General features: G+C 37.6%; 4 long non-coding RNA genes and 1 other non-coding gene across 7 annotated transcripts, besides 7 other annotated features; 4 read left to right on the forward strand and 1 right to left on the reverse strand.

Annotated features, from left to right (window-relative positions):
• Positions 1–22,922: 22,922 nt before the first annotated feature.
• On the forward strand, positions 22,923–268,816 carry LOC107986178 (uncharacterized). 3 transcript variants are annotated; one of them, NR_188483.1, is made up of 5 exons: positions 22,923–23,113; positions 30,829–30,904; positions 249,259–249,425; positions 249,562–249,638; positions 250,655–252,825. It is a non-coding gene; the product is annotated as an uncharacterized LOC107986178 (long non-coding RNA). The 3 variants fall into 3 exon arrangements; NR_188484.1 differs by lacking the exons at positions 22,923–23,113; positions 30,829–30,904; positions 249,562–249,638; positions 250,655–252,825 and adding exons at positions 201,410–201,565; positions 247,678–247,760; positions 257,136–257,485; positions 268,708–268,816; NR_188485.1 differs by lacking the exons at positions 22,923–23,113; positions 30,829–30,904; positions 249,562–249,638; positions 250,655–252,825 and adding exons at positions 201,410–201,565; positions 257,136–257,485; positions 268,708–268,816.
• Positions 111,013–112,212: an enhancer, noted in NCBI's record as "CDK7 strongly-dependent group 2 enhancer chr4:11633687-11634886 (GRCh37/hg19 assembly coordinates)". NCBI's record gives its function as "activates an origin of replication core promoter dependent on BRD2, BRD4, P300/CBP, MED14 and CDK7 cofactors, with strong dependence on CDK7, by STARR-seq in HCT116 cells {active_cell/tissue: HCT116}" and the evidence as "EXISTENCE:reporter gene assay evidence [ECO:0000049][PMID:35650434]".
• Positions 129,133–130,332: an enhancer, noted in NCBI's record as "P300/CBP strongly-dependent group 1 enhancer chr4:11651807-11653006 (GRCh37/hg19 assembly coordinates)". NCBI's record gives its function as "activates an origin of replication core promoter dependent on BRD2, BRD4, P300/CBP, MED14 and CDK7 cofactors, with strong dependence on P300/CBP, by STARR-seq in HCT116 cells {active_cell/tissue: HCT116}" and the evidence as "EXISTENCE:reporter gene assay evidence [ECO:0000049][PMID:35650434]".
• Positions 177,367–178,566: an enhancer, noted in NCBI's record as "CDK7 strongly-dependent group 2 enhancer chr4:11700041-11701240 (GRCh37/hg19 assembly coordinates)". NCBI's record gives its function as "activates an origin of replication core promoter dependent on BRD2, BRD4, P300/CBP, MED14 and CDK7 cofactors, with strong dependence on CDK7, by STARR-seq in HCT116 cells {active_cell/tissue: HCT116}" and the evidence as "EXISTENCE:reporter gene assay evidence [ECO:0000049][PMID:35650434]".
• On the reverse strand, positions 219,901–248,418 carry LINC02360 (long intergenic non-protein coding RNA 2360). Its single transcript, NR_146995.1, has 4 exons — positions 248,253–248,418; positions 225,936–226,002; positions 222,061–222,196; positions 219,901–220,185 (listed from the first exon to the last, which is right to left on the reverse strand). It is a non-coding gene; the product is annotated as a long intergenic non-protein coding RNA 2360 (long non-coding RNA).
• MIR12113 (microRNA 12113) lies at positions 262,128–262,198 on the forward strand. The gene has a single exon (NR_162127.1). It is a non-coding gene; the product is annotated as a microRNA 12113 (primary transcript).
• Positions 285,026–285,655: an enhancer, noted in NCBI's record as "OCT4-NANOG hESC enhancer chr4:11807700-11808329 (GRCh37/hg19 assembly coordinates)". NCBI's record gives its function as "activates a minimal SCP1, AML or CMV promoter by ChIP-STARR-seq in primed H9 embryonic stem cells {active_cell/tissue: H9 hESC(primed)}" and the evidence as "EXISTENCE:reporter gene assay evidence [ECO:0000049][PMID:30033119]".
• Positions 300,687–302,921, forward strand: LOC105374489 (uncharacterized). The gene is made up of 3 exons (XR_925403.2): positions 300,687–301,424; positions 301,989–302,158; positions 302,570–302,921. It is a non-coding gene; the product is annotated as an uncharacterized LOC105374489 (long non-coding RNA).
• Positions 300,855–301,462: an enhancer, noted in NCBI's record as "OCT4-NANOG hESC enhancer chr4:11823529-11824136 (GRCh37/hg19 assembly coordinates)". NCBI's record gives its function as "activates a minimal SCP1, AML or CMV promoter by ChIP-STARR-seq in primed H9 embryonic stem cells {active_cell/tissue: H9 hESC(primed)}" and the evidence as "EXISTENCE:reporter gene assay evidence [ECO:0000049][PMID:30033119]".
• Positions 302,922–393,604: 90,683 nt separating the features above from the next.
• Positions 393,605–420,710, forward strand: LOC107986179 (uncharacterized). Its single transcript, XR_001741367.1, has 3 exons — positions 393,605–393,704; positions 401,183–402,031; positions 420,539–420,710. It is a non-coding gene; the product is annotated as an uncharacterized LOC107986179 (long non-coding RNA).
• Positions 458,339–459,046: an enhancer, noted in NCBI's record as "OCT4-NANOG hESC enhancer chr4:11981013-11981720 (GRCh37/hg19 assembly coordinates)". NCBI's record gives its function as "activates a minimal SCP1, AML or CMV promoter by ChIP-STARR-seq in primed H9 embryonic stem cells {active_cell/tissue: H9 hESC(primed)}" and the evidence as "EXISTENCE:reporter gene assay evidence [ECO:0000049][PMID:30033119]".
• Positions 506,341–506,840: an enhancer, noted in NCBI's record as "H3K4me1 hESC enhancer chr4:12029015-12029514 (GRCh37/hg19 assembly coordinates)". NCBI's record gives its function as "activates a minimal SCP1, AML or CMV promoter by ChIP-STARR-seq in primed H9 embryonic stem cells {active_cell/tissue: H9 hESC(primed)}" and the evidence as "EXISTENCE:reporter gene assay evidence [ECO:0000049][PMID:30033119]".

Raw genomic sequence — 576,716 nt, forward strand, 5'->3', positions numbered from 1 at the left:
TCAGTCACACAGTTAAATCAGTCTCTGCTCATGTCATTCCCTTAAAAAGCCCATCTCTGATCACTCATTCCAAAATAGCAATCTTTGTTATTCTCCCCCAACCCTTTGCTTCATTTTGTTTCCACATCATTAGCATTAAGTACATTGTACATTGGCATGGTCACTTCTCATGGCTCACTGTATCCATGAACTCCTGGGCTCAAGCCATCCTCTGGCCTCAGCCTCCCAAGTAGCTGGGACTATAGAAATAAAACAATGTCTATTTATTTTTAAAAATGTATTCTCTATCTCCCCTTCACCCCACCACCACTGCAGATGCTATGCATTGCTGCATCCTTCATTCCTGGTACAGAGCCTGACCTACAGTATTCAGAAACAGATGCTAGATAAACGGCCGCTAGTTGAAAAGTTTCTCATCACTAATGGAGCCATGCTATTCAACCAGAAACAGAGGTCTAGGGATAGGTGGAACTTGAGGGTGGAGGAGAGAAACAAACCCTTTTGGGGGGTTCATCTTGGATTCTGAGTATCTTATATATGTCCATCTTCCTCCACAAGAATTTGTGTTTTTGATCTAAAAGTTCATTTCTTTGCCTGGACTCTAACGATGAGGCATAGGGTTGGGCGTCAGTCAAGTTATGCTAGTTTACACTATGATACCAACCCCCAAGATTTCAGTGGTTTAAAATAACAAAGGTTTTCTTATTTACACCAGGTCCAATTTGTGACCAAGTGCTCCCAGGCATCTGTTCTTCATGCGGTGGCTGAGCTTTGCTGCTTCAGAGCAACATGAGCTCCCACAATTGTGGAGCCTGCTGAGGGTGGTTGGAGATGGGAATGCTGGTCATTAATTCCCTCTGCCCACAGCCACATACATCACTTCTGCTTCATTTGATTGGCCAGATGGGTAGGAGAGTGCCATCCTACTCTGACAGTTCAAGGAGAGGAACTAGAAGCATTAGGTAACTGCAGTACCATCTACCACAGGCTTGCTGGAGGATTAAATGTGTTACTGCCTTACGGATAGGGGCAGGAGGACTTTTAGCACATTCTTTCCCTGCCACACCTGCCCTTAATTTCTGGTCTCATACACACACACACACACACACACACACACACACGAGGGGGCACTAATACAATAAAACAAATAGCCGTAGACCTGGACATTAGCTAGTGTATGGTCACAGGTGAGTGAGGGTCCCCGTACCCTGTCTTTCTTGCCCTCTTTGCATACTACTAGGTGCATAGATTTGGGAGGGTCCTCTGCAGATCCAGCTTGCCCCTCTACAGGCTCTCTGACACCCGGCTCTTCATCTGTAAGTATGCAGAATCAGGACTGTCCTTGGCTGACTGCCCGTGCTCTTTCTAACTCCCTCCACAAACACTGAGAATGGTAGTATTTTTTTAATGATTTTTGAAAGCAAGTAATGTTGTTTCATAGGCTTCAGGTGTAAGCAGTGGATTCCAGTTTTACATGAACTCTGCTCTAAAGTGAACTTGTTATTTATGCAGCTACTGCAACCATGACATTTGCCCCCCATGTAACCCTTCCTTGGGAAATAGCTCCTACTGCAGCCTTGGAAAGAGCATAGGGGTGATTGTTGGTATTCTTGGGTCCCCATTTATAGGACCATTAAAATATCATCAAAACTTTAGCTCAGATCTTACAATTACTTCATAAATATTAACTTTGTTTACAAGGGTATGGGTCACCTAGTAGCTATTTTGAATGAATTGTGTTACTTATTTTAATACACAGGAAAATAAAATTACTCACACCCGGAGAATAAAGAAACTGAGGCTGAGGGAAGTGAAGCAATGTGCCCAAGATATATTGTCATTGTTTGACAGAGCAGCATGTTGAATCAATGTCCTTTTGCCTTCAAAACCCCTTTTCTGTCTCTCCAAAATAAACAGTTAATATCTAACACACTGAATAATTTTTTAAAATATGGATACATGAAAAATCCAGGTGGCTAAAATATTAAGTTTTACATATCGGCAGTATTCCTCTGAAATATGCTCTGAAAAGGTAAGAGGTAAAAGTCTCATCAAATTGCAGAAAAAATAGGATCAGCTGTAAGGTACTCTACAGGTACTTGCTCTAAGCTAAGGACAGGTGAGTGGATGAAAGAGGGAATGAGATGTTTTGGCCATAATAACAGGGGCTGAACCTGTGCTTCAGTGTTTAGCTACCATTAGAATAGTTTTAGAACTTTTCCAGTGGAACAATTGTTGAAAAAATCTTGGGTGTTCCATAGCCTTGGGTGTTCTATCAGTCTACTGTGGCCAGAAATAGTGACAGTAATGATAGTAATAATAATAATAATAATATAGTATTGTAATAGTAGTAATTATGTCTAGTGTATAGTATATATTTTGAGCTAGACATTGATACATATTTAAATAAAAGTTTTACATCCTTTAATTTACACAACAACTCTATAGCAATATGTTAAAGATAAGAAAGCTGAGAAACTAGAAGCTACATAATTTGCCAAAGACACTTGTCTAGTGAGTTATAGAGGCAGGACTTGCACCCAGATCTCTTCATTTTATAGCATGCACTCTTAAATTCTTTCCCATACAATTTCCTCTAATGCAGCTGTTTTCTGTTATTCTCATAAGCAAGACAAACATTCAGTGCACAAAAACAAGTGAATCTTTTTTTTTGGAGTAGGAGTCTGCTTTTAACAGTGTTATAATAGATATAGTGCTTTATACTTCTCCAGGATTTTCAAGAGCACTATCACATTTATATTCATATCCATTAATAGCGTGATTTATTCCCACAAATATTTAAGGCTTGGTGCTTTAGCAACTATTTTATTTTTTAATCAAAATGAACCCACACGAATATATGCACATTTATTGTCATTTTCATGGTTATTTTAGTCTTTTTCCCTCAATTAAAAAAACATTTATTGAAGTATAAGATATACACAACAAAATGAACCCATTTATGACACATGGTTTTGATGAGCATTCATGTGCCCATCACCACGATCAGGATGATTTCTATCATTCAAGAAGCTCCTGCCTTTGACTCCCTTTGCAGTCAATCCCACCACACACTCGGGCCCACCCAACCCCCGATCTGCTCCTACAGGCTGATATTTAATAACTAGATAATATTCTGTCACACTGTATCCCCTAATTTGGTATTAGTTTCCAGATTTTTGAACATAAAGTGATTTCTAATTTTTCCATGTAATAAATTACAATCTAGCCTAATTGTATTGGTAATACCTCTTTAGTAATATTCTGATACCTTCCTTGGAATAAATGCCAAAACATGGAATTTTTGGGTCAAAGAATATAAACATTTTTTAAATAAACTATTTTTTGGAATAATTCTTGGTTTACATAAAAGTTGCATAGATAATACATAAGGATACATTATATCCTTTACGGTTTCTCCTATTGTGAATATCCTGCATTATTACTATTGCTACATCACTTTGGTACATTTATCAAAACTAAGAAACCAATGTTGGTAGTACTGGTAAATTTATACTATTGATAAATACAGACTAAATTCTTATTTCACTTTTTTTTTTCTGTTGCAGAATCCAATCTCTGGGATATCACATTGCATTTTGTTGTCACTGCTTCTTAATCTCATCTGGTCTGTGACAGTTCCTCAGTCTTTCCTTCTCTTTCATGACCTTTACCCTTTTGAAGAGTACTGGTTAGACATTTTGCAGAATGCCATTTAAGTTGGGTTTGTCTTATGTTTTTCTCATGATTAGACTGGAGTTATGGGTTTTAGGAAATAATCCTTTACAGAGATGACATGCCCTTCTTACCACATCCTATCAAGGGCACATGCCATCATCATGACATTGTTTGTGATGTTAACCTTGCTTGCAATGCTAAAGTTGTGTCTGCTAAGTTTCTTTTCTATAAAATCACTGCTTTCCTACTCCATGTTCCTGCTGCTATTTCATCTGATGATCTCTTTCCTCCCTTCTTTTCTCCTTCTCTTTTCTCACTTTTATTTCATTTCTTCTGGTATCCTTTCTTTATTCCTAACAGATTTCACAGACAAGGGATTATAATTTAGGTAAGGGCCATTGGGAAAACTCATTTACAGGAAGCTTTACACTTTCAAAAATTTCCATTGTATGCAATATCTCAACAGATTCTAACAAGTTCTTACAGGGGTGTTCATATTATTATCTCCATTTGCAGAAGAAAAAACAAAGGTTCCCTGACTCACCTAAGGTCAAACACTCTTTATGTGAATCATATTCCAGATCTCCAGCCTTGTCCTCTTTGCCCTGGACCAGCACATCCCCTAGGTTTCCACTCCACCGTGATGTAGTTTTCTTTTGAAACTTCTCATACACTATCTCTGAGAACATCTATAGCAGTTCTTTCTTTTTCCTGAAAGATTAATAGGAAAAATGTGCCTTCTTGAAGTTATTATTGATGCAATTTCCATAACCAGGATCACAGGTTGGTGCTGTGCTATTTTTTACTGAAGATGTGCAGTTGTCTTTTCTTCTTCTGCAAAATTAAATGGAGCAAAAGAAAAGCCGATGTTCTGGGACTCAAAAGAACTCACTCTCTAAACCCTGGGAGTCCATTGTCCGACCTGTAGGACAAGTGAGAACTGCTTAAACCAGTCAAGGGCTCCCCCTGAGCTTTGTAGTACATTAAACATTTTTTTCCTAATTAGCCAGCAAATGAACTCAGAGGCCAGCAGGACTTAACTGCCGGCCCACTGTTATCAAGTCTCACTGACACCTCAGACAAGAGGCTGTGGATTCATAGGTTATAGCCATTGAAGCTGAATGTTTCATTTGGAATTGCTCAAATTTACTCTCATTACAATGAAAGGTCTTAAAACGGAGGCTGTAAGAAGGATACTGACAAGAGAAAGGCAAGTGGTGAAGAGTAGGAGCCCGGGTTGTGGGTCAGAAGTGGATAGTCCATGGCACGTGGCCCTGCTCACAGCACCTCTGCCCTGAGGACTTGGCTGTGGATCTTTTTGCCTGCTGTTCCCAAGCCTTGCAGCCTGTAATCCCACCACTCTGGTTATAACCAATTATAGCATAGAACAAATTTCTGGCCTCAGGTGGCCATGAATTTGTTTCATATTATCAAGACTTGTCCCTTGTGAGGTAGCATTGCAACAGACCTCCCATAGCAATATTTTGTTTTGGATGGGGACAAAATAATTCACTCACATATTGTCCTTTGGAGAGTAAGAATAAGAAGGGCATTGAAGGAAACAGCTGATACCCATTCATACCACTTCCTCTCTCCTCATACATCTGGCATCTCTACCCTCTCCTTCCCATTCAGCTGACCTTCATATTGTCTATTTTTCTGATAAAATAGAGGCATTCAGAAAACTTGAACAAACTCCTTCAACTTTTATATCCAGCAACCACTGCCCATACTCGTAAACTCTATTTTTACTTCTGTTGTTTTCTATACATAAATTGCCCATGCTCTTCCGTATGACTAACCTTTCCCCTGGTGCACTAGATTTTTCTTCATGCCCCTTTCAGGACATCCCTGCATCATCTTTCTTCTGCATCCTTCCCCGCCTCCACCATCTCTAACCAAAAACACTAACATCAACATAAAAACACTATTATTTCTCTCATCTTAAGACATAAATTCCACTTGACCCCACTTCTTTCTTCCAGTTATCATGCTTTCTCTTCCTCTTGATAGAACAACTTCTCAAAAGTGATGCATACACTTAATATTTCCAACTCCCTGCTTTTCATTATTTCTTTAGTATACTCTAATTGGGTGGTCATCTCTACACTCCATCAAAACTCCTCTTGGAAAGGTCAAAACATGCCTTCCAAAACGGTAAATCCAACAGTCCACTCTCATTTGACTTACAGCAACATTTGGTATAATTGACTACTCTCTCCTCCTTGAAATACTTTCATCAGTTAAATTCTAAGATATCACTCTTTCCTGCTTTTCCTCCTGTCTGTACAAGCATCTCCTTCTCAGTGTTGGTTGCTGGGTTCTTTGTCTGTTCTCAATATTGGCACAACTCAGGATTGTGCTAACTTTGAGTAAGAAAGAGAATTAATGAGATACATATACCTTAGAGAAGTAATATAATAAACATAATCTTATATTTGTTAAATACCTGAAGGGTAAACCAAAATCTAACAAAACATGATCATCTATAGAGGAGGAAAGTAAACATTTTCTACATATATCTTAGAATATAGTTTTGGCTTTCGAGCCATAAAATGTTTTACAGATCGAAAAAAATAAAACTAATTAAAAAAGAAAGAAACCAATTTCTGGAAACTCAAAATAAACTAAGAGAAATGAAACTGTTTTCCAGTTAGTGCCATAACTACATACAGAAAAATAATTATTTCAATCTATTTTAGGAAACTATATTTTAACCATCCATATCTCCTAAGGACAAATAAAACCATATCTTCTAAGGACAAATAAAGTGAAAACATACTCTTAAAATGTATACATAGATCTAATTGTTAGCAGTAATACTCTTCTTGTTAGTATAAAACAATTTAATGAATTTTAGGAAAGTGCATAAGTAATTAATTTTGTTGATTATAAAGATTTTCCACATAAGAGAAAATAAGAGCAGATCTAAAACAAAGTTAAATTAAAAAACCTCAAATATTACACTTAAACTGGAATACAAGAATAAATACATGATTTTTTTGTTGTTAAAATAAAGTTTTTTACAATAAAAAAAAAGACATTCTGGAAGCAAGCAATGACCTCCCATTTCAATGAGCTCCTCTACTGTCCAAATTGTGGTCTCATTCCCTATTCTTCTCCTATCAGCTTTCTTGATTAAAAGCAACCATTGCTGTTTGGAGACATGGTTAATATACAAAAGGCAAGCCTGGGATATTGTGTTGTTTCAGAAAGCAAAGAAGCTGTCAGGACCAAGAATCTAACCTAAATGAGTTCCCACTGATTAAAGATGAAACTTTAAACATTAAACAGAGAATCAACTGAGACATGCTGAGTGTTTAAAACCTGTGAATTCATTATGATACATTTTCCAATTCAGAAAAGATAAATAAAATAAAGAAATCTTGCTCCCATACTATCACCTCCTGCAAAAATACTTCAAATAAAACAAAGCAATGGTGTACAGAGAGAGAGAAACAGAAAAAAAGGAGGGAGTGAATAGCTAAATGTAATGAATGGACATTGCTTTCTGCTTTTATGGACATGTTTTCACCAAATAACCATAAAAGGGTATTATAGAGATAAGTAGATAAATTTGATTATGCCCTGATATTGGATGATATCAAGAAATGAGTGATACTTTTATTAGGCATATTCATGGCATTATAGTTATGTGAGATTGTGCCCATCATTTTTAGAGATACATACAAAAGAATGTAGGAATAAAAGTGAGTTGGATTTGCTTTTTTATATTACAGGAAAAAATTTAAAAAAAGGACAAATTAATTAATTATAAAAAACAAATTTTTGTAATTGTTGAATCTGGGTAGTAGCTATGTGGGTTTAATGGACAATTCACTCTACTTCTTTATGTTTAAATATAGTCCAATAAATTTTAAAGTCATGAGTTATGTGAAATCTCTCAAGTTATTCCCAGGTTTGAAAGGCCGATGAGCCATTATTGTCTTCTGCCATGAACTCAGGGGTATACTGGACTCTAAGAAGTAATGGGAACTGAAGTAATTATATCCTGGCATTTAAAAAAATATCTCATGCATCCTTTTCATTGACTTTCAACAGAAGAATCCTAGGATTATAACTCCCTTTTGCCCAGTAAGAGTTTAAATACAATATCTGAATTTGAATTCCAATTCTGTGTGAACTTGTATGAACACTTGCAAGTTTTTTTTCTTTAAGCTTAGGATTCCTATAATGTGAAGTGATAAAATAAGTATGGCATAGGGTTGCCGGGAGAAACAGAAGTAATGTGCCTGAAATACTTGCGTAGGGCTTGGCAAGTGGCAGGCGATCATTACTTACTTCACTTCCAGCACAGTCACCCCCAATTCAGAGATTCTTCCAAGTCACACTAGTTATTGAAGAAAGTAACCACACAATAAGTGAATGCCTATTGATTTCTGATCACATGATGTTTATTGGAAATGTATGTTATCTACTCCTGCTTTTGGCAATATATCCTTAAGTCCAGGAAAGGTCATTTTGGGAACAAATCTGGTTACCATCAAATGAAAAGAAATTGCAACCTCTAGAAAATCAATGCTATTTTTGAAGTGGATTTGCAGAGAAACACATAGAAGTCTCCAATATTGCTGTATTGCAGAGTAACATTATAAATAGCATACACAATATCCCATGGACTTTTTCTAGTGATATAAATATCACTCTTAATCAAACTGAAATGAAAAAATAAAAATAACCCAGAACAATTCTATATTTTATTTCAATTTATGTTTAAAATAGACCCTTTGAGGGATGTCAACTATTTTTCTCCTAATTAATCAAAGGTTTTTGTTGTGCTTTGCCTAATGGTCTTTCTCTTTTTTTAACTGGGCACCAACAGATATTTCTTATTAACTTGGCATTGCCAAGATAGATATTATTCTCAGACCTGGCTCTCAGAGAATCTATTTCTGACATACTGCATTGTCTCTACTGCTGTTGCTGTTACTAGGCCTCACGGTACCCAGTTCCTAAGAAACTTCCCAGTAATAGCAATTTCGGTGAGTCACATATTTACATGGAATATGTTTGCCCACGCCTCTCCATGTGCCATTACTACGTCTAGGGGTTATTTGCTTTGTTTTTACAGAGAAACATCTGGCTCTAACTTATTCAGGAATGACCATGGTTGTTAATTCTTCATCCTATTTGGTGTTAAGTGATTATGCCCAAATACCATGCCTTTAAAATAAACTTCAAGCTCAAGATAAGCACACATGATTTTGATAATCTTTCTCCTAGTGCCTCCCTGGCCTCATGTTCAGCAACTCTTTTTTTTTTTTTTCTTTGTTTTGAGACTGAGTCTCTCTCTGTTGCTCAGGCTGGAGCGCAATGGTGCAATCTTGACTCACTGCGACCTTCGTCTCCCAGGTTCAAGTGATTTTCCTGCCTCAGCCTCCTGAGTAGCTGGGTTTAGAGGCACGTGCCACTACGTCTGGCTAATTTTTCTATTTTTAGTTGAGATGGGGTTTCACCATGTTGGTCAGGCTGGTCTCGAACTCCTGACCTCGTGATCTGCCTGCCTCGGCCTCCCAAAGTGCTGAGATTACAGGAGTGAGCCACTGAGCCTGGCCTCAACAACTCTTTTATAGATAATCTTCGCTCCAGCTTTACAAAGTTACAAACTTAGAGGCTTCTCAGAAATTTCCTTTTATATACCCAAGTCCTCCTCTCCTATTTGCCCCACTACATTTTACACATCCAATGGTATATATATCAAAAACCCCTTCTTCCAGGGAAGTCTTCTGCATTAATTTTCTGTGACTCATGTAACAAATACCACAAACTTGATTGCTTAAAACAACACAATTCTTTTCTCTTATAATTCTGGAGTCCAGAAGAAATACAAAATCATTGAGCCCAAGTCAAGATGTTAGCAGGCTGCACTCCCTCCGGAGGCTCTAGGGAAGAATCTGTTCATTGTCTCTTCCAGCTTCTGGTGGCTGCCAGCCCAGCATTCCTTGGCTAGTGGCCTCATCATTTCAGTCTCAACAATCACATGTCCTTCTCTGCCAGGTCCTCACGTGGCCTTCTTTGTGTAACTGAGTGTCAATCACTCTCTGCCTCTTTCTTATAAGGATACTTAGGATTTTATTTAGAACACAGGTAGATATCACAGGATATTCTGTCCGTCTAAGTTGAGATCTTAAATTGATCACATTTGTAAAGACTTTTTCTGAATGGAGTAACATTTACAGATTACAGAGATGAGGAGCTCTTATCTTTGCGGGGCATTTTTTAGTCTGCTGCACCTTCCTTGATCTTTTTCTTCCAGTTCTAGCTGGGCTTCCAAGGCTGGACTATGGACTTTTTTTTTTTTTTTTTTTTTTTTTGAGACAGAGTCTCACTCTGTCGCCCAGGCTGGAGTGCGGTGGTACTATCTCGGCTCACTGCACCCTCTGCCTCCCAGGTTCAAGTGACTCTCCTGCCTCAGCTGCCCGAGTAGCTGGGATTACAGGCACCCACCACTGCACCTGGCTAATTTTTGTATCTTTAGTAGAGACAGGGTTGCATCATGTTGGCCAGGCTGGTCTTGAACTCCTGACCTCAGGTGATCCGCCCGCCTTGGCCTCCCAAAGTGCTGGGATTACAGGCATGAGCCACTGCGCCTGGCCCTGGACTTCTTATCTGAATGTTGATTTAAAACTTTTTAGTTGGCCAGGCACGGTGGCTCATCCCTGTAATCCCAGCACTTTGGGAGGCCGAGGCTGGCGGATCACAAGGTCAGGAGATCGAGATCATCCTAGCTAACACGGTGAAACCTGTCTCTACTAAAAATACAAAAATTAGCTGGGTGTGGTGGCGGACGCCTGTAGTCCCAGTTACTCGGGAGGGTGAGGCAGGAGAATTGCTTGAACCTGGGAGTCAGAGGTTGCAGTGAGCCGAGATTGTACCACTGCACTCTAGCCTGGGTGACAAAGCAAGACTCCATCTCAAAAAACAAAACAAAACAAAAAACAACAAAAAAAACTTTTTAGTTAACTTTAGCATGGTACACGTAATGACAATGATGATGACATTTATGTTGATGATAGCTAAGACATATTGATTACTTTACAGTATGCTGGGCTCTACTGTAAGAGCTTTTTAGGTATTGTAGCAATTAATTTATTCAGCAATTTTAAGATATAGGTCCAGTCTTCATTCCCATTTTTCAGGAGATGAAACTCAGTTACCCTATAGAATAAGTGGAGGATCAGAGATTTAAACCCAGGCAGTTTGTTCCAGAGCCTCTGTAGTGTTGTTATATGGATGTTAATTCATCTGCTGTATCTACACTTAACTGTAAGGTATTGGAAGTGAGCCAATGTCCCCCACTTCTAGCATACGTCTGGTGTTCAATGGTGTTTGTAAGTAAATTTATAGACTTTGATTCTCAACTGGCTCTTTCTATAACTTGTTATGGGCCCTCAGGCATGTTTGTAAACTTTCCTGGACCTCGACTATTTAATGAAAGTATTGAATTTTAGATGGTTGTTAAGACCCCTAATGTCTTTTGAACAGATCATCTCGGAAGTCCATCTGAGGTCTAAACTCTGGCTCTGGAATCAAAGTGACTGAGACACATGGCCCATATTGTTGAGAACACTGAGCACATAACTCAGGGCACTGTTAATGATTTATCACACTGGGGGAGTTACCTTTTGTAGTAGAAGTCATTACATAATGTCTGTGTCTCAAAAGCTTCAGAACAAGGTAAAAAGTATTGATAACATCTGTTTGCCCAAGATGGGTAAGCTGCTTTTATTGCTGGTTTTATATATATATATATATTTTGTTGTTGTTGTTGTTGTTGTTGTTTGTTTGTTTTGTTTTGTTTTGTTTTTTGAGACGGAGTCCCACTCTGTCACCCAGACTGGAGTGCTGTGGCGTGATCTCAGCTCCCTGCAATCTCCGTCTCCCAGGTTCAAGCGATTCCCCTGCCTCAGTCTCCTGAGTACTGGGATTACAGGCCTGTACCACCACGCCCGGCTATTTTTCGTATTTTTATTAAAAATGGTGTTTCACCATGTTGGCCAGGCTGGTCTCAAACTCCTGACCTCAGGTGATTCACCCACCTCAGCCTCCCAAAGTGCTGGGATTACAGGCCTGAGCCACTGTGCCCAGCCGACTTTAGCTTTTATAAATGATCTCAGAAGACTGCACTTTATTCATTTATTACCTGTCATCCCCACAGCCTAACAGCAGAGAACCATTTCACCTGAGTGACCTACCCACATAATAAATGAATACTAATATCTCAATGCTTGGGTTTGAGGACTCAGGTCACATACGTGTATGACATTCTGCCAATGGGTTAATTAAATGTGAATCCAATAAATTCCGAAATTAACCTCAGATGTAAGAGTTGCATGCATGCACACACATTCAGTGCCTTCTACACAAGTCACTTCATAAAGCAGTTCTCAAATGCTGGGATGTGAACTTTCTAGATACTTATAAATATTAATTGATAATAAAGGGGAAAGACTGAAAAAGTTATCAAGAGCATTATATAGTGCTTTCTTGGTCTCTGAGAGTCCTCACAAACCCTCTCCAATTAGAATAATAATCATGGAAGTACAGACAAAATAAAACACTTTAGACTAAACTCAGAATGGAGTTGCATGTGATTAACTTTCAGTATCATTAATATGTGCTATGGCCATAACCGCAATGATGTGTGAATGGAAGCAGTGCTTTTTTAGTGGCAAACTTTTGTGGTTGTTTTTGCTTTGATTTCAGCTCCCGCTTTGTTATTGTTGTTATTATTGTTCCTTTTGTTATTGTTGTTGTTGCTTTGATTTCAGTTCACCTCCTGGTGAGAGGTGATGTTTGCGCAGTGCTCAGAAGCTGCTTATTATAATGGAAGCAGTACAGGCGTTGGAGCCAGACGGGTCTAGACTAAAATTCCAGATACCACTGGTTAGTTGTGTGGTCATGGGAACAATGCCTAACCTCTATTCTTGTAAAATATGGGAAACAAGGTAGGGGTTTCATGGAGACAGAAACGGAGAGATGAGAGGATGGCCAGGAGGAAGAGTCCATATGACCACTATTCCCGTACTGGGTTTCTCTACTAGGCTCTTGAGGGAGAAATGCTTTGTGATAACCCTCTTCCCAAACACCACACACACAGAAAGTCACTGTCTTCCAGCTTTGGTTCCAACTCTGTATCTAAATTTTTTAATCTAATTTTTTGTTACATCTCTTTTGAAATATAAATACGTACCATAAAGTCCACCTTTTTAAAGGGTATGATTTAGTGATTTTTTTTTTTTTTTTTTTTGAGATGGAGTTTTGCTCTTCTTGCCCAGGCTGGAGTGCAATGGCGCGATCTTGGCTCACTGCAACCTCTGCCTCCTGGATTCAAGCGATTCTCTGGCCTCAGCCTCCTGAGTAGCTGGGATTACAGGCGCCTGCCACCATGCCCGGTTAATTTTTTTTGTATTTTTATTAGAGACAGGGTTTCACAATGTTGACCAGGCTTGTCTCAAACTCCTGACCTCAGGTGATCCGCCCACCTCGGCCTCCCAAAGTGCTAGGATTACATGTGTGAGCCACTGCACCTGGACGATTTAGTGAGGTTTATAGTCACAGAATTGTGCATTGATCACCACTAATTCTAGAATATGTTTATCACTCCTCCCTTTACCCCCAACGTACACAAAGCTCCACACCCATAAGCAGTTACTTCTGATTCTTCCCTCAGTCCCTGGAAACCAATAATCTACTTTCTTTCCCTATAAGTTTGCCTACTCTGTAGGAATCATATAAATGGAGTTATACAATTAGTTTACTTTTGTGCCTGGCTTATTTTGTTACCATAATGTTTTCAAGGATTATTCATGTTGTAGCATGTATCAAAGCTTCATTTCTTTTTATGAACAAATAATATTTCACTTTTTAGATATAATACATTTTATTTATCCACTCAATAGTTCATGAACATATGGGTAATTATATTGGGCTATTATAAATAATGCTTCTTAGAGCATTCTTATACACATTTTTTTTAATGGGCGTATGTTTTCAGTTATCTTGGCTATATCTAGGAGTGAAAATGCTGGGTCAAATGGTGCAGTGAGAAGAATAATAGCCCTGTAAAGATGTCCATATTCTAATTCCTGAAGCCCATGAGTCATTTATATAACATGACAAAGGGGAACTAAGTTTGCAGATGAAGTCAAGGTTGCCAACTGGCTGACCTTAGAATCGGGAGATTATCCTGGATTATTGGAGCACACTCAGTAGTGGGGTCCTTAAAAATGAAAGGAGGCAGTGTCAGAGTGTCAGAGAGAGATGTGATTGTGGAAGAATTTTCAAAGAGATGCAACTTTATTGCATTTGGAGATGGAGGAGGGGATTCTGAGGCAAGCACTGCAGGCAGCCTCTGGCAGCAAGAAAAGGCAGACAAATGCCTTCTCCCACACAGCCTACAGAAGGAATGAAGCTTTCTAACTAACACCTTCATTTTAGCCCAGTGAGATTGGTGTCAAACTTTTGACCTCCAGAATCATAAGATATTAAATGTGTGAGGTTTTAAGCTACTCAATTTTAAGTTTTTTGATCAGACTCTTCTTAGTAACAACTGGTAATGCTGCTGTGGCAACTGTGATGTTAAATGATCGTGGCTGATTATTTTTGCCAAATACCTTGTGGGTAGTGCACAGCAAGCTTTAAGTTATGTCAAATAAAGACTAACTCTGAAAATGGAGTTTTTCAGCAAGCTCTAGACCCATCAAATGGAGCTGATCCTTTGGGGAAGGACTTTTCATAGGTCCAAATCCGTTTTGCCCCCTCCAGTGGCATGCAGGCATGTCGCTGCCTTCACAGCTACTGCTGTGGGAAGTCTCTGGCTTTAGTGACTACTTTGGAGCTGGGGAGACTGATGAGATTAGGGTACATGAAAAGGCTACAAGGCTCTGTGCTTACTGAGATTCAGCCGTGTTTCTTGAATAAATATTGCTTTGATTGTTATAATCTTACGTTCTGAAAAGGCAGCTTTTGGCAGTTTTTGCTAGTGTTCTCTTCACTTTTTAAAGACGTGAATTTTCAGAGGTCCTTTGTCTACCATTCTGAAATCTGAGCCCTTCTTTTACTGGATTTCCATTCTGGAGAGTTGGGCAGTTCAAGAATGGGACTGAAGCCATGCCTCCTCATGCTTATCTTTTCTCAAGGTGGACTCAAGTAGCCTACTTCCTATGTCCTAAATCCAAGAGTCTCACCCAGGTCATATTTATCCCTCTGGATTTTACCATTTATTGTCGCTTCCTGTACCTGAGTCTATTGTACAAATAATTAGGTTGGTGCAAAAGTAATTGCCGTTTTGCCATTGAATATAATGGCAAAACGACAATTACTTTTTCACCAACCTAATACTTAGCTTTCCACCATGAAACCCTTTCCCTGGCAATATCTGAGTCTAACTGGTCATCTGAATGTGACAAAGCCTTGGGAAAACAAACACATCAGCTTATTTCGAAGGAGACTTTACAAATCTCTGGTCTGTAGCTTTACTTAGGATCTAAGAGTTTCCAGGAATGCCTTCTCTATCAGCTCCCTCTCGCTTTCTGCTAAGCAGCTATACACAACCTCTCCTCTCCTTTCCTCTGCACTATGCTCTTGAAGTCAGAAAAACTGCCTCCAGACCTGAATCTGATGTCTTGTAGCTTTGTGGTATTAGACATGCTATGGTACTTCCCAGGAACTGATAGGCAAAAGCAATAAAGATAGCTGTATCACAGACTATTTTGGATATGACATATGTTAATTACTAGAAAGTGCCCTCTGCAGTCTCCAACTCATTTAACCAACTTATTTTAGGTTATAGGAATCAACATACCTCAATATTCCTTTTGCTAGAGCTGTTTTTATTTGATTTTTGTTTTAGAGTTCTCTCTAAAGATTTTTTAAAAAATATTTTTGCCTTAAGTCAAGTAACTCAGAAACAGAAAGTCAAATACCACGTGTTCTCACTTATTAATTGGGAGCTAAATCGTGTATACCTGTGGACATAGAGTAGAGTAATAGACATTGGAGACTTAGAAGGGTAGGAAGAGGGTGAGGAAAGAGAAGTTACTTAATGGAGAAAAATACACTTGCGTAGGTGATGGCTGCATTAAAAACCCAGGCTTCACCACTGTGCAATATAGGCACATAACAAAACAGCACTTGCACCACCTCCATCTATAAAAATAGAAAATTAAAAAAAAATTAGTGATACGTTTGAAAAACATCTTTAAAAATTAACTTTAGTCTATTCTAGATGATTTAGAGGACTTCATAGCCTCATATATAGTACTTTGGAACTATATATTGGCAAGTAATTTCCTTCCCCATGTTTGTGTGCTTTTCATTGTGTTGCCATCAGCTAACATGATTTTAATTGTGGGAAAAGAACCAAAGTCAAATTTAATAGGAAAATAATACATTTGCTTCAAATAAAAACCAAATGACATTATAACTCACACACTCGTAAGTCTAACGGAAGAAACTGTTGAAAGATTTGAATTATTAATTCACACCAAAGTGATAAAGACAACACACACACACACACACACACACACACACATACACATACACAAAGACACATCGCCAAAGCCATCAATACTATAGTCATACTGCAAACAGACCTTTTAGTTTTAGCAAAATCATATCCATAGGCATGTGAATCTGATGTTGATCTTTTGAACTGTAATTCTCTTATAATTTTGTTTGTGATTACTTTCGTAAATATTTTTAGGTTTGTACCAGTATAAGACTCATAAGCCTATGATGATTATAATGAGTTTGTGTTTATGCATATTTGTTAAATTATAATAAAATTATCCAGCCAACGCTTGGTAGGGGAGTGGCATCCATAAGAAGGAATTTTTTTGCAGAAGGCATCTGTATATTACTCACATTTGAGAACATTGCTGTGTCTTATAGAAACCAGAAACCAGGCAAAGCTCTGGGGGAGCCTTGAAAGGAGTTTATATGCAGGCTGAAGACATGTCTTTATGCCACAATGACAAAATAAAGAGATGAGAGAGACTTCCTCAACATGAAGGCTAGGAAGCTGTGCATTACCAAAAGGCACATAAAACTCTTGGGCAGAAACCAACTAAAAATAATGAGGAGAGGAGGGTTTACTGGGAAGGGAATAAGTAAAATAAGAAAACATTTTGGAGGCCCATTTTTAAGAGGGTAGGCTGGGATAAAGAAGACCTGACTTAGAATTCTCTTTTCACCCCTCATTGAATGAGTCCCATTGGCTGCATAGCTTAATGTTCCTGAGTCTCAGTTTCTGCAACGTTAAAATGCCACCTTCACAGATTTGTTATGTGGGTCAAATAAAATTAGAGAAGTGAAAGTACTTCGTGAGCCACAGCGCACGGTGTATATGTTAGTGGTGCCACTATATTTTGTGATTTAGATGTTCATGGGGGATCCCTAGAAATTTTTTCAATTCTTTATAATTAAACATTTCAGCAAAAAGATAAAAAGCCCTAGAAAGCTCAAGGTCAATGAAATAAGCAATTCTTGCATCTAGTCTAGGCTCAGATCTTGGCAAACACAGAGTTGATGTATTTTATTAAAACAAAACCTTGGGGAGACTGGTTTAGGCCAAATGCCTAACTGATGGGGAATTTTTATTTTGTCAATAGATTTTGTTAATCACAAGGTTTCTTTTATACATTAAAACACACACACATTCCCATAGTTTGGCACAAATATGTTCATGCATATATTCATGCACAGAAATATCCAGGCTTGTCCATTTATTGATACTTCCAGAGACCCACAGAGTTTCATGCTTTTATATGCACAAACCACCTGCATACACTTGCCCCACTCACCCTTGAATGAGCCCAGTTCTTGTCAACCATAGTGACCAGAGTCTCTCAAGGATTCATTTCAAGCCTGATTCATAAGTAAGAGGCAAAAATGTCAAACTATCCCATCTCACAGCATTCATCTCAGCCAGTGATGCCATGCTATCCTAGTCTTTAGATCATTCTTAGAAAGCATTTTGGAACCCGTGAAGATAGATTTCAAAGGCAGTCATGCCTAGGTTCATATCACGACCTTAGGCAAGTGGCTTGATATTTCTGAGCCACAATTTCCTTGTTTCTAAAATACTGGACAGTGAAAACTACCTCACCAACGTGCAAACATGAGGTGCAATGATGTAATATATATTTCCTCTATGCTCTTCTGGGCTATTTTAAGGTGAATTTTTTGGTTGGGGGACCATACACACAAACACACACACACAAACACACACACACACACACACACACACACACAGAGTAATCTTAAGGTCCCAAAATGGCCCAGGACCCAGGACCCCCAGCTGGAGGAACTCATGGACCTCTTAATGCTCACCTGCTACTGGCTTGATGACTTCTCTTTCTACACACCTTCTCCATTCTCCTCTCTCTAGCATCAAACTTTCTTTGTTTGCATGGATTTAACTACTGTCTTCTGACTTCCCATAACCTTACTGAATGGGGCTCTAACGTAAGGCATCCTCTTAGCTTCTGACCCAATTATAATGACTATGATCTCTCCATGTTGATCAATTCTACATTTGTGAGAGAGGAATTTGATAAGACTTATCTTTTACACAACAGGCCATAAGAATTTAACTTTGGAGTCCCACAGACTTCAGATAAAAATATAGTTCCAGCACTTCTTAAATCTCTGACCTTAGGCAAGTTGCTAAACTCTCAGAATCTTAGTTTTCTCATAGCTGTATAGGGAGAATTATAGTTTTTACTCCCATTGGATTGTTGTGAGGAATAAACCAGATAATGCATGGGAAGTGCTCAGCCTAGTACATGGTACTTGTTGAGCCATAAAAAAATGCTAACTACAGTAAGTGTCAGTTCTGGCCCTGGGCCAGAGGTCAACCTAAAAGCGGGTTGTCTTTTTGTTAGCTGACAACTCCTGAGCCTGTCAGCCATAGCCACTGGGCAACAGAGGCTGGGGTTGTTTCCTTAGATAGAAGTATAAGCGGGCTGGGTGCGGTGGCTCACGCCGGTAATCCCAGCACTTTGGGAGGCTAAGGTGGGCAGATCACTTGCGGTGAGAAGTTTGAGACCAGCCTGGCCAACATAGTGAAATTCTGCCTCTACTAAAAATACAAAAAAAAAAAAAAAACAGTCAGCCGGGTGTGGTGGCACGCACCCCTAGTCCCAGTTATTCAGGAGGCTGAGGAAGGAGAATTGCTTGAATCTGGGAGGCGGAGTTTGCAGAGAGCCGAGATTGTGCCACTGCCCTCCAGCCTGGGAGACAGAGCGAATCTACATCTCCAAAAACAAAAACAAAAACAAACAAACAAAAAAAAAGCGTTAGCAGTCCAGACTTTCTGTAGTTAAATCTACTCAGCATATGAGATGTGGGTTTTCTTTACCTCTGCATAAAGTTGAAAGATAATGCAATACAATCAACATATACATGGTAAAATGTCAGCATTGGGAAAATACATTGCTACTCAAAAAATAAAAAGTTTTCTCTTACATATTCACTACCGAAAGAAAACAAAAGCCACCTGATGAATATTTAAAGAGATGTGCCCAGGGTGTTATGGGGGCTGTAACCAAACCTGGGACGCTGGTAGAGTAAGTGGAGTTTCCTGGAACTGATAACGTAAGCTTTGAAGAATGAGCAAAAGTTAGCTAGCTTAACAAATTTAACAATGGAGACAACTGGATAATTTAATTGGACAAAAAAAGTTAGCCAGGTTAACAAATTTAACAATGGAGACAATTTAACAATGGAGACTCTTCAAGGAGAAGATAGGAGGCTCACGTGTATCCATATTATTGGTAGATGTACACCTTACCTGTTCAGAGTGAGAATCTTCATCCCACAAAACATTTTTCTTCAGAAAAGTAATGATGACCTTAGGACTTGAGTTTCTCAACATGTGTATCAGGAGTGTCCAATTTTTTGGCTTCCCTAGGCCACACTGGAAGAAGAAGAATTATCTTGGGCCACACATAAGATATGCTAATACTAACAATAACTGATGAACTAAAAAAAAAAAGGGCAAAAAACTCATAATGTTTTAAGAAGGTTTATGAATCTGTGTTGGGCTGCATTCAAAGCTGTACTGGGCTGCATGCAGCCTGTGGGCTGCAGGTTGGACAAGCTTGATGTATATTCTCGTTGATAAGATGGTTTGAGTTCAGAATAAGGGAAATCTAGGTACTGTTAACAATTGCTGCTTAGAAGAATTTACTGAGGGCTTACCAAGTGTCCAACACATATGTTGGAACAATCTTTTTTTTTTTTTTTTTTTGAGACGGAGTCTCGCTCTGTCGCCCAGGCCGGACTGCGGACTGCAGTGGCGCAATCTCGGCTCACTGCAAGCTCCGCTTCCCGGGTTCACGCCATTCTCCTGCCTCAGCCTCCCGAGTAGCTGGGACTACAGGCGCCCGCCACCGCGCCCGGCTAATTTTTTGTATTTTTAGTAGAGACGGGGTTTCACCTTGTTAGCCAGGATGGTCTTGATCTCCTGACCTCATGATCCACCCGCCTCGGCCTCCCAAAGTGCTGGGATTACAGGCGTGAGCCACCGCGCCCGGCCGGAACAATCTTTATCTATTATTCTATAGATCACTATAGGAAGTTTCCAGAAAGTGTCCGAATCTACAGTGCAGTCAAAAGAGGAACCCAGGCTATGTTAAGAGTGCCTAGAAATATTTCTGGGCATCTAAACGGAAGGTCAGACACAGGCTCAGACTTCCACTTCCACAGTGTGCATCTCATTATGCCAGTCACTCAGGGTCCCTCCTAGGGACTGCTCTGGGCCTTAGGGTGGCCAAAGCAGTGTAGTCTGCGACAGATGGAGGAACACCTCTCAGACCTTAAGTTTGTGTTCCCACAAACTGCTCAGGAATCCCAGAGCAGGTGTGCTTGGCTCTCAAGGTGAATTTATTAAATAGATATGTTTTGATTTATTTTTAAAAGCAAATACTGAACAATACAGAAGAAAAAGAGAATAATTTAACAACCATCTGTGTGCTTGCCATTGATAATTAACAGGTATTAGCATCTTGTAATATTTCTTTCCCACATTGTTATTAATAAAATAATATTATTGTACAGTTGATGCTTGCTGCCCAGTCCATCTCAGATCACACCCTTCTTTCCAGAAGACAATTATTAGGATGACCTTGATTTGTAACTTACCAGTCAAATGGTAAAGTTTTAATCCATTAACAATATATTGATGTTTTCAATATTTTATACAAATATTATCATATGATTTTTGTCTTTCTGTAATTAACTTTGATTTCACTCATGTGATGTTTTTTAAAGGTCTGTCTTGATGAATATAGGTCTAATGAATTCATCTTAATTGCTGAATTGAATTTCAATGATGGATGCTTAAGTTGGGTTTTCAAATTTTGCCTGAGTCATTCAAGGACTTGGCATAACATACTTGATAGAAATTTGTACAGATCAGGTGTAGAGGACAGTCACTGTGTGATACTGAGATACCCATGGTTCTCTTGCGATTAAGGCTGGTTTTTGTTATTGTTGTGGTTCGCCCTTCTAAATCTAGTTTACTGTTCTATATACTTTTTTTCTTAGGATGAAACTTCACTTTACTGTAGTGTTGTAAATTAACTTTGATTAGGCCATGCAACAACTTCCTTGATACTTCAATGTATGTTTTAAACATACCTATATATTTACATAGATCTATCTCTATATATCTCACCAGCAAACATGTTAGAAATGGATTTTCACATCCCATTCCTTCCATTTATCACACATTTTCACACATGCCAAAAATCAGCAGCAGAGGGGAACAGCATGCTCAAATATACTAATCACAGCTCAACCTACCACTCTTCATCATACATTGTTCTCTGTCTCCTGCAGGAGTTCTCAAGTATAAAATTGCTTTTAGACAAAACTTAATATCTATACTTCTTTTGTTTTTGTGAATGAGTAGCACACCACAGGCCATATAATATATTTGCTATGGCTGTTAGAAAGCTCAAAACCAAATTTGTGACTAGATCATTGAATCAGAATTGCACCCCTTTCCCTTGATGCTAACGGTCTACTTCTGCCTCATTTAGAGCTTTTACAATGTGTCACTTTTATTTGCAAACCAACTGGATTTATTTCTTTAAAAAAAGTCATAATGTATGTGACCATATAATTATTGTGCAAACTGGACACTTTTAAAAATAAAAGGGACTAATAAAGTAAGTTAATATTATGTACTTTTTGAAACATCATACTGTATTGAATGATATGTAAATAAAATCTTATAGCTCTGTAAGACAAATATTTACCTTCAGACATGGTCTTATTTAAATGACTTCCAACTGTTGAGAAAGACACCGATATTTTTGTGAGTTTGGGTCTTTAGTCAGTCCTGTGGATATTGACACTGCTTTGACCATGCCCCCTCCCCGTTGGTGCTTTGTAAAAATTAAATACCTGAAATATAGAATCATTCTTGACTCATAGTAAACACTATGTGTGATTTTGCCAACATTTTTTTTTACCTTCTATAGGATATAGTTTTCTTCCACTAGTGGACTGAAGGAAACAAAGAAACCAGTCATCATCATCATCATCATCAACAATAAAACAACAATGCAAAGTATCTTTGGTGATATTTTCACAGCCCATCTTATAATATGAAGGCTTCTTATCATGTATTCAATGCTTAACATGTCAAATGCAATGCAATGTGCTCTACCTATATAACTTACATATTTTAATCTTTGCTACAGCACTCGATTCCGATATTTATTTCCTTGTTTTACTGAGATGAAAACATGGGCTCAGAAAGAAAGAGCTACTTTTCTAAGATCACACAGAATGTGAAAAAGGATTTATATCCTGGTCATTTCACTCTAGGGTCAGTGCTTGTAATCACTAAGCTTCTCTATTTTCATAAAGTAGGCAGAATTAAAAAGACATAAAGCAATGATGTTTCTTATCAGCATAGCCATTGATTCCATCATTGAGTTGGAGAGGGCATTGTAATTACTAACATGAACAATAACTTAAAGAGAGGCTTGTTCAGGCTAAAGATATGATTAATAAAAATGAACAGCCCTTATCTAGCAATGATTATGAGTCATTCTTGCTCATGACGAACTAAGTTCCTGTCCTTTGTAGGGTCAAAAGGGGAAGACTGTTTGGCTGCACATGGCTGATCAAGTCCCTCTTCGTCTACTTCCTTCCCCTGGTTGTTTTCCCTGCCTTACTTTCTTCCAATCCCTGTCTTCAGGATCACTCCAAGCTGTGTTGCTTCAGAGAGAAGTTGCTAAGAAGGCTTCTGTTGCAAATGGCACAAGCTGAATGTTTCCCAGTGCCAGGCAATCCCTCACCCAAGACAACTTGTACAGGCCCTTCACATCCTCTTGGTGCTTTTTCAACACAGCAGCTGTACAGGCTGACTTCTGTCAATCTGTGTTTTCCAAAGGTATGCCAGTGCTCAACAACCTCTGTTTTATGCTCTCCTGCTTCTTCCTGTTCCATTTACCTTTTTTTCTGATTATCTCCTAGAATATATTTGTCATCTAAATAACCCCAGTCCCACATCTCTCTAGCCTTACAAAGTTTTGTACTCAAATGTTGTTCTTATCCATTACATTTGCTTCTGTCTCCCTCCATCCTGATTTTGGCTTAGCTTTTCTGGATGAGTTATACTTGAATAAGATCTACTGGTAACACTCTCTCCATTGGACAAGCCCCAAAGCTGACTTCTCTTAGAATTCTGTTCTTGGAGGAATCTCTTGCTCAAATATTCCCTAGCTTGTTCCCAGATAATCTCTTCTTAATAGTCATAGAAGGAAATTGTTGTCATGGTTAAAGTAGAACCTCCATAGTTCAATTTAATATGAACAAGGATGTAAAGCATTTAGGCATCATGCATAGAGTTGAACATATAACAAATATATAGCCAACAGGTTATCTAAATGACAAAGAATGTCTAGAATAACTCTTGACTTGAATCCACACAGATACAGAAAATGATTGAGCCAAAGGCAGGCTTAGCAGCAACTAATAATTTATTTCCCTCCCCAAAACATGCTTGTTCTAACATGGCATTTATTCAGAGTTATGTTTAATTTGGCTGTCTTAAATGCAAAAAACATATACGGACACAAACACATATTTTAAGACATAGTTGTTGTTTTTTTCTCCAGAGAAATGGCTCCTTTGATATACTGAGAGAGTGGAAATAAATGTTGCTTTGAATTAGTCTCTTTGGTCATCTGCTAACTGTGCTACTTATAGCACACACACAAAATTCTGGAGGGACCATATCATAATGTATGAGAGGCCGGGTGCTGGAATCAGCCCGCCTGAATTCTGGCTCTACAGTTTCCAGCTGCATGATGTTTGTTAAATTACTTTAGCAACCTAATCTTCATTGTCACCACTTTTTTTTTTTTTAAATAACATAAATCACCTTGGATGGTTTTGTGAGGACGAGATGCAATAACTTGAGGTGAAGAACTTTGAAGAGTGCTGAAATACAGTCAGAAGTCAATCAATTTTAGTTGAGAATTTTTACAAAGTGTAAGAGAAAGTGCATAGGCTCTGGAGTCACAGATACCTGGCTTCTCTTTCTTCTCTGCCATTTACTAGATATGTGATTTCCATAGAGTTGCTGCTTGGAATCTCAGTCCCTTAATCTATAAAAAGGGGACAATCATACATATTTCCCAAAGGCTCTTAAATGAGGTAATACGTAAATCTTCAGATAACAATAGATGTTCACTAAATGTTAATACATTTTCACCTTCTCTACCACTGGAAAACCAGTAGAATAAATAAAAGAGGGAGGAAATAGGGACATTAATAAGGAAATTGTTTCATAGGAAGCTGTGAACATTAGGAATTAGTTGAAGGGTGACTTATAGCCAAATCACAAGGTACGAGTTTCTACTTTGCCCGTGCTCTTTCTTCCCCTGCCACACCTCTGGGTCTCTATTCTGAGCCCTGTCTTGGGACTGAAATGGGGTATTAGAACCAGTGAGTCTTCTTTCCTAGTATGCAGAACCCTGTGATCTGCTGAGACAGCCTTCAAAGATTCCATGCTTGCAGGATGTCTGCATGTGAGTCTGTGTGTTTATCTGTTTGCATACCTTGATGTCCATGCATAGTTTCCAGCATCAAGGTGAAAATGTCGGTGCCTGTCATCAGATATATCTGGAATGATTGATATTCCTACTTGAGCACTTGATATGTGTGTCCATGAGCAAGTCATTTAACTACTCTATGAGGACTAAGTGAGACAAAAGACTGAATTCATAATGGCCGGCCGGCACTAAGTGGGAGATCAGAGCTGACTACAATGATCAGCATAATAATTATCAATCTCCCTATAGATAAGCACATATAGATCTGTGGCTGTGGCTGTATAAGAGACATCCATGTAGGTCTCTACTTCTCTTTTTCTAAGAGAACAGGCAGAGGATCTCCAGGCCTCTCCTTACATACTTTGTGTGAAAGCATCAGCGGGCCCTACTGACTCTAATTAACTCATTGTATCAGTTCAGAGCAATGCATTCCAAATGCCGCTGATCGCTCTGTGCTGGCTGTCTCCAGGCAAAGCTTTTTGTAGGCATTGGCCATGAGCTCACTCTAACTTACTAGACAGTGGAACGTCGTCGAAAAAAGTAAGAAAATTGGCTCCAGAAAGATCTGATCCCATTCACAGCTCTATTCCTTACTCCCTGTTCAATACTGGGCCAGTTTTTCTGCCTCTGGGAATTCTTGTTTTCTTATTGGAAGAATAGAATGATAATAAACTTCACAGATGAATCAGATTCTAAATGTATAGATAGGGAACCAAGCACAGAGACCAGCATTCATCTCAATCATTCAGCAAGTAAATACGATGCTTCTCCTGTGAGTCAGGCACTGTGTTAGGCTCTGTAGATGACATAAGGGTGAGGTTTTTACTCTATTGGAACTTGGAATTACTGGGATGTAATAAATGTGTCCAGAAAATGTATATTTTTTCTCCTTTCATCTCTTTGTATGGAAATTCTTTCTAATTTTTGGAGTGTCTGGCCTCTTATTGCCTGTACTCTGCCCCACTGGTGAATTTCTAGTTCAGTGTGTCTCATGGAAATCTATTATTTTAAAGGCAGGATGTGGATCAAGGTAGTTTCAAGCTTGAGGAAGTCTTGAGGTGGGATAAAGCACATGGAGCATTGCAAAGGTTTTTTGTTTTGTTTTGTTTGTGTGTGTGTGTGTGTGTGTGTGAGAGTGTGTGTGTGTGAGTGGCTGGCTGGAAAGCTGCCAAATTTCTAATAATAAATGAATTTGCCTTTATTTAAAGAAGGAAGTGGTACTTTCCCTCACAATAGAGGGAGGAGAAAGGCTGTCTCCTCAGGATTTTGTTACCAGCACCACATCTCCCCTGACTGGAAGGTGGCTTGAGTTAGGAACAAAAATGACAAATGCAAGCCCAGCCTTAGAGAGCCTCCCAGATAGGTGAAAATGAAAGGCGGAAAAGTACAAGTTACTGAAAGGAATGATCTAGAATGCAAGTGGGATGTGGCAGCATAGCACTGGTCATGCAGTATGGGTGGTAAGTTGGGAGAAGGGGCTGGACCAGCACTGATTATTCTCATGTCCTGGATATGACAGAGATGGCTGGAGCTCAGCACCTGTCTCTGTCCCTCTGCACTTCCCAGGGTACCCCGCAGTTAGATTACGGTCCCTGCAACAGGGTTCTAGCCAATGGGATGTGGCTGAAGTGGCTCATTCAATTTCTTGAGAGCCTTCTTAGTGCCAGATCTGTCCTCAGCCTTGGAAATTCAGCTGGAAACACAACCAATACAAATACCTGTCCTCAGAGAGCTTACATATTCTGGCGAGTGAGATAGACAATGAATTTACACTCATTGAATAAGCAAAATATAGTGAATCTGATAAAATATATGAACAAGTAAAATACATAAAATATATGCTTTTATATGTAATTTGTTTATAAGTAAAAATGTAAATGTTTCTATATAGTTTTATAAATTTATGTAAAATTATATAAGTATACAAATATGTATGTGTGTATATATAGTATGTATATAATATATAGTACAAAATATAAAGATGGTGATAAATGCCAAGCTGATAAATAAATTAGGTAAGGAGAATCAGAAGTACTGGGGGAATAATTTTGAAGAGGTGGCTATGGAACCCTAATAGAGAAAGTAAAATTTGAATAAAGAGACATAGAACTAGTCATGCAGACATCTGAGAAAAGAACATTGCATAGTTATCAGGAACTCCACTCAGCAGAGTGGAAGGCGGGGAATAGAACAGGGAAAAGTCTGGAGAGAGGATGTATGTCTGGATCATCTCTGGCCTTGAGGCCGCTGCAAGGTTGTTGGCTTGCAGTCTGGGGTAAATGGAGAAGCTAGCACATGAGGAGTGAGATGGGACATATTTCATGAGAATTACTCAGATGGGTGTTTTGAGAATACACTGAAAGGGATGTGGGAGCAGACCAGAAGCAGAAAGACAGTGTGGAGCCTCTTGCAGTGTTAAGAGAAGAGGCTGGCATGGACCAGGAGTTGGGAGTGGAGGTGGGAGATTCAGATACATTTTGAAGGAGCCAATAGAATTTGCTTGTGAGCAAGATGTCAGGAGTGAGAGCAAGAGAGGAGTCATAGGAGACTGCAGAGTTTTGTGCCTCTAAGGCAGCTGGAAGTTGCTTAGGCTGGAATGGAGTTGCCAGTCTGAGTTTGGAAAGGCTACAGTAGGAGGACTATGCGTGTGGAGTGGGTAATGGTGTCAAAACCTCAAATTTGAGATGCCCATGGGATATCAAAATTAAGATTAAACGTAGACACTGGATGTGTGCCTTGGATGCTGGGGGGAGAGGTTGAGATAAAAATGCACAGTTTGAAGCCATTGGTGTACACATAGTACTTGAACCCTTAAGTGGTGACAAGAAGGTGGGGTCACCCTTCTTATCTTTCTGCATCCAAGGTGGTTGAGTAACAGCTGCAATGGCAGAAAGGAAATGAGTCCACTTGAAGAACAGGAATTTCTGAACATGACAGGAAGGAGAATGGCCTCAGAGGCAGCCTGCTTCCTGAAAAAGTTTTCTGGACTTCCAAGCAGAACCCAGAGATATTAATAAACAGAAAGGGAAAACAAAATTATGGTAATTTTACTAATGTGAGAAAAATAACATAAATTATTTACTAAATAATTTGGTAACCACAGACTTTCTAAGCAGTGACTCAGAAGGTTCTTGCTGGAAGGTGCACCTTGAAACACCGATACTGGAGTGAATGACAGGCACAGAGGTTCTGATGACTCATCCACTTGTTTCACTTACATGTCCTCTGGAAGCTCTGGGGCCATTCTAATGGCAGTCTTAGTTCTAAGGCAATTTCAAGAGAACAAAAATAAAATTATTTTTTCATTGAAAGCTATATAATGTGTTACAGGTTAACACAGAAATCACATAATATCAAATGTGTGCATAGACCAGGAAGCAAATGTAAATGTTATAAGTAAATGAAAATGCATGAATGTATAGACAAGAATGGTGGAGTTCGTGGCAAATTAGGATACAGTAATTATTCAGTTGACTGCTCTCATGTGGGACCAGAAGTCAAATTTTCTTCAAATTTTCAAGAGCCTAGAAATGTGGGTTTTTATGTGGAAATGCCCAATATTTAAATGTTGGCAACCAGTTTACTTTAGTCAACATCTGTGTACATGAAACAAAGTATGTTTTCTGTCTAATGGTAGCTGATTGGACACAAATTTTCAACCACTGATGGAGGACTTTATTTACCTGTTCTTTTCACAAGCATTTGCTGAGAAGCTGCTGTTATTGGTGGATACAAGTGAAACAAAACTACATATGGCATGATTGATTCCCACCTAGTAGGGAATGTGAACAGCTCTACATATGGTGTCATGCTTTGTGTTTGTAAAGGATAGTTCTGAGGCAAAATGGGAAGAAACAAATACCTCTGCAATGACAAGACTCTAAATACCCCATGAGGAGAGTGACATTTGTAGTAAATCCAGCTTGGGGATGAAAGAGTGTGCAAGATGTTAGAAGTCTGCTGAACTTGTATTTGGTTTATTATAAAGTATACAAATGACTAAACTGTCCTAATCTACTGTTGTTGTGAGAGTGGACTGCTTATCTGCCATTTTTCATTATGATCTATGATCCATGGTAGTCACTAACTACAACTTCTTATTAACAGTTTTACTGAAATATAATTTGCATAGGATACAATTAACTTATTTAAAGTGTATTATTCAACATATTTTAGAATATGTACAGGGCTACACAACAATTACCACAATACAGACAGTCCTCAACTTAGGATTGTTCCACTGATCATTTTTCAACTTTATGATGGGTTTGTCAGGGTATTAAATGTGCTTTTGACTTATGATGGATTTATTGCAATGTAACTCGATCATAAGTCGAGGAACATCTGTATAAATTATAAGACACTTTTCCCCTGTAAAATAAATCTCATATCCATTAACAATCATCTCCCACTTTCTCCTCCCACTCATCCTTAGGTAACCACTAATCTATTTTCTGTCTCTATTGATTTGCCAATTCTGGAATAATAGATGCCACAGAATTTGCCATTCTGTGGAATTCAATTCCACAGAAATGGAATAATATAATATTCGAGTCTTTTGTGACTGCTTTTACTTAGCATAATCTTTCCAAGGTTCATTCATTTCCCAACATGTTTTACCAAATAATTTCTTCTTATGGCCAAATAATATCCCACTAAATAGATACGCCACATTTTATAAGTTCATTCATCAACTGATGAACATTTGCATTGTTCACACTCTTTGATTATTATGAATAATTCTCCTATGAACAGTGTGTACAAGTTTTTGTGGATATCTGTTTTCCATTCTCTTGAATATATACATAGGAGAAAATTGCTGGGTCATATGATAACTCTATGTTAAATAGTTTGAGGCACTGCCAAAATATTCTTCAAAGTGGCTGCATCATTTTACATTTCCACCAAAAATATATGAGGGTTACAGTTCCTCCACAACCTTACAAAACACTTGTAATCATGTGTTTCTTTTTTATTAGAAGCAGTCAATCGGTATAAAGTGATATCTCTGTTGTTTTTACTTGAATCTTTAGCAGCGTATGATGTTAAGAAGGTTTTCATTTGCTCGTTGGCTATTTGTATGCATTCTTTGAAGAAATTAAATTTTTCTCTCCTATAATTGAATTGTCTTTTTTTGATTGAGTTGTATATATTTTTTTTACGTTTTTCTACTTAAAAGTCCTAATGAGATTTATGGTTTGTTAATATTTTCTCCCATTCTGCTAGTTGCTTATCATTTCTTAATAGTATTGTTCGCAGAGAAGAGTCATGAAGATTTATGCCTGTTTTATCCTAATAATTTTATAGTTTTTATTTTTTGTTTTTCCATTTAGGTCTGTGATAAAAAAAATTTTTTTTCTTTTCTTTTTTTTTTTATTTGAGATGGAGTCTCACTCTGTCACCCAGGCTGGAGTGCAGTGGCATGATCTTGGCTCACTACAAGCTCTGCCTCCCGGGTTCACACCATTCTCCTGCCTCAGCCTCCTGAGCAGCTGGGACTACCGGCGCCCGCCACCACGCCTCGCTAATTTTTTTGTATTTTTAGTAGAGACGAGGTTTCACCGTGTTAGCCAGGATGGTCTTGATTTACTGACCTCGTTGTCTGCCCGCCTCGGCCTCCCAAATTGCCGGGATTACAGGCATGAGCCGCTGAGCCCGGCCGGTCTGTGATAAATTTTATGTTAGGCTGGACACAGTGGCTTATGCCTGTAATCCCAGCAATTTGGAAGGTCGAAGTGGACAGATCACTTGAGCCCAGGAATGTGAGACCAGCTTGAGCAACATGGCAAAACCCTGTCTCTACGAAAAATACAAAAATTAGCTGGTTTTGGTGGCATGTGCCTCTGGTTCCAGCTACTAGGGAGGCTGAAGTGGGAGGATCACTTGAGCCTGGGAGGTTGAGGCTGCAGCCAGCTGTGATCACACTGCTGCACTCCAGCCTGGGTGACAAAGCGAGACCCTGTCTCTAAATAAATACATCAATTTTAAGTTAATTTTTGTGAATGGTGTGAGGTCGGGGTCTGACTTCATTCTTTTGTGTTTGTCCTAGCACCATCTATTGAAAAGTCTCTTATTTCTCCATTAAATTTTTTGGCACCTTCATTGAAAATCAGTCGAGCATAAATGTAAGTAACTATTTCTGTATTCTCAATTCCATTCCATTGATCTGTGTGTTTATACTAATGCCAGCACTACACTGTCTAGATTACTGTACTTTTGTATTGTTTATCAATCAGAAAGTTGGAAGCGAGTTTTCCAACTTTTTTCTTTAACTTTGTTCTTTGTTTTGGCTATTTGTGGTACTTTGGAATTTCTTAAAAATTTTAGGAAAAATTTGTCAATTTGTAAAGAATAAAGGCAGCAAGAATTGTGTTGCATGTGTAGACCAATTTGGGAGTGTTGCCATCTTAACAATATTAAGTCTTTTATTCCATGACAATGTGATGTGATTCTATTTATGTAGGTCTTTATTTTCTCCCAATGATATTTTGTTGTTTTTATACAAAAATTTTACATCTATTGGTAATTTTGCCAGGTGTAGTGGCTCATGCCTGTAATCCCAGAACTTGGAGAGGCTGAGGTAGGAGGATCACTTGAGCAGGGTCAGTTTGAGACCAGCCTAGGCAACATAGTGAGACTCTGTCTCTCCAAAAAAAAAAAAAAAAAAAAGAAAAGAAAAAGAAAAAATTAATTAATTAGCTGAACATGGTGGCACGTACTGGTAGTCTGACATACTCAGGGCATGGAGGTGGGAGAATCACTTGAGCCCAGGCAGTCACAACTGCAGTAAGCCATGATTGTGCCACCACACTCCAGCCTGGGTGATAGAGCGACACCCTGTTTAAAAAAAAAAAAAAAAACTATTATTATTAATTAAATTTGTGCCTGAATATTTTATTTTGTAATGCCACTGTAAATTGAATTATTTTATTAGTTTTATATCAAAATGCTCATTTTTCATGTGTAAAATTCAATTAATATTTGCATTTTGATCTTATATCCTGAAACTTTGCTGAATGAGTTTATTGGTTCTATTTTTTTTCCAGTGGATTTCTGAGAACTTTCTATATACAAAATTATGCCATTTTTAAAAAAGATAATTTTACTTCTTTCTCTTCAATGTGGGTAACTTACATTTCATTTTATTGACTAATGGCCCTGGTTATAAACCCCAGTATTATGATGACTCAAAGTGATAGAAGCAGACATATTTGCTTGGTCTTGGACCTAATCTTAAGGGGAAAGCATTCATTCTTTCACCATTAAGTATGATATTATCAGAATTTTTTGTAGATACCTTTTAGAAGGTTAAGGGAATTCCCTTCTATTTCTAGTTTGTTGAGTGTTTTTATCATGAAAGGGCATCACATTTTTCAATTTTTTTCTATACCTGTTGAAATGACCCTTTTTTTGTACTTTATTCTATTAATATTGTAAATTATATTCATTAATTTGCAGATGTTAAATCAAACTTGCATTCCTAGAATAAGTTCTACTTGGTCATGACTTAACCTCTTTATTTATTTATTTACTTTTGATGGTATTGAATTCGGTTGCTGAGTATTTTTTTGAGGATATTTGTACCTATGCCCGTAAGGAATGTTGGCAGGCGGTTTTCTTGTGATACTATTTTCTGTTGTGTTTTTTAGGATAATATTGGCCTCATAGAATGAGTTGAGAAGTACTTCTTCCTCTTCTATTTCATGGAAGAGTTTCTGAAGAATTAGTTTTACATCTTTTTTTGGTGGAAGTGAAGTGACACACTCTGGGCCTAGGGTTTCCTTGTAATGGAAAGTTTATAGAATTACTAATTCAATTTGTCCACTCATATGGTGTATTATAATCTTGTATTTATTCTTGAATAAGTTTAGCAATTTGTGTCTTTCTAGGAATTGTCCATTTCATCTAAGTTCCCTAATTTGTTGATTCAATTTTTATATAGGACTCTAATAATTATTTTTATTTTTAAAAAAACTATAGATTCGAGGGTACATATGCAGGTTTGTTACATGGATATATTGCATAATGGTGTGGTTTGGGCTTCTATTGTACTCATCACCCTAACAATGAATATTGTACCCTATAGCTAATTTTTCAACCCACACTCCCTTCCTGCTGTCCCCCTTTTGGAGCCCCCAGTGTCTATTATTTCCGTTTTTGTGTCCATGTGTACCAATTGCTTAGCTCCCACTTATAAGTTAGAAAACGTGGTATTTGATTTTCTGAGTTATTTCACTTAGGATAATCACCTCCAGATCTATCTATGTTGCTGCAAAGGGCATGATTTCATTCTATTTTTATGGCTGCGAAGTGTTCCGTGGTATATGTATACCATATTTTCTTTATCCAGTCATCCACTGATGGATATTTAGGTCGATTTCATGACTTGGCTATTGTGAGTAGTGCTGCAATAAACATATGAGTACAGGTGTCTTCTTTACACAGTGATTTCTTTCCCTTTGGGTAGATACCTAGTTGTGGGATTGCTTAAACAAATGGTAGTTCCATTTTTAGTTACTTGAGAAATCTCTATACTAGCTCAGTAATAATGGCCCCCTTTCACTGCTGATTTTATTCATTTTCCCAATGCCATAAACTCCTGGTTTTCTTACCATGATTTATTAGATTGTCTTGATTGAATATTTTGCCATTTGCTATGCGCCCTTTGGACAAGGTCAGAGATTTTAAGTGATATTTTAAAATATTTTTTACTATTTAAGTTTTTGCTTTGCTGGGGAGAGCATCTGCCAAATTTCTTAATTTACCATTTCTGAAAGTCTCTCAATCGCTACAAGTGTTCTGAAAAATTTCTGAGAATCTGAGGAAACGTCTGAATATTTTCCCCAGAGAAAGTATAATCACAAAAAGAAATTTTATCCAAACTCAGGTGAAATCTTTAGTCTTTCTGAATTCTAGGAACACAAGGTTAAGAATCCTTTTAGACCTCTAAAATTCTATTTTAATAAAAAGTTTACAGAAAGGGAAGAGTGTGGGTTTGCAGATTGTTGTAGATTGCAAATTTGTGTGTAACAGATTTGTACCAGATTTCAGCTAATCATTTATGAGGCTAAATGGGGATTTGGAGAGTCTATATCTGGCTTGTCATCAGTAAGGAAGAGTTGGGGAGTGATCTCTGAGTCTTGCCTAAGTTGTTTGGAGAAGTGTAGTTCTTTGCAGTAAATCCTTTCCTAAGACACAAGAGGGTGGGGAGGTATCTTAAGCTTTGCTGTTTTCCAGGAGCACGGGTCTCAGGAAAATTAAACATAGCCACCACAGAACAGCTAAGATGTTCAGTGGCATCATCTCTGTCCCTATCTGAGTCTCTTGACTGCATCGCACATCTACACTTAGTTTTTTTAAAGAAAGAGTTCAGTGGGAGGCAGGAAAGCCACCCACCCAAACCCTCTGAGCTCTGCATCCCAGAAATAATAACTCCTAACCTAATTTTCTTCCAGATGTGACTGAGCCCCTTTTACCAGTGGGCAGGGTTGCTGTACCTTAACAATTCCTGATTGCTCTCTCTTTTCAATGGGTATGTTCTGATCCCTTTGGCTTTTGGTCAATAAAGCCTAAAATATTTACTACCAGTATTATTAAGTCAAAATTATCTACCGTTTCTCTAGAACAGTGGTTCTCAAACAAAAGCATGTGTCAGAATGACCCAAAAACGTTAAAACTGAGAATGCCGAGCTGCACTTCCAGAGATTCTGGTTGAGTAGGCTTTACTTGTGACTAAATATTTGCATTTCCATCAAATTCCCAGGAAATGCTGATACTGTTAGTCCATGGACCACACTTCAAGAAGCATTAGTCTGGATCTTCAATGTTCCTCACTTACTACCTTCCACCACCTTGGAGTATCTGTTCTCTTTAAATAAAAGTTTTTAAAATTATTTTTTGAAAAAGAAAAAGAAAATGTGTTGCCCAGTTGGTAAGAACATTCTACCATTCTGAGATGTGAAAGGGTAGAATGCTGTCTGGAAGTAGGGAGGTAAAACTCAGACAGACAATTTAGAGAATAGCCTAAAAGATACCTAATTGTTCACCACTCATTATTAACAAGTGTTAACATTTTATCATGGTCTTTTCATAGTTTTAAAATGTTAGCTGTAATAATACTGTTGATCTCTTTAACAAATGCTGCTTCCATCTCATATATTTTCCTAGTCTCATTGCTCTTCCTATCACTTTTATTTACCATGATAGGCAGCAGTATCATTGATCTGTTATGTGTCCACCCTGTCCATGGTTTTTGTTATTACAACATAGTATGTGTACACACACAATATATAACCTTAATATTTATAATATGGCATCACATTTTATTCAACGTTTTGTTTTTTCACTCAGTATTGTATATTTTATATCTTTCCATCCTGATACAAGTTTAATTATTTTGTTTACTGTAAATATATATATTATTCTCTCATATGAATATCCCTCATTTATTTAATCATACCCCTATTGATGGACATTTAGATTTTGTTTATAATTCATTGCTTTTATAAAAATGCTGCAATGAAACTTTTTGTAAGTCATGTTATGCATGTGAGCATGAGTTTCTTTCTTGAGTATGTATGTGGAAGTGGAAAAGTGAAATTGATAAATGTATTAATCAAGGTTATCTACAGAAACAGAACCAATAGGACATATATCGATGCTTAGAAAAAGATTTATTATGGGGCATTGGCTCACTCAATTTTGAAGGCTGAGAAATTCCATGTTCTGTCCTCTGTAAACTAGAGACCCACTAAAGCTGGTGGTATAGTTCCAGTCCGAACCTGAAGACTTGAGAACCAAGGGAGCCAATGGTGTAGTCCCAATCCAAGTTTGAAGGTCCCCAAACTAGGTACCACTGATGTGAGTCCTGGCTCGAGTTCAAGGCCAAGGATCAGGAGCACTGATGTCCAAGGGCAGGAGAGGATGGATGACCCAGCTCAAAAAGAGGGAGAAATTTGCCCTTTCTCTGAGCTTTTGTTCTTTCTCTGAGTTTTTAGTCTGACCTCAATAGATACAATGAGGTCCATCCACATGGGTGAGGGCAGAGTTTCGTGGCTGTGTCCACTGGTTCATTTGCTAATCTCTTCCAGAACACCCTTACAGACACACCCAGAAATAATGTTGAACTAGCTGTATGGGCATCCCAAAGCCTAATCAAGTTCATACATAAAATTAACCATCAGAGTAAAGATTGTACATTTTCAAGTTTACTTACTAAATATCACCAGATCATTCTCAAAAGTGGTTGTATCAATTTGCACTCTGAATGAGAATGTCCCTTTCCACACACCTTTACCTGCACCTGGAATTTCAGGACTCACTTCTTAAAACATAATGCTTTTAATTTTTTGTGTTTTTAGTAGAGACGGGGTTTCACCTTGTTAGCCAGGATGGTCTGGATCTCCTGACCTCGTGATCTGCCCGCCTAGGCCTCCCAAAGTGCTGGGATAACAGGCGTGAGCCACCGTGCCCGGCCCCTCATAAGGCTTGCTTTCATAAATATCTGATGCCATCAAAACCAGTTTTCTTCGTTGACATCTTAAGATCAAAATTCTCAGGACAAGATAATCTTCAAATGAAAAAAATAACTTTTTGAATAAGAATTTTTAAAAAAATCAGAGGAGCCAAGATGGCCGAATAAGAACAGCTCTGGTCTACAGCTCCTAGTGTGAGTGATGCAGAAGACGGGTGACTTCTGCATTTCCATCTGAGGTACCGGGTTCATCTCACTAGGGAGTGCCAGACAGTGGGCGCAGGACAATGGGTGCAGTGCACTGTGTGTGAGCTGAAGCAGGGCAAGGCATTGCCTCACTTGGGAAGCACAAGGGGTCAGGGAGTTCCCTTTCCTAGTCAAAGAAAGGGGTGACAGACGGCACCTGGAAAATTGGGTCACTCCCACCCGAATACTGCACTTTTCCGACGGGCTTAAAAAATGGTGCACCAGGAGATTATATCCCGCACCTGGTTCAGAGGGTCCTCCGCCCATGGAATCTCACTGATTGCTAGCACAGCAGTCTGAGATCAAACTGCAAGGCAGCAGAAAGGCTGGGGGAGGGGCGCCCGCCATTGCCGAGGCTTGCTTAGGTAAACAAAGCAGCTGGGAAGCTCGAACTGGGTGGAGCCCACCACAGCTCAAGGAGGCCTGCCTGCCTCTCTAGGCTCCACCTCTGGGGACAGGGCACAGACAAACAAAAAGACAGCAGTAACCTCTGCAGACTTAAATGTCCCTGTCTGACAGCTTTGAAGAGAGCAGTGGTTCTCCCAGCACACAGCTGGAGATCTGAGAACTGGCAGACTGCCTCCTCAAGTGGGTCTCTGACCCCTGACCCCCGAGCAGCCTAACTGGGAGGCACCCCTAAGTAGGGGCAGACTGACACCTCACACAGCCGGGTACACCTCTGAGACAAAACTTCCAGAGGAACGATCAGACAGCAGCATTCGTGGTTCATGAAAATCCGCTGTTCTGCAGACACTGCTGCTGATACCCAGGCAAACAGGGTCGAGAGTGGACCTCTGGTAAACTCCAACAGACATGCAGCTGAGGGTCCTGTCTGTTAGAAGGAAAACTAACAAACAGAAAGGACAACCACACCAAAAACCCATCTGTACATCACCATCATCAAAGACCAAAAGTAGATAAAACCACAAAGATGGGGAAAAAACAGAGCAGAAAAACTGGAAACTCGAAAAAGCAGAGCGCCTCTCCTCCTCCAAGGGAAGGCAGTTCCTCACCAGCAACAGAACAAAGCTGGACGGAGAATGACTTTGATGAGTTGAGAGAAGAAGGCTTCAGACGATCAAACTACTCTGAGCTACAGGAGGAAATTCAAACCAAAGGCAAAGGAATTGAAAACTTTGAAAAAAATTTAGATGAATGTATAACTAGAATAACCAATACAGAGCAGTGCTTAAAGGAGCTGATGGAGCTGAAATCCAAGGCTCAAGAACTACGTGAAGAATGTAGAAGCCTCAGGAGCCGATGCCATCAACTGGAAGAAAGGGTATCAGCGATGGAAGATGAAATGAATGAAATGAAGCAAGAAGGGAAGTTTAGAGAAAAAAGAATAAAAAGAAATGAACAAAGCCTCCAGGAAATATGGGATTATGTGAAAAGACCAAATCAATGTCTAATTGGTATACCTGAAAGTGACGGGGAGAATGGAACCAAGTTGGAAAACACTCTGCAGGATATTATCCAGGAGAACTTCCCCAATCTAGCAAGACAGGCAAACATTCAGATTCAGGAAACACAGAGAACACCACAAAGATACTCCTCGAGAAGAGCAACTCCAAGACACATAATTGTCAGATTCACCAAAGTTGAATTGAAGGAAAAAATGTTAAGGGCAGCCAGAGAGAAAGGTCGGGTTACCCACAAAGGGAAGCCCATCAGATTAACAGCGGATCTCTCGGCAGAAACTCTACAAGCCAGAAGAGAGTGGGGGCCAATATTCAACATTCTTAAAGAAAAGAATTTTCAACCCAGAATTTCATATCCAGCCACACTAAGCTTCATAAGTGAAGGAGAAATAAAATACTTTACAGAGAAGCAAATGCTGAGAGATTTTGTCACCACCAGGCCTGCCCTAAAAGAGCTCCTGAAGGAAGCGCTAAACATGGAAAGGAACAACCGGTACCAGCCGCTGCAAAAACATGCCAAAATGTAAAGACCATCGAAACTAGGAAGAAACTGCATCAACTGACAAGCAAAATCACCAGCTAACATCATAATGACAGGATCAAATTCACACATAACAATATTAACTGTAAATGTAAATGGACTAAATGCTCCAATTAAATGACACAGACTGGCAAATTGGATAAAGAGTCAAGACCCATCAATGTGCTGTATTCAGGAAACCATCTCACGTGCAGAGACACATGTAGGCTCAAAATGAAAGGATGGAGGAAGATCTACCAAGCAAATGGAAAACAAAAAAAGGCAGGGGTTGCAATCCTAGTCTCTGATAAAACAGACTTTAAACCAACAAAGATCAAAAGAGACAAAGAAGGCCATTACATAATGGTAAAGGGATCAATTCAACAAGAAAAGCTAACTATCATAAATATATATGCACCCAATACAGGAGCACCCAGATTCATAAAGCAAGTCCTGAGTGACCTACAAAGAGACTTAGACTCCCACACATTAATAATGGGAGACTTTAACACCTCACTGTCAACATTAGACAGATCAATAAGACAGAAAGTTAACAAGGATATCCAGTAATTGAACTCAGCTCTGCACCAAGCGGACCTAATAGATATCTACAGAACTCTCCACCCCAAATCAACACAATATACATTTTTTTCAGCACCACACCACACCTATTCCAAAATTGACCACATACTTGGAAGGTAAGCTCTCCTCAGCAAATGTAAAAGAACGGAAATTATAACAAACTGTCTCTCAGACCACAATGCAATCAAACTAGAACTCAGCGTTAAGAAACTCATTCAAAACCTCTCAACTACATGGAAACTGAACAACCTGCTCCTAAATGACTACTGGGTACATAACAAAATGAAGGCAGAAATAAAGATGTTCTTTGAAACCAACGAGAATAAAAACACAACATACCAGAATCTCTGGGACACATTCAAAGCAGTGTGTAGAGGGAAATTTATAGCACTAAATGCCCACAAGAGAAAGCAGGAAAGATCCAAAATTGACACCCTAACATCACAATTAAAAGAACTAGAAAAGCAAGAGCAAACACATTCAAAAGCTAGCAGAAGGCAAGAAATAACTAAAATCAGAGCAGAACTGAAGGAAATAGAGACACAAAAAACCCTTCAAAAAATTAATGAATCCAGGAGCTGGTTTTTTGAAAGGATCAACAAAACTGATAGACCGCTAGCAAGACTAATAAAGAAAAAAAGAGAGAAGAATCAAATAGATGCAATAAAAAATGATAAAGGGGATATCACCACCAATCCCACAGAAATACAAACTACCATCAGAGAATACTACAAACACCTCTATGCAAATAAACTAGAAAATCTAGAAGAAATGGATAAATTCCTTGACACATACACCCTCCCAAGACTAAACCAGGAAGAAGTTGAATCTCTGAATAGACCAATAACAGGCTCTGAAATTGTGGCAATAATCAATAGCTTACCAACCAAAAAGGGTCCAGGACCAGATGGATTCACAGCCGAATTCTACCAGAGGTACAAGGAGGAACTGGTACCATTCCTTCTGAAACTATTCCAATCAATAGAAAAAGAGGGAATCCTCCCTAACTCATTTTATGAGGCCAGCATCATTCTGATACCAAAGCCGGACAGAGACACAACAATAAAAGAGAATTTTAGACCAATATCCTTGATGACCATTGATGCAAAAATCCTCAATAAAATACTTGCAAACCGAATCCAGCAGCACATCAAAAAGCTTATCCACCATGATCAAGTGGGCTTCATCCCTGGGATGCAAGATGGGTTCAATATACAGAAATCAATAAATGTAATCCAGCATATAAACAGAACCAAAGACAAAAACCACATGATTATCTCAATAGATGAAGAAAAGGCCTTTGACAAAATTCAACAACCCTTCTTAAACTCTCAATAAATTAGATATTGATGGGACGTATCTCAAAATAATAAGAGCTATCTATGACAAACCCACAGCCAATATCATACTGAATGGGCAAAAACTGGAAGCATTCCCTTTGAAAACTGGCATAAGACAGGGATGCCCTCTCTCACCACTCCTATTCAACATAATGTTGGAAGTGCTGGCCAGGGCAATTAGGCAGGAGAAGAAAATAAAGGGTATTCAATTAGGAAAAGAGGAAGTCAAATTGTCCCTGTTTGCAGATGACGTGATTAGAAAACCCCATTGTCTCAGCCCAAAATCTCCTTAAGCTGATAAGCACCTTCAGCAAAGTCTCAGGATACAAAATGAATGTGCAAAAATCACAAGCATTTTTATACACTAATAACAGACAGAGAGCCAAATCATGAGTGAACTCCCATTCACAATTGCTTCAAAGAGAATAAAATACCTAGGAATCCAACTTACAAGGGACATGAAGGACCTCTTCAAGGAGAACTACAAACCATTGCTCAATGAAATAAAAGAGGATAAAAAGAAGTGGAAGAACATTCTATGCTCATGGGTGGGAAGAATCAATATCATGAAAATGGCCATACTGCCCAAGGTAATTTATAGATTCAATCCCATCCCCATCAAGCTACCAATGACTTTCTTCACAGAATTGGAAAAAACTACTTTAAAGTTCATATGAAACCAAAAAAGAGCCTGCATCACCAAGTCGATCCTAAGCCAAAAGAACAAAGCTGGAAGCATCACGCTACCTGACTTCAAACTGTACTAGAAGGCTACAGTAACCAAAACAGCATGGTAGTGGTACCAAAACAGACATATAGATCAATGGAACAGAACAGAGCCTTCAGAAATAACGCCGCATATCTACAACTATCTGATCTTTGACAAACCTGAGAAAAACAAGCAATGGGGAAAGGGTTCCCTATTTAATAAGTGGTGCTGGGAAAACAGGCTAGCCATATGTAGAAAGCTGAAACTGGATCCCTTCCTTATACCTTATACAAAAATTAATTCAAGATGGATTAAAGACTTAAACGTTAGACCTAAAACCATAAAAACCCTAGAAGAAAATCTAGGCATTACCATTCAGGACATAGGCATGGGCAAGGACTTCATGTCTAAAACACCAAAAGCAATGGCAACATAAGCCAAAATTGACAAATGGGATCTAATTAAACTAAAGAGCATCTGCACAGCAAAAGAAACTACCATCAGAGTGAACAGGCAACCTACAAAATGGGAGAAAATTTTCGCAACCTACTCATCTGACAAAGGGCTAATATCCAGAATCTACAATGAACTCAAACAAATTTACAAGAAAAAAACAAACAACCCCATCAAAAAGTGGGCAAAGGACATGAACAGACACTTCTCAAAAGAAGACATTTATGCAGCCAAAAAACACATGAAAAAATGGTCCCCTCACTGGCCGTCAGAGAAATGCAAATCAAAACCACAGTGAGATACCGTCTCACACCAGTTAGAATGGTGATCATTAAAAAGTCAGGAAACAACAGGTGCTGGAGAGGATGTGGAGAAATAGGAACATTTTTCCACTGTTGGTGGGACTGTAAACTAGTTCAACCATTGTGGAAGTCAGTGTGGTGATTCCTCAGGGATCTAGAACTAGAAATACCATTTGACCCAGCCATCCCATTACTGGGTATATACCCAAAGGACTATAAATCATGCTGCTATAAAGACACATGCACATGTATGTTTATAGCGGCACTATTCACAATAGCAAAGACTTGGAACCAATCCAAATGTCCAACAACGATAGACTGGATTAAGAATATGTGGCACATATACACCATGGAATACTATGCAGCCATAAAAAATGATGAGTTCATGTCCTTTGTAGGGACATGGATGAAATTGGAAATCATCATTCTCAGTAAACTATCGCAAGGACAAAAAACCAAACACCGCATGTTCTCACTCATAGGTGGGAATTGAACAATGGGAACACATGGACACAGGAAGGGGAACATCACACTCTGGGGACTGTTGTGGGGTGGGGGGAGGGGGGAGGGATGGCATTAGGAGATATACCTAATGCTAAATGATGAGTTGATGGGTGCAGCACACCAGCATGGCACATGTATACATATGTAACTAACCTGCACAATGTGCACATGTACCCTAAAACTTAAAGTATAATAATAATAAAAAAAAGGAAAAAAACAAGTCATTTTTCGAAAAAAAACAAAAAAACAAAAAACATAATGCTTTGTGAGATACTCACAATCCAGGGAGACACTATCTGTTAAACATCTTGAGTATATTTAAATGTTCAAAAAATAATTAGTATGTGATGTGATGGATAGGATAGTTCAGTTTGATTAAATCATTCCACTATGTAAAAAGATATCGAAATGTCACATTGCACACCATAAATATATACGATTATTATTTGTGAAATAAAAAGAAAAAAAAGAAATTTTTGCAGTGATGGAAGTTTTTCTAATCTGTCCTGTCTCTAAAATAATAGGGGTTAGTCACATGTGGTGATAGAGCAGTAGAAATGTGGCCAACGTGATTCCAAAACTGAATTTTAAATTTATTTAATTTTAATTAGTTTAATTTTAAATTTATATGGCCACATGTGGCTAGGGGTTGCCAGTTTGGACAGAAAAGGTCTCTGTGGATAGAAAAGACCTTCCAGCACTGGTGACGTATGACAAGCTTCAAGTGGAGGAAATGCATTAAATGTGGCTGATGTTCAAAGGCAGGAAAGATCACTGTCGGGGAGCTGAGGATCATTTGGAAAGGGAAAGTTTGAATTAGAAGTAAAGCTTATGTTGGGAGAGAAGCCTGAGCAAACAAGTTTGCAGTGAGGAGATGATTTATTAGCCACTAAAAATGACAGTTATGACAACCATATACAATATGGATAACTGCTTGCAATGCTTTATTAGGTGAAAAAATAAAAATAAAAAGTGGTGTAGACACTCCACAGCTTCTAAGAAGACATTTCATGCACATGAAAACTAAAGAAAATATACACAAAATAAGTGTGTTAGAGTTGAGACTTTAAACATTATTATTATTATTTAATAATACTATTTTCAAAATATCTTTTATTCTTTATCATGCTTTCTTTTTTAAAGATTAACTAGCAGATCTTGTGGCTTTATAAGCATAAGTAATTTAATGAACAATTAAGAGCAAAATTTATTTATGGTAGCAGGTGATATTCATGAGTTGAAAACAGCTAAGCATAATCTTGACTTGAACAGCAGAACTTCTAAGCAGAGAAAAACACAAATAAATAGATTGCTGAAAGTTTCTGACTCTGTGTGATCCTTCTGAAAATCGGTATTATGACATATTTTGAATAGATTATTCTAAACTACCTGCTGTGATCTTAGTCAATCAAAGTGTGAATTATTTAGGAAACAGGTTTTTTTCTTTCTTATTGGAGTGTAAGGCAGGTACTAGTTTCTCTCCAAATAAAAAATAAATAATAAATAAATCTGATAGAACACATGTTTACTAAGGTTGTGATTTAATTTTCCTCTTTTCCTTGGTCTTTGTATATTCCAAAGGAAGTAGAGATTTGGCACACATTTCCAGCTAGATTTGGTTGGTAAGGCCTGGGGTATACAGGTATTACTTTGCTTATTCTAAAAAAAAAAAAAAAAAGAATGAATTTTTTTATTACAAAATCTCAAACTTGCTGAAAAGTTGCAAATGTAGAACAAAGAACTTTGAGGGTTTTTAATTTGATGCCACATCTCCCCTTAACAATGTAGTATTTATTGATTCTAACCAAGAATGTTCTTCTGCATAGACATAATAATATCAAAATCAGGAAGGGAACCTTTGATACGTTACTATCATGTAATCTTCAAACTCCAGCAAAGTTTTATAAATGTCCCAATAATGTCCTCTCTGGTGAAAGGATCTAATTCAGAATCCTATGTTGCTGTGAGTTACCTCATGTTTTTAAACTATTTCAGGCTGGAACAGCTCATCAGTCTTTCCTTGAAGTTCATACTCTTGACATGTATCAAGATTACAGGTCAGTTAATTGTACAATGTTTCTCAGTTTTGATTTGTCAGGTATTTCCCCATGATTAGTTTCACATTATACATTTTAAGCAGAAATATCTGAAAAGGGATGCTGTGTTCTTCTCATTGCATCTGAGGAAACTCTTGTATTTCCCCCAGATGACTCTGTAAAGATCTTTCACTCCCCATGCTGTTCTTACAACATGTTATTGACTCTCCTCTCATTGAAAGGTGGGATCCATGTTCTGTTCCTTGACCTGGGTGGGTCTCTGATTATGGAGGGATATATATATATATACACACACTATATATAGTATATACTATATATATAGTATATATATAGTATATACTATATATAGTATATATAGTATATATACTATATATATACTATATATATACTATATATATACTATATATATATACTATATATATATACTATATACATATATATATATATACTATATATAGTATATATATATATAGTAAATAGGGAAGGGCAGGAAAGGGCTAGCTTTTAGAGCTGGTAAATGATATTCATATTCTGGTGTTGCCACTTACAGCTTTGTCTTTGGTTTTTGGCTAACTAGGGACTTTCAGTTTCCTCACCTGTAAAGTGTAGTGGGTGATGATAAAGGTGTTTCTCACATGAGTCTATTGTGAGGGCTGCCTGCTCATATTTTCCCTTTGCTCAGCCTACACTCTCACCAATGCTAAAACAGATAGACCTGCTCCTAGAAGGCAGGGGCTTTCTACTTATCTGTGTATACCTAATGCTTAGCACATAGTAAGCATTCCATGAATATACAAAGTAAATTCGTTTACATTAGGAATGAGTCAATTATATCACATTTTAAACTTTACGATTTTATATTTTTAATTTTTGTTGGTATTGTAAGTGCCACGTGAGTGATGGTTGTGACTTCTGAATAACGATTTCTACCTATCTGAAATATTCAAATATATATGTGTTTTGTACATACTGTTATATATATAGCCATTTTAAAACTTAATACTTGACTTTTAGCCCAAGTTTCTGGACTACAATAGGTGTTCAGTAAATATGAATAACCATCTAAATGGATATGTAGACGTATGAATAAGTAAATGATTAGTAGATATGTATAAAAGAGGACATTCTGAACTGATTTAATTTTTTAGACCTTGCACAGATGGAAACCACCAAGAGTTTCACTGAATTAAATAGGGGAAGTACTTGGCCAGCCACACAGTACAGACTAGAGAGGAGATTTGCCCATTCTTCAGTTGAATGGAATGTTTAGATGTCATAAATGGAAAGTGTAGATTCAGGACTGTTATATGGCATAAGAAACTGAATGTGATTATTATACTGGTAATTTGAGCCCCTGTTTTGCAATATACTACAGGATAAAGTCCAAATTTCTAAGCACGGTATACAAAGTGCTTCCCCATCTGGCTGCAACCTATGTCTCCAGCCTTATCTGGCATTTCCCTTTCTGTCTTTCATTTTAGATACAGCCATGGACTTAACATTTCTCCTTTCTCAGCATATTTTTTTCCATTGCAAAATGGAAATAATAGCAACCCTGATTCTCTCACTGAATTGCTGAGACTCAAATGATATAAAGCATGATAATTAGCAAATGGTATTTAAAGCATTAAATATTTTCTAATTATGTAATGCATGCCACAGATGGCAGAAACACTAGGAATCAGTAAGCCACAGTTCTCATCCTCCTAGGGAAATGAGGAACACAGACATTAGAATGGACATGCCCAGTAAAATGCTATAAGTGCTATCAATCAGTATAGTGGTTATTATTGGCACATGTTGAGTTATTATGTATTATTTAAAAATTTTATTTATTGAGCGCACAGTATAAGCAGTCTAGTTGGTATTTTTAACATTGTCCAAAAGATATAGTCTCTATTCTCTATAGTTTGTTTATTTTAGGACAGTAAGGTGGCAATAAACAAACAAATGGATAAATAATATAATTATACTTGGAAATAAATATTATGAAGGAAAATAAAGGAGAGTAAAGGATAGAGACTAATGGAATTGGAGACTAGTTCGCTTATCATAGGGAAAGAAGGTCTCTCCTAAGTGGAAATATATAAAAATGCCTCACAGGACTGAGAATGAAAACCTTGTAAATAATGAAAAGGGAGGCAGATGGAACTGGGACTAAAAAGACCCCAGGGCAGGAATGTATTTGTGAATTACAGGAATAGCAATAAGTCCCGTAATCAACATAGACTGATGGAGCTATGTGGTGTGAAATGAAGTTAGAGGTATCAGCAGAGTCCAGACCATGTAGGACTCTGTCCATAGCAATAGAGTTTAAATTTTGTTTATAATATATATTAGTTTGTTCTCAAACCACTATAAAGACATACCTAACACTGGGCAATTTATAAAGAAAAGGGGTTTAATTGGCTCACAGTTCCACAGGCTGTACAGGAAGCATAGCTGGGGAGGCCTCAGGAAACTCACGATCATGGCAGAAGGTGAAAGGGAAGCAAGTATATCTTATATGGCCTGAGCAGGAGGAAGAGAGAGGGAGGAGGTGCAGAACACTTTTAAACAGCCAGATCTAGTGAGAACACACTCACTCTCATGAGAACAGCACCAAAGGGGAAATCTGCCCCGATTATCCAGTCACCTCCCACCATGTCCCCACTCCGACATTGGGGATTACATTTCAACATGAGATTTGGGCAGGGACACAGACCCAGACCATATTATAATGCATTCTACTCTTTTTATTAGAGTTTTGAGTAGGTGAGTGTATTAGTCCATTCTCACTCTGCTGTAAAAACTGCTTGAGACTGGGTAATTTATAAAGGAAAGAGGTTTAATTGGCTCACAGTCGGCATGGCTGGGGAGGCCTCAGGAAACTTACAATCATGGCAGAAGGTGAAGAGGAAGCAAGGTTGTCTTCACAAAGTGGCAGGAAGGGGAAGAATGAGGAGTGAAGGGAGAAGAGTCCCTTTTATAACCATCAGATCTCATGAGAACTCATTGACTATCAGGAGAACAGCATGGGGGAAACCACCCCCATGATCCAATTACCTCCACCTGATATGGGGATTATGAGGATTAGAGGGATTGTAATTCAAGATGAGATTTGGGTGGGGACAAAAAACCTAACCATATCTTAAAGTAACATGATCTGATTTATATATTAAAGTGAAAATAAACAGTAAGGGAGCAAGAATGGAGGCTACTGAAGAATTTGATGAAAGAATATAGTGGCTTGACCTGGTAGGTTAGTGGTAAAATTGTTGAGAAATAGTTCAAATCACAATATTTGTTGGAAGTAACCACAGAGGACTTTTTAATCCAAAGGATGTGGGAGGTAAGGAAAAGCAGTCAAGGGAATGAATAACTGAGAATATGTAGAGCTCAGGGAAGGGAGAGGGTGCTAACAATTTTTTATTTTGTCTTTTATTTAGCTGGGCCTTTAAGCCTTAAATCCTAGGTATTATCCCTATTTTATTTTGAGAGATTTTGGCCTCAGAGGCTAGGGTGTCAGCTCAAGGTCACATACCTCGTTAGCAACCTATCTGTTATCAGGAGGCCAGCCTTTGTGTAAGGCTCAGTGCATGAACTGGCATTACAACCAAGTGTTGTTGTCTCATGCTATTCAGAAAAGAACAAATATATATGCAGGTGACCACTTCACAATGCAAAATGTGTATATGAAGAAGGCTGATTTCAGTATTGCCTGGGAAAGTGAACAAAATTACACTAGCCTGGAGGGATCCATTGAGTTTTTATTGGTGAAGGAAGAAGAAGTTACTCAAGGTTAAGGCACAAAACTGGGAATAAACACAGGCATATAATGACACCTAAGAAGAAGTGATGAACAGTTTACAAAGGAGTAAACATTTATTATTTATTCATTAGTGTGACAAACCTAGTGCCACACTGTGACATATCATGACAAGTACTGGTGATCCAGTCCCCATGCTGCTTGTCTCTACATACGGGTGATGAGACAGATATTCTCAGGGGTTACCTACAAACCCCAGTGTGCAAAAGGAAGTGAAAGAAGGGGAATTAGAGCCCAGGACATCTGCTTTTATATTCATTAAAGACAAGGAAGACGTCTTAGAGACCATAGACTCCGCCCAGGTAACCACCTGATTGGAATTGCATGTGAATGAAGATCACAATAATTGAAAAATAAAAAATGGACATATTGAAGACTTAAAACATGGTGCTTTTATTACGTATGTATTGTGAACTTTTATCACTCTCAAGATAACTCATCCATCAGCTCAATATTACCATTTTTCTACCTGTAGTTAGAACATTAAAGATCTATTCTCTCAGTAAATGTCAAGTATACAATATAGGATTAATAACTGTAGTCACCATGCTTATGTAGTCACCAGAATTTATTCAACTGCTTAACTAAAACTGTGCATTCTTTGACTAACATCAACCCATTTTTGGCCTCTTCCCAGTCCCTCACAATCACCATTCTACTCTCAGCTTCCTTGATTTCAACTTTTTTTGATTACATACGTAAGTGAGATCATGTAGTATTTGTGTTTCTGCACCCGTTTTATTTCATTTAACATAATGTCCTACAGGTTCATCCATGCTGTTGCAAATGACAGGGTCTCTCCTTCTTTCTTAAGGTGGAATTATATAGAGATATAGATAGAACATATAAATAATGTATATATACACATATATGTATGCATATATATGCACATACATCACATTTTCTTTATCCATCAATGGCTAGTTTATCTGAACTATTGTGAATAATGCTACAACAAGAATAATTTCTTCTTTGCTGTAGAACAATTGATATTTATAAAAACAATCTGTGATTACGTTAATAAACTCAGACCATCACTGTTGAATAAACATGGCCCTGAGTAAAAAGACTTGGTTTCTGGAGGTGGCAATGACACTGATTAGATTAGAAGGACACCTTTTATAGTCATTCTCCTTCTCTGGTCAGTTTGCTCCTCCAATAAATGTAATTTGACAAAATGTGGCAGTGTGACACAATGGTTGAGAGTTTGGATCTAGAGTCAGAGAGAAGTGTGTTTTCTTTCACCCTAGCTCCATCACTACACAGCTACTTGGCTCTCAAATTGCCTGTTTCCTTTGTGTGGAATAAGTGCGTATACCCTCCAAGGTCAGTGTGAAGATTAGATGACAAAATGAATATAAAATATTTAGTATACTACCTGGGATATACTAAGTAGTTAATGTTACATTATTATAATAGTGGCATGTGTTAATATTATTACATTATATATTATGCTATTATGTTATTATTCCTATCATATTAATAGAATAAATATTATATTATCATATGCTACTATCATATTGTTATTGTTACCTCAGGTGTATTCCCATTCTTTATGTTGTATGAATTTATTAAACTTTTATGTTGAGTGGTACACAACGAATAGCTATTCTATTTCTTGAAATTTTCTTTATAGTGACAGTGTTAGTAATGTGATTACACAGATGAGATGTTTAAACTCTCAGAGAGGAGCTAAATACCTCCATGGGTATTATATTTCTAAAAACAAGCATTCTAAATATCCTCAGATCTTTTCTGTATTCAAAAATAATTAATACTATGAGAAATAATTAAACTTATTTATAGTCAAATGGCATTTTCTAAAAAAGCATTGATAGTTTCTATGGGATTTCAGAAAACTGTCTTAGTATATTTAAATATGACACATCAAAATAAGTAAACAATTGAATAAAGAAGCACTGTAATTCTTTACTGGAAACAACTTCATGTATCTTCTAACTACCGCTATGCTGAGGTTAGCTGAGGCAAAAGGAAGTTGATAAAGCATTTTTTATTTATGGGAGAATATTTCAGTCTCTCATGCCCAAAATACATCATTTTTATGTACATTTTAACACATGTAGTAGCATTTTCTACAGAGTGTAAGTTTGTGTGTGTGTGTGTATGTGCGTGTGTATTAGAGTAAGGAGTCAAACACCATGGCAATAGGTTAAGAGTATACAAGTGCCTGATAATGATGGAAAAGACAGAAAATAAAAACTCTTAGCAACAGAGATAACCAAAAACCCTAGTAATACAGAACCATTCAGGATAAGAACAAATAATTGATTTACTTCAGATCTGCCCTTTGTAACGTTCATAACTACTACTTTTATCCAAAACTAATATTGTTTAATTTATGCGACTTAAGAAGAGGTCAATAAATTTAGAATGAATTCCACTGAGGATTGTTATTATCAATGTCCATGATTAAAATAAAATTTAAACACATATACTTCTTTTTTTTAATGATAAGCTCCTCATAGGAGATTTTTTGGACTTTTAACTAAAGCCTTGTAGTCTGTACCTGCACTGTTCAATATGGCAGACACGAGTCACTGCAGCTATTGAGCACAAGAGGTGTATTTAGTTGGGATAGAGATGTGGGTGAGCATAAAATATGCATTGGATTTTGAAGACAATAGAAAACAATATAAAAGATTTCATTTATAATTTTGTATTGATTGCATGTTGAAATGGCCATATTTAGGATGTATTTTATTTTTAAATTCACCTGTTACTTTTTACTTTTTATATGTGCTACTAGAAAATTTAAAACTGGCTGGGCGTGGTGGCTCACGCCTGTAATCCCAGCACTTTGGGAGGCTGAGGTGGGTGGATCATGAGGTCAAGAGATCGAGACCATCCTAGCTAACACAGTGAAACCCCGTCTCTACTAAAAATACAACAACAGCAACAACAACAAAAATTAGACAGGTGTGGTGGCATGTGCCTGTAGTCCCAGCTACTCAGGAGGCTGAGGTATGAGAATCACTTGAACCCGGGAGGTGGAGGTTACAGTGAGCTGGGATTGTGCCACTGCACTGCAGCCTGGGTGACAGAGATAGACTCCAGTCTCAAAAACAGAAAAGAAAAGAAAAGAAAATTTAAAACTGTGTATGTGTCTTGCACTGTATTTCTATTGAGCAAAGGTGCTACAGAATGATTTCTGATTTAAGGAGTGTATGTTCTTGTTGGTGTAACATTATTTAATGGATCAAAAAGGTAATGAGTATGCCTGTACATAACCACATGCTAAGCTACATCATTCATACCTGCAGTATTGTTTGAGATTAGGCAACAGATTTTTATTTTATTAACTAAAAGATCCTCAGCCTAATGAAGGTCACAATAACAGGGCATTAGAGAATGTTTGTTGCTATTGTGTTTTTCTTCTCTTTGTTTTTATTTTATTTTATTTAAGTTCTGGGGCACATGTGCAGGATGTGTAGTTTTGTTACATAGGTAAATGTGTGCCATGTTGGTTTGCTGCACCTATCAACCCATCACCTAGGGATTAAGCCCAGCATGCAGTAGCTATTTTTCCTCATGCTCTTTCTCCCATCCCATGCCCCACCCCACTGACAGGCCCCAGTGTGTGTTATTCCCCTCTCTGGGTCCATATATTCTCATTGTTCCGCTCCCACTTATAAGTGAGAATAAGCAATGTTTGGTTTTCTGTTCTTGTGTTAGTTTGCTGAGGATAGTGGCTTCCAGCTCCATCCATGTCCCAGCAAAAGACATGATCTCATTCTTTTAATGGCTGCATAGTATTCTGTGATGTATATGTATGACATTTTTTTATCCAGTCTATTATTGATAGTAATTTGGGTTGATTCCATGTCTTTGCTATTGTGAATAGTGTTGCAATGAACATACACGTTCATGTATCTTTATAATAGAATGATTTGTATTCATTTGGGTATATACCCAGTAATGGGATTGCTGGGTCAAATGGTATTTCTGATTCTAGGTCTTTGAGAAATCACCACATTGTCTTCCACAATGGTTGAACTAATTTACATTCCCATCAGCTGTTGGTTTGTTTTTTTTTTTTTTTACTGTTTTGGCCAAGACTTTTAGGATTCCCCTTTCTTTCCAAGTGAAAATCCAGTATTATTTGCCTTTGTTCTTAATGCATTCTTAGGATAATAATGAAAATATGCAATGATATAAAATACCTTTAAAAATGCCTACTATCTACCAATTACTGGAAGAGGCAGGTTGCATTTGTTTTCTTACTGTAAATGAAAATTTTAAACTCATCTATTGGAAGTCATAACTCCTTGAGATTTTGACTATATCTTACACATAGAATGCCTTATGAATAATTATTGCTTAGTAAATATTTGTTGGATGGACAGATGAATGGATACTGCATATAAACAGTGTTTCTCAAGCCTGAGACTATAAGACAGAATGAGTTCTGGGGAGTTACTCAGAGACCTGCCTTGGATGTGCAGGACCAAGGGCAAAGCATACCACATCCTCCCAGAAAGCATCCATTTTCTTAATGGTAGGTAATTTAAGTCCTATTTTTTATCAAAGCAAAAATGAAAGTATTGTTTGAGAGACTGTCAAAAATCTCGTGAATTTTTAAGATAGAGTAAATAAGAGACTTCAAAGGAATGCCATCATGTTGCAGACTTTTTAAGGCTAAGTTCTCCGTCTCTGACACCTTCATTTTTCACCCACCAGCTAGTCCACACCTAGACTTTGGTGGAAAAGTTTGCATTGCTCTTAAAGGGAGCTTCCACCATCCTTAATATTAATAAAATAGAACCCACTGGAGGCAATTACCCCATGGGGGGTCCTGGGTTATTTTATAGGCCACCTCATACTGCATGTGGCTTTAAAATAGCAGAATTTTTTTTTCTGGGAGTATAGTGGTATGAGAATTTATTTCTACCTTTCTGCCGTTAAGTTACTAACCTTTCCACCATGACATTACAACCTAAAACTCTGAATTTCCAGGACTCGCAATGAAGTGCTCAATATCCTCACATTCTCCTTGCTAGCCTTGACATCTCCCCTGGCACAGCCAAGCTGCCTTCTAGAGTTAACATCAACTTTAGCTTAAGCATTATCTTACATGTGCCTGTCTCCTAAAAAAGGCCCAGGGTCAGCAGGTTGGAAGCAGGGAGAGGATGCATGTTAATTTCCCTGGGATGCTGGTAGCCTTAGTGGGGAACTTCAGCTCAAGTACCACTCCAGGTTTTTCTTCCTTCCCTCACTCATTCTTTCCCATGGGAGGAGGGCTGCCTTTCTGACTAGTGAGTTTCAGAGATGGAGTCAGGCATCCTTGGGGCAGCCCACTCCCTCTGCACTGGACACATGCATTCTGGTCTGGCTCCCTGCTGTGCCCTCGCAGGCGAAGCCTGGAGTGGTCCATCCACGCCAGGACCTGTACAGGTGAGTCTGCTAACTCAAGGGAAAGTGTTTGCAGACTCACATGGCTGCGGATGTGTGTCCATGTTCTCTCACACTGGTTTAGTTAGCTAGAAAGCTGATTCTTTGGATCTTCATTCCTCTGATTCTCGTGCCATTTTTATGCTTATTTTCAAACTCATGAGGGAAAGAAGGATATTACCCATGGACTCCTAATCTTCACTGCATCTTGTCATAGCACCAGAAAATGTGAAAGAGGAACACTTAGAGGACTAATACATCAGATAAGTGGGTTTATAACGAACACTTACTTATCTTCTGCTTGCGGTCTTAAGCTATCGCCTTGCTGGCCTTGTGTTTGGCAAGGCTGTTCCTAACTCCCGCTGGCTAGAAAATACTTCAGAGTCCATGGACTTCCCATCTCTTAAGTTAGACCTGCTGGAGACTGCCCTTTGAAGGCCAGTTATTTTCTCTTGGACTTGTCTTTGCCTGCATCACCCACAAAAGGGATGAACATCTATGGAGAAATCATATTAATGTGACAGGAGGGTTGGGAGACACCCATAAGAAATTTCTGCAAGATGAAGAAAGCTTGGACTAAGATGAAGGTGTAGAGAGAGGGAGAAGTGACATATAAAGGCCTTTCTAGCTCTTAAAATCACATTAGGATACCTTGAAATCTTGCTCTTGTGCTCATCTGTCTTCTCCCACCAAAACAAATAGCTGAACAAACAGTGTTGCTAAAAGGTTTAAAGTAAAATTTTCTGAAGTTAGTGCCAGGTGAGGAGGAAGAGCAGAGGGCAAAGCAGTGCACCTTAAAATAGAGTGGCTGAAATGAGACCCTACCATCTACTTACTGTAAATCTCAAGGGCCATAAGTAATAGCTTCTTTAACCCACGGATTAACAGCCCTCATGGGTTGGAAACAACTTCAAAGACCCTTGTCCATGATGAAGAGGAGAGTGCATGTGGTTAAGCAGGTTCACTGTGCACTGGTTAGCAATTTGTCTGAGTACAGTGAGACAAAACACCCACACACACAAGCTACATGAAGCAGATTTATTACTTTCAGATAGGCAGCTAGGGATAACAGAAGGCTAGAATTCATTTCGAGTCAGGCCTCAAGGCTCAGGAAAGATGCCAGGGCAGATGGATTCTCATCAGCCCATTCCTCACTTGCACCATATCTAAGGGATTTCAGAAAGAAGCCCACTCTGGGTTTTATACCCTGTGGGAAACATGACACTCTGGGTTAAAGCAGTGAAGGGCATCGTGTTTGGGGGGGAACTGTAACAGAACTGAGGCAGGTCCAGTCAGTCCCTGTCTATCTCAGGATGTTGCATTTCCAGCACATTCTACAGCAATTCTTGCAAACCATAAGCAAGAAAGAGGGAAAAGCAGGGTTGGCCCAAGGAATCTGTACACTTGAGAACAGGTATACAGAACCAGTGATAACAGGAGAAGACCATTTTACAGCATGTGAATTCAGCTTTCAGAAGCTTATCATAACTCACTGCTGTTCATTCAGTTATTTGCAGAAACCTCACCTTAAATCTTCCCAAGAGGCTGGTCAAAGCCAATGAACAGATTAGATCTTCTGGGTCTAAAATCAAGGCAGCTATAACTTCCAGTCTCTGTGCACCAAACTTATAAAATAAAATGTAGCGATTAAGTTTTGCATTAAGGTAACTTTAAAATTTCTACTGAGTTTCCATATTTTAATATGATGCTGAAATTCCTTATGCAATTCTTGATGACTATGCATTTGAATGACTGAATATTTAGCCGAACATTTTAATCTAAGTGTGAATGTGGAAAATGTTTAGAAAATGAATATTAAAAATGTAACTAAATTCTCACTTGAAAATAATCAAGGTAGAAAAGATTGATCTTTTTACTGAGAAAGTTTGTTTCATTTAGAGAAATCTTGTATAAAGTGAAATCATAATTTTTTATTTGGTTGTAAATGATGATACTAAACACTGAAGTCCTTAAATCTAAGGATTCAGAGGAAAACTGAAATGTTTAGTGCTCTAAATTATGGCACTAAACTTTCAGAAAACTCTGCACTTTAATCCTTCTGCACAAAATCCTTTCATACCCCATTTTTTTTGTTTTTCATTCTACTTATCCTATTTTCCCCTTTTTCCTTCTTATTAAATTATCATGCAGTAAAATTGACTTCTTTTCTGTGCAGTTGTAGTTTAACACACATACAGAGTTATTTAACCACCACCTAAATCAGAATTCAGAAAAATTCTATCACCTGAAAAACCTCCTTGTGTTACTCCTTGATAACCACACTCTTTTCCTCCAGTAATATCGAACAACCATTGATCTGTCTTCTTATTTTCTAGATTTCAAAAATTACTTATAAAATTTCTGTTAAAAATCTGGAAAGGAAGGGAATAGGTTGGCAACTTTAATCTCAACAAACTTTTAAAAGAATTAGATCACCTTTTCAAATCTTCTACCAGCTTTTCTTAACTGGGTGTCTTCATCTGAATCATGGTACTCAGAAAATGATTTCAGTGACTCTTTTCCAACGTCTCGCAAGGATACCCCAAAACTAGTAGTACCATTGTAGGTATGTAGGAGAGAAATTAATTCACTACATACAGTGGATGCTTTAGGGTGTCAGAACACATTCCTCTTGCAGAACAAGTTGCAAGAATCAACGAGACTAGTTAATAAACAGAAACTTATCCTAATATGCAGGTAAATATTTATATACAAGGTGATTCAGCAAAGAAGTAAAAAGTAGGAAGAACCCAAAGAGTATGAAATTAATAAAATGATGTATATAGATGATAAAATACTTTGTAGTTATTAAAATAGCTGAAGTCCTAAAAAATCTGTTAGATAAGAATATGCTCATTATAGACTGTCAAGTGAAGGGTATGCAGTGTAAGAGGGCAAAAACTGAGGCATTGTTGTGCAGGTAAAATGCATTGCCAGTGGTATAATCTTTTCATGGAGGACTTGTAAATGAGTATTATTTTGTTTTTTATACATTTTTCCTACAAATATTATATAATAAATTATAATTAAGTATAATCAAATAAAATATAGTTATTTTTTAATAACATAAGATAAAGAATAATTTGACAATTTTTGACCACTTATTTTGCGTATGATGGTCTAATATGTTCACTTGTCTAGACTTCAATCCCCACTTTTATTTTATTTTATTATTATTATACTTTAAGTTTTAGGGTACATGTGAACAATGTGCAGGTTTGTTACATATGTATACATGTGCCATGTTGGTCTTGTGCTGCACCCATTAACTCATCATTTACACTAGGTATATCTCCAAATGCTATCCTTCCCCCCTCCCCCCACCCCACAACAGTCCCCGGAGTGTGATGTTCCCCTTCCTGTGTCGATGTGTTCTCATTGTTCAATTCCCACCTATGAGTGAGAACATGTGGCGTTTGGTTTTTTGTCCTTGTGATAGTTTGCTGAGAATGATGGTTTCCAGTTTCATCCATGTCCCTACAAAAGACATGAACTCATCATTTTTTATGGCTGCATAGTATTCCATGGTGTATATGTGCCACACTTTCTTAATCCAGTCTATCGTTGTTGGACATTTGGGTTGGTTCCAAGTCTTTGCTATTGTGAATAGTGCCACAGTAAACATATGTGTGCATGTGTCTTTCTAGCAGCATGATTTATAATCCTTTGGGTATATACCCAGTAGTGGGATGGCTGGGTCAAATGTGCAGAAGCTCTTTAGTTTAATTAGATCCCATTTGTCAACTTTGGCTTTTGTTGCCATTGCTTTTGGTGTTCTCGACATGAAATCCTTGCACATGCCTATGTCCTGAATGGTAATGCCTTGGTTTTCTTCTAGGGTTTTTATGGTTTTAGGTCTAACATGTAAGTCTTTAATCCATCTTGAATTTATTTTTGTATGAGGTGTAAGGAAGGGATCCAGATTCAGCTTTCTATATATGGCTAGCCAGTTTTCCCAGCACCATTTATTAAATAGGGAATCCTTTCCCCATTCCTTGTTTTTCTCAGGTTTTCAAAGAACAGATGGTTGTAGATATGCAGCATAATTTCTGAGGGCTCTGTTCTGTTCCATTGATCTATATCTCTGTTTTGGTACCACTACCATGCTGTTTTGGTTACTGTAGCCTTGTAGTATAGTTTGAAGTCAGGTAGCGTGATACCTCCAGCTTTGTTCTTTTGGCTTAGGATTGACTTGGCGATGCAGGCTCTTTTTTGATTTCATATGAACTTTAAAGTAGTTTTTTCCAATTCTGTGAAGAAAGTCATTGGTAGCTTGATGGGGATGGCATTGAATCTATAAATTACCTTGAGCAGTATGGTCATTTTCACGATACTGATTCTTCCTACCCATGAGCATGGAATGTACTTCCATTTCTTTGTATCCTCTTTTATTTCATTGAGCAGTGGTTTGTAGTTCTCCTTGAAGAGGTCCTTCACATCCCTTGTAAGTTGGATTCCTAGGTATTTTATTCTCTTTGAAGCAATTGTGAATGGGAGTTCACTCATGATTTGGCTCTCTGTTTGTCTGCTATTGGTGTATAAGAATGCTTGTGATTTTTGCACATTGATTTTGTAACCTGAGACTTTGCTGAAGTTGCTTATCAGCTCAAGGAGATTTTGGGCTGAGACAATTGGGGTTTTCTAGATATACAATCATGTCATCTGCAAACAGGGACAATTTGACTTCCTCTTTTCCTAATTGAATACCCTTTATTTCCTTCTCCTGCCTAATTGCCCTGGCCAGCACTTCCAACACTATGTTGAATAGGAGTGGTGAGATAGGGCATCACTGTCTTGTGCCAGTTTTCAAGGGGAATGCTTCCAGTTTTTGCCCATTCAGTATGATATTGGCTGTGGGTTTGTCATAGATAGCTCTTATTATTTTGAGATATGTCCCATCAATACCTAATTTATTGAGAGTTTTTAGCATGAAGGGTTGTTGAATTTTGTCAAAGGCCTTTTCTGCATCTACTGAGATAATCATGTGGTTTTTGTCTTTGGTTCTGTTTATATGCTGGATTACATTTATTGATTTGCCTATGTTGAACCAGCCTTCCATCCCAGGGATGAAGCCCACTTGATCATGGTGGATAAGCTTTTTGATGTGCTGCTGGATTTGGTTTGCCAGTATTTTATTGAGGATTTTTGCATCAATGTTCATCAAGGATATTGGTCTAAAATTCTCTTTTTTGGTTGTGTCTCTGCCCGGCTTTGGTATCAAGATGATGCTGGCCTCATAAAATGAGTTAGGGAGGATTTCTTCTTTTTCTATTGATTGGAATAGTTTCAGAAGGAATGATACCAGCTCCTCCTTGCACCTCTGTTAGAATTCAGCTGTGAATCCATCTGGTCCTGGACTTTTTTTTGGTTGGTGAGCTATTGATGATTGCCACAATTTCAGATCCTGTTATTGGTCTATTCAGAAATTCAACTTCTTCCTGGTTTAGTCTTGGGAGGGTGTACGTTTCAAGGAATTTATCCATTTCTTCTAGATTTTCTAGTTTATTCGCCTAGAGGTGTTTGTAGTATTCTCTGATGGTAGTTTGTATTTCTGTGGGATCGGTGGTGATATCCCCTTTATCATTTTTTATTGTGTCTATTTGATTCTTCTCTCTTTTCTTCTTCATTAGTCTTGCTAGCGGTCTATCGATTTTGTTGATCTTTTCAAAAAACCAGCTCCTGGATTCACTAATTTTTTGAAGGGTTTTTTGTGTCTCTACTTCCTTCAGTTCTCCTCTGATTTTAGTTATTTCTTGCCTTCTGCTAGGTTTTGAATGTGTTTGCTCTTGCTTTTCTAGTTCTTTTAATTGTGATGTTAGGGTGTCAATTTTGGATCTTTCCTGCTTTCTCTTGTGGGCATTTAGTGCTATAAATTTCCCTCTACACACTGCTTTGAATGTGTCCCAGAGATTCTGGTATGTTGTGTCTTTGTTCTCGTTGGTTTCAAAGAACATCTTTATTTCTGCCTTCATTTTGTTATGTACCCAGTAGTCATTCAGGAGCAGGTTGTTCAGTTTCCATGTAGTTAAGTGGTTTTGAGTGAGTTTCTTAGTCCTGAGTTCTAGTTTGATTGCACTGTGGTCTGAGAGACAGTTTGTTATAATTTCTGTTCTTTTACATTTGCTGAGGAGTGCTTTACTTCCAACTATGTGGTCAATTTTGGAATAGGTGTGGTGTGGTGCTGAAAAAAATGTATATTCTGTTGATTTGGGGTGGAGAGTTCTGTAGATGTCTATTAGGTCTGCTTGGTGCAGAGGTGAGTTCAATTCCTGAGTATCCTTGTTAACTTTCTGTCTCATTGATCTGTCTAATGTTGACAGTGGGTTGTTAAAGTCTCCCATTATTAATGTGTGGGAGTCTAAGTCTCTTTGTAGGTCACTCAGGACTTGCTTTATGAATCTGGGTGCTCCTGTATTGGATACATATATATTTAGGATAGTTAGCTCTTCTTGTTGAATTGATCCTTTTACCATTATGTAATGGCCTTCTTTGTCTCTTTTGATCTTTGTTGGTTTAAAGTCTGTTTTATCAGAGACTAGGATTACAACCCCTGCCTTTTTTTGTTTTCCCTTTGCTTGGTAGATCTTCCTCATCCCTTTATTTTGAGCCTATGTGTGTCTCTGCATGTGAGATGGGTTTCCTGAATACAGCACACTTATGGGTCTTGACTCGTTATCTGATTTGCCAGTCTGTGTCTTTTAATTGGACAATTTAGTCCATTTACATTTAAAGTTAATATTGTTCTGTGTGTACTTGGTCCTGTCATTACGATGTTAGCTGGTTATTTTGCTTGTCAGTTGATGCAGTTTCTTCCTAGCCTTGACGGTCTTTACATTTTGGCATCTTTTTTCAGTGGCTGGTACCGGTTGTTCCTTTCCATATTTAGTGCTTCCTTCAGGAGCTCTTTTAGGGCAAGCCTGGTGGTAACAAAATCTCTCAGCATTTGTTTGTCTGTAAAGAATTTTATTTCTCCACTTATGAAGCTTAGTTTGGCTGGATATGAAATTCTGGTTTGAAAACTCTTTTCTTTAGGAATGTTGAATATTGGTCCCCACTCTCTTCTGGCTTGTAGAGTTTCTGCTGAGAGATCTGCTGTTAGTCTGATGGGCTTCCCTTTGTGGGTAACCCGAGCTTTCTCTCTGGCTGCCCTTAACATTTTTTCCTTGATTTCAACTTTGGTGAATCTGACAATTATGTGTCTTGGAGTTGCTCTTCTCGAGGAGTATCTTTGTGGCATTCTCTGTATTTCCTGAGTCTGAATGTTTTCCTGTCTTGCTAGATTGGGGAAGTTCTCCTGGATAATATCCTGCAGAGTGTTTTCCAGCTTGGTTCCATTTTCCCCGTCACTTTCAGGTACACCAATGGGACGTAGATTTGGTCTTTTCACACAGTCCCATATTTCTTGGAGGCTTTGTTCATTTCTTTTTATTCTTTTTTCTCTAAACTTCCCTTCTCACTTCATTTCATTCATTTTGTCTTCCATCATTGATACCCTTTCTTCCAGTTGATCGCATTGGCTCCTGAGGCTTCTGCATTCTTCACGTAGTTCTTGAGCCTTGGCTTTCAGGTCCATCAGCTCCTTTAAGGACTTCTCTGCATTAGTTATTCTAGGTATCCATTCGTCTAATTTTTTTTTCAAAGTTTTTAACTTCTTTGCCACTGGTTTGAATTTCCTCCTGTAGCTCGGAGTAGTTTGATCGTCTGAAGCCTTCTCTCAACTCGTCAAAGTCATTCTCCGTCCATCTTTGTTCCATTGCTGGTGATTAGCTGTGTTCCTTTGGAGGAGGAGAGGCGCTCTGCTTTTTAGAGTTTCCAGTTTTTCTGTTCTTTTTAGAGTTTCCAGTGATTTTATCTACTTTTGGTCTTTGATGATGCTGATGTACAGATGGGTTTTTGGTGTGGATGTCCTTTCTGTTTGTTAGTTTTCCTTCTAACAGACAGGACCCTCAGCTGCAAGTCTATTGGAGTTTGCTAGAGGTCCACTCCAGACACTGTTTGCCTGGGTATCAGCAGCGGTGGCTACAGAACAGCGGTGGCTGTAAAACAGCAGATATTGGTGAACCATAAATGCTGCTGCCTGATCGTTACTCTGGAAGTTTTGTCTCAGAGGAGTACCCGGGCATGTGAGGTGTCAGTCTGCCCCTACTGGGGGGTTCCTCCCAGTTAGGCTGCTCGGGGCTCAGGGACACACTTGAGGAGGCAGTCTGCCCTTTCTCAGATCTCCAGCTGTGTGCTGGGAGAACCACTACTCTCTTCAAGGCTGTCAGACAGGGACATTTAAGTCTGCAGAGGTTACTGCTGTCTTTTTGTTTGTTTGTGTCCTGCCCCCAGAGGTGGAGCCTACAGAGGAAGGAAGGCCTCCTTGAGCTGTGGTGGGCTCCACCCAGTTTGAGCTTCCCAGCTGCTTTGTTTACCCAATGAAGCCTGGACAATGGCAGGCGCCCCTCCCCCAGCCTCGCTGCTGCCTTGCAGTTTGATCTCAGACTGCTGTGCTAGGAATCCTTGAGACTCCGTGGGTGTAAGACCCTCCGAGCCAGGTGCGCGATATAATCTCCTGGTGTGCCGTGTTTTAAGCCCGTTGGAAAAGCACAGTATTAGGGTGGGAGTGATCCGATTTTCCAGGTGCCGTCTGTCACCCCTTTCTTTGACTAGGAAAGGGAGCTCCCTGACCCCTTGCGCTTCCTGAGTGAGCCAATGCCTCGCCCTGCTTCAGCTTGCGCATGGTGCGCTGTACCCATTGTCCTGCACCCACTGTCTGGCACTCCCTAGTGAGATGAACCGGGTACCTCAGATGGAAATGCAGAAATCACCCATCTTCTCTGTCGTTCACACTGGGAGCTGTAGACGGGTGCTGTTCCTATTTGGCCATCTTGGCTCCACCCAATCCCCACTTTTCAATCAAATACTTAGCAATACTTGTTATAAAAGTATTTTGTAGATCTGATTAAAGTCCATAATTCATTGACTCTAAGTAAGGGAGGATTTCCTTAGATAATCTTGATGGGTCAGATTCAAACAGTTGCAAGTTCTTAAAAGCAGAGTTGAGGCTTCCTTTGGAGGCAGAAATTCTGCCTGTGAACTGCAGCACCAGCTCTTGCCCAAGAGTTCCAACCAACCTTCACAGAAACCTGCCATGGAAATTTCAGACCTGCATAGCTAGCCCCACAATCACGTAAGCTGATTCCTTGCAATAAATTGCTTCAGATATATCTCCAACTGCTTCTGATTTCTGATTGAATCCAAATAGATAAAATGGGCCAAGAAATGTGCCAAGCTTATGCCATGAAATCACTCAGATGTACATAATATTATCCTCTGCTGTGTTCTGCGTCCCTTCAGAAACTGAAGGATCCCAGCATTTTCAGGTAGGTGGGTGAGGAAGTAAGACAAGGAAAGAAAAGCAGCAAATAAATGATGTACTCTCAAGCAAATTATCCCTGTGTGTAACAAGATAATGCTGTTGGAGAAATCTGAGATACAATGTAAATTGCTTCAGAGAAATTTCAAAGAAGAGAAGGGGTGGGAGTGAATGGATGTTTATCAACCAACTCTCCAGTCATCTTGGGTAAGGGGCTTCCAGGGGCTCTAACATCTGCTACACTCAGGACTTTCTCTGTCCTTGATCTCAGAACCCCTTGCCCAGGAAAAGACCCAGGAAGGGGTTGCAATGACAATTTGTATAAGTCTTTATTAAAGGTGAAATCTAAAGGCAGTTGGAGTGCTGGTGCATTGATGGCAGCTGCTGCATTTTTCTTATTTTTATAGATGAGAAAACTGAGACTAGGCAGTTAATTTACCCAAAGTCAAATAGCTAGTAAGACTAAAACTGATTTGTCTCCAAAATCCTTTTAAAACTTTTTCTATGGGGCCGGGCTTGGTGGCTCACACCTGTAATTCCAGCAGTTTGGGAGGCCGAGGTGGGTGAATCACGAGGTCAGGAGTTCGAGACCAGCCTGGCCAACATGGTGAAAACCCATCTCTACTAAAAAAATAAAGAATTAGCCAGGCATGGTGGCAGGCACCTGTAATCTCAGCTACTCAGGAGGCTGAGGCAGGAGAATCGTTTGAACCCTGGAGGCGGAGGTTGTGGTAAAATGAGATCGCTCCATTGCACTCCAGCCTGGGCAACAGAGTAAGACTCTGTCCAAAAAAAAAAAAAAAAAAAGGAAAAAAAAATTCTATGAAACACATAACTAATAATAATAATTTTTTAAACAAAAGAATCAGTGCAGACGGTAACACTCATGCCAACAGAGAATCAGATTGACTGCTATCACTTTCTTTGGTCACACTAATTTTTAGGAGTGTCAGCAATGCTTATTTATCCACATTGAATTAACTCAAATTTTTATATTTTTGAGACTCAAGATTCTCTCATTTCTTAGTAGTAAACACTTCAGGGTGTGCCTTGAACATATTAGCACAGGTAGGGGAAGTCTGCAGTTGGGAGCGTGGGTGTCCCAATGATGCTCCACAATGAGGGTCTGGAAAGATGTCTGCAGTATTTTATATCTCCTTCTGTCTTTTCCCTTATCAGGAAGTTTGTTTTGCTATTATGTTCTCTTAACACTCAGCCCATATGCATAATTCCAATAATGTCTGAAGCAAATCTTTTCATTATTCATGAGACATCTGCAGCACCTTTCTGAATACTATGCAAGACACTGTACAGAAGACAAATGTTGAGGAGAAAGTTAAGTACTTTGCCACATTTATTAGAGGAGTATTATTATTTCAATTCTATAGGAGAGAAAATGAAGGATCTGAGAGATTGAATATAATGATGGGGGACATGCCTGGTTTGGATTCAAAATCATGGCGTTTATCTTTACAGCAAATGTTCTTTTTATCATGCCATAAATAGTGCCTGTGCAAAAAGGACTGGATGACAGATTACCAACTAAGTTACATAAGAGGTACAAAATGTTGGGCAAGATGCCAGGAGGCTGAATTTGGTTATTGCCAAAAGAATAACTCAGGCAAGATGTATCAAGAGTTTCCTCTTAGAGAGTCTCAGGAACGTCTGTGTAGAGAAGGTGGATGTGATCAGGATATGCAGAGAAAGGGAAGCACACACAGAGTGGGAGTGCACCTGCCTGGTGAGAGCAGTGCTGAAGATTTTTATTGGTTCTGGGTGTTGAATGTGTGCACAGCCTTTCTGACTCACAGAATTGTAATTCTATCACATTGCTGTTCAAATGATGGCTCTTCTCTGAAGCCTTCACTGAACACCTAACAGAGTTAGCCTTGTTTTCTTAATGCTCTCAGAACATTCTCTTCTACGTTGCAGTGCAGTAGTCTGTCTTGAGGGTCCTGAATCTGAGATACATTTCTTAAGCTAAAATCCAGGATCTACCTCTTCCTAGCTGTGACCTTCACATTTGTTTAAAGCTAGACTCTTCATTAATGAATGAATTAATGAATCAAATCATATATCTTAAAGCAAAATAAACCTAACCAAATTGTACACGAACAAGCCTCTGTGTGAAATAATTTTCCATTTACTCAGCGCAAGTGGTAATGACCGGGACATGTTGTGTGGGGAGTTATTTTAAATACTAGGAGGGTAAAGCAGCTACTGTACATTTCTATCAGTAAATCTTCCAACTAAATATATTTTCATTTTCTTACCTGACTTAAGATAGCATAGGAGGCCATTTGAAGTTGATTCTAGCAACCAGGCCACACACACCCACTTTCAGGAGGTAGAGTTTAAATGTTTATAACCACACTCAGGTCCAGTGGGAAAGGTGTTTACAAGTGAAAAAACAAATACAATAAAACTTCTGAAATCTGCAACTTCTATACCCTTTTATGAAGGACAGCCTAGAGTAAAGCTTCAAAGTGGGTCTCTAGTCATGGGCTGGCTGGGCATGACTGAAAATGCTGGCTCTTACATTCATAAGGTGTATGACCTTAAAAATTACTTGACCTGTCTAAGCATAATATTTCTCGCCTGTAAAATGAAAATAATAATAACCATAATATTGTTTGTGAGGTTTGAGTGTGTCAATTTCTACGAATTTCATAGGATAGTAACTCACGAATAGTAACAGCTGTGTAAGTGTTGGCTGTTCCAAGATTGCTGCAGTGTCAAGGAAGGCTTCAGGTGGGAAGTCACCACTCTTCTGAGACCTGAAAGTAAAAAAGTTAGCTTGACATAGGCAAGAGTGATGGGCATGTCAGGTAAGGGGAGTGCAGCACGTGCAGAGATCTGGGGGTGAGCAAATATAACCCATGGTGGGATGAGGGTTCAAGGATACAGAGAAGGAAGCAGGCCAAGAAGTGAGCAAGCAATGGGTCTCAAATATCAGGGGAAGCATTAGAATTGTATCCCAGGCCAGGCATAGTGGCTCACGCCTGTAATTCCAGCACTTTGGGAGGCAGAGGTGGGTGGATCACAAGGTCAGGAGTTCGAGACTGGCCTGACCAACATGGTGAAACCCTGTATCTACTAAAATTACAAAAATTAGCCAGGTGTGGTGGTGTGCACCTATAATTCCAGCTACTCAGGAGAATTGCTTGAGCCCGGGAGGCAGAAGTTGCCGTGAGCCGAGATGGTGCCACTGCACTCCAGCCTGGGCAGCAGAGAGAGACTCCGTCTCAGAAAAAAAAAAAAAAAGAAAAAAATTGTATCCCAGATATGTAGATTGGAATGAAGGGTTGCAACGGGGGATTAAGAGGGTCAACATTTTCCTGACTTTTTCTCACCTGCTGGTAATGCTGGTGGATCTCCAACTCCATATTTTTACATGCAAGTTGACAGAAGCTGTGGTTCCTCTGATCTTGTTTGCAGCTTCTCTCCACTGACAAGACTCGAATTTGCAGCTCTAGTCACTTCTACCAGCAGCTACAGAAATGTGACTTTCCTGTGCTGTCTTTAGGCTGCTCTCATGGGACCAGAACATGTGGCTTTGGGGCAGGGGAAAATTAAGATCCTGCGACTTAATCTGCACTAAAAACATAATGGCGATTCTCTTCTTATGTGCAATTCAAACTAAAATGTTATTATTTTGAATTTCCAAAATTGAAACAGCTTTTTGAACTAAATTTCCTAGCTGTGTAATTCTAAAGAAAGCTTATTGACCTTGAATTTCTCTCTTGTCTCATGACTATTTTGCTTGTGTTTAAGGACATGATTAGTTTTATGTCGAAAGAAAAAAACCCAGCCAGATTTTAGGGTTTTTCCTAACCGCCCCAGATGGTAACTGGACAGCTCAAGTTTGAACAAAGTAGCTTGTGGGTTGCACCTAGAAGAATCAGCGGGAGAACAATAGGCAGAGAGTGTGAAACATAGTAAAGTATGACGGGCTGATTGGGTAAATAATGTCACCCAGTGCCACCTCACTATCTACACACCTGGTGGCCTTCACATCAGATACCCTGACTTCCTGGGTGTTAACCATAGTAACAGCCAGTCCTTCTGCAGCACACAATGTCCCATCACATTGCTTCAGCGTGTCTCCTTTCTCTGCTGATAAAGATTTCCTCTATCCTCATCATTTCAGCATTCAAACATGCTGCTATTTATTTTATCTTTAAAACACAGAAAAAAAAAATTCCTCCTGGCCACATTCTCCCAAACAGGTACCACCCCTCTTCCCTTTGCAGCAAAATCTTTGGCTCCATCTCCCGACTCCTCCTGAAGCCCTCAGTTCTCAGTCTGATTCAGTCATCAGTTGTCAGTGTGCATCTACTTTGCTTCTCAGCGACGTCTGACACCATCACTCCCTCTTCTTCCTTGAAATACCATTCTCACCTGGCTTCAAGCATGGTTCTCTCCTCACCTGGCTTCCAGCAGGGTCCTCTCTTCACCTGGCTTCCAGCACGGTCCTCTCCTGGTTTCACTTCTACCTCCAGTGGCTGCTATTTGGCTCTTTCATGATGTACTTTTCTCATGTCTCCTTCCAGTCTGCAAGGCCTCAGGAATCCAGGCTGCTACTTTGTTCTTTTCTTTCCATCCTCACTTCTCTGTGTTGCTCTCATCCAGTCTAATGGCTTCATTATTTTCTGTATTTTTTATTGTCTATATTTAAGGTGGACAACATAATGTTTTGATATACATATATACAAAATATACCTGTAATACACATGACATACATATATATGATTACTACAGTCCATCAAATTAACATGTCCATCACCTCACATACTAATCTTTTGTATGTGTGATAAGAACACCTAAAATGTACTCATAGCAAATTTCCAATAAACAATGCAATATCATTAACTACCATCCTCATGCTATACATTAGATCTCTAGACTTACTCATCCTACATTACTGCAACTTTGTATCTTTTGATATAGATCTCCCCATCCCCCCAGTCCCTGACCCTGGTAACCACTATTCTACTTTCTTTCTATGTATTTAACATTTTTTAGGTTCCTCATAAATGAAATCACGTCGTATTTTTCTTTGTGTCTGATTTCTTTCACTTACTATGATGTCCTCCAGGTTTGTCCACGTTTCTGCAAATGGCAGAATCTCCTTTTGTAATGCTGAATTATATTCCTCTGTGTGTGTGTATGTGTGCATGTATGTGCACACATGCCAGAATTTATCCATTCATCTGCCAATGGACTCTAGATTGCTTTCATATCTTGGCTTTGTAAAGAATGCTGCAATGAAGACAGGAGTGCCAATATCTCTACAAGGTGCTGATTTTATTTCTTTTGGGGATATAACAAGAAGGGGGATATTCTGGGCCCTATTATAGTTTTATTGTTTTTTGTTTGTTTGTTTTTAAATTCTACCTGGATGCTTTTGGTAATAAAATATTTAAGCCCAGCCCAGAATTGTAGACTTGTATATCCAACTGTCTACCTGAAATGTATTTATGGGTTTCCAATAGTCCATTTAAACTTAGCATTTTCTTTCCAGATCATTGACTTATCTTCCATGACTTAGTTTTCTCCATTTCCGTTGATGGCAATTCCACCCTTCTGGTGTGCAGGTCAGTAATCTTGGAATCATTCAGATTTATTCTCTCATATCCCACATTCAAACCTTCAGAATTGAGGTCCTCTTAATTCTCCCTTCAAAACGTATATCCAGAATCTCATCTTCCCCTCCTCTACTGATCTATTTATTCTGAGCCACCATTTCCATTTCCTCTTTCCTAGACTACAACATTTGCCTCCTAACTGATCTTCCTCATTGTTTTCTTGCCCCTGTACAGACTCCAACACTGCACTGCCAGGGTGATGCTTTTAAACAAACTACATGACTCACTGCTTAAAACCTTCCAGCAGCTTCTCACCTAACACAACATAAAGGCCAAAGCCCTTATAATGTCTAAGATTCTCTGTGAACTTACTTTCCTGTTACCTTTCTAAATTATCTTCCTACTCTTTTCTCACTGACTCTGTTCCAGCCTCACTGGCCTTGATATTCCTCAAAGGCATCAGACAGGCTTCCATTTCAGGGCTTTTGCTTTAGATCTTCCCACTGCTAGAATTGCTCCTGCCTCAGGTATCCTCATGGCCACATTCTTCCTCCTCTCCACATCTTTGCTCAAATGTCACCATCTCAATGACCCACCTGATCCTCCTACTGAACACTGCATTTCTAGTCTATGACCCCAACCAACCCTTTCTGCTCTTGGGACTCCTGTGGTTGGCTGAAAAATAAGTCCCCTGGGAGATACTATTATTCAGGAGCTCACGGAAAGTGACTTCTTACACAATCATCCTGTAAGAAAGTGTTTATAGTTTTCAAACCCACTTTGGGCCATAGTATAACAAATTCCATAGCATTTAGCTCATACAAAATTGATGTGATGATTGGGGAGCGCTTTGTGCCTATGAATAACTGTCTGAATGCCTCCTAATAATGATGTTCAGATCTGAGTATTCTCTTAAGAGCATTTGCACTTCTCTTCTCGCTCTCTTCAATACCTTTTACTCTTATGGAAAAAAAAAATAACTGCCCTCCAAAGAACAGGGTGCAGCCTCTGGTTGACCTAACAGATGGATTGCTTTTAGGAAGTGAGTGGGAGCTGCCCTATAATAAGAGAGGCATGCCTCTAAGTTTCACATCTTTTCTACCAGAATCTATCCTGCTAAAGTTTTTGACAAATTTGGACAACAAAGCTACATCTAAGTGACATATTAAACGTAAGGCCATGCAAACTTATTGCTTATATTTCTTTTTCTCTTTCTTATGTATAAATCAAATCCTATGTCATTTGAGATTTCACAGCTAAAATATGGTATGGGTATGCATGCATCTATGATGTGTGAATGTGTATACTCACATTGAATAGCTTTTCAAAGAATTATCATACTTCTATTCATATGGAGACATCATCTTTGGGAGCTAGAGGGGCCTTTTGAAGCCTTTTGTTTCACGCCCTTATTACAAAAATAAGAAAATTGGAAACTCAAAGCAATTAAATGGCATACCTAAGGTCATATTATGAGTTAATGGCAGCATTGATGAGTAATCATCAACAGTTGAAAACCTTCTAGAGTCTCTTCTCATAAAGTCTTTTGAAAAATGGCTGTCAGCTGATCAATTTGATAGTTTATTTGAAACAATGACAGTATTAACATGTTAGGTTGATGGCAGAAACTGGCTTGTGTTTGGATGTGGCAAGATGATGCAGAAGGGAGTATAGACTTCCGTGCTCAGTAACTGTGAATTATTGGCATTCTCTTAGGTGGGCACTTGCTGCTGTGGTTCACTATGGTTCTTTCCAACTCTCTCATTATAAAAAGTGAGCTGTTGTTCTGAGATTGCATATTTGCATACGTTGGCTCTGTAGGATCTTGTTCCTGATTAAAGGGCCCATTTCTGCCAATTCTCAGGGAAGGCGGCTGCTGCTGAAGGCTTGATAATCATTTTTTATGCATCAAGGAAGGCACAAGAAGCTTCAAACCATAATCATTTCTATAAACATAGACAAGCCGTAAATTGTGACTGATACAAATTAAACTATGTTCCTCGGTAATTATATTTTAGAGATTGTGCACCACATACCCAAACATAATTTTAAACTCAGAAAACTATAATTGCACGTTTAGTGCCTAGCACTCTTTGTACTCCTTGTATGTTTTGCTTTGCTTGAGTTATTCCAAGGAAATTGATTTTCTGGGCACATCATGTTCAGGTTCATTAGGCCATTGGCACGACTCTCACTACATTATTATTATTCTCATCATGTCAATCATGTCTTTCTGGAGGGGGACCCAGAACCCATTATGATAAGAAGTAACTAAGTCCTCCCAAATGTGTCTGCAATCTGTTTCCTCCTCTCCATCATCACTGTCACTACTATTGTTAAGGCCTTGGATATCTTTTCTCTGGGCAATTGTCACTGTCTCCAATTGGTCTCCATGTAAGCAATCATCCTCTATAGCTACCCTCTATGGCAGATGTATGATAAACTCTATCGACCATGACATTGGTAACAAAATTACTTTGCGTCATAGCTCTACAAACATGCACACACACACACACACACACACACACCCTACTGAAAGGTCAGTTTTACAATGCAGCACTAATGTCTGGTCTCACCTCCCTTAAAAACTGTGAAGGTTGTCCTGAAAGTTGGTAAAGTGACAGGAACTTAATTCTAGGAGGCCTATGTTTGGTCATGTGACAGTACCGAAGGCTGTATTTCTCAAAACCAGACCCCTAGACCAGGATTTGGGTCCCAGTAATTCATTTGGAAAGTGGTTCCTGGAATCAAAAGTGAGAAAATGGAAAAAGTCAGAGAAGGGATGGAGGAAAGCCATATAAATCAGGTCACTGCCCTGGACAAATGGGGCTCATCTTGCTGGCAGCATGCTGAGAACCTGGAACCAGGCACCTGGAGTTTCAGGAGATTGGCACACATCCACTGACTCTCATGTTCCATCGGTTAAGTGAAGATGTCTGCTCCTGGAAATAATGACAGACTAGTTTTTCTAGATAGGCTGGAAACATATACAAAGCCCTGAATACTGGGCAAAGGCGTTTGGACCGTGATCTGTAGACGAGGATGAATTATCAGGTAAAATGGCTCCACATCTTCAGGACATGGTCCAAGCTCGTTAGCAGGCTGTCATGGGGCCTCCATTAACTGGCACCCACTTTCCTCTCCAGCTTCACTTTCTTCCACTGTTCCTGCGGCACTTCATCATCAACACCGCTTTCCTGCTTGCTAACACTCAGACATGCACACACCCACAGGCTTTGTGAAGGAGTTTGTGACCCAAATGAGGTAGCTTGAACTGCTGTCATGCTCTTGTTTTCCTTGGCACACATTGCCTCTTCTGTTAAGACAAATCTTCCTTTCCCACTCTTCTTCCCTTGCACTCTGGTATCTCCCTGAGAACAACCACGCCTCCGGGATTCAGGCCTTGGGTATCCTTCATCAGACCTTCCTATACCCCTAACATTGCAGTGCAATTCCCTTCTCAGGACACATATCACACTGAGATTTACAACAAACAAACAAACAAACAAACAAACAAACAAAAAACCTGACCTGCGTAAAGACAAGGCTGGCTGTTTTTTCTGCCTCTACTCAGGGCTTCCCATCCCAGAGTCCGTGTGCACCAGACACTCTAGCTTCCCTGCTGGAGTTGCTGGTGCACAGAAGCTGCTCAGGAGAGACTCATGAATGAAAGAACAAGTGAGGACATAAATAAATAAAAGGACTTTGAGCAGAGGAGTGAGACATGCAAGCAGAGATCCAGGAAATTGATCTGATTAGAATACGCATGATGAACCGCAGGTGGGAGAGACCTGTGGGAGTGAGACTCGTTTTGAGGCTTAGGGGGATATGGGCTAATATGTGTCCATGCTAGAATGGTGTTAATGGACAAAAAGGACAAATATATTCTAAAGACATATGGAAAATATTAAGAAATTGGCAAAACACAAAAGAGACCTCTATTTCATCTTTTTGGGATATCTCTGCTTCTGTGTTATAGGTTTTGGAGCTTTGTAGTACACCTATCTCATTGCATCTAAGCTTTTGCTCCATGTAATACTCCCATCTGTCAATTGGGAGAAACATGAGGGACTTGGGGACCCCAGCTCAGCCCTCAGAGGACAGCCCAGGCTGCAAGGCTGTTAGCCGAGCTGGCATGCTTTGTGGAACAGATGAGCTTTTAAAAGATTCAAGTTTGGTTCAAAATTCACAACTCGTGAGTTCCAAATGGTTCTAAATTTGGCTGAATGCATTTTTCCCTAGCCGTGTGCCACTGAGCAAGACGTAGTGACTTCATCGAGTTAGAAAAACAAAGGGCTGATATTGCCTCTTTGCAGAAATAAACTTGATGAGGACAAAGGAAGTGCATTGCAAATACTACAGCAGCAGGCCCTTAATTTTGTGTATTTTCCACTCAAACAGCTTTCTCTGGCATCAACAACAAAACCATTCACTGGAAGAACACCGCCAGTTACCGGCTTACTTATAAGCAAAGTGGCACTAAGTGAGTTATCTTTCAGCTTTGTTGAACAAGCAAATTATATAGTAAATTAAATCACATTTTACTGTTGAGTTGGTGTGGTACAAATTAGGGAGTGCACTTTGATTCACCCTTACATCTCCTGCTTGTTTCATAGCCCTGATGTTCCAGTGTCAATATGGGAGAATTCAGCAGAGAACTTATGTGAATTCTGTTTTCTTTGTTGTGTTTACAAGTTCATTGCAACCAGCTCATTTGGGATAGCGTTGGCCTGAAAACAAAATGGCATGTTTTAGCTTCTCATCAATTATTTAACTGAATGATTTATTTATTTATCTATTTATCTATTATTTATTTATTTATTTATTTATTTATTTATTTTTAGTGCCCTCCAAGAAACCTAATGAAAGTATCCACAGAGGGAGAAACATAGCGACTAAGTCTAAAGGAAGATAAAGAGAGTGAATTCCTGGAGATAACTAGCTGATCTCCAGAGAAGGATGCTAGCCAGATTCCTTCTGGCAACATTATAGAATGGGAAGTGACTAGTCCCTAATTCCTGAGATTCATAGACTTGGGTTGAAGTCTTTTTTTTTTTAATTGAAAAAATTGTATATCTATCACGTACAATATAATACTTTCTTTTTCTTTTTATTTTTAAATTATTATTATTTTCTGAGATGGAGTTTCGCTCTTGTTGCCCAGGCTAGAGTGCAATGGAGCAATCTTGGCTCACTGCAACCTCTGTCTCTTGGGTTCAAGCAATTATCCTGCCTCAGCCTCCTGAGTAACTGGGATTACAGGCAGTGGCAACCACACCTGGCTAATTTTTGTATTTTAGTAGAGACGGGGTTTTGCCATGTTGGCCATGTTGGCTAGGCTGGTCTCGAACTCCTGACCTCAGGTGATCCACCCACCTTGGCCTCCCAAAGTGTTGGGATTACAGGCGTGAGCCACTGCGCCCGGCAACATAATGCTTTGAAGTACATACACATTGTGAAATGGTTAGATCTTGCTGCTTAACAAATGCATTACCTCACATGGTTATCATTTTCGTGGTGAGAACACTTAACATCCACTGTCTTTGCGTTTTTCCATAATACAGTATATCTTAATTAACAAGTTTGGAGGAGTCTTGACTGTAACATTTTAGCTGTGTGAGACTGGGCAGGTTGCTTTCAAGTTCAATGGCTTAAGGGAGGTTACAGGTGTTGCATGAAACTAATTCTATTCCAAATTTAGCGCAAAACAGGTATGCCATAGAGTTTTGTTTCTCCTCTTTTGTCAGGATCTTGTCTGAATGACTGTTTGAAGAATCTGAAACAACAGCTCTGCATGTCCTCCCTGTTCTCCAGAACAAAGTCTGTGTTTCAGAATGGCAGGTGTGGTTCAGTTGATATGATTATGATAAAGAAGAAAAGGAAAAATAAATGATAACCATTACTCCAGGTTTGTCAGAGTGAGGCCCAATGACACTCATTATTTATATTTTTCAGCAAAAAGGTCATGTGGGTCAGCCCACATTTTGGCATGTCTGACAAATGGGTCAGTGGAGATGAGAGTGTTAATTTATTTGAATGGATGTGTGGGAATGGTACTCTAAGGAAAAGGTACTATGCAGTGATACTCTGTCACAAAATTAACAACAGATTGACAAGGCCTCAGAGCATCCACCAGGTGTATCCTTATCCACCCAAATTCTGTAGTCATTCTGATTCTTCTAGGTGTCCGTTTCTCGTGATTGGGAAGGGCATCTAACTCTATCCTTGCAATCCTAAGTCTTCCAGACCACCTTCCTCAAGGTCGGAGTATTCTACTTGAATCACTTTACACAAATATTCTCCCTTATTTCAGGATTTACTTTTAGCTACAGCTCAAAGGACTCTATGACATTTTATTTTATATTTTATTATGTTACATTATATTATTCTATTTTATTTAGTTTTAAGGTCTCTTAACCTTTCTCAAGCAATTTTCTGGCCCATCAAAGAAAGGTGTTGAACCAAGCTTTCTGATGACCCATTGTTACTCCAGAAGCCTGAACCTACAAATGCCTATAGCAAGAGAAATCCTGGTATACATGTTAAATAGAAAAAGGATGTGTGTGCCCCTAAGTCCACATTTTATGTTTCACTGACTGGGTTGAATCACCATGGATATCAAGTAAGGAATGCCTGTCAAAGAGAGGGAACCCTATGAAATTGCCAATATCCAGCCATTTATTTGACCTACAAATATAATAATGTCATGCGATTTGACCTGTGATACTTCTTTTGCATGGGGGAGGGAGGTGGCTATTAGCAGGGCCTTCAACCTTGCACAGTTTTGTAAGGTATGCATTTGTTACATTTCACTCAAATAACATGTCTTTTTAGGTATCCCAATTTCATTCACTTTTCTACATTTGTACCACTCTTTCATTAGTCCAACCAACCATGAGCATAGTCTTTTAACCAGTCTACTGTCATCTACTTTGGCCTTTTGCTAATCGGTTCAATACAGCCTGAGTAAAAGTCTAAACTGTAAATCTAATTGTCTAACACCCTCTTTTTAAAAGAGGGTGTCTGTTGTCTTCTGAACTTTGTAGGAAAGTGCCAAAGCTCCTTGAAATGGTCAATAATGTTCTTCTTACTCTGACGTCTACCCGCTCACCAGTCTCATTTTGTACCTTATTTCTGGCTCTAGCCACACTGGCCTTCTGTCAGCTCTCTGCATTCTCCATACTCTTCACCACTCCTAAGTTCTTTCTATTAAAAGCAATGGCAAAAACTGCAAATACTTTTGCACCAATGTAATAAATGCTATTCCTATGTCCTGGAAAGCTCCTCCATCCCCTCCTCCTTGACCTCATTCCTGGTCATATTTGTCCAGGTTTGTCTTTGTCTAGACATCTTTTCTGAATTCTAGGAGTGGGCCAGAACCCACTTGTAGAAGCTTTTGAGGAGCAGTGTGCTTTTCTATATAGCATGTGCCCCCCTCCCTTCCTCTTTCAGACTTGTCTGAATGCCTAGTGGATGAAGATCTGCTTCCCCACACAAATTCTCTGAAGGTAAAACTCCTGCTTGATTTTACTGTCAACTTTATCTCCAGCGTCCAGCCCTGTCTATGACTGATGATCTATAAATATCTTAGAGTAAATGGCTAATGCATGAGAAAGTGGCAGACAAAAAGAAAAGGAGTCAGTGCTTGTTGGAGAACTTGATTATAGGAAGCGTTACCCAGGCTTTCTTTTACACCTATTTTCATGGCAATAGATTTCTGGTTTTGCTTTTTATCCATGAGAAGGTTTAACTCACAATATAGTAGGAACAAGGACTAATCTCAATAGTTAGGAGAAGCCGAGTTTCCCAGGAATTTCACTCATCAACGGCTTTCATCTCACAATCAGATAGCCCAGTCGTTTACTTCTAACTTGTGCTTTGGCAATTATTTCTATAGTGTGCCTGTGTTAACACAGGTGGGCTCTTGAGAGTAAATTCAGGGAACTTAGAGTCCTATTAATTCAATAATATCCTCTGTGACTATTTAGGTAAATGAAAAATGATCTGTCCATAGCAACAGGAAGTTTGTTCAACAACAAGGAAGTATTGGTTCATTTTGTTTTTTCCCAGCAGGTATTAAAAAGACTAAATCGGCTTAGTTAGCCTAGCTGTGGTTTAAGGTTTCCTTTGGTTTATCTTGCTACGTGACTATTAGAAGCCGTGGGTTCTGACTGGCCCACGCTACATTCTCAATGAGCACAAGCTTAGCCATACTGGCAGGCATTAACAACACAAGGAAAGAACTTCTGTAGCTGGGAAATTTAATGTCTGAAAAATGTATTTGACTATTAACAATAGTAACAAATAACAAAGTGAGACCAAGTGGCCCAGTTTTGAAAATAAGGAATTTATACCAGAGAGAGTAATTAAACTCCTGAAAGCACACTCTAAGTACAAGCAGGATAGGGATGAGATCTCAGGACTTCTCACTTTTCAAAGTATTCATGTTTTGTACTAGTTCAAGCTTTCATATTTTTACTCAGTTACTTTTTCATTAACTTATACTTTTGTCCCATTGAATACATACTCCGTGCATGAAGCTCCATGTTCTGATTGGGAGTTATCAAATCATGCTTTGCATTGTAGCTAAGCGAGCACAGCTCCAGCCCTATAACCAGAGTATTCCTTATTTTCCCCCAGGTTCATCTCTCCCAAGACTAAGCACAGCAGCTTGTATATTTTGGGTAATCAAGATATTTTTCATTCATTTTAATGTTAATAACAACACTAACAATAGCATTCATTTAGCAAACATCTACTGTGCTCTAAGCATTTTGCATAAAGTATTACTCTAATTACACAGACAGTTATTGGGTACCTATGTGAGATTGCTATAATTAACACAGCACAGCCTATGCATGCAAGTGATTTACAAGCCTACTAGGAGCTCATAGTCTCATCTTATTCCTATGACATGTCCATGAAGTGGCTCTTATTATTCTTCTCCCCTCCACGCTTTTGCTTATGATGGAACTGAGGCTTAGTAAACATAAAGTCAGTTGTATAGTCCAACATGACTGATGTGAGATTTTAGTCCACATCTTTTTGATTCCAAAACTCTTCTATGACATACTCCTTTTATTCAGTCATCGATTTGTCTATTTATTAACGCTTTGTACCAACCATGTGTCAAAAACAAATAGAGGTTACACTGAATTCTTTGAGGCATCTCACAGTCAAATAGAGGGAAGTTGAGAAGCCAAAAACAGTGACTAACAGTCTTTGTTTGCCTGGGTCTGACACTTTTCCTGGGACAGGGAACTTTTAGTGCTAAAACCAGGGAAGTCCAGGGTCAACGAAGATGACAGACAATTGGTAGAATGAGGAGAAATGAGGGAAGTCAGAACATCTAAGTTGTCTAGATCGGAAGGGACATAGTATGCTACAGTAAAGAGTTTAAATTATATCATGAAAGGCAGAAAAAGAATTTTGCAATGTATCGCTACGGAGCCACTAGTATATCCATAACTGAGCGTTCATTATACTCACAGAAAAAGGAAAGAGGTTTCTCCTCATGGGAAAATTCTAATTTTTTTGCCATGAATATTATTAACACTAACATAGAGAGAGAGAATTCCCCATCATTATTCCAATGCTGAGTCTACCTGGCAACTTTGAGGCATGAATGCTAGAAATAAATGGAGCATGTCATTGTTGTCTGAGTCATTGTGAGTGACAGACAGAAGGAAGACTCACAATTTAAAAAAAAATGAGAGGAGAGCTGGTTAATAATATTTCAAGATTTCAGAAAAGAATGGCAACTATTCTTTATTCATTCCACCAACATTGCTTGCTTCAATACTTTGAGCTTGGTGCTATAAATACAGCATTAGGATACATGCTCTGGCTTCACAAGCAGACAGAGGGACACCAGAATTTAATGAATAATTACCAAGTGGAGTGGTAGGCGCTAAAACAGAATCAGGGCGTATAAAGTACAAACCATAAGGACGGCTCGGGATATTACATAACACAACGCTTAACACTGATCCTTAAGGGCCTTAAAGTTAGAGGAAAGAAAACTATTTTAAATTTTTTGTATAGAACAGAGAACAGCACAGATAGTGAATGTACAATCATAAATGGTGATTAAATGAAGTGCCAGCACACTTATGTCTCTGTAACAGATATATGAAATATATATGTATATATATGTAAACATACATACTACACCATATGTCTGTGTATGTGTGTGTATATATATATACATATATATATACACACGTATATATATATGTATATATATATATATACACACACACACACACGAGAGAGTGTGTGTGTGTTTCCCATACTTATGAAAGTATCAGAAAAATGTCACTCAGACTGGCTTGTTCAGTAAAAAAGGATATCATTTTATGGAAAAAACCTAAAGGTTGAGATTTCATCCTCGGAAGGTCAAGACTCCATCATAACTCTCAGCCATCTTGTTCTTGCGTCTGCTTCATCCTCAGGTTTGCTCTTCTCATGGTTACAACATAGCTGCTATTTCTGTTCTCCTACTTTAGGAAAAGAAGAAATATTCCTTTATTTGTTTCTTAAATCTGCTACAACGAAGTACCACAAACTGGGTAGCTTAACACACATGCAAAAACAACAAACAAACAAACAAACAAACAAGAATTTGGAAATGTGTGTCTCCCAGTTCTGGAGGCTGGAGTTCTGAAACCAAGGTGTTGAGAGGGTCATGCTACCTCTGAACGCAATAGAGGAATGCTTCTTGCATCTTTCTTTCATCCAGTGTTTTGTCAGAAGTCTTTGATGCTCTTGGCTTGCAGCAGCAGACCTCCAGTCTCTACCTTTGTTGTCACATGCTGTTTTCCTTTTGGTTCTCTGTTTTTTCTCGTGGTCATGTGCTTCTAAAGAGACACTAGTCATATTGGATTAGGTGCCAACCCTACTCCAGTATGACTTCATCTTTACTAATTGTGTTTTTTAAGGACTCTATTTCCAAATAGGGTCACATTCTGAGATATGTGATGTTAGAACTTCAAATCTCTTTTTTTTTTTTTTTTTTTTTTGAGGTGGGGGAAGATTCAACTCATGACACTTTGTGCAACTATAGAATCTACATTTTTTCTTTCAGTTTGATAGGGTTATCTAAGGTCATATGTTCACTTTTGAACCAGTAACATTTACCCAGAAATATGATGAACATATTGGTTTAGACTAATAGGGATTCATCTCTGGAACTGAGGATGGCTTGACTCTCTGAATAAAACAGGGTTCTGTTAGAGTTCTATTAGACTGGAGAAGGAATGCTGAATAGATAACCAGAGTTTACGATAATATATGACTATGTATATACGTATGAAAGTATAATTCATCTTATAATGACAAAATTAGAAGCCAAGTGCCAAAACATTTAAGTCACTACAAATAAAGGATATTAGCAATTGCTGAGTATGTATTAGGCTTTATGCTGCACATCTGCATGTATATTATGATTTTCTTTAACCAAAGCTTTATGGGGTAGATGCAACATTTATCTACTTTATGGAGGACTAACTTAGGCCCTTAAGCAGTGTAAGATTTATCCCAAGTCCCCTGACTAGTGAGTCTCCAAATCAGGATTAGAACTCATGGCTCATGGTTTTGTATTCTCAGTCCTATGATGCTCTTTGCACTGTTCCATGGTGCCTCAGGGTGCAGTGAAAGGGAGGTTTTAATTTTCAATTGTCAAATTGTCTTATGTGTTTTATTTGGAGCCAGTTTTATATTGTCTTTGGACACTAGGAAATCAAAGTGTGAACAGTTTTTACTCTTTTCTATATTTGGAATAATGGGTGGGGGGATGTTAAGACAAGCATTATGGAGAGTCTTAGGTTTTGCCCTACTTGCAAACTAACAAGTTAGCCTGCCACAGTTTCATGGAAACTGGCAGGAGACACAAGAGTCCTGGGTCAGAGATAAAAGACAGTGTAATACTCACAGCTATATCAGTGGCTAGAATATTATTTTTGCACTGGTTCCCTAAGCCTCCATTTCCAAAGATCAAGAAAATTAGGAGAAAATACTGTCTTATACAGTAGAGTATGTTCCAGAAAAGAAATCCCAGAGATTAGAAAGCCTCAGTTTTATATAAGGAGACTGTAGAAAATCTGCCTAATCTTTGCCATAGAAAAAGACATTATTTTTATTACCCAGGAAAGTAAACAAACCTGCTCTAGAAGGAGAAAATCTCTTTCTCTCCCAAGGCAGTTTTTTTTTTTTTTTTTTTTTTTTTAAATATGAAAGTACTAGTAATGAGAGTCTGGAAAAAAAAAGTTTATTCCTTTGCTCAGAAGAGTGTGCAGAAATATAAGAGGTTCATGGACACTTGTCACCCAACAGGTTAAATCTTCTCCACCATGACTTTTTATCATTATAAATGTTCAATTTTAGAATTCTAATAATCCAGAGACAAGTTCAAAACCAGTATATAGCAACCAATAGGTGGTAGTAACTTGATTTTGCTTAGTGATCAGAAAAAAAGTTTTGCTAGGGCCCTTGAGATGCAGTTATTTTAGTTAAAAATCAATATGATTATTTTTCTTTTTAATATTTCTATAGAAATGTGTTTACCAAAACACTGAAGCATGAATTTAAAGGACACTACACTTAATGCATTGCATTCAGTGAGCCAAAGGGTATCTACAATGAACTGAGTTGTACTGGCACATAATTCATGTTTACTGAACAAATGAATTAATCAAATTATGACATCACCATTAAATCTAATTTTAGGGTTTTGCTCCACTTTCAACTTTATCTAGTTACCCTGAATTTTTGTACATCATTTGTATGGTAATTTAAAATGCTGTGGTATAAATAATGTTAGGTATATACATATATACGTGTGTGTTTGTATACATATATATATACACGAACACATATGTTTACAAATTAACTTTAATCTACAATTTGGTGGCAGTTAAATTGCATAGGAAGTGCTGAATCAGAAACCAACAGCCCATAGTGGTTGTCTATAAGTGCTTCAGATATCATTATCAAAGGCTATCCAAAAGAAACCATTAATTTGGATTAATTGGCAAATATGACATATTAGAAATAATTGTTCATTGGTGAAATTAGTAATGTTCAAAATAGGAGGATGACTAATAAGGTATTTATGATGCCTTTAGTAAGGTAAGACCCTTAGTAAGGTATTGATGATGTAAATACCTAGTGAGATGTTTACAATGCCCTTGCATGAATGTGGGATAAAAATCCAGCAGCTTCATGGTGAATCATCTTCAGAAAGTTTATGTTTAGAGCTAACTTCAATTGTCCCATATATTGAAGGACTCTGTTGCTTGCCAGAAAGGTGGCTTCATCCTCTGTCATATTAATGCACCAACTTTAAAACCTCAAAGTAATTGTTTTCTTTTTAGTGCTTATCTGAGTACCTGAATGTAGCAAGTGAGGACTACTTCATAAGAATAGTTGCAACTTTTTTGCCATGCTAATAAATTTTGAAACATTTAGAGGAATTTGGACTAAAGCTTGCTTCTATTGTAACACGCTGACTCATTGCCAAATTGTTAGGGAGAGGATGTATATCCTCTTCTATCTCTAACCGTAGGAGGTTACGAATATTTATTTAAAAATCATGACAATGGCTGAATCGACAGTTTGTGACGTCTATTCGAAATTTCTGTCAGGCATTTATATGACACTAGTCAAAGTCTTCCCACATGACACTCGTTTTGGGTTTATAGGCTTCAGAAATAGTGGGTCCTAATAGTCCTTATGGACATGTTTCTAGAATATTCTAGTATAAACATCCTATTACCAGGTGACTGAATGAAGCTCTCCATTTGTTTCTCCCAGTTCCTCTCCCTGGGTTAGTACTGTTTCTGTGTCTGTAGTGGCACATTCATTCATTTATTATTTCTCCAAATATTTTAATATCTCATATATGTCACAAAATAGATTAAGTGCTGATTCTACAGTAATTAACAAGATATATATGAGACACGCATGCACACGCAGAAAGAAAAACATATATACACACACACACACACATACACACACACAGAGAGAGAAAGAGAGAGAGAAAGCAATAATTACCCCCAAATTTAATATTTTTTGTCTGTAAGCGATAGTTTTTATCATTTTTTTAAATCAGAAAACAGTAATTTTCCCCTCTCTGGAGAATGATCCTCCCCCAACATCTGGTGTTGTCTTGAAATTTTGCATAACATGCAAAAGATGACTCATTAGGTGCCAAGTACCATCCTATAACTTTAACATGCTTGCTTATTTTAAAGGTTTCAAATCATACTTAAGCTCAGCGTACTATTGCTTTTGAGAGATAGTTCGAATATAACAAGGTTTTAAAGCAGAAACAGAACCCAGTTTGCCCACACCCCTGCAGGGCTGGAATGTCTGTCAGCAGAGCTGAGCTTCACCACCTACAGGTCCCTGAAGCCTCATGACCCAGTTTGAAATTGCAGCCCTACTCTTGGTGTCTCTAGAGCCCTCCTCTTTCCCTTGGAGTTATAATTTCCCTCTCGGGTTTGTCTTGACTGGTGGGTGTTCAATGTAGAGACACACAGGAAGGAAGCAAATGTGCCATGGCTGGTGGCTGCTGGTGAGGGCGTTTTCGTAGGAAAGTATGCAGGAGCCAGTTTTATTTCAAGAGCCTCCTGAAATATAACAGGTCAAATGGGTGATTGGTATTTTCTGGAACAGACTCCAAATCTACACGTTTCACTCAGCTTCTGCATTTGTGAAATGATGGGGATTTGTGCATTCATTCATTCAACCTAACTGTATTGAGTACTCAAATGCCAGACTTCACATGTTTTAAGCTCAAGAAACATGTTCCTTTTTTCAGATACAGACTTGAAAAACCTGATCAAGCTGTATCTGGTTTCAGATGGCAGTCTGAAGGAATATTTACTTTTTGACCTCTTCAAATTTTACTATCAACAGCAACAAAAAAAAAAAAAAAGGAAAAGAAAACTTCAATAAAAGGAAATAACCACCGCACCAAAATTAAAATTATGAAGAATATGTGTCAAATATGGAAACACTTGGCAGCGCTACTTGACACTAGCCTCCTCAGACCTTGGAGAGAGGGTACTGTTTTCTTTCAAAATAAGGGTCATAGCCCTGAAAGGCACACCCAGTAGCCTTTTGATCAGATGAATGAGATATGGAAATGTTGGGAGACCGAAGGAAAGATGGGAAATATTCTAATCAAAGCCAAGTCTCATTGCGTAGGTCTGTAAGAGAGGTATTTTGAAAGGAGAAGAAGGATTTAAAAATAGAGATTACATATATATATAAAGGACCAGATAGTAAATATTTTAGGAATTCTTGAAGCTTCTGTCACAACTACTTTACTCTGCCTTTGCAGTGTGAAAGTAGCCATAAACAATATGAAATGAATGGGCATGGCTGTGTTCCAGTACAACTTTCAATAAAACTTTATTTACAGAAAGAGACAGTAAAATGTGTTTGTTCTGGGATCGCAGTTTGTCAAGTGCTGGTTTAAAGAAAAGGGGTGTCACGCTTAGAGTTTGTTTTAAATTGATCATTCTGGTAGCTTTTGAAGAGGATAAATTTCAGGAAAGCCTGGAGGTTCCAAAAGTAGAAACCGGTAGGACCATATTTATGTCCTTGTTGATGTTCCAAGCTTACCACATTACCATTTGGAACGAGTTTGTCTCCCCTACCCCACTCAGGTATTTCAGGTCAGGGACGGTATCACATTCATTATTGTGTTCCTAGTGTGCTCTCATTTGGGGCCTTGTGCTTGAAAGATGCTCATGAATATTTATATATTTAATGGATGAATAAATGAATAAGTAAATTGGTTACTGATTGGATAAGTGCAGAGAAGAAGCCAGGCATTTTCTCTCTCACTGTTTTCTAAATTCAGTTTTTCTCACATCACCTTCACTATTTTAACCATACCAAAAGACTCCCTGTATCTATACAATATTTTGTTTAAATTATTCTTTTAAAACAATTCTAGACTATCTATTTTTAAGGAAATTTTAAGACACTGACAGACCTGGAAAACCAGTATCACTCATCACACATGGAAAATAAAAATTTATATGTGAATATAAAAATAAAAATAACTCACATCCACTTAAATCAATCTTTGGTATTGCCATTTAAAAAATCATTGATCTAATACAAAATGCTTGCTTTATAGACTGAAAATGTTGACTCATAGAAGTCACATGGCTTACTCAAAGCACAAAGCCAAGGAGCAAAACAGCTGAGCCTAGAAAGCCAGCTTCTCTGACTTCCTGATCAGTGCATTTCTGAATCAATCTGTCTTCATTGCAGGAAATAGAAAAAAATCTGTGCAAAAGGGGCTTAATGAGCAGTACTACGTGGTCATAGAATTATTGGATTCCAGATTGAATCCCCAGGAATGACTCCTTCTATAATATAGATATGGCTGTATTTATTTTCTATGGCTGCTCCGAGAGAAATAGGGAAAAACAAAGTGTTATTTCCTACTCCCATGCCAATACAACACAGAACACTTCACTTCTGCTCTCCAAAATGCATATAGGGATGTCTCTCCACCAGCGACCAGTTCTGCAGCAGACATCAGCTGGGTGTCTTTTAATTTAACTCAACCCTGATGCTATCAACCTGGAGATAGTGTCAGATCCCACAGGTTGAAGGTTCAGTCCCACAAGACTGCTCACCACTTCAGATGCCAATTGCAAGCACAGGTTGTGACTTGTGCTTCTGACCAACTGGCTATAAACAAGGGTTCCCACACCCTTTCCTTGGGTTTGATTAATTTGCTAGAGAGGCTCACTGAACTCAGAATATCTATAAAATATTGATTTTCATTATTTCATTTCTGATAATTGGTAGTTGTGGATTTTGTTACTTGTTTTTTTTCTTGTTAAGTATTGCTATGGGTTCATCAATATTATTGATCTTTTAAAATAAGCAACTTTTGTTTCTGCTGATTTTCTCAATTCTTTTCTGCTTTCAGTTTCATTTATTTCTTCTTATATCTTAGTCCTTTCCTTTGTTCTACATAGTTTAGGTTTACTTTACTCTTCTCTTTTAACTTTGGCATATGGAAAGTAAGAGAATTGATTTTAACTCTTTTCTGCCTAATATGTTCATTTAAATATATAGCTTATCTTCTAGACACTATGTTAGCTGCCTCTTAAACAATTTGTTATGTTTTATATTCACCATGACTCAGTACAATTTATTTATTAAACAATTAACTAACTAACTTTTTAAAAACATCCAACAATGCCCAAGCACTGTTTTAAATACTTCAAATGCATCAGTGAACAAAGCTGAGAAAACATTTTTCTTCACAGAAATTATGGCTAGCATGTTAATTTACAGAATTGACTTCCAACAAAGTAAAATTATAGTAACTTTGAAGGTGTCATGGAAAAAAAATAGAGCAGTATAGGGGGAATTTGGAGTATCAAGGGTTAGAGCGCTATAGAATGCCTTTTTAAAAACAGATATCCTGATGGGCTTAATTGATAAGATACCTTTTGAGGAACACTTGAAGGAGGTGAGGGAGTTAGGCTTGCAGATTTTTCTGTAAGAGCTTTCCAAGCAGAGAGAAAAATGAGTCCAAAATTTCCGGAGGCAGGAGCATTTCTCTTGTGTGTAAGGAACAGGGAACAGGCAAGAATGGCTGAATGGAATGAACGCCTTGTCATTCTTCCAATCTTCCAAATTCAGCTCAAGCAAACAACACTTCCCTAAACTCTCCTCCTGACTCCACATTTTCTGGTTATACATTACAGTAGTATTTTCTTGTGTCCTCCCATTATGGTTCTTATCCCAATATGTAATTATATATTTGTGTAATTATTCAGCTAAAAGATTCCACTAGAAGTATTCACAGATTTCACAGAAAGTGTTCACATTTTCTACTAGAATGTGTGCACCCTGAGAACAAAGATTTTGCTGTTATACTGTATATCCCAGCATATAAAATAGGACTTGGACTTTGTACGGATTCAGTAAATATCTGTTTTCTGATGGATTTAATGTAAGAATAGTTGGAGGGGTTGAAGTATACATGCTTTAATAGATAAATCCCACCTGCTGGCAAATGGAGTTTTCCATTTATGAGCTCTAGATCTACAAAGGATTTTCTAGGCTCTACCTCCTCCTATCTTGGAACAAAAAAGGAATTAGGGATTTCGAAGACTAGCAATTCAAACCTGTCATGGAAGAGGTATCAATAGGTTTTAGGGGCAAAAAAATAGTCACCAGTAGTAGTATTTTTTCTCAGAGATGTAAACAATTCAATACAAATGTACAAATGTACAAAAATTTATCAAATATATTAAGAGAATCACTTCTATTATATGTGACAATCTGTCTTAAACAAAAGTTGGACCATTCCAAAAATATTCAAAAGGTAACAAAGCATATTCTGATGCATGAGCACATAGTATCAACGTTGAACCTGTCACCAGCTACAGCATGTGAAATCTTCCAAAAGTCTCTGGTCTAAATTATGCACCTTGTTTTATAACTTCACTTAACATTTGTAATGTTATTCAATGCTGATTGCATATTAAACTTTAATACTAAGCTAATGTGTTCCTTTGTAAGTATTGTTAAAAGATACTTTAAATCAAAAGTATGCATTGCTTTGCATGAAATGCTCTTTGTGTTCTGTGGATAAGGTATAGTTTTACAAGTTTTCTTATATTTAATATCATTGGAAAATGGCAGCCATATTTATGTTTTAAATAAGCAAACTGAGGCCTAAAGAGCTCAGCTGATTCGTTCATCTAATAGAACTTGTTTCTCTGTAATTCCACAATATCTTCTTCCTAGCATGTTGAATTGTAAATGTTTATTTAAAAGCTTTATCTTTCTCACCTTATTAGTCACATGAGGGTACAAAGTGGGCAAAAGAGCATCTTTGTTTTTATAGATCCTAGAATTAACTGAGTTTTTAAGGATTTTGAAGTGTAATTATGACTGAAATAGGATTAAAACCAAGGCACTTGTTTTGAATAAAGCATATAGCCTTCCATCCCTGCTGTCTCTATTATTTGAGTTTTATCTTTTGGAAAGCATCTTTTTAATATTCTTCTCATAGACCAGTAAAAGTATATCCCAACTGTCCTTGCATATGTCTATATATGGTATAATTTTAGTATTTTTATCATATACACTTATATGTATATATACACACATGCACAAATATATAGGTACACACATACACACACATATATACACACACAGTCAACAGTTTTATTTTTCCATATTATTCAGCCATGTTTATGTTCTTAAGATAAATTTCTAGAAATGGAAATGTTAAGTCAAAAAAGAAAAACAAAAACAAAATAGGTCATTGATAGATATTTCCACACAATATTGAGATGTCTCTTATCTTGTACCTTTGTGAGTGCTGAATTGTATCATTCTCTTTTAAAATTATTATAGTTTTCAACTTTTAAAAAAATTTACTTTTGTTTTGTATTATTACAATTTACAAGGAAATAAAACTCCCTCTAGTATCATTGCATTTCTTTCTTTGTGCTTATGTTTTTCCCAGTTGTCTAAGGGAGGTGCTTATCTATTTGATTTTGATAACTCTTTATGTTACAAGTACCTCAATCACTTCCTGTCACATAGCTTTCACATTTGCTTCTCATGCTAGGCATGCAGCATTAGAAAAGGAAATATTCTACTGCATGGCAATTAACACCACATAAATTCTGCAAATAACAGTATGTATCAATATTACATTTTCTCAAGTTAGTGCAAAAACATCCAAAGTCTCCAAGAATCTGCTTATGGTTGCATGATATTATTTATGATATTCTTGATACCATTTATAATATTCTTGATATCATGATATTCTTGTTAGCATATATCGCATAGTGGAAAGGCACTACATTGCATTTAAAAACATGTATGTCATCTTGGAGAAATCTGTTACCTCCCCTGAGACTCCCCTTCTGTCTTTCTTTTTTCTTTTTTATTCTTCTTTTTTTTTTTTTTTTTAAGATGGAAATGGAGTCTCATTTTGCTGCCAAGGCTGGAGTGCAGCGGTGTGATCTCAGCTCACTGCAACTTCTGCCTCCCAGGTTCAAGCAATTATCCTACCTCAGCAACCCGAGTAGCTGGGATTACAGGTGTGTACCACCACACCTGGCTAATTTTTGTACTTTTAGTAGAGATGGGTTTTTACCATGTTGGCCAGATTGGTCTTGAACTCCTGACCTCAAGTGGTCTGCCAACCTTGGCCTCCCAAGGTGCTGGGATTATCTTTCTTTTTCCTTTAGTTCTTTTTTTCCCCTTTTTTTCTTTTTGTTTGCTTTTTTTTTTTTCATTTTGAGACAGTCTTGCTCTGTTACCCAGGCAGGAGTGTGGTGGCGCAATCTCAGCTCACTGCAGCTCACCTCAGCCTGGAGGTTGAAAAACTGGAGAAGAAAACCTGAGTTCAGACTTTCTATATTTAAAAAAATGGAAGTCTAGGTGTGGTGGTTCATGCCTGTAATCTCAGCAGTTTGGGAGGCTGAGGTGGGCAGACCACTTGAGGCCAGGAGTTCGAGCCCAGCCTGCCCAACATGACAAAACTCCATCTCTAAAAATAAAATAAAATAAAATAAATACACAGGCATTGTATCGTGTACCTGTAATAGCTCTGAGAAACTCGCTTGAACCTGGGATGCAGATGCTAAAGTAAGCCGACATCAAGCCACTGCACTCCATCCTGGGTAACTGAGCAAGACTCTGTCTCAGAAAGAAAAGAAAGAGTTTGAACTCAGTTTTTCTTAATACCCTTTCTGGCTTTGACTTTCTGTTAGTCCATTGTTGTTTAGATCCCCAAAGAATGATCTCACTCATTCAATCAATATCTGTTGAATCCATGCATTCAACAGATACTAATTGAAGCCTGTGCCAGGCACCATTCTAGGTGCTAGAGATAGAGTGGTAAACAGGAGGGAAAACATTCCCGCCACACTGTACTTATGGAGCACAGAAGGACAATGGAAATCTGGTGTCAGTGCACTGAAAGCAGGCTAGGGATCCGAGTGACAGGGATGCTCCTTGGAGAAGGAGCACAATGAAGTTTTCTCTGATTAGTGGGTAATTTACTCTCACCTCTGGATATCTTGAAAACCTAACAGAAGATTCTGTTTGCAACTGGGCAAGAGGTATTTTAGATTCATTTCAGATGTATTTTACTAAAGTCACCTGTGGACTATACTATGAAAATTTCCTGTATTGAATACATCCCTTTAGGTCTGCCTCATTCCTGCTTACTCCTCTTGGTTGCAAATTAATTATCTACCCCCACCTTTCACGTTCTCAGTCTCCTTCACATATAGGTCTCCCTGATTGTGTGGGATACACTGCACCATGTATGAAAGACATTTCTTCACATGCCTGTGCCCATAGCTGTGCTTCTTCTTACCCTGGGGCAGCCTGCTCACTGAACACTCAGTGTGCTCTTCCTCCGGTCACAGAGCTTGGCCAAATCTTTCTGCATTCTTTGCATTACAGTATGGCTACAGAACAAACCTCACTGTGATGGAGTGTGGGAGAAGTGATGTGAGCTTCCTCCAGGCTTGGTCCAGGAAAATCTTCCATTCGTTCCCCTACATTTTATTTTTCCACTCAGGCAAGCATCCTGTTGGAGGTGGCAAATCTGCCATCATCTTTTGTCCCTGAACCACTGAGCAAACTTAAACTCCAACTCCCCCACCCTGAAACCTATCCTTCACCTAGAAACTGCCCTTACCTAATCTGAGTCTGCAGAGTCATTACCTTTTGAATGTATGTGTTCCAATGTTTAGTCGGCTGCCTTCACTAACATCCCACTGCAAAGGCTATCAAATACTATGCCCTGCCTGAAGTGAACACTCAATGAGAATTTCATTTGATGACTTAAAATTGGGAAGAGCATGTGGAGTAACAGAATTAGAATTCCATGTATCACCTTCATTGTTTTTGTTTTGTTTTGTTTTTGTTTTTTTGAGACGGAGTCTCGCTCTGTTGCCCAGGCTGGAGTGTAATGATACAATCTCGGGTCACTGCCAGCTCCGCCTCCCAGGTTCACACCATTCTCCTGCCTCAGCCTCCTGAGTAGCTGGGACTACAGGCACCCACCACCACGCCCGGCTAATTTTTTGTATTTTTAGTAGAGACGGGGTTTCACCATGTTGGTCAGGATGGTCTCGATCTCCTGACCTCGTGATCCGCCCACCTCGGCCTCCCAAAGTGCTGGGATTATAGGCGTGAGCCACCGTGCCCAGCCCACCTTCATTCTTTAGTATCAAAGGTTTCTGTTGAAAAAGGCCCTACCAAAGGATGAGATAATTAAGTACTAGAGGGAAAGAGTTTCTGAAAAAAGACCACTTCCTGGTAGTGCAAATGGGATAATGATTTACTTGCTTCCTCATGATTTTTAATACCAAATTTTATTTACTTATTCTCTTCTTTAATGCCCTTCAGCATATTTACACAGATTGCTTCACCCATTTCCCATATGTACTCTCTTAGCTAAAGTGTTAGCTTTCATCCAGTTATGCTCCTGTCTCCTGTCTGTCTTCACCTATTTTATTCCTTAACATCCTCATATCTTATTCTGAGCAACTATCAACACCATCTCTCTCAACCTCCAGAGATCAACTAAATAGTCCACTTCCTGTCAGAAATCATATTTGCTGATGTGGACTGGAGTTGAGATTCTTACAAAGCACAATATAACCAGGAAAACTTTCTCCACCCAATAAATATTACTTGTAAAAATAGAGTTATGTACAAAAGTTATATAATAATGAATGTCAGGAGCTGAAAGTGGTGGTTGAGGTCATGAAATCCAATTCCTTTTTTCTACTTGTTTTATTTCCTTCTTCTTATACAGAAGTAGAATCTGAGGCCCAGAAGACCTTGGTGAATTGTCTAAGCCCTTGTAATAGTGATTGAGTAGGAAATCAGGCCAATGCTTTTTGCAGAATGTATCTTAGACAATTTAGAAAATAATTTGGCAATATTATTGAAATGAGTTTTCTTATTAAGGATGGAGTGTATAAATAAGAGCTACCTGTCATTTAGCTAGGTGCTTTAAATATATTACACATGTATCTAATCTTTACAGCATTTCCACCAGGGAGGTATTATTATCCTCATTCGAAAAATGAAACAAACAAACAAAAAAACAAAAAAACTGAAGCTGGGTGAGTGGCCTAATTCCTAATTAATTGATGTTAAGAAACTTATACAAACATTTAGTAAGTGGTTTAGTTAGGATTTAATTTGAAGCCTGTCTGGACTCCAAATATTCCGTTTCTTTTTCTCTGACGTGGAGCCAGAATGAGTTCCATAACGATTCATGGCACATTGTCCTAGATATTAGAAAGGAATGAGATCTTAATCAATCTTTATTGCTTCAAAATATTGAAGTTTTTTTTTCCTCATTCTGAGTTAATCATCTAATGTATTCAACATATTGATTTTGGGGCACAGACATTAATAAAACAATCCTTAACCTCAGGGTGAAGTAACTCATGATGTAAATGAGAAACAATAGAGAAATAATATGAACTACAGTATTAAATGTTCAGCTCACAATAATTTTGGATTCTAATGCTATCAGCTCATTAAAATTTTGTCAGGTTTAAATGAGATATGTGATATTCTTTTAATTGGGGAGGGTATTCATATGCTAGTTTTAAAATTTATTTTTGTTTACTAATTAATTTGCTGATTTACTTATTTCTTCTTAATAAGGAACACTATGGATAGAGCATGGGTTTTGCTCTTCTAAATCCTGATTGATAGCATGCTTATTTTTATCAGTTAGGAGATGTATGGCCTTGAGCAAATAATTTATACATTTTGGGCCTCAGTTTCTTAAGTCATTTAGAAATGTTGGGCCTCCATTTCTGCCTAAGTAAATTGTGCTCCACATACTGGATTCCAAAGGTACTGAGTAAACAAGTTGAAATAGTGGATTTTAATGTAACCTGAAAACTCTGAAGTCCTAAAAAAAGTTTGTGTTTTAATAAGTGCATCATACAATTATTTTAAAAGAGCACAGATAGATTCCAGGGTGAACTACCGACCATGATAATGAGCACTCGTAGAAAATTGTAAATACAGGAATACACCTTTTCTTCAAAAAAGGAATTTAGAAAATGTTAGCTAATGCAGAGTCTATTAAGATTTTGCTGTTGTTGTAAGTTGGGATGGTGGAAATATTAGACACAAGATAGAAAGTATGTGGTCAAACTGTGTGTATTTTGGAGGCATATCTACATAGGAATGTTTGGGAAGGGTGAAAAGGAAAGTGAAAATTGATGGCAGAGATTAGAGGGCACTTAGAATCCTAATGAATAAGCCTACTTCTGGAGGTTCATTTCATTGTCAAAAAGCATAATATTATAATTAACGAAGTTTCTGCTGTGGTATCACAAAGAAATATCAAAGCTTCCTTTTACAATGGTGGAGGAATAAAAAGGAGTCAGTTTCTCTTCATTTTCCTGAAAGTGCTAAATGATTGTCATTTATCTTGGACATCAAGAATACTTGCTTGGAGTCCTGCTTCACAATTATTTGGCTATCTCAGCTTTTCCCAGGGATTTTGCTCTGGGAAGCTAAAGACCTAAAATTTGGTTCAGAGAGGCCATGGTGGAAAAAAAACCACAAGATGCTCTGATGCCCCTCTAGATAGAAGTTAAACTTCAAGAAAAAACTGCTCTGCTCAGTTCAGGAAAGCTTCATAGGGACCAAGGGAGTGTGGCATCCTTTAGATCTCATACTTTATAATTCATTCTAGGAAATAGGAGTCATTTTTCTCATGCATTATCCACAACCTCTTTCCTTCTTCTTTTTTGTTTACTGCTATCATTATTCATCGGATAAACACATCCATGTCTCTGAGGTCTAGACTCATGAACTCTGGAGGTCAAGCACCTGCTCTGTTCATCCTTTTGGATGAGAAACATTTACATGCAACGGGGCATTGCTTGGCTGGAGAAACAACTCTTCCGACTCAGCTAACCTGTATTTCTGGAAAAATCAGTGAGTCTACTAGATTCCGTAAAATGCCATTCCTGCTGACTCACTCCCTGCACTGGGCCAGTCTGTTCACCTCCGGTGAGTCTGAACATAGTTTTCTCATCTGTGACATTACAAAATGCAGATGGCTGCCTCTCAAAGTCCCCTGGCTTCTAAACTTCTCTGGATACAATGCCCATAAAGGAGGTTTCTACCATTACTTTTTTACTTCTCTACTTCTCTATTATTTTCCAAGACTTCTAGGACTTGAATAGATGCTTTGAACTCTACCTTGTGTGTTTCCTGAGCAATCTTCCTGTCCCTTTGCTGCAGCAACCATCTCCAAATGCCTTTCACCTAACCTGCTCTGAGCAGTTCCTCTCCATAGACTAATTAATCAGTCTTAACTTGTAACCTCAGGGTCCATTAAGAGAGTCTTTTATCACCCCCTCTTTTTATAAATATAGACACTGAGACCTAAAGATAGGTTGTCTTTTTCTTCAAAACACTTATATGAGGTAATTGAATCATTTATGTTTCTTTAATATGCATCTTTCTCCTGGAAAGATAAATATTACTGTCCGCGAGGACAGTGCCATACTTGTTTTTTTCCACTATCATCTCCACGTCCAGGCTTTACAAGGTTCTCCCCATAATAGATATTTTTTAAATCAATCATTGACTTGGGTACTTGAGTGAAGACTGTTAGGCCTGAGTTTTACAGTAAACGATGTCCTCAAATTTAGACTCTTGTTAATGTCTCCAAATGAAATTATATATGCACTAATACATAAAGTTACAGAATTGAGGGTGGGGGAAACTTTCTCATAGAAGTTTGTAGTTATGACCCATTTTCTGACAACTCCTGCTGTAGTGACCTAGCAAATTGTTTTATAAACCTCATCTTGAAATAATTATTATAGTATTATCTTCCTTGGTAAAATGAGTCATTATTAAATGAAAATATTTTTGAGCATCTGTCTATTTTTCATACATCAAAATTATCCAAAAATTAAGGAGGGTTGGATGTCTTTCAACCTCAGAGAGACTCTATTTATAAGTGAATAAATGAATGAAGTAACTGGATCTAACTCAGAGCTAAGCCTCATCCCTGGCTCTCCTGCCCCCTAATCCAGATCCTCGGTGTCTCGTGGGCATGCCACACACTCATTTCTGAGCCTGGGTGCCTGTTTCCATCTGCACGACTGCCTCCTCCACCCTTCTTAACTTGGCTAACTTCCCAGTCGTTCTGCAGGCCTCAACTGAGCAGTAACGTTTTCCAGAAACCCCTCCCTGATGCGTTTTTCCTTTATGCTGATTTACGTGTTTTTTACTTGTCTGTTTGCTCACCCCTTTATCCCTAAACCTAGTCCAATGTCTCCTAGATGATGAATATGTGTAATAAAAGTTCTCAGGTTGTTGAATTATTTAATTTTGTGCAACCTACACAACCAAGCATTAAGATAGCAAAGGTAAATACTTGTTGAAAGTGGCCCATTTCTCTACGTGAGAGTCTCTTGTGTTTCTTTTAGGCTGCTGTCAGCATATGAGGCAATAAGAGAGGTAAGCAATCACAAAAATCTTCCCTCCTTCCAGATTGTTACTCTGGACCCAGTGACAAAGGTAAGGACAGGTTCTCTGATTTAAATGGACTAACGGGCCTTGAATTCCATGATTTTCCAGCTGGATTTTCACTCTCATCTAGAATTTCTCTTCGCCTGTGTTCACTTGCCAGTTATCTTACGTGGATGGCTGGGATCACTCAAACCAAAGTTTATAGCAATATGGAGTTGCACTGTTATCTTGTCACTGTATAACAGCTTTTCACTTAGATGTATTTTGGTTCCTTCCCCAACTCTCCAAAATGCACTCATATTTTTCATCAATATTTATTTATTTATTGAGCACCTACTCTATGTTAAGCACTATTTTAACCCTGGTGCTACTGCAGTGAACCAGAAAGATAAGAATTCCTGCCTTCACAGAGTTTACATTTTAGTGCTTAATTTGTAATATTTAATAAAAATGTCTATGATTTATTTCAGCTGATATAGCAGATACTATTAATGTCCTTCTCTGTCCCCTTCTTCATTTCTAACAGATACCCAATTTTCATCAGGTAGGGGGTAGTCTTCTATTTCAGGGAAAAGTGGATCCTTTCTCAACCTCCGGGAGTGAGTCGTGATTGGACTTAGCCAGTCATATTGATCTTATTATTCTGGCAAGGGATTGTTTTGAAAATGGTCATGTGGGCTGGGCGTGGTGGCTCACACCTGTAATGCCAGCACTTTGGGAGACCAAGGCGGGCAAATCACATGAGGTCAGGAGTTTGAGACCAGCCTGACCAACATGACGGAACCCCATCTCTGCTAAAAATAAAAAAATTAGCTGGGCGTGGTGGCACACACCTGTACTCCCAGCTACTCATGGAGGCTGAGGCCTAATAATCTCTTGAACCAGTGAAGCAGAGGTTGCAGTGAGCTGAGATTGCACCACTGTACTCCAGCCTGGGCGACAGGCCAAGACTGTCAAAAAAAAAAAAAAAAGGCATGTGACACAATTTTGGTCAAAGAAACAACAAAGAGTGATCTCTACCTGGAGGGTCTGGGATGGTGTGTTTCATTCTTAAAATGAGACACAAGGTATGGTTGCTTGTTTTCTTCACCTCTGGACATTGGCATTTCCTGTGACACCTGGCATTGGGACAGCTATCCTGAGAAAATGGAGACTGAAGATGTAAGAATGGAAGAGAGTAATCTATGCTACTGGTGATGGCAGTTGACTTTTATATTTACCGTGAGACTCTTCTACTGCCAACTTCTTGTCTTTTGAGACATATATAATCTCCCCCACTTTTTAGTTGGGCTGTTGGTTGCTTACGGCCATAACTGACCTAACTGATGTGGTTGGTTGTGCAGCTCTGTTTATATTGTACCCAGCATAGTATAACATAAGAGCCAGGAGACTTCTTCTGTAAAAGGCCACATAGTCAGTACTTTTGGCTTTGTGGGTATCATAACCTCTCTCACATCTACTCAAGTTTGCTGTTGCAGTTGGAAAGCAACCATAGATAACCTCCAAACAGATGGGCAGGACTGTGTTCCAATAAGTTTTATGCATAGAAACAAGACCTAGGATGGATATGGCCTACAGACAATAGTTTGCCAACCCCTAGTATAGTGGAAAGCCTATGGATTTTGGCATCACACACAACCTGTCTGAAGTCCATCTCCATGTTCTTGCTATGTTTTCTAGTATATATTCAAATATATATATGAATTGTATATATTTAGTTATTTATATAATTTATCTTTCCCATTCGCACATAAGATCCATCTGCAAAAGGCCTTAAATACTTTTATTTAAAGTACTGGGTGTTTGAGTGCAGCAGTAGATACTACCACATGCTGCTGTACTCAGACACTCAGAAGAGGGCTGAATGACTTAATGACTGTATATTTGATTGAGATTCTGAATTACATTATTCCTATAAGGGGGGAGGGACTTCATCTCATATATGTTACCATAGCGCCTAAATAGGGAGTTTCCCACAAAAAAAAAACCTGCATGGAAATGCATTGATTACAGAAATAATACAGATTCTTCTAGTCTATTGCCACAGATCGCTCTCAAAATCTCAACCTTCTGCCATCTAAGTAAATGCTATGGATGATGGTACTGGCTGCATGATTGTAAACTAACATGCAGTAATTCTCTACTTGTCACCCTATCACCTGGAATATAATGAACTCCTGGAGAACAGGGGAAATTTTGTGATTAATGTATCACACATAATATCTTGAAACTACCTGAAATTCATTAAGTGCCTGCGAAAATTTAGTTTATTAGGCCTGTTGGTAATGGGTCAATACACTTAATTAACTTAAACATGGAAAGATACATTTAAAGGAAATAGACCCTAATTGATCACCTGCCAAGACTTCTACTTATAGATGTTTTTAATCCCCAAAATCCTCCTCTTGAGGGGCGCTTGTTAGTAGCATTTTACCCATGGAAAGAAGGAATCTTAAATGAGTTAAATAGTTGACACGCAGATCATGGGGTGGAGTTGCTATTCATAACCTGGCCTTTCTCTCTTAAGCCAGGGGCTCTTTTCAGAAGAAAATATTATACTTAGTAATTGTGAAGCTAACTTCCCAAGAACTGGGTTTCAAGGAAGAGCACTCATTAAAACCTGTTTCTCATGTTCTTCTCCTTGTTCCTCTTTTCATTCAGGGGATTTTCTATACTTAGTTCCAGGCAGTCATTTTGCTTTGCTTCTCATCTGACCTTTGATAGCACAGTCCAGTTCTTAACTAGGAGGCAGGCACTGATTAACTTCCACTACATTTTTTCAGTGAGTCCAAAGCATACCAGGAAGTCTACTAGCTAAAATAAAGTATACCAGGCAAGGAAAAGAGAACTGATGGAAAAACTTTGTAGAGCAAAGCAAGGTCAATGACTTCCTAAGTACTCATTCTTGGGTTTCATGAAAGTTTGAGGTTGTAGTGAGCTGAGATAGCTGCCACTGCACTGCAGCCTGGGGAACACAGTGAGACTCTATCTCAAAAAAAAAGAAAGTTTCGAATTCTAGTTATTTGTTGGGAGTTCTGTGGACAGAGTTAGGAAATTCAGGACGTTCTACTTAAACTTGGATAATGAGATGAAAAGGACATATACAGGGGTCCACATAGATTCAGATACTAGAGTAAGATTCGGCTCACATGAAGTCATCTACATTTTCCTACTATAAAATGCTCCTGATCTTATCAAGGCCAAACCTGTCACTTGTATACTGGGTTCCATTTGCTTTTGCTATTTAAGGCTTTTTTTTCTTTCATAATTATTTTTTACCTGAAATCGTCTCCTGCCTTATTTCATCTGATTTATTCTTTTTTTTCTTTTTGCTAAATGTAACCTATTCTAATATCTCCCACCTTAAGAAGCAAAATACTCCCAAACTCTCTTTGACACAACTTCCTCTCAACACTGTTCTATTTCTTTGCTTTGTGTTATAGCAAAGGTCTTCAACACATTTATCTGCTGAATTCATTTTCTCACTTTTTGGTCTCTCTTTATCTGACCAACACTGCTGTCTTTTGTAAAGGTCATTAACAATCTTCAAAATGCAAGGGCCAATTCTTCAGCTCCTTTAGAGTCAGTGTCTCTGTAGCCTCTCAGCAGCATATAGCATGATCAGTCTTTCTTCAAAATATTCTTCACTTGGCTGCATGAATCCTATGCTCTCTTGCTTCTCCTCCTTCAGCAGCTATGTCTCAGTCTTTTTTGATTGGTTCTATTCCTCTTTTCTTCCTTGAAACACTAATATCTATGGGGCTCTGTGGCCAGCCCTTTTCCTATCTAGACCAGGGATGTCCAATTGTTTGACTTCCCTGGTCCACAGTGGAAGAAGAAAAATTGTCTTGTATCACACATAAAATACACTAACACTAAAGATAGCTGATGAGCTAAAAAAAAATCACAAATAAATGTCATAATGTTTTAAGAAAGTTTACAAATTTGTTTCGGACTGCATTCAAAGGCATCCTGGGCTGCATGTGACCCATGGACTGTGGGTTGGACACGCTTGATCTAGACTGTCTACCTTAGAGATCCTATCCAAGCCCATGGCTTCACAGACCAATTACGTGTCAGTGACTAGGACTCTGACCTTTTAGTAGTGCTCCATGTTCAATAACTTTCTTGACCTCTAATAGGCATGTCAACATTACGATGTCCAAAATTCTTGACCCTTGTGTTTCCAACTTTCTCCTCCTCTAATCTTCCACATTTTGATAAATACCAACAAGACTCACTCACTTTTTTTCTTGGCATTATAATATCAACCTACTTTCAAGTTGTGTCAGTTGAAACTTCAGATATACCCCTAATCTGATCACTTTTCACCAACTCTTTAGTAACCACTGGAGTCCAAGCTTTTACTATCTCTCACCTAGACTGTTGAAATAGCCTCTCAGCTGACCTTGTTTTTGCTCCTCGCCACTGTCTCCCTCAGACAGTTATCCTCCCCAGAGTGGCCAGAGAAATTGTTATGGGCTGAATTGTGACCCTAAAAATTCATATGCTGAAGTTGTAATTCCTAGTACCTCACAATGCAACTGTATTTGGAGATACAACTATTGAACAGACAATAAGTTCAAATAAGTCTTTAATATGAGCCCTCATACAACATAGTTGCTGTCCTTATAAGAAGAGAAAATTTGGATGCAGACATGTGCTGCGTGGACAGAGGAAAGACGACATGAAGACACAGGGAGAAGGGAACCATCTGCAAGCCAAGGAGAGGCCTTAGAAGAAGCCAACCCTAGTGACACCGTGATCTCAGGCTTCCAGCCTCCCTAACTGTGAGAAAGCAAACTTCTGTTGCTTAAGCCACTCTGTTTGTGACATTTTATTATGGCAGCCCAAGCAAACCAAATAATGATCTTTAGCAAATGTAAATCATATCATATCACTCCTTTGTGTAAACTGTCTAATGGTTTTTCGTTTCCTTTAGAAAAAACATTCAAAGACTTTACTGCTTTCAGCAGACCCATGTGCTCAGGCCCTTGCTTGCTTCCAATCTCACTTGTTGGACTTTTATTTTCTCTCTATGTTCCTCAGCCATGCTGGCCTCCTGTTGTCCCTCTAATACTTCAAGGTTATTCCAATATCAGAATCTTTGCACTCTCTCTTGGTTCTGTGAATTCTCATGATCCCAACCTCTATAGAGTTCACTCCCTGGCCTCATTCTGAGATTCCACACCTTTAGAGACCTACTTTGACAGCCACTCCTAAAACACATTTCCCCAACATGACCTCCTAATACTCCATCATTTTACTCTGGTTTATATTTCTTCATAGCACTTCCTTCCATCTGAAATTATATGGTATATTTATTTACTGATTTTCTCTTGTCTTTTTTTCCCCAGCAGGACATAAAATCTGTAAGTATGAGAATGCTGTCTTGGGGGCTTATATGTAATTTCCCTTTACATGAAACCTTATATAATTGTGTCTACAACTGTTTCACCAGTGCCTAGAACTGGGCCTGGCATGCACAGGCTCTTAGTAAACATTAGTTGAATTAATTTCTTTCTTTGCACTCAGTATTTACTTTCACATACTGCTTTTAGACTTTTTAAGTTGTTTCACATAATGGTCATATAATAGGAACAGTTAACCTTCATTACTTGCTTGTGGTATGACAGGCATTGTGCTAAATAAGAGCTTTAACCAGCATTACATGATATGGGTGGTAGGCTGTTTAACTGCAGGAAGCAGTGATGCTCGCCCAGGGTAAAGACAATGGGAATAGTATGGCATGGTACTTCCTCTGCCAGGTACATCTGTTAAGGATGGGTAAGTTGAGGGGTAGCTGCTTTGGGACAGTTAGGTGCTGACACGGGAAAGCCCTTTGGAGCCCTCCATGACCAGCTTCACATAAAGGGTATCTGTGTACATCAAGAAGCTGAGGATTGATTCACCAGCTCTGCTGAGGCTGGCCATTGGTTCTCTAGCCCAGGCTGCCTGTTACCTGGCCTGAGCCAGGTGAGGAGCTCAGATGTTTTATTTCTGCGCTGGCAGGACACTGAAGGCTCCTTCCAGGGTCTCTCCCGGTTAGCCATCTGGGAGAGCTGGAGGCCCAGTTTCTGGGGCAGGCGTACCCTATTTCCAAAAATATTGTGGCAGTCATTGCAGTTGGAAGCATAGCAGGGTCTTCAGGCTCTTCTGCAGACCCACGCCCCAGGTGGATGGATGTTCTTACCTGCATTGCTTTACTCATCTTATTGAAACTTCACATCATCCCTATTAATTAGATACGAGTATTTCTAATTCACAGACGAAAGAAATTGTGACATGCTCAAGGCCATGAAGTGATAGGGACAGAAGTCAGTACCTCGTGTATTGTTCCTGGCCTTCCTCATTCCTCCAGCTCCATCATGCATACACATACACATGCACACATGTGCACATACTGCTTGCAAACTTTGTTCTAGCCATACTGACAAATTTTCAAGTCCTTAAACGCACCATGTCCTGCCTCATTTCTGGGTCTTCCTGTTCTCTGACTTCCTGTCTGGAAAAACTGGACTTCTCCTTAAAGGTTACTCTTGTTGACATCTTTCTGACCCCCAGAATCTCTCTATGTTCTCACAGAAACTTGCATTTCCACCAGTATAGCATGGTCAGTTAAGACTCTTTTTTTTTTCTTTTTTTGTGGCAAAAGACAAAACACCCAATGATAACTACTTTAGGAGGCAGGTCCTAGGGTTCTCCTGGCTTCAGGTATTGCTGGATCTGGCTCAAATGATAATGTAAGCTTTCCTTTTTTTTCTGAGGCAGAGTCTCGCTCTGTTGCCAGGCTGGAGTGCAGTGGTGCGATCTCGGTTCACTGCAACCTCCACCTCCTGGGTTCAAGAGATTCTCATGCCTCAGCCTCCCGAGTAGCTGGGATTATAGACACTTGTCACCACACCCAGCTAATTTTTGAATTTTTAGTAGAGATGGAGTTTCACCATGTTGGCCAAGATGGTCTCAATCTCTTGACCTCGTGACCCGCTCGCCTTGGCCTCCCAAAGTGCTGGGATTAACATGCGTGAGCCACTGTGCCCAGCCATAATGTAAGCTTTCTTTATCTTTCTGCTTCCCTTTGTGTATTGAGATCCATTATTGTCCGGGCTCCTGATTGAACAAGGAAAGAGAGAAACTGGAAGTCCTAGGTGTTTCTTGTCTCCCTAGCTCATCATCACAAAGGAATTTCAATTGATTCAGGAGAAAACAATATACACCTATGTAAACCTAACATATTCTGGTTCCTGCTGTACATCTGAAATGCTGGAGATAGGAGGGAGATCATACACATTCAAAATTCATGGAATGGTAGGGTTGCAAGAAAATATCCCTGGACAATAATATACACCCACAATAAACTTTTATCTTACCTTTTTGTAGTTTTTTTGTATTTTGTAATTCTATGCTAGTTGTGTTAGGGAAAGGATGGTTTCAGTCTTGCCTACCCCTATACTCCAAATGCTTAGCATGCTGCCTGACACACACTGGAAAAAATAAATATCGTAAAGTATATTATTAAACGAATTCTGACAACGTACCAAGTGGCCTTTTAAAACATTATACAACCTGTGTTTGCTGAAGTAATATAAACTAGGTTGCCAAGTCTATCTTGATCCAGTTGCCAAACCAACTCCAAATCTCCTGCTTGCTGAGAGTTACCTGAAGAGTAACATTAGACCTACTGTTTGGAACTTGCTTCCTAATGCTATTTGCAAGTAGCTCCCCCTGCCTGCCCAAGTGGACTTTCACAGAGAGTGTGTTTCTGAAAGCTGCAGCCACTACCATCTTTGACGCAGTGTGTCTGTCCTGTGGGAATTAGGACAGAAAGACTGGGGAAAAAGAAAATGAGACAAAATAAAACAACAAAAAGAAAAAAGAAACAACTAATATTCTATGTTCTTTATAATTTACAAAGCACTTTTCTACAACCAGTCTCATTTAATACTTGCCATGAATATTATAATTTCATTACCATTCTACAGATGAGAAAACTGAGGCTAGCCTGACATATTACCAACACAGGCTACACCTTGGCAGGATATTCTGCCTCTTTTTACAATCAGCCCGTGAAATTTCTATAGCAGAAAGATTTGGAAGAAACGTTAATGATTATATCACATACTTCATAAGCACCATCTGCAGAGGTAAATACTATTTATTCAAAATAATAAAATTGAGGGACACAGAGAAGATAATCTCTTGGCTAAAGGATAGACCACACCTCACCTTTGACTTTAAATTATAATTGGCCAAGCTGACCTCCTTGAGCTTCTGTGTCCTAAGATCTTTATCCTCTGAGTCCAGACCCCTAGGCAGCCTCCCACTTCCTATTCACTACAAGTCAGTGTATTGCATAGCCTTCTCCTTTCAGGGATGTGTCCTGGTGACACGCAGGCTACATCAGATGGAGAGGAAGATTGACTAACTCATGTTCCTGTTCTCTCGAGGTGACTTTGCCAGGGGCTCATGAAAGTGAAGCATGCTTCTTAGGTGTGTCAGGAGGCCTGTGCCTGTGCCAACAAACCTCAGCTTGCACCATAGGTGTCCTTCTATCTCTGATAACTGTAGGCATTTGGTCAGCTGAAGGCTCTCTCTGGCACAGTACTGAGAAGAACCCTGGAACTCCCTCACAGTGAGTGATAGAAATGCTTTTCTTAGAATCACACAGCTTCTGGGTACAGAGTAAAGACCAGGCAATGCCTCCACTAGAGTGCCTCCTGATTATAGAAACTCGAGAATGTTTACAATACATTTTCAAGGCTTGCATCTATTCAGTGATAGAGCTGGTATTTGAACACAGTTCTTTCCAACACCAAAATCTCTGCTCTTGCCCATATATAAAACATATCGGTCTGAGAACGTGGGGACATGGAAGGCACATATAGAATCCAGGGTGTTTCACTTGTTAAATGTTCCTTACACCAACTGAAACACTCGAGCTTGTTGCTCGTAGCAAGTGAAGCCCTATCTGTTTGGTGGGGTGGGAGTCAGGGGGAAGCAGTAATTTGTGCTGCTATTGTTCCTTCAAACAACATTAGGCTATTTGTAGATATTATTCCCCATGGTCAGAACAATGTCAGCTATTTTTTCTGTGAAGGTCCAAGTTGACCCCGTAGGCAGTAATTTCCTGCCTCTCAAACCCAGTGGGCCTGGGCCATTCAGGCAAGCCCCAGGTGGCCCCGGCATAGAAGGACAGATGCCGACCTTCTTGGACTCATGTCCTTCCAAGCAGGAATTGTGAAAGTGCAGGCGCCAAGAATTAAGGAAAAGGAGGAAAAAGCCTTTCTTCCGAGCTTAGTGTGTTTCCCATAATGCATGGGTCATTCAGTCCATGGGAATGTGCTGCCAAATGACCGCTGTGCACTGAACCTCATCGGAGAGTGGAACTGGGCTTGGTGGAGGGTGGTAACAGAAAAGGTTTGAAAAAATGAGATCAGCCCCTGGCTTAGTTTCAGGAGGGGTGGGGTACTTTATGGAAAGCATATTGGTCCTGAAGACAGAAAGACACAGAGTTGTGTGTGTCTGCCTTTGCTGTGACAATTTTCTCTGAGTTTCAAATTCCAGATGAAAATCATATGAAGACACAGCATCATGTCAGGCAATAGAGACAAAAGCATCAACCTTTCGGGATCATTTGATGGATTAAACAGGAAAACCAAGTAGGTGATCCTTGTTTCCTCGACCAGTGAATAGAAAAGTGTGGGCACATGGGGAAGGCAAGATCAACCACCCTGAAATCAGAGAGAATAACTTAAGATGAGTTTAACTTGAATTCAGCTATGTGGCATAAACTCCTGATCCTACAGGAAGATAGGGGAGAGGGGTGGGGTTCAACAGAGCTAAAGAAACCAAGAAAGGCTTCTAGGCAATGGAAGAACTTAAGGAAGAAGAAAAGGAATCCAATGATTATATTTTTAGCAATTCGTGTAAAGTAAATTTCTACAGTGTGTACACCTAAGTGAAATAATCCTCATAATACCTGTGCAGTGAGTTTCCTTGTAGTTGAAATTGTTGCCACATGTTCCAAGATATTTTAGGTTTCTTAAAGTGTGAGTCACTGATAGTTCATCAAAATCACCTGGATGCTGGTTAACGGAAGCTCTTGAATCCCCCTTCCTCCCGTCCTACTGAATCAGAATCTCTTAAGATAAAACCAGGAACTACATCTTCATAAGCTCCCTGGGTAATTCCTATAAACAACATAGTTACAGAACCATTGTGTGAGTTATTACCTGCACATTGGGAATTACCTGAGAAACTTGAAACGTTCTCATTCTTCTGTCCTACCCTCAGAGATAATGATTTACTTAATTAAATCACCAGCTAGGAATTGGGATTTATAAGAGCTCTACAGGACATTCCAATATCCAGCCCAGTCTGGGACTCACCGGCCTAAGGGTCCATTTATATTTATGACACACATGATTTTCATCCAGGTAGCACTGGCAGGTGAAATACAAGACATTCGGTTAAATTTGAATTTCAGATAAATAATGCATGCTCTTTCTGTTGTTGTTTAACTATATGTATGTTGCAGTTATTGCATGGAATATATTCATACTTTTAAAATATTATTCAGTTAATCTGGGAACTCTAAGCCCACGTATCTTTAACTCTAAATCACATCGCCTTTTCACTATTTCCTGGTGTATCAATTTCTTAGTTTTGAAGGATAGGTGAAATTTGAACAGGGCAAACTCATTACCAAAACATTGCTCACAGACACCTCCCAATAAAAGCAAATTAATATAGATATACAAATGCAAGTGAAAACATTATTTAAAGTGAAGTACTTTCATGAGCCAATTTTTATCTCGTGTATTAGTTTTCTCTTTGCTGCTATCATAAATTACCACAAACTTAGTGGCTTAAGGCAACATGCATTTATGATCTTACAGGTATGGGTCAGTTATGGATCAAGATCAGGTTTCATTGACCTAAACTTAAGCTATCTGGAGGGCCCAGGGAAGAATTTGTTGACTTGACTTTTTCGGCTTCTAGACTCCACCAGCATTCATTGGCTCATGGCCCCTTTCTGTGTCCTCAAAGCTGGCGATGTTGCATCTCTCCCACTGTTGTTCTACAGTCAGCCTCCCTCTGGCCATAGCTGGGAAAGGTTGTTCTCTTTTAAGGGTTAGATTTGGCCTACCTGGATAATCCAGGATCATCTTCTCATCTGGAGATCCTAACATTCACATCTTCAAAGCCCCTGTGTATCAGTCTGTTATCACGCTGCTATAAGGACATACCCAAGACTGGGTAATTTATAAAGGAAAGAGGTTTAATGGACTCACAGTTCCACGTGGCTGGGGAGGCCTCACAATCATGGCAGAAGGCAAAGGAGGAGCAAAGGCATGTCTTACATGATGGCAGGCAAGAAAGCGTGTGCAGGGGAACTGCCCTTTATAAAACCATCATATCTCGTGAGACTTATTGACTATCATGATAACAGTATGGGAAAGACCTGCCTCAGTGGTTCAATTACATCCCACCGGGTCTCTCCCATCACACGTGGGAATTATGGAAGCTAAAATTCAAGATGGGATTTTGGTGGGGACAGAGCCAAACCATATCACCCTGTTTCTGTATGAACAAACAACAAACATATACACAGGTCCCAAGCATTAGGGAATGAACATCTTTTGTGGATTGTGGGAAAGCATTATTCTGCCTACTATTTCTCCTAATTTATTTATTTTACCAGTTAGATTTAAAAATCAATTTTGTGAAAGCAATGCAACCTTATATATCACATAAATATCCTTGTATAACAGACTATACTTTTCTCAAAAGCTACTAGTAACCTCTTAATTTTTTTATAGCAGGATCAGTGAGAAAATGTTGTAAAGTGAAAGTTGAAAATATAGTAATTTATTTTAGTCAACACTTATAGGGTGCTTACTCTGTGCCAGCCACTATTCTAAGCATTTCAAATGTTCACTCATTTAATCCTCATGTAACAGCACAGTATAGTAAGTGCTAGTGTTACTATTCCCATTCTGCAGATGAGAGATCAAGCCCAGAAAAGCTTATAATTTGGCCAGATTCACCAGTTGGAAAGTGGTGGGGCTGAGTCTCAAAACATTTCAAACATTCTCCTCTCCTGGAGCCCTTTTCACTTTTGATCTAGTGACTAATGCAATAGGACTTGCTGCTTACTTAACTATAGAATGATGTTTAGATATTTCTACAACCTTTAGCTTGAAATCTATAAACTTGAGTAAATGATTATTAGATTGTTTAGTAAGGGAAATGTGACACTGCAGGAATGTTGAGTCTTAGTTTAATCTACACATTTAATTTAGGTTTAGGACTTGGTTTATGTTTGATATCAAACTATCATCAAATGGAACACAGCATATCTGAGCTGAAAGTAAGACAGGGTCATGAGAGGCTCAGCTATGACCCAAAGCCACAGACAGCCTCAGGCAGTTGCAGACCAGGGCCCCAGGGCTTTTATGTCCCAGGCAATTGTGAGCACAATAAAAATGCTCAGGAGTTGTGAAATTCTTGTTCAGGGGGCTGATGTTTGGAAAGAGGGTAAAGCCAAAATCCAAGATTAACACAATCTTTGCTCATTAGAATAGTCCAGCAAAACATTAGCAAAGAATTTTGCCCTTCCCAGCATTTCTGTATTCAAGTACAATGTGCTTCTTCAATGCAATTTATGTTTCTACTTATTGCATTGTGTGCATTTAAGCAAGCCATCCAAAATCCCTTTTGGGACAGATATTCTAAGTCAAATGCATACTCTCCAATGTCATTCTTGTTAGAGAAAGTAACTTACGGTAGGTAAATAAAAGCAGAACAAAACATACTTCTGGTTCAATGTCTCCTCCCCAAGTTCCCTTCATTCATCACAGAGGTACCGCAAATTCATTCAGTTGAAGAAAATCCAGTGAGTTCTATAATTAAAATGAAGGCATTGTATCTCTTTCTAATTGGCTGCTTATTTTCTGACTTTTCAAGGTACATTCTGTCTGCCTCTCCAGGTTCACTCTCTACCTTTGTTCACTCTGAAAGGTATCCTGAGAGACTGCCTCAAATGGGCTCTTACGCTCTGGCTTCCTATTGGAATTGGTCAATGGGATATAGCAGCAAGAAATGGGAGATCAAAGGAAGAAGAGCTGGGAGCTACTGGTTCTTAGGGTTCCCTGTCTGCCTCATGGGAGTTTGGCCACAGCCAAGGTGCTCCTCTTGGATTGCAGCAGCTCCTGTGGGCAGCACTTTCCTACAGTTTCAACTCTCGCTGGGTTCCCATAACTGCTTTCTCCTCTTGCCTCGGTGTGGCTTGAGACAACAATTCAATTCACGGCTTATTCTAGGTGCTAAAGATGGAGTAGAGAACAAAAGAAGAAGAAAACATTCCTTCTTTATAGGGTTGAGTAGCCAGGAGGAAAGAGACAGAAAATAAACAAAAATAAAATGTGCTTAATGATGACCAAGTCTATGAATAAAAACAAAGCAGGGAAGGATGCTAGTAAGTGCTGGGACAGGGAAAGGTGTGCCTCTGAAAAAGGTGCTCAGGGAAGGCATGGGTGATATTTGAGTAAAGACTTGAAGGAGGTGAAGGAGCAGCCATGGAGATATGAGACAGAACAACAGTTCTAGAGAAAGGAAGAGCATGTGTAAAACCAAAAGGCAACCGCATGCTTAATGAGTGCATAAAACAGCAAGGGGCCAGTGTGGCTGGAGAAGAGTGAGGGAGAACACAGAGAAGGGCGGAGAGGTCATAGGGACAGTTCATGTAGGGACTTGCAGATCATTTTAAAGAATTTGGTTTTTATTCTGAATGAGCTGGGACACCCTTGGACTGAGGAATGGTGTGATCTGATTTATCTTTTATTTATTTATTTTTACGTTTATTTGTTTTTTTGTTTTTGTTTTAGACTGAATCTCTCTCTCTTTTGCCCAGGCTGGAGTGTAGTGGCATGATCTCGGCTCACTGCAACGTATGCCTCCTAGTTTCAAGCGATTCTCCTGCCTCAGCCTCCTGAGTAGCTGGGATTACAGGCACAAGCCACCATGCCTGGCTAATTTTTTTTGTATTTTTAGTTGAGACGAGGTTTTGCCACGTCGGTCAGGCTGGTCTCAAACTCCTGACCTCAGGTGATCCACCTGCCTCGGCCTCCCAAAGTGTTGGGCTTACAGGTATGAGCCACCGTGCCTGGCCCAATTTGTCGTTTTAAAGAATTACTCTTGCTTCTGACTACAAAGCATTCTTGGCTCATGTGTAAAATGAAGGAGGATCACTTAGAAGTTATTGCAATACTCTGGAGAGATATTATGATGGCTTGAGTCAAGGAATAGATGTGCTAAAAATGGTCAGGTCTGGATATATGAAGAAGGGAGAACCAATAGGATTTCCTGATGAATTGCATCTGAAGGGTAAGGGAAAAGAGTTAAAAAATGCATTGAAGTTTTTTACCTGGCTAACTAAGAAAATAAAGTTGTCATTAGTTGAGATGCAGAGGTGGGGCAGGGCATGGGAAATAACAGGAAGTGAATTTTAGATATGCCTGGCTAGAAATGTCTCTTCCCCCTCCAAGGGAGATGTCAAGTAGACAGCTGAACCTACAAGTCAGGGTTCAAGAGAGACATCCTTGCTAGAAATGCACATCTGAGAGTTTCCAGAACAGGAATAGCATGTAAAGCTGGGCATCTAAATGTTCCCTAGAAAGCAGGTCAAAGTAAGGAAATCCAAGAACTGAGGCTCATTTAAAGGTCTTAAGGGTAAAAAGGAACAACATAGTCACTAAAAAAAAGCCCACCCTGAAGGAAACTTGGAGAATGGGTTGACCGAAAGTCAAGTAAAGAAAGTGTGGCCAGAAAGAGGGACAGATCTAGCATATAAAGTGCTAATAGATCAAGCCAGATGGACTGAGAATTAGGCCTTAAATAAGCAATATGGAAGGCCTTGGTGAATAAAACAGAAGTAACATTTGTGGATTAGTAGGCAAATATATGTATATGATTGTATATAAATACATTTGTATACATATATATGTATATGAGATACATAGAGAGAGCTCAAGAGAGAACAGGAGGAAAGGATTTGGAGAGAGTAAATGTAGACCATTATTTGAATACTTTAACTGTAAATAGGGGCAAAAACTGGGGTAATAACTGGAGGTTACGATATAAAATCAAGTCAGGGTTTTCTTTAATGGAAAAAGTAATATATAATTTTAATCAGACTTATCCCAAAGAAAGGGGAAATTGATGATGTAGAAAAAGAAAAAGGGACAACTGTTGGTTTCCTTCTTGAGTAGACAAAATAAGACATTAATATTGGATGGTAGAGCACCTGGCTGATTGAACCTGGTCCCAGGAAAATCAAAGTTGAATTATTTAGAGCGCTCACAGGAGATTAATGTAGGTCAATGATAAAAGATGATTCATATATACTTTTGATGTATGCACAGCTATTCATGAATATTTTTTGCTGAGTAAAACTATATATATGCCTTCATTTGCCTAAGAGGATACAAGTAAAATATGCAGATGTATGACTCAATAGCATAAGAGAAACTCTTGGGCTAGGAGGATTTGTTTACGGTTGAAGGAGGTCATCAAATTAGGAAACTTCTTTTATATTTTGAGCTGGAATCTCTTCTTCTTTATCTGTTATCTACTAAGCCCAGTTCTTCTCTATCTGTTACCTACTAAGCCTGGCACATCATAGTGGCACCCTCTGTGTCCTATGACAACTTTCCTGTGCTCTCAACTTTTGCCTACTTCAGGTAAACCATCTCAGTTTTTTCTAACATTATTTATTTTTATTTCTATCCTCTCCTCAATGTCAACCATTGTCCTCTGACTGTGTGTCTGCTTGCCAAAATCACTTTTGATGTGTAATTCTTGGAAGAGACCCCAGGATTCAGGTTTGATCTTACCAGCTTACTTTAACTGTTAACTCTCGTTGTCTTTTTCCTGGTCACCACATTTCTGTTAATGTTGCCTGGCATTTCATTAGTTCTCTTGGTAACGTTTTAGGCTGAAAGCTCATATTACTCATCTTGGAGTAACCGTAATATGTTGGGCCAACATTACCCTAAGGTAACTACATGCATGAGATCACCTAAGACTCTTGAACATCCTGTGGAGTATGTGTAGTTAGTATTACGTTACAAAGTAAAAAACAGACTCAGCAAGCTTATGGATGTGCCCAAACCCTACAGCTCACAGTCAACTGCAACCTGTTAACACAGCATGTCTGTCCTGAAACCTAGCTTTTGCATTGCCCCAGGATGCTTTGAAATCAAATGATTGCAATACAGATATGGATGAGGCAAGAAGAGATACAAAATGTTATGAAACATATGGGGACAAAGCTAATTCCACTTTCCACGATTGCAGTTATTTCAGTAACCCTCAAGGCCAGGAGCCCATCACCTCCCATTGGTGGATGGATGCACCATTTTCTGCAGGATAGTAAGAGCTGGGCTGAACCAGGAAGTAGCCTCCTTGGAGGGCAGTGCTGGATAGTTAGTCACTGCTCTCCCCGAAAGCCGAAAGACAACGCCCTGGTGCCAATGAGGCACCTTCCTGTCCAAGGGTGTGTGTGAGAACCGGAAATCAAGAGCTGCAAGTCACTGCTCATGGGACTAGTTTCGGCCTAAGAGACCTGGTGAAAGCCAGACTTTAAAATGTCACTTTCAGGATGCAGGTTTTTAAATTGGTAGGTGTACTTGATAATATTGTAAGCTGAGTATGTGGGAAAAAATACAGTGTGGTCCACAGAAATGATCACAAGATACCTAAATAGAAGCAATAGGGTCTGCATAGGATTTTAATAGAGCTATCATAATGGAGAAACCTTGTGATTTTGCCTAAAAACAAGCATGAAGCATTTAAAATTTTAAAGTAATAATTACTGTGCCCAACAGACACATGGTAACCATTGCATCCCCAGCCCATCTTCGATCCCCAACCCTTCACTAGCAGCTCTCCTCACTTCCCTCATCTTTTATTCCCCATGTACGTGTAGCTAGGAGTGGAGTGAGGTTTAGGGCAACATTATAAATATCATACCAGGCCAGGCATGGTGGCTCACGCCTGTTTTCCCAGCACTTTGGACTTTGGGAGGCCAAGGCGGGCAGATCATGAGATCAGGAGTTCGAAACCAGCCTGGCCAGCATGGTGAAACCCCATCTCCACTAAAAATACAAAAAAAAAAAAAAAAAAATTAGCCAGGCATCTTGGTATAGTCCCAGCTACTTGGGAGGCTGAGGCAGGAGAATCGCTTGAACCACGGAGGCAGAGGTTGCAGTGAGCCGAGATCCTGCCATTGCCCTCCAGCCCGGGTAACAGAGCAAGATTCTGTCTCAGAAAAATAAATAAATAAATATAAATAAATAAATAAATAAATATCATACTAAATCATTCCTTTTATCAAAATGGCCTAATCAAAATGACGGTAGGACAGTGTTCAGCTCTGAGGTGGACACATGTCAATATAGACCTGTGAGTCAGAGCATTTGGGCGTGGATGGATACCTCAAAAGAATTTCAGGTGCTCAGAGGACAAGCCCAAGAACAAGTCACAGGGCACAGGTCCCCAGAAAAAAAAATTGGGGTGCAAAAGCTACAAGCAAAGTTGCTTAGCAGGGACAGGGTTACCTAGGTCTAAATCCTGTCTGGCTTGATCATAGGACAAGTGATAAAGATAAGTGCTCAGGCAGAGGAGGTGGTGAGGACAGATTAATATTTACTGAGTCCCAACATTTTGCTGGGTAATGCCCTAGGCACTTCAAAGCTTCTGTTCTATTTGATCTTCACACTAAACAGACCTGAAATGAATTTGTCCCATTAATATATGGGTAAACTCAGGCTTGGAAAGTCAAGTAACTTACTCAAAGTCACTGATGTTATAAATGATGTTTCCTACTTGGGCTGCTCGATTCCAAAGCCTGAACTTTTTGCAGTGTATCACTGGCTAGAGAAAGACTCACAGCCTCAGGATGTAAGTCCACTTCTTGAAATTTGAAGCTTATCAACAGCTAGATGGGTCACAGGTTTTATGAATCCAGAATCTACCAATTTTTAGCCAGATCACCCCTACCCCACTGTCTAAGCCATCCCCACCGGATCCTGAACATTCCCTGGAAAATTATTGCATCTGCCATGTTTTGGCTTACAGAAATGCCCTACTCCTTTCTATATCAATCAAAGTGAACTTTCACTTTAAGGACCAGCACCCAAGCCATATTTATCTCAAGTCCTTCCAAGGTCCTACAAAGCTGAACCAAGCCTGGCCCCACCTGTCCCACAAACACACTCTGTATCCTCCTGCCTCACCCTCAACTGCACTGCAATCACTGGTACACAGCTCCACCCCTTAGTTTCAGGGAAGCCTGGACTAATGACAACAACCAGGTTTCTGAATGGATCAAAGGTATTATCAGACATACGTCACTTCCTACACTAACTACGTAAGTCATTTTCTCTTGCTCTGCCTCAGTTTCTGTGTCTTTAAAATCAAGGATTGATAAAAACATGTGCCTAGTGCTTAGGATTGCAACTGGCACAAAGAAAGGAGATGAGACTTGCACAAAATGTGATCCTTTGTGTCTCATCTTGACCCTGTGTCCTTCAGACACTTTTGTTCAGCCCCAGGCCAGGAGGCTTTACTGAAATTTTATGTATTCCTTTGAAGCTGCCCCAGCACTTGCCAGAGAGGGTTTCATGTGTTTTAGTTGAGCTAACTGTAACATGTTCCTAACATTTTATACCTGAAACACATGACTCTTTCATTGGTGCAATTTTATATGAATATGGGTAACACATATGCTAGGGCTGTCATAACACAGTGCCACAGGTGGGGTGGCTTCAATAGCAGGAATTTATTGTCTCACAATTCTACAGGCTAGATGTCCAAGATTAAGGTGTCAGCAGGGTTGGCTTCTCCCTGTGACTTCACATGGTCACCCCTCTTTGTTCCAATCTCCTCTTCTTTAAGGGACATCAGCCATTATCAGTGCCCATCCTAATAGTTTTTTAACCTCAATTTCCTCTAAAAATCTTAACTGAAGTTAAGGCTTTAAAATATGAATTTGGGGGAGGAACAGGATTCACTGGTTGTTGTGCAAACACTCCAAGCTGAAGCCTTTTACTGGAGCAGAGAGGACAAGACAGCATCGGCCTAGGCTTAAAGTTATTCCAGCTTTGCCTGCCTTGCATGGGGGGGCTATGCATGAGACATGGCTGGGAAACTTGCTAGCTGAAGAAACCATAGGAAGAATGAAATTCAGGAAACAGGGACACATGAACCCTGCACACACAGTGAGCTCACAGGTGGCCGCTTTGTCATGAGAAGTATTTCACCCTGGCCTCCTGGGAGCACTGAGTGTGGTAGGGACAGCAAGCTCTGAACTTAGAGAAAAATGAGTTTCTACCCTAGCTTTGCAACCAACAAGAAACAGAACCAGTTACCTAAGCTTTGTGAGTCATTGCTTTGCCATCTGTAAAATGAGCTAATGCTAATACTTGCTTAACCAACCTGTTGTGAAGATTGAATTACATAATGCCTAGGGAAACATTTTCCGTAATGCTGGATACATTCTAAATGCTCAGCAAGTGAGAGTTATGGTTGGGATTGTTAATAATAACAGCATTGTCCTTGTTACTGTAATACATAAAGTTATTATTATTTTACAGAGTTGGAATAGGGCGCTTTCTTTTCATCCCATCATACTGACCCTCCACTAGGGTTTATGCTCTTCATGAAGGGTTTGTAAGGGAGCAGATGCCTTCTGCGGTGCAGGCACAAACCATCTCATAGGATTCTGGATGGTAAACTTAGATATCACAGTTACAACCCAATTATTTTTCAGATGAAGGACCGAGGTCCCAGGAAGGGAAGTGACATTGTAAGGTCCCTTGATGGCTCATTAGCAGAACTGGGATTAAAATCCTGATATCTTAATGCCTAGTTTCAAGCACTCTCTTTTGTATTCCCACTTTCTCCAATACTGTAATCCCTCCACCAGATCACTGCCCTTTCAGACACTGTGTGAGGTTAAAAGTAGTTCAGTATACTAATTTGGAATTCTGGGCCTGTCATGTATTAACTGTGCGACCTTGGATGAGTAATTTAACCTCTTCCTACCTTAGTTTCTCCTCTGTAAAATGAAAGTTATAATAGGGCTCATTTTGTAAGATTGTTGGTGAGGGTTAAATGAGGCCATACATACAGCTTGCTTGCTTAGCATGATATCTGCTGCTTGTCACGTGTTCTTTGGCAATTCCCTGGAAATAGTTAAACGTGTCAGCTGCATTTTGCAGCTACGAAGCGAGAAAAGGAAGAGAAGGCAGAGGAGTAGAGTGTATTCATGGAATCTAAGCTGGGGAAGATGGGTGTGAGGGTATGCAGGGCAGTGGAAAGTGAGGAAACAGTGAACTGTAAATAACGAAGAAATAGTCAAGAACTCAGTATTATAACTGTCTGCTTCTGTGCCGGTCTTCCACCACTAACTGGTGGAACTGGCTCCTGGTCACCTTTCTGAACCTTTCTACCTCCTGCTCTTGACATTGTACCTGGTATAGAGTTTGGCACCATAATTTCAGTGGAATGAGTGAGTCCATGAATATGCAAATGCAGGAATGTAGCCAGGCTCATCCCATGGTGTCAAAGTTGATCACATTCTTTTCTGAGTAACGGAGGAGAGTTGTGAGCCCGCTGCCACTTTAAGTACAGGGGATGCAGGGAGTGATGTGCTGGAGTCAGCATCAAGGACATCTCTGCCCAACTATGTGACTAGGTGGGCCAGGGGCTTATAGGTAGACATGGAGGAAATCTTCACACCAGAGGAATTAGCAGGTGCTACTGTTCAGGGCTTCCCTCCCACCCCTTCTTAAACATTTATCAGTGTAATGGCTCTTTCTTGCACTGCTATAAAGAACTACCTGAAGACTGGGTAATTTATAAAGAAAAGATATTTAATTGGCTCACTGTTCTGAGGTCTATGCAGGGCTTCTTCTTCTGGGGAGGCCTCAGGAAACTTACAATCATGGTGAAAAATGAAGAGGAAGGAGGCACATCTTACATGGCTAGAACAGGAGGAAGTGAGTGAAGGGCAACGTGCTACCCACTTTCAAACAACCAGGTCTCACAAGAACTCACTCACAAGACAGCACTAGGGGGATGGCGCTAAACCATTAAAAACCACCCCCATGATCCAAGCACCTTCCACCAGCACCTTCCCCACCTTCAACACTGAGATTACAATTTGACATGAGATTTGGGTGGGGACACAGAACCAAACCAAATCAATCAGCACTTCAGTGAGGCAGAAAATGCACCCAAGAAATCTCAACTCATTCATTCTGGATGCTGTGGGGGCTCTTCTGAGCTCCCCAGCAAGCATGATCTTCTCTTCTGAAAATTCCTCCAGGCTTCACCATTTTCTCTGACCCTCTTTCAGTTCTCAGTTCTATGAACTGGGGCTTGGGAATTGTGAGTCATACACACAGACCCCTTGGAACTTAGTGAGAATTTTGTGGGGAAATACATTTTAAAATATTTTAGTTTAAAATTGTCTTGGAAAAGTATGTAGCAGTATCAAATAGACATCATCATTTTAAAAAACTACGTACTTTTAATATCCCTATAGAATAAATACGAAAAAATGTCACAGCTTTCTCTTGATTGAGATAATAAATTGCTCACCAAACTTATTGTAAATATAACTGGATACAGAATGTAATAATATAATTTTCTCTGAAACAGATTTGAACAGATGTATGTTTAAACTTACATCCATCACTAGTATCTGTGTATCTTAGGCAAATGTACAAATCTCACTAGAACATACTTTCCTCATTTTGAAAATGGGGAAATAATCTGCAAGTGAAGTGTTGTCTTAATAATAATGTTTGCAAGGCTTCTACATCAGTGTTTGACACAAAGAAGGAACTTGGAAAATATATATGTTTTTAAAAGATAATTTTATAAATAGGAGAATTAGCAATGCCAGAGCCCGAGGTGGTCCATCTTCAGTTTTTCTTCCTAGAATTGAAGATGTAAACAGCTTAATGATGGACTAAAATTCACAAATGGGTCCCTAGCTGCTGCATTTCCCCCAATTCTGATAGCTGGAACTTTGAGAAGTGCTGAGGCTATAATGTAGGTTCATGAAGGAAAGGTTATAGGAAATGAGTGTGCATAGCATTTTCTGGAAACCAAGTGCTTAAAAGAAGAAAAATGTTGGTCTTTTTAATATAGGTCAAGAACAGAATTTCAAGGATAATTAGAGTTATGCAATATTATAAAAGTCACAGCATTGCAAAACTGAAAACTCTTCTAAACACAAATGTATTGAGCACCTATTATTTCAATTAGCCTTTTACAAAATGCTAAAGTTGGAATATCCTATAGGCATCCTTGAAACAATGCAAAGGTGACCTCAATGGTGACAATTCCGACTATTTCAATAGGACAGTTCTTCAGTATGCAGGAATGTTTTCCTCATTGTGAGTATCTTAGCATCCCAGCCTCACTTACTGTGTGAGTATGACAATAAACATGCTTCCCCACACTTCTTCTATGTGCCCTCAGAGAACAGTTGTAGACCCACATTAGGGCCATGCGGCTACCTGCCACTTATTTCTCAGATGAGGATAGAAGATTCAGAAAAGAATAGTGTCACATTCAATTTCAAACAGGTGCTCCCTCTCAGTCCTGATTCTTGCACCAGGAGGCTTTTCGGATTCCACTGCTACATGAAGTATTTTTTAAATTAAGTCCCTGATGAAACCCTTTTTTTTTTCTTGAGAATCAGAAGTTAGAATTGAAAGGAAAATTGGAATCTGTTTTGTCCAACCTCCTCATATGGCCAAAAAGAAAATGAGGAACAGAGAAAAGGATAACTTAGCAGATTTAATTCAGTCTCTGGGGGAATAGTGATAATTCAAGCCATTGCTGACAAACAGATGTAACCACTTAATGGATTTACTTTGCCCAATGCCCAGATAGAGCCAATTTATCAAGACAGGGAATTGCAATAGAGAAAGAGTTTAATATGTATAGAGCCAGCTACACAGGAGACTGGAGTTTTATTATTACTCAAATCAGCCTTCCCCAAAATTCAGAGGCTAGAGTTTTTCAAGGATAGTTTGGTGGGTAGGTGGGTAGGGAATGGGTGCTGCTGACTGGTTGGAGTGCAATCATAGAGGTGTAGAAAATGGTCCTCCTGCCCTGAATCAGCTTCTGGGTGGGGGCCATAGAGGAGTTGCTGCCTTGGGTGGGGCTATCTGGTCATCAGAAATGCAAATGCTTGAAAAGACATTTCAAAAGGCCAATCTTAGGTTCTACAATAGTGATGCTATTTACAGGAGTATGTGGGGAATTTGTAAGTTTTGTGATCTCTGGAACAATGGTTGATTATTGTTTAACTAAGCCTAGATTGTAGCAGAATTCAGGCCCCTCTCATCCTACTAATCTGGTGGCTTTTCTTCAGTTTTACAAAGGCAATTTAGTTTTAGGAAGGGCTATTATCATTTAACCTATAAACTAAATTTCTCTGAAAGTTAGCTTGACCCATGCCCAGGAATAACCAAGGGCAGTTTGGGGGTTAAAGACAAGATGAAGTTGGTTAAGTAAGGTCCCTTTCACTGTCATAGTTTTCTCACTGTTATAATTTTTGCAAAGGTGGTTTCACAGATACCCCAGTGAAGCTGGTTTATCGTAGAATAAACGTTAACATTTGAATAGACTTCTTGAGGCTGGGGAAATAAAAGGCCCTGGGTGACCAGATGATTCTGTTCTGTAAAACAGGCTTGACAATAGTAGCATGGTTGGGCCTGGAGTTAGGGGATATTTTGTATGGAAAGGAATTTAGTTGATGTCTGGACTGATATCTAAAGGCCTGAATGACAAAGTCTGAGGGAGGGTCTCTAGTATTAAAACATCTATTTATCAACTTCAAGTTAGCAATAGTAATCATAATAGCTGTCATTTCTTGATACCTGCTCACGTCCCATGCAGGTTACCTTTACAAGTGGAGGTAGGACTCGCTGTATCCCTACTGTAGGTCCATTTTTCAGATGAGTATATTGAGGTTCAGAGAAGTTAAGTAATTGTCCAAAGTCACACAGATAGTATCAGCAGAATTAGGATTCCATAAATATGTATGGAATTCTTTCTCTATCTCACTTTCTGTAGCAGTGGTTGGGGATATGCAGATACACAAGAATGGACCCTTGCTTTTGAGGTCTCCAGCCCAGTGGGGAAGGCTGCTGAAATGGGGACATTTCAACTGTAGAGTCTTTGGGCTCCTACTGACCTATAAGGGCTGAGAAAGCAGAGGTGGTCTAGGCTGGTTGATGATGGAAGTAAATTTCAGGAGTTTTCTTAGAGGACTCCAGCATTAGTGTAGTCTTGGAAAATGAGTAGGACTTGGCCAGATGAAGGAATAATGAGACTATTGAGGAGTAGGGACAAGGATGGAGTGAGAACTTCTTAGGATATGCAAAAATCCAGAAATCAGAAACAAGGCTTTTTTGTGGAGCTACAGTATTAATGACTAAAACATGAGCCACATGTTTCAGAAGAGGGCATAAAGATATTTCCCCCTGCCTAGGTGACCACAGGATAAACAGCCTGCTCAAATAAAGGACATATAAGCAGCACAGTCGAATAGGAGGTACCAGGTTTTAGGGTCAGTGAATCATCATAAAGGTTCTCCTGTCTTTTCGTCTCTAAATACCAGGGAGCTGGAGCACAGCTCAGAGGGTCAGAGGTGGGAGGCAAAGTGCTGCACTCTTGTTCAATAGTTTTCTTGGCCCTCCTTGTCTAGATATTTTCTGCCTTCTAAAATTTTTCTTGCTTCTCTGTTCTCTCCCCTTTTCATCCATTTTCTGGCTACCTTGTTCCCATTCTTGACCCTCTCTAGCTGTTTATGTTTGTCCATTTGCTCTCTCATCAGAATAGAAGTTACAGCTCTGCCACATCCTCAGTGTGCAATTCGGAGACATCACCTAACTTATCTGGGCCTCATTTTCCTCATGTGCACAATGGGTATTCTCTCTTATGGAAGTGAGGAAGACCAAATTTAAGACAGCTGCAAACTTTAATGGACCAAGCAAATCTCTTTTGTTATTGATATTGTAATCCAGAAGTCATAGTTAAGAATAAGGTTGCATCATAGAGTTCCTAAATTTTGTGGCTTCCTATGTGTAAATGGAAGAACAAAAAATACACCTATTTGCATTTAAATACAAGTCTAAATCCCTCCCAAAAGTGGTAATAACCACCCCAAATGAATTATACATTTTCTAATTTTAAAAGGCCGTTTTATGGAAATGAGGCTATTTGTGCTGCATAGTATGCTCTTGTTGTATCAATGCAAATGCCAAAGGGTGTGATTTATCCAGACTAAAACACCAATGGGAAAAAGAAAAAAAATAGGATCTCCTTTGCATTACATTTTAAACACTCGGTAAGTACTTCACCTGTAAACCCCTCCCCTCCAGGGAAAATAAGTAGCCATGTGGGCATTTCATATTTTTCAGCTGTGCTGGGTGACAACGATTTGCTGAAGTTATCCAGCATGGAGTGTGTGGTAAATCCTGAAGAAATGCAATTTCATTTTCAAAGATTCAATGAGAGCTGATTTGTATGTATAATCCTCTATAATTTTGTGAATGCAAGTCTTACGTTGTGTTTCTAGTCACTGTTCCCAAAACCTGAGTGTGTAAATCCAATTTACATGTTCAATTACATCCATTTGAACAGTGGTCTTTAATATAAGTTCCCATGTTAATTTTTGGAATCTATGACAGCGACCATCTTTTGCAGCCACTCCCTGCAGGAAGGGCTATCATTACTAGAAAGCATGTGACTTTCAGACTAGAAATCAAATGCCCTCAATGTCTGTAGTTGTTCCTTGGCCTCTAATCACAGACTCTATGCATATGCGGGTTGGGAAAAGAAAATAGGGGTAAGGGGAGAGCTGCAGAGAAAAGGTTTTCTGAAATATTTCTCTTTATTCATTGAGGAATAATGCCCTTTCAGATGTAAAATAATTCCCAGGGAAGAAGAAAAGCCTACCAAAAAATACAAAATGCTAATGATGCTTTTCCCATGAAGTATAAATAAGCAAATACTTTTTTTTTTTTTTCCAAAACAAACTACAGAAAAACAAGAAGAAACAAAAACAACTTTCTCTGGGAACAAAATTAAAATATATTGTGTGTGACATCTTGGAAGTCCTTTCATCTCTTACAGTTTTACTTTTTAAGTACTAAAAGTAGGAGGTTGTGCTAGTGACATTTAAGCACAGTAGTAGAACTTCCTTCTTTTTAATGAGAAGCAAGTGGAAACCCAATAAATAAAACGAGAACTTGTATTTTACTAGTAATATCTATTTCACATAAATAATGTTTATTTATTTACCAATTATGTGTGTTTTTTAAATTATACTTTAAGTTTTGGGATCCATGTGCAGAACGTGCAGGTTTGTTACATAGGTATACATATGCCATGGTGGTTTACTGCACCCATCAACCTGTCATCTACATTAGGTATTGAAACTATTGCTATCCCTCCCTTGCCCCCCACCCTCTGACAGGCCCCAGTGTGTGATATTCCCCTCCATGTGCCCATATGTTCTAATTGCTCAAATCCTACTTATAAGTGAGAACATGTGGTGTTTGGTTTGCTATTCATGTGTTAGTTTGCTGAGAATGATGGTTTCCAGTTTCATCCATGTCCCTGCAAAGGACATGAACTCATTCTTTTTTATGGCTGCATAGTATTCTATAGTATATATGTGCCACATTTTCTTTATCCAGTCTATCATTGATGGGCATTTGAATTGGTTCTGTGTCTTTGCTATTGTGAATAGTGCTGCAATAAGCACACATGTGCATGTGTCTTTATAGTAGAATAATTTATAATCCTTTGGGTATATACCCAGTAATGGGATTGCTGGGTCAAATGGTATTCCTGGTTCTAGATCCCTGAGGAATCACCACACTGTCTTCCACAATGGTTGAACTAATTTATACTTCCACCAACAGTGTAAAAATGTTCCTATTTCTCCACATCCTCTCCAGCATCTGTCGTTCCTGACTTTTTAATGATTGCCATTCTAACTGGCGTGAGATGGTATTTCATTGTGGTTTTGATTTGCATTTCTCTAATGATGAGTCATGATGAGCTTTTTTTTTTTCATGTTTGTTGGCTGCATAAATGTTTTCTTTTGAAAAGTGTCTGTTTGTATCCTTTGCCTACTTTTTGATGGGGTTATTTGTTTTTTCTTGTAAATTTGTTTAAGTTCCTTGTAGATTCTGGATATTAGCCCCTTGTCAGATGGCTAGATGGCAGAAATTTTCTCCCATTCTGTAGGTTGCCTGTTCACTCTGATGGTAGTTTCTTTTGCTGTGCAGAAGCTCTTTAGTTTAATTAGATCCTATTTGTCCATTTTGGCTTTTGTTGCAATTGCTTTTGGTGTTTTAGTCATGAAGTCTTTGCCCATGCCTATGTCCTGAATGGTATTGCCTAGGTTTTCTTCTAGGATTTTTATGGTTTTAGGTCTTACGTTTAAATCTTTAATCTATCTTGAGTTAATTTTTGTATAAGGTGTAAGGAAGGTGTCCAGTTTCAGTTTTCTGCATATGGCTAGCCAGTTTTCCCAAGACCATGTATTAAATAGGGATTTCTTTCTCCATTGTTTGTTTTTGTCAGGTTTGTCAAAGATCAGATGGTTGTAGACGTGTAAGTTTTTTTCTGAGGCCTCTGTTCTGTTCCATTGGTCTATATATCTGTTTTGGTACCAGTACCATGCTGTACGGGTTACTGTAGCTTTGTAGTGTAGTTTGAAGTCAGGTAGCGTGATGCCTTCAGCTTTGTTCTTTTTGCTTAGGATTGTCTTGGCTATATGAGCTCTTTTTTGGTTCCATATGAACTTAAAGTAATTTTTTTTCTAATTCTGTGATGAAAGTCAATGATAGCTTGATGGGAATAGCACTGAATCTAAAAATTACTTTTGGCAGTATAGCCATTTTCATGATATTGATTCTCCCCATTCATGAGCATGGAATGTTTTTTCATTCGTTTGTGTCCTCTCTGATTTATTTCTGTAAGTTTCTATCTCTCAGCCATCCTTCAGCAAACTGCATACCTCAACTCTGTGTGTAATTCAACTCTTTGTGTGGTCCTCTTATTGAAGCTTCTCCTTCTCTGCTTTTTCTTCCTCCTTTCTTATCCCCTCTCCTTTTTCTCCTTCTTTCTTCTTCTTTTTCATCCTCCTCTTCCTCTTTCTTGTTTTCTTCTTTTCCACCTCCTTCTTTCTCTCTTTCTTTATCTTCCCCTTTCCCTCTTTTTTGTTCTTTCTTTGGAATCCACCTCCATTTCAGAGCACCAAATGCCTTTAAAAAAGAAAAATGGGTAATAAAAAATGCCTCCTGGGAGAACCTAGTCATACTTTTAGCCTCATACCTAACTTTGTCATTTGCTCAGCATATTGCTTTATTGGATATATTCATTCATTGCCTTGGTTCCCCTTGGAGATGTCACCATTCATCCATCAACTTGTAGTTCTTTCCACATTGTTACAGTAGACAAATAAAAAGCAGCTCTCTAGGGCATTGTGGGTTAATTTGCCACCAACTATCCTCATCAATTCACTTTTTTTCCGCCTAGAAATTTTAGGCTTACAACTGCCTCCTTGAACTCTCATTAGGAATTCTGATTCATGACCTCCTTCTAATAATTTTGGCTTCTGATCTCAGCTCGCTTGTTTGCATTGAAACCAGTGGTATAGATTGAATTGTATTTCCTCAAAATTCATATGCTGAATCCCTAATACCCAGTAACTCAGAATGTGGCTACATTTGGAAATAGAGCCTTTACAGAGGTTATTAAGTTAAAATAGGACCATTGGAGACACTAGGAAACCCTAATTCAACAGGACTAATGTTCTTAATGGAAGAAGAAATTTAGATACACAGAGAGATACTAGAGGTGTATGCATACAGAGGAAAGACTAAGTGATCACACAGTGAGAAGTAGCCATCAGCAAGCAGGAGAGAGAGGCCTCAGAAGAAACTCAACTTCCCAACACTTTGATCTTAGACTTCTAGCCTCCATAACTGCGATAAAATGAATTCTATTTTTTAAGCCACATAGTCTGTGGTACTTTGCTAGGGTAATCCTAACAGCCTAAAAATTAGATTGCCCTTTACGTCTGATACTTGGTACTGCTTTTCAAGAAGCACCAAGTATCTCTGACTTTCTTCTTGACTGCAATTCATTGTTCACCACTTATTTGTGCTTATTTATACTTCTATATAATACTAACTCTCTCTGCCCAGCCAGCCCAGTCTGTTTACTACACATTAACTGCGTTCTCCTTGTAAACCAACCCTAAACCCAGATGTATTCCTCTTTGATTCAACCCCATCCAACCTGGCCTTTAAGAGGAACTTTGATAATGCTTTCTCCAAACATAGTTAAGTCAAATGAGCTTCAAGACATTGCTTAAATAACATCTTCTCAATGAGGCCTACCCAGAATTCCCTATTTAAAATTGCAAAGATCTCTTCACCCCAGCATTCCTTATCCCCTTTTTCTTCATCTATTTTTTCTTCCAAATATTTTATTGTGTACTTTTATGTATTTATAATATTAATGTCTTATTATGTCTTACCTTCCTGGAATATAATGCTATAAGACCAAGGTTCACTCTTGTATTCCAGGATTATAGAATAATGCCTGACACACACAGGCAAACAATAAATATGTGTTTAGTGAATGAATGACATATGTAGAGTTCTGGGGCCATGTCTTTCTCACTGAGCTCGATGGTGGCTTCTGTATCTTCCTTGACGTTTTGAGTCTCCTCATAGAAATTGATGCTTGAGAAGATAACTAAAATGCATGTGATAAAATTTTCTGTCAAACTTCTTGGCTATATTGAGGAAAATAATGAATGCCTGCAATTATCAAAGCCTATTGGAAAGAATTTTAATTAAGTAGTGGATGATAACTCAGGCATGATTTGGGTAGATTTGCCTATAAACAAGCAAAAAGATTCTATTCTATACAAATGGTGTATTTTTCACTCACAGACTTGACCAGCAGTAGAATAATTTCTTTAGTTTGGAAAATTTCAGGTTTACATTAATATAATTTCATCATAAACTATCACATTTTTCTCTCTGCTTTCAAGTACATAATTCATTTTATAAAGAGCTAAAGATGTTTTTAAAACAATTTAGGAGAAAGTAAGCAAAATAAAGGTCTAAAAATGTTAGCAAGAAAGCTAACAAGTTTCTTATAAGAAACCAGGAGAACTTAACTGTTTACAGTCTCCACTTTCCTGCAATGACATTGTAGGAAGAACACTGCATTTGTTTCAGCTCTTGCGAATTGAGCAAGGTGAATACGCTATATGCGATGCAGGCTCGTCCTCTGCAAAATGGGAGCAACAATAGTCTATCAAGTTACTGAGTAGCATCACTGAGAAAGCACAAAGGAAACTCTTGGTACACCATCTTGTATACCAAAAATAGTTTAAAATGCTCCTGAATACTGCCTTTGATTTGAGTGTCAAATTCCTGTCATTCAGTTAGACTCACATCAGGTCTCTCATGAACCTGAAATGTGTGCTTCCTTTACCCATGATGTCTCCCTCAATGTTCTACAAGTCATATTCATGTTCATTATCCTCACTTCCATCCTTGCCATTCTTTCACTTGTATCTTTCTGCCCATGAAAATCTTTGCCTGGAGAATTGTGTTAAAGAAGAAGAGGAAGAAGAAGGAGAAGGTTAGAAGAAGAAGAAGAGGAGGAAGAGGAAGAGGAGAAAGGAAGGAAGGAAGGAAGAAGAAAGAAGGAAGAAGGAAGAAAGAAGAAGGAAGAAGGAAAGGAGACTTCTGTCAATACCCATCCAAGCTTAGCAGGATAGGATGTTGTGCTGTGACTCTTTCATAATGCCTGTCACTGGCCTGGTATGGGTACTGGTGGAACGTTTGCAAGACACTGGCTGTTCTAGAGTAAGGTGAGGTAGATGCAAAAGGAAGGGGTGAGAGGTCACATGGACAGCTGTCAAGGAAGGGGAAATTAAAAACAACCTTGAAAAGCCAAGAAAGCCTTTTGTGTTTGACGTGTTGTGTTTGACGTGATGAGAAATATATAACCAATTTGATTATAGGTGTGGCTCTTTGCAGGGGAGACATTGATTAGACATTGGAAGAAGTAAGGAAAAGGTAGATTTATGGGGCCTGTGAATATCAGATGAAAAGGATGGTATGAGCTGAAAATAGAAAAGCCTGCTTTTAAATCACTCTGTGAGTAGAATAAGAACATAGAGAACAGCTCATCTTTTACTTAAGACAGTCTATAAAAGCTAAGAGGGGAAGACTTGCTACTGACAGAATTAATGAGTTCTCTCTCTCCACCAGTCCCTAAGCTCTTCCACTCAGACAAGGAACCTCAGGGGTCCCAGGGAACAGGGGCCTCAGGAATAAGGAGAGAGTCTTTGACCTTGTCAAAATGCATTTCTGCCTGAATCAGGACATGGCTATTTATCTTGTGAGACAGTCCCTGGTCAGGGTGTGAATAGTTCTTTCTTTGTGAATTTTGGTGACTACATCCTTTCAGAGACAACTCCCCAAAGATGTCATTCTCCTCACTGAGAGTTATTTTCACACACACAACTGCAAATTCTGAGACTGTCTAGAGGAATTCAAATACAATCCCTTGCCAGAGCCTCAAAATCTTCTGTCAATTAATATGATGACTTGACCTCTGAAATCCACAAGCCTGTAAACAAAAAGTGGGTTTATTTTAATCTAACAAAAAACTAGCTATAACTTCCAAGTATAAAAATCAAGTCGCCTAGATTCTAGAATGCAATAATAGTAACTCTTCATTCTTGCTTCACATCTAGTTTTTTTTTTTTTTTAATTTTTATCAGCATACCCCAGACATATATTTAGAAGTTAGATACACGCTTGGACATCTATTGCTTCTGTGTTGTTTTGTAAAAAAAGGGTGAAAGACAACCCTACGGTATTGGAGTTAGTATTTTAATTTTACAAACCGAGGCTAGATTTCAAAGTTGTTTTATTTTTGTCTCCAGAAATAAATATAAAATCAGTGTTATTTGATTCTAATCTTAATTTCCTGTTTTGGGGTTTGAAAAAAAATGTCTATAACAGGGTTGAGGGTCGCTTTTCTTCTTCTCTTTGGCAAAACGCTTTTCTTGTCAGCTTGGATGCTCTTCAGTACTCCTTCTAAATTTTACTCCTACTCCAAGGGTAACTTGGCTTGCCAACTTGTTCATCAAAGCTGCCCTGCACTTCTCAGGGGAATACTAGCTCTCTCCTTCTCAGGACTCTTCAAGACTCACTGGGAAAGTGTCCTTACTGCCCTTTATGGGTCATGATTTGCCTTGATGCCCCATTGTTGGCTCAAGTAGATCATAAGCAATTCCTAGACAGGGGCCAGGCAACACCTATTATGTTATGAATTGTGTTATAAATTATGGTATGAATTGTATTACCCCCAAAATTCTTATTTGGAGTCCTAGCCCTCAGCACCTTATATGATCTTATTTTGTTTGGAAATAAGTTTGTTGCAGATGTAATGAGTTAAGATGAGGTTGTGCTGCAGTAGGGCGAGCCCAATCCAACATGACTGGAGTTCTTATATAAAAAAGGAAAACGTGGACACAGACACTGTATTAGTCTGTTCTCATGCTGCTAATAAAGACATGCCTGAGGCGGGATAATTTATAAAGGAAAGCAGTTTAATTGACTCACAGTTCCACATGGCTGGGGAGGCCTCATAATCATGGCAGAAGAGGAAAGAAGAGCAAAGGGACATCTTACTTGAGAGCCAAGCGAAAGGGGAAACCACTTATAAAATTGTAAGATCTTGTGAGACTTACTACCATGGGAAGAGTGTGGGGGAACCACCCCCATGATTCAATTATCTCCCACTGGGTCCTTCCCACAACATGTGGGAATTATGGAAGCTAGAATTCGAGATGAGATTTGGGTGAGGACACAGCCAAACCATATCTGACACCCACGGGTGCCATGTGAACATGAAGGCAGAGATTGGGGCGATGCGTCTGCAAGCCAAAAAACAAAGATTGCCAGGAAACCACCAGCAAGCAGCCGCTAAGAGAGAGGGATGGAACAATTTCTCCTTCACAGCCTCAGAAGAAGCCAACCCTACCAACATCTCCATCTTGGATGTCTAGCCTTCAGAATTGTGAGACAATACATTTTATCAAAGCCACCAGGTGTGCGGTACTTTGTGACAGCCCCAGCAAATGAATACACCTTCCCTCAATGTCTCATAAATCATGCTTTGGTATAATATTGGGAGTAAGAAAAATGTATATTCTAATACAATCTGTGTCACATGTCAGCTATATGTTACTTAATTTCTCCAAATCTTAAAATTATCACATTAAAATCAAATCACTGACAATGCTTACTTAGTTTCCTTTCCTTTTGGTGAAAATTGAGTAAGATCACCCATAAAAAGACACTTAAAGTGTAAAGCACCTGACAAATGTTAGGTATGAACATTTTCATAGATAGCCACTGAATTTCTGTTGATGGGTTGAATAAAGTGGAATTAATGTGCCTTCTGTGAAAATGAATTTAGACACGGTCATTAGTGATGACCAAAAAAAAAAAAAAAAAAAAAAGCATACTGATACTCAGCAGAACTCGCCACTTTTGTTATTTAGTGCAAATACTCTCAAGCACTGTATCTACAAGGGCTTAGAGTCTTATTTGTTGAGATTACATGCTCCAAACTTTCTTGCTCCAATCTGGTCGCCACATCAGCAATATCTAGTGTTACTAGGGCACTTGCTAGAAATGCAGAATTCCAGGCCCCACCCCAGACTTCGTGAATCAGAGTCTGCATTTAATAAGATTCCTCATGTTAAAGTTTGAGAAAACTGCTGTAAAACATGTCTCCTATGTAACTCATGTTTTTAGAACATAAAAAATCATGATTAATACTTTTTTTGCAACCAAATGCATGCAACATAGAAAAAAGTCCAAGCTTTAGCATTTGACAGCTCCGGTTTTTAATGCTACAGCTGCCATGAAGTCCCTTAATATGTTGTGACTGAAACAAGATGATTTACCTTGTTAAGCTTCAGCCTTATAGCCTATAAAAGGGGGACAACAGAATATATATATTTTTAATTTTATTATTATTATACTTTAAGTTTTAGGGTACATGTGCACAATGTGCAGGTTTGTTACATATAACAATTACATTTAACTTGCCTGGGTCTAGAATAGCATTGAGAGATACTGCATGCAAACCAAGAGACATACGTCAGGTATTAAAAAAAAAAAGTCTAGGGGTCTGCATTTGTCCAACAAGTGCCCCTTCTGGTGCTTAATTTCTGATTGGTTAACCACCGTAGGGAAAGAAAACAAATTTGTCATGGGGGTCAGTGATTTCAAAGGAGGCCAAGTAATTTTATATCGTTTGTAAATTTTCTCATTAGAAAAGGTACCTATGACTTGGATAGCAGAAAAATGTGACGCTCACTGAGACTGTGCTAAGATCCCGGAGAGGAAGCCTCTGAGTTTTTCCGCAGCTCCAATCTTCCTTTGGAAGATATAACCATCCCTGAGATCTGGCATATGTTTCGCCAACTTCTTATCTGTCTCCGATGCCGTGGCACTCACAGCAAAAGGCGACATTCACTTAGAACTCTCCGTGGGAAACACCTCTTTGAGCCGCCCCCGGTTCAGGCATCACTGAACAGAAGTGTTTCATGTCTGCCGAGGCTGCTTTCACATGATTTTATTGTTTTGATCTTTTGAGCATCTTTTCAGTGCCAACACCGTCAATACATTCTTCCGAGAGAGGTCATCAGAGCATTGGTAATGAGCTGAGCAGGAGGCCATGTCATCTGAGTAAGCTCTGGGGAAATAGAGGCACTTTGTTCCTGAAACTCACATGGTGTGACCTGCTTGCTGTGCGAAATGTTAATATTTTGCTTCGTGCTTCCTTCCCGGTGCCACTGCCAACACTCAGAAAGCTTCTGGGGAGTTTGCTGCACATTTTGTGAAGACTGCATGGAGCCAAGCCAGATGTCAATGTGTGAATCAGAGCACTTCTCTCGAATTCGTGACTGTTCACTTGATTCTTTAGCACCTCCACGGAGGCTAAAATATGCCTGTTTGGAGGTGATATTTACTTTCTTTTCCTTAGTCAGATGATAAGATTATGTGGTGTGTGGATGACGGTGGCAATGATTACCTTTTCTCAGTAACTACAGTAAGAGCTCACGTCACAACATTGCCTCCTTAAGATCCACTGGCTTCCTCACCCCTCTGATGGAAGTAGCTTCAATTTTCTCAATGAACCTAGAGGCATTGGTCTATTCTAGTCAGATGTCTTTAAGATTTGGCGAGTCTCTCTTTTTTCTTTTTTTGAAACGTTTCACTGAAATAAAACTAACCTCTGGATTCACTGATGAAATACAATTATATTTATATATGAATGAAAGGTAAATAGATGTATTTATCTATATATCATAGTTATACATGTATCTTCATACATATGAAATATAGATATATATTCATACATATTGAAATATAGACATATGTACACATTCTATATTAATGTTTTATGATACAAATAAAATCTATAAATACATATGATACAAATACAATATATACATTATATTATACAATATATAAATTTATATATAGTATAATATATAAGTACAATACAATGGTATTATTGTATACTATTGTACTTATACAATAAGTACAATATTATGTATATATTGTATATTGTACTTATACAATAAGTACAATATTATGTATATATTGTATATTGTACTTATACAATAAGTACAATATTATGTATATATTGTATATTGTACTTATACAATAAGTACAATATTATGTATATATTGTATATTGTACTTATACAATAGTATAACATTGTATAATACTATTGTACTTATACAATAAGTAAAATACTATGTATATATTGTATATTGTACTTATACAATAGTATAATACTATGGTACAATACTAAATACTATTGTATTTATACAATAAGTATAATACTATGAATATATTGTATATACTCACACAATTATAAAAAATTATATATAAATTTATTTTTATATAAATAAATTGTTCTATATAGTACAATACTATTTATATATTGTATAAGTAATAAGTACTATATAAAGTACTTTATATATTGTATATTTGTATACAATATATAAATAGTATTATACTATATATACACATATATACTGTATATACATGTATATGGTGTACTTATACAATATATAAATGTATATAGTTACATATGTATTACAACACATAAACAAACAATCAATAAGTATTGTTTGTCACTGGCCTGGCATAGGTACGTGTAATTCTCCATATAGAATTACACTGTCACTGGTCTGGAGCAGGTATTGGTGGAACATGTATAAGACACTGGTTGTCCTAGAGGAGGGTGAAGTAGTTGCAAAGGGAAGAGGTGAGAGGTCATGTGGACACTTGTCAATTGAGGAGAAACTAAAAACCACTTTAAAAAGGCAAGAAAGCATATTGTGTTTGAAGCGATGAAAAATCTATAACCAATTTGATTATAGGTGAAATATATTGCACATGTTTGATTATATATAAGAATATAGAAATGTATTATTTACCTGCATATTGTAGAATGAAATGTAAAGCAACTGACACTATACATGGCAAATGCTTAGTTCTTTTTCCTTCCTACTCTGCCCTTTGTAGGAATGTTCTAGTAAATTCCCTACATGGAGCACACATTATCATTGCTATATTTTGGAAAATGATCAGATACACAAAAAGTAACTGGAGTAAGGATGAACTAGACTGAATTAGGTGGTGCTGAGACCACAGAGCAGATATGTCTTCCAAAGAGAAATAGCACCTGGGCAAATAAAAAAAGTGAGCCATATGAACTTCAGCTTTTATCTTTCCTCAACTCTTAGGAAGTGTAGCCCAGCAATACAGCAGAGTAGACAAATACTATCACAACCAGAAACAGGCAGTTATGACAGGGGACTGCTCAATGTTACAGAGGAAGTTATTATAAGAAGAAGTATAGTTTTAATAATGATGATCCTTGCAGTTTTAAAGTTCATTTTGAATTTAAAACCAACTTCAGATATGTAGGGGAAAGTGTGCCAATGTCTGCAAGTTACTAGAAAGTACATTAAAAAAATGTGGATTGATGAATGGAGTGATGAACAGATGGACAGACATGTCATAAAGCAAGTATAGTAACATGCAAATGATAGATTTTTCCATTTATGGATATATGGATGTTTTTGGTACAGTTCTTTCAGCTTTGCTTTATGTTTGAAAACTTAGTAACAGAATGATGAACAAAGATGATTTAATGGACCTGACCCCATACAATTTTTCATGCACGTCCCTGTGAAGAGACCACCAAACAGGCTTTGTGTGAGCAACAAGGCTATTAATTTCACCTGGGTGCAGGCGGGCTGAGTCTGAAAAGAGTCAGCTAAGGGAGACAGGGGTGGGGCCGTTTTATAGGATTTGGGTAGGTAAAGGAAAAAGCGGGGTTGTTCTCTGGCAGGCAGGAGTGGGGGTCATAAGGTGCTCAGTAGGGGAGCTTTTGAGCCAGGATGAGCCAGGAGAAGGAATTTCACAAGATAATGTCATCAGTTAAGGCAGGAACGGCCATTTTCATTTCTTTTGCGGTGGAATGTCATCAGTTAAGGCAGGAACAGGCCATCAGGATGTGTACATGCAGGTCACAGGGGATATGATGGCTTAACTCGGCCTCAGAGGCCTGACATTCCTGTCTTCTTATATTAATAAGAAAAATAAAATGAAATAGTGGTAAAGTGTTGGGACAGAGAAAATTTTGGGGGATGGTATGGAGAGATAATGGGCGATGTTTCTCAGGGCTGCTTCCAGCGGGATTAGGGGCGGCATGGGAACCTAGAGTGGGAGAGATTAAGCTGAAGGAAGATTTTGTGGTAAGGGGTGATATTGTGGGGTTGTTAGAAGAAACATTTGTTGTGTAGAATTATTGGTGATGGCCTGGATATGGTTTTGTATGAATTGAAAAACTAAACGGAATAAGAGAAGGAGAAAAACAGGAATTAAATGTCTAAGAATTGGGAGGACCCAGGACATCTTATTAGAGAGTGCCTAAGGAGGTTCAGCGTAGTCCTGCCAGCAAAGATTATTTATTTACTTCAAGAGTTAAGAGCGGCAGTTTGGGGATAGCACCAGGAGATATCAGCTGTGATGGCTTGGAGAAACTGTAAACTGGCAGTGTAAACAAGAGCAGGGCATGTATGAGTAGTTGAGAACGGTGAATAGGAGTATCACTAGACAGAAGATAGTAGGGATGACAAGTTTTTTGGGACACAGTCCAAGTTGGTCTGGTGTCTGGAATAAGACTGGGGCCTAATAAAAAGGAGTGTCTATACAGGAGCTCATATGGGCTGTACCCTGTAGCATTCTGAGGACAGGCCTGAATTCTGAGAAGCGAAAGTGGTAAAAGTATTGTCCAGTCCTTTTTAAGTTGGTGGCTGAGCTTGGTGAGGTGTGTTTTTAAAAGACCATTAATCTGTTCTACCTTTCCTGCAGACTGAGGACCGTAAGGGATATAAAGGTTTCACTGAATACTAAGAGACTGAAAAACTGCTTGGCTGATTAGACTAATAAAGGCTGGTCTGTTATCAGACGGTATAGATGTGGAAAGGCTAAACTGAGGAATTATGTCTGACAGAAGGGAAGAAATGACTGCGGTAGCCTCCTCAGACCCTGTAGGAAAGGCCTCTACCTATCCAGTGAAAGTGTCTACTTAGACTAAGAGGTATTTTAGTTATCTGACTCGGGGCATGTTGAGTAAAGCTAATTTGCCAGTCCTGGGTGGGGGCAAATCCTCGAGTTTGATGTGTAGGGAAGGGAGGGGGACCGAATAATCCCTGAGAAGCAGTAGAATAGCAGATGGAACACTGAGAAGTTATTTCCTTGAGGATAGATTTCCATGATGGAAAGGAAATGAGAGGTTTTAAGAGGCAGGCTAGTGGCTTGTACTATAGCATAGCCTGCCTTTGATGGTGTGTGGTGATTAGGCCTGATGGAACTTCCATCAATAAACTAAGTGTGATCAGGGTGAGGAACAGGAAAAAAGGAAATATGGGGACATGGGGTGAATGTCAGTTTGATCAGAGAGATGCAGTCATGAGGGTCAGGTGTGGTACCTGGAATAATGTGGGAGGCCGGATTGAAGTCCAGGCCAGGAACAATGGTAATTGTGGGAGACTCAACAAATAGTAAGTACAGCTGAAGGAGCAGGGAGCAGAAAGTATATGCGTCAGGTGTGAGGAAGAAAATAGATTTTGGAAATTATGAGAGCTGTAGAGAGTGAGTTGAGCATAGTTTGTGATTTTAAGGGCCTCTAAAAGTATTAGGGCAGCAGCAGCCACTGCACGGAGGCATGATGGCCAGCCTAAAACAGTAAGGTCAAGTTGTTTGGACAAAAAGGCTACAGGACATGATCCTGGTCCTTGTGTGAGAATTCCGACTGCACAGCCCTGCACTTCAGCTGTGTGTAATGAAAAGGGTTGGGATGAGTCAGGGAGAGCTGGGGTGGGGGCAGTCTCTAAAGCTGTCTTCAAGGAATGGAAAGAGGAGTGGGGAAAGGATTTAGGATCTATGGGGTCAGCTAGGTTTCCTTTTGTGAGTTTATATAATGGTTTTGTTAGGATGGCAAAACCAGGTATCCAAAGGCGAAAGTATCCAAGCATGCCTAGGAAGGAAAGGAGTTGTTGTTTTGTAGAAGGGGTTGGGGTTTGAGAGATCAGTCGGACACTATCGGCAGGGAGAGCACATGTGTTTTTATGAAGAATTATGCTGAGATAGGTAACAGATGAGGAAGAAATTTGGGCTTGACTGAAGTAATGGGGGCTGTCTGTGAAGACTTGGTGCAGTACAGCCCAGGTTATTTGCTGAGCCTGATGGGTGTCAGGGTCAGTCCAAGTGAAAGCAGAGAGGCTGGGATGAAGGGTGCAAAGGAATAGTAAAGAAAGCACGTTTGAGATCCAGAACAGAATAATGGGTTATGGAGGGAGGTATTGAGGATAGGAGAGTATATGGATTTGGCACCACAGGGTGGATAGGCAAAACAATTTGGTTGATAGGGCGCAGATCCTGAACTAACCTGTAAGGCTTGTCTGGTTCTAGGACAAGTAAAAAGGGGGAATTGTAAGGAGAGTTTATAGGCCTTAAAAGGCCATGCTGTAGCAGGCGAGTGATAACAGGCTTTAATCCTTTTAAAGCGTGCTGTGGGATGGGATATTGGCATTGAGAGGGGTAAGGGTGATTAGGTTTTAATGAGATGGTAAGGGGTGCATGATCGGTCGCTAAGGAGGGAGTAGAGGTGTCTTAGGTGGGGAGATACAAGGGGAGGATGTGAAGGAGGCTTTGAACTGGGGGAAAAGGCAGCAATAAGGTGTGGCTGTAGCCCAGGAATAGTCAGGGAAGCAGATGATTTAGTTAAAGTGTCTCAGCCTAATAAGGGAACTGGGCAGGTGGGGATAATTAAAAAGGAGTGCTTAAAAGAGTATTGACTAAGTTGGCACCAGAGTTGGGGAGTTTTAAGAGGTTTAGAAGCCTGGCCGTCAATACCTACAACAGTTATGGAGGCAAGGGAAACAGGCCCTTGAAAAGAAGGTAATGTGGAGTGGGTAGCCTCCGTATTGATTAAGGAGTGGATGGACTTACCCTCCACTATGAGAGTTACCCGAAGCTCGGCGTCCATGATGGTCTAGGGGGCTTCTGAGGCAATCAGGCAGCGTCAGTCTTCAGCCACTAAGCTGAGAAGATCTGGGAAGGAGTCAGTCAGAGAGCCTCGGGCCAGAGTTCCAGGGGCTCTGAGAGTGGCTGCCAGGTGAGTTGAACAGTCCGATTTTCAGTGGGGTCCCGCACCGACGGGACGTGGCTTAGGAGGAATCCCAGGCTGTGGGCATTCCTTGGACCAGTGGCCAGATTTCCGGCACATGTAGCAAGCTCCTGGGGGAGGAGGTTCTGGAGGAACCCCTGGCAGCTGCGGTTCGGGCATTTGGAGTTCTTGTGTGCTGGAGATGTGGCTGGGGTTTGTCTCACAGTGGAGGCAAGGAATTGCAACTCAGAAATACATTGCTACTTGGCTGCCTGTACTCTATTATTGTACACCTTGAAGGTGAGGTTAATTAAGTCCTGTTGTGGGGTTTGAGGGCTGGAATTTAATTTTTGGAGTTTTATTTAATGTCAGGAGTGGATTGGGTAATAAAATGTATATTGAGAATAGACGGCCTTTTGACCTTTTAGGGTCTAGGGCTGTAAAGCATCTCAGGGTTGCTGCCAAACAAGCCATGAACTGGGCTGGGTTTTTATATTTGATGAAAAAGAGCCTAAACGCTATCTGATCTGGGATGAAGAAAAAGGAGCATTAACTTTGACTATGCCTTTAGCTCCAGCCACCTTTTTAAGAGTAAATCGCTGGGCAGGTGGGGGAGGGCTAGTCGAGGAATGAAACTGTAAGCCGGACTGGGTGTGAGGAGGGGAGGTGATAAAAGGATTATAGGGTGGAGGAGCGGAGGCTGAGGAATAATTGGGACCTAGCTCAGCCTAGCGAGGAGGGGAGAGGTCAGATGGGTCTGTAGAAAAGGAAGATTAGAAAGACTCAGTGACGGTTGGGGTTGGAACTGAGTGGACAGGCAGGAGGGAAAGAAGGAAGATTTCGGAAAAGTTGCATTCGGAACAGAGACTAGGGAAGGACTGATGTGTAAAAGAATGCCTGGATGTCAGGCACCTCAGACCATTTGCCTATTTTATGACAAGAATTATTTAGATCTTGTAGGATGGAAAAATTGAAAGTGCCATTTTCTGGCTATTTAGAACTACTGTCGAGTTCGTATTGGGGTCAAGCAGCATTGCAGAAGAAAATAAGACGCATAGATTTTAGGTCAGGTGAGAGTTGAGGTTTTAAGTTCTTAAGAACACAGGCTAAGGGAGAAGAAGGAGGAACGGAAGGTGGAAGGTTGCCTATAGTGAAGGAGGCAAGCCCAGAGAAAAGAGAGTAGAGACACGGAGAAGGGGTGGGGGGTTCTTGCCCTCCAGAAAAGCAGAGAAGGGCATGGAAATAAGGGGTTGGGGCACAGAGATAAGAGGTTGGAGCATGGAAATAAGGGATCCGGGTGCAGAGATAAGAGGTCGCGGTCCCTGCCCCTCCCCCAGAAAAGCGGGACTTGCCGCTAAGGGTGAAGGACCAAGGCAGGCATCCCTGCGTGGTCTGAAACCTGGGTGAATAATCAGAGAGGTGTCCCTGCAAGGATTAAACACCAAGGGAAGGCTGCCTTCCCTAGTCCATGACCGGCACCGGAGTTTTGGGTCCACTGATAAAACGTGTCTCCTTTGTCTCTACCAGAAAATGAAAGGAATTGAAATTAAGAGAAGGGAGAGATTGAAGTGTGGCACCAAGATTGAAAGGAGAAGGAGGTTGAGGGATAGTGAGGGAGGTTGGAGAAGAGAGTAAAAAGAGGCTGCTTACCTGAATTAAAATTGGTGTGATGTTCCTTGGGCTGGTGGGTCTGAGGACCTGAGGTTGTAGGTGGATCTTTCTCAGGGAGCAAAGACGGGGGATTGATCTCCCAAGGGAGGTCCCCCAATCCGAGTCACGGCACCAAATTTCATGTGCGTCCGTGTGAAGAGACCACCAAACAGGCTTTGTGTGAGCAACAAGGCTGTTTATTTTACCTGGGTGCAGGCGGGCTGAGCCTGAAAAGAGAGTCAGCTAAGGGAGATAGGTGTGGGGCCGTTTTATAGGATTTGTGTAGGTAAAGGAAAAAGGGGGGTTCTCTGGCAGGCAGGAGTGGGGGTCACAAGGTGCTCAGGGGAGCTTTTGAGCCAGGATGAGCCAGGAGAAAGAATTTCACAAGATAATGTCATCAGTTAAGGCAGGAACAGGCCATTTTCATTTCTTTTGTGGTGGAATGTCATCAGTTAAGGCAGGAACAGGCCATCTGGATGTGTACATGCAGGTCACAGGGGATATGATGGCTTAGCTTGGGCTCAGAGGCCTGACACAATTACCTCTGCAATCATGGAAGCCAGTTATTATCTGCCTTATTTCTTTCCTGAGAAAATTAAATCTCAAATAAGTGGTGAGTGTGGTAGTTAAACGTGGCAAGTCTATTGCTACATATTGGTTGGGCGAAGGGTTGAAATTCTAACTGCAGTTTCCAGCATGAGGTCCAAACTTACTGGATGACTAAAGTGGAGCTAGTTCAGGCTTTGGAACTGACCTACACTGGAATTCCATCTTCCCATATTCCACATGATCTTGAACAGGTATCATTTTAGAGCTTCATCTCTCATCTATAAAAAGAGCTTCAGTTTTCTCATCTATAAAAAGGATCTAATAGTACCTATCTTATAAGATTGCTTGGGACATTACACATAATCTACATAAATATGTAGACTACATATTCCTTTCAAACCCACATGTGTTTCTGCTCTTTCCATTTTCAGAGTCAAAGTAGCTCAAGGTAAGAAAAAATGACAATTTAGAAGTGGACTAAATCGATAATATTCTTTTTTATCCCCCAAGGGAATGATTGACTTTTCTTTATTTTTGCTGTTATTCATTCTACAGAAACAGGACCCTTTTATTCTTTGTTATTTGGTGGAATGAATAATCATGACTTTTTTTTTGACATTTTAAGTTTTTTAGTTAAATTTGCATTGTTTTTGTTCTACTTATCTGTGTATTTAGCACTTTAAGATTAAGTATCAACAGCAGGTTTCTCTTTCTCTGTTTTCCTGTCTATTTAATCTTTTTTTCGTGATTTTTAATAAAAATGTTAATTAAGATCCAAATGCAAGCTTACCTCCTGTTGCTTTATTACTCAGAACTCTGAGCGTCCTTCTTCCCTTCCGCTCCAGGCACCACTGCCTCTGTCTAAAAGTGATGGGATTTCTAGTTTTTATCGAAGATTTTGTTTAACTCTACAGTTAAGCCTTGGTTCCAATATCTTGAATTTAATTCATGGTATGTGGAAAAACAAATCTGTCTTCAATTTGCAATACTGGCCAACTTGCTCACATAAACGATCTAAAACCTCACCTCCTCAATTCCCTTCATCTGCAAATCACACAGCCTTTTCCTAATTTCCTGTCTTGAGAATGGGTCTCCCCATTCATTCCTCAGTCTTCATTACCTTTACCTCCCTAACTCATCCTCTCTTTTCCTCCTTCATCTATAGCTCCTCACACTCAGGGATTTCCATAGCACAGCAGAACCAATCTGGAGTCTGGATGAGCAGATTTAAAGCAAGGTTCTCCACCTCGGCTGCATGTGAGAATCCTTTGGGGAGATATATAAACTGAAACCACACAACTCCCAGATATTCTGCTTGAATTTATCTGGGTGGAGGCCATGCCTCAGACATTTGAAAATCCTTCCAGGTGGTTCTGAGGAGAAGGCAAGGCAGATAACCACAGATCTGGTAAATAAAATTTCTTAGAAGTGGGGCTAGTTCATGAAACAGCGCTTTTAGCAACACCTGGCCCCATCACCAAGTTTTTTTTTTTTTTTTTTTTTTTTGAGACAGAGTCTCGCTCTGTCACCCAGACTGGAGTGCAGTGGCACTATCTTGGCTCACTGCAAGCCCACCTCCTGGGTTCACGCTATTCTCCCACCTCAGCCTCCTGAGTAGCTGGGACTACAGGGGCCCACCACCATGCCTGGCTAATTTTTTTTTTTTTAAATTTTTAGTAGAGACGGGGTTTCAACATGTTAGTCAGGATGGTCTCGATCTCCTGACATCGTGATCTGCCTGCTTCGTCCACCCAAAGTGCTGGAATTACAGGCATGAGCCACTGCACCCCGCCATCACCGAGTATTTCTTATGTCTCAAAAAACTGAGATCCACTGATATTGATTATTATTTTGAATATAGAGAAAATAAGAGCCTCTACATAATAGGGCTATTGTGAGAATTAATTGGTTTAAAAATACGTGGTAATAACTTCAAACACTTTTACAGTAGCTCTTGAATAATTTAAGGTGCTATCATTGTAATTGTTATTATTGCTCTATCCCTTATAATTTAAAAACTTTTTGTTCTGGGAAAAAAAATTATTCTCAGAGAGGCTAACTGACCCAAATTTACATAACTAGTCTGGCATAACAAGCACATACATCCAGAACTCCTGTCATCTATCTGCTTTTTAAGCTTCTTATTTCCAGCATGCTATGTCATTTATTTGCTTTAAACAGTTAAGTTGCTATATAAAGAAGGTTACTGACATTGGCAATTATCAGAAACTCCAAGTTAAAAAATCAGGACACTCAGTACAAAGTGCTTCATTTTTTTGTGTCCCTACACCTTAGCTCTTGCTTTGAGTTCTGTGGCTTTCAGCATTCAGTAAAAATTTCCTTGCAGGTTCCTTTCAAATGCTATCTCCTATATAGTCGCTCTACTGGTGTCCCAGGTAATCTCTCTCTTTTCTGTGATCCCAGCACGCTCTAAATATCTCAGTTATATTACTTACAAACATGTGTTGTTCTATCTTCCTTAGTTTTGTTTGCTGGAAAAGACCATAGTTTATTAAATGTATACTTCAATAACTCTAAACCTTTATTGGCCCTGTGGTCAAAACATAATAGGTGGATAATGAACATATTCTTGTTGAATGAATTAAGAAAGAGTGGCCGGGCGCGGTGGCTCATGCCTGTAATCCCAGCACTTTGGGAGGCCGAGGCGGGCGGATCACGAGGTCAGGAGATCGAGACCATCCCGGCTAAAACGGTGAAACCCCGTCTCTACTGAAAATACAAAAAATTAGCTGGGCGTAGTGGCGGGCGCCTGTAGTCCCAGCTACTTGGGAGGCTGAGGCAGGAGAATGGCGTGAACCCGGGAGGCGGAGCTTGCAGTGAGCCGAGATCCCGCCACTGCACTCCAGCCTGGGCGACAGAGCGAGACTCCGTCTCAAAAAAAAAAAAAAAAAAAAAGTGAGTGAGTGGCTGCTTGAATGAACTGATGAGTGAATAAGGGAATGCGTTTTCGCTCCTGGGCTTGTTATAATCTTAAATTAGACAAACTCAGATACCCAAAGTCATAAGGTAGAGATTTTCAGGGACCCAATGTGCTCTTAAAATTTGCATTTTTCTATAGCTTACCCAATCCCTAATTCTCATTATTCAAATGACCATCTACTCTTAATTTAAGGGATGAAATATTAGTGCCCCTTAGAATTTTTGTAAGGAGCAGAATTGAGATTTTAGGAAATTTGCAAGGTTTCTTTGGGTCTTATCTCTAAAATGATGTTGCTGGAAAGATTAGTATTTTTTAAATTGTAATAATGTAGAAATTTGATACTTTATTGGTGAAATACATTTTTTTAGTGAAAAAAATGATAAACTTTCCATTAGAAAAAATGGAATAACGATAAACTTCAATTAGAAAAATGGAATAATGAGCCAGGCACGGTGGCTCATGCCTGTAATCCCAGCACTTTGGGGCGCTGAGGCAGGCAGATCATGAGGTCAAGAGATCGAGACCATCTTGGCCAACATGGTGAAACCCCATCTCTACTAAAAATACAAAAAATAACTGGACATAGTGGCGGATGCCTGTAATCCCAGCAACTTGGGAGACTGAGGCAGGAGAATTGCTTGAACCTGGGAGACAGAGGTTGTAGTGAGCCGAGATTGTGCAACTGCACTCCAGCCTGGCAACCGAGTGAGACTCCGTCTAAAAAAAACATAAAGGCGGGGGGTGGGGGTGGTGGGGGAATAATGATGAAGTTTTCAATTAGAACAGAAATGTTAATGTACATGATTTTAAATTTTGATTTTTTTAAAATTTCCTATAAATAGGAGAAAAAAAGGACTTAGAAAAAGAAGTAGATCAGGATCCAGGGTCTTTAATTTTCTCCCCCTACCCTCCATGGATAAGGAACCTAAGCAGATGATAAAGACTTTAAAAATCCAAATAGGTATGGGAAAGCCTGGCAACAAATGTGGCGGTGCCATGCTTTCTCTGACATAAATATGGAGGACTGCAAGTTTCTAGGAGAACCCTGCTTGTAGCCATCACAGTCTCATGCTGGCTGATGCAAGGTGATGACACAAGTCCTTGTTGGCTGCATCTGTGGGAAGCAGCTGAACAGTGAACAAATCGCAGCATCCCTGTCTTCCCAGGGCCTGGATGTATCATTCAGGAGACCCAGATGACCCCATGAAGTTTTTGAAAGCAAGGAGTGAAGAATAAGGAGTCCCTATAGACGAAGTCTTCTGGACTCAGTGTCGGAACCATGGACTCTTGGAGGTGCTCACACAGTACTTTCCAAAAGGTGTTCAGAGGCAGTGCACCACTAATCCACTGTCTATACCAGTTTCGTCAATGAATTAGTGAATAAAATAATCATTTTATAATGATCCACTAATCTATTGAATCAACTGGTGTAGCCATTGCAGGCATGGACCACCAAGGGTCCAGAGGATGCACTGTGTGCACCCGAGGACCTCCCCCAACCCACAGCTTCTGTGAGGACACAGTGAGCTCCTTCCAATACCCCTATGGCTTCTTGGATAAGAACTTTTAGAACAACCATTACCTATAAGGTTCCTGGTATGACTGCCTCAGTGAAAGGTTGCTAGATTATCCTTAATTTAGTCACCTTCCTCCTAGATCAGAGGAGGGGGAAGGCTCTAGTGAAAAACCAATCATTTGTAGGTAAAATAAAGGAGCTGCATTTTCTCTGGGGCAGGGGATTGGAAACACACACACACACTAATGATGTCTTAAGCAATTGGCATATGCTACTATATGTCTACATGTAAGTGGCACTTTGTTATTTTAATGTTCATGTTTGATAGTGTTCTGAAAAAAAAATCTTATGTCTCAGATGTTTGGGTACCTGAAAAACAATTTAAAGACTTGCTGAAATGGAAAATTTGTGAAGGCTCCTCCAGCATTAATTGTGATTTGGTTAATTTAATTTAGCCTAAAATAAAGTTCTAATTTTTATTAGGCATTTCTATTTTTATCATTTGAAAATTGTGTTATGTAGTCTCTAATTTCATCAGGGAGACAGAAACCCATAATATTAATTTCTCTGTCAAAAATTTAAACAAGATGAGAACACATGGACACATGGGGGAAAACAACACATGTTGGGGCCTGTCGGGGGCTGGGAGGAGGGAGAGCATCAGGAAGAACAGCTAATGGATGTTGGGCTTAATACCTAGGTGATGGGTTGATCGGTGCAGCAAAACACCATGGTACACATTTACCTATGTAACAAACCTGCACACCCTGCTCATGTACCCTGGAACTTAAAAGTTGATGAAAAACAATTAAACAAATAAATTTAACTTAGGCTACCAATCCAACAAAGGTAAAAGGCTCAACACACTTAGGCCTCGACTTAGAGCATGTGTACTAAATGCACCATGATTTTCTTCCAGGGTGGGAGAGTGAACCAAATGTAGCTATACACATGTATGGCTTATATAAAAAATCTTGAGTGATAAATTTCAGTTTTTGCCATTTCCATGGTTGTTTGATTTTGGACAATAGACTTTGACTTGCTTATTTCATCTGTAGCTCATCTATTACTCTACCTACTGGGGATCTACAAGTGAAAAAAATCATGTCGAGTGCATAGAGCATTGCAAATGTGCTTATATTTTTCATAGGTCCTCATATCTAGAATAGGACAGATTCTCACATAATAATGATTATGAGAGGTGGACACTCAGGGAAATGCCAAAGAGATGACTTATTTGCCTTTTTCCTGCTACTTTAATGTGTTTAATTCTTTTACTTGTTTTAGCTGATTTATGAGACCCCATTCCCTCATTCTCATGTGTTTTTTACATTTTCTTTTAGCACCTGCTATGTATCAGGCATGTTGCTAGATATTGTGAATGCACTGATTTTTTTTTTTTTAAGTTTGTCTCTGGCCTTTGGCAGAGTATAAAATGGTGGAGGCGAGACAGAACTCTGCACGAGCATTCTAATGTACTTGGTAAGCGAATACGAAAGATATGCCTTAGGTAGTACAATCATGGAGAAAGGCCACATAACACAATTTAGAGAGGTTGCCAAGGCTTTTGGGGGAAGTTGCTGATGGAGTGTATCTCCAAAGATGCGTATGCAAGATTAGGCGATGCAGAGGCATTTTCCTGAAGGAAAAAACAGATGTTCCAAGCCAAGTGATCAACTTTGTTGGTGATGCTGGAACATAGAGGGGAAGGTGGTTGGTGATACAGAAGAGGTATCCTGAGATTAATTACAAAGGGGCTTATATTCCCAAGTGTTTTTCCAGAGCCTACTATGTGTAAGCACTCTTCAAGAAACCAAGGGTCAAGCAATGAACACGTCAGATGACCTGTCTCTTGGAGCATATGCTGTAATAGGAAGAGATAGACAATGAAGTGTAAGCCTAAATTTAGGAGATAACTTGAGATTGTGATTAGTACTATGAAGGAAATAAATAGGGCATTGCCAAGAAAGTTACAGATGCTGGAGAAAGAGTACTTCAGAAAGAGTACCTGGAGACGGCCCCTCGGAAGAAGTGATCTGAAATCTGAAGGTGACAAGAAGCCATCCAGGAGAGAACAGAGAGAAGAACATGAATAGAAGAGAACAGAGTGTGCTGTGCAATGCCACAGGGTGGGTTGAAAAAGAGCTTGGTGTACTTGAGAAACAGAAAGAAGACCAGCAAGGTTGAAAGATGGAGGTGAAGAGGAGAATGGTAAGAGGCGGGGTCAGAAAGGCAGGTGGTGGTGAGGCTTTGCGGAGCCTTGTGAACTCAACAAAGATTTTGGGTTTCATGCTAGGTGTCTGAGGGGAAGTCTTTGGGGGTATTTTAAGCAGGAGAATGGCATGATCTCATGCATTTTTAAAAGGTTACTGTGGCGACTCGATGGAGGAAGCACTTTGGGAGCAACTGTGGGCAAAGGGAGGCCAGGTATGAGGCTTTTGCCCTTGTCCAGGTGAGAGGTGATGATAGCTTGGATGCATTATTTCACTGGTGTTGCTCTGTGAACAGTGAAGGTGTGGCTGTGAGGTGACACACTTGAGGCTGCATGAAGTGTAATAATGAGATGAAAAGAAGCGCATTGTTGGAAAGAGGCAAGGAACTAATTTCTCGTTTCTTGATTTGTTTCTGTCCATGGACAGTTTGCAGTGATCATGCTCTGTTAGACAAGACAGAGAGTCAGTTGGGCAGGTAATAGCACATTTGCAGTAGATAAACTGGAATACTGAGAACTTAGGTAGCTTCTGTCAAGGTTGCTCATTTAACTTGTAGATAAAGTCAAACTCGAACACAGTTTGGTTGGACTCCACATTTAATGTTCTTTCCACTAAATCACAACCATCATGTGTAATACAACAGTTCACAGAGTGCTGTTTGGGAGGCTGAAGGTTTAGCAGTCCATATGTGGTTGACAGAATAGTTCTCTAAAACTCTACACATTACTTTTACTCAAGGATCCTCCCAAAGGCCAATTGTGAGTAGTTCCAAGGGTTTGTCACCAGAGTGGATGAATTCAGGTGCACTACATGTAGCCTTATCCACTGTATCTCTTCTTATAACCAAGGCAATATGTAAATTAATTAAATAATAATAAGAGAAGGTTGGGCGCGGTGGCTCCCACTGGTAATCCCAGCACTTTCGGAGGCCGAGGTGGGTGGATAACGAGGTCAGGAGTTTGAACCAGCCTGGCCAACACAGTGAAACCCCATCTCTACTAAAATACAAAAGTTAGCTGGGTGTGGTGGTGGGCACCTGTAATCCCAGCTACTTGGGAGGCTGAGGCAGGGGAATTGCTTAAGCCCAGGAGGCGGAGGTCACAGTGAGCCAAGATCACGCACTGCACTCCAGCCTGGGCAACAGAGCTAGACTCTGTCTCAAGGAAAAAAAAAAAAAAAGAAGATCAGCAGGTCATAGTGGTGTTCAGTTTGGAAGCAGGAAAATAGTAAATACAATTTCTAAGTTCTGATTTACAGTTTCTACAAATGCTAAGACTGAGTGAAGAAAAATCTGCCCCATTTTGGTGAGAGCTTATCAACTCGGTAGGCAATAGGATTTTTGTGATATGATTACATCTTTGTTCACAAATGTTCTGAAAAGTGAAAAATGAAAGGAAAACAAAAAGCACATGGGAAGCGGGTACAGTACTGCTACTTCCTGCAGGGAGCATGGTAAAAAGGCACATTGATTCCAAGCAGCTATTTATTGAGATTTAAAATGTTTGCTTGAACAATTTTCAAAAATTTGAATTTGGTTAGGGCCATATTTTATATTGCATATGCTAAGGCACAGTCTTTTATATAGAAGGATTAGTAAGTTCATGTGCCATTGTGGCTATTCTTAATCCACTTTGGCGGTCCCCTTCCAAGTTTTCCTTTTTTTTTTTCTTTGAGACAGAGTTTCACTTGGTTGCCAGGCTGGAGTGCAGTGGCGTGAACTTGGCTCACTGCAGCCTCCTCCTCCCAGGCTTAGCCCACTTTGTGACTAACCAGAACAGATACTGACAACAGTCAATGAGACCCTCTTGGTGCGAATGCACTTAGCATCAGCCTGAATACAAGCACTTTGTCTAGGAAACTTATAAACTATGGAATTACTCATGTAAGTATAAAAATCATGCAGTATTCTAAGAATTGGTATTATTGATTTTCCTTTCTTTCAATCCTTATTGTTAGTCTTGTTATAATTTATACAAATCAATTTTTTGTGTGTAGCTTTTGGACTTAGAGTATGTTCCTTGGTTGATTTGATCATATATCATCTTGGGATTAGAGATTTTTAAAAATCACAGAAATCAATTATTCTAATAAAATGCAAGGCCAGGCACGGTGGCTCACACCTGTAATCCCAGTACTTTGGGAGGCCTAGGCAGGCGGATCATCAGGAGATCAAGACCATCCTGGTTAACATGGTGAAACCCCGTCTCTACTAAAAATACAAAAAATTAGCCGTGCGTGGTGGCGGGTGCCTGTAGTCCCAGCTACTTGGGAGGCTGAGGCAGGAGAATGGCATGAACCCAGGAGGTGGAGCTTGCAGTGAGCCAAGATCATGCCACTGCACTCCAGCCTGCGCAACAGTGCGAGACTGTTTAAAAAAAAAAAAAAAAAAACCCTTTTCTTGGTCTTACTTTGACATTAATTTTGTGGATTCATTGATCTCTCTGTTGTCAGCACCAAAACATCCTTATTTTTATAATGAGGGGATGGGACAGAGAAACTAAAGGCTTAAGTTCCAAATTCACCTACTAAATAGTGGATGACCAGTACAAGAAGCCAGCTCTGCCAACTTGCCCCTTTTGCCGTTGGCTTAACAGAAAGATCACACTGTTTTATTACTTTATTCCTGGCCTCCTAAGACTAAAATGAAATTGAAAACTTCTATCACCTGGCGACATCCTGATCATCTTGATGCTATGTAGGACTTAGCTAATGTGTGTGTTTGTGTCTTAGTTTTAATAAAAAAAGTTTAAAAAGTAAAAACAATTAAATTAAATTAGAAAGCATATAGAATAAGGATATAAAGAAAAATATTTTTGTACAGCTATATAAGGTGTTTGGGTTTTAAGCTAAGTTTTATTACAAAATAATCAAAAAGGTAAAAAGTTAAAAGTGTATGAAATTAAAAATATATATAGTAAGCAAAGATTAATTTATTATTGGAGAAATTTTTTTAAAATAAAACTAATGTAGCCTAAGTGTCCAGTGTTGATAAGGTCAACAGTAGTGTGCAGTCATGTCCTAGGCCTTCACATTCGCTCACCACTCATTCACTGACCCACCCAGAGAAACTTCCTGCCATGCAAGCTCCATTCACAGGAAGACCCTTATACAGGTGTACTCTTTTTCTCATTTATGCCATATTTTTACTGTTTTGTTTTTAATGGAAACATAATTGCACATATTTATGGAGCACAGGATGATATTTTGATACATATACACAATGTGTGATGAACAAATCAAGGTAATTAGTATACCCATCATCTCAAACAATTGCCATTTCTTTGTGGTTAGGACATTCAAATTCCTCTTTTCAAGCTATTTTGAAGCTGACAATACATTGTTGTTGACTACAGTTGCCCTACTCTGCGTCAGGATGTCAGAACTTATTTTTCCTCTCTATCTGGAACTTTTTACTGGTTGACTAATATCTCCTCATCCTCCATTTCCTCATTCTTTCCAGCTCTGGTAACCACTATTCTACTCTCTGCTTCTATGAGGTCAACATTTTCAGATTCCTTGTGTAAGTGTGATCATGCAGTATTTGTCCTCCTGTGCTTGGCTTATTTGACTTCACATAATTTGCTCTAGGTTTATCCGTGCATGTCACCAATGACAGGATACCCCTTTTTTTTTTCTTGAGATGGAGTCTCACCCTGTCACCCAGACTAGAGTGCAGTGGCATGATCTCGGCTCACTACAACCTTCACCTCCCAGGTTCAAACGATTCTCCTGCCTCGGCCCCCTGAGTAGTTGGGAATACAAGCGCAAGCCACCATACCTGGCTATTTTTTTTTGTATTTTTAGTAGAGACGGGGTTTCACTGTATTGGCCAGGCTGCTGTCAATAGGATTTTGCATGTACGGTCATCAGGGGTATTGGCTTGTAGTTTTCTTTTCTTTTATCTTTTTCTTTTTTTTTTCTTTTTTTTTTTTTTTTGGTTTCTTTGTCTAATTTTGACATCAAGGTAATGTTGGCCTCTAAGAATGAGCTTGGAAGAATTTCCTCCACTTAAATATTTTGTAATAGCTTAAGAAGAATTGGTATTGTGTGTGTGTGTGTGTGTGTGTGTGTGTGTGTGTGTGTTTTCTTTTGAGGTGAAGAAGTCCCACTTTGTCGCCCAGGCCAGAGTGCAGTGGCCCAATCTCAGCTCACTGCTCCCTCTGCCTCCTAGCTTCAGGTGATTTTCCTGCCTCAGCCTCCAGAGTAGCTGGGACTACAGGTGCATGCCACCATGCCTAGCTAATTTTTAAATTCTTAGTAAAGATGGGGTTTCACCATGGTGGCCAAGCTGGTCTCGAACTCCTGACCTCAAGTAATCTGCCTGCTGCAGCCTCACAAAGTACTGGGATTACAGGCATGAGCCATTGTGCCTGGCCCAGTACTGTGTTTACAGAAAAAAAAAAAAAGGTAGAATTCTGCAGTAAATTATTCAGGCCAAAAGCTTGTTTTGGTACCTTTTCTATGTTTAGATAAGTTTAGATAAACAAACATTTACCATTGTGCTGCAATTGCCTGCAGTATTCAGTATAGTAACATGCTATACAGGCTTGTAGCATAGAAGCCATAAGCTATACCATATAACTTGGGTGTGATGTGTAGCAGGTGCTACCATCTAAGTCTGTGTAAGTACTTTTTATGATGTTCAAACAATGATGAAATCACTTAATGATGTGTTTCTCTGAAAATATTAATATACTCATTGTTAAACAATGTATACCTGCCATTGTAAACCAAGTTTAATTGTTAATAGCATATTTGAATATTTGAAAGTGGTGCCCTGAAAAATCTCAAATATGATTCACATAGGTACAAGTAAAAAGATGTGGAAAGGTAAGGAATTCACAGACTCAAAGGGAAAAGATGGACCTCTGGTACTTATAAAATTTTAGAGAAAGGTGAGACATGCTCACAAATTTATCTTCTCTACTCCTTTCATATTCACAAAATCTTAGTCAATATTGATCAAAGAATAAATGTTCAGGTAAAAAGAGAAAAAAGTAAGGTTAATATTCTCATTTATTCATTTTTTATTTAGGTAAAATGTATTGGGTTTTAAGAATGTATGCCTAGGATAAAGAAGTCAAAAAGAGAGTTCCTGTACCTTGGGGCTCGTTGCTCGTTAGGAAATTAAGCCCCAAGTACAGCTGTAATACAATGAGCCCACAGCATGAAACAGAGCTTCACAAATTTTACTAACCGAAATTTCATCTTGGAGAATCATTTGGACATTTTTACCAATCAATCTTTTTATTATTTATTAATCATAAAACATTTGTAACGAATATACATTATCATTCATTAGATACATTGTAATATTTCAACTGCATTAAAACAAATACACCAAATTAGTGAAATAAAGGTGTCCATTCATGTGACACCAAAAACCCCATTACCTACTACCAGTGATAGGTATCCAAAACTCACTGGAAGATTAATATCGAAGGCATTCATATAAAGTTCCACAGGAACACAAAGAGAAAGGAAGGAGAATCATCATGAGCATATTTGCACTTTGAAAAAATCATTCTGGCACAATCAGGGACAGACATGTTGTGGGAGGGAATCTGAGGCTACAATTCCTCCTGAGAAGCTACTGGAAGTGCCTCTTTAAGTAAAGATCAGCAACTCTCCTAGGACAGTCTTACCGGGGATAGACCAGCAGAAACAGGTATGAGAGATGTTTAAATGGTAGAATTATCAAAATGTGGTGCCTACTTAGAGTGAAATAAACATATAATAAGAGCTCCGATAGGGCCTTAGTTAACTAGACTAATAATGTGTACCATTAACCAGGAGAGAAAATCAGGAGAAATAATACAGATGGGCCAGGAAGGATAAATAATTATTTCTGGGATCAATGGTACAACCAAGAGGAAAGCCCCACAGGCAGTAGTAAATGCCATTCTGGATTCCTGAAAACACTGTTTACAAATAAGAATCTCAAAGGCAATAAGCACATTATTAAAAAGGTTTAACCTAACTATTATTTTTAAAATTAAACAGCAGCACTATTAAAATGAGAAAGTATTAAAACTATAATTCTCAAATTTAAAAAAAAAGCCAAAGAAAATGGGCACTCGTAAGTGTCTGGTAAAATTTTAAATAGTTTAACCTTTCAGTAAAGCATTTTGCCAGTAAATAGCCAAGGCTATGAAGGTGAACATGCTTTTTGTCCCAGCATATATGCATCTAGGAATTTATTCTAAGGACATTGAAATATATACTTGTAAAAACATTAATAAGAATGTATTTATAAATTATAATTATGAGAAATTAAGAACAATTTCAAATTGATAAAAAGTAAATGATTAAGCCCACTGTGATATATTTATGTAATAAAATAACATATTAAAGTAATAATAAGTGATGTGAGAAAGTGTGAACTTTTTTGCTAAATTAAAAAATACATGCTCTAGAAGAGCAATTATGATCTATATATTTTTGAAGGTAAGTAAGGATATTCACCAAACTCTTAACAGAGCTTTTTTATGGAAAATAAACAATAGTAATGTCTACCTTTTATAGTCACACAAAAATGAAAACAAAGAATATATACATCACATATCTAAGGTAACAAAGAGCTTCTGGGACTGGGATGAAACCTGCCTCAATCTGAGCTTCCACTGGTTGAGTCCAATCCCCACTCTTGAGTAGGTCCTTTTTATATTGCATGTGATACTAAAATAGGAGAACAAGAATGCTCCTCCAGCCCTTCCTCACCACTGTCCTGAATCACAAGCCTACCTGTAGGATCGACTTCTGATACTGATCAAGTACTAAAACTGGAGTCTCATATAGTCCTTATTTCCTCTCTGCTCTCATCCCTTAGCCTAGCTATTGCCCTTATTTAAGATAACCTGAAAAACATTAAGATGGCTATTGATAATAATGATTCTGTAACCATTATATTATTAGAGTAACTAATAGTTGCTTTCTATGATTATCCATTTAATTTTAAACCACTGTATAGTTTATAAAGCACTATTATGTGAATCATGTCATGTAGTCCTTATAGAAATAGTGCAGTGCATAGAATGTTTATTAGGGCATTTTTTAATGGACAAACTAAGAAGTGAATAACTTGCCCAAAGACATTTGTTAATGATTGGCACAGCGACTTCTGACTTCAAAGTGTCCGTGATATTTGGACATGGATTTTGGAACTGCTCTTCTTATCAGCTTTGCAATCCTTCACCTTTTTGCCTTAGTTTTTCATTTTTAAAATGGATGTAATACTTTTATTTCTTAGGGCTGTTGCGAGGAAATGGAAATAGACCAGCATCATAGGGAAAAGACATACTTTTAGTGTCCTTGGTTGACATATTAGAATTCTGCAAGTGATTGAGAATAAAAGAGTAGATCTTGACAAACTTTCAAAGTGGTCCTGTAAAACTAATGTTCCAATTCTAAACCTGACCATCCTGGCACCAGGGAACACATGGGCACCCAGGTTAAGGTGACTCTACTCTTGGGCCCTCTGGTGCTCCCCTATCATAGAACTCAGCATACACCGTGTCCTGGTTTGCTTGCCATCTGCGTTAGTCCGTTTTCACACTCCTGGTACCAATTTTCCATATCAGTCCATTTTCACACTGCTCCAAAGAACTACCTGAGACTGAGTAATTTATAAAGAAAAGAGGTTTAATTGACACAGTTCTGCATGTCTGGGGAGGCCTCAAGAAACTTACAATAAAGGTGAAAAGTGAAGGGGAAGCAGGCACCTTCTTCATGAGGCAGAAGGAGAGAGAGAGCGTGAAACGGAACTGCTAAACACTTTTAAGCCATCAGATCTCTTGAGAGCTCACTCACTATCATGAGAATAGCATGGGGGAACCACCCTCAGGATCCAATCACCTCCCACTAGGTCCCTCCGTGGACATGTGGGGATTACAATTCCAGATGAGATTTGGGTGGGGACACACAGCCAAACTATATACCATCATTTCTTCAGTAGAATGTGAGCGTCTTACATTCTTATGCTTCTGGCCTATGCTCTCGCCTCTGTTCCCCTGCTTTTAGAGGTATCCTGACATGTTGCAGCCCCAGATGAACAGTTTTCAAATAAGACACGATTCTGTTGAGGAGATGCAAATCTGCTCTAGGCAGCTCTGGAGCTAGGAAAGTGATCACATGGGAGGGATCCAGCCAGTTTAGGTGTTTCTCTTCCAAATAGCTAAAGAACTTAGAAAATAATATAGATATGCAGATATTTATATTTAGATAACAGTTATACATTTGGAAATTTGATAATTCAAGAAAAGTAGAAAGCAAAAAAATATTTTCCAACCATCCATGTTTAGACATCATTATTTTCTTCTTCATCTTCATTATTAACATTTATTGAGTATATATATAATATGCATATATACACACACAAGCCCTATAGTAAATATTTTATGCATATTAAAGTATTTAATCCCTACCATTCTGTATTATAGGTTAAATCATTATCTCCATTTTACAGACGAAGAAACCTGAAACAGAGATAAGTTAAATTTGAGTTGCTCAAGGTCCCACATCATTTTGTTGTGTGCGTGTGTGTGTGCAGCAAGCAATATCAGCATGCATTTTCTTTAAAATATATTTATTTGTCATTTATTCAACAATTGTTTTTTGAGTAGCCACCATGTACCATACCCTGTTCTAAGCGGTGACAATGGAGAGAGAAAAAAATAAAAAAAACACAAGACAAGAGGATTTGTGTGCACAGAGGAAGCGGTAGAGTATAGGGGTGTATTGTCTGGTTTCTGGAGCCTGCCTTCTGAGTTCAAGTCTTGGCTGTGGTGCTTGGTAGCTGTAAATTAATCTTTCCATACTTCAGTTTCTTCATTTGTGTAATGGGGATAATAATATCACCTACCTTGAAGGATTGTGCTGAGTACCAACTGTGTAAATACACGTCGTTTTCAGAAAAGAGCCAGGCACATAATCAGGGTTAGGTATGTGTGTGATTTTACTTTTTGGAGAGAGAGAAGAATGAATATTTAAACAAATCTATGTAACAGTCATGAGAACTATGGAGAAAATTAAGGTGAGGCAATTCCAGATAATTTTTAGGTGACAACCTTATATGGGTGCTCAGGGCAGGCCTATTGAGAGGTGGCCCTCAAACTCCAACATGAATGACAGCAAGGGACAGCATGAACCCCAGATAGGAAGAAAACCTAACACTGACATATTAAGGGCAAAGTATGCTTGCTTAATTGTCAATAGCAGGAGGAAGGCCAGTGGGGCTAGAATGTAGTGAGTGAGGAAGAATGGTATGAGAAGGAGCAGGAGGTATGGTCAGAAGCCAGACATAGAGCTTGGCAAACCAGCATTTGGGTATTATTCTAAGTGCATAGGATTCCATTGTGGGATTTTCATCAAGAAGTGACATGATATGATCTATCTTTAAAATATTTCCTCAGAATATTCTGGAAGAATGGCCTATAGGAGGGCAATTTTGGAGGCAGATAGAATAGTTAGGAGACTCTTGCAGTGGTCCAGGCAAAAGATGATGGTAACTTTGTTTACAGTGGTAAGAGTAGAGACCAGGAGAAATGAATGAATTTGTGGGTTTTGGAACTAGAATTTAACAATATTACTCATGGATTGAGTGAGGTAAGAGCACAGTGAGAGAAACAGACCATAAAACATGTAACTCCTCATTATTGGCACAGCAGTTGACCAGTTGGTGACGTCCGTCATGAAACAGGGAGACTGATTACCCAGCCCTTTGCAGAGAAACATTGCCGCATGTTCTCTGGACATGTTAAAATTGAGATACCTATTACAAATCCAAGAGGATATGGTAAATAAGCAGCTAGACATCTGTGGCTAGAATTCCAGGGAGATACCAGGCAGGAAATGTAGATTTTTAATTTACTGTAATATAAATTGTATTTAAAGGACCGAAGTAGATGAAGTCACCTAAGAAGTATGTTTAGATGAGGAGAGACTGAGATAAGGACCAAACTTTTATATTTAAATGACACAGAGTTACTTTTCCTTTCCTGCTACCTGCAAATCTCGTTCTTTTTCCCCTCCCTGGAGGTAATGACAGTATGATTTTGGTATAATTGGTGTGTGCCTTTCAAGTCATTTTATAAAAGATTGATGATACAATATTTCATTAGCAGGAAATCTTTATGAAGGACAATGTCATAAACATATGAGTGTCATCACCACTCAAGAGATCAAATATCACCAATAGAATTGAAGGTCCTAAGCTCTCCATCCTCATCTCACTACCACGCTTTCCATGAAGGCATAAACTCTAAGTTCAATGTGATCCCTCATTCTCTATCCATGGTTATGACATGTCAGTTAGGTTTATGTGGTCATGAACTTCGTTTAACTATCATTCTAAATTTATTCTGTAGTTTACTTTGTTTCACTCAATATTTTGATTAGCTCATGCTAATACATGCAGATCTAATTAATCACTTTTATTGTTAAATGGTATTCCCTTTTGTGTCTATTTCCAGACTTTGGCTCCATTTTCATACTAAATAATCTTCAGGTTTATTATTACCAATGATATGAACAAGAACATTCTTGTACCTATTTCTTGTGACACAGAAAGCAAAGTTTATCCAGGAATAAACTTGCTAATCATCATATATTTGCTTAAACATCTATAGGTAATGTTGAATCACTTTCCAAAGTAATTGTACCAATTATACTGATACCACTAGTGTTTAGGGGCTCCCATTTTCCCACATCTTTGCTAAACTTTGGAATTGTCAGACTTTTAATTTTATTGCCAATTTATAAGGTATAAAATGTTATTTCTTTTTTTGTTTGTTTTTGAGACAAGATGACTCTCTGTCACCTAGGCTGGAATGCAACGGTGCAAACTTGCTTACTGCAGCCTCAACCTCCTGGCTCAAGCAATCCTCCCACTTCATCTTCCCAAGTAGCTGGGAATACTTGGCATGCCACCATACCTGATTATTTTTTAAAATTTTACTTTAAGTTTCGGGATACATGTGCAGAAAGTGCAGGTTTGTTACATAGGTATACATGTGCCATGGTGGTTTGCTGTAACTATCAACTTGTCATCTAGGTTTTAAGCCCCACATGCATTAGGTATTTGTCCTAATGTGCTCCCTTCCCTTTCTCCCAACCCCCACAACAGGCCCTGGTATGTGTTGTTCCTCTCCCTGTGTCCATGTGTTCTCATTGTTCAACTCCCACTTATGAGTGAGAATATGCAGTGTTTGGTTTCTTGTTCCTGTATTAGTTTTCTGAGGATGATGGCTTCCAGCTTCATCCATTTCCCTGCATGGGACATGATCTCATTCCTTTTTATGGCTACATAGTATCTGATGGTGCATAGGTACCACGTTTTCTTCATCCAGTCTCATTGATGGGCATTTAGGTTGGTTCCATGTCTTTGCTATTGTAAATAGTGCTGCAGTAAACATACATGTGCATGTGTCTTACAGAAGAATGATTCATATACCTATGGGTATATATACAGTAATGGGATTGCTGGGTCTAATGGTATTAGACCCCTTCCTTACACCTTATACAAAAATTAACTCCATAAAATTCAAAATCATAAAAACCCTAGAAGAAAATCTAGGCAGTACCATTCAGGACATAGGCATGGGCAAAGACTTCGTGACTAAAACACCAAAAGCAATTGTAACAAAAGCCAAAATGGACAAATGGGATCTAATTAAACTAAAGGGCTTCTGCACAGCAAAAGAAACTAGCATCAGCGTGAATAGGCAACCTACAGAATGAGAGAAAATTTTTGCAATCTATCCATCTGACAAGGTCTAATATCCAGAATCTACAAAAAACTTAAACAAATTTACAAGAAAAAAACAACTACATTGAAAGTTGGGCAGAGAATCTGAACAGACACTTCTCAAAAGAAGACATTTATGTGGCCAAAAAACATTAAAAAAAGCTCATCATCACTGATCATTAGAGAAGTGCAAATCAAAACCACAATGAGATATCATCTCACACCAGTAAGAATGGTGATTATTAACCAGTGAAGAAACAATAGACGCTGTGGAGGCTGTGGAGAAACAGGAATGCTTTTGCACTCTTGGTGGAAATGTAGATTGGTTCAACCATTGTGGAGGACAATGTGGCAATTTCTCAGGGATTTTTTTAAATTTTTTGTTAGGACAAGGTCTCCCTATGTTGCCTAGGCTGGTTTCAAACACCTGGGATCAAGGGATCCTCCTTTCTCAGCCTCCCAAAGTATTGAGATTACAGGCATTAGCCACCATGCCCAGCCTAAAATATTATTTTACTGTGGTTTGTAACTTGTTTTTCCAAGATTACTATTGAAATGGATCATATTAGCTATTTATTTATTCATTTATTGGCTAGCATATTTTCATTTTTTAGCAAAATATGTTTTGTTGAAACATATGTTCATGTTATTTGGCCATTTTTCTATTAGGTAATTTGTTTTTTTTTTACTGATTTCAAAAATCATTTATAGAGGTTGTAAGTGTGGTAACTGTTCCAAGCTTTCTTTTTCTTTCTCCACTATTTTTAATAGCTAATTTTGATGAAGTAAATTTTAATATTCCATGTAATTGAATTTATCCGTCTTTTACTTACCGTTTTATGCTTGTTAGTGCTTATTTAAGAGGTTGTATTGGCATAATTTTTTTCCAAGAGTTTGAAATTTTTTCTTTATGAGGACTGTAGAAAAATTATTCTGCTTTCTCTTCCATTTATTCCCAAAGATAACTCATATTGGCATCAAGGTTAGATTTTTTGTTGTCTGGATGTTCACTGAGAATGGAGCTCCATAATATCCTGGGTTTACGGGGTCCTATTCTGAGCCTGTCTGTGCCAACTGCTCCCCTTCCACAAGCCTATAGGGTCTTGCCTTATGTCCCTTTGATGTGCTGTATTGTAAAGAAGGCTCAAGGTGAGCAGGGATTATACAACACTTCTGGGGCATCTACAAGCTTCACTGACAATTTATTACTCACCAGTGAGAATTCTACTTCATTTTGAGCCCTGAGGATTTCTAGTATTTTCGTACAATCTTGTTTATTCACATAAATATATTTTTAAAGAATTTTTTCACACAATTTTCATGTTTCCTAGAACACTGTTTCTTTAATTTTCTTTTCTTTTTTTATTTTTAAACTATATCTAGATTATTATTTGGTTAGAAGCAAAAGTCTCTTGACTATTTTTAACCATTAAGTATGTGTCTGAGAGAAAATAGAGCTTATTTATTTTCTTGCTTATTCAAGTATATAAAAGTGCTGTTAAAATAAGTTTCTAGGATCTATCCATCTATAGCTCATTTCTTTAACAGGTAAATATTACTTCATTATATTAAATTAATCTCCAAATGTACAACTTTAAGGGAAAATTTCTATGGACAATAAGAAAGTCCTTTGAAAATAAGTAAACATATTAGACTAATCAAATTTCAGTGGCTTTGTTCCTAACTCTCTGCACCTACATAGTGGAACTTCCAAGTTACAAGGAATCAAATAAACATTGCTTCAATGTGTGACTGGTGTTCACATCAATCCCCACCCCATTAGATCATCAGCCTCAAATCCTTGTTTTGTTGCTTCCAATTCCTAGTCTTCTGCCCTATGATGGCTCTTTTCAAACTCTTTAATCTCTCAGAACACATAAATCTTGATGGTGTAGGGTATGTCCAATCATAATCCAGAGCCCACATAGCTCCTGAAAGGAAGTTCTGGTTTTGAGAGTAGAATTCTTACCTCAGAAAGTGTTATTATAATCACCAAAGCTAAAATACTATAATTTTGTCAAGCCTTCCTGGGATCCCAGATGGTGTACTAAGGAATTGACATTTTAAGGGGGTGGGGATGGGGGAAAGGCTTTCTATTCCCTTATATAGATGAAGAAACTGAAGTTGAGAGGTCAGAGAGGCTGTTCATCCTAAGGAGCAGAGTTTGAGCATGAGGAACTTATTCAGTTCTCTCTCTCTAACAAGTTGTAGAACATTGCCCAACACAAGCAAGAGGCTTTCTGGATCCAGTTGCTGCCCAGTGTCCTAGTTAAACATGACATTTTCTCAATCATTCTGCCTGAAATTTCTCTGATATCTTTTTATAAAGACCTTGCTGGCTCAGTCTTCATGCAGCCTCAGTACTTTGCATTATAATCCATTAGCTTATGATGATTACAACTAACGCAAAACTTAGAGATGTAAAGCAACAGCCATTTTCTGCATCTCACAATACTGGAGGCTGCATGGATGTTTCTTCTGATCTGGTCTCCCATGCATCTATGGTAAGCTGTGAGACAAGCTGATGGCTGCACCTGAGATGGTCTCTCTCATACATCTGGTAGCTGTCTGGCTGTCAGCTGGGATGCCTTGGTTCTCCTCAGTCTGGCTTCCTGGCTCCAATAGGCTAGCTTGAGCTCTTTCATAGGGCAAACTTAGGGTTCCAAGAACAGCAAGAGGATAGCCTCAATGCAACAGTGCTCTCTAAGCCTCTGCTTCAGGCATTTTGCTGAAGCCCTGCTGACCAAAGCAAGTCACATGGCCAACTCAGTTTTATGGGATACCTTGATGGAGGTGATTTGCACTGCCACATAGCACAACAGAGTGTGCTGCAGACATGAAAAGATTTTTATGGCCAATTTTGCAATGTCTCACAATTAAATTTGCTATTTTTGTTTTATTTGCTAGTTCACACATTCTGGAAATAATGAAGGTATGGCACTCCTTCTATGTGAACAAGTCTTCTGCAGAAATTCTGAGATTGCTTTCTTCAAAATGTCCTCTGTGGGAGTGTTACCAACGCCTCTGGCTTTGGTTAGAAAAAGATGACTTTCAGGACTTAGCATTGATGGAGAAAGTCTCTCCCTTATTATTCATAAACTGTTTGTTCCCTGCATCTGCTCAAATGTCTCCACTCCCCCATCCTATCCCCTTCTGAGTATTATAACTGGGGTCAAGAATGACTTCCTGACTATCTTGCTGTGATTCTACAGTTCTACTGATTTATACTCACTTAAGTGGGCATTACGTTAGAGTTGGGGTTAATACCTTCTCTAATTCTCTGATAATGAAGTTAGTCATAGCCTCTAAACAAACTTTATTTTTTAGTTAACAGACTTTGTTGATTATTTTGAAATTCTAGTATATATAACTCCTCATTAGCCATAGCCACATACTGCATTACTACCAGCAAAATAATAATAATAATACCATCTACTACATATTTTCTAAATGCCAGGAAACTTATATATAATAATTTTATCTCTTTTATGACTACTTACTCATGATGAAACAGCATCTGAGAAATTATATTGATTTAAAATCAAAGGCATGGTTTCAAATTCAACTCTTCCAATTACTGGCTGAGCAAACCTATCAGACCTACACATATTTAATCTGTAGAAATGGCTGTTAAGTTAATACACAACTGAAAATGTTACTGTAAAAATGAAATTAGGTAGCGTACGTGAGGAAGCATTTTAGGGTGATGAAGAAGAACATCCATAATCCTGAGAGTCAGTGTGGTTCAGCAGGAAACTAGAGGCTTGAGTTTATAATTAGCTTAGCTGCTTTCTAGTTGGAAAGAAAGAGAAAGAGGAAAATGAAGAAAGATTTAGAAAGGTAAAGTCACTATGCTTTGACTCTGATTTCAACTGTACAAAGATCTTTTGAGCACATACAACCTGACAGACACCAGGACACCCAGAAATGTACACACTATAGAAGCTGAATCTGGGATTAATGGGACTTTTACCAAAATAAACAAACAAAAATAAAATAATGATTTTTCAAATAAAATGAAACATCTAAGTTTCAGTCCTTGGACTAGAATGCTTTCCCCCATGTATCCACACAGTAAATTCCTAAAGTTGTTTTTCTTTAAAGCAGGATTTCCAGTCCTGAGATACGATAAAGGGCCAAAGACTGAGTAGGACAATATGCAAGTGCCCCTTTTTAATCATGTGCTTTCTTTCTTACCACACAAACGTAAGGGCATGAATGGGAGGTGGCAACCTCACATGTAGCTACACTACTTTCATTCCAGTCATCTCTGATTAATTACTGGCTTCAAAACTGTGAGTGAATGCATGAGCCCCTCCATCTCATCTCTCAGATTTACCCTGCACAAATATGTTCTTGTTCATTAAGCATTCATGAACATTTTTTCAAAAGCACATTGAATTATTCACACACAAATAGATGTTCAGGAATTATGTAACTGTGAATGTTCAGCATGGTCTGACAGTGGAATATGCTCTGGCAGTTCAAGAATTCAAGTTCAAATATATTTCCTACCTGAGGAAAAAAGAAAAGATTTGTGCAAGAAGAAAGAGTTTAGCTTTCTGGTAAACAATGTCAGTGAAGATGATGTCTTTGCCTCAGTTTGAAGAACATAAAATGTAAAATTTCTATCATAGCCTATATATATAATATATGTGTGTATATGTATAAACAAATATATGGCAAGACGTGTACATGTAAACATAAACAAATATGTCTGAATGTAGTTTTATGAATTTTAATAGCAATTTAGTATCTTTGGACAGTTAATATCCTCTGTGAACCCCTCCTTGAAACGAACAACATCTACCCCTATTTTCAAAGTGTCATGTCTATACTTTTTTATAAAGAGGCTGAGAGTGAACATGGTAAATCTGATCACTTAAAGAGAGAGAGAAATCTGCTAATATATACTACTCAAAGATTACTGCTCAATCTCTCCTTTTTTTTTTTTTTTTTTTTTTTTTGCCAAAAGCAGTAATCTAATAACTTCAATTAAACTTTCAATGAACTTCAATTGAGAGCCTTCCTGGAGGCCTTTTCCTAAACAAACCATGCATAGTACCACAGAACAGCTTTTTGTTTTGTTTTTATTTATTTATTTTTTGTTACTTTTTCTCTCTTCTATTTTTGGTCTCTTTCCAAAGAAAGAGCAAATCAAGTGATTGACATTCAGTGAAAGAGGGACCTCCTTACCTGCAAAGAGCTACTTCATTTCTCAATACAATTATTTTTGTAATTACTCTTTTGAGAGGGGGAACCTCTATTATAAGAACACAATTGCATTAGAAAACTAATTAGAGATCCTTATTCTTTCAGTACATTCAGGCAGAGAGTTGTATTTGTAAAATCATTTTCTGCCAAAAAAAGTGCTTCTAGCTTCATGCTTCATTTTCATAGAAATCAATATAGAAAGATTGACTTCTCCTTCCCCCACAGAATGCAATGAATGTAGATGCTCTCAGGAGTTGGACCGGATACATTCTTACTGAAATTAGGAAACATAATGAGGAGATTCACCAGCTACTGTGTGTTGACACAAGACTCAAAAGAAGCAGGGAGAGAAAAATGAATGTTGTTGATGCCATCACTTGAGGAATGTAACACAATGGGCTGGGCTGAGTCTGCAGAGAGATGAGATGCATCCTCCCAGAACGAAGGTGTTCTCTGGGTACGTCTTGCACTTTGCAAGTGTCTCTATTGATTTTATCTGTAAATTTCAGGTTTATTCTTTTTGGAACCTCCTTTCCATGAGATCTGTGGTACAACAGACAAACTGGGGTCTCTGTTCCTTTCCACGACTGAAAGGTACTTTATCAAATTATTCCATTTTTTTTTTTTTGAATGAGACATATTTCCCTGAACTGAGCCTTCTGCCTCTATGACAGAATAATCTTGTCTACAATGATAAGCACTGTTGGGAGCAAAGCATTTTGTCTGACATAGTTAACTGTATGCATTAAGAAATTCTGAGCAAAACAATGACTGCTTTCTCATTTCAGTTTTTTTTAAGCATCTTCAAAGGATATTCTGTATATCAGCCAAAAAATTGAATCTTTTAATCAACTCATTTAAGAAGGGTTTTATTCAATTCCACAAGAATGGTTATTGTGTGTAATAATAAAGGAACTGCTATTTATTGTCTACAATGTTCCATGAATTAGATAAACAGTATCTCATTTTAATTCCTATAATAGTTGTGTCGCATACTAAGATTTCCACTTGACAGCCTGGAAAATTCAGGTGCAGAGAGGTTAAGAAATGTCTTCCGGTTGTATAGTGCTTGAATTAGCATCCCTTCCTCAGAAAATTTGGCACCCCTGCTCAGTGGCTTTCTCCTCACTGCCTTCCAGAATAGGAGAGTAGGGTCATCAGAGACTGTTCACACCAGGTTCCTCTGTTTTACCCAACTCATCTTAACTCACTCCCCTGCTGCTTCTTGACAGATTCTCTCCATCCCACAACTGACTGAATTAATTACAACCCCAATGGAATGTACTTATGCTACTCCTATCCCTCTCTCATGAGAGCAAGTCCTAATATTAGCAGCCTCCTCTATTAGGATGACTAGGTTTAAAATTTGTTGTCAAGAGGCTGCCCTTTTACTTGCCAGGTACTAAGTCCCTACCCTTAATCCCAGCCCTGACACAGTCACTTGTTCTTTTTGTACACATTCCTCAGACTCACTGCCAACCCGTATTTCCATGCATCACTGTTTCTGCAGGTTAAGATGGTAGCTAATTAGCATGACTGATGGGCCCTCTCCTACCCGCCAAAAAATATTGGTATGAAAAGGCTCACAATAGAATGACTGTTGAAAGTGTATAGCTATGGACAATGAAGTCCACAGGACAAACTTCCAGGAAGTGGTAGTTTGTGATACTGTATTCTATGTAAAGATACATTGAGAAACACATTCTTGCATCTCTACCAGATGTGCCTGACCTTGAACCAGAGCATGGTGGGAGCATGTTGGTGCATCCAGGCTCTCCATGGTTACTGTCCGCTAAGTGTTCCCATGGTAGACCCATTCTTTCAGCAAAGTGTAACTCAGGAACACAGTCAGGAATCTCTCAGGGAACGTTTTAGCCTTTCAGTCTTTAAATCCCAACCTAGCGCTGCCTCAAACACTTTTTGATTGTATTTCCTTTGATACAAAAGAGGAATGCTTTCATGTTATCAAAAGTATGCTAATCATAAGGAAAAGTAGTGAAAAATAAAAGCATGAGACAGAATGAGAAGCTCATCTATAGGCCGGGATACCTTTAATTTTAAAGATCTTTTACCATCAGTCAAATTTTTCTCCTGCTTTCATTATGTCTAAGGTAAAAAGTGTATTTCTATTTGGGTTTATACAGAATTGGCTCCTGAGACTAGGATTTGAGTCAAAGAGTGTGTCTAGGAATTTGGGAGATGATCTCAAGAGGCACTAGTAAGGGAAGGGGGAAGGTAGATCAGTCAGGGTAAGAAGCAAATAAAAGGTGTGTTTTGAAGGAGATTAGCACTTGAGTTGATGTGTGGACAACTTGAGTTCAACTATGCCAGGGAACTCTGTAGAGCATATCACAGTTATCCTACCTGGGGATTGAGGAAGTTGGGCTTCTTGTCCTTGAATTTTCATCTGTCAGTAGTAGAGGGGTACTCCCAGAGCTGCAGGCTCAGTAATTCCAGCTTATAATGAAGGCTGAGAAAAATCCCTCAGGTAGAGAGCCCTACCTGCCTTCAGTGAGAGACTGTTGGCAGGTGCTAAGATGATTAGTGACAAGGGAGGTGAGCAGAGCAGCAACAGAACCTGCTACAGTGTGTTATTTTACAAACTGAAATAGAAGCTCTGTTCTGGATGTCTTGCCACCTTTAAGAGGCAGTGTGTAGCAACAGAAAGGCTAAAAGCTTGAAACTATAGAGAACGGACCTCCGTTTGAATCCCAGCTCTGCCAACAAAGAACGACATAACCCTGGGGAAATTACTGGTGTTCTTGAGCCTTAGTGATGGACAGCAACAGCTGTATCTCCACGCTATTTTGATAATTCAGTTAAGGAAAAACTGCAGTTAAAATGCCTGGTCCACCGTAGTGTCTTGCCTTGACAATGTTCCCAGCCTCCCCTCTTTGTGTGATGTCCTGGGTGTGAAGCACTTGCTCCAGGCCCTGCATAGGCTTCTCTAGAATTTCCCTAATTCCAGTTCACAAAGCACCCTGGATTAGTTTGTTTTCAAACTGCTGATAAAGAGATACCCAAAACTGGGCAAATTAAAATAGAAAGAGGTTTAATTGGACTCACAGTTCCACATGGCTGGGGAGGCCTCACAATCATGGCAGAAGGCAAGGAGTAGCAAGTCACATCTTACGTGGATGGCAGCAGGCAAAGAGAGTTTGTGCAGGGAAACTCCCGTTTTTAAACCATCGGATCTCATGAGACTTATTCACTATCACAAGAACAGCACAGGAAAGACCTGTCCCCATGATTCAATTACCTCCCACCAGGTTCCTGCCATGACACATGGGAACTGTGGGAGTTACAATTCAAGATGAGATTTGGGTAGGGATACAGCCAAACCATATCACAGACCTTTCCCCCAGAGGATCAATTCACAGAATGACTGTACCTTTCTCATGACACCTCATCCAATTTTCTCCTGGAAATGAAATAGTTTTAGTCTTTAAAACCAGCAGAAAAGCCAAAGGTAAATACATTAGTTGCATTTGTACAATATGTCACATACTGATCCAAATTTCCCACCCCAGCAGCAAGACAGAAACCTGTATGTTTAGGGTTTCATGATGCTGAGGATAGAAAACAATGTTTCAGATGTTCTCGAATCAAAGGAGGAAACTGAATTAAGATACCAGTGGTTAAGAAGTCCATAGGGATGGCAGGTGGTTTAAAGGAATGTTTGTGTCAGTAAATAGGAGAAGGAAATCTGAATTGCTTATTGAAGCAATGGTAGGACAAAAGCATTTAAAGAGGTTTATAGTGTGGAGCAGTATATGGTGCTTTGGAAGAAGAACTTCTACTATCTTTTTCACACATATATCCCCCAGCGTCTAGAATAGTAAACAGAGTGTAATGTGGCCCACAGAAAGTTATTGGATGAATGAATACATGGGTGAGTTCTCTGAGGCAGTCCCTCTTGAGGGGTTTTTGAAAGGGCAACAGTGAAAAAAAGGTCAGGAAGAGTGCTACTGTCTACAAAAGCAGTGGGATATTCTCTCATGCTTTTTACCTTACAAACCATTGCTCTCATATGCAACAGCAAATTCATTTTCTTGTCATTCCCTAGACCAATGTGATGCTTCGTTAACTGCCCATGTACTTTGTGTTTTCATTGTTGGAGACTTTCCTTCCTTTGAATTATACAAAGTAGTATAGCAGTCCCATGAACCCTTGGTACTCCCAGCTCTCCAGAATACATTTGAACACCCTTCCACACCATCAACACACACACACACCTGGTCTGGGATGGTTTCCAACATAGCAAGATGCCATCTCTGCAAAAACAAACAAACAAATAGCTGGGTGTGGGGGCACATGCCTGTAGTTCCTAGTTGCTTGGGAGGCTGAGATGAGAGGATCACTTGAGCCCAGGAGTTCAAAGCTACTGTGGGCTATGATTGTGCCATTGCAATCCAGCCTGGGTGACAGAGCAAGGCCTTGTCTCAAAATAATAATAATAATAAAAATAAAGTGGTGCTGGAACAACTGGGCATCCACATATAGGAAAAAAGAAGAATCTAGATACAGATCTTCTGCCTTTCATAAAAATTAACTGAAAATCAATCATAGGCCTAAATATAAAATGCAAAACTGTAAATTCCAGAAGATAACAATAGAGAAAAACTAGATCACCTTGAATGTGGTCCTGACTTTTTAGATACAACATTAGAAGCATAATCCATGAAAGAAAAAAAATCATTATAAGTTGGACTTCAGTAAATCGTTTAAAACTTATATTCTGCAAGATAATTGTTAAGAGAATAGAAAGATGAACTAAAAACTGGAAAATATTTGAAAATGCCTATTACATAAAAAGGACTAGTAATCAAATTATACCAAGAACTCTTTGAAACTCAACAATACAAAATTAAACAACCCACTTAAAAATGGGGAACAGGCAGCTCACTGATATGCAGATGACAAAAAAAAACAACACTTTAAAAGATGCCCAACATCATATATCATCAGGGAATTGCAAATTAAAATAAGATACCATGATATCCCTACTAGAATGGCTTATATTCAAAACGCTGACACTACCAATTTTAGCTAAGGATGTGGAACAATAGGAATTCTCATTCATTGTTGGTGCAAATGCAGAATTGGTACAACCACTTCAGAAGAAAGTTTGTCAGTTTCTTATGAAACTAAAGAAACTCTTACCATGCAATCTAGCAATTTAGCTCCTTGAGTTTCACTCAAATGAGTTGAAAACTTATGTCCACACAAAAACTTGCACACATATGTTTATGGAAATTTTACTTTTATTTTCCAAACTTGGAAGTAACCAAGATGTTCTTCAATACATGAATTAATGTATGTGGTACATCCATACGATGGAATATTATTCAGAGATAAAGGGTAATGAGCTATGAAGCCACAAAAAGACATCGAAAAACATTAAATGCATATTGCCAAGTTAAAGAAAACATTCTGAAAAGGATATTGTATGATTCTAACTATATGACATTCTGGAAAAAGCAAAATTACGAATACAGTAAAAGTAGTGATTGCCAGGGGTCAGGGGAGAGAGGGAGGTATGAAGAGAAGGTGGAGTGCAGGATATGTTTAGGGCAATGAAACTATTCTGATGATACTATAATGGTGGATACATGTCATCTTACATTTTTCAAAAACCATGGAATGTATAACACCAATAGTGAACTCTATCTAACATGAAGTATGAACTTAATATATCAATATCAGTCCATCAATTACAGCAGATATACCTTATTAATGCAATATATTAATAACAGGGGATACTGAGGGGACGGGTGTGAAAGTATATAAGAGAACACCTTGGATTTTTACTCAATTTTTCCATAAATCTAAAATTTCTCTAAACATTAATGTCTGTTGAAAGCACTACAAACTAATTCACCAAAATAGTCAGGCAACCATACCTTTGTAGTCTGAAGCTGATTATATCTGTATCTAAGAAAACTGCTCCTTGGAGAATTTATACTGTGCATTTTATAACATTGTAAAAGTCACACATATTCAGAAAAGCAAAAAGGAAATAAAAATAAAATTCTCATGGAATACTACCACCCAGATACAAGGAACATTATGTTGGGTGAATGCTTAGAAATTAATATTATGTATTTCTTTGGGCACTATGTATTTCTGACATTTAATTTGATAAGATCTTGCCTTAACAGTGTGTAGGCATCCTGACACCAAAGACTGCATTTTTCATAAAGTTTATTTCACAGCACCATGCATAAAGTATCTGGTAAATACATTTTTCCTAATTGATTAATCCATGGGGTACCTCTTTGCAGACATGCTTCAGCGATAACAGTTCCTCCTGCCTTCAGTCTCATATTTGAGTTTAGGGTCAACTGAGTGAAAAGAAAGTGGTTGGATAAGCAGAGAGCTCCACGATTGTCTCAGAAGTGGGATAATGGAATGGAAAGACCTAATCAAGCAGGTTCTCATTCAAGACTCCCCCTTTTCTGGGCACAGTCCTAAAAAATAATTCCTCTAAGCCTCAGTCTCCTCTTTATAAAACGGGCAATTATTAAAAATGCACCTTCCTGTTCGCAGTAAATCCAGTAATCCTTAATTTTTCATCTCCATACCTTTCTTTAGCTAACATAGGCGATCTAAATCTCTTTGGTAGACTCTTGCAAAAGTAGTTAAATAGTTTTATTTTTACTCTTCATTCCAGTTTAAACTGCTCTTTCTGACCGAATACGCTGCAGAGTTGAAGGCCTGCTATTTATAAACAGCGTGACTCTCCTATTTTCAAAGGGACTCTATTTTTAACTTTCGCAAAATCACCAAGATTTTGTGTCTGTTAAAAGAAAAATCATGCAGCAGAGATTTTTAAAGTAAAGAGTGGGATGCAAAACTATTTCCTAGAGAATAAAAGCACACACTTTTAATTTTTAAAAGTACTTTATAGGAAGCTAGGTAACTAGATTATCTACCAGAATGTTAGATCTGAGAGGGAAACAACAAATTATCTGGTTCACACCTTCTATTTATGGATGTAGAAATTGAGTGCTAGAGAGAAACCTTGTTCAAGGTCGCTCAGCTACCTACTACGAGAACTAGAATTAACACCAAAGGGTCTTAGTCTGTTTCAGCAAAGACAAATAAATAAAATGAACACTGAATGAAGATAACTACTCATGAGATAATGTTATTAATAAGTCATGGTTAAATACACAATTTCACTATCCTCTTTCCTGATACCAGTGAGGGAAGATTTCCTAATACTGGGACCTCTGAATGGGACTTATTTTCCTAAGGGATAGCTTTAAAGTATATATGTAAGTTGGGAAATATTTATGTACAGTTTTTCTCTGAACCTTTCTTTCCATGTGCCAAAGAAGTAATAGTACAGTGTTCCAGCCATATTAGGCATCTCTTTCTTTGTACACTTTCTTTATTCTTCTACGTAAATGCTGGATTCAGATTTATGCTTGTATAGGGGAAGGCATAGGCCAGTCTAGAGTTAACATGGGCACAAGTACACTCTCCCATGATTTCTACTTCTCTGTATTCACCTTTGTTTCCATCACTGCTCTGTGAAATACTTTGGATGGTGAGTTTCAAGTTTAAGCTTAGAGAGAATGAAGCTACCCTGGTCTTAATCCTCAATAAACTCTGTCTCCACACAGTGCATCAGACCTCACTATGATCTCTTGCTTGGGACAAAGATCCAGCTACTGGTAAAGTGTTGTTCTGCCTTTTATTTGCCTTATTATTTAGAGCAATGGTTTGCAGAAAGAAGCAGGTAACAAAGACAGGGTATTAGTGTTCCTAGATTACCTGGACTAACTCCTTCTACCATATTAAATAATCTTAAATAACCTCAAACTTACATTAGATCCAGTTGGGTCTCTTACATGGAGCACCTATAATGAATTCATTAGACACTGTCTGAGCTGTGTTACATGCATTCTTTCTAATCCTCAATAGCGCCGGAGGAAATAAAACTCTGAGATTAAGGAGTAAAATTCTAGACTATTAGGTTGCAAAGTGTTCTTACTTCCCAACACTAATGGATAGAAACAAAGGCTGATACTTAACAAAAGGATAGATTGTATTTAATATTTAATTTACAATTAATTTATTCAAATTCATTTTTAATTCAACCAACACCACCAGCAACCCTAACAGCATTTGTTAAGGATAATATTATCCATTTTACAGTTGTGGAAATTGAGGCATATGAAAATTATATGAGTTGCTCAAAGTCCAACAGTTTCGTTGAGACATAACAGAGGCTGAAGCCCAGGGATGGCAATTTCATAAATAACTCTTCCATAACAGCAGCACTCTAGATTTGGCTTGAGCAATGATTGATGCTCCCTTTGAGAAAGTGCTTTATAAAGACACACACATTTGTGCATGGTGTGCCTGAAGTTCTGGGAATGCACTACAAATAGGGTAATCAGGCAAAGTCACAGAGAGCCAGCTCAGGAAGAACTAGGAAGTTATTAAGATTTCTCTATCCTGGCCATGTCATGGTCGGGAATAAATAGCAGCTTTCAATAGGGATGTCTGAAAAACAAAATCGGAAGGAGGTGTTGTGACTAAGGTCTTATAAATCCCAAGGCTTTCCTGACCAAATGGAAGTTCATGTGCTGGGTAAACAGAAAAAGTCTAGTGACAACCAAAGTATGTGATTGAAAGAACTACCAGCTACAGTCAATAAAGGTGATTTATTTAAAGTCAATTACTTGAAAGTCAGCGGAATCAGTGTTGTTTGTTTTACCTTGAGTACTATGCCCTGTCTTTTCTGCACTGGGAAAAATGAAAAGGACCCAGGTAAAATGTCACTTCTGTGAAAGCTTTGCTCATCCCATAGTTAGTTACTCCGTTACATATCTTGCATATTACTCTGTATTATAAATATAATAATTTACTAATCATTCTCTGCCTGAGTTAGTTTGGTTTCTACCAGGGAAGTAGCCCTACTATAAGTAATATGAAATAGAGGATTGATTTTGGGGGTAAGCCACACATAATTGTGGGAGGTGAATAAGTCTGAGGAAAGTTGTTCCTTCAGCATCTGGCAGTAGACCTAAAGTCATTGAAGGTCAGCAAAGCCATCAGTCGGGGAAAAAATATAAAAGTGAAATTGGGGACGGAAAGGAACAACTGGAATCTGTAAAGAAAAAAAAACCTATGAGGGAAACTGGAACCCACATCTGCACTGCCTCCAACATCAGCAATGCAGTTGGCCATGAAAAGAAGATGATGTCCTTTGCCACAAGGCTAAATGCTAATCTGGTTCAAGACTTAGAGAAGATGAAAGAGGAAATCCAGTAAAAGTGGTGGAGCTACTCCAAGCCCAGCTACTGTCCCATGATAGCAATTAAATCTAAACCTCAGCAATAACATGGAAACATGCAATGTTTTTGTCACCAGAAACCAACATTTGCTGGGTAATAATGGCTCTTTCACTTCCACATTCTACATCATGATTAACTTTCCTTGTGTCAAACCTAACCTGGATTTGTATAAGGAAAGGGATTCTGGAAAGGTACAGCTTAATTAAGTTGACATGGTAAAAAACAAAACAAAACAAAAAACAAAACTATTTTAGACTATAATCTCAAAGAGATGCTGCATGCCTTATTTTTTGTAACATCTAAAAGTGCATAAATTTGTTTCTGAAAGATGGTTGCAACTTGTGAAAGTTTAAAAAAATCAGCCTCCAAATTATGTGACATGCAGTGTCGTCTATGTATCCTCCACTTGAATCTGTGATCAGCTATTTCTTGACCAATAGAATATGGCAGAAGTAACGCTGTGCCCATTTTGGGGGTCAAGGCCTAAGGAAAGGCACTTTTCACTTCCTGCTTCTTGGAATATTTGCTCTTAGAACTCAGCCATGCTGGAAGAAAGCCCAAGCTACATGGTGAGTCCGTGTATAAATGATCCACCTATTAGCTCCAGCTGGAGTCCCAGTGGATCACCTGCTGGACATGAAAGTGCAGAGGCCTTTGCAATGTCTTGTACTTAGCAACTGTCTGGCTAAAATTGAAACATTAACTTCGGGATAATTTGTTATAAAAACATATTTGGAATAGATTACAATACTAAATATGGTATACTACCATATTTTTAAAAATTGACATTGGCTTTGAGATTGAGCAATGGGGAGGAGATAGAAAGACCTTGAGGAGGCTGCTAGTAAAAGCCTAAAATATTTCAAGAGGGCTGTCATAGAGGGCTTAGAGGAAAGTAAGAATGGGATAATGTTTCTGGAAGCTGGAGGAAAGAGGATACTTGTGTGGTGGCAGAAAGTCTACCAACACTGTCACTTGTGTTAATGTCATAATTAGGAAATTCAACTAAAGATCTCAAGGATCTAGTTAAGATTTCCAGCCAGTGTGTTGGTAAAATGCTAAATAAAAAGCGTTTGGGACTTGCTGTATTTTAAATTAAAGCTATTTTCAATTCCCAGTCTCTCCAGACAGCAAATGATTCTAAAATTACACATGGCTTAGGTCAAAGATCAAATACAGGGTAGGATGTTCTGTCACCTGATAATAATTTAAGCAGTGGCTCATGAAAACTTTCGAACACTTAAAAGAGCCTTTGAGGATTTTAAGTTGACAGCTCACAGGTCCTTTCCATTAAACAATAGGGCTTCCGAAAATTCATTTTCTAACAGCAGCTTCACAAGAAACTCAAGGTGGAGAAGAGCTTTCCTAAAAGAGCTTTGTGATTTGGCTAAGTCTAATGGAGTGAACCCACATAAGAGTAAAAAAAAATTCACAAAGATTTTAAAATAAATTTCTGGTGGAAGCACCACCTACTTGGAAAAAAAGAAATAGAGGCTGTATAAAATGAAAACGGTGTTGGGAAGCAGGCTGAGAAGTCTCATTCGTTGCAGAGTCAATTTTCTTATGCAAAATGATGAATGACTTATGGGAAGGAACCATGAACTTTGAGCACAGAGCCAAAGTTTGGGAGAATCACTGTTATGAAGGAGGAAAGGGCCCTACAGAACATGTGTCTGGCTGGATTTCAGAATTGCTATGGACCAGTAACTGTCTGTGCTTTCTGTTTTCTCTCTTTTTCTAAGACAGAGTCAGTAGCAGTTATTCTGTATCTGTTCCACAGTTGGATTTTGAGTGTGGTGTGGAGAAGGGATTGGGGGGAGAGGTCAGATAACTTGTCTCTAGTTTATACATTTTTAGATTGAGAGAAACCAGAAGCCAAGGATCTGCACTTTAGGAAACTAATTTAAATAAAAACATTTGAACCTTGAGGATGAGTCTGACACCAATATGCTATTAAATTCTTAAGAGATCTTGGGGATGAGTATATTTTGCGTTTTGGAGAAACGTTCATAATTTGAAGTTGGTGGCCAGACTCTAGTGGTTTTAAAAACTTACTGTGATATTCTTTGATATTTCTCCTATTGAGCAATGGGGTCTATGTTCCCTTGAAACTGGGCTCTGTAACTGTGCTTCTAATAGATTACAGCAAAAGGGACCCTCTGACACCTTTCAGGCCCAGGCTACAAGAACTTAGCCACTTTGACTTCCTGCTCTTGGGATAGTGGCTATTGGAACCTAGGTACCTTGTTTTAAGGATGCACCAGTTACATGGTAAGTCTGTAGGTAGGTGTTCCATTCCCAGTTTTGATCCCTGCCTGTAGTCAATATCAACAAGCAGGCATGTGTTATAGAGGCTTTTGGCATAACTCCAGTACTACTCACTGTCTAGCTAAAAATGCACAAAAGTAAGAAGCACCAAACTGAACATAATCAAACCCCAGAATTTTGAGAGATACTAATAAATAATTGTGATTATTTTAAGCCTTAAGTTACGAAGAAATTTATTATACAGCAATAGATAGCTAGAGTAGCATTTAATTATGTCTCACGAATGAATGAAATAACTAATGATAAACTCAGGAAGTTTTTTTTTTTTTTTTTACTAGTAATCATATTTTATGGAATGCTTAATGTCCTGGTGAAGAAATTGAATACTCAAAGGTCAACTAATTTTTTTCTAAGACATGAAATTAAGTTATTTTCTTTAATTTTCCATTCTCATCCATTTCCTACTGTAGCATTGAGAAACCGTATTTATCACAAATGACACATTGATTAAGAATTTTTTTTTATTATACTTTAAGTTTTAGGGTACATGTGCACATTGTGCAGGTTAGTTACATATGCATACATGTGCCATGCTGGTGCGCTGCACCCACTAACTCGTCATCTAGCATTAGGTATATCTCCCAATGCTATCCCTCCACCCTCCCCCCACCCCACAACAGTCCCCAGAGTGTGATATTCCCCTTCCTGTGTCCATGTGATCTCATTGTTCAGTTCCCACCTATGAGTGAGAATATGCAGTGTTTGGTTTTTTGTTCTTGTGATAGTTTACTGAGAATGATGATTTCCAATTTCATCCATGTCCCTACAAAGGACATGAACTCATCATTTTTTATGGCTGCGTAGTATTCCATGGTGTATATGTGCCACATTTTCTTAATCCAGTCTATCATTGTTGGACATTTGGGTTGGTTCCAAGTCTTTGCTATTGTGAATAATGCCGCAATAAACATACGTGTGCATGTGTCTTTATAGCAGCATGATTTATTGACCCAGTAATGGGATGGCTGGGTCAAATAGTATTTCCAGTTCTAGATCCCTGAGGAATCGCCACACTGACTTCCACAATGGTTGAACTAGTTTACAGTCCCACCAACAGTGTAAAAGTGTTCCTATTTCTCCACATCCTCTCCAGCACCTGTTGTTTCCTGACTTTTTAATGATTGCCATTCTAACTGGTGTGAGATGGTATCTCATAGTGGTTTTGATTTGTATTTCTCTGATGGCCAGTGATGATGAGCATTTTTTCATGTGTTTTTTGGCTGCATAAATGTCTTCTGTACTGGTACCAAAACAGAGATATAGATCAATGGAACAGAACAGAGCCCTCAGAAATAACGCCACATATCTACAACTATCTGATCTTTGACAAACCTGATTAAGAATTTTGTCTGTGATTTTCATCATGCTAATATGGACTGGTCTTTCTGTTTGAGTGTTGAAAATGTAATCTGGATGCACTAGGAAATAAGTAGAATATAAAAGATTAGCTAGATTTGCTAAAAAAAATTTTAATATATACATAAATTTGTGACTCAGTTGTCTTTGTTTTATTGTGAATCAAGTGATGACAATAAATGTTTATTATATACATTTTTTTTCCAGGATGCAACATTTAAAATATACTCTTTTCCTCCAGGACTCAATCTTCCAATTAGGGATCAAGATTAAAAAAAAAAACACAAAATAGGTTCATACACAGTGTCATGTACAGAAAGGTAAATTATACTCAAAATCAGAAAACTTTTGACCTTGATCAAGGATTGGCAAAAAAAAAGAGTCAGATAGTAAATAGTTTAGGCATGGCAAGACCTACCATCTCTGTTGCAGCTCCTCATCTCTGCTGTTCTAATGTGAAAGCAGCCATAGACAGGAGGCAAATGAATGAGTGAAGCTGTGTTCCCTTTAAACTTTATGTTCAAAAGCAGGTGGCCAACTGGATTGAGCCTGCTGGTAGTAGTTTTCTGCCTCTTGTTTTAGACTTTGCATTGCCATTGGTTAGTTGTGTAACCCAAGGATACATCAAGCTCAGAGCTTCATTTCTCTTATCAGTAAAGTAAGAATAATAGTAGCAACTTCCTTGACATTCCCAGTACGAGGAGAAATAAGAAAATACTTGTGAGCTTTTTTGGAACTGTCTACTGTGTGGTAGACATGTTAAGTTACTTGCCATTATTATATTTATTTCAGGTCTCCTGGCTCTATTCTTTTAGCTATTTTTCTATACCTTTTTGTGAAATGGGAAATCATGGTTACTCCTTTTCATTTTGGGTTGGCAAGAAATTTTGGGGGTATGGGCATCTCTGGCCCTCTTGGACTTGATATTCTAAGCAGCATCTTCATTCCATGGCTTTTGATATGCTATTTTATCAATTGTCCTTCCCTGCCCCTGTTATCTAAATTAGCTGTCACCACTTTCTTTGTTATACCCTACTTCATTTTCTTTATAGTACTTATCACAGAAATTATCTTGTTCTTTTAAATCTTAGCCTCATAATTATCTGTCAGCTCCATTATGATATCAATTTGATTATTTTCTGATTCACTTAGTAATATATCCTCAGCACTGATGAATGTACTTTGCCATATATTACAAATTTGACACACATTTTTTGAATGAATTAAATGAATGAAATGTGCAATATTATCTCATCCTATAGGCAAAAGTAGAAGTTCTTCTGTGTATCTGGCCTGGCCACTCTAGTTTCTGGAGTCTGGATCAGATATTTTACTTTCATATCACTTAGCAGATTACATATATCTACTATAATATTTAAGATTTTATAAGAACATTGATGGAAAGTCATTGGAAATGCTTTCAGTATTAAACAAAAATTATGCACTGTGCATTTCACTTGAGCATAATAATCTATCTGGTGCTTAATGATATTATTTACAGACAGTGTCTCATTTCTGCTTATTTGGTTGTTATAGTTCAGCAACAGTGTGCTTTGTCAGCTGCATATCTGCAGACGGTCTGCCAATATGGTCTTTTCCAAATGCCTTATATACTGTAGTTGCCAATCTTCTGTGTATGTCTCTCTCTCTCTCTCTCTCTCTCTCTCTCTCTCTCTCTCTCTGTGACTTGATTCTCTTTAGGAAGGTAGTGAGGCTCAGGGACCACTTTTTTTTTTTAATCGAACATGCACTAGCCAAATTGAGTTTAAGCTGAAGACTGCCTTTTGCAGAGAGACATAGATACTGTTGCACCATGTAACACCGTCACTCACTGATACTGGATAAAGCAGGTCAGAATTTCACTCAGAATCCATTTCAGCACCAGTAATAGGTTGGCACAAAAGCCTCAGCATTCATTACATGCTTACTGAACCTAACACAGATTTTCTGAGGGACGCTGAAAAATAGAAACAAGGGCAGGTTGCTCAGTCACCTTTAAATCAGATTTTTTAAAAAGTTGGATTCCTAAAAGCTAAGGAGGTGTAGGTCTTCACGAAAGGTGTAGAAAATCTGCTTTGTGTCTTTTCCATCTTTAAATGTTTATGATCCAGTGAAAAGTCAGATGTTTAGGGTTTTCTTCTTTAACAGAACTGTGGTGAAGAGGCAATGGCTTTAACATAGATTATATGTGAGTTCCATGTAGTTAGAGAAAGCAAAGAAAATTGTTTTTTATATGTTCTTGCCTTTTTTTTTTTTTTTTTTGGCCTCCTCTCTGTTTCTAATTTAATCTGGCAGCACTCTCTGAAGGTGTGGTAAGAGATAAAGCGTGACGGTTGTTTGGGCTGGCTTGCCAAGTGATTTGAAAGGCTTCTTAAGGATTTTGAATGCTGTCTTGAAGGTAACTGGTAGACACTGACAGGTTTTAGGCAGTAAATTACTTTGTCAAATTTACAATTTAAAAGCTACCTCTGGCTACAGTGTGGGAGATAAATTGGAGTATGCTGAGAATAAAAGCAAGGAGAAGATTTGGGAGCCTGCTGCCACTGTCTATAAGAACCATAGTATCTCTGAAATAGCAAACAGGAATCCTGTGAAGAGAGTGGGGAAGGAAGAGCCCAGTGTTGAGAAAAGTGGTTTTGGGGAAAACTCTTCTCAGTGGTGGCTTTTGAGCAGAGCCTGGCGTCTACCTTGGTTTACTAGTATGTCCCGAGCTCTAACTGCTACCCACTGAAATACTACCACCCTAAGGTAGGGAAGAGTCTGCAAAAGTTAACCTGATCAGTATCTATTCTGAAATAACTAAAAGGAAAATTGCTTTGAGTCTTAGCTTGGTCCGAAGAAGCTCAGTTCAGATGTTTGCTAGTTCTTTATATTCAGATTGTGAATACGACTCAGTGTATTTAAGGGAAACACACACACACACACACACACACCCAACCTGCAAGTCCCATGCATTGTGTGTTAAATATGGAACTGGCTGGCACAACCACCAAGATGGGAGTCATCCACCCCTGTAGATTACTACCTTGGACGCTGCTCTTTTCAGATCCTATACTTTATCTTCCCTAACAGTCATTGGAATGTCACTAGAACTTGATGAGGGCAGGGCAGGAAGCTGAGTCAAAAATCTCAGGAAAGCTAAACCACAGTAGAATTTATAAACCTTAGGATTCATATCTTAGGTGGGGTTGGGCTGTGTGATCTAAAATGGGAAGCGCTGACTCACTGCATTTTGAATAATGACTGGAGGCTCATCTCACAGTATGCCACTTCAATTACAACTGAGGGCTTCTGAATCTGATTTCTAAACACCATGGTCTTGCATCATACACAAATTTGATTTATACGATTAAACTATGCATGCTGGCATATAATGACAGGATAATAATCATGCTGTTGATAATAATGATAATGAAGAGGGAGAGAGATGGAATATGACAATGAATAGAGCACAGGTGATTCTACCCCTCGTTTATCTGTTCCTCTGAATATGTCCTTGATTGTGACAAGTGAGAGAGGAATGTGCTGTTGCTTCAGTTGTCTGATTCTTATAGTAAATATTCATATTTTTTCCTGTTTCACATGTTCCTTGGAAGAAAATTAACAACGTCTTCTATGCTGAAGGAAACAGAGACCAATTTGTATGTACACAGGAGGGAAAGCTGATTGTGTTAGGCAGATAAAAAATAATAGTGTTTAATTTTGTACCTTCTCAAAAGACTTTGGGGAGTCATTTCAACTTATACAATTTTAATTGTATTTGTTGATTTCAGAACCTAATGTTATTAAGACAAGGTTAATAGGCTTTTACATATCTGCTACAGACTTTTGGGGTGCTCTTCATTTTCCGTATCACAATTGATTGTCATGAACTCTGAATTAGAGCAGATAATATTTCCATTTTGCAGATAAGAACCCTGAGACTCAGAGAGATAAGAAAATTATCAACCAAGTAACAATTCAGAGCTAGGACCATCATTAGGATTTCATGGAAGTATCTTTTACTCTCCACCTGATGTTCTGATCTAGAATCTTGCTTTACAGCCCTGAAGGTTTCATCCTCCGCTTGAATGAGTTATGTTTAGGTTCCTATCTTCGAAGGGCATATTGTTCCCAGGAAACCAGTCCTTAGAACCCACACATGATGACTTTTACTAAGACATCTATTGAATGGTCTCAGTTAGAAGCCTAACTAAGTCCTTATTTTAGAAATCAGCCATATGAAATCAAAGTCAGCAAGTTTTAGTAAGAAGAAAAGTCAAAAATGAGGCCATCTTAGAAGACTGTGTTCTTGACTTGGCTCTGTCTCTGTTTAACTTATGTAATTCTGGGGAAGTCATATGCCTCAGTTTCCTCACTGGTACATGGAGAAGTAATGTCCTTCTGGCCTATCTAGTAGAATGATGTGGTATTTAAGTGAGATAGCATTTGCAAGACTGTTTCATAAAGGTAGGGTACTGTAACGTAAAAGATCTAACCACCTGTAAGGGATACGTTACCCAGAATCCACTTTGGCTCTTCTGACCAGTGTCTTTCCCACCCCTGGAAGGCATCTTTTTTTCAAATTTCCCTTCCTTAGAGTGCCATGCAGCAGCAGCAGCAGGAAGAAACAGCCACAGATATTTGGAAAAGAATAGAAAAATAGAACTCTCTCTTAAAACTTACTTGGAAGCTTGCTATTCATTCATTCATTTGTTCATTCATTTATCTCTTCATCATATATTTAATGAGAACCTATTATGTAAAAAGCTAATATATGGAAATGAAAAAAGTCTCTGCCTCAAAAGACATTGTCTAGCAGAGAGAGTATGCATGTACGTAAGCTACTTAAACACAGGTTAATATGAGTGTCCATGGGTGGGCGCGAGTGTGGGTGCATGCACTTCTTAGGAATAAGCTATTGTGAAATGATAGGTCACAGCTGACCAGACTGGCAAGGCTTTCTTGAGAAGGCCACCCTTCTATGGAATCTGCAGGATAAACATAGTAGTCCAGAGAAAGCAGAAGAGAAATGAATCCCAGGAGAACATAATCCCTGCTTCCTTCTTATGAGTAATGATGATGCCAGAGTAGCAAGTTTGAGATGTCTGTGCATTATGACATTGAATCCTCATAAGCCTCCTGGAAAGTAAGTATTGTACTGTTTATAAGAACAAGAACACATTCAGGAAAAGTAACATACCTGGGCTACTCAGCGGGTGAATGGCTGGAATTTGCAACCAGATCTTTGTGAAGCCCAAGGCCATAATGTTAACCACTATGATTCAAAATTTCCAAGCAGACACTCCAAAGTATCTTGTTTAGAATGGCACAATCAGAAAGTGGTCAAGCTGGAAATCACAGCCACTTCTGTCTGGCTCCAAACCTTGTTCCCTAAACTCTCTGCTGATCTGGAAACACATGTGCAAATGCTAGAATTTGAGAATATCCCTTTTTGGAGGCCAAAACAATTCTGTTAATTTGCTAGGGCTGCCATCACAAAGGACTACAGATTGGGTTGCTTAAATAACAGAATTGTATTTTTTCACAGTTCCAGAGGCCAGAAGTTCCAGATCAAGGTGTCAGTAAGGTTGGCTCCTTATGAAGATTTTGAGGGAAAATCAGTTATGTGCCTCTTCCCTGGCTTCTGATGGTTTTCTGGCAATCTTCTGTATTTCTTAACTTGTTAGGAGCATCACCGCAATCCTTGCCCCCTTCATTTTCACATAGTATTCTCTTCGTGTGGGTGTCTCTGTGTCTAAATTTCCCCTCCTTATAAAGACACTGTAGTCTTGGATTAGAGGCCTGCTCTACTCCAGTACAACCCCATCATAACTAAATATATCTGTAATGACACTATTTCCAAATATGGTCCTATTCTGCGGTATTTGGTGGTAAGACTTCAACATATGAATTTCGGGGGACACAATTCAACCTTTAACAGTCACCCTCCATTGTTGAAGCACCCAACGCATGTAGAAAATTTGCAGGAAATTCAGGCTGAGAGACAAATGAGCATCCCGAAGATCTTATTGTAGTCTCCCTAAGGACTTGGTTCTGTATATGACAATGAACAGAATTTTCTGTTTACAGAGAGAAGACTCAGCTTGCGAGTCTTGGGCTGCAGCTGCTTCCACTAAAGTAAGAGTGCTACCCTTAAACACATCACAGCCTTGGTTCCTCCCCTCCCCAGGTTTTGCAAGGACACAAACAGGAGAACTTGACTGACAGCCATTATGCATAATTGACTAAGCAAGAATCTAACTACTGGCTTGCTCTCCCTCTGCATATAGGATCCTCACGGGGGCGCCGTTCCAGGAATACGCCTGCCAGGCCCAGTCCTGGGCCACCTGTGTGTCTTGAATCATTCATTACCAGGTGTCCTCAACTCAACTTGCAAAATTGAAGTGTCTTAAGCCAGTTAAAGAACTCTGCAAAGAAGAGGCATGGTGCATCCAGTAAAGCCTCGTGTGAGAGGGACAATGATCAGGTTCAGGCTTTGGGGTAAAAAGAATGAGCTTCAGTTGGAGTGACACTCCGGCTTGCTCTTGTCAGGACATCACCCCACATTACCCTTCATCTTCTGTCTCCCACAGAAGGCCTCGCTTCCAAGCTGGATTTGAGTCACTATCATTATCCTCTGAACAGACTTTCTCACAGTTCTTTTTTGCAGACAGTAACATACTGGGGTTAATTTTAGATATCACCAACTTGGAGTTTATTTTGGATTCCAGAAGTTTACATTTAGGTCTGCTAAAACGCACAACCTGCAGGGGTGGGTGTATGTGTGTGTGCGTGTGTGCGCGTGCGCGTGAAACCCATCAACTTTCTTTAATAACTCTGAATATGAGTTATTTCAGAATATTTTCAATGGATTGCTAATGTTGTGCCAAAATTAAAATGAAATTTTAAACCAAAAGAACTTACAGATGAATTGCAGAGCTCGTTTGCTTTTTACCACATTCTTTCAATTGTGATTTTTTTATCCATATATATGTGCGTGTGTGTGCATATATATATATATATGCCACACTTTAGTTTCTAAAGCTTTATTTTTGGTCATTGTAAGAAACAGCTTTGGCTGAGTGTGGTATGTTCTCATCTTCATAACAATTCTGTAGGTTAGGTCAGTTTCTTAGAAATTAGAAAACAGGCTCAGAGAGAGATGACTTAAGTTGCTGAAGGCCATTTGGCAGGAGAGTGGCAGAGCAGGCATTGCCATGATGCTTCCTTGTTTCAAGACTTGTGTTGTTTTCATTACACACTATTTCCTCAGGGCTCTGTGGTTAGGCACAGTTTGCAGAAGGGCACTTCCTAATGGAAGCTCCCAAACGACCCTGTGTGCCACTGTGTGGAGCTGAATGAATCTGTATGATGGATAGGATCTTCAGATAGGTTGAAAAAGTTAAAATACGAACTCCTCAGACACATTCCACCAAATAGTATTTGGCAACAAGCACTGGGAATGCAAATTTTCTGTGCGCATAACCCACACATTTGCAATGATTGGTCAATGATGTTATGTACAGACATAGCAGAACTATCATTAGATTTGAATGTAGAATGCCTGGAGTTTTGCTCTGGCTCTGTTATTAGCTGGGTATTTTAAAGCAAAGCAGTTCATCTCTCTAGGCCTTAACATCTGCATTTGTAAAATGAGGAAAAAATCATTTCATTGTGAGAATAGCATGTCAAATATTTGAAAGCACTTTACAACCTATGATAAGGTATAAATGAGGCTTTAGTCTTCCTGAAAAGTCAGACGTAGAATAAACTTTCACTTATTGAATCACATTTTCCTCCAATAAGTTCCATCATTTCAATGAGCTGTTCAAAAGGGGAAAAATATGTGGGATTTAACATGGAATAAGAATAACATTTAAGAATGGCTTAATACTGGATTCAGAAAGGATTTATCTGTTACGGTTCCATAGTTTCTGTGCCTGCCATTTTCCTTCAATGGTCTAGCAAAGAATTAATGACACTCAAAATCAATCCACTTGCACTTTGTGCATATTTTAAATATCCATTAAAACAAATAGAACCAAGTAAATAAATATTTTTCTTAATACTGCTACCAACTGCAGTTTTATTAGCTATAGTCACACTTAACCTTCAAATAGCAGGCCCGGGGTCTCCTAATTTCTTAGTCAATCTTGGCAAAGCCTGACATTATATAGGAGGCTTGGCTAGGTGTGATTCACAGTTGATTATTGGTTCAAATCCAGAGATTGTAACATTAAATTTCGTACTATAACTCCAAGTGCCTATGGGTAAGCCTCCTGTCTACCTTTCTGAGCACAGCCTACTTCCCTATACCCCTTCAAATGTACTTTCCCCATCTCTTGAATTTCTTGATTATCTTTTCAGGTTTTTCCTGAATATAAATTCCTTGTCTATTACCCAGACCTCGAATCTAGGTCTCATTACCTCATTTCTTTGGCACTTCATACCACTACTTGTAACCTCTGGCATTACCTTGCAATACCCAGTGGAATCCTTTTCCAAATTAGACAGGCCACCTTGAGCAAGAATCAGCCTTATCTTGAAAACAAGACTTCTCAGATTCTCCCTGATCTGTATCTTCTTTTCTAATTCTTCTGGACTACATTATGACCTGGATCCCACCTCTTCTCATTTATTCAAGTTTTTCACTTCAGCAATTCTTTCCTGTCCTGTGTCATCACTGTTGTTTTCTTTCTGTTAGATCATTCACATCAACATACCAGCATTCAGTATTATCATAAAACAAGAGGACAAAATCTTTGGTTTCATATGCCTTCTGGCTCCTGTCCCATTCCACTGCTTGTTTACAGTAAAGCTCTTTAAAAAGTGTTTTCTTTACTCACTCTTCATTTACATGTCTCCTTTTTCCTGAACCCATTATTAACCCACCAGATCTTGAAAATGTTCTTGTCTGTCACTTAGTGCCTTGTCTATTACTAAGTCCAGTGGCTAATATTCTCCTTGCATACCCTATCAGCAGCATAACACAGTGGTCTATCTCATCTTAGACTATATTCCTTTTTTAGCTCTCCAGAGACCACTGTCAATTCTCTTTGTACCTTACTTTTCCTCCTCACTTTCCTCTACTAGTCTATTTTCATTTCTTCACTCTCTACACACAAGATTGCCAATGGGGTTAGACCTGGTTTCTCCTTCTCTCTTTCTCTTTCTTTATCTCTCTCCACCCTGTCAGATTAATTGTGATGCCACTGTAATGCCATTTCTAGTCAGAATAAAACTCACCTTTTCTTGATGTTTGGTTTATAACATTTGACAAACACACACATTCATGTACTCACCACTACAAAGGAGATGTAGAACCCTAAAAAGTTCTTGAATGATCTGTCGGAGTCATTCCCCTTCATCTCTGCAAGTCCATTGCAGTAACTGATATATTTTTATATGTCCATCGTTTTCATTCTCCAGGATGTCATGTAATCAGAATCATCAGGACCATATTGTAGCTCTAAATCTGGCTTCTGTTTAATGCAGTGCATTTGAGATGCATCCATTTTTTTTTCATGTATTCTTTGCTTGCTAAATCCGATTACCTTATATGGATTTACCATATTCTGTTTATTCCCTACTTGATAGATATCTGGGTTGTGTCTGGTTTTTGGCAATTATAAATGAGCACTTTCACATACATTATTTGTTTTTGTTTGAACATATATTTTCATTTTTCCCTGATAAATACTTAAATGCAGTAGAATTAATAGGGAATATTATACATCTGTGTTCATAAGAAAATACCAAACTGTTTTCCTAAGTTGTTATACCATTTTTCATTCTCACTAACCACGAGAGTTCATGTTGCTTTATATTTTTATATTATACCATTTTTACACTCTCACTAGCCATGAATGAGAGCTCGTGTTGCTTTAAATCAGCTTGGTATTGCCAATTTATTTCATATATTAGAATTGACTTTAAATATTAGAATTGGTATATTGTGCTAACCCAAAGTTATACAAGTTATACAGATTATATTCTTTTTTTCTAAGTGTTTTATAGTTTAAAGTTATATATTTATATCTATGATTAATTTTGAGTTTATTTTTTATATGGTGTGATCTATGAGTAGAGGACTTGTTTTGCCCTATTTTTTGTTTGTCTGTTTGCTTGAGACAGAGACTCGCTCTGTCGCCCAGGCTGGAGTGCAATGGTGCGATCCTGGCTCACTGCAACCTCCGCCTCCCAGGTTCAAGCGATTCTCCGGCCTCAGCCTCCTGAGTAGCTGGGATTACAGGCATGCTCCATCACGGCTGGCTAATTTTTGTATTTTTAGTAAAGACAGAGTTTCACCATGTTGGTCAGGCTTAATGCACAGTTGCTCCAGCCTTATTTATTGAAAAGTCTAACAATTTTCCACTATATTGTCTTGTATTTGTTGAAAATAAATTGACCAGATATAAGTAGGTCAATTGAATCCCATTGATCGTACATTTAGTCTTTAATTCAGAGCTTAGCAAAACCTGCCCCATTGCCTCTTTTTATGTGATCCAAAATTTAAAAATTTCTTTTACATTTTTAAATAATAAGAAAATCAAATGATGAATAATATTTTATGACACTTGAAAATTGTGTGAAATTCAAACTTTAGTTTCTATAAAGTTTGATTAGAACATACTCATGCTTATTGGTTTATATATTGTTTATGGGTGCTTTCACATTAAATAGCACTAGAATTGTGACAGAAAACCTATGGCCCACGTAGCTAAAATATTTACTCTCTGGTATATCAATAAAATATTTACCAACTCCTATTTTCAATGATACCACACATTCTTTTTTTTTTTTTTTCTTTATCTTGAGACAGAGTCTTGTTCTGTCACCCAGGCTGGAGTGAGGTGGTGCAATCTTGGCTCACTGCAAACTCCGCCTCCCGGGTTCAAGCGATTCTCCTGCCTCAGCCTCCTGCGTAGCTGGGATTACAGGCGCCTGCCACCATGCCCAGCTAATTTATGTCATTTTAGTAGAGATGGGGTTTTGCCATCTTGGCCAGGCTGGTCTTGAAGTCCTGACCTCAGGTGATCCACTCGCCTTGGCCTCCCAAAGTGCTGGGATTACAGGCATGAGCCACCACACGTGGTCCACATTCTTGATTGCTGTAACTTTACAATCAGTTTTTGAAATCCAGTAGTGTGAGTTCTCTGTCTTTGTTCTTTATCAGAGTTGTTTTAACTATTTTACTTTTATTTTCCGTATAAATTAAAGTTAGTCAATTAAATATGTATATTTAATTGACATTTATATAAATTTATGTAGTTTTATATAAATTTATATAGTTATATATAAATTTATTTATATATCAGTGGGAATATTGATTCTGAATGTGCTGAATCTGTGGATCAATTTGGGTAGACTGACATCTGAACAATATTGAATCTTTCAACCCATGAGCATGGTGTAGTTCTCTATTTCCTTAGATCAACATTGTTTACTTTCATTAGCATTTGTACTTCTCAGTACAAATGTAAATCTTACATATATTTTCATTAAGTTTTTCCTAATAAGAGCTGATGCTTTGATGCTATTGTAAATAGTGCTGTTTTGTAAATTTCAATTTTCATTTGATCACTGCTAGTATAGAGAAATACAATTGATTTTTCTATATTAATCTGGTATCCTATGACCTTGCTAAAATCATTTATTACTGCCAGTAGCTTTTTTTGTAGATTCTTTGGGATTTTTTATGTAGACAGTCATTTTGTCTGCAAAGAGAAATAGGATAATTTATTTCTTTTCATTTGGTATGGCTTTTATCTTTTTTTTTCTTTTTTAATTTTTTACTTTAAGTTGAAGGATACATGTGCAGAACATGCAGGTTTGTTACATAGGTATACATGTGCTGTGGTTGCTTGTGGCACCTATCAACCCATCACCTAGGTTTTAAGCCCTGCATGCATTAGCTATTTGTCCTGATGCTCTCCTCCCTCTCCCCCCATCCCCCAACAGGCCCTGGTGTGTGTTATTCCCCTTACTGTGTCCATGTGTTCTCATTGTTCAACTACCACTGATGAGTGAGAACATACAGTGTTTGGTTTTCTGTTCCTGTGTTAGTTTGCTGAGGATGATGGCCTCCAGCTTCATCCATGTCCCTGCAAAGGACCTGTTCTCCTTCCTTTTTATGGCTGTATAGTATTCCATGATGTATATGTACCATAGTGTCTTTATCCAGTCTATCATGGATGGGCATTTGAATTGTTTGTGTCTTTGCTATTGTAAATAGTGCTGTGATAAACATACGTGTGCATGTGTCTTTATAGTAGAATGATTTATATTGGGTATATACCCAGTATTGAGATTACTGCATCAAATGGTATTTCTGGTTCTAGATTCTTGAGGAATCATCACACTGTCTTCCACAATGGTTGAACTAATTTATATTCCCACCAGCAGTCTAAAAACATTTCCTGTTTCTCCACCGCCTCGCCAGCAACTATTGTTTCTTGACTTTTTAATAATCACCATTCTGACTGGCATGAGATGGTATCTCATTGTGGTATTGATTTGCATTTCTCTAATGATCAGTGATGTTGAGCTTTTTTTCATATGTTTTTGACAACATAAATGTCTTTTTTTATTTTTGAGAAGTGTCTGTTCATGTCCTTTGCCCACTTTTTGATGGGGTTGTTTTTTTTCTTGTAAATTTGTTTAAGTTCCTTGTAGATTCTGGATATTAGACCTTTTCAGATGGGTAGATGGCAAAAATTTTCTCTCATTCTGTAGGTTTCCTATTCACTCTGATGCTAGTTTATTTTGCTGTGCAGAATCTCTTTAGCTTAATTACATCCCATTTGTCTATTTTGGGTTCTGTTGGAATTGCTTTTGGTGTTTCCATCATGAATTCTTTGCCCATGCCTATGTCCTGAATGGTATTGCCCAGATTTTCTTCTAGGGGTTTTATGGTTTTGGGTTTTACATTAAGTCTTTAATCTATCTTGAGTTAATTTTTCCGTAAGGAGTAAAGAAGGAGTCCAGTTTCAGTTTTCTGCATATGGCTAGTCAGTTTTCCCAGAACCATGTACTGAATAGGAGATCCTTTCCCCATTGCTTGCTTTTGTCAGGTTTGTGAAAGACCAGATGGTTGTAGATGTGTGGTGTTATTTCTGAGGTCTCTGTTTTGTTCCATTGGTCTGCATGTCCAACTGTAGCCATGTAGTATAGTTTGAAGTCAGGTATCATGATGCCTTCAGCTTTGTTCTTTTTGCTTAGAATTATCTTGGCTATATGAACTCCTTCTTGGTTCCATATGAATTTTAAAGTAGTTTTTTCTAATACTGTGAAGAATGTCAAAGGTAGTTTGATGAGAACAATGTTGAATCTATAAATTACTTTGGGCAGTATGGCCATTTTCATGATATTGAATCTTCCCATCCATGAGGATGGAATGTTTTTCTATTTGTTTGTGTCTTCTCTTATTTCCTTGTGCAGTGGTTTGTAGTTCTCTTTGAAGAGGTCCTTTATGTCCTTTGTTGGCAGTATTCCTAGGTATTTTATTCCCGTTGCAGCAATTGTGAGTGGGAGCTTCTTCATGATTTGGCTCCTTTTGAATTATTTCATTTGGTAAAAACATCAGTAGGATGTTGAATAGGAATTGAGAGACCAGTCATCCTTGTATTGTTTCAGTGTTACAGGGAAAACAGTCAGTCTTTCACATTAAGAATGTTCTTAGCTAGAGAGTTTGTAGGTGCTTTTCATCAGATTGATAAAGGTTGCTTAATATCTATTTTTCTGGAGGCTTTTAACATAAATGGATGTTGAATTTTATGAAATATTTTGTCTATTTCTTGAGATCATATTTTATATATAGTCTTAATATGAAAAATTACATTGATTATCAAGTGTTAAAACAAACTTACATTTCTTGGTAAAACCAACTTGGTCATAAGTTTTATCAGATTTAAGGTCTGTGTTGATGTTAATGAAGGAGGGTATAATGAGGCATGGCTGATGCCCACTTCAGGGCATGGCCTGAACCAGTATTTCAGGTTAAATTTTAGAGTGTCCTGACTGAGGAGGAAGTTCATTCAAATGGTTGGGGAGCCTTAGAATTTTATTTTTGGTTTGCACTTTTCAAACACTCCTCTCCTCCAATAACATCATTTCTGAACTTCTTTTGATTAACGGTTTCTTTCAAAGCTTCTATTATTTTCTCAATTTCTTTAAGTGTCTTTAAAATAGTTCGCAGATAAAAATCTGTTTTATAGATATATATTCTGGCAGAATTTCATTGTCTGTACAGACTTTGTTCTGCTCCTTGTATTTTCTTTTTCTTACAATTTCTTCATATAGAATTCTTTTATGTTTCTCATTTTACATAAAATTACTTTTCCAGTACTTTTTAAAGGAAGACAGTGGGATAGAATAGCTGTTTTAAGGTTTACTGCCCTAGAGCGTCTTCTTTTGCTGTTATTTTTGTTGTTTATATTTTGATATAATAAAAAATGGCTTTATACTTTCTGATGGTATCTTCCAATATTTTGGGGGTATTCTCTTTTCTTTGTCCCTATTTGGCCTGTTTTGCTCAATTTGTATTCTTCCTTCAGCAATTATTTCTTAGCATATGGCTTTCTTCTAGTATGGAGCTTCAAGTCATTAGTTTAGAGTATACACAGGTCTCAGACCACTCCAACGCATTACTGTAGAACGCTTACTTCACCCCTATGTTGAAGTCTATGGAGCACACTTCCTGTATTGGTTACTGTACTCAGACTTCCCAATGATTGCTTTTGGTGACTCAGTGAAGCACTGTTTAAATTCCTCTTCAGGAATGAAAGATTTATTCTTTCAGCTGCTGAAAGTATTGCTAAAAGATGGGCCTCCATCTGTTAGGACTGACTGTGGGGATTGCCACAGCTAAAATAATCTTACTCACCCAAGGTCATAAAGCTTTGTAGGATTAGCTCATACTTAATGGCTAATCAATGTGGAAAAATAATAACGTCCAGGCAACCTTGCCCAATCTTAGAACAACTGTAATTATCTATTCCAACTCCAGAGCTCCCAGGAGATTTGCTGAAGCCCTCTTTAGAACTGTATTACAGCTCCACTCCCTCTGCCCAGTGCTACTTCTCTTCCCTCCCTTCCACAGGCATGGATCCCAAAAGCACTTCCTAAAAAAAGCCTGTTATGCAAATATCCCTCTCATTGTCTTTTTTTCCTGGTAATGCAAACTGCAACAATACCTGTGGCAATTTTGCAGCTCTTCTCTTTTGAAGCTTCCAGGTGCCCCATTTTTCTCTCTTCTTTCTATGACACAGATGCTAGTGTCACATGAGTCTCTTTCTACCACACAGATGCTGTGTCACATGAGTCTCACAGCTGTTGGTTGTTTGTCCACACCTGCTTACATTTTGGGGATTTATGGGGCTATCCAATCACCCAGTTTTATTGAAAGTTGTCCATTCGTGTTTGTTTAGGTATTTTAGTTGCTCTCCTTGTTTTATTTGCGGATGGGGAGATTTAGATTCTGGGCCGTCTAAAAACTATATTGCCTCTACTGCTATTTTTTTCCACAGCATTATTTCTCACTGAACAATACTTTTGAAAGTATGTTTATAAAAAGAAGGGTGAAAATTAGGTGATGTCCTCAAGAGGAAGCAGACTTAGAAGACATTTTTGGGTTAAGGAATAGCCATTAACTGTATTCCTTACTTAATGCTGGATTTGGTGCTAAGGAGATATAGAAATATCACTGAATATGCAATCATAAGACCTGAGTTCATGTTCTGGTTTTGCTAGGTGACTTATAACCCAGTTAGCAAATTGCTAATTCCAATTAAATATACATTTCACTATCTGTGAAACGGAAATATTAATACCATCTTTGCCTCTACCACAGAATTGTGAGGCTAAGAATGCAGTATTTCAAGTGGAAACCCTAAATAAACATGAAATAAGAGGAGCTTTCTGTATGAAAGTCATGTAGGATGTGCACAATTTAACAAATAAAACCACTGATGAAACTGACACAAAGCCAATAAGACAAAACACTAACTGGCATGCATTAATTCCAGCAACATAATTTGTGATGTATTCCAAGTGGGATGAACGAAAATAGTTTGGGACTTTTCAGTTTTACCATCAAAGCCTCCAAAAGGTTCAAAGAAACAATTTTTAGAGGTTAGTCTATGAAAAGCATACTTGACTGATGCTGTTGATTTCAGAATGCAAATATATTTTTTTCGGCATAAGGAAAGAAGATGAATGAAGAACAAAAACAAAAGAGCCCATTTCTTCCGTAAATCTTTTAGTGATCTTGCAACAATGAGGACTTTTTCTCCTGGGGAGACAGGGTTTCTAGGAGGAAATATGAAAAGAAAAATTAAAAGGAAGGAAAAGTAACACAAAACAAAATAACCTTAGGGCTCTGAGATATGCCTTCATTTTTGGCTCTGTTTTATTTCTTAATTGTTGTTTATTTCTTTTTTTTTCCACAGTCAATTTTCTGGGAAAAGACAGAGCTTTTTACAATGTAGGCACTCAGTCTCGATCAATATTTATTGTAGCATGTGTGGTTGCAAACATTTTTGCATAGCAATTTTGCAAATGATTTTTTAAAATAACCCATGGTTAGGTAACCAAAGGCAGGATTTTGAGGCAAAATAAATAATTTTACTAAGGAATATTGGTGAAAATCATACAAAAATAACCCCTCCAAATCATGGGGTTTGATACTATAGAACCACATATGATTTCTGATCATTATTTGGAACTATTAAGATTGAATGAATAGTCGACTTTGAGGATTTTTATATATAATATTACCTGGAAACATTGTTTTCTTATACTAGAACTATTGCATTTACTCAGCAGGATCATCAATGCATAGCACAGTAGATATAACCTAACAAGGTGTCACAGGTAGCTAAGGCTACTGTAATTGGGATTAAGGCATAAGGGTTCAAGTACAGAAACAATAATATGTGTGGCTTGTTGGAAATACTGTGCCTATATAACAAAAAACAAAAGTGGGCCAGGCGCTGGTGGCTCACGCCTGTAATCCCAGAACTTTGGGAGCCCGAGGCGGGTGGATCACGAGGTCAAGAAATCGAGACTATCCTGGCCAAAATTGTGAAACCCTGTCTCTACTAAAAATACAAAAACATTAGCTGAGTGTGGTGGCACGCACCTGTAGTCCCAGTTACTCAGGTGGCTGAGGCAGGAGAATCACTTGAAGCCAGGAGGTGGAGGTTGCAGTGAGCCGAGATCACGCCACTGCACTCCAGCCTGGGTGACAGTGTGAGACTCTATATAAGAAAAAAAAAAAAAAAAAAGAAAGAAAAAAAGTGACTATCCCCAAAAAAATCATAGAGAGAAGCAAGATATCACTCAGAGGAAGATAGAGCAGTCATGGTAATGCCTAAAGGGCTCTTTTTACTGCCCCTTTTTCTCATTTCCAAGAACACCAAAAGTCGGGGATGGGCTACAAAGTAAGAGAAATAATCTAGAACATAGAAGTGAGGACATGCTACAGAATTAATCTAACTAAGTCAATAGGCTCAAAAGACTTTCATATGATCCTCAGTGGAGAAGTAGAGGAAAAATAAGGTCCCAAGAAAAGGAAACTCTTCAGCAAAAAATTAAAAACATACCTTAGCTTTAGATGATTTTGAGTTCAGGTGTCTAGTCTGTGACAGATAAATTATATATCTGATATTTATTTTAAAGTCTTGAAGTTGATATCAGAGAAACATTGGCAATGATTAGCCAAGAATTCTGGGGAAACAGATTCTTGAAGACTTGGTGAGCAAATTTTTTTTTTTAATTTTTAAAAAGGTGACCACACAGATATCAAATATTCAGTGCTAGTGATTTGAAACAAGTATTTAGCACAATGCTTATCACAAAATAAATGAGAAATAAAAATTTATTGAATTATTAAACAAATCAATACCTGATAAAAGGCAGGAGCCATTAAAACACAGCACTGGTTCATACAGAAACTAAACCTACTAGAATTTTTGACAGGTATTTTAGACTCAGAAATAGATACACATTTTTTAACCTGGATTTAAGAAGCCATTTCCAAAAAATCTCATGAGTCCATCATGTTCAAGATCTAGAAATGTGCATTAAGTGACAGTGTAATAATTGGTTTCATGGGGGATTGCATAAATCATAAGGTAAGAATTAATGAATCAAAGTAAAATTGACAGAGTTCCCTAGTAATGCATCTGATGGTCTTGTCTTTAACCCTGCAGTATTCAACATTTTAATTAAACCCAGAAATGGTTATAGGAACATAGATAGTCACTGATGTCATGCAACAAGGACTATTAAGTATCCCGCATGATAGAATCAAGATTCTCCAAGGTCCTGATGGTGACTTTCAAGCTAACAAAAAGAAAAAGAAATCATTCACATTTAATTTTTTTAATGTAAATAAGAATTCCTGAGTTTAAGTTGGATCTCTTCATGCTCCTATATCTTATCTACCTCCTTCAGATGCCCAAGAAATGGAGCATAAACATAAGGAAAACTTGGACCTGTGTGTACTTCTCATTAATACATAAAATATGATCTGTTCTTGGTCACTGTTTTCAGGCTCATATTGAATTTTTCTTTGTGTTAAGGAATATGGAATAGTCCTCTTCTATTTCCTCCTTTTCTTTTTCTTTTTAAATTGACACATTTTTATCGTACTTAAAATACGAGGTAAAATTTGATGTTTTGATACATATATAATGATTCAATTAGGATAGTTAGTGTACCTATCACCTCATTCATTGTTGTTTATTTGTGGTAAGAACATTCAAAAATTTCTCTTCTAGCTATTTTGTAATGTAAAACACTTTACTTTTAACAATAGTCACCCTACTGTGCTGCAGACCACCAGAAATGATTCGTCCTAATAGGAGGTTTGTACCTGTTGAACAGCCGTTCCCCGTTCTTCTTCCTCTGCCCCACTTCCCCATCTCTAGTAATCACTGTTCTGCATTCTGCTTCTTTGATTTCAGACTAAAAAACATTTATTTTAGATTCCACATATGAGTGAGATGAGGTATTTGCCTTTCAGTGCCTAGCTTTTTTTCACTCAGATGGTATCTTCCGGATTCATTCATGTTGTTGCGTTACAGAATTTCCTTGCTTTATATGGCTAAAGTAGTCCATTGAGTATATATACCACTTTTTCTTTATCCATGCATCCATTGTTGAACACTTAGGTTGATTCTATATCTTGGCCACTCTAAATAGTGCTGAAATAAACTTTTTTATTTTTAATACTTGAGGGTACATAGTAGATGTATATATTTATGTGGTACATGAGATATATTTATACAGGCATGCAATGTATAATAATCATGTAAGGGTAAATGAGATATCCATGACATCAAGCATTTATCCTTTGTGTTACAAAAAAAATCCAATTATACACTTTTATCTATTCTGAAATGTACAATAAATTATTATTGACTGTAGTCACCCTGGTGTGCTATCAAATATTAGATCTTGTTAATTCTATTCAACTATATTTTTGTACCCATTAAGCACCTCCACTTCCCCCAGTCCCCTACAAACACTACCGTTCCCAACCTTGGGTAACCATCATTCTACTCTCCATCTCCATGGGTTTGTTTTGATTTTTAGCTTCCATAAACAAATGAGAACATGTGAAGTTTGTCTTTCTGTTCCTGGCTTATTTCACTTAACATAACATCCTCCTGTTCTATGCGTGTTGTCTCAAATGACAGGAATTCATTTTATTTTTAATGGCTGAATAGTAGTCCATTGTTTCTATGTACCACATTTGTTATCTATTACTTCTGGATTTATTTTTCAGATTATTCAGTGTTGGCATGTAGAAATGCTATTGATTTTTGTATGTTGATTTTGTATTCTGCAACTTTACTTATTTGTTTATCTGTTCTAACAGGTTTTTTTGGTAGAGTCTTAAGTTTTCCCACATGTAAGATTACATCATCTGGCCAGGCGTGGTGGCTCACACCTATAATTCCAGCACTTTGGAGGCTGAGGCAGGTGGATCATGAGGTCAGGAGTTCATGACCAGCCTACCCATGGGCAGGGCCTGCTGAAACTCAGAGCCCACTTGTTGGGATGGATTATTCACTTCTGGCTAGGGCTTGTCTAAATTCTCCCTCAGTGGAAGGCAGCTGTGTCCTTCCCTGTGTTTCCTTCTACTGTGACAGGGCAGCACAGTGTTCTAATGGAAACTACCATAATCACTGCCCTCTCCCTTCTCCAGGTGAATAGATTCTCTCTCCACACCACATGGCTGCTGCCACGGAATGGGGATGGGGTGACATACGTGATTCAAGACTGTTTTTCCTACCCTCTTCAGTGCCTTTTTTCTTAATATAATGTTAAAACCAGGTACTGTGATGGCTCACCTGAACTTTGTTCCTTATGAAGGTATTTATTTGTGTGTGTAAATAGTTGTTAAATTTGGTATTCCTGCAGTGGAGACAATTGCTGAAGGCTTCTATTCAGCCATCATGCTCCACCTCCTCTGCTCCAGCTGCTTTCATTTTGAATTTATACACAGTAATGGGATTGCTTCATCATATGGTAGTTCTATTTTTAATTTTTTGAAGAACTTTCATGCTGTATTCCATAATGGTTATACTGGTTTATAATCCCACCAACAATATGTAAATGCATCCTTTTCTCTACATCCTTGCCAACACATGGTTTCTTTTGTCTTTTTGATAATAACCATTCTACCTGGAGTGAGGTAATATCTCGTTGTGGTTTTGATTTGCAATTCTATGATGATTTGTGATGGTAATCTTTTTTTTATACACCTTTGGCCATTTGTATGTCTCCTTTTGGGAAATGCCTATTAAGATATATTGGCCATATTTTAATTGACTTATTCTTTTTGCTGTTGAGTTTTTTAAGTTTTGTACATATTCAGAAAATTAAACCTTTGTCAGTTTCATAGTTTGAAAGATATTTTTTTCTATTCTATAGGTTCTCTTTCCTCTGTTGTTTCCTTTGCTGTATAAAATATTTTTAGTTTGATATAATCCCATTTGTTTAATTTTGTTTTCGTTGCCTTCCTTTTCATGTAAAATTTTAAAATTCTTTCCCAGTCCAATATTGTGAAACATTTCCCCTGTGATTTTTTTCTAGGACTTCTATAATTTCATGTCTTATAGTTAAGTCCTTAATTCATTTTTAACTGCTTCTTGTATGTAGTCAGAGGTAGGAGGCTAGTCTCACTATTCTGCATGTGTATATCCAATTTTCCCAGCACTACTTATTGAAAACACTATCTTGTCTTCAATATGTGTTCTTGGCTCCTTTGGCAAATATTAGTTGGCTATAAGTGCGTTCATTTATTTCCAGGCTCATTCATTTATTTCCAGGCTGTCTATTGTATTCCATTGGTCTATGTGTCTGTATTTATGTCAGTGCCCTGATGCTTGGGTTACTGTAGTTTTGTAATATATTTGGAAGTCAGAGGTATGATATCTGCAGCTTTTTTCTTTCTGCTCAGGATTGCTTTGGCAATTCAGGCTCTTTTGTTTTTCTAAATGAATTTTTGTATTGTATTTTATATGTCTGCAAAAAATGTTATTGGTATTTTAATACACATTGTGTTTTATATAGTTCGGTGCACCAGTGTTGGGTGTGTGTATATATATATATACATATACATATATATATGTATATGTATATATATATATACATATACATATATATATGTATATGTATATATATATACACAGATATATGTATACACACCTGTTATTTTTGTTGTTGTTGAGTTGCTCCTTTTATCACTATACAATGACTTGCTTTGTCTCATTTAATTTTTTTATTTAAAGTCTATTTTATCTGAAATGAGTATGGCTACTTCCTTTGCTTTTTGGTTTCCATTTGCATGGAGTATCTTTTCTTATTCCTTCACTTCAGTCTGTTTGTCTTTAATAGAGAGAGGAGTCTCTTATAAGCAGCATATAGTAAGGTCTTTAAGAAATTATTGGCCGGGCGTGGTGGCTCACGCCTGTAATCCCAGCACTTTGGGAGGCCGAGGCGGGCGGATCACGAGGTCAGGAGATCGAGACCATCCTGGCTAACACGGTGAAACCCCGTCTCTACTAAAAATACAAAAAATTAGCCGGGTGTGGTAGCGGGCGCCTGTAGTCCCAGCTACTCGGGAGGCTGAGGCAGGAGAATGGCGTGAACCCGGGAGGCGGAGCTTGCAGTGAGCCGAGATCGCGCCACTGCACTCCAGCCTGGGCGACAGAGCGAGACTCCGTCTCAAAAAAAAAAAAAAAAAAAAAAAAAAAAAGAAATTATTCACCACTCTGTCTCTTTTGGTTGGGAAATTTTATCCGTTTACATTCAGGTTTATTGTTGATAAGTAGAGAAATATTCCTCTCATTTTGTTAATTGTTTTCTGGTTGTCTTGTAGATTTTTGTTCCTCTTATTCTCTTGCTGTTGGCCTCTCTAATTTGGTGGTTTTCTGTATGCTCAGCTTTGTTTCCTTTCTTTGCTTCATCCATACATTGGCTGTAATTTCTTTCTTTATGCTTAACATGTGGCTAACGTAGAGTCTTGTAGTTATAATAGACTATTGTAAACCTATATGTTGTTGTTTTTACCATTTGACTTTAAATCTTCATACTAGAGGCCTGAAAGATTTACATAGCACCATAATATCACTGAAAACTTCTGAGTTTGATTTATGCATTTATTTCTATTGGTATTATACTTTCATGTGTGTTCATGATAGCAATTACATCTTTACTGAATATAGTACTATTGGCTGGCGTTTTTTTTTCTTTTGGCACTTCTAATATATCACTTTACTCTCTCTTGGCCTATAAGGTTTCTGTTGAGCCCCTGTACATGATTTCATGCTTTTCTCTTTAGCTTTTGGAATTATCTCTTTATCTTGTCTTTGACTTTTGGCAGTTTCATTATAATGTGACCTCAAGGGTAACTTTTTGAGTGCTATGTCTTTGTAGACCCTCACTTTTCCTGGATCTGAATGCCCATATTTCCCCAAGACTTAGAAAGTCTTTACCTATTATCTTATTAAACTGGTTTTTCATGCCTTTCTCCCTTTCATCTCCCTCTGACAATTCTATAGCATGAATATTTGTTTGCATAATGTTGTCCTAGAGGTCTTATAGTCTTTTTCATTCTTTTTAAATTGTTATTTTTTTTCTTTCTGACTGGGCTATTTCAAAAAACTTGTCTTTAACTCTAAAAATTCTTTCTTTTGTTTTATCTAGATTGTTATTGAAGTTCTCGATTGCATTTTTAAAATTTCTATTTTTGAATTATTCAGCTCCAAGACTTTTGTTTATTTTTATATAATACTTATCTCTGTTGCATTTCTCATTCAAATAATGAACTGTTTTCTAATTTCATTGAAATTTTGTTTATGTTCTCTTGTATCTCACTGAGTTTTCTGAAGATCATTATTTTAGAATTGTTTTTCAGGCACTTTGTAAATATCTTTTTCTTTGAGTTCTGTTACTGGAGACTTATTGTGCTCCATTGGAGATGCTATTTTTCCTTCTTTTTCCATGTTTCCTGTGTCTCTATGTTGATATCTATGCATCTAGTGGAAGGGTTGTTTTTTTCTAATTTTATGGAGTACATCATATGTGGGTCCTGTGGGTTCTTTGGGTATGGTGCATTGGCTTTGGTTTCAGTTGGACTCAGTAGTGTGGTCTCCATACAATTTCTTCTATTGTGATCCTCATTGGTGGTGTCTGGGATTGCCTCAATGACTTAAGCTACAGAAGTTCGTGATAGTGGTGACATGTTTTTGCTGGGGATGAGGGCACCAGGTTGGATTTCTAGCCCAGTGTAAGTGGGCATGGAGAGCCAACAGGCCATCTGGTGAGCTCTCTTTGTGGAGCTGGGTTACCACTGGACTGACTGTCGAGCTATGTATACACAAGCAGGCTGGCTAGTTGTGTGGTAGTCTTTCCAGAAAATCAGGGCAAGTGCGGTGGCATGGTTGACTGTTCAACAGCTTCCCTTCTATGCAGATCCACCAGTTTTCTGTGGAAAGGTTGTGGAGGTATTGTATAGATTTAGATGCTAGGATCTCAATAATTCTGTCAGATCCAAGCTGTAGGCAGCCAAGAGCATGGTGTTCCAGACATTCACGGAAATGTGATGGAATGACAGCAGGCACTCAAAGCTGAAAACAGTCAGTGGCCCCTGGTCCCCAGAGCAGGATACGCTTTAGTAGTTTGTCCGGTTTCAAGATGGCGCTGTGCCAGATCAGCTTAAGAGTGGAGGCAAAGGGTGCTCAATGTGGGCTCCTTTTCTAAGACAATGCAGCCACAAAACCTCTCAAATACTCTCCAAACTGGATTGGAGGCCTGTGAAGAATGGGAGACCCTCCTGAATAAAAGGAGGAAACAGTAGAGGGTTCTGGGGGAAAAAAAGACACAGATGGAGCAGCAAAAGTTACTGATAGATATCAGAATTCAGTCAAGAACTGAAAAAAACAAACCAAACAAAGTTTGACATAGAAGTAGGGAGAAAGATTTTATTGCTGTGTACAAAAGTTTCTCATTCTCTTGGAGACATAAGGGAACAAATTCCACTCTTGTGCCTTTTTCATAAAGCACGGAACTTTCAGGCTATAGACACAAACTCTTGGCCAGCACTCTCTCTAGTGGTGGACCTATGAACTACCCCTCTGCACTTTTCTCAATTCCATGAAAATGCAGAAGACATCCAGTATTTAATAGTTGTTTATTACATCTGGGGAAAGAGAAATACATCCATAATATTGCATATCCACATATAAAATATAGATGTATTCATATGTATAAAAATCCATACATATATATTATATATATCATACAAATATATTATATTATATTTATATAATATATCCAATATTTTGGATATGTGTGTGTGCATATATCATGCATATATATATATATATATGTATTTCCAATAAAGAAAGTAATTTCCAATAAAGTAAGCATTTCCAATAAAGACAAAATTATATCCATGAGATCCCACCTAATAGGAAGAAGTGGCCCCTGCAGAGAACAAACTTGCAAAAATGTTCAGGGACCCAGAAATCAATGATAAGGGAAAGGATCTGGAACAGGCAATGTATAATTTGCTACCTTGAATTCTGATAGTTCACATAAGCAGTCTATGCCTCAGTTTCCTTAACTGATCTATTTGGATTGATCATATGTCCCAGCTTGCCTGGGACAGTTTTGGTTATGCCAATTGTCCCATATAATTATTAAAAATTCTGATTTTACTCTCTAAAGTGTCCCATTTGGGTGATGAATGATATGGTCACCCTAGTTATGTGATCCAAGGGTACTTTTTATATACTTTCATGGGGAGAAACGATTAAGCATGGAGCAATTGAGGTACAGCCAGGGGTCAAGTGCTTGGTACTCAGTGCATTTTTAAACTAAGGTTTTGTCTGTGGAGCTAATTTCACCAATGATCGTTAAATGTCTCTTTGTATCTTCAACATGTTATGAAGATGAGAGAATGGAGAGAGTATAAGCTCTGGATCTTATCAAATTAATAAAGTTAATACTACCCAGAAAGCAGGAAAACCCTCTTGTATTACACATTTCTTTGCATTTTCTGGCCTCTTGAAATCCTTAAAAACATTTAAAATCTTTCACAAATAACTGAGAAACATTGACAGTTCCACTATATTATAAAAAGGTATGGAAAAGGACAGAAAGCAATGATAACGAATGCATCATAATTTGGGTTTGGGTTAAGCTGGGCATTCCTACAGCCACGCATTTTATTTCTATAAAAATACACATATGAAACAACTTTAATGTCAAATAACAAGTGATTGGAGGAGTGATTATAGAGCATCCATACAATGCAACATATTGCAGCCACTAAAAATGATAGCATGCAGTTATATTTATTGACATGGAAAAGAGCTCATAGCATACCATCAAGTGAAAAAAGCTATTGCTGACAAGCAGGTGCAATATTATTGTAAATTTATGTACAATTACATAATATATAGTTGTATGTGTTTACATGGTTTAGAAATGTCTAAAGTGTTCATCCACATATTAATAGTGATTATCTCTGGGTGGGGTGATTGCAGAGGACTTTTATTTCCTTTCTATTTTTTAAACAATGAACATGTTTCCTTTTAAAAAACATAAAACATACAATTTACATGAAATTACAAAAGGAATTTCTCTTAAACTATAATTCAGAGGTTGAAATACTTATGCACAGATGATGAGAATAGGCATTGATATACGAAAGCTAAATAGTCAGAACCTACACACAATTAGAGCTCTTTCTACCGTCAGTATCTGCGCCTTCCTGTAGCCCCATTTCTTGTAACTACCCCCCCAACACCACCAAGAAAAAACAGACCCTAAATGTAGCACCACAATTCCTGTGGTGCCAGTCTTAAAAAAGGTGCCAAATGGCCCCGTCCCCTGATTTAATACCTTTGTGCAAACCTGTCCCATCTCATGTGAGCTGGACTTGGTGACTAACTTCAGTCAATAGAATTAAACAGAAATCACATGCGTAAAATAGAAACTAGGTCATAAAAGTAGTATGACATCACCCGGAATCTCTCTATTGCTCTAGTTGTCATGTCAAAAAACTACTTAGACAGACTATGAAGAGATACATAGGGTGAGAAACGGAGGCCTTCAGCCAACAGCTGGGAGAAGCTGAGTCCCATCAGCCATTCAAAAGACTGCAGCCCCAGCCAAGAGTTTGATGTAACCTCAGGAGAGACCCTGAGCCAGAACCACCTAGGTAAGCCACTCCCGGATTCATGACCCACAAAATGATGTGGGATAATAGATGTTTGTTGCCACATGCTGGTAAATTTTGGCAAAATCTATTACAGAACAATGGATAATCAATACAGTTTTAAACTTATTTGAGAAGTTCTGTCTCAGGAACAAGTAGCTAAGGAACCCTAATCTCAGCCAGCCTTTCCTTCCATGCCAGGCTCACTTGCTTCTGCACTGATAAAAAGATTCCTTGAATCAGCTGTTATGTGGTGGTTTTTTTTCTTTAATATCAATCATGTTTCTTGTTCTTGGCACTTAGTATCCAAGTCGGATATCTCAAAGACAAGTGACAGTTGTTTTTAGGTTGAAACTTTGCCTGAAATAGGGATTCCAGATGCACTGCTTGTTCTGATCTCTGAGTCCTGACTGTTCTTGCATTTAGTTGGTACTTCCTGAATTTTCTGGGCAGAGACCCATGTACTACCTGGACATCTTCCTTTGGCCAGTGATACCACAGTACACATTTGTAAGCACCATTTCTCTAAAACAGTGCAAGTGGGGGGAGCATTTATTGACTGTCAGTGTTTTAGATATGACTTAATTTAATTATTCAAAATGCTCTGAAAAGTATTTTCATTTTATAGACAAACATTGAAGGTTCAGAAAGGGTAAAAAAATGTCCTGGATTATGGAGTTCGTAAATGCAAACTCATATTTTTAACTCATACATATTTGACTCGTATACGCATGTACTTAACCCAAATAATGCATGGTCTCCCTAACAAATAGTTCTTTGTGGTAAGCCAAGGGGGAAAAAATCTTTCTGACAGCCTCCTTAGCTGCTTCCCTGAGATCCTTTCACCTGTATATTCATTCCTCTTCAGTGGTCATGATGTGTCTGGAGTTGGTTCCTTCCGGTGGGTTCTTGGTCTCTCTGACTTCAAGAATGAAGCCGAGGACCTTCGCAGTGAGTTTTAAATCTCTTAAGGGTGGGACGGACCCAAAGAGTGAGCAGCAGCGAGATTTATTGTGAAGAGCAGAAGAACAAAGCTTCCACAGCGTGGAAGGGGACCCAAGCGGGTTGCCGCTGGGTCCGCGGCTTCATTCTTGAAGTCAGTGAGACCAAGAACCCACTGGAAGGAACCAACTCCGGACACAGTGACAAACCTGACCACAGCAAGGAAAACATTACTATTATTCATGCCACTGGCAGGTGGGGTCTGGAATTGTTTTGCATGACACTTTCCCGGTAGATGCTCCTCCTGGGCCTATTCTAGTATATCACTATGCTACCTGTCCACCAAAGTTTATCCACGTGCAGCTTCTTCCTCAGCTTTACAGTAGGGACTCTGTTCCCCTGCTAGGACGGAAGTCTTCCATGTCCCAATCACCTGATTTAAAACTCTGACAAGCTATATGGCCAAGTCCTTTTCCTGGGTGGGTATTGACCTTGGCTTCCAGACACCTTTCCCCCTTGATTTATTTCCAAGAATGAACAAAGAAGAGCAGATCAGGTACAAATAGACACAATCGTAATATTGTCACTGACTGCAGCTTCTGTGTAGTTCTATCCCACACACTGTATTCATTATCCCTTTATCATCTTGGGGTCATTTTCATCGCATTAAACCCCTAAACTAATTGTCCTAAACTTTAGTGTGCATGAGATTCACCTACTCCACTACTTCTTGCTTCTACGAACTTGGAGAAGACAAAGTTCTTATCTAATCCTCAGGTTCTTTTTGTAGTGGTGATTTTTAATGAGAACTATCCTATAATGTGGCTATAAAAATTAAATGAGATAATCCATGGGAAGCATTTGGTATGCCTCAAGACAAATAGCAAATGATAGTGTTCTTTGTTATTAAAAGGCACAGGTGGGGACTTCAGATGCCCATTTTTAATAAGCAACTCTAGCGATTACAACACAAATTGCCATTAGAGCATACTATAAGAATTACTAACAGAATATAACTAAATCTTGTTTGGTTATTTTGATATTATTGATCTTATGCATTCTCTAGTTTCTCTTCTCCTTAACCTTTGCATCTAACTCACCAGGGAATGTTCTCTCTCTTTTCAGAATTTTCCGCTTTATTTCTGAGATGCTAAATGTCTCTCGCAAGAGATTTTATTTATTTTTTATTTTTTTTATTTTTTTCAGACTGACAACCTGGCAATAGTGACTGCATGGAAAGTGGCCTGCAGCTCTAACCCATATTCCATCAGAGCCCTTTCCTCTAGAGTTAGTCCATAATCTGTATTGGCTGTTGTTTTTTCCATATCCACTCATATAACAAATATTTCAGGATGTAAAGTACATCTTTTTCTGGAATAAGAGCCCAAAGATTATGAGCTACTTGTTAGTCATGGAAATGTCTGTGGTTTAGTATTAAATTTCAAGACAAACAAAAGGCACTTCCATTTTGGTTATGATGGATAATGGATTTTGGAATTATTCTTTGCTTGTACAAACAACAGTGGCATGAAAAATGGGACAAATAAATGGAACTAGTTTAGGTCTTGGCAACAGAGATCTCAGAATGCATGTTGTTTTTAAATGTCAGAAACATTCATCACGATAGCCCTTATATTGGAAAATAAAATGTTACAATAATCTTTAAAATTAAAGCAAACATAGTGACTATAATAAAATTGCATTAGAAGCCAATTAAATATTTCTAAAAAATACCCAAAATATTTAGTAATAAGTTGGAAAAAAGCAATAATCTGTAATAGTATTATTTATAATTAAATCAATATTAAATACTAAATAATGCAAGATAAAATAATAATTACATATAATTTCCAATAGTATAAAATGACTATAATATTTAGATAAAATTTGTGGAATTAAGCTGAAGTATTGCTTGGAGAAAAATCTATAACTTCAAATGACTTGATTAAAAAAGAAGAAAGGTTTAAGATTAATAATGTAAGTTTAAACATTAAGAAACTAGGAAAAGAAAGGTAAATTGATATTAAATAAAAGGAAGGAAATAATAAGGATAAAAATAAAAACACATATACAAGAATAGCAAATAGTCAACAAAAACAAAACGTCATCCATTGAAAGGACCAATAAGATTAATACACCTCTAGATTAAATGATCAAGAAAAGAAAGAGAGAAAACGCAAATTATCAATATCAGGAATGAAGGAGAAAACATCTCCAAGAATTCTAACAATATTACAAGAATCTGAAAAGATAATTATGAAATCTTTTGTGCCAATAAACTCTTCAACTTAAATTAAATAGAAAAATTCCCTAAAGTCATATTCTCAAAACTGTCTCAAGACAAAATAGAAAAAGCTGTGTGCCTATTAAAGAAAGCTAGTTTCTAGTTAAATATATTTTAGTCAAGGAAACTCTAGGCATACATAGCTTCCTTGATATATTCAGGCAAATATTTAAAGTACTGCATATCTGTTTTTAAGAAGATAGAGAAGGAAGCACTTTCCAATTCATTTTTTGTACTATCATTACTGTGACAGCAAAACCAGACAGGTATTACAATGAAGGAAATCTCGAGACGGATCTCTCTCAGGAGCAGATGCAAAAATTCTTAACAAAATAAATATTAACAAATCATATCTGATAATAGACTGTAATCAAGTCACATTTATTCAAGGCATGCAAGGTTGGTTTAACATTGCAAAGTGAATCAATATACATTACCATATTAACAGATTAAGAAAATAATGTATTTAGTCATTTCAATAAATGCAGAAATATTATTTAATACAAATTCTCAGCAAACTTAGAATAAATGAGGACTTCCTCAGCCTGATAAAGACATGTATAAATAATCTTCAGCTAAGATCTTATTTAATAGTGAAACCAAAATAAAAAACAGGAAAATAATATCCATCCATTAAGAGGGATATTGCTTTCCCCATTGTGTTGGAGCACCTGTCCAGTACAATAAGAAAACAAACAAGCAAACAAATAGTATGTGTAGTTTTTGCAATAACATAAAGATGATAAAGGTTAGGAATAAGCTAAGGGATAGATTTATAAGAACTTAATAAAAAGTATAAAGCATTGCTGAAATAAATTTAAAAACTCAAATAAATGCAGAAATATACCATATTCACAGTTTTGAAGATTGAATATTGTTCCTGGGTTGGTTCTTTTCAGAATGATAAATAGATTTTGTACAACACTCATAAAATTACAGTAGAGTTTTGCCACAGTGATTTGAAAGTCATATGTTCATTGTAAAAGTCATGTATTAATTTCAAAAGTTATAATTGCCAAAACTGTTTTAAAAAGGAAAAAAATTGAATTTAATATAAAGCTTCAGTGATCAAGGGAGTGCGAATTTTGCATAAAGATAAACAAATAATAGATTAACGTAACAGATTATAGTTTCTACAAATATACCTATAATTATCAAGTTAATTCTCAACAAAAGGCAACAAACCAATTCAATGAAGAAAATTAACATTTTAAATAAGTTATGTAGAATCAAATTGATAGCCCTAGGGAAAAACTATTCTCAACCGTTGGTTCATCCTAGGTGCAAGAGTAAATTTGAATGGATCTGATGCATTAATTTTAAGGTTAAAATTATGGTTTCTAGAGGAAAACAGGAAAGACATCTTTGTGATCGAGACAAAGTAGAAAAAGACTTTTTTGAAATCACAGTTCCATAAAACATTAAAAAGTGATGAATTGAACTTTATAAAAATTAAATTCCACAGTTCATCAAATGAATCTTTATAAAATTAAAATGTATCATTAGCACAGATATCTGAGAAAGGACTTTTTCCAGAAAAAAAGAACTCCTGCAATTTAAAAAAAGGGGAATGATACCTAAAGCCAATAAGCACATTACATTTTTTAATGTGCTCAGCATTATTAGTCAAAAGGGAAATACAAATTCAAATCAAATTATGATATCATACAAATCCACAGGAATAGCTAAAGCCACTACACCAAAATGCTGATGAGAATGTGGAGCTATAAAAACTGTTTTGTTTTTTTTTTTGAGAATGTAAAACATTATAAGCATTTTGCAGTACTCTGGTAGTTTCTTACAAAGGTAAATATTCAGTGATCAAACTATTCCACTACTAGTTATTTAAACAAGAGAAACCAAAACAAATACCACAATAAGACTTTTATGAGAATGTTCAGAGCAGCTTTATTCATAATATAAAAATAAAACTAAAAATAATTCAAATATCTATTAACAAGACAATGAATAAATAAAGGATGATATATTTATAAAATGAAATACCATTCAGGAATATCAATATTTGTATGAATGAAATGACATGGGTGAATCTTAAAAACGTGATGTTGAGCTAATACATTCTGACCAAAACAGTACGTATTGTAAGATTTCATTTATTTGAAATTCTATTATAGGCAAAGCTTAATTTATGGAGATAGAAATCAGAGTAGCAGTTGCCCCTGGGTGGGAGTTTGAAGCCAGACTGCCTTGGGATGTGGCAGAGAGTCCAGGCTTTCCGAGATGTTGCAAATGTTCTCTTCTGACTGGGGAGAGGTTATATGAGTATATGCATATGTTAAAACATATTGCAATGTAAATTTAAATTCTGTGTATTCCACTCTATGTAACTATATTGGTGTACTTACTCTGTCATAAGAGAATACCATAGACTGAGTGGGTTAAACAACAGAAATTTATTTTCTCACGGTTCTGGAAGTCAGAAGTTCAAGAACAAGGTGCCTTCAGAGTTGGTGTCTGATGAGGCCACTCTGTCTGACCTTTGCTGTGTGCACACTAGGGAGAGAGAGAGCTCTAGTATCTCTTCCTCTTCTTCTAAGAACACCAGTTCTACTCAGTTAGGGACCTACTTTTATGACCTCATTTTACCTCACCTTCTTAAAGACTGTACCTACAAAAATCAAAAAAGAAAAAGAAAAAAACTTTATCTTCAAAAAAGTCACACAGAGAGCTAGAGGTTCAACATATGAATTTAGGAGAGACACAATTTAGTTCATGGCAGTAACTTATAGACTTAAAATGGAAAAAAAAGGCAGCGAAAAGATACATTTATGTTCTAAGGGAAGTTTCATTTCTAGTTATATTAAAACTAAACATTATTATTATTATTTATTACTATTATTTGAGACAGTGTCTCACACTGTCGCCCAGGCTGAAGTACAGTAGTGCGATCTAGGCTCACTGCAGCCTCCTCCTCCTGGGTTCAAGCAATTCTCCCACATCAAGTTCCCTAGTGGCTGGGACTATAAGAATGCACCACCACACCTAGCTAATTTTTGTACTTTTTGGTAGAGACAGGATTTCACCATGTTAGCCAGGCTGGTCTCAAATTTCTGACCTTAGGTGATCCACCTGCCTTGGCCTCCCAAAGTGCTGGGATTACACACGTGAGCCTGGCCCTAAATATTAAAAATTAAAATACACTTTATTTCTAGTGATATAAAAATTAAAGTGATAAAACATCCAGGGTCACATATTTATCAAGTATAGTAACAAATGCTCTGAAGAATCAGTCAAAGGAAGCCGATTAAGTAGCTTGAATTCAACACAATTGAGCTGTTTCCACTATGCTGGTCTTACTGGCAATGACACTTTAGTTAAGAATGGAGTGAGGTAGATTACCTTTAAGTGAGGCTTTGATTTTGCCAACTTAATACAGAGCCGCATCTACGACCATAAATTATACCTCTCATTAATCCATTTGTCCTTCTGACATATTAGAATGATTTTTCAAGATTCCACATCAATCACACACCTTCATGTATTACATATGTGACAAATTACTATTTGATAAAATCTAATTTAACTCCATACAGTCAATGTTCCATAGGAAATAAGCTCTTGAAGGCTGGGCAAAATTGAGAAGCTTGAAATATTATTATATGTTTTTTTCCTTCTACTCCATGGGGATCATTGTGTAAAGACCCATAGGAAATGCTTTCCCAGATGTCCTCCCAGGAATATCTCCTGTACTACAACTGGAAAAAGTAATATTCTTTCTTCTATCTTTGCATTAAACATATATTGAGCATGTTTTCTCTTTCTAAGCACTGCCAGTAGGTGCTGGTCATAAGAAATAAACACAAGTAATTTTAGCCACGAGAACACTCACACACCCATCATTCCATGAGATGTGGTGGTTTCCAGCAGAGACAAGATTGTGAAACTGTGTCTTGGGCTAGTGAGGAAAATAGATGTGTGAACTTTGACTGTTTGAGTAAACTGCAGTTTACTTGGTAGAGGTAGAGTGAACTTTGACTGTTTGAGTAAACTGTAGTTTACTTGGTAGAGGTAGAGTCAGAAATGGCAAGAAAATCCCAGGTGCAAGGAATAGCAGTGAAGCTTTTAAGACTTAAAAAGAGCATGGAGCATTTCTAGAATTTGGTGGCTCTGTGTGCCTTTGTGGAAGACAAGATGGGAAAGGTAGGGAGAAGACAGAATATGTTGAACAGTGTTGAATATCATGCTTTCGTTCTTCTAGACTTTAGTGAGCTTAAGAGAATTTTTAAACTGAATTGTATCATTAGATTTTTCTCTCAGAAAGGCTGGAGTCCCAACTATAAGGAGGGTGGGGGGAAGGGATCTAGCTATAAAACCACTGTCATTGGGAAATTGGATTACATAGAGGCCAGCACTAAGGTTGTTTGCAATTATTTTATTGATTGCTTTAATACTTAGTAGACCACAAGGAATCAGCTAATGAGATAGTTACAAGGAGTATACAGAGAACACATTGACATCTCGATAATCTAAGAGCATATAACCCATTAGTGGAGGCAGACAGGTGAATGAGTACTTAAAAATATCAGGGGCATCTTGACATTTTTTCACGATCACTTTATTTCCAATGTCTTCGGTGAGCAAAATAATACCAACTTCTCACCTTTATTAGGCATTTTGTAATTTCCAAAGCATGTCCACATACATTTTTTCACTTGAGCTTCACAAAAGCCTCTGTAATGGAGGAAGTTATCCTAGGAAGAAACTGGGGCTTATACAGAGAAAATGATTTGCATAACAGCCTAAGAGTAGTCAGGAACAGAGTTGAAGCCAGAATGTAGTATTTATTCCAGTGCACTGCACAGCTTCTCTGTGAACTCTAGTTCAGTATTTACAATCATCTTCTTTATTTGTTTTGAATCTTCAAATCCTGATTGTTTACCCAGCAGGTCCATTGGCCCTCTCTGACCTCTCCTTTCCCATGGGTGTGCTGGTGACTGTCAGTCTTCTAGAGCTATACTGCTGTCCAGCCCTGCTCCATATTACTTTGTGTCTTCCCGATTCCTGTTTGTATCATCAGCCTCTGACCCACAACTTGAGCATCCCAAATCCTTGGGCCTATCTTGTGCTCCATTTGACTGTCTCCTTCTTACACCTGGACTTGACCTACTTGAAGAAAATTTTCAAGGGGTAGAGAATTTCTCCTCGAGATCAATATTTTGTTTTAACTCTAAGCCTAGGTACTCGGATTCAATCAGGTCTTCTTCTTTTGTTAATGGATCTAAAGTGCAATTGTATTATTTATAATCCTTGGCCATGCAATGTATCATTGGTCCATGGATTACACTTTTTCAAATTTTCAAAAAGTGATTACAATTAATTTGAAATAATGTCATAAACATCCATGAATCCACAGTTAAGGAAGAACATTAACAATAACTGTATAGGGTCCTCTTGCATTTATTTTTCTTATGTAACCCCATCTCAAGTAACCACCATCCAAAATTCTCTGTGCATCATTTCCTTGTTTTCCTATTTGTGTGTGGCATTTCAAGCAAGCACTTGTTTGTTAATAGTTGTGTTCAACTTTATTTTTAAAAAGGATTTACAGCATACATAATATTTTTCAAAGTATTTTTAAAATTTGAATATATTTTTGTAATTCATCTATACTGTTCATTATTATTATACCACATTTATTTTTAGGGCCATAATAGTAAATATACAACAGTTTATTCATCTCATATCCTCTCTATTGGCATTAGGTTGTTTATAGGTTTTTGTTAGTTTCAAAGATTTTGTGCATGATAGTGGACACATATCTGGTGAACCTGTTTAAAAGGTTCCCTTGGTTCTACATGTAGAAGTAAAATATGTACTTTTCTCAGTATTTGAATATACAAGTTTACAATACTCAGCTATTTTCTTAAGAGATTCAGCCAAGTTTACATATCAACCAGTAATAGATAAGATATGCTATAAATTTGTATCTTTCTAGCATCTGATATTGTCAGACTTTTGAAATTTCACTAACCAACTGACTGTAAAATATAGTAGCACATCATGGTCTTAAACTGCATCTTTCTCAACACTAATGGAGCTGGATATACCCTCATATTCTACAAACCATACATATTTTTATATTTTATGACAAACTTATTCAAACTGTCCATATTTCCCTGGGGTTTGTGTTTTTCTTTTAAACTTGTATAAGTTCTTTATATAGTCTTTGTTGTGTTTATTAAATATGCTTTCTCTCAGCTTCTAGCTGATCTCTGAAATAAATATGATGTACTGTATAAAGACTAGTTTGGAGAAAAACTGTGTCATAAATTTTAGTGTTAACACTTATTCAATGTGTGACCTGTGGTTATTCAGCACCTCTTGACTTAAGTTGTATGTTAAGTAGTCAAAAATTCATGCTGCTAGTGATAATTAGGAATCAAATAACATTGCTGAGCTCTTATTATATGCCAAACACTGTGCCAGGCCCTCGGTTAGGGAGAGGTGACACATTCTCTGACCTCGCCCATGAGTATGGTGTAATGAGAAGCGGATGAACAAACAATTATTGTGAACTGTAATAGTGTGACGCAGTTGATAAGCACAGGTGCTGTAGAAGCTTGAATCCAATCTAAAACAAACTTTGCAAGAAAAGGCTGGCAGCATGGCCATGTATTTATTCAAGCATACATGCATTCATTTACCAAACATACAATGAATACCAACTCTGTGTCAGATACTTTGCTAAGTACTATAAGTGTTATAAATGGAATTCACATGAATTAGAAAATGGCTAACTTTTGGGGAAAAGAGAAAATAAAGTGTTAAAGAACTCCCAGGTTTTTACCTGTGTGAACTGTGTTTATGCACAAGGGGTTGTCTCTACTTTAGGCTTTAATCTCACCTCCTATTACTATTAAAAGCTCATTGGTCCTACTAAATTATCAGCTTGTTAATAAAATTAATATGGAAGATTATATTTTTATTCTCAATTTTTTACTCCTTTTCTGCAATAAGATTAAACAATTGGGTCGCCTGACATGTGACTTACCCTGTGACATTGACCTTGGCCATATGACATACTTTGGTCAATTAGGTGTGAGCACATATTTTTCTTGTCAGAGACAGTGCTTTAAGTTTTATTGCATTTTGTGGCTCAATGTCCTTGAGTTTCTGCCCATGGTCCATGGCAGGAATTCTCCTGCAGTTTGGGTGCACACATAGAGCATTTCTTAACAAAGCCTCTGCCAATCTGCCCCCCACTGGCAGAACACCCTAAAACCTTGATGGATTCCTGCTTACTTTTCCCATCAGTTGAAATGTTAGCGACTGCAGAAAGTCTTTGCCATACCCACTGTATATCTTCCCACTCTCCCTTTAGACTGAGTGCTCCTTAAAATCAGGAACCTGTTGATATCATTTTTCTGTCATTGTCCACCAGCCAGTGTTTGATACGAAGGAGGTATTCTGCAAAGAGTTGTTGAATGAGTGTATGAATGAGAGGCCTGAGATTCCCAAGAGAGAGGACTTGGAGTCTCATGGACAAACTTTTTCACACACATTCGCTCCTGACTATTGAGTTTTATGAATATTTTAGTAATCTACAGAAAAAAAGGTAATTGTGGCTGGGTTGACTTCGGGAATCATTGCATAACAGAATTTTTCTAAAAAATGCACCCTTGAAAGATTTTGTCATAATAAACACATCATAGCAATAATAATTTTGCATAATTTTACTTTTTGATCATTTAATTATTTCATTCCACAAATATTCATAGAGTGACTCTTATGTACCAAGTTTTTCATTTTACAATTGAAATAACTGAGTACCTAAAAAGGAAAAAGACTTGTCTTGTTCGAGATTAATAACTCTGAATTGTAGCTTAATGATCTCTGGGGGATAGGGGACTCCCTGAAAACAAATTAAATTGTGGTTGTTCTGGAAGACCCTAGTTCTTCTTCCTCCAGGTTTCACGTTCAAAAATGGAAGTGGATTTTGTACTGAGACAGATCAGAACTCTAGTGCATTTGTACATGTGTGTGAGAGTGTGTGTGTGCATGTGTCTGTGTGTCTCTGAGTATGTAACCATGTGTGTGAGTGGGTTTGGCCATCTGTGTGTAAGTGTGCATGTGTGTGTGACCCAAAATCCAGGAATTCCACCCTGCTGAGCAAAATGTATTTCATCAGTATTTATTCATACATACTACTGAAATTTGAACTGTCTTTTGAAGTTGACAAAGTATTTTAAAATTTATTATATTTTGCTCTAGGCAGAGGTATTCTAATCTTTTTCATTTCAGAAAAGGTAACCAAAGCAAATATAATGACTACCATGGATTCAGAAATGTCAGCGTGCCAGGCTCTGATCACAGGGCTTTGCAGATTTTTAACTCAGCTAACACTCATATCAACTATGTAATATAGACTCTATTGATATATATTCACCCTCTTATGTTAATATCATAACCAATTAATATCACCCACATTTATCTGGTGAGGAAACTGAAACATAATGTATTCAGTAACCTGCCTCAGGCCACACACATAGCTGGTAAAATGTGGTACTGTGATTTGACCTTGGCACTCTGTCTCCAGAGCGAAACTGAACTACTCCAAGATACTAGTGATGCTTCATCCATCATTTCCCAACCTGTAGGTGGAAGATCAAACTTCTGACTTAAAATTTGTAACTTTTCTCGTCCTTTTTTAAAGTCTCATATCCCTGCTAACATTTTTGTTTACAAAGCACATTTACCATAATTCATTTATTTATAGAACAACAGATGGGTGAAACAAAATTACCTTTCTTCAGTTCACAGATTAAAAACTGGGATTCAGGCTCAGAATATTCAAGAGGCTTACCTGGGGTTATACCGGCAGTTAACAGCAGACCTGAGACCAAAACCTAAGACACACAAGATGCAGGGATCCTCAACTCATATGACCTCTGTGGTCCACGTGCTTATTTTGAGTTCTGCTATTCATAGTGAGCTATGTTTACGGATGTCTTAACCAGTGTGGGCTGCTGTAACAAAGTCTCATAGACTGAATGGCTTATAAACAACAGATATCTGTTTCTCACAGCTCTACAGGCTGGAAATCCAAGGTCAGCATACCAGCATGGTCAGATTGTCATGAGGGCCCTCTTCCAGATCACAGATGGCCACCTTCTTGTAGCCCCACATGGAAGGAAGGAAAGAGAGCTATCTAACTCCTCAGCCTCTCCTTATGAGAGTACTAATCCCACTGATGAGGGCTCTACCCTTGTGACCTAATTACCAGCCAAAGGCCCCACCTCTGAATATCATCACATTGGGATTAAGGATTCAACATATATGAATTTGGTGGTGAGGAATACAAACATTCTGTTCATTGAGACAGACACGGTATAATTTCTAACTTTACCTTAATAAAAAGATAAATAAACCAAAGTGACCCAGAATGTCTTAACAAACAAGCCATGACCATTGTGCCACTGGGGTCTTAGAGCAGATGTCATGGAAATAGGCCAGATGTAAGGTGATTGCAGTATTTGGAGATACATAACTGAAAATAACACTTGCAGCCCCCACGCACCCAGAAGTTTGTATCTCAAAGCAAATAGAAACAATGGAATGTTCACAGTGCTGACAGCCAGAGCGATAAAGGCTAACACAGGGAGCAGGGGAGACCCTTATTGGAATTCAGTAGCAGAGGTTTTGATAGGCACCATTTAATTAAATATATTATATCAGACCCATGGACTGTTAATTCTTTTGTAAGTTAGTTCAACTTCCATGTCAGGTAAAATGTGGCTCTTTTTTGTATTGGGATCATAGGCCAATCCATATCATGTATCAGTTATCTATAATTAACATTAATTGTGACAAGCTGTACTGTTGTTATCTAAAGTTATAGGACTATTATACAGCTTTGTTGAAGTTGCACAGCCAATTCAAGAGTAGCTTTAATTGCTAATGAATGTAGTTCCTTTTTTTCAGTCATTTTTCTCTTACACCACTAGCCATACAATCTATTAGTCATTCCAACTACAAATTCCAAACCTAGATTTCTGTGTTGCCTGACATTTTTCAGAGCTTGTCTGTAGGTATTTTCTCACAGTCTTCTACAAAAGACTTAGAAATAGATATCACTGTTTCCCTTTTAAAATTTAAGAATTCCCTTTTAGAATTCCTAAGGCTGGAGAAATATAGATACTTGCCTGAGGTCACATGGAGAATGCAGCAGAATCTGATCAGGATGCAGGAGAATTTTAACTCCAACTTGAGACTTTTTCTTCTGTCACACATGGGGTCCTGATTAAAAACAAAAACAGAAACAGAAACAGGCAGACAATTCTTCCAATGCCTGAATATACAAAATGCAAATATATACAAAGATGCCTCTATATACAAACACGTAAAGAAATTTGGATTCTTCCCTACTATGCTCATATTATCTCAGAGCTAGCTGACTCTGTTAATGCCTCTCTATTAATCCTCTTATTGACTATAGGATAAAATAAAGCCCTTACTCCTCAACCTGACTTTTACCATCTGAACCATGTCTATTTCTGCAGTCTTATCACCAACTCTTTTCCTGTACTCACTGCTCCTTCCATCACATAGGATGACTTACAATTTCAAACCATGTCCATGTTCTTTAGTAATTCTGCCTGCATTGTTCCTCCAGACAGCCTTGCAATCCCTTTTCCATATGCTTGGTTAAAACTTACTGTTCATGATTACTCAGATCATATGTCAACTAATTAAGTATACCCTTTGGATTCCATCTTTGTGCCATATATAGTGGTAGGCCGGGGCGTTCAATCTTTTGGTTTCCATGGGCCACATTGGAAGAAGAAGAACTGTCTTGGGCCACACGTAACATATATTAACACTAAAGATAGCTAGTGAGTTAAAAAAAATTACAAAAAAAGACCACATAAACTTTCAAGAAAGTTTATGAATTTGTGTTGGGCCACACCCGAAGCCATCCTGGGCCACATGCAGCACACGGGCTACAAGTTGGACAAGTTTGTGCTAGGCACTGAAGGTCTAGATAGAGTGACCAATTGACCTAGTTTGCCAGGAACTGAAGGAGCTTCTGGGTTAAAGAATGTATAGTGCTAAAAATGTAATAGTCCTAGGCAAAAAGTTGGTAACCAATATCTAGAGGACAAATTGACTCCTCAATTTCATTCTCTCATCCCTAGGCATTGAGATATTGCCTCTTCTGGGTTGCCTGGTTCCTGTCTCTGCATTTATCTTATTGCTTTAATTATTGGTGTATCAACTGTCCACTTCCCAAAAATATGTGTGATATGGTTTGGGTTGGCTCTGTATCCCCACCCAAATCTCATCTTGAAATGTAATTCCTACGTGTCCAGGGAGGGTCATTATGGGAAGTGATTAGATCATGGGGGCGGTTTCCTCCATGCTGTTCTTATGATAATATGAAAGCTCTCATGAGATCTGATGGTTTAAAAAATAGCAGTTTTCCCTGTGCTCTCTCTTTCTCTCCTGTTGCCTTGTGAAGAAGGTTCTTGCTTCTCCTTTGCCTTCTGCCATGATTGCAAGTTTTCTGAGGCTTCCCCAGCCATGCAGAACTGTGAGTCAGTTAAGCCTCTTGTATTTGTAAATTACCTATTCTCAGGTAGTATCTTTATAGCAGTGTGAAAATGAATTAATACAGAGAATTGGTAACAGGAGTAGGATACTGCTATAAAGATAACCTGAAAATGTGGAAGCAAATTTGGAACCAAGTGACAGGCAGACGTTCGAACGGTTTGGAGGGCTGAGAAGAAGACAGGAAGGTATAGGAAAGTATGGAACTTCTTCAGACTTGTTGAATGGTTTTGACCAAACTGTTAATAGTGATATGGACAATGAAGTCAAGGCTGAGGTGGTGTCAGATGGAGATGAGGAAGTTGTTGAGAAATGGAATAAAGGTAATTCTTGTTATGCTTTACCAAAGAGAATGGCAGCATTTTGCCCCGGCCCTACAGATCTGTGGAAATTTGAACTTGAGATAGATAATTTAGGGTATCTGGCAAAAGAAATCTCTAAGCAGCGAAGCATTCAAGAAGTGAGCTGTATTGTTCTGAATGTTTTCAGTTATATGCATTCAAAAAAAGATGGTTTCAAATTGGAACTTATGTTTAAAAGCGAAGCAGAGTATAAAGGTTTGGGAAATATGCAGCCTGACTATAAAGAAAAAACTCATTTTCTGGGGAGGAATTCAAGCTGGTTGCAGAAATTTGCATAAGTAATAAGGAGCCAAATGTTAATAGCCAAGTCAATGGGGAAAATCTCTCCAGAGCATGTCAGAGATCTTAACAGAAGCCCCTCTTATCACAGGCCCAGAGGCTTAGCACGGAAAAATGGCTTTGTGGGTTGGGCCCAGGGCCCTTCCTCTCTGTGCAGCTTTGGAGCTTGGTGCCCTGCACCCCAGCCACTCCAGCTGCAGCCATGGCTAAAAGGGGCCAAGATACAGCTCAGGCCGTTGCTTCAGAGGGTGTAAGCCCCAAGCCTTGGTGGCTTCCATGTGATGTTGCGCCTGTGGGTGCACAGAAGACAAGAGTTGAGCTTTGGAAACCTCTGCCTAGATTTCAGAGGATGTATAAAAATGCCCGGATGTTCAGGCAAATGTCTGCTGGAGGGGTGGAGCCCTCATGGAGAACCTCTGCTAGGGCATTACAAAGGGGAAATGTGGGGTTGGAGCCCCAATATTGAGGTTGCATGGGGGCACTGCCTAGTGGAGCTGTGAGAAGTCTGCCATACTGCAGACCCCAGGATGGTAGATCCACCGACAGCTTGCACCATGTGCTTGGAAAAGCCACAGGCATTCAATACCAGACCATGAAGGCAGCTGCAGGGGCTGTACCCTCCAGAGCCACAGAGGCAGAGCTTCCCAAGGTCTTGGGAGTCCACCCCTCGCATCAGTGTGCCCTGGATGTGAGACATGAAATCCAAGGAGATTTGGGAGCTTTAAGACATAATGACTGCCTGGCTGAGTTTCAGACTTGCACGGGGCCTCTGGCTCCTTTGTTTTGGCCAATTTCTCCCACTTGGAAAGGGAACATTTACCCTATGCCTGTACCCCCATTGTATCTTGGAAGTAACTAACTTGCTTTTGATTTTACAGGCCCATAGGTGGAAAGGACTCTCCTTGTCTCAGATGAGACTTTGGACTTAGACTTTTGAGTTAATCCTGGCTTGAGTTAAGATCTTGAGGGACTGTTGGGAAGGCATGATTGGTTTTCAAATGTGAAAAAAAAAATGAGATTTTGGAGGGGTCAAGGGCAGAATGATATGGTTTGGATCCGTGTCCACTCAAGTCTCATCTCAAATTGTAATCTCCATGTGTCAATGGAGGAACCTAGTGGTAGGTGATTGGATGATGGGAGTGGTTTCCCCCTTGCCATTCTTATGATAGTGAAGAAGTTCTTGTGAGACCTGATGGTTTTAAAAATGGCAGTTTCCTCTGTGCACTCACTCTTTCTCCTGCTGCCTTGTGAAGTAGCTCCTTGCTTCTCCTTTGTGCTATGCCATGATTATAAGTTTCCTGAGGCTTCCCCAGCCATGCAGAACTGTGAGTCAATTAAATCTCTTTTATTTATAAATTACCCAGTCTCAGGTACTATCTTTATAGCAATGTGAGAATGAACTAATACACTGTGAAACATTGAAGGCTAATGGTGGAGGAGGATCATGTACCTTCTTTACTCATCCCAGATCCTGGCTCTGAGCCTGTGTATAAGAAGTGCTCTTTGAATATTGGCAAATGATTTTGCAGAAAAGACCTTATATTCTCTCAATGGACACTCAGGAATTGGATAGTGCATGTGTTCTGTAAGATGGGAACCATCAGTGCCCTGAATATATTGAAGGGTCATTTCCTGAACCCAGATATGCTCCATTCTCTCAGTTTCTTTAGTTGTATAGAAAAAAACAAGTTTGGATGAGATCACTTCAGACAGTACATAAAATGGCTATTTCTGGTTTTGTTTTTGTTTGTTTGTTTTTGTTTTGTTTTTATTTTGTTTTGTTTTTGAGATGGAGTCTTGCTCTGTCGCCCGGGCTGGAGTGCAGTGGCCTGATCTTGGCTCACTGCAAGCTCCGCCTCCCAGGTTCACACCATTCTCCTGAAAATGGCTATTTCTGAAAAACACATAAGGAAGGTGAATTGCTGAGAGAAGAACTAGAATGAAGAATAAGAGCAGTGGGGAGGTGTATAGTAAGTGGTGCAATTAATGCTTTTTATATTCAATATGTAATTATAGCAGAGATACAATGATTCTTAAGAGAGAAATGGCTGAATCTACTCACAAAAATGGCAACTTACTCGGAAGGTTTTAGAGTCAAGTTTCAGGAAATAAGATAAGAACTATTCCACACTTACACAAACTGTTCCAGAGAACTTGGAAACAGATGATTCACTTGAACTTATTTTATGAAGCTGAGATAATCTTGGTATCAAACCAAGCCAAGACAGATGATAAATGAAAATTATACAACAATTCAAGTTATGGACATAGTTGTAAAAATTTTAAACAAAATATTAACAAATTGATTCCAGTAATATATGAAAGATTCAGGACTCATTTGGGTGTATGCCAGGAATGCTGGTATAGTTTAATATTTAAAAATCTTTTAAAGTAATTATCTTCATTAGTCCATTAAAGGAGAAGAACCATAAAATCACTTCAATAGATTCAAGAAAACATTTGCTAAATTAATTTTTTAATATAGAGAAAACCTAAAACATTTAGGCAAAAAACATATAGGCAAGCATTTTAATAATCCTGGATTATAAATACATACAACATAATGAACTCTACATAAAAGACACCTTAAAAAGTGAAACAAAAGACCATAAACTGTAAGAATATATTTTCAATGTGTGTAACCAACAAAGAACTAAGGTCATCAGTTTACATAAATCCTGGACCATACCTCTGTTTTAGTACTAACACACAAATGTATAGATTTGCTTTTTTGTTTGTTTATTTTTAGGAGATGATGAGCTCCTGGGCAAGACTGAGGTTTGTGTCATTTTGCATCCCCAGCACCGAGAAGAGTACCTGGCACTTATTGGTGCGCAGACAATGTTTACTGCATGATTAGAAGGTTTAACTGGAAAAACCTACTAACCTCTGGTATGAGTGGTCCACCATGTACAAGATAATGTGCTGAGTCAACTTCAGTAGTTTATAAATGGTTAACCATTCACATCATTCAGGGCTTTAGGTTGAAACAATACAAACACCACGAGACAGTTTAGGATGATATGACAAAATGCTATTGATTGAATGGCTTAAACAACAGACACTTATTTCTCACAGTTCTGGAGACTGAGAAGTCCAGAACAAAGTACCAGCAGATCTGGTGTCTGGTGAAGATCCACTTCCTGAAGGTTTCCAGATGGACATCTTCTCCTTGTCTCCTCATATGACTAAGAGCAGAGAAAGAGGAAGCAATTTCTTTATAATTCTCCTTACAAGGGCATTAATCCCATTTATAAGGACTCCACCTGTATGATCTAATCATCTCCCAAAGGCCCTACCTTCTAATACCATCCCATTGAGCATTATGGTTTCAACATATAGGTATTTTTTTGAGTTGGAAGGGGACATAATCATGCAATCCATACCACAACCGAGTGAATGCTTCTTTAGGCAGAAAAAAAAAAAATCCTTACTGAAAAGATAGGGAGTGAGTCATAGATTTCCAGGAAGATTGGAGAATCAGGCTCAAAGGACAAAAATAAGGAGAGGCTCCTAAGCCAGAACCACTGCACAAATGAAGCTGCAGACTTAATCTAGTGAGGGCCTGAATGCTGTTGCCACTGCTTCCAACACTGTACATGAGATCTCCACTGTGCTGTGGGCCATCCCTGGTAGCTGATTCTCCTACTGCACCTCCTGCCCACAAGAACATAAAAGCCTCCATTCCTAGGTCGTTTCTGTCCCTAAGACCAGACACATTCCTTGGCTGGTAGGCAAGGTCACAGGCCTTTATATTTTAATGAGGGATTGGAAAGTTAAATCTTGGCCTCTATCAACCTATAATTAGGGACACGCTTTGTCTGTATGTAGGCACAGCCTTCAGGTGCTTTGCCGTCCATGAAACATTATATGTCTACAACATAGCCTTTCAGCTTTTGGACACTGAAACCCCTTTTTTTCTAGGTCTAAGAGCATAGTCTGAGTTCAGATGAAAGAAAGGGGTTCTCAGATTGCTCTTAAGAGTCAGACCTCAGCAACAACCATCTTAAAACTCCAAGCTTCTCAATTTGGGTGGGAATTCCTCCCAGGAATCATTTAGAAATGTGTTGTGAAGTCTGTTTTTTGTTATTCACTTTTAGACCTTACTATAATTTGATGTGGGGAGAAAGAGAAGTGAAACAACTCACAATACACACAACACTTTATGAAGCAAAGACTTGTCTTACCTCATGCACACATCTTCTGAACGCTTACCATCACCTTCCCTGGGGTGAAAGCCCTCACTGCATGGCTGCTGTCACACTCTATGTGGGGGCCCAAAGCCAGGCTAAACAGTCCGTTGGGGAATTTCAGAACCAAACTTTGTTATTGCACTTGGCAAGGAGAAGGGAAAATAGCTTGATCTGGAAATATGTAGACCTGGATTATAGTCTATTGCATTTAAATTTATCTTGAATTGAGGGGACTATCTGAGACTGGGTCAGGCCCCAGGGCTACAGACTTCAGAAGACCACTGGCTCTCTACTGCTTACCTACTCCCATGACTTGGGGGTCAATTTCATCATCATTTGAACTTAATAGCATCTTCATTTATTTTATTTTCAGTGCTATTTCTGTGTGTGTGTTTGTGTGTGTATATTAACACAGTAACCTTTAGATATTATGTAGCTAGAAAGGTTTTATTCAATAAAGTTATTTTACATCCTAGGCTGACATGTACTTTACAACACTAATGGTCATTGTGTTTACAATTGTCACCCATTTTACTGACCATATTATTTGCTCTGAGTAAAAATATATATATATATATAAACATACATATAAACCCTACTGAATAAGTATTATCTTTGATCTTAGAATTTAAGCTTTTTCACAATATCGTTTATGGAATTGTATAGTAACTAGAATTCCTAGCTATAACTTCTAGCACTCTTTTCCCTATAGAAGGAATAAAAAAGTCATAATAAGAATAACTAATGCTTACATAGTGCTTGGTGGTTTATGAACATTTTCAAATCTTACATACCAATGAAGTAGGTATTACCAATGTGCAACTGCAGTTTATAGTGTTTGAATCATTTGAGCAGAGCAATGCAGCTTACACCAATTGGAGTCAGGATGTCACACCAGGTCTTGAGCCTCCCAAACCTGTTCTCATCACTGCATGGCAATTGCTTTCATCAAATGTTATTTTGAAAATCCAGTATCTTCTTCCTACAGTCATTGAGCATCTTTAAACTTGAGGAGGAGAAAACAAAAGTATCATACAATTAGATCAGAAAAATATATTTTTCTTTTTACTGTTTACATGCAAATATTTGTTGGAGGACATCATCCAAAGTGAAAGGAGAAAAATGTTACTTGAAACCACAGTGGTAACAGATACAACATCATTAAAGGGCAGCTGTGGACACATAAATGTGTGGAGTAAGCATTCTCATTTGTTTGATGATTTCCTGAACTGGGGGCGATTTGATCAGCACATTGGAGGAAGGTGGAGGGAGATAACACAATTGCTGTAATGACCTAATTTTCCAATAAAAGGGTTTTCAGAATCCCAAAATAAAACATTGTGGTATATAATGAAAATAAATTGAGCTGCAGTGCTGATGAAAACAATATCATTGGTGACGCTTTTCCATATCCAAGGGAAAACTTGGAGATTTATTGCTTGTATCGGACCTAGTTCATATCACCAAAGTCTGATCTCTTCAATACATTTACCATATGTGTAAGCACTAATCTTTTTTTAAAAAAATAGAACTTCTATGGGTAAAACGTCAATATAAAAACAAAATGAAATAACCGTATGATATGACTCATCACTTTGATAGTTTCTGTTTGTTGGTGTTAGTATTCAAGTGGTTGTCAACAATTTTTGCATACAACAATTATTATACATTTAATCCTGATAAAATTCAGTTAGGCGATTATATATATATAATATATGCACATATTCCTATGCAATTATTATTATTGTCACTTAAGCAAAGATAATAGAGACTGGCAGCAGTTAATTGACTTGCCAAATATAACAAAGCTGGAATTCCACCCTGCTTCTCTGACCCCAAATCCTGAGTTCTTCAAAATTCTTGGTGCTGCCTGTTTTACAGCATATCAAGATTTCACTACAATACAAAGTAACCCAGTCAATGACCTTTCTCCTCAGTTTTCCTGTTCACACTAAATATGCCATAAATATAGAGCCCCTTCCTGCCATATCCTCTAGTAACCTTAGTCATATTTCTTTGAGCCAATGACTTAACTAATTCTGTTTTCAGGGCTTAGCCATGGAATAAGTTTCATCCATGTGTCTGGTTCGTATTTCTGCTATTCATTTTTCCAAAATCACTAAGTGTCATCTTTCGTCCTTTCAAGTTTAGAGAAAAAAAAAAAAAAAAAAAAGCAAGAATTTCACTTAGAGTGTGACCTAGAAGTAAATTATGTTTCTTAATGGGCAATAATCATGAAATAAATCTGATTTTTTAAAACTTAAGGTTTTGAGCCAATAGATCTTAGATTATATGCCTGCAGAGTACAGGAGCAAGTGGGTTGGCCATATAAATGTTTTGCAAATAGAGAGAAAAAGCTAAGTTAACTTTTTAGAATTATGTCAGTCATGAGGTATTTTTCCTTAATTTCTTTCTGATAATGTTAGCTACTCTCATGTGCAAACAGAAAAAAACCTGAATGCACATAGTAAGTAAGCAGACATCAACAACAGCTACAAAAACAAAAGCAGTGACAGTTTGGTTGAAAAGCTGTCTACTAACTACCTTCTCTCTAGTGCCCATCATAATAAGATGACTTTTATACACCATGTGGGCATCAAATCACATTTTCTGATAGTAAATACTTTCTTATTTTACATGATGAAATTAAATACATGATAAAACCATTATATCACAGAATTCTATAAAGACACTCTGAATTCCAGGATTGTTATCACATAAATGGGTTTGTGATCCACTGAACTAGATATTAAATATCTCTTACAGTGGTGGTGGTTTATAAGTTTATAGTATGCAATATGCTTTTTGAAATCAGGACTTTCCTAGAAAATCAGTCAGATATGATCATCCTTGTATGTATAAATTGAGAATGAAAATATAAAGATACCCAGAAGACTTTCATCATGACAAAACTTTATGGGGAGAAAAAAAAGTCTTGAGAAAGTTTATCCTCCTCCTCCTCTTCTCTCTTCTTCCTCGTCTCTCTCTCCCTTTTCTTCTCCCTGTCCCTCTCTCTCTCCTTCTCCTTGTTCTTCTTCTTTGTGTAGGAGTCCGAAGCATTTAGCATCATCACTGGGCATATAGTGGATGTTTACAGAAATGTATATAAACAATCTGCTGTTCAAGGGTGAGTTTTTCAGTCTGTATTCCATTTCAAGCCCTGTGCGATTTGTCACTCTCATCTCAAATAGCTTTTTTTAATGTAGGGTAGTATATGAATGTTGGCTAAACATTAAGTGTAAGTGCACAGAGTTCAAGCACTTTGAGAGATGCATCGTGTACAAGTATGGAAGAGAAAATGATAGAAATCATTAAGCATGATGGCTCTAAGAGTAGCAGACAGAGGATTCAGGCAAGTTGGAAGAGTGGGAGCTACGAGCAGAAAAGCCAGATTAAGGGTATCTTAATACCTAAGGTAAAGTATGATAAGCCACGTGAACAGAATCAGTGGAAGTCAGCTTGAACAAGCAAAAGGAAACTTAAATCAGTTTTAGATGGCAAAAGTAACAAACTTTCTGCCGGATAAAATAAGAGTCAGTCAATGGAAAAGGGTATTTTAGTATAACTTCATAAAGAAGTCTTTACAAAAAAGTTTGTGTTGGGAGGCCAAGGTGGGCGGATCACGAGGTCAGGAGATTGAGACCATTCTAGCTAACACAGTGAAACCCCGTCACTACTAAAAATACAAAAAAATTAGCCGGGCATGGTGGCAGTGGGCGCCTGTAGTCACAGCTACTCAGGAGGCTGAGGCAGGAGAACGGCGTGAACCTGGGAGGCGGAGCTTGCAGTGAGCCGAGATCGCGCCACTGAACTCCAGCCTGGGCGACAGAGCGAGACTCCGTCTCAAAAAAAAAAAAAAAAAATTTGTGGACAGAAGACCTGGGTTTGAGAACACTGAATTTGAGGGGCTTGCGGGATACACAGGTAGATCTATCTAATCAGAAATGACTTTGTGCTAAGTAACTAGCAATGATGGGGCTGTAGGGTCAATCCCTCCACTTGCCTTCTTCTCCCATCTGCTTTTCAAGTTAGGCTTTCTTAGATCAACCACGTTGCTGGAAAGATATATAAATTCTTCCTTTCCAGCCCCAGACTGTGATGTGATCTTCAGCAATTAAACATGTTGTTAAGATCAGCTTAAAAAGAGTGGCTGCTGTCCTGTCCCCAGTTTTTTGGAGGCTATCCTGGTTTAAGAGGGTTGTCCCAGAGTAATTATTTACAGGACCCCTTTTCTCTCAAAAAAAAAAAAAAAAAAAAGTCCTGGATTCATCACCTTTGCCATTATTGTCATCATCATCATCATCATCATCATCATCATCATCTTAGTCATATAGATGATGTTTACTTTGCATGATCTCTAACAGCTTTAAATAACATTTGCTGCATTATCTGTTTCGATCCTCACAACATCTCAGTGGGCAGGTGGGGACGGAAGTTGACCCCATTTTAAAATAAGGACACCGATGTTTCAGTAACTGCACAGTAGCACAACTTTTTGGTAAGGCAGCAGCGTGTGAATTAGTGTGTTTTGAGTAGAAAATTGTGAGCTTTTTTCACTATACATTCATTTATTAATTTGACACTCTCATCGCCTTTTGACTGGATGATCTCATGGGGTAAAAATCCAAAAACTCATGATCAGTGGGAAGTTATAGATGATGCGAGGCAAATTTTAACAGGAACATTTTAAGAGACACACCCTTGGTTCACAAATTCACATTTGCATGCCAGATGTTTCCTTTTACCTGCCAAGCTCTTTTCCTCCTTATCGGCTTGAGGCTGAAGTCAGCAACTTTGCTTCACCTCTTCTGGCTGGGCAGGGTAATAGGAAATTTTTTTTAAAATGTATCCTCAGGAGGCATCATATTTAAAAGGAAATCCTTTGAAAGTGAACACATTTTTCTAGCAAAGAATCAAAACTTTGACCTGGCACTGAAAACTATTATCACACAAGTGAATATTTCCTTTTTGGTTTGCAGAACATAACTACTAACTTTTCTTCATTTAATTTTCACCAACTAAAATAGGGGTTAGTGACAGCAAGTATGAGGGAATCTAATGCTCTCCTGAGTCTTTCAGATGCTGAAATGCACATTTTCCCCATTACAACACCAGGTTCTCTAAGATGAAATTATGTTCTCAAATTGTATGAAATGGTTTAAGGGAAAATACATCTTGCTAGACCTGGAGAAGTCTTTGAGTTTCATTACAAGTTGAACTAGGAAACTCTGAGACCAACCCTTACCTCCGAAGAACGAAAAGTTATTTGACCTTGAACTAAATATTTCCTTTCACTGAGTCTCAGTTTCCTTACCAAGGACTCAACAGTAATTATCTGAGAACGACCAGATTGTAGGTATGTTGTTTGCTGGACATACCTACTTGGTTACAGAAGTATACCCAGCTCAGCCATTATAACCCATAAGCAGCCATAGGCCATACATAAGTGAATGAGGGTGGCCATAATCTAATAAAACTTTATTTATAAAAACAGATGGCAGACTGGGTTTGGTCTTTGGACTACAGTTTGCCATTTGCCAACCGTCTTTAAGGGGAAAATATCTACTGCACAAACTTGTTCTTAGAATGTTATTAACTAAAATACGTGAATCAAGATATATGAAGTAAATGATAGAAGGTCTGACGTTAAAAATGACAACTAATTTCTTACATTTTCTCTCAACATTTTTCTCCCAACTCACTCCATTGAGATCCCCTACAAAATGGCATGCATTGGCTGACATTTCATACCTGTAGCAATTCTTCCTTTGTTTCCTTGTTATTTTACTACTTTGGGAGGCAAAGTTAGAGAACTGAGAATATTAAGTTTTTAAAGCATGAAGCTTTGAACAAATTTGAGCTCTATTCAATATGTGTGTGTGTTTAAAGCATGAAGCTTTGAATTTGAGCTCTATTCAATGTGTGTGTGCGTGTGTGTGTGTGTGTGTGTTTAACATTTATTCCTTTTAAAATGGAACTTAAAACAGCCCTTTTAGTGAAATTCACAACACATAAAGAAGCCTGTGATTTAGGCCAAAGTTCCAGTTAACAGCTGTGGGTCTTTGTTTAACTGACAATAATAATGAGGAATCCGCCTCGCAGGCATTTATTATTTTAAGCTTGACCTCGTGTGCTTACATTTTATGTCCGTCCCTGCCAGCCTCTATGAGTGAGTCACTAGAACAGCCCCTTCATTTTTCTGAATCAGTGTATTGTCTTCAGAGCTTGCCTTCCTGACTTCAGTTTTTCAATTGCTTTCTTTTCAAATTATCTTACACACCTCTTTTTTCCCCCAAGTATCTTTAGAGTATTAATGCAAAAGACAGATTACTCAGAAACGCTAAAATATAGTAGATTGAAGTTAAAACACACTAAGTTTGCAGTCAACTGGTTCCAATTCTACGTCTGACTGTATTACTGATTACCTACATGTCCTTAAATGAAACACTTTGCCAGGATGACTCTTAGACTTCTCATCTATGAAATTGAGATGAAAATTGTTATTCTTCCTACCATCCTGCATTTCCTGTGTGAATAAAATGAACACTAGCTATGAACACAAAACACTATTAAATTTCTCTTTTTTTCCCTGATTATAATTATTGCTAAAATCACCAAAAAAGCTATAATTTAAATAACACTTAGTGTGGACCTGGAAGTATACGAATCATTGTGCATAAATTAACTTAGCTAAAATTCATAACTAATGTATCAGGTAAATATTTTTCCTCCCATCTTACAGAGGAAAAATCTACGAAGTCTAATGGTGAAGTGATATGGCCAAGTCTCACTGTAACTAAATGAATTGGAGTTGAAACTCTGAAATATTAGACTCCAAAGTTCTTTATCTTAATCAAAATGAAACTTAAACTGAACGTAAAACTTTACATTTTTAATTGACTCTTACAATATTTTAAAGTTTAAATTTAAAAATAATTATGTAAAAGATATGTTTTCTCTTTAACATTTTTATTCTAAAAAATTAAATAAGCATAAACACATTATTTACAAAGAATTCTTTTCTCCTCTTGCAATCTTTTACATTTTATTGTTAGTTTTTATTGGATATTTACAAATAATATTTGAATATTAAGTACAAAGTGATGTATGATACATGTATACAATTTGGAAAGATTAAATCAAGCTAATTAACATACCTATTACCTCAAATACTTATCATTTATTTTTCCTGTCTAACTGTTGTACACTTGGACCAACAGCTCCTCATTTCCACTACTCTCTAGTCTCAAGTAACTATCATTATGCTGTCTGCTTGTATGTGTTTGATTTTTTTATGTTCTACATGTAAGTGAGAATATGTGGTGTCTGTTTTTCTGTGTCTGGCTTATTTCACTTAGCATAATGCCTTCCAAGTTCATCCATGTTGTCACAAATGACATAATTTCTCTCTTATTAAAGGCAGAATAGGATTCTGTTGTGTATATATATCATATTTTCTTTAACCCTTCATTGGTTGATAGACATCATCATCTGGCTATCATGAATAATGCTGCAATAAATGTGGGAATGCAGGTATCTCTTCAATAAGCCAATTTCAAATTCTTTGCATATATACTCAGAAGCAGAATTGCTAGAACATAAGAGAACTCTACTTTTAGTGTTTTAAGGAACCTCTATACTGTTTTGCATTATGGTTGTACTATCTTACATTCCCGCCAAACAGTGTACTAGGGTTTCCCCCTTCCTTCACATTCTTGCCAACACTTGTTATCGTTCAGCTTTTTGCTAGTAGCCATTCTGACAATTGTGAGGTGTTAACTCCCTGTAGGTTTAATTTGCATCTTCCTAATATTTCGTGATATTGAGCATTTTTTTTTTTTTACATTTCCATTGGCCATTTCCATATCTTTCTTTGAGAAATGACTACTTAGGTATTTTCCCACTTTAAAAATCAGGTTATTTGTTTTTTTACTATTGAGTTGTTTGAGTTTCTAACGTATTTTGTATATTAACCTCTAATTAGATGTATGGCTTACGAATATTTTCTTCCATTCTGTAGGTTGCCTATTCACTCTGTTAATTGTTTACTTTGCCATGCAGATGTTTTTTTAGTTTTAAGTAATCTTACTTTTAGGGCTCAATTCTAAAAAATCATTGCCAGACCAATATTGTATAGCTTTTTCCCTGTTTTCTTCTACTCGTTTTACAGTTTTATATCTTATGTTTAAGTTTTAATTCATTTTGAGTTGAATTTTGTATATGGTATCAGAAAAAGTTCAATTTCATTCTCTATGTAAACAGCTAATTTTCCCAACATCCTTTTTTAAATAGATCATGTTTTTCTTATTATGTACTGTTGGCACCTTGGTCAAAAATCAATTGGTCATAAACTTATGGGTACATTTTTGAGCTTTCTATTCTGTTCCATTGGTCAATGTGTCTATTTGCATGAAGCATCCTTTTTTATTGCTTCACCTTCAGTCAACGTATGTCCTTAAAGATGAGGTGAGTTTCTTATAGACAGCATATAGTTGACTATTTGGTCTTTTTTATTTTCATTTATTTATTTTATGTATTTGGCTACCCTGTGTCTTTTTTATTAAGGAACTTATTCAATTTACTTTCAAGCACATAGAGAAGAACTTATTATTGTCATTTAGTGATTTGTTTTCTGGTTATTTTGTATATATGTAATGTCCTTATTGTTCTTTAGTTGTATCCTTTTGTGGTTTGATGGGTCTCTGTAGTGATATGCTTTGAATCATTTTACTTATGTTTTTAATATTTATTATATATTTTTATTTTGTGGTTACCTTAAGATTTACATAAAACATGTAACAGGCTATTTCAAGCTGATAGTAAGTCAACTTTGATCTCATATGACAACACTATACTTTTATTCCCCCTTATATTTTACATTTTTAATGTCAAAATTTACATTATTTTGTAACTTTTGTTCTCTGCCAATTAATTTTAGCTATAGTTCTTTTAATAGATTTGTCTATTAACCATCACAGTAGAGATGAAATTCCTTTACACACTACCATTTTCAGTGTAGGGTGTTCCGAATAGGATGCTGTATTGCTTATGCCATTGAATTTTGCACTTTTATATGTTTTATGTTATTAATTAGTGGCCTGTGCATAGTTTGAATAACTTCCTTTAGTAGTGTCTGTAAGGCAGGCCTAGTGTTGATGAATTCCCTTAGCTTTTGTTTGTCTGGGAATGTTTTTATTTCTCCCTCATTTATGAAGTACAGCTTAGCTGAATAAAATACTTTTGCATGGCATTTTTTTTTCCTTCAGGATGTGTTGGAATATATCATCCCACTTGTTTCTGTCCTCCAGGGTTTCCGTTGAAAAATCTGTAGTCTTATTGAGACTCCCTTTTTTGTGATTTTTTTTTTTATCCCTTTCAGCTTTCAGAATTTTTTGTCCCTAGATTTTGTAGTTTGATTATGACGTGCCTTAGTAAACTCCTCTTTGGATTGAAGACCTCTTCGCTTTCTGTACTTGGATGTTGGCATCAGATTTGGGAAGTTTTTAGCTATTATTTCTTTAAATATTCCCCTTTGGACCTTTTCTTGCTTTTCTTCTGGAAATTCTATTATATAAAAATTAGATCTTTTGTTGATGTCCTATAATTCTCATAGACTTTCTTTATTATTTTTCACTCTTTTGATCCTCTGGCTGGATAATTTCAAATGTTCTGTCTTTGAGCTCACTGATTCTTTCTCCTGCCTGTTTGCACCTGCTGTTGAAGTTTTCTAATGCGTTTTTTCATTTACTTAGTGTATTCTACCTCCCTAGGATTTCTTTTTTTTTTTTTTTTCTTTTTCAGACACAGTCTCACTCTGTCACCCAGGCTGGAGTGCAGCGGCACCATCTCAATTCACTGCAACTTCCACCTCCTGGGTTCAAACGATTCTTGTGCCTCAGTCTCCTGAGTAGCTGGGGCTACAGGCATACGTTACCACGCCCAGCTAATTTTTGTATTTTTAGTAGAAATGGAATTTTGCCATGTTGGCCAGATTGGTCTGGAACTCCTGATCTCAAGTGATCTGCCTGCCTCAGTCTCTGAAAGTGCTGGGATTACAGGTATAAAGCACTGCACCTGGCCTCTTTTTTTTTTTTAATTTCTATTTATTTGTTAAACTCATGATTTGTGTATGTATTATTTTTTACATTTCCTTTAATTTTATATCCACATATTTTATAGTTTACTACATTCAAGAGGATTAATTCCAAACTATTTGTCTGTTATTTCATAGGTATCAATTTTTTAGGGCTCAATGTTGGAACTTTGTTTTATAGGTGTCATGATTTCCTGGATGTTTGTAATCCTTGAATTCTCCACAATTGGGGAGATAGCCACTTCTTTCAGGTTTTACAAGGTTTTCTATTTTCTTGGCAGAGATAGACTTTACTGTTTAATATAGGCTGTGATTCTAGGTGGAACTGAACCCTGGGCCTCCTTGTCAGGTGAGATGACTGATTTAATTCTGCAATCAAGCAGAGCTGATGGCTGGGAACTGTAGTTGACTCTGATTGGGCGAAGCGACAGAGTGTATTCCCTTGACAGATGGTATTGATATTTAAGATCTGAAATTGGACAGAGTTACAGGCTGGGCCCCAAGGGTAAATGGAGTTCCCTCTTTGGACAAATAAGACCAGCTGTTATGCTTGATAGAGATGCATGGTTGAGGTTTACCTCCCTGCCTAGGTGGGGACTTGGGTTGAGCTTTGAAGACGACCTGAGCACCATTTAAACTCCTGGGTCTGGGAAAATCCCTGCTCTTTGCCAAATTGCCCTGTGGTGAGCATCAGTCTTGCTGGGCAGAGGCTTGGAGTAGGGCTAGTAGTTGGGCCTCTTGGCTGGGATATTCAAGCCAGATCCTATAAATTATGGGAGCCACCAGCTCAGTTTTCCAGGTGGGCTATGCTGTTCACTAGTTACTCTGATTGAGCACCACCACTGGCAGGTACACAGGGCCACCACAAAGATCTGTGTGCTGACTGCTATGGGCTCTACCATCTTGCTTTGTTTCCACTTGGCCTCAGATATTCTGCCTATGCTGTTACACCTTCTTTTCCTGTACAGTGAGGCCAAAGTTGGCTTTCTGAGAAGTGTCTCAAAACATGAGAAAGACTAGATGTGGTTCTCTTTTCTCACTTTAGAAACCATGAGCCTTGGACAATCCTCTCTTTTTGGTACTATGTCAACTACAAAGACATATTTTTAAGAATCACCATAACATAATCCTGAACATTTGTAAATAAAACCTTTTTAGAAATGGTTAGGTCAAGCAGGCAAAAATGATCATTAAGAATACAGAAAATGTGAAAAATCAAGTGGTAAAATCTGAAGGCCAAGGCTAAGATTGACAAAGAGGGAGGGATTGATAAAGAGAGAAGTGGGGAGAGAGATAATGATATGATTTGTATGTTTGTCCCCTCCAAATCTCATGTTGAAATGTGATCTTTAATATTGAACATGAGGCCTGGTGGGAGATGTTTGGGTCATAGGGATGGATCCTTCATGAATAGCTTAGAGCCATCCTCCTGGTAATGAGTTAGTTCTCCTTCAGTTTGTTTACACAAGATCTGATTGTTTAAAGGAGTCTGGGATCTTCCCCTTTTCCTTTCTCTCTTTAACCCCATCTCCCATGTTCTCACTTCTGCCATATGACTGCCTGCTCCTGCTTCACTTTACACAACGAGTAAAAGCTACCTGAGGCCTCACCGTAAGCTGAGTAGATGCTGGCACCATGCTCCCTGTACAGCCTGCAGAACTATGAGCCAACTAAATTTCTTTTCTTTATAAATTACCCAGGCTCAGTTATTTCTTTATAGCAACAAAAATGGACTAATACACACACAGAGAGAGGGAGAAAAGAGAGAAAATTCACACAAGGAAAAAAGTATTTTTTTAAAGCAACATTTGTAAATTGTGGTCACAAAATACATTATAAGGTAAGGCTCATTTATTTTCTAAAGATTAAAATTTCATAAATCACATCTTCTGAGCAAAGTTCAATTGAATTAGAAAAAACACTAAACTATATTATTTTAAATTTTATAAGATAAAGAGAAAAGAGCAATTGAAATTAGAAAATACATTAATCTGAATTCCAATTAAAAACACTACATATCAAAATCTGAAATATGTAGTTAAATACTGTCAAAGAATAAGAGAGTATCCCTAAATATTCTGAGCCAAAAATGAAGCAGAAGCAGAAGAAGAAGAAAGAGAAGGAGGAAGAGCAGGAGAAGGAGGAGGAGGAAAAGGAGGAGGAAGAAAGTTATGGAGGAAGAAGAGGAGTTGGAGTAGATGGGAGAAGAAAAAGAGGAGGTTGCACTTCAGCTGTAAAGGCTCAGAAGAACAAACAGAATAAACATGATGATATTGAAAAGAAGAAAATTGTGAAATAGGAGAAAAAACATAAACTAAATAGAAAATAAAACAACAAGGAAAGTTAAAAACCATAAAATCAACTCTGGACTAACTGCAAAATAGATAACTTTTTTTCTCAGGACTAATCAAATAAAACAGATGCCTGTAATCCCAGCACTTTGGGAGGCTGAGGCGGGTGGATCATGAGGTCAGGAGATTGAGACCATCCTGGCTAACAAGGTGAAACCCCATCTCTACTAAAAATACAAAAAACATTAGCCGGGTGTGGTGGTGGGCGCCTGTAGTCCCAGCTACTCAGGAGGCTAAGGCAGGAGAATGGTGTGGACCCGGGAGGTGGAGCTTGCAGTGAGCCGAGATCGTGCAACCGCATTCCAGCCTGGGCAACAGAGCAAGATTCCGTCTCAAAAAAAAAAAAAAAAAAAAAAGGAAAAAAAAGAAAAGGTATAAATAAATAGAGGAAAAAACAAAACTTTACTAACCTGCACATTGTGCACATGTACCCTAAAACTTAAAGTATAATAATAATAAAATTAAAAAAAGATTAAAAAAATTTTAAAACATGAACAACTGTATTCCAGTTAAGTGAAATACCAAACTAAAAAACAAGCAAACAACACAACACAAATTGATTTTAGAAGAAATATACGACCTAAAAGAATTTTAATATTAATACCAGCTTCTGATGCTTTTATAAAATTTCAAAAACTAGGTAATTTTTATCATGTAAAACCATTTTAGATTAATAGAGACAGAAGAAAATTTCCAACTCATTTTAGTTATTAAAACCAAAATAGAATAAGTGACGAATGGGAACTGAAATTATGGGCAAAATTCTTGCATATGTAGGAAAAAATATTAGAAATTTCTAAATACACTAAATATGGGGTGGCGTTTATCACAAGGACATATATATATATGGTCAAGATCATAAAATATATTAATTATATCACATTAGGTATTAAAGAGTAAGTCATTTTATAGGTGCAAGTAACATACTAAAAAAATCTATACTCCTTGGTGTTTTCAAAAATTCACACAACAAACTAATAGCAGAAAGATAAACATTCTAAACGTAATGACGATTACTTAAAATCAAAAGCAAACATACACATTTTGATGCTTAGAAGCACTGTACTTTATTTCCAGTCAAAAACAAGAACAAAAATTAAAAAGGTACTACCACAAATGTATTCAATATTATATTTGAGTTGCTATGTAATAAAATGAGTTAAAAATGTAAATTAACTACATAGGAAACAAGAAGAAAGCAACAAAGTTATTCTTATTTGTAGACAATCAGTTTATTTTATCCAGAGAGGTCCTCCTGAGTGGGCCTGGCTTAATCAGGTGAAAGTCCTTAAAGAGGTACTTAGACCTTCCTGTGAAGAGTCTTTACACATTGGCGGCTTTGAAAGAGTAAGGTTTTTTGAGGTAGACATCATATCAAGAGGGCGACATGGCAAGGAACTATAGCCACTCTCTAGGAGCTGAAAGAGGCCCCTGGTGTCACGTCAACAGCCATCAGGAAGCTCAGGCCCACAGTCATTTTAGCCACAAGCAATTAATTTTACCAACAAACCAAATGAGCTTGGAACTGGCTGTGAAAACTCAGCCCCAGACAACATCTTACTCGAGCAAGACCAGTGAGATACTGAAGCAGAGGGCCCAGCTAGACATCCCAGAAATTCTGACACAGGAAAATTTAGAGACAATAAGGAGTTGTGCTGCTTTAAGAATTTATTTATGTGCTAATTTGTTATGTAGCGATGGGAAAATAATACAAACGACAGTACTTTCATAGTCACAGGGAAAAATAGGAAAGAGTGCAAGAGATGGGTTACATTTTATGTTTGGTGGTTCCTAGTGCAGGGAGCTTCTTAGCACTTCAAGGAGTGAACTGGTCTTGTTTTGAAGGGACACTGTTGAAAGTTCCAGGAAAGCCTGGCATAGGTGGAAGGTGAGCAAAGGGGAGATTAACTGCTTTTTTCAGAAGTTTGTGGTTGTTATCAGGGTTAGATCTTAAACCAGAATTTTCTGACCTCTTAATGAGTTTTAATACACTTTGATTCTCCACTCAAAAATCATAAGTATTTAAGTGGAAATATACATACATACATAGATGATACTGCAAATGCAACCATTAAAAATTCATTTATCAGTATTACATGTACCCAGATAATCACACACAGTGTTTGCTCTTCTTATTCTTTGAAACATAAGAATATCTTTCTACATTTTTTACTTGATTCTTTCTTTGTAGAGGTACCAATAAAGATTCCATAGGTTGAATTATAACATGTAAGGACATTAGAATTTACTTGAAGCTAAATGAATATACCTTATCGTTTAAGACACATTGTTAGCAATGGCCTTTCTCACCCTTCAATTGATTAATAAATTGTGCTTACTGCTACTGCTTAAGGGGCCCAGGGTACTGAGTTGACAAGGAAATCCATCTTTAGACATGAGAACACTTGGCTTTTGAGTTACTGTTAAACATTTTTTATTTTTTAGTGCACAGTTTGACAATGCATTCTGTTGCTTTCCCTGATCATTCAAAAGTTCTTTTGTAAAGTGCAGGCACATTATAAATATTGGCCTGTAATGATTCTATTATTATCCAAATAGGCTGCCACTTCACTCTCAGGAAAAGTTCTGCATGTTTGAAGAAACATGTCAAAGGAAAATTTGAGTTAGTCTAAGACTCCTCTTCTATTTCCTAAAGGTACAATTTAGTGCATGTTTAGTTTTGATAAACTAGAATGAAGGTATATTGATTCCCTCCCTTTTAATCTCTGTGAGGAACAAGTAAACAAAGATGTTTCTATAGGACATGTTTCCATAGGATGTTTCTACTGGACATGTCCTGTTTATGAAGGACATTTTACAAAGTGGAGGGTAAAAGCAGAATGGAGAGTCTACATAGATAGTATGCTGAGGATTCAGTGAGCAGAGATTGAGTCCACTTGTTTTTCCAAGGTCCCTTGGAAATAAACTAGAGTCCCTTCAGAAGGGCCAATAAGCAAACCCCTATTTGGAATCCCATACTTGTGTTCATTTTTATTGCTCTATAGTCATTTCAGGGAATCTTTGGATCGCTCTCTCTTAGAAACTGACGGCTTCTTACACTGGCTGTGAGTTGTAAGGGCTTTGGTATTAGATTCAGCAAAAACAGAAAAGGAACAGCTGGAGAGGGACTTTGTGCTAATTAGTGAACTAGGTATCACTTTGAAAGGTGGGTATTCTGAAACTCTATTTTTAACAATATGATGCTGAAAGCAGCAAAATTAAGTAAATTGAGGAAAGCCACCAACTAGATTATCGAAGAGCTCTTTCCAAAATGGGATAAGTTAGCTACATCCCAGCTATCCTAGATAGCTATTCAGGCTATTTCCAGAGAAAATGAGGCCAGGCACAGTGGCTCACACCTGTAATCCCAGCACTTTGGGAGTTTGAGGCGGGTGGATCACGAGGTCAGGAGTTTGAGACTGGCCTGACCAACATGCTGAAACCCCATCTCTACTAAAAATTAAAAAAAAAAAAATAGCTGGGCATGGTGGTGCGCACCTGTAATCCCAGCTACTTGGGAGGCTGAGGCAGTAGAATCACTTGAACCCAGGAGGCAGAGGTCTCAGTAAGCAGAGATCGAGCCACTGCACTCCAGCCTAGGTGACAGAGGGAGAATCCGTCTCAAAAAAAAAAAGAGCGAAAGAAGGAAAATGAGGCTTAAGTATTCATATTGAAAAAGTGCACATAGTTAGCAATATGACAATTAGCAATATCCTTTTGATTTGAAATACAATTTCTAGTTGGTTCTGCACTCTTGATAGGTAGACTCTCAGTTAACTATTCTGGCACCTGATTATGGGCTGTTTTGCATGCAAAGGAGGAATTCAGTGAATCTGTACAGAAAAGGTCCACTGTATGAACTTGCTCCCCAGTAAATAATTAGTCATTGTTTGGTTTCACTCATAAATGGTCCACATACATACAATATGTTAGCATATATAAGAAGGATACACAAGTTGTAAGATAATATTGTGCATACTCTATGTGTATCCAATAAAGATGTACTCAAATGTGTTCTTTCTCTTGAGGAGAGTGTTCACATTTAACTCATCGCATTGTCAAAAGCATAGAATTTTGTTGAAATTTAGTTGTAACTAAAAAATGTCATTCCCTTTCTTCATTTCTATCTCCCTTAAAACTACATAATTGATTTCAAAATGAGCATTATGGATTCAAAGAAGGACCAAATTGGTTTAATAACAGAAATGTAATCCCACAATAGAACTTGACATGATAATTATTTTCTATGCCACTCTAATTCCATTCCTGGATGCTATATTGTCTGATAATCTTTGGAGTTTTTTTTATTTTAATTTCTGCACTTTTTGAATCTTCATCAACTGCCGTTTCAATTTTTGATGACCAGTTAAAGTCCTTTGATTCCTGGACTTATCTAAATGCCCTTTGTTGTGGTGGTATCATCTGAAATCTTCACTATAAGTGTTTAACACTTCCATCCATCACAGCATGTATTGCTGGACACAAATTATGAGTCATTAAGCAAGTAATTGTGCTCTTAGACTGGTGTCACTTTTGACATTTGTTCTGAGTTCCCTAGACACATCACCACTTAAAATGCTAAATCTCAGTAATCTCCTACTTTCTTAAAAGATGAATAATATACAAATATATAAAAACAGATCTACAAGGGAAATTCAATTACAAAAGATGTTTATCTTACTAAAATAGTCCTTCTTGTGCCATTGGTATAGATAGATTCTCTGAAATGTGAAATTAGATCAGCAGTTTTTGTTGATAATGTTCATGTGAAAATTTGGCATCTGCATATTTTTCTAGTTAAATAAATAATCTTAGAGCACTAATTTACTCTAATGACAGAGACACCATTTGGCTTCACAAAAAACAAAACTAATCTAAGGTCCATTTCCTATTTATGGGGTGTATACAACATTCAGTTGTAACATTCACTGAAGTTTAAAAAATGAGTTCAAGCAAATTTAAAGCACGGGGACACTGGCACAAGAACTCTTTGCCATGAATGGTAATTTGAATTTAATTACAGATGTTATCCCTATGCATTTTCTATCAACATTTAAAAAAACACTCAGCCTTGCCTTTCTCTTCTGTAAGACTTCTACATCTTATTGGTATTCTACCATCGCCTAAACCAAACCTTCTTGCAATTATTTGTTTACAATCTTTCTCTCCCACTAGAAAGATGTTTAGGACATACCACACATGTTTCTATAGCTGTAAAATGTAGTCCAATGACTCTCCAGCATGATGTGAATAATAAGTATTTGTTAAATTAATTAGATTACTTCTGCTTTTCTAAAGCTTAATATTTCATTTCCCTTAAATAACAATTCTACTCTGTATTCCTTTGTCTGTAGATTTCCAAAAAAATCAATTTAATAACCACAAAGATAGCATTTGGTCATATAATATACATTGTTCTTTGGCTCTTTTATTATGTAATTTATTGATCCTTTCATTCACCCATGTATTAATTGACTCAATAATCAAATAGTTCAGATTTTTTTATTTTTTAAGGATGGGTGATACATCTAAAATATAGTTTTTTAATTCCCCCAAATTTCTAGTCCAGTGCTAAATGTAACACTAGTTGTTCATCCTTGAGCACATTACTTAACACCTCTGCCACAGTTTCCACTGTTATTAAGTGGAAATACAATAGCATGTTGTATTGGAAGTGAAGATTAAATTAATTACATAGGAAAGTGTAGCCATGGAACAAATACTATGTAACTGTTTGTTGTTGTTGCATTATTAGCTGACTAATAAATCCATGCCAAGTTGCTTGATAAACACAGTTTATTCCTGGAGAGCAAAGATTTTAAGAATAGTAAATTAGGATTTTTTTTTCTAATTTCTACAGTTCCATAGACTCATTTCTTCTTCTATGATTAAAAAAATTCAAAAGACAAACATAAAGCTGTATAAAACATGGTGATATATTAAAACAAAATTATGAGTAATAAACAAATGAGTCAATCCACCAAGTTACCTATCTTTTAAAAATATGCAGTAAGTTATGAATATACTGGAATGTTTTATTCTGAAACATAACCATTTTTCAACTTCTAACATGGAAAAAAATGGCCAATGCAGGTTGACTGCTGCATGCTTGTTTCAATGCTGCTTAGCACAAGTTCAGAACTCATCATCACAAGTGGTTTTAAATACTTTTAAATTGTTTTTCTAAGATAAGCAAAGCTAATTTATTAAGTTTCAGATTTCTTTATCTGAGCCACAAAAGTACTCTTAAGTTGTTCTCTGTTCATTTATCTATATTTTTGAACTAATTTATTTCCTATTTTTAACAAATCTAGCTAGAACATAGTTGGCAAAATACAGAGTTGGGAGTGAGTCGAAAGGCTCCTTGGGTCTTACATCTGCACTTTTCTCACTGTGTTCACCTGGAGCAGATCATTTGACTTCTAATCTTAGGATCCTCATTTGAAATGGTGATATGCAGAAAAATAGAAAATGTGAGTGGAGTGACTTGCACAGTGTTTGGTACAGTAGTTGCTCTGTGAAGCCTATTTCCATCATCCCCAAGCTTTCTCCTTGGAGCTATAATTTAGTTTTTCAAAATAGAACAACGTGATTTTTTTGTTACTTCTATTGGAAATCCCAGCCTTTCTTTTTCCAGAGAAGCTTAGTAATTGGCGTCATTGGCAGCCAAGTGTTATTAAAAATTTATATTTGGAAATCGTGCAGGGTCCTTAAAAAACATCTGATCCATGTTCCTTCTCAGAATATAATCATCACTGCAACAGCCCTGAATTCTGATTATTCACATCGTCCTTGAACATCTCCATCTTCCAGGAACTCCCTCTGTCCATAGATGATGCATTGTAATTCTGTCCATCTCTGCTAAGATCTAAAATTCATTTTCCTGCTTTCTCTCCATTGACGTCTCCCTGACTCCTTGAGTAACCATGTAACAGGTCTGACCTCCCTTCCTAGCCCACCTCAGCTGTGTCATCCAGCTTCCTCACTCTCCTTTTACATATTTAATCTCTCAGAGAAAGACTATTCCTTGTTCTGAGGTTTGGAGCAAGTTATTTACTATCTTTGGGCCCTCTGTTTATTTAGCTAAGGGCACAGATAATATCTATCTACTTTTCTTGGTTGTGAGAAATAAATAAAATTATATGTACTATTCAAAAAGCATTTATTAAGCCCCAATTATATGCCAGGCCTTAGTTTAGAACGTGGAGATATAACAGTGAACACAATAAACAAATGTCTCTCTTTTGTGAGCTTTCTTCCTTGTGGAGGAGGCAGACAGAACACAACCTATCATTAGCATAGTAAACAAGCAAGATAGATAATAGGTTGGTAGGTAGTGATAAATGATAACATAGAACAGTAGGACACATGTAATATTGGGGTACAAGGTAGTACATTTAGGCAAGGTATACAGGGAAGACTTATGAGAAAGGTAACATTTGAAGAGACTTGGAGGGCCAAAGGAAAGAGTTAGATGTATTTGAGAATGAGAACATTCCAGACAGTTGGAACAGCAAGTATGAGGGCCTTGAAATGGGACCTTGACATCATTTCTGTCATGAAATAAAAATCAATGAACTTAACATCAGTTTTTCTATAGAAATGTTTAATTTAACCTAAGAGAGTCTCTGAACATTCTTTTTTAAGAAAAATCTTATATTTTCTCACCACAACAGTACACATAGGGAAACTGGTAGTGATATTATCATAAGAATTAACAATACACCTATTTAGAATTTAATTTTACAGTGCTCATAAGCATTAGCTTGCATTCCCAGACTAATCAAGTTATTGGAACATTGGCCACCCAAATGCTTTTTACAATCAACATTTTTGGATATGTATTTAGCTTTCAGAGACGATCATAATGATATTTCGTCTCCAAATATCTCGTGTCTTCTAATGTGATAGAAAAGAAACAAACAAACATCTACTGCTTTTCATTTGGAAGACACACATGCCAGATGTGGTTAAAGTTTGTCCATGGAAAGTGAAATTTCAAATTGTGAACATACCCCAAAGAAAATATTAAGGACAAACGCATAACAACTAAACATTAATGAATACTGTTGTTTATTTCTTCTCCCTTTCCTTCATATTTTCCGTAAAAGTTTTAAAGATTAACATTTTAATATTTTATCAAAGGGCTCATGATTATTTGACATTGTCTGATAAGATGTGTCTAAACAAGAAATATATATATATATATTGTATATATATGCATATGCACACATACATATTTATCATGGGTGATGTATCACATGGAGGTCAAATTGTGCTCCCTTTTCTAGGAAGGGACACTTTTCCCTAAAATTTAGCCAGTATGCTGCACGTAGGCCAATGCAGCTAGAAAAAGTCTCACTCACTCTCAAGGGAAAGGGGCGGGGGAACAAGACTATTGCCAATCAAACAACACCTGTTAAATCTGCCTACTTGGGCTTACATTACAATGACCCATTAGGCATAAAGGGTACTTTTTACCGTACTTGTTTTATAGGATTTTATTATTTCTGAGCCACAATCTTTTGTTGTTGTAACACTATGGAATGTTGAATTAGGATTAAAATATCATTAGATAAATTCGAAGTTGCAGATAATCAAGTAAAATATAAACTGAAAGCAGAAAATATTCAGATAAAAATCTTAGTCTGTGTATTGTGGAAATGACTGTATGTCTGATGATTTGCTGTCAGTTTCACTGAACTGTAACATTAGTGTGCAACTCTGCTTAACATTTCCTTAAAACTTATTTCCTAATTTTTTTTTTTTCTCAGAAATCTCCAAGTGAGAAGACCTTACTTGTCTTCTGAAAGTCTGGTAACTTTCACCTGCACATAATGCTACCATCATTTCCTTTTCCTTCCTTCTTTCCACCTTTCCCTTCCATTTCCTCCCCTTCCCTCTCCTCCCCTCCCTTTCCCTTCCATTCTTTCTTTATCTTTATTGAGGTATAATCGATAAGAAACAAAACACTTTGCACATATTTAATCTATACAATTTGGTGAGTTTGGACATGCACATGCATCTGTGATATTATCCGTATAATCAAGGTACAAGTGCATTCATCACCACTAAAAATTTTCTTATGTCTCTTTTGTGTGGAGGTGGGGGGTGGGGGGGGTAAGAATGCTTAACGTCTGGTCTACTCTTTTAACAAATTTTTAAGTACTCAATACAGTACTGTTAACTACAGGCACTATGTTATACAGAAAATCTGCATGACTTATTCATTTTGCACAATTGAAACTTTACACCTTTGAATAACAACTCCTCCTTCCCCTAACCCAGACCCTGGCAACTACCACTCTCTTCTCTGATTCTCTGAGTCTGAAAATTGTAGATACCTTATATAAGTAGAATCGTACAGTATTTGCCTTTCTAAGACTGGCTATTTCATTTAGAATGGTGTCTTCCAGATCAATTCATGCTGTAACAAATGCATAATTCATTTCTTTTTAATGACTGAGTAATATTTGTATATCTTGACTGTTGTAAATAGTGCTGCAATGAACATGGGCATTCTAATAGCTCTTTGAGATTCTTATTTCAATCATTTATTGAATGTGTGTGTGTATATATGTATATATAAACAAAGACACAGAAAAGGAATTGCTGGACCATAAGATAGTTTTATTTTTAATATTTGGAGAAACCTTCATACTATTTATTTTCCAAAGTGGCTCTGCCAGTCAGCATTCTCACCAATAGTATTAAAATGTTTAAATTCTTTTCACATCCTCACCAATACATTGTCTTTTTATATATATTACAATAGCCATCCTGATGGGTGTGAAGTAATATCTCATTGTGCTTTCACTTCGCATTTGCCTAATTAGTGATGTTTAGAATTTTTTTACATGATCGTTTGCCATTTTTATGTCTTCTTTTCAGAAATACCTATTTAGATCCTCTGTCTAGTTTTTTTTTTAATCAGGTTGTCTTCTTGCTATTGAGTTCTCTGAGTTTCTAATATATTTTGGATACTAATCCCTTATCATATGTATGGCTTACAAATAAATTTTTTTTTCTATTGTATAGATTGCTTCTTAACTCTATTGTTTACTTTGCTGTGCAGAAGCTTTTTAGTTTAGTTTGATGAATTTCCATTTGTCTATTTTTGTTTTTTGTTGGCTGAGCTTTTGGGGTCAATTCCAAAAAAGCATTGCCCAGACCAATGTCATATAGTTTTTTCCCTATTGTTTTTTCAGTAGTTTTATAATTTAAGGTCTTATGTTTGTCTTTAATCCATTTTAAGTAGATTTTTGTGTATGTGAAGGGCCCAATTCCATTCTCTTGTATGGGGGTACCTAGTTTTTCCAAAACAATTTGTTGAAAATGTTCTCCTTTCACTATTTTGTGTTTTTGGCATCCTTATTGGTGATCAATTGACTGTATGTATAATGTATAAATTTATTTCTGGGCTTGAAAGACTCAATGATCGTGTTTAACTATCAGATTTAAAGCATGCATACCAAAATATTTTATATATTTTTTCACTCTTCTAAGTTATATATAGGTACCATATATTATATATAAGATAAAAGTAAATCAAAATAGAAATAAGAATAAAATAACAAATATACAAATGTTATAAATATGGAATATATTCTAAACTCATAAATATCTTCTTTTGCACTCTGAATAACAAATTGTAGGCCAGTCCTTGTAGCTAAATTCTTATTTTGAAACATTTAAAGCCATCTTTACACATTTTTTTCTTTCCCTATGTTTTTCAAGATTAATCTTCTGAAGTGGGAAAACTAGAATTATATCAGGGACTCCCCAGGGTAAAATTTGATTCTCAAATCTTTATTCTTTTTCCCCTGAAATATAAAACATGACATTATATACAAAAGGAGTCTTGCTTTCAAATCAGGATTTTTGCATTAGACTATTTAATATATCCAACATTTATTCTGCTTATTGAAACTACATGTATATGATATACCTAGGTAAATATTACAGAAGGGACTTCTTATTTTCTCTTTACAGTCAAGTGTAATATGATTAGACACAAAGTTGATATTTCTCCAGCTAGATTACTTGATGTCAGGTATTTTGAGGTCTCATGTTTCAGGTAGGGGAAAAAAATATGAAGAAACCAGGTTTTGCCGAAGGTCACCCTTAGAATCAGCGATAAAATCAAGATGTATGAGTTACTAGTCTGTATTTTACCAGAATTTGTTTTAGATAATTTCATCAAAACACTATCTAATCTATCTGAAGATAGTAAATTTCAAGAAGTAAATTAATGTATTAATGACTGTTCTGAAAATATATGTATTTTTTAACTTGTAAAATGTGTTAGAGAAAAAAATGAGACACTTAAGAGATCCTCCCAGGTATCCTCCGAGTGGGGATAAAACGTCCACTAGAGGGCATTTCTCCCTGGACGCTCTGTTGTCAAGGCTGTAAGCTCATTCCCCAAAATGCTATGAACTCATTTTATCAAATTGGGAGTAACTAACTAACTAAAAAAATTGAATGTGAAGTATTCTGATGCTTCCAGATTCACACAAATAAGATCAGAACCACCTTTCCATTTCAAAATTGACAGAATTTGAGAGGCTATCCATTTCTGATAACTCTCCTAGTGTCAAGCATGTTGCATGTGTACTTTTTTTTAACCACTAAAACAAATTTGAAAGTAAAATGTTATTATACAAATTTAGGGAGAGATGAGAAAACTAGAGTCAACTAATCTATGTGTATTGTGCTCTTATTGTCATGATTTCTATGTGGTTTCATGCCCAATGACGTCTTTGTATAAAAAATATACAGATAGATATAACTATGCTTATTTTTCTTATGTGTGTTATGCGCTGTTTAGTTGTATATGTTTCAGCTGTATGTTCTAATATCCATATACATACTGAAATGATTACCACAGTGAATCATGCTAACGTATCCATCTGTTTACATAGTTACTCTTCTCTTTTTGTGTGTATGTGTGATATAAGTGTCTGAAATCTACTGTTAGTAAATTTCTAACATGCAATACAATATTATTAACTATAATTCTTCTGCTATGCTTTAGACCTCTAGACTTATTCACCCTACATAAGTGCAAGTTTGTATCCTCAGACCTACCACTCCTCATTTCCCCTGCTCCCCATCCGTGGCTGGTAACCACCATTCTACTATCTGCCTGTATGAATTTGATTTTGTTATATTCCACTTGTAAGTGAGATCATACAGCACTTATTCTGTGACTATATTATTTCAGTTAGCTTGATTCCCTCAAGGTTCATCATGTGGTCACATATTCTATAATGTTCGGCTTTTATATGGCAGAATAACATTCCATTCCATGGCCGTTGCATAGTTTTCGGTAATTGTCTAGCCATCTTAGGTATTCCTGGTTGTTTAGAAGCATCATTCTTATTTCTGCCTTTATCTTCATATGGTGTTCTGTGTGTATGTGTGTACCTTCATGTCCAAATTTCCTTTTTACATGAGAATACCAGTCACAGTAGATTAGGGTCCCATTGTACTCTAGAATGGCCTCTTCTTAACCTACCTAATTATATCTTCAGTGACCTTACTTCCTAATTAAGGCACATTTTGAAGTATTAGGGGCCTTCAACATAGGGCTTTCTAGGGAAACATTTCAACCTACAATAGTCACTTTATGTTTTACTCTATGATTGGCACTAGACTGGGTCCTCCAATAAATAGATGAGCCATTCTTGCTCCTTGCTCTTTAGAATACTACGTGGAGTCCAAGAAGAACAGAGAGTGATTAATTGGGAAGATGTTGCTTCAGACAAAAAAAAAAAAAAAAAAAAAGGAAAAATGGCTTTAGATTGGAGAGTGACCTAATTTAAAACCGGTTCTGAGAAAAAACTTCATGTGACCTTGAACAATTTATTTTACCATTTTTTTGTTTCTTCACATAGAAGATAAAATAGAAGATAAAATTATTGAATTGGATCTGTCACTGCCCAGCAATAATGCACATTAGACATGGATTTTGTAGAAACACTATAGTAGATGATGCCTAAACCATCTTTCAATTCTAAGAGGTTGTCACATGCATCTGGAAGAGCCTGAGAATGCTTTTGAGTTATACGTTGAGCTTGACACCAAATACTGACCAACTTGGTAACATCCCCTCTTTCCTTACCTCCATTCCTTTTCAATACATATGTTTCTATGATATATTGTATGTTTTTATGATATAATTGCTAGGCCTCAAAATTTTGAATCCTACTCTAAGACATGTGAGGTGTGACTGATGCTTAGAAAATTATGCTGATAAATTATAAAAACATCATAAAACCAGGATTTATTATTGTTTTTTATTCTAGGACTATTTCATTCTAAAATTATTGTTCTTTCCTCTACTATATGATCAAGTCTCTATAGCTTTTGAAAAATTCAACCTCTCTAAATATTTTTCAATTGGATTTGGAGTGTTTTAAATGTTACTTGAGCTTCATTTTTAATTTTTTAATTTTTAAAAATGTTTTCTAACGGGCATGAAGCATAATAAGATTTTTATATTCTTTATTCCTTCCTTGTGCAGCTAGGACAGGACAGTTTTCTATATTTTTGGGAGAAAGAACAATTAGATAGATTGTCATCATAAACTCTTGTTGTCAAAGGACAGTTTAATTCCATTGTCAAGTGCTGATGTCTTTGGTGCTAACTGCTGAGCGTTAAGAAGTTCTGTTCTCACTGCCAGAGGCTTACTCATGTTAAATTCTTGTCAGCCTCCCTAATCATAAGCTGCTTAAATGAGGAAAAAAAACAGTAACAGTGCTTCCAAATCTGAACGAAGTATGCTATATAAAGTTGGTGGACATGGTAACAAGACTTGCCAAAGAAATATTCTAGCCAGCAGTGATACGGCATCCTGAGTAACGAGCTTAAGCAATTGCCTAGACCTTGGTGTGTCATCCTAAAAGTAAAATGGAAACATATACCTAAAGAAACAAAGAAATAACAACATTTAAATTATTGAAACGAGCAATAGATAAAGTGATATATTTGGATCTTCTACCCTGAAATAAGCCCCTCTCTGCCCTGGTGTCATTTCAGGCCAACGAGCTATACCTAGTGATTCCAAAGTCCACATATATTTACTCTGTTCTCACTGTACAAAGTAACCACTCTGAAGTCAAGTAAGTCATTGTCGATAGATAGTACTAATTACATTAGGTTTTATATATGTGTGTCTGAACATACTATATAACAAACATATACAGTACACAATTTTGCCTTTTATATACTTGCATGTGTGCATATATATGTACATATGCAATCATGCATAGTTAATGGCACATGTATACACTTGTGAAATAGAATACCTACCAATTGCTAATGAAGGGATTTCTCTGATACCAATTCAACTTGTATGGGGAAAGCTACTTACCTGCTTTATTTCTCAATTTTCTCATCTATGACACAACGTAAGCAGGTGCACGTTATGTGTGTTGTCTCCTAGCTCTTAAATCAGAAATCAATTTTATAACATGAATTGCACTTATCCAATAGGAGAAACACTTTCTAGCTTCAGAGTATAATTGGTATAGTTTTACATTGCAAGTAACAGAAGCCCCATGGAGCCAAATTGATCAAAATACGGTATTTCAGAAGGATGAGGTGGATCTTACCTCAGGCATAGATGCGTACATAGATTCCAATGAAAATAATGTGGCACTGTCTTCTTGTAGCTCTGCCTTTTCTTCTGTGCTGGGCTCTTATTTACCTGCTACAGGCTGATATTCTCCGTATGGTTGAGTATACGTCCAAGCACTGCGAAGCTTCACCTCTACCTGGCCTCCAACACACCAAAGAGGCTTTTAGAACTGCCGTTAGAACAGTCCTGGGAGAGCTTGGATTTCTGAGTTGAGACAAGTGTAAACCCTTAAAGCAATCAGTCAAGCTGTGTGAACAATTTTCCATGATACTCTGGACTAGGATGACCCATCCAAGAATTGGCAGGAAACCAGCTGGACCAGCCATCCTTACACAGATTTATTTCCCCATATTTCAAGGAAGTGAGCCATTTTGCTTGATCCAGCACATACTTATCTACAGTGCTTAAAACTAAGAACTCAGATACAGTGTCTTAAAGGCTTATTTCCTCTTACTCTTCAACATGAGCCTCTGCTTACCATTGTCAATCACTATGAATTTTCTTGTGTTTCATATTTTCTTGACTCTGGCTTATCTTGATAATTTCCTCCTCTTCCTAAAGCCCTTAGCATGCCTATCTTGTATACTTTGCCACCCACAACTCCAGATTTTCTCTACAAAACGTTGAAACAAATAAATACACATAGAAACAAAACAAAAATAATAACTTAGCACACCTCTCTAGTAAATATTGTTTTCCTCAATGCTGGTGTCGAGAAATATTTTCTAAACTCCCACAGTGCCCTAGATTTTTCTCTGTTATTGCACTTACTACAAGATACAGTGCTTTTTCTTTCCTACTACCAGACTCTTGCATAAATAAGGCATGTTTTGATTTAAAGAGACATAAACACAAATTGAAATATTTAAAAAGAAAAAAAACTGGAAGGATCCCAGTACTTCCATAACTACCAGAGAGTTGTCTTCATATTTCTTGTATTTGCTGACTTTGAATGTCCATTTTATGCTCTCCTTTTCCAGAAAAGCTGGGATACATGAAGACTGCCATCCCTTGAGTCACTTGCCCTGTAGCTGCCACTGTTGGAAAAGGGCTTGCTTCTGTGTCCTTGTGCCCACTTTGAAAATCCCTGGGAAGTCCTTGGAGTCAGATGAGCAGGCCTCCGCCACTCTGCCAAAAAGTCTGTTCAGTGAGTTTAGAATCATATAGAAAAGACATGGATGTGGGGGATCCTGTGCCATGTATTTGAAACAGTAGCTGCCATATAATATGCTTTCGGTATATGAATGAATTCAAAAGGATATTATCATGCTCATACCTTCTAGATCAGGAGTCCCCAACCCCTGAGCCATGGACTGATATGGAGCTATGGTCTGTTAGGAACTGGGCTGCCCAGGAGGAGGTAAGTGGCAGGCAGGCAGAGCATTACCACCTGAGCTCCGCCTCCCATCACATCAATGGCAGCAGGGCACTAGATTCTCATAGGAGTGTGAACCCCACTGTGCATGTGAGGGATAGAAGCTGCACACTCCTTATGAGAATCTAATGTCTGACGAGCTGAGGTGGAACAGTTTAATCCCAAAACCATCCTCCTGCACCCACAAGTCTGTGGAAAGATTGTCTTCCATGAAACTGGTCCCTGGTGCCAAAAAGATTGGGGTCCACTGTTCTAGAACTTAAACGGTGAAAAAGTTTCAATTGTAGACTCATATAAGTTGCCAGTTGGTGTAAAGCACTGGCTTTTCTCCCTTTTGGAGAATGCTTAGGAATAATTGACTTTTTCAGATTTCAGTTTTCTGCACTTTTCATCTGTGTAAAAGGGTATTTATGATAAGGATATGTGCGCTAAAGGCCCAGATTCCAGATTAATAGCACAAAGCTTTCTTGTGAGTTAATACTATAATTATACTTTTTTCCCTTAAGGCTGTATTTTTTTTCTGATTTTCTGATATTTTTCTCCATAGCCAAAATGGTGTTTAAGAAATTAAAGGCCAGCTTGAATGTGGAAGCTCAACTATAACTACAGGGCAAAAAACTAAATCTTGTCATAATATTCATGAGTGGTTATTAATAATGAGGACTTGCAACACTTTTATCTTGGCCATGGAATTAAAATATACAGATTACTTTCCATTAACATTAAGATACCATGAATAAAAGACCAAGTTTGTAATAATTAGAGTAGGTTTCAGAATTTTGCCCTGCACTCAACTCGTTACTTTTTTTAATTTTATTTTTAATTGTTGCAACCTCTGTGCCTCCATTTCTAATTTATTTATACAACGACGATTTTAATGCTTTTCTGACAAAAAAGTCAAAGGGGTAATGTGAAAGCAAATACATTTTCTTGTTTTAATGCATAGATAAACATAGTGCCAGTTCTCCTGTGTTAACTTTTTTTTTTTCCCCATCTTCAAGCAATGGTGCTTCTACAATTTCCTTATAGGAGGAGTGAAGAGTAAGCATTTGGATTGGACCAGGATTTGGAGAACTTGTCATGTTGCTCTACGTGCATATGAAATACATCATTGTAACTTAGAATGTGAATTACAGAACAAACATGAAAGTTAGAAAAATATTCTAAACATATTTTTATGATCTCTACTTGCAATAAGGAAACTGTTAGGCTTTTCCATCAAAGAATAAGTGCAACAAAAACAAAAATTTCTGGATGGAAAAAAGGAGATTTGAGGGGCAAGGCTAAAGCCCCCCAAACCTTCCTCAGGATGAACACAAACCCCATCTTTATTTTCCTGTTGCCACTGTTCCATGTTGCTGGGCTCTATTCCAGCAAAATTTTGGAAAGCGTTGCTACAGTTCTGCTCATTTCTTTCTCACTTCAGAACAATGATGCCCTTTCCAGATAAAGCATCTTAATTAAACAGATGACATTTGAACTAGACCTTGAAGAACAGGTCAGAGTTATATTGGGAAAGAAGTAGGAGAGGAACACCCAGAAAATAACATTTATGAACATAAAGGCACAGAATATAAATGTCTCTGACAAAGACAGAAATCAAGGGTAAATTTTAGTGTGGCATAGATTAATTCACTAACTCAATATATATATATTTACATAGAGAGCATGGATAGATACTAGAAATAAAACAATGGATTAGACATGGGCAACCTCATGATGTTTAGCAAATATTGTGTTCTTTAAGGCAGCAGTTCCCAACCTTTTTGGTACTAGGGACCGGTTACGTGGAAGACAATTTTTCCACAGACTGGGATGGGGGGACTGTTTTCAAGACAATTCAAGCACGTTACATTTATGGTGCACTTTATTTCTATTATTACTGCATTGTAATACATAATGAAATAAGTACACAACTCACCATAATGTGGCATCATTGGAAGCCCTGAGCGTGCTTTCCTGCAACTAGACAGTTCCCTCTGGGGCCAATGGGAAACAATGACAGATCATCAGGCATTAGATTCTCATGAGGAGCCCGCAACCTACATCCCTCACATGCACAGTCCACAATAGGATTCATGCGCCTATGAGAATCTAGTGTCATGGCTGGCAGATATAACAGAAGATGGAGTTCAGGCGATAATGTGAGTAAGAGGGAGCGGCCAGAAATACAGATGAAACTTCACTCACTCACTTGCCACTCACCTCCTGGTCTGCGTCCTGGTTCCTAACGGGCCATGGATAGTTACAAGTCTGTGGCCCAGGGGGTTGAAGACCCCTGCCCTAGAGTACATATGCAGTGGATGTTGAGAAACAGATTAATTCATTAATGCAGAGTCTTCATATTCCAAACAAAAGATTTGAGGGTTTTATCTGTTATAACAACACTTGTGTTTCACTAATTATGTCAGGCACGACTCTAATAACTTCAAATTTATTCACTCACCTATTATTAGAACAACATTATGATATAGGAATACACTTGATATGTCCATTATACTGATGAGGAGATTCAGACATAGAGTAGTTATTTAACTTGGGTAAGGTCTTCAGAGCTAATAAGAGGAAGAACCAGGACTTGAGCATGGGTAGGGTGGCTTCAGAGTGGTAGTCTGGCTGTTTGTTTGTAATCACCAAAATGAAGCTACAGTGATGTTTCAGTTTACATAACAGAGTCCTGAGGCTTAAAGATGCCAGGAAATTAATTTAAAGATATTGTAGTACGTATCCCTGTCCAGACTAGAACTCCAGTCCAGGAGAACGCCAGTGCTCCTTCTGTTTCACATAGAGAACACATCAGTACTGTGACACACAGAAAGGTTTTAGTGGGATGCTTGGTTAAGAGAAATACGTTTACAACAAAAGAGGTGATACTGTTGCTTGTCTTAGAAAAATATGGGAGACCTCAATCAGCTGAAGTTCAACATGTTCAAAGGTGGACAAAGTTTCTCGTTGCTCTAAGTAAGTTTAAAATTGAGCCAAAAAGGTCTTGATTGATAAGGGTGGCTGATACATTTTTGAATGTTTTCACTGGCATGATTCACAAAATTGTATAAATTGTATAGTCCCAGGCTATCCCACCATTAACTGCCTCATGGGGACTGTCTCTAACTTCCCCAGGACTTGATCCATAGGGAAATGCTTGCAAGAATAAAAAGCATTAATGAATTCAGGATTCGTTTCTCACTAAACAGCAGTTTGGGGTGATGTCACACACACACACACACACACACACACACAAAAATGGAACAAGCCAGCCCCATTTTCAGCATTGCCTCATTTAAGCTTGGCACACAAAGACAATTGATGCTGACTCAGAGTTATTTCAAGATGGAAAGAGTGTCCTGAATTATCACACCCCACGTAATCCTAGCCACCCTGTATTCCTTCTCCTTACTGTCCCATAGGTGGGTACATCCATCCCAGATAACAAGGTTTGACTCATTTAAGGCCCTTTTCCTTCTGCACAAGATCCTGAAATTTTCCCTACCGTGTGTGTTTGATGGTGCAGAAGAAATAATTCTCAAAAATAAACTAGTTTATCATTAGATGGAAGCAAGGTATCACCTTTATTAATGAGAAAGCAGAGTTTGAAGGACATAGTGCATTCCTCATGCAGCTAGACCCTCTGCTATTGGCTCCTGCCTTTAAATTAGAAAGCCTTACTTTTCCATCTGCAGGTATTGCTATCCCTTTACAAGCCTCTGCTCCCACGGAAAGAAAATTGTGCAACATACGACAAAAAGCAATAGAGGCTTCAGACTCTCCAAAAAGAAAAAGAAATTATGTCAAGAATGTAGTTTATTATTTCCCAATTGACTCTAAGATTAAATTGACTCTAAGATTAGTCAGTAACTTTTCCATGATGTAATGAGTAATGAGACAGAGAGAAGCAGAGTGTTCCACTAATTGATCTCAATCCACAAGAAAGGAAAAGTATTTCCTCCTTCCTTCCTCCACATTGTGTTCTCTTAGAACTGTGCTTTACTTGCCCAGGGAAAAGAACACAAGTTGAGTTTAAGAAGCCAGTTCTTCCCATTCCAAGATGAGGCCCCACATCCAATGCTAACACTACTTCTTGGAGTGAATACACTTTAGAACTATCAATGAATGAACTGAGCTGAACTTCCCCAACCCCTGTAGACTCTAAAATGGGTCAGAAGAGCACATTGGTTAAAACAAGTCTAAGGCTGAAAATTTAATCTCTATTTGATTTTCTGGCTTACATTTTTTTTCTCAGTAACCTTGCCAAAATAGCCTAGTAGGAGATCCATTTTGAACTTGAGTGATAACATAATTATACTCGAATCACAAAATGTCAATAATGAGATGACCCACATTTAAATAACATATTTTTTTGCTACTATAACATTACTGGGCCTATATTAAAATAGAAAGATTAAATTATTTTGCAACTTACTTAAAGTATAAATATAATGCTTCCAAAGAATTAAGGGCCAAATCATTTTTTTTCCTGATACTTGTGAGGTAAAATTTAACAGATTTTAAAGTCCCCACTCATTTAATTTTTTGGCCACTTGGTGTCAGCTGGAAGAGTTCTCAATACATTGGACAAGACAGTGATCTCTAAGCATTTGAAAATTGAGCTCTTTCTCATTGGAAGGGGTGTATTTTCTTCTTCATGGTCTCAGAGGTTGTATTTGTTTAACACTGAGTCTCTGAAGTTCTTCACTATTTAAAAAATTCCAAGAAGTTACTGTTAAAGAAAAGATTATCATAGCAATGGCATTTATTCTGAGAACTGGATAAACAGCAATCCATCACGGCTTCTAGAAGAGTTTTCACAGAGAAAAATATTTTCAACCTGATCATTTGTATTGCCAAAGACTGCGGCAGAAACTTAGTATTGTGCTAAAAGAAGATGGATATCTTGGTGGAGACCTTGCTGGCATATCATTCAGTTCATGCTATTTTTAAAAAATCTAATAATTGAAATTTTAACTCAGTTGGAAAACTTTCTCACCAAGATATTCATTCTGGAATTTTTTACTATATCAATAAAATTTACTTATAACTACTGCCTGATAAGTCAGAATGGATTTGCTTGCTTTTCCACTCATAACATTCAAAAGCTCCTGGCTTCCATGTCTGCTGAATGGGGATTCTACAAAGTAAATGGAGTTCCCCACACTTTCTTATGATAAAGAATTTTTCAGTTCTGAAATACTAAGGCTGCTTCTCCTTCATTTAATTTATCTTTCAAATTTTTAAGACATATAAAAATATCCCTTCTTTGAGAGGGTTTCCCCTCTTATAAGTAATTAAGAGATACAGAATTAATTTATCACAAGATAGTGTTGATAGCAGGAGGGTGAGTTAGTTGATACTTGACCCCATGGAAAAGCTGGTTGATATGGTTGACTGTGTTCCCACCCAAATCTCATCTTGAATTGTATTCCCCATAATTCTCACATATTGAGGGATGGACCTGGTGGGAGGCGACTGGATTATAGGAGCAGTTTCCCCCATGCTGTTCTCGTGATAGTGAGTTCTCACAAGATCTGATGGTTTAGCTTCCTTCCTTCAATTCTCTCTCTCACCTGCTGCCATATAAGACGTGCCTGCGTCACCTTCAGCCATGATAATAAGTTTCCTGAGGCCTCCCCAGCCATGCAGAACTGTAAGTCAATTAAACCTCCTTCCTTTATAAATTACCCAGTCTCGGTGATATTCTTTATAGGAGTGTGAGAACAGACTTATACCCTGGTACTGCCTCTAGACCTGCAATCTCCTTCCTCAACTTGAATCATAACTAAAATTCGGCAGCCAATTTAACCTTTTCCCTAGGCCTGGTGTTAACAGTTTCAACCTAGAACTACCCTTGTGCACTGTAACACACTCATAATTCACTTTCTTTCAGACTAAGCACAGCACATATTCCTCAACCACTGAGGCCTAAAAGTTCTTTAGTGATGATATGTTGTCTCTAATCAAACTCTTGCCTCAGCTGACCCTTTTAACTGATGCCTCTGAGGCCACCACTATTTGCATGCTCCCTGTTCTTCATGCACATAAACTAAGCACAGGTCAAGATCACAGTGCTGGGACCTGTACCCACAGGCAGTCTACAAATTTGTTGGGACTCCAGAAGCCCTCTTCACATTTGTTGGGGTGTCCTTCTATATAAGCTATCACAGAACTCTGGCCAGTGTCACAATAACCTGCAGTAACCTGCCATGGTCAAAATAGTCCAAAGATTCAAAGATTCAAAGTCCCTAGACCATGCCACACATTCATAAAGCCAACTCCACAATGAAAAACCAGCTGCACTGTGTAATGCAGGTGGCAAGTCACTAAGATTAAAAAAAAAGAGAAAAAAAAAAAAAAACAGCCAGCATGGCCTGTGCTTAGAAAAGCACAGTTTACAAGCATCTGTTCCAGCTCTGCCAAAAGCCAAAATCATTCCATGCATAACTTGTTTCCAAAATTTTACACCTTGCTCATTTCTCAAGGTGCATAGCCCACGCATCAGAGTTATTTGAGAGAAGCTAAATGAATAACATTCCTTTTGCCATGACCTGGATTACAAACTAACTGAAAAATAACGTTTCAAGCAAATAAAAGCCAAAATATACCCATTATTAATAATAAGGGTAGATTGGGATACAAAACTTACATTTGTGAGCAATTGGACGTACTAACACTAGCTTCTGAATTAGACACACTTACTGATCCAACCATAGATAATTCTGCATGGAAACAGACCTGGTAAAAGTTACAGAATGAAGGAACAACATGTGATAAATGCATCTGCTGTGAGACAAACTTTCAAGGCACACGGTTTGCACACAGAAGATCACTCTCTTCTTGGATTGGGAAAGATAGTGTTGGGCTCTCAGAAAAGGCTGGAAGATTCTTGTTGCAGCGGTTTACAAGGTTTAGTAGGAACATTCTAGATGAGAACATGAGTGGGTGGAGATTCTAGGAATACGTGGCACACTATGTTAAGCAAAGATACATGGTGTTTTTTGAGAAAGAGTAAGTCATTTATCATTATTAGAGTATAAAGCATAAAGGGAGAGGTGGGAGGCTACATGTTTAAAGAGATTAAAAGGTGCCAACTTATGAAACTCATTTAGGAGGAAATTAGGTGGTTCCAAAGGTTGTAAGTAGCAGAAATTCATGATCAAACATAGCTTGCTATTTGCCGCTTTTATATACTGTATTTCTGAAAACATAAATTATAATGCTTTTAGCACAATTAAAATTATAATAGTAAAAATAACGTTCACTAAGCACTTACTGTATACTATGACCTTTGCTAAAGCCTTTTCATTTGTTATCTCTTTTAATATCTAAAGCAACCCTGAGGGAGGGAGGAGTGTTGTCCACATGGCAGAGTGGATGATAAATGGTAGGACCACGGTTCAAATGGAAAGCTCCCCACTCCAAAGCCCAGGCTCTCAACCTTCACTCCCCATGTATTTTTAAATAAAGCTCCCTTATCTTGTCTGAAAGCAGGAAGTTTCACATCACTAGAGAAGAGAGAAGAAGGACATTTGTACTGGGAGGAGTCGACCGGTCCCAGTAAGGAGAAAGTAGCTACAGCGTCATGGGTGAGCTGGGTCCCCCAAAAAGGAACTTTAAGGGAATGGACTGAATCAAGTCTGAGATGTCCCCAAAGCAAGACCAAAGAACTGAGGAAGAGAAGCATTCATCAGAAACCAAAATTCAGCTACAAGTGAGCATCCAGATGGAGGTATTATGAAGAGGAACTGAGACTGAGGGCAAAAGGTGCCAGCCAGAATCCTGGATAGGAGAGCAAGAACCAGGACCTCATTTAAGAGACAACCTGCTTAAGGCAGAGTAAGGTGAGATTGGATTCACGCAAAGACCTGGAATTCAAGTAGGTTAATGAACAGACAGTGTGTGCCTATACCACGAATTTACAATAATAATAAGGGTGCTAATAATCACATGGAATTGTAGAGTATAATGAAAATATACACACTGGAGAGAAATTGCACGGGTTGGCATCTCAGCTTTGTCATTTACTATAACAGTGACCTTGGGCAAGTTATTTAACCACTCTCTGCCTCAATTTCCTGATCAGTAAAATGAGCTAATAATACTTTCTTTTTATTTTGAGATGGAGTCTCACTCTTTCACTGAGGCTGGAGTGCAGTGGTGCGATCTCGGCTCACTGCAGCCTCCACCTCCCAGGTTCAAGCGATTCTCCTGCCTCAGCCTCCCCAGTAACCAGGATTACAAACATGCACCACCATACCCAGCTAACATAAATATGAATATATTATATATATATTTGTACTTTTAGTAGAGATGAGGTTTCACCATGTTGGCCAGGCTGGTCTTGAATTCCTGACCTCAAGTGATCTGCCTGCCTCGGTCTCCCAAAGTGCTGAGATTACAGGCATAAACCACCAGGCTTGCACTATTGATAATTATTATAGCATAAAGTTTTTCTGAGGACTAAATGGGGCAAAATACGTAAAACACTAATTATAATTATTGGCAAATCCCATAATGCTTGTTGTTATTAGTATACTTAGAATTATTTTAACATTAAAAACTGAAAACTGAAGCTCTGAGAGTCTGTGTGACTTTGAGGATTAAAGAACTGAAAAATGGTAGAAGTAGAATTTGAACTAAGAAAGTACGGTTATTGAATGCATGGATTTAATCCCTATTAAATACTTTATCTTCCAAAATCTATGACTCTTTAGTCTTCTTTGTTAACAAAACCTACTTTACGAAATACAGAACTCTCAGTTGTATATATCAAATAATATTTGTCTGTAGCTGAATTCTGTGAACGTATCCAGTCATCCATTCCATAGTTGTAAGAGCATTACTTTTTGAGACGGAGTCTTGCTCTGTTGCCCAGGCCGGAGTGCAGTGGCGCGATCTCGGCTCACTGCAGGCTCCACCTCCTGGGTTCACGCCATTCTCCCACCTCATCCTCCCGAGTAGCTGGGACTACAGGTGCCTGCCACCATGCCAGGCTGATTTTTTTTGCATTTTTAAGTAGAGATGGGGTTTCACCGTGTTAGCCAGGATGGTCTCGATCTCCCGACCTCTTGAAACCCCTGCCTCGGCCTCCCAAAGTGCTGGGATTACAGGCGTGAGCCACCGCGCTGGGCCCACTTGCTTTAATGAATGGCCGTGTTCATATATATACATAATAAAATGTTTCACCCATGTAGTTGCCCACTGCTTCTGAAATGCCATCAATCTCTGTTGATAAGCTGCATTGATTTTGTTATAAATTTGCAACTGTGGAAAATAAACATAGACCTGTCCAGCTGTTCACTTCCTCAAGCGACTTATCTCCATCTGTTGTGATCAATCTATTCTAGCACTCCTTCAGACTCCCTGCCAATTAATTAATGCCCCTTTGTAAGGTGCTTTCTTCTTGAGTTCTTCCATGGGGCTTTCCCCAGTATAGGTGAGAGTAGTGGTGAGCCATGAATCAGAGAATAGTAACAATGGTCTGGGGTAGGCAGAGAGGGTGGAATTCAACTTGACCAGTGTGTCATCCTCAATAGCAAAGAACTCTTTTTCTCCTTTGAGCAGAAAGTCAGTGGCTCCTGTTAAGCAATCACTTGATGCCCTCTAAGATCTGAACTCTGCTTAGAGCCCCAGGTTCATCTTGCCATCCTGTACCCATCCTGGCCTTCAGTCAACTGCACTTAGAGACGTCTGAATAACCTGCACCCTCTGTCTTCGCTGTGATTTTGCATGTGCTGCTCTCTCTGGAAAAGTTTCTTTCCCCCTATTTTGTTTCACTTGATAATCTCACATCCTGCTAATGTATCATATATGCAGGCTACCTTCACAGGCGCTTCCGCCTGTATTAGTTTGTTAGTTTTACTGTAACAAACTGCCACAGACTGAGTAGCTTAAACAGCAGAAATTTCTCACAATTCTGGAAGCTAAAAGTTCAAAGTCAAGGTGTCGACAGATTTCGTTTCTTTTAAGGCCCCTCTTCTTGGATTATGGATGGCAATCTTCTCCCTGTATCTTCACGTGGTCTTTCTTCTCTTTCTGTGTCCAAATCTCTTCTTATAAAAGACACCAGTTATATTGAATTAGTGCCCACCCTAAAGCCTCATTTTAATTATCTTTTAAAAAACCCTGTCTCTGAAAACAGTCACAGTTTGAGATACTTGGGATTAGGATTTCAATGTATGAATATAAAGGAGACACAATTCAGCTTGTCACGGGCATTAACTCCAAAAGAGTCCCTTCTGCTGATATTCCTGGCAAGCAACAAGTGCCTCCCTCAGAGCTGGGCTCAGCTGTGTCACGATTATGTGTTCAGATGTCACCTACTGTAGGCTGTGATCTCTCAAGTCGTGACCTGGCTCCTGTTAGTCTCCTCTCCTCAGTTAGGTAGCAAACTTGTTGGCAGTGTAGGTGGCTAATTGGTAAATTGGCAAATGATCCAGAAAAAGAGGATCTTGTTAATGGAAATTGTAGTTATTTACTAAACATAATTATGAATTTGTCTTTTTATCTATCTTCTGTCTTTCTTCCACGTACCACTTAACTGCCATTAATTAGGAGATCGGATATGTCTATAAGTTGCTTTCTACTATAAAGAAAAATTAAGTAATTTTAATTTCTTCATCAACTTTCAAGATCACACTTAACTTTTATTCGTGCTTAAGTATAATGTTTTTTTATTTTTGTATTTCCCGATATCTTAAAGGATGCGCCTATATTATGCAATTAGCAGCAGTTAGCATATGGCTATGAGACACGGTGGCTGTGGATGATTTTCCATAGGAGGCATGCTTTAACTTGGACTTGCAAAGGTGGGGAGTGAGGTGGGATGCAAATAGGTGAACTAGCAAAAGAATATGAAAAGAATACGGAATACACTGTTTGACCTCCCGTCCAGAATTCTCTTCCGGTCATACATGCTTTAGGAAAAAAGGCCATCATTTTGCATGAGTTTCTCAACCTTTGTACTGGACATCCTTCTATTTACCTGACTTTTCATCAGTCACTAAGAGACCTTCTGAGGATACAGAAAGGACTAGGAAATAGCAACAAACAGTGGGACAAGAGGTCTGCAATAGGATGGCTAGTTTGAAAAAGTCAAGGCTGGGCCCAGTGGCTCACGCCTGTAATCTCAGCATTTTGGGAGCCTGAGGAGGGTGTATCATAAGGTCAGGAGATCGAGACTATCCTGGCCAACAGGGTGAAACCCCATCTCTACTACAAATACAAAAATTAGCCAGGTGCAGGGGCAGGCACCTGTAGTCTCAGATACTCGGGAGTCTGAGGCAGGAGAATCACTTGAACCTAGGAGGTGGAGGCTGCAATGAGCTGAGATTGCACCACTGCACTCCAGCCTGGGTGACAGAGCGAGACTGAAAAAAAAAAAAAAAGTCAAAAAATAACAGATGTTGGTGAGGTTGTAGAGAAAAGGGAATGCTTAGACACTGTTGGTGGGAGTGTAAATTAGTTCAGCCATTGTGGAAAGTGTGGCAATTTCTCAAAGAACTAAAAACAAAGTTACCATTCAACCCAGAAATTCCATTACTGGGTATATACTCCCCAAAATATAAATTATTCTTCCATAAGGAGACACGCACATGTATGCTCATTGCAGCATTAGTCACAATAGCAAAGACATAGAATCAATCTAAATGTCCATAAATGGTAGACTGGATAAACAAAATGCGCTACACATACACCATGGAATACTATGCAAACATATAAAAGAATGATATACTATCCCTTGCAGGAAATCAAGCTAAATGCTCATCAACAGTAGACTGGATAAAGAATATGTGGTACATATACACTGTGGAATATTATGCAGCCATACAAAAGAATGAGATCATGTCCTCTGCAGGAACATGGATGTAGCTGGAGGCTATCATACTTAGCTAACTAATGCAGGAACAGAAAACCAAATATGACATATTCTCACCTGTAAGTGGGAGCTATATGATGAGAACACATGGACACAAAGAAGGGAACAGACACAGGGGCCTACTTGAGGGAGAAAGGTGGGAGAAGGGTAAGTATCAGATAAAACAACTGTTGGGTACTAGGCTTAGTACGTGGGTGACTAAACAATACACACATTAAACCCCCATGACATAAGTTTGCCTATAGAACTAACCTGCACATGTATCCGTGAACCTAAAATAGAAGTTAAAATAAAAAAGTTCTGGGACGAAGCTGGGGCTGGACAAGAAGAGACAAAGAAGGTACCTGATGGATGAGATCCACTGGAGCTGTAAATCTTCAGCACTTACATCCACTGCCCTGCTGGCTCACGGCCGTGTTTGCTTCAGGTGTTTAACGAACTGCTGAGAGATCAATAGCATGTGGCAGATAACTGAAAAATTTCCCTTGACTCAATCAAGTGTCTTAAATCCTCATTAATTCTGATGACGTAAGCCCTTTCTGATTAGCTTAGTTGCTAAATATCCACTCAAAACTGTTGATAAGGGCATAAGAAACTTCATTTCCTTAGACCTCTGAACTCTATGTGGGATTAGCAGTTCATTGCTGCTAATCCCACAGAGAGTTCAGAGGTCTAAAATTTTTATTAAATGATATCTTTTCCACAAACATTACACACACAAACACACTTTAAAAGTATTTATTCATTCATTAAATATATGTATTGCATGGCTAGTATGTACCCAACGTTGAATCATTTTTCAGTACACAAAGCTGAAAACATTGAAGTCTGAATGAATTTAAAATGTGAGCAGAGAAGCATGCTTCTGACCAAGTAATTTCAGTGTAATACCAAATGTGAAACTGCTTTCATTGACCAAACTAGGCTTTCAAAGATAAATACAAAAGCTAGCTTCATTCTTTCTTCCATTGCTACTTCAAATTTACTCTCTAGAATGGTACTTTTTCTTGTTTAAAATTATAGAACAATTCCACAACTTTCCTGATTAGTGTTAGATAAGATTCCATCTCCTCATCCGTTTTGGACATTAAAAATCCAGGTAATAATAGCCAAATAACTCCAATTCAAGTTAAGGCCATAGGAATATTCAGGACTCTTAGCCACATTAAAGCCCAGGATCTGATTCAAGCTCAAATGTTTTCAGTAGGCAGTGAGTCAAAATTTGCTTCTTCTCTCTTTGACTCATACTTGCAAAGGTTGGCTACTGATGACTTTGGCTACATTTCTCTCTAGGAATGACCCTTCACTAAAGAGAATTGTTACCTGGAATTCCTCTTTCCTTGGCTTATATATAAATTAACCACCAGGTATCAGGATAAAAACTACTATATCAAAGAGTCCATTTCAAAACTCTCCAATCTAGTTATTTCTCTGGGTTATTCACCAATGATTACTGGATATTTACCAATAGCATCACCCAGGACCCCTTTGTGTGATATTGCCCCATGCTGATGTTCATAAGTGTTATACCTGTCGTGCACTTACTCTGCAAAGAGGGGAGAAAAATACACCTCCATGCTTACTCACTGTATCCCCAGGATGGAGCACTGTGCTCAGTATATATTAGAAATTTGGCAAACATTTGCTGAACAACTGGAACCAAAAACAATATTGCAGTGCTTTAATTCCAGTAAATTGTTTCTTTGTTAGTTTGCCAAGAGATAGAAGGCTTCATTTACTACCAACTGATACCAACGTGAGTTAAAACTTCCTCCACAGCTTTTAGCAAGCCCTCTTAAAGACAAGAGGAAACGTAAAAATAAATGAAATAAAAACTCAAAGTAAGAAAACATCTTAACCTCTGTAATAGTACTGTCAGAAATATAACGTGTACTACAAATGCAAGCTACCTGCATATTCAGTTTTCTTGTAGTCACATCAAAAAACAGGAAAAAGCTAAAATGAATTTTACTGATTAATGTATTTTATTTAATATATTAAAAATATTATTTCACCATGTAATCAATATAAACACTGTTAGATGCTTTGAATTCTGCCTTAGTAACAGTTTTTAAAATCAAATGTACTTTATACTTACAGCAAAATATACAACATGTACATCTGCAAAATGTAAGGATATAAGTGTTACAAAAAATCTCAATTAGTAGAAGTAACATTTCCAGTGTTAAATAGCCACATATGCCTAGTAACTATTATGTCATACAGTGCAGGTGGATAATGTACTCCAACAGGGAATTCTAAGATATATTTCCCCAAACCTCACAGTATTATCTATTATTTTTATGTGTATGTATGTATATATGTAATGTTTTGTTTTCCAAAACATGTTTTGTAATTCTAGCTGCTAGCAATATCTGGGCTCCAGATTTGCATTTGGTTACTTTGAAGCAACTGTAATTTTCTCCTGCATATATTAAAGAAAACTTTTCAGACAATTTAGTTATAAGCATTGGCCAGTGTTTTGTTAGTCTTGCACTACAGATCTTTTAAAAAGCCCCCAATGACCAATTCAAAGATTTACTCTTGGTTAGTATTTCGCAGGGCAAGAGAAGGAATAGGTAACTTTGTTAGATTATCTATTAAATACCAATAATCATGTTAAATACTGGAAGAAAAGAAAGTCTCCTTCAAGGGCATTGGATTCTTGGCTAACAGTAAGCTGGCAGTCAACTGGGTTGGTGAAGTTCTCTGGATATAGCTTAATCTTATTAAAATCCAGCAGAAAATCACTTATCATTTTGTCTGGAATACTAATTTCTTCCCAGAAGAAGGGTATTGTGAACTACATTGCTCAAAAGTGTTTTTTGTTTTTTGTCTTTTCTACAGTAATGGTGTCATTACCTCCTGTTGTTTCAAATTTGGTTTTTTTAAAGAAATGAAATAGGACTAGGCTGGGCACAGTGGGTTCACGCCTGTAATCTCAGCACTTTGGGAGGCCAAGGCAGGCTGATCACTTGTGGTCAGGAGTTCGAAACCAGCCTGGCCAACATGATGAAACCCAGTCTCTACTAAAATACACACAAATTAGCTGGGGGTGGTGGCAGGCAACTTAATCCCAGATACTTGGGAGGCAGAGGCAGGAGAATCATTTGAACCCAGGAGGCGACGGTTGCAGTGAGCCAAGATCGAGCCATTGCACTGAAACCTGGGGGGATAAGAGCAAGACTTCTCTCAAAAAAAAAAAAAAAAAAAGAAATATGACTATTGATAAGTCTTAACTGTTAAAACATAGAGTGTGGGTAAGAAAGTTTTAGATAATGAGGTGAGAAAAAAAGGTTGGGCCTCTAAGTTTTTTATACCATTCTCAGGAGTTTGGATTGTATGTTTAGCCTCTGGAGAGCTATGTCCACGTCTGAAAAAGTAGAGGTAATTTAGAAAAATCTTATAATAAACCAGGATTGGAAACGTTGAGATTGCTATCAACACGTCAGCTTCCTAGACATCCTCAAGCCTTCCAGACTGGACTTACATGGAATGACAGAACTTAAATAAAAATGAATCCAATCTCATATAGAAGTAGTGGACAACTCAGCATCACTCACTAACTTCCCACTATTTTCCAGCATTTACAAGAGCTTGTATTTCTTATAATGTCTTCCTACTCAATATTTTGCTTTCTCTCAAGTCTTTAAATTTTCCCCCTTTTGTTTCTTATAGCTGTTCCCTTTTTCTGTACCAAATATTGATCCAAAGATTAAACAAAATTTATTTTACTTTGATTTTCTCAAGGCACTGCTCTGACAGGGCCATTTCTTCAAGTAGAATTTAATTAAATTTGGGAGTTAATGCCAAGTAGGTAACAGCAAAGATCCAATCAACACATAACTTATAATTAAATATTAGGTAGCTCCACCCTTCAAAGAATCCGAAAGATTTATCTCTTGGATGCCTTGTCTTCCAGAGATCCCGTGTCTCATTTTGAGTATGGCCATTTCTCTACCACTTACTCTTGCATTATTTTATTTCTGAGAGCACTTACTCTTTATGTCTGAATCCCAGGCCATCAAGATCATATCCTGAAAACTCTTTCCACACCAATGTTCCATTAAAGTGTTTGCAAAGCCATAGGTATCTTCTCCCTCAGATTTCTGCAATTAGCTCTTAAACCATCTCCTCCTCCCACCTTCCCCCCATGAAGACTTTTCAACTTCCTTAAAAATAATTTTAGGGGCCGGGCGCGGTGGCTCACGCCTGTAATCCCAGCACTTTGGGAGGCTGAGGCGGGCGGATCACGAGGGCAGGAGATTGAGACCATCCTGGCTAACATGGTGAAACCTCATCTCTACTAAAAACACAAAAAACTTAGTCGGGCATGGTGGCGGGCCCCTGTAATCTCAACTGCTAGGGAGGCTGACGCAGGAGAATGGCGTGAACCGAGCTTGCAGTGAACTGAGATTGCGCCACTGTACTCCATCCTGGGCGACTGAGCGAGACTCCGTCTCAAAGAATAATTCTAGGAAATGTAACATTAATGCCAACTAAGACAAAGAGGTAAAATCTCCACTCCCCAGAGATGGGGGAGATGGGGGAGATGGGGGATTCATGCTGTAGCAAGACACAACAGGCAGTGCTCCTATACGTAAGAGCAAGGATGCAAAATAAAAAATAAACGGCGGAAGTCTCCTCTGCAGGTGCCTGGTGAGGTCATTCTAAGCTTTCTCCGGTAAATGCAAATCATCAAGCAAAATCATGACATTTGTCAAGGAATTCTGAGGATGCCTTTTAGATTCTGGTCCACTTTCCCAATCAGACACCTCAAAACCATGCCTTCCACTTAGAATCAAAAAGATTTCTACATAATAATTCACTTAAAACAGTTCCACCTTTGGAAAGAGTGGTTTCATCTGTTACCTGTAGAATAGTCCAGATGAAAAAAGTTTTTGTAGTTATTGTAGCCCCTGTGTGAGAAAATGAAACATAGACTGGCAGCTTCATGCAAATACTGCAATTCTGCCTTTGTGTTCACAATGTGTAATCACTGTGTGCTGTGGAGTGAGCGCATGCTGCCTCTAAATGGAAGACCTCTGAAGCAAGGGGATCCTTAGGACCGTAACCTCGGCCCAGGCACATGCTCAGTTCCAACTCTGCATAATCAGCGTTGCAGCACCTTCTCTTCATTATTGAAATGGAACAATATTTTATTTTCAAACAGTATTTTTTGAAATGAAATACTGTTCGAAAAGCCTGCCCTATATTTTGCTTACCAGTTTTCTTTGTCATCCCTAGAATTAAAATAAGAAAGAATAAAACAAACAAAATCATTCTTCAACCAATCAACTCAAAATATGTTTCTATATTTAAATGTGTCTGAAATGCCCCTATTTTCTTCTGCATTTTATCATCACCTACCAAAATGTCAGGGTATAAGTGTCACAAAATTGTTTTACTTCAAGTTCAGCTGTTTTGTTGGAATTTATTAGACAAAGCTAAAGAGTTTTCTGTGTGGGAACAAAAGAGTGTTACATGCAATGTACAAAAATCCCTAAAACTTTTGGCATTTCTGCTTTAAGATGGGTAGAAATTGGCTGCAATTTTTTAAAATTATTATATAATATTTATCATTTGTTAGATTAACAAAATCATTTCAAAAGTTGGAATACCCCAAAAGTTTTATTAGGGGAAGGAGAGAAGAGTGGGAAAAAAAATAATAACATATATTGCCCAAACATTTTACGTAGATACCGGATCAGTTACTTTACATGCGTTATCACTAAATCTTCACCAAAACTTCAGGTCATAGGAGTTATGTGCCCCATTCACATTTAAGGTACATAAAGATTTAAAATTGTAATTCCATGGAAGTGAAATAGAAAATTTAGACTACATTTTGTCAAGCTGGAGAGTTATTGTGTTCCACTTTCATCAATCAGGGATCTTCCAGGAGAGGTTAAAAATAAGAGAGAAAAGTGAATGTGCTTCCAATAATTATAAGTATTTTTAGTGTAGCCAAAGAAGGCAATTAAGAAGAGATTTCATATGCATTTGCTCAAAGCATGTTGTGAACTCTGCATTTGGCCCTGACTTCAGACTCAGGTTAGAAGCCGCAGAGCAAAATAAAGCCTCATTATGTTATAGTACCACGGAGTCACTGATTTCAAGCAGTGTCCACAGCTTCCCATCAGCCATCTTCATTAGTCTTGATTCCAAACGCTTTTGGCAGTTTCGAGATATTCAGTCAACTTCCAAAGGACTAAGATTTTGCCAAGTGTTGTCACTGGTTAGCATAGAGAAGAGTCAGCACCAAAGGTAGTTCCCCAAAAACGGCAGTTTCAGAGTTCTTTTTAGTAATGGCAGCCCTGTTGGTATGAATGGAGCGCTGCCTACAGGGACAGTTAGGAGATAGGAGTGCAAATTCTCAAGCAGCTGGTTAAAATTAGCACTTTCTTCAATCATGAATACCTCCGCATGACCAAATGTGTCAACAAAATATGCTTATTTTAGGAGTTTACTTATATGTAACTGAAAATATAACTTAAACATCAGGTGATTTTATTCAGTAATAGATGCAGATATTTCAGATTATATAAAAGTACCTTATGATATAAACTGTTAGGCTAAAAACTTTAAATACATGAGTACGTATGTATGTGTATATATGTGCATATATAAATATATATGTGTATATATATTTCAGATTTTTTAACATTTGTGTGTGCATAATATGTATGGATGTGTTTCTAGAAGCCAGATGGTTATAATTCCAGTGATGCAGATATAATATGATATCAATTAACTTGGCAATATAGCCCAGGGGAAGGAGGTAAACAAAAGTCACAGCTCTGGTAAAAAGAAAAATAATATTTACAAACTTCTGTTTAAAATACAAAGGTGAGATGATCAATTAAGGAGCCAGAAGTTCAGGAAGTTAATTGAGATCCAGTCCACTAAGAGCTTTCAATGTCAAAGTAATATCTTAATTATAAACCTAATACAATTTTCATCTGTTTGATATCTGCTGCCAAGGACAAGTAATGTATAATTTTATCTCATCAAAATATCCCAGCCAGTTCAAGAATCAGAGGTGTTATAGCTTGAGAAGATTAATGTCTATAGATGGGACACAGTTTGGCTATTTGTATTATTATTTTTTGAATAGCAATTTTTTTGGCAATGTTCCCTGGTTGTTTTTCATTTATTTCTCTTTTTTTTTTTTTAACAAATTAGCACAAATGGGCACTCAACATCAATGAAGTAACAGCAAAGTCACATAATAAAAGCATGGAATTAAGACAAGCTGAAGATTCGGATGCAATAAAACAACCACCCATTATTATCTCAGTGGTTACTGTGCCTCATTTAATCTAATTCTACTTTGTTCACGTGAACAAATTAACTTTTAAAAATTAACTTTATTGAGGTAAAATTTACATAGGATCAAATCCAGTCATTTAAAATGCTCAATAAGTTTTAACAATATATATACCTATGCAACCACTTCATACGTATTTTTACACACTGCATGTGTGTACATATATGTACACTCACACTACATATTTGTGTACATTCAAATACACATACTACATAAATATAAGTAACTATATACTATGTATACACTATATATATATATAAACTGCTTATATGCTTGATTATATAATAAGCAGTGAAACTCCAATTTCCAAATGACACTGTGGTATAGTGGGAAACGCATTTGACTATAAATCAAGAAATCTAAATACTGGTGTTTGAGGGAGTCTGCTAAATAGCACTTTTTCTCTCTCAGCTCTGCACGCATTGAGGAATGAGGTAAAAGACTAAGATGGGAAAGAGACAGTGATGAGCTGAATCTGTCTTGTGTAACCTTATGAGAGCTAATTGTGTGCATGTCTTTTCAAGTCCTCATTCATTGACGTCACGGTCATAGTGAAATGAGTCTAGGTGGAGGTATTTATACCACAGAAGTCTGCAGATGCTGCAAGTCTGATATTTTTTTCTTAGAGTCAAGTGTTAGTTTATCAGCATGATCCTATTAAGATATCAAAATATTACTATTACTAATGGAGAAAATATTGGTCAAGTGGGCCTCCCAGTGCTGAACTTGGAATTTAGAGTTTTCATTCTCATCCTGGCACCATAGTCCATTCCCAGACTACCTGGTCTCTGGAATGAGCTCCCTGCATAGCCAACAGCTATAAAAACTCATGCCTTATGTAAGGAGGTCTTCCCCAAAGAAAAAGAAAGGAGCACCTTGGCTATATATGCCCTGGCCTTGCTTTTGCATAAACTAATTAGATAAGCAATCCATCTCCCATGGGAGGACAGATAGGGGCAAACAGAGGCAGGGGTTTTATACTGATGGAACCCCTTTACTTTGAAGAAAATCTCAAATGTGAGGGAGAATCTGCCCATATTTTCCCTGCACCCCCAAAGCTGAATTTAGGACAGTTCTGTTTCTAAATATTTCTTGGGCCCATTATTAATGCTTTTGTAAGAATAGTTTCCACCACTATAAAATAATTTTTAAAATAGCTTCAGATAATTTCAAAGGGGCCTCTGATGCCACATTTCTATTATTTACAATTCTAGGTTTCTGTATCTGTAATGTACTGCAGCAAAAGTTTGAATTCTATTTTAGTGCATTTATAAATTCTAAGGAACTGATCCTTTCCACTCTGCAACCCCACCTTTCATCAGGTCATTTTTGAAAGCTTTTAACAGAGGGCAAATGGGAAGAGTGCTTTGACCTTCTTCGACATGAGACCAAAGTCAGCGTGAATAAATGAGCTGCTATTCTAATATATATGATGGATCTATTTCATATTATTATCTAGCAGCTGAAGTGAAGTTTTCTTTTCCCTTCTGAGTTTATTGTTGAAAATAACTGCCTTTTCACCTAAAAAGAACTCTAGCTGCAGATTCTTGCAGATTTGATCTTACTCAGTGATTGTCAAGAAGTTCATAGACCTTCAAATATGTGATTGCCCGTGTTGTGTGCTTCTACTTCTTTTATGGTTCTTATTATTCTCTGATATAACTTGTTTTTAATCAACCTATGAGTTCCTTGAGTCTTTCATCTGTATCCTTAATGTCCAGTGGAGTGATTGGAATGACAGTAGTTTGCAATATTTACTAGAGGTTTCAGGAAATGTATGATGAGCCAAGACTGTTCTGAAGTATTTATCTAACTCATGGTCAAAAATACATATGCATACAGCAGCCAGTTCCAATGCCTGGAGATGCAGGGATTTCAGATGAAAATGTCTAACAACAGGAATTCAGTTGTTTTAGTCTGTTTCGTGTTGCTATAACAAAATATCTAAGACTGGGTAGTTTATAGGAAGAGTTTTATTTGGCTTATGATTCTACAGACTGGAAAGTTCAAGACTGGGCATCTGCAGCTGATGAAGGCATCAGGCTGCTTCAAATCATGGTGGAAAGCAAAAAGGGAAGCAAACTGGCATATGCAAGGAGGTCACATGGCAAAAGAGGAAGGAGGAGAGAAAAACTGAGGAAGTCAGCCTATTTTTAACGACCTGCTCTTGCAGGAACTAATTTATTTTAGTGAGAGTGAGAACACATTCAATCCTCATGGGTGGGCATTCATCTATTAATGAAGGATCTACCCTCATAACTCAAGCACCTCTCCCTCGGCCCCATCTCTCAATGCAACGCAGCCACATTAGGTATCAAATTTTAACAGGAGTTTTGGTGGGAGCAAAGCAAACCTTAGTACCAATCAAAAAAGCAGTCATTGTGTGCTTCAACTAAATGTGACCCTTTGATCCAAACTCACTTCTCTATTACAATATACCACCATGTATGCTATTAATTGAATTACTTCTAACATCAAGGGAAAATCAGAACTCAAATGAGCATGATGACAAAGACTGATGTGGAGGTCATTTTGTTTGATCTTCTAAATCAGCAGAGTAGGAGAGCAAATCCCCCCTGCAGGAGGCAGGACATCTTTCCCTGCTATCAAATGAACAATCATAGACAACACAATGACTTGCAAAACCTAATTTTAATTATAAAAAAAAATCCAAATTGGAATGATGATGCTTGAATTACTTCAATGTCTTTTCAGAAGCAAAGTTAACTTTAAAAATAAACCATTTACTTATAAAATTGCCAAACAAATATTTGTAGATTGCCCTGTGTACGTCAAGGGTTGCTCAAAGCAGGGTAGAGGGAAAGTATACAGATAACCTATGCAAAACAAAAATTTGAGGGGAGGAGCCAAGATGGCCAAATAGGAACAGCTCCAGTCTACAGCTCCCAGCCTGAGCGACGCAGAAGACGGGTGATTTCTGCATTTCCATCTGAGGTACCAGGTTCATCTCACTAGGGAGTGCCAGACAGTGGGCGCAGGTCAGTGGATGCGTGCACCATGCGTGAGCCGAAGCAGGGCGAGGCATTGCCTCACCTGGGAAGCCCAAGGGGTCAGGGAGTTCCCTTTCCTAATCAAAGAAAGGGGTGACGGATGGCACCTGGAAAATCGGGTCACTCCCACCCGAATACTGCGCTTTTCCAACAGGCTTAAAAAACAGTGCACCACGAGATTATATCCCGCACCTAGCTTGGAGGGTCCTACCCCATGGAGTCTCGCTGATTGCTAGCACAGCAGTCTGAGATCAAACTGCAAGGTGGCAGCGAGGCTGGGGGAGGGGCGCCCGCCATTGCCCAGGCTTGCTTAGGTAAACAAAGCAGCTGGGAAGCTCGAACTGGGTGGAGCCCACCACAGCTCAAGGAGGCCTGCATGCCTCTGTAGGCTCCACCTCTGGGGGCAGGGCACAGACAAACAAAAAGACAGCAGTAACCTCTGCAGACTTAAATGTCCCTGTCTGACAGCTTTGAAGAGAGCAGGGGTTCTCCCAGTACGCAGCTGGAGATCTGAGAATGGGCAGACTGCCTCCTCAAGTGGGTCCCTGACCCCTGAACCCCGAGCAGCCTAACTGGGAGGCACCCTCCAGCAGGGGCACACTGACACCTCACACTGCAGGGTACTCCAACAGACCTGCAGCTGAGGGTCCTGTCTGTTAGAAGGAAAACTAACAAACAGAAAGGACATCCACACCAAAAACCCATCTGTACATCACCATCATCAAAGACCAAAAGTAGATAAAACCACAAAGATGGGGAAAAAACAGAACAGAAAAACTGGAAACTCTAAAAAGCAGAGCACCTCTCCTCCTCCAAAGGAACGCAGTTCCTCACCAGCAACGGAACAAAGCTGGATGGAGAATGACTTTGACGAGCTGAGAGAAGAAGGCTTCAGACGATCAAATTACTCTGAGCTACGGGAGGACATTCAAACCAAAGGCAAAGAAGTTGAAAACTTTGAAAAAAATTTAGAAGAATGTATAACTAGAATAACCAATTCAGAGAAGTGCTTAAAGGAGCTGATGGAGCTGAAAACCAAGGCTCGAGAACTACGTGAAGAATGCAGAAGCCTCAGGAGCCGACGTGATCAACTGGAAGAAAGGGTATCAGTGATGGAAGATGAAATGAATGAAATGAAGCGAGAAGAGAAGTTTAGATAAAAAAGAATAAAAAGAAATGAGCAAAGCCTACAAGAAATATGGGACTATGTGAAAAGACCAAATCTATGTCTGATTAGTGTACCTGAAAGTGACGGGGAGAATGGAACCAAGTTGGAAAACACTCTGCAGGATATTATCCAGGAGAACTTCCCCAATCTAGCAAGGCAGGCCAACATTCAGATTCAGGAAATACAGAGAACGCCATAAAGATACTCATCGAGAAGAGCAACTCCAAGACACATAATTGGCAGATTCACCAAAGTTGAAATGAAGGAAAAAATGTTAAGGGCAGCCAGAGAGAAAGGTCAGGTTACCCTCAAAGGGAAGCCCATCAGACTAACAGCAGATCTCTCGGCAGAAACCCTACAAGCCAGAAGAGAGTGGGGACCAATATTCAACATTCTTAAAGAAAAGAATTTTCAACCCAGAATTTCATATCCAGCCAAACTAAGCTTCATAAGTGAAGGAGAAATAAAATACTTTACAGACAAGCAAATGCTGAGAGATTTTGTCACCACCAGACCTGCCCTAAAAGAGCTCCTGAAGGAAGCGCTAAACATGGAAAGGAACAACCAGTACCAGCCGCTGCAAAATCATGCCAAAATGTAAAGACCATCGAGACTAGGAAGAAACTGCATCAACTACTGAGCAAAATAACCAGCTAACATCATAATGACAGGATCAAATTCACACATAACAATATTAATTTTAAATGTAAATGGACTAAATGCCCCAATTAAAAGACACAGACTGGCAAATTGGATAAAGAGTCAAGATCCATCAGTGTGCTGTATTCAGGAAACCCATCTCATGTGCAGAGACACACATAGGCTCAAAATAAAGGGATGGAGGAAGATCTACAAAGCAAATGGAAAACAAAAAAAGGCAGGGGTTGCAATCCTAGTCTCTGATAAAACAGACTTTAAACCAACAAAGATCAAAAGAGACAAAGAAGGCCATTACATAATGGTAAAGGGATCAATTCAACAAGAAGAGCTAACTATCCTAAATATATATGCACCCAATACAGGAGCACCCAGATTCATAAAGCAAGTCCTGAATGACCTACAAAGAGACTTAGACTCCCACACATTAATAATGGGAGACTTTAACACCCCACTGTCAACATTAGACAGATCAACGAGACAGAAAGTCAACAAGGATACCCAGGAATTGAACTCAAATATACATTTTTTTCAGCACCACACCACACCTATTCCAAAATTGACCACACATTTGGAAGTAAAGCTCTCCTCAGCAAATGTAAAAGAACAGACATTATAACAAACTATCTCTCAGACCACAGTGCAATCAAACTAGAACTCAGGATTAAGAATCTCACTCAAAACTGCTCAACTACATGGAAACTGACCAACCTGCTCCTGAATGACTACTGGGTACATAACGAAATGAAGGCAGAAATAAAGATGTTCTTTGAAACCAACGAGAACAAAGACACAACATACCAGAATCTCTGGGATGCATTCAAAGCAGTGTGTAGAGGGAAATTTATAGCACTAAATGCCCACAAGAGAAAGCAGGAAAGATCCAAAATTGACACCCTAACATCACAATTAAAAGAACTAGAAAAGCAAGAGCAAACACATTCAAAAGCTAGCAGAAGGCAAGAAATAACTAAAGTCAGAGCAGAACTCAAGGAAATAGAGACACAAAAAACCCTTCAAAAAATTAGTGAATCCAGGAGCTGGTTTTTTGAAAGGATCAACAAAATTCATAGACCGCTAGCAAGACTAATAAAGAAAAAAAGAGAGAAGAATCAAATAGATGCAATAAAAAATGATAAAGGGGATATCACCACCAATCCCACAGAAATACAAACTACCATCAGAGAATACTACAAACACCTCTACACAAATAAACTAGAAAATATAAAAGAAATGGATAAATTCCTCGACACATACACTCTCCCAAGACTAAACCAGGAAGAAGTTGAATCTCTGAATAGACCAATAACGGGATCTGAAATTGTGGCAATAATCAATAGCTTACCAACCTAAAAGAGTCCAGGACCAGATGGATTCACAGCCGAATTCTACCAGAGGTATAAGGAGGAACTGGTACCATTCATTCTGAAACTATTCCAATCAATAGAAAAAGAGAGAATCTTCCCTAACTCATTTTATGAGGCCAGCATCATTCTGATACCAAAGCCGGGCAGAGACACAACCAAAAAAGAGAATTTTAGACCAATATCCTTGATGAACATTGATGCAAAAATCCTCAATAAAATACTGGCAAACCGAATCCAGCAGCACATCAAAAAGCTTATCCACCATGATCAAGTGGGCTTCATCCCTGGGATACAAGGCTGGTTCAATATACACAAATCAATAAATGTAATCCAGCATATAAACAGAACCAAAGACAAAAACCACATGATTATCTCAATAGATGCAGAAAAGGCCTTTGACAAAATTCAACAACCCTTCATGCTAAAAACTCTCAATAAATTAGGTATTGATGGGACATATTTCAAAATAATAAGAGCTATCTATGACAAACCCACAGCCAATATCATACTGAACGGGCAAAAACTGGAAGCATTCCCTTTGAAAACTGGCACAAGACAGGGATGCCCTCTCTCACCACTCCTATTCAACATAGTGTTGGAAATTCTGGCCAGGGCAATTAGGCAGGAGAAGGAAATAAAGGGTATTCAATTAGGAAAATAGGAAGTCAAATTGTCCCTGTTTGCAGACGACATGATTGTGTATCTAGAAAACCCCATTGTCTCAGCCCAAAATCTCCTTAAGCTGATAAGCAACTTCAGCAAAGTCTCAGGATACAAAATCAGTGTGCAAAAATCACAAGCATTCCTATACACCAACAACAGACAAACAGAGAGCCAAATCATGAGTGAACTCCCATTCACAATTGCTTCAAAGATAACAAAATACCTAGGAATCCAACTTACAAGGGATGTGAAGGACCTCTTCAAGGAGAACTACAAACCACTGCTCAAGGAAATAAAAGAGGATACAAACAAATGGAAGAACATTCCATGCTTATGGGTAGGAAGAATCAATATCATGAAAATGGCCAAACTGCCCAAGGTAATTTACAGATTCAATGCCATCCCCATCAAGCTACCAATGCCTTTCTTCACAGAATTGGAAAAATCTTCACAGAATTGGAAAAAACTACTTTAAAGTTCATATGGAACCAAAAAAGAGCCCGCATCACCAAGTCAATCCTAAGCCAAAAGAACAAAGCTGGAGGCATCACATTACCTGACTTAAAACTATACTACAAGGCTACAGTAACCAAAACAGCATGGTACTGGTACCAAAACAGAGATATAGATCAATGGAACAGAACAGAGCCCTCAGAAATAACGCTACATATCTACAACTATCTGATCTTTGACAAACCTGAGAAAAACAAGCAATGGGGAAAGGATTCCCTATTTAATAAATGGTGCTGGGAAAACTGGCTAGCCATATGTAGAAAGCTGAAACTGGATCCCTTCCTTACACCTTATACAAAAATCAATTCAAGATGGATTAAAGACTTAAACGTTAGACCTAAAACCATAAAAACCCTAGAAGAAAACCTAGGCATTACCATTCAGGACATAGGCAAGGGCAAGGACTTCATGTCTAAAACACCAAAAGCAATGGCAACAAAAGCCAAAATTGACAAATGGGATCTAATTAAACTAAAGAGCTTCTGCACAGCAAAAGAAACTACCATCAGAGTGAACAGGCAACCTACAAAATGGGAGAAAATTTTCACAACCTACTCACCTGACAAAGGGATAATATCCAGAATCTACAATGAACTCAAACAAATTTACAAGAAAAAAACAAACAACCCCATCAAAAAGTGGGCGAAGGACGTGAACAGACACTTCTCAAAAGAAGACATTTATGCAGCCAAAAAACACATGAAAAAATGCTCATCATCACTGGCCATCAGAGAAATGCAAATCAAAACCACTATGAGATACCATCTCACACCAGTTAGAATGGCAATCATTAAAAAGTCAGGAAACAACAGGTGCTGGAGAGGATGTGGAGAAATAGGAACACTTTTACACTGTTGGTGGGACTGTAAACTAGTTCAACCATTGTGGAAGTCAGTGTGGTGATTCCTCAGGGATCTAGAACTAGAAATACCATTTGACCCAGCCATCCCATTACTGGGTATATACCCAAAGGATTATAAATCATGCTGCTATAAAGACACATGCACACGTATGTTTATTGCGGCACTATTCACAATAGCAAAGACTTGCAACCAACCCAAATGTCCAACAATGATAGACTGGATTAAGAAAATGTGGCACATATACACCATGGAATACTATGCAGCCATAAAAAATGATGAGTTCTTGTCCTTTGTAGGGACATGGATGAAATTGGAAATCATCATTCTCAGTAAACTATCGCAATAACAAAAAACCAAACACCGCATATTCTCACTCATAGGTGGGAATTGAACAATGAGATCACATGGACACAGGAAGGGGAACATCACACTCTGGGGACTGTTGTGGGTGGGGGGAGGGGGGAGGGATAGCATTGGGAGATATACCTAATGCTAGATGATGAGTTAGTGGGTGCTGCACACCAGCAAGGCACATGTATCCGTATGTAACTAACCTGCACAATGTGCACATGTACCCTAAAACTTAAAGTATAATAAAAAAAAATAAATTAAAAAAATAACAGTGAATAAAATAAAACTAAATTTCAGTGAAACAAACAAACAAACAAAAAAAGAAAATGTGGCAAATATACACCACGGAACACTATGCAGCCATAAAAGATGATGAGTTCATGTCCTTTGTAGGGACATGGATGAAATTGGAAATCATCATTCTCAGTAAACTATCGCGAGGACAAAAAACCAAACACTGCATATTCTCACTCATAGGTGGGAACTGAACGATAAGAACACATGGACACAGCAAGGGGAACATCACACACTGGGGACTGTTGTGGGGTGGGGGGAGGGGGGAGGGATAGCATTAGGAGATATACCTAATGCTAAATGATGAGTTAATGGGTGCAGCACACCAGCATGGCACATGTGTACATATGTAACTAACCTGCACATTGTGCACATGTATCCTAAAACTTAAAGTATAATAATAATAAAAAAATAAAATAAAAATTAAAAAAAAAAAGAAAAATTTTGCACTGAACTCATGTTTACAACATGAGACAAATTTTCCTCTGGTTATTGCAGTAGGACAGAGAGAGGTTACTATAAACTGAGCTTAACTTCATTGAAACAACAGGCAAGAAGGAGGCTTTTAAAATGCTGTTGGAGGGTGGCCAATGTGACTCCGAGATCTGTGTTTGCTAAAGGTGTTTATTGAAGTTAGGCTCCTACCCTGTCACAGAGATTGGGAGACAGGGTTTCCATCTGTTGTGATAATTACATTTCAAAAGGATGGCTTCCAGGTTTTTGAGAAAGACATTCTTGGGTTACAGGAGATGCATCTCAATGGAGCAGAGAAAAGATGTTAAATTGTAAGTTTTCTAAAGAAAATGGGAAGTCAGCCCATGTTCATATATTGAATAGAACAAACAGTAAACTCTTTGACCATTTTTTCAGGCAGGACTTCAAGAGGTGGGGGTACACTGGGGTCACCCTAGGAACATAGTCTTGGTCTAATAAAAGGCATGTTGGGGTCTGAACACTTCTCCTAGTCAGGGGAAGGAGGAGAGGTAGGTGGACTAGGAGGAGTTGTTTATTTGAAGAGTTTTGTGGGGTTTTATTTTTCTAATAAGAAAAGCAATTGAAGATATCTCTTCTGTACATTATATATGTTTTTTGAAGAAAAACTAGTTGCCACTTTTATTCTAAATAATGATAGAGAAGAAACCATGTAAGAGGCTACCACATAAGCATCCTGGTTTTTGTTTGTTTGTTTTCATCATTTTATGTATATCTGTGCTAATAGGGATTCCTCTAAGGTCTTTGGCTTCACTCTTACTTCCTTGGGGATATGTATGATTATAATAATTATTATTTTTATAGCTGTGTCAGACATGGACTTCCTTCTTCTTTCCTCCTTTGAAAATAGCATCACATAGAATGTGTTGGAGATTGACACTTGCCTTCCCATCCAATAAATGAGCAGTCCTTGTGATTCAGTCTGTGAAATGCTTCTTGGGTTCAGAGCCTCAGCCCTGCAGTCAGTACCTCTCCTTGAGCACAGACTCCCTTCTATTCCCTTGTGCTTCTCTTTTCTACTACTCAGGAGCTAGTAGGGTCTTTGTAGAGTTTATCTGTAATTAAACACTCTAGGGACTCCTCATTACCTAAAAGATCAGAGGATTCATTTCTAAATCATTTATTGAACACCTGTTACAGGTTAGGTACTGCACAATTCCCCTCAAATTCACACAGTCATAGTAATCTAATTTTAGACTTTCCTAATGATATTTCTTGACAGTCTCAGCCACTATGAACTCTATTCACTATTTACATAGAAATACCAACTGTTCCCTTTATGCACTGAACTGCATCTTACCTCAATGTCTGCATATTCAATCCATCTGCTGAGAATGCCATTATGTAGTTTTCATCTGGTAAAATCATATTCAACTTTATGGTCCAACTCAAATATCAACTTTTCTTTATAAACCTATCTCACTACCTCTAGGCCTACTTAAGGTATCTCTTTTGGGTTCCTGCAACTGTTCATTAATTTGTATAAAGTCACACATCTGATTACATAAAAATTAAAGATTCATGCCCCCCCCCACAGCAAAAGAGTTTCTTTACAATAGAAAGTCTTATTTGATTGTATTTATAATTTTAGTATTCTAATATTATTGAAACTTATTTCTTCTTTCACTTGTTTCTTCACGCAGGAAATATTTACCAAATATCCCAGACCAGACATTCAATACATCTAATATTCCTTAAATATTACATGAGAAAGAAAGTCCATAATATGTGAAAGTCAGTAAGGATAAGCACTGAGATTAGACAGCCTGGATTCAGTTTTGGCTTTGCCATGTTCTATCATTCTTTAGAGAGATTTTTTAGTTTAATCTGGTGTTTGTTTTGTTTGTGTGTGAGTCTCTTACTCCTAATAAAGACATACCTGAGACTGGGTAATTTATAAAGGAAAGAGGTTTAACTGACTTACAGTTCCACATGGCTGGGGAGGCCTCACAATCATGGCAGAAGGCAAAGGAAGAGCAAAGTCGCGTCTTACATGGTGTCAGGCAAGAGAGAGCTTGTGCAGGGGAACTCTCATTTATAAAACCATCAGATCTCATGAGACATATTCACTACCAAGAGAACAGTATGGGGGAAACTGCCCCCCGTGATTGAATTATCTCCATCTGGCCCTGCCCTTGAAATGTGGGGATTATTACATTTCAAGGTGAGATTTGAGTGGAGACACAATCAAACCATATCAGTTTGCTTTTTAGCTAAACTATATAACCAATATAAAACACAAAGTTTGGGCCTGACATAGAATAGATCATTCAGAAACACTGATGACTGAATGGAATAGTTAATGAACTCTGGCCCACCAGTTGCATGATAAGCTCAGTCTGATGAGCTACATTGTTTCATGTTTATCTCAAATACCTACAGGGAAAGCAAACTGGTTTTACTGTATCGTTTTTAGTTCCCCTCAGAAAGGAAAGACAAGGGTAGATTAAGTAAATAATTAATAGAAAAAAAGGGTTTTTTTTTCAGATAATGTAGGTGATGACTTATGTGAATGAGAATCACTTGCTTACTCCTGTACATGGACGTTATAAATCATTCACTTAATTTTCTTTTCCTGTTCAGGACAGCGCTAATTTAAACTATAAAAGCAGATTGCTCTGCCTTTTGGAGGCCTCTGCTTTTGTACATGGCCTGATTTTCCCCCTTGCAGTGTTTTCTCTTTTATATCCAAACAAAGGAAATGGATATGGACTTTGGATGCACATTCATTCCAGATAACCGAGGGAGGATCTTACCATAGTGGCGAAGTCATAATAAACTCCTGGTTACATATCAAAATATTTATTACTGTTCGACTGGGATAAAGGTGTGGTAGCTTTATCACCCCATTACAGGTTTCCTGTGACTCTGGAAAAGGAAGCATTCTTCTGCATTTACTGTTTTCATTAACTTTCCCTGTTTTTTTCTCCTTGTGTGTGTGTGTAGGGTATTTTTCCTCTGGAAATGAGCTGACTAGGCACGCTACTTCTACTTGAAAAAGACTGATGCTTGTCTTACACCATTTTGAGGTCACCACAGTACATGACTCAGAATCATTAGACAAATGTTGATTGAATATCTCCTACATTCCAAATACTGTGTTGAATGTGGTTAAAGCATTAAATGTTAATGGAATATTTTGTACAGTCAAGAAGTGATTGCTGTCATAGAAGAGACACAACACACTGGTAGAACACAGCAATGAAATTTGACTTGTGATGTATGTCCAGAAAAAGATAGATAACACATTCTCTAAAAGTTTAGAAGAAATTTTTGTCCCTTGGATTGTAGTCTTGACTGATTAAGAAACAGAACAACTTAGTTGAATACTGAGCATTGATTCGCAATCTAATGGTGCCTGGGGATGCCACCTGTTTTCTCGCAATTAAAATTTAAAAACAAAATTATACAAAGAGCAATTGGAGTTTAAAACAACTGTAAAGAAAACAATTAGAACAAAAATCCATTAAATTGAAAATAGTAAAACAAAGGGAAAATGAACATAATAAAAAACTGTTTTTATCAAAAGACTAATAAACAATTTTGATTGAAGACACAGGTTACCAACATCAGAAATGAAAGAGGAGATGATCACCAATCATCCTGAGACATTAAAGGATAAAAACAGAATACTATTTGTAACTCTATGCCTACAAACTTGACAACTTTCATGAAATGGACCAATTCTATGAAAGGTACAAACTACCAAAATTCCCAAGGAGATATAACTAATTTGAATAAACCTATTTATGTTAATAAAATTGAATTGATAATTAACAACCTTCCATAAAAAGAAAACACCAGGCTCAGATGCTTTTAAATTGAACCAAATATTTCAATAAAATAATAAAATAAACTATACCAATCCTCTATAATTTTTCCAGAAAATTGAATTGGAGGGAAAACATTCTAAATCACTCATTGTGTGAGGCCAGCATTACATTAGTACCAAAATCAGAAAGAAAATTACAAAAAAGAAAAACTATAGCCTAACATCTTTCATAAACATAACAGCAAAAATCCTGAAGAAGTATTAGTAACTAGCATCTAACAATATATAATAAAACTATACACCATGATGAAGTGAGCTTTAACCCAGGTAATGAAGACAGTTTCAACATTTGGAAATCAATCATTGCAGTTAACTTCTTCAACAAGCTAAAGAAGAAAAATAAGATGATCATATCAGTTGTCTCAGAAAATGCATTTGACGAAATGTAGCACTCATTCATGATACAAACTCTTAGCAAATTAAAAATATAGGGGCACTTCCTTAACTTCATAAAGAACATCTACAAAAGTTCTTTGTCTAATATGTATTCAATGGTGAGAAACTTAATTGTTTCTCCCAAGACTGGGTATAAGGTAAGAATGTCTTCTCTCTTTACACCTATTCAACACTGCGCTAGAAGTCCTAGCTAGTGCAATGAAATAAGAAATGGTAAGTAAAGTACACAGATTTAAAAGGAAGAAACAAAAAGAAATCTTTATTCACACATGACATGATTGTCTACGTAGGGAATTAGGAAAAGTGGACAAAAGCACTCCTTGTAACTAATAGACAAATATAGCAATCTCACAGAATATAAGGTTAATATAGAACATTCAAGCCATCTTTTTGCTTCCATCCTTGCCATGTGACATACTGTTTCCCTTTCACCTTCTGCCATGATTGAAAGCTTCCCAAGTCCCTCAACAGAAGTAGATGCTGGCACCATACTTCCTGTACAGCCTGTAAAACCATGAGTCAATTAAACCTCTTTTCTGTCTATGTATATTCTCTCTATATGTATATATATATATATATATATATATATATATATATATATATATATATATTTCTATGTTCCTTCTATATGTATTTGTGTATATATTCTTTATATATATTTATATACAAATATATAATTCAATCAATTGCCTACATATCAAAGAATTATTTAGAAATCAAATTAAATTTGAACTTTACTTTAAAGAAACCAATAGCAATGTTACATCTGGAGCAATTTGAACAACAAAATAAAGTAATATTAAATTATAGCTCAAAGTATAAAATAAATATCTTTGAGTCCAACTGATATAAATGTGACTGACTAAATAAATAGAGAGGGGACAAATGTCTCATGCAGAAGAATTCCAAATAATTTTTGTAACTATTTTATTCTTAGGAAGGGGAGCATAACTCCTCATTCCTTAAGTGTAGATCCCTCATAATCACTTCCTTCCAAAGGGTATACCATGGAAAGGGAATAAAAATGTAACTTTACAGTGGAGAAATCTGACAAATGCCATTTCAGCCAGGTGATCAAAGTCAACATCAACAGTGATAAGTCTTGCTGGAGTCTGAGAAAGTGTTACAGCCAGGAAGAGCCTTAGAAGATTAAATATGATAAGGCATCCTGAAACAGAAAAAAACAGGCCTTAAATAAAAAGTAGGAAAATCTGATTAAAGTGTGGACTTTAGAAAATAATAATGTATCAATATTAGTTTATCAGTTGTGACTAATTCCCATGCAAAGGTAACACAGTAACAATAGGAAAACTACGTGGAAAGAGTAGATAGAAAGAAACTCTCTGTATTATATTCCCAATTTTTCTGTAAATGTAAAGTTGGTCTAAATATAAAGTATAATTTGAATACATATGGGATGTTTCTGAGACATAATCACAGCTTAATGCTGCAAATAAGGATTTGAAAGAATGCTACATTTTGCAGTAAAAATAGTCCAATTTTTTTTCCTGTTTTGTTCTGTAGAAGCCTGATGACCTTGACAAAGTCATTTAACATTTCAAATATCACTTTCCTCATCTCAGAAATAACTACAGCCTTTCTTCCCCTGCTTCATAGGATTGTTGTGAGGATTAAGTTATTCAATACATGGGAAAAAAGATAGATATTGTCATGTGCAGACAGGGAGATATGACAGAATACAAAACATTCAAGGAGAATTAAGAGATAAGGACATAACAGAAGCACAAAAGAATTAATGTGAATTAAGTAGAGAGACATTCTAGTCCTAAAAGGAAAACAGAAAGAAACTCCCAAGCTACTGTTTATATTTAAAAATTATTGAACGGCTTGGTGACTGAGCTTGTTCTAATTTAACTTCTACTCCAGACCACCTTTTTTGTGACCTTCAACAAATCACTTGTCTTCTTTTATTTTGCTTTTCTCATCTGTAAATGAGACATCATCATATTTTCTCCCTAAGTTTGTTGTCAAAAAGCCAGTCACATAGCATTTAGGTAGCAATGGTAGATCTTGATTCAACAGTAAAATCTGTCCCCACCCATCTTATAAAAATTTTCTTATTAACCCAAGCCTCTTAATTCCTAATGAATCATGCTAATTTCCTCAAGGTTATCACTGCTGTACTTCAGTTGGCTGATGTTTATGGATGACTAAAGACTTTGCTGATAACTGTGAAAAACTGTAACAATTATCTTTGACCCATAAACTTAAACAAAACTGCATACTTTATTCCATTTAATCAAAATATCTACTTTTTCCAGGTGAATTAATAAGTTTTAAACACCTATGACAATAAGATGCTTTTACAACATTTTGCTTAATGAAATCAATCCTGTAATATTCTCCCATTTCTCTGGTAAATAAAACTCTATTCGTCCTTCCAGTTTGAGCTTAAATATCTTGTTCATGAAATATTTTTCAAGTACCCCAGTAAACTGACTTCCTTATTCACTGCCTGTTGCAATCACATTTAAATTTCTAACACATTGCTCTAAGCTGCCATGCATTATCTGTATTCTCCCCACTAGGTGGCAATTCAATAGCAGGGTGTGTTAGAACTATTTCTATGCTCTCCTTAGCCTCATCTTCCCACACAAACTATGCCTACCACTATGTTTTCCACATATGGGGTGTTTTGTTTGTGGCCTTAGTGCTTGTTGAATTTCATTAATGTCATCTCTCCCTGCTAGACTGTGAGTCCCCTAAAGAACTCACAATGGCAGAAATTATACTTTTATTTATGTGTTAATTTGTGTCAGGCCTCTGAGCCTAAGCTAAGCCTTCATATCCCCTGTGACCTGCATGTACACATCCAGATGGCCGGTTCCTGCCTTAACTGATGACATTCCACCACAAAAGAAGTGAAAATGGCCTGTTCCTGCCTTAACTGATGACATTCCACCACAAAAGAAGTGAAAATGGCCTGTTCCTGCCTTAACTGATGACATTATCTTGTGAAATTCCTTCTCCAGGCTCATCCTGGCTCAAAAGCTCCCCTACTGAGCACCTTGTGACCCCGACTCTGCCCGCCAGAGAGCAAACCCCCTTTGACTGCAATTCTCCTTTATCTACCCAAATCCTATAAAACGGCCCCATCCTTATCTCCCTTCGCTGACTCTCTTTTCGGACTCAGCCTGCCTGCACCCAGGTGATTAAAAGTTTTATTGCTCACACAAAGCCTGTTTGGTAGTCTCTTCACACTGACGCGCATGAAATTTGGTGCCGTGACTCGGATCGGGGGACCTCCCTTGGGAGATCAATCCCCTGTGCTCCTGCTCTTTGCTCCATGAGAAAGATCCACCTACAACCTCAGGTCCTCAGATTGACCAGCCCAAGAAACGTCTCACCAATTTCAAATCCTGTAAGCGGCCTCTTTTTACTCTCTTCTCCAACCTCCCTCACTATCCCTCAACCTCTTTCTCCTTTCAATCTTGGAGCCACACTTCAATCTCTCCCTTCTCTTCATTTCAATTCCTTTCATTTTCTAGTAGAGACAAAGGAGACACGTTTTATCCGTGGACCCAAAACTCCGGCACCGGTCACGGACTGGGAAGGCAGCCTACCCTTGATGTTTAATCATTGCAGGGATGCCTCTCTGATTATTCACCCACATTTCAGAGGTGTCAGACCACGCAGGGACCGCCTGCCTTGGTCATTCACCCTTAGTGGCAAGTCCTGCTTTTCTGGAGGAGGGGCAAGTACCCCAACCCCTTCTCTCCATGTCTCTACCCCTTCTCTGCTTTTCTGAAGGACAGGCAAGAACCCCTCAACCCCTTCTCCTTCACCCTTAGCAGCAAGTCCCGCTTTTCTAGGGGGCAAGAATCCCCAATCCCTTATTTCCATGCCCTGAACTCTTATCTCTGTGCCTCTACCCCTTATTTCCGTGCCCCAACCCCTTTCCTGCTTTTCTGGATGGTAAGAACCCCCGAACCCCTTCCCTCTGTGTCTCTACTCTCTCTTTTCTCTGGGCTTCCCTCCTTCACTATAGGCAACCTTCCACCCTCCATTCCTCCTTCTTCTCCCTTAGCCTGTGCTCTCGAGAACTTAAAACCTCTTCAACTCACACCTGACATAAAATCTAAATGCCTTATTTTCTTCTGCAATGCTGCTTGACACGAATACAAACTTGACAGTGGTTCCAAATAGCCAGAAAACGGCACTTTCAATTTTTCCATCCTGCAAGATCTAAATAACTCTTGTTGTAAAATAGGCAAACAGTCTGAGGTGCCTGACCTCCAGGCATTCTTTTACACATCAGTCCCTCCCTAGTCTCTGTGCCCAGTGCAACTCATCCCATATCTTCCTTCTTTCCCTCCCACCTGTCCCCTCAGTCCCAACCCCAAGTGTCAATGAGTCTTTCTAATCTTCCTTTTCTATAGACTCATCTGACCTCTCCCCTCCTCGCCCGGCCGAGCTAGGTCCCAATTCTTCCTCAGCCTCCGCTCCTCCACCCTATAATCCTTTTATCACCTCCCCTCCTCACACCCAGTCAGGCTTACAGTTTCATTCCGCGACTAGCCCTCCCCCACATGCCCAGCAATTTGCTCTTAAAAAGGTGGCTGGAGCTAAAGGCATAGTCAAAGTTAATGCTCCTTTTTCTTTATCCCAAATCAGATAGCGTTCAGCCTCTTTTTCATCAAATATAAAAATCCAGCCCAGTTCATGGCTCATTTGGCAGCAACCCTGAGATGCTTTACAGCCCTAGACCCTAAAAGGTCAAAAGGCCGTCTTATTCTCAATATACATTATATTACCCAATCTGCTCTCGACATTAAATAAAACTCCAAAAATTAAATTCCAGCCCTCAAACCCCACAACAGGACTTAATTAACCTCGCCTTCAAGGTGTACAATAATAGAGTAGAGGCAGCCAAGTAACAGTGTATTTCTGAGTTGCAATTCCTTGCCTCCACTGTGAGACAAACCCCAGCCACATCTCCAGCACACAAGAACTTCCAAACACCTGAACCGCAGCAGCCAGGCGTCCCTCCAGAGCCGCCTCCCCCAGGAGCTTGCTACAAGTGCCAGAAATCTGGCCACCAGGCCAAGGAATGCCTGCAGCCCAGGATTCCTCCTAAGCCTCCTCTCGTCTGTGCAGGACCCCACTGAAAATCACACTGTTCAACTCACCTGGCAGCCATTCCCAGAGCCCCTGGAACTCTGGCCCGAGGCTCTTTGACTGACTCCTTCCCAGATCATCTCAGCTTAGCAGCTGAAGACTGATGCTGCCCCATCGCTTCGGAAGCCCCGTAGACCATCAAGGATGCCGAGCTTTAAGTAACTCTCACAGTGGAGGGTAAGTCCATCCCCTTCTTAATCAATACGGAGGCTGCCCACTCCACATTACCTTCTTTTCAAGGACCTGTTTCCCTTGCCTCCATAACTGTTGTTAAGTATTGACGGCCAAGCTTCTAAACCTCTTAAAGCTCCCCAACTCTGGTGCCAACTTAGACAATACTCTTCTAAGCACTCCTTTTTAGTTATCCCTACCTGCCCAGTTCCCTTATTAGGCTGAGACACTTTAACTAAATTATGTGCTTCCCTGACTATTCCTGGGCTACAGCCGCACTGCATTGCCACCTTTTCCCCCAGTTCAAAGCCTCCTTCACATCCTCCCCTTGTATCTCCCCACCTTAACCCACAAGTATAAGATATCTCTACTCCCTCCTTAGCAACCGATCTTGCACCCCTTACCATCCCATTAAAACCTAATCACTCTTACCCCACTCAATGCCAATATCCTATCCTACAGCATGCTTTAAAAGGATTAAAGCCTGTTATCACTCACCTGCTACAGCACAGGCTTCTAAAACCTATAAACTCTCCTTACAATTCCCCCATTTTACTTGTCCTAAAACCAGACAAGACTTACAGGTTAGTTCAGGATCTGCGCTTTATCAATCAAATTGTTTTGCCTATCCACCCCACGGTGTCAAACCCATATACTCTCCTATCCTCAATACCTCCTTCTACAACCCATTATTCCATTCTAGATCTCAAACATGCTTTCTTTACTATTCCTTTGCACCCTTCATCCCAGCCTCTCTTTGCTTTCACTTGGACTGACCCTGACACCCATTAAGCTCAGCAAATTACCTGGGCTATAAAGCCGCAAAGCTTCACAGACAGCCCCCGTTACTTCAGTCAAGCCCAAATTTCATCCTCATCTGTTACGTATCTTGGCATAATTCTCATAAAAGCACACGTGCTCTCCCTGCTGATTGTGTCCAATTAATCTCCCAAACCTGAATCCCTTACAAAACAATGACTCCTTTCCTTCCTAGGCATGGTTAGCGTGGTCAGAATTCTTACACAAGAGCCAGGACTGCACCCTGTAGCCTTTCTGTCCAAACAACTTGACCTCACTGTTTTAGCCTAGCCCTCATGTCTGTGTGCAGCAGCTGCCGCTGTTTTAATACTTTTAGAGGCCCTAAAAATCACAAGCTATGCTCAACTCACTCTCTACATTTCTCATAACTTCCAAAATCTATTTTCTTCCTCATACCTGATGCATATACTTTCTGCTCCCTGGCTCTTTCAGCTGTACTCACTCTTTGTTGAGTCTCCCACAATTACCATTGTTCTTGGCCTGGACTTCAATCCAGCCTCCCACATTATTCCTGATACCACACCTGACCCCCATGACTGTATCTCTCTGATCCATCTGACATTCACCCCATTTACCCATATTTCCTTCTTTCCTGTTCCTCACCCTGATCACGCTTAATTTATTGATGGCAGTTCCACTAGGCCTAATTGCCACACACCATCAAAGGCAGGCTATGCTATAGTACAAGCCACTAGCCCGCCTCTTAGAACCTCTCATCTCCTTTTCATTGTGGAAATCTATCCTCAAGGAAATAACTTCTCAGTGTTCCATCTGCTATTCTACTACTCCTCAGGGATTATTCAGGCCCTCTCCCTTCCCTACACATCAAGCTCGAGGATTTGCCCTGACCCAGGACTGGCAAATTAGCTTTACTCAACATGCCATGAGTCAGATAACTAAAATACCTCTTATTCTAAGTAGACACTTTCACTGGATAGGTAGAGGCCTTTCCTACAGGGTCTGAGAAGGCCACCGCAGTCATTTCTTCCCTTCTGTCAGACATAATTCCTCAATTTAGCCTTCCCACCTCTATACAGTCTAATAACAGACCAGCCTTTATTAGTCAAATCAGCCAAGCAGTTTTTCAGGCTCTTAGTATTCAGTGGAACCTTTATATCCCTTACAGTCCTCAGTCTTCAGGAAAGGTAGAACAGACTAATAGTCTTTTAAAAACACACCTCACGAAGCTCAGTCACCGACTTAAAAAGGACTGGACAATACTTTTACCACTTTCGCTTCTCAGAATTCAGGCCTGTCCTCAGAATGCTACAAGGTACAGCCCATTTAAGCTCCTGTATAGACGCTCCTTTTTATTAGGCCCTAGTCTCATTCCAGACACCAGACCAACTTAGACTGTGCCCCCCCAAAATCTTGTCATCCCTACTATCTTCTGTCTAGTCATACTCCTATTCACTGTTCTCAACTACTCATACATGCCCTGATCTTGTTTACACTGCCGGTTTATACTGTTTCTCCAAGCCTTCACAGCTGATATCTCCTGGTGCTATCCCCAAACTGCTGCTCTAAACTCTTGAAGTAAATAAATAATCTTTGCTGGCAGGACTATGCTGAATCTCCTTAGGCACTCTCTAATCAGATGTCCTAGGTCCTCCCAATTCTTAGACCTTTTATACCTGTTTTTCTCCTTCTCTTATTCCATTTAGTTTTTCAATTCATACAAAACCATATCCAGGCCATCACCAATAATTCTACACAACAAATGTTTCTTCTAACAACCCCACAGTATCACCCCTTACCACAAAATCTTCCTTCAGCTTAATCTCTCCCACTCTAGGTTCCCATGCCGCCCCTCATCCCACTCGAAGCAGCCCTGAGAAACATCGCCCATTATCTCTCCATACCACCCCCAAAAATTTTCACCGTCCCAACACTTTACCACTATTTCATTTTATTTTTCTTATTAATATAAGAAGACAGGAATATCAGGCCTCTGAGCCCAAGCTAAGCCATCATAACCCCTGTGACCTGCATGTGCGCAACCAGATGGCCTGTTCCTGCCTTAACTGATGACATTGTCTTGTGAAATTCCTTCTCCTGGCTTATCCTGGCTCAAAAGCTCCCCTACTGAGCACCTTGTGATTCCCCACTCTGCCCGCCAGAGAGCAACCCCCCTTTGATTGTAATTTTCCTTTATCTACCCAAATCCTATAAAATGGCCCCACCCTTATCTCCATTTGCTGACTCTCTTTTCGGACTCAGCCTGCCTGCCCCCAGGTGATTAAAAGCTTTATTGCTCACACAAAGCCTATTTGGTAGTCTCTTCATAGGGATGTGCATGAAATTTGTTTGTGTGTTTGTTTTTGTTTATTCATTAATAATCCATCAATCTATATCAAGGACATATAAGGAGATAGAAAAGAGAGAGGAGAGTGAAGAAGAGGAGACTAGAAGCAACAAGAAGCACTTGCACTGGAAATAATCCCTCTTCTGCAACAGGCATAGCATTGAGGTATCGAGGACTAAATAAAGGGATCTGTTTTGATCTTCAGTAGGAATGAGATTGGAAACACTGACTTTCTAAATGTGAAGCTATAGTGGGAGAATTAACAGAAGAACCAACATTTGAGGAACAAGTCAAATAATCAGGGCTGACTTTCACAATGACTGGAGAAGCAAACCTGTCATAAGAAGGGCAAACACACAAAACCAAGCTAGAATCTCAAAAAGCCAGGGACAAGTGAATATTCTGAACAGGTCATGGCACAGGGCCTGTGACAACCCTGAGCTAGTCTAAACAGCCTTGCACTTATTATCACTCGTGAAGCCTAGGACAGGACACCTTAAATTAGGTGGTACTAGGTGGGAAATAACAGTGATATTGACAAGACAGAATGTCAAGATCTAAGTGAATAGGAAGTATATGGAGTAGTGGTTACAGTGATTAGGGTTGGAGATATGACAGAATACAAAACATTCAAGGAGAATTAAGAGATAAGGACATAACAGAAGCACAAAAGAATTCATGTGAGTTAAGTAGGGAGGCATTCTAGTCCTAAAAGGAAAACAGAAAGAAACTCCAAAGCTACTGGTTATATTTAAAAATTATTTAACAGCTTGGTGAGTGAGCTTGTTCTAATTTAGCTTCTACTCCAGACCACCTTCGGTGGAGGGCGGTGGGCAGCATAATGCCATATACCTACGTCATAGCCACTAGAAGATTATAATAAACTTAACCTTCAAACAACTGATAATTAACTTTGAAGTGATGTACCAAAGGCAATATATGTTTCACAGACTGAGAAAGAGTGGCTAAGTACGTATGCCTCCTGTATCAAGATGAAGTAACTACCCTTCTCATCAGATCTGGAGAGGTCTCCAAGCTGTATCTGCCACCTTCTAGAGGGATCTAAAATAAAATTAGCATTCTAAACCAAAGTAGGAGAGTCAAGGACAGTTAAGAAGCCAAACAATTCACAGGACCCAAATGTTAGGTTGTGCTGTTCTGAATTCTCTTCAAGGACGAATGAGGGCTTGTATAGAAACTAGATGGCCCTGAGGTGAAGTTTATCCACACCCTCAGATGCAGGTGACTGGAAAACAGAAGCTGAAAGATGGAAATGTGGCCATGTCCCCTCAGTGTTTTTGAGATAAATGTATTTTATCATCTAACTCATTTAACTCATTTATTTCATAGAATACTCATCTAACTCATTTATTTCATAGAATACTCATTAAAAGCAGAGAAAACAGGAATGGTCCTGGGCCAGAAGATTTACTATCTTGAACACATTCAGTTTGCTAATTAAATACGCATCCATCACCCAAATCTATGAAGATTCTACTTGGCAAGGCCATTAAAATATGCAAATAATTATTCATCCAGACTTAAAATGTTTACCCCATCTTAGCTTCAGCAGTAGAACCCTCTAAAAAGACAGATCTAAGACACCCTTCCATCCTTTTTCTCTATTTTTATACTCCAACAAATGAAGAAAGTGTTCTGAAACATAACTCATTGTTTTTGTAAAGACGACTGAAATACAAACCTTGGTTTTTCTACAGGTTCTATGAAAAGCTTGACTATATCTTTTCTTTTATTTTTTTCTTTTCAGCTTGATGAACACCTGTTTTCGAAGTCCTGAATCTGTAGTCATAAGATTCAGCCCTGTTTCCTTCCAAATCTTGACTTCATATTCAAACTAGAGAATAAAAATTTAAAAACAGGCCCTTGTGCCTAGGATGTAGAAAAATTACTAATTGTTTTCCTATGTCCCACGTAAAATACCAAACAGTTTTTAACCATTATGAAAATGTATCGTAAGACAGCTTCAAAATAAAGTATTTTCATGTAAGTTTAAATATTATGGCTATTTTTCTTCTTTAGAATAGTCTTATGTTACAAAGAAACCTTTTGGTGCTGTAAGAATGCAAGGGAAACATAAAACTAAGAGGAAAAATACAAGCAATTTTTTCCACTGCACTCAGTTTAAATAACAAATCAGCTGCAGAATAAGAGCAGCTTGTTATAACCCTCCTATTGTTATATGTGCTGCTGTAAAATCCTTCTTACATAATTCAAAACACATGACACATAATTGACAGACAGATATAAAACATATTAATAACAACGGTATCACTAACAGTAACAGGAAATATGGAAATCCCTCTCTCAAGCTTGACAAGGCACTTCTCTGCTTAGTGTTTAGAGACTCCCTTGGAAATACCTGCAAAGATTTTGAGGAAAACAAGCTTCACATAATAAAGTAGTAGGTGGTAGGTAATCTAATAAAGTGTGAAGGTTCATACAGCTACTTGGGAGGCTGAGGCAGAAGAATTGCTATAACCTGGGATGCGGAGGTTGCAGTGAGCCGAGGTCGGGCCACTGCATTCCAGCCTGGCAACAGAGGGAGACTGTCTCAAAAAAAAAAAAAAAAAAAAAAAAGATCCTGTAGGAAACTTAGTATATTGAAAGACAGATACTCAAATACGTGTACATAAAATGTTCATAGCAGCACTACCTACAATATCTAAAAAGTGGAAACTGCCCAAATGTTCATCAACAAATAAATGGGTGAACAAAATGTGATAAGTACAAACAATGGAATATTATTAAGCCATTAAAGGATATGAGGTATGGAAACATGCTATACATGGATATACCTTAGGCACATTATGCTAAGTGGAAAAGCCAAACACAAAAAGCCACAGATTGTATGATTTCATTTGTATGATTTCCAGAATACGAAAATCCACAGAGAGAGAGAGAGAGCAGATGGGTGGTTGCCAGGGGCTAGAAGTGGGGGTGAGGAATGGCATGTGACTGCTTAATGGGTATAAGTTTTTCTTTTGGAGTGAAGAAAATGTTTTGCAAGCTGACAGAGGTGGTGGTTGCACAATATTGTGGATGTGCTGAATGCTGATGAGTTATATACCCTGGTGTTTTATTGCACAGCCCAGTAATGATAATTAATAGCAGTGTTTGAATTTTTCGAAATAGCTAAAAGAGAGAATTTTAAAGGTTCTCAACAAACAGAAATAATAACTTTTTGAGGTCATGAGTATGCTAATTAGCCAATTTGATCATTTTGCAATATATACATGTACTGAAACATGATATCCATAAATTTATACAATTATTATCAAAAATATTCTGAACTTCTTCCCCCCAAGTTAGTAATAAATAAAAAGCAAATAATAAAATACAATGGTTAATTTTATGTTATATGAATTTTATTTCAATGTAAACATCTCAAGAGTAATAATGCTATTGTAATGTCTGCATAGGCTGAGAATATAAATTACTTTGCCAACTAAAGAAGATCATCACACAATTGATTTGATGGAGGCAACTGTCAAGAGGGCAGAATCATTAAATAGCCAAGTCTAGTTGGGTAACCATGTCTAGACACAGTCCCAGTCAGAGGTTTCTTTACTTCAAAATCATTACCATGACAGTTGTTTTAGGGTTTTGAACCTGACCTTCTGTTGACTAAATTTGCATGGTGAAGGGAATGTTGTACAGGATCCAGGAGACAGCAGTTTAATTCTGATCAACTTCAATATTTCAGCTTGACTTACAGCTTGAAGAGAAGAAAGATTAAAAAAAAAAAAAACCTATAACATAATCTGAGAAGCTTTCAAATCTCTAGTTTTAAGTAAATTAACAAGCTATTCATCCTAAACACTAAGTAAATATACATAGGAGACAAACAATTTTTAATTGGAAATGTAAAAGTCACCGATTAATCTGTCTTTAGCCACATAAATCAGATAATTGATTGTTATTTCTTCTTAATGCGTGAACTCACAAGGTCTATAAAGTCAATGTAGTGTCTCCCTCACAGGGACCAGATGCATGTAATAAATGAGTAAGTTCTTGGAAAGGATATACCTCTGTCAATCCAGAAAATGGTACTTAAAATCTAAGTTTCTTAAGAGATAGGAAATAGTAGAAGAGAGGAACTTTAGAGGTCAAATAAAAATTGAAAAATAAAACAGAAATAGGTCTTACTCTATCTCTACTTTATATTTCTCTTAGTTTCACCAAATTAGCCAAAAATTATATCTAAAAGCCATTTTTATGCACTTAAGATCAAAATGTAAACATCCTCCATATCCCTGGTTTTTCTTGACTACTCACTCCCATATACCAGGAAAATCAATCCTAAAGTCAATATTTTTTAATTTTCTAAATGAATCTGTCATGCACTCTTATCTTTTTATTGCATTATCATCATGGTAGGTAAACGATCCTTAATTGTAAATTAAGTCAGGGCTAAAACATGTCATGATTCATGTAAATTACATCACCTATTGCTATGTTTTATAATACATAAATTTATTTTGTCTGTAAACTGGTGGCATGTACTTACTTCACAAGAATTTTTTATAATGCTGAAGTTCTTAGAAATTATAATGATGAAGTTTTTGGAAAATGACATATATTATTCATTACACTTCAGTAACACCAAAAAAGTAGGTTTCTAGAGCAATATTGTATTAGTTATCTGTTGCTATATTAAAAACTCCCCCCAAAAGCAGCTGTTGAGAACAACATACCTTTCATTATCCAGTTTTTATGAATCAAGAATTTGGGAGTAGTTTAGCTGGGTGGTTTTGGCTTAGGGTCTCTTAAAATTTTCAGTCAAGATATCAGCCCTGGGCCAAACACGGTAGCTCAAGCCTATAATCCTAGCACTTTGGGAGGCCAAGGCAGGCGGATCACTTGAGGCCAGTTCAAAACCAGCCTGGCCAACATTGTGAAACCCTGAATCTACCAAAAAATACAAAAACAAAATAGCCAGGCGTGGTGGCACATGTCTGTAATCCCAGCTACTTGGGAGGCTGAGGCAGGAGAATCGCATCAACACAGCAACACAGAGGTTGCAGTGAGCCAAGATCCCACCACTGCACTCCAGCCTGGGCCACAGAGCACGTCTCAAAGTAATAATAATAATAATAATAATAATAATAATAATAATGATGATGATGATGATGAAAGATATCAGCCCTGGCTGTGGTCATCTCAAGTCTCTACTAGAAAGAGTTCTATTTCTGTGGCTGTTGGCAGGCCTTGGAAAATCTTTACAACTTCACTCTCTTGGTTAAGAGAAAAATGTCAAAAGATCTCCTGAGTTCACTCATGTAGGCCTCTCTACATAGCTCTGTCATCACAGGGAAGCTGGCTTCCCCCAGAGCACACTATTGTAAAATCTAATCTCAAAGATGAGGAATCCATCACTTCTGCCATATTCTATTTATGAAAAGTGAGTTATTTAGTCCTGTGCACATTCAAGTGGAGGGGATTACACAATGGTGTGGATATCAGGAGATGGGTTATTGGATACTCTCATGCAGGCTACCTACCAGAAATAGCAAACATGTGCTCTCAATTCTCATAGCTCATAGTTAGAGGAGTCCGGTCTTTCAGTACAAATCTGGCCACTTAGTGTCTTCTGAAAACTCAGGTCATTTTGTTAAACTCTTAGAACCTCAGTTTTCTTCTCTTATAAAATAGAATGAACATAACAAACCTTATAGAGTTGTTGGGAAAATCAAATGATGATCGTCAAGGCAGATGCCATGAAGTGATAGCAGGGGGCAGTCACAGTCAATCAGCTCCAAACCGGAGAGAGGCGTTTTCTTATCGAAATCCCTAAATGCTTCTAGTATGCACAAACTGGCATCCTCAAGGGGAGAAGGGCAAAATGCTGCCCCAACCACTGACTACTGGCTGCTGAATTAGATAAGCCTTAAGAAGCGTCATTCTTCACCATTTCCCTTGATCTTTTCTCAGTGGATGCCCTTAATCTCCATTTCACTTGGCTGCTGAAGCATTTTAGATAGGCTATTGATTAGTGGAAAGACATGTCACACACACACGCATACTTATACCTTTTCAAATTTTAAACAAAGAATATTGAAGACATAGGTGTTAGTGGATTCTCTGTGCAAAAATCATCTTTAAGTATATTTTTTTAAAAACTGACCTATAATTGTACTATACCAAGTATGGCCATTTTAAGCTCAGAGCTTACAGTACCCATCTAATTATTTCTTTTAAAGGAATTTTTACAAGTTCTATGTATGCGAAGGCATGTCTTTATCTAGATGGAAAGATGCTAGGGGAATGTGTGAAGAAACCTAGTTTGTAGGTAGTACTCAGGTGGATTTAATATGTTATTTTCCTTAAAGAATATCTTTGCCTCTAAGTTTCCCCTATCATTGCAAACACTGTGATTTAAAATTCTCCTGTTTCTAAATGTCTATCACCATTTGGTTTGATGAGCTAATTCCTAGCATTCTTGCACTTCACTGAGATGTTGCTTCCTGAAACAATTCTTCTTTTCTATGAACTTCAGGGATTTTATTTATTTATTTATTTATTTATTTATTGAGACAGAGTCTCACTCTGTCACCCAGGCTGGAGTGCAGTGGTGCGATCTCGGCTCACTGCAAGCTCCTCCTCCCGGGTTCACTCCATTCTCCTGCCTCAGCCTCCAGAGTAGCTGGGACTACAGGCGCCCACCACCATGCCTGGCTAATTTTTTCTATTTTTAGTAGAGACGAGGTTTCACCATGTTAGCCAGGATGATCTCGATCTCCTGACCTCTTGATCCACCCGCCTCGGCCTCCCAAAGTGCTGGGATTACAGGCGTGAGCCACCGCGCCCTGCCCACTTCAGGGATTTTTATGAGGTTCCTCAATCCATGTTTTGCCCACCCTTTGGCAAATATGCCTTGCCAAGAAGTACAGCACAGGTGATCCTGATTTATGTGGACTAAGAATCTCTGGGGCTAGATTTCTGCTGTGTCTGTAGATGAGGCTTGAGGTAAGGAGGTTTTTCGTTTTTCTGCTTTTATTATTGTATTGATCCAACTGTACCTGCAGACAAAGGTAGCATGAGGAATTCAGGGTTATGTTGTTCATGTACCTGTTTCTCCTAGAATCCAAATTTCCTGCTCCAAAGTTGATGCTAATTTATCTCTAGATCTTTCATGGTGGGCACTTAAGAAATGTTTGGAAAACATTTTGTTGGCTCTAAATATGTATTGACTAAAATATAGCAGATGAGTAAAAGAAGTTCATTGAGAATTGTGAAATATGGAAGATCATGGAAGGAGAAATAGATAAGACACAGGAAGGCTTCCATGAGGACCAAACAGAATAGAATTATCACTCAACCCTGCCATGCAGGGTTGTTGTGAAGATCAACAAAATAATGTGGAATGAGTGATTCTAAAGCTTAAAAATCAGTGTTGTTGATTATTTTTCAACAACAAAAACTGCTAGATTTCTCCACTAAAATTTTCCAGTATATATTCATAAGCAAAACAATGGATATGAAGCCATATTACAAGTTCACATTATTATAATAGTTTACCATTAGTTAACCCAAAAATGTTTGTAAGCATGTAGTATTGCTTTTAAATTCTCCTAGTAGAGCAATAGATGAGAAATATACATAGGAAATAATCTCTGTCTTCAAGAAAGGAATTCTTCTGTATCACCTAAAAAACAACGAGTATGAAGATGACAAAGAAAAAGAAGATGCAAAACTTGTAGTAGCATGAAACTACTTGCATAAATTGACCAATGTGCTAAGGAATTTATATGACATGAATAAACTCACAGTTATTCTATGTTGAATATACTATTTTTGTCATAACTTATGTTCTATAAAATGTGTGAGAATAAAGATGAAGCTTGGATGAGAGAAAAGGGAGAGCCCTAATCCCATTTTATCTCCTAAAAGCCACTGAAGGGGGTGACCTTCTTTACTAGGTTTTTGAGTTTTGATATATGAGGTTTTTGTTTGTTTATAGCTTATAATCATATCAAGTGGTTTCTGTAGAAAGGTCAATCATCAGGGACTTCCTCAGGAGGGAGGAGTATCTCCTTTGTAGCCAGCATACTTTTTTCACAAAAAGACTTTTTTTTTTTCTTTTTGAGACAGAGTCTTGCTCTGTAGCCTAGGCTGGAGTGCAGTGGCGCAATCTTGGCTCACTGCAAGCTCCGCCTCCTGGGTTCACACCATTCTCCTACCTCAGCCTCCCAAGTAGCTGGGACTACAGGCGCCCACCACCACACCTGGCTCATTTTTTTTGTATTTTTAGTACAGATGGGGTTTCACCATGTTGCCAAGATGGTCTCGATCTCCTGACCCCGTGATCTGCCTGCCTTGGCCTAAGACTTATTTTTTTAGAGCAGTTTTAGTTGCACATCAAAATTGAAAGGAAGGTACAGAGACTTTCCATGTATCTGTGCACAGCCTTCCTCATTATTGACACTTCCCAACAGTCTTGCATTATTCACAATTGATGAACCTACATTAAGATATTATTTGTATCTCTAATTCAATTTGTATTCTCTTAATTTAAATTTAAATTGGGTTAACAAGTTCAAATTATTTGGTCACGGTCAGTGTTCGTATTATGATATCAGAATTTGATTTCAGGATGTCTGAGTCTCAGAGGCTGGATGGATAATATGATCATTTTACAAATTACTCTAGTTTTTATTATGTGGCTGAAGAAACTGAAACCCAACACAAATACTCCAGTTCAAAACTTCTAGGAAGTAGAAGAGGCGGTGATGGACATGGCTCCCTGGGACTCCCAAGTTTCTGCTCCCTCCTGACATGCTGTCACCTCGCCTTATGCCAGGGCTGCTTCCATTTCATTTGCCAGTGGCCTGGTTATAAGTTCATTGCTGACTATCCTTTCCATTCATACCCTGGTGCTTTTACAGTTTTAAACGACCACAAGACAAGAAGGGGAATTGTATCTGTAGTGGTGGAAGAAATGTTGGCTTTGGAATCAGAATTTGCTTCAAATTTTGACTAAGCCATTTAGTAGCTCTGTGAACTTGAACAAGTTATTTACATTGCCTGCACTTCTACTTGCTCAGTTCATTCATTCACCAGAGTTAACTGCTGCCAATTCTCTAACATCATGCCTCTAGACCTCAGGGAGCTGGCAGTAAACATAGCAAGGCTCTATCCTCGGGGAACAGATATTCTTATGAGGCACAGAAATGATGAAAACAAACACATTTAATGTACAGAAATGTGTAAAATAAAGAACTAGGGATAATTGAAGGGACGTGACTTAAATACAAGTTGCCCATAAGATGTGGCCGTTGAAATACCATTATTTTATGTTGATAAACCATTTTCGATATTTTCCTCTGTTACACAGTTTTCTCTGTTTCCAAACTTGGCAGCCATCATGTAGATTGGTCAGCTAATGTTTTCCAGGAAAGATAACAGTTGGATTGAGAGATACTGGGAACCAAGGGATTATATGTGGGGAGAAGGATGAGCAGGTCATGCAGAAGAAACAGTAAATGCATAGACACTGGAGTTTTTGCAAAAAGATATGAGGTTCTAACCATGGGTAACAGAGGGTAAGAGGGCAGTGAGAGGATTGGTGTATGAAGTCAGACAGATGTACAAGTCCCAGTTGGCCATACTTAGGATTTTAGTCTACACAAAATAAGAAGTCACTGAAAGGTTTTGAGCACAATGGTGGCATCATCATATTTCTTTTTTTTTTAATGTCTCATTTTACAGGGAGTTGATTACTAGCTACCTAACGTATAGGATGCATGCGTGCAACGATTATTTGACACTAACTATAAAAAATGCTCTAGGCACAATCCTTGGGAACAAAGTAGATTTCAACAAATATTACCTGTTACTTCGTTCCTTTTCTTATTTAATACAGAGATTCAGATTTCTGCAGACAAGAAGGGCATTGTTAGAAAGGGGACTACTCGGCAGCAGCCCTGTTTCCTTGGAAAGTAGCTCATTCTTCTTTGTTCTTTGGCCAACAATTGGGCCTGGGCCTGAAAAAAAGTTGTCTTTAAACACTGACTCTTGTGAAATGCCTGTGGAGGTCTGCAAAGGCAGGGCCAGAACAAGAACTAAATTTGAAGGGGGATTTGATCCAAGTGGGAGGCAGATAATGAGTGGATTAACTCAGGTCAAGGGAAGAAAAAAGTGAAGGAGAAAAATAGATGAAGTAGTTGCATATTGGAATAACAAGTAACTAGAGGTGACCTTTTTGATGTAGATGGCAGAGCCAGCTAACAGGGAGCTTTGCAGCAGGCAGGGAATACTCCTGAAACTGCAAATGTCCCAGGAGGGAGGTGAGAGAGGCTTCCAATGCTGAGCACAGAGAGGTCTGCTCAGTCCTCCTGCAAACAGCTGATGAGTGGCAAAACTTGCTTTCAGAATTGATAAAAGCACCCCTAAGGGAGCTGATGGCTTACAGAATTACTTCCAAGAGGAAACTCTTTCACTCAGATGACTGCAAACTGGATCAAACTGAACTCCACAAGCACGCTGCATTTTGAAAAGTAATTGTGCTCAGGTAAGAGCATTGCTTACATCAGAGTTTGCAAATTCATTAATTTCTTCATTTATTCTTCGAGAACCTTCTGTGTACTGAGGACTTTTTAGGTGCTGGAGACCAAATATTGATCAAAATCTGTGCTTTCTTAGAATATAATTTATATAATTTGGGGGGTGAGGGTGGAAACAATAAACAAAATGTATGTTAAATGTAAGGTATGTCAGATAGTAATAAATGTCAGGAAAAATATAAAAGGCATTAAGAGGATTAAGTGTGCAAGGTGGAGGTGGTTGGGTGTGGCTGCAGCATCAAGTGGGGAGGGCATAGTGAAAGGCTGTATGAAAAGGCAGCAGCAGAGCAGGGAGGAAAAGGAGTTAGATTCTTGCTATCTGAGGAAAACCTTTCTTGGAAGAGGGAAGAACAGAAAAGCCAGCACAGCTAAAATTAAATGAGAAAAAAAGGGAAGGTAGTTGATGTCAGAGAGGGGAGGACCACAGGTCATGAAGCCAGGTGATGAGATGGAAATTCCCTGGAGGGTTGTGAGCAAAACAGTGAGGTGACTTGATCTAAACCTGTTTAAAGGATCGTCCTGGCTGCTGTGTTGTAAACAGACTACCTGGGCTAAAGGGCAGAAGGAGATCAGTTATGGCAATCCTGGCTACTGATGATGAAAACTTGGACCCAGGAGTTGCAATGGAAGCAATGAAAAGAGCAGAAGTTTCTGGATTCATTTTAAATTTAGAACTGACCAGGTAGGTTGATCAATTATATTTGGCCTATAAGAAAAAAACAGGATTCTTTGGCGGGGATTGGGATTTTGAAAGCATATTGGTATATGCCGGAGTTAAGGGGAGATCAGGAGTTCATTTTTGAGACGTGTTAGTAGAATGGAGGTGTGTTGAAGGCAGAGATGTGTTTGGGACATTTTCTTCTCTCATGCTGACTCCAATACATAGGAGGTGACTGATGAGAGTGTGGTGGGTATAGGACTCTGAAGACCCATCCTGGCTGAGAGAGAGCCTTGACTGATTTCCAGTTCTGATCAGAGCTTAAACAGTAGAGAATATGTGAAAATAGCATTCTTATTTTAAATAATATTGGTAGGTGATATTGTTTGAATGTGTTCCCTCTAAAATTTATGTTGAAACTACTTCATGCAATAGTATTAACAGGTGCAGTCTTGTAAGGTGATTGAGTTATGATGGCTCCACCTTCACATGTGGGATTAGCACCCTTTTAAGAGGGCTCCAAGTGGAAGGGAGCACTCTCTTGCTCTTCTGCTCTTCTGCCATGTGAGACGGCAGTGCTCCTCCCCTCCAGAGGACGCAACAATAAGATGCCATCTTGGAAGCTGAAAGCAGCCCTCACCAGATGCCACTTCTGCTAGTGCCTTGATCTTGAACTTTCCAGCCTCCAGAATCATGAGAAATAAATTTCTATTGTTCATAAATTATATAGTCTGTGCTATTTTGTTACAGCAGCACAAATGGGCTAAGACAATGAGTCTTTTTTTTTTTTTTTTACAATCCTTTCTATAGGTCAGATGCCCCATATAAGAAAGATTTTATAAGTTTAATTTTGAGCTTTTCATACTCACAGAAGCTCCAGGTTAGACTATCTCTCCCAATTGGCTTCACTGTCTCCTGCAGACCTGGTTTTAAAGGAGATCCACAGAGTTCTTTTTGCTCCTCAAGGAGATTGAAAAATGAACTCAGAGAGCTCATCTGAACCTTATCAAGAGTTGCCTCCTCACAGCACTGAAGACTTCACTGTTATACAGCACATAAGAGACCTTGCTCATGAAGCAATCTATAAGAACTGATTATCTACTTTTTCTTAGAAGATTAAGATTAACCTCATCAAGTTTACATCTTAGTTTTCTTCCTAGGTCAAATGGGAACCTCTCGTTATTCTCACTCTTTTCCCAGGGTTATTTACTGAAATAGCTCTGGATTAGAATCAGTTCATCCTCAATTTTTCATAGTCTCATCAAAACTTCCAAGCTGTCTTCTGAAAGTCATTGTATCTCACTAGGAAAACCATATGGGAATTCTCTAACTTGCACATCTTCACGTTCACCGATCTATCCGTATCTAAGCCTTTTGTTCCCTCTTTTCTACCTATTCCTAACTCCTTTCCCATTGCAATAGATTTACTGTCCCCCCTCCCATGGAGGACCAAATTCTGGTTCGTGCATTGGCTCCCATAAGCTCTTGGGTACTCATATTCCTCACTTCTGTGATTATACTCCTTCCTCCCAGAGCATCCAGCTTTCTTTGCAGAAACATCTGTATTATGCAATGCAGGATGTTACCAAATATTCTGTAGTATCTCTCTTGATCTCTCATCACTCTAGCTACTTCCTAATTTCTCTAGATCACTGAGAGAAAACTACAAGGAATACTACAAAATACTACAAAAACCCTACTTGCTGTCCTCATATCCTCACTTACCGTTCTTTCTTGAACCCATTTCTATCCTATTTTTCTCTCCACCATACCACTGAAATTGCTTTAGTCAAGGTTGCCAGTGATTGCTGCATGGTTAATCCAATGGTCAGTCTCAGTCGTCATTTTTATTTTACCTGTCTGCAGGGTTGGGCAGAAATGAAACTTCTGGTATCTAAAACATTTTATTTATTTAATATCTCCCAATTTTTCACAATTTTACCAGCATACTTCCTTAGTCTTTTTTGTTTTTTTTGTCTTTTATAGACACCTTATATTTATGAAAATTAAATGAGATGATGTCTGAAAACTACCTAATAAATGTATAAAACAGTGGTTCTGTTTCTCCATTCCTCCTTCATCCTTTTTGTGTATGTGTATATGTGTGTGTGTGCATATGTGTGTGTGTGTGTGTGTTGCTTTTCAGTATGACTCAGTTTATTTAAAGGTACTCCAGTGAGCACTTTTGCAGTAGCCTGGAGCTCATATTTTAAGATAGTTTTCTCTCTGTTATCATTCCCTAGATGATCTTATTGAGTTTCATGGATTTCCAAAACAACTGTATGCTTAACACTGACAAAACAAATTAAACCCATTCTTTTACCTGAGCTTCAGAGTCAATGTATCATTTGTATGCCCAAGAGTTATCTCACAATTAACATATTTAAAGGAGAACTCTCAATTCAACACCTCTGCACATTTTTTATTCCAATAAATGGCATTATAATTCAGTCAACTGCTCAAGTCAAAAACCTAGACATCACCTTCAAACACCTTCTTTCCTTCAAAATCTTTAACCAATACATAACTATGTTCTACTAGCTATATTTTCATAATGTAGACTATATTCAATTAATTTTTTTTTTACCATTTCCAAGGCTGTCACCATTATTTCACCCCTGGGCCATAATAATATTCTCTCTACTAATCTTTCCTCTTTCACTCTTGTCTTCCTGACAATTTATAATTCTTCATTTTCTTCTTTGTCATTAAAAAAATTCAACTAGACTGCAAGGCCCATTAATACAAGTAACATCTGGTAGTTTTTTTGGGGGGGGGGAACTTGTCTGTTTTTTGAAAAATATTTTTAACTTTTGGATACATAATAGATGAAAATATTTATGGGATACATATAATAATTTGATACAAGCATACAATGTATAATGATCAAATCATGGTAGTTGAAATACTCATCACTTCAAACATTTAGCATCTCTGTGTTGGGAAAACTCCAAATTCACTTTTTTAGTTATTTTGAAATATACAGTAAATCACTGTTAACTATAGTCACCCTATTGTGCTATTAAACACTAGATCTTACTCCCATCTAACTGTATTTAGCTATCCACTAAACAACCCTTCTTGATCCCCGACTCTTCACTTCTTATCCCAGCCTCTGGTAACCATCATTCTACTGTCTACATCCACAAAGTAATTTTTTTTTGTTTTTTTAGCTCCCACATGTGAGTGAGAATATGTGATACTTGTTTTTCTGCACCTGGCTTATTTCACTTAACATAATGTCCTCCAGTTCCTTCCATATTGTCCCAAATGACAGGAATGCATTATTTTTATGGCTGAATAGTATTCCATTATGTATATGTACCACATTCTCTTTATCCATTCATCTGTTGATGGACACTTATATTGCTTTTCATTTCTGGCTACTGTGAATAGTGCTGCAATAAGGATGGGAATGCAGATATCTCTTTGATATACTGATTTGTTTTATTCTGGGAATGTACCCAGCAGTGGGAATGCTGGGTCACATGGTTGTTCTATTTTTATTTATTTGAAGAACCTCCATGCTGTTTTCCACAGTGGCTATACTACTTTACATTCCCATCAACAATGTATGAGCATTCTCCTTTCTCCAAATCCTCACCAAAATTTATTTTGTTTTGTTTTGTCTTTTTGATAAAGATGACTTTAACTGGAGTGAGATGATATCTCATTGTGGTTTTGGTGCATTTCTCTGATGGTTAGTGATATTGAGCTTTTTATCATATACCTGTAGGACATTTGTATGTCTTCTTTTGAGACATGTCTATTTAGATTTTTTGCCCCCTTTTTTTTCTGTTACTCAAGCAGGAGTGGAATGATGTGATTATAGCTCACCGCAGCCTCAAACTCCTGGACTCCAGTGATCTTCCCTCCTCAGCCTCCAGAGTAGCTGGGATTACAGGCACGAGCCACCAAGCCTGGTTTTTGACAAGTTTTAATCAGATTTTTTTTTGCTTTTGGGTTGCCATTTTTCCCAGAAACATAACCTTTTAATAGACGAAATAAATACTCCAGTACATGCAAGGTAAAAACAATGTTGGGGAAAAATCATACTACAGTGTAAATTAAAAAATAAAACACATGCTGACAATAACTTTTCCTCCATTTGGAAATCACATGGCAAATTTATACTCTTTCCACACCAAGTATACTAATTCAACACGATTGCTTAAAATAAATAGCAACATCCAAAAAAAAAAAAGGTAGCTCCATTTATGTCTAAGAAGTGAAAACTGAGGTAACCTTTCTTTTAATTAAAAAAAGCAAAAAATTTGTTTTATATAATCTGGTTACTAATCGCCAGTGAGTTGAAAAGTTTGCAAACATCTCCTCTGAATCTGTAGGCTATCTCTTCACTTTGTTGATTTTATCCTTTAAGCTTTTTAGCTTGATGTAATTCCATTTGTTCATTTTTGCTTTGGTTACCTGTGCTTTTGAGGTCTTAGTCAAGAAATCTTTGCCCAGACCAATGTCCTGAAGCATTTTCCCAATGTTTTCTTCTAGTAGCTTTATAGTTTCAGGTCTTGCACTAAAGTCTTCAATTCATTTTGATTTGTTTTTTGTAAATGGGGAGAGTCTAGTTTCATTCTTCTGCATATGAATGTTCAGTTTTCCAAGAGTCATTTATTAAAGAAACTGACCTTTCCCTAGAGGTTCTTGGTGTTTCTGTCAAAAATGAGTTGACTGTAAATGCTTGGATTTATTTCTGCATTCTCTATTCTGTTCCATTGGTCTATGGGTTCTGCTTTTATGCCAGTATCATGCTATTTTAGTTACTATAGCTTTGCAGTATAATTTGAAGTCAAATAATTTGATGCCTCCAGCTTCAAATTTGTCCTGTTTTGTTTATCATCATATGCTGTATGCCATGAAATAGGGCCTGATGAGTAGTAGGCCTACATATGTCCTTCCCCTTCCTCCCTCCCTCCCTGCCTCCCTCTCTCCCTCCCTCCCTTCTTCCTTCCTTCCTTCCCAACAACATTGTTTAGATTGGAAAACCACTGGATTTTTATCAGCATAATGTCTATTAATTTATAAAATTAAAAACATAAGATATAAATGTTTCAGAGCTGCAAGTAGAGGTGTTAAGAAAGGAAGCTATTTGGAAGAAGTGCTCTTTGAAATAAAGTATGTGAGACATCAAACTGAAGACCCATGATGCGAGAGGTAGAGCGGGAGGGGGGATAATCTCATTTCCAAGATGTAAACTAAAAAAAGGAGGGATGGAATAAAAAAAAAGAAAATTTGCTTCAGTATTCTTTGTTTATTCCTTCATTCAAAAATGAAATATTGCATATCTGTGACGAATCACACGGATACCTTATGAAACATTTTGAGATGAATAAGACTTGGAATTTTTTCTAAAATGAACACATATATCTAGATAATATGTTTTGCATGATGCAGGCAATATAAGATTGTGAAAATGCTTCATGGATTCAATATTTTGTATTAGGCTTCTCTGGAGAAACAGAACCAATAAGATAGATAGATAGATAGATAGATAGATAGATAGATAGATAGATAGATACAAACATAGATCAATCAATCTACATAAATAGAGTTATTATTAAGTATTGGCTCATGTGAGTGTAAAGGCTGAAAAGTCTGAAAAGTCCCACAATCTGTAGTCTGCAAACTGGAGATCTAGGATAGCCAGTAGTACAGATTATCATCTGGGTCTGAAGGCTTGAGAACCAGGAGCACCAAGCGCAAAAGATCAATGTTCCAACTCAACCACGCAGGCAGTGTAAATTCAACCTTCCTCTGCCCATTTGTTTTGTCCAGGTCCTCAACAAACTGGATGATGCCTACTCACATTAGGGAGAACCATCCGCTTTACACAGTTCATCCATTTAAATGCTAATCTCTTCTAGAAACACTCGCACAGACACAGCCCAGAAATAAGGTTTTACCATATATCTGGGCATTCTGTGGCCTAATCAAGTTGACACAAATAATTAACTATCACAGATGGGTAACATTCTCTCATGAGAATACAGTACTGAGGATGCTTTGTACAGAAAGAATAGAACTTCCTTAGAATTGGAAATTAGAGATCATATCTCAGAAAATGGCATTAAGAATTCCGTGTTCTAGGTTCAGAGAAGTGCTTGCTGTGAACCTGGACTATTGCATACAACTGCCCAGAAAGTGCCACTTTAGAAGAACCAATGGAACTACAATCTTCCTGTATGTGGAAGGGAGCACATGAAAATAATACATTAGTTTCCTACTGCAGCTGGAACCGATTACCACAAATTTAGCCGCTTAAACCAACACAAACTTATTATGATATAGTTCTTCAGGTCAGAATTTGAACACAGAATTCACTGGGCTAAAATCAAGGTATCAGTAGAGCTGTAACCTGTCTGGATGTTCCAGGGCAAAATCTATTTCCTTGCTCATTGAGAAAGTTGGCACAATTCGGCTCCTCAGTGTTGTGGAACTGAAGCCCTGTTTCCTCGCACTGTTCGCAGACTGCTGTTCAAGACTCTGAAGACCACCTTCATTTCAGTCTCGTGGCTCCCTTCCTCCCTTTTCAGAGTTAGCAACAGCAGATTAGTACCTGTCTTCTTTGTCAAGTCTCTCTCTTTACTTCAACCTGGAAAGACCCTCTGCTTTTATGAGCTCATATGATTAGATTGAACTATCTGAATGATCTCAGATTATTTCTCCATCTAACGGTCCATAACCTTAATCACCACTTCAAATTCTCTTTTGCCATGTGTCAGGGTAAATTCATATGTCAAATTGACTGGGTCATGGCAGGGCCAGATATCTCATTAAACAACACTTCTGTGAGGATGTTTCTGGAAGAGATTAGCATTTAACTTGGTGGACTGAGTGAAGAAGATGGCACCCCTCAATGTGAGCAGACCTCACCCAATCAGTTGAAGCCCTGAATGGAGCAGAAGAAAAAGGAAGGCTGGATTAGCCATTTCTCTGCCTGACTGCTTAGATGGAACATCAACCTTCTTTCGCTCTAGGCACTCCTGGTTCTCAGGCTTTCAGGCTTGGACTGGAATTTATACCAACAACTCCCTGGCTCCAAGGCCTTAAAACTATACCATGAGCCTTCCTGAGTCTCCAGCTTGAGGGCAGAGGGAGGGAACTCTTAGCCTCCATAATCATCACAGGGGTCTATACCCTGGAGTATCTCTCTCTCTCTTTCTTTTTCTCTGTGTGTCTATGTGTGTGTGTAGACATATTCTTTTTCTCTGAAGAGGTCTAATACATATTCACAGATGTTGACAATGAGGCTGTGGACATCTTTGAAGGGGGTATTATTTGTGTTACTTTAATGAGTTATTCTCCAAGTTCAGGGGTATAATTTAAAAGGAAAATAAAACATACATATTGAGTTGAGGTTGAATTACTGAGGAGCCAGAAGGTTTGCTAACCTACCCTGTAATTATAAGAGATAAAGAAAAAGAGAAAGAAATGTTGGTAAGGGTGGTATTTCCCTCTTTGTTTCCTGAGATGAAGGGAAGATGTGTTCTGCCAGTGCTCAGGGAATGTGAGTGGATGAAACTGGGTCTTCAGGAAAGGGGAAGCCCACCGCAAGCTAGAGGAAAGCAGGCAGTCCCAGCCCACAAGGGACACTTATGCCTAGAAGAAAGGATTGTGCTTGAGTATTCCACCATTAGGATTCCCATTCACATACATTGAATAAGTAGAAGATAAGCTGAAGATGCCAAAGATCATCATGAATGAGGCAGACACATTACCACACCTACTACATAATTGAGCATGTAAGGGGACTTCTTTTTCCCTTTCAAACCCTGATCAAATATAGAGAAAGGTGAGCTAATTGTAGAATAGAAGATTATGCCCTTAGTTATAGTCCAGGCTTTAGGAACTTCCAGTCAAGTCTCACTGGAAACAAGAGAAAGGGCTTAGAATACAATTACTAGCAATTCTTGAGATAATAAAGCTGTCCATGTTTATATTAGAGTGTAGTCTCCTCAATTAAACTAATTAAAATAGAAAAGGAAGTAAGAAAAGTAGATGGTAAAGGTACATGAATAGGGCTGTTTTAATAGGATATTAGATGAAGTTGGAAATATTGTGTGGGGGACCCAGCCTCTCTAGCTTAAGGAATGTATGAGCTTGATTCTGTCAGGCACTGCATCCCAGATTGAAAAAAAACGCAGAAACAACTTTAGAAATAAGCAATTTTCAGGAGACCTGTATTGAGTTCTACCATCATTTATCCAAGAAACTGAAAGCAAATCACTTTGTTTTTGATGTTTATATTGTCTAAATTTAAGAAGGAATATTGTTACTATAAAAAAAGACATTTTTAATACACCATCAATGAAAGTTCCTTAATGAATGAACAAGTGAATGATGAATGCAAAGCATATAGGGCAGTGACTGAAGAGGTAGGTGATGGAGTTGAGATGAACTAGGGATCTGTTTGCTTTTGTGTAATTTGGAGGAAATAATCACCCACATCAACAGCAAGGGGAGGAAAGGCTCCAGCAGGATAACTTTGAAAATGGAAGATGGGGATGTACAGCAAGTCTTTGAAATCTAAGTTTCGGGTCTCTTTCTACATAACAAAAGAAATTAAACAACTAGAACTGCCCGTTGAAAGCCTTTTTAGTTTCTCTTTGCCAGCTCATGTGTTGTTAGAGAGACCACGGAATTATATCAGAAAGGAACTTCGCACGTTTTCAAATAGCCTATTTTTAGGGAGCATGAATAATTACACCAGATGGCTGTTTAAAATCTGTTGGCATTGTTTCTACTGTACATTCATTGTTTAGAAATCCATTTTGTTAGATTTCAAGGAGAAGTACAAAGTTGCAATAGTCATCATATTTAGCATTTATTTCTTTTGTAAATCTTTGTAAAAATTTCCACTGAGAGAAGGTTAACAGATATGCGGATATAGAGATTTTTAATAAATTATGATGGCAATGAAGCCAGAAAGCTGCCTCCATAAGAATACAGTATTTAATTTCCAGTGGTTGCTAGGGGTTTGTGTGTGTGTGTGTGTGTGTGTGTGTGTGTGTGTTTGCTCCACACTTGCATACACACACACACACCTTTCTATGGTTGCCTTTATTTAACTTGTTATGATTTTTAAAGATTACTCAGGATAATATTATCAGGGTGATCTGAGAGTAACTGGCCTTTTTTATTTTCTACAGCAAGTGAAAATATGCTATTTTCTTTCCCTGTTTGTTTGCGCCTCTTTGTTCTTCCTTCCTATCATCTATTCATCGGTTTGTTGTTCTTTCATTTATTTATTATTTTTAAGCTTCTCTCTTTTATATACTCAGATTAGTAAACTGCAAAGAAAAATTAATCTCTGGTAAACTCTGAAGTGTATCACAGAAAGCAGGGAAGACAGAGTAAATAGTTGTTACTTCTTCACGATTTATTAAATGTATGTATGGTTCAAAACAGTCAATCCTTCTACATTATTTTTTAATTCTGAATTTTTACGGGCACCTTTAAATTAGGAGAGCAGATGCAGGGGACAGGTTATTACAGGATTAGTCTTGATACTAGAACTACCTTTGAAACAATGTTTCTCAACTATGATCTATCTATATGGGTCCTCTAAGTTGTCTCTGATCATATGATCACCCGTCCATTTGCCTGATGGTTACACATCTGATCAACATATTCAACGATAGCATAGCTGCGAATTAAGTTTCATTTAAATAATTAATTTGAAAAGTAAATAGCTTTCAAATGTTTCTGCATTTGGCTCTACATTAAAGGGGAATATCCTTTACCCAAAGAATTATTTGAAAGGGCTTAGAAGCAGCATGAAGAAATCACAATAGGCTTGTGATAGATGATATTAGAGAGAGGACAGAATAATAAGATTAAAGAGCAAAGGAGAATAAAATCACACACTAAGCAATTTGGAGACACTGAGTTGAGGGCAAAGAGCTCTATAGTGCTCAAAAGAAAAACGCCTGCAGGTTTAAACAAATTGTGTGTGTAATCTAGAACATGAATCAATAATAAATATTTCTGAATAATTCTGGTCAGAAAGGATTCTTTTGAAAATGTGACAAAATAAGACTGAAATAACAATTACAATGGAAGCCGGCTATTACCTCTGTTATTCAGCATTTTTTTTTCTAAGAAATTTAGACAAACCATTAGGGAATAGTATGAATGCTTACAACGAAAATCCAATAGATTTGGCTTTAAAAAGTTTGTGGTAACAAGTAATAATAATTAAATTACTAATTTAAAAAATTTTTTTATTTCTTCCTATAAAAATACATGTGCAGATCGTGCAGTTTTGTTACACAGGTATACGTGTGTTATGGTGGTTTGCTGCACTGATTGGTCCATTCTCTAAGTTCCCTCCCTCCTTCCCCCACCTCTCAACAGGGCCTGGTGTGTGATGTTCCCCTCTTGTGTCCATGTGTTCTCATTGTTCAACTCCCACTTATGAGTGAGAACATGCAGTGTTTGGTTTTCTGTTCCTGTGTTAGTTTGCTGAGGATGAGGGCTTCCAGCTTCATCCACGTCCGTGCAAAGGACATGATCTCATTCCTTTTTATGGTTGCATAGTATTCCATGGTATATATGTACATTTTCTTTATCCAGTAAATGACTAATTTTTGAGGCAAAAAGTAATGTTTTCTTTACTATATTGTAGCCACTTCAAGACATAAAATTCTATACTAAATGGAAACAAAATTTGAGAATAAATTGATCAAGATATATTCAGAAATTGTTGATTATAATTTAAAAATATTAAAAAATATGAAAAATAAGGATACCCAAGCCACATTAAAAGATATTAGTAGAGATTTAGATTCTGGACTTGATTAAGAAGAATTAATGTACCAATTTTTCAATTCTACCCCAATTAATAATAACAAACAAAACAAAATTACAGTTATAGTGTCAATGGGGCTTTTGGGCTAGTTTGGTAAAATCTCTTTAAGCTGATCCAGAAGAGTCAACATAACAAAAACGCATGGAACTATTGGAATGCCTTGTCTTACTATTGCTAAAACTCATGAAGTTAAAATAACTAAAATTGAACGATAACAATCTAGGAATAAATAAGTAAAATGATTCAATAGAAAAGATAACAAAGACTGAACCACATTTTTGAGTTTAGAAAGTGATGGTTCACAATTCAAATGATTGGTAAAGAATAGATTATTCAAACACGTATTGGAACAATGAGGTTGCTTTGGGAAAAATAAAATTTGGTTAGGATATCATCATCTGCAAAAAAATAACTTACACATTTGTTAATATGTTAATAAACAAGGTATGAATATGTTAATTAAAATTTAAGTACAACATCTCTAGGAGAAAATATAGACATGTATGGATATTAATTCTTAGGAAAGGACTTCACTAGCTGAACTCCAAAGTCAGAAAGCAAAAAGTAAAAATACTAATAAATTTGAAAAGTAAAAATGTAAAAAATAGTGTACCAAATAAATCATTATAAAAAGTTAAAGGCAAATGATTAATTGGGAAATATTTAAAATAAATGTCATGAAAAGAGTATTACTTGTATGCCAGTGAATTCTTAAAAGTAAAAAGAAGAAAAGATGGATACTTAGTAGAATAATGGACTGAAGTTTATGAATAGGCATCAATTACAGAAGTAACAAAAATGGAATGAATTCATTACAGAAAAAACCATGCATTAAAAGTGATTTTTCTAATATGTTTTTAAAAGTTCATTCTATCATTCAACAATTGTCACTGATTATGATATGGCAGGAACAACCTAGGTGCTAGGGTTGAAGCAGAACAGAGAACAAGGGCAATGTCCCAGGCACTTGTTTACAAATGGGAAACAGAAATACAAGATAATGTCAGTGTCAGTAGGTGGTATTGATACAACAAAACAGGATAATCTGACACAGAGCCACTGGAATGGAGCACAGGCTCCCTTGGTTAGGGTACTCAGGGAAAACCCCTCTGGGGTATGGATAGGTAAACTGAGACCTAAATCAGGAGAAGATGTCAGTCACGGACTATCTCAGAAACAGTGTTCCAGGCAGCGTGGGAGCAACTTTAAGATCCTAAGAAACAGAAAGAAGAACATTGTGGGTAAAATTAAAGAGGGCGCGATGGAGAAGCAGTGGGAAGGGGTTGATAGGCAGAGTATGAAATTAGGTTAGGCAGGTAGAGAGAGATTCTGTCTAATAGGACCAATTAAATTTCATTATAATAGCAACAAGATCTTATTGAATGATTTTAGGTGGGAGCAGTGATAGGATAGAGTCACTTTTCAAAGATATCCTTTGGCTGTTCTGTGGAGAACAGGTTGTCAATGACAAGAACTGAAGCAAGAGAAAGCGTTGGGAAATATAACATTGGACCAGGCAGGAGATAATTAGGACAAAATAAAGCAATACAGACATTTTCTAGTTATCATATTGGCAAAGAGTAAAATGAATAAATAGGGATGGTAAAAATGAACATCCATATATATGTGTGCATGTGCATTATGTAAATGTATGTCTATATGCTATCATTACTCTCATATTCTATAGACTTGTTTAATTATTTATTGATATTTATCAAAGTAAATAAGCATACACAGGTTGACCCAGCAATTTAACCTCACAAAGAATTAGCTTCCTAAAATAATTGAATTGATTTCCAAAGATTTTATACCATAGTTTAATCTCAGATTTATTCATAATATGGAAAAGTGGAAGTGTCTGAACTAACCTTCAAGGCATAATTGGTACATTAATCATGCTTTGTTCATTTCATAGACTGATTACTCAGAAGTCATTAAAAATGATGTTGCAACCTTTCCCTTAATAAAACGAACTACCATTAAGCGATCAATTTTGCTAATGCATATATGTAAACATACATGTTAAAATCATGAAATATTATAAATCATGATATAAATAATTATAATTAGTGAGTATGAGATTCTTATGTAATTTTTTACACATTTGTATTTTGTTATATTTCTGTCATGTAATAAAATTATAATTTAAAAAGTTATTTTAAAATAAACAAGATACAAACTGTGCTAAAACCATATGACATTGCCACCAAAACTATTTGTATTTTATACATGCTATGAACTTTCATAATAATCAGACTTAATATCTAAATAAGCCTACATTATTGGAAAATTAGCTTAGATAGGTTAACTGTCTATTTTTTAATCACTCAGCTCTTCTTAATATTAGTCTATATTGACTTATCCATGCATCTCTCCATGCATGTTTGACATGACACCACCACCAAACTCTATTTGTTTTGTTCAGATATTAGGCTGGATAACCCAGGTCTCCACCTCATGAGCATCAACTGATAAACTCTTCTGCTTTATTTCTAACTCAGATCTAGAAATCTTTACTTCAGAAAGTTCTCTGAACCTATTAAGAAAGAACTGGATCCTGCTCCTGAGGCTCTCATAACCCCTGCCTTTCCTATTACCACAGCTCTGTTTATGTGTCTGTCTTTGCTGATGGACCATGAACTCCTAGAAGAAAGGGAGGTTCTGTCTGAATACCCTCTTTCCTTAGTGCCTGGCTCAGATGTTAGAATGCAGTAGGTGCTAAATATATAGTGGATAAACAGAAAGAATAAAGCATCACCATACTTATATTTATTATGTGGTTATATTATTATAGGAAGGAGTAATTTATACCTTACTCTTTAAAAATAAATGGATGGAGAAAATACTCAACATCATTAGGGTGTTGCAAATTAACACAACACGATACCACTATACTTCTACCAGAACGGCCAAAATCCCAAAAGACCAAATGTTGGCTAGGATGTGGGGCAACAGGAGCTCTCATTCATTGCTGGTGGGAATGAAAATGGCAAAGCCACTTTGGAAGACAGTTTAGCAGTTTCTTACAAAGCTACATATACTCTTATCATATGATACAGGAATCATACTCTCAGATATTTATCTGAATGTATTGACAATTTATGTTCACACAAACACTACACATGAATGTTTATAGCATCTCTATTTATAATTGCCTCAACATAGAAGCAAATAAGATACCTTTGTGAACATTAGTGGATAAACATTCTATAGTATGTGTATACAATAAAATAATTTTTCAATGATAAGAAGAAATGTGATATCAAGGTTAATAAAATGGAGGAATCTTTAATATGTATTTTTTGTGTGAAACAGAAAGGCCAGTCTGGAAAAGCTACATACTGTGTTATTCCAGCTGTAAACATTCTGAAAAAGGTAAAACTATAGAGACAGTAGCAAGATTAGTGGTTACCAACGGTTTGCAGGTAGGGGTGGAGGAATGAATTGGTGGAGCACAGGGCATTTTTAGGACAATGAACTCTTCTGTATCATACTGTAATGGTGGGCACATGACATCTTGGATTTGTCAAAACACATAGACTGTACAACAACACAAAGTATACATTTTAATGACAACAATGGTGATAAACTGTGGACTTTGGTTAATACCAATGTATCAATATTGATTCATTAATTCTAACAAATGTGCCATGTTAATGCAAAATGTAAACAAGAAGAGAAACTGGGAATTAAAAGAAAAGAAAAACCAACAATAAGTAGATTAATTGTTCAGCTAAAGGTTTGTCCTAAAGGTTTTACAAGCTCACCACTAACTCAAATAGGAACTTGAGTAATATTTTAACTGAATGTAAAAGTGGGTGGGAGGTGTTTTCTATAGTGTCTGTTACAAGAGTGCTCTGCAGCCTAAAAAAGTACATGTCTTGGAATAGACTATGCACAATTAGGTGCTTACCAATCAGAGTCTATTGCTGCTTTGAGTAAATTCCTCCAAAAGTTTCTCGTTGCACTTTGAATAAAATCCAACTCACCAGGTCTCTATGAGCTGGCCACCTTCCACTCCTCTCTTCCCACCATGGTCCATGGTCTCCATGGCTCAGTGTGCTGCAGCCATCTTATTCTTTCATCTGTTCCCTCTTCCTCTCCAAGCTTACATGGACCTTGCATTTGGTCTTTTCACTCTCTGGAAACATCTTTCGTCACTTCGTTGGCCTCTTTTCATCATGGTTATGAGTATGAACCAAAATGGCACATCCTTTCCTCTTCACCCTACCAGAAGCAGCTGCCTCAATCCAGGCACTCTCTCCAATGTTATCTTGTTGCACTTTCTTCATTGTACCTATCTTTCGTCCAGTGTATTTCGTTTCTGTTTGACACTAGCCACTAGAAGGTAAGTACTCTCAAAAGCAGAAATCTTGGCTCTTTACTACTGTTTACCCCTGGCCTTCTATAGTGCCAGCCACATAGTGGATGTCAATGTATCAAACAATACATTGGGTGTAGTGAAATAGAGGAATATATGGAAATTGAATTAAGATCAGAGAGCACAGTTGTACGGTTAGGTAGCTCCAGGGTCCAGAATCAATTCTCAATTTTGCCATACATAACTTAACAGGCCCATGTGATACACTTTACCTCACTGAGCCTTACCTTCTTCTTATATAAAATGAGACTTTCAGACTATATAGGATCTAAAGTCTTTTCTAGCTCTAAAATCATACATTCTTTATGGCTCAAAATGATTGAGGTCCCACTGGAGAGCCACTAATTCAGATACATTCTATTAGCAATGCAATTTCTGTGATGATATATGTCAGTACAGCATACTGAAACCACCTTTCAGAGTGACATTGTCACACATCTGGTCAAATAATTAATATTTCCATCTGGATCAATGCTTTTGGCAGGAACATTGAGTACTTATGCCACATGACCCTTCCATCATAAAACAGAAAATGTGTTATTATTTTGTGCCATCAGGCAATGAAACAGTTGGCTTTCCATTTTCCTGTTTTTTTCTTCTTCTTTTTTTTTTTTCATAGAGTCATCCATTAACCTACACCTGGCATTCCATGTCATAAAGGGATGCAAAATCTCACATGTCTTCATGGAGCTACGAGTGTCCTTTGGTCTATCTTGTTTCTGTAGAAAACTTAAGGGTATACTAGATCAACAATTATTTTAGGTAAAATATATTCCAATATTAGAAACCCTATGAATATTCTTGTTAGGAGGGGTCTGGATTGTGGGGGGACACACACAGAATTCCAAATTGGTGCTGGCTCCAGGAAGAGGAAGCTTTCCTACAGTTCTGCTTTCCAGGGTTTGTGTAGACTTCCTACCACTAGGATTATGGACTCATATATTTTTTCCTTACAATAGCAAATTCTGCTACTAAAAAGGAAATAACTGATTGCATCTAGCAATCCCCTACCTTGTATACATTTGCTTCTTGCTTTGAAATTCAGCTTAGTTATGGATCATGATGTTTGAACTAACACTTAAAACTCACATGTCAAGGAATTTACCCTTCACTCTTCACTCAACTGCAGGAAGTTAAATAGTTTGTGGCAGATGAGCTACTGTTAACAAAGTAATGAGCACTTCATAAAGACAGTCTTGTCTGTTGAGAAGCCCCAGAAAGCCCACACGCCAGGGTAATAAATGATATTTAGGGACCTTTCTAACAATGGCATGACATCATACTGTTCCCTCTCGACCAGATCTTAGTAAAGAAAGTGTTAATGGAGAAAAAAGAAATGAGAGGATGGAATTCAAGAAGGATAACTATTAACTCAAGTGAACTTAAGTGCCAAAAGAATCATCGACATTTCCCAAATACATATGAGGAATAGAAACTCCTGCTTAGAGGTAAAGAATACACTTTGAAGTGCCAGACACAGTATTTGCTTGGTAAACATTAGTTTTCTTCTTTAGTATAACATAAACTTCATATTCTATTTGCTCAATTTCAAGAGCAGTAGTGTTTTAGGGAGTTTTCTATATGCATAACACTTGGGAGAAACTGAACTGAATGAGACCATGTCTGTCACTTCATAGAACTTTCAGTACACTGGAGGAGGCACAAACTCAAACATGCTTGAAGATAAAGTGAAATCAGTGCTAAGGAGAGGTTTGGCAATGTTAAAAGCCTAAGTATGTGTGATTAATTTCAGTCAGAAAATTGGAAAAGCATCTCATAATAGATGTTACTTGAGCTGAGTTTTGCAGAATGCTAAGATTGTGAGGAGCAGACAGATTGAGAGAACAACATAAGTCAAGACTTGATAGTGGCAACATTCAGATTATTGCACTTATGGTACCTGGAGAAGATAATGGGGGTTAGAATACCTGTTCAAAAAGAGAAAAAAAAAAGGGAGAGTGGATAAGGAAGGGTATGTATAGTATTACATAAGCCTGTGATACAGTTTGGATTTGTGTCTCCACTCAAATGTCAACTTGAATTGTAATCTCCAATGTTGGAGGTGGGCCCTGGTGGGAGGTGACTGGATCATGGGGCAGTTTCTCATGGTTTAACACTATAGCCTTTGGTGTTGTTATGATGAGAGTGAGTTATCATGAGATCTGGTTGTTTAAAAGTGTGTAGCACCTTCCCCTCTCTTTCTTCCCTGCTCTGGCCATATAAGAAGTGCCTGCCTCCTCTTTGCTTTCCAACATGATTGTAAATTTCCCGAGGCCTCTGCAGACATGTTTCCTGAACACCCTGTGGAACCATGAACCAATTAAACCTTTTTTCTTTATATATTACCCAGTCTTAGGCATTTATTTATAGCAGTGTGAGAACAGAATACAGTCTGGAAGAGTAGGTGAGGGTTAGATCGTGATAGTAATTAATGCTGAGCTGTAAGTTTTATTCTATTCTGAAATTAAGGAAGAGCTAAGTATAACAGGGCTTTTTATCTGTTGGGTTTTGTTTGCTTGTTTAATGAGCAAAGTAACTTTACTTTGAAAGAGAAAAATTTATATTCCAATATTGACCACAGAAAAGCACACACACAGACACACACACACCACAAACAGACACACAAGCATGTTAGCTAGATGTGTCTATTAGCTTAATTCATTATGTTAACATTTACTGTTATTAAAATATATGTTTACTGTCATGACCTCAGTTGCCCTAGCTATATGTTTTCAAATTCTAGATGGTGGCACATAAGCCATCAATGACAGAGGTTTGTGTAGTGAATTGAAGAGTATAATTTGTAGCAGACACTAGCTCTGTGGCCAGGAAGAACAGTTATTATGGAATAAATTGACATAGGAAGCTTCTGTATTAACACGAAGCTACCAAGGACAGTAAGGAGGAGGGGCAGGCCAGAGGTGGGTGACTGACCTCTGTGATGGCCCCAGGACAAGAAGGCAGAAGCTCACTGGACATTTGGTGCCTAAAAACTTCTTTATGCCTCTTTCACTGATATGCTAGTGAAAGACTCACCCCAGACTTCCCAGATCAATCAATGATGGGAATTTTGCAAGGTGTGATTTTGATGGGTCCAGGGACTGAATGGGATAGAGCAAATTCATGAGCATAATTTGTCTTCTGCACTGGTGAGGCTGTGCTGGAGCTGAGGGTGAACTGAGTAAGCAAGGAGTACAGGGTAGAGCCCAAACTCTGTGAGCCCTTCCCACTCAATTAAGGTGCCAAGCCATACATTGACATCAGCTGTCTCATGCATATAAGCTTAAGGCAACTAGTGTATACACAGGACTCAAATTCTCCCCTTCATTGTCTTGTTCTTTGTTCCTCACCTTCCCCAACTCTTTTCCTCACCTTTTCCACAAGGCCCTACCACTTATTTACTATTTACTCCATCTTCACATAATTAAAAAATAATAATGTAATTACAGGAAGGTGGGGGTCCTCTTGCTAGGGAAACAGTGATACATGCAGTTTCATTAAAGTTATTTAACTAGGACTACTTACATCTATTGTTGTTTCTATTGATTCTATTGTTCCTATTGCTATTACTCGTATTGTCAGAAGAATATAAACCTTATTCTTTCCATCTTTCCATGTTCTGGTAGATCCACACAATGTATCTCAATATGATTACATTATTTAATTATTTTTATTTCTACTTAATAAGCTCTTTTTTTTTTTTGAGACAGAGTCTTGCTCTGTCACCCAGGCTGGAGTGCAGTGGCACAATCTTGGCTCACTGCAACCTCTGCCTCCCAGGTTCAAGAGATTCTCCTGCCTCAGCCTCCTGAGTAGCTGGGACTACAGTTGTGCACCACCACGCCTGCCTAATTTTTTGTATTTTTAGTAGAGATGGGGTTTCACCATGTTGGCCATGATGGACTTGATTTCCTGAAGTGGTGATCCACCCGCCTTGTCCTCCCAAAGTGCAGGGATTACAGGCTTGAGCCACTGTGCCTGGCCAAGCCTTTTTTTTTCTTTTTTTTTTTTTTTAAAGCATTCCCTATTCTTACAAGATAGACTTTTCCCTCTGACCTATGTTGGCTTTTCAACTGTCAACTCACCAAGTCACCTCCTTTAATCTGTAAAATGTTCTAAATTCCTGGACCGGTTATTTCACAAAAATATACACATTTCAAATGTTAATATATAGCAAATAAATCTCATTATTGAAAATTATTAAATAATTTTGGTTTGTAATCAAAGTAGTGTGATCTTGATATATCAGAAAGGGAGGTTGTATTGGTTTTGTTGTGGTTTATACCTAACAAATTGGGCAAAATATACATATGTCATCATATTTAATATACAGGCACAGCTTATAAAAGCAGAGGCTTAATGACAGGGCTATGTCCTGAGAAATATGTTGCTAGGCAATTTTGTCATTGTGCAAACATTACAGAGTGTACTTACATAAATCTAAATGGCATAGCCTACTATACACTTTGGCTGTATGGCATAACCTATTGCTTCTAGGCTACCAACCTGTATTACAGGTTACTGTATTGAATACTGTAGGCAGCTATAACACAATGGTAAGTATTTGTGTATCTAAACATTTCTAAACATAAAAATCATAGAAAAACTACAATATTATAATCATATGTGACCACCATCATATATTCAGTGTGTCACTGACCAAAACTTTGTTACGCAACACATGAGTATACAAAGATATTGGTGAAGATGGGATGAAATAAAAATTAAACTTTATCACTAAAAATTTGTTATAACTTTTTGTCAAAAAAAATTGGCAACATAAAGTGAGTCTTGTAAAGATATTTATTTTATTTGTTAATCTGATTCCTATCAATTAATCCTTTGAAAAGATCAAGAAAATATTTGGACTCAAGAATGCTCATAATAGCATTATCTGTTAATTAAATAAGCAAATATTTATTAAGCACCTACTATGATCTGGAAACCCTTCCAGAATTTGCAGACAAATAACCATTGTCTTCTTGACCTTGCATTCTAGCTGGGCAGTCTGACAGTGATTAGCACTAACATAGATTATTATGGATGGAACTATTTCAAAGGTCAAGGAAGACCTTTCTAAATAAGTGACATTTGAGCAGAAATTGACTAAAATGAGGAAGTGAGTCATGAGCTATCTGGGGAAAAAAACCTATTTATAACAGCAAAAATCTGTAAGTCACTTCAATACCCAGAAAAAAATTGAAGGGTAAAATAAAACTTGATAGGGCCACATCATCTTGGTTTGCCCGGGAAAGTTGTGGTTTACACTTATTGACCCAGAATAAGCATAACAGCATCCTACTTTACTTTTATATATGGTCTGGTTTGGGTAACAAATTTTATGGTTGTCCTCATACAATGGATTCACATGTAATAAATTAGGGAATTATCTTCCCAACAAACCATATTTTCTTACCCATGATGTCCTTGGCTTCCCCCTCCAAGATATAAATCTAGGTTTTTACCATGGCTCAGAACATATTCCATTACTTTTTAACCTATTTATGACTTCATTCACTTTTTTTGGCTTTAAAAATAACATATACATATTCAAGTCACAATAATTTTATTGAACAGTCACTTCACTCACACTGACAAGTGTTGAGATACATCAAAGGAAAACATGAATGACCCCTGCTCTCACGAAGAATGTGGTGTAAAGGAGGGGGTGGAGAAACAGGAACTCATTGTATTATAAATTCTATGTCACACTGTGCAGACAACGGTCTATGACATTCAGAGGATTCCGCAGGACCATGAGGGCAAGTGGTTCTAAATTAGGCTGTGAGCTCTTGAAGGACGTCACTTTCATAACATTTGCATTCTGTTTTGAAGGACAAGTCCATTTAACTAGGTGAAGGAGTGGGGGAATCTATTTCAAGAAGCATGAGTTGATAAAGTTTAATGTGCACAGAGTTCATGACATATAAAAGCAAAGGCAAGTATTTTTTATGACTCGAGAAACTGGTAGAGAGAAGCAGCTGGAGACGAGGCTGGAGATTTAGGGAAAGGACATATAATGAAGAATTTGTAGACCAGTCACCCCGGCATGTGCCTGTAATCCCAGCTACTCAGGAGGCTGAGACCCGAGGGTTAGGGGCTCAGCAGACCAGCCTGTGCAACTGCAGTAAGACTTTGTCTCACACACAAAGAAAGAACACGTGTGTTGATCCTATATGTGTGAATTGTGTCCTATAGATACAGATAAACTGATTTTTAAAGTGGTGAATGATATAATCAAAGTTTGATTTGGAAAATATTATTTCTTCAGCAGGCAAACAAGTTACCAAGTTTGTTTTTATTGAGATATAATGCACGATATCATGAAACTCATCTTTTCACATTGTAGGATTCAATGTTTTTTTTAGAATATTCTCACAAATGTGCAACCCTCACCATCTCATTTCTAAACATCAATTATTCCAAAAATAAATTTCATATCCACTTGTAGTCATTCTCCTATCCTCCTCTACCCCTAGCAACCTCTTAATCCAATATTTATCTCTATAGATTTCCCAATTCTAGGGGCTTTATATAAATAGTATATAAAACTTTATAACCTTTATATAAATAGTATAACTTTATATAAATAGTATGTGACCTATTGTGCTTGTCTTTCTTCACTTAGCATACTGTTTTTAAAGTTTAGTGACATTGCTGCATGTATCAGTAGTTCTTTCTTTTTTATGGCTAAATAAAATTCCATTGTGTAGACAGACCACATTGCATTTATCTATTTTTAGGTTGATGGACATTTGACTTGTTTGCACTTTTTGGCTAAGAATGTTGGTATTATAAACATTCGTGTACACATTTTGTGTATGTATTTTTGTGTACATAAATGTCTTCAATTTTCTTGGGTATAAACTTAGGAGTGGAATTACTATGTTATATGGTGACTCTGTTTAACTTTTTATTTGACCTGCTGCTGAGTTAGGTCACATTTATTCTTTAATTGTTTGAGTATTTCCATGTCAGTATTGAACATTACATTTATTTCACTGTTAAAGATATCCCCAGCCTGGCGCAGCGACTCATGCCTGTACTCCCAGCACTTTTGGAGGCCTAGGTGGGTGGATTGCTTGAGCCCAGAAGTTCAAGATCAGCCTGGACAACATGGTGAAACCCCATCTCTAAAAAATAAAAATAAAAAAATACCAGAAATTTGTCAGGGCACGGTGCTATGCTCCTGTAGTCCCAGCTAATCAAGAGGCTGAGGTGGGAGGATCACCTGAATCTGGAAGGTAGAGGCTGCAGTGAGCTGTGATTGCATCATGTACTCCAGCCTGGGTGACAGAGCAAGACCCTGTCTCACAAAAAACACAAAAAGAAAAAAGAAATCCCCTGATCATATGACCCTCTATCCTACTATTTTCTTTTAGTGCTTAGTTGTCTAAAATTTTCATGCATATTTATTATGTTTGTACTTTTTTCCCCAAATAGAATGTAAGATTCTGAAGAATGGGTTACTATTTATTATTATTATTTGTCAACACTATATTAAGAGTGTCTATTTTAGTGTTTGACACATACAGATGATAAATACTGATTGCCTAAAAAAGTAACCACAATCATTATTTTATTAGATTTACCATATTGCTTTATCTATTACATACACTTAAAAATATGCATGTTGTTATTCAAAATACTAGCACTTTTTCTAACAGATCTTCTATTAAGGGACATATGCTACCTATCTTTTTCTTTGTCCACCTCAGTGAAATCTCTAATGACTTTCAAAAGGGCAGAAGTCAGTCATCAAGATGGAGATGAGGCAACGAAAGACTGAATAATTCACACCATGGATATTCAATGCCTGAATGATGTACAGTGACTGTGTGTAAAGTCAAAGGAAAGGAGGTGGAGTTATTTGTAATAACCATTCCTTTTAATGAATTTATTTAGATATTTTAAGTGTTCTCTGGAATCAGCTGACAATGTGAGGTTCCCAGAGACCAGGGGACACAATTCCTAATTAGGATGAGGAGGCTTAGCAGCCAACCTTGGAACCGTGTACCATGCTCAGCCTCCGATATGGCTAAAATACAATCTCTTTGTACTCATGACACAGGGATCTATTCCACAACCAAAAATGCTGTTGAAATTTCTAGAGTTGGTTCATTTTCATAAGTGAAATTGACCACTTTTAAATCTGAGAGAACTAGAAAAGGAAGATGTTATTTGGGTCTGCAAGTCTGGTCTAGGCACGCTTTCTCTGCTTTTCCTATAAATACTGTTCCACTTATGACTCCTGTAGCAAATATCAGTTGAATTATAATTTACCATCACTATATTGCTGGTTTGTATTAAAAGAAAAAAAAAACCTTTGGTTAACATCTGAGTTTGGTTTGAGGGAAAGGATATTAATTAGATCAATAAGGAAAGAATCTCTCTATCCAGACCTATCGGAATGTAAAACTTGTAGTCCATGTTCAACAAATTTTTGCTAAAATTGAGGTAATAAGTTGAGTTAAACTGAACAGCTACACCTTCTGGAAAAAAAGTAAAAGGAGATAATCTTTTTTTTAAATAAGAAAAGAGTAGCATTAGAAGAATTCAGAATCAAAGAAAGGTTCTCCCATTCAACCTTCATTTGGCAAATACATGCTGTGTCTATTTGCATGATGGTGCACAATGTAATACCTGCTTAAGAGGAAATGAAAGAGTTCAATAGCAAAATCTCAGCAAGAAGGAAAACAGCTTTAATGCTTATTACTGAAGTTACAGTGAGCAAATGATGGTTGTAATACAAATGATTGTAGTTTGGGCATAAGTAGCGGGGGAATCCCATTCAGATGACACCCAACATGAAAAAAACTCAACCTTTTACGGTGGCTTAGGCAGAAAGAAGGCCTTGGGTAGCAAGCAGTTGTATTCAGTGGGTTTGCTTGAGATAAAAACTAAACATTGAGAAATCTCTGTATTTCAGCAAAAAAGCTTAAATCTTACATAACAGATTGAGTAACGGAAGCTGTGGGAATACAATTAATGACAGCTTTCCACAAGACTTGGAAGTGCGTTAAAAGAGAGGGAAATGGTTTCTTAATGACTGTGGGCAGAGGCACTTTCACTATCTCAACTTGGATATATCTTTCCTGTGCCTTGATAAGAACATTGACATCAGAGCAAAGCTGTACTGTCCATCTATAGAAGTAGACTTGCAGTGTGTATATCCACAGGAACAGGAGGGATAAGCATCCGCATTGAGTTTAGAGTAAAGGGAAAGAGGCTGCTGCCGCAAAGAGCTCCAAGCCTTGGAGTCAGGACATTCTGATTAGCTCAAGAGAAAGAAAATAAGTGTTTCTGGGCTTGAGAAGAAAAAAGGAATTGAGAAGTTAAATGTTGTATGTCTCACCGTCCTTAACATCCAGTCTTTGTAGAAATAAATATGCATGTGTTCAAGATTTTCTCGGTTTTTAATATGATGGTTCAGATACTGACATGCTCAATAGCCCTGGGTTAGTACATAAGTCAATTCATTTATTCAGCACATATTTTTTAGCACATACCATTGTTTTAAACTTTTCTAAGTACTATAAAATAGTGAAGAAAGTCAAGTTCCTGTCTTGATGGAGTTGACATTCTAATTAAAAAGAAAAATGTATTACAAAAAATTTATAGTACAAAAAATTTATTTAAAAACAGACAAGATAAAGCAAGGCAAAGGGTGGCAAAGTAGGTCATTATATTAGGTTAGACCAAAGTCCTTTTCTCTTCCATGCTTATCAAAATCACCAGATAAATGACACCCCTTTTATTATTATTATTATTATTATTTATTATTATTTTTTGAGACAGAGTCTCACTCTGTCGCCAGCCTGGAGTACAGTGGCATGATCTCGACTCACTGCAACCTCCACCTCCTAGGTTCAAGTGATTCTCGTGCCTCAGGCTCCCGAGTAGCTGGGACTACATGCGCGCGAAATCACGCCCAACTAATTTTTGTATTTTTAGGAGAGATGGGGTTTCACCATGTTGGCCAAGATGGTCTCAATCTCCTGACCTCATGATCCGCCCGCCTCGGTCTCCCGAAGTGCTGGGATTATAGGCAGGAGCCACTGCACCCTGCCACCTTTTTTTTTTTTTTTCCTAAGAACTGATGTATAACTAAGATCCTGAGTAGAAGGCACTAGCTAAAGTTGATAATGAGTCTGTTCGGGTATTCTTCTCATTCTGGATGATGTACAAATTATATATGGATTTCTGTAATATCTTAATACCTGCCATCCATATTCAACTCTAAGCTTTGCAAGAGCAGTTTCTGTGTCTGTCCATTATTAAATTCACAATGTTTATTAAGCTAAGAATTAATAACTGGAGGAACTGATGATAAATGAACGAATGAAATAATCTGAATATCACAGGCATCAATATTCTATGATAGTCTTGATACCATAGATGTCACATTTTTGAAATTAGAAACATGTGAAAAAATTCAATTTGCTTGGTATCCCCACCTACCCAAAGACAAAAAGGAAGGAGTCCAAACTCAGACATTTGTTTGGGCCTTCTGTTCCTTGACCGACTCTGTCCAAGAAAATGAGGATACACTCTTGCTTGCTTGTACTTTGCTAATACATTCCCTAGGTCCTAGCACTTGGTGTCTCCAAGCCCCTGTTTTCTAGCTTGGGTGGAGAGACATTCACTTAGGTTCTTGTGGCCTCTGCCCTAGTGCCCAGTGTTTAGATTCACCCACATGGTTATGCTAGCCCAACCAGTATCCATGGTGTTCATGGATAGTCAGTTTATTAACATTCTGTGGAAATTCCCAAGATCTTCTCAGCTGAAAGGATTGAACCAACTTTCTAAATTGTATGCATTTTTCCCTCTCTGAGACAACATAGGCTAATGCTATCAAAAGCCGTACCCATTTGAATCATAAGACTACTCTACCAGTGGACATATCCTGATGCTGAAACAAGAAAATAGAAGTGAGCACCATCAGGTGCCTGTAGCCAAATTTAGTTTTATACTATTATAGCTAATCTTATTACAAAATTATGTACTACTTTTCTAATTCAAATAAAATGTCATAAAGTTGAGAGAAGCAAACAGTGCTACAAACTAATCTGATGTTTTATAAAATTAATACTTTTTAAAAGCATGAAACATGATGAAAAATTCAAGCATAACTCACTCTTTGTCTGAATAAACAATAAACCCAAGAAGCATAAAAATGATATGTTTGAAGTGAATTAGGGAGAAATTTAACATAGTTTTTTCCTTTTTTTTTTTTTTTTTTGGTGTGTGGGTATAAACGTAACACTCCAGAAAAAGATGAGCATATAATTTGCAAATGGAAGAAAAAAATAAATCATTTGAAATGCTTTGTCCATGGCTTCTACAGTTATTATACTTTTAGAAACATTTCCTAAGTCAGTAATTTAGCAGTACTACAAAGATGAATGTACAAAGATTTTCATCTCACTTTTGTTAATCAAAGCAATGGAAACAAGCTAAATGCTCATCAATATTGGATAGGGTAGATAAATGATGGTTATTTGAGTAATGGAATACTCTGTAGCCTGTATAGAATTTGATGCATACTTGTTTTTTACATTACATTGGAAAGATGTCCATACCATATTTCTGAGTGAAAAACAATGGAATAATCTTACTTATAAAAATTATCTGTGAGAGGAGAAAGAGAAAAAAAAGAAGGCAGTAATAACATGAGCATGTTCCAGAAAGAAATCAAACAAATTCTGGAGGAGAATGCTTCTGTTAAATGACCCAACTAACTTGAAATCTGTCATTGATGATATTGTGGCTTTGAAGGAGTTTCTGCACTTAATGCAATTAACAGTTATTGCTTATGTATATATTCAAAGGTTAATGTTTTTCTTGTATTGCTATGGATTGAATTGTGTCTCCCCCAAATTAAAATGTCGAAGACCCAATCGCCAGTGGGAATAGGTTTGCAGATAGAGTCTTTGGGAGGTAATTTGTTTTAGATGGAGTCATAAGGGTGGGATGAGGGTCCTTATGAAGAGACTTGGGAGAGTTTGCTTCCTCTCTGCCCTCTCTGCCAACTAAGCACACAGTGAGAAGATGGCCGCCTGTCTGCAAACCAGGAAGGAAGACAGCTCTCACCAGAGAAACAAGTTGGTCAGCACTTCATCTTGGACTCTCCAGCCTCCAGAGTTGTTAGAAATAAAGTCATGTTGGGCCGGGTGTGGTGGCTCACACCTGTAATCCCAGCACTTTGGGAGGCCAAGGTGGGCAGATCAAGAGGTCAGGAGATCAAGACCATCCTGGCTAACATGGTGAAACCCTGTCTCTACTAAAAAATACAAAAAATTAGCCTGGCATGGTGGCAGGCACATGTTGTCCCAGCTACTCGGGAGGCTGAGGCAGGAGAATGGCGTGAACCCGGGAGGCGGAGCTTGCAGTGAGCCGAGATTGTGCCACCGCACTCCAGCCTGGGTGACAGAGCGAGACTCCGTCTCAAAATAAATAAATAAACAAACCATATGCAGCCATAAAAAAGAACAAGATCATGTCTTTTGCAGGGACATGGATGGAGCTGGAGGCCATTATTCTCAGCAAACTAACACAGGAACAGAAAACCAAATACCACATGTTTTCACTTTTAAGTGGGAGCTAAATGATGAGAGCACATGGACACAGAGGAGAAAAACACACACTGGCGCCTTTGGGAGGGTGTAGGGTGGAAGGAGGGAGAGGACCAGGAAAAATAACTAATGGGTACCAGGCTTAATACCTGGGAGATGAAATAATCTGTACAACAAATCCCCATGACCCAAGTTTACCAATGTAACAAACCTGTACTTGTACTCCTGAACTTAAAATAAAAGTTAAAAAAAAGCAGCCTCCGTTAAGATAGAAATCTGTTTTGAAATGTTAAAGGAAATGTCTCTTAACCTAGCCACATAAAATTTTCTAACTGCTGCAAAACCACATTTAGAATTCTAAGATAAACCTTCTGATTTAAACTATAACTATAAAACAGAGATAATTTCAGCACTATTTAAATCATTTCAGAGCCTTACACGCAGTGTACATAACTTGACAGTAAACTCCAACAAAAACCACAAACAGAAAAAAATGTCAATTTGAGAAGTGTCTGTTCATATCCTCTGCCCACTTTTTGATGGGGTTGTTTGTTTTTTTCTTGTAAATTTGTTTGAGTTCATTGTAGATTCTGGATTTTAGCCCTTTGTCAGATGAGTAGATTGCGAAAATTTTCTCCCTTTCTGGAGGTTGCCTGTTCACTCTGATGGTAGTTTCTTTTTCTGTGCAGAAGCTCTTTAGTTTAATTAGATCCCGTTTGTCAATTTTGGCTTTTGCTGCCATTGCTTTTGGTGTTTTAGACATGAAGTCCTTGCCCATGCCTATGTCCTGAATGGTACTGCCTAGGTTTTCTTCTAGGGTTTTTATGGTGTTAGGTCTAACGTTTAAGTCTTTAATCCATCTTGAATTAATTTTCGTATAAGGTGTAAGGAAGGGATCCAGTTTCAGCTTTCTATATATGGCTAGCCAGTTTTCCCAGCACCATTTATTAAATAGGGAATCCTTTCCCCATTTCTCAAAGACACATGAAAAAATGCTCATCATCACTGGCCATCAGAGAAATGCAAATCAAAACCACAATGAGATACCATCTCACACCAGTTAGAATGGCAATCATTAAAAAGTCAGGAAACAACAGGTGCTGGAGATGATGTGGAGAAATAGGAACACTTTTACACTGTTGGTGGGACTGTGAACTAGTTCAACCATTGTGGAAGTCAGTGTGGTGATTCCTCAGGGATCTAGAACTAGAAATACCATTTGATGCAGCCATCGCATTACTGGGTATATAACCAAAGGATTATAAATCACGCAGCTATAAAGAAACATGCACACGTATGTTTATTGCGGCACTATTCACAATAGCAAAGACTTGGAACCAACCCAAATGTCCAACAACGATAGACTGCATTAAGAAAATGTGGCACATATACACCATGGAATACTATGCAACCATAAAAAATGATGAGTTCATGTCCTTTGTAGGGACATAGATGAAGCTGGAAACCATCATTCTCAGCAAACCATCGCAAGGACAAAAAACCAAACACCACATGTTCTCGCTCATAGGTGGGAATTGAACAATGAGAACACACGGACACAGGAAGGGGAACATCACACACTGGGGCCTGTTTTGGGGTGGGGGGAGGAGGGAGGGATAGCATTAGGAGATATACCTAATGCTAAATGACGAATTAATGGGTGCAGCACACCAACATGGCACATGTATACATATGTAACAAACCTGCAGGTTGTGCACATGTACCCTAAAACTTAAAGTATTAAAAAAAAAAAGACGAGATATGAAACCCACTGACAAAGATAACATTGGCATTTTATCAGATAGCATGCTACAGTTTCATCCTCTCATTCAAGCTAAATAACAACACCTTTGCTGTTAGATTAACTTTTGAGCAGATTAAAATGTACCTTTTGTTTTACTTGTTTGGAAAATTTTGTAAGTTTTTGCTTATCTTTGCAAAAATTTTGCGTATTTACCAAGAATGAGCATGAATTTCTGCCTGAAAAAATGGGAGTGAAGCATAAGCATAACAGATTTTTTTATATTCTGTAAAAAAAAATGTCAATTTATTGAATGAAAAAAATCTCTATTTTGAGCAATTACAATATTCCAGGCATAATTTTCAGTGCAATGGTTTTAGGAGAAGACTAAAGTGATAGCAATAACTCCCTTTGGACCTTTTATTGTAATGAGAGGAAACAGCCAAAATTAATTAAATAAAAAAGAATTTGATGGAAAAATTATAAACAGAATTTTAGCAAGCAGATTTTAACAGTATTTTAAAACCAGGGCATCATTACATAATATTCAGGAAGATAAGAATGAATCAAAATGAAGAAATGCTTTAATATAAATAACCATATTACTAAGTAACAGAAAAATATGATTACATGTATAGATATTAAAGTAGCCTTTGATAAAATTCAACATCAATTATTGATTAAAAAATAAACTAAGAATATAAGTATTCCTCAGATAATCCAAAATTTTCATTTCAGCCTTAAAGCCAACATCCACAGAAGAAAAACAACATAATATTCTTACTAAAGTCAAGAACAAGAATGCGCACTGTTAATTATATTTCTGAACACAAGCAAACAGCAAGATAAATAGGTCATGGAAATCATTTACAAGTATACAAATGAGAAAGTAGGAATTAAAACAGTCACTACTGGCAGGAAAATTATTGTTTATCTGGAAAGCTGAAGATAATCAACTGAAAAATAATTGCAACTAATTAGAGAATTCAGTCACATAGTGGGGTACTATCATCTATATCTATCTATCTATCTATCTATCTATCTATCTATCTATCTATCTACTATCTATCTATATTTACATGTAGGTACCATAGCAAGTATTATAATTTTGGACAGGAACATTAAATGTTGTAAGTAATTCAAATTAACCCAAATTAAGCTGTAAATGTAATATTATTTCTATAAAAATGCCAATAATTTTTGTCTTTTAATTTTAATTAGATAAAATGATTCTAAATAATAAAAAGCAAATAGCATTAATATGAGCCCATTCAGTGGGATCACTGAATAAGATAAAATCACTGTAAACCTAAAAGGCCAAATTTTCTGTTCTCGTTAATAATTGGTCTAAAATATCATAAAGTTTATGGACTCTTTTGAAAATCAGTTTTGAAGAACTGTCCATCTAAAACACTTGATACCAAAAAGAGAATTTTGTTTAAACCACAGAATGATAAGATCAGCCTTAAGTTGGGGTGGGGTAGAAAAAGGAACCTGTATGTGTATAAAGGTAAATATCTGATCAGAGAACACAGAAACAAAATTTTTCTCAAAAATTAAGGAAATTGCTTGGAATTTTTTTTTCTAATGGTAAAAGGATTGTGATTGTACACCATCTCTACTGCATGAATCAGATAAATATAATTAAACCAGGGAAGACAAGTCTGATAGGATGGAAGAAAGATATTCTTGCTCGACACTAGGAATCAATTTGCAGATAAGAAAAGCCATATAAAGGTTTTTATGGTCACTTTAGCTTCAAGTCCTAGAGCCCTAATGTCTCATCAAAGCTGAAGGGATTTCTTATTAAGATTTTTAAGGTTAAGTTACATCCAAAGATCATTATTATCAAAATTTATAAACCCTGCCATAGAATAAATTTATAGCAGCTAAAATTATGATAATATAATTATCATCAATAAGAAAGTATGTATTTTCTGAAATAAATGTACTTATATACAATTAAAAATAAAATAAAAAATATTTTTTCTGATAAAAATAAATGAGTCAAGAATATCCAGAAAAATATAAGAATCAAAATTAGTAATGAATAAAGACTACCTGAGCAGATATTAAAACTATTAAAAAGACACCATTGTTAAAACAGTATTTGAACTGCTACATGAATTTAAACGACATTAAATAACTAGAATAGAAAGACTAGAAATAGGCCTATATCCATATAGAAATTTGTTACCACAAAAGCAAAGTCTAAAATAATTTGGAGAATTATTGGTTCTTAAATTCTTATAGGCAAGCCCAATAGTTCTATTTCTAGAAATTAATTCTGTAGATGAATCAATGTACAAGGTACAAGATTACTCATTCCAACATTATTTTGATTAAAACAAACTGAAAACTGCCTAAAGCAAGCCTGTACAACTCACGGGCCTGTGAGCCACAGCGGCCCAGGACATCTTTGAATGCAGCCCAACACAAATTTGTAAAATTTCTTAAAACACTATGAGATTTGTTTGCGATTTTTTTTTTTTTTAGCTCATCAGCTATCTTTAGTGTTTGTGTATTTTATGTGTGGCTCAAGACAATTCTCCTTCCAGTGTGGCCCAGGGAAGTGAAAAGATTGGACACCCCGGCCTAAATGTTCATATGTATGATTTATTAAGTCATGGTGTACACATATAATGTAATATAAAGAAAAATAAGGAGCACTGATGTAATTGATGGAAAGATCTCCAATATTTACAGAGTGAAACTGTAAGGTACAGGTGGATATCTATAGTGAGATATTATATATTGGTTTATTATATTTTTATAATTATTTATACACTTATTTATAATTTTGATTATTAAACTTATGAACATATTACCTAGAAAATAAAGTAAAATAAAATGAAAACACTAGTGATTTTCCCAAGAAGCATAATAGTAATAATAACAACCTCAAAGAACATGGGAAAACTCAGGCTTATATGAATGTCCTTGTCACTCAGTTGAGATTAAATCCAAGTCTGTCTGATGTATTGAATCCATGTGGTGCACTTTTATGAGGCTGATGTCCCTCAGAGCTCAGCAAGGGAGCCTGCGACCATGGGGATCTTTGGGCACACACCAACTTCCCCCTTCTATCCATTTTGCTTCTGAAAGGGCTTCTCCACTAAGTAGGAAATTGCTTATTTCATAACTGTTATTTTTCTAGCAATACTCAGTAAACTAAAATGACATTTTAATAAGATAGTCCCTATTGCCAGAAAATTGGGTATTTAGGGAATTTTCAGAACACGTATTTACTATAACTGATAGAGCAGAACAGCTTTTATAATATGCATTTTCTGAATGGAAAAACACGCATTTACACAAATAAATGTTTACAAGCCCAGGTTTGAAAATGAGTCTCAGATATATATTATTCATTATAAAGACCTTCCTTCCACCTACAGCCCCCCAAATCAGGTAAGGGGAAAAGAACTGCATTAATTGGGTTCACGTTTAATTTGAAATCAGTGCCCTCAAGTGTTTTCTCTTATAAGACATGTTTTTTCTTCCCAAATTCAGTGTGAAAAGTTAAAGCAGAAAAGATTTTTTTCAGTACTTTTTACAGAAAGGCACTTCAATAATTGATGTTAAGGATTTTCATGAACCAGGATCAAAAAAATACATGAATCGCCTTTTGTTTTATGAGAATTAAAGAGCAAAGTGAAAGCAGTAGTAATTCCCTTTGGAAGTAAAGGGTTTTTTGGTCAGATGAGGAAAGGGAACACAGTATGGTGAAATTGTAGAGATGGAAGACAGATGTAACAATTTTTCCCTTTAGCCTCTCTCATGCTTTCAGAAGATAGAAACACTTATCAAGCCAAGAAGTCTCCAGGCTCAGACGGATCAAAGTTTGTCTATCTGGGTTTGAAATTAATATCTGCAGAAGTTTCATGTTCTTGCTAATTTGCAATCCATCAAATCAGGTTGAGAAAAACTATCCAGAAATCATCTACACAACAGTAAGTCACACTCCTATACAGGGCACTGTTTTCTTTTAATTATGGGGCTTGCTTTAAAGATCACTTGATAAAGTGGAAAAGGACTTTAGAAGCTACCTGATCAACTCTTCTCATCTTATACTAAAGAAGCTGAGACTCATAATAAAGAATGGTGACCTGGTCACTGAGATGAACACAGATCTAGACCCAGACTTCTGCATTTCCAGGTTGCTCCCTCCTGCCCTCCACTGCAGCAGTTTTCCAGACTAGCCCCATCAAAGCCACTGCACAATACAGTGGCACCACCGCGAGGGAGCAGAGCATAAATGACTTTGGTTCCCAGAATTCACTCTCACTCACCCCCTCTTCAACACAGAAACGCAATTAAACTTTAAGTGTTTTACATAGCAAATTCATGAGTGAGAATTTATTGGAAAGTAAAATACTAGGATTATTATTTTTAATAGGTTCCTAATAACATTTCTTTTAAGTCACAAGAAATTGCTGATATTCAACTAGTTGACCTACAAAATAAAAAAGAAAAAGAAGGAAAAAGGAAATCCAAGAAATAAAGAGAGAAGGAAAAAGTAGTGTAATATGGTTCAAGTTACAAATACATCTTAGAGTATTAAAACGTAGGCGAAAGATGCTGAAGCTCTTGAATATCAGCTTCAGTTCTGTTTAGTGACCTAACATTACCTTAATCTCATCGCTAGCTTAATTCTTTATTAATTTATTGATCCTTTCCTTCCTGTTTAAGTCTCTCCAAATCATAATATGACCTTCCCGTTTAAGTCCTCTCTAAATCATAATATTTCCTTCCTGTTTAAGTCTCTCTAAGTAATAGTATGGCCTCACTTGCTATATACATAAAGACGGTCATCAGCAACTCATCTCAGGCCCATCTATCCCTAGTGTAATAGGGATAGATCCATTTTATCAAATATATATATATATGCACACGTGTGTGTGTGTGTGTGTGTGTGTGTATACAGGGATTTTAACAGTCATTATTTCAAAGCATATTTCTCTTTTCTTAAACTATTCCCAATACTCCAAATCTACCACAGAGTTTATCTCTTTGCCTCTGATAAGAACTTTTAAAAGCATACTTCCTGTCTTTATCACTCTACTGAGACTTGCTTTCCATGACAGCCAAGTATTCTTCAAGGTGTCACATGTAGCCCCAAATCTAAAGCCCTTATATGATTGTTCCTCTCAATAGCAGCCTTTAAGGCCCTAAGAAAGACCAGTAAATAATATATAGAATGGAAATCTGACTGTGTGGGCTCAAGACCCAGCTGTCATTTACTAGAGGTGTAAGCTTGGTCAAATTAGCTTTTCTATGCCTCTCTCTCCTCCTGTGTAGATTGTGGACAATTATACTTACACAATAGGGTGGGTTGTAAGGACTGTCATATACAAGAGACTCTGAACAACATCATCCTTTCTCTTGTACAGTGTCAAAGATAAACAAAACTGAACACTGATTACAGTGATAAGTATAGATTTTATACAATAATGATTGCAATAAGGAAAAGGATTCAGCATGATCTGAACTCAACTTTCCTGAAACAAAGGCCTGGAGACTTTTTAAAGGCTGGTATGCCCTTTAGGAAGGGCATTGAAAGTTTTCAAGGAAGATTGATTCGTGTGAAAAGGCCAGTTGGATTTGTGAATTGGTGCTTATCTGGAGAAGAAACAAACGTCTCCTATCTTTATCACAGAGGTCTGTGGTGTAAGTTAAGGTGTTAAGGTCTATGGAGCTAGGTGTGTGCATTTCAAAGAAAATAGATGGTTCTTTGTTATTTCAAGTTTTTTTTTTATTGTTTTCTAAGAGAGAGTTGAGAGACCTATCTATCTATCACTTAGCTTTAATTGGAACAGATATAAATTATCCTGTTATCCTGGCAGTTTTGAGCTTTCTCAGACAGGCTTGTTAAGAGAAAGGGGGATAGGCATGGAGTCTTCCTAGGGACTTGACCTTAAGTTGCCAAAAGCCATGCTAGAGTCTGGGTAAATCTCTCAGTGCAGAGGCTTCCATGTGGTGTTGAGCCTGTGGTTGCACAGAAGTCAAGAATTGGGGTTTGGGAACCTCCATCTAGATTTCCGAAGATTTACAGAAATGCCTGGATTTCCAGGCAGAAGTCTGCAGCAGGGGTGGGGCACTTATGGAGAACTTCTGCTAGGGCAGTGTGGAAGGGAAATGTAGGCCTGAGGCCCCACACAGAGTCTGTACTGGGGCACTGCCTAGTGGAGCTTCGAGAAGAGGGCCACTGTCCTCCACACCTTAGAATGGTAGATCCACCAACAGCTTGGACAGTGCACCTGGAAAAGCCAGAGACGCTCAACACCAACCCATGAAAGCAGCCAGAAGTGAGGCTGTACCCTGCAAAGCCATAAGGACAGAGCTTCTCAAGACCATGGGAACCCATCTCTTGCAAAAGTGTGACCTGGATATGAGACATAAAGTCAAAGGAGGTCATTTTGGAGCTTTAAGATTTTACTGCCCCACTGGATTTCAGACTTGCATGGGGCCTCTAGGCCCTTCGTTTTGGCCAAGTTCTCCCATTTGGAATGGCTGTATTTACCCAATGCCTGTACCTCTATTGTATCAAGGAAGCAACTAATTAACTTTTGATATTATAGGCTCACACATAGGCAGAAGGGACTTGCCTTGTATCAGATACGACTTTGCACTGTGGACTTTTGAGTTAATGCTGAAATGAGTTTAGACTTTGCAGGACTGTTGGGAAGTCATGATTGGTTTTGAAATGTGAGAACATGAGATTTGGAAGGGGCCAAGGGCAGAATGATATGGTTTGGCTGTGTCCCGACCCAAATCTCTCCGTGAATTGTAATAATCTCCACAAGTCAAGGGCACGGCCAGGTGGAGATAATTGAATCACTGGGGCGGTCTCCCCCTATCTCATGGTAGTAAGTCTCATGAGATCTGATGATTTTACAAATGGGAATTCCCTTGCACAAGCTCTCTTGTCTCCTGCCATGTAAGGTATCTTGCTTCCCCTTCACTTTCCACCATGGTTGTGAAGCCTCCCCTGCCATGTGGAACTGTGAGTCCATTAAACCTCTTTCCTAGATAAGTGACCCAGTCCCTGGTGTATCTTCATTAGCAGCATGAGAACAAACTAATATTAAGAGTTTCACAGTTATCAGATGCCAACCTCTTTGGGTCCCCTTGATGACACTAATGCTGCAGGGTACATGAGTAGTATTCTCTATATCTCCATGACTTCCTCTTCCTATAACGTAATCTTCACCAGGACTCCATTCTTGAGCTCCACTTTTCCTTTTCTGCCTCTTGTCCTTAGGTCAGTGTTCATGCTAATTATGATGTGTAATGAAAGGTAACTTCTATAAAACCTCATATTTCATTTCTTCCATTCTCTTCTTCCTTGATTTTCCTCCTCAGTAAATGAAACCAGCACCCATCCCAGGCATGAAAGCTAAAACGCTAATTCTTATTCTTGATTCCCACTCTCTCTCAATATTTCTCAAATTTCTCACCCCTGGTGTGAGACCACAACATTTTATACATAAATCAAACTTTGCCCCAGACCTATTGTGTTATGGTAATGCAAATATATATGCATGCCAATCCAAGTTATAAACCTCTTGAGGATAGGAATCAAGGCTTAGTTATATTTGTATCTCAGATGTTAGTTTAATCTCTCACACATAGGATCCATTTGTTTATTAAATAAACTTATTAGACACCTGGCACATGCTAAGTACTATTATTGAGGGCAAAATATACAGAAATATTTTTAAAGACATTTTCTGCTCAAGTTGTAGACAGGAAAAATGGAAATTTTTGCAAAAGAAAATTTTAAAATATCCAATAGAATTGGAGTTTACAAATAACTGATTCAGATGGGAACACAGATATTTCAGTTGATGTCAGCATGGATGATGAAGTACAGGGAACACCAGACAGGACTGCTCACTTCAGCAGGTGTCATCTGAAGAAAGATGGCAACTGCTGGCCAGAAACATGTCATTCTCCATGTCATGATACTACCTAACCCTTCCCTCTCATCTACTCAGTAGTTCAGACTAAATCCTAGGTACAACAGGAAAAGGAGAATACCAGGATTCACCATTGCTAAGAAGGTCACTGATGAGAAGGATTCTGGAAAGTGGCTTTTGGTGTTTTAAATAAATAACTTGAAAATTCTATGATTAAATTCAGAGTCATAGGCAAGTACCAGGAAAATAGTCAAAACATGGCCTTAAGGAAAGATTGTTGGATGTACAACAAAGCAGACCTTGGAATGCTATCCCAAACTTTTCACTTCTTAGATATGGAAACTTAGGAAAGTTAATGCATTTATCTGACATCGTTTTTCTTTTCTTTGTCTTCAAAACAGATAGTATTAGCACATGGGTAAGGATTCAGTACAATAATAAATGCATGTCCCCACAAAAAGTAGGAAATAAATAGTAAACATGACAAATATGAAAAGATGACTTAGCTTCAAATCATGCAATAACTAATGATAACATGTTCTTAATATGGATGGAGTTGAGTTCCCTAAAATTTTCTGGGCTGAGTTTCTTCCTCTTTAGGAGAATTTGAGAGAACCAGAGGCAGTACAGACTAACTCCACTACTCACCACAATGATTTTTTGGCCAAAAAACACATTTTTAAAAAATCCAGCTATTTCTTAAATATCTTTGTTATTAACTACATAACATTCTACTCTATTCCAAACTGATTCTTCAAGTGGCTCAGTGGGTACTGTGAGAACATACCTGAAAGTGCTACCAAATGGAAATTCCAAGGGGCAAGACTAGCTCATCCAAATACTTTATGACTGTTAGTGGAATATCAATATGGACAGGAGAAATGGAAATACTGGGCAGAAGAAGGCAGTTCCATGGCAAAGGCCCCACCCTCATGCCTGGATACCCATGGCCCTAAATGAGAACAGAGATTCCTGTTTTTGTGCCCCAAAAGTTGCCTTTTGGCCCCCCATGCCTTCTATCTTGTACCTATATAAACTCCAGACCCCAGGCTCCAAGAGACAAGGAGACAAGCAGATGAGCAGACAAATGGCAGAACAGCATGGCAGAAAAGGAGAGAAGAGAAGGAGCATCTAAACACCGAGAGGAGTTTGGCTAGATATGATCAGAGAGATCAGCTGCTGGATGGCCAAACTCTAGGGGAAGAATATCTTCCCACTCCATCCCCCTTCCAGCTCCCCATCCATTCCACTGAGAGCCACTTCCACCACTCAATAAAACCCCTACATTCATCCTTCAAGTCCATGTGCAACCTGATTCTTCCTGGATGCCAGACAAGAACCTGGGTGCCAAGACGGTCCACTGAGCTGTCTAATGCTTAAGCTATCTGTGGACAGCAAGGCTAAAAGAGTGCACCGTAACATGCACTCACTTGGGTTTGGGGAGTCACAGATACCCACCTCTAGACGCTGCCATAGGGCCACAGCCCAAAAGCCCTCACCCTGGTTTCTGCACCCACTTGTCTGCTTGCTCCCTCTCCCTTAAGCGGTTTGAACTCTTGGCAGCTGAACAGAGAGCCACACCCCTGTCACACATCCTTCGAGGGGGCCAGGGAACTATCTCATCTCAACATGGCTGCATAGATTTTAAATACACTTAAAACCTGAACAGCAAAACAGAGTTCATGCTAAAAATTGTGATCTTTTTTCGTGAAAAACAAAACTAGTGCTTTTTCAGGGCTATAATTTGTAGGTCAGGTTTCTCTTCCAAGCCAGCTGTCAGCACTTAAAGTGGCCTGAAAAGAACATTGGTTTTGGGGTCAGACAGACCTGGCTGTGAAACCCTAACTTTATCAGTATCTTACTACTTATATAATTTGGATTAAGCCATTGTACTTTCTGAATTTCTATTTTTGCATGTATTCATTGTATTTTATCTATAAAATACAAATGTCACTTATTTCAAAGGGTTGTGAAAATTGAAAAATGTGATGCATATATTTAATGAAGTGTTTGGCAAACATTATTTTGTTTTCTTATGGTGAATTTATTATTTAATTTCTTAAATAATTAAATATCATTTAATATTAGCAATTAATTTTATTAAATGTACTTTATTATTCAAATATATATTTTTAATCACATGAATTATTAAAATGCTGTTCATTTTTAAAATTTGCCATGTTTATGTTTATAAATAATAATCAATACATGTTTCCTTCTCAAAATATATGACTTACTTCCTTTTGCTTACGGACTTCCAAATTGGGAGATTTCCATGACCTTACCCTTCACATTAATGAAGTCGGTAATATTCTCTCACTCTCTCCCTCCCTCTTTTTCCCTCCCTCCCTTTTCCTCTTGTTCGTCTCTTTTTCTCTGTCTCTCTCTCTCTCAAGCTCTCTCCTTCTCTGACAGCTTTTACAATTCACCTATCTTAGGTGTACTATTCAACATTTTGCTTCTCTTTTACGGGGATTTTTCCTACACTAGTTCAAAGGAGTAAAGGAATTTTTACAACTACCCTTTTCCTTCCAACCAGTCCAAGTGTATTTTGCCTAATAATCAGTAGAAAAGTTATACAGTTACAATACACTTGGGATACCACTGAGAAGTAGTAACCATTGTTTTTTCTATACCCCTTTCTTATTGTATCTATTGTCTCTGTAAAATTTGTACTCTAAGAACAAAATAGTCTCCTTATTAGCTTTTGAATTCCTGAAGTAGACATTCTGGCTCATACAATAGAATTAGAATATTTCCTGAGCCAGCTTTTCTTCTCATGGCCAAGGAGACATAAAACCTAGATCCCAGAAAAAAAGGAGACTGGTGATAATCAGATGGGAGAACTACAGGGTCAGATTCTTGTGGGGAGGCTATGGAAGCATCCTGTTCTCTGTCCCTTCCTGCTACTACCCAATAGTCAGCTCCAAAGGGCAGAGAAGGGGAAGATAACCCCAGGAAGGAACATGCCATGTTGCCACCTCCTTAAAAAAGTCTCCTTAAAATCACAGCCTGAAAGCAGACCAGGAGTAATGCAGAAGCCAAGAGGCAGCTATGCTCAGGATCCTTCTTTCCTAGGAAGTTCAAAACCATGGCTAGCATTTCTGTATCTTTGGGGAGGGAGCAAAAATTAGCTGAGAGGGGGATTCTTTGGCCTTCAGTATCCAAGAGACCAAGACAAAGAGATCACACTGAGGATGTCAACATGTGTCCAGAGACCAGAAAACAGATGGGAACACAGATATTTCAGGTGATGTCAGCATGAATAGGTGAAGGAGAGAGAGGACCAGACAGGACTGCTCACTTCAGCAGGTGCCATCTGAAGAATGATGGTGACTGCTCACTTCAGCAGGTGCCATCTGAAGAATGATGGTGACCACTGGCCAGAAACCTGCCATACTCCATGCTATGATACTACCTAACCCTTCCCCTTCATCTACTCAGGAGTTCAGGCTAAATCCTGGTTACAACAGGAAAACGAGAATACCAGGATCATGTGTTTTTTTGAAATACGTCTATGACCTACAAAAGGGAAAGAGGTGAAATTATAAAATACAAAAGTTATATAATGTAAAAATACATTAACTCACACAAAATATAAGTTTCAAATAAAATGTGAAAACACACAAACTCACATAAGATGTGAGTTTGACATTCTTAGAAGTTTTTAGCTACTCATTTATTTGGGATTTAGTGATTATGAATTGTATCTGAGTCTGGAAGATCAGATCAGCTTCTACCTGTACAGTCTTATAGAAGTTAAGTCCTGCCAGAGACTTAACTTTATTTTTTTCAGGTAATAACTTAGGGAGTTTGAAATCTCAGAGAATCAAGGCAAGGCCTTTCACCTGTATGCAGCTTTATAAAGATACTTCTCATCTATTTCAGTTATTTTCAGAGAGTGTTTCATTTCCTCATTCAGTGAGAATTTCTATTTTACTGTAAGAGTCAGATCATAGCTGGCATTGCCATATAAATGAATTTTTAAATAAAGACCTCCAAAAATACACCTAAAAAATGAAACTAAAAACTATGCACATACATACACACATGCACACACCTGAAATCTAAGAATCTCAGAGCAGTACATGAACATAAAGATCAACTCCAACTTCTTCATTTTATAGAGAATGAAATCTAGATCCTCTGAGCCATTTGATTTGCTGGAGAATACCAAGCAGATCTGTCCCAGACTCCAATGCCCCGTCACTTGAACTGGAGTTCACTTTCCCCTGCAATACAAATTGGGTTCAAAGAAGGCTCTAACTTAGGATCTTGGCAAAACAGTGATTTTTCTCAGCTACAGTAAGACAGACATGTGGGAGACGGCAACTTCTTGAATATACGAGATACATTTAGGCTACATTTGCATAATCTTCAAAATGCTGTGGGCGGTATGTGCTCCTTATAAATTATAAACACTAAATGAAGACTTTAAAAGAATGCCAATGGTTCCAAATCAGTACTCAGCCCATCAGAATTTATGCTTCATGCCTTTTCTTTTTTAAAAAATGTAACTATAAGTATTGTAAGATCCATCTGTGGCTAACAATGGGTGCATCTATACATGTGTAAAAGTGCAAAAGGAAAAAAACCTTAATGTGTTAAGTAGCTACTGACATTCTCATTTTATACGTGTAGAAACTGAGGCTCAGGGGAACTGTCACAATCTAAGAAGTGACACAGCTAGACTTGAACCTAAGTCTAGGGAATGTAATGGGTTTCTTGGATCTCACCCCACAATAGCCTCTTTTGCCTGACAAGTGCCATGCGGCTCTCGAGGAATTATATCAATTCCATTCGTGGGCCTGCTCTCTTATGCACAGGAACGTAGGATTTGGAGTTAAAATCTTTGTTTGACCATTTACTCTCTCTTTGTGACTGTGGCAAAATACCTAGCCTTCTAGTATTTAATTTGCTAATTAATTCATTTGACTTTTATTAGTAATATGCCTCGCTTTGTGCTAGACACAGCCAGGTGCTAAAGATATCCACACAGAGAGAAAATAACAGCATCCTCCATCTTCCTAAAGGTCCTTGCTTTCTAATGGGTAGAAATGTAATATGAGTTAATACATTTGCCAGGATTACCTCAGAGGTCTTTTGCATGAATCAAATGAGATATTCTAAATACTTCATAAAGCATAATATGATCTATGAATCTAAAGGGGTATTACGTGCACTTTACCTAGAACAGAGCGGAAGATCCCATATGCGTTTCTTTATTTTTTTTTTAACCCTCGTTTCTCTATATACCTATGAAGGCTTTAAGTTCTGTCAGGTACAAGTTAAGTAGGAAGTGAATTGATCCTAAGAAAATGCAAAGTAGGTCATTTCTTCTCAGTGTACTCAGATACCGCACGTTCTTACTTATAAGCGGGAGCTAAATGATAAGAACACATGGGCACACAGAAGGGAACAACACACACTGGGGCCTACCGGGAGGGCGAAGGGAGGGAGGAGGGAGAGGATCAGGGAAAATAACTAATGGGTACTAGGCTTAATACCTGCATAACGAAATAATCTGTAAAACAAACCCCCATGACACATGTTCACTCATATGACAAACCTGCACATCCTGCACCTGTACCCTTGAACTTAAAAAAATAGATGCAGCTTTCTTTCTTTCTTGAAGATTGGAAAAAGGCTCTAAGATCAAAATCTACCTGAGGAAGACTGGTGGAGTGAATGGGGAATTTCACATTAGTGAAAAAGGAAATTTTCTTCAGTTCATTAAGGAAGACTGCCTGCTTAGTGTTGCTAGATTCTAGTAAACAAAGACAATTATAGAGGCATTTTTGTATGTTGGCTACTATTCAGAATTGGAGTGGGAACTCAATATCCTGTCTCCTTAGTGGTTGGTTATGTAAGTACATTATGTTGTAAGCATCTGATTTCTTATTTACACATGGGGTAGCAATAATTTCCTTCCTCAGATTTTTTGAGGCTGAAATAAGATATCATCATAAAAGAGATTTTTAAATTCAATCTTAATCACATGCAAGGAAATAACTACTATTTGCTGAAAACATTTGGCATGAGAACACTGGATTGCTTGTGAGAAAAAAAGGAAGTTGCTCAAAAGAGAAGGGAAGGTTTGCTGCGGTCAGATTGCTCTTCTTTGTTTGTTTGTTTGTTTTTTTTTTGGTTGTTGTTTTTGTTTTTCCCTCAAGTGCATCCTAGAATTACAGTTACTGGCTTTTAGGGATTCATTTGAGATTCCTTAGATAATAGTAAGAGAAGATGTAGCAAAAAGAAAAAAGCACTTATCAGACCTTTTAAGTACCTGGGACTGTGATTTTGTAACTAATCTTTTCTTCTAAAATTAGATAAGGTAGGTATAATTTTCTTCAACTTTTGTTTGTGGACATTGAAGCTTTGAAATGCTAAGTGCCACAAGGTCACATGGTCAGTGAGTGGTGGAGTCAAATTCAATCAAGATTTATCTAACCTTGAAGCCTGGGTAATGTACGTATACAACACTGCCTCCAAGTTATAAAATAATCTCATTTGGAAGAGCCAAGGTATCATAGAAAATGCTCAATAAGGATTCTCTGAAGGAAGTCACTAAATTATTCTCCAAAGTAGAGAAAGAGTAGGGGGTGGTTGGTACAGCCAGCTTTGAGGCAAAACACCTGGTTCAGAATCCTGGATATTCTGCTTATCTGCGGTGTGGGCTTGGACACCTCATTAGTCCTCCATGCCTCAATTTCTTTAAAAGGGGGTTCAAGATTAGTAACTACCCCATAGGATTATTTTGATAATTAAATGAGTTAATACATAGAAAAATCTGAAAATAGGGCTTGCCATGTTTTGAACTCTCTATAAACGCTTAATACTATTCGAAAAATAATAATGAGAAAAGTTAGTGACATGACAAGCCCTGATTTCAACTTCCAGCATGTTTTCATCAACTTTCAACAAGAAAATTACTTTAAAGAGAACCTCTGAGCTTTAAAATCAGCCAAATTGCTTAAACAGAAGTCCAGCCACACTGTAAAATACCAAGTGACCCATGACTGGAGACCCAAGAATGGATTGGCTCACTGCACATTTAGAGAGTACACATTAAGAGACTGCATATTCACTTCTTGGGCACTATAGAAAAAGAGAAGTAGCCACAAAGGTAAAATGCACTGAATTCAATAACAATAGTATTTGAAGAAATACTGTTTGAAGGGGATTCGTGTTTATTGACAGCAAGCATGTGCCACCAACATTAACCCTCAGACCAGCTATATAAAGCACGAATTGTTATTCCTACCTCAAAAAGCTTTCACTGTGGCTGTAAGAATTAGGTGATTAGTCAAAGGTCATAAGGTTATCAAGTGGAAGCACTAGACTATAGCATTTCTCACTTTGATCCTACGCTCACTCTTCCATTTTACTACCTTATCCCAATGGATATTCTTAAACACAATAGCTTTGCAAGATGATTCTCAAACTAAACAAACAGAAGGGTTCATGGTAAAATAAGTGGTTAAATCTAAATAGTTTCCCCCTGTTAGAGATTCATTCTCCCTAGCCTAGAGGTTGGGAAATCGGCATTTGCTTTTATAAATACATTTTGTTGGAATACAACTATGCCCTTTCCTTTCCATATCATCTACAACTGCTTTGGTACTTCAATACTAGAGTTGAGTAGCTGCAACAGAGACCATCTGGCCTGAAAAGCTTAAAGCATTTTCTATCTGGCCCTTTACTATAAAATTGTGTTAATCTCTGCTGTAGGCTCTTCCAGGATCTGACATGGCCAAAGTATTTTTGGAAAAAACAAGTTTAACTTTGTTTAACACATCATTTCTACTGTCTATATAGTACTTCTCCTTTACTTCTGTAACACCTACTGGGGTCCCAAATACCACACCTTGGGGAATGCCACTCTGAACGACAGTGCTTATATTACAAAAATAGCCTACTTCCCCAGCATGGAGATACAAGTCAAAGCTAGGTTGCCATTCAAATTCCAGAATAAAAATTTTAAATTCAGCGCAAAAATTCACCTTTTCCTTAAAAATGCTATACATATGTTTGAAAAACAGGATAATTCTGTTAAGAATCAAACTCTCCAGTATGGTTGACAGCATCTTTAGACATTCAGGAAATTCTGGTATATCTATAGTTTATTTTTAAATTCAGGATATCCTCGAAATTGAAGTACTCTAGCAAGGCCTTAGCAACTGGAAAGCTCCCCAAAGCAATTGGAAAACTTCTTAAAAGACAAAATTTTAGATGTTCAAAAGGTCATTGGTCACTCCAACCTGTGGCAAAAATTTTCCCTAGGATTCAAATTAGAAATAAGTCAATGAGTTAACTAAAGTGAGACTGAACCAATACATGTGCAAGAAGTAGCTCTGAAATTAACAATATAGAACATATATTAAAGTCCTGATTTATCACAATTAGTAAGGGATGATAGCAACTGGGATCCAACCACTTTATCAAACCTATATTGATATCCCTGAAAATAGAGGCAACTATTCAAAAGAAGTAAATTGTAGCTCAGTCCAACATTTTTATTTACCTCACTTTCATTTGCCAATTTAGTAACTGGAGATAAACCAAATTGATGGGTTAAGATGACTTTGTTCTGATTAATTTTATGGTAATTCTGAGGGCTTCCATTTTAAATTAATTGTTTGAATACTAAATTATGCAGCTTTATGATCCAGGAGATAAGCAGCAGCTCTAAAGATGCCTCTGAGACTTAAAAGAGACAGCATTAGAAGCTCATTATTGCCGGCACATTTAACATGGTTAAAGCAGGGGAAAATAGTCATTAAGTTAATGTAATAGTTAAACTGCATTAATTTGAAAAACTGCCCTGTGAAGCACTTACAGCAGAGGATGCAATTTCCCCCTCACGTGGAGACGTTCTTAAAAAAAAAAAAAAAAAAAAAAAAAAAGAAACCACGTCAAGATAATTTTCTGTCTTCAATTCACTCTGTAGTTTGGAAACCTAGGCTTTTTCCAATGTGGATATGCTAAAGAATGCTGTCAATCTAGACGTGCAACAGTGAACAAAGGAGGATCTGGTCCCATTGTGACTGATGATCTTGAAGATTCATGTGGTGCTGGGTGGTCCGTTCAAAGAAGGGAAAAGCATCATGAGTATACTAATGAGAAAATCACAGGGAACATTCAGGGCTTGGCTTGGGGATTTTTATCCTGGAGAACAGCAAAGGCTTTCTAATTTTTCTGCAATCTGGCTAGTTTTCTGAAAAGACAATAGAAGTTGGGTTAAAAAAAACACTCATTGACGATTCCCAAATGTCCCCATATAATAACATTTTCTCAGTTCATTTTTCTGCCTCAGCCTTCTTTCTGACTGTTCCTACTTTTTATTATTCCATTTGTTTTTGTTTCCTGAGAGTTCACTGTTTATCAGTAGTTCTGTGAGATATGAAAGATTTGTGAAAATAGCAAATGATGAAAGGATGCATCGTGCTTATCACTGTTATATTTTATAATTATGATAAAGAATGTGTTACATCCCATGACTTCAACTATGTCCTCAAAGAAGAAGATTCTCCTCTAACTATGGGTTGCTTAAAGTGAGGACACTGCTCCACTATTTCATGAAAATATCAACCTGAATACATTACCAGAAATCTAATGATCTAAAAGCTAAATGAATAACAAAATGAAAACTCATGTAGATACCCCAAGTTTATGCCTTTGGAATTCTCCCTTTTAGGAAAGAGTACTATTTTTTCATATGTGTTTATACATGCAGGCATACTAATGGGATTGTCTTTGGCTCTTTTCTACCTCTTTCTTTTTGTGTGCTCCCAATAACAGAGACCTGGTGGAAGAATACTATTTAAGGGGGAAGCGTGGTAGCATCACTTGAAACTCTTTCAACTAAAAAACATCTAACTTGAAAACCCAGCACAAAGTGTAAACTACAAATATTCCTATATAGAACTTTATAACTGGTAACCAAAGACCACAAACCAATACCCAGAAGGTTTCTGCTAAATTCAAGTAGAATGGGATTGGTTGGTGAAATATAACTCTGAACAACGTCTACATTTCACTCTGACTGAAAACAACATGACTTCTCAGGATCAACGCAGCAAGGGCTGTAGCTCAATTTCCCTCCCTGCCCCTAGTTTAGAGTTGTAGGATCTGTGTTAACTAGATAATGGGTAGCATCCTCATCAGTGTCAAGAAATGATTTCCTAACAAAATAAATAATAGATGTGTTTTCCCCCTCTGCACTTTTCTCCCTTCATTGTTTGCTATGCTTTGACATCCAATTATAAATTCCATTCTTATCAGATAAAGTATGTGGGCTACAAGGATAAATTCTATGTCCTGGAAGAAATGAGTTTTGTTGACATAGAGAGGAAAAGTCCTAAGGCTGTACATACAGTCATGTAGTGTATTAAATATGCCACAGCTGGACAGTGGACAAGAATTACAGATTGCTTCAAATTCTTTGCAGGTCAAATTTTAGATGGCCCTCAAGAATCTGCGATAATTACAAATTCTCTGTCCTTTCATCCCCACCCCATCCCTGTGATTTTGTAAATCTGGAGTGGTGCTTCCTCTGAACCTAGGGTTGTAATGAATTCTCACATAATTCAGATGACGGTGGACAGCAGATGTTTTCTTGAGAGATGGCTTAAGAAACATTAATTTAGAAGAAGATAAAGCTAACTTTAAAACAGATTAGTGTATGATAGGCAAAAGGAATTCTATCCTACTCTCCAATTTGTCATCAGTATAAGACGTTTTGCCTTTGCCTAAGTTGACAGTGAAGGAGTTGAGTGGACGGTGACTGACCACGTGACTTATTCAAAATGGGTTACTTTTCAGATTGAAGATGAGTACAAATATATTTTCATTTATGTATTTATTAATTGACCAATAGGTTTTATTATATTGGTAGACTTATAAAACAGTTAGTTAATATCTTTTTTTTTTGAGACAGTCTCTTTCTGTCACCCAGGCTGGAGAGCAGTGACACAATCTCAGCTCACTGCAACCTCCACCTCTCGGGTTCAAGCAATTCTCCTACCTCAGCCTCCCGAGTAGCTGGGACCACAGGCACAGGGCACTTTGCCTAATTTTTGTATTTTTAGTAGAGATGTGGTTTCGCCATGTTGGCCAGGCTGGTCTTGAACTCCTGACATCAGGTGATCTGCTCGCCTCAGCCTCTCAAATTGCTGGGATTATAGGCATGAGCTGCCCCGCCCAGCCAAAACAGAAACTTTCAAAAATTGTTTTCAAATATAAAATTATTTCTAAAAATAAAATAACATATATAATAACCATGTACACAAAACCCCAGCAAAGTCAATTCTTTATATTTACTATCTCGTTAAAAGTAACAAAGTGGTTGTTTTGGTACATATCCATTACTTCAATCATTTTCTTCAGCCATGTCTGTCTTTAACACCATCTCACTGGTATTTTTCTGACAAAAGTGTTTTGTTTTTTCCAATGTGGCCTTATTATTTTTTCACATATTTTATAAAATTATGCCATTATCTTCGTTTGTATTTTATGGTTAATATAAAATTGTTCACACTTCCATTTGATTCTTCTCTGGAGGTCAGACTAACTTTATTTAAGTAAAATGCTAAGATACCTAGTAAACAGAGAGCACGTTTATTAAATTGAATAAATTCTCAGTTCTAAATTTTATGTTGAAACATTTTAATATTTAATTCAAATAAGCTCAAAAGTTTTCTTTTTACCCTCAATGAAAGTTCATTTATCTGACAGATATTTTTATAGAAAAACGTAGTCAACTAAATTATCCCTATTTTCTTTTGTTTCATCATGTTTAGCTGTAGCAAAATCATAGGCCTTCTCAATTTTATTCTACTTCGTAGAGAATATAAATTCATTCAAATAAATATAGGACTTCCATCAAAACACTCTTCCCTTGAGTTGAAATATCCAGGGGGCGATTGTTTAATATCAAAGTTAAATATTAAGCTCATTTGTTTTGTTCAGTCCCTCCCTTGCTGTTGTAAAAATAAATTCAAGGTTTTCTTGTTTGCAAAAATAACAACTGGCAAAAAGCGTCAAAAGTCAAAGTTTTTAATAATGTTTCATTTATTAATACTGTGATAACAATTTCTAATTGATTTTGGAAAACATGCAAACAAACTTTAAAGAATTTATTTTAAACATTTTCATGTTAACCTTTGGATACTTACACCAATTTTAAAAGTGAATCTTCAAGGATTCAAATATTTCTAGAATCATGTTGATGACGCACAGACCCAAAGAAACCACATACCACTGTGCTTAAGTATATTTTTTTATTCCTCACTAGCTTTATAACAAAAAATTTTAATACGATTACTGTGCGTATATATAAAACTATTTGTACTTTTGACAAGTACAGCTTCAATTTCAATTGGTAGAATGATGCTTGATTTTGGATACAATTATAATAGATAGGTATGCCACAAAAATGCCACTTATATTTCTGTTTTATAAATGTCCAAATTCAGTAACAACATCATTCTACTATAATGCATTTTCCTACCAAAATTTATATTAACATTATTACCATGGAAACAAATAGTGATATTCAATGCTGAATTTTTAACTGAATTTACAATAGCATTCACAAAAAATATCAAATGATTGATCTTTGATGAAGAACAATTTCAAAAGCTTTACTTGGTTTTGCGATATGGATGAAATTCATTGAATTGGAGTCAGCTGAGTTTCTATTTCAAGTCTTTAGATGCAGTTTTCTTAAAGCAAAGCAAAACTAAAAAACTATTCTAAAACTATCCTTGTTTTTTAAAAATCTCACTTAATATTTATTATAACCTTTCTAAGCAGAATGTGACTCAGGCACTATATTTGCATTTGAAGCAGTTGCCGACCCATTTTCTAGTCTTCAATATGAGCAGAGATAGCACTATGGCCCCGTGGTGAATAGTAATTGTCCATAAGCATTTTACGCAAATTGTTGATTCATTGTCAACTTTTTTGAGAAACAGAGGTTTACAGCTTAATTTTTTACTAAAATGAACTTTTATGTTTTCATTCAGTTCTAACAAAACAACTTATTAAATATAAAAGTGCTACCAATTAATCGATTAATAGTTTTACATTTATATCATGAGAAAAACTGTAGAAAGAACATTCAGAACATACTCTGTATACTCTATGGCAGGAATTGTCAGCCTTTATTTTTCACATATGTGAAAATACTCATACAGAGGTAGAGAGTAATTTCACCCATTTCCTATACGATTCATGGAATTGTGGCCTGGAGACTTTATGCTTGTCACCAGCCAGAGTAAGGGTTAAGAGTCAATACTCCCTGCTGCACCAACTGGCTGCAGAAGCACAGCCTTGAATACTTCTCCTATCACCTTAAACAAGAAGTGAGAACTGTCCCTAGCCATGTATCAAGTGCCTATACTGACCTTGAAAGGGAAGTGTTAGTTTTGCTACATCCGGAAAGGCTGAGAAAAGGGGGCTGAGTTATCACTAGTTAAACTGAGTGATACCTGTCTTCATTCCACATACATCTCTTATACATCTGAAGGAGACCACAAGCTAACAATACAAAGTGGATGTCTAGAAAACCCATCCAGGTTTATTTCATTTTATTTTAATTTTAAAATATTTTATTTTTTAGAACAGTTTTAGGTTCACAGTAAAATTGAAAGGAAGGCACAGAGATGTCCCATATGTCTCTTGTCCCCAACACAGCCATAGCTTCCCCCATTGTTAACATCCCCTACCAGAGTGGTGCAGTTGTTACAAGTAATGAGCCTACACTAATCTATCACTGTCATACAGAGCCCATAGTTTATATTAGGGTTCACTCTTGAAGTTGTACATTCTATGGGTTTAGGCACATGCATAATGATATGTAAGTACAATGATAATATCAGACAGTATTTTCACTGTCTTAAAGCAACTCTGCCTTCTGCCTATTCTTCTCTCCTCTCCCACGGTACCTCTGACAACCACTAATCTTTTTACTGTCTCCACAGTTTTTCTGTTCCAGAACGTCATATAGTTGTAATTATAAACTATATAGCCTTTTCATGTTGCTTTATTTTACATAATAATGTGCATTTACATTTTCTTCATGTCTTTTCATGGCTTGATAGCTTACTTTTTCAAGCACAGTTATATATATATATGTATATATATGTATATGTTAAAATTTTTCATTTTATTTTAGTTATTCTTTTTATAATTTAAATATTTATTTTAGATTCAGGGGTATCTGTGCAATATTGTTACATGGGTATATTGTGTAATTCTGAGGTTTTGGGTATGATTGATCTTGTCACCCAGGTACTGAGCATAGTACCAAACAGATTTTCAACCCTTACTGTCTGTATTGGTCTATTTACATACTGATATAGAGATACTACCTGAGACTGGGTAATTTATAAACTGATATAGAGATACTACCTGAGACTGGGTAATTTATAAACAGAAGAGGTTTAATTGACTCACAGTTCCACAAGGCTGGGAGACCTCAGAAAACTTATAATAAGGGCAGAAGGTGAAGGACAAGCAAGCACCTTCTTCAGAAGACAGCAGGAGAGAGAGCTCAGGGGAAACTGCAACTTTTAAACCATTAGATATTACGAGAACTCCCTCACTATCATGAGAACAGCATGGGGAAAACTGCCCCTGTGATCCAATCACCTCCCACCAGGTCCTTCCCTCAAAACATGGGGATTACAATTCGAGATGAGATTTGGATGGAGCACAGAGCCGAACCATATCATTCCACCACAACCACTCCCAAATTTCATGCATTCTTCACATTTCAAAACCAATCATGCCTTAACAGTCCCCTAAAGTCTTAACTCATTCCAGCATTAACCCAAAAGTCCAACTCCAAAGTCTCATCTGAGACAAGGCAATCCCTTCCACCTAGGAGCCTGTTAAATCAAAAGCAAGTTAGTTACTTCCAAGACACAATGGGATTACAGGCATTGAGTAAATGTTTCCATTTCAAATGGGAGAAATTGGCAAAAGCAAAGTGGCTACAGGCCCCATGGAAGTCTGAAACCCATCTGGGAAGTCACTGAATCTTAATGCTCCAAAATCTCATTTGACAACATGTCTCACATGCAGGGCATGCTGATGCAAGGGGTGGGCTCCCATGATCTTAGGCACCTCTTCCCTGTAGCTCTGCAGGGTACAGCTCCTGTGGCTGATTTCATGAGCTGGCCTTGAGTGTCTGCAACTTTTCCAGGTGCACAGTGCAAGCTGTCAGTGGATCTACAATCCTGGGATCAGGAGGATGGTGGCCCTCTTCTCACAGCTCCATTAGGCAGTGCCCCAGTGGGGACTCTGTGTGAGGGTTCCAACCCCACATTTCCCCTCTGTACTGCCCTAGTAGAAGTTCTCCAGGAGGGCTCTGCCCCTCAGCAGACTTCCGCCTTGACATCCAGGCATTTCCATAAATCCTCTGAAATCTAGGCAGAGGTTCCCAAAGGTCAACTCTTGTCTTCTGTGCACCCACAGACCCAACACATGTGGAAGCCACCAAGGCTTGCACCTTGCACATTCTGAAGCCACTGCCTGAGCTGCACTTTGGCCCCTTTTAGGCACAGCTGGAGCTGGAGCAGCTGGGACACAGGGTGTCATGTCCCAAAGCTGCACAGAGAAACTGAGAAGCTGGGCCATGGGCCCAGCTCATTAGACCATTTTTTTCTCCTAAGCCTCCAGGCCTGTGATGGGAGGGGCTGCAAAGATCTCTGACATTGCCTAGAAACATTTTCCCCATTGTCTTGGCTATTAGTATTTGGTTCCTCATTACTTATGCAAATTTCTGCATCAGGCTTAAATTTCTCCTCAGAAAATGGGTTTTCTTTCCTACCATATGGCCAGGCTGCAATTTTTTTGAACTTTTATGCTCTGCTTCCCTTTTAAGCATAAGTTCCAATTTCAAAGCATCTCTTTGTGAATGCTTATAACTGTATCCTTTCAGGAAAAGCCAGGTAAGTCACATGTTGAATGCTTTGCTGCTTAGAAATTTTTTCTGTCAGATACCCTAAATCATCTCTTTCAACTTCAAAGTTCCACAAATCTCTAGGACAGGGGCAAAATCCCACCAGTCTTTCTGCTAAAGAGTGACCCTTGCTCCAGTTCTCTATAAGTTCCTCATCTTCATCTGTGACCACCTCAGCCAGGACTTCATTGTCAGTATCAATATCAGTGTTTTGGTCAAAACCATTCAATAAGACTCTAGGAAGTTCCAAACATTTCCTTATCTTCCTATCTTCCTCTGAGCGCTCCAAACTGTTCCCACCTCTGCCAGTTACCCAGTTCCCAAGTCACTGCCACATTTTCAAGTTATCTTTATAGCAGTACCCCACTCTCGGCATCAATTTTCTCTGTTAGTCCATTTTTGTACTGCTGTAAGGATACTATCTGAGACTGGGTAATTTATAAATAAAAAAGACTTAATTGACTCACTGTTCTGCATGGCTGGGGAGGCCTCAGGAAACTTACAATTATGTCAGAAGTTGAAGGAGAAGCAAGCACCTTTGTCACGAGGAGGCAGGGGAGAGAGAGAGCTCAGGGGAAACTGCAACTTTTAAACCATCAAACCATTGTATATCATGTGAACTCACTCACTATCATGAGAACAGCATACGGAAAACCACCCTCATGATCCAATCACCTCCCAGCAGGTCCCTCCCTGGACATATGGGAATTACAATTTCAGATGAGATTTGGGAGGGAAACAGAGCCAAACCATATCACCCTCTTCTGTCTCCCCCTCTTAGCACTTCCCAGTGCCTACTGTCATCTTTATGTCAATGAGTACTCAATGTTTAGCTTCCACTTATAAATGAGAACATGTGGTATTTGGCTTTCTTTTCCAGCATTAATTCACTTCGGATAATGGGCTCCAGTTCCATCCATGTTGCTGCAAGGGACATTATTTCATTATTTTTATGGCTGCAAAGTATTCCATGGTGTATATATACCACATTTTCTTTCTCCAATTTATCATTGATGGACACTAGGTTGATTCCTTGTCTTTGCCATTGTGAACAGCACTGCAATGAACATGCAAGTGCATGTATCTTTTTTTTTTTTTTTTTTTTTTTTTTAAAGATACAGGGTCTTATGTTATCACCCAGGCTGGAGTGCTGTAGCTATTCACATATGTGATTATAACTCACTGCACCCTCAAACTCTTGGGCTCAAGTGATACTCCCACCTCAGCCTCAGCCTCCCAAATAGGTGGGACTACAGATGTGTGTCACCAAGCTCAGCTTTAGAAAAAAAACTTTAGAGAAAAGGGTCTCACTATGTTGCTCAGGCTGGTCTTGAACTCCTGTACTTAAGCAATCCTCTCATGTCAGGCTCCTGGATAGCTGTGATTACAGGTGTGAGCCACTGCATCCAGTAATAATAGTCTATTGTCTGAATATATCAAAATTTATTTATCCATTCACCTACTTAAGAACATCTTGGTTCCAAATTTTGACAATTATGAATAAAGCTGCTATAAACATATGTGTGCAGGTTTTTCTGTAGGGGAAGCTTTCAAGTACCATGCCTAAATGCCAAGAAGTTTAATTGCTGGATCATATAGTGAGATTAAGTTTAGTTTTGTAAGTAACAGCCTAATTGTCTTCCAAAGTGGCTGTACCGTTTTTATCTAAAGTGCATGACAGTTGCTGTTGTTTCACATCCTTGTCACAATTCCAGGCTTATTTTCATGGTAGTATTAATAATAATACCTATTAAAATAAAAAATCTGGAATAATTCCAAACCAGACAGGATACCATCGTAACAGGAGTAAGTGGGTCAGAGTAGGCAGAACAAGATTTATGGGCACTGGATTAGTCAAACTGTTGGCCCTGACATGTTTGCAAACATAGATCCACGGGAGATGCAAAGATAGATACACAAGAGAATAAGAGAAAGTCAAACAAAAACAAAAAAATGCAATGGGCACTATAAAACAGAAACAACTCAAAAGAAGGCTTAGAGGAATACAAGGCATATGGAAAAAGATTTATTCAAGAAAACTGATAAAAAATGTAAAGTCTGTCTGTGGTCATTAATAAAATGCATCAAGGTAGGTTGTTTATTTTAAAAAAGACATAAACAGGCCGGGTGATGTGGCTCAAGCCTGTAATCCCAGCACTTAGGGAGGCCAAGACGGGCGGATCACGAGATCAGGAGATTGAGACCATCCTGGCTAACACGGTGAAACCCCGTCTCCACTAAAAATACAAAAAAAAAAAAAAAATCGCCGGGCGTGGTGGCGGGCGCCTGTAGTCCCAGCTACTCGGGAGGCTGAGGCAGGAGAACGGCATGAACCTGGGAGGCGGAGCTTGCAGTTAGCCGAGATCACGCCACCGCACTCCAGCGTGGGCGACAGAGCGAGACTCCATCTCAAAAAATAAAATAAAATAAAATAAATAAATAAATAAGACATAAACAAAACTATGTATTTAGAGAGTTAGAGCATAAGTAGGCGCAAGATAAAATAACAACAATCAAGGTAAAAGCTGGGAGATAATATGACGGATATGAATAAGTAAAAACCACAAGAAAATCCACCATGTTATAGCAACAACAATTGGAAAATCCATGTGGAAGCAAAATCAATATCAAACAATATAGACTTAGTAACGCTAATGGAAAATGAAGATATTTCTCTCTAGTATCCTACAAGCTAGAAAAAATGATATTGAGAAAACTCATAGATACAGAGGACAGAGAACAGAGGTCCAAACTACCGATGATACAGAGGTCCAAACTACCTATGATTCCTCCCCAAATGGAGGTGATATCGTAGAAATAGAAGCAATATTTCACCTTTTAAGACAAGATTCTATATTTTCCAGAAGAGAAAATGATGTGTGGCTATGCAACATACTAGCTTACCATATTCTTGGGAAAATTATTGGAAATAATAACTGGTCTACTTGACTTCATAGGTTTACTCACAATGATAAATAAGTTACATGATCTATTTTAAATCTTAACATAATGATGCTAAGGTTTACCTGAATCAAGAGATCACAGTATGAAAAAATACCAAGAAGAGAATGCTAATAGTGCTAGCAATTAACTTATATTGTAAAGCAATTATATTTAAATAAATTTGATTCTGATATAAGAATAGATATGTACATTGATATACCAGAATGAGTTAAAAAATACAACCTAGCTCAAAGAAATATCTCTATATATATTTACCTATATATGTAAAACGCTAAACATATATATATATATATTGCACATATATGTATGTATATACGCATACAAAATAGTGTGGAATGAAAGAGCTCTTTCTAAATAAATTTGAATTATTATTTAGCTACTCGAAGACAAATTGTTATTTAGAAAAAATAAATGAAAAAGGTAACAATAAACACACAACATAAACTGAATTACATCCCAGATATCAAAATAGGAAAGATAATAAGTTGTAAAATTTTTAGAAAATCATCAGCAAATAATTATCCAATTCAGGAATAGAGGCAAATTTTCTGAGCTGATCATCAAGTGAATTAATCCCAAGAGAAAACATCAATATTCCGGGACATTTAAAATAAAAAGAAAAACTCGTTCACATCAAAATGAGGAGCAATTTAGAAGGACAAAGATATATTTGAAGTAAATAAACCATGTTAAAGAATAATATGCCTAATCTATAGATTACAACAAAATGCTAAGGAAACTAGTAAGAACAGTGTAAAAGGGTAATACACAGAAATTTCATAGAGGAGAAGTGCAAACCCCATGCAAAAATGTGCCCCGTTATTTAAACTCATTATTCATTATTGGTGAAATGGATATTGCCAAACCATATTGGAAAGAGTTTGCATTTTTCTTGTGACATTGCACATTCATATACTTTCTGGCTGGGTAATTCCACACCATCAAATAAATCTCTTAACATATACAGAGGGAGATATGCAAATGCTGTTCATCACAACACTACTAACTGCTAGCTGAAATCTGGAGGCAGAAAGAAACTATATATACATATATATGCACATATGTGTGTATATATGTATGTATATAAAAACATATGCATGAATATGTGTACATATATGAATGTGTATATGTACATGTATATATTATACGTAATATGTGATATATACCACGTATGTCACACATTCTCCTGCATATATGTGTAGATATATGTATGGTGTGTGTGTATGTGTGTGTGTGTGTATTGGCTTACATATCAGCAACTTTCTAGCTGTGTCCTCACAGTCTTTCCCCAGTAGGTCTATATTATAAACTCCTCTTCTTTTTCTGTTATTTTTTGTTTGTTTTTGGTTTTGGTATTTTTTGGGATGGTGTCTTGCTCTGTTGCCGAGGCTGGAATGCAATGGTGTGATCTCGGCTCGCTGCAACTTCGGCCTCCCAGGCTCAAGCGATTCTCCTGCCACAGCCTCCCAAGCAGCTGGGATTACAGGTGTCCGCCACCACATCCAGCTAATTTTTGTATTTTTAGTAGAGATGGGGTTTCACTATGTTGGCCAGGCTAGTCTTGAACTCCTGAACTCATGATCCACCCACCTCGGCCTCTCAAAGTGCTGGGACTACAGGCATGAGCCACTGCGCCTGGCCAATAATCTCCTCTTCTTATGAGGACACCAGTCATACTGGATTAAGGCCCACCTATATGACTCCATTTTACCTTAGTTACTTCTCTAAAGGCCATCTCCAAGCAAAATCACATGCTAAGGTAGTGACTAGGACTTCAGCATATGAATTTATGGAAAAAGATAATTCAGCCCATAACATCAGGGTAAAGAGTGACAATATATTTTCCATAAAAGTTGTGAAAAGAAAATTCTTAAGTAGCTCAGTAAGCATGCTATATTATCTAAGTAAACAGTGAAACATATGATGTACAGTAGTGCTTTTACATATGTGTCATTGTGTCAGTTCTGTGCATGCCAAGATGCAGCTTATGTAAAATCCTAAAAGAAAGTGTCAAAAATCAATCTGAGATAAATGAAATGGCAGGAATGAATGTCAAATAAAAGAAGGATTAAGGTCTTCCACAGCACTTGAATTAGCCTATTTGTGTTCCATGCCTGAGTTACTCCAAATTCATTTCCAGCCAAGCAGCTCATGCATCTGCTTTTACATCAAAGCAGCTGATTCTGTGAGGTGTTCTTATTCTTGCAAAGGATGGGCAATAAATACGCAGTGGAAATCAGCTCCTAACATTGATTGAGCTTAAGACTTTGAAATACTATTTCTTTAAATAATTTTTCTATTAATAAATCAATTCATTTATCAGTAAATCACTGTATTTGTTACTCCCATTGTGGAATTCCCTCTTTCAAATAAGGGAAGTAGCACAGATAAATCAAAAGAGAATGGGACATCTGTCAGATGGCCTGGCTCCAGACAACTTATATTCATTCACAGAATCAAAAGAAGGACTCAATCAGCAGAACAACCAACCAAATACAAATTAACAAATGCATATCTTCATTAGTTAACCATGAGGAAAGCCCATGGCCAAGGGTCATGATGAATCATTTGTTTTAGTGCACACAATCATGGTATCATCTGCTTCCCAGAGATGAGTCCACTCTACATTATAAACCCTGGCACCCTGGGGGATGTTTCTGAGTGCTTCCTCCCTGGAAACACTTACTTTGGTTGCTCACTAGGAACAAAATTTATTTATTTATTTTTCTTGACAGAGTCTTACTCTGTCACCCAGGCTGGAGTGAAGTGGCCCAATCTCAGCTCACTGCCACCTCTGCCTGCTGGATTCAAGCGATTCTCTGCCTTAGCTTCCTCAGTAGCTGGGACTGCAGATGTGCACCACAACACCTAGCTAACTTTTGTGTGTGTGTATTTTTAGTAGAGACGGGGTTTCACCATCTTTGCCCGGGTGTCTCGAACTCCTGATCTCAAGTGATCTGCTTGCCTTGGCCTCCCAAAGTGCTGGGATTACAGGTGTGAGCCACCATGCCTGACAAAATTTCATGTACTCCTAATTACAATACTGGACATGGAATAGACCATCTATCAAAGCTCAAGTCAAATCCAAGCCCTCTGTTTGTATGTAAAGAGATTCCAGTCCAGAAGAAAAAAATAATTTCCTTACAATCACACAGCATCTTAGTGGCAGATATGAAACTATGCTGTGTAGGAAAATTAGTTTCAAAATTTTCTCATGAAGAATGACTATTTGATTTTCCCTGTCAGGTGTTAAACAAAGACCAAGCTAGAAAATTACCTCCTTATTCCCCTTTGCTAAATGAATAAAACAGAGTATATTAAGCAAATTTTTTTTTGAAAAGCTACCTAAATAGATTTCAATGATATAACATTTTTATTTTAAATTACATAGAAAGTGAGAGTGCTGAGCTAGGGTGCAGGACAGTTTATATTTCATGTGTACAAGCCCTGAATTAAATTTAGGAAGAGATGGAAGTAAAAAATTTGCTTTAATATATTTTATTTTCCTCAAGAACATAGTACATCCCTTTTAACAAAGCGTTCATACAACCCCATAGCCTGGCCTCAACTAACGTATCTTCAACTTTTCTTTTTTTTTTTTTTTTAACATTCTCTCTCATATACTTTACTGTAATTACATCTAAACTACTTGTCACTCCCCCAAATATACCATATTACTTTTAGCTTCTGCAACTATATATGTGATAATCCTGTCATTTCCCCTTCGTTTCTCTTTAAAGGAAAATCATCAGCATTTATTGAGGGCCCATACTGTCACAGGCACTTGACCTTATTTCTTCTGGTTGTACCATTTTCTAATCACACAATCTGAGGAAAATCAGTCTCCGAGTATTGACTGTAGACTCTGGCTGCTGATATCTACCCCCCATGGCAGATATGATCTTGTATAAAAGAGTACACTACAAGCACTAGCATGCCACGCAAAAGAAGGGGATGGATGGTGCCACATTCCCTGCTGGCTCCCGTGCGGAGGCTCTCGCTCATTGCTGAGACCTTTTGGACCTGTGTCACGTCCCTGCTTGTTCTTCCCCTTATGTTTGCCTTTATGGGTGGCACATAACCCACCTTCCTCCCCTGACTGTCTTATCTTCAGTCTCTGAGACCTCCTTAAAGAGCTCCTCAGAATAGCAAGAGACCTCATCACATTTGCAAATGTCAGCCCATTCGAACCACTGCAAGAAAAGAATGAGAAATTTTAACTCCCCTAAATGAGAGTTCCTCTCAGTGGTCTGGCTTCAGAGATCACTATATTCGATGGCCTTAAATGATTTAGGAGTTATTCAACTGTCAGTTCTGATGGACTGATTTGGTGTCAGGAGAGGAGTTATTTGCACGTTAAGAGCATTCTTCTATATTCAAGATCAGCAGAAAGATGATCCTCTGTCCTAAGAGTTCCAGGAAAAGCTGTGGAATTGAATCTTTTAGAAATGGTTTGTGTCAGGCACTCCTTCCTTCTTGGCCGGCAGATAGACATGCTTAACGCCTAGGCTGGAGTTCCATGCCCCTCCTGAAGCCTAGCTATATGGGGGAATAAGCCAATTTGAACTACCTGGACTAAAAGGTAGAGGGGAAATCTAAGGAAAGATAGAGTGTGGAAGGCAAAAAAAAAAAAAAAAAAAAAAAAAAAAAAAAGAAAAGAAAAGATAAATACATCCCAGGGAGGAAAATAATCCTCAGATGTTCAAGAGTTCAAATTAGATTTTCCCTGCTCCTAGTCATTTGCCTATGGCAATCGTATGATTATATATCCAAGATATTCCATGGCTTATCATAAACCTTTTCTGACAGCAGGTTCATCCCACTCCCTATCTTAGGCTTACTGCAAATGTGTGTTTCTGCCAAATGCTTTTAATAGAACAAAAGACCAAGGGGAACAAAACCCACTCTAGTCTAGAGACCTGAAAATGAGGAAGGTGACTTTAAGAGTATCATAGTCTTAAGTTATTAAAGAAATGATGTTAAAATCAAGACCTTATAAGCCGATCTATTTGTTAAGAGCTAACCAGAAAGTATTTATAAAAAGACTCAAGTAGATTCATGTTACTGATCACTGGCAACCTGAAGTTTGCATCTATTTGTCGCTGCTTCTAGATATTTTTTAAGGAGTCTGTGTGACTTGGAATAAGTCACTTTTTCCCCTGGGTCTCAAATTAATTTATTGCAAAATAATGGGTTTGTATATGAGTATTCATTTAACAAAAATACTATTAGCCACTTACTAAATTCCAAACACTGGTTATGTGCTAGGAAAAGAGTCTATTGATCTCAGTTTTGAAAGATGAGAATGCATTCATCTAAATGACAAAGGTTAGGACAGGGATTGTGTTGTAGGCAAAAGCCACATCATAAGCAAAGTTGTAGATTTTAAGTACCTGAAAAAAGCTCAGGATATTATTGCATGGGCTGTGAAAAACTCACAAATAATATTAATAGATTGTAAAGGCAGTGCTAATACCTTTTTATCTTTCATTTTGGATTTTCAAAGATGAATTTTGCAAGTTGCCTCTCAAGTTTCAATTTGGAGAATTTGGGTCAGGTTATCATGAGGACAAGGGCACATTGTCTGCTAGAGAGAATATTTCTGATGGTCACCATCTGTGTTTGCTCTGTGTTTGAAACAACCTCATAAGGAATTATTTGATTCAGGCTAGATGAAAATTCGGGTTATTCTTTAACAAATATTTATTCCCATTCTTCTCCCACAGTGGAAAAGTAGTTTTCTCTACCTATAGATGTTGGAATCTTGGGCTCTGGTAATTGTCCATAGTAAGTATGTGCCTGGTCTCCCTGCTTACTCAAATGAATAAGAAAAGTGGAGTGGACCTGAATACAACCCACATCCTGGAAGACATATATGGTTTCTTCTAAGATTAAATAAGATAGCTGCTGTATTTCTGGGACTCCCTGTCCCGGTCATTCTTTTCTACTCTCATCCACAAAGACCAGAGCACTCTTAGGTAAAACTAGGTATAGTTAAGCAGAACTCTGTGAAATGAAAGTCCATAGGGAAAACTTCATGCTTAAATTCCTTTCATTTCTTACATGTCCAGACATACCCATAGATTCTATAGGGTGGAGTGTCAGGGACAAAATAGCTTCCTAGAAAATAATTCATGTAAATGACAATGTCATGAACAAGAGCACAGGTCTGCACGATGACAATGGTCTGAAGAAGTAGAAGGGGGTCAGGTTATTTTCCAGCCCCTTCTTCAATTTGAGCAGGCGCTGTAACAAAATCACAAGGCAAACCTATCGTTAGAATTCTGCAAGACATTTTGAGTTCGTGGCACCAATGCTTTGTGGTCTATGTAATTGGATATAAAACAGGTGACGGTAAATAATATTTTAAACACTCCATTTTATTGTTACAGACTCCAATCGTAAGAGTACTGCTTCAAGATTTTTTTATTCCCTGCACTAAGGAGGAATATTCAACACACACACGCTACATACGCACACACCAATCTCACACACACATACACACACATGTAAATAAAACACACATACACACACAAATGTACAAAAAAAACACTTTGATGATTTCCCAAAGCTCTGCCACAGCATAAAAGAGCTTTCATAATTGGTTGCTGGCTTTTTGTTCATTCTCATTTTGTACCATTCTTCCCTTCTCCTGAGTCTGTCAAGTTCCTTCTACCTGGGGACCTTGTCTCTTGCACCTGCTGTTCCTGCTGCATGGTGCTCTCTTCATTCTTCTTGTTAATCTAATTGATGCCTATTCATACATACATATATATATATATATATGTATGTATATATATTTTCTAGTTGTTCAAACTCCCTAAGGAAAACTTTCTCTGAATCCCAAGCCTATATTTGATTTTCCCAGTAAATATTCTCAGATATCCTCATCATTTTCTTTCATAATTTCATCAGTTAACAATTATATTTTTATGTAATTAATTGATTAACATCGTCTCCTCCACTCTGTTGCAAGGTTTATATGAACTTGTCCTGATGGCATCTCACTATTCTATGTGCAAGGTGCTTAGTATGAGACCTAGCCACACAAGTGGGTGGCTTCACATTCTGTTTGCTGAGAACAGTCAAGTTTTATGCATATTGCCTGGCTTAATTGTTAATAGTGCTCTCTTGATTTTTAATAGTGCTTTCCTAAAATTATCCTGATGTGGAATTTACCATAAAGCTACTGTTCATGTATGGAATTCCAATAATCTTTGTTGGATGTCTCACTTTTTTTAAGAAGAATTTTTCCATCTAAGTCTCTTTATTCCTCCATGCAAAGTGATTCTACTCTAGACATGCTGGGATGTGTCTGAATGTGCAACATTTGTTCAGCTCAGAGTGTCATCTGTGCTACATAGCACCCTGAAAACCGTTAAGGTCAGCAAGCTCTACATTTAAAGATGTTTCAAGTTCCCATTGCCATCATGACTTAAAATTTCTTCAATGTGAATTGCAGATCCAGGGCCCTTCACAGCATTTGTTCATGCATGCCTTAAGTCAGCAGTCATGCATTCAGTGAGATTTGGGTTGTTTAACATGTGGTTTAAAACCATAGTCTCCCAGTCCTTATTTTCATGGAATTATGGCATAAGGAGCTCAACAATGCAACAACCATAACTGGGAAAAATTATTTCAAAAAATGAAATCAACTACTTACAGTGTCTGGAAATTATCCTAAGATCAAAGAAAAATAAAGACTTTTTTTAAAAAAATCTACTAAATATCAATAAGAATAGCAAGACTCTGTAGCACTTAAGACACTGTCTGCTCCTTTTCTCCCCAATTCCCCCAGTTCAGTGTAATGGAAGCTCTACTCTTGGCAGATGTTATTGGGAAGATGGGGCTTTCTCTCCTCCAGGCCCCAGTTAAAGGCTACAGTATCTCCCTGGGAGGAGCAGTGTGCCAGTGATTCTCATCCCACCCTAACCCATGTTATGAAGGCTAAATTCCAGATGGGTGCAACTGAGAGGGTCGGGGCTGCCTTCTACCACAAAATCCCTGCTGATAGTTTGGAGGCTCTACCCCACAAGCAACAAACTGAGTATACTGATGACCCATTCATTCATCCTCAAGATAGCTTGTTCATGTGGCAGCAGTTCCACACCAGCAGAGACAAAGTGAGAAGACCAGAGGCTAATATCATCATCCAGCATTATGCTCATCAAACATGAGTGTCACTCTTAAGAAAAGCTCATTATTTTCCATACCACCAGCAATGGCTCAGAGATTTTGCCCAGGCTAGAGGAACCAAGCCATAAAGAAGTCTCCAAAGCTTTCACCAAAGGAATTGCCTTTATTTGCAAGAGTGTGGAGAATTTCAAACCTAAATACACTCTCAAAAGCAAAGAGAATTAAGTGCTAAGGAATTAAGAGAAGGTTAGTAGATCTATGAGAGCAAGCTAAACTTTAGGTTTTCTGGTTTACAGGAGATGACTGGGGAAAGAAATGTCTAAGAAGAGCTATCCTGGTGTCAGAACAAACCTCAAATACAGACCTCAGGAACTACATCTGCAAAGGGCCTGATATTAATTGGATCAGATTGTGGAGCAATTTGTGCCTCAGGACATTGTCAGAAAGAATAAAGCAAACAACCAGCAACTAGTGGAACCTAAGGGTAGGGTGTGTTGTCAACAGAGGCAAACAGCTTAACAGAGAGATTATGGAAAAAAAGAGTGACATAACTCCTGCTAAAAATCATTGTCAACTCAGAATGACTGTGCACATGCCCAAAGGTGCATTCTCTTAAAAGTGACATGAGAGGTTTCACACTGCAAAGGATAGATACTTCACAAAAATAGTACATCCAAGTCAAGAAACCAATAAGCAAGTAATACACAAAACAAAAGAAAAACAAAAAACAACACATCCAGAAAGGGCCATAGACCAGTATCAAAAGCTGCAATGCTATATCACCTAAAATGTGCAATTTTCAACACAAAGATGTATGAGACATGCAATGAATCAGGACATTTTTATCCATCCACAGAGAAAAGGAGAAAACAGGAATTGTCTGTGAGGGTGGCCAGATAGCCAACTTAACAAAAATTTCAAAGGAGCCATTATAAATACAGTCAAACAACCAAAAAAAAAAAACATGATTTAAAAAGTAAAGTAAGATGTGAAGATATTGTTTTATTAAATATCAATATCAAAGATAAATAAATAATAAATAAAAACCAAATGAAAATTATGTTGTTGGAAACTGCAATAACTGATATAAAAAAATACAATAGAATTTTTTAGACCAGTTTTCAATAGAATGGGCTAAAAAGTAGATTTGAAGTGGGAGAAAAAAAGCATTAGAAAGCTTGAAAATAGACATATAGAGATTATGCATTTTGAAGAGTAACAATAAACAAAGAATGAAGAAAACAAGGAAAAGAGACTCAGATGAACATACATATAAGAGTATCAGAAGGGAAAGAGAAGACAAAAGAGACCATAAAAATATTTAACAAAATAATAACTAAAAACTTCCAAAATTTGATGAACAATTTAATGTATATATCCAAGAAGTTCAACAGACTCCAAAACAAATTAAAACAAAGCGATCCACAATAAAGCACAGCATTGTCAAAATTTTGAAAGCCAAAGTAAAGAGAAAAATCTTAAAATTATCAAGAGAAATATCACTTACCACATACAAGTCTTAAATGAGGTACAAGAAACCTCGATAAGGATAACAGCTGACTTCTCATCACAAACAATGGATGCCAGTAATCCCAGAGAATGGCATGTTCCAAGTGCTGAAAGAGAGAAAACAAATGTCCAGGGAGGTCTTTATATCAAAGGAAATTTTTGTTAACAATGAAAGCAAAATAAACAGAGAAGTAAGACTGATAATTTGCAGCTAACAGACCTGCCTTAGAGGAAATACTAAAGGAAATTCCTCAAGCTGAAAGCAGGTTATACCAGATATAATTTGTATCACATAAAGGAAAAAAAGAACACAGTAAATGTAATTGTGTAATTTCAGAAGACAGTTTAAATCAATATTTCTTTTCATTTATTATTTTAACTGACTTGAAAAATAAGTATGGAAAACAATATGTATATATTTTGTAGTTGGGTCTATAACATGTAGAAATGTAATGTATGCATGACATAAACATCACATAGGACTTGAAGGGGAGCAAAGCTATATTGGAGGAAGAAAATAACACCTGAGAGTAGCTTGAATCCACAGATCAAGTCAAGGGAACCAAAAATGATCAATAATAAATGATCTATAGTGTATACTTGATCTTTCTTCTCACAACTTCTTTAAAAGACATAAAACTATATAAAAGTTATAATTATAACAACATACTATTATGGATATAACATGTAATATATATGCTATCTATAAGGATAAAATGTGAATAACAATTTTGGCACAAAACAAAGGAAAGGAAACATGAATGTATAGCATTTATGTTTCTATATCTTACTGGATCTAAATTAGTATAAATCTAATGTGGAACTTAATAAGCAAATAGTTCAAAAGTATACTGAGTAAATCATTAAAGGAATTAAAATGTTACACTAGAAAATCTTAACACATGCAAATGAAAGCAATAAAGGAAGAATAGAAGAAGAAGGCATGTGACATATAGAACGCAGAAGTGACATGAAGACATAAATCCAAATACATCCATAATAATAGAAAATGCAAATGCTTTAAACAATCGGATCAAAGGACAAAGATTGTCAGACTGGATTAAAAAAGAATAATAACCAACGAAATGCTTTTTACAGGAGTCACACTTTAGATTCAAAGATACAAATAGCTTGAAAGAAAAGGATGGAGAAATATATATTATGCAAATAGCAACCTTAAGAAATCTGGAGTGGCTCTACTACCACCAGACTAGGCTTTAAAACAAAAGATGTTACTAGAGATGAAAAGAGACATTTTATAATGATAAAATGAGCAATCTGTCATAAAGATGTCACAATTATAAACAACTATTGAAAGAATTTAAGGTAAAAATAGACAGGCTATGATAAAAGTTGGAAATTTTAATATGTCATTTTCAATAATGAATAGAAGATGTGAACAACATTAGAACAAAGTATTGAGCAAACAAACTAGACCTAACAGACATCTATAGAATTCTCTACTTATCACTTGCAGAATGCACATTCTTTTCAAGTACACATAGAACAGTCTCCAGAATAGACCATATCCTAAGTCATAAAACAAGCCTCAGTAATTTAAAATAATTGAAATCATAAAGGGGATGATTGGCAACCACAATGGCATGAAATTATAAATCAATGGCCAAAGAAATTTTGAGAAATTTGTAAGTAGGTGAAAATTAAACCACACATTTCTACATAATTAATGGGTCAAAAAACTCACAAGAAAATAAAAAATACTTTGAAATGAATGAAAATGAAGACACATTATGCCATAATCTACAGGATGATGTTAAATCATTGATCAGAGGGAAATTTATGACTATAAATGTTTATATTTTTAAAGAAAGATCTTGTATTAATACGTAATCTTCCATCTTAAGACATTGGAGAAACAAACACAAAGAAAACTTAAAGCAAGCAGAATATTTAACCTAATAAAGATAAGAGTGGCCATTAATTGAAAAATAAACAATAAAGGAAAACAACAAAAGGAAAGGTTTGTTTTCTATGTAAACGTCAGCAACGTTGACAAACTTTTAGTTAGACTGACAAATAAAAAAAGACTGAAGACAGAAATCACCAAGATCAAGAGTGAAAGAATGGTCATGACTACTGGCCTTAAATACATTTTAAAAAGCAAGGTTATCAAATAATACTATGCCAGAACTAAATAATACAGTTGAAATGGAAAATTTTCTAGAAAGACGCAAATTACTGAAACTGATTCCACAAGATATAGAAAATTCGTATGAATTTATATGAAATAATAAGATTGCAATTGTAATTAGAAAACTTTTCACAAAGTAAAACTCAGGCCCTCATTGATTCACCAGTGAATTCTAACGAACATAGAGACAAAACTTAATATCAATTCTTCACAAACTCTTCCAAGAATGAAAGAAGAGGGAACACTTCCCAACTTGACCTATATAATCAGTATTACCGAAATACTAAAACCAGACAAAGATATTACAAAAAAGAAAAGTACAGAACAATATCTCTTAGGAATATAGACACAAAAGTACTTTTTAAAATACTAGCAAATTTAATCCAGTAGCATATTAAAAAAGTATTCACTATGATTAAATGGGATGTATCACAGGAATTCAGTGTTGGCTTAACATCCAAAAATACGTTTGTGTAATACAACATATCAATAAAATAAAAGACAAAAACCTCATAATCTCAAATAATTAAAAAAATCTTTTGACAAAATTTAACATGCTTTTATAATGAAAACACTCAAAATATTAAAATTAGAAGATAACTTTCTCATCATAAAGGCCATTTATATATATATATATATATATATATATATATATATATATACACACACACACAGTTATCATCATACCATCTGCTGAAAGACTGCCTTCATCTTAAGATCAGGGATTATGAACAATGCTTATTATTACCACTTTTATTAAACTTTGTGCTTAGCAGTCTAGCCATGCAATTACACAAAAGTAAAAGTGACATATAAAAACTCTCCAGTGTAGAAAATCAGAAATAAAGCTATGCCTAGTCTCATATGACAAAATCTTGCTTACAGAAAATTCTAAGAAGTCCATTAAAAGCTATTAGAACTAACAAACAAGTTGGACAAGGTTTCAGGCTATAATACTGACATGGTTTGTTTCTGTCTCCACCCAAATCTCATCTTGAATTGTAGTTCTCATAATGCCCACGTGTCCTGGGAGGGACCCAGTGGGAGGTAATTGAATCATGGGGGCAGTTGTCTTCATGCTGTTCTTGTGATAGTAACAGAGAGAGAGAGTTCTCACCAGATCTGATGGTTTTATAAGGGGCTTTTTCCCCTTTGCTCAGCACTCATTCTCTCTCCTGCCGCCCTGTGAAGAGATGTCTTTCACCATAATTGTAAGTTTCCTAAGGCCTTATCAGCCATGTGGATCTATGAGTCAATTAAACCTCTTTTCTTTATAAATTACCCAGTCTTGGATATTTCTTCATAGCAGCATGAGAGCAGACTAATACAAATATCAACCAACAAAAATTAATTGTATTTTCTATACTTGCAAAGAACAAAAATAAAATTAAGAACACAATTCAATTCAAGTTAGTACAGAAAATAATAAAAATTTAAAAGATTTTTTTGAAGTTTAAAACTTGTACACTAAAAGCCACAAAATATACGTACAAATTAGAGGATACCTGAAGAAATGGAAAGACATACTAATTTTATGGAACAGGGGATGGAATATTGTTAAGATGACAATGCTCCTCAAATTAATCTATATATTCAACACAATATTTTCCAATTCCAGCAGCCTACTTTGGCGAAATCAATAAACACTCTGAAGTTGATACACAAATCAAAGGACTCAAAATAGTCAAAACAATTTTGAAACAGAACAAAGTTGGATGACGCACAATTTTTGATTAAAACCTTACTATAAACCTATACTAACCAAGACTATGTTACTAATTAAATAGATACATAGATTGGAGACATAGAGAGTCCAGAAATGAACTCATACATTTATGATCAATTGATTTTTAAAAAGCACGAGAACACAATTCAATGAGGAAGAATAATCTTTTGAACAAATGATGCTGAAACAATTGGATATTCCTATGCAAGAGTGAAGTTGGACCCCTTCCTCACACCTTACACAAAAAATAATGCAAAATTGATCATAAACCTAAATATAAGAAGCAAAGCTATAATGTTTCTAGAAGATTTTCTTAATAATAGCACAAATGACAAAAAAGACATAATCAAAATTAATACTTTTGGATTTCTAAGAATATATCAACCTTCACAACAAGATAAAGTATTTATAAATCATATATCTGAAGAATTTACTTGTAGAGTATACAAGGAACTCTTATAAGTCAATGATAAATAAATAATGCAAATAATGATGAACAAATATTCTCAATTGACATTTCATCAAAGAAGATATACAAATGTCCAGACAGCACCTGAAAAAAAATACTCAAAATCATTAGTAATTAGGCAAAAATAAAACTCCAATGAAATATCACTTTGCTTTCACTGGGATGATTATTTTAAAAAGAGATGTAATAAAAAGTGTTAGGGAGGATGTGGAGAAAATATATATCTTGCTAATGAGTGTGACATTTCTTTTTGGGTTATACACATGCTTTAAAATTGTTATGATGTTTGCACAACTCTGAATATTCTAAACTTAACAGAATGGTATAGTTTAAATGGATGAATTGTATGTTATGTAAATTATATCTAAATAAAGCTATTTTACATGTAAAAATATATAACTATCGTTTTTAAGTGCATAGACTCCAGAGTGGATGGGCTAAGTTTAACTTCAGCCTCTGCTGATTCTTAGCTATATAATCTTTGGCTTTGTCACAGCTTTACCTCATTAACTTATATGTGGAAATATTGTTACATCATGAAATTTTGAATATTAAATTGAGTTAAAGTAGGTATATAACTTAGAACAAGGATTAGCAGACACCCTATAAGGAGCTAGATAATGAATATTGTCGTTTTAATGGGTGATACTGTCTCTTTCATAACCACTCAACTCTGCTGTTGCAGAGCAAAACAGACACAGGAAACAAGTAAATAAAGAAACATGAATGTGTTTCAATAAAATTTATTTATGAAAATAACCAGCAGGCTGGATTTAGCCTGAGAGCATGAGCTTGCTCTTAACTGAGAATATAATTTGGCACTTGGTCAGTACTTAAGACATGTTTAGTTATTATTTGGTATGTGCTGGAGGATTCAAATATAATCCTGCTGTCATGCGGATCTGGACTTTCCCCATTCATACTCAAATAATAAAGGCCTCCTTTACTTTGCCGATATACTGGGTAGTGATTCAAGCTCAAGTACACACCCAGCTTCTGAAGTAGATATGTGAATGGGGAGATTTGGTAACAGGAATGAGTCCTAAATCGAATTACTGGAGCTAACCCCAAAAGCCAGAACGAGAAAATGCACTGCTTTGGTGCTGAATCTCTGTAGTGATTGAACCACTGCTCTTTAAATCTCCCTCATCTATTGGTGAATCTCAGAGCCTGAAACAAAGCTAATATGATGGGTTGCTGTCAAGTGGGGCCAGATCTGTGGATAAGCAAGACATGTGTGAGAAAGCTCAGAAACTGCTAGGTTCCATGTATTACTGGATGATATGATATTTCTATCTACTTTTTATTTTATATAAAAAAATCCCCAAATCTTTAACCTGGCATTCTAGTGCCTCTAGAATATTGCTCTAGAGGCACTAGAGTAATATTGCTTTTAAAAATCTAAACTCTTTTTTTCTCTTAAAATTAAAATTGCACATCACATGTGATTAGAAAACTTCACACTCTTCCCTAGTCATAAAGCATTAACGTATATTGTTTTTGATGTAAACCTGCAGTGTTTGCAGATCCATCATCCTCTCAGAAGTATGTGGGGAAATGCCAAGCATGAAACATCAGGGAGATATATTGGGCTCATTGTTCCAGCTGCCTTCCACCACTGCTCTGCGATGATCTCTGTTTCCCAATCTTGTTGGGAAATAATCATTGGCATATTTTCTCTTGGCAATAGAGGTACTTTTTGTTGCAGCTTCTAGTACATACAGATGGTGGGCTTCTCATACATGTATTTGTTGGAAAAAATAATAGATGTGCCCTGGACTGGGTAAAAGAAAGATCTGGTTCAAATTTCCAATCTGTTTCCAAAAAGCAGGCTTTGGGTAAACAGAAAAGCAGAAAAACCACAATTTCCTTTAATCTCAATCTTTTTATCTGTAACATAATATTGCTATATTACATTATTATGCATTATATAAGCTTGTATATATTAGGTATTATAAAAATGTTAAATCCTTTTATCTTTTAAAGATTTAATACTTTGGAGATATAATACCATCTCAGTACATTTTAACAACATGCATATTACCTGTTATTTATTCATTCATATACATTTGATGGTTTACTTTATACCACGCATTCCTATACCTCTGCAAGAGTAGACTATTTGCAAATTATAGTCTCTTTTTCTTCTAAATGAAAAAATGCAGACCAGAGGGGTGATTCAAGTTAGCAGTGATGAAATGCTGCTTTCCAGGGACAGGCTTGAGATCATAAGGTTTTAGTTCCAATAGGACTTGATGTCTCTCAAGATTATCCAGAAGTTTGGTACCATAACCCTGGTCTCAGGATGCCTAGAAAGTATGCTGACCTTCTAACTGATATCAGATGTATTTTGATAAGGAAGATAAGGCTGATCTATTTTGAGATGTGCATTGTTACTTTGCAAAACATTAGGCCTGAATCTATCAGCAAAAAACCGTGAGACATGGATAAGAGCAGGATTTGAAATCTGGAATAAGTTTTAAGAAAGTAGTCAAAAGTTATCATTCATGTGCATTTATGGAGAAGCTACATTACTCACAGTTCTGTCATTATAAGAGTAGTGTCTCTTCTAAAAAAATAACACAGAACTGTCAGGAGGGATTAGCCTATCTTCTAACAGTCTACCATAGTAGGACATTACTTTATCTTAGTTTATTGGTTTTTTTTTAATTGTGAGTCAATACTTATGCTTCATAGTGTATAAAATAAGAGATGCAGTACTGGCTATTCTAGAGACATGTTCTTGCCTTATTGACCCTTCCCTTCCAGGTTCTGGAGATGACAGTGAGGCCAGAGGCACTGGGGTAGTCAGGGCTATGAGGTGCCTATGTAGCATCTTTATTCAAATAAGAGATAAAAATCCAGAACAAAACAAAGCACTCTTTTCCTCAGGAGGAGATAGTTCCATGATGGGCTCATGGCTTGGCAGGCAGACTGTAGGCTGAATTTTTACCCCCCATACACCCCTTTCCAGGTGCTCATTTGGTTGGCAAGCTTGTGCCAACTACATATCATGGCACTGGATGTAGGTATTTGATATGGTTTGGCTCTGTGTCCCCACACAAATATCATCTTGAATTGTAATCTTCATAATCCCCACATGTTCAGGGAGGGAACCGGTGGGAGCTGAGTGGATCGTGGGAGTGGTTTCCTTCATGCTGTTCTCAACAATAGTGAATGAGTTCTCATGAGAACTGATGGTTTTACAGGTGTTTTATAGTTCCTCATTCATATGCTCTCTCTGACCTGCTGCCATGTAAGAGGTGCCTGCTTCCCATTCTGCCATGATTGGAAGTTTCCTGAGGCCTCCCCAGCCATGCAGAACTGTGAGTCAATTAAACCTCTTTTCTTCACAAATGAGCCAGTCTCAGGCAGTTCTTTGTAGCAGTGTGACAATGAACTAATACAGAAAACTGGTACCAGTAGAGTGGGGTACTCTTATAAAGATAACCTGAAAATGCGGAAGCAACTTTGGAACTGAATAACAGGCAGAGGGTGGAACAGTTTGGAGGGCTCAGAAGAAGACAGGAAAATGTGGGAAACTCTGGAACTTCCTAGAGACTTGTTGAATGGATTTGACCAAAACGCTGATAGTGATGTGGACAATGAGGTCCAGGCTGAGGTGGTCTTTGATGGAGATGAGAAACTTATTGGGAACTGGAGTAAAGATCACTCTTGTTATGCTTTAGCAAAGAAACTGGTGGCATTTTGCCCCTGCCCTAGAGATCTGTAGAAATTTGAACTTCAGAAAGACAATTTAGGGTATCTGGCAGAAGAAATTTCTAAGTAGCAAAGCGTTCAAGAGGTGACAGAGTGTAAAAGTTTAGAAAATTTGCAGCTTGACCATGTGGTAGAAAAGAAAAAACCATTTTCTGGGGAGATATTCAAGCCTGCTACAAAGATTTGCATAGATAATGAGGAATCCAATGTTAATTGCCAAGAAAATGAGGGAAAATGTCTCCAGGGTATGTCAGAGATCTTCATGGCAGCCCCTCCCATTACAGACCCAGAGAACTAGGAGAAAAACATGGTTTTGTGGGCTGGGCCCAGGGCCTTGCTGTTGTGTGCTGCCTCAAGACTTGGTGTCTTGCATCCTAGCTGCTCCAGCTGTGGCTAAAAGGGGCCAAAGTACAGCTCAAGTCACTGCTTCAGAGGGTGCAACCCCAAGCCTTGATTGCTGCCAAGTGGTGTTTGGCCTTCAGGTGCACAGAAGTCAACAGAGGATGCATAGGAATGCCTGGATGTCCAGGCAGATGTCTGCCGCAGGAGTGGAGACCTCATGGAGAACCTCTGCTAGAGCAGTGCGTAAGGAAAATGTGGGGTTGAAGTCCCCACACAGAGTCCCCACTGGGGCACTATCTAGTGGAGCTGTGAAAAGAGGGCCACCATCCTCTAGACCCCAGAATGTAAGATCCATTGGCAGCTTGCACTGTATGACTAGAAAAGCTGCAGGCATACAATGCCAGCTCATGAGAGTAGCTGCAGGGGCTGAACCCTGCAAAGCCACAGGGACTGAGCTGCCCAAGGCTGTGGGAACCCACCTCTTGCATCAGCATGACCTGGATGTGAAACATGGAGTCAAAGGAGATTATTTTGGAACTTTAAGATTTAATGACTTCTCTGCTGGATTTTCGACTTGAATGGGGTCTGTAGCCCCTTTGTTTTGGCTAATGTCTCCCATTTAGAATGAGAGGATTTGTCCAATGCTTGTACCACTATTGTAACTTGGAAGTAAGTAACTTGCTTTTGATTTTACAGGCTCCTAGGTAGAGTTATGTGCTTGTCTCAGATAACACTTTGGACTTGGACTTTTGGGTTAATGCTGGAATGAATTAAGACTTTGGGGAACTGTTGGAAACACATGGTTGGTTTTGAAATATAAAATGGACATGATATTTGGGAGGGGCTGGGGTGGAATAATATGGTTTGGCTCTGTGTTCCCACCCACATCTCATCTCAAATTGCATAATTCCCATGTGTCAAGGGAGGAACCAGGTGGGAGGTAATTGGATGATGGGGTGGTTTCTTCCATGCTGTTCTTGTGATAGTGAATGAGTTCTCATGAGATTGATGGTTTTACTAGCGTTTGACAGTGTCTCCTTCACACACACTGACAGTGTCTCCTTCACACACATTCTCTTGCCTGCCACCATGTAAGACATGCCTCCTTCCCTTTCTGCCATGATTATAAATGTACTGAGGCCTCCCCAGCCATGTGTAACTATGAATCAATTAAACCTCTTTTCTTTATAAATTACCCAGTCTCTGGCAGTTCTTTATTACAGTGTGTAAACATACTAATACAGTACTTCAACCTAGCTTCAGCTGAAATTATACAAAAAAAAAAAAAACCCTCCTCTCAACTCCAAAAGGAAGAAGGAAGTAAGAACCTATGCCATCATATGGTAGCATAACTGTGCTTTCATTGTTCTCCTGTGGTGCCCTTATGCTATGTACCTGCCATTCAACTGCATGTGCTTACTCATAGCATTGTTCCTCCTCTCAGGGGCCATCGTCTCTCCTTCCATACTCCAGGGACACACATAAACACTCACATCAGTGCACATCCACAAACTTACAAAAATCACTTATTCATCTACACTCACAATCTCACTCCTTTGCACAAACATACACACAAATACATTCATACACAAATACACTCACACAGAGATTTTATCTTGTTCTGCTTCACTAGTCCTGTATGCTGCTTTTAATGTCAAATACTCTCTCTAACTCACCTGGTTGAATTTCATTGCATTCCTAGTAAAGCTTGAATTTGGTTGTTTTGTTCTTTGTTTGCCGAACTTCAATTTGAAAGCATGAACAGAGATGCAAAAACTCACACCAGAACTTAAAATTATCTAAACCTATTCATCCCAAATCCATCTGTTATGGACAGAATTGTGTGTCTCCCAAAATTCCTATGTTAAAATACTAACACACAGTAACTCAGATTGTGACAGTATTTGGAGAAAGGACTTTAAAGAGGCAACCAAAATAAAATGAGTTTATGTGGGTGGACCCTAATACAAGATGACTGGTGCCCTGACAAGAAGAAGAGATTAGGATACTCACAAAGGAAGACAATGTGAGGACACAAGGAGAAGATGGCCATCTACGAGCCAAGAAAAGAAGCCTCAGAAGAAATTAAAGATCCCTTGATTTGGAAATTCTAGCCTCCAGAAATATGAGAAAATAAAATTCTGCTGGTTAACCCACTCAGTCTGTGGTATGTTATTATGATAACCCTAACATGTAACATAGTATCCAAGACCTCAATGATGGTGCTTTCTCTCACCAAATCTCATTCTAATGAAAAGGAAGTGATTTTCATTGAATTCAGCACCATGATCATTTACATTTATCATCTCACTGGGTCTTTAAGTTTTGAAACAAGACAATATTATTTAATTCTGAGTTTGCAAATCAGAAACTGAGGCTGAAGAAAGTTACACTACTTGTCAGGGGTCCCAGAGCTCATAATTTGCAGATACCCAAGCTCAACAAAATTAAGTTTTAACTTCAAAACTCATGTTCTTTTCTAAACATTAATCTGTCATAATGAAGACAATTTTAACAGAGCTATATAAAATTAAGTAAAATTTTCAACCAAGTTAGCCTGTTTTATAAACATAGCCATTTTTATCCTGTTGCATAACAAAATAGGCAGAATTAAACAATTCATAGGAATGACTGTAATTAATATTACATCTACATCTACCACATTCTTGACCCAACATTAAGAATAGATTAAAATAATGTACTGAATGCATATTCATTTTATATAATTGCAGTGAATGCAAATCTCCATCAATTATTTTCTTATTTCTACACCCTCTTTCCCCTTCTTCCCATTTTTTTCCCTGACTGTTGTAAAGCATTATGCTCCTGTCTGACTTGTCTTCCAGCAAGTCTTTATCTATGAGGCCATAAACACACAGCAATAAGGAAAAGATAAAAGCATATTCTATCTTTCTCTACTCCTATATGTTAGTAATTAAAATAAATGTAAAACTATACCAGGAATGGGGAAAAACAAAGGCTTCTAAAAATAACATGCAAACAGAAAGAGTTTGAATATTTGGGATTAAAGCTAGCCATTACTGGAACATTTAAAGGGAAAAATGCTGCCAAATAAGGAACATTCTTACTGAATGCTGAATCCAGTGAGTTTTTGGACATATGCGGTGACTGAGATTTTCTTGAAATGCTTCCCTTTAGAGAGGTCAGACATTTAAAGGACTATTTTATCCACTGAATGTAAACCTAACTGAAAAATGTCTCTTGCCTTTGGGAGTCGCACAGAAGTACTAGTTCTCTTTCACATGCAATCACATATATAATAACAGTTAAACATCCAAATGCATGACGGTCTGTATTTAGGAATTGATATGTTAGAATTTCACCTACCTCTATTAAATCCCTAGTCAGTGAAGAGAAGACCTGTAGGTTTCCCCCCTTTCCCTATATACTAGATGCATTTATTTCTAACATTTTCCCCCAAAACCTTATGCTAAAACCATACTGAACAACAAGATCACCATTCTCTGTGCACTCTGCCCTCTTCAGCTTTTGTGCCATAAATATTATGGCATCCTTAATCTGTAGTGCCCTTCTCCTCATCCCTGGATATCAAAAGTCTATTCATTTTTAAAAGCTCACTTAAAATATCATCTAATAGGCAATAAAACATAAAAGCATGGGATTTAGAGTGAGGCAGGGTTTAAGTTTGCCACTTACTAGACATGAAATGTTGAGCAAATTGTTTATCTTCTCTAAGCCTCTAATCCTGTATTAGCCAGGGTTATGCTGAGAAATAGAACCAACAGGAATATATATATATATATATATATGTAATTTACCATGAGGAATTAGCTCATGCAATTGTGGAAGCCGACAAGTCCCAAGATCTGCTGTCCTCAGGTTGTAGACCCAGGAAAGCCAGTAGTGCAATTCAGTCTGGGTTCAAAGGCCTAAAATTTAGGAACGCCAATCATGTAAATCCCAGTAAAAATGCAAAAGAAGATGAAATGAGATATCCCAGCTCAAACTGTTTGGCAGAAACAAGGGGGACAAATTTCTTCTACTCCTGCCTTCTGTTCTCTTCAGGCTCTCAACAAATTGTATGATGCCCACCCGTAATGGGGAGACCCATCTACTTTACTGAATCCACTGATTGAAGTACTAATATCATCCAGAGACACCCTCACAGACATAGCCAGAAATAGTGACTAACTAGATACCTGCGTGACCCTTAATTCGGTCAAGATGACACATAAATTAACTATCAAAAATCCCCTACCCTAAATTTAGGTGCTCTTTTTTTCTTTATACAAACTCTCCCCTTAGGTGTCTCTCACGATGGCCCATGTTTTTAAATACACTAACAAACTGACAACCCAAATTGGTGTCTGCAAGACAAAGATCTTGAGTTTCAAATGTGTATACTCAACTGTCTATTTAACTTCTGTTTTACATTCAAACAATATGTCCAAATGGAAGTTAATTCTTCCTGTCCCATCAAAAAAGAAAAAGAATAGCTATAAAAAAACAACAAAATCTTTAATATTCAGAGTTTTTCTTACCAGTAAGTGAAATTCTGTTTAATCAAGTGTTTAATGAGAAAATCTATAATTTATCCCTTTGTCCATCCTCCCATATCTAATATAACACCAGTCCTGTTTCTAGAAGCTACTGTGTATCATCTCCTTCTCTGATACCACTATCCTAATATAGGCTGACATTATCTCTCTCCCAGACCACCTTAGTAGCATCTTAACTGACTTCCTTGTTTCTACTCTTACTCTATCTTGTCCATTTTCTAGATAATAATAGTCAAAGTAACATTTTAAAAAGAATTAAATAACCACGTTGCTTCAAATCTTTCATTACTTCCCCATTATCACTGGAAAAAAATCGAAGTAACTTTTCATCATCTACAGAGCTTTGCATGGTCTGGCCTCTACCTACACCTCTCTGAATGTGTCCCCCACGCAATGCCTTTATTGACTGACTTCAGTCGTGTCTGCCTCCTTTGTTTCTTCTCTTCCTTTTCTAGGTCTTTGCACTTGCTTCTCCCTCTGGAGTTCTCCAGAATCCTTCCATAGTTGGCTTATCTTCAGTTTTCAACATGTAATACAATTCACAGTTATCTGTCCTTTATGCATTTCATTTTTCATGTCCTATTTGTACCACTAGAATCCTAGTAGATTGAGAATAGAGTTCTTGAGTGTTCTGTTTACAGGTACATCCCCAGAATCAAGTATATTGCCTGTCAAACAAGGAGTCCTAATAAATATTTGTGCTTGAATGAATGAATTTCAGTTTAGTCTCTGCTAATAAGAATAATGACAGTCCCTTCCTTAAGATGCTGTGTAAGTTAATTAGATGATACGATATGTTAAACTGTTGTTGGGTTTATATTTTTTTTTATTTCATCCCTCAGTTTTTGACATGGTTTTGGTGACAATGTATAAACTCAACATAATTTGGATAATTTTTTAAATTCAAAATAAATTGTGCTTTGTTTCTAAAATTACACCATATATCTGAACATGAAATTCAAAGTCCAAGTCTCTGTAGAATTCCTATCATATTTAAACAACTTCACATATTAGCCATATTTCTAAATGGCATCATTTTTGTTGGTTTTAATTTCAAAACCAGAAGCTTGCAATAAGCAGAGAAGGAACTCAATTAAGCATAGCCTCTAGTGCAAATATTTAATTCCTTTCTCATCACTCTGCCATTAATAAGGCAATCACCCGGAAATAGGGGATTGATGATCAGCACATGGAATAATAATTGTGAAATGATGAAGAAAAGATACTGAAAGAATATTAGAGTTTATGAATTTGCATTCATATCCACTGGTTATAGCTCATTTAAAAAAATTCTTCTTTCTTCTCAGATCAACAATTCTTAGAAAGAGACTAGATAAGCAGTACATTGGTCTTTTATATGTAAAAATAAATAATGGCTCATAAAATTAAGGGCCATGAATAAATAAATAAATACAACTGAAAAACACTAGGTAATTTAGTACATGACATTAATTACTCTTTCTAATTATTCATAGAATTCAAAGTTTAATTTAGTGATAGTAATCCTTAGCATCCACATAGTATTTTTTGAGCTTTCTTTTTCTCCAGTACACTAATTATATCAAGGGGATAATCTCAATTATCCCATGAGGTAGACAGACAGATAGTACTTAAACAGAAAGATTGTGAGTCCTACCTAAAGAGAGGAGAATACACTTAACCACAGTGGGTTGCTCTGTATTATTATTTTTATTTAATGCTCCTCACAAAACTTCTAGGTAAGTCAAATTTGAACCCACTGTATACATGTGAGACTCAGAGATTTTAAATTAAGCATTTAGAGTTGCACAGTTATGAGACAAGGCTGAAATAAATTTCCGTGTAATGTGCAATCTGAATCGCAGACCACATTGTAGTTTAGGTGTTTTCTATGAATTTTCTCATAAAATCTTCCACAGGTCCCTGCATCTTGTAAACGTCTACGCTGCAACAAAAGGTTTAGTATGAGTTAAAATAATAAAAGCATCACTATTTCACAGATAAGGAAGAGGAAGGCACAGGGAGGCTGGGCTGCCTGCCTGACATCACCCAGCTGGCAACACAGAGAAGCAGTCATCAGATTGAGATCCCTTTGGCTCTAACCCCAATGTTCCTGGCACTAGCTTGAGTTGAAGGGGTCATAGTAAGAACAAAGATTTTAGATAAGAGAGCTTGAGTTTGATTTCCTCCCTATGACTTGCCAGTTGTGTGATTTCATGCCAGTTCCCTAATCTCTCTGAGCTGGTTTCCTTACTTGTGAAAATGCACAAAATAAACAGCCTTTCTCTTAAGGGTCACTGCGAGGTTGAAATGGAACAATGTGTATAAAGCCCTGGTGCCTGTCTCATCACTACGTCCAGTATATGTGAGTAAGTATTACACTCATGACACAAAGCCTCTACTTCTTGGTTGATCTCTCCAAGGTGATGGAGTAACAGCACGACCTCAGTAAACCACTGTCTGGTTTCAAGTCTAGTGCTTCTTCACCAACCATGAAATAGCCTTATTTATTATTTATTATTATTATTTATTAGTTGGTATCATTTGGTTCTAGTTTTCTGCTCCGGCAGAAAACTGCTCTTGTGTGACAGGGAACACTGCAAAAAGAAATAGAAGTAGTTTCCAAAAAGTCTTTACTGAGAGGACCAGATTAGTCTTAAAGCCCCTGGAAATACCCCGAGAGACAGACATAAGCAAAGCTGAGGAACTAAGCGCACCTGAGAAGAGGGAAGCAGGCCTAGAATCAGAACAATCAAATGTGGCAGGCCCTGCAGCACTTTGTCACTACATGAGAAAGAGGAGTGGTTTTGGCAATTTTTTCCTAACAGCTTGGCGTTATTTTGAACTTTTGCTTCAGCTGGTCTGTGGGAAGGGAGGATGAAGGGAAGTATCTCTGTGCCTGCTTGTCCTTCTCATTGTCTTCAGAGTCTCCTCTCTTTGAGGTGAAGCTTTTAGGCGCCAACATAAAAATAAAGCTGATAGAGCTGGCAGCACCTCTCAGACTGAGCAACAAAGAGAACACGCCAGCATTCTGCAGGGGAAGGAAGAGTGAGGAAATGAGCTCAGGACTGGGCTGTTGTCCGGCTCTTCCCTTCCCATCTAAACCTCTGCCACCATCCTGGGCCAAATCACTTGGACCCGGCACTTGGGCTGCAGCCCCAGCCTCCCACCTGGCCTCCTAGCTGCATCTTGCAGCCTATATATTGCGGTTACTTATCTTTACAAAGCACAGACCAGATGAGAACACCACTTTAATCCTCCTTGATTAAAACTTTTCTATGGAACTTCGTGAATTACAGGAAAAAGACCTACGAATTATCAACAGGAACCATGATGACTGACCAATGCTTCTCACTTCATCTACTCATTCTATGTGCTCTACAGTGCTGTCATTTGTGAACCCCAGCTTTCTCCTGGCACAGGGCCTTCAAATAAGTCATTTTCATTTTCTCAAAGGCTCACTGCCCTTGCTATTGTTGTTGCCTCCTCTTCATGCTCCCCTTCTCAAAGAGTAGTATGTCACTGCTTTAGGAAACCCTTTTACTGGACAGCTCCACTGGGCCAGGAGAGGCCCTGTAATGTGCTTCACAGATACTGTGCCTTCCCAGAAGAGCACTCAGCATCGCCAGTCAGAGTCTAAGCAAAAAAGGAACAAACAAACAAACAAACAGCCCAAGTGCCTTCAGATTTCAAAGGAGAAAATATAATGAAAGAATATCATTGGCCGCACAGATGATGGAGGAGCTGAGAAACCAACGGTAGAAAATGAGACAAGTCAGACATTGTCACCAAGGAGCTGCTAGGAACCCACAGCATGGGGAAGATGCAACCACTGCCTGAGATAGACAAAGAAGTAAATGAGTAAATGCCCTGTTTCTCCATTCTCCTGGCCTTTGCACTCAAGCTATTGCCTTCCACCAGCGAAACTCAGCCAGGAGCTTGCCGGGGCAGGCACACTCTAACATACTACAGACCAGATTCACAGCCTCTTCTTTATCATCTGTCATCCCACCTTCTTCTCAGTGAAGAGGGAAATGGGAATTTATCAATTTTTGTATAGGGAAAATTACTAATTATTGCCAATTTTCCTCACTTGCGATATTGCACAAGTATTCCAGAAAGAGTGAAGGGCAAGGATTGGATCTGAGGAGGCACAGTCCTAGGATCAAGGGTAGTTATAATACATGCTTATTTTAGTATTTGTTTTCTTTAAGATCAGTGTCTTCACCTCACAGAATACCTCTTTGTGTTCACCACGCTGTTCCCATTTTCACAAAGTGATTATTAAATGAACAATTTTAAATGCTTCTGTCCATTCATTCATTAGGCTGTACATATCGAGCAACTTCTATGTGCTGGACCCAGTAAACAAAGCAGATCATGTCCCTGCCTCATAGGCTTCATAGGTTAGAAGGGGGTGAAAGACACAGACAAAGAAATACATGAAATAAACTAGTAGGTCAGATGGTAAAAAGTGACAAAGAGAAAAATAAGAAAGAAAAGGGGCAAAGGGCATACTAGGTACAGAGTGTGTGTTAGAGTCCCTGGATGGAAAGGGAATTCCAGGGTAAAGTAGGTCTCTTGGAAGGGTTGGCAAAGTGGCTGGAACAGAGCAAAGGATGGGGACATCAGATCTAAGTTCAGAGAAGTGGTATAGGGGAGGAGGTGGAGGGAGATTGCTGTGGGCCTTGAAGCCTCTGTAAAGAGAATACAAGGCTTTGGATGCATTAATAATGCAATTACTGAATAAATGCTAGGTTTGTGCATGTCCCCACAGTGGTCCAAAAAGTTTTAGGAAAGTTCAACCTACCTCAGGTCACCTCATCCACTAACTCTTGGTTTTGTTGATGCTTCCCCAGGGTATGTGTTGAGTCCCAAGGACATTTAAGAATATCTGCTGAGACAGCTAATGAGAAATAGTGTCCCCTGACAATCCGGAGACAGAAGAATGATAGAAGAGATGAAAAGGGAGAAGAAACTAACAACTTGTGTTATGTGCAAGGCAGTTTTCTATCCACTGATTTTTAAATGTTGCTACATAACTGCAAATGGTATATTATGAGATTAGGATATTGAAGTTCAGCAAATTTATGTGACCTGTCTGATGAGACTCAGAATTGCTGGTTAGTGATCACAACCTACCACACATTGTGTTTGATATTCTCCGAGATCTTATTGCATCTTGACAACATCTCTTCTGATAGGATGGATGAAGCAAACAGGGAGAAATAGCAAAGACAGAATTTTAGAAAAAGTAAAAAATGAAGATTAGAAAAATAAAAAACTTAGATAATTATATTAACAGTATTTCAAAAAAATGCTTTCATTCACCTAAAATTTAAACTACTTCCATCATCCAAAATATTTGGAATACTTATAAGTACCAAGAAATAGTGATTGCCAATGTTTCTGTTATCATTATTAAGCGCAGCACACATTTACATGGTAAATTGTGAACCTGAAGATTCTTCGAAGTTAAGAATCACTTTGCTCATTATATATATGAGAAAATGTAGGTTAAGAGAGGTTAAGTAGCTTGTTTATATTCACACAGCTAGTAAAGAAACCGCAAAGTTCTTATCTAGTCTGCCTGACTCCAGAGGTATTCTTGAACCTGACCAAATCAGAGGCAGGAGATCAAAGGAGGTGGGATAAGATTGGATAAGGCAGTGCTCTTGAAGAGCAAAGCCTGGCCAGTGGATTTTTGTGAATGCATTGGTTGTGGGAGACCCACAACCTCTTCCTTATCATCTATCATCCTACCCTCTGCTCAGTGAAAAGGAAATGTGGATTTATCACATTTCTGTATAGGTAAATTTAACAATTTTTGCCAGTTTTTCCCATTTGCGATACTGCACAAATTTTCCAGAAGAAATGAAAATGTATTTATTGTTATTCACCAGGTTTTTTGTTTTGTTTTGTTTTGTTTTCAGGCATTAATACTCCTGAGGTACAGCATCATTAGTGTGAGCTTTAATCCTCTCAGGTATTAAAAAAATTGTAACACCTGCAGATTTATTATAAGTATCATCAACAATGAAATATTTGAGAGAGTTTATTTGATACCAGGCATTGGTCTAAGCACTTTAATTGATTTGATTAAAAAAAAAAAAACAGCTCTTTGCAACTGAGGCAAAGTGCTGTTAAATACATTCTTTAGAGACAAATAGATGGAAAACCCAGGTTGGTATTCAAAACCAGGAATTTGGCTCTGATGTTCTTGCTCCTTGCTCCCTGGCAGTTCTGCAGCTTTGTAAGATAGAGACAGCACAAGTAAAGGGTCTCAACATAGAGCTGTTTCATGAGAGGTAAGCGCTGCAGGAATAATGCTGCTCTCAGTGGGGGAACTTCCCCGATTTTCCCTAACAATTTTGTGAAAATCTTCCATTCTAAGTCATGTTCACCATTTGATCTTGGGCATTTTAATCACTCGCCCTTCCTGAATATCATTATTTTAAATTAAATTTAATTGTTTTTACCTGCAAAATAGAGCTAATAATACTGACAGTGGCCATGTGGAAATTATTGAGAATGAAATATTTTTCAGCCAAAATTCTTTGGGGAAACATATTATTAGTAGTATAATAATGATCAGTTACTTCTAGTCCTAAACACTGTGATTCCTACTTATTCTTTCTGACCGTAGACCCCTTCTCACTTTGTTCCTTCACGAAGATTTTCAAATGACTGATTTTACAAGTTAAAGCCGGATACTTGTAAAATGAATAGTGACTCATTTTACAACATAAAGCCCAGATTAAGCCATACCAACTTCTTCTCCAAAGGCCTCCAGTGCCTTCTGTGTTCTATAGACTCACTCTAACATCTCAGCCTGTCATTTAAGCCCTTTAATGATCTGATTCCAATTGACTTTTAAACTTCTTGTTTATCCCTTTGGCTCACCAACTAACATACTCCTGATACGGTATTTAGATGTTCTCTCTTCCTTGCCTTTGATAACACTCTTTCCTCCAACTAGACTGGCTTTTCCTTTTGTCCCTACTTGTCCAAATCCAGTGTAGAAAAGCCACTGAAAGAGAGGAGTCTAGATTCAAATTCCTGCTCTGCTGCTCACTATGTCAACTTGTACATGTGAGAACATCTTTGGTCCTCAGTCCCTAGCTTTTAAAATGAACAGTGACTCACTGAGTTGTTTTTGTTGCTGTTTTGTTTTGTTTTCAGATAGTGTCTAGTCTGCTGCCCAGGATCGAGTGTAGTGGCATGATCAATCAACGCTCATTGCAGTTTCAACCTCCGGGCTCAAGCAATCTTCCAACATCAGCTTCCCAAGTAGCTAGGACCACAGGTGTGCACCACCATGCCATACTAATTTTTCCTTTTTGTAAAGATGCATTTTTGTCATATTTCCCAAGCTGGTCTCCAACTCCTGGGCTCAAATAACCCACCTGATGGGATTACAGGTGACAGTCACTGCGCCTAACTCACTGAGTTTTTATGAAGATTAAGTAATATTGTTTCTAGAATAGACTTAGAATATTGTTTCACACATAGCAGACACTAAATATTTACCCATGACAACAAAAACAATGATACTAATTATGCAAGATCCAATTCAGCAGATTCTTTCTCAATGAACCAGTCCATGATAACCATTCTAGTCTGATTGCACCCTCTCATGGAATCCCTAACATTTTCTCTATGACTCTATAATGGCACTGAAAAACCCTTACTTTTTTTGCAGATATATTCATAGTCAGTTCATCAGTCAGTCAATCAGAAAACAACAGTCGTTTAGGGAGCACCTATAATTGATTGCTACTTTGAACAATGAGGATACTGCAGAGAATAAGAGGCATAGAATTCCTCTGTATAACTGAAAATATTTATTATGAGAAGGCCTCAATACCAAGAGAAATATAACTGGCTTCTAAATATTGAGAAGGAGTTATTTATATGAAAATCTGTGAAAAGAACATGCAATATAGAGACATAGTAAGTACAAATGTCCTGAGTGAAGAACAAGCTTGGATGGTGTAATATAAATCATGTATAGTTTGGTAGAATAGCATGGGCATTATATTTCCCCACAAAAGACTTTTCTTTTTGTGTTTCTTGTTGCATGGTGGTTAAAAAGCACGGTTTTGGGGTCAAAGGCCTAAATGCCTCTTTACTATCTATGTGACCTTGGCTAAGTTAATTGGCTTCTCTAAGTCTCAGGTTCATAATGTGAAAAAGTGACAAAATATTAATTGTAAGAATAATAGCTTACATTAGTTTAGTGCCTATTCTGTTCCAGATGTCATTAGTAAGAGCTGGCCTAAGAAAGCTTGACAGGGGCAGGATCATACATGGTCTTTCTGGTCATGGAAAAGACTTTGGATTTTACTTCAATGGGAAGCCATCAAAAGATTTTATGTGGAGGACAAACATGATTAGGTATATAATGCAATAAAACCACTCTGGCTTCTAAGTGTGGAATGGCTTAGAGAATCTGGGAGAGCATGAGTAGGCTATTGCAGTGCTTTAGATGAAGAATGACTATGGCTTGCACTGAAGTGTTACTGCTAGATTTGACGCATTCATGGTTTTCCATTTTTCCTACCAGATTATAATGCAATATTTGATGCTTTTGAGTCTGCACACAAGACAACATACATTCAACTTTGCACATAGTAGGTAGGAATATTATCTTATAAATGAAGTAATGCATACTGTGGAAGCTAAAACTGGAAACACAGGTGAAAACGAGCAAGACATCTGCTCTTTCTTAAGATCAAAATATTCAAGAGACAGAAGGGAAAACAAACTACTCAGTAACTCTTAAGGGCTTCTATTTTTATCATTGCAAAAAATGCATGCACATCAAACATAAAATATGCTTGTCAGCAAATCTATCAGATTTTAAACTTTTTCACAGAGCAGCTGATTTATAAAGCAGTTGGTCTCGTGCCGTGAAGATGCTTAAATGACTGACTTTTGGCAAAGGCCATGAAAATAATCACATGAATTCTGCTGTCTTCCAAAGATCAAGTCTGCTTTATGCCAGCTTGGAGAGAAAATTAAACATATAGCTAGAAATTTGATATTCTCTAGGAAGTCTAAATTTAGTTGGAAAATATCCTGGGGTGAAGATATAAAAATCCATATTTCAACTCATCATATTTCCCCCCAAAAGACTTTTCTTTTTGTGTTTCTTGTTGCATGGTGGTTAAAAGCACAGTTTTGGGGTCAAAGGCCTAAATGCCTCTTTACTATCTATGTGACCTTGGCCAAGTTAATTGGCTTCTCTAAGTCTCAGGTCCATAATATGAAAAACTGACAAAATATTAATTGTAAGAATAATAGCTTACATTAGTTTAGCACATGCTCTGTTCCAGATGTCATCCTAATACTTTACATGTGTTAACTCCTTTCTAGTAACAATGATATTATGAGGGCTGTACTATAATGGACTATATTGGTTTCCCAAATGAGGAAGTCTAGGTACTGAGGCAAGAGGGGGTTATATCACTTGCTCAAGGCATTATACCCAGGAAGTGGCAGAGCCAAGACTTACATCCATGTTTAATAACTTGAAATTCTGAGATTTTGTCTACTGTACTATATCCCTAATTTCTGCCTTTAGCCACTGCGTTTCACTGCTATGGAAAGATGCATACCACAAAATTCTTATAAGCATCCAGTGACATGTAAAATAATCAGAATTATGCCTAACATAGAATAAGTATTTAATAGTTATTTGTTTTTAAAATATAAAGAGCAAGAGTGAAGACATATATGCAACCACATACAGTAAAAACTTAGTATTTTTAACCAATATTTATTGAGTACCTACTAGTCATTGTATTGTATTGAATACCCAAAACCCATTGTTTTGGGTGCTCTGATATGTCGTTGGACAAAACACATAAAGATGACCAACATTCTAACTAGAGAGGAAGAGTCACATAACAAACAATAATTATAACAAATAAGTAAATTATGTTGTAAATTAGAATACAATAAGGGGCCATGGGAAAAACAGATAAAAAATCAGAATAGATGAAGGGAATGTTGAATGCCATGTTGGGTGGTGATGGTTGCTTGACATTGTTAATAAGGTAGCTGAAGTTGGGTTCATTGAGTGGGCGTGATTTGAGCAAAACTTGAAGGAGTTAAACAATGAGGCATTTAAATATCCGCAGAAAGACTAGCCTGGGCAGACAGATGAACCAGGACCAACGGCCTAAGCAGGAGTGTTGGAAAATAAAATAAAATAAAAGTATCTGAAGCCGAGTTAGCAAAGGACCCATAGCTGGTGAAGTCGGCGAGCAAATAGGGATCAGTCATGTAGTTTAAACACTTCGGCTATTATTTTTAGTAGAGTGGGAAGCCATTGCAAGAATGAGCAAAGAGCAGCAAAATCTGACCTAATGGTTAAGCACCCTGGCCGCTGTGCTGAGCATGGACAACAGGGAACTGGAGTACAAGCAGGGAAGTCTATTAGAGCAGTGCTCACCCCAATCTACTGAGATGATGGCAGCTCAGACCAGAGGGTCAGTAGGGAAAGTGGTGAGCAATGGCAGAATTCTGGATGCATTTTGAATATATTCTAAGTGCCAGAAGGAATCCCCCCAAAATTGAATATAGAATGTGAGAGAAAGAGACATCAATGGTGACAATAAAGTTTTTGTTCTGAGCATCTGGAAGGAAGGAGTTGTTATCACCTGAGATGGGAAAGATCATGAGTACAGCAGGTTTGGGAGAATTTTTATCTTTTATCCTCAACACTGTATCATATCTGTCATAATACATAATAACAACAAAACTAACAGTAAAACCAAAATAATAAAGGCAGCTAACATCCATTAAATGCATATTAGGCTCATTTTGTTTTTTAATATTTGTTGTCAGTCAACTAGACTGGATTTTGGGATGGCCAGATGGCTGGTGAAGCATTGTTTCTGGGTGTGTCTGTGAGGGAATTTTCAATGAGTCAGTGGGTTGAGGGAGGATGACTACCCCTCAGTGTGAATGTGCATCATCCAATCTACCATGGGTGCAGCTCTATTAATAGAACAATGCAGGCAAAAGAAGGAGGGCAGTAAGGTTGCTTAGCTTACTTTTTGTGTACTGTTCTCTGTCTTCCAGAGCAGTAAGTCTTTTTATCCTCCTGACCTTGGACAACAAACTCTAGGTTCTTTGACCTTTGGACTCTGGAACTTCTACCAGAAACCTTCCGGGGGCTCTCAGGCCCTCAGCCTCAGACTAGAAGTTGTCCTGTTACCTTTCCTGATTTTGAGGTTTTTGGAGTTGGACTGAGCCATGCTACTAGCTTCCTTGGGAGCCACGTTATGGGCTTCTCTCATTCTCCACCTTGCAATCGCGTCTCGTGGGACTTTGTAATCATGTGAGCCAGTTCTTCCTAATAAACTCCCTTTCTCACACACACACACACACACACACCCCACACACACACATGCACACACACACATGCACACACACACACAAATGTTTATATAAAAAGGGGGCAGAATTAATATATACACATGCACACTGTGTGTGTGTTTGTGTGTGTGTTCTCTGGAGAACCCTAATTGAAACCTCATTCAATGCCATAATAAATCACATAGTTTTATTATCTTCATGTTTAGAGATAAGGAAACTAAGGCCAGTAAGATAAAGAAACTTACACACATATTTTACAGCAAAGCCAAAATATAATGCAAAAAAAATTCTATTCCAAAGTCTGAAATCTTGACAACTATGATCAATAAATACACATATATAATCCTCTTACATATTTCTAACTTCCTTCTGCTATTTCTTAGGTTCAAGTGCCTTCCTAATTCTATAACACATCTAATGTCATAGCTTCTTATCTGATATCTGTTCCTCTAATTTTACCAACCTGCACATTTCCAAACTAATTATATCATTCCTTTGCTTAAATCCTCCAACACTTCCACATCATCTACAGACAAGAATAAAACCACCTTACCAATTTACACAGATCCTGTGGCTGGCACAGTTGGGTACCCATATAACAACCAGTCTTTCCTAACTTTACTAACTATACCCCTATTTTGGCAATGTGCCCAGGCCCAGGAAACTAAGCTCATCATGGCATCTGCATTAATATTTACCTGTGACTAGTCTAGGGGTAAGCGTATATAATCCTGCTCTCACTATTGAAATAAGAGTAGAATTCTCGGATAAAATACCTAGTGCTCAGTTGAATCCTAATTTCAGATAAATAACTTTTTGTTAGTATAAGTATGTTGTGATTATTATCCTAAACAGTATTATTGCTTAAGTGAAATTCAAATTTAACTGAGCATCTTGTATTTTTGTTTTCTAAATAGGTATCCCTAAACAAAATGAAAAAAATCTACTGGGAGCTTCTGGAAATATTTTTTTCTCCTTTACAAAAAAAGGGGAGCTTAATGCAAGTCAGGAGCCTTTTCCTCCCATTCTCTCCCTCCGTATCTGGGACATTGTTCTGAGGGACTCTAAGAATGTTTGTTGCTATGGCAGCCATTGCAACAATGAGGGAAAAACCAAGAGAATGCCAGAGATTCAAACCCAGTGTTCTAATACTTTTGAGCTACTGAATCTGATCCAGGACAGCTTACCTTTGGACACTGACTAGAAACCTGTATTCCTTAAGTGCCTAAGGTTAGGTTAACTATTATTTGCCACTGATGGCATCTTAAATGTTACAGACAGTTTATGATCTGGTCTCTATTTACATCTTAGTCCTACTTTTACCACCACCAACTGTGGGAATGTATCTTCCAGTCTTTTCAAATTATTTGTAATCCCTGAACAATGTCCTTTTACTCGAACTTTTACAAAAGATGTTCCCCTCTCCTAAAACATATCTTGATCCTCTGATAATCTGTCTTTAAAATTAGTCATCATTTAAAATTATGATCAAAGGGTAATATTTCATTACCCTTTTTGAAATATTGTTTTAACAAATTAATATTTTTTATTAAACTATTGACTAATTCCATTCATATTTGGTTTGGCAGGTACAATGTGTTAGGTGCTTCGTATAACATGTGGTAAATATGAATAGTGCTCTTGCCCTTAGTAAGCTTGCAATCTAAAGGAGTGCCCAGACCACAAACAAATAATTATGCTGGAATTTAAGTTCAACTGTGAAACATGTTAAAACAGAAAAGTATAGGAGGATATAAGAGAATAAACTAAGGTTAACTTCAAAGGGATTAAGAGGGTAAAACAAAGTTTCTCTGGAGAAGGAATATGTATACTAACATGTTAAGGGTCATTGGGAGTTAGCCAAAGGTGGAGTTGAAGAAAGAGAATTTCAGAGAGAGGACATATTATGTATAAAGGTCTTACAGGAGGAGGAGAAGATAGTTGCTTTCAATGCAATAGTGAAGGCCAGCATGTTAGGAGCCTGAAAATTGAGAGATGAAGATTGGTTTGCAGAAGAGCAGCCCCCAAAAGATGCCTATGCTCTAATCTCCAGCATCTGTGGCCATGCTAACTTTTTGGCAAAGAAACACCGTGCATGTGATTAAGTGAAGGTCAATGTTGGAATGAGGAGGTTATCCTGGACTATTCAAGCAGGCCCTATGGAATCACAGAGTCCTTATACAAGGCAGAAGAGGCAGAGCCAGAGAAGATGTGACACTGGAAGCAGATATCGGAAAGACATGATTACTGACTAAATGCCACATAGCAAGAAATATGGGGCCTCTAGAAACCGAAAAAGGCATGGTAATGAATTCTCCTCTAGAGCCTCCAGAAAGAACACAGCCCTTCCAATCTTGATTTTGGCTTTGAGTACCATTTCAGACGTCTGGGTTCTAGAGCTGTAAGTTAACAAATTTGTGTTAAGGCACTAGATTTCTGGTTATTTTTATAACAGTGATAGGAAACTAATAAGCACGGTTATGAGATAAGGATACAGTGTGGGAAGAGTAATAAGGATGTGGACCTATCCATAGAGCCCAAGGAATCCTTTGACAGGTTTGAAGCGGGGATGACCATAATGAGAAGTCTTATTAAAAAAGGCACTTTGGAGGCTGGACACAGTGGGTCACACCTGTAACCCCAGTGATTTGGGAGGCCAAGGCAGGGGAATCACTTGAGGCCAACAGTTCAAGACCAGTCTGGGCAACGTAGCAAGACTCCTTCTCTACAAGACATTTAAAAATTAACTGGGGATGGTGTCTTATGCTTATAATCCCAGTTACTCAGAAGGCTGAGGTGAGAGGATCACTTGAGCCTGGGAGGTCGAAGCTGTTGTGAGCTAGGATTGCACCACTGTACTCCAACCTGGATGACAGAGCAAGACCCTGTCTCCCTCCCCCGATAAAAAAGAAATTCTAGAATGGATATAACATGTAGTAGAAGAGCATAAGAGTGGATGACTGGATCCTGAGAAACCCCTTACAAAGGCATCAAGGTGGTCCATGCCAGAAGTGATGGTAACTTGGTGTGGCAGTGGTGATATAGAGAGGTGATTACAGTTGAGAGCTCTTTTAGGGCTATAATTAACTGAATTTGAAAACCTAATATGGAGAGTAATGGAGAAGGAGGTGTTATGTCTGGTTTTCAGTTTTCTGGCTTAAGGAAATAGGTGAATGGAAAAAGAAAAGAAGAAAGATAAAAATATGGAAGGAGTTTGGAGAACTAATAAATAAAAGGTGGCTAGACTTGCTACTTTTGGAAAGAGAGAAAGGTATTCAGAGCAAGGTCTGGATGAGAGGCTTAGTGGAGATGGTGAGATGAACTTTCTTAATTTGGACAGAAATGTGAGACAGTCTCAGAAAAAAATGTTCAACAGGAACCTAGATAAATGGGTCTGGATGTTAGAAGATGCATCAAGTCTGAAGCATAGGTTTGAAATATCTTGGAAAATGGATGGCATTTGAAACCATGGAAGTAGGTGGCACCACCTAAGTGGGAAATATAGAGTGAGAAGAAAAGAATCCCCAAATTGAGGAAACCAAAATTCATTTATTTTATTTTATTCACTTGTTTTTGAGATGGAGCCTCACTCTGTCACCCAGGCTGGAGTGTAATGGCGCGATCTTGGCTCAGCGCAACCTCTGCCTCTGGGTTTCAAGCAATTTTCATGCCTCAGCCACCCAAGTAGCTGGGATTACAGGTGCTCCTCACCACACCCAACTAATTTTTGTATTTTCAGTAGAGACAGGGTTTCACCATGTTGCCCAGGCTGGTCTCGAACTCCTGACCTCAAGTGATCCATCTGCCTCGGCCTCCCAAAGTGCTGGGATTACAGGCATGAGCCATCATGCCCGGCCTTGAGGACACCAAAATTTAAGCTCGTGTAGAACTGGGGTAGGTGCATTGTAGCCCGTCGGCCAAATCCAGACTGCTGCCTAGTTTAGACGTAAAGATTTACTGGAAAACAGCATCATTCATCTGTTTACGTATTATCTATGGCTGCTTTTGCCCTACAATGGAAGAATTGAGTAGTTCCCACAGAAATCTTATGGTGCACAAAGCTTAAAATATTTACTATCTGACTTTTTAAAGAAAAATTTGTTGACTACTGATATAGATGAGGAATAAACAGAAAATTTAAGAATGCTCAGATAATAAAATAAAACTCTGCTATTTTACTGGTCTTTATTTTAGAATTACTCATTTCTCATTCCATTATTCTAAAAGCACTTTTTAGATATGAATATTATTGGTCACTTTATTCTAATTATTTTATTACATGTCTCTTTTCAATTGATCATGAGCTTCTTAGGGCAGAGCTTCCACTTTGTTTCCATGTGCATCCACAGCAAGGGTCCCCAACTGGTCCGTGGCCTGTTAGGATCTGGACTGCACATCAGGAAGTGAGCCACAGTTGAACAAGTAAAGGCTGTATTTACAGCCACTCTCCATTGCTCATATTACCACCTGAGCGCTGCCTCCTGTTAGATCAGCCAGCAGTGACACTAGACTCATAGTGGAGCTGCCTGCCAGTCCCAGTGCAGGATCCACTGGGTGAAGCCAGCTGGGCTCCTGAGTCTGGTGGGGATGTGGAGAACCTTTATGTCTAGCCCAGGGATTGTAAATACACCAATCGGCACTCTGTATCTAGCTCAAGGTTTGTAAACACACCAATCAGCACCCTGGGTCTAGCTCAGGGTTTGTGAATGCACCAATCGACACTCTGTATCTGGCTACTCTGGTGGGGCCTTGGAGAACCTATATGTCTAGCTCAGGGATTGTAAATACACCAATCGGCACTCTGTATCTAGCTCAAGGTTTGTAAATACACCAATCAGCACCCTATGTCTAGCTCAGGGTTTGTGAATGCACCAATCGACACTCTGTATCTAGCTACTCTGGTGGGGCCTTGGAGAACCTTTGTGTTGACACTCTGTATCCAGCTAATCTGGTGGGGACGTGAAGAACCTTTGTGTCTAGCTCAGGGATTGTAAACGCACCAATCAGTGCCCTGTCAAAACAGACCACTCGGCTCTACCAATCAGCAGGATGTGGGTGGGGCCAGATAAAAGAATAAAAGCAGGCTGCCCCAGCCAGCAGTGGCAACCTGCTCGGGTCCCGTTCCACACTGTGGAAGCTTTGTTCTTTCGCTCTTTGCAATAAATCTTGCTACTGCTCACTCTTTGGGTCCACACTGCTTTTATGAGCTGTAACACTCACCGCGAAGGTCTGCAGCTTCACTCCTGAAGCAAGCGAGACCACGAGCCCACCAGGAGGAACGAACAACTCCAGATGCACTGCCTTAAGAGCTGTAACACTCACGGCGAAGGTCTGCAGCTTCACTCCTCAGCCAGCGAGACCACAAACCCACCAGAAGGAAGAAACTCCAAACACATCAGAACATCAGAAGGAACAAACTCCAGACACGCCACCTTCAGAGCTGTAACACTCACCATGAGGGTCTGCAGCTTCATTCTTGAAGTCAGTGAGACCAAGAACCCACCAATTCTGGACACAATAGGAGCAAAAATCCTATTGTGAACTGTGCCTGTGAGGGATCTGGGTTGCATGCTTCTTATGAGAATCTAATGCCTGATGATCTGTGACTGTCTCCCATCACCCCTAGATGGGACTGTCTGGTTGCAGGAAAATAAGCTCAGGGTTCCCACTGATTCCATATTATGATGAGCTGTATAACTCTATCATTATATATTACAATGTAATAATAATAGAAATAAAGTGCAAAATAGATGCAATGTAATGTGCTTGAATCATCCTGAAACCATCCCCTGCCCCCAGTCCATGGAAATATTGTCTTCTATGAAACAGATCCCTGGTGCCAAGACACTTGGGGACCTCTGATCCACAGGACCTAACGGCACCCACAGCACATGGTAAGTGCTTTGCTTATTGAGTGAATTCACAGAGTAAGGTCAGTCAGTCCATTATTTATTCAAGGATTTTTGGAAAGTTGAAAAAAGCATGGCTTGACTAATGACAGAATAAAATTTAATAGGACTCATATACAGTTCTGGTAAAATAAGATAAAGTTTTCAGCCACTACTAAGAGATTTTTATTTTTTTTAATAATAAAAAAAGAAGATTACACAGACATCCCCCATTATTATGTGTTTGTTTCTCTCTTGAAAGTCTGCCTTCTGGCAAGAAGAATTCAAGCTTTTGGAAAGCTTTCAAACCCTGAAGGGAGGATTTGGACATTTTTCACAGGAAAACAATTTTTGGAGAAAACAATTTTTCATAGGAGAAACAATTTTGGAGAAAGATTTTTTAAGGTGAAAAATCATGCAGAAGTAGAATAATATTTTGCATGTTATATTTATAATTAATATTTTTATCAGAAAATGTGTAAATCTGGAACTCAAAATATAACCATGTGTGAATTAGGATTCAGCAGAAGTAACTTGTCCTGCTTAAAATTTGAAATGACACATATATTTATGTTTTATATAGGTGTATCTAGTTGAAGTCAACATGTAACAGATATATTTGGAAATTATTTACTTTCTATATTTTTCTCCCCTTTAAAAAAAAGAAACCCCTTAATCTTAGAATTTGCTTAGTGAACTTTCTACTGCCTTAAAAGTGAGATTAGATGCGTTAAATTTGGAATTGCATGCAACTTTTTATAAGCATGGCTGTTGCAAATAGAATGGTCCAGTCATGATATATATTTCTGGATATAAATAAGACATGCTTCCCTGACAATCAATATTTCCATATTGGAAATTATTTCTCCAGGACTGACTTTATGTGAGTTACTTCAAGACTCCTTCACTAAGTAGTAAGTCTGGATTAAATCGTCTGTCCCTCAGCCTCTAACTACTCTTCATAAGGTCCCATTGTATCCTGTGCTTCTGCTTCTCATTGCATTTCTACCTAACTACATTGTCTGTTTGTAACTCTGTTGGCATTTGTTATTTGCATTTCCATGCAACTGTCCCATAACATCATCAAGCCCTCATTGGCATGCATCAGTAAATGTTTATTTTCTTCTCAATTTTTGACTGGGTTCATCCAATCTGTGCCGGCTCACTCATGTGCCTGTGGTCAGCTACAGGTATGCTAGGAGCTCTGCTGTTCCTGGCAGGCAATCCCAGGCATGTTGTCATGTCTATGGCAGAAAAATGAGGAAGAACAAACCCACTCAGCCAAGTACTTTAAGACTTTACTTCGCCAGGCACGGTGGCTCACGCCTGTAATCCCAGCACTTTGGGAGGCCAAGGTGGGCGGATCACGAGGTCAGGAGATTGAGACCATCGTGGCAAACACGACGAAACCCCGCCTCTACTAAAAATACAAAAAAATTAGCCAGTCGTGGTGGCGGGTGCCTGTAGTCCCAGCTACTTAGGAGGCTGAATCAGCAGAATGGTGTCAACCCGGGAGGCGGAGCTTGCAGTGAGCGGAGATCGCGCCACTGCACTCCAGCCTGGGCAACAGAGCAAGACTCGGTCTCAAAAAAAAAAAAAAAAAAAAAAAAAAAAAAAAAAAAAAAAAATTCAATTGCATACATTTTAAAAGACTCTTTAGCCAAAGCTAATCACACGGCTGGATCCAGAGTCAAGGATTGGGCGGTTTCCACCTCCGAGAATGGGAGGGAACTGCAGGGTCACTTGAAAAAAGGCAAAGATGCAGACCGGGTGAATAATTAGAACTATTAATACAATCCTTCAACGACAAGATTCTATAATGATGAGGTCTTCAATGGCAGAGAATGTATTTAAGCTTCAAATTTCAACTGTCTTACGGGCTATGCAGCTGTGGAAGAGTGCTTTAAACTCCTTTGTACCTTGGTTTCCTCATTTATAAGCTGAAGATCATATTATACACACCAGGAAATCTCTGGTAATCTCTGTAAGGCTGAAATGAGTTATTACATGTAAAAGTGCTCAGAATAGTACATGGCACAGGGCAAATGCTTAATAAATTTAGTATTAGTAGTATTTTGGCTTAGTGTTGAGGTTCAAGAATTGGATTTGAAATTAAGTTATGGTTGACATATTGGGAGAGTTGGAGTGTGTATCAGGATAAAGCTCATGCTAAAAATTCTAATTCTACCAATTCCTAATTTTAGTAGCAAAGCATAATAAAAGATTAAATCCTGCTCATAGAAGCATCCTGTGCAATTTTTAGTAGCCAAGCATAATAAAAGATTAAATCATGCTCATAGAAGCATCCTGTGCAGGTGCTTTTGATTCAGGGACCCTTTCCTCCATGCATTTACCTTAGTGCTTAGCCTAAGTAAATGCTCGGTGAAAACTGATTTTAGACTGTACAAAAGGTAATATTTCCATGTAACATCTACATAGTCTTGCAGACAATGTTGATACAGTGGATGTTATAATGGGGTATACAGATCCTGATTCAGAAATAAAGAACTTCATAAACCAGGTACCGGGAGAACTTCCAGCAGATAACCCTGAATTATCAGCCTCCCGTAAGGACTGTCTCACTTGAAGAGGGCTATTTGCTCCAGGCTACAGCCTTTCTGGGGTGGCCAGTGTTCAATGACTGGTTGAAACAGGGGTGTAAAGACCCGGCCTTCTTACTCCAACACAGGACAGCCCTGAAGGGTGGTCCCATCTGCAGAACTCCCCACAGAGCTGGGTGAGGTGTCCCTTGAGACTGAAACTGAATCTTTCCTTGACCTCTCTCTCTTCAATTCTGCATCTTTCCCGTATCTTCCACAGATGCTGACTCCAAGGGGACTCCCTAATAACCTTTCCTCATGCAGATCTCCATGTGAGTCAACTTCCTGAAGAATCCCACCTGTGACAGGTTGTAAGAAAATGAACTGAACTATTTTAAGTAAGACTTTGTGAAGCTACGTGTGCCTTGGGCAACAAGTTTCAGGCAAAAGCATTTTTTTTTTCTATTCTACAATAGTCACCCATTATAGAAAAAAAATCTTGCAATAGCTTTGAGATATTACACCTTTTTATGGTAGGGTTTGATCTTGGCTCCTTTTTCCCTTATAGAAAATCATGGACAATACCTTGCCACTTTTCCAATACGCTCTAAATTCTCAATAGTTGGAGACTTCGTTTTTTCCATCTTGGAAACCACATATTTTATAAAGCCTTGTACACAGCGGATGTGTGATGAATAAGTTGGTGACTGACTGTATTAGTGAAGTAATGAACAAATGAATATAAGAGTCTAGCTCATGAAGCATTTTTTTTTACCCTGAATGAATTTTTCAAGGTATACAATTATGCAAAGACAATGAAATTAAAATACTAAAATAATAACAGTCTGGAGGCTCTCCTGCACAAAAGAAATCTTTAGCTATTGGAAGGTAGCACAGTTTTAGAAAAGGAATTATAAAAAAGGAGAATTGGCAGCAACGCTGGACTTCTGAAAGAAAGATCATGTAATATACAAGAACTTAAGCAAGCAATTATGCCACGTCGCAAAAGGCTGTTTTGATGTGCTACTTGAGAGTGCTATTTCATGTTGACCTTTGCGTTAGAAGATGTGGCTGCCTACAGCCGTGCATTTAAAGATGATGAATGTTAAGTGGAAAGGCCAGTGAAATGGTGAGTAGTTCCTACAGGGCTTGTCTTTGGACTTCCATTGCTGGGTGCTGTTACCTTAGTTTGGATTGAGAGAGAGCCGCTGGTATTGTGTGGCTTCCAAAAACCCTGGCAAATATCAGCCATGTTCATTCTCCACCAGGAAATCAGTATCATAGTTTGAAACTAAAAATTCAACCAATTATTTATACTAATTAGAGTCCTTAGATGCCGAATCACCTGCAGAATGAAGTTGAAACTTTTTAGGATGGTGTAAGATACATCACAATTTGACCCATTTCTAGTTTATTGCCTTCCACCTCAACTCCTCCCACTTTAGGCTCCAATGATACAAAATCTTTTACATTTTCTATTTGTTTCCACTTGGCCAAAATTGATTCCCCTTTCTTCTGGTAAGTTTTCCTAATTCACCTAGTTTTCCTTTGGGTAGTTGATCCATTCATCGCCCATTTTATGTGCTTTCCTGGAGATTGTCAATTGCAATACCTTGCCTGCCATCCACCAAGATAAGTGTGGGACATGAGTAGGCCACACGGTACAATTTGAGGTGGGCAGATGAAGGCCAGTGGAGGTTGTTTGTGAAAACTGGTACATGGTTGTTGAGAAACAGAGAATCTGTCTTTTTCCTAGCTCGTCAACCATTAGGATGTAGGCATAGAATTATAAACCCTAATTTCCACCAGCTGAAGTGATTCTGCCTGAGAACAAAGTTAAAACACCAAGAGAAAAGCTGAGGAAGAGTGGAGAGGGAGTGGGGAAAAATAAGAACCAAGGAAGAGAGGGGAGGTAGGTATGGAAGTAGGGGGAGAGTGGGGAAGTCCCTCACAACATTGCATGAGCCCCTGGATTTCACCATGCCTAAAGTGAGATTCTCCTTCAGATATGCCTTAAAATAATTCAATAAATCATCCTGTGACCTTAATGTGGTTAAGTATTATTTTTGCCACTACAACCTGAATAAGGCCTAATATTTTCTACAATATTATCTCAAAAAAATTGTACAATCGACTTGGTCTGCTTAGAATGTTTTCTAGTCTTTGACTATTTGGCTAATATGTATCCTTTCTTTAAAACCCAAGTTATAAGGCTTTGGGTATATACCCAGTAATGGGAGTGCAGGGTCAAATGGTATTTCTGGTTCTAGATCCCTGAGGAATCGCCACACTGTCTTCCACAATGGTTGAACTAATTTACACTCCCACCAACAGTGTAAAAGCGTTCCTATTTCTCTACATCCTCTCCAGCACATGTTGTTTCCTGACTTTTTAATTATCACCATTCTAACTGGTGTGAGATGGTATCTCATTGTGGTTTTGATTTGCATTTCTCTAATGACCAGTGATGATGAGTTTTTTTCCCTATGTTTGTTGGCCGCATAAATGTTTTCTTTTGAGAAGTGTCTGTTCATATACTTTGCTCACTTTTTGACGGGGTTATTTTTTTTCTTGTAAATTTGTTTAAATTCTTTGTAGATTCTGGATATTAGCCCTTCATCAGATGGATAGATTGCAAAAATTTTCTCTCATTCTGTAGGTTGCCTGTATAAATCATTCTGCTATAAAGACACATGCAAACATATGTTTACTGTAGCACTGTTCACAATAGCAAAGACTTGGAACCAACCCAAATGCCCATCAATGATAGACTGGATACAGAAAATATGGCACATATACACCATAGAATACTATGCAGCCATAAAAAAGGATGCATCATGTCCTTTGCAGGGACATGGATGAAGTTGGACCACCATTCTCAGCAAACTAACACAAGAACAGAAAACCAAACACCACATATTCTCACTCATAAGTGGGAGTTGAACAATGATAACACATGGACACAGGGAGGGGAACATCACACACTGGGTCCTGTCTGGGGGTGGGAGAATAGGGGAGGGATAGCATTAGAATAAATACCTAATGTCGATGATGGGTTGATGGGTGCAGCAAATCACCACGGCACGTGTATACCTATGTAACAAACCTGCACATTCTGCACATGTGTCCCAGAACTTAAAGTACTAAAAAAAAAAAAAAAAAAAAAAAAACCCCAAGTTAAATGTCAACATGTCTAAGAAAGCTGTTTCTTTCCCTTCCTTACCACCATTTATGCCAGGATTGCATCATTCCTTCCTTAGAGCTACCTGTATCTCATGATTACTATTTTACAGGCCACATTAGTTGGTGATATATTTGCAGATGTGTCAGCTTATCCTATTTCATTAAAAGAGCTTTTCAAGTAAGGGTTTGACATTCTTCCATCCTATCAGTTTTTTTTATTTTTACAGTGTGGCTGAAATAAAGTGTTCACTAAATGCTCACTGATTTAAAATTTGGATTCTATTAAGTTGTGCATTATTTATATTTTATTAGTTACCTAAGATGGGCAAAGGTACATGCTAAGCATTATGTGTATATCATGAAAATAAGTTTTTGGTTATGAGTACTGCTATTTTATCCACTTAAAAATAATAATACTGAGAGCCAGAGGGTTAAGGTCACACAGATAGAAGATGGCAGAATCAGGACTCAAACTCAATGTGTCTGATGCCAGATCCTGGCTCTTAATATGCTACTGTGTATTTTGTATGAGCAGGAGCTCTCAAGATTAATTGAGGGCAACTAGCACACAGGCAAACTACCTCACTAATAACAAGTGACACGTGCTTTGCTGGCCCAGGAAAGAGAGTGACTCTCTGTCAGAGTTTGTGGAGGTATACTTATTTTCTATTGCTTCATAGTAGATTATCACAAATGTAGCAGCTTAAATCCACACCATTTATTATCTTACAGTTCTACGGGTCAGAGGTCTAGGCAGATCTCAACTGTGTTCTCTGCTCAGGAGTAGGCACTCAAGGTGTTATATGGGCCACATTCTATCTGGAGGTCCTGGGGAAGAGCTTGTTTACCAGCTCATTCTGTCATTGGAAGAATACAGTTCCTTGCAGCTGTACGACTGAGGTCCGTGTCTTCTTGCTAACTTTTGGTTGAAAGTCACCATCAGTTCCTAGGGGCCACCCATCTTTTCCTACCATACAGACCCCACCATCATCACAGCCAGCAATGGAGAATCTCCTTTTTGTCCAATTCTTCTCACATTTCAAATATCTTTCCAGGAAGATTCTAATATATCTTCGAAGGGCTCGCCTGATTAGGTTAAGTTCACCAAGGATAACTGCCTTCTCTTGAGGGAGAATCTGGGACCTTAATGACATCTGCAAAATTTCTTTGCAGCAGCACCTGTGTTAGTACCTGATTGAATAACTGGGAGAAAGTGAATATACACCAAAAACCAGGAATCTTGGGGACCATCTTACTAGTCTGCCTCTGTGGGGCAATATATTCATTTTATGAGAATCAAATTTCTATTTACCTATTGAAATCTTTCTTCCCAGGCATCTCTCCTGTGCCTCATTATCCCTCCCTGACAGGAGCTACAATTTCTCTTAATGCTGGGTGGAGGGATCCAGATGTTGCAAATGCAAAGCTTTCCTGCCATCAGAGTCTGCCGTCAGACAATACCAGAAATCAGTGTTTCCTTCTGAGAGGTAGACAAGAGTACATAAAGAAGTGACCAGATTTTGATGGTCTGAAATACTGTTCACAAATATAATAAGTGAAGGAAATACGGGTGTCTAGCCTTGGGAAAAAAGGCTGAGTGGAGACATTAGGAGACATCTCTGAAAAATTGAAAGGCAAGAAAACCAATCACAGAAGCATTTGTTTCCTCACAAATGCATTCTGTTGGTGCATGGTCTTCTTCCCACAAGAAGGAACACGCCTCCTAAACTTATGAAAGCAAAATAGAAAGTGCTAAATTGTATTACATCACCTTTATTGCCATTCATCCTAGTATAGCTCTAGAACTGAGTTTTGCTCTTCACGAAGAATAGCTCTAATGGGTGTCTACTTCTCCCATTCACAAGAAGCAAGTCTTCGATCTATCATTAAAGAAAAATTCCAGGGATATTCCCAGCGTATTTATTTCATATGATATTTACAACATTAATAGGTAGCTCAAATAAAATGGAGCTTGTAAATGGTAATTAATAAATTTAATCACTTTGAACTATTACATCAGTTTCAGAGGCAAACCAGCTTCTGAGCTTCTCCATTATTTTCACTTATCCCTTTGGTCATTTTCACATTTATATAGCTTTGACGAGTTAAGTGATCTTGCATTTTTAACACAGCCACCGTGGCTTTTCTGACTCTTATTAAACTGAATGGTAGGCGACTTCAAAAATATACTGAAACCAACTTCATTTAGACGAGAATTGATTGTTTAAAAAATGCAGATCATACACAGCCACCTGGAAGAAAATACTCACACAGAAATTTCCAAGAAGAAACTAAAACCAATGAAAAATTGATGCTTTCCAATGAGGTAGGAATTCTAATTTAATGTGTATACCTAGATCTGATTCTCTTGGCATCACATGCTAATTTGGTTATATATTTGTTCAATCAATTTAGAGACACGGATAAATAAAAAGTCAGTTCATTTAATTTGTAAAAGATCAAAGCGATAGATCCTTAGCAGCAACATAACAATTCTACCTTGAACTAGTTACAGTTTCATGAATGAGCCAGATCCACATTTTTATTTGTTTGTTTTTAAGATACAAAGCAGAGAAGTAGAAATATCTTCTCTGGGAAGACTCAGGTAACACCCAAGAGACCCGTATCATGAGTTGGTATCTACCATGTTTGGAGAAAGAATAAATGTTTAACCTGAGTGTCTAGTTTTTCATTCCCCTATAAGCGTAGACTAAGATGAAGTTTCAAGTATAAGTTATTGATGTGGAAATTGAAGTAACCCCAGGTAGGTGAATGGAGATATAAGAAATAAAAGGAACATCAATTCAAGAAGAACATGATGCAACCACAAATAATGAACATTACATAACAAAAAGGACGTAAATTAAATTAGATAAATATCAATACAAACACAGTTATGAATGCACATGAGGAACAGCACGAGAAAATAAAAACACCTAATTAGTGAACAGGGATGTAGTGAAATGAGAGAATTGTTTCTTTGCACTAAATTTCTATTCACAACATACATAATAGTAAAAGTAAAAAAAACAAAAAACGGAAGAGAAAGCAACATTTCAGGGTGCACTGTCAGAGTAGCTTTGCCATTGACAACTGCAATGGTTAATATTGAGTGTCAATATAGTTGGAGTGAAGGATACAAAGTATTGTTCCTGGGTGTGTCTGTGAGGGTGTTGCCAATATATATTAACATTTGAGTCAGTGGACTGGGAGAGACAGACCCACCCTCAATCTGAGGGGGTACCATCTAATCAGCTGCCAGCACAGCTAGGATAAAAGCAGGCACAGGAACCTGGAAGGACCAGACTGGCTGAGTCCTCAGGCCTACATCTTTCTCCCATGCTGGATGCTTCCTGCCCTCAAACATTGGACTCCAAGTTCTTCAGCTTTTGGACTATTTGACCTACACCAACCAATGATTTGCCAGGGACTCATGGATCTTCGACCACAGACTGACGGCTGCACTGCTGGCTTCCCTACTTTTGAGGTTTGGGGACTCGGACTGGCTTCCTTGCTCCTCAGCTTGCAGACGGCCTATTGTGGGACTTTATCTTGTGATCATGTGAGTCAATACTCCTTAATAACGTCCCCTTTATATATACATCTATCTTATTAATTCTGCCCCTCTAGACAACACTAATACAACAATTAACTGCAGGTCAATTCCATTTGGTAAACTCTGGAAGCTTGTATAGAGCACACATCTCTATTCTATTTGAGGGTCAAGGAAACTGTGATATTTATAGATTAACTCACATTCAAGTATGGTTGAGGGCTGCCCCATGAGGTGTGAAGTGTTAACCTCCCATATGTTCCAGAAGCCGAAAGAAACACTCTGGAAAAAAAAATGCAAGGGTTTGAATTTGGAGATCAGGCAGGTGTTCTTGCTGAAGTGGTAAGGGAACTGTAATATAGCCAGGGTACCAAAAGCACAGCCAGAGAGTGAGTTCAACACAACATCTTTTTAGAGTGAAAATAATTATGTGCTTGGAAAATATGTCCAGGGTATTAACAGGAGACTTACCTAAGAACTCAGACTCAAAACAGGAAAGGAGAGAATTGTAACTGAAACCAGAATGGAGAACTGAAGGCTTTTGCCTATGGTCATCTGAATGTCTTTCTGAACATCTGAGCAAGTATAGCTGACATAGCAAAATAACAAAAGAAAAGGTAAATGGAACCATTTCACGCTTCAGTTTGATTCCCCTCTAATCAGGTCATTCCACATTCCTGGAATGTAAGACTTCCCAGTATCTGCTTTTGAATGACATACCCAAGAGTAAACTTTTTACCATCACTTTCCCAGATCTCATGCACACTCTGAATTTTTTTCTCTCTCCATGATCAAAACACACTCCACTTGCTCTTCTTACTGTCACAGAGTATTGTGGTTGCATGTCTATCTCTTTGTATCCTGGGACAGTGTGTGAGGTCCACAGTGGCTGGAATGTTTACATGCATCCTTCAGCCACACATTGCCTAGTACTCAGGCACTATGTGTCAGAATCTCCTTTGCTTTCCAGTGGGGCTAGAATACAGACAAGCTGAGCAACAGGTCTGCCAATGGCCCTCAGCCAAAGAATAGGGGTGAGTCCCACCTCATCTGAGGCCAGGGCATATTGAATGAATGGACAAATATTAAGCATATACCTATAAAACTCCAAAGGTAGAGCCATAGCCAGATGCTCAGATGAGGGTGATGTATTTTTCTATTCATTGAGCAAATATTATTGCAAGCCTTCTCTGATCTCATCAAGCACTGGCAATCTAGAGTGTAAAAAAAATCTTGAGGGAGACATTCAAATATAAAGTAAAATTTAAAAAAAGTAATAGAGACCACAATAAGAGTGAGTACCTGTAGAACAGAGTACATTACAAGCATCATAGGAGCTCTGAGTCTCTATGCACTTAGTGGCTGCTTCCACATTCTAGTCGAATGCAGTGAGCACTGTGCAGCTCTTCCTTGAGAAAGGTGAACCCCCACCCTAAACTTAAACATGTGCATAAGTATTGAGTATCAGAAACCTAATATTAGCCAAATATGGCCAAATATTCAAGTATAACTAATTATGTAACTAAATAAATATGGCTAAATATTCAAGTGCAACTAAACGTAACTAAATTATGCAAGCAAAAAAAAAATCAAAAAGTTTTTCCCCTATTCCTTCACTTCTCTACATACCCCCACCCTGCAACGAATTCTTTATCCTTTGTGTTTAGAGCTAGGTTCTGACATTATCATCTCAAAGATGGATAGCCTAACAAAATCCCAGTCTTTGAATAATGATTTTCTTTTGGAATAATTCTACTACTTATGTATTTTTCTGATCTATAACGTTTTATGTACCTGTGAGGAGATTCTAATTTCCCTGAAAAGTGAAATCTGGAAATCTGGATGGTCTGAGGTCTTTTTTTTTTTTTTTTGTTTGATTTTTTTTTTTTTTTCCCGAGACAGAGTCTCACTCTGTCACCCAGGCTGGAGTGCAGTGGTGTGATCATAGCTCACTGCAGTCTTGAACTCCTGGGCTCAAGCAATCCTACTCCAGCCTCCTGAGTAGCTGGGACTACAGGTGGCACAACTATGTGTGGATAATATATTTTTTTAATTATTATTTTTATTTTTTGCAGAGACAGTGTCTCACTATGTTTACCAGGCTGGTCTCAAACTCTTGGTTTCAAGGGATCCTCCTGCCTCAGCTTCCCAAAGTGCTGGGGATTATAGAAGCTCGTCCATCCTGTGGTCCTTTATCGACTTGGAATTGGCTCAGCTACAAGTGCTAAAGAAGCCAAAATAAACTGCTTTAAATGAGCTAATGTGCATCTCATGTTAAGCAGTTAAGGCTAACAGGATGGCTTCCTATTGTCAGGACTCACATTCCTTCTATCTTGTGGTCCCACCATCAGTTACTACCACTTTTCAGGCTGTTTCAAGTCCAACATGGCTGCTGGAGCACCAGCCACTAAGACCACATTTTAGTCAACATGAAGGTGAAAAGGACCAAGAACAGGTTTTCTAACTTTTATGCTACTTGCAAAAGATGTTTTTGCCACAACCACATACATCTCATTGGCAAAAACTTAGTCACAGAGTCAAATCTATCTGAAAAAAGGCTGAGAAATCTAGTCTATTTTTGTGGGTTACCATGTTCCCAGCTAAAATCTGTGTGTTCTATCCCTCAGGTAGAAGGAAACAATGGAGATTGTGAAAGCTTGCAGTCTTGATGCCATTTACATAACACAGAAGCACAATTTCCAGTTAAAAGATAACAGAGTAAAAGCATGTTACTCTACTGTTCTGTCTTGAACCAAATAGAGGAAGGAGGAATGCCAAATAACTCAGCATGCAACATGCCATAAAAAGAAAACAAATCACCAAGTAATAAATGGGTAAATGATGTAAACAGATACCTCAGCAAGGGAGGCATATGGAAGGCAAAAAAGTACATGAAAATATGTCCAACATATTTCCCTTAGTCATAAGGGAAGTGCCAACTAAAACCACACTGAGATACCACTAGAATGTATTAGAATGGCAAAACAGAACAAAAAGAAATAGAAACCTGACAGTACCTGGTGATGGCAATGATAAAGATCAATTAGAACTCTCACACATCGCTGATGCAAACGCAAAATGGAACTCCTTTGGAAGCTAGTTTGGCAGTTTCTTCTGATGTTAAACATACACTTTTCACGTAACCCAGTAATTACACTCCCAAATGGAATTTAAACAAAGTAAAAACTTAAATTTATATAAAAACTTGAACATGAATGTTTATAGAAGATTTATTCACAATCATCAAAAGCTCGACAAATTCAATGTCTCGCTTCTTGACAATGGATTAAAAAACTGTGGTATACACATGCAGTGAAATAAATGAAAGCGAATTACTGATATACATACAACTAAAAATAAATATCAAATTCACTGTGCTAGATTAAAGAAGCAGGCTTCAAAATGCTAGATAGTATATGGTTTGTGTTATATGACATTGTGAAAATGGTAAAACCATCGTAACAGAGACTAGATCAGTTATTGACAGCAGCTCTACATTGGGAGGGTTTAACAAGAAGGGAGGAATAAGCATTGGGTGTGTGTGTGTGTGTATGTGTGTGTGTGTATGTGTGTGATTGAACTGTTCCATATCTTGATTTTGGTGGTGATTACATTCCCACATGTGCTTGACACAACTCAGAACTGTAAACTACACTGGCTAAATCGTACTCTATGTGCATTATACATTAAGTTAAAATGTAAAGTAAAATAAAAGTGAGTCATCTTAGACACAAATCTTAGAGTAAAGGTGTCACAATAAAACCCAAAATCTCTTAACTGGTTAAGCGCATCATGCCAAAAATTTAGATTAAGAATATACTGACCCACTAAATTTTTATATTAAATAAAAACTATTCAGTGCAATAGTCATATTAAGAATATAGTTTTCTTCCTGTGTCCATGTGTTCTCATTGTCCAATTCCCACCTATGTGTGAGAAAATGCGGTATTTGGTTTTTTCTCCTTGCGATAGTTTGCTGAGAATGATGGTTTCCAGCTTTATCCACGTCCCTACAAAGGACATGAACTCATCATTTTTTATGGCTGCATAGTATTCCATGGTGTATATGTGCCACATTTTCTTAATCCAGTCTATCATTGTTGTGGGGTCGGGGGAAGGGTGAGGGATAGCATTTGGAGATATACCTAATGTTAAATGACGAGTTTCTGGGTTCAGCACACCAACATGGCACATGTTTACATATGTAACTAACCTGCATGTTGTGCACATGTATCCTAAAACTTAAAGTATAATAATAAAAAAAAAAAAGAATATAGTTTTCTTACGGAAACCATGGCATCAGTTGGTTAGGGGGTGGGAGGGAGTAGGAGGAGGAGAAGGAGAGAGAGAACACACTGGTGACAGATAAATCACTGAAATATAGCACAGCAAGAAATTTTTTCTTCAACAGAGAAATCCAGTAATGGTTACTGGAACATGGAACTTACTGGAATCAATCAAACACATAATAATCCCACTGATTTTTTAAAGAAACTTGAACTGTTAAAACTCATCCACCCTACCCTAAAAATTATTTTCAAAAAATTCTTAAGAGTCAACAATTCTTTGAGTGGGAAGTAAACAGTAAAAAATTAGTACAGTTCAAGGAGGATATATTCCCTTACACTCTCTTAGAATGTAGTAAAGAAGGATAGTGGGATGCAAAGACACACCAATAAGATGGAGTTAAGGAGCATGGAGTCCCATAGGTAAAGATCTTTCTAAAGGGTATAATCATAATATAATTAAGCAATAAGTTCATACCTAGGTAAAGGGAGCATGCAGTGTCTGACCAGTGGTATGTAAGAATTGCTAAGGACCAGTGAGAAGCTGTTCTCTCATTTTTATCTTTCTAAATGGGAGTATTTACCATAGTTACCCATGATGGTTAATTTATGTGTCAACTTGCCTGGGCTAAGGGATACCCAGATAGCTGACAAAACATTTCTGGTTGTTACTGTGATGCTATTTCTGGAAGAGATTAGCATTTAAATCAATACATTGATTAAGAAGATTGCCCTCACCAGTGAGGGTGGCCATCGTAAAATTCACTGAGGTCCTAAATAGAACAAATAGGTGGAGGAGGGGAAAACTGGTTTCCTGTTTGACCTCTGATACTCATTTTCTCTTGCTCTCAGACATTGGTGATCCTTGTTCTTGGGCAGTCAGGCTCATACCTGCCATCTACCACCTGAGGTAATCCCCACCAGCTTTCTGGGTTCCTCAGTTGGTAGGTGGCAGATCATATAACTTCTCTGCCTCAGTAATCATGTGGGCCAATTCCTCTCTCTCCTTCTCTCTCTTTCTCTCTCTCTCTCTCTCACACACACACACACACACACACACACATATGAACCTGACTTATGATGGTTCAACTTATAATTTTTCAACTTCATGAAGATATGAAAGCAATACCCATTCAATAGAAACTATACTTGAGCACTCATACAATAATTCTGTTCTTCACTTTTAGTATAATAGTCAATAGATTACATGAAGCATTAAATATTTTATTATATGTTAAACTTTGTGTTAGATGATTTTGCCCCACTGAAGGCTAATGTAAGTGTTCTGAGAATGTTTAGAAAAGGTTAACCTGAATAATGTTTAGTAGATTAGGTGTATTAAATGCATTTTGATTTATGATATTTTCAACTTACAATGAGTTATTAAGACTGAAACCAATTGGAAATAGACGAGTACCTATCCGTCTATCTATGTATCTATCTATCTATCTATCTATCTATCTATCTATCTATCTATCATCTATCTATCTATCTATCTATCTATCTATCTATCTATCTATCTATCTATCATCTATCTGATCTCTTATTGGTTCTATTTCTCTGGAGAACCATAACCAACATATTATTCTTTCTCTGTTCTTTATTAGATGTCTGTAAGTGACAATTAGGCTTCTTGTTCATAGCTGTCTAGACCGAGTGAAAGAAGTATGGACTTACAGTGAGTATTGTGCAGTATCTGGAGATTCCAGACTTTGAGCATAATGAGCTTCCTGGCTCAATCTTGGAACCTGAATTGCCTACCTTGGGAAAGCCATGACTATGTTCTACATGTTAGAAGAAGGGAGCAAAGGACTGTTTGATCAGGAGAGCAATCTTGGGCAGAGATATAATCAGAAAGACACATTCTATATACTTACCCATATTTTCTAACCTCTTCACAGTTAGGATCATGTGACTACATGTTATCAGTGGACTGTAAACAGTAGTGAGAATATAATTTTTTTGTTAAAAGTGTATAAGAGCTGTCTGCTTAATCATATGGCTATTTCTTCCTCTGTTGTGGAGACCTAGATGTTCTTGCATTCCAGTTGATGAAACTGCAAGGTAATGGAACATATATCAGCTTGGTTCCTAAGTGAATGGAGCAGAATTATCCCCCACCAATATCGACATGTAATGTAATATATATAACCTTGTTTTTATAGGCCAACGAAGCAATATATAGCTATTCTAAATAAAACATCTTGCAATCCCAAATATTATTATGTCTCAAAGTGGCATAATATTAGGAAATGAATTACAGTTTTTCTGAAAATACAGCTAGACGGAAGATGTATTCTGGCTGGAGAGGCATATTTTATTCAAAAGTTGTCTTGTATGCAGGACATCTCTGCTTTAAGGTAATTGAGTTGATTACCTCCTCATGGTTTTGGGGTTGCAATCATGACCTTGTACTTTGAAAACATTCTGACTGCTGTACTCCACTAGGATATTTCTGTTTACTGAACATCTTTGGATTTTCTTTCCTAGCACTGATTTTGTCACTTAACCATGTAACATCCTCTAAAGTTCAACTATATTCTGAAAATAAGCATGGTTTATCTTTGTTCTACTGCAATTATAAACTCTTTGAAAAGAGGAATCTTTTTATGACATAGTAGTTTATTTCAATTTAAACAGATGGAATTAAAGTGGAAATAATTATAAAGAAGATGGTGCTGTGTTGCTTTACAAAAATGAAATAAAAAGTGGCTCTTCAAGAATATATTCAACAACAATTTACTGGACACAAAACTTATATTATTCTTTGGGTGCAGGGACTGCTGTTCAATCTGCCCAGAGATTGTGAGCTCTTTCCTAAGTACATCTGGCTTTAGCTGTTAGATTTGAGATATATTTGCACCAATCAGTTTTCTGAAAAGAAAAACAAAGTCTTTTAGAAATCCCAGTGCTCACCATGTCAGACCTTTGACTTGATTTAATGTATTCAAGAATACAAAATTATCATCTGCTGTGTAAATATGCTAAGAATCCATGAGATTTTGTGACTCATAATTTGAGTTGATTAATCTCATGAGCTCTGAGTAAACAGACAGACTTTCCACTGAGAATATAAATTCATTTGGTAAGAATATAAATTAAAAAGACAACCAGTCAAAGGAGCCATGTTTACTTACAAAACCCAGTAGGTAGATAAAATAAACTATCATTAAATGTGCATTCATTATGTGTCAAAACTGTACTCACATCATAAAAAACAATCATTTATTTGTCAAAAAATCCTGCATAGTAAGTGCTATTGTTACATTTGAATCAACTTAACTAAGAGAAATGTGCCTACAATACAGTAGACTCTATTGAAGTTTGGACCATTATAGTCATGTGAGCCAATTCCTTCAAATCTATGTGTATATATGTTTATTCACTCTTTTGTTTCTGTTTCTCTAAAGAACCATGACTAATACAGATTTTTGTATTGAGAAGTGGGATACTGCTATAACAAATACCTAAAAATATGAAAGGGGCTTTGTAACTTTTTAATGGGAAGAAGGTGAAAGAGTTTTAAGATGTATGCTAGAAAAACATCTAGATTGTCTGGAAGAAATTGTGAAAAGGAATATGAACGTCAAAGGCGATTCTATTGAAATCTCAGATGGAAATGAAGAAAATGTATCAAAAGCTAGACACAAAGTGATTCTTGTTATAAGGTGACAAACAACTTGGCCAAATTGTATTCTAGTGTATTGTAGACAGTAGACATTATGACTGTTTGCCCATTTGCATTTCTATAAAGGAACCTAAGCCTGGGTAATTTGTAAAGAAAAGAGGTTTATTATCGGTCATGGTTCTGCAGGCTGTGCAGGAAACATGGCTCCAGCATATGCTCCTGGTGAGGTCTCAAAAAGCTTCCAATCATGGTGGAAGACAAGAGGGAGCAAGCATGTCACATGGTGAGAGAGGGAGCAAGGGTGGGGGAAATATCAGGCTTTTTTGAACAACCAGATCTTGCATGAACTAACAGTGAGAACTCACTTATTACCATGGGCAGGACCATGGTAATAAGGGTGATTGAGCCCCATGACTCAAATACCCTTCAGCAGACCCCACTTCTGACATTAAGGATTATATTTCAACATGAGATTTGGAACCACAATCAAACCACATCAGTGACAAACTTGGATATTTAGGTGAGGAGATTTCTAAGCAAAATGCTGAAGGCATGACTTGGTTTCTCTTTGCTGCTTATAGTAAAATGCAGGAGGAGTGAGATAAATTGAAAGTAAATCATTAAGAAGAAAAGAACCAAAATTTGGACATTTGGAAAACTCTCTCATCCCATACTTTTAAAAATGAACAAGTATGTTTGGGAGAGAATACCAAGGGTGTGGCTGGACAATTGCTCCATGAAACAATGACCGGTGTCACTCACAGGTCTAATTAGCCATTTCAGCAGAAGTCAAGGCTATAAATGAAGATAGCTTTACCAGAAGAAACACTGCTGGCCTGGGCTAATGGGAAAACAGATGGTAAAAATAAAGTAAGGATATAGGAGTTCTGGGATTCTATAGGATAAGACAATAGAGGTACTCAGCTGCAAAAAATAAATAAATAAATAAATAAATAAATAAAGTTATTCTTTAAGGAAATGGAAGATCATATGAAAATTCTACTTGTTTTGTTTTTTTTAAAAAATCTCCATACTCTTTTCCAAAATGGCTGCACTAATTTACATTTCTACAAACAGTGTCCAGGGTTTTCTTTTCTCCACATCCTCACCCACACTTGTTATCACTCCTCTTTTTGATAATAGTCATTCTAACAGGTGTGAAGTGATATCTTACTATGGTTTTAATTTACATTTCCCTGATAATTTAAAATGTTGAGCATTGTTTTAAATACCATATCTATTCATATCTCTTATTTTTTAATCAACAGAAAAAATTATATATGTTAATAATATACAACATGATATTTTGAAGTATATACACACTGTAGAATGGTGATTATCAGAGGCTAGGGTGGTTGGGGAGTGGAGTTTGGGAGATGTTGGTCATATATCTTCTTTTGAGAAGTTTCTACTCAGATCCTTTGCCAACTCTTAAATTGCATTATTTATTTTTTTGCTATTAAGTTTCCTGAGTTTCTCACATATTTTGGATATTAGCCTCATATCAAGGGATGGTCTGCCAATTTGTGGGTTGTGTCTTCATTCTGTTGTTTTCTTTTAGTGCAGAAGCTTTTTAACTTTCTGCAATCCCATTTGTTTATTTTTGCTTTTTTGGCTTGTGCTTTTAGAGACCTATCCAAGAAATAGCACATAATACTGTACAGTCTTACTTGTATGTGGAATCTAAAAAATATCAGTCTCAGAAACAGAAATTACCAGAGACCAAAGAGGGGCAATGGAGATGTTGATCAATGGGAAACAAGTTTCAGTTAGACTACAGGAATATGTTTTTTGTGATCTATTGCACTGCATGATGGTCACAGTTAATAATAATGCACTGTATATTTCAAAATTGTGGAAAAATAGATTTCTAGAGTTATCACTAAAAAATAATAAATCGGTGATGTAATATATATGTTAATTAGCTTTATCAAATCTTTCTATAACATATACATAGACCAAAACATCACATTATGCACTGCAAATATACACAATTATTTGCCAATTAATGAATGATCCCAAAGGTGGAGCTGTCTTTGCCTGAATCAGAGGGTGGGCCCATCTCAGTTTCTGCAGGCCAGGCTGCTGACACCTTGGGATAGAGTTTCTACCCAGGGTTATAGGGACAGGACTGTCACACAGGGTGAAGGGGGCAACAATGCCACACCTGTGAACCTGGAAGGTGAGGCTGCCTTCCTGATGCACCCAGAGGACAGAGCTACTAAGCCAAAAATCATTACTCTCAAGCATTAAAATCGAATGGATCTGCCCTGATGGGTTTTGGACTGGCTTGAAAATCATGATTCCCTTTATGACTTTTCCCTTTATAAATGGAAATGCTTCTCCTATGCCAGTCCAACCGTTGTCTTTTGGAAACAGACAACTAGACTGATTTCATAGGTTTACAGATGGAAACTTTGCCTCAGTATGAATAGCATCTCATCCACACTTTAGGTAATATTAATAGAGATTTTGGACTTAAGATTATTGCAATGGGTTAAGACTCTTGGACTGTTGGGATGAGGTTGAATGTATTATGCTTGTGAGAGGAACAGAAATATAGAGGTCTAGAGGGTGAAATGTAATGGCATAAATTGTGTTTCCCACAAAGGTAAATGTTGAAGTCCCAACCCCCAGTATCACAGAATGTAACTATATTTGAAGATAAGGTCTTTCAGGTGGTGATTATTAAGGTGGTACACTAATCCAAAAGGCCTGATGTCCTTATAAGAAAAGGGAGAGATATTAGAGATGCATGCATGCAGAGTAAAGGCCCTGTGAAGACACAGCAGGATGACAGCTTTCCTCAAGTCCAAGAGAATGACCTCGAGAGAAACCAAATTTGCCAAAACCTTGATCTTGGGTTTCTAGCCTTCAGAATTGTAATAAATTAATTTACGTTGTTTAAGATTCCATTGCAGCCCTGGCAAAACTAACACAATGCTGCTATTGTTATATTCAATAAATTTAATGAAGGGAAATGCTGCTAATACAATGTTGCTATTGTTGTTTTCAATAAATTTAATGAAGGGAAATGTGTGTAAAACATAATGTACCCATTAGAAGTACATGAGTCTATGAGTGTTTACAAACATATACATACATGAAACCTCCAGTACAATCAGATAGAAAACATTTCTGTCACCCAAAAATGTTTCTTTTTGCCTATTTGCAGTCAATCCCCTCCCCAAAGCAGGCCTCACACAACCATTGATCTGCTTTCTGTGACTAGAGATTGTTTTTATCTGTTCTACAATTTAATATCAATGGAATAATATACATTATTTAGTGTCTGGTTTCTTTCAGCTGGCAAGTAGTTGCGTAGATTTTCCAATGATTCTTATTGTGCCAACTGTTTGCTCTTTGCTTTTTGCCTCCTGTCCATCTGTCACATTCTACTATTAAAGATTTGTTTTATCTCCAGTTGGAGGCTGATATAGTTTGACTCTGTGTCCTCACCTAAATCTCATGTCAAATTGTAATCCCAGTGCTGAAGGAGGGGCCTGGTGTGAGGTGATTATATCATGGAGGCCGTTTCTAATGGTTTAGTACCATCCCCCTACTGGTGCCTCCTGATAGAGTTCTTCTGAGATCTAATTCTTGTAAAGTGTGTGGCACCTTCCCTTTCTCGCTCTTTCCGGCTGGGCATGTGAAGATATGCTTACTTCTCCTTTGCCTTCTGCCATGATTGTAAGTTTCCTGAGGCCCCCCAAGAAGCAGAATCCTGTACATTCTGTAGAACTGTGAGCCAATTAAAGCTCTTTTCTTCACAAATTACCCAGTCTCAGGTCTATCTTTATAGTAGTGTGAGAAGGGACTAATACAGAGCCCTTTGTGAATAAAGGGCTATCAGCATTCATGTACATGTTTTTGTATGGCTATCTATTTTCATTTTTCTTACATAACGTGTATATGTCCAATTTTTAGGTTTTATGGTATACCTATGTTTAGTTTTATAAGACACTGTTATACTGTTTTCCAAAGTGGATGTACCATTTTAGATTTTCATCAGTAAAATATGTTGATTGTTAACAATGTTCCACAGCCCAAACAAACACGTGGTATTCTAAGTCTTTTATATTCTAGCCATTCTAGCAGGTTTTCATGATATCCCATTGTGATTTAAATTTGTATTTCCTCAGTGAATAATGATGTTAAATATTCTGCTATGTGCTTACCATATTCTCATATTCTTCTTTAGTGAACTGACTATTCAAGTCTTTTGCCCATTTTAAAAGCTGGCTTGCTTGATTTTTTCCTACTGAGTTGCATGAGTTATTTACATATTCTAATGTAAGTTCTTTTTCAGATAAATTTAATAATGTGTTCTCCAATTGTGTGACTTGACTTTTCATTTTTAAAATTGGGATTTGTAAAGGAAGTTTTAAATTTTGCTGAAGACTATATATTTTTTGTTGTTGTTTTTACATTTATAATGTCTTTATTGAAATAACATTGTCATACAATAAAGTAAAAATATGTAAACAATTATTTGATAAGTTTTGGTACATGTATACACCTATAAAACCACTATTACATGTAGATAATGGACAAATCCATCACAGCCAAAAGTTTTCTTCTGCATATTGTCACATCTCTGCACATCCCCTTCCCCACTGCTAATCCTCTTCCCCAGGCAATCAGTAACCTGCTTCTGTCAGTTTAGATTAGTTTGCATTTTATGGAATTTTACATAAACAAAATCCCAAAATACGTACTCTTTTGGTGTGGCTTTTTTCACTTGAGAAATAAAAATAAAATCTTAAACCTCCCAATCAACTGAACGAATCCTAATCTCCATCTTGGCCAAGGGGAACCCAGAGAAACTTTAAAAACTGAGTTCCTGGCCATGACAGAATGGGAGGTTGGATACACCTCAGTATAACTCCTCTTTATTAATCTTTAACCCAAGTGCTTTCCTAAGGAGTAAACAGAAACCAGCTGTAAAAAACAAAAAATGTAAAGCACATTCCTTTGTCTCCTTAGGCCAATCATCTGAAGCCAGCAGCAGATGTGACAGCTCACCAGATTTACTGTGCATCTCTTCCTAAAAACTGACCATGATCACCAGACTAGTTTGGAGAGGACGCACAGAGAGGATTTTTGCATCCTTGGCATCACCTTTTGATGTCAGTGGGTTGAAAACTCTGCTCTTAGATCATGCTCACGCTGCCATTTTTAAATCATTTGACTCATGAAGAGGCACAAAGCTCAATTGCACATGTGCACATTTCTCCTTTTATAATTATGACTCCGCTTATAGATTATTAAATATGTATATTCAGCCACCCTATTCACCATAAATTCCGGTCTTACTCTTCCCTCACTCGAAGTGCTTGTTTCCAGATTCTGTCAGAGACTGTGCCTCCCTAGCCTGTCCGAATGGCCACTTTGCAGGGTACAACCCTTTAGAAAAAACAAAGTTCTCCTTTGCAAATTTTTTAACCTTGTGACTCTTCAGTCGACATACTTAATATAATTATTTTGAGAGATCCAAAATATAATTATGTATATCAATAATGTATTCTTTTTATTGAAGAGTAGTATTCCATTATATGGAAATACAATTTGTTTACTCACTTACATGTTGATAGACTGCATTGCTTCCAGTTTTTGACTATCGAAAATAAAAATAAAGCCACTACAAGTATTTATGCAGAAGGCTTTGTTTGAAAAAAATACCTTCAGTTTTGAAATACCTAGGATTGCAATATCTGTGTCCTATGGCAGGTATATTTTTAGCTTTTAGTTAAATGGCGACTGTTTGCAAAGGTAGTTGTGCCACTTTATATTCCTACCAGCAATTTAATGAGCATTTCATTTGAATCACATCTTCACCAAAATTTGGCATGGTTGGATTTTTTTAATTTTAGGTATACATACATATATATATATAATTATATTATCGCGGTTTTAATTTGGGTTTCCTTAATAACTAATTATAATAGGTATCTGTTTATGTGCCTATTTTCTGTATGTATATATTATTTGGAGAAATGTCTATTTAGACATTTGTCCATTTGTTTATTAGTTTCTTTTATTTCTTATTGACCTTTGAGATTTATTTGTACATCCTGAACTCAAATTATTTTACAAATATGTGATTTGCTAGCCATTTATATTAGCCTGTGACTTGTTTTTTTATTCTTTTACAGTGTCTTTTGAAAAGTAAAATCCTTACTTTTGATGAAGTCCAATTTATTGACTTTTTAATGTTAATATGTTGTGATGTTTTGTCTAAAAATCTTTGCCTAACCATTACTGTGTCATCTCCATTACTGCTTTACTTTTATCTATAAGTTTATAGCTTTAGGTTTTTCATTTCAGTCTGTAATCCAATTTGCATTCATTTTGGAAATGTGAGAAGTAAAGCTCTAATTTTCTTTTTTTTCCCATAAGAATATTCAAATTTTCTAGTACTGAGTATTAAAATTACTATGTTTCTTCATTGAATTATCACTTTGTCAGAAATTAACAGATTTTAAATTTGTAGCTCTTGTTCTGGGTTTTCTATTTGTTTTACTAGTTTATTTATAGTAATAGCACGCTGTCTTGCTTAATGTAGTTTTATAATACTCTTGAAACAAGATAGTAAAAATTCTCAAACAATATATTTTTATATCTCAAAGTTGTCTTATTCCAGTTTCTTGCATTTTTATATGAATTTTGGAATTAGCTTTTTAATTTCTGCAAAATGCTCTACAGAAATTTTGATAAACATTGCCTTGAAACTATACATTGATCTATGGAGCATTGACATTTTAAAATATTGAATTGTCTGAGCCATGAAATCAGTAATCTTTTTATTTATTTAAATTTTTTAAATTTCACTCACCAATGTTTCAGATTATACTTTGCCAAATTTATCTATGAATATTTAATTTTTCATACTATGGTCAATTACATTGTTCTAATTTCAATTTCTGATTGTTACTAGTGTATAGAAATATAGTTGAGTTTACATATTGATCTTGTATTCTACAACTTTGATAATTCACCTACTATTTTAGTAGCTATCAAAAATAAATTTAATAAAATTTCCTTCATAATCATGCCATCTATGAAACAAATAAACACATACCCAAGGACAGTTGTATTGTTTTCCAATGTAGATGCCCATTATGTTATTGATATTATTATTTGACTTGTTACAATGAGTAGCATTTTTAGTACTAGTCATTGTAAAAGAAATGAGTGGTATATGTTTACCTTGTTCATGATCTTTAAGGGAAAGCATTCAGTCTTTCATCATTAATAATAATGTTAGCTGTGTGTTTTTCAGAGGTCTTCAAACAATTTCAGAAAGTTCTCTTCTATTCTTAGATTGCTGAGTATTAACTTCGTGAATATAAATTGAACTTATCATAAGATTGTTCTCTATGAAATTATCATGTAATTAGCTTCTTTTTATTCCATTAAAGTGTTGAACTACACTGATTTGTTTTTGAATGTTATAATCTTATATTCCTGGCATAATACCCACTTAGTTATGGTGCATTATCCTTTTTATATATTTCTAGATAATATAAACTAGTCTTTTGCTGAGGATTTTTTTATATAAGTGTACTAAGAATATTGGATGGTAATGTGATTTTTTTCTTGTAATATTTTTGTTAGTTTTGGTATTAGAATAATGTTGGTCTCATTAAATGCATTGGAAAGTGTTTCCTATTCTTCTAGTTAAAAAAGTGTACTATTGGTATTCCTACCTTAAATGTTTGAGATTATTCACTGACAAGGCCATCTAGCTTTGGATGTTTTTATTTTAAAATGGCTTTCAATTTTGGGTTCAATTTCTATTTTAGACATAGAGCTATTACAAATTTTTAATCTTTTCAGTTTTTATATTGATGTCTCCAAAACTCTTGCATATTTTAAATTACATTGATGAAATTTTTGTCATAGTATATTGATAGTATTATTCACTATTATGCTCCTAAGACCCTATAGCGATGTCCTCTTTTTAATTCCTTGGAAATACACACAGAATGAGTCTCTGCACTAACTGGGTCCACTGTGAGTAAGACTTGAGATGAAACTTGACCTATTACCTGAAGACCATGAACTCCAATTTCCCCAATTTTTATTGGTAGGACATTAAGGTGTTTTGGATTCCCAGGCACTGACATCTTAAAGCCAGTTTCTTACGCTCCTCAACCAAATCTGTGTATTTTCTTTTCCAAATGCATTATCACTCTAGCAAATGACCATAAATCTCTTTTGAGGAGATTTGGAGGATGATAGGAAGCATTTACTTCTCACAATGGTGTAAGGTCATTTCCTGAAGGTGACTTGTTCTCCCTGTCATTCAAGAATTTTTTGTGTGTTTGTTTGTGAATTTACTGACATCTAGCTGAGTGAGATGCTGCAACTTCCTACCATGGAAGTTGATGCAGGTTTTTCTATAATATAGATCATGACACAATCTAGTAGGCACTCCAGACTGGCTTGAAGAAGATGTGTCCATGGCTCACAAGTTTAGTGAGTTGTCATCCAAATAGGATTTGCTGTATATCTGCCCTCTGGAGTGAGGGTGAGCTTGCCAAAGGGAAGCCTTGCTGCTGCTGGTCACTGGCCGCTGGTAAAAACAAGTGCTCTCTCTGTGGAAGTCCAACAGGATGAGCATGCTGGAAGCAGGAAGAGAAATGCTTTTGTATTCCAGTGAAGCTGAAGCAATTTCTATTGATTAAGCCTAATATCAGGCCATCTGGTAAAGTACAAATGCCTTAAAAGATTTTCCCTATTACACACAAGGAAGAGAGAATTTGGAACTTAGAGTCCATTAGTTGGTTATTACCCAATTGTCATATATTTTACTTGTCCATATGTTCTGCCATTCCAATATGCATCACTATTTTTTCTTATTTAAATAGTCAATTATATTTAAAATATTTTAAACAGGAAATACTTTTATTTACCTATTTACTATCTCTTATGCTTTGCATCTCTTTGTGTAAATTAAAATTTCCACTGGAAGCAATTTCTCTCCTCTCCTCTTGATTAACTTCCTTAACCTTTTCTCATAGCGCAGGCCTGTGAGCAACAGATTGTGCCAGATTGTCTTTGTCTAAAAAAATTTTTTTACCTTCATTTTTATTTCATATTTTTGATAAAGCTAGTATTTGAGGTACAAAACATTTTTTCCAGCATAAATATGATGTCTTTTGTCTTCTGGCTTGCACTGATTGCTGGAGTATTAGAGTTCTCCAGAGAAACAAACAATAGGGTGTGTGTGTGTGTGTGTGTGTGTGTGCGCGCAATTAAGGAGGTTGGAACGTTCAAATCTACAGTGCTGTGTGGGGCCATAGAGTAGAGACTCAAGAGAGCCAATGATGCAGATGAAGTCTGAAGGTAAGCTGCTGAGAATTCCCCCTTGGTAAAGGAGGCCAGTCTTTTTGTTCTAGTCAAGTCTTCAACTGATTTTATGAGCCCTACCCACATTATGAGGGCAATCTACTTAACACAAGGTTCACTGATTTAAATGTCAGCCTCATCCAAAACACTGTCCACACAGACACATAAAATTATCTATTGCAGATCATTCTTATTTTTGTTTCCTTTTATATACAATGTCTTTTCACTTTTAATGTTAACATTTTCTTTGTATCACTAGTGTTCAGCCTATTTAATTATGATATGCCTCAATGTATTGTTCTGTATGCTTATTTTGGTTGAAAGTTCATTCATGATCTGATCAACTAATTATATAATATATAATTATATATGCTATATATAATTATATATTATATATGCTATATGCAAAACACATTTATAAGATCTGTTTTGAAGTCATTTTCCATTAACATCATTTTATCTATCGTTTTTGACTCTGCTTTTATTGATTGATTATAGGCCCCATTTTTTCTTGTTTCTTTGCATACTTAATAATTTCTGATTGGATATGAAACACTGTGAATTATATGTTTTCCAACATCTGAAATTCATCTTCTTTAAAAGGATACAGAACATTGCTTTGGATGACACTGACATTTTATTGATAAGGCTTAACCTTTGGACTCTTGTTGTGGCAGCTCTAAGTTGCTTCTACCCCAGGGTTTGTTTAGCCCTACCACTAAAGTGTTAGCCTTCTCAGGTCTCTAATGACTGCCTCAGGGGTTCAATGAGACTGTTCTGACTCGTAGAAATACTAGTATCTTCCAGCTCTGGGAATTCTTTACCTAATAGTACTCTGATATTTCTTTGCCTGGTCTTTTGAAATCACATTCTCTATGTTGCAGCAACATGTTCAAGGGGATAGCTAAGCAGATTTTTAGAGGGTGTGTGTGTGTGTGTGTGTGTGTGTGTGTGTGTGTGTGTGTTACTCTCTGTTTTATAGTACTCATCCCTGAAAATTCTAACTGCTTTAGCCTCCCCAAACTTTCTTTTATCTTCTCAAATGAGACCTCCGCTCCCTCTACCACATTATGAAAAGTACCCGCAGAACAAAACCCAGGGTGATTCACCTTATTTGCTTCTTTTCTTTCAGAGCTAACGATCCCACACTCCTTATTTTATACTGTCTGAAAATAATTGCTTTATATATTTGTCCAGTTTTCTAGCTTCTTACAGAAGGAAATTACGTCCAGTATCAGTTATTCCAAATGACTAGAAATGTATGTCCTTTAAGTTGGTTTATATTATTTTAATTTTATACTTGAATAAATAAATGCTCAGGGTTTTTTTCTTTTTGATTGTCAATCCTCTAGTTTCACATTTTAGAAAGTAAATGCCTAAATACTACAACAATCACCATTTGGAGAATCTACCCAGTATCAAGCAAAATGCTAAACATGCAACATATCATATTTCATCTCATCTTTTGACAATGCCTTGGAAGTTTTATCATCCCACTTTCTAAATGAAGTAATTAAATACAAGGCAATATCATGGACTAAATATTAGTGTCACCACTCCCCCCGCCATTGATATTTTGAAATCTTATCCCCAGGCTGTGATGGTGTTACAGGAAAGGGATCTTGATCCAGACACCAAGAGTGGGCTCTTGGATCTCGCATAAGAAAGAATTCAGGGAGAGTCTGCTGTGCAAAGTGAAAGCAAATTTATTAAGAAAGTAAAGGAATAAAATAATGGCTATTCCATAGACAGAGCAGCCCTGAGGGCTGCTGGTTGCCCATTTTTATGGCTATTTCTTGATGATATGCTAAACAAGGGGTGAATTATTCATGCCTCCCCTTTTTAGTTGCCATGGCATTTGTAAACTGTCACGGTGCTGGTGGGAGTGAGTGTAGCAGTGAGGGTGACCAGAGGTCACTCTCATCACCATTTTGTTTTGATGGGTTTTGGCTGGCTCCTTTACTGCAACCTGTTTTATCAGCAAGGTCTTCATGACCTATATTTTGTGCTGACCTCCTATCTCATCCTGTGAACTAGAATGCCTTAACCATCTGTGAATACAGCCCAGTAGATTTCAGCCTGATTTTACCCAGCTGCTATTTAAGATGGAGTTGCTCTGGTTCACAGCTGTCTGACAAATATAAAGGAAATGGTCAACCCCCACTAACCGTCATGACCTGAGCCAGTCCCTCTGGGTTAAAATTTAAAATTGCCCTGGTCAAAAAGAAAGTCCATTCAGAAGGCCAGGGGGCCTTAGCATTTTATTGTTGGTTTACAGGGTTCTTTATGCAGGAACATTAAGTACAAATCAAGGCTATCCTGGAAAACAAGGATGCCTGGTCATTCTATTTATAGTGGATGTTTTCTCTGAAGTTTGGACCATTGCTGAGACCTGTGCGACGTTGCATTGTAAACCAAAATGTACATGACACAGGTCTCAAACAATTTAGAAGTTGATTTTGCCAAGGTTAAGGAATATGCCAGGGAGACAGATCCGTGCTCTTCTCTAAAGATAAATTTGAGGGTTTCAGTATTTAAAGGGGAAAAGCAGGGTAGATGAGAAAGAGGGAGGATATGGTCACATTACTGAATCCATACATTGCAAGAGAAAAGGAGTAGGTAGGAGAATAGTCAATTATGGATTCATCTGGTGCTCACTAATTGACACTTTACATAAGATAAGGTGAACATAGAGTATCTACCTATGCAGATATTTAACCTTCTATCTCTACGTGATGAGAAACAAAGGGAAGGCAGCTTCTTGCATGGCTCAGCTTTCAGGTTAATTTTTTTCTTTTGGCAGAGTGAATTGGGATCCCAAGTTTTTATTTTCCTTTCACAGCATCAACCCTGGGTTAGGTAACACCATCTCCACGGAAATGGCCTGACATCTTGTATAAAAACTAACCTTACAGTGACCACCAAATAGGCGCAAAATGTGTACAGGTGGGGAGCTGCAATATAACTTCAGGCTTCCCCAAAAAATGTTTCATCTGAGACTCTATGGTTGAACAACAGTCAGATAGGTTACTGGATGTGGCCCTTTTCAAGTAATGCACTAATTTATTCATTTCTGCAAGACAAATCATGTAAAAAAAAGACGAATAATCAGGCTTAAGGGTTAAACATGAGCCAGGTAGTCCTGAGACTTAACTCTGGGGAGAAAACGGCAATCACTGAACCATTTCTAAACATATAGGTAATAATAGTGAAACCACCTTTGCAAAAATCATATCAGTAAAAATAACTGTATAGTGATCTAACCCACCCCTACCCCCATCTTACCTTTCCCTTAATTATTCCTGGGATTTTGGACCAAGCTAGAGAGACATTTAGGCTCTGGTTTAAATGATAACAGCCCTTCCCCAAAATTCAACCACCTTTATAGAGCTAATGAAAGACTATCAGGCTGAGGGAAGAGAGAAATCTGAATTCTACTAAGGTATAGTCATAGACTGCCAGCCATTCCTGCACCTAACAACCACTACAGTAGATTAGTCTTCTGAGATATCTTTTCAGGGTTTTTTTTTTGCATGTCTAACATCCATGGCTCCATCTGTACCTGCCAAGCCTGCTCCTGTGGCCTTACGCAGAAGTGATTCAGCACGCAGGAGGACAGCTTTGAACTCCTATGATTCATCTTTGCCCCAGTCAATCAGTAGCAAGCCTAGCAACCACCACCCCTTCCTCCAAATTGCATTTGAAAAACCCGTAACCTACAAGTGTTGAATGAGACTGATTTGAGTACAAACTCCATCTTCCACTTGGCAAGGCCAGCCTTGTGTGTATTAAATTCTTTTTTTACTGCAATGCTATGGTCTTTCTTTGTGCAGCAGGCAGAAAGAAGCCCTCTGGCAGTTATAACATAATCTAATCATTAAATATTTTCTTGGATATAACATAGAAAATAAATTTTGCTGCACGGGTGTTGCAGGTGATAAGTTATCACAAGTATATGGTCATAGATAATATTAACTTGAAGTAACGTGGTAGAAGGAGACAAAAAACATAAAAGTTGTATGTTTTGTACTAGTTTTGTATAACCATATTAATTTATGTAAATTAATATGGTTATACAAAACTAGTATAAAACATGAAACTACTATAAAACATATTAGTTTATGTAAATTAATGTTTATATAAAACTAGTAATAACTAATATGATATACTAGTTATATCAAAAGGAAGGATATGAATTAGGAGTAGAATTAACAAACATGGATAGGAATTTTGTAAAATTTGTGGCTTGGTATCACCCACTGAGAGGAAATATAGGACAAAAATTTGTTTTTGGCAAGGTCTATGAGTTGGGGAATGGGGAATAATTAATGAAAGTGGAAAAGAGAGAAAAACAAAAAGAAATAATTCTTGTACGTCATGATTGTGCCAGGTTCTGCCCAATTTAACTTCAGTTGTGTATATTTTTTGTTTCACAAAGTAATTCCACTATCCAAAGTGAATTAATATAATTTATTTTTCTGAATAGATAATATTTATCTTATCAGATAATATCTATCTTATAATTTATCTTTTTGAACTGTTTCATTGACATGGGTCAGCATACTGTTTGAGAACTGGATCAGAGATTAAGGAAATACTTGGGTTTGATGCCTACTGGACTTTGCAGTATTACTTAACCCATCTGTCTTAGTCAGTTCAAGCCTTTTATAACCAAGTATCAGAGTCTGCATGGCCATGACAGATTTATTTCTCACAGTTCTGAGAGAACGAGAATCAGGAATGAGAATGGGAAGAAGCTGGGAATTCTAAGTACCTGCAGATTTGATAACTGGTAACTGACCACTTTCTGGTTGACAGTTGTCTTTACCCTGTGCCCTTACATAATGGAAGGGGTGAGGAGCTCTCTGAAGCCTCTATTATAAATACAACAATTCCATTCATAAATATTCTCTGTGCTCATAACCTAATCTCCCAAAGGCCCCACCTCCAATTACCATTGTCAGATACGTGTGAACTAGAGTAACTCCATTTTAAATAGGAGCTGGGTAAAATGAGGCTGAAACCTACTGGGCTGCATTCCCAGATGGTTGAGGCATTCTAATTCACAGGATGAGATAGGAGGTCAGCACAAAACACAGGTCATAAAGACCTTGCTGATAAAACAGGTTGCAGTAAAGGAGCCGGCCAAAACCCACCAAAACCAAAATGGCAATGAGAGTGACCTCTGGTCGTCCTCACTGCTACACTCCCACCAGCGCCTTGACAGTTTACAAATGCCATGGCAACATCAGGAAGTTACCCTACATGGTCTAAAAGGGGAGGCACGAATAATCCACCCCTTGTTTGGCATATCATCAAGAAATAACCATAAAAATGGGCAACCAGCAGCCCTCAAGGCTGCTCTGTCTATGGAGTAGCTATTCTTTTATTCCTCTACTTTCTTAATAAACTTGCTTTCACTTTGCACTGCAGACTCGCCCTGAATTCTTTCTTGTGCGAGATCCAAGAGCCCCCTCTTGGGGTCTAGATCCGGACCACTTTTCTGTAGCACATTGATCCCAGGTGTTTAGAAAAACTCAACCAATTGTCAAACAGAAAATTTAAAATGCTACCTGAAAGCCTCCCCTCCCCCACACCTCCACTGCCTCCCACAATGTATAAAATCCCAACCACCTCGGACACGTGTTCTCAGCATCTCCTGAGGGCTATGTCACAGACCATGGTTATTCATATTTGGCTCAGAATAAATCTATTCAAATATTTTACAGAGTTTGACTCTTTTCATTGACATTCTATAAAATATTCTAGTTTTAAAAAGTATGTCACTTTTTCTACAAGAGCATTTTAGCTAAAACAAAATTAGCCTTACTTTGGTCATTATTGTGAGGTCTTTAGGGTGCAGGCTGTTACAGACCTTGAATTATTCAGGAACTGCCTATAACATACATGTTTCACTGGGGCCTTAGAAGATACAGGAGGCAAACAGGGATGGTGACTCGCACCTATAATCCCAGCACTTTGGGAGGCCAAGGTGGGTGGATCACCTGAGGTCAGGAGTTTGAGACCAGCCAACATGGTGAAACCCTGTCTCTACTAAAAATTCAAAAGTTAGCCAGGCGTGGTGGGGGGCACCTTGAATCCCAGCTACTCAGGAGGCTGAGGCAGGAGAATTAAAATGAGCCAAGATCATTGGTTGCAAGGAGCCAAGATCACACCATTGCACTCCAGCCTGGAGGGACAAGAATGAAACTCTGTCTCCAAAAAAAAAAAAAAAAAAGGAAATGAAGGCTGACATCTGCTTTTGCTCAAGAACACTCATGAGGGCCTCATTTTAAATTATTAGTACCAAATTTTGGTAAGCAGTACTAGGTTGGCTGTCCTTGATCCCATTCCTCACTTAAAAGAAGGTGGAGATTGTGTAAGGACTGATTAGAATTAGAAATCTTCACAGAATTACAGGGTGAAACTCAAGGTGATCCTGTGGTGTTGTAAGTGGGTACTTAAATAAGGCCTATGTCCTGATGCTAGGGAAATTTATGAAATTAGAACTGAGAGCAAAGATGAAGAATACTAATGGGAAGCCATGCTGAATATAATAGATTTTCCAGGCCTGGGTTAGATGTTTATTTAATGGGAGAAGAATCTCCTGAGTGGGATTATCTAACCCAAGGTGGTAAACAATATTAATTTGAACACTGGGTACATGTGGCCAACTCAGAATGTATTAACTTAGCAATACATAAAAACAAAAATATCCAAGGCAGTAAGCAAAAGGGAAGTAAAAACAAAGTAGAGGTTCTGATCAGACAAAAAGTGTTAGGCTTATGTGTGTTCCAGAAGGAAAAAGACCAAATTCTACAACCACAGCCAGGCCCTCGGTAAGGAGTAGAACAGCAGAGGGAGGCACAACTTGAGAACTGCAGCCACTAGTGAATAAAAGAATAAAAGATGTAGCAGGATGAGACACTTCTTGAGGCCCGGAACACCCAAAAAGGAAAGGCAGACAGTGCCTTGAAGAACATGTAGAAGAGGCATTCTTCTTTGCTAGGCCGCTAAAGGAACACATTTCAGGAACATCACTAGCACCTTCGGTACTGAAATCTGCTGAACATGATTCTCCAGCTGAAAAACACTTGAGCAAGAGAATTTCATGAACCCATGCTATCCCATAGCCAGAGTTTCTGACAGCTGCTCCCATAGCATGAGACCACTCCTCAAACACGGTAGAGGCTGTGCCATTAGCCAGAGTTGATGAACAATGAAGAAATGAGATTTTAGAAACACAGGGCATGGAAGGAAATGGAAACTGATAAGTTTTGAATAATCATGCCAGGAAATAAACATATGTGATCCCGAGCTTCTGATCCAGGGACCTGGGCTCCCGCCATCACAGTTTTCTAAACTTAGCAAGAAGGTTTTTAAGGCTACTAAGACAGAGTTCAGCACATCTTTCTGTGAAGGCCGGGTGTTAAATATTTTAGGTTTAACACAACATATAGTCTCTTTATAAAGCCAAGAAAGCAGCCATCTATAATATGTAAATGAATGGGTATAATTGTGTTCTAATGAAGCTTTATTTACAAAAAAGTGCTATTTTTTTTGTTGTTTTTTTGAGATAGAGTTTCACTCTTGTCACCCAGGCTGGAGTACAATGGCATGATCTCGGTTCACTGCAACCTCTGCCTCCTCTGTTCAAGCAATTCTCCTGTCTCAGCCTCCTGAGTAGCTGGGATTAATGGCGCCCACCACCACACCTGGCTAATTTTTTGTATTTTTAGTAGAGATGGGGTTTCACCATGCTGGCCAGGCTGGTCTTGAACTCCCGACCTCAGGTGATCCACCTGCCTCGGCCTCCCAAAGTGCTGGGATTACAGGTGTGAGCCACCGTACCCAGCCCAAAAAGTGGTAATTCCTTAGGGCCATAGTTTTCCAACACCTGCCCCAGGAGAAACAGTGTTCATGGGGTGCTTCCTCCCCTTTGATATGGTAAATGCATTCTGTCCAAATCATCTTCTTATTGGGATATTGCTAAAGACTGAATTAAGGGCTGTACTTTATAAATTTTGTAATCCTGAAATACATTGCCTGACATCCTGGCAAGACTAAAAGAGAAAAAAAAAATCTCCTTTTACTATCTTTCCCACAAATATCACTGATTTTTAGGTATTTAGCAGCACCGAAGACTGAGATCTGGAAAAGTAATTTTGTTTTTGGATCTGGAGATAATCTTATTTCTAAATTTTGCTGTCAGATTTCAGTGCTGTAATAATTTCATATGTACTATAATCTCATTTGATTGTAAGGTAATATCAGTTCTTGTGCTATGAAGGAATTACAGCCCTGTCAAGAAGAGGGAGCTCAGACATCAGGAACGCCACCCTCTGGCTAAATCTAAGCAAAACAAGAACCTGAACAAGACTTCAATTGTTTTGCATTTTTAGCTGAAAAGGTGAAAACATTTAATTTGTAGATTTAATTCTTTAGTTTTGGAAATCTTTGGGCTTTAACTTGCAAGGAGATTTAATCTTTGAAATTTAATGTGTTCCTAGGGACTTCTTAATGAGCATGGATTTATATATTTAAATTTGGAGCATCTCTATATTGGTATCATTGAGATATCAAAAATATTGTTATTTGATTTTCTTTAAAAAACCTTACAAGCTGATATTAAATAGTGGCTAGACATATTTTGAGATGAACAACAGAATAAGAATAAAATATTTGCCTTTGGGTATAAGAATTTGTCTGGACATTACATTGATTAAATCCTCAGTGGATTTAAGCCCATCACCCACCATGATTTCACGTTGACAATGGGCAGTGGCCACGTCCACCTCTCTGTCCCCTTTCTCCCTCTGCTACTGGTGTTCCCTTCACCCACCAAATAAACTGCATGCTCTCAGAGTCTAATTTAGAGGTAACGCAAAGAAGAGAAAAAAAACAAAACATTGGTTGAAAGAGCAGATCAATGAACATGTAAACATTCCTTACATATAGATTTTTTAGTGGAGGAGGCAGCTGTGTTAAGGTCAGGAAGAAATTCAGAGACAATAGTGCTATCTCTACAAGGTCTTTCTCTCTATCCCTTCACATCTTCACTATTTGTGTCACTGACCAGTCAGCAGATTATCTTGGCTTTATTTCCACAGTTTTCCTCTGACAAGTCTCACTGCTTTGCCTCTTGAATCTCTATTTAGTCTATTACTAGAAGAATCCTTCAGAATATGAGATCAGGGCATCAGCTTTAATACGAACTCCACAATCCCTTCTTTAACCAGTACTTGCTGAGTATCCCCTAACTGCTAGTCCCTGTTCTAATGCTTAGGATGCACCCGAGAACAAAGCCAAACCAGGAAGTCTCGATAGAGTCAAATCACTTATATCTTGGGTCAGAAATCAGAACTACTATTCTAAGAATACGCACTATGAGAAAGAGGAATGATAGTCTCCCAAGCCACAACAACACACATTCCCTTTGGAACTCTGTTATCCAACTTGAAACAGATCCTTTACGCAAGCCAAAATAAGAAAGTCAGCATCAATGCTAACTGTATTTTTTTAAAGGAAAATATTATTATATATATTTAAGGTACACAAGATGATATTATGGGATACATATACAAAGTAAAAAGGTTACTAGAGAGAAGCAAATTAAAATACATGTCACTTCACATAATTATCCATTTCTTTGCTTTTGTTGCAGAAGCAGTTATGACACACTCATTTAGCATGAATCAGAAATATAGGAAAATTTTATTGCCTATAATTCCCATGTTGTATGTTAGGTCTCTCGATTTGTTCATGCTACATATTTGGATCCTCTGATCTATTTCTCCTCATTTCCTCCCCACATCCCAACCCATGCACATGGTAACTAGTTTGTTTTCTATCTGTATGAATGATTTTTTTAAGATTCTATGTGTATAAGGGGGATCATACAGTATGATTTTTCTGTGTCTGGTTTATTTCACTTAACATAGTGTTCTCCAGGATATATTGTAGCAAATGGCAAGATCTCATTCTTTTTTAGGGCTAAATAATATTCTATAGTTTTATGTACACACACACTCTTATACTTCATAGTCATATATATATATACACATGCACATATAGACATATATGTATATTGTATATATGTATATCATATTATATATCATATATTATACATATATGTATATATGTATATATGTATGTATATTTTATATATGTATGTATATTTTATACATATGTATATATGTATATATTTTACATATATGTATAGATAAAATATAGAACAGAAAAAATTCAAAACCTACAGGCCTATCTTTCTGATGAACATGTATGTAAAAATCCTTAATAAAATATTAATTAACCAAATCCACCAACATATCAAAATGTGTATACTTTATCCCCAAGTGTGAGTGATCCCTAGTATGCAAGGCTGGTTTAACGTATGCACGTCAATTGACACAATACATCACATTAACAGAACAAAGGATAAGACCACGTTTGTCTCAATTATGCAACAGTACCATTTGACAAATTTCAACATCTTTTATCGATAAAAACTCTTAACATTTTAAGAATAGTTTATATATGTACATGAAATATATCTATCTTGATCTATCTATCTATCTATCTATCTATCTATCTATCTATCTGTCTATGTATAATATAGTCGTTTCCATATCTTGGCTATTGTGAATAATGCTGCAATAAACATAAAAGTACAGATGATTTTATTTCTTTAGAAGATATGCCCAGAAGAGGGATTTGTGAGTCATCTGGTAGTTCTTCAGAAACCTTCACACTGTTTTCCATAACGGCAGTACCAATAAACATTCTCATTAACAATGTATAAGAGTTTTCTTTTTTCCACACCTTGAGAAAGGTTTATTATCTTTGACTTTTTGAAAATAGGCATCCTAACAAGTGTGAGGTGGTATTGAAATGGGAAAAGTTTGCTTGTCCCCCTCACAGGGCACGCGATGGGGGTTTGGCTCATTTATTCAGTGTCCCGCTGCTCAAACCTCTAGTGGGAGCATGAAAATGGGCAGGTTGTGGGGTTCTGACCCCATGGCAGTGTCTACGGGTGAATGTTCACAGCTGAAGCCCCAGTGGGTATGTGTTACATGGTGCTCTTTCAGTTTAGCCGTCAGTGGGCGGCTTGTGTTACCTCAATTAGACCCCTGCCTTATCGCAAGGATAGAGGACTTTCTGTATCCTAGGGCTTCTTGCTTTGGTATACTGGATGAATGGAATCACACGTGGGCTTGGAGAATGAGCTCAAGGTTTTATGGAGCGGAAGTCGCTCTCAGAAGATGGGGGAGACAGAAGGGAGATGGAGTGGGAAAGTGCTTTTTGCCTGGAGTCGGGTCTTTCAGCGGCCAGGTTCCCCTCCAACCACGCAGGCCAAACTCTGCATCATTCCACTGGTTGATGGCCTGCCAGCTTGCCGACATCTGCCCGTAACTGTTGGTAAGCTCTTACACCGGTGTGTTCCTCTCGACATCCAGTTGCTTGTGTCTTCTTCTGCCCGTGTGTTCCTCTCAACATTCAGTCACTTGTGTGCATGCCAGCTAGGGTCTCAGGGTTTTTATAGGCACAGAATAGGGGCATGGCAGGCCAGGGTGGTCTTGGGAAATACAACATTTCGGCAGGAAAACAGAAATGCCTGTCCTCACCTAGGTTCCTGGGCACAGGCCCCGGGGGTGGAGCCCTAGTCAGGGACCCAATCTCCTTCTATCAGCACTTTCTTGCCCTGCTCCCATATCAGTATCTCATAGAGGTTTTGATTTGCAATTCCCTGATAATTAATTATATTGACCACCTTTGTATCTACCTGTTGGCCATTTCAAGATACATTTTGAAAAAAATATCTATTCAGGCCTTTTACTGATTGTTTAATGAAATTGTTTTTCTACTATTTGTATGAGTTCTTTACAAATGTTGGATATTAATTCTTTATCAGATACACAGTTTCCAACTCGTTTTTCACAATTCATACTCTGCTGTTTCATTTTATTTATTATTTCTTTTGCTGTGCAGAAATTTTTAGTTTGATGTATTCCCTTTTTTTTAATTTTTGCTTAGTGGTCTGAGCTTTTAGTATGATATTGAAGAAGCCATTCCCAAGGCCAATATCTAGGATATTTTGCTTTATGTTGTCTTCTAGGAGTTTTGCAGTTTATGGTCTTACATTTAGGACTCTTCTTTGAGTTCATTTTTGTGTATCTTGTAAGATAAGGGTCCAATTTTATTCTTGTGCATATAGCACCATTTATTGAAAAGACTATCCTTTTCCTATTGTGTCCTCTTGGTGCCCTTGTCAAAAATTAGTTGACCATAAATATTTGGATTTATTTCTGTGCTCCATGTTTTGCTCCACTGGTTTATGTTTCTCTCTCTCTCTCTAATTTCAGTGCCAAAAAGTTTTGATTACTGTAGCTTTGTATTATAATTTTAAATCAGGAATTATGATGGTTCCAACTTTTGCTTTTTCAGAATTGTTTTGGCTATTCAGGGTTTTTATGTTTTCATGAACAATTTAGGAGTTTTTTTTCTATTTCTGTAAAGAACGACATTGGAATTTTTATAGAGGCTGCATTGAATTTGTGTATTGTTTTGGGTAGTATGCATGTTTTAATAATATCCTTCAGTGCATGAACATGAGGTATCTTTCCATTTATTTGTGTCTTCTCCAATTTTTTCATCAATGTTTTATAATTTTCAGCATACAGGTCTTTCCCCTTTGTGATTAGGTTCATTCCCAAGTATTTTTACTTGGGAGAGTTCAACAGTGAAGCCATCTGGTCCTTGGTTTGTCTTTATTGGGAGATTTTTGATTAGTTCTTAAAACTCTTCATTTGTTATTGGTCTGTTCAGGCTATTTTCTCCTCACTCAATCTGGATAGGTTGTGCTATTTTAGAAATGTATTCATTTTCTCCAAATTGTTTAATTTTTTGGTATGTAATTGTTTACCATAGTCCCTCATGGTCCTTTTTATTTCTGAGGCATCTATTATAATTTCTTCATATTCATTTTTAATTTAATTTATTTTAGTATTCCCTTTTGTTTCTTAGTTAAGACTAGCTCTTGGTTTGTATGTTTTAATTATTTTTTATAAAAATAAAGACAACTTATTTTTGTTGATTCTATGATTTTTCTATTTTCTATTTGATTTATTTCTGTTCTGATTTTTATGATTTTTCTTCCTTCTGCTTATTTTGGGTTTAGTTTGTTCTTTCTCTAGTTCCTTGAGACAACTTGGGATGTTTCTTCTTTTTGAATGTGCACATTTGTTACAGAAACTTTCCTTTTAGAATTGCTTTTGTTATGTTATATATGTTTTGGTATGTTGTACTTTCCTTGTTTGTATCAAGATTTAAAGAAAAATCCTTTTGATTAGGTCTTTGACCCATTTGTTGTCCAGGAACATGTGGTTTAACTTCCATATATTTGTACTTTTTAAAAATTTCATCCTGTTATTAATTTCTAGTTTCATACCATTGTCATCTGAAATGATACTGTGTTTGACATCAATCTTCCTATATTTGGTAAGACTTGTTTATTGGTCTAACATATGGTCTATTCTAGAGAGTACTCTATGTGCTCTAGAGAAAAAAAAATGTGTATTCTGTTGCTGTTGGATGGTAAGTTCTGTATATGTCGGTTAAGTCCATTTGGGCAAAAATGTAATTAAAGTTCTATATTCTTAAAATTATTTTTATGTCTGATCAATCTATTTATTGTTGAAAGCGAAGTAATGAAATCCCTTACTATTATTGTATTGCTACCTATATGTTTTTTCATGTCCATAAATGTTTATGTATTTAGGTGCTTCAATGTTAGGAAGATATATATTTACAATTTTTATGCTATCTTAATAAATTCACCTTATTATTAAATAATGCTTTTTAATGTCTTGTGACAGTTTTAACTTGATGCCTATTTTATGAGATATATGTATAGCCTAACCTTTCTGTCTTTTGGTTACCATTTGCTTCGAAGACCTTCAACCATTCCTTCAGTTTATGTGTCCTTAAATTTTTTTTATTATACTTTAAGTTCTGGGGTACATGTGCAGAACGTGCAGGTTTGTTACATAGTATACATGTGCCATAGTGGTTTGCAGCACTCATCAACCTGTCATCTACATTAGGTATTTCTCCTAATGCTATCCATCCCTCAATGTCTGTTTATATCCTTTGCCCACTTTTTGATGGGGTTGTTTCTTTTTTCTTATAAATTTGTTCAAGTTTTTTGTAGATTCTGGTTATTAGCCCTTTGTCAGATAGGTAGATTGCAAAAATTTTCCCCCATTCTGTACGTTGCCTTTTCACTCTGATAGTTTCTTTTGCTGTGCAGAAGCTCTTTAGTTTAATTAGATCCCATTTGTCAATTTTAGCTTTTCTTGCCATTATTTTTGGTGTTTTAGTTATGAAGTCTTTGTCCATGCCTGTCCTGAATGGTATTGCCTAGGTTTTCTTTTAGGGGTTTTATGGTTTTAGGTCTAAAGTTTAAGTCTTTAGTTTCTGTATAAGGTGTAAGGAAGGGGTCCAGTTTCAGTTTTCTGCATATGGCTAGCCAGTTTTCCCAACACCATTTATTAAAAGAGAATCCTTTTCTCATTTCTTGTATTTGTCAGGTTTGTCAAAGATCAGATGGTCATAGATGTGTGGTGTTATTTCTGAGGACTCTGTTCTGTTTCACTGGTCTATACATCTGTTTTCGTACCAGTACCATGCTGTTCTGGTTACTGTAGCCTTGTAGTATAATTTGAAGTCAGGTAGCATGATGCCTCCAGCTTTGTTTTTTTTTTCTTTTTTCTTTTTTTTTTTCCTTAGGATTGTCTTGGCTATGTGAGCTCTTTTTTGATCCAAATGAAATTTAAAGTAGTTTTTTCCAATTTTGTGAATAAACTCAATGGTAGTTTGATGGGGATAGCATTGAATCTATAAATTACTTTGGGCAGTGTGGCCATTTTCAGTATATTGATTCTTCCTATCCATGAGCATGGAATGTTTTTCCATTGTGTTCTCTCATATTTCCTTGAGAAGTGATTTGTAGTTCTCCTTGAAGAGGTCCTTCACATCTCTTGTAACTTGTATTCCTAGGTATTTTATTCTCTTTGTAGCAATTGTGAATGGGAGTTCACTCATGATTTGGCTCTCTGTTTGTCTGTTGTTGGCATATAGGAATACTTCTGATTTTTGCACATTGATTTTGTATCCTGAGACTTCACTGAAGTTGCTTATCAGCTTAAGGAGATTTGGGGCTCAGATGACGCGGTTTTCTAAATATACAATCATGTCATCTGCAAACAGAGACAATTTGACTTCCTCTTTTTCTAATGAGTATCCTGTATTTCTTTCTCTTGCCTGATTGCCCTGGCCAGAATGTCCAACACTATGCTGAATAGGAGTGGTGAGAGAGGGCATCCTTGTCTTGTGCTGGCTTTCAAAGGGAATGCTTCTAGTTTTTGCTCATTCAGTAAGATATTGGCTGTGGGTTTCTCATAAATAGCTCTTATTATTTTGAGATACGTTCCATCAACACCTAGTTTATTGAGAGTTTTTAGCATGAAGGGCTGTTGAATTTTGTCTAAGGCCTCCTTTTCTGCATCTGTTGAGAAAATCATGTGGTTTTTGTCATTGGTTCTGTTTATGTGATGGATTACGTTTGTTGATTTGCATATGTTGAACCAGCCTTGCATCCCAGGGATGAAGTTGACTTGATCGTGGTGGATAAGCTTTTTGATGTGCTGCCGGATTCAGTTTGCCAGTATTTTATTGAGGAGTTTCACATCAATGTTCATCAAGGATATTGGCCTGAAATTTTCTTTTTGTTGTTGTTTCTCTGTCAGGTTTTGGTATCAGGATGATGCTAGCCTCATAAAATGAGTTAGGGAGGAGTCCCTCCTTTTCTATTGTTTGGAATAGTTTCAGAAGGAATGGTACCAGCTCCTCTTTGTACCTCTGGTATAATTCGGCTGTGCATCTGTCTGGTCCTGGACTTTTTTTGATAGCTAGGCTATTAATTACTGCCTCAATTTCAGAACTTGTATTGGTCTATTCAGGGTTTCGACTTCTTCCTGGATTAGTCCTGGGAGTGTGTATGTGTCCAGGAATTTATCCATTTCTTCTAGGTTTTCTAGTTTATTTGTGTAGAGGTGTTTACAGTATTCTCTGATGGTAGTTTGTATTTCTGTGGGATCAGTGGTGATATCCTCTTTATCATTTTTTATTGCATCTATTTGATTTTTCTCTCTTTTCTTCCTTATTAGTCTGGCTAGCAGTCTATCTATTTTGTTGATCTTTTCAAATAACCAGCTGCCAGATTCATTGATGTTTTGAAGCGTTTTTATGTCTCTATTTCCTTCAGTTCTGCTCTGATCTTAGTTATTTCTTGTCTTCTGCTAGCTTTTGAATTTGTTTGCTCTTGCTTCTCTAGTTAGTTTAATTGTGATGTTAGGGTGTAGATTTTAGTTCTTTCCTGCTTTATCTTGTGGGCATTTAGTGCTATAAATTTCCCTCTACACACTGCTTTAAATGTGCTCTAGATATTCTGATATATTGTTTCTTTGTTCTCCCTGGTTTCAAAGAGCATCTTTATTTCTGTCTTAAATTCATTATTTACCCAGTAGTCATTCCAGAGCAGGTTGTTCAGTTACCATGTAGTTGTGCAGTTTTGAATGAGTTTCTTAAACCTGAGTTCTAATTTGATTGTACTGTGGTCTGAGAGACTGTTTGTTATGATTTTCATCCTTTTGCATTTGCTGAGGAGTGTTTTACTTCCAATTATGTGGCAATTTTAGAATAAGTGTGCTGAGGTGCTGAGAAGAATGTATATTCTGTTTATTTGGGGTGGAGGGTTCTGTAGATGTCTATTAGGTCCACTTGGTCCAGAGCTGAGTTCAAGTCCTGGATATCCTTTTTAATTTTCTGTCTCATTGATCTATCTAATACTGACAGTGGGGTGTTGATGTCTCCCACTATTATTGTATGGGAGTCTAAGTCTCTTTGTAGGACTCTAAGAACTTGCTTAATGAATCTGGGTGCTCCTGTATTGGGTGCATATATACTTAGGGCAGTTAGCTCTTCTTGTTGCATTGTGTAATGCCCTTCTTTGTCTCTTTTGATCTTTGTTGGTTTAAAGTCTGTTTTACCAGAGACTAGAATTGCAACCCCTGATTTTTTTTGCTTTCCATTTGCTTGGTAAATATTCCTCCATCCCTTTGTTTTGAGACTATGTGTGTCTTTGCATGTGAGATGGTTCTCCCGAATACAGCACACCGATGGGTCTTGACTCTTTGAAGAACAACTCAATGAAATAAAGTGTGAAGATAAGATTAGAGAAAAAAGAGTGAAAAGAAACAAACAAAGCCTCCAAGAAATATGGGACTATGTGAAAAGACCAAATCTATCCAATTTGCCAGTCTGTGTCTTTTAATTGAGACATTTAGCACATTTACATTTAAGGTTAATATTGTAAAGTGTGAATTTGATCCTGTTATTTTGATGCTAGCTGGTTATTTTGCCCATTAGTTGATGCAGTTTCTTCATAGTGTTGATGGTCTTTACAATTTTGTATGTTTTTGTAGTGGCTGGTCCCAGTTATTCTTTTCCATGTTTAGTGCTTCCTTCAGGCATTCTTGTAAGGCAGGCCTGGTGGTGACAGAATCCCTCAGCATTTGCTTGTCTGTAAAGGATTTTGTTTCTCCTTCACTTGTGAAGCTTAGTTTGGCTGGATATGAAATCCTGGGTTGAACATTCTTTTCTTTAAGAAAGTTGAATATTAGCCCCCACTCTCTTCTGGCTTGTAGGGTTTCTGCCGAGAGAACCACTGTTAGTCTGATGGGCTTCCCTTTTTGGGTAACCTGACCTTTCTCTCTGGCTGCCCTTAACATTTTTTCCTACATTTCACCCTTGGTGAATGTGACAATTATCAGTCTTGGTGTTGCTCTTCTCGAGGAGTATCTTTGTAGTGTTCTCTGTATTTCCTGAATTTGAATGCTGGCCTACCTTGCTAGGTTGGGGAAGTTCTCCTGGATAATATCCTGAAGAGTGTTTTCCACCTTGGTTCCATTCTCCCTGTCACTTTCAGGTACACCAATCAAATGTAGATTTGGTCTTTTCACATAGTCCCATATTTGTTGGAGGCTTTGTTTGTTTCTTTTCACTCTTTTCTCTCTAATCTTATCTTCTCACTTTATTTCATTGAGTTGTTCTTCAATATCTGATACCATTTCTTCCACTTGATTGATTCGGCTATTGATACTTGTGTATACTTCACAAAGTTCTTATGCTGTGTTTTTCGGCTCCATCAGGTCATTTATGTTCTCCTGTAAACTGGTTATTCTAGTTAGCAATTCGTCTAATCTTTTTTCAAGGTTGATAACTCGAACTCATAGTTGAAGGTATTTTTCTTGGGTTTGGGGTTGGCATGGCCCACAATCAGCTACAGAGACAATGGGATCCAGGGCTCAGGTGTTCAGAGAAGCTGTGGTGCCAGTTTCCTGGTCTCAGGGTCTTGTGAAACTCCTATAACACCTGGAACATGAGGCACAGGTTCACTAACTAAGCCCAGGGTGGATGCTGTTTTTCCAGTAAGCCAAGATTTATTCCTCTGAGGCATATCCCAGTAGCTTGGGCCTAGGGAGTTATAACGTAGCTGTGGTTCTGTCCCTGGCAGGAAGGCCACAACACTGGCATTGGCTTTGAAGAAGAAGAGGTGTTTTAGAGGCTGGGGCCTCAGAGAGCAATGCACAGCTGCAATTGGAGAACAAGAACAAACAATACCACTTGGGATCCAGGGAATGAGCTACCACAAAGTTGTAAATGTGGACCCTGGAATGGTAGGACACAGTAGTATCCTTTGCTCTGCGAGCCAAGATGAAACAACTGGAAGGACCCAGAAATGTCAAGATATGGCTTGGGCCCAAGGGAAGGGGAGAAAAACAGTGATGACTCTGCTTCCCAGAAAGGCAAGGCATGTATATGGCTTGACCTCAGGGGGCTAGTCCAGTTCTGTGTAGGCATGGCACTGTGGCTGTATGCCTGGAGAGTGGAGTGGCACAGCTTAGCCTAGGCTCCAATTCTCTGAGATGTAAGGCACCTCTGCTTGGTCCAAGAAAGTGTGGCTACATAGGTAAATGAAGCCTGTAGATCCCTGGGAGCTGGGGCACATTGTCAGCAGTGGTACCAGGAAGCATGACTGCTCTAGTGTGCCAGAAACCTGGGTCACTGGGAAGCACAGTGTCACTTCAGCTTGGCCCTAAAGGCAGGGTTCACCAGAGACCAGAGAAAAAGATGGAGTAGCTCTGTAGTATCTTGGCCCTAGGGGATTAGGCATAGCAGCAGCTTGGTTCAGAGATGGCATGATACCAGGTGGGCATCTTGCATTGGTGGAAGGTCTCATAAATAGAAAGTGCAATTACCACTCGCTTCTGGAGCAGGACACACTCTAGCAGTGACTCTAGTCCAAAGATGGTGCAGTGCGGTAGTAGTACAGGCCATGGGGAGGGTGTGGGGTGCAGTGTTGACTTCTCTAGGAGTAGCTTTGTCTGTGGGCTCTGGAGAGCTCCCTTTGCTGGGCTTGGAGCCCGTGGGGACTACAGCAGTCTCCAGTGATGAAGACTGCAAGTGTCCACAGTGGCTATGGGGGCTGCTGGTATCTTCTTGCTTACCCCTTAAGGAAAAGGAGGGAGTTCCTCCTAGTTTTGGCTGATCCAGAATTGGGGAATGGAGTGGCAGAGGCAAGATGTGCTCTCCTCTAAGAAGTTGTCTTGGGTTTCTGTGCTTTACAGGATTTTTGCTGCTCCTTTGCTGTTCTAAAGTACTTACTGTTAGTTATTTTGATTAAAATGCAGCTGCTTATTCATTGTGTGTGTGTGTGTGTGTGTGTGTGTGTGTGTAGGGAAACAGTGCTAGGAGCTTTTGGTTGGCTATCTTCCTCAAAGCTAACACAATTTTGGTGTTAATTTACAAGGCATTCATGTGACCTGATTAATGGGATGTACCATACAACAGAATATATTCTTAAAACACTTAAAAATTCTCAGGATGCTCCCCGTGAGGCCTCCTTATGGCCTATCTTTCCTCAGACCTTTGTTCTTCTTTCTCTGAATCACACGTGGTTTGATTAATATCAAACCTTTGGGAATATTTCTCGAGAAAATATCTTTTCTCTCCCCTTTTTCCGCAAGGTTTGTATAGGTTACTTAATAGTGCAGTCAGTTATTGTTTTATCATCAGATGAAAGGTTCCTTTTTTTTGTTCTTTCCTCAGATTTTTTTCTTGGTTGAAGGAGACAATATGAATCATTTTTTCTTCCCCAAAGGAGAAGAAAGTGGAGTTTGATAAAGGTCAAAAAGAGATAGCTGAAGGGCGGTAAATTCATTTATTATCTCCCTTGGCACTTTTAGCTGCTTTTTGAAAAATAAGAATCTGTCAGAATAAAGAATTTTAAAATAACATGTGTTCACACTAAAAACATGAGTTGTATTAACAAAATGTTACTTTTTTTAATTCCTCAAGTATTTTCTGTAGTAAACACAAGTGATAGCTTGAAAATATGCATAGTATCAGATCTTGTAAGAGCCAATTGCTGAGTTTTTCAATGTAAGCTAAACTTGACTCAAAAGAAGGTAATTTGCTGATGATGTATTCTCACATATTTCTGTTTATATTTTTCTTACCCCTGCTTATTCTAGATGGAAAAAAAAACATGCAACTCTGTATCTAGGTGAGAAGTTTTGGTATCTCCCTTTACCCTAGGAAGAAATAAAACATTATATAATTACAGAGGTAAGTCATGTACATAGTAGGAAAATACACAAGCAATAATGTGATGGAACTAACAGCATGATAAGTGTTCAACTGAAATCTTTGCAAGATAATTGATATATTGAATTAAACACATTTTGTGATGAAGAGCATTAATCTACTGGTTAACCCTATCAGTCAGGTTTTGCTATAAAACAGCCACAAAATATCAGTGGCATACATCAGAAGTATTTAGTCTCACACATTTGCCAGTCCACTGGGACTTGGTTAATTCAGGATTAACTAGCTGGGCTTGCCACCAAGATGCAGGTTGGGCTCAGCACTGTTCCACATCCCTTTTAGACTATGATTAACTGAAGCATGTTCTTTTCGTTATGAAACTCAGGAGCTCCAGGAAGTAAACTCAATCGTTCAACAGCATTTATGCTTCTCTTTGGGTCACCTCTGGTAACGTCCATTGGCCAGAGCAAATCCGGCCAGCCAAACACAAGATCAAGGAGCTAGGAAGTACACTTCATGCACATGAGGGTGAGGTGAGGGAGAGAAAGTAGATGTATTCATGTAATTTTGAACATGAATTGATCTGACACTTATCTACTCCAGGAAACATTCACTGAGTATTTTAATTCTTTCATTCTGAAAAATTAAACATTTCAACCAGTTTTTCCTGTTTTGTCCGTATGACTTTTATACTTTGTATGCAATTGTGCATAGCATACTCCATTGTAATATACTTGTTTATATTTCAGTCTCTCATTAGAGAGGACATCAGGATGCTTTATTCTATCCTGTATATAAAAGAATCAGTATATTTAACAAAATTTTAGTAGATAAATGGGCTATAAGATGTGTGCGACTACTATGTCATACTCGTTTTATATTTGCAGAAATGAACTAAATGATATTTTAATGTTTTTATAAATCTCATTATTTCACAGGCTTAATAAGAGATTTAGCTAAATAAAATGTTTAGAACATTGTAAACACCCAGTAAACATTAGCTGCTCTTATTAATATTAATGGTCTTATTAGATTTAAATTTGCGAAGCTAAATCTAATCCTTTTATCACTATTTTTATTTATAGCAATTGCTTATCACTACTATTATTATGCTTATTACAGTACAGATTATCTTTACCAAATGGCTCCTAAAATTAGATAGAAGAATTTAAATAAATAAGTTAAATACTACTTTCTTTTTTTTTTTTTTTTTTTTTTTTTAAGATGGAGTTTCGCTCTGGTCGCCCAGGCTGGAGTGCAATGGCAAGATCTCAGCTCACTGCAACCTCTGCCTCCTGGGGGTTCAATCACCTCTCCTGCCTCAGCCTGCCGAGTACCTGGGATTACAGGCCACCACCACCACACCCAGCTAATTTTTGTACTTTTAGTAAAGACGAGGTTTCACCATGTTGGCCAGGCTGGTCTTGCACTCCTGACCTTAGGTGATCCCCCGATCTTGGCCTCTCAGAGTGCTGGGGTTACAGGCATAAGCCACCGCGCCTGGCCAAATACTAATTCCTTAATGTGTGCCCCAACTTCAAACAAACTTGAATTTCTATGAAAAATCCTAGTTTTATGAGAATAATTTATTTCTCTGTAGAGGGAGAAATTGTATTTGATCATATGCACATTATGAGTCAAATATTTTGAGTATAATCATAAATATGCTACAGAACTAGAAAGTAAAGGTTATACAGACCACAGGGTGATATGGAGTTTCCTGTAGTTTTCCTAAGGGGAGATGATCAAAGAAGCCAGAGATGATTTATAACTAGCCTCTGTGGTATGCTAAACAGAGAAGCTAAAGCATGTGATCGAGAAGTTGATGGGGTTTCCTGATGGAATATGCTCTGAAATGACCTTATTACGTGCACAACTAAGCCAGTGTTAATGTGTGCATCAGTGAGAGAGTTAGAAAATCTTCTTAACGAGGGTGAATGGGTTCAAAAGGCTATTTGAGGCTTTGGGGTGGTTTTTTTCTTCTTATTTTTGTTTTAAGCTTGAATTCCCTCTGAGGGTATACTCCAGTCCAGAAAGTTCAAGGGTAAGAGAGCTCAAGCAGAAAGTAATAGCCTTATTAGGACAAAGAATTAAGGGGTTAGATTTTGGGATTACTAAAGCAGCTAGAAATTCAGGGAGGGTATACCAGAAAGATGTTTTAGAAGGAGCTGCTCCAAAATCTGTATAGAAAATCATCTTAATTCTTATCTGACTCCAGAAATGTGTGTATGCAGGTAATGAATCCAAGGAATACAGTTGAAAGCAACAACTAAGAGACTGTAAGGGTTGAGCAGAATTAGTAAAAGCCATCCTTCGTGCTTTGTCCAAGTGCTTTGGAGAGGGTTTTGATAAATCCCTCTAGCTTTCCACTGAAATTCCAGAAGCACCATGATTTAGGAGTAAGAACATTCTAAGTCTAAGGAAAAATTTAAATAGTGCTCAAAAGCCTAAACTCAAGTTACCGCAGGACCAAGACAATCCTTCCATAATTTAACTGCTCACTAGAACCACATCCAGCATTCTACAAAAGAAGATAAAAGAACATCAGATCTTTCAATGTATGATTCAGAATATGAGCACAGAACAAAATACTGCTAGGAATTCAGAAAAGAAGAAAAATATGACCTATAGTCAAGAGAAAATTAGTAAAAATAGATCTCTATATATCCTAAATGTTGAAATAAGAAGACAAGAACTTTCAAGTAACTACGTCAAACACGTTAAAAAATTTGCAGAAAAAGTTAGTCAAGAATTAGCAGAAAAATATGAGGAATGTCAAACTGATTAAAAAAGCAAAGCCTTAATAACTAAACGAAGCCTGGAAGTAAAACATGTGATAGCTGAAATTAAAAAAAAAAGAAAATAGTAGTAACGATGGTAATGGTTAATTACACAATGTATAAAAAAGAATTTGTGAACAGGAAGTCAAAGTAATCAAAACTAATCAAAAGAAAAGTGATTTTTAAAACCGGCAGAATTTTGATGAATTATAAAATAGTATTAAACAGTGTAATACACATGGAATTCAGGTTTCATAAAGGAGTAAAAGAGAAAATAGTGCAAGCAAATATATTTCAAAAAATATTGAGTGAAATGTTCCCAGTGTTATTAAAACCACTAATCTATAGCTCAGTGAAGGACAAGCAGGATAAATACAGACGACATGGTATGGCTCTGTGTCCCCCCTGCTCCCCCGGCCAAATCTCACATTGAATTGTAATAATCCCCACACATCAAAAGCAAGGCCAGGTGGAGGTAATTGAATCGTGGGGGTGGATTCCTCGATACTGCTCTTGTGACAGTGAGTAAGTCTTAAGAGACATGGTGGTTTTATAAATGGGAGTTTCCCTGCACAAGCTCTCTTGCCTCTCACCGCATAAGACATGACTTTACTTCTCCTTTGTTTTCTGCCATGTTTGTGAGGCCTCCCCAGCCATGTGAAACTGTGAGTCCATTAAACCTCTTTCCTTTATAAATTACCCAGTCTCAGGTATGTCTTTATTAGCAGGGTGAGAATGAACTAATACAATAGAGAAATAAAATGTTAATGAATTTAATAATCAGACTTCTGAAAACCAAAATAAAGAAAAAAATGTAAAAGCAGCTAGAGGAAAAGACATTTTGTACCATGAACAAGAATACAAATGTTGACTTATTTTTCATTATAGAGAGTCTTGAAAGTGGAATAGCATCTTTAAAGTGCTAAAAGTAAATCGCATATTAGTTTCCAGTGGCTATGGTAACAAATCAAAGTACACATAATGACTTAAAATAGCATAAATTTATTATCTTACACTTCCAGGTGTCAAAAATCTGAAATCAATTTCACTGGACTAATGTCAAAGTGCTGGTAGAGCTGGTTTCTTATGGAGGCTTTTGGAGGTAGATCCCTTTCCTTGCCTTTTTCAGCTTTTGCCTGTATTGCTTGGCTTGTAGCCCCTTCCTTCATCTTCAAAGCTACCACCTTGTCTATGCTTCCCTCAATATAGTCTTTTTCCCTCTCTCTAACTCCTCCTGTGTTCCTTATATAAGGATTTTCACAATTACTTTGGACCTATCAGTATCATTTAGGGAAATCTCTTATTTAAAAATTATTAACTTAATCATGTATGCAAAGTCTTATTTGATCTGTAAGGTAACATTCACAGATAACTGCATGCTCCAGGGTCCATCTGCATTGTGCAAGGGCTAGACTTACTAATTAGATGGATATGTGTCAGGGCCCACAACTTCTGCATCCATTAGTACTTTAAGGGAGGCACTGTTTTCAGCCATCTGACATGCAATTTGTTTTTGATCCACTCTCTTGACTGCAAGGGTGTGTTGACTGTTTTGCCTGCTATAACAAATTACCATAGACCAGTTTGCTTATAAACACCAGAAAAGTATTACTCACAATTCTGGAGGCTAAAAGGTCTAAGATCAAGTTGCTAAGAGACTTGATGTCTGTTGAGGAGCTGTTTATCATAGACAGTGACTTCTAGTTCCATTGTCACATGGTAGAAGGCACAAATGATCTTTAAACCTCTTATAAGGTAAGGATGCTAATCCCATTCATAGGGACTCTGCCCTCATGACACAATAACTTCCCAAAGTCTTCACCTCCTAATACCATCAGCTTGGGGGTTAGAATTTCAACTTACAAATGTAGGGGGAAGACAAACACTTAGCCCACAGAAGAAGGAAAGGATCTAGTTTTGAAAAATTATATTGGCCTTCTCCATGAGTGCTCTCACACTACCAGCCAAGGAACCAATGCAGGGGTTGCAGCAACTGTCAAGTATGTCAATTCCAAGCATATACTTTGGGAGTGGGAAAATGATCACTGATGTGCTTTATAAACCAAGTAATGCAATGTTCGCCCTAATTTTGGGTCAGGACTTAATTTATAGTCTGGCCACCAAGTGTTTCTCTCAAATAGAAGGGCCATGATGATGCTTCAGATCTTCGGTTATCAATGTAAGCTCAGACCACCACCTCATCCTGTGTCTAACAGTATGTGAAATGTCGTACTATTCTCCTTTCCCTGGTGTGATGTTAACTGATAAATGGCCACAGTCCCCTTTGGGGAAAGACTGGGAGAAATCGTACTCTATCTACTTGCCATGCCGTGGCAGGACCCTTTATTCAGGGGACTCAGATGCCTCTTTAGTAAATATGCTACAGGTCTTTAAACTGGCTCAAGTACAGAAATTTGCCAAAGAATCATGCCTTTTTTTTTTTTTAATTGAGGTGACTGTCCTCACCCTTCTGGACATCCTGTGTATTTTTTTTTTTTTTTTTTTTTTTTAGATGATGTCTCCCTCTGTCACCAGGCTGGAGTGCAGTGGCACGATCTTGGCTCATTGCAACCTCTGCCTCCAGGGTTCAAGCGATTCTCCTGCCTTAGCATCCCGAGTAGCTGGGACTACAGGTGCACACCACCACACCCAGCTCATCTTTGTATTTTTAGTAGAGATAGGGTTTCACCATGTTGGCCAGGATAGTCTCGAACTCCTGACCTCGTGATCCACCCACCTCAGCCTCCCAAAGTGTTGGAATTACAGGTGTGAGCCACTATGCCAGGCCTGTAATTATTTTCTAATGTTACAAGTTGAGTATTGTTTGTTGGCTACTCATCTATTTTGCCCTTAGAAACTCTGTGTGTTTTTAAACATCCCCATAAGTCTGTGTAGGTCAGGCCATTTGTCTTCCACTTCAACCCTACTCTCATTATGACAATTTTAACTATCTAAGTTCTGGAAGTTAAGTGTCACCACAGAGTTTTTATTATTTGGGGGCCCTAGTAACCCCATTTTGGTCAGTGAGCCAAGTTTTGCAATGACTTTGCTACTGTCAGTTGTGGCTTACCTAGGAGCCAGGAAGAGTAGTGGGGTAGATTCTAAGGCGGATACAGAAATGTTAGAAGTAAAAGCCTCTTCCTGGTCTTTTTTATAATGAGGATGTGCTAGATATTAATAGCAAAGTACGGGCCACTTCTGTAGGCTCAGAGTTTGACCTTTTAAAATTTTAATGGACACCCACTCAAGGTTCCCATTATTTTCTATCCAAAGTCTTAACCTTAGCATATCAGAACTGCATGGATTTAGTGTTTTTCTTCCTCCAGAGCTCAGTTACTCTCACTGTCAAACTGTGGGTGCTTGGTCCCAGTTTGACACTACCTAGTACCAAGATCTGTCTGTACTATACTGACCATCAGTGATGGTCAGTATCTATGTGAATAGATTGGTGATAAATAATTTTTATATAACCCTTATTTTCACATTTAATTTCTCAAACATCTCACAGTAAAAATAATTGTAGGTGATTTATTTTTAGGAAACAGATACTAAGATAGGGGTTTTAATATGTAAATATATAGCAGGGATCAACTTCCTGAGAAAAGGAAGAAGAAACAGAAATATTTTGCAACAGGGGAAGCCAAATTGTGATGCAGGCCTAATAAGGCTCAGCCAATCCAAAGGGCAGCTCTGAAGCATATTTGGCTCATCAGAGTTTCTGAATTGAGCTAAAATGGGCACATGTTTAAATCCCTTTTATCAGTCTTGGGATATAGGCCATCCACAGGAAGGATGTGTCCTTTTACCAGACAGCCCTCTGCAGCTGAATCAAACCCTGATGTATCAATGTCCTCTCTTAAAGAGGGATCTAGATGGCATATCTTTCAGGTCCACTACAACATAAAACACAGGTAAGGGAACACAGTGTCAAGCACTTGAATATGTCTTCAATAAGAATATATATTACTATTCAATGAGTCTATGAGAAAAATGCTCAACATGCTTAGTCATCAGAAAGACGCAAATTAAAAACACAGAAATAAGTGATTTCATACATAGAGTGGTAAAAAATAACAACTATGAAATACGGGACAAATGTTAAAGAGGATGTGGAGCAACTTGACTTGCAAGTGTTGATGGTGGGAGGTAAAAAGTAGAACCATTTTTAAAAATTGCTTGGAAATTTCTAGTAAAACAACATTCAATTACAGTTGACCCATGAATAACACAGGTCTGAACTGTATAGATCTAGTATACACAGATATTTTCAACCAAACTCTGAACTAAAATATAGGACTTGCATAGATGCTGATTACTGTGTACCAACGCCCTGAGTATACTGAGGGACAACTGTACCTATGTCCCAGGAATACCATTCCGATGTAATTTCTCAACAGAAATAAAAGTATGTAATCACAAAAAGCCTTACATAAGAATTTTCATAGTAGCAGTAATCATAACAGCCAAGAACTGGCAATAATCCAAATGCCCATCAAAAAATGAACAGATTAAAAACTGGTGGTATATTTATACAATGAAACACTATTAAGCAAAAGTTAAAAAAAAATTTAAAAACACTTAAAATTACAATCTACTGATATGCACAGCTACATAAATGAACTTTAGAAACATTGTGGTAAGCAAAAAGAATCCACACATAAAAGAGTGTATAAATATGATGCTAAAGTATGATGCTATTTAACAAAAAGTTAAAGAAGATGCAAAACTAACGTATAAGAAGAGAAGTCAAAACAGAGGTTGTCTTAGGATGTATAATTGGAAAGAGGCTCAAAGGTACTTTTCGGGTGGTTGGATGTTACATACATTAATATAGGTTTTGGTCATGCAAAGGTATGTATTTAACAAAATTTATCAATGTGTATACTTAAAAACCTTGTGCTATGTTGTATATAGATTATTTCCTAATTAAATAAAAATATTACCCTCCCTTCAAAAATGCTAACTGCAAGTAAAAAAATTATGCATCTTGAATAGATATAAATAAATTTTAGTAAGAAAATTATTACATACATACAGGCAAGCACAAAGATTAAGAATGCAAGGACTATGTGATATTAACTGTAATAAATTCAGTTCAAAAACAATTTAAAGCAAAGGACCCTATAAAATACAATAAAAAGGAATAAAAGAGCACAACACCAAATGGTGAATTTTGCAAACATTTAAGCATAATCATTATAATATATTAGTATACATTACAAAAAAGACAGGAACTTACAAAGAAAAGTTATAAAATTAAAATAGTAGTAAGAAAATGTTATTTCTAATATGCAGTCAATGACGGAACAATATACAAAAATGGAAAACAACCTACATTATGTAATTGGTAACTTAGATTTAATTGAGTTAATTTTTTTTTGCATTCCAGGACTTACGGAATGTTTACTATGAGTATTAAAAGTCACAAAAATACCATCACCTTCAACAACAAAACAGGCTAAAGCCAATTTCAAAAAGTAGGTATATAGCATAGTAGTGGGCTCTGAAACCAGGCTGATCACAAATTCCAGCTTACTAGCCAAGTGACTTAGGGCCAGTTACACAACCTCAGTTTCAGTTTCTTTACCTAATAATATAAATGAAGAAAATAATAATAGTCTCTACTTCATAACGCTGGAAATATTAAGCAATTTGATGAATATAAAACATTAAAAATGGTGCTTAGACTAAAGTAAACCCTCTGTCAACATTATCATTACTATTATTGCAGAGTACCCTATTTATGATGATGATTGATACAATTGCAGTCATAAAATCCTAGTAAGGAAGACTTCTGCCAATAATTGAAGCATAATGTGTTGAATCACAATTTTTTTCTATGTCTTTTACCACTCACAAATTTCCTTTAATGTAGTGCATTTTCTCAAGATTCCAGGGACAAGTGGGATAGGTCTAATGTGAACGTACTTCCAACCTGCAGGTCAGTGTTTTGACCATCTCTTGCTTTTATACCACTAATATAAGGTCAATGCAGCACATGCTTCTTAACTGCTAAGAATTCGAATCTACAAGATATTGAAAGGGGCAGCAAGAACCAAGTCGAGGTGACCGTCTAATGCAAACTGGCTTACTCTGTTGTGCTCTCAGAAAGGCAAATGAGAAACTCTAACATCTAACATTCCTTTAACAGGACACATCACTTTCAATTTTTCAGAGAAAATTAAGTCTCAGTGACTTAAATCTAAGTCATTGTCACAGAACTGAGCTGTGTGACATTGAGCAAATGACTTATTAGCTATGAGTCTCAGTGTCTTCATTTGTAATGATAAAGTAAACTTGAAAAACTTACCTCTAAGAGGCAATGAAATGGATGCTATAGGATCATTAATTGCTAACTATCCTTTCCCTTCTTCTCATCCTGTGAAAAGTTACCAGATTGCACCTGATATTCAGATATAAATGACCAATGCCAGGTTATTTCTGAAGACCAAATACTTACATTCAGAATAGATACTATAGGTACTAAATTTCTAAAGGGAAAAGGAGAAATGGCTTGGGAAATGGAGGCAGAAAAGCCACACCACGTCTGTCCTAGTCTAAAGAAGTGTTTAAGAGTACAGACTCTAGATTCAGAGGATTGAGGTCCCACTTTCTGCCTTTCAAATGTACAAGTCTGGTTAATTTATTGAAACTTTCTAATACAACAAACTTATCTGTGGACTAAAGATGATAATATGTCCTACTTATTAACTTTTGTGTGAAATAGAAAATGTAGTGAATAATTAGCAGAGGGTCTGGCAAGAGATAGATACTGAGATCTCTTAGGTATTATTAACAATGTATGTTTCCTTCCAGCTCTGCATACAAAACCAGACTACAGTAAAGGGACACTTGGTCTGTTCACAAAAATAATCGTCATCACTATTTCTCTCTGGCACTACCTAGAGAAAGAATTGCCAGTCAGCGATCTGGATCTCACATCTAGATTTAATCCCATGGAAGACAACATGAAAAGCTTCTTAATAAATGAGATAAGACCTGAATCTGGGTTTTACGTTTTTCTCTAATTCTACCAGGACATGGTAAATGCTAGCTAAATAAAAAAAAAAATGCAGTTGTGTTCTGGCAGTTTACAATTATCTTGCATTTTTATAGTGCCAATTTGCAAAGCACTTTCATTTACACCACATCACAAAACCGTTAAATTGCCCTTCAAAGGCAAGTCAGAGTAGGCATTCCTATTGCTGTGATACTAATGAAACTGAGTACCAGAGATAATAAAGAGAGATAACACCAACTGAGTCTTTATTAAATGTAAAGCATTGGTCTAAATATGTTACGTACATTAACTTGCTTAGTACTCCAGCACCCCTATGAAGAAGGTACTATTGTTATCTCCATTTTACAGATGAGAAAACTGAACCCTAGAGAAGTCAAGAAACTTAAGTGTAAAGTAAGGATTTTAAGCACAAGGAGTCTAGTCCCAGAGTTCAAGTGTTTAGCACTGAACCAGCAGCCAGCAGGACTACTGTGTTGAGAGGAAGTAGAAACAGTGCACTTTAATTACTTCCAACTCACTTGTTATGAAATTAGGAAAAACATTAGTAATAATAATAATACTGAGTAATGTCACTGGCAAATAATGACTCATTGCTGTCCCTTTACACAAATGATAATAAGCTAGGATATATCATACGAAGTACACATTTCAGCAACAACAGGGATTGCAACAGCAACAGTAGCAGACAATTAAATACCTGTGGAACTTCAGGGATTCAAAAAACATGAATAAGATTTAGGACTCCTTCGAGGAACATAAAAGAAGACATGAATAAATGGAAGGACATATTTTATGACTGGATAGCAGGAGTTGGAATTGTAAAAATGATATTTCTCTCTGAACTAATCAGTGAACCTAATGTGATGCAATAAAAAAGAAAAAAAAAATTTATTTTTTCCTGAAACTAGGTGATTTGATTCCAAAATTTATATGGGAAAATCTATACGTGACATTAGCATTTAAAGTTTGAAGGGAAAAAATTTAAGAGAAGACTAGCATATTACCTATCAAAATGAGTGATCAAACTCCAGCACTTAGAATAATTTTATATTTTAGTCCTCAAGAGAGACAGATCATTAGGATAGAACATCAAATTCTAAAACATTCCCAGCTAAGTATGAGAAGTGGAGAAAGAATGAATAGCATCAAAATTACTAGCTGCAATCTGTGGTGGGTGGCATAGGAAGGAGGGCTAAAAAATCCCCAAACTAAATAAATTAAACACCCTAACCCTAATATTTCTTATTGTTTCCTTCCTCTGTTTTTTTTTTTTCCTTTCTTTTTTGGTTGGAAACAAGGTGTTGCTCTGTCTTCCAGGCTGGACTACAGCTGTGCAATTACAGCTCACAGCAACCTTGAACTCAGATGTGCTCAAGTAATCCTCCTACCTTTGACTCCTGAGTAACTGAGCCTACAGGTGCATGCCTCTGTGTCTGGCTATTTTTTCTTTCTTTCTTTTTTTTTTTTTTTTTTGTAGAGATGGGGTCATGCTTGTTGTCCAGGCTGGCTGGCCTCAAACTCCTGGCCTCAGCCATCCTCCTGCCTCAGTCCCCCAAAGCACTGGGATCACAGATATGAGTCACTGTGCCCAACCCTTCTTTTGTTTTTTATGTGAAAAATAATAAATAAAATACTTAAGTATTAAGGAGCAAAATAATAAATGATATAAAAGAAAACATAAAATATCAATGAAAATATTGATGAGAAAGGCCTCTCTGAGTAATACAGCCAAAAAGCACAAAATGATAGATACACTGCTAAATTTGACTACATAAAACATTAATATATTCTGCATCCTCAAATGGACAAAATGTCAAGCCCAACACAAACATGACGTGTCAAAAGTTATTTTCCACATAGATGGTATATTAGTCTGTTCTCATGTTGCTATAAAGAACTGCCTGAGACTGGGTAATTTATAAACAAAAGAGGTTTAATTGACTCACAGTTCAACATGGCTGGGGAGGCCTCAGGAAACTTAATCATAGTAAAAGGGGAGGCAAAACACGTCCTTCTTCATAAGGCAGCAGAAAAGAGAAGAATTAGTGTCCAGTGAAGGGGAAGCCCCTTATAAAACAATCAGATCTTGTGAGAATTAACTCACTATTATGAGAACTGGATGGGGAAACCACACCCTTGATTCAATTATCTCTACCTGGTCTCTCCCATGACATGTGGGGATTATGGAAACTACAATTCAAGATGAGATTTGGTGGAGAGGGACACAGCCAAATCATATCAGATGGGAAAGGGCTAATTTACTTTAAAATCTATTACTAAAGTTTTAGATACTTAGAAAAATTAACTGAGGATCTCAAAAGTGAATTCATTAAAAAATAAATTAAAATGTCTTATAAATATGTCTAAGAATGTTAATAAACTTAAATAAATGCAAATTAAAACCCCAATATACCATTTTTAATTATCAGTGTGGTACATTTTCAAAAGTGCTATGATATACAGAACAGATTGTGATGATATACAAAATTGTTGATATACAGAAAGATGAGTATTTGGAGAATCACATTGCTGGCTATATTGCAAATTGTTGGAACCGCTTTGAAAGGGACTATGGCAAAATTAGGCAATATTTAAAATACACATTTATATAAATCCTTATATACTTACTGTTGCGGGAAGTCAGGGACCCCAAACGGAGGGACCGGCTGAAGCCATGGCAGAAGAACGTGGATTGTGAAGATTTTATGGACATTTATTAGTTCCCCAAATTAATACTTTTGTAATTTCTTATGCCTGTCTTTACTGCAGTCTCTAAACATAAATTGTAAAGATTTCATGGACACTTATCACTTCCCCAATCAACATACTTGTGATTTCCTATGCCTGTCTTTACTTTAATCTCTTAATCCTGTCAGCCGAGAAGGATGTATATCATCTCAGGACCCTGTAATAATTGCATTAACTACACAAATTGTACAGCGTGTGTGTTTGAGCAATATGAAATGTGGGCACCCTGAAAAAAGAACAGGATAACAGCAATTGTTCAGGGAATAAGAGAGTAAACCTTAAACTCTGACTGCTGGTGAGCTGGGCAGAACAGAGCCATATTTCTCTTCTTTCAAAAGCAAATGGGAGAAATATCGCTGAATTCTTTTTCTCAGCATGGAACGTCCCTGAGAAAGAGAATGTGCACCTAGGGGTAGGTCTCTGAACTGGCCCTCCCGGGGCGTACCTGTCTCTTATGGTCGAGATTGCAGAGGTGAAATAAACTCCAGTCTCCCATAGCGCTCCCAGGCTTATTAGGAAGAGGAAATTCCCACCTAATACATTTTGGTCAGACCGATTGATCTCAAAACGCTGTCTCCTGATAAGATGTTATCAATGACAATGGTGCCCAAAACTTCATTAGCAATTTTAATTTCGCCTCCATCCTGTGGCCTTGTGATCTCGCCCTGCCTCCACTTGCCTTGTGATATTCTATTACCCTGTTAAGTACTTGATGTCTGCGACCCACACCTATTCGTATACTCCCTCCCCTTTTGAAACTCCCTAATAAAAACTTGCTGGTTTTTGTGGCTTGTGGGGCATCACGGATCCTACCAACGTGTGATATCTCCCCCGGACGCCCAGCTTTAAAATTTCTCTCTTTTGTACTCTGTCCCTTTATTTCTCAAGCCAGCCGACGCTTAGGAAAATAGAAAAGAACCTACGTGATTATCGGGGCAGGTCCCCTGATAACTTACATAAACTCTTATACACTTATATAAACACACACTTAATATAAACTCTTATATTTAAGTGGCAATTCTGAAAATTAGTGATAAGAACCATAAGGCATCCAGCACATTTTCTGATCCATGTCAGGTGCTGCATTAAAGATGATCACAGGGAAGATGGCAGCTGTGTGTGCTGTTAATATCTTCATTTTTCAGATGAGAAAGTGAGAGGCAAACAGGTGTGAGCCTAACTTTAGGTCACAGCATTGGTGATGCTGGGTCCCTAAATTCAAATCCTAGTCTACTAGTTTCAAATTTCATACTGCGTATCTGATTTTAAGAGTATCATGAAATGTCGTGATTGTACGTGGTAAAAGTTAATTTATCAGTTATCTATTACTACACAACAAGTCACCTCAAAACTTAGTGGGATTTTTTCTCAAAATTCTGTGGACTGGCTGAACTCAGGCAATTATTCTGCTGGTCTTTTATGGGTTCACTGATGTAGCTATAGCATCTGGAGGCTCAACTGAGGCTAGAGGGTCTAGGATGGTCTTATGAACTTGTCTAGACTTAAGGTGCACTTTGGCTGGGCATCTCTCTCCATGTGGTAACTCATTATAGAGCAGTCTAGACCAGGCTCCTTAATATGTGACAGGTGAGTTCCAGGAAGGCAAGTACTGATGCACAAGTACTTATTTAGCTTCTGTTAATGTCACATTTGCTGAATTCCCATTGAACAAACTAAATTAAATAGTTAAACCCAGAATCAACAGAAAAAGGAATTATACAAGAAAGTGAATGGTTAAAGGCATCCTTCCTTAAGATGCATTAACGTACAACACACCACAATGCTATGAATGGGGCGCATGCATCAGATGAGGTTTTAATTGGTTTAGAACAAAGATCAGCACACTATGGACTGCTTTCATTTTTTTTTTTTAAGTATTGAAGTATAGCCATGACTGTTTTTCTGTGGAGGCTTTTGTGCTATAACAGCAGAGTTGAACAGTTGCAAGAGAGACCATTTGTCCAGCAAAGCCTGAGATATTTACTATCTGGCCCTTTATGGAGAAAGATTGTAGACCTAGGATGCCTAGCAGGCACTCCATTCATGCATCACATAGTTCTACACCAACTCTTTCTGCTTTAGCAACCTATTCCATTGCTAAAAATACTCTTCAGCCTCCCTTTCTTGGAAAACCATAACTTATTCTTGTTTTTCAATATATGAGCTCTATTGTTTTTAAATGTTACTACATCTTTATTTCACTAGACTTTAACCTTAAAGTAGTGTTAAATGTAAGTTATAATCACTGCAGTAGAGCCCTAAGGATGATACAATCACTTTACAACAAGGATGCCTATAGGCATTCCCTGTGGTGTAACACTGCGTGCTGTAATTCCGAATGAAACTTTTAACTTTGTAGCAATAAACAAATATAATGAGAGAGCACTTTGTTTGGAGATTCATTTTGATGTTTTGTATTAGGCTCCCTCTAAATAGCAATAAGGCTTTGGAAAATAAATTACTTTTTTCAATTTTGCTGTGGACCCTACAGACAAGATGCATTTAGAGGAGAGTTTATGAAATGCTCCAGGAGACTGAAATCCTCCCTTCTGCTCTCCTGGCATACTCTGTTGACAATATAGTGACTGGAAACTCTAAAAATATAGAAGTCATTTGTCTCTTTATGGAAACAGCTTACTCGAGTATCATATTACTTATTAAATCAACAGCTTCAATAAAGCACGTCACCCCACTCCACTACACATTACGATTTAGTAAGGATTAATGTTTGCTTGTCAGCTGTAAAAATTTTTCCTCATTCCTTTAACCTAAATGTGCCCTTTTATTTTAAACCATCTCTTTGCTGCTGTTGCTCCGTCTACCTAGAATGCTCTTCTCTTTCTAGTCACCTAATAAATAGCATCTGAAGACCTTTCTTATGCCTCACCTTTCCTTCAAATCCTTTTCTGGTTGCCCATGCAGTTACCTGTAAGGAAAGACAGCCTAGATGGGGCTCTGGCTCTGCAATTATCTCCATTTGATCTTGGGAAAGTTAATCTCTCTGATCCTCAGTTTTCTATCTAAAAAAAAAAAAAAACAGGAAAAATACTACCTTCCTTGTAAGACTATAAAGATAAAAAGATTATGTTCAAAATAACAACAGCAACAACAAAACATGGGCTTTGTGAAGGGCTAGAGTAGAAAAAAAATGTGAATTTTTAGCTCTCCCTTTTTCTTTTTTTTTTTTTTGTAATTGTATATCATTTGTCCACATGTCTACTTTAGTACCTATCTTTTTTAATGCAATAGTTATTTGTTAAAAAACTCTTCACATATTTCTAGGTTGTGGACATCATGATATAATAGATTACCATTTAACTTCTTCTTTAACTGACACTTTTCCAGGAAGGCATATTATGAATAGTAAATTGTATATGGAGGGAAGGAAGGAAAGAAGGAAGGAAGATAGTATAGAATCTGGAAAATGAAATTTGTGGATTATTAATGTAACTGCACATAAAGCCATGCCTGTTAAAAGAGTACAGTTGGCAAAGGAAACTCTATAACTGATCAATATTTTAAAGAGATAGATGAATAATTCTGAAGAAAATTTTAAATGACTTTCCAACCTTCCTAAAATTCTAGGACATAATCATTTATTTTGAAAGCTTTCTTCTCTTGCCATAGTTCAGTGCTTTAAAAAATAATATTTGGTGGAGTAGATGGAATAAATATTCGACCGATTGGCAGCAAAAATGGAAAAGTCATTCTTATTCAGTGAAGAATGTGGCAGAATAAAAGCTCAGACGGGGTAGACCTGGTCTTTAAAATGCAACCTGTCTGCTGTTTGAATTCCCAACCCCATTTGAATCCCCAATTTCCACAGCCCTTCCATCTGATTCTCCTGAGGGGCTTCCTGAGAAGTGACAAGTCTGGATTACTCAAAATATTGGCACCAGATCCATCTTCCGAGGAGGGGCCTCTGGTGTGTCTAGTTAACTTTCTGTACACCGAGTGTGAACACAGAGTTGCCCTCATTTGTCGTCTGCATTTTGGGTCCCTCTGCTTTTAAGTGAGGCCACATTTAGCTCACAAAACCAGTCAGTCCTCAATTTCTCTTGCTCTGCTGAGTTCTTTCTTCCATTTTATTACTGTTTGACCCAGTCCACATTACTCCCACTCCTCTTTGTGCAATTTTTAAGGAGTTAGATACCAGCCAAGCCTAACTGGGCATTGCCACCACCACCACTGCTATCTCTGCAGGCTTGTTGTATCTCAGGTATCTCAGCCTGATGTCGTCTGCTCGGCCATACCTGAGCCTGCAATCTCAGTCTCACACAGTCACTGTGGACTTCATTTAGCATCAATATAGTGACCATATGATTTGCTGTCCAAGCTGGGACACCTTCAAGAATAAAATAAATATTTAATAAGTTTGTCCAGACAATGTATGTAAAACAGGCCCATCTGGAAAAAAACAAGTATCTTCATCCTTGCTCAAGTTCACAGATCTGCCATCTCTGAGCCCTCTATTCTCCATTCTGGTCAGCTAGATATTATGTAGCTCACCTTCCAGTAGCTAACAAAAGCTATTATCTACACTTAAGAGCTTCTAGCCAGTTTTGAAGTGCACCAAACAAATCCCAGTTAGAAAAGCAGAATCTATACTCCTTTCAAACAGAGGGAAGTTACTGTAAGGAATTGGATACCTAGGTGATAGAATTGTTGACAGGCACACAGGAGGTGGTGAAGCAATTTAGAAATTAGGTAAGCTGCTACCACCCTCTAGAAGAAAAAATAAAAGAGAAGGCAATGTCTTCAGAGCTCAAGGTCCATGGCTTTGCCCAGTGAAAATTAGAATCAAGGGGAGTCTGCCGAACGGGTCCCAAAATTATAGAGGACAGATTTCTTGCAAGAGAAAAAACTTGAAGAAGAAAAAAATGGAAGAAACAAATGCCCTTACTTCTATGTTCTTACTGCCCTCCAGTCTCCTGCCTATGCTTCCGCTGGGTGAATCATAAAAATTCCAGCTTCCAAGAAAGCCCATAAAAAGCCATCTATTGAGGTCAGCTTGGCTATAAGGAGCAGAACAGAGCTAATGACAAATTTCAGAATCAACAGATGACTGCAGCACAATAATTTCATCAAATCCACATAAATGTGTACCTCTTTTGTAGACTGTATAAATCATGTGTGAACAACCTGCTTGCATTTCATTGACACTCATAGAGACCACATATGAATGTAATTGGAACTACTGTGTTTGAGTCAATTTTCTTGCAAACACTAAGTTAGAAAAACTCGTTGCTATTAGCATTCAATGCATGACAAATAACAATATGATAGAACAAGGACAAGGACAAGGGAAAATAACAATGACCTGGCCAAATCACTCAACTAATGCTTCTACCAAGGGAGCATCAATCCAACATGACTGATTACCTCAAAGAAGTTCTCTGCAGAGAATATTGATCAGAAAATCTCTCAGGCAGAACTCACCCCAGATTGCATCCAGCTCCTCAGTGAAGACCATCCAGGGAGACCAACTGCTGCCATCATCCAAGAATTTAGAGATTCTCAGTCGCTGCAGGGAAAGGCATGAATCTGTGCCATGACAAGATTTGGGCATACTTAAATTCTGGGGAAGTTTTGTTTTAATGATGTGTAGCAACGGTGGCATATATTAAATTCATTGACTTTGGAGTAAGAAAGACCAGGATTTGTGAGCCTAACTTCTTAAGTTATTAGCAGCTTGACCCTTAGTCAAATTTTGTAAATTCATATCACTATTACCTATCACATAAGATTCCTGCAATTGTATACTGAAATTACAGTTAGAGAAGGCCCACCACATAGTCAGGTCTATAAATGTTAGCTGCTATTATAATTTTCTTTATTATTTTTAGTCATTCTTCTATTAATGGAAATTGGCTGTCCCCAAATCTGCTGAAATTGCCGTTTGCACTGAATCCTTGAAGGTGGGAAGACAGGCTAAATAAAGGATATCAAAAATAGACAGTCAGACATCTGAATAAGATAAAACTAAACAAAAGAAAAAACGTTCTTTTTAAAAATGATGACAAAATTCAGTAATACTCCTTAGCTTGAATTACAGAAAGCAATGAGGTGGGAAATGTCAAATTCTTTCTAAAAGAAAAGAGAAAAAATAGACCAATGATACCATAACTCTTTTTTCTTATGCCAGCTTCTTCTGAAGCTTGCATAAGTGTTTTTGTCTTTTTCTTCTTTTAAACCTCTCATTTTTGTTAAATTGTAATAAACTTTTTTCTACACACTTACCAAATACTCTGCTCATTTAGGCTAATATCTGTAACTGCGTTACAGTCCTGAAATGCTAGTGACATGTACCTTATGATTGAGTAAGAGAGATATTATGTGGGCAGGGAAGAGGAGAAGATGGGGGATTACTTTGTTTGACCTCCCTTGTCTTCACTTCCCTCAGATCTTTTGCTATTTTTTACACTTAACTGATAAATATCAACAGTATTTTCTATTTATCCCTCATTCTTTCCAGGGAGAGTCAATTAAAACTATTCGAAATGACTTCAAAATGCCCCATTCTCCTTGCCATAATGTATGTGGTTATGAAATTGAAAAAAAATAACATAATAGGATAATAAAACTGATTGAATATTATGTTTCATTTGTATGGTAAAGGAGATTAGACTATCAACAAACTGCAGGTGAGTTAAATGGATGTAGAATTGATAGTTTAAGAGCATTTTCTTTAATGTCTGTTCTTTCATTTACTGTATAATCTTTGACAAGTCTATCCATATTTTCAGGTCTTAATCATCTATAAAATTAGACATTTAGCTAGAAAATCTCTGAATTTTTTTAGTACTAACAATTTAATGATATTACATGTGTAATGACACTTGCTATATATATATATATATAGACATTTATATGTGTGTGTGTGTGTGTGTGTGTGTGCATGTATATATAAGAGTGCATCTTCACTGGGGTGGTGGATACATAAGCCAACACAGAAGATAAAATTGCACAGAATCAAATGCATGCATACTCATATATGCATGTGTGTGTAAACACACATACAAGTAAAACCGGGACTATATGAATAACGTTAATGGATTATATCAATGTCACTAACCCGTTTGTGATATTATAGTATAGTTTTGCAAGACGTTATTGGAGAATCTAAGCAAAGAGTAAAGGGGAAATCTGTATTTTTCCTACAACTCATGTGACTCAAACATTATTTCAATATAAAGTTTAAGATGAAAGAACTGCTAGAATAATAAGTGCATTTTGAAAAGTCTGATGATAGAGAGTCAAAATAGAAATACCAGTGGACTTTTGACATACTAGCAGTAACCACTTAGACTATTAAATTAATAAATACATTATATTTACAATAGGATCACACCTCTAATACCTAGAAAGACATCCAACGAAAGCTGCACAAGATCTATACACTGAAAAATAACAACAAATACCTAAATAAATGGAGAAGTATACCGTGTTTATGGATTGAAAGACAGTATTTTTATGATGTTCATAATCATCAAATTGATGCCAATTAAAAGCAGCCTCTTTTCAAGAAATCAACATTAAAATTATCATTAAAATGTTTATGGAATTGCATATAATGTAGAATAGGCAAAACAATCTTAAAAAAGATAAAAACTGTGCAGCACCTGCACAACCTGATTTCAATAATTACTATAAACCTAACACATATAAATTAATGTACCATTAGTGAGGACGTAGGCATATGGCAATAGTGAGTCACTGACATGATGATGAGCCTATTCACAGTGTGACAGAAAAGAATGTAGAGAAATAGACCCACCCACATCTAATCAATACATTTTTTAATCAAGGTCTGAGTTAATGGGGAAAGAAAATCTTTTAAGAAACAAAAACAAAAACAAAAAATAAAAAACAGTGCTGGAAAATAATGGGTATCCATTTGAAAAAAAAATGTACCTGAGCCCCTCTTCACTCCAAATACAAAGTTTAATTTTCAATAGATCAAAGTCCTAAATAAAACCTCTGGCCTTAAAATTTCTAAGAAAATAATTAGAGAAAACTACAGTCATAAACTTCATGGCAGGAAAAAATTTCTTAGTACCAAGAAAGCTATCTGTCTATGTATGTATCTATGTATGTATGTATCTATCTTTGTGTCTTTATGTCATTATTCATATATGATGAGTACATACACATATATCCCTTATATGGACATGTATTAGTTTTCATCTACTTCCAATAAAATATAACTAATTCATCAAAATTTTAAAATTCTGCTGAAATAAAACAGTGTTTATAAGTGAAAAAGAAAAAATATCTGACAGCTAACATCATACTCAGTGATAAAAGACTGAAAGTTTTTCCTCTGATATCAGGGACAAGTCCAGGATGCCTACTTTCAATGTTTTTATTCAACATAGTACTGAAGTTGTAGCCAGAGCAATTCAGCAAGAAAAATATAAAAGGCATCTAAATTGGAAAGGAGAAGTAAAATTATCTCTATTTACAGATGACATAATATAATATGTAGAAAACCCTAAATATCTCCTCCCCAAACTGTTAAAAGTAATATAGAAATTTAGTCAAGTTACAGCATAAAAAAATCAACACATAAAATCAATTGCTTTTCAATACTCTAAAAATGAGCTATCTGGAAAGCAAATCAAGATAACTTCATTTATAATAGCACCAAAATAATAAAATACTTCGGAAAAGTTTACCAAGGAAGAAAAATGCTTTCACACTGAAAACTGCAAAACATTTATGAAAGAAATAAAAAAGGTGGGGGGGGGTTGTCAGAAAGATGGTAGACTAGGTGATTACTCACTTATATCCCCCATAACAAGAAGTCTGCACACATCCACGGATAAAGTCTCTCTGTGGGAGCCTTGGGGTTAAGGTGCAATTCTGTGATATCCTGATGGAGCCCCAAACCTAAGAGGGTCATTTTGAGAGTACAGACCCACAACTAGGTGGCAGACCTGCTCATTTGGCTCTGGATTCAGACCCAGAAATAACCTCACTCGCCAAAATGCTTGCACATAGACTCAAGTTGAGTAGTCAAATCTGCTATCAGAACCATCTGTCAGGCCATCCAGGAAGAATCATGCACACTAGTGCCTTGGCAGACAAACCCACTGACATTGGTTTCCACTGTGGGTTTAAAAGTTATCATGTCGTTTGTCTCCAGCCCCACTCAGATATGGCCCGTCTAAGTACAGCTCAATCAAGGACCCAGAAAGACTCATTCATTTGTGCCACTGGGACAGGGTTGCTGGACTCTATCCCACAGCAGATCCTGAAGGAATTCTGTCTCTGTCTCAGACCCTCTCTGCCACAGCCTAAAAATTATCCCACTCACGGAGAGAACCCCTGGGACACATGCCAATCTGAGCCTCTGAGACAGATATGCCAGCTTCTGTCCACAATAGATCTTGAAGAGGCCCGGTCTCAGCTCTAGTCATTCTCTGCTGCAGCCAGGCAGTAATCCCAAAGGCACAGGAATCTGCTGGGAGACTCACCTGTCTATAACTTGATGCTTATCACTCACCAGACTTGCCACTCTCAGTCCCACACAGATCCTGAGGGAGCCCTGTCATGGCTCCAGCCCCTGCTTGCCACAGTCTGGGAGTACTCCCCTCAGAAATTTGCTGATATACTAGTACATTTCTGCCGTCTTTGTAGGCTATCTAGCTTCCAGTCCACAGCAGATTCTGAAGGGGTCGTGAAAACTCAATTCCAACCCCTCTTGGTTGCAGTCAGAGAGCAATCCAAATGGCAGAAAGAACCACTGGAAGGTGCAACACTCTATGCCAAGGGGATAGTCTTACTGAGCTCCATCTCAGATCTGATCCAGAAGGGGCCCTGTCTGGGTACTGACCCTTCTCTGTTGGAGTCCTGAAGTTATCTTGCCTATACAGGCAACTGCTAGAACACATGCATGGACCTGTTTGCTGGCCTCTCTCATAGCAGATCTTGAAGTGACCCTAAATCTCAGGTTCAGCCCCTTTCAGCTACAGTTTTGGAGCAATCTTGCTCTCATTGAGGTCTGCTTAGATTCTCACCCCTAGTACGACTGGAACAGACTTGCCAACACTGACTGCACCATCCGTTCTGAAGTAGTCTTGAAGCTCAGTTTCAGGCCCTCACAGATGGTTTGATAGCAGTTCTGACTACCCAGGGTCCCTCTGAGAGACATGCCTGTCTGAGTTCCCATGGTAGGCTTGCCAATTTCACTACCACAGTATATCTCAAATGGCCCTGGCTCTTGGTCATGGCCCCACTAGTTGGCACAGTGAAAGCAGCTCTGACCACCTGGAGACCCGGACTGAGGCCCATTGTGCATTGCTTCTATGGGGTAAAACCCTGACCTTGATCTCATTTTTTATCTTTAAATAGCCCTATAAACTGGCTACAGCCCTTCTTGACTGCTGTATAAGAGTAGGCCTGCTCACCCAGGAAACTACTAGGAGATATATATACCTATAATCTCAGCGACAGCCTTGAAAATCTCAGTCTCAGTTGTGGATTCTAAAACAATCTTGTGTTTCAGTTCCAGCCAATTTCAGTCATAGATGTGGAAGTGTGTCCAACTCAGAGACACATCAGTGATCCAACAAGAGCCCTCCAAGAAACCTGAAGGAAGCCATATCCATAAGCATTCATGGTTATCCGAAATATCTCTTAAAATCTCAGAGTGGATCATTATCCCACTGAAAGCACCCCACACAGATCAAGGGCCTGGAGACAGTCTGGTTCACCCAGGGACCAGATATGACTTACACCCACTAGAGCCCCTGGTAATGTTCACCAACTGTAGTCTCCACTGTCAATTCAACATCAGCCAAGACACATGAATGCAATCCCGCTGAATTGTAATTTCTGAGGCAATCCCATCAGCCTAGAGACCTAACAGAAGAGGACTTTAACCTGGAAAACCAGTCAATAAGACCAAAAAAGAGATTTGTTTGTTCAAGCACAGATACCAATGCAAGGCTATAGGAATAACTAGAATCAGACAACATAACTACCAAAGGAAACTTAAAAAGCTCTAATATCTAACCCCAAAGAAATGGAGATGTAAAAATTATCTGAAAAATAATTCAAAATAATACTTTCTAAAAAACCCAATGAGATCCTACAAGATACAGATAGGCATTGAAATCCAATTAGAAAAAATACTGCATGAGTAAAATAAAAAGTTAAAAAGGAAATAGAAACTATAAAATATAAACAGAAATTATGGTGCTAAAGACAATACCAGAACAGAAAAACTTCTAGTTTCAAAGGCAGATTCAATCATTCAGAAGGACAAATTAGTGCACTTGAAGATAGAATATTTTAAATTTGCCAATTAGAGGAACCAAAAAATAAAAATGGAAAATTAGTAAAGGAAGAATAAGGGATTTTTAGGACACCATCAAATGTATAAATATAGGAATTGTGAAAGCAGCAGAAAGAAAAGAGAAAAAAGAGACAGAAAGCTTATTAAAAAATACTGTCTGAAGGCCTGTCAAATACTTGGAGGGATATAGACATGTACTAAGAAGCTCAAAAAACCAATACAAAACAGATCAATTAAAAATGAATAACCAAGACATAATAATTACATGGTCAGAAGTCAAGGACAAAGAGAGAATCTTGAAAGAAGCAAGAAAGAAGAAAGTTGTCACATATAAAGGACCTTTTATAAGATCATTGGGAGATTTCTCAACAGAAAGCTGCAAACCAGGAGAAAGTGGAATGACATGGTCAAAGAGCTAAAATAAGATTTAAAATAATGTCAACCAAGAATGTTATAACAGCAACAGTATTTGTTAGAAATAAAAGAGAAATAAAGACATTCCAACAGAAACAAATGCTAAGGGAATTCAGCACCATAAAACCAGACATAAAAGGAATCATAAAGAGAGTTCCTTGAGTTTAAACAAAGAATATATATTATGGTTTGCATATGTCCCCAAAAAAGCTTTTGTTAGAATCTTAATCCTCAATGCAACGGTGTTGGGAAGTGTGACCTAATGGGAGTTTTTTAGGTCATGAATGCTCTACCTTGGTTAAGGAATTAATGTTGATTATAAAATATCTTGAAGCTGTAAGTTTTATCTCTTGATTTCTCTAGCACTCTCTTTGCCCTTAGCCATGGAATTATTTAGCAAGAAGACCCTCACCAGAAGTCAGCTTCTTGAACATGTGCTCCCAACCTCCAGAACCATTACTTAATACATTTATCTTCATAATAAATGACCTAATCTTTGGTATTCTGTTATAGCAGTATGAAGCAGACTAAAATAATAAGAATCAATATCAAAACACATAAAGTTATACAAGTAACTGGTAAAAGGTAGATATATAGTTAAATTCACAATAATCTAATAATTTAAAGGTTATGTGTAAATTGCTCTTAAATATAGTATAAGAGTTAAAAGACAAATGTATTTAAAAGAACTATAGCTATAAAATTGATTAATATATACACAAGATAAATAGGTATAAAGTATAAAATCAATAGCATAAATGTCGAGGGGGAAAGAAGAATAAGTGTAGAATGTCTGTATGTGATCTAAACTAGGCTATTGGCAGCTTCACTTAGGGTATTATAATTGTAAGATGTTTTATGTAAGCCTTATAATAAGCAAAAATAAAAATATTCTAGTAGATACACAAAAGAAAGTAATCAATACTCCTTTAAAATGTAACAAATCACAAATAAAGATGACATTGGAAGAAACAAAAGAACTATAAATTAGTAAAAATTTAATAGAATAACAGTACTAAGCCTCCACCTACCAATAATTATGTTAAATTTAAAAAGACTACATTCCCTAATCAAAATACATACGGTAGCTGGAAGAATTAAAAAAAAAAACCTTATTTGGCTTTAAGGCCACACTTAACTGAGAATAAAGAGATGAGGAAAAGATAAATCAGACAAATAATTACAAAAAAAAAAAAGCAGAGGTAAGCTAAAAACAGACTTTAGGGCAAAAATGGCAAAAAATCAACAAAGAAGATAATTATGTAATGATAATGAGGTCAGTTCATCAAGAGAATATACCAATTTTAAATATAAATGCACTAAACATTGGAGCACCTGAATATATAAAACAAATATTATGGGTTGACTACAGATGTTCCTTATCCAAAGTGATTTGGATCAGGAGTATTTCAGAATTCAAATATTTTCTTTTGAATTTTTCAATATTTACATCATATACTTACCAGTTGAGCACCCCAAATCAAAATATCTAAAGTTGAAAATGTTCTAATGGGCATTTGCTTTTAGCATTATGTTGGCATTCATACATTTTTTGATTTGGCAGTATTTTCAGTTTCAGATCTTCAGATCTGAGATGCTCAGGCTGCAATAGATCTGAAGGTAGAAATAGCAAGATAATAATGGTAGGCGATTTCAATACTCCACTTTCAATAATGAATAGATCATCCAGACATAAAATCAGTAACAAAAAACAGTGGACTTGAACACTTTTTAGACCAAATGGATTTAAGAAAGATATACAAAAACTTCTATTCTATAGCAGAAGAATACACATTCTTCCCAAGTGCACATGGAATGTTCTCTAACATAAGTCATTTATTAGGCCACATGACAAGCCTTAACAAATTTAATAAAATTGAAATCATATCAATTATATTTTTTGACCATAATAAAATGAAACTAGAATTTAGTAACAGAAGGAGAATTGAATTCACAAATATGTGAAAATTAAACAACACAATCCTGAACACCAGGCATATAAGAAGTAATCAAAGAAAATATCAGAAAATATCCTGGGACAAATGAAAATGAAAACACATCATATTAAACTTATGGGATGCTTCAAAAGCAGTTTTAAGAAGGAAGTTTACATCACTAAATATCTACATCAAAAAATAAGAGAGGTTTCTAATAAGCAACTTAACATCGAGCCTCAAGGAAAAAGAAAATAACTAAGCTGAACATCAGTACAAGAAGGGCTCAGAAGAAGACAGGAAAATGTGAGAAAGTTTGGAACTTCCTAGAGACTTGTTGAATGGCTTTGACCAAAACGTTGAATAGTGATATGGACAATGAAGTCCAATCTGAGGTAGTCTCAGATGAAGATGAGGAACTCGTTGGGAACTGGAGAGAAGGTCTTTCTTGCTATGCTTTTAGCAAAAAGAATGAAGGCATTTTGTCCCTGATCTAGAGATTTGTGGAACTTTGAACTTGAGAGAGATGATTTAGGGTATCTGGTAGAAAAAATATCTAAGCAGCAAAGTGTTCAAGAGGAAGCAGAGCATAAAAGTTTGAAAAATTTGCAGCCTGATGATGGGGATAGAAAAGAAAAAAACATTTTCTGGGGAGAAATTTAAGCTGGTTGCAGAAACTTGCGTAAGTCATGAGGAGCCAAATGACAATGGGGAATATGTCTCTAGGGTCTGTCAGAGACCCACGTGGCAACCCCTCCCATCACAGGCCCAGAGGCCTCGGGGGGGAAATGGTTTCGTGAGCAGGCCCCAGGAATCCCCTATTCTGTGCAGCCTGAGGAATTGGTGCCCTGGATCCCAGCTGCTTCAGGTCTAGCTGTGGCTAAAAGCAACCAACATACAGCTAGGGTCATTGCTTCAGAGGCTGTATGCCCCAAGCTTTGGCAGCTTCCACAGGGTGCTGAGCATGTGGGTGCACAGAAGTCAAGAATTGAAGCTTGGGAACCTCTGCATAGATTTCAGAGGATGTATGGGAATGCCAAGATGTCCCAGCGGAAGATTGCTGCAGGGATGGAGCCCTCATGGAGAACCTCTGCTAGGGAAGTGTAAAGGGGAAATGTGGAGTTGGAGCCCCCATACAGAGTCCCCACTAGGGCACTGCCTAGTGAAGCTGTGACAAGAGGGCCACCATACTTCAGACCCCAGAATGCTAGATCCACTGATGGCTTGCACTGTTCACCTGGAAAAGCCATAGACACTCAATGCCAGCCCATGAAAGCAGCTGGGAGGGGGGGTTTTACCCTGCAAAGCCACAAGGACAGAGCTGCCCAAGGCCATCAGAACCCACCTCTTGCATCAGCATGCCCTGCATGTAAGACATGGAGTCAAAGGAGTTCATTTTGGAACTTTAAGGTTTAATGACTGCCCTGTTAGATTTCAGACCTGTATGGGGCCTGTACCTCCTTTGTTTTGACCATTTTTTGCCATTTGAAATAAGTGTATTTACCCAGTGCCTGTACTCCCATTCTATCCAGAAAGTAATTAACTTAGTTTTGATTTTACAGGATCATAGGTGAAAGGGACTTGCCTTGTCTCAGATGAGACTTTGGACTTGACCTTTGGGTTAATGCTGGAATGAGTTAAGACTTTGTGGGACTGTTGGAAGGGCATAATTGTGTTTTGAAATGTGAGGACCTAAAATTTGGGAGGGCCTAGGGGCAGATTGATATGATTTCACTGAGTCCCCACCCAAATGTCACCTTGACTTGTAATCCCCATAATCCCCATGTATTAAGGGCAGGACCATGTGGAGGTAACTGAATCATGGGGGTGGTATCGCCTATGCTGTTCTTGTGATAATTAGTGAGTCTCACAAGATATGATGGTTTTATAAGCCTCTGACGTTTCTCTTCCCTGCACTCACTCCATCCCGTCACCTTGTGACAAAGATGCCTGCTTTTCCTTTGCCTTCCACCATAATTGTAAGTTTCCTGAGGCCTCCCAGCCATGTGGAATTTAAATCAATTAAACCTCTTTCCTCTATAAATTACCCAGCCTTGGGTATTTCTTCATAGCAGCATGAGAATGGACTAACACAAAAGATAATAGAAAAATGAGTAAAACTTAGAATTGTGTCTTTAAAGAGATAAACAAAAGTGATAAAACTTTAGCCAGACTTACTCAGACAGAAGAGAGAAGACTCAAATAAATAAAATAAAACATGAAAGAAGAGATATTACAACTGGTAACACAAAAATGTAAAGGATCATAAATGACTACTATGAACTGCGAAAATAAGAAATTCAAAATCAAAGCTGTTGGAATTTTAAGTTATTTTGAGTACTAAAGAAAAGTGACTATGGGTCCTTAGTCACATGGCAAGCAGCTATTCCTTGGCAACTGTAACTTAGGCAGCTGTAACTTTTGTTTCTATGATTATATGTTAGACTTATTTCTTGCTTCCCTACAATGTTTTGTGAAATGTAATTGGCTTAAGTGTGCCAAGAAAGACCCCTTCCCTCTTCACTGTTGATCTTCATTATAGGGTAACTTCCCTATTACCTCTCTCATACACAGACTTCATGATTATAACATTGTCTAAGATAGAATATTAAACATACTCTTTTAATTGGGAAATGCAGTAAAAACAAGCCATGTAAAATTGAAAAAAAAACTGTAACTAAGTTGTTGTAACTCATAAACCAGCCTTGTATTAAAAAATATGATAATTCAGCTGGGCGCCATGGCTCACACCTGTAATCCCAGCACTTTGAGAGGCTGAGGCAGGCAGATCACCTGAGGTCTGGAATTTGAGATGAGCCTGACCAACATGGAGAAACCTGTCTCTACTAAAAATACAAAATTAGCCAGGTGTGGCGCATGCCTGTAATCCCAGCTACTCGGGAGGCTGAGGCAGGAGAGTCGCTCGAACCTGGGAGTTGGAGGTTGCAGTGAGCCGAGATCACGCCACTGCATTCCAGCCTGAGCAACAAGAGCAAAACTCTGTCTCAAAAAAAAAAAAAAAAAAAAAGGATAATTCTGTTAAATTTCTTTTTATTTTTCCTATAGAAGCAAGATCTTACCTTTTAACTTTGGAGCACTAACCCTATTTCTCTGAAGTCTCTCTTTCCTAGATGGCTCTTCTCATCTTTTCACTTGACTAAATTATTTAAAACTAGATTTTGATACTTTTGACATTACCAGGTTAACTATACAATCTAACAAGCTTATTAAAAAGAAATAGAAAAACTAAACCCATCAAAAAATGAGTAAAGAGATTGAATTAAAAAAAAACAAAAACAAAAAAAAACAACTTCTTTTCAAAGAAAGGCTCAGGGCCAGAAGGCTTCGTGGTGGAATTCTACCAGATATTTAAATAAATAAAATCAATCATTCTCAAAACTTTTTTAAAAAGCTGAAATAGAGGAAATATTTCCAAAGTTATTTTATGAAGCCAGCATTACCCTGATACTGGGGGAAACTGCCCCCAATATTTCAACATAGGTTCTTTCTATTTTCCTTAAGTGTTGGCCAGCTGAGAAATAAAGAGTACAAAGAGAGGAATTTTACAGCTGGGCCACCCGGGTGACATCATATATTGGTAGGACTGTGATGCCCGGCTGAGTCTCAGACAAGCAAGTTTTTATTAACTGTTTCAAAAGGAGGGGGCAAAAGCAGAATTACTGACAAGGGTCCAACAATCACAAAGCAAAGGGCAAAAGCAGAACTACTGATAAGGGTCCATGTTCATCGGTGCACGTATTTTCTTGATAAACATCTTAAACAACAGAAAACAGGGTTCAAAAGCAGAGAACCGGTCTGACCACAAATCCAGGGTGGAGTTTTTTCCCCACCCTAGTAAGCCTGAGGGTACTGCAGGAGACCAGGGCGTATCTCAGTCCTTATCTCCACCACATAAGACAAACACTCCCAGAGTGGCCGTTTATAGACCTCCCCCCAGGAATGCATTCCTTTCCCAGGGTATTAATATTAACATTCCTTGCTTGCTAGGGAAAAGAATTTAGCAATCTCTCTCCTACTTGCATGTCCATTTACAGGCTCTCTGCAAGAAGAAAAATATGGCTCTTCTTGCCTGACCTGCAGGCAGTCAGACCTTATGGTTGTCTTCCCTTGTTCCCTAAAAATTGCTGTTATTCTGTTATTTTTCAAGGTGCACTGATTTCATATTGTTCAAACACACATGTTTTACAATCAATTTGTACAGTTAACACAATTATCACAGTGATGCTGAGGTGACGTACATCCTCAGCTTACGAAGATAACAGGATTAAGAGATTAAAGTAAAGACAGGCATAATAAATTATAAAAGTATTATTTAGTAACAGATAAATGTCCATGAAATCTTCACAATTTATGTTCCTCTGCCACAGCTCCAGCCGGTCCCTCCATTCAGGGTCCCTGACTTCCCACAACACCCTGATATCAAAGCCACTAGAAGAACAGAAAATTACAGTCCAGTATTTCTAATGATCATTTATTTCTGGGATGCAAAAATCTTTATATATATATATATATATGTTAGTAAATGTAATACAGAATAAGGCAAAAAACATGTAATCATCTCAACATATGCTACAAAACATAGGACAAAATTCAACATTCTTTGAGGATTAAAAAAAAAAACTTTAAAAATTTAGGCATAGAAGAAATTTACCTCAACACAACAACAAAACTAATGTATGATAAACTCACAGCTACCATCATACTCAATAGTGAAAATCTGTAATCATTTCCTCTAAGATGAGAAACAAAATAAGGATGTCTACTCTCATCACTTCTATTCAATCCCAAAATCTAGCCACAGAATTGACAAGAAAAACAAAAGGTATCTAAATTGAAAGAGACGAAGTAAAATTGTCTTCGGTTGCAGATGGCATGATTTTATATACAGAAAAATCAAGACTATCAAGAAAACGTTAGAATTGAGAAACAAAGTTGTAGAATACAATGCCAACACATAAAACTCAGTAGCATTTCTTTACACTAACAACAAACTATCTAAAAAATAAAAATAAAAAAATTCCATTCACAATAGTTTTATAAAAATAAACTATTTATGAGTAAACTTAACCAAGGAAATAGAAAACCTATATACTGAAAAGTATAAAACATTAATAACGACAAAAGTACACAGCACAAATAAATGGAAAATTATTTTGTGTTCAAGGATTAGAAGAATTACTATTAGTAACATGTCAAACCCCAAAAGACCTACAGATTCAATGCGTTTTCTATCAAAATGCCAATATTATGTTTTTGCACAAACAGAAAAAATAATTCTAACATTTTATGAAATGACAAAACACCCTGAAAAGTCAAAGAAATCTTGATAAAAAAGGAAAAGGCTGGAGGCATCCCATCACCTGACTTCAAAATCTATTACAAAGCTATAGTAATCAAGACACCATAATACTGGATAAAACAGACACATTGACCAATGGAATAGAATATAGATCCCAAAAATAGACCCATACATTTATGCTCATGTGAGTTTCAACATCAATTACAAGAACACATAATGGAGACATGTCAATCTCTTCAATAAATGGTACTGGGAAAACTAAATATTCACATGCAAAAGAATCAAATTGCACTCTTATTTTACAACATATGCAAAATCTAACTTAAAAGATATGAAAGACTTTTACATAAAAACTGAAATTGTAAAACAACTAGAGAAAAACAAAGTGTATATGTTCCACAACATTGATCTCTGGTAAAAGATTTCTCAGTTATAACCCCCAAAACACAGGCAACAACAACAAAAAAGAAACAAGTGGGATTACATCAAACTATAAAGCTGCCACACTGAAAAGGGCATAATTAATAGAGTGAAGAGACAAACCATGGATTGGGAGAACATATTTGCAAATAATACATCAGATAATGGACTAATTTTCCAAATATATAAGAACCCAAACAATGTGTCTTAGTCCACTTTGTGTTACTGTTAAGGAATTCTAAAGGCAGGGTAATTTATAAATAAAAGAAGATAATTTCACTCAAAATTTTTCAGGCTGCACAAAAGGCATGTCACCAGGATCTGCTTCTAGTGAGGGCCTTAAGCTGCTTCCACTCATAGAAAAAAGTAAAGGGGAGCTGGCTTATGCAGAGATCACATGGAAAGAGAGAAAGAAAGAGGGACTGTGCCAGACACTTTCAATTAATTTGTTCATAGAGTCAGCATGTGCAGACATCATGGGGCAAGAGAGGAAGCAAGAGGGAGGGGGTCACTGCCAGGCTCTCTGTAACAACCAGGTCTTTCAGAGACTAGTAAGGAGAGAACTCACTCACCTCTGAGGGAGAGCATTAATCTATTCATGAGGGATCGCTCCCTGAAACCCCAAAACCTACCATTAGATCCTCATCTCTAACACTGCGGATCAAATTTCAACATGAGATTTGGAGGAGACGAACATCCAAGCTATACCATTTTGAACCCGGTCCCCCAAATGTCATGTTCTTCTTATATTGCAAAAATACAATAATTCCTTCCCAATAGTCCCCAGAGTTATAACTCATTTCAGTATCCACTCAAAAGTCCAAAGTTGAAAGTCTCAACTGAGACTCAAGGTAAGTTTCTTCCAGCTATTAAGCCTGTAAAATATAAAACAAGTTATTTACTTCCAAGATACAATCCACTTGCTAGAGAGATTTTCATGACTAAATGGGGGTCCAGGTGGTAAGAGTCAAGGCCCCAAAGGCATTTCAGAATTCAGTGATGCTGTCCCTCCCATCCCAGGCTGGGTAATTTATGACGACCATCCAGGCATTGGGTAAGCATTTCCATTATATAAAGGAGAAATTGGCCAAAAGAAAGGGATAACAGTCCCTATACAGTTCTGAAGCCCGACAGGAAAGATGTTAAATCTTAAAGCTCCAAAATAATACATTTTTTTAACTTCATGCCCTGCATCTCATTCACACTGGTGCAAGGGTTGAACTCTGAAGGCCTTGAACAGCCCCGCCCCAATGGCTTTGCTAGACACAGTCACATGGCTGCTTCTATGGATTTGAATATGGTGCCTGCCTTTGGCTTTTCCAGGCTGAAGTTGCATGCTGCCACTGGCTCTGTAATTCTAGGATCCCCACGGCAGCCCTGTTACCACAGCTCTACTAGACTCTGCTCTAATAGAGGCTATCTCTTTCGGCTCTTTTCCTGTGGAAGGCTTCTTCCTGGGACCCCAGGCGTTTTGATACATCTTCTGAAATATAGGAGGAAGCCAGAAGCCTCTACCAATCTTGGATTTTTGGCACCTGCAGATGTTATACCACATGCAGGCCACCAAGACTAATTGCTTGAGTTCTTGGCAGGGGTGATCTGAACAGCATCTGGGATTGTTTGGGCCACTGCTAGAGCCTGAATGGCCAGAATGTGAGGAGCCGCATCCTGAGGTAGTACCTTGATTCTGCCCCTCAAAATGATTCTACCCTTCTAGGTCTCTGAGCCTGGGATGGGAGGGGCAGTATCAGTGAATTCTGAAGTGTCTTTGGGGCCTTGACTTTTACCACCTGGCCCCCCCAATTTAGTCATGCAAATCTCTCTAGCATGTGGATTCACCACAGCATCCTTGACTCCTCTCCTAAAAATGCTCTTTCCTTCTCTACCACATAACCAGGATGGAAAATTTTCAAATTTTTATACTGTGCTCCCCTTTCAATTATACATTCTATATTTTTGCGAGTCATCCACAGCCATATCTGATCATCAGCTGTTAAAAGTTTTGAATGCTTTGCTGCTTAGACATTTCTTCCTCCAGATACTGTAAGTCATTACTCTTTTTTTTTTTTTTTTTGAGACAGTGTCTCGCTCTGTCGCCCAGGCTGGAGTGCAGTGGCGTGATCTCTGCTCACTACAAGCTCCGCCTCCCGGGTTCACACCATTGTCCTGCCTCAGCCTCCCTAATAGCTGGGACTACAGGCGCCCGCCACTTCCCGCTATTTTTTTGTATTTTTAGTAAAGACGGGGTTTCACCATGTTAGCCAGGATGGTTCTCGATCTGCTGACCTCATCGTTACTCTTAAGTTTGGCCTTCCTCAAACCTTAGGGCATGGACACAATGCGGCCAACTTCTTTGCTAAGGGGAAACATGGATTACCTTTGCTCTAGTTGACACTAAGTTCCTCATTCTCTCCTAAGACCTCATCAGCATGGCCTTTACTGTCTGACTCTCTATCAGCATTTTGGTGCCAATCACTTAACCTCTAAGAAGTTTCAAACATACCCTCATTGTTTTGTCTTCTTACGAGCCCTCCACATCCTTCCAAACTCTGCCCATTACTCAGTTCCAAAACCGATTTCACATTTTCAAGTACCTTTATAGGAACATGCTCCTCTTGGTACCAATTCCTGATTCAGTATGTTTTGTGTTGGTATAAAGAAATACCTGAGGATGGTTAATTTATAAAGAAAATAAATTTGGCTCACTGTTCCGCAGCCTGTGCAAGAAGCATGGCACCAGTGTCTGCTTCTAGTGAGGGTTTCAGGCTGCTTCTATTCATAAGAATTTAGTGATCACATGAGGAGGAAGGAAGCAAGAGGGAGCGGGGAGCTGCCAGGCTCCAGTAACAACTCTCTCTTGGAGAAGCTAATGGAGTGAGAGAGAACTCACTCACGCATAGGGAGCACATTACTCTGTTCATGAGGGACCTGCCCCCACGACCAAAACACCTCCCGTTGGGCCCCACCTCCAACATTGGGGATCAAATTTCAACATGAGATTTGGAGGGGATAAACATCTAAACTACAGCAAAAGTCAATAACAAAAAGACACCCCATTTAGATAATGGGCAAGTGACATAAATAAACATTTCTTAAAAGACAACATACAAGTGGCCAATAGACATATGAAAAAATTTTTATCATCACCAACCATCAGAGAAACGCAAATTAAAACCACAAAGAGATATCAACTCACATCTGTTGAAAGGGCTATTATTTAGAAAATGAAAGATCATTTGTGACTAGGATGTGAAAAAATGAAAACACTTATGCACCAAGGGTGGGAGTATAAATTAGTAAAAGCTTTATGGAAAACAGTAGGGCGTTTCCTCAGAAAATTAAAAATAGAATTATTACATGATCAAGCAATATCACTTCTGGATTTATATTGAAAACAAAAAAGAAATCAGCATGCATAAGAGATACATGGATTACCATATTCATCGCAGCATTATCTGCAAAGCTAAGATATGGATGAAACCTAGATGTCTATTATTAAGTAAATGGATAAAGAAAATGTGGTATAGATATACCACAGAATACTATACAGCCTTAAAAACGAAAGAAATTCTGTCATTTGTGACAACATGAACATGGAGAACATTATGCTAATTAAATAAACCAGACACAGAAAGATAAATAATACATGATTTAAACTATTTGTGAAGTCTAAAAAGTTGAATATGTAGAAATAGAGAGTAAAGTGGTAGGTACAAGAGGCTGGGGGTGGGGGTGGATGGGGAAAGGGAAGATGTTGATGAAAGGGTACAAAATTTTAATTAGATGGAAGAAATAAGCTTTAGTGATCTATTGCACAAAATGGTGATTCTAATAATGGTACCTTTCCTGTTGAAAAACTGCTTAAAAAGTTGATTTTAAATGCTTTTACCACAAAAAGATAAGTATGTGAAGTGATGAATTTACTAATTAACTTGATGTAATCATCACACGGTGTGAATATATATCAGAACATTACATTTTATACCATAAATATATTATAACTCTTAATTTGTCAATAGAAAATAAAATAAAATTAATTTTACAAAAGAAATTAAAGAAGCCACAAATAAAGGGAAAGATATTTCATGTGGACAGACTTAATATTGTTAAGATGTCAATGCTATCTAAAACAATCTGCAGATGTAATGCAATCTCTGCCAAAATCTCAACAGCATTTTTTGCAGAAATAGAAAAATCTATCCTAACATTTATAGGGACTCTCAAAGTACTCCAAATAGCAAACACAATCTTGAAAAAGAACAAGGTCTTATATTCCCTGGTTTCAAAACTTATTAAATAATTGTCATATACCAAAGAGTGTGTGTTATGGCTAGGATGATTATATCTCCCCAAAAATTCCTATGTTGAAACCTTACTAATTTGGTGGTTTTAGGAAACGAAAATATTTGAGAAGTAATTAAGGTTAGGTGAGGTCATGCTGGTGGAGCCCTCATAAATGGGATTTGTGTTCTTGTAGGAATCCCAAGAGAACTTGCTTCCTTTCTCCACCATGGGAGTATATAGTGAGAAAATTGCAGTCTAGGAACTAGGAAACAGGCCCTCACTAGACACTGAAACTATTGTTAGTTTGATCTTGAAATTTCCAGACACCAGAACTGTGAGAAATGAACTTTTTGTCATTTAAGCTACCCACTTAATGATATTTTGTTAGAGCATCCCTAGCTGACTAAAATAGTGCAGTAATAGCATAAAGACAGACATGTAAACCAATGGAATAGAATAAAGAGACTAGGAGAAAACCCTTGCATATATGGTCAAATGATTTTCAACAAGGGATCCAAGATCATTTAGTGGGGAAAAGAGCAATCTTTTCAACTAATGGTGGTGGGAAAATTGTATTTCTACAAGCAAAATAATGAAATTGGAATCTTACCTTACACCATATATAAAAATCAACTCAAAATGAATTAAAGACCTAAATGTAAGATGTATAAAACCCTTAGACAAACACATGAGAAACGCTATATGATATTCGAATTGGCAGAGTTCTTAGATATGACATTAAAAGCATCAGAAAGACAATTAAAAAATGGGTAAATCTAATCTAGTCTTAAATTAAAAACTTCTTGCATCAAAGGACATTATTAACAGAATGAAAAACAACTTATAGAATGGCAGGAAATACTTGCAAATCATACATCTGGTAGGAAGTTAATATCCAAAATATATAATAAATGTCTGTAAATCAAGAACAATAAAAATGAATAACCAAATTTAAAAAAGGGTAAATGACTTAAATGGACATTTCTCCAAAGGAGGTATACAAAAGGTCTACAGACATAATGAAAAGATGCTCAACATCACTATAATCATCAGGGAAATGCAAATAAAAGCCACAATGATATGTCACCTCACACCCATCAGGATGGCTGCTATCAAAAAAAACAGAAAAGTGTGAAGACGTGAAGAAATTGCAACTCTTATTCATCACTAGTAGATGAAAAATAGTGCAGCTGCTGTGGAAAGCAGTATGGTGATTCCTCAAAAAATTCCAAATAAAATTACCATATGATTCAGCAATATTACTTCTGGGTATATATGCAAAATAATTGAAAGAAGAGTCTTGGCTGGGCGCGGTGGCTCACACCTGTAATCCCAGCACTTTGGGAGGCCGAGGTGGCTGGATCACGAGGTCACGAGATCAAGACCGTCCTGGCTAACACGGTGAAACCCCCGTCTCTCCTAAAAATACAAAATAGCTGGGCGTGGTGGCAGGTGCCTGTAGTCCCAGCTACTTGGGAGGCTGAGGCAGGAGAATGGCGTGAACCCGGGAGGCGGAGCTTGCAGTGAGCTGAGATCACGCCACTGCACTCCAGCCTGGGCGACAGAGTGAGACTCCATCTCAAAAAAAAAAAAAAAAAAGAAAGAAGGGTCTCAAAAGGATGTTTGTATACCTCTGTTAATAGAAGCACTATTCACAATAGCCAAGAGGTGGAAGCAACCCAACCCAAGTGTCCATAATGGGTGAGAGGATAAACAAAATGTATATATACACAGATATATACACACACATACGTATACACACATGCCTACATATGTAAATGTGTACATATATATAATGGAATAGTATTCAGCCATAAAAAAGAAGAAAATTCTGTTCCATGCTACCACATAGGTGAACGTTGAGGGCATTATGCAAAATAAAATAAGCCAGCCACAAAACGATAAGTACTGTAGGATTTCACTTACATGAGGTATATAGTCAAATTCATAGAAACAGAAAGTAGAATGGCAGTTACCAGTGGCTAGATGCAGTGAGAAATAGAGAATTATTTACCTGGTATAGAGTTTCAGATTTGCAAGATAAAAATGTGAAGATTGATAGTGCAACAATGTAAATACATTTAACAATAGTGAACTATACACTTAAAAATGGTTACAATGGGCCGGGTGCGGTAGCTGTCGCCTGTAATCCCAGCAGTTTGGGAGGCCAAGGTGGGCGGATCACCTGAGATCAGGGGTTCAAGACCAGCCTGGCCAACACAATGAATCCCCATCTCTACTAAAAATAAAAAAATTAGCTGGGTATGGTGGCAGGTGCCTGTAATCCCAGCTACTAGGGAGGCTGAGGCAGAAGAGTTGCTTAAACCCAGGAGGCAGAGGTTGCAGTGAGCCAAGTTCCTGCCTTTGCACTCTAGCCTGGGCAACAGGAGCAAAACTCTGTCTGAAAAAAAAGAAAAGGTTACAATGGTAAATTTTATATTCTATGCATTTTATCATAAATTTAAAACAACATAAAGCATAAAAAAAGAAAACCACAGACTGAGAAGATATCAATGGCATAATTCTGAGAAAAAACTTATAATAACTTTCACTGGATTATATGGAAAATTGATATAAATAAAAAATGACACAACTCAATAAAAATGGTCACATATTTTCAAAATGTACTTCACTAAAAAGGGTATAGGAATGCCCAATAAGCATGTTAAAAGAAAGTGCCTAACACAGTCAACAGAAAAGTGCAAATTTAAGCCAAAACAGGCTACTATTTCACACCTACTAGAATGCTGGCAAGGATGTGGAGCAGATTTTGTTTTACTCATACTGTTTTAAGGCCCACTCAGAGAAACAGCATGCTGTTCTTTGTTCTAAATTTGGAAGATAAATTTAATCTAATGGAAATCTTTTGTCAGATTAAAGCATCAGCTCACTTCAGTTTTCTACCTTCACCCTGGCAGCAGTTTCAAGGCTTAATTGATCTCATCCTTTCCTCAGTCCCTGCAGCTTTGATAACTAACTGCTCCTGCACAACTGTCTGGTTACCCAGCAGCCTCCCTTTCTGTCAACTTCCATCTGGATGCATTGCCCTCAGGTGCCCTGAGGATGAATGAGGAGGCTTTATTGGGTCATAGTCCTGGAACAGCCTTTAGTGTGTAGAGGGTGGGAATCAGTCATTTGTTTACTTACATCTATGGAAAAGTAGACCAGAATTAGGATCAAGACAGGCTCTGTGGATTGGCCATGTTATGGGTTTTTGTAAGTTGTACTCAACTCAGCCACAGAGAAAGGTAGAACATGAGAAATATTTATCTGTGCTAGAAACTCTGTAGGGCCTACACACACATTTCATTGAGTTTTAGCACAAGCCTATGAGATTGGTATTTCTACTGAATATCAGAGACCTTCAAATGCTTTTACTAAGCTCACCCAGCTAGTAAAGGTTTGAGCTGAGATTTAAGCATACTTCCTTGTGACTTCCCTACTATTGTGTATATTTATTTAAGACTCACAAGTGAGTTCAGCAAACTATCATGGTAAATGAATAGAAATAAAATCATCCAGACCCCAGAGGTAGATAGGAGTAAGTCAGGAACACATTAACTCCAGCTAAGGAACTGGAGAGGAAAAGAAGCAAAGGCAAGTAGACAAAGAACCATGCGGGCCTTGGAAATCAAGCAAAGTATTCAATATTTCCCCTGCATCACTCATCTGATACAATCCACTCATTGTTTTCACTTAACTGTTACTATTATGATGAAGACTCAGTACTTGTAGTTTAGCAAATCGCCATATACCTAATTCATTGTAGATGACCACAAATATTGAGTTCTGCCATTTATCACAGTCACCATGAAAGGGAGGTTTGAATCAGACTATGATGGCTTATTTAGGGATTTGTGAGAATCTCACCAGGGTTCAAGTAGCTTGTAATTTTTTTTTAATTATGTCTTTCTGCTTGAAAATACCAGAGCATAGTAATGCAGAGGATTTTGGGGGAGTGAGGGAGACTTAGTTCAGACACCTGATCTTTTTGAGAATTTTTAAAATTCAGATATAATTCACACAGTACAATATTTATCCTTTGAAAGTAATTCTGTGACTTTAATCACAAAGGTGATTAATCATCACCAGCATCTAATGTCAAAATGTATCACCTCTCAAAGAAACCCATTAACAGACACTCCCCATAACCCCTCTCCCCAGCCCATGGAAGTCATTAATCTACATTCTGTCACTATTTATTTGCATAACTGGACATTTCATATAGGTGAAATCAAATAATATATTGCCTTTTGTGTTTGATATCTTTCAATTAACATTTTCAAAGTTCATCCATGGCTAAATGATATTTGTTTGTATAAACACACCACATTTTATTTATTAATAAGCTGATGGACATTTGACTTGCTTCCACTTGTTGGCTACCATGAATAATGCTGCTGTGAACAATTGTGTACAAATTTTTATGTAGACGTGTTTTAATTTCTCTTGGTTACATATTCTAAGTGTATTTGTTGGGTCATGTGGAATCTCTAAGTTCATATTTTTGAGAAACTGCCAAACTAGATTTCAAAGAGCCTATACAAGTACCACCAGAGAAGTATGAGGGTGATTTTCTGCATCCTTATCAACACAAACGATTGTCTTTTTATTACAGCCATCCTAGTGAGTATGAAGTGGTGTCTCATTGTGGTTTGATTTGCTTTTCTTTAATACCTAATTATGTTTCATGTGTTTATTCAATATTAGTATATCATCCCTGGAGAAATATCTATTCAAATCGTTTGCCAATAAAAAATGGTGAAATTCACATGCCATAAAATTATCCATTGTAAAGTGAACGATTTATTGGCAGTTAGTATATTCAAAATGTTATGCCTCTATCTAGTTCCAAAAAGTTTCAAAACATTTTCATCATCCCGAAAGCATCCTCATACACATAAGGCAATTACACCCCATACTCTAGTCCACAGAGCACCAGGTAACCATTAACCCATTCTATTTTTATGGACTTACCTATTGTGTATATTTCATATAAATAGAATTATATAATATGTGACCTTTGGTGTCTGGCTCTGGTTTCTTCCACTTAACATGTTTTTTTTGACGTTCATGCTTGTTGAAGGACCTATTAGTATGGGGTTTCTTTCTATTGCTGAGTAATATTTAGTTGTATGCATATGCCAATTTTTTTTCATCCATTCATCCACTGATGGACATTAGGTTATTTCCATCTTTTGGCAAATATGAATAACACCATTATGAACATGTGCGTACATATATTTGTGTGGGTACCTACTTTGCATTCTTTAGGTGTCCATCTAGGAATGCAATTGTGTCTCATATGGTAATTTCATGTTTAACATATTGAGGAATCAACAGAAAGTTCTCTACAGTGGCTGAACTGGTTTATATTTCCACCAGCAATGTAGAAGCATCTAAATTTTCCACATCCCTGACAACACCGGATATTTAAATTTTTACAGCTATCCAATTGGGTGTGAAATATCTCATTGTTGTTTTGATTTGCATTTTCTTCATTATTAATGATGTTGAGCATCTTTTCATACACTTTTTGATTATTTGTATATCTTCTTTAAAGAAATCTCTACTCAAGACCTTGCCTGTCTGATTGAATTGCTTGTCTTTTAATTTTTAATTTTTAATGTTTGTGGGTACATAGTAGGTGTATGCATTTATGGGGTACATGAGATATTCGGTACAGGTGTCTTTTTGTTTTTGAATTGCAAGTGTTCTTTATGTATTTTGCATTTTAGATCCTTATCAGATACATGATTTTCAGATATTTTCTCTAATTCAGAAGGTTGTCTTTTCAATTTCTTATTAAAGTACTCTGATTCACAATAGTTTCAAATTTTTATGAAGCCCAATGTATCTATTTCTATCTTTTTTTGCTCATGCATTTGATGCCCGATTTGATGTCTGATTTGAGGTATTTCTTTTTCACAATGTGAGGTAGGTGTCCAACATCATTTTTTAAAATAATAATGTCTATCTAGTTTATCTAGTACCATTTGTTGAAGATACTATATTTTCTTCTCAAGATCCTACATAATCTCGACACCCTTATTTAAAAAGTTGGTGATAGATGTATGGGATTATTTCTGAACTCTCAATTATTGGTCTCTTACTTTATATCAATATCACACAGTTTTGATTAATGTAGCTTTGGAGTAAATATTAAAATCAGTTGGTATGAATCTCCTCTTTGTTTTTTCCTTCTCAATATTACTTAAAGATCAACTTTCCCATTTAGGCCAAAAAAAAAATAAAAAGCTGTTGATAGAGATTTCACTGAATCTATGAAATGCTTTAGGTAATATTAGTATTATAATATTAAAATCTTAATTCCATAAACACAGGGTATCTTTCCATTTATCTAGGTCTTCTTTAATTTATTTCAGTAATGTATTGTTTTCAATGTACATGTCTTTCACCTTTTGGGTAAAACTTTCCCTATGTATTTAATTCTGTTTGATGCTATCATACATCAGGTGAAGTTTTTGATATCATTGGCTTGCTCGTTGCTAATGTAGAGAAACACAACTGATTTCTTCATGTTGGCCTTGTACCCTGAAACTTTGCTGTATATGTTTATTAAATGTCATACTTTAAAAAATAGATTGCTTGGTATTTATTATGTATAGGATTATGTTATGCATGAAGAGATAGCTTTACTTCTTTCTTTCCAAATTTGAGGCTCATTCTTTTACTATTTTTTTTCTTATTTCCTTCCTTACTTCCCTCCTTCTTTGACCCTCTGCTCCTCCTCTCTCCCTCCTTCCATTCTTTCTTCCTTCCTTCTTTCCACAGATGCTAGGTCAGCTCCAAAAGAGATATCAATAACCTCACATCAAGTCCCTAAATTAAGGAAAATGTTTATTTAAAAAAAAAGATCTAATTATCTAATACCTTTATTAGGCTCAGTGGCACTTTCTTTGGAGAAAGTGCTATTTTTCTCCTTTATAAGAAACTTCATCTATTTTTAGCTCTGCCTTAAGCCTGGATTTCAGTGTATTGAGCCTTGCTTCAGAGAAGTATTTAGGTCACTTTATTTCCTGCCCACACACAACTACTTCTACTCCATTACAATTTTCTAGTAATTCTCTCTGCCTCTAGAGATATTTTTTCTAAGATTCAATCAGTTGAACTGCATTCTGCTACTTTGTAAAATCACATTTAAAGATATTGTCCACTTTGTTCTTCAGAACCCTTTGTCAAGAACTCATAGGATACCTTACCACTTGAGTTCAGTTCTAGAAAAAATAAATGTATCCAAAGACAAAACTGAACTGCTTTCTCTTTTTAGTAAATTCAAACAACTTGTTACTCTTATTGCCTAATGTGGCAAAACAATAGGGTCAACTTCACTACACAAATTTGTAATCTGCTCCACCTAGGTGTCCAGATACAACTACCCTAAGATTTGCTCAATGTGTTTTCTATTTGTTTTGTCTTGAAATATGTAATCTTCTAGAAATAGGTAAATACTAAAATTGCAAGTAACTGAAGGGACAGCCCAGTCTATCTTTATCATTTTACAGATGGAGAAACACATGCAGACATGGCTTCATCCAACTTTAAGCTTGAAATTTTACTGCATTTTTTTCTTTTTAAAATTTACACTCTACTTTGCTTATAAAATAGGAATAGGGTACTGGAGATATATGTGGATATATAAAGAATAAAAAAACTACCATTTATTGAGTAACAGGTAGGTTTCTAGATCCTTTATAAACATCATCTCTAATCCTTGTTACCAAATTGTACGAACTAGGAAACTAAACTCTAGAGGCTATATCTTTTTAAAAGGTCACAAAGTGTGTGGTTTGAACCATAATTTAAAACTAGACCCACCTGTATTTAAATGTTAACTTTTTTTTTAACTTATGTAATGTCATATAATAAAAGCACAATACAATAATTTTGTACTATTAACTTGGAATAAAACCTCAAATCAAGTATTACAACTATAGATGTGGGTTTTATCAACCTCCTTTCTCCCTTGGCAAATCTATGATAGAGGTTATACACGGTGAAATCATTTATAAAGCTTCTTTGTATTAAGACATTGAAAAATTGGCACCGATTTTACTAATGAGATAGGCAGTAGTCCACCTCTTTACTTTTTCTCTTTTAAAATGTTTTGAGTCCAGATACATTCAGATATGATGGCTGGAGGTGCAACAATCATATTATGACCATGGGGAGAAGGCAAGAGTAGATTGGCACTAAATTTTTGAGCTACTGACCCAAACCAATGGCTTCCTAACTTTGAATTTTATTTTACATGAAAAAAACAAAGACCTTGGTAACCAAGTTTTCTGGTGTGTATTTTAGGCTAAAATATTCTTTATTGATACATATTATCTCATCAGGCATTCATATATATATTATTATATATAGGACTTTAAAATATAAAATATGCATATTATAGGATTATAGTCAGATTACAAATTCATAGCACACTTTAGTTAATACTGTACCTGGATTTTTAAAATTAACTGGGTTAAGGAAAATCTTGAAGCATTTTCCAGTTGGCTGTTCTTCTGTCTCCTAGGATTTTTAGGCTATGTTCCCTGGATGTGCCACTACTGCAAATCATCAAGCATCATTTATATTGAAGAAATCTTGGTGATCTCAGAGGCAGTTGTTGCACTTTACAGAATAAGAGTACCATATAGATACACTACTAACAGTAAACTTAAACCACCATAATTTCTTGCTTGAACTACTGCAATAGTCAAGTAACTGACTTCCATTCGAACCCCCCTACAAAGTCTTATCTATACAGTAAACCATAATTTTTAAATAACTTATCAGATCAATGTCTCCTATCACCTATGCTTGAGGTGTTTCAATTGCATCACATTACATGCCCCAGAAAGCCCTGTATCTTGTGCCATTGCATCCCTCCTTCATTCATCAACCTTAAGCTACAGCTTTAGGTATTTCAAGATTTGTCCCATCTCAGGCTTTTGCACTTGTTGTTTTCACTGCATGGAATGTTCTCTTGGCTCTGCTCTTGACTGGATCTTCTGTATCCTCCAGTATTAGATTTTATTTTTTCCATTAGACGCCTTCCCTGAATAACTCTATGCTATTATGCCTCCCAGGATTCTGCTTATTTCTTTTTAAATACTTATCATCATCTTTAATTATTTCCCTCACTTCCCCGTTTATTTTTGTAGTTTTATACCCATGACTACAATGTAAATTCCACAAGGAAATATCTAGTCTCATTTCATAGTATTCTTAGTCCTAAGAATGGAGCCTGCACATAGGAGGCTGATATAGTTTGGCTGTGTCCCCCGTGTCATGGGAGGCACCAGGTGAAACTAGTTGAATCATGGGGACAGTTACCCCCATGTTGCTGTTCTCATGATAGTGAGTGTGTCCTCACGAGGTCTGACGGTTTTATAAGGGGCTTTTCCTCCTTTTGTGTAGCACTTGTCCGGGCTGCCACCATGTGAAGAAGGACATGTTTGCTTCATTCTGCCACAGTTTTAAGTTTCCTGAGGCTTCCCCAGTCATGCTGAACCATGAGTCAATTAAACCTCTTTCCTTTATAAATTATCCAGTCTTGGGTATATCTTTATTAGCAGGGTGAGGACAGACTAATACAGAGGTACTCAATAAATCATGGTTGAATAAATGATTATACCGTGACTGATATTAGCAAGCCAGTGAAATGGAGATCTCTAAAATGGAAACCACTTGGAATGCCACAGTGACTGCTGGAGCAACTTTTTCTTTTCTTTTTCTTTATTTTGAGACGGAGTCTTGCTCTGTCACCAGACTGGTGTGATCTCAGCTCACAGAGCCTCTGCCTCCCAGTCTCAAGTGATTCTCATGGCTCAGCCTCTTGAGTAGCTAGGACTTCAGTCATGTGCCACCACTCCCAGGCTAATTTTTGTATTTTTAGTAGAGATGGGGTTTCACCGTGTTGTTGGTCTCAAACTCCTGAGCTCAAACGATCTGCCCACCTCAGCCTCTCAAGGTGCTGGGATTGCAGGCATGAACCACCATACCCAGCTGCCAATTTTTCTTAATTATGAAAAAGGTAGAATTTTAAGCTCAATTTTAACTGGTCTGACAAAATAACTACTACCACATATTTTATTGCATTAATGAAATACTGTTCTTTATATGATTTTTTTATATTATCAAGTGTATGAGTTAGGGATTTCTGAAGCAGCACACCAATTATATAAAAATATATTTAGGAACATATATATTTATATATAAGATATATAATTTTATACATCTTATGTATAATTTGGATTCTCCACAGAACTGAATTCTCAACATGCCTTGGAGAAATACAAAGGAAAGACAAAATAACATAAGAAAAGCATCCAAAAATTATCAGTTAGGATCTAATGTGGTGTGATGGTTAACTTTGTGGGTCAACTTGGCTAGGCCATTATACCCAGATATTTATTATTATATAATTAAATATATAATTCATATATAAGCATATATATGTGTGTGTATATACATACACACACACACACACACACACACACATATATATATATATATATATATATATATGCAAGAGAGAGTTTAAGAAATTAGCCCATATGATTGATTACAATTACACATCTAAAAATTTCAGAGGATGCCAGTAAGGTAGGGACCCAGAAAAGAATAGCAGTTCAGTCTTTTCTGCTAAGACCTTCAAATAATTGGATGTGTCCCAAAATTTTCTGTATTCAATGTCTACTTATTTACATATTAATCTTATATAAATATAGCTTCACAACAACATCTAGAATAATGTTTGGCCAAGTATCTGGGTATAATGGCCTAGCCAAGTTGACATACATAATTAACCATCACACCAAGTTAGATTTTTAATGATAATTTTAAGATGCTTTTCTTATGTAATTTTGTCTTTCCTTCATACTTCTCCAAGTCATGTGAAAAATTCAGTTCTGTGGAGAATCCAAAATATTGGGGGATTTTTAAAGGAACAAGGCATAAAGAGAAGGTAGTAAATGAAAATATAATTAATTGATAATTTGATGCTACACTACAGCTAAATAATATTTCCAGCATATCTTTGCTAGTTGTTTTCCTTGCTCTGAGTTAGATCAGATGTGGGAAGAACAATTGTAGCATTATTCATTTTGGGCACATGTGGTGATTTCTATTCTGCCTTTTACTTTCTTATGACAAGTGATGGGAAACATCACTTATTTGTTAATATTGAAGAGAGAGTCAAAAATAAATTTTGATGAAAATATTGTCAAATACAGAATTTCAGTATTTTTTCATGATAAGCTATAAGGATCATCTTTAAAACACTGATTTAAGTATTTTCAATCCTATTTGATACTATTATTCACCGAGGTGCTGAAATTCATTGGATTTTTAAAATTAAATATCATTATTATTAGAAAAGAAGTTTGTGGACAGGCTTCTATAAGTTTCCAGATTAAGAGAAGAAACATCACATCTGATTATGTCCTAGAATGTAAGTCAAAGTTCATAAAGAAGCTGAAGATTAAATCAAGGCCAGCATATTGGCAGTTTGTAGGTAGCCCCTCACAATTTTTGTGAAGAGTATTATAGGTCTTCTTGAAGGATAAAGACCTTGTCTAACCTAACATATGAAAATATTCACACTGGTAAGTTCTACAGTGGGATTAAAGGTAAAACTCTCTTTGCAGAATTAAAATTAAGAAAATACATATGACTTTGTCCACGGAACAAATTGGAAAACACTGTCAAAAATGTTACAACTAGAGGATGAAAGTACATTATATTTAGGTTCAAAGTGACTTTCTAATTTTAGTGTTTTTCATTTGTACCCTTGGAGCAATGAGGCCCCGTGGAATATAACTTGGAAATGTAATACCAAGTAAACATTCTTAAAAATACATATGCTTAGAACTTCTAAATAAGGGGGGAAATTAAACCAACTCCCAGAAATACCTCCTCATCAGTCTCCTATAACAAGAAAACAGAAAATGGTTGAAGATTCAAGAAAACGGACCTTAATAAAAAGATCAACATGCAAAATTGAAATTAGTGCTGTTAGTGAACTCAACGTATAGATTTTTAGGCTAACAAGGGTGCAGCCTACTATGTGATGAGAGATGACTTTGCTGACGATGGTTGTCTGGCTGTGCCTAGGCTGTCTGTGAACTAGGACCACCTGGAAAAAGAAAGGTCTCCTTAGCAAAGATTCTTAAGGTTCTATATTCTCAAGAGTTCTATATGAACTCTTGGACTATCAAATTGATACTATGGATCCTTTCCCTCCTAAAAGTAATGTTAGAGCTGCACAAAGTAAATAACTAAGATAGCAAGGAAATTACAGTTACATTTACATATAACTATTAAAATATTAACATAAAACCAATGTGTAATATAGTAATATAGATGTTTGTTTATTAATGTATGAAATAACAATATCTAGTGGCAGGTATCATAAATAACATGATAGCAGAATAATAATGAATGTAAATAATCTTGAGATATCTGCAACATTTTTAATGTAATCTGAACTTATCTATAAATTATCTTAGTAGCAAAGTCATAAATACTGCATATATTACTGTGATTAGTTATCTAAGTTCATAATAGAAGGACAAGCTAAATTTAAATTAGAAGTTAGTGAAAACAAAATTTTTAAAAATAATTTTATTTCCAAAGTTACAAATTATTTGGAGGTCTGTGAAGCACAGGTTCAGAACTCTTACACAGTAGTTCAGAACCTTAGTTTAACATCAAAGTCACAGGGGAGTTTAAAAAAAAGAGAGAGAGAGTGATGCCAGCCAGATACTAGAATAAGAGGTATCAGGTATCTTCTTCCTATAGAATCACCAATTTATCAACTATTTATGAACCAGAATACCTTTGTGAGAACCCCAGAATCCAGTTAAGACATTACAGCACCCCAAAGAGCATGGGACCAAGAAGTGACATGGAAAAAGTAAAAAGGTAAGTTTCACTTTGCCAACATCTCATGCTTCCCCAAGTCAGCCTACTTTAGTGCCAAGAGAGATAATCTTGATCAGAGATTTGTCCAACAAGGAAAGGAAAGAGCAAGAGTTGCAACTAATACACTTTTTGGGGCACTATTCAAGAGACTTACTACTGACTTAACTCACCCAGGGTGGTTGGGGCCCCTTCATAGTTGGAATACATAGAGGTGGCTAAAATGGAGTGGAGAAAAAGGTGAATCTCAGTAGTCAAAAGTATATGTGTGCCCAATAGCCAGCACAGTCCCCTAGCACTGGTGCTGATCACAAGGGCTGGCACAAATTGCTATATGGCTCACATGAGTTAATGTGGTCTTCAGCAGTGGTGCCCCCAGCAGACAGCACAGTCATCAGCACCCAGCACTGATCACAGCTCTCAATGTCCACCACACTAACCTGCACATAATGCACCAGCCTTCATGGATCTCAACACCCATCAAGAACCTCAGCAAACAGCATTGCTGTCAGAAGTTGCCTCTGCTTTGCAGGATTGGGACAAAGCACACACTCTTGAGACATCTCTTTCAGAAATGAGAGAGAAAAGTTCAGCTTACACTCAAGCACCCAGAGCAACTTTGCAGAATTGAGTCAGGGCACAAAATTCTAAAACTTCGCCCTGGAGAAAGAGAAAGAAAAGTGAAACATGTCCTTTCATGAAAAAATATTTGAGAGGCTTCCAGAATTTCCACCCAGGCTGATTGATGATGATCTCTCCCTGTCAAAGCCAGTCAGGAAAAATTGAAAAAGGTGATTACTTCTTCAAATATGCAGACATCACTGTAAAACTACAAGGAACATGAAGAAGAAGGGAAATAGGACAACAACGAATGAAATAAATCTCCAGTAACTAAGCCTAAATAAATGCAGTCATTAATTGCTTGGCAAAGAATTTACAATATTCACCTTAAAGAAGCACAGCAAGCTAAAAAGCAGCACTGATAGAAAACTAAATTTAATAAGAAAAATGATACGTTAAAAAAATCAGAGTATCAACTAAGAGAGTTAAGTCATGAAAAACAGATAGAAACCAAAAAGACATTCTGAAGCTGAAGAATGTAACAACTGAAGTGAAAAATTCAATAGAGAGCTTAAACATCTGACTTGATCAAGCAGAATAATCAGTGAACTCAAAGAAAGATCACTTGAAATTATCTACTCAGAGTACAAAAAATAATAACAAAATAAAAATAAATAAGTGTGAAGAAAGCCTAAAGGACTTAAGGGACACCATCATTTGAAATGATAGACACATTATTGGAGTTCTAAAAGAAGAATAGAAAGATAAAGAGGCAGAAAACACATATAACAAAATAATAGCGGAAAACTTTCCAAATCTGTGGAAGGAAATGAACATCCAGATTCATAAAGCCGCCCAAAATCCAAATAGGACCCACCCAAAAAGGTCTACACTAAAACACGCTATAATCAAATTGTCAAAAGCCAAAGACAGAGATGATTTTGAAAGCAACAAAAGAAAAGTGGCTGAAAGTTCCCAAAGGACTTTGGTGAATTTCTCGGCAGAGACACTGTTGGCAAGAAAGAAGTGGAGTGGCATATTCAAAGTGCTGAAAGAAAAATAAATTCAACTAAGAATTCTATATCTGTAAAAATGCTCTTTTAAAAATGCAGGAGAAAAAAAATGCAGAGATAAAGACTTTCTCATACTACTAAAAGCTGAGGGAGTTTATCACCAGCAGGCCTGCTTTACAAGAAATGATAAAGGGAGATTTTCAAGTTGAAACAAGTGGACACTAAACAAAAAAAGAAAAGCATACGGAAGTATAAAACCCACTTCATACACGTAACTTTAAAGGCAAATGCTATATTACTGTGCTGTTGGTATGCAGACTACTCATAATTTTGGTAAAAAAATTGAAAGACAGAAATGTTAATAATATCAATAGTAACAAAAATTGTTAATGTATACATAACATGAAAATGTGTAATAGTTATCATCAATAACATAAAGTATGTGGAAAGAGAGAAGTAAAAGTGCAGATATGGCCAGGCGCTGTGGCTCACACCTGTAATCCCAGTACTTTGGGAGGCTTACGTGGGTGGATCAGAAGGTCAAGAGATCGAGAACATCCTGGCCAACATGGTGAAACACAGTTGCTACTAAAAACACAAAAATTAGCTGGGTGTGGTAGTGCGCACCTGTACTCCCAGCTACTCTGAAGACTGAGGCAAGATAATTGCTTGAACCCGGGAGGCAGAGGTTGCAGTGAGCCATGATCACACCACTGCACTCCAGCCTGGCAACAGAGTGAGACTCTGACTCAAAAAAAAAAAAAAAAAAAAAACAAAAAGTGCAGATATAACTGAAGTTAAGATATTATCTGCTTAAACTGGACTAGAATAACTAAAAATGTTTTACCTAATCCTCTTTGTGACCAAAAATTACAATAACATTTAGCAATTGTTATGATGCTCCTCAATAATGTATTATACCTACTGCTAATTTCACTCTCTCCCCTACTAGAATGTGAGCCTCAAAAGAGCAGAAATGTTCACCTGATTTGTTTGCTGATAAGTCTCTAGGACCTTGAATAGTGCTTGGAAAATAGTTGTCACTCAACAAAGATTTTCAAATTAATAAGTGAAAAATTTGAGAGAGGACAATTGCTTGACATAAAGAATGGTGTAACAATGGATTGAAGTAGAAGGAAACTGATGTGGTGCACACTTGGGAAATAGAACCACTGGGCTCTTATGATCCATCGTATGAGTTAAGGAAGTAGAAGAACTGCTAGATGACATTCAGATTTCTGGTATAAACAATGACTTAGGTGAAGATGGCATTTACTGAAAGAGGGGATGTTGTAGCACAAGCAGATAAGAGTAGAAATAAGATGATTCTAGAAGTCTTAGAAATGTTCATACAGCTATGTCTAGGGGACACCCAAGTGTTGATCAATAGAAGTAGAGTTTTATGTAAATTTTAATACTGAGAGAGAGAGGAAGAGAGACAGAGAGAGAGAGAGAGAGACATACAGAAGGGTGGGGTGGGATAGAGAGAGAGAGAGATAGGCTATCACAGAATAGAGAGTGGGGTGTAATTAGGGAAATTAAAGCCAATGGAGAAGATTATACAGTGGATAGTAGGGTGCTTGGTAAAGCATTGCTGAAAGAATGAAGAGAAGCAACTCTAGGATAAAATGATGAATAACAAAAACAGTTAAGGTAAGGAAACATAAAATAACTATGAAAATAAATTAATTGATGCCGCATAGTGGAGAATAAATCTTCAGCATTCCAGATGCAGAGTGAAAAGAGTGTTTGAAGAAAGAGTTGCTGATCAAATATTTTAGGTATATCAAGTATGTCAAAGTCTGAATATTTTCCAATAATTTTGGCAAGAATGATGATATTGGTAATATGCAAAGACAGTTTTAGCATAGTGTTAAAGATATTTTATTTACTTAAACAAAGCTTAGTTCTAAAAGTGAAGGCAGACATAAAGTGGTCAATGAATAGAAATGAGAAACTGAAGGACACTTTAATGATATGAGAGATAATTTAGTGTATTTAACTAAAAAGAAAAAAGCAAATGGAGATGGGCCATTAAAAGATAGAGAATAATGATTCTGAATGTGATTGGATGAGTTCCTAGGAAGATGGGTCATACAGACAAAATGATCATTGTAGAGAAGATGCTATTTCCTCCTGTGGGAAAGAAACAGGGTACCAAAACAGAGATATAGACCAATGGAACAGAACAGAGCCCTCGAAATAATGCCGCATATCTACAACCATCTGATCTTTGACAAACCTGACAAAAACAAGATATGGGGAAACGATTCTCTATTTAATAAATGGTGCTGGGAAAACTGGCTAGCCATATGTAGAAAGCTGAAACTGGATCCCTTCCTTACACCTTACACAAAAATTAATTCAAGATGGATTAAAGATTTAAATATTAGACCTAAAACCATAAAAACTCTAGAAGAAAACCTAGGCAATACCATTCAGGACATAGGCATGGGCAAGGACTTCATGTCTAAAACACCAAAAGCAATGGCAACAAAAGCCAAAATTGACAAATGGGATCTAATTAAACTAAAGAGCTTCTGCACAGCAAAAGAAACTCCCATCAGAGTGAACAGGCAACCTATAGAATGGGAGAACATTTTTGCAACCTACTCATCTGACAAAGGGCTAATATCCAGAATCTACAAAGAAGTCAAACAAGTTTACAAGAAAAAAACAAACAACCCAATCAAAAAGTAGGTGAAGGATATGAACAGACACTTCTCAAAAGAAGAGATTTATGCAGCCATAAGACACAAGAAAAAATGCTCATCATCACTGGCTATCAGAGAAATACAAATCAAAACCACAATGAGATACCATCTCACACCAGTTAGAATGGCAATCATTAAAAAGTCAGGAAACAACAGGTGCTGGAGAGGATGTGGAGAAATAGGAACACTTTTACACTGTTGGTGGGACTGTAAACTGGTTCAACCATTGTGGAAGTCAGTGTGGCGATTCCTCAGGGATCTAGAACTAGAAATACCATTTGACCCAGCAATCCCATTACTGGGTATATACCCAAAGGATTATAAATCATGCTGCTATAAAGACACATGCACACGTATGTTTATCGCAGCACTATTCACAATAGCAAAGGCTTGGAACCAACCGAAATGTCCAACAATGATAGACTGGATTAAGAAAATGTGGCACATATACACCATGGAATACTATGCAGCCATAAAAAATGATGAGTTCATGTCCTTTGTAGGGACATAGATGAAGCTGGAAACCATCATTCTCAGCAAATGATTGCAAGGACAGAAAACCAAACACTTCATGTTCTCACTCATAGGTGGGAATTGAACAATGAGAACACATGGACACAGGAAGGGGAACATCACACACCGGGGCCTGTTGTGGGGTGGAGGGATTTTGGGGAGGGATAGCATTTCGAGATATACCTAATGTTAAATGATGAGTTGCTGGGTGCAGCACACCAACATGGCACATGTATACATATGTAACTAATCTGCACTTTCTGTACATGTACCCTAAAACTTAAAGTATAATAAAAAAAAAAAGGAAAGGAAAAAAAAAGAAAGAGGGTGACAAGGATGTTTGTTTTGCAAGTATGCTAGCTGGAAGTTGAGAGAATTCCTGTCTGGTGTCTCTCTTTTCCTCTGTAAATGTAAAAAATGATGTATTTATTGTGAGAATGATGGAAGATATGTTGGAGTTGGAAATGAAGGGAAGAGTGGAAGACCTGAAAACAAAAATGCCTTGGTGAGTGTAAGACAGTGATGAGAGACATTGGGAAACTGAAGCCTGTGTGAATTAGTGTGTATTATCAATTTCATCTCATGGAAACCTACCCTTGCTCATTCATCTCAGGCTGCATTGACCTAAAGTTCTTTCCCATGCCATGTCCCTTTCCACTTCCAGTGTTTGGCCAAATATTTTCTTGTCCTGAGGATCATTAAAGGCTACCCTATGTAAATTAGAAACTGGTCTTTTGTTTTCCATAATAGTGTTCTTCTTTATTTCCTTCACATTTCTAATACTTGGCAACTATTGATTCACTTATAATTTTTACCTCTTTCACATAAATTTAAATGACATTCTAAAAAGAAGCCAGTTTATTCATTTTTCTCCACTTTAGCTCCAGTGTCTAGCACAGTGGTTGGCATGATGTAGGTGATTAAGTATTTGATGATCAGTGGAATAAATTGGATTTATGGTTGCATTAGCCAAAAAAAGCTGACTCTGAAAGATGTAATTATACAAAGAACAAAAATAGAAGAATTCAGAACTTAATTTTAGATGTAGAAAATTAAAAGTAAATGAAGTTAATCCAGGTAAATAAATATGAAAAATAACATTTGCAAACTGATAATATGTAAATTAAAAATAAATTCAAGATGTGTTTTTTAGGAAACTTTAATGAATTAAATGCAGTGTTGACTACTTGGATCTACAAAAGGGAAACAAGAGACTTTCAGGAAATGAGAAATAAGAGGAGATATAACAGCAGATAGTGTGGAGATTTCAATATCGTAAGGAAATAAAAAGTACCACTTTATGCTGTTAATTTTGAAAATCCCAGTGAAAAAGATCTTTTTCTCTCCCAGAAGATCCAAATTGCCCAAAGTGTCTCAATAACAAGTAGAAAAGCTGAATAGACAAATAATTATGAAAGAAGCTGTAGCTGTTTTCAAAGATTTTCTTCTTAAAATCGCTCCATGGGACTCCCAGGCAAAGCAAATAATTGAACATAATTGATCTGGGCTTCATCCCATTTCCCAATTGCTCATTGAAATGAATAATGGGTCATAAAAATAGAAATTTGCACCAGTATTATAAACCAGCAAAGAGTTGTCTCCATATTCTTAAAAAGGATTTTAAAAGTATATTAAGGAGGGAATATGAATAAGTAAAGGGTTTGTCAGAAAATAGCCACTGTAAAAGGGCAATGGGCCCGTAACAAGAAGAGTCGACACTGGTAGTCTAATTATCCCCTGGAAATAACCCAGGGGGAGGGATGAGGGCATGGCAAAAAGTGGGGTGCATATTTTGATGCCATTAAATGTACTGAGAAAAAGTCTTGATGCTGGAGCAACACCGGCAATGAGTTTGCCTGGGACATCCTCACCATATCTTGTTGGAGTGGGCAGCACTGTCTTACCTGGCCTCCAGCAAAGGTTTGGGGAGATTGTGCCTCAGTGCTCACCTGAAAAAGCAGCTGACTCAGCTCCTCTTCTGGGACTAGGGAAACTGGAAGATTCTCTGCAGATGAGGCTGCTGACTGTTCTAAAATGCGTAGACACACTCATAATCCAGATGCTGTTGGAGAAGTGAGGGAAATGGTTAGAAACTTGAAAGATTAATCATTTCCCTAAAGGTCCAGTAATTATATATCACATTATATCAGTTGGATTGGACTTGCATTCAGTGATTTTACCTCCTTGGTTACCAGCAGTTGGTAGCTCATGAAGACACCCAGACTCCTTTTAGAATATGAAGAAACTTGGTTTTCTATGCTTATGTATATTATAACATGCAAAAGCTTTTGTCTTTTTCACTCACATATGAAATTAAAATAAAGAGTTATAAAGAAACTACAGTATGAGCTTAGGAAATATTCATGAAAAACCATTTTTCTTTAGATGATTTTAAACTCATTAAAAATTATAATTGTTTCAGTGGATAGAAGAATCAATAGTTAAGAATGGTGAAGTGCTCAAGAAAAAGATGAGACATTATTTCAGAATTCTAGGAAAGAAATAGATAAATAAAAAATAAAAAAGATAAAAACATAGATCTGAATAAAGATTATGGAAAATGTTATCAAAAATAATGCAGGAGTACTCAAACATTAGAAAAGAGAAATATAATGATAGACACATGAGATGTTTAAAATATAAATGAATTGAAATCCATGCTAATAAACTGGAAAATCTTAAGAAAATGAATAATTTTCAGCACAATATTAATTTTGTAAACTGATTCAAGATAGGAAAAAATGAATAGATCAATGAAAGGGAGAACACTTAAGACTATCATATTACCTCGAAATGTCTGCTCCAGGCAGTGTTTTATAGGTGAGTGCTTTCAAACTTTCAAGTAACAAATTATTTGTAGGCTACATGAATTGTTTCTGATCATACAAAAAAAAAAAAAGGGAGGAAGGGGTTTGCAAGCACACTTTTGAGGCTAGATCAATTGGTGTAACTAAACTGACAAAGACATCATCAAAAAGAAAACTTCATTCTACTCTTACCTATGACTTTAAATAAGTAAACTTCAAATAAATACTTGTAAAATACAATAGGCAGTACATTTATTTAAAAAATAAAAATCTCCATGTTCAAGCTTAGTAGGACATTTAGGAACAAAGACATATTTTATAGTACAGATTCTTTAACTTAGTATATCATTTTACTTTGTCAAATTAGAAAAGAAATCAAGTAATCCTTTAGAAAGATTCTGAAACGGTGTTTTACAATATTCACATTCACTCCATAATTCATAATGATCTATAATAATCCATCACAAAAAAGTGACTTAGTTAATCACTATGAAATGTGATACAAGCAACATTTCTGTATGCAATGCAAGTAGAAAAATAAACAATTCTTGGACTTCAGAATTGTAAAGCTTGAATTTAAATGCATAGGATCTGAAGTCACACATAGAGCACAAAACTTGCCCCTGCCACTTACCAACTTTTAGGTTCTTAGGCTACTAAGCTTCTATGAGACCAAATGCAGCTTTATCACTTTCTGGCATTTCTGTGAAATTTGCAAATCTTGTCTATGTGTAGACAAATAGAAGTTTGTGTTTTAAAGCGAGTAAGCTTGGTTAAAAGATGTTTATAGTATTATATGTAACTCAAGGATATAGGTTTGAGCCTCACATAGCACTTACTATCATTATTACGATTATTATACTACAGGTTTTCTGACCATTATTTTGAATCAAGAGCTAAGGACCAATATTTGGGTTTATCGATCTAAGGATAACTTATTTGGAATGGCAATAACCTATTAAAATAAGTTGTGTTGTTAGAAAATAAAATAGTTCTGATAGTATCAAGTCATCCTGGAAAAAAGAAAGAGTTAGGAAACAAAAGACAAACTAAAATGAGAATAGTTTCTTAAGTATTCTCGTGCACTTTAGTTTTATTCGGAAATTTAACATGGGATTATCTCTACTGAGCATCTCAACACTGCATGGTTAGGCAGAATAAGCAGTTTTTTTTTTTTTTTTTTTTTTTTTTTTTGAGATGGAGTCTCCCTCTGTTGCCCAGGCTGGAGTGCAGGGGAGTGATCTCGGCTCACTGCAAGCTCCACCTCCCGGGTTCACACCATTCTTCTGCCTCAGCCTCCCGAGTAGCTGGGACTACAGGCACCCGCCACCACGCCCGGCTAATTTTTTGTTTTTTAGCAGAGACAGGGTTTCACCGTGTTAGCCAGGATGATCTCGATCTCCTGACCTCGTGATCCACCCGCCTCAGCCTCCCAAAGTGCTGGGATTACAGGCGTGAGCCATCACACCCAGCCAGAATAAGCATTTTTAGACCTGGATTTAGCTGAGAAAATTGAGACACAGAGAAATTACGTGACTGCTCTGAGATAGTGCAGTTAGAAATGGGCAGAACTGGAACTAGAACCTGCTCTTCTGAACCGTTTTCTAATTCTGAGAATCAACTTACGATTGGGTGCCTGTTGATGGCCACACCATCACATTACCCTCCAGGAGTCATCTGGAGTCAATACTGCACATTAAATGGGCATAGATTGTCATTTATAATGGTGGGAATAACCCCCTTTTCTCATTGTAATCACTACGATTTCTTCATAAAACACACTGTAAAAATGTAACCTCTTTTCCTTCTCTCAATTGCATTAAATCTGGTCCAAGACCCTGCCTGCCATATTGGCTGTGTATACAGGTCTCCCTCCCACAGGGGTTCCCAGTGAATTCCAGGAAGTATACATAGGTCAAAAAAAAAAAAAAAAGATCATATTGATTTTTCCCAAAAGTGAGTGACTTCTAGTGTTGTGTCCCCTTAAAAGATGTCCCCTTTTAGAATTGTGTCCCCTTAAAAGATGTTCAAGTCCTAACCTCTAGTACCTGTGAATGTAACCTTTTCTTAAAAAAGAGTCTCTTATAATGTAGCCAAATTAAGATGAGGTCATGCTGGAGTAGAATAGGCCCTTAATCTGATATGGCTGGTGTCTTTGTAAGAAGAGGAGACACAAATACACAGACACACAGGGAGAATGCTTTGTGTTAACAAAGGCAGAAATTGGAGTGAGAAGTGTACAAGCCAAGCAGCTCCAAGAATTGCCAGGAACCACCAGAAGCCAGAAGGCATGGGGCAAATTCTCCCATAGGGACTTCAGTGAGAGGATGACCCTGACAATCACACTTCTATCCTTCACAACTGTGAGACTGTAAATTTCTGTTGTTTTAAGCCACTTAGGTCGTGAAAATTTGTTACAGTAGGTCCTAGGAAACAAATACACCTGGTGCCCAATCGGATCACATCTCATTTCATCTTTGGGTTGCTTCTCACTTCTGCAAAATGCCGCATTCTCACAAGCTTTGCTCTCTTAGGGACCTAAGTCTTTCTCAGTGTCATCCTCCATTGGAAACTGACTCCATATCCTTCATCCTTAGCTGCTTAACCTGGCAGGAATTACACACTTCCTAGAGCCCAGTAACTTCAGTTTCACCTGCAAATATTTTCCTATAAGATGTGGGTAATGCAAGAGGCATTCATGCTACTCTTTATCCTGGAAATGGAATTCTCCACTACTGAATATAGGAGAGTCTTAAGAGCCTTCTATACTCATAAACAAGTTTCCTTTTATCCTTAAAAGCAATGGGTTGATTACTAAAGTCACTCTGGAGATAAACATCCATAGGCTAGAGCTTCAAAGGAGGAAGAGAAGTTGTTTGGTCCAATGGGGGCTTGGTAGGTGGGGAGATATTAACATTTCATTCCATTGTTTTGATACAGCTCCCAAGAATAAACAAATACCTTCCATTTAATTCAAATTCACTTTTTTTTTTTCCGAGATGGAGTTTCGCTCTTGTCACCCAGGCTGGAGTGCAGTGGCACGATCTTAACTCACTGCAACCTCCGCCTCCCAGGTTCAAGTGATTCTCCTGCCTCAGCCTCCTGAGTAGCTGGGATTACAGGCGTTAGCCACCACACCTGGCTAATTTTTGTAGTTTTAGTAGAGACGAGGTTTCACCATATTGTTCAGGCTGATCTCAAACTCCTGACCTCAAGTGATACGCCAGCCTTGGCCTCCCAAACTGCTAGGATTACGGCTCAAATTCACTTTTATCTGATTCCCTTTTTATATGACTTTAGGTAGGATTCTGAGAGCTATTCTCATAATGATGACTTTAACTGAGGAAGGTGGGTAAAACAAAACAAAACACGGAATTTGAACAGGGGAATGACATCATTTGACTCATATAGATTATGAAAAAGAGGCAGATGGTCATTGCTTAATAAACTTTTATTGCAAAAATGGATGCAGGAATAAAAACAGAAAAATACATGGATGGCCTGGTCTTTTCAGTTACTTGTTTTTGTTTTGCTCTGTCTTGTATTTCTTTCCTTTTTTTAATATTTTTTTATTTTTGAGAAATGGTCTTGCTTTGTCACCAGGCTGGAGTATATTGTGACTATTGTGACTAGGCTGGAGTGCAGTTGTTAGCTCACTGCAGCCTTGACTTCCCGGGCTCAACTGATCCTCCCTCCTCACCTCCCAAGTAGCTGGGACTACAGGTGCAGTTTAGTTCCTGTTTTTTTTTTTTTTTTTTTTGTTAGAGACGGAGTCTCTCTCTGTCACCCAGGCTGGAGTGCAGTGGCGCCATCTCGGCTGACTGCAACCTCCGCCTCCCGGGTTCACGCCATTCTCCTGCCTCAGCCTCCGGAGTAGCTGGGACTACAGGCACCCGCCACCACGCCTGGCTAATTTTTGTATTTTTAGTAGAGACAGGGTTTCACTGTGTTAGCCAGGATGGTCTCCAGCTCCTGACCTCGTCATCCGACCGCCTCGGCCTCCAAAGTGCTGGGATTACAGGCGTGAACCACCGCGCCCGGCCGCACTTTAGTTCATTTTTAAAAAATGTCTCCCTGCCAATATTACACAACCAAATCCATAGCTTGCCATTTAAGACTCTCAATCGTCTGGCTTACCTTTCGGCTTCAGCTTCAGGCAATTCTACCCACGCTCTTCACTCTGCAGCAGCCTGAGACTGCGTGCATTTATATACTCCTTTCACAGACTTTCCTTTCTCAGTGTGATTGCCATTAGCTAGAGAGTTTGTCTTCATCTCACTGATTTCCATCGATTGTTTAGGACTCACCTCAGGTGATATCAATTTCTGAAAGCTTGCTTGCTTCTCAACTTCCAAATCATGCCAAATGTAGCAGAGAAGAGGAAAAGATTGAGAATTCCAGGGTGAATTTTATTATGTTCTGTAGCACCTCTCAGAAAATCAAATGCTATTAATGAGATTAAATATTTTCCTTATGCTTATTAATATTTGTATTTCCTCTTTTAAAATTTTGATCTTTCTCTTTTATTATTTTGCAGCACATGCTAATTTCCATTGGCTCATAGAATTATTTATATAAAAATATACGTGCACCTAATCTTTCATACATACTCCAAATTTTTTCTGGTTTATAATTCATCACTTAACATATTTATAATATTTTTATTGTATAGAAAAGTTTAGTATAGTAAAATCGATGAATATTTTTCTCACAATATGTTTTACTTTAAGCTTTGAAATGCTTTTTAGTTTTTCTTTTTACATTAGCTTTTCACTCAATTTTGCATTTATGTTGTTGTATGTGGAAGGCACAATAATAATGTATAAAACTTTAAAAATGCATTGTAGATCTTATTGCACCAGCTGGGAAAAAAAATGCCAGGCTTTGGTTGTGCTTTAAAAGCTGTTTCATCATCGAACTTTGTTTCTATTCTTTCAGCACCTGAAAATAGCCCAAGATGAAATGAGCAATCCCAGATGCCTCAGCAGATTGTACCACTTTCATAAATTTTCTATTCGCTATCGTGGTAGATAACATTAATGCTACTTGAGCAGACTTAATTCACCAGCTTTACTGTCATGGGGCTACAGCTAGCCTCTCTGTGAAAAATTGTTATAAAGCATCTTAAAATGTGGTTCCCATACCCTGGACAACCACAATCAAACTCATTCACGATGCTTGTTAATCATGCAGATTTATGGGCCCCGGACAAAATTCCTGCAACACAATCTTTGCAATTTAGGATCACATCCTGTGAAGACTCAGATCCTAGGGTTCTCTAACTCTTACTCTGGATTCAATGAGACGAATGTGATTTTCGCTTTGATACTATTTCCAAAAGCTCAGCAATTAACCTGCCTCAAACCCCAAATAGCCTATGTCAGGGCTTGCCACCTATTTGCATCCTGGTGCTTGCTCTGTGCCACAAGAGTCATCAGAATGAAACTATTGTTCACCAGTAAGCTAGTACTGGAATTTGAAATTATTCCTAAGCAACTATTACAGCTCTCTGCATTACACTATGAGTTTTCTGTTTTTTTAAGTCCTCTGAAGACAATGCAATATTAAGAGTCTCACGAAGTTTCAAAAGAAGGCAACAACTTCTGAAGGGACTTGCTCTTATTTGAATGTGTGTCATCAGGCAATTATTTTGCACTTTCAGTTAAGTTATCAGACTTAACCATTATTTCAATCCTTTGTGATGTAATTTTTAATTATTTATTTAATTTTATTTTTATTTATTTATTTATTGAGACGGAGTCTTGCTCTGTCGCCCAGGCTGGAGTGCAGTGGCACAATCTCGGCTCACTGCAAGCTCCACCTCCCGGGTTCACGCCATTCTCCTGCCTCAGCCTCCCGAGTAGCTGGGACTACCTGCGCCTGCCATTTTGTATTTTTAGTAGAGACAGGGTTTCGCCATGTTAGCCAGGATGGTCTCCACCTCCTGACCTCGTGATCCGCCCGCCTGGGCCTTCCAAAGTGCTGGGATTATAGGCGTGAGCCACTGCCCCAGCCCAATTTTTTATTTCTGAAAAATGAGGACACCCAAGTTGAGGAAGATGGAGTTCCTCTACCAAATTCATAAATCAGCCAATGTCAGAGACAGGTGTCAAACCCAAGACATTTGGGCCCAGGCCTAAGGCACAGTCTCTTCAGTACAGCTGCCTGGCATGTACCATACGGGTCACTTTCCAGATAGGAAAATAATCTGCTATGAGTCAGGTGTTCAGATATCACGTAGATGCCAAAGATTAAGAGAGAGCAGGGGAATAACTGTGTTAAGCAGTCAGGATTGGAGATGTAACTATGTTGCTCTGGAGCCAGGTAGTTAGAGGCAGGTTAGATCCCTCCTGGAAGGCAAGCAGCTATGACTTGTCAACTGCATCCTTTATGGTCCTGATGCCACTTCGCTGCTCTACCCAGTGGATATTAACAAGCCATTTCTCTGTGTGTTGCCACCACGCTCAGGAATTCCAAAATCTCTCATTTGATAATTCTAAAAATATTGCCCCCAATTTAGCCTTATTAAAGAACTGAAAGCATTTTTACAATATAATAAATAATATTTGAGCACTATTTTATAGTTTAGTATAAAGAGTTTTCACATGTTACTTTAAAGATCTCACAACAACCTGATTAGGTCATTAATGCTCTCATTTATTTCCGTATTGTAGATGAAGTTGAAATTGAACACTACTGGGGTAACTTTTTCAAGGTCAATGAGGTGACATTAAGACTTCAGGTTGTGTCTCCCTGCCTCAAAGTCTTTGTTCTGTGTAATTTACAATACATGCCCTGTCATTTTTGCGGCAAACAGAGAGCTACAGTGTACCAACCAGTCCTTCAGTGATTGAAGGACTATTCTTATCTTTTTTAAAAGGTGAAAGGCTATGGTATTAGTATAATGATTTGAATGGAAGAAATGCAGCATGAAAGAGGGTTATTGCAGATATGGATAGTGAAGTGCATTATAGACACTCCTTACAGACAGCTGTGACCTTCAGCTAAGGCAAAACCATCACTATGATGTCAGAGTTATTCAGTAGAAATAACAGTAATGAAACTCAACACACAAAATCATCAGCAAACACAAACTGATGCTTTGAGTTAAGACAGGAGAACAGTGTGCCTACCCATCATTCAGAGGCTGCAGTGGAATGACACAGTTTAATTCAGGGATGAATCTCAAAATATTTTGATATTTCCATTGTTGTTTTTTTTTAAAAAATCACAATTTTAGTTTCTAGATTCATTTTGAATTCTGTTAAAAAATGATTTCCAACCCACAAATAATTTGAAAATGGCACTTGCTTCAGTAATAATACCTCATGTTTATAGCAGGGTTCCATAACTTACTATGAAAATTTACCAAAAATATATTTATTGATCTTCTCCATGATTTCTTGATATCATTGCTATAATACATGCGAAGAAATTGACATAGAAGGTCAGGTGAATTGTACAAGGTTTCCAGATAGTATGTTAGAAAGCTGGACTTGAATGAATGTCTTTTTGTTGAAGTCTAATGCTTTTCTCACTCTAATAGACTGTCTCAAAATCTTAGTCTAAAAACACTTAAAATATACTAGTTATGCCTTTTCATTTAAAGGAAATTATTCTGGACAGAAAAGATGAACATGAGGAGGAGTTATTCTTTCCCTTCTGCATGTTGTTATATTGAACATTTGTGAGATATATATACATATATCTCTCTCACAATATAAATATATATATTTACATTCCATTTCACTGTCTTATAAGTTTATGTCACAATTTTTACTCTATTCTGTTTACATTCATATTTCAGTTTGCTTTGTAGCCCATATTATTTTATATTTGGAAGCATGTTAAAATCAATATAGTTGGGCAATGGTTTCAAAGATGTGCTATAAGGAAATAAAATTAATTAATTAACTCTTTCAATACATCTGAGTCCCAGTTGCATGTGTGACAGTGAGAAGGAGGCAGCAGTGCTTCAGGCTCTTCTCTGAAGAGTCTCATTGTCCACCAGGGGAGGAGAGGTTCATGCTACAGAGCCACCATTAAAGTTTCATGGGGTTTCAGTTAAACCAACTACCTGCAGAGGAGAGTACTGGGCATGGGAGTTAGTCAGTTGGAGGGTGGGAGTCACATGGCCATGTGAATTGTATTCCAGACAGAAGAAACCATAGGAGAAAAAGAAGATAGAAAGAACAGAACATAGCAAAACATGTTTACTGGAACACCAGGACTCAGGGGTGACAGGAATGGAAAATATACTTGAAAAGGTAAGAATGGACCTAAATTTTGAAGGAGATGGGAATCCTGCCTAAGACATGTCCATTTGTTAGCAATAGGGAACCAATAGAGTTTTTTCAGCAGAACAATACAATGATAATCAGTGATCCCCAAATTAAATACCCAATTTTACAGAATTGTTGTTTATCATCAACTCAAGTTCAGGTTGTATGTTTGGGTTTCAAATCCAGGTTTCATTATAGGGAACCAAAATACTTAACTCCAATAAACATTTTATTCTTAAATGATGTAATAAGGGAATATGATAATGTTCTACTCTTTACGACAACATAAACATAAGCCAGCAATAGTTGCCAGAAAAAAAAGAGATTTAAACAAAAGTTCTATCTTTTGAATTCAGAGTATAATTTTTAATATCATGGGACCTACTTCTTTGTACCATATTTACTGTTTTATTGCTTCTTCTCTGTTAGACCATGAACTATTTTAGAGCAGAAAGCACATTCCATGTTTTTGTCAATCCAGGACTAACACAATCCTTGGTACCTAGAAGGTGCTCACTAAATATTGAGCATCTGTCACCATAATTCTGCTCTTTTAAAACCTATTAACCCCTCAACCCAAATGAGAGATATCTCTGAGGAACTTCGGTGTAGAGTAAATGAAGGAAAGAGCACTAACAGTGCATAGCATCTATGAGATTTTAAATGTGTGTGATGAAATAGATGAATTGGTAGTATACTATTGGTGCCTACAATACAGATAGTGTCCAATTTATTGTGTGTGTATGAGTGCATGTTTCTGATTTGGTATTCACTTACTCATCTCATGATGGTGGAGTTTAGGACAGATTAAATGTATTCTTTTCTGCATTTTCTATTTTTTTCTACAATTGGCAGGTAATAGTTTCATATTAAGAAAAGTGATGGCACAGGAAAAAAAAAAGTCTTTGTTTTTTCTAGAAAGCTTTTAAACTTTTTAATGAATAACAAATCTTTGAATAAGAAGAGACAACACCTTAAAACAATAGGAGAAAGTTCATTATTTTTTTCTAACCATGAATGAAGGTGAATCCAAGGGGTAGCTAGGACCAGGAGGCTTTCAGTGTGCTGTGTGGAAAGTAATGAGACAGGGTGAATACATTCTTTATATAGTTTTCAATGCTAAGAGTCAGGAAAAACAGAAAGCAGATTGTCACAAATATAAATTATTCATCGAAGATACAGAGTGAAAGAAAGAGGGTTTCAGAGTCATCGTTCCTAGTCCCCTCTCTGTGGAGGAAAGGTAATTCTTGGTATTGAACAGATTCTCCCCTGAGGAGATAATTGAGTCATCAGGGGAAGATGGGGAACTAATGGGGATTCAGATTCAAGGAAGTTTATTAGAAGTGCTTTCAAACTATGAAATGTTCAATTTAAGGATGGAGGTAGCTAACTTGCCACTCACTTAATTACAAAAATCATGCAAGATGAACTTGGAAGTGGTGGGTAAGACAGCTCTAGGCAAGCAAAGACAGTGCCAAGTAAGAATAAAGATATGGAATATGTAATTAAATTGTGGGAGGGTGACAGATGCTATCAGGCTTCCACTTGTTACAAGGTAAACAAAAGAATAATGCAATAATAAATATAAAATATAAAATGTAAAATTGCTTTTTTGTCCTCAGCAAATGGAGAGTCATCTGAAGCAATATCTGCCTTTTATTTACTTTTTGATGTTTCTTGGTTATATAACTATTTCTTTTTTTGGGTTTATAAAGGATTGAGCAGCAGGGTGGTTAGAACTGAACACATTGTAATGTTATTGTTGAAAAATAGAAACAGTTTACAAAGTAAAAGACAATTTAGCTGGTGAGAGGGGAAAATATCTTCCTAAACTAATGTTATAACAAATGAAATTTGATGACTTTCACTCTTCTGTGATGGAGTTTGCACATCGAATGAGTAGGCTGTGCTGAAATGTTAAACCAAAGTCTCACTGACTTTAAGCTCTCTTTAACTGGCTCTTTAAGGAGCTGGAGGAAAATAAATTCAAATTCAAAAATAAATGAAATTTGAAGCCTGCCATTGGGTTTTAAGGCATAGAAAATAAGTTGTTGTTGTTTTTGTTTTTCCCCAGAAGAAGTCAAAAATATATAAATTCACTCAGCAAAATTTTTCACATGATTACTGGCAGCAAGGCGTAGTGAACAAAGTTGGGATTTAGATTCAGACAAATCAATACAAATCCTCTGTTACAAATCCTGGCTCTGTCACTTACCAGTTCGGGAACTAAAATAATTGTTTAATGTCTCTCAACCTTTTTCTGTAATTTGCAAAGGGTGAATACCAAAAACCCACAGACAAATTTATGGGGATTAAATAAAATAGCCCATGTCTAGAATCTAGTAGAGTTCAATCACTCAAAATCATACGGTAATATTTATACATAGTCTTATTATTCCTAGACACTTAGTTCATCTTTATTCCCTTTTGTGGGTCATAGTTAAAAATAGGAAAAATAAATTAGTCTATACATGAAAAAATAAGACAAACTTAGCCACTTTCTGATCAACTTGATTATCACTTCGAATTCACTTTTCTATATGGCAGGTATGCACAACTAACAGGGCAGACAATCCAGTCAACAAAGGAAATAACAAGGGATTAAGATTTCCTAGACTGGTGCACCTTTATCTTAAAAATGTTCTGGACATCAGATAAACACACCTCAACACCTCCTTTTTTTAACTTTTAAGTTCAGGGGTACATGTGCAGGTTTGTTATATAGGTAAGCTTGTGTCATGGGGATTTGTTGTATAGATTGTTTTGTTACCCCAGTATTAAGCTTAGTTTCCATTCATTATTTTTCCTGATCCTCTCCCTCCTTCCACCCTCCACCCCTGAAAAGGTCCCTGTGTGTGTTGTTCCCCTCTATGTGTCCATGTGTTCTCATCAATTAGCTCTCACTTGTGAGAGCCTGTTGTATTTGGTTTTCTGTTCCCGTGTTAGTTTGCTGAGGATAATGGCCTCAAGCTCCTTCCATGTCCCCGCAAAGGACACGATCTTGTTCTTTTTTATGGCTGCATGGTATTCTGTGGTGTATATGTACCACATTTTCTTCATCCAGTCTATCATTGATGGGCATTCATGTTGATTCTATGTCTTTGCTATTGAGCACACTTCATTCCTTTTCATCCTGTGACATTTCTTTATTGCCCCAAACATTGCCGCAGCCTACAACTCAATCCTTCCTACATTTTTTAATACCCTATCTTTAATTAAAATAACTACCTGTAAAAGCATTGAAAAAATACAGAGAACCCTAAGAAATAAAATTTTAAGTGATTTCATAGGCAGAAATCACCACTGTATACATTATTATATATTTCTATGCAATTATTATATTCTACACTTTTTTCAACAAAACCTAATTTCACAGGGATTTTTTTTGATAAGTGACATTTTTCACTTATCAATGTTAACTACATTTTCCTTAATGCATATATATTCTTTGATAAGATAGTTTTAATAAATACATAGCTTTCTGAATGAAAATGCAGCACATTGCCTTTGAACTCAATTGTGCCTAAATTCCTGCACCCTGCCTTGGCAGTTGAGCCTGTCCATGAGCCCTGTACCCAGATAAACTATTTTTGTTTAAATTGTTTCTGTTGTGACCTTCTCTCTGTGTTCTTCCTGTGATCTGTCCTCATACTGCTCTCTTAGTGACCACACTCCTTCCTAGCCTGTTGTCTATACAGCTCTACTTTTGATGACCCCTACCTAGGAAAGAATGTCCTGGTTTGCTATAAGCATCTATTTCCCCCTCACTCCAGTCTCCTTGAGAAAGGACTTCTCAAGTACCAAACGTTCATAATATTTTAATTCTGCTGTAGGTAGTCTGCTAGAGAGGGAGAGAAAACATTTTTAGAGACATAGAATTATGCCTTACCTTCTGACTCTGCAAATAATGCCAATTTCATCTGGAAATCCCATATAACCGCCCCAATTATGATTAGCCTAGCCTCTACAACACCACTATCTACACCAGTGGTTCTAAACTGGAGCTGGTTTTGTCCCTCAAAGGGACATTGGGCAAAGGACATTGTCAAAGGACATTGGGCAAAATGTAAAAATGTTTTTCATCGCACAACTATAAGCAAAGGATTCTACTGGTATCCAGTAGGTAGAGGCCAAGGGTACTGCTAAACATCCTAAAATGTACAGGACATCCCCAGGCCCAGGGCAAAAACATTACCTAGGCCAAGGTGTCAACAATACCAAGGTTGAAAAACCCCGATCTGCATACCAAATTAAATATCTCTTATTTTATTGTGTTATACACATATTTATTCCTTTGTTACATTTCCAACAATAGAAAAAAATAGAAACAGGATACTAAATATTCTCATTTTGATACAATGAACTTCTTCAGAAAACTTCTTTAGACCTCTTGGACTATTTCTAACCTTTCAGACTATTTTTATTACAAAAATAGTCAATTTTTATGACAATTTCTCCTGAGGACTAGCATATCGATTGGTAAACAAGGAACCACCTGGATGTGGATGTACTGGCAATATACTTTGTACTGAGAAATGACCACTCTAGTAATCTACGTCTATTATCTCATTTAATTCTTAAAATGACCCTGAGATGTAGGTGTTTCAGCTACTATTGCTGTGCAGAAAATTCTACCAAAAACTTAGAGACCTAAAAACAACCAATTTATTTGATTAACAAATTTGTGAGTTTGAAATTATGGAACAGTTTCATGTAGGGAAGGCTCGTGTTTGAGATTGATCATGTGATCACAGCCAACTGTTGGCTGCAGCTGCTGTTACCAGAAAAGCAGAGGGTCTGGGTCTCCAAGGTCGTGAACCTGCATGGCTAGCCATTGGTGCTGGCTGTCAGGCTGGAGACACAACTGGGGTGTGAACCTATATATCTCCTCTCCAGGATGTTGGCCTCAGGGTAGTTGATGTTGGCCCAGACCTTGCACTGTGGCTGGTTTTTCCAGAGTGAGTTTCCAAGAGGACAAAGAGAAAGCTTCCTGCCCTTTTCCGCCCTTGCCTCAGAAGTTATGCAGCATCACTTCTGCTTCATTGTTCTGGTTACAAAGGAGATACTAAGCCTGGCCCAGATTCAAGAAGAGTAGACACAGAAACTGTTCTTTAGTGGAATGAATGCCAAAGAATTCACAGGTATATTTTTAAAACATCACAGTAGAAGTACCATTACCCTATTTTATATATGGATAAAGACTTAAAAACCAAATTAAGACAGGGACAGTGAAACCTAAATTCCCCCAGTGAATCTCAGATGAAGGCTCAGTCCAACCACTTCCTGAGCTAATGCTAGTAAAGGCAAGTAAAGTAATGGCAGACTGTGACAATTTGCCTTGAGGACTGGTACCCCATACACTCTGAGAGCCTCTGAGAAGCATTTACCCCACTCTGTTAGTCAGATCACAACCCCCAGACTTCGGTTAGAGGTCCTGATTACTTTCTTGCCTCTTCATGGGACAGGAGTTTGACTCTAAAGTACAATTTGTTTGTTAGAGATTCTAGAAAGCTAAATACTTTTTCTAGTACACTGCCCCTTTCTGATCCTATTCTCTTTCTGGTGAGCTTCGAGTGTGCTAAAACCTGTATGAAAATTGCAAAATTATACAATATAATTAACATTCCCCAACAGTGCTTATATAGAACATTTGTAGGCCATGTAATGTTAAAAGGCATTACATAAGAAAAGTATTCTGAGGTCAAATGAGTTTGAAAATTTCTCAGTATTTAAGGGTGGTGTTTTTTATGGGAGGTCTTAGGGCTATAAACATGCTGATACACTATTCACTCCACAGCAGGTGTGCAATCACCCAACTTGGCAAGATAATTTCATTATGGAAACATTTATTTTAATAGAAAACTTCTTAATATCTTACACTGCATTCACGTTCCCTGAAAAAATTGGGGGTAAATATTGCTGTGGTTGACATTGCACAAATAATGTGATCAGCCCTAAATTTGAAGCACAAGCCTAGTTGAGTGATTTTGAACAGATTGTGGATTTTTCTTTACTTTACTTTTCTTCTTAAATAGAGATGGGGTATCTCACCATATTGCCCAGGCTGATCTCAAACACATGGCTCAAGTGATCCATCCCCTGAGGCCTCCCAAAGTGCTGGGATTACAGGCATGGGCCACTGCACCCAGCCCAGACTGTGGTTTTTTGAGACTTAACTTTAGTGTATCTAAAATGGACGTACTATGTAAGATTATCCCGAAAGTCCCATGAGAGGATAAAAAGGCCCGTTACAGATTTGGCACATAGAAAATGAAAAGGTACGTTTCTTTTTTAAAATTTGTGGTTGAAGTTTTGGGGAAATTTTGATAGTATTGTTGCTAAGAACCCAATGATGGTCATATCCTAACCAATAATGACTCTTACCCAGCTTTTTTTCTAAGAGAATTGGTATTAAGAAAAAACAAAACAAAACAAAACAGAGTGAGTTTCAAAGGATGACATTTTCCAACCGTGGCAAGCACTGAATATTTCAAAGCAGAGTTCTGGAAACAGACTATCTGGAGTGAAAGGTGATATGGTTTGTCCCTGTGCCCCCACCCAAATATCATCTTGAATTGTAATCCCCATAATCCACACGTGTTGAGGACAGGACCTGTTGGGAGGTGATGGGATTACGGGATGGTTTCCCTCATGCTGATCTTGTGATGGTGAGTGAGTTCTCATGAGATCTGATGGTTTTATCAAGGGCTTTTCCCCTTTTTCCTTGGCACTTCTTGCTGCTGCCAAGTGAAGAAAGACGTTTGCTTCCCCTTCTGCCATGACTGTAAATTTCCTGAGGCCACCCCAGCCATGCTGAACTCTGAGTCAATTAAACCTCTTTCCTCTATAAATTAGCCAGTCTTGGGAAGTCTTTATAGCAGGATGACAATGGACTAAAATGGCAAATTGGTACTGGGAGTGGGCTGCTGCTATAAATATACCCAAAAATTTGGAAGCAACTGTGGAACTGGGTAACAGACAGAGGTTGAAACAGGTTGGAGGGCTCAGAAGAAGACAGGAAGATGTGGGAAGGTTTGGAACTTCCTAGAGACTTGTTGAATAGTTTTGACCAAAATGCTGATAATGATGTGGACAATAAAGTCCAGGCTCAGGTGGTCTCAGATGGAGATGAGGAAATTCTTGGGAACTAGAGAAAAGGTCACTCTTGCTATGCTTTAGCAAAAAGACTGGCAGCATTTTGCCCCTTCCCTAGAGATCTGTGGAACTTTGAACTTGAGAGAAATGATTTGAAATTGGAATTTATGTTTTAAAGGGAAGCAGAGCATAAAAGTTTGGAAAATTTGCAGCCTGATGATTTAGTTAAAAAGAAAACCCCATTTGCTGGAGAAAAACTCAAGCCAGCTATAGAAATTTGCATAAGTAATAGGGAGCCAAGTGTTAATCTCCAAGACAATGGGAAAATTGTCTCTAGGATATGACAGACATCTACACGGCACCCACTCTAATCACCGTTCCAGAGGCCTAGGAGGAAAAAAAATGGTTTCATGGGCCGAATCCAAGGCCTTGCTGCTTTGTGCAGTCTCAGGACTTGGTACCCTGCATCCCAGTCACAGCTAAAAGGGACCAACATACAGTTCAGGCAGTTGCTTCAGAGGATGCAAGCCCCAAGTCTTAGTGGCTTTTACATGGGTTGGACCTACAGGTGCACAGAAGTAAAAAATTGAGGTTTGAGAACCTCCAACTAGACTTCACAGGATGTATGGAAACACTAGGATGTTCAGGCAGAAGTTTGCTGCTGGGGTGGAGCCCTCATGGAGAACTTCCACTAGGGGAGTTCAGAAGGGAAATGTGGTGTTGCAGTACCCACACAGAGTCCCCACTGGGGCACTGCCTAGTGAAACTGTGAGAAGAAGGCCATTGTACTCCAGACTCCAGAATGGTAGAACCACTGACAGCTTGCACCATGTGCCTGGAAAGTCACAGACACTCAATGCCAGCCTATGAAAGCTGCTGGGAGGGGGACTGTACCCTGCAAAGTCACAGGGCTGCAGCTGTCCAAGGGTGTGGGAGCCTACCTCTTGCATCATTGTGACCTGGAAGTGAGACATGGAGTCAAAAGAGATTATTTTGGAGCTTTAAGATTTAACGACTACCCCACCTGGTTTCGGACTTGCCCCATCTGGTTTCAGAATTGCATGGGGCCCATAGCCCCTTTGTTTTGGCCAATTTCTTCCATTTGGAATGGGAACATTTACCCAATTCCTGTACCCCATTGTGTCTTGGAAGTAGCCAACTTGCTTTTGATTTTACAGACTCATAGGCAGAAGGGGTTTGCCTTGTCTCAGATGAGACTCTGGACTTTGGACTTTTGAGTTAATGTTGGAATGAATTAAGACTTTGGGGGACTGCTAGTAAGGCATGATTGGTTTTGAAATGTGAACAGACATGAGATTTTGGAGAGGACAGGGGCAGAATGATATGGTTTGGCTCTGTGTCCCTACCCAACTGTCATCTTGAATTGTGATCCTCATAATCCCCATGTGTTGAAGGCAGGACCTGATAGGAGGTGATTGGTTCAAAGTGGCAGTTTACCCCATGTTGTTCTCATGATAGTGAGTGAGTTCTCATGAGATCTGATGGTTCTATAGGGGGTTCTTCCCCATTCACTTGTTCACTCTCTTTTCTGCCACTTCTTGCATGTAAGTCACGCTTTCATTCTCTCTTGCCTTCTGCTGTGATTGTAAGTTTCCTGCGGCCTGCCCAGCCATGCAGAGCTGTGAGTCAATTAAACCTCTTTTCTTTATAAATTACCCAGTATCAGATATGTCTTTATAGCAGTATGACAATGGAGTAATTCAAATGGCTTAGTTATAAAGATATAATTTGTTTCCCTACCTATTAAAGATCCTCATTCACATACCTCAGAGAAATCTTGAAGCCAGCCAAGCCAATAATAGTGGAAGAGAAAGAGTAAGAGATAAAGAGAGGCCAAAATCCTCAATCTGATTCTACCTTCCCATTACTACAATAAAAACTGGAGAAACAGAAAATGGTTGTAAAGAAACTTCTACTTTGTCAATGAATTTTTTATCACACCAGCTACCATCCCCAGCATGGTGGCTGAAATCCACTCAAAATGAGGAAAAAGGCAAAAGGAGCAACAAAGGCAGATAGGATTTGAATGTCCAAGACCCTAAAGTGAAGTGAAACATACTGAGGTGGGCCCCTCATTGTATACACCTTTCCCTCAGAGAAATTTTCTGCTTCTTAAGCTGTAGAATAATAGATCTACCAGAAAGTAGTGGCTCCACTGTAAACGTGTTAGACATGGTGCTAGAGAGGCAAGATCTTGACTTCTTGGCTACCAAGATGAACAAACTTTGAAAGGCCAAGATTTCAGAGAAAACAAGAGAGATGAGCCCACATTCTGGCATTGTTTATACCCTCAGGGCATTTTCCTGTTTTTGAGTGGAGTTAGGTAAGAAATGAAGAAGTCAAAACGGCAGAAATTGGCAGTCATATATTATAAACCGATCAGAACTCTAAGTAGTACATAGGACTATGCCAGATAGGACCATGTTGTAAGCCCCAAAGTTTTAGTTGAGGCAACTGAAATAGACCAGGCTTTCTCAATACTAAAATCTATCCCAAAAATGATCTCAGTCTCCCATTGAGCCAAGGTGATATATCCTGTAGTCTCACTCTATGTTAGAAGAAGATAAGTCCTCTACAGATAAAGACATCATCTTTAGTCTCTAACAATTTTTATTTCTGATATCAAGATGGAAGTGAATTTTATCAATTCAATAAAATCAATGGGTGTGACAAGAGACAAGATAAAATAGAAAACAAACAAATAATTATTCAGTGGAAAACAAACAAAAAACAATATGAAAAATCCACTGGAGACCCAGGTATTGAAGATATTAGGCACGGGCTTTAAAATCACTGTAAGTAATATGTTCAGGAAAATATGTTTAAAATAGAGCATTTTACAAAACAACTAAACTCTAATAAGAAAAAGAATAAAAAGAAAAAAGAGAGATATAGAAAGAGAAGAAAGATATGGAGGATTTGTCTGTCCATGTACTCTTCCAGTATTCTGCCTACCACCTGATGGGAGGAGAAACACAATAAAACAGATAATAGAGAAGTATTAACCCATTTATGCCTGAGAATGCAATTTTTTGAATTTTTGCAATCAGACCTTGGTGATGACCTTGAGCAGTAAGATGTAAATAACTCCCACATGCTTAGTGTTCCAATAATGGAACACTAGGCATTAAAAGTGTTAATATTTCTGCCCTACAGCAAACATGCCCTAAATAATGTTCTTCTCTTCCACTAGGTGGCAGTGAAGGATGGAAGCCGTGAGCTTGGGGTGGGAAGTAGGGCAGTGTACACTCACCTAGTCTCACGCTGTTTCCACACACAGCTTCATTTTTAAACTTTTGTTTCCTTTTCAAGTTGCACACTTTAATTTTTATCATAGGATGGAAAATATTACTGCCAAGTTCCATTACCTGTATCAGGCCACCCCTAGATTTGAGTGTGCTGGGTGTTATGGACTTCCATGGGCCCTCTTGATGGCCAGCCCCCAACCCTCCATCACTTCTCACCGCCCTGCCCCATACTGCTTTCACTTCCTTCCACATCCCTCATATATGATCTGTTGGTGGAAAGGTAAATTATTACAGCCGTTGTAGAAAACAAATGAGGACTCGTAGTTCTCAGGAAGTTCGAGCAGCTTTCCCAGGTTCCCGCCACTAGGAAACCTGGGGACAATGAAGGAAGTGGCCAGAAAAGACAGGGGTCTGAAGGCAGTGCCAGCTCACACTGCATCTTATGTCCACATCTTTTTGGCCAAGAGAATAACACAAACGAACAAATGCAGTTCTGAGGCTCATGCTCTGAGGCAGAGAATGGAGAATTATTGAATTCAAGCTCATGGCCTTCAAGTAGAAAATCTGAACCATATTTCATATTCGAAGGAGACATTTCTCTACTTGGAAATTTAAGCCTCCCAGGAAATCAATCAGAAAGCTGAAAGGTCCTTTCTGAAGGTAACGTGCTCCACAGGAGTCATGAGAAAGGTAATGGCTTCGCGAATTAACGTCATACATAAAAATTCAGCTAACACACACGGAGGAGGTGAGGATAATTCTCTAAAATAGGTAACATATATGATGCAAAAGAAGATTAAGGGAGGACTGTAGTTTCTATTGCTCTAAAAGATTTTTTAAACAATCAGAACAGCATGGAACTAAGAAGAGAAAAATCACACCAGACATCGTTCTGAAACATTATCTCTGTGGGACAGAGAAATTAACATCATGAAGTGCACAGGGGAAAATGAATTGGATGTACGTGTTCTCCAACTACACCAATGTGATCTCAGTTATCCACAGGATAAATTCTTATATAGAAATAACTCAGGAATAGAGACGTCAGTGGAGCTATTATGTAAGATGATTTTGCAAAAAACTGAACAGTGTTCCACTAATTGTCCAAGCTATTTTTAACAGTTTTATTTTTCACTTGAGAAAAATAATTGTAGTGATTGATTTTTTTATCTCAGAATCTAATTCCAATTTTATATTAGTGGATCTCCAATTGTGTGTGATATTAGAGGTTTGCAGTATGCAGCCTCCAGATATGGACACAGAAGGGGCATTATCCTTACTCTTTAAGGCTCTTAACAGCCAGCCAGGGACAGATACCCTGGCTTCATTCAATCACTGTTCCTATCTGGAACTTTAGTCTTTGAGTCAGTGGTGCAAAGATGTGAGATTCATAGGAAATGATTAGAGAAATGTCCATTTTCTTTTTCCAGCATTGGTGTTCACTCACTGCAGAAATATGCATGGCAAGAGTATCATTCTTGTTAGAATTTTCTGGCTAAAGATAGTTAGCTGTTGCATTTCCTGCATCTTGGCTCTGTGTAGCTGATTTTTGTCTCTCTTAGCCTCCAAGACCATTATTTATTATTATTATTATTTGAGACAAGATCTCACTCTGTCACCTAAGCTGGAGTGCTGTGGCATGAACATGGCTCACTGCAGCCTAGACTTCCTGGGATCAAGTGATCTGCCTGCCTCAGTCTCTTGAGTAGCTGGAACTATAGGTGCACATCACCACACTCGACTAATTTTTAAATTTGTCTGTAGAGATGAGCTCTTATTCTGTTGCCCAGGCTGATCTAAACCTCCTGGGCTCAAGTGATCCTCCTGCTTGGCCTCCCAAAGTGCTGGGATTACAAGCATGAGCCACCACACCTGGCCAACACCATTCTTCCAGCTCTGAGCCAATTCATAGTTTGGATTAAGGATGCCAGATTTTATCTCTCTTTCATTCTCAAGTCATAAGTGACACAGAAATAAACATACATGGTACAAAATTTAATCTGTATGAAAGGGTAAACAGTGACATTTTAACACTTGTTTTCTCCCATTGCTAAATTACTAGTTTCTTTAGCCAGGAACAAAACGGTTAGTACTTATATCTAATAAATATTTGCTTCTTTTGCTTTTGATTTTGATAATCCTTTGTTGCTGCAACAATGGTATACCTTGTGGTGCACATGGAGAGTACAACTAAAAGAAAAATTTCAAGAAATGATCTTTTTGGAGAAAAGATTCTATACATTTTAAGTTTTGATAGAACATTTGAAAAAAAATTGGTGTTTTGATAAATATTACCAAAAAATGCGATGGCATCAATTTACTTTTCTCCAAAAATGTATGAGAATGCATACTTCCTTTCATCATCGACAATATTATGTGATATTGAACCCATTACTTGTGTTATTACCTATAAGTTTGTGTATACCCTTATTATTTTAATTCAATTTTTATTTGCTTCACTTTTGTTTTACTTTTACTTGACCTTTTAATGAATAAATTGGAGTATATTTTATTCATTAAAAGATCAAGTAAAAGTAAAGTAAAACAATAAAATAAAATAATAATGGTCTACACAAACGTATAGGTAATAACGCAAGTAATAGTTTCAATATCACAAAATATTGTCGATGATGAAAGGGAGTATGCATTCTCATACATTTATTAATTGATGTAAGTTTTTTATGTGCTAAGAAATTTGTCTTAATGGATGTTCTAAATATGGTAACAAATTCAAATTGTTAGTTGTGTTTTGACTTTAATTTTATAATCTATTTCTGTTCTATAAGACAATGAATTTTAAAATGTCTCTGGTTATTATATAAAAATATTTCCTTATTTTTATTCCTAAAATTATATTTTAAAATTTTTATATTGATTAATCCAGTCTGTATGTTTCCTTCGAAGAAGCATTCTAGCGGATTCTGGCCCAACTGCCAAATGATGGACAATATTTTTTTAGCTAATTATTTTTTGTGTGGCATCTTTAACTCACTTCGCCACCTGCTTGGTCAGCCAGAAGCACCACAGAATGTCTTTTGAGAATAGTCTTAAACCAAAGAATGAGAGCAGTGGGTATAAAAATACAGAAGCCCTCTTATTCCTCCATTGTGGGAGGAAGGCAGTAACTCAAACTTGGTTGCACTACATAGTGTTTCAACGTTTCACAATGGAGTGAAGCTTCAATTACCCCTTTGATTGTTTCTTTTTCCTTCTTCAGTTCACCTTCCCACCCTGCTACTAAGGTTTTCTTTACCTCATAACTAAACTAATTTCATTTGATTCTTTGTTTCAGGGTCTGTTAGACTCTATTAGTCAGCAGCCTACATTCCTGGCAGGGAGATTTTAGTGGCATGCAATACTATTCATTACTGTCATCCCCTTGACTATTTTTTATTTTAGTTCTCTGCTTTCATTTATAATTTCATAATGTAATCTCATATTCTAAACAATTTATTGTTTATTTCATGTTTTTGAACTGCATATAAACGGAATCATACATTTTCTGGTTTATGCTCTTTATTGTTTACCATTGTGTTCTTCACATTGCATCAGTGTTATTGTGTGTAATGTAGATTACGTTTATTTCTCAGAAGATTCTGTTGAATAGATATATCAAGATTCACTTGTCCATAATTCTGTTGATGGGAATGTACGTTGTTTCTACTTTTTTAAATAATGCTTTTGACCATTACAAACTGTGTTGCAAGGAATTTTTCACAAATGTTTTACAAAGTATCTAATAAACGTTTTATTGTATGTATATCTAAATGTTTATCTAGTGTATTATCTCAGCCAGTGAAAGCTAGATTATGTTGCCATTCTGCTCATGTTCCATTGGCCAAAAGTAATCACATGGCCAATATCAAGATCAAAAGGGCAAGAAGTAATGTCCTTTTCCTGAAACCACTCAATTTTGCATTTTCCTGATTAATAAAGGGCTAGAGAATGTTCAATGTATTTAATACTTTTTTGCAATAATTCATATAATTACCTTTTTCATTATGTGCTTTTATCACTCTTGCTCATTTTTCTTTTTTATGTTGTTGCCATTTTAATAGTTTTAATTTGTTAAAATTGCCAATTTTTGCTCACAACTGAATATTTTATGTGGTGACTTTTTTTTTTTTTTTTTTGAGATGGAGTCTTGCTGTGTCTCCAGGCTGGAGTACAGTGGCACGATCTCAGCTCCCTGAAACCTCTGCCTCCCGGTTCAAGTGATTCTCCTGCCTCAGCCTCCCAAGTAGCTGGGATGACAGGCACACGCCACCACACCCAGCTAATTTTTGTATTTTTAGTGGAGACAGGGTTTCATCATGTTGGCCAGGCTGGTCTCAATCTCCTGACCTTGTGATCTGCCTGGTTGGCCTCCCAAAGTGCTGGGATTACAGGCATAAGCCACTGCACCCGGCCCTTTTTATTGTTTCTAGGAGTATGGTTTTTGTTTTCTTGGTTTTTTTTTTTTTAATAATATCCTTAGATATGGCAAATAGCAATTCTTTATATAACAGAATATTTATTTATTTATTTATTTATTTATTTTGTGTGGCTCAATTCATCAATAATTCCCATTACTTCTGCTTCATAAGTGCAGTTTGACAAAAACTTTACCTTCTTCAAAAATTGCTAATATGATAAACTGATTATGTATCCTGAAGGATCATCTCAACAGAAAATAACTTATTCAAGAAAAAGAACTGTAATTTGTTAAAGGAACTCAACCACAACAAAATATGAAAAAAGCAAAAGCAAAAATGAGCTGAAACCATAATAAGAAAGGAGGATTCAGGTATTTCTGATGGTGAACGACAGTTGATGCTGCATTTAAAAAGCTAATTCCTGGGCCAGCTGCAAGATGGGTGAGGTGAAACTGAGATTCCTAAATTAAGCTAGGGGATCTCAAGGACAACTCCAATCATCCCAAGTTGGTTGAACCTCCTGACACTGGCAGAAACAAAGCTTCTCTGGAGAAAACATTCCAAATAAAAGCACATTAAGACTCTCATAGATTAAAATAAAGTACATTTGAGTTTGCAGTCAAATATCATCCAAGTGCATAATGTGAATTAGCTTGCAATCCATGAATAAGACAGCAAAAATAACAAGCCTCAGATTTAATTTTCTTTGGAATTTATCAAAATTGTCAGATTTAAAATAGAGAATAACCATGCAAGAAATAGTAAGTAAATAAAATATGTAGTCACAAGAGATTAAAAAAAAAAAAAAACAATCAGGACTTTCTCTTTTGGGTAGGAGGGAGTTCAAAACAGGATATGGTTATTCCTGTCTGGAATCAGCAAAATACAGAAAGACAACTAGAAAAGTAGAAAAAGGTATTCCTTTCTACAAAAACTAGTAAAATACAGAAAGTGTCTATTTGAAGGCAGCAGGAATCTTCTGGAATAGTGCGAACTGGGGAGACTAAGACTCAAGAGCGTGGGGAAGTCTTGAATAAGTGATTTGACTTGTACAGACATTCTGAAAAGCATCTCTTGAGGCTGAACTTGGAAAATAGCAAGAAAATCTTGGGTTTGCACTCACCAATGTTTACTTCTGGGTGACAGAAACACCAGCAGAGTATTTTACTGGGACTTGGGAAGACTAAAAGACATGGCTGATTTCCTTGAGTAAAATTAGAGAATTCTAGAACTACACAAGATGACAGACTAAAGTTTTAAGCAGAAGGTTTGTAAATATCAAAGCAGAAATATTCAAAAAGATCTTAAGATTAGTATCTTCTAGAGTAGAAGTAAACCAGAAATAGAGTAACTCTTATTGGGCTTGATTCAGCAAAGCCCCCAGTTGAATTGAGGTGACCAGTCCCAAATTTGTCTATTAAGCAGAGAAAAGGTTGCACATTTTTTGGAGAAAAATACAATTATAACCTAATGCTTACCTACAAAGGGAGAAAACAGGTGATGTAAACCATTAAGAGAATGTAATTCAGTTGTCCAGTTAAGTGGTCATAAGCATTCAATAAGAGAATGAAAACATTTGAAGATAGCTTGTATTTTTATGACTTTTGTCTTATGGTTTCGGTTACTTTTGTGTTCATAGTTTTTGTACAGACAAGAAATTTCACTAGGCACAAAGCATTACAAAAATATAGTATCCCTCATTTATTGAGCATTTACCATGTGGGGTGATTTACAGTCATTAGATCTTTTAACCTTAACGAAATTCCCATAAAAATAGATTTGCCCTCTACCTTTCCCCCATTTTGGTGATAGTGAGAGTGAAAAGTTGGGGAGAGTATAACTTTCCATGGATCTATCAAAAGATTTGAAACCAACAATTTTTATTCAGCTTTTATTTTAGAATCAAGGGATACATATGCAGGTTTGTTACAAAGGTATATTGTGAGATGTGGAGAAAATCAATATTTTTAAATCCAAAGTTGACACTAAGATGCTTCTCAGATAAGTAACACTAACACTGTGGCATCTGCATTTCTTTAAGGTATTACTCAGTAAAATATTTAAGAAATACTTGCATCTTTAATTTTAATATGAATCAACCACATCGACTGCATTTCTTGTTTTGTTTTATTTTAATTAAATATAATGTATCTTACTAGGTGATCAAATTACTAGAACACAGATTTGGGGATTCATGTTGCACTGCTATGCACAATTTAAAAATTATGGAATGCATTCTTTCTCATTATTCAGATAATACTGAAAGAAATATAAACTTATGGAAGTAAGACTTCGCCAATTCACAAGGTCAGTCCTAGGCACTCATCACTTTAGTACATTAGCAAGAATGGAAGAATGTCTCTGAGAATTTGGGCTCAAAACAGATCGGAAACTTCCTTATGGGAAAGAATGTGGTGTTGTGATACCAGGCTGTGGTTGTAATATAGAGCCATGGTCTAATGTAAACAGCTCCAAAGACTGGCTTATTGAACTATTTGAATATGACCATTTTTTGATTTACATATGCGTGGAAACGAACGAGTATGTCCAGGCAAAGTAACTGATATCAATTCATATATATACATACTTGTACAAACATCTATCCATACATACATGCACACATACACACATTTAACAGGAAAGCATTTTGAAATCAGTCATTTTGTTTAACATGGCAATGTAGCCTAATAATCTGGAGCTAAGTTTCTTGCCTGAGCATTTATTTTCACTGATATTAAGATGTAAGGCCGAAGTACATGATAACATAGATATTTAATAACATTTATACAATTATCTCTGCTAGAAATGATGCTGATAAAATGGCAACCTGGTGGACTAGGCAAGGAGAGGGCGAGGGCCTGTGCAAGAAAAAATATATTAATCTTCCTGCACTATTAAGATATTTGAGATATCAAAGGAAGCTTCAGTAAGTCCTGTTATCACTGGGAATTTTCAGGTTATTTGGGAGATATGGCAAAACAAAACTTGAGGCTTGATATGGTTTACATATTTGTGCCCTTTAAATCTCATGTTGAAATGTAATCCCTAGTGTTAGAGGTGGAGGCTGGTGGGAGGTGTTTGGGTCATGGGGGGTGGATTCCTTATGAAAATCTTGGTGCCATCCTTGCAGTAATAAGTGAGTTCTCACTCTGAGTTCACACAAGGTCTGACTGTTTAAAAGAGTTTGACACCTCTCCTTTCTTATGGTCTCACTTTCACCTTGTGACAGTCCCCTCTCCTTCTACCATGATTGTAAGTTTCATGAGGCCCTTACCAGAAGCAGATGCTGGAGCCATACTTGTACAGCTTGCAGAACAATGAGCCAATTAAATCTCTTTTCTTCATAAATTACTCAGCCTCAGGCATTCTTTTATAGCAATTCAAGAATGAAATAACACAGAAAATTGATACCAGGAGTTGGGCATTGCTATAAAGATACCTGAAAATGTGGAAGCAAGTATGGAATTGGGTAATGGGCAGAGGTTGGAAGAGTTTGGAGGCCTTAGAAGAAGACAGGAAGATAAGGGAAAGTTTAGAGCTTCTCAGAAATTTGTTAAGTGGTTGTGACCCAAGTGTTGATAGAAATATGTACAGAGAAGAAGGCCAAGTTGATGAGGTTGCAGATGGAAGAGAGGAAGTTAATGGAAACTGGAGCAAAAATCCCCATGTTATGCCCTAGAAAGCAGCTTGGATGCATTGAGTCCATGTCCTAGGGCTCCATGGAAGTTTGAAATTAAGAGTGGATGACGTAGGGTATCTGGCAGAAGAAATTTCTAAGCAGTGAAGCACTCAAGGTGTGGTCTGGCTGCTCCTAACAGCCTACATCAGAAACAGGAGCAAAAAATGATTTAAAGTTGCATCTGATATTTAGAAGGAAAGCAGAGTATAAAAATTTGGAAAATATGCAGCCTGGCCCTGTGGTAGGAATAGAATCTAAGTAGGATGCAGAGCAACCACTTGCTAGAGAGATTAGCATGACTAAAGAGGAGGCAGGTGCTAATTTCCAAGACAATGGGATAAAGGCCTGGAAGGCATTTCAGAGAACTTCAAGGTGGCCTCTCTCATCACAGGCCCAGAGACCTAGGATAGAATAATGGTTTTGTGAACCAGGAACAGGGCATCACTGCCCTGCACCACCTCAGGAGGCTACTCTTCCCATCCCAGCTGTTCCAGCTTCAGCCTGAAGGTGTAAGCTGTAAGCCTTATTGGCTTCCACATGGTGTTAAGCCTGCAGGCATGTAGAATGCAATAGTGAAGGAAACTTAGCAGTGTCCACCTAGATTTCAGAGGATATATGGAAAAGCCTAGATGCCCAGACAAAAGCTTGCTGTAGGTGCAGAGTCCCCACAAAGATACTCCACTAGGGCAGTGCTGAGGGGAAGTATGGGATTGGAGCCCCCATAGAGAGTCCCCACTTGGTCACTGCCTAGTGAAGCCGTGGGAAAGGGGAACACTGTCCTTCAGCCCCGAGAATGGTAGAGACAATGGCAGCTTGCAACTCCAGTGTTGAAAAGCCACAGACACTCCACTCCAACCAATTAGAGCAGCCACAGGGACTGAACCATGAAAAGCCACAGAGGTGGAGCTGCCCAAGACCTTGGGAGCCCATCACTTGCACCAGTATGCCCTGAATATGGGACATGGAGCCAAGGATTATTCTGGAGCTTTAAGATTTGATGAGTTTCTGACTTGCATGGGGCCTGTTACCCCTTTCTTTTGTTCAATTTCTTCCTTTTGGAATGAAAACGTCACCCAATGCCTGTATCACCATTCTTTCTTGGAAGTAAATAACTTGGTTTTGATTTTACAGGCTCATAGGTAGAAGGAAAATACTTTGAGTCTCAGGAGACTTTGGAATTTGGACTTGATAATGGAATAAGTTAAGACTTTGGGGGACTATTGGGAAGAGATGATTATATTTTGCAATGTAGGGGCCAGAGGTGGAATGATATGGTTTGCATACTTGTCCCTTCAAAATCACAAGTTAAAATGCAATCCCCAGTGTTGGAGATGGCATCTGGTGGGATGTGTTTTGGTTATGAAAGATTTACAAATAGTAATCACATGGAAACAATTCAAGTGCCCATCAGTGATAGACTGGATAAAGAAATGCTGTACATATATATGATGAAATACTATACAGCCATAAAAAGGAATGAGAGCATGCCCTTTGCAGGGAAGCTGGAAGCTTCATTCTCAGCAAACTAACATAGGAACAGAAAACCAAACGCTGCATGCTCTCACTGGTAAGCGGGAGTTGAACAATGTTAACACATGGACACAGGGAGGGGAACAACACACACCAGGGCCAATCAGGGGGTGGGGGTTGAGGGAAGGGAGAGCATTAGGACAAATAGCTAACGCATGTGGGGCTTAAAATTTAGATGATGGGTTGATGGGTGCAGCAAACCACCATGGCACACATATACCTATGTAACAAACCTACACTTTCTGCACATGTATCCCAGAACCTAAAGTGAAATTAAAAAAAAAAAAAGTGTGACATAATTTAAAGAGCTAAGAGTAAAAGACAGAAGAAATCAGTATATCAGCGCTGCTACATGCAGGCTGTGAAACCTTTGGAAATCAGGCAACTTCTGCCAAAAAGTAATGGAGATTAGTGGTTTAGTTGCAAAGAGATGGTCTTGGAACCAGGAAAACTGTTCAGCTCCTGTCTTCATGTATTCTCCAATTTCGCTTGTGTGCAGTAGTAATAATAATGGTGTCTACTTCATTGGATTATATGATGATACAAATTAATTAATTCATATAAAGCCTTTAAATAGAGTATACTTTTCTAGTAGGCAGAAAATATTAAGTAAATACTAACTATATTACTGGGTTCTCAAATATAAACTTCTCATTAATCCCAATAATTGCTCTACTCAAAGAGTAGTTCAGAAAATCCAATCATATGATGACTTTGAATGCCTTGTAGTCTCAGAGAATCACAATTTATTGGGATTACAAGCATGCTTACATCTATTCTGCATTAATAGATGCTGCATAACTAGATGCAAGCATAGTTACATCTATTCTGCATTAATAAGTGATAAAGTAGGAACCGGAACTCTGGTTTCTATTTCTTATATTAAATATATCAATTTTTACTTCAGTAAAAATAGGCACTCCTACCGTAAAATTCTTACTCTGAATTGCGTCAAGTTGATCCAGCAGTATTTCCACAGAATTTTTTTTTTTTTTTTTTTTGGAAAACTCCTATGTGTGGTCTGAGAACCTCTGTTTCTGAATAATGTAGGAGCATCAAGGTATTTCTTAAAGCATCTTGGTCACACGTTGTGGCAGTGCAGGGCCACTTGGGAATTCCTGATCATTGCTAACATGAAGCAGGTGTGTGGCCCATGTCAGCTGCTGTGCTCATCATTTCCTATTTATTAGCTCATTTATTTTACCCAAAACCACATTGAATATTCTTCTTATTATGCAACTGAGGAAATACTGTATGATTATATAAATAATTAGCTTCAAATCATATATTTTTGGGCCATGGATTGAGGTCAAATTTGTCTAGATCCAAACCTACTTCTTGAAAATTTTCTCCTTGGAAACACAGAACCAAGCACATAATTATCTTCCCTATTTATCTTTTCTGCAAACTACAAATTATAACAGTACTTATCTCAATGATTTGTTTCAAGAATTAAACGAATAAACGTATGTAAAGTAATCCGAATGAAAGAAAGGACTTAGTAAACTCTTGCTTTGCCTTTTTGCCCTTCTTTTTACTTTGAAACAAACTTGATATTCTATGAAATTTACAAGAATGGAACAAAAACTTTTGTTTACTGAGATATTTGGGGACAATATGTTGATATGCCCCAATGCTTTCTTGTGTATTTCTTACAAAGGAGGAATTCTCCTACGTAATCCAACATGACCATAAACATCAGGAAATTAACATTGGCACATTACTGCCCTCTAATCCTCAGACCCCATTCAAGTTTTACCAGTTATTATAACAATATCCTTTATGACAAAAGAATGCAGTCCAGATTTACCCATTGTATGTAGTTGTCATTTCTTTTTGGTTTTCTTTGATGCAAAACAATTTCTCAACCTTCTTTGACTTTCATAACCTCAACACATCTGAAGACTACAGGACATTTCTTTGAGGTTTTGCTGTTGTTTATTAGAGTGTCTGTGATTTGGGATTCTGTGATGTTGCCTCAGGATTAGTTTCCATTTATGCATCTTTAACAAGCAAATCACAGATCTAATGCTATGTTCATCTCACTGCAGCCTATTGGATGATACAGTTTTGATTTTCCCCATTACTGGTGATGTTCACTTTGATCATTTAACAAATGTGATCTCTGCCAATCTTCTCTGCTGGAAAGTTATTTTTTAAAAGTTTCCTTTGAATGGATATGTATTTTGGGGGAGTTGCTTGGAGTTGATAAAATATCACATCCTCAATTTATGTATTTATTTACTACAGTATAAACAAATAGATCATTCTTAATCTATTCAATAGATTAGCATCTATTAAGAATGAGTGATATTTAAATGTTCCCAGATTTGCCTACTGGGAGTCTCTTCTGTGTCCTTTTCACATGGGTCCTTATCATTCTTGGAGTGAATTCTTATTTTTGGCACAATGAGATGTTCTGATTCATCTTGTACTTTCCCTGTCTTAACTCTGGAATCAGTCATTTTTCTAAGAAGCTCTGTTTTTTTTTAGTGGAGAATTATATCTGGAAATTAAGCTCAGGATATGTGCTCACTCCCTGCTCTTGAATATAGCTGTTCTCAGGCACTTGCGGTGGGCAGATCAAGGGGATATATGCATGCATCAAAGCACTCACATCGACATCTGCATCCATGTATCCATCTGAAAAGTTCACACCGGTACCTGCAATTCCATCCCAACACCTTAGGATTCATCTCAGTGTTTACTCTCGGTGAGCTACAGCCTTATCTAATGTTGAGAAGCCTAAATCCCATTTTCCTTAATATATTCACTCATTCAATTAAACACCTTGTATGTAAACACTCTCCCAACACCCCTGCTAGATTCTCTCACCCCTTGCAGACAGCCTCATTCCCCTGTATAGTCTCCAACACTGCACACAGTAGGTCGTCTCTTCTTACAATGACATCCTCACTCTTGCTAGGCTGAGTCTACAACACCCCAAGGCACCTGCCCTCCCAATGCAAACAGTAGCTTCACAATCCTGAGGTTTTGACACTTCACTCTGGTCACCAGGCTTGGCAGGCCCCACCTCTACCTGTGGTCGTCCAGCTCTGATAGACAGCCCTGGCCATAACTTCATCCTTCCATACCCCTCCATCAACCTCAACCCCCAAATGCCTACCTTGCTTGGACACATCTAATTGATTTTGAACTGAAGTGATTAAAAAGAGATATACGGAGAAGGAGGAAAAGAAATAGAATGAAAAAGGAGGAAAAAAGAGGGAAGACGCCATATTAGTTTTTAATTGTTATTATTATTAATTACCTAATGTTCTCTTTTCTGATATAAAAATCTGGTTTTAGAGATCAATTTGTCAATTATGTCTCAATGTGAGCTTAATTAATCCCCAGGATTTAGCTCATTTCTGCTTAAAGGGATGTTGTGAGATAGATTTTATTGTTAAAAATGAACAAACTGATGTTAAAAAGACTGTGTCTTTCCCTCTTTCCCAATGTCGCATGGTTTGTAAGTGGGTATGTCATGTTTTCAGCATTAAATCTCATCGAAATAATGAAAGACAGAGTCTTCTGCAAAAACTATCCTTGTTAGTTTGTAAGGGGGCAAGACAGAAAGGCAGGAAGAGGTGATGTTACTAGAGAGTAATTTCTTCTTAGTTCTTGAAAGCATAATTGAATCATCGCTCACTTCCGAAAAAGAGCCAGAAATGGGTCCCACTCCTTCTTTTAATACCCTGGCTCTATGAAGTCAGGAAGCATGTGCATCCTTATATCTTCCTAAATTCAAAACCATGATTAAAATGAAGAGTTGGATTTTTGGATCATATGGTAGTCATATTTTTAATTTTTTGAGGAATTCTCCATATTGTTTTTCCACGGTGGCTGTACCATTTAGCATTCCCACCAACAGTGTACAAGGGTTCCCATTTCTCCACATTCTCACCAACACTTGTCTTTTGCTTTTGCTTTTTTAAATGATAACCATCCTAAAATGGTGTGAGGTGGTATCTAATTGTAGTTTTAATTTGCCTTTTTTTCTGACAAGTTACATTAAATCTCTTCTCATATACCTATTGGTTATTTTTATGTCTTCTTGGAGAAATGCCTACTCAAGTCCTTCGCCCACCTTTTAGTCACATTATTAGTGTTTTTTTTTTTTAATTTATTTGTGTGTTTCTTTGTTTTGCTATTGAGTTGTAGGAGTACATATTTTAGAAATTAATCCCTTATTAAATATATGGTTTGCAAATATTTTCTCCCATTCTGGAGGTTTGCTTTTCATTCTGTTGACTGTTTCCTTCACTGTGAAGAAGCTTTTTAATTTGATGTACCTCCACTTGTCTAGTTTTGTTTTACTTGCCTGTGATTTTGTTGTCATATCCATCAAATCATTGTGAAAACTGATTATTTAGTTGGTCTTTTCCTCTATGATTTCTTTTAGAAATTTTACAGTTTCAGGTCTTATATTTAAATCTTTAATCTACTTCTTTTGATTTTTGCCAATTTTGTTATACAAATGTCCAATTTCATTCTGTTGCATGTGAATATCCAATTCTTCCAACACAATTTTTTGAAGAGACTATTCTTATCCCTGTGAAATCAGATCTCAAATAGGTATTAGAACTCCTGTGTTCATTGCAGCACCATTCCCAAAGCCAAGATCGTCTCTATCTCTTGACCTCGTGACCTGCCCGACTCAGCCTCCCAAAGTGTTGGGATTACAGGCGTGAGCCACCGCGACTGGCCCGTGTATACATACAAGGGAATATTGATGAACCTTAAAAAAGGGAAGAAATTCTGCAATATATGGCAACATAGCTGAACTTTAAAGCACATTTTGCTAAGTGAAATAAGCTATTATAGAAGGACAAATACTGCATGATTCCACTTACATAAATACCTAAAATTGTCAAAATGTTAGAAGTAAAGAATAGAATGGTGCTGGACAGAAGCTGGAGGCAGGGGGAAATAAGGAGTTGCTAATCAATAGATATAAAATTTCAGTTTTCCAAGATGAATAAGTTTTGGTGATCTGCTATATAACATTGTGCAGATAACAATATCATAAAATCTCTTCAGAGAGTAAATCTCATGTTAAGTGTGCTTATTGCAATAAAATTAAAAATAAAACCAAGAAGGGAGGAAGTGCATAAAATATGACTCAAGAGAACTGTGTTTCAGAAAAGGCTCTACCACTACTGTCTAATTATTTGATCTCAGGAAAATGGGCAACTCTGATGAAAATCTTGTGAATAATAAGATAAAAGTATATATGAAACCAATAAGGCACTCAAGAAAATATATAGCTTTAATATTAAAATGTATTTAAATTAGTATGGGCTCATTAAAACTGGGACATGCTGTCATAATGATAGATGTCTTGTAGTGTAGCAAATTGATTAAGAACATAAACTTGAAAGTCGGAATTGAGTTCAAATCTAGTTTATACCACATAATATATATGTGATCTTCAGCGCATTACACAAAACACTCAAGACCCACTTTTCTCCATCTGGAAAATAATTTGACATTCCTAAATCATAGGACAGGTAAAAAGCTAAAATGTACCTGACAAATTGTAAGCAGGTAATATAATAAGCACATAATAAGTATTAGCACACTTTTAGTTTTATTTATCCTAAAGTGAAACTTTGTTCCTTTACTATTTTTCTAAGGATTAGAAAATCTACAAACTATTTCTACTTTGCAATGCCCAGATTCAAAATTTCCGTAGAGTCATCAATTTGCATCTATCAATTAGTACAGATATTCATAAATCCAGTAAAGCCACATTGTGTTTGAAGTTTTTTAACATAAAGAAAACTAATGATAAATGCTAAGGGCAAACATAGGGATCAACCTGGACTTTATAAAAAGTCTGCTTATCCATCCCACAAAGCAATTGGCTTCTCACTAAGTTATCTTTCCCTCTACAACCCTCTAACCTTGAAACAAAGCAATCCATAAACAAATGAGCAAAAAGCTTAGACACATGCCTAAGAGATTCAATGCTTTATTTTTCTCAGACTTTGCAGAAAGGGTATGGATTTTGCTAAAAAGATTGTGTGTTGACTCTTAAAGGATCCTGTAAGCTTTGGATTAGTAAATCAGTATGCACTGAGTGAATGAAGAGAGAGAGAACTTTAGTCCAAAGAGCTGATTTTTTGAAACATAACCAAAGTATATCAAAGAAAGTATATTCTTGATGACTATAGCACATTTTAAAGTGACAACATTCAAATGGAATTTAAAACTCAAGGAATTCATTTTCAAGGGCTCTCTCCTCTGCTTTTAGAACAAAAAAAGTTTTGCATTTATTGATCCACCGTGTACTTACAACAAAAAAACCAACTTTTATTGAAAATCTGCTATGTGCTTAGGAGCCTAAGTGGATGGCAACAGTATTAATCAGAATAGAGAATTCAGATGAGCAGTTTTGGAGAATGGAGAAGGAAATAATAGGCACATAAGAAATAATGGCAAAAATAAAATCACTACTAATAAATACTGTAATTTGAACCAGGTACTGTATTATCCTAGTACTCTGCACTGCTCTAGAAATAGTGTGCTTTATCTCATTAAGCATTCGCCTATATTTTTTTCTGGCTCAGTGTTTGGTACTACTGTCTACCTAGTTGTCCAAGCAAAAATCCTGGACATCATTTTTGCTTTCTTTCACTAATCCAAAACCATTGATTATCAAGTCCTACTCACGATCACTCTTCAATATCTCTCCAGGTAGTAAATTATCTCTCTCTACATTTTTACTTTCTTTATCACAGCCACCACTACCCCTCACAATAACATAACAACTGCTTTCTAGGTTATATGATCCCGAGTCTTCTCTCTATGTATCCACACCTTTGCCATGGCCTCATGGTGAGCCGAATGTTTTTTCTTCACCCTTTGTCACTGTGATATCCATAATAATTGGTAAATGTGAATTGATGAGTCTCTGGAACTTTTGAATCTGGGCATTGTAAAGTGGAAATAGTGAGTCAGTAGATTTTCTAATTCTTAGAAAAATGTTACATTGGAATAACCAATATAAATTTCTGTCATAATGGAAATATTCATCTCTTTGTGATTAAATGTAGAATTAATTACCTGGCAATGAAACACTTGAAATGTGTCTATTGCAGCTATAGGGATTGTATTATAAATGTTATTTACTCTTAATGAATTAAAATTTAAGTATAAATAGCCATATGTAGTAAGTGGCTACTATATTGGAGGGAGCAGTAGTCTGTGAGATATCATTAATTTTCTTTTGCTCTTTAGCATCTCTGCTATCTCTGAGCAAACATGCCCAGCTTGCCCGCTGGCCTAAGAAGAATGAGAAACACATGGATTGGAACCACTCACGCTGGGACCAGCCTAGATCAGCTGCCCTCCAACTGACCTGAAGCTACATTAAAGAGAATGTATCACTGCTATTTTAAGTAGCAAAGCTTGGAGGTAATTTGTTATGCAGCAAATCTTACTAACACACTGGTCTTGATTGTTACTTACTTCTCACTTCTTCACATCAAAATAAATGCATTTTTTTTTCAAACTGTAAATCTTGTCTCACTACTCTATTCCTTAACATTCAAGGGCTCTCCGCTATTCTTAATGTGAATTCCTAGGTTTGTGATAATGCCTCTACTTCCTTCAGTAGTCTCATAGTTTTGCCTTCATGTTAAAAGCCATCTCAACTTCTATCACTTTCTGTACTTTATTTTTAGCTCATTTAACTCTAATTCTTTAAGTCTCAGTATAAATTTACCTTTGGAAAGCATTGACTGGCCATTTCCCTTTGGGATTAGGCTTCCCTTCTTTCTGTTCTTATGGCACCATTGAGTCATCCCTTTAGAAACTCTCATTTTCTGCATTACAATTGATTTTTTATACTTGTCTCTCTTTCCCAGTATGCCATTAATTCCTTGAGAGACAGAACTGTTGATGATAGTAATTCCTATTCTAGAAGAGTGTCAAGTACATAGTATGTGCATAATACATTAATTCTGAATAAATTAACTACCATGTAAATATTAGAATAAAGCTGAAATTCTAGTAATTGAAATTATAAATCTTATCTCTCCTAAATTATAGTTATTTCCCATCATTCCAGACTTCAGTGCAAGAATACAAGAAAACACACAGAGTTTTAAAACATAATAAAATTTTATGCAAACCTATATTTTATTATTAGACTTTGATGATATACACCTGGGCCTGACATAGACTCAGTCACTGAGGGTATGAAGGAAAATGAGTTTTGAAATCTGAATGCGTGGATTTTTTTTGTCTCTCACTAATTAAGTGATTTTGAAAATTAATTTGAGCCTCAGTTTCTTCATCTGAAACACAGACTCATAATTTCTCTTTCAGAGCACTTATATGATATTTAAAATGGAAAATGTAAAATAAATTCCTGGCTCCATACATGACAATAGGTAGGTATTCCAGATATTTGCATTTGCTGATTTTCTCCCTTTGACAGTGGTAAAAGAAGATTGTTTTCCTATTTTTCTTATGTGTGTGTACTTTTCTCTGAAATCATCAGCCTCTCAACTGCTTCTGTTCAATTTTATATTTTTGCTCAGAGTCAGAAGAACCAAGTTACTGTCTGCAAATATTTGGAACTTCTAATAAAGCAATGCATACTATTTTTGGAAATATGGAAAGATATCCGCAAAATGTTCCACCTATTTTATCCTTGACATTACAATCTTTTCTCTCTCCCTTTCACTCTTATCATAGTAACTCTCTGCTTGCTCCTCTCCTTTACCCACAGAAGAATTCCCAAGTAGAATGTCTGGGTTTGGCCTCCAGTACTCTTAGAATTCTAGACTTATAAATATTTACACTTATATATAAATATTGTTGTTTTTTATCATTTTCAGTTATAGAATATTGCTGCAGTTGTTCTTTAAACAAGTATAAGATTTGAAATCCAAACCCCTAGGAATGATTTCTGGATCTATGCTATGTGTATCTACTGGGTGCATTTTTTAATGGTTGACATTTGAGCTTCAGTTTCTCCATCTGCTACAATGAGAATAATAACGTCTAACTCAGAGATTGTTCTGATAGCTAAATGAGAGAATATTTATAGAAATACCCAATATTTTGCCAAGTACTCAATGGACCATGAATATGAGTGGAATCTTATTTCTGATGCACTTACTTATGGTACAGAAGAGCACTCTGTCCTAACTGCAGATCTAATTCCATCCATCACCCAATACAAACATCTGAGTCTTGATATTTTGGAGAAATATGAATTATCAGTGGATCCCGTTACACATTTTATAAAATTCAGAAGTCTGGCTTAAGTCATACAATTTATATAGGAAGATGAATAACCTCTTAGAAATAGCGAGAGGTGAAAGTTTTATTCCTTCTTATTATCTCCTAGTATAATATGACTTACATATACATATGTAATTGTGTATCATACATGTACAGTTATGTACCACATAACATTTTAGTCAATAACAAACTGCGTATATGACAGTGGTCCCATAACATTATAATACTATATTTTTACTTTACCTCCACTATGTTTAGATATACAAATATTTACCATTGTGTTACAATTGTCTACTGTATTCAGTGCAGTGACATGCTGTTAAGGTTCGTAACCTGAGAGCAACAGGCTAAACCATACAGCCTAGGTTTGTAGTAGCAATACCATCTAGACCTGTGTAAATATACCCTATGATGTTCGTACGATGGTGCATTTCTCAGAATGCATCCTGGTCATTAAGCAATGCATGACTGTATGAGTGAGTGTGTTGTCAAGATTCAAATACATGCACTAAATGTACACATCTTTCTTTCTGTTTATAGACTAACATGCTACCAGATTTAACATCACTACTTCTTAAAGCAATGTGTTTGAAAGCATGTATGCAGTCCTGGGGGTTCTTCTGAATTTTAACCCATTCTGCTATTGCATAGCAGAAACCTCACTGAAGGTGAACTCCCACGCTTGCCTTGTGTCAGACTCAACTCTGGACCCCTTGATTCTATATCTAATTTATATTGTACCTATGCCACCTTGGGTTCTTCTGTATTCTGATCTCCTTTTTTTTGTTTTGTTTTTTTCCAGTTTCTTATTTTACCTCTCTTCAGGGTAGACACTTGGCTCACTGGTGACACTGTTGGAGAAAGTACTACTGGGGAAAATATTCAACATATCAGTTTACACTATCTTTGCAATATGAAAATTCTCCCTCCAGACAAAGGGCTAATATCCAGAATCTACAATGAACTCAACAAATTTACAAGAAAAAAACAAACAGCCCCATCAACAAGTGGGCGAAGGATATGAACAGACACTTCTCAAAAGAAGACATTTATGCAGCAAAAAAAAACATGAAAAAATGCTCATCATCACTGGCCATAAGAGAAATGCAAATCAAAACCACAATGAGATACCATCTCACACCAGTTAGAATGGCAATCATTAAAAAGTCAGGAAAAAACAGGTGCTGGAGAGGATGTGGAGAAATAGGAACACTTTTACACTGTTGGTGGGACTGTAAACTAGTTCAACCATTGTGGAAGTCAGTGTGGCGATTCCTCAGGGATCTAGAACTAGAAATACCATTTGACCCAGCAATCCCATTACTGAGTATATACCCAAAGGATTATAAATCATGCTGCTATAAAGACACATGCACAAGTATGTTTATTGCGGCACTATTCACAATAGCAAAGACTTGCAACCAACCCAAATGTCCAACGACGATAGACTGGATTAAGAAAATGTGGCACATATACACCATGGAATACTATGCGGCCATAAAAAATGATGAGTTCATGTCCTTTGTAGTGACATGGATGAAGCTGGAAACCATCATTCTCAGCAAACTATTGCAAGCACAAAAAACCAAACACTGCATGTTCTCACTCATAGGTGGGAATTGAACAATGAGAACACATGGACACAGGAAGGGGAACATCACACACCGGGGCCTGTTGTGGGGTGGGGGGAGGGGGAAGGGACAGCATTAGGAGATATACCTAATGTTAAATGACGAGTTGCTGGGTGCAGCACACCAACATGGCACATGTATACATACATAACTAACCTGCATGTTGTGCACACGTACCCTAAAACTTAAAGTATAATAAAATAAATAAATAAATAAATAAATAAGAAAATGCAATCCTCTAGGCCTAGCCTTTTTTCTTCTCTTATCTACCTGACGGACCTTTCACAAGACACAACAGCTTCCTATCTGTTCATAAGTAAGCCTATCAAGTTAATTTCACCCACTTCTTTTACTTGCAACTATAACGTATTGGGTATATTAAGCATGTGTTTGGTAGCAGAGATTCTAAAATATATTCTCAGTGTGTAAACTACATTTTATGGCAATATCTATATTTGTTATTAATTTAGATATTATAGCTATTTTATTAATTGTAAAATATAATTAAATTATAACTAATAATAAAGCAAATAGAAGGGCCTATTATGAAAACTTACTTATCCTTCTCTCCTTCATTACCTAACCATTCTCTACCTTCCATTTCTTCTTTCTTCCACAAATACTGTAATGTACAAATTTGTGTTTTACGTCACGTCAAATTATTGGTTCTGTGATTAAAAGTAATTTATACTACATAACTATGTGGATTTATGCATTTGATTTAAATAGATAATATCAAATAATGAGTAATATTCACTTTAGAGGGAAAAGTATGCCTTGGTTCTCCTGTAAGCCATAATATCTCTTTGGTAGTTCACATCTCAGCTGTTCACACTGAGGACCACATTATCTGCCCTTCACTTGAAACCAATAAACTTTCAGCCCACAATATTCTGATATTTGAAATCTATGACTGAGTAAGAATTTGGAAACAGACGTTCAAATTTTGAAAATATAGAATCCAGATAGTTTCATGTCACTATCTTATAGTTGCACCTCCACGATATCTCAGATGCTCATGTGAGGAGGCCAGGTTGTTCATTATGATTACTCCTGTCTGTCTTTTGGGTCCTCTGTTTTTGTCTCTTTGCCAGCACATGCATACATTGCAGCCAATTCAGCTAAGTGGCATCTTCCTAACTTCCTTTTTTCCTACTCTTTCTCCAGTTTTCTTGTCTCAAACTTAGAATTCATAGGATCCTAACCCCATCATACTGTCTTCTCTGAATAACCCAGATTCAAAGCGCCCTGAAGGAAAGCCATCTTTGGAAACTTCTAATCTCATGCTGTAAGAAGCAGTTTATTTTTAACCTATGGGACAGTTGTAAGCTGAAGAATAGTCTATGAAGTAAACAACTGCCCTGATAGGGTCTACTGTTCACAACCATGAAGGAAGTTATTTTATTACCCTATATGAACATTCAATTTACATAATGCTATGCTTTTTGTTGAGTCTGTTTCTCCTGGTCAGAACAAACTTCTTCTCTTCTTCAAATAGTATTACTCTAAAAGAACCTATTTTTATCTGTATGCCCCCAACAGACTAAGTTTCACAAGAAGCAGGAAAACATCTTTATTCTGTTTTGTACTCCTAGTTCTTAGCATGTTGCTTGGCACATTTGAAATGCTCAATGAACAGAGGTATGCTGAAAGTAATGGGACTGAAGCATGGAATCACTTTGCTTACAAATCAGCCTCGCTTCTTAGACTCTGGAAACCCCTCTGAGTCAGGAGCCCTATCACAGTTACGGTGAGTTTTCAAGGCCTAGCTAAATGCCTGTCACATGTAGGGTTTTGATAAATATTTTAAATTTTTAAATAAATTTTTAAATAAATTAATGAATAAATGCACACATGAGGAAAATCTGATAAATCAACATATGTACTCTGAAAGCTTAAAGAGCACAAAGGATGATATAATTTAAGTAACTGTTAATTTATGGGCCATTTCTCCCAGCATCATTTGAACGCCAATAGAGACAGGGTTTTGTAAACTCGGTTTAGTGTCAGGAGACCTAGTAAGTGCAACTATCCCCAGTCAGTCCATGGTTAAGAGCACAGCATCTTCCCTTTACAGCCGCCCTCTGTCAATAGAAGACTCTATGCTTTTCAAGATAGTAACATTTTCTTGAAACATTCAATTTCTGACCTTCTCATAAAGGAAAAAAAAGTCTTTTTCTAGGACAAATATTTGATAGCTTGTTTGGATTACAAATAGATCTTGAAAAAGCGCTGAACAAAAATTTTACTGAAAACAGGGGGTCATTTTCCTAGTCAAGGGAAGAAGTGAGCCTATCATTTTCTTCAAATGTATCCCTCAATGGGAAAAAACAATTAGCTTTGTTGAGTAAATTACACACTGGAAAATGATGAAGCAATTTTTTTTTTTTTTTTTTTTTTTGATGGAGTCTCGCTCTGTCTCCCAGGCTGGAGTGCAGTGGTGCCATCTTGGCTCACTGCAAGCTCCGCCTCCCGGGTTCACGCCATTCTCCTGCCTCAGCCTCCCGAGTAGCTGGGACTACAGGTGCCTAACATCACGCCCGGCTAATTTTTTGAGTTTTTAGTAGAGATGGGGTTTCACCATGTTAGCCAGGTTGGTCTCGATCTCCTGACCTCGTGCTGGGATTACAGGTGTGAGCCACCGCGCCTGGCCTGAAGGATTTTTTTTGAGCTATTCAAAGACCTTTGGCTCCTAGAAGATTTAGGTCATTTTTGTCTATTCATTTTATCGTCCACTTCTATTTTAATATCTAATATGCCATGTCCTTCTTCAGAACTAGCATATCATCTCTCATGAATTTAGCAACTGCATCTAATGCCTTTAAAAGTATACATAGACTATGCATATATAAATATACACCTGTGTATATTTATACATGCACACTTGTGTATTTTTATATGTATATGTACATACACACACACACACACACACACACATATATGTATATACTTAAAATACAAGTTGCTACCCAAACACCATATACTTAAAATATAAGTTGTTACCCAAACAACATAGAATGTGTGCATAGTTGTAATGGGCATATTGTTATTCCATTTATTTCAGTGAGTTACTCAGTTACCACAAATTGAGATTCAGGCAAAGTTAAGTGAAGTCAGTTACTTTTAAAGTAGACAAATGAAATTCTAGTTGTGAATCACTTTGCTTTCAAAGTAATTGTTTGGTTTAATGATACTTTCTCATACACTTCTACCTCAATAAGTATGTAAATAAATAATATAACATAAATAATGAAAAATAAATATTTTCAGAAGATTTCACTTATATAGACAAAGACTACCTTTCTGTGCATGTCTTACCAAAATTCTTACCAAGTCAATTTCTTTGACTATGGATATGCAAAATAATCCAAACCCCAAACAGATTAAAGCAGACAACAACAATATTAAAATATCAAAACACTTATGCATAAGGGAGAACATATGGTACATAGAGTTGCTAATCATTTTAAAATATTAACATTTTCTGTCCTCTCTACTTATCCAGTTCCTACCTATAATCCAAAGCCCTTCCTGTGTAACCTTCACCTGAATAAACTCTCTGATTGCCTAGTCATGTTATTTTGAATCTTTTTAAATTTCTTCTATTTTGTGACCATTGGCTCTCGTTTTTCAAATGAAATAGTGCATTAGTCCAGGACACGTGAAAAGTTGGACTGGTTGTAAAAAGAAGACAAGATTAGACTCTGGTCCCTTAACTGACCCCCTTGCACATTTTAGAGAGAAAAAAGAGAAACTTGTTTTTTTTCTGTCTAAAAAGTTAGCCTTAAATCCAAAGGCAATTGTAAGCAACTTTAGGATTTGTAACTTTGAATGTTACTAAAAGTTGATCAGAATTTAAAATCTGAATATAGTAGAAGCTTCATAATCTTTGCTGTGTAACTGATTTTAAAAAAATGAGACCCAGATTTTTTTCATTTATTTATTTTAAATTGACACATAATATTGTATTATTTATAATGTACAATATGAAGTATATGCATTGTGGAGCAAATAATCTAGTTAATTAACATATGCATTACTTCCCATCATTATTTTTTACAGTGAGAATACTTCACATCCACTCTCTTAGCATTTTTTCAGACTACAAAGTATTATTAACTATAGCCTCCATGATGTGCAACCGATCTCTCAAACTCATTCTATCTAACTGAAATTATGTATCCCTTGACCAATCTACAGTTACTCTTATTGTATTTTCTCACTATCCCTGTGAAATTGTTATCATCATTCCATTATATAAATGAAGAAATAATCTCACATAAGGTTAAAGCAGACAACTATTTTTTTCCTGACATTTGATAACTTATAGAAGATTGGTATACTTTTGAAAGTCTCTGGAAAAGGGTATAAATCATTCTTGCTATAAAACTTGGAAGGTAAAATGAGGCACCCATATTAATTAAAATTGGTTTGGGCCTCAGAGGCTCTGCCTTCCCCCTCCTAGGTACTATATCATTTAAGCCACTAATGAAATTGTTTTCATGTGATGACTGTCATTTAACAGAATATAGTCCCAGTTTATTAGGTAGCAATATCTTCTTATTTACTTTGATGCTAACATATTTTACTAAAGCAGGGATACCTTGAAAAGAACACTGAATTTCGGCTTCAGAATTGAAAAGGAATTGTCTGTGGGAAAGGTTCTGTTCGGATCCACATGCTTGATTTTTAACATGTCTGCTCTGTTAAGAAAGAGCAATCATGTTGCTTGTTGATGCAAAAGATTAGTTCCAGGATCACATTTTTATGCATTAAGCATCTGGATTATGACAGGGCAAATCTTTGAAGAGTAGTTGTTACAGCAAATTAGGCAATGTGGTTACATGAAAAGGATACCAGGCATTGACCCTCATCCTGGAATTGCCATGAGCTATTTGTAGGTCCTTGAGAGAGTCAGTCCATCTACCAGTTCTCTCTTCTGCAAAATAGGAGGGTGGATTTGATATTCTCTGAAGGTCTTTATGGTCATGTGTCTAATGATCCATTTTAGTGACAACTCAAAAGAAATAAGTACACTACCACCTGGTCACTATTCCTTAACATATTTAATAATTGCATTGTTTATTGAAATTATAGTTTTAAGCCCGGTAGAATTCTGCGTACCTATTTTTATTTGATTAACAATAGCTGACTTATGAAATATAGTCCTGTCTGCATCCTTTATTTCTTATAGATACGCTTCCTTCAGGGAGTTTTTGGGTTTACCTTAAAACATTAATAGATGACAAGCTCCTACAGGGTAAGTAACAGTTTTGTAAATATTTGTACTCAAAATGACTTGGATAATGCCTGGCTCATCGCAGCAACTCTGCTTTAGATTTTAAAAATAGTCTTAGTGTGGCCATAACAATCAACTTGAGAAATTTTAGAAAAAGGAAAAAGAGGAAGAGGAAAAGGAGAAAAAGGAGGAGAAGAACGGGGGTGTGTGGGGGAGTTGGAGGTGTGGAGAGGGAGGAAAAACAAAAGAAAGCACTTCAGCCTTTTGCATTTTGGTTTGGGAAATATTTCCTGCTCCTCTCAACTGTCTGTGTTGGCGCCTTCCCTTGGGTTTTCTTTTGGTGTCCATTTCCCTTGGAGATTGGCTTTTCTTTTCAGTGTCTAATCCAGTTTGTATATGGAAATACATTTTAGGCTGGGCATCCTTGCTTTCTCCTGGCATACCCTCTTACTATGTTACTTCTGATAATGATTTTTTTTTGGTAATTAAACCCAATATCAATTGATAATGGCTTCTTGATTGCAGGTCCCACATTCGTGAATGATGGTAGCCACCCGCTACTCCTTGCCCAGCTCTCTAGGTTCTCCATGAAATGAGTCATCAGTCCTGTCAGAGAAAATAAAAACCATTCTAGGGCTGAGTCAGGAGGACCCCTTGATCCTAGCGGTTTCATGCAAGCCTGGGCAACATAGCAAGGCCCTATCTCAAAATAAGAAAGCAAAAAATGAAACAGAATTGTGAGGTAGAGAATTACCCCAGGATGAGAAATTCAGGAATGAAGAATGGAACATGGCTAACAAAGAAAGACTCTCTTAGGAGGTCAAATTTAAGCTAAGCTCTTAATGATGAGAAGGATTCATTCTCAGAAAATCTAGGGGCAAAGAACTATCAACAGAGGGAAGAAAGAATGAGGACCTAGGTACTGAGAGAGGTATGTGCTTGGAACATAAGGAGGATAAAAAGAAAACGAGCGCACCAAATTACAGCAGGCAAAAGGAAGACAGTTTAAAGCTCAATGAAAGGTACAGGCAAAGGCCAGCCCATAGAGGGCTTTAAAGGAATTAGATGGTCTTTGGGTTTTACTAAAAGTATAATGGAAAATTTGACAATACTGAATCTTAAGAGAAAGACTGAGAACTGAGAGCCTCAAGGAATTTTGTGTCAGTTATTTATTGGGGTCACAGGATAGTCACTGGTTGATATCCCACCTCTGCCATAGAATATATTGACATTCAAGAATAAACTCAATTTATTGTTTTTCATTAAATTGTAGATTACAACTGTATAAACTTGTGTAAATATATAATTTGGCTCTGTGGACTGATTCTTCTTCCTCATCTGTGAGCCGCAGAATTGACACAGGACAAGTTCTGGTGAATCCTTGGAAAACTCTCAGACACCAGAATTCTTCATCTGTTCTTTAGTGAATGGATATTGTGGTATGAGTTTAAAGGCCATGAGCATGGGAGACATGGGCAGGCTTAAACTGTGTGGTATAAATCTGTCTGTGACAGGAGATTTTCCTAAGATAATCTTAGGTAATAGGTATTCACAGATGGAAATGAAGGGGCATTGGAGAATTTTCTAGCAGGAGCTGTCCTTGAGAGGGAGTCTCAGACAGTATCATAGGGACTCTGCATTTTCTCCCCATGTCAATCTCTCCTATTTTCTCATCACAACTTCAAGAGAATATTGACTAGGTTTTGATGTTAGTTTTGATTAACCATGTTTCCAGATATACACATTAAAATTATCTTCCCTCGTTGGATGTTTCTTATATTAGTTTTATTTTGTTTTTAGCTTAGCTCATGAGTTTGTGATAGGCTGAATAACAGACCCCAAAGATGTTTACGTTATAATATCTGTAACCTGTGAGTATATTACCTTACACGGCAAAAGGGACTTTGCAGATGTGATTATGTTAAGAATCTCGAAATCTAGAGAATGTGTTCCAGGGAGCTGCAGGGTAGTAATAGCTAAGAGGGAAGAAATAGAGAAGGCAAAAGACTGAAGATCAGGTATCAAAATGAAATTCAATCCAGGGGAATAACAAAAGAGAAGTAGACTCTCTGTTCTGAGACCACAAATGGAGTTCATTGGTAAAGAGTTTTTTAGCATATCTATCTTGTTTGCATATATTAAAATAAATTTAGTGATGATGAGAATCTTAGCAGCAGATAGCATAGTATTTGGCTCTTCAAAACCCATGCAGATTTCACTACTTAGCCATCTTGATGTTGCAACTCAACATGCACAGATACCCACTGGATTAAATGATGTACATTTCTTCTGTATTTACACTAATAAAAGTTTGTTAATAACTAAATTAATAAAATATGGTATGGAGTCATATTGGATAATCCTATTATTAACCAAATGCCTGGTTATAGCATTAACAAACCATGCATGAAACTGCTGACCTTCCAAACAAAAATGAGATATTAACCTAAAGGTGAAACTGATAGATTAAGCCATTTCTGGAATAATTTAGTGGCTGAACCATAATATTTAGATCAAAGAATGAAATCTGATTCTATCCAATTTTAGTGGATATGTATGAGTTCATGGTCAATACCAATTAAAAATAAACACTCCACACAACTTAATCTCTTTTTCAATGGGTCAGGCATTCATTTCACTGAGTTGTTAGTACCAGCAATTCAATTAAAGGAAGAAAAAGAAAGAACTATGCATTGCAATAAACTTTAGTATTTGAAATAGCTTAATAAAATGAACATAATCTCAAAAGTGTTTTTCTCCTTCAATGTGCAAGTTTTAATTACTCCATTTTGTATTAAAAAACTTGTTAAAAATGTCTAATTGCCACTTCCAACTGAATGACGTTCTATGATTGCTGGGTCTTGCCTGTCTGTAAAGCACTTTAGGCTTGTATTTATAGGTCTTACAGGAAAGAACTGCAGACAATTAAGAGTGGCAATTAGTCCTGAATGCCTAGATGTCAAGGGAGGAATACAACTCTTGGAGGGGAATACAGCTGCAGATATTGGGCTGATCTGTTAGGTCGCTATTGTAAAGCACAAAGCATTAGGTCAGCGTCCCATAAATAATATACCTTCCTTTTCTCTTTGAAAAGATCAGGTTTGAATAGCTATGAGAGTTGGAAATTATTCTGATATACCTTATAAGTAAGCAAGGGAAGGCTAAACATTTTAATAATTTTGTTCATGTTCTTATTTTTTTATTGCAAAGTAGGACAAAGTTAAACAAAATAAAAATGTCACCCACAATTTCATAATCCTAATACAGCAATGTATTTTCTTATAATAAAAATACATGCTCATTTTTGAATACTTGGGAATTTCAAAACCAAAAATAGGAAAATAATAAATTAAGTAGTTACACAATAATTAAGACCTGTTTGGGAAATATATTTAGGATTTTGAAGTGCTTCTTGATTTTTCATGAACTCCATGAAAGCACAGTAACATAGATTAAGGCAGTCACCACTCCAAAAAATGCTGGGGGACTCCACAGTGTGGGTCAAGGCCAAGGAAATAGCTACTACTCCTGAGGGTAGTTTCAGCAAACCAAGCAGGCATCCCCAGGCAGCAACACTGTGAATTCTGAATGTCCATCCATGCCTCTGATGGACAGCGGTGCGGAGAGCCAGGCAGTTATTGTGCATGAATGAATGCCCAAGTTCTTATGGAACTAACCAAGCATGCAGAGTTTCCTGACAAACAGGAAAACCAAGTTCAAAGCAGAAAACCAAGGATACAACTTAGCTGTGAAGCTGAACAAACTCTAAAAGAGAAAAGGTAAGGATAAAAAAATTAAAAAGCCCAAGTCTCAGAACCAGCTATTGAAAGATTAATTCTAAGCACTGTTGACTAGATATCCTGTGTCGAATGTGCTAAATGCATGGTGAGAATATGCATGGACAGCTCTGATCTGAAACACAGAATATTCTTAATGATTACAGGTGCCTCTTTCCCCCATGAGAAAGTAAACTCCATGAGGAAGAGTTTTGTCTATTTTATTTACTGTGGTATCTGTAATGATTAGAACAACGTCTGAAATAGTAGCAGCTACTCAATAATTATCGGCTTACATCATTAATTAATCAGGCTGGTACATGTAAGACTGTCACATCACTAGATTCCCAGCAAAGTGTTGAAAGGCAAATGAATATTCAACCTCAGGATGGGGTGCAACAGAGCAAGCAGCATGAGAGTTGAAATCAGCTGACCTGATTTCTCAGATCCACACTTCCATAGGTGGATAGTCATCGACACATTAATTAATTTATCTCAGCCTAAGCTTTCTCATTCATAAAAAAGAGCAATGGCTCTAGTTAGAAAGCTCTGAGTTCTGAGAATGCACCACTGCACTGCAGCCTGGCGACAGAGCGAGACTCCGTCAAAAAAGAGAGAAAACTCTGAATCCTATAACTGGTTATATCTCTGATGTTCTGAGGGGTCCTTAGACAATTTAATTAATCTTTGTTTTCTTGTGCCCCACTTTCCCCCTCTGTAAAATTTAGAGAGTAATCATATGCACCCTAAAGCATTTCGATCAAGAATAAATAAGCTGATTCATTTTAAAAACTTTGTGCGACTTGTATTATTATCTGTTGCGTATGGACACTAAGCTAATCCTAGTTCTTAATTGTATTAGTAATTGTATTTATAGTTTATTATATTATGGATAACACTTTATGCAGATGGACTCTAGGAGGGCCCTGTGCCTCTCCTTTGGAGTTCTCCACTTTCACATGATTATCATATTGTTGGTGCCCAGAAGGGTTGAAAGCACTTCGTGGGCAGAAACTGTATCCTCATTCCTCATTAATTTATCCTCCATAACAGTACAAAGCCTAGCACTCAAGAAACACTTAATAGATACTAATGAATTAGCAAAAGATTGTGAGAACATCAAAGGTGATGAGGAGTATAAAATATTTTTAAAATTAAGGCCTATAATAATATTTTATTTCATTATTATTTCTAGGACAACCTTTTTGGTGTTTGGAGTTTTCCAGACTAATGAGACTTTTTTTTTTTGTTCTCTTCTCTATTCTCTCAGCTGTGGTAATAGTAATAAGTGCATTCATTAAAGTTTGAAAGAAGTTGTATGGAAAAGAGGGGAAAAGTCTTTAGACAAAACAGAGTAAAGAATGCATTGCTTTATTCTCCAACTATAGAGCTCATCTAAAACAAACAGGGGAGCAAGGGCATAGATCAGGAGGTATCATGGTACAGTTTATTATTTGTTTATGTTATCAGGGCACATTTGGGGGACCTTACTATTCACTAGGTCGTAAGCTATGCAGTCTAGCTACAGAGAAGAAATGATATTCTTTAAAAGCTTGAAGAAATCACAAGGTAATGTAATGGCAGACATATGCAATTACATTTTAAGGTAAACGGTGTTCCAAAGACGGGGGATAAAGGAAAGGTGTGTCAGTCTGCCCAGGGAAAAGTTAGAAAACGTTTCATTCCGTAAGTGATGCTTAAGATTAAGTTAAAGAATGAGTATAAATTTGGGGGGTATCCAAATTGGGTCAGGTATCAAAGCCAATGAGCCAGAGTGAGCTGGCATCTGCAAAAATCACAAATGTGTGAAATTAGGTCACGAGTGAGGAATTATGCCTACTTCAATATCATTGGAGCATAAACGAGGTGAAGATGAGTGAAGTGAGTGATATGTACTATGTAGTGGAGAGATTCTAAAGTGTCTTTCAAGATAAGTTGATTGACTATTACAAGAGTAAGTGTGAGCATGAAGAATAAATTCATTTTGATTTTAAAAATTGTAGATGGTTGATGGAAGAAATGTAAGGGCTGATAAAGAAGGTATTTTTAGAAATTAGATATTTCAGGATATATAACCTAATACTTTTTAAATTTTTGTGGGTACATAGTATATACATACATATGACACATGAGATATTTTGACACAGGCATGCAATGCGTAATAATCACATCAAGATAAATGGGGTATTCATCACCTCATGCACTAATCCTGTGTGCTACAAACAAGTCAATTATATTATTTTAGTTATTTAAAAATATACAACGAAATTATTATTGACTATAGCCACCCTGTTATGCTATCAAATACTAAGTTTTATTCATTCTTTCTATTTTTAATACCCATCAACCATTCCCGCTTCTTTGCCACTCCCCAACACCACTGTTCCCAGCCACTCATAACCGTCCCTCTATTCTCTTCAAGACATATAAATCTTAATGAGATATTGACAGTGAAGATGCAGAAGAGATTTAAAAATATGCAGGAAACAGAACTGACAGGACATGGTAACTGGTTGAATACAGGAAACAGAACTTAGAAGATTGTTCTGTGTTAGCAATGAGATCATCTATAGGTAAAGATGTTATGAATCTTTCCTGGGGACTGACCTTCTACCTGATTCACTATTGTCAATATCTGCAATTTTTTGTTTGGTTGTTTTTTTTCATCCTTTAAGTTTTCACGCACTTTGGGAAAACTCTCTCTGTATGTAGACTTTTAAGGAAGCAATTCCTTACACCATCCCTCTATTCATGCTCTCATTGTGGAAAACCAGGAACTTCGTCCTCCTTCTACTCAGCCGTAATCAAAATTTGTTCTTTGGACTGTTAATCTTTAAACAGTATTAAGAAGACTGCAACAGTTATCAGGTGAGACTCATTGTAGTGCTTGTAGCAATAATGGAATGGTCCAAATTGTGCCTGTAATGTGGTATTTGGATATGGGTTTCTGCTTCTCCAACATGGAGATCCCTTGATTACTGTTCACATTTTCCAAGTTTTATCTTCCAGCCCGTCCATTCTTTGAGGTCCCAATATCCTTTTAACAAATTGTCTTTTTGATTAAAAGAACCCAAATTAATTTATCTTTCTTATGACCAAATCCCTAACTACTCTGGTCCCATTCCTTTCAGATAACCAAATGTGCTCCAATTTGCGGACACTTCTCTGTAATTGATGCCTATAATGTAATAGTCATTTAGCATACTGTTAATAGAGTAGAGTAAAACAAAGCCAATATTCTTCTTAACCATCAAGGGTTTTTTTAATTTTTGTTTTTGAGACGGGGTCTCACTCTGTCACCCAGGCTGCAGGGCAGTGGAACCATCTTGGCTCACTGCAAACTGCCTTTCAGGCTCAGGCAATCTTCCCACTTCAGCCTCCTGAGTAGCTGGGACTACAGGTGTATGCCACCACACCTGGCTAATTTTTGTATTTTTTTGTAGAGACAATCAAGTTTAACAATATCACAGCACAGATTCCAAATCAGTGTACAGTATTATCATTCCAGCTGCCTGCTATTAATGTTTCTTTTTTACTATCATTTTCATAGGACCTTAGTAATGCCTGAATTCTGTTTGTGGCCTTTATCTTTCTCCTTCCTTTGTCAATAGAATGCCTTTCCAGATGACCTCTTTAGATGTCTTCTCACAGCTATGTAGCCTCTGGTCATGTAACATAAAAAAATCTGATCTATAACACCTTCAAGATTGGGCACTGCTCCATAGGAATAACGTGTGCTTAAGATGGGGAAAATACACAAGTCTCTTCCTTCATACATTCTTGGGCTAGCCCAGCCCAGGGAAAACTAATTCGAAAACTAATGGCAGTACTGAAATCTGTATAAGTGATCAAGTGGTTATGAAAGGAGAAGTTCCCTGTTAAGCATAAACATCAGAGGCTTTTTGCCCCAACATCCCTAGAGAGATCTGGTATATCTTCTCATAATTATGAAATTTGGTGGACCAATATTTACTGAAGGCTGATTATGTACCAGACATAACCCTATATGCTGGGATTTAGCCATAAGAAAAACAGAGAAGGTACTATGATCATCCCCAAACAAGAGAACTGTTTTCTACACTTATGTAGAGACTCTGAAAGGGGTAAAAGCTATTTTTCAATGACAGAGCCTTTGAGGCTAGAGAATTAAAATGAGTGTTACTCTTATAAAAATCAGAGAAAACAAAACTTTTGTCACTCCTCTCTCCAAGAAGGCAGAAGTAGAGTTTCTCATCCTGGCTCTGCAAAGTCCTAGGAAGCACTGTGAGGGGAGGGTGACACTTCAGGTGACCGGGCATCATTCCCAGAATGACAAATGACAAATCTTCCACCCCTTCCAAAGGAAGTGTGAGTGGGGATAAATCAATGAGTATGTTTCAGAACTGTAGTTTCTAACACAGGATTTACCTTAGATATAATCACAGCTGCTGCACAAAGTTCCAGAAAAGGCTTGTTGAACTCATCTACAATGAACTGGCTCTAAGAGCAAAGGCCAATGCTCTGACCGTGCTAAATGTGTGTGTGTGTGTGTGTGTGTGTGTGTGTGTGTGTGTGTTGTGGAGGTGGTGATGACATATTTCTTGGCCACATTTAGACAGCTCAGCTCTGCTGTCAGCAAAGAGTAAGGCTGAAGGAGAGTATGAATACATAGAGATTTAGCTTCCTAGAAATAACTCGGGGGTTCTGATCATACCTTTCACATATGATTTCATCATTTTCTTTAATATGCCCTTTCTTGTGCCAGGCACTACATTAGCTATTTCATTGGCATTTCTTGTATTTTTTCATTTAATTATCACAACTATAGGGTAGTTACTAACTTGCATTTTCAGCTGAGTAAACTGAGGCATGAAGTGTCGTTGGTTTCTCTAAATCACACAATTAGTCAGAGACAAAGCAAGATTTCAGTTCAATTCTAACTCCAAAGTATATGTTCATTTCAGCATATCCTTAAGACTTATTTCAAAAGGAATATTGTTTTTTAGATAAAAGAAAAAGATTATATAGGTATTCATGAAGGACACAGACACATAAGCTCTGGTTCCTTATTTATACACACTTATTTGCATTTTTCAAACAGGGCTAGTTATTTATATTTAACTTCTCCCACTGGAGAAAAAAATCACATTTTGCCTTTTGTGCCAAGCTGCAGCGTCGGCTCATTTCATTACATTTTTGTCTTCTCAGAAAGACACTATGCAACTAGAATTTCATCTGTATCAATAGTCTGTTGCCAACTGTCGGAGATTGCTGACAGTAGATCAATTTTAATTTACAGCTGATCTTGAAAGGCCATCTAAATAGTGGTAATTAAGAAGCAAAATATGGGACTGGAAATGCAGCAAAATGTGGATAGTTTTAAACTAATGAACTGCTCCAAGCCCTTTCTCTACCAAGCCAAGATGTTCTGTGTGAAGTTTCTCTGCAGTATATATAATTATTTTTGTAGAGTTAAGGAAAATCATTAAGATACCAGTGCCAGATAAAACTATGCCTAAAATGCTATCCTTTATATTCTCCGCTTCCTTTTCATAATACTCCTCTCCCTTGTACCCCTTTCACTACTTGTATTCCCCATAGATGTAATCACATAGACTAGAGCCTCTGCCCACCACATTTGCCAGTGTACTCCCACATATAAAAGTCATCTGGGTTTATGGCTGGCACTTAATACCTATTCGTTTAAATCACTGAGTGACAAAATAACTAAAGGGAGAGACCCTTATTTACATTTGTAAAGGGATCTACCCATTCAGGGATGCATCGCTCAGTTTTTAAATGAAGCAGCAGTATTGAAATCATGTATGAGAATATTATGCCAGACTATACAACTCCCAGCATTTCAACCCCGGTTTTTGTAGCTAGCATGTGTATTGGTTCTTACTAACTCTAAACCTTGGGATGACCTGTACAGTCTGTCTCCACTCTGTCTGAATCTTCGACTCTACCCTCTTTTCTTCATTTTCTTGAGGCTTAACCCCTGATTAGTATTTATACTGGGTTTCCAAAAGAGAAAGATCTCTATTTTCACCATCTTGTAACTATCTCAATATACATCACCATTAGGCACTCAGTAAATCTTTCTTTTAATGGAAGTTCTGCCTTTCTCATGACAGACAGTGAAATGTTCTAGGACAGAGCCTTAGGGTTCAAATTCTAACTGCTTTTATCTTTTTTTTTTCCTGTTGCACTTCTCAACAATATATGAGGGAAGCTGTTTTGAAGTCATTCTTGCAGAAGAGCAGACTGAAGGGCAAGGGGTTGTAAATAGTTTCGAGTCTCACTTTTGGAGAGAATGTGACAACAGGAAATAAAACTGTAACCTTCTTGCACATAATGAAATTCAGTGCGTACCCACGCCTATCACAGTACCAGACATGTTATAGGAAATTAATGATAATGACCTTTATTTTTATGGTGTTATTTTCCTTAAGTAAATATGTCCATAAATAAGGTCATCCTAGTAGCCACTTTGTGGCCAGCAAACACTGAGCATGAGCCTTAAGTATCTCATCTATTTTGATGACAAAACATCTTTGCTCTTAGCCTCTTCATCTAAATATATAGCAAGATCTATCTTTTGTCTTGCTCTAAATACAAGTCATGTATATGTTTCTTAAATCTCATAATAGGTATGGCTTCTCTAGTCAACTTAGCATCGTTTGCGTGTATCGCTATTACTTTTCCCAACCAACACTTGCCATCTTGATAAAATACACTCACTCCTCATGCCAGCTCACATTCCCAGAATTAGCACATCAGGCCAGTAATGCTCAAAACGAGCACTTCATCCTTCTACACCCCACCGCAATGCCTCCCTCTTCAGCTAAACTTGACTGTTTTCCATCATGAGATATGCTTTCTTTTGTTCCTTATTTCATAGAATCACTCATTTACATCTCTCTTGTAATACCTAACTCTGTTATTTGCATACAAAGTTATTCTAATCATTAACAGGAAAATCTTTAAGGACAGGAGTCATGCTATATTATTCTGAATTTTTAATGCTAACACGTTGCTGGGTATAGATTCAAATGCTATAAATATTTTAAGTGAATGAATGATCTATAAGAAAATGGAATATTGGATGTACAGTGTGTTCTATGAAACATTTCCATTTTTCAGTCTTGGCTTGGAAAAATGTTGGTTTCATGTAAGTAGATTTAGTCCCAATTATTTTTAATTCTTATATATAGTTATTCAATTAATTCAATACTATATCTTGTAGCTCTCTTATGTGACCTATTTCATTTTCCTTTTTATTTGTATAACTTTACATTCACAACGTAAATTTTAAAAAGGTATTATAACTTGGATAAAAATCTTAATAATTTAAAAGTGAACTATTCCTCCCTCCACACCACCACCCTATGTGACCTGAAGAGCAAACAAAATGGAGTGAAACACCAAGTTATTTTTCCCCAAGATGCCTCTCTGGCATTGAAATGTTTTGAATTATTTATAATGTTTACTCAGAAGGAAAAAGACGTAGGATTTCAGTTCTTATAATGAGTAGAACAAAGTGCAAAGATCAAATAAAGTCAAAGAAAAAAATCAATAAATAATAAAAGAGTCATGTAAATTAGCATTTGTTTTTGGAAGGTTTTGCATTGTAAAGTCATAGATCATGTTTACAGAAGCTTTAGGAATGAATAAAAATCTTCTCACTGACTGCACATTATCTCATTTTCCTTTATTATAGTTACATGAACCAGTCAATACCTCGAAGTATTTGGAACATCACCTTCTCCAAGGTGGACTTAAGAATATTTTGCTGGAAATCAGAGTCTACTCACCTAAATAAGATGAATAAATATGTTTAGGCCAAATACCAAAGGTTACTTATACCTGAATTTAAGCTATACATAGAACATATAGCAGAAAGCATCATTATAAACCAGGTCTGGGACACTCATTTTGATAAATAAACTATCAAGTCAGATATCTAGAAACAACAGGAGCCAGAAAAATGATTACTCTCTCTCTACTGTCAAAAATAATGGTAAACAAAGTGTATGGTCATCTGGTACCAACCTATATTTTAGAATGTTTTAGAAAGTGCCAACACCCTGGAAAATGTCCAGTCATTGCATGAGCACCCAGGGGCAAGAAATGCATTATTTCTAAGCAGGAGATAATATTGTCTTGTCCCTTAACTTAAAAAGAAGCTTCTTTATGTTAAGGTAAAACCACGAAATGTGGTGGAGAGAATATGCAATCGAAAAAATCACAGAAATGGAAGTGGTGGTTTGGCTTGGCAATGTCCTGTTTGCATAATCTCAGACATAGCATGTAATGCTTTAAATAAATATATATATATACACACACACACACACATGCACACACACACACACATATATACACATATATATTTCGAGATAGAGTTTTGCTCTTGTCTCCCAGGCTGGAGTGCAGTGGCACCTCGGCTCACTGCAACCTCTGCCTCCAGAGTGCAAGCAATTCTCCTGCCTCAGCCTCCCAAGTAGCTGGGATTACAGACTCCCGCCACCACGCCCGGCTAATTTTTTGTATTTTTAGTAGAGACAGAGTTTCACCATGTTGGGCAGGCTGGTCTTGAACTTCTGACCTCAGGTGATCCACCCACCTCGACCTCCCAAAGTGCTGGAATTACAGGCGTGAGCCACTGCATCCAGCCAATGCTTTAAACATTTAATGCTCTTTATATAATTTAAATCTGTTCATTTATAAAACCCCAAATTTTTGAACTTATAAAATTCCATCTGCTCTTCCTACCTTAACAAAACTCAAATGCGATAATATATACAAAAGTATAACTTGTCCTATATAATGTTATTGCTTATATGTTGTTACCATCACTAATATTTTTTTATCTTTAAGAGTATAACTACCATTTATAGTTATAGTCCCATTTAGACTATAACTATATACCATTTGGATCTATAGAAGAAAATTCTGTTTATCTAACACTTCAGTAAAAATTGAACTTGAATTACATTATTGGAATATCCAAGAAAACAAAGAAAGCAGATGAGGAGAAAAAATAAAACAAAAGGAAGCACTAGAAGAAAACTAGACACAACAAGTAGACATGAAGAAAGAATGCTCTATTTGACTGTAGTATTAATATGAAGAAAACAAAATGAAAGTTTAAAATAATCAGAGAGGGAGGCAAACATAGCAATACAGAAAAAAAATAATGCATTTTATTTCTAGTTAGGTTTATCTGGGGTGAGTACACTTTGAAGTAGTTGGCACACCCCGGATGATTTGAAGCATAATCTCCACAAAAGTTACATGTTTAATCATCTGCAGGAAGAAAGTGCAGATAGGATTTAGTGATTCATAACCCTGCATTCTCCTTTTTTAATTTGCTGATGAAAAAAATTGAGAGGAATATTTAATGATGTGGTACATATTTTAATATATACGTGTGTGTTGATCTGAAGCCACATCTTTGACATAATGTCATTTTCCAGTTTTAATCCATGGGGATCCTCTAAGGTATTTCTGGAGGAATTTCTTACCTTAAAAGATAATATTTTCTGGAATGAAATAAATTTGTCTGCCTGCCCACTGAGAAAGATACTACTGATCGGTGATGGCTCTTCACCCATCTGGGAAATTCACAGTGATTTTAATGTCTGAGTGTCTGAGTGTGATGTTTCCAAGGATCAAATCCAAGATAAAATTTTGAATATATGAGGTCTTTGCATACCCTCAGTATTTCGTATGTATCATAGCATCCCATCTCCCTATACCTAGACAGAAAAAGTTACTCTTGCAGAAATGCTAATTTCTTATGCATAAAATTTTTAGTAACAGTCATAATTATAGGCATGTGAATAAAAATTAGCTATATGGTTCACAAATTAAGATGAATGAAAGAATAGCCAGAAAGTCTCCCATTCTCAAACTATCTATCAAGTATCGAGAAAAAATCCAGATTTATTTTCTCTTAAGGCATTGTCCACTCTGTTAAAAACTATCTACTCTAGAGACAACCTTTTTCAGACAGAACATATATAATATCTTTCCTAATTAAACATAGCATGTATAGAACACAGAATGGTGTCCAAGACATGGAGAAGGGGGATGGGTAGATGACTGGTTCAGTGATTACAAATATTGGGGATTATTACAAATAGTGGGGATTTATCCCAGCTCAATTATTCATATTTATTAACCTATGTCTCTGAGACTGTTTATACATTCTATAAATCTCAGAAAAGGTAACACTAATTTGTATACTGCCCAGTGGCCTATTATTAGAAATAAAAGACATTGTCTGTAGAATAAATGTGTAAATCGCAGATGCCTACTCAAATACTGGTTATTGTTTTTAAAATCAGTATGGAGGTGTTGACGGGGAGCAGGCAAAATCTGTAGATTGTGACTGCCTTCAGGAACTACTGCTGCATACCATTTGTCTTATTTTTTGGCTGGTCTGTGGGAGCCTTGAGTGTGGGGACCACATCTCAATTCTTTCAAATGTCCATTGAAGTTAGTAGAACACTCAACACTGTGTGTGTGCTGTATAAGAAACTATATAACACTTCAGGTTAAAATAACAGGAATAATCTGCTAATGAACATTACTCTTTTCTCAAAAAAGAGGCAAGCATTAAGCTAGAAGGTCATTTCTAGCTTAAAACATCTATAAAAATGATACCACAGTTGAGAGGGCACATTATTCCACCCTTAGAGACAGATTTCCTCCAGATGACAGGGCATTTGGGGCAATACAAAGAGCTTAATCCACCCCCTGAAACCCTAAGAGTCTAACTTGGATACATGTGGGCTTCAGATGAATGTATTTAACTCCATTTAGGGGTAGTCTTCATAGATCAGAAGTGAAATCAATGAAACACTAAATAAGAGATTAAATATGAAAATTCAATCAAATTTGATTGCATAACTCAATAAAATGTTAAAACTGAGCAGGTAACCAAAGTAAATCAGTAGATCTCTGTTGGACATGTTCAGCCATAATAGGCAATAAACATAATGGCCACTTATTTTTTCTTTTGTTTCATTTTAAAGAGGGAGTCTCACTCTGCCACCCAGGCTGGAGTGCAGTGATATAATCCTAGCTCACTGCAGCCCCAGACTCGAGCGGGTCTCAGCTTCCTAGTAGCTGGAACTACTTGTGCCTGTCACCGCATGCAGCTAATTTATTTTTTTTCTTTTGTGTACATACAGAAACTTGATTTGTAGCCCAGTCTGGTCTCAAACTCCTGGCTTCAAGTGATTCTCTCATCTCGGTCTACCAAAGTCCTGGGATTACATGTATGTATTAGTTCATTCTCATGCTGCAAATAAATACATACCCAAGACTGGATAATTTATAAAGGAAAGAGTTTTAATGGACTCACAGTTCCACATGGCTGGGAAGGCCTCACAATCATGGCGGAAGGCAAAAGAAGAGCAAAGGGACTTCTAACATGGCAGCAGACAAGGGAACTTGTGCAGGAGAACTCCCATTTATAAAGCCACCAGATCTCATGAGACTTATTCACCCTACCACTGAACAGTATGGGGAAACCACCCTCATGATTCAGTTATCTCCACATGGCCCTGCCCTTGACATGTGGGGATTCTGACAATTCAAGGTGAGATTTGGGTGGGGACGCAGCCAAACCATATCAAGGTGTGAGCCACCATGGCCAGGCAATAGACACTCATTGAGCATTTATTCTATGGCAGATATTCCACATATATTGTCTTTCTAAAAACAATCACACAAGAAAACTATAAATTAGATATTTCTCTTCCGAAATTACAGCTTTTGCAGGTGGAACTCAGAGAGTCTGAGTGACTTGACCAAGGTCAGATAGATAATAGACCAGGATTTAAACTCATGTCTGACATGTCAACATTTCTTGCTCTCTCACATTGGCAAATGGGTCAAATATATCATCAATTCCCATCCATTTTCCAATGTCCACATTCATATATTCATTTTCTTTCTAAAATGAGGAGTCACAGTTTGATGGCTTATAATATGGACCCTGAAACCAGATTGCCTGAATTGTATGATATCTCCACCAATTAATATCTGCTATGACCTAGTGCAAACTTCTTACTGTCTTTTTTGACAATTCCTCCTTTATTAAATAAAATAATAAGTATCAGCCTTATAGGGCTATTTTGGTAATTAAAGAAGTTGCTATATTACACACACACAAACACACAGACACAGAAAACATGCGCTATGTTATTTAAATTTCAGAAAGTTTTAATTACATGGGAACAAAGAGATCGTCTCAGCTCTGCAATCACATATTTTGCAGAAGAGAACTTTTTTTTTTTTTTTTTTGAGGCAGGGTCTCACTTTCTTGCCCAGGCTGGAGTGCAGTGGTGCAATCACAGCTCACTGGAGCCTTGGCAACTGGACTCAAGTGATCCACCTCAGCCTCCTGAGTAGCTGAGAGTACAGGAGTGTGCCAGAAAATTGAAGGTTTAAAATCCAAGTGATAACTAGCTTGCCTGTGATTGTACATAATGTGTATTAGACATCAAGTCTAAGTTCTTGTTCCATGAGACCCTCTTCCCTATCTTAATTCTATCCATCTGTCTCTGAGGGTTTAAGTCTCATCCGAACAAATACGTTAACTGAAAAGTGATTGTGAATGTTTGGAGAACAGAATGATAGCATTTCTCAGTTGACACCATATATAGGACATCTTCAATTTAAATTTTAACAGTTTGGCAAAAAGTGAAAAAAGTGCAGACTTTAAGTATCAAAGAACCTGAGATTGAGTTCAGATACTGCCAGGAATTTACTATGTGAAATTGAAGAAATTATGTCTAAGCTTCTTCAACTTATTAATAATAATATCTCCACATACCATTATTACTTTTAGCTTCATTGTATAAAGGAAAACACAAAGATAAGGAGTTGGCAAATGTCAAACAGCCCGGAAGTGATAGAATGAGTGTACAAAGCCTGGTGGCCCTACATACGCCAGGACCAATTTGTTTTTTGTTTCTTTCATTTTGTTTGTAATTGTGGTAAAATATATAAAGAATAAAATTGGCCATTTTAACCATTTTAAATGCACATTTCAGTGGCATTAATTACATTCAAAATGTTGTACAACAATTATTACTATTTCCAAAACATTTTCATCACCCAAACATAACTCGTTAAGCAATAAATCACCATTTTTCCCCAGCCCATGGTAATCTCTAACCTATTTTCCGTCTATGAATTAGCCCATTCTAGCATTCCATCTAAGTGTAATCACACAATATTTGTCCTTTCGTGTCTGGCTTATTTCACTTAGTGCAACGTTTTCAAGGCTTGTTCATGTTGTAGCATGTACCAGGGCTCTGTCTCCTTTTTATGGTTGTACAATATTCATTGTGTGATTAGTTACAGCTGCATTCTGAACCACGACAGAAAACTATAGTATATCATGTAAGGAGGTAATAATAGTTCTTAACTTTCAAGAAAGTTATAAAAGTTAAATAAGCTAGTGTAAGTAAAAAATATTCACAAAGCACAATATACATTTTAAATATTGTTTTTTCAAAGTCTATTCTTAAATTAAGACTTTTTTCCATCATAATATAGAAAAATACATCTGTCACTAATGGGAGATAAGACCTTGAATCGCAATATTTTAGGTAATCATATTTTTCATCCTTAACAGAGGGTAGAGGATAGTATTTGAGGGGGAAATCTGCTCGTTTTTCAAGAAATAGTCTAGTTTAAATCCTTAATCTTCTGGTAAATAATTTGTTGTTGTTGTTGTTGTTGTTTGTTTTTTTGAGATAGGGTCTTATTCTCTCTGCCAAGCTGGAGTACAGTGGTGTAATCACCGCTAACTGCAGCCTCAACCTCCCAGGCTCAAGCAATCCTCCCACCTCAGCCTCCCGAGTAGCTGGGATTATGGGCATGCACCACCATGCCCAGCTAATTTTTTCAGAGACAGGGTTTTCTATATTGCCCAGGCTGGTCTCAAACTCCTGAGATCAAGTGATCCCCCGACCTTGACCTCCCAAAGTGCTGAGATTATAGGTATGAGCCACCGTGCCCAGCATGCTAAAAATTTTTATTTTTATTTGGATTATTTACTTAATCTCGCTGAGCTTTATCTCCTAGCTATGCAAAGGTGGGGAAGGAATCGCTGATCTTTAAAGCACCATCATCGGTTTTAACATTGGGTTGCTTCATCTAAGGGATGACTAAGATGAACCATGTACATATTAATGTCTACAGACTAACTTTAGAAAGGAAATATTAATTATTTTGGAAATGGGTCCTATATCATACCACTTCTTGGAGAACATTGGGATAATTATCAGTACTCTTTTGAGAAAGAAGTGATTTTGGATTATTCCCAAATTGGGACTGCTGAGAATATCTGCAGCTTATGGCAATTAACTTAATTGAAGCACTTTAAGTACATTAATTAATTAATCTTCAAATTCCCCCTATAGAATGGAACATTAAGGAGGAAATCAATTTATCAACAAAAATTAAGAGATTATATGACTTGTTCAAGGCCATGCAGTAAGTCATGGTCCAGATTTGACTGGGATGGCAGGGCTTCTAAAGTCCAAGCTTAGCCATTAAGGATCTGTACAAAATAAGACTTTATTAATATTTCTGATAGAGGCTTCAACTACTTCATTGATGGTCTTGAGGCCTGTAACACTCACTTCTGAGTGCTTTTCTTGAATTTTATTTTCTACAGATGTCAGTCTTTTCTTCCTTCCTTCTCTCTTGTAGAGCCACAGGTTTCCACTGGTTAGGCTATCAGTTGGTGAGAGTATGCAGGGGAAAAAATCACTGCTTGGCTCCTACCCTTGGGAAGCTTACATTATAAGGAAAAAGACAATTACAAATAGAACATCATCACTGCTAAATGGAGATCGGTATGTAGAGGTTGACACACTAGGAAGAAAATTGCCTTTCAAAATAAGTGCTGATCAATAACTTCTATTGAGTTGCCAGTCACATGTGGCACATTCAGATTTAAGAAACTATGCCCTTGTATCAGATTAGCTCTATTCCTGGACTAAGTGTCCTCAATTATCTTGCCTTAGTTGCTTCATATATCTCCAACTTTTATCTTATGAAAGAGCTTCCTGGAAATTTCCATAAAAGTAAAATAAATGTATCACAACATGACTCACTAAAGCATTTCAAACTACATCTGCCTATTTGGGAAGCCAGAATGTGAAGATTTATACACTATGATTATCATTATCATCATCATCATTTTAAAATCTTTACTAAGAAATCATAACGTTCCTGATATTGTATACATGACCATTTCATGATGATGATTTTAGATGCTTCAAACGAAGTTATCTAGAAACAATATGGTAAAAGGACTTGCCACAGAGCTGAGGTTTTGACATTTTGGCTTTTGCATTGTTTCTCATACTCTGCCTGTTGTGCACACGTTTCCCCTGTGATTCATGAGGATCATTGCATGAACTCTGTTTAGCATCAAAGCCAATCAACCCAGGAATTTCACTGTTGCTATCATGCTTATGTCTTAATAACATTGGCATTGCATTTTGATTTTCTATATTGAGGAATCTTTTGACATATGAGAGTATCCATATACTGTCAGACAAACTCTTGTGAGTTATTGGACTGAATGATGGAAACACTAGAAAGAGGCCTAGGGGCTTTAGTTAAGATCTTTGGAAAAACTGGCTTGAGGATTCAGAAGTTAACTTCACTTCTGAATATGCAAAGTGAGCAGAAATGTGACACAAGAACAGGAGAAACCCAGACCATATTTACACCTAAGGGACCACTGCCTAGCCAAATGTTAGAGGAACAGAAAAGAGCAGGATACTGGTGAACACAGAGGAAAGGACTTTGACAATAAGACCATGAGACAACCATCCTTGATCAAAGCTTGGCAGGCTTTAAAGTACACACCTGGCCAGGTGAAACTAGTGTGAAAGAATCAAAGCTCTTAAGAGGATCACCGAGCTCTCTGGGGAAATGGAGATCTCTGCAAACTGAAGATGGCCACAGAGCTGCGTGTCTTTGGAGAACCTGGGTAAACCAGAGCTGATGGTCTGTGCTGGCCTATGGGGCTCTGCCTGCAGAAGGGCCCAGGGAAGTGAGTAGGAATCTTGGCTATTTCACAAATGCTGTCCCATGTGAGTCTCCTGGCAACACAAGGAGAGGAGTATGGTGGGGGATCATGATCTCCTTTTTACTGAAGAAAAGAATGGCTCAGAGAGCTAAAAGGAGTGAAGTTACCCAGCAAGGCTGTTCCAGACACAACACTAAAATCTGATCATCTTATTTTTAACCCAGGGCACTGTTTACCCCAAAAACAGTCCTCTCTCAAACCTTGTTCTCAATCATTCAGAATTATACCTCCCTTTTAGCATTTGTTATAACTCGAACTCAATTTTACCTGAGAAGTGGTGAGTTATTTCCAAGTCTCATACCATAACCATATTAGAACCTATAAAAATAATCATAATAATGATAATAAATGACAATGATAATAATAGCAGTTAAAATCTCTTGTGTACCATGTACCAGGCCCTAAGTATTTTACATGTATAGAGATTATTTAACTTAATCACAATAAGTGAGGAAATATATATTAGGATTATTTTCATTTCATAGATTGGGATGGTGAGACTCGTGCAGTATATTTTCATGTTCATGGACACAGTAAGAGATAGACCTAAAGTTTTGAACCTAGACTATTTTTGCATTAAAAGCAGGGATCAAACTGTACTTATTTTTGTTTTTTCAATGGTGTAAACCATGATTTGTTACTATATACTACCTTTTATGTCTTTATGTGCTCATAAAAGCTTGTGTAAGTGAAGCATAGCTTGATACTTCAACAGCACTGAGTTAATTGGGGAGACCAAACTCTGTAAGTTGACAAACAGAGGTTTAATGTACAATCTGAGTAAATATCTGCCTATATCTGGGTGTGGAAAAGGTGAAGACGAGTGAAGAAGACATACAGAGGAGAAAGAGCATACATTAAGTACCTTCTACGCATTAGGCAGGTTGGTCTGGCAGCAGGGAGGGGCAGGGTGAAGCAGACAAAAAGAGAAGTTGCAGCCTTGAACTACTTGACTCACTAAAGCATTAGTGGCTGGCTACTTGGCTTCATCTAAGGGACGAATGAGATAAACTATGCACATATTAATGTCTACAGACTAATACTGGCTGCACTGTGGTGATACGAGATGGGTGTACAAGTTAGAGCAAGGCTCCCACCAAAATACATCCTTACCTTCCCACAGGGACTGGGAAGCTGGAGTTATCCCCTTGAATGTTCCCTTTGGCTGGCTACTTGGCTTAGTTCTTTTTCTTATTAGACAAGATATGTAACTTTTCTGTGCCTCATCCTTTTCATTTATGCAATGAACATAACAATCAGTATCTCAGAATCATATGAAAATTAAACCAAGTAACATATGCACCAGCCTTTCGAATGCTCCACTATTTCTCTGTCCCAAGTCACATCATCACCACATTCACGTGAGGCTTGTTTTATCTGATTTTTGTTGATTGATTTTTCGCAGACATCTGAAAGGCAGTTGTGACTATCTCTGTTGTAGGGATGAAGTAAGTTAGCATTGTTAATTATACACACTGAGGGTCAGGAGCGGAAAAGAGTCCAGATTTGGCTGATTTCAAACCCCAAAGTCTTTCCATAATATGTTAAAATATACCCTCAGCAGAGCTTTCTAGGACTACTGTATAGAGCCTTTTAAGTAATCCAGAACTTACTGTCACCTCATCTTTAGTTTGGATTTCACTCTGCTACTTGTCAACTCTCTGTTTAAAGCCATTCAATAAGTAGGGCCAAAATTCCATGCCAAGGCTTAGATGGACCTTTGTTAACAGTCCTTTACTTACATTTTTAGCTTCAATTTCAGCCCCTTTTCCATTTGCATATTAATTGCATAAACACCCAGTGACTTATTTTTTCCCAAATGCACTAGCTATATTTTTGTCTCTGTATTTTGGAAGAGAGTTTTTACTAAGCTTAGAATAGATTCACATTCACCTAGGCTGCTTGTACGCCTACATGTCCTAAAAAATTTAATTCAATATTTCTAAAATTTACCAATTCAGAAACACAAACATTAAGCAAAACAAATAAACAGACAAGAAAAAAAAAACAAGAAGTCTTGTGAAAAACATATTTTTGGACCTGAACTAAGTAAATTTGAATCGGAACTTCCAGAAGAGGTCCCTGTAAGCCCTACTTTTTACAAGAACTTCAATCAATTTTAAGATCAGATAAGTTTTAGCACTACTTAAATGAAACAAAGTGTATGCTGCACTACAGTTTCCTGTTTGAAGTCTCTCGCTAATGTGTGGTGTCCTTTAAGAGTGTAATAGAACAAAACGAAAACTGGGGAGGAGCCAAGATGGCCGAATAGGAACAGCTCCGGTCTACAGCTCCCAGCGTGAGCGTGCAGAAGACGGGTGATTTCTGCATTTCCATCTGAGGTACCGGGTTCATCTCACTAGGGAGTGCCAGACAGTGGGCGCACGACAGCGGGTGCAGCGCACCATGCGCGAGCCGAAGGAGGGTGAGGCATTGCCTCACTCGGGAAGTGCAAGGGGTCAGGGAGTTCCCTTTCCTAGTCAAAGAAAGGGGTGACAGACGGCACCTGGAAAATCGGGTCACTCCCACCCAAATACTGCGCTTTCCTGACGGGCTTAAAAAACAGCGCATCAGGAGATTATATCCCGCACCTGGCTCAGAGGGTCCTACACCCACAGAGTCTCGCTGATTGCTAGAACAGCAGTCTGAGATCAAACTGCAAGGTGGCAGTGAGGCTGGGGGAGGGGCGCCCACCATTGCCCAGGCTTGCTTAGGTAAACAAAGCAGCCTGGAAGCTCGAACTGGGTGGAGCCCACCACAGCTCAAGGAGGCCTGCCTGCCTCTGTAGGCTCCACCTCTGGGGGCAGGGCACAGACAAACAAAAAGACAGCAGTAACCTCTGCAGACTTAAATGTCCCTGTCTGACAGCTTTGCAGAGAACAGCAGTTCTCCCAGCATGCAGCTGGAGATCTGAGAACGGGCAGACTGCCTCCTCAAGTGGGTCCCTGACCCCTGACCCCCAAGCAGCCTAACTGGGAGGCACCCCCCAGTAGGGGCAGACTGACACCTCACACAGCCAGATACTCCTCTGAGACAAAACTTCTAGAGGAACAATCAGACAGCAGCATTTGCGATTCACGACAATCCGCTGTTCTACAGACACCGCTGCTGATACCCAGGCAAACACGGTCTGGAGTGGACCTCTAGCAAACTCCAACAGACCTGCAGCTGAGGGTCCTGTCTGTTAGAAGGAAAACTAACAAACAGAAAGGACATCCATACCAAAAACCCATCTGTACATCACCATCATCAAAGACCAAAAGTAGATAAAACCACAAAGATGGGGAAAAAACAGAGCAGAAAAACTGGAAACTCTAAAAAGCAGAGCACCTCTTCCTCCAAAGGAACACAGTACCTCACCAGCAATGGAACAAAGCTGGATGGAGAATGACTTTGACGAGTTGAGAGAAGAAGGCTTCAGACGATCAAACTACTCCGAGCTACACGAGGAAATTCAAACCAAAGGAAAAGAAGTTAAGGACTTTGAAAAAAATTTAGACCAATGTATAACTAGAATAACCAATACAGAGAAGTGCTTAAAGGAGCTGATGGAGCTGAAAACCAAGGCTAGAGAACTGCATGAAGAATGCAGAAGCCTCAGGAGCCGATGCAATCAACTGGAAGAAAGGGTATCAGTGATGGAAGACGAAATTAATGAAATGAAGTGAGAAGGGACGTTTAGAGAAAAAAGAATAAAAAGAAATGAGCAAAGCCTACAAGAAATATGGGACTATGTGAAAAGACCAAATCTATGTCTGATTGGTGTACCTGAAAGTGACGGGGAGAATGGAACCAAGTTGGAAAACACTCTGCAGGATATTATCCAGGAGAACTTCCCCAATCTAGCAAGGCAGGCCAACATTCAGATTCAGGAAATACAGAGAAGGCCACAAAGATACTCCTCGAGAAGAGCAACTACAAGACACATAATTGTCAGATTCACCAAAGTTGAAATGAAGGAAAAAATGTTAAGGGCAGCCAGAGAGAAAGGTCGGGTTACCCTCAAAGGGAAGCCCATCAGACTAACAGCGGATCTCTCGGCAGAAACTCACAAGCCAGAAGAGATTGGGGACCAATATTCAACATTCTTAAAGAAAAGAATTTTCAACCCAGATTTCATATCCAGCCAAACTAAGCTTCATAAGTGAAGGAGAAATAAAGTCCTTACAGACAAGCAAACGCTGAGAGATTGTGTCACCACCAGGCCTGCCCTAAAAGAGCTCCTGACAGAAGCACTAAACGTGGAAAGGAACAACTGGTGCCAGCCGCTGCAAAATCATGCCAAAATGTAAAGACCATTGAGACTAGGAAGAAACTGCATCAACTAACAAGCAAAACAACCAGCTAACATCATAATGACAGGATCAAATTCACACATAACAATATTAACTTTAAATGTAAATGGACTAAATGCTCCAATTAAAAGACACAGACTGGCAAATTGGATAAAGAGTCAAGACCCATCAGTGTGTTGTATTCAGGAAACCCATCTCACGTGCAGAGACACACATAGGCTCAAAATAAAAGGATGGAGGAAGATCTACCAAGCCAATGGAAAACAAAAAAAGGCAGGGGTTGCAATCCTAGTCTCTGATAAAACAGACTTTAAACCAACAAAGATCAAAAGAGACAAAGAAGGCCATTACATAATGGTAAAGGGATCAATTCAACAAGAAGAGCTAACTATCCTAAATATATATGCACCTAATACAGGAGCACCCAGATTCATAAAGCAAGTCCTGAGTGACCTACAAAGAGACTTAGACTCCCACACAATAATAATGGGAGACTTTAACACCCCACTGTCAACATTAGACAGATCAACGAGACAGAAAGTTAACAAGGATACCCAGGAATTGAACACAGCTCTGCACCAAGTGGACCTAATAGACATCTACAGAACTCTCTACCCCAAATCAATAGAATACACATTTTTTTCAGCACCACACCCCACCTATTCCAAAATTGACCACATACTGGGAAGTAAAGCTCTCCTCATCAAATGTAAAAGATCAGAAATTATAACAAACTGTCTCTCAGACCACAGTGCAATCAAACTAGAACTCAGGATTAAGAAACTCACTCAAAACTACTCAACTACATGGAAACTGAACAACCTGCTCCTGAATGACTACTGGATACATAAAGAAATGAAGACAGAAATAAAGATGTTCTTTGAAACCAACGAGAACAAAGACACAACATACCAGAATCTTAGGGACACATTCAAAGCAGTGTGTAGAGGGAAATTTATAGCACTAAATGCCCAAAAAAGAAAGCAGGAAAGATCCAAAATTGACACCCTAACATCACAATTAAAAGAACTAGAAAAGCAAGAGCAAACACATTCAAAACCTAGCAGAAGGCAAGAAATAACTAAAAGAGCAGAACTGAAGGAAATAGGGACACAAAAAAACCTTCAAAAAATTAATGAATCCAGGAGCTGGTTTTTTGAAAGGATCAACAAAATTGATAGACCGCTAGCAAGACTAAAAGAGAAAAAAAGAGAAAAGAATCAAATAGACACAATAAAAAATGATAAAGGGGATATCACCACCGATCCCACAGAAATACAAACTACCATCAGAGAATACTACAAACACCTCTATGCAAATAAACTAGAAAATCTAGAAGAAATGGATAAATTCCTCGACACATACACTCTCCCAAGACTAAACCAGGAAGAAGTTGAATCTCTGAATAGACCAATAACAGGATCTGAAATTGTGGCAATAATCAATAGCTTACCAACCAAAAAGAGTCCAGGACAAGATGGATTCACAGCCGAATTCTACCAGAGGTACAAGGAGGAACTGGTACCATTCCTTCTGAAACTATTCCAATCAATAGAAAAAGAGGGAATCCTCCCTAACTCATTTTATGAGGCCAGCATCATCCTGATACCAAAGCTAGGCAGAGACACAACAAAAAAAGAGAATTTTAGACCAATATCCTTGATGAACATTGATGCAAAAATCCTCAATAAAATACTGGCAAACCAAATCCAGCAGCACATCAAAAAGCTTATCCACCATGATCAAGTGGGCTTCATCCCTGGGATGCAAGGCTGGTTCACTATATGCAAATCAATAAATATAATCCAGCATATAAACAGAACCAAAGACAAAAACCACATGATTATCTCAATAGATGCAGAAAAGGCCTTTGACAAAATTCAACAACCCTTCATGCTAAACACTCTCAATAAATTAGGTATTGATGGGATGTATCTCAAAATAATAAGAGCTGTCTATGACAAACTCACAGCCAATATCATACTGAATGGGCAAAAACTGGAAGCTTTCCCTTGAAAACTGGCACAAGACAGGGATACCCTCTCTCACCACTCCTATTCAACATAGTGTTGGAAGTTCTGGCCAGGGCAATTAGGCAGGAGAAGGAAATAATGGGTATTCAATTAGGAAAAGAGGAAGTCAAATTGTCCCTGTTTGCAGACCACATGATTGTATATCTAGAAAACCCCATTGTCTCAGCACAAAATCTCCTTAAGCTGATAAGTAACTTCAGCAAAGTCTCAGGATACAAAATCAATGTACAATAGTCACAAGCATTCTTATACACCAATAACAGACAAACAGAGATCCAAATCGTGAGTGAACTCCCATTCACAATTGCTTCAAAGAGAATAAAATACCTAGGAATCCAACTTACAAGGGATGTGAAGGACCTCTTCAAGGAGAACTACAAACCACTGCTCAAGGAAATAAAAGAGGATACAAACAAATGGAAGAACATTCCATGCTCATGAGTAGGAAGAATCAACATCGTGAAAATGGCCATACTGCCCAAGGTAAGTTATAGATTCAATGCCATCCCCATCAAGCTACCAATGACTTTCTTCACAGAATTGGAAAAAACTACTTTAAAGTACATATGGCACCAAAAAGGAGCTCGCGTCACCAAGTCAATCCTAAGCCAAAAGAACAAAGCTGGAGGCATCACACTACCTGACTTCAAACTATACTACAAGGCTACAGTAACCAAAACAGCACGGTACTGGTACCAAAACAGAGATATAGATCAATGGAACAGAACAGAGCCCTCAGAAATAACGCCGCTTATCTACAACTATCTGATCTTTGACAAACTTGAGAAAAACAAGCAATGGGGAAAGGATTCCCTATTTAATAAATGGTGCTGGGAAAACTGGCTAGCCATATGGAGAAAGCTGAAACTGGATCCCTTCCTTACACCTTATACAAAAATTAATTCAAGATGGATTAAAGACTTAAACGTTAGACCTAAAACCATAAAAACTCTAGAAGAAAACCTAGGCATTACCATTCAGGACATAGGCATGGGCAAGGACTTCATGTCTAAAACACCAAAAGCAATGGCAACCAAAGCCAAAATTGACAAATGGGATCTAATTAAACTAAAGAGCTTCTGCACAGCAAAAGAAACTACCATCAGAGTGAACAGGCAACCTACAAAATGGGAGAAAATTTTCACAACCTACTCATCTGACAAAGGGCTAATATCCAGAATCTACAATGAACTCAAACAAATTTACAAGAATAAAACAACCCCATCAAAAACTGGGTGAAGGACATGAACAGACACTTCTCAAAAGAAGAAATTTATGCAGCCAAAAAACACATGAAAAAATGCTCACCATCACTGGCCATCAGAGAAATGCAAATCAAAACCACAATGAGATACCATCTCACACCAGTTAGAATGGCAATCATTATAAAGTCAGGAAACAACAAGTGCTGGAGAGGATGTGGAGAAATAGGAACACTTTTACACTGTTGTTGGGACTGTAAACTAGTTCAACCACTGTGGAAGTCAGTGTGGCGATTCCTCAGGGATCTAGAACTAGAAATACCATTTGACCCAGCCATCCCATTACTGGGTATATACCCAAAGGACTATAAATCATGCTGCTATAAAGACACATGCACACGTATGTTTATTGTGGCACTATTCACAATAGCAAAGACTTGGAACCAACCCAAATGTCCAACAATGATAGACTGGATTAAGAAAATGTGGCACATATACACCATGGAATACTATGCAGCCATAAAAAATGATGAGTTCATGTCCTTTGTAGGGACATGGATGAAATTGGAAATCATTCTCGGTAAACTATCGCAAGGACAAAAAACCAAACACTGCATGTTCTCACTCATAGGTGGGAATTGAACAATGAGAACACATGGACACAGGAAGGGGAACATCACACTCTGGGGACTGCTGTGGGGTGGGGGGAGGTGGGAGGGATAGCATTAGGAGATATACATAATGCTAAATGAAGTGTTAATGGGTGCAGCACACCAGCATGGCACATGTATACATATGTAACTAACCTGCACATTGTGCACATGTACCCTAAAACTTAAAGTATAATAATAAAAAATAAAGAGTGTAATAGAACCTTATTCATCATTATATCCCTTATTCATCATTATATATGAACTTATATATATAAGTTCATTGCTTATAAAAGCCCAGGTCTTCAGAAATTATTTCCTGAATAAATGAATTCATGAAAGAATACCCTTGTACTTACATGATAAGCAGATATCTCAGACGACTTATGGAATCCTTGCAAGTCATAATAAGTAAGCATTCGAGATATTCTGTTGCTGATTTCTGATATTAGATTTTAAAAAAATTTACAGAACAATTTTTCTTAGATCAACAGAAATTCCTCTATTTAGAGAACGTTAACAACTCTGCAGCACCTGTTCAGGTTCAAATTGGTTTGAAGAAGTCTTGTCTGTACACAGTTATACAACAACCAAGATTCAATGTGGATATAGAAACTTAGATTTGATGTATTTAAATTCAATGTGAAGGACTTTCCTGGCATGAGTACTAAATGATTATGGAGAAGAAGAGTGGTAATAAATCAGCACACCAGAGAAAAGATAAAGACAACAGAGAGAAGAGATTCAGACCAATCTAATATTTCTGGAATTTATACTGTTATCACAAAGGAACTCTTCTATTCAGAGTTTTATGTATCCTCATTCCTTTCAGAATGTATTCCATACTTCTCATTATGGCATATTAGGTCTTCCAAGTCTGGTCCCATCAACTCTACAAGCTTCATTCTATTTCATTTTTATTACTCATCAAAAGAACTACTCATAGGAACCTCCGCTCTTCCCTCTCTGAACTGTTCCATGCCTTATGCTAAAGCAAAAAAACGTTGGGCACTAGTTAATGGTGATAAAGACAGATGTTATTTAGTGACCATTACTATGGAATACAAGAATGTCTAGTATAAACTGAGCTCAAATTTGCCAAAAGGAAAAGCAGGAGACATTTTAAAAGCTGAGGTACACTAAAGCAGAGGCACTGGAGGGCACAGAGTAGCAGTTTTATTCTTGTGAACAGCTCATATGGGTTTGCTAATTGGCACACATTCGGGGGGGAAACACATTGGCTGCACTGTCATGATACGAGATGGTTGTAAAGTTAGAGCAAGGCTCCCACCAAAATATGTCCTCACCTTCCCACAGGGACTGGGAAGCTGGAGTTATCCCCTTGAATGTTCTCATTTCAAAGAGACGGCTTTGGGGTCCTTGAGAAATCAGTTCTGGGTGATAAAAGAGTTACTTCTAAAAGAAGCAGAAAAGGGGTTTATACTTGCAAGCTTTCTAAAGTAACAGTTAAGGGACCTATAGGCCTATCATCAGGTTTTGCCTGGAATAAACACCCGATTATCCTAGTAGCTTTGAGCTTCCTTTGACAGGTATTTTAAAGGGGCCTGTAGCAACTAAGGCCACAGCCTTAAGGTGCTGCATAGTGTGCTTGAGTTTGGTTAAGTCTCTTAGTACAGGAGCTTGGATGGAGTCAATAAATGCTATGAGTTTTTGCAGTTTTTACTTGCTCCTGGGATACTCTTCACTTCCATTTTCTCTAAAGAGAGTATCAGGCCTTTCTATGGTTGTGTCTACATTATCAAGTGAAGTGTTTGAAAGATGCCTGTGAGACAAAAGAAATAATTAATTAGAATGTCCCCTAATGTTCACAGAGTATACAAAATATCTTCA

The sequence above is a fragment of the Homo sapiens genome, chromosome 4 (genome assembly GCF_000001405.40).
Source record: "Homo sapiens chromosome 4, GRCh38.p14 Primary Assembly".
In the NCBI taxonomy this organism is placed as follows: domain Eukaryota; kingdom Metazoa; phylum Chordata; class Mammalia; order Primates; family Hominidae; genus Homo; species Homo sapiens.